We start from the raw sequence: 576,716 nt of genomic DNA on the forward strand, positions 1-576,716 counted from the left end.
CTTACATAAACAGCACCATTGTGATTGCAAGCAAGGATAAAAAACGTTCCATCCTGAATCAGATCCCTTTGCACCATTGCAGTGATGGGGTAATAATGAAGATACTTAAATATTGCATCTCCCTCCAGACCAGGGATTTAGGCTGTAGTTCCTCCTGTAATTCACTGTGATCTCCTTACCAGGTAAGACTTTAGTTCACCTGCCATCTGTTCTCTTAGGGGCAATGACACAGGTTAAGCAAGGGACCAACCATAAAGCAAAGTGCTATTAATTAGGAAGAAAAGCATTAAAGATTAAAATAGAATTTGAAAACCAATAAATAGTTTACATGCAGGCCTTGGATCCATCTTCTCCATGGAGACCCTGAGAGAAACAAAGTACTTCACACCTTTTAGTAGGGTCTGTCTCTTTTTTTGGTCATAGTTTCATGTCCATTCTTGGGTTGAGTTGGTGTCACCTCTCTCCCAATGCTACAGTGGTTGCTTTGCATAGTTTTTAGTTTTGTTTGACTGGCTTCTCCAACAAGGTCAAATTTGTCTATGCTACTCAACCAGTGGGTGAGGATTCTCTAGACCTGTTACTGGTTTAGGGATTGGCAATAATTACCTTCTCCCCAATCTGCAGTGATTTCACTTCCTGCAGGAAAATTCCGTGACTCCCTCACAGAGTCTGAATACAACTCCTAATCCATACAGACACACATACATAGCCTATGAATACTCCATGTGTCCATAATGTCTGTCACACCATGCACTGAAATGTTGCTAAACCACATCTTGATCCAGAAGACCTCTTTCAGGCCTTTTCAGACATTCTGTGTTTTGATCTGTTCCTGCTCTACTGGTGCATTTTCCTTTTCCATTTGGAAGGGGGAGGGGAGAAATGGAGATTTACTTGCAAATTTCAAACTGTAACACCTTGGATAGGTGGGGGACACCCATTAGCCTTGATAGTTAAATCCAAGTGTGTTTGACATGGGTAATGTCGAGCTGAACACTGCAAAACACAATGGGTTTGAAGTGCCAATGAAGAGTAAGGCCTTCTCTGCTCTAGAACATGTTTTATGATATAGCTATACCAACAATCCCTCCTAGGGGAAACTGAGTTTATACTGTCAGAAGAAGGGGTTGAGTTTTTTTGCCAGCATTCCTTATACCATTTTCTTCAATGAAATAAGCTATACTGGCAAAAATCATGTTTTTACTTGTATAACTGCATCTCTACAACTAGGGCTTTGGCCAAAGAGAAATGTTTGGGCTTTTTTTAAAATCTCATTTCTAATTGACATGACTATATTGGCAAATATTTCTAGTGTAGACTCAGCCTAACTCTACTGAAATCAATGGAGTAACATTGGTGTGAGTGAGAGGAAAATCAGGCCCCATGTCTCTTCAAATGCTCTTTGTAAAGGTGTGCAGTAGAAAAATGTTATAAAGGAAGGCATCTCAGGCTGTCCTATTTGAAACTGGGGGGTTGGGGGGGGGAATCAGATAGAGCTGTTCCATTTAAGGGAAAAGAAATCAATGGCATGTAGGCTGTAGCGTGACTGAACACTTACTATGAAAGAAATTAAATTTAAGGCTTGAATTAATCAGTAGCATGTTGGTTATTATGGAGGGAAAAAATTGCACCAGACATGAAATATCAGCATCCTTAAAAGCAGGACTAACATACTGGCAAAGCATGGTGACATACCCTGCTCTACTGCTTGGTCTACTAAAGGATAACAACCTACTCCTGTGTGAGATTTAGGTGAAGGCTCATAGGGGCAGGTTTGTCTTTAGGTTGCAGGCTCATAGGGGCAGGGGTATGTTGTCTGAGCTGCCTTGGCCATTGCTACTCTTTTCTATTCGCCACGCTTGTGTTTGCAAAGCATAAACCAGAATCCAAGTTGCTGCATCTGGTGCAAATTGAAATAAAACAAAGACATGCTCATTTTAGTCACATAATTTAAGAAAGGAGACAGGCTGATAACATTTAGAACAAGCCTCATGCATGCCAGTCAGCCATTATCCTTCAGAAGCAGGTGGCAGATGGCATGAAATCATCTTTGTCAGACCTCCGTAGCTTCGCTACCACATTTGGGAGGATGGTTCTTGTAATGACTACTTGCATATTCATACTGTGTGATGGGCACTTTTCGATTTCTGTGCACCTCATTTTGGGAGGAAGCTAATATGTCTACATGTGTACTTGATGGCATCATTCACATTTGGCTTCATTAAGGGAAAATAGAAGATTTCTCTTGCCTCTCTGATAGTATCGGAATGTCACAGGGAATCAATATGCAGACGACAGCTGTGCAAGCTGGAGGGCTTGGATCACAGAGGTTTGTATAGAAAATACATTTAAGATATATTACCATAATGAACTGGTTAGTCTGCATGCGTGCCACTGCCTTCTACTGGATGGAATCAGAACTGCTCATATGCATGTCATAGACTCCGTATCACTAATAGTGATTCTCTTATAGTCCTTGTGTTAGGGACCTGTGTTTTTGGAGATGGAAGATCTCCTTTCTAAGATTACTATCTCCATCAGACTCACCATGGTGAGTGTGGTATAGATAACTATAAAGTTCTAGATGGTCTGTAACAGTACGCCATGATGTTCCTCCATAGATCTCAAAGTGCATTACAAAACTTGGTATTCAGCAGATGGGTAAACTAAGGCACAGAGAGGTTTCAAATTTCCCAAGGCTTTACACAAAGTCAGAAGCAGCACTAGGCAATTTCCTTGGGGTCATGTAGGGCTGGATTGTTCAAACCTTACTTGCTTTAGTGAGAACTTATGCAAGTAGCCCCAGTGATGTCCATGACAAAACTCCCATTGACTCCAGCAGGGCCGGGATTTCACAGTGCTGCCAACTCTCACGATTTTAGTGCACCTATTGCAGTAGCTGAGGTTTGGCTTAAAGCCCTTTGGAGGAGAGTGATATGAGAATCTTAGCTTTCACAGTTTGCAAAGAAAGTTTCCAGCCCTCATCGTTGCAGAGAGAATATTGAAATCATAACCCCAGTGCCCCCTAACGACTTTAAAAAAAGACAAATACACCAAATCTAAAATGTATTATTATTATTTTATTTTAAAATCATGTTTCTTAAGCCAATTTCATGGTTTTGGGGAGGCTGGGCTCAAGATTTTTGATTGGCATAGGCAGTACGGCTTTCATGCAACGGGACTGATCGTGAGTGCTTGCACAGCAGTGTGGGTAAGAGGGGTTCACTGTCAGTCTTATAGCAAGACCTCAGAGCTGAGAAGAGAATCGAGGATCTGTGAATGCTAGTCTGACAAGAATCTACTCCCTCTGAGCATTGTCCAACACCGTCCTAGTCATGTTCTTTGCCTTTGGTATTGTAGAATTTCACGAAGGCCCTGATCCAGAAAAGCACTTAGACACATCCTTAACTTTAAGCAACTGAGCAATCCCACTGACATGGGACCAGGGCCTAACTGAAGGCTATCAAAATATTATTTCAAAATCCCCAGAATGCTGTCATTTTCTTTCCTCCCTAGAAAAACACTTTTTTAAAAAAGTTTTTTTTGCCTTAAAATGATGCATATTCATATGACAGTTTCTACTTTCCCCTGCAAATGACACACTGCATTCTAAGAGTGTTCTGCCTAGCCAGAAGATATTATTAACTACCATAAAAAATACAGATACATGCTGTGACATCTGGATGGAAATAGCCCCACAGTCACATCTTTACAGAGGCATCCCATCTCTGAGGCAGGGCTCAGACATGTAAAACGGTCATTAATGGCATCTTAATGGACCTCAGCAGCCTCTAGGGGCTTTAAATATGTTACTCCATGGTGAGTTCTCGTGGAGCTTTGTCGGCAGATGGAGAGTTGTAGGAACTCAAGATGTAACAGCAGAAATATTAGTGCCCTAAACACACATTTTGTTTTTTGTTTTTTTTCCTGGAATGGCTCATAATTCATTATATGTTTTTGGTCCAGTCAGGATTCATTTACATGCATGGAAGGCTGGTATTTTTTTTTTCCATTTATGTTTTTGGCTGAGGGTGGTTCATATGCAGAGAACACTACAATAATTTTGAAGGGGGAAAGAAAGTCATTATTTTTAAAAGGTTTTATGTTGATTGGATTCAGGGGAACGTTATAGTCAACCCAGAGCAACAATAAAAATAAATGGCAAACTAACAAATCAATTTGAACTAAAAAAATATAAAAGAACACTTCAGGGATAGCTCTCTTCCCATGACTTTGTGCCAGGATTGAGGAATAAGAGAATTTAGAGAGGGATTTGGGTTGAAAGAATGTGATCCTTAAAAATGACTTTTAACCATACTAAATGGGTGAAATTTTCATGATTCTCATTGTCTTCAGCACTTCTATAGCAAAGATCTCAAAGCACCTTTAAAATGTTATGGCATGCATCACTAGATGGCGCTGTTACCCAGAGGCTTCCAAGTTCGTTTTGCAACCAAGTTTTGACTCTTTGGAAGATGTTGTGTTTGCTGTTATTACCGAAAGCAGTGTGATGGTATTTTTAGTCACTACTAGAGTTTGAGGCCTTATTTTTACATATTATATTTGTAATAGAAGTCAGAGGAAAATTATTTATTTATATAAATATATCAATATGTATATTGACTGAACAATAGATAGATTAGGTCAAATGGTCCAGTAACTAGGGCATGGGGTGCAGACCGTGTTCATATATCAATGCCTCTGTTTTCCCAACCCACCCTTCGTTTGTTTTGTTAATTTAGTGTGTGAACTGTCTAGAGAAAAGTCTGTCACTAACTGTTTATACAAAACCTAGAACGAAGGAGCATTCCTCTCAGTTAGGGCCTTTGGGTTTTACTATTATACAATAATAATACAAACTAATAATAAGTAAAAACAATGCAAGGTAGCAGTGATCAAACCATCTCCAGCCCCAATAATTTGTAAAAGTTTTGTTTTAGGCAAACTGATTGAAACTATAGTAAAGAACAAAATTGTCAGACACATAGATGAACATAACTTGTTGGGGAATAGTCAACGTGGTTTTTGTAAAGGGAAATCATGCCTCACCAATCTACTAGAATTTTCTGAGGAAGTCAACAAGCATGGATTTGTGAGGCATGATTTCAGAATGGAGAGAGGTAAATGGTGGTGTCCCCCAAGGGTCTGTACTGGGACCAGTCCTATTCAACATATTGATAAATGATCTGGAAACAGTGAGGTGCCAAAACTGGCAGATGATACAAAACTACTAAAGATAGTGAAGTCCCAGACAGACTGCGAAGAGCTACAAGAGGAGCTCTCAAAACTGGGAGACTGTGCAACAAAATGGCAGATGAAATTCAATGCTGATAAATGCAAAGTAATGCACATTGCAAACATAATCCCAACTATACATATAAAATGATGGGGTCTAAATTAGCTGTTACCACTCAAGAAAGAGATCTTGGAGTCATTGTGGATAGTTCCCTGAAAACATCCATTCAATGTGCAGCGGCAGCCAAAAAAGCAAACACAATGTTGAGAATCATTAAGAAAGGGATAGATGATAAGACAGAAAATATCATGTTGCCTCTATATAAATCCATGGTATGCCCACACCTTGAATGCTGCATGCAGATGTGGTCACCCCATCTCAAAAAAAAAGATGTATTGGAATTGGAAAAGGTTCAGAAAAGGGCAACAAAAATGATAAGGGGGATGGAACAGCTTCCGTATGAGGAGAGATGAAAAAGACTGGGAGTTTTCACCTTGGAAAAGAGATGACGAAGGGGGGATATGATAGAGGTCTATGAAAGCATGACTGGTGTGGAGAAAGTGAATAAGGAAGTGTTATTTACTCCTCGTAACACAAGAACTAGGGGTCACCCAATGAAATTAATAGTCAGCAGGTTAAAACAAACAAAAGGAAGTATTTCTTCACACAATGCACAGTCAACCTGTGGAACTCTTTGCCAGAGGATGTTGTGAAGACCAAGGCTATAACAGGGTTCAAAAAAGAACTAGATAAATTCATGGAGAGTAGGTCCATCCATGGCTGTTAACCAGGATGGGCAGAGAGGGTATCCCTAGCCTTTTTTTTTTTTTTTGCCAGAAGCTGGGAATGGGTGACAAGGAATGGATCCCTTGATGATGACCTGTTCTATTCATTGCCACTGTCTGAAGACAGGCTACTGGGCTAGATGGACCTTTGGTCTGTCCCAGTATGGCAGTTCTTATGTATTTGAATTTTCCAGTGTCCATCCCAAATAATCCCTAGAACCGTCAAAGGTTTGCTCAATAACTAGCAGCCACCAGCTTCATTTGTACAAGGGACCCATTTGCCTGCCTGTGATTTTTGTATTCTGTGTTGCTGAAATGGCACACGGGTTAAAACACTGAATGTAAAGCATTGAAGGGTATGTTCTATGGATTAACAGAAGAAAAAGTGAGATGAACTTGAAGTTACGTGAATTAGCTTCACAGGAAGGTTGTTATTGCCCTTGTTAGTAGCTAAAATTCACATGCAGACACATCTTAAGTAATGTGTTGAGCTGTCCGAGAGGTAATTTGAATGCTGTCAAGACAAACAAGAATATACTCACAAATTCAAGAGCAATATATGTGCAATTTGCACAACATCAGTTTCTTTGGTTAGTTGTGGATAGAGCTATCACCATCAATTAAGTTACCGACTCTTTGATTCAAATTACTTTTTGACACATAGTGAACAGAATGTCTCACGTGAGCTTTATTTTCCTCAGTGTTCCCTAGACAGCCATATAGTAAATGTAAACAGGTGGAACTGTGGAACATCACTGCCGCTGAATCATCTGACTAACAGGGTAGGAAGAATCATCGTAATAAATATAAATATTATTCTGTGATGGGAGACAATGAGAATGGATATTTCCATCTGCACTGCTCAGCCTTTGACATTGTAATAAATTGTGTCAAAAAGGGGCCTAATAAAAATGCAGAGCCAGATCTTCAGCTGGTGTAAATCAGCAGATCTCCATTGATTTCAGTGGAGATGTGCCAATCCACAGCAGCTGAATACCTGGCCCATATTGTTGTCTTGAAGTTAGAAAAGAGGACTGGGTGTCCGGAGACAAATTTTCACCACTAAGAGATGATGAGGACAATAATAGTGATAATAAATAAGACACCTGAAGGGTGACATTCACCCCAGACACTGACCTATGTAAGGGCTGTCTTACTTGTGTCCTACCCAAAGCCAGCTTTGAAATGTTAATGTCTTATAGGTTTTATAGGATTTCCTCAACTGGAATGAATTTCACTCTAAGACAACACTGTGCTCTGTAACTCTGTTTGTCTGTTGCAGACTACTCCAGGCAGAAACTGTGTCTTTCTTTGTCTTAGTGCTTAATCAGTGCTTAATAAATCACTAATAATTATGTATCTCACTATAATATGTAGATCTGTGAACCAATCTAAGATCCCGAATACCGCAAAGCACTTAAGAATATGCAGTGTATGAGTAATCTCATTGGATGCAATGAGACAATTTGTATGCATTGATTGGGGTGGCCAACCTGGGGCTCCAGAGCCCCATGCGGCTCTTCAGAAGTTAATACGCGGCTCCTTGTCTAGGCACCGACTCTGGGGCTGGAGCTACAGGCGTCAACTTTCCAATGTGCCGGGGGCGGGGCTCGCTGCTCAACCCCTGGCTCTGCCACAGGCCCTGCCCCCACCCCACCCCTTCCTTTCCTTGAGCCTGCCATGTTCTCGCTCCTCCCTCTCCCCACCAGAGTCTCCTGCATGCCACAAACCAGCTGATCAGGAGGAATGGGGAGGCACTGATCGGCGGGGCTGCCAGTGGGCGGGAGGCACTGGGAGCCGGGGGGGGGGGTAGAGCTGACGGGTAAAGTGGGGGGTGGACTCTTGAATTTCTCAGATCCCATCACAGGACTGGAGCCAGTTGTGATGCTCTGTTGATGACCTCCAGATTACTATTTTTATATAGCAGGTCCACAATGGACAGGTCATGGTGCTGTTATCTGAAGATGAATCTGCTCAGGACATGATGGCATGGACCCCAATCAGCAAAGCTCCATTAAGCAGAGATGTTGAGGATGTGCATACAAAGATTGCCAGCCCTCAGGTAACTCTGGAAACTCTCAGAGGAGAATCACTATTGGTGGAGGTCCTTTGGAGTTAATGGCCGGTTGAGAAATGACAAGTGACTGACAGGCTGAGAGACAATAGGAGAAAAATGGACTGTACACAAGCAAGAAATGATTGATTAAAATAACATGGATGAGGGAAGGCAGTATGCCTGAAGAAATGTATGATCTAAGATATGCAGCTTGATGACCACTGTGAAGACAGCTGAGATGAGAATAAATGGTGGCAGTGGAATATGTAAGTCATCAGTGGCATAGGTACCTCCCAAACAAAATGAGGGAGAGATAAAGAACATGGTGTTCTTTTTTGCAGCTAAAATGGGCAAATAAAAGGAAAAGGATATTGATTAAAGAGGAACCTCACTCACCTTGATAATGACTAGGCAACCACCAGAGAATCGGGGAGGAATGGTGCGATGGTCAAATACTACATATCTCTTTTACAGAATGCACTTAAGAACCAGTGCAATCAGAAGCTATTCTGGACTTAGTCCCTGAAAATGAGCCAAGTACGACATGTATGACAGAAATAGTCAAGTATCTAGGGTCTACTGCAGTGATCATAATATATTCATATATGAAATATTCCTCAGGGTATAAGTGAAAATAGAATCTCAGAAGTTAATGCAACATTAAAAAAAACGGCTGGTTTGGAGAGTCTAATATATGGAATAATTTGAAGGAAGTAAAATGATATCAACAGCAGTGCAGAAAATCTACCATCATGAAAAAAAAGAGTACAAAGTTCTGTATCTAATTGACAGATATGGAGGATGGATACCAACTATATTCATCCCAATAAAAATCTGGGTATCATAAAAACGGATGGCAGAGACAAGGATGTGGTTAAGCAAAGATAATAAGGAGAAGCAGAAGGCATTTGAAAAGTTCAAAGCATATGTTAAGTGGGAGGACTGGGCTGATTATAAGTATAGATAAAGCAAGTAAAAAATAATTGGAGTGAAAAAGAACAATGAACATGAAACAGGCCAAGACATCTCAACTCCATGGGGTGTTCAGATATTTACACAATAGGCAAACGGGAAGAAGGATATCCTTGGTAATTGTGATAATGAATTGTGTAGTTATATAATACATCAGCGCTGCAAAATAGTCTTGTTCATCATTATAGGACCTGATCCAAAGCCTGCTGAAAGACTCCCATTGATGTCAGTAGGCTTTGGATCAGGTCCTACAATAATACTAATTTGGACTGGAGGTTTTAAGGGAGTTGAGCACCCGTTTCCTGGGAGTTTGGTTCCTAAATCTCTTAATCTCCTTTCTAAATCCCAACTTTTACTTCTTTAGCAGGTCCCACCTCACCACTGTTTTAAAATAACAATAACCAAACCAAAAACAAAAAATATACTTGAATGAAATTCACATTCAATTCAAGCCAAACAAGTGTGTCTCTGAAGGGAAAAGGATGGGAGGGAAAGACAATAAATGTGTCACCCAAAATTCTGACATTAAAAACCTCAAACGACAAAGAATATAAAGTAAGGCTTTTTTTTAAATGGCACAAAATGGATTCAGATTTATTTTGTAGGAGGAGACAAATCCCACACTCAACAGCCCATCTCAGCCCAATCTAAGGCCCTGATCCTACAGTTGGATCCAGGTGGAGAACCCTTGTGCTTGTGCAGATTCCATGTGAAATGAAGGGTCAACTCCCACAGATACATTTGCAGGATCAGGGCCTAAGATAGGGTAGCAGGTTGCTAAATGGTACATGGTATGTGAGCACAGATAGCCCTGAGAAGGATGCCTCAGATATATTTAGGGCTTGTACGTAATGAAGCAGAACCAGCTTGAAATCAGTTCCCTGTTTGATAAGCAGTCAATGTGAAGAATGTAGGATGAGCATAATAATAATACCTAGTTCTTATATGACACTTTTCATCAGTATTTCTAAAAGTGCTTCACAAAGGAGGTCACAATCACCCCATTTTACATGTGGTGAAACTGAGGCAAATAACTTGCCCACAGGTACCAGAAGGACAGTGACAAGAACCCTGACCTTCTGCATCACAGTCCAGTGTGCTGTCCACTAGGCTACACTGCCAGGGTTGTGGATAATTAAACAAGTATGCTGCTGCTTTGTGAACAAGCTACTAGGGATGGTGATTCCCAGTTGAGTGCTCACATGTGCTGTTGGGTGACCTCTGCACAGCTCAAGAGGTTAATATGGACTGAATTTCTGTCTGGCCATTGGCATCTCTGCTGAGACGATCGACAAAGTTGCCAGTTAGCAGTGATTTCACTGGAGAGTTTTGTGACAGGGACAGCTGACAATTAAGAACATCAGACTCAACAGTTGTCAGATTTGGACTGGTTTTTTTTTTTTTGGTGGTAAGTAGTAGTTTTGACTAAAATAATTTTTTTTGGTGAAAAATCTTGACTTTTATGTGTGTGTATGGGGGGGGGGGCGCGAGGGAGGAATTCTTTGAAAAGATGAATGGCCAAAAAGCATTTCTTCTGAAATGATACCGCAGTGCTTCACACTCCCATTGTCCTCTATGCATTGGGCTCCCCAGAGAGATTTCATCTCCGATGATGCGTCGTGACCATGCAACTACCATTATTTGCCATCTCCAGTCACCAAGAAGGGCAACTGTGGTGCATCATGGGAATTATAGTCTGAGCAAGAAGCTTGATTTATAGAGGCAAATGGGAGCCTGAGGAACGTGAACTACAACTCCCAAGATGCACCACAACAGCATTTCAGTATTATGGTTTTTTTTAATTTCCAATTTTCACCTAAACATTTTTCTGGGGATGGTGGAAGGAAAGAAAATTATTTTCCAGACAGCTCCCAGATACTAACAGCTTTTTTTCACTACAGACCTATGCTGGATTAATCAGGTTTTTATGTTTGTGTGTGTGTGTTTCCTAAATGATCATTTATACTACCGAAATTCAAACCATCTGAAAGAGCATACATGTTCTTACTGCAGAATTTTGTCCACCAGCAAACTGCATCTCACAACACCTTTTGGAGGAAGGTAAATATTATTATACCCATTTTAGGTGAGAGGAAACTGAGGCAAAGTAAATGGTAAGATTAAAAATCCTTCTTTAAATCTATACAGAGAGTCAGCGGCAGAGTTGAGAACAGAATCCATGGCTTTTTTTTTCTCTCCTGTCACTGCTGCCTCACTTTTCAACTCTAAGACACCACACTTGCTTATAGTTAATGGGAAAGAAATAGAAAAAAATCTCCAGACTTCCTTGTTGCGATCATTTTCTTTATTAGCACTATACCCTGCCCCAGCAAGTCAGTAATATATATAATCAGTAAATATAGCTTATTAAATGCTTGGGCCAGGTTATCTGCCTGTCAGCAAAAGGGAAAACATGTGTTTGGTACAGTGCTGCTGAGTCTGCTTTCTATTTCATCCCAGTGCACACCTCAGCTGTACCCAGCATTTAATAAGCATTGTATTTAATGCCCCTTTTAAAATGATTGAATTATGGCTGTTTTTATGGTTCTGTAAAAGCCTTTATTAATTTGGGAGAAGCGGCTGCATCTTCTCAGCCCGACCAATCGCCATCGAGCAATTAAATTATTCATGCAGCTTCCAGTTGGCTTTGTTTATTGTGTCCAGCTCATGGCACTTGTAATTTGGAAGGAGGGAGGGGAAGAGGAATGTAGGGTGGGGGGAGTCATTACTGTTCTCATACAGAAGTAAAGGTGGTCCCTGGGCTGTACAGTGTATGACCTGAGCAGATTAGCATGTCTGGTAAATTGCTCCATTGGTTAGGCACTGCTGCTTAAAGTCCACTCACTTTCAAGTTCTGTCTTCTTTTAGAGGTCATAGAATCATAGAATATCAGGGTTGGAAGGGACCCCAGAAGGTCATCTAGTCCAACCCCCTGCTCGAAGCAGGACCAATTCCCAGTTAAATCATCCCAGCCAGGGCTTTGTCAAGCCTGACCTTAAAAACCTCTAAGGAAGGAGATTCTACCACCTCCCTAGGTAACGCATTCCAGTGTTTCACCACCCTCTTAGTGAAAAAGTTTTTCCTAATATCCAATCTAAACCTCCCCCACTTCAGGTCACTTCAGCCCGGATCCTCAAATGTATTTAGTTGCTTAATTCCAGTGGAACTTAGATACCAAAATGCATTTGAGCATCTGGGCCTAACTGCCCTGCAGTATGAAATCCATTGAATGGCATGGAGTTCCTGAAAGTACACATACACAAGCATCCTTCCTGCAGAACCTGAGGGGATTCTAATGCCACGGGACTGTATAGTGCACGACCTGAGTTAACAGTGCATAAGAACACTTAAGATAACTATATCATTCCAAGTGAAATAGCTTTGTTTTTCTTGCCCCTTCTGTATCTCTTTGCTGGTGATTGAGCTTCAGAGAAAGAGTCAGTGTTTAAAAAATACCGCTTTAAGGAGATGAGGTACTAAATTTGCTGTGATGTCTTGCTGAATATGGATTTTTATACGACACAGAGACTGATCCTTAGCCCATTGAAGTCAAAGGCAAAAGTCCTGTTAACTTCAATGGAAAGGGATTTGGACTTTCAGAATTAGGCATGTTTGTATTGAGTGGTGGAGCTATGCCCCGAGGAACTTTCCTTTGACCAAGGCCTGATTCTCTCCTCCCCCAAACCCAGAGGGATGGGGAGAGGCATAAGAAACACTAAAAACAAACAAATACCTGTCCCTGGCCGAAGCACAACCTCATTGCTTACCCCTCCCATGGGATACAAAAGAGGTGATACCAACCCCCAGACTCAAGACCCTCCAAAATGGAAGATCACCATAAGTTGTAAGGGGTGGCACAAGGGATGTGTACTGCAGGTATATTTCGGTCTGCTAAAAAGGAGGTAGGAATAGGGAACAGGGACATGGGTAAAGGCTCTGCGGCCGTGTCAGCAGGCCCGCCGACGGGGGGGCAGAGGGGAAAGTGCCCAGGGGCCCGGGAAATTTACAAGGTCCCAGGGGCCCCTGGCCCCTTGAAATCACCCAGGTGGGCCGCAAGAGGTTTCTGAGGCACGCAGGGTGGTATCAGCAGCAGCGACGGCAGCGGGGCGTGCATGGGGAAGCCCTGGCCATGCTGGAGGAGCATGCCCAGTAGCGCAGCCAGCAGCAGCTCACTGGGCACCAGCCAGCACAGGAGCATCACTACGCAAATGTCAGGTGAACCGCGTCTGTGAGGGCTGGGGACCCATTGACTGTTCTGTCCTAGGGCCCGGAATTGCTGTCGGCGGGCCTGGGCATCAAAGCTATGGATATGCTTACTTGAAACTAACTCCAATAAACATTGCATTGCCTAGACTTCGGACTTCTGGTCTTCTGCTTTCTGTCTGCATGACAAAAGCCAGGGGAAGCAGGGAAGGGAAAGCCAGTAACAGGCCCATTGGATAAAACAAGGTCATTCTACTAGAGCTATACAGCTATACATATGATATCTGTCTATTCCGAAGACCCTTCTCTCTGCAGTTTAGACCTCATGCAAAGTCGATTATAGTCAAAGGAAAAATTCCATTGACTTCAGTGGTCCTGAAAATCTGGCTCTCTTTGATCCTCTTTTTAGGACATTTTGAGTGTCTTGTATAGTTGTATTCCACACACCCTGCACATTTAGAAAAAAATAAGGAATGCAGGGATATTCGTGCCTGCTGGATACAGGGTTGCCAACTTTCTACTCGCACAAAACCAAAAACCCTAGCCTCGCCCCTTCCCCGAGGCCCTGCCCCCCACTCACTACATTTCCCCTCCCAAAGTGGCTCGCTTTTTCCCCACCCTCACTCACTTTCACTGGGCTGGGCAGGAGGTTGGGGTGTGGGAGGGGCTGAGGCGCAGTGTGGAGCCGGCTTGGAGCCAGGAGAGGTAGGGATTATCCTGCCTTAGACCCACAGCACCGCCAACCGGACATTTAACAGCCCAGTTGGCGGTGCTGACAGGAGCAACCAGGGTTCCTTTTCAACCGGGATGTTCCAGTCGAAAAGCCTGGTCACCCTAGCTGGATAATCACCCTTGGAAGTAGCAGCATCAACTGGCAGAGTGAAGGTATACTGGGAAAGTATCACGTAATTTGACAGCCCAAACTCTCCTGACTTCCTGAATGAGATGGACGTTAAGGGGTTAATAAATACCCTTGTGTAGATTGTGCCACTTTCTGGATCGGAGAGATTATATTTTTCAGCTCCCTGAGAAGCAGGAAGGCAGGGGAGCTTTCTTCTGTACACTTCTTTTTGCAAGAAAAATAGCTTAGAAGAGATTTTAGTGCTGGAATACAGAGAACATCCGACTGCCAACATTGGAGGCTGAAGTCTCCTCGCCAGTGAAGAGACACAGCTCCATTTAGGGCTTTTTTCTTTGTTTTGCCCTCATAATATTTTACAATAATGTTTATCATTTCAAAAACTAGGCACAGGATGTGTCATCCCAGTAGGCCTTGCCCTAAAGCTCCTTTAAAACCTTCCATCTCCTATTGTTCTCTCATGCTTGGCCTTGTTGCTCACTCTGCTGCTGTTCCCCATCTGTCCATTGCTTTGTAATTAATGTAGCCTCAGCAGAAAATCTTTTTGCCTGGTTGTAGCATTTTCCTTCTGTCAATACTGATCTAGGCTCTGTGCTCAAAGTAGATAAAATTTGGGGGTAGCCTCCGTAGCTGGATTGCAGATTCCAGAGTATTGCAATTATTATTTATTATAGCACACAGAGGCCATGATCAGCAACAAGGTCCTCCTTGTGCTAGGCGCTCTACAAACATAGAGGTAGACAATCTCTGCCTCAAAGACCTTACCCTAAGGGACTGATTCACTACTGGATTACTCCAATTTTACACCACCATGACTACAATGGAGTTACATGGATCTAATCGTCGAATAAAGCAGTGATGAATCAGGCCCTTAGAAACTATCCTTAGAAACCAGATTGAAAACAGCCAGCTAGAAATGGAGAGCTGGATTTCAGCCATTGTGGGGAAATGTTTTGAGCACGTTCCTAGCTTAGACAAACAGTGAAGGAAGAAAGTGTCAGGGAAAGGCACATTGACAAAGAGCAAAGGACACAACCCGCTTCATATCTACGCAAGGCCAATCAATTTAATGTCTTTCATTACTGCTTGAAAATGGAAACTTACATGCGAACAATAAACTTTAATCTGGTTGACAACAGTTTAAAAAATGCACTGAAAGCAAGTTTCGGCTGCATGACATACTTTATGACACTTATTAAAAAGAGCCAATTAACCTGCCCAATGGTACATTTTAACTTGTTTTCTAAAAGGAAAGGCAGCAAAAGGGCAAAGTTTTTCATTTGGGATGTTCTCATCTGATTTCTTTTCCCCCTGTAAGTGAAGGACATTGCTACTGTCACTGCTCCTAACCAGTCCAGTCTGAAATATACACTGCTGGTGGCCCACCGACCCATACTGTCAGAGTGTATGGCTGCATGTTGTGTAAAACTTCATAGTCATTGCAGTTTGCTGTAGTAATTCATTAATTACAGTAATGATGACACCACAAGATGAGGCATTTAACAAGGCACATCTATCTGGGTATTACAGAGCACTCTGGCTGCACGCATTTAAGCTAAGGTTGCAAAAACGTTTCAGCTGTAACCCCAGTTTTTGCAGTCTCCAAATTTTCCCAAGCATTGGGGCTGAATTTATTTTTTTACCCCCAAGTTTGTGGGAAGACCCCTTTTTGTATTTTGATTTGTCTGTGCAAAATCCTTTCTGCCATTTTTGAGTTATGGGAGCGTGAGGTGACAAAAAAACTTGTCTTCTTGTTATTATTATCTATTTATTTGTATTACCATAGCACTTAGCAGTCCAAGTCATTGACCTGGATGCCATTGTCCTAGGTGCTGTACAAACACAGAACAAATAGATTGTCCTTGTCCCAGAGAGTTTTGGGGAAAAAACTCAAAACAAATTACACTTTATGTTTTAGACATACCAACCTGCAACCCTTATATACATGACTGGCATGGAGAAAGTAAATAAGGACATGTTATTTACTCATTCTCATAACACAAGAACTAGGTGTCACCAAATGAAATTAATAGGAGTCAGGTTTAAAATAAATAAAAGGAAGTATTACTTCACACAATGCACAGTCAACCTGTGGAACTCTTTGCCAGAGGATATTGTGAAAGCCAAGACTATAACAGGGTTCAAAAACAAACTAGATAAATTCATGGAGGGTAGGTCCATCAATGGTTATTAACCAGGATGGGCAGGGATGATGTCCATAGCCCCTGTTTGCCAGAAGCTGGGAATGGGCAACAGGATGGATCACTTGATGGTTCTTTGTTCTGTTCATCGCCTCTGAAGCACCTGGAATTGGACACTGTCAAAAGACAGGATACTGGGTTGGATGGACCTTTGGTTTGACCCAGTGTGGTCGTTCTTATGTTCTTAACCCCAGCTGATATAAACCTGAATAGCTCTATGGACTTCTGTGGATCTATGCTTCTCTAGACCATCTAAAGATCTGGTCTGCTATAGCTACAGCAACATTAAATGAAGCTGGGAATATGAAGAATGGCTTGTATTTAGCCCTCCAGGAGGACTAGTGTCTTTACTTGCCTTGTAATTGAAAGCCACTTTTGAACATACTCAGGGGACACCTTGCTAATATATTTTTAACAAGTTTAATGAAGCCTTGTTTCCTTGATAACATCATTGGAACTTTTCCCTGTCGGGTCCCAGGCTGCTGCTGAGATGATTTATTGAAGTAAAATTGTATGTATCACACTGAAACACATAGTAAAGATCCAACCATAAAAACTGACCTTAATGCCATGAACAAGAGAAAATCATGGCAGGCCAAGAACAGTCTAACCTCCCTGCAGGTTTCATTGCATTCTCCAATGTTCTAAGCTTTAAGTACATTCACAGTTCTTTACCTTACACTTATCCGTGTTTACCCCAGCTGTTCTCCAGCCTACTCAACTGCCTCCCACCCAGAGTGAGGCAGAGCTACCAATGCAATTTCCAGCTCCTTATCATGTGGGTAGGTGGTAGTGGAATCTTGACCTCATATGCCTGTTGCTGAGATTCCTACTCCAGACTGGAGTGGATCTTTCATCTGTTACACCTGGGAAAAAAATGTCCTTCCTTCCCACCCCCAAAGTTAAGGAGTTTCTTTTGTGTTTCTGGCTGATCCAAAATACAGGGCATGCTTATTGGCAGGTTCACTGATATCTAAACAGAAGTAATACTAAACAGTAATAAGTCACCAGGACCAGATGGCATTCACCCACGTGTTCTGAAGGAACTCAAATGTGAAATTGCAGAACTACTAACTGTAGTCTGTAACCTATAATTTAAATCAACTTCTGTAGCAAATGACTGGAGGATAGCTAATGTGATGCCAATTTTTAAAAAGGGCTCCAGAGGTGACATCGGTAATTACAGGCTGGTAGGCCTGACTTCAGTACCAGGCAAACTGGTTGAAACTATAGTAAAGCACAAAATTATCAGACACATATATGAACATAATTTGTTGGGGAATAGTCAACATGGTTTTTGTAAATTGAAATCATGCCTCACCAATCTACTAGAATTCTTGGAGGGGTTCAACAAGCATGTGGACAAGGGGGATCCAGTGGATATAGTGTATTGAGATTTTCAGAAAGCCTTTTACAAGGTACTCACCAAAGGCTCTTAAGTAAGCAATCATGAGATAAGAGGGAAGGTTCTCTCATGGATTGGTAACTGCTTCGGATGAAGTGAGCTGTAGCTCACGAAAGCTTATGCTCAAATAAATTGGTTAGTCTCTAAGGTGCCACAAGTCCTCCTTTTCTTTTTGCGAATATAAACTAACACAGCTGTTACTCTGAAACCTGGTTAAAAGATAGGAGTCAAAGGGTAGGAATAAATGGTCAGTTTTCAGAATGGAGAGAGGTAAATAGGTGTGTCCCCCCAGGGTTTGTACTGGGCACAGTCCTATTTAACATATTTATAAAAGATCTAGAAAAAGGGGTAGACAGTGAGGTGGCAAAATTTGCAGATGGTACAAAACTACTTCAAGATAGTGAAGTCCCAGGGAGACTATGAAGAGCTACAAGAGGAGCTCTCAAAACTGGGTGACTGTGCAACAAAATGGCAAATGAAATTCAGTGTAATGCACATTGGAAAACATAATCCCAACTATACATATAAAATGATGGGGTCTAAATTAGTTGTTACCACTCAAGAAAGATCTTGGAGCCATTGTGAATAGTTCTCTGAAATCATCCACTCAATGTGCAGTGGCAGTCAAAAAAACAAACACAATGTTGGGAATCATTAAGAAATGGATAGATAATAAGACAGAAAATATTATATTGCCTCTATATAAATCAATGGTCCACCCACATTTTGAATACTGCATGCAGATGTGGTCACTTCATCTCAAAAAAGATATATTGGAATTGGCAACGGTTCAGCAAAGAGCAACACAAATTATTAGGGGTATGGAATGGCTTCCATAAAAGGAGAGATTAATAAGACTGGGACTTTTCAGTGTGGAAAAAAGAGGACTAAGGGGGGATATGATTGAGGTCTATGAAATCATGACTGGTGTCGCAAAAGTAAACAAGGAAGTGTTATTTACTCCTTCTCATAACAGAAGATCTAGGGGTCATCAAATAAAATTAATAGACAGCAGGTTTAAAACAAACAAAAGGAAGTATTTCTTCACACAACGCACAGTCCACCCATGGAACTCCTTGCCAGAGGATGTTGTGAAGGCCAAGACTATAACAGGGTTCAAAAAAGTACTATATAAATTCATGGAGGATAGGTCCACCAGTGGCTATTAGCTAGGATGGGCAGGGATGCTGTCTCTAGCCTCTGTTTGCAGAAGCTGGAATGGGCAACAGGGGACGGATCACTTGGTGATTATCTGTTCTCTTCATTCCGTCTGGGGCACCTGGCATTGGTCACTGTTGGAAGACAGGCTACTGGGCTAGATGGACCTTTGGTCTGGCCCAGTATGGCCATTCTTATGTTCTTATCTGTGAACATATTGGTGAACCTCGGCTAAGTTTTAAGTGAAGCTGGACCACATAGCAATCCTATGTGGTCCTTGATTCCATGGATTTTAAGGACAGAAGGGACCATTATAATAATCTAGTGTGAGCTCCTGCATAACTCAAGTCATATAATTTCACCTGGTAATTCCTGCTCTGAGCCCAATAGCTTGTGGTTGAAGAAAATATAAAGGCCAGCTTCTCCAGTCCCCTAAGGCCACTTTGGGCTAGTTATGCAAGGCAGAGTGGTTTTAAATCAACTGGAAATGTCTCCTGTTTGGGGGGGAAAGCTCCACTTCCATAGAGCTGGTAGAGATGGTGTAGCTACCTCCAATACCAGCCATCCCCATACTCCAGGTGTAAGGGAAAGAAGGCAGCATTTAGGAAGTGGGCTGGGACATGTTGGGCAGGAGGAGGGTTGGAAGAATGGAGCTCCACTTTGCCTAATCATTTTCTAGCACAAGTGACTTTATGCCAAGAGCACCAATGGTGTATGTTACAGCAGGACCCCCTCTGCTCTAACTTATGCCAAAGTCAGGCAGTCTTAAATATAAGCCAACAGGTCCCTGCAGTGACTCCATTCCAAACTGGGGCTTTAGGGATTTAGGGTTAGAGATCTATTTAAAACAATGCTTTGTCAAATCAGAGCCTTCATCACAATGTATTTAAATGAACAGTTCTAATTTCTAACCTCTCCCTAAGTGTGTGATCTCGGGGAACTTTTTCTTTGTTATTAAAGAGAGAGAGAGAGAGAGAGAGAGAGAGATTGATAACCAGGTGGGATTTTAGAGTTCCTCCTTTTCAAGAAGCTTTCCCCTCCCCCACCTTAAAAAGTAAATTAATAACCTCATCTAAACAGAAGCGGGATTGTTTTATCACTTGACTTTGCTAGGCAAAGCAGCAAAAAGGAAGAACACAATGGAAGCAATTGCTAAGGTAAGGTATGAATACAGAAAATAACTGCAAAAGAACAGCTGCCAAAGAGACAATGAACTTGAATACAATAATGAAGTAAGAAAAATGCCAGTCTTCCTGATAGTTCAGATCACAGTCAGGGAGTATAGAGCATTTATTGGTTACAGATATAAAATAATTAGAGTATCCTAGACTTGTTTCTATGTAACCCTGAACTGAGATCTTGCAAACATCTGTGGTAAAGTAGTAGCATAGAACTTGCCAGACTGGATCAGTCTCACAGTCATCTAATCCAGTATTCTGTTTCAGACAAAGGCCAGAATCACATGCTTCAGAGGAAGATGCAAGAACCCTACAGTAGGCAGATAATACCTAGCTCTTATATAGCACTTTGAGACTATAGCTCTCAAAGCACTTTATAAAGGAGGTCAGTATCAATACTTTAGGAGCAAGAGAAAGCTGAAGGAAAGTATAGGTCCACTACTTAGTGAGGAAGTAAGTATGATGGATGGCGCCAAGAAAGCTGCGGTCCTTAATGTCTATTTTTCTTCAGTCTTGAAAAAAAAATTTGACTGAATATGTAACACAATTAATAATAACAAGAAGGGGGAAGGAACACAAGCCAGAATAAGGACAGAATGGGTAAAATTATATTTTGATAAGTTAGATGTATTCCAATTGGCAGGGCCTGATAAAATTCACCCTAGGGTACCTAAGGAACTAGCTGAAGCAGTCTCAGAACTGTTAGCAATTATTTTTGAGAACTCCTGGAGGAAGGATGGGGTCCCAGAAGACTGGAGAAGGAACAACGTTGAACCTATACTTAAAAAGGGGCAACAGAGAGAACTTGGGGAATTATAGACCAGTCAGCCTAACTTCAAAACCCAGAAACATCCTGCAACACATTATTAAACCATCAGTTTGTAAGCACCTGGAGGACAATGGGGTTATAAGGAATAGCCAGCATGGATTTGTCAAGATCAAATCATGTCAAGCCAACCTAATTTTCTCCATTGACAGAGTTTCTGGCCTAGTGGATGGGGGGAAGTGATAGAATCGTAGAATCATAGAATATCAGGGTTGGAAGGGACCTCAGGAGGTCATCTAGTCCAACCCCCTGCTCAAAGCAGGACCAATCCCCAACTAAATCATCCCAGCCAGGGTTTAAAAATATATAAGGAAGGAGATTCCACCACCTCCCTAGGTAACGCATTCCAGTGTTTCACCACCCTCCTCGTGAAAAAGTTTTTCCTAATATCCAACCTAAACCTCCCCCACTGCAACTTGAGACCATCGCTCCTTGTTCTGTCATCTGCTACCACTGAGAACAGTCTAGATCCATCTTCTTCGGAACCCCCTTTCAGGTAGCTGAAAGCAGCTATCAAATCCCCCCTCATTCTTCTCTTCCGCAGACTAAACAATCCCAGCTCCCTCAGCCTCTCCTCATAAGTCATGTGTTCCAGTCCCCTAATCATTTTTGTTGCCCTCCGCTGGACATTTTCCAATTTTTCCACATCCTTCTTGTAGTGTGGGGCCCAACACTGGACACAGTACTCCAGATGAGGCCTCACCAATGTCGAATAGAGGGGAACGATCACGTCCCTCAATCTGCTCGCTATGCCCCTACTTATACATCCCAAAATGCCATTGACCTTCTTGGCAACAAGGGCACACTGTTGACTCATATCCAGCTTCTCGTCCACTGTAACCCCTAGGTCCTTTTCTGCAGAACTGCTGCCTAGCCATTTGGTCCCTAGTCTGTAGCAATGCATGGGATTCTTCCGTCCTAAGTGCAGGACTCTGCACTTGTCCTTGTTGAACCACATCAGATTTCTTTTGGCCCAATCCTCTAATTTGTCTAGGTCCCTCTGTATCCTATCCCTACCCTCCAGCATATCTACCTCTCCTCCCAGTTTAGTGTCATCTGCAAACTTGCTGAGGGTGCAATCCACACCATCCTCCAGATCATTTATGAAGATATTGAACAAAACCAGCCCCAGGACCGACCCTTGGGGCACTCCACTATATACCGGCTGCCAACTATACATGGAGCCATTGATCACTATCAGTTGAGCCCGACAATCTAGCCAACTTTCTATCCACCTTATAGTCCATTCATCCAGTCCATACTTCTTTAACTTGCTGGCAAGAACACTGTGGGAGACCGTGTCAAAAGCTTAGCTAAAGTCAAGGAACAACACGTCCAGCGCTTTCCCCTCATCCACAGGGTCAGTTATCTCGTCATAGAAGGCAATTTGATTAGTCAGGCATGACTTTCCCTTGGTGAATCCATGCTGACTGTTCCTGATCACTTTCCTCTCCTCCAAGTGCTTCAGAATTGATTCCTTGAGGACCTGCTCCATAATTTTTCCAGGGACTGAGGTGAGACTGACTGGCCTGTAGTTCCCAGGATCCTCCTTCTTCCCTTTTTTAAAGATGGGCACTACATTAGCCTTTTTCCAGTCATCTGGGACTTCCCCAGATCACCATGAGTTTTCAAAGATAATGGCCAATAGCTCTGCAATCACATCCGCCAACTCCTTTAGCACTCTCGGATGCAGCGCTTCCAGCCCCATGGACTTGTGCTCGTCCAGCTTTTCTAAATAGTCCCGAACCACTTCTTTCTCCACAGAGGGCTGGTCACCTCCTCCCCATGCTGTGCTGGTCACCTCCTCCCCATGCTGTGCAGTAGCCTGGGAGCTGACCTTGTTCGTGAAGACAGAGGGAAAAAAAGCATTGAGTACATTAGCTTTTTCCACATCCTCTGTCACATGGATTTATCTTGTTTTCAAAGGTAAAGCTTTTGACCAATTCCCATATACTATTCTCATAAACAAACTAAGGAAACATGGTATAAGTGAAATGATTTAAAGTTGGTGCATAACTGATTGAAAAACTGTATTCAAAGAGTAGTTATCAGTGGTTTGCTGTCAAATCAGGATGACGGATCTCTCTTGGATCTGGTACTACTGAATATTTTCATTAATGACTTGGGTAATGAAATGAAGACTATGATTATACAATTTTTTGATGACACCAAGCTGGAGGGATTGCAAGCAGAATTCAAAATGACTTTGATATTAGAGAACTTGTCTGTATCAGTAAGATGACATTCAGTAAAGACAAGGACAAAGTACTACACTAGGGAAGGAAAAAATCAAATGCAAAACTACAAAAAGGGAAATAGGCTACACAGTAGAACTGCTGAAAAGGATCTGGGGGTAATAGTGGATCATACATTGAATATGTGCCAACAACATGATGCAGCTGCAAAAAGGAAAATATCATCCTGGTATATATTAACAGGAGTGCCATATATAAGACATGAGAGGTAACTGTTATGCTCTATTTGGCACTGGTGAGGCCTCAGCTGATAAATTGTCTAGTTTTGGGTGCCACACTTTAGGAAGAATGTGGAGAAATTGGAGAGAATAGAGAGGAGAACAATAACAATGATAAAAGGTTTAGAAAACCTGACACAAGTAAAAGTTGAAAAAACTGTCTTGAGAAAAGTCAGAGGTGAGGACCTGCTAATCTTCAAAAATGCTAAGGGATATTATAAAGGGGATGGTGAACAATTTTTCTACAGCTTCCCTGAAGGAAGGATAAGAAGTAATGAGCTGAACCTGAAGCAAGAGAGATTTAGATTAGGAAACACTGTCTAACTATAAGAATAGTTAAGTACAGCAATAGGATACCGCGGGAGATTGTGTGATCCCCATCATGGGAGGCTTTTAAGAATAGTGTAGAGTGGGGGTTCTCAAACTTCATTGCACTGCGACCCCTCTTCTGACAATAAACATTACTACAGGACCCCAGGATGGGGGACCGACGCCGGAGCCTGCCCAAGCCCCGCCACCACAAAGCCAAAGCCCCACTGCCCAAGACCAGGGGGCCAAAGCCAAAGCTCAAGGTCTTCAGCCCCAGGCAGGGGGCCTGTAATCTTAGCCCTGTCACCCAAGGCTGAAGCCATCAGACTTGGGCTTGGGCTTTGATCCTGGGTCCCAGCAAGTCTAAGCCAGCCCTGGTGACCCCATTAAAATTGGGTTGCGACCCACTTTGGGGTCCCGACCCACAGTTTGAGAACCACTGGTATAGACAAACACCTGTCAGGGATGGTCTAAGTATCCTTGGTCCCACCTCAGCAGAGCAGAGCAGGACAGATTAGATGACCTCTCAAGGTCCCTTCCAGCCCTACATTTCTACAATTATTCTTATTTGATAGATGGGGACAGTGAGGCACCCAAGGACACACAGCAGGCCAGAGATAGAGCCAGGAATAGAACCAGCTTTCCTGAGGACCAGCCCACTGCTCTATCCACTAGGGAACCCTGCACTTTGGGAAAAGCTGTTCCTTATTGAATTCTCCAGCTAGTCCCTAAAAATTAGAGCACGGCTATTGCTCTGAAGCGTGAGATTTTTACCCCTGCCAAACTCTTTTTTTTAGGGTTTAATATTATAACTCTGAATAACTCTGAATATTGTTGTTATCCATATAAATGTCCAATTTTTTTTAGAATCTTGTTAAATACTTGGGGACGGGGGAGGGCAGATCCACTGATGGTGTAAATTGTCATAGTTCCCTTAAAGTCAATTTAGTCCAGATGAAGATCTGCCCTTTGGCTCGGTGGCACCCTTTAACAGTGAGTTCCACAGCCTAATCTATGTGTAAAGAATGTTCTTGTACCAAGTTTGCATTTTCCATCACTAAAATAGTAGAAGCAGGAGTGAACCAGTGAAGCTATTGATTGGGCCAGTTTCTGGCAACTTTACTCACCTTGACAGGTTTCAGAGTAACAGCCGTGTTAGTCTGTATACGCAAAAAGAAAAGGAGTACTTGTGGCACCTTAGAGACTAACCAATTTATTTGAGCATGAGCTTTTGTGAGCTACAGCTCACTTCATCGGATGCATACCGTGGAAACTGCAGCAGACTTTATATACACACAGAGATCATGAAACAATACCTCCTCCCACCCCACTGTCCTGCTGGTAATAGCTTATCTAAAGTGATCATCAAGTTGGGCCTTTTCCAGCACAAATCCAGGTTTTCTCACCCTCTACCCCCCCACACACAAACTCACTCTCCTGCTGGTAATAGCCCATCCAAAGTGACAACTCTCTACACAATGTGCATGATAATCAAGGTGGGCCATTTCCTGCACAAATCCAGGTTCTCTCACCCTCTCACCCCCCTCCAAAAATGGCCCAGCTTGATTATCATGCACATTGTAGGGAGAGTGGTCACTTTGGATGAGCTATTACCAGCAGGAGAGTGAGTTTGTGTCTGTGTGTGTTTTTTGGAGGGGGGTGAGACGGTGAGAGAACCTGGATTTGTGCAGGAAATGGCCCACCTTGATTATCATGCACATTGTGTAGAGAGTTGTCTCTTTGGATGGGCTATTACCAGCAGGAGAGTGAGTTTGTGTGGGGGGGGGGGGGCGGAGGGTGAGAAAACCTGGATTTGTGCTGGAAAAGGCCCAACTTGATGATCACTTTAGATAAGCTATTACCAGCAGGACAGTGGGGTGGGAGGAGGTATTGTTTCATGATCTCTGTGTGTATATAAAGTCTGCTGCAGTTTCCACGGTATGCATCCGATGAAGTGAGCTGTAGCTCACAAAAGCTCATGCTCAAATAAATTGGTTAGTCTCTAAGGTGCCACAAGTACTCCTTTTCTTTTTACTCACCTTGAGTAGCACTAGACTCCACAACGGTCCTGTAAGGGCTGTGGAACCTTGGAATCTGGTCCATTAGCATCACAGGTTCAGAAGAATGTTTCTAGATTTTTACAAATGTAGTACTTCCAAAAATAAATAGTTTCTAAATAGTTTCTCAAAATTTATCAGAAGCACCTTGTTCTGGATATTGGACCAGAAATCTCATAAACTGAGGCTTTTGCAAGATTTCTAGTATGTCCTAATTTGGGCCATACCAGATATAACCTGGAGGACAGCTTTGCTCATGGAATATTTGGTGCTTCTGGTTCTGGTCTGTGCCCAAACCAGGAAATGAAGAGATGAACTACAACAGAAGCACCATTTTAACTTCAGTAATAGATAGACAGACAATGACTTAAGAGTGCGAGTCTTGTGGATATTCAATGGGACTTGTGACTCCATGTCACCTAGGCACTTTTGAAAATCCCATTCAGTGATCTTATATCAGCTAGAATTTGGGGCAAACGTTTCCCATATTCCTAGACAAAATATAATAACTAATAATGCCTATCTCTTATATAGCACTTCAAATTTTTTAGATCTCAAAGACTTTTTACAAAAGAACTGAATATAATTAGGAGCTGGATCTGGGACACACAGCAATGATGGAGTGCATAAAAGTTTAAAAATTATGATGGAGATTACAACTCTTTAGGATCTGGTCCTCTTTGAAACACTTTTTGCTGAATCTCTCTCTATCTAGAAATAGAGTGTAGAAGGTCTACAGCAAGAGAGGTGAGTCCCTGAGGGTATATCTACACTGCAGCTGGGAGCTAGCTTCTCAGTTTGTGTATATGGCATACAGACTTGTGCTAATAGGGTTCATATTAGCATGTTAAAATTAGCTGTATAGACACTGTGGCATTGGCAGAGGCTCTGACTAGTCACCTGAGCTCAGGCCGAAGGGGCGGCGGTAGGGCTTGAATGTGGGTAGTTAGTCTGCACCTTGCCTGGTATCACAACAGCCCCACACCTATTTTGAGTGTGCCAGCACAAGTCTGTGTATATCTGCGCTGCAGTGTAGATGTACTCTAAGTGTTACACTGCTGATTCCTTTCAAGCCTGGAGAAGTACTGGAAAAAGACAGAAAGCAGTCACTGAATTGGTAGGCTGTGGTGAAGAATAGAAATGCAGAGGGAGGGAAAGGGGCCTTTTAACATGCAATCAAAGCAACCCTTAAAAGAGCCTCCCAGATCTTTTGCTCTCAGGAGCATGTGGGAGAGAAAAGCAGTTTTCAGTGAGCATTTTTATCCTCAGGTTTTTGCTTTATCTCTCTTTCTCCAAGGGTAGGAGTTGACCCCAGGAGGGGCATGGAAACTGATTTATTGTGTATGGTTAATGCAACAAAGTCAGCGATTCAAAGCTGTGTTGTGTGAGTTTGTGGTTGCCTGATTCCTCCCCCCACCCCAGCAGAATGTGTGTTTTGCTGGAGGGAACTCTGGAAGCAGAAGGCCAGGCAGGAAAAGTGATCATAGTCATGAAAGGGTGAAGCTGTGCCCCATCCTAGTGTCTAACTCTTCTGATATAGCTGTCGCTTGAATCTGAATCAGTTCATGGCTCTTTTAATAACATGAGTTTGGGCTGATCATAAGCGGCAGAGCCCAGGATTTTGAATAGTTCAGATGAGCAAACAAACTTTTCAGTGCCCATTGGCGCTCATCAGGAAGGGTGATTGAGGGGTTAGGGCACTGGCTTCCGGGTGGGAGATCTGAGTTAAATTCCCCTGCTTTATCAAAGACTTCCTGTGTGACCTTGGGTGAACCACTTGGCCTCTGTGCCTCAGTCCTCCATCTGTAAAATGGGGAATGAAAAGGCATCACACAGTATAGTTACAAATTCTGTGTGATGTGAGCAAAAATGTTGCAAGTGTTTGAGTCTGTGAAGAGAAATGAAGAGAAAGATGAACTAAAAATATGTTTGGTACAGTCTTTGTATGTGGGCCAGGAGCTTTCCAGAAACCTGCCTTAAGTATTGATCCAAGTGCTGAACAACTGGACATTATACTTGCATAGAAATGAATCCAAAGCTTAGTTTTGGGTAGAGTTAATAATCAAATAATACATGTGACTAGCATTTGTTTATTGCAACCAAGGTTGTAATAAACGTATGATATGGTCTCATGTATTATGTGTTTGATTAGTAGTAGAAACCAATCCCAACCTCATCACCTCACAAAATGAGAGATATTAGTCTGATATTATGGTAAGTCTATTAAATTGTGGCAATAACTTACTAATTATGTCAGAACACATCATGGTAAGGCACTGTGGATAGAACATCTGCTTTTGATTTAATAAGTAACAGGCTTTCAGCCCATCACTAGTCATGATGAAAGACTGCTATTTCCATGTTGACAATTAAATCTATCCTGATTGAAAAAAGTGTTTTTTTTTTTAAATTAATATTTATTTGTGTACTCCTAAAATATGAAGTGGACTAATGCAAACTACCACCTTACCCTGAATGTTGCTTTGTGCATTCCTATTAAAATTGTCAAGATCCTTAAGCATGTACCTAACTTTAAGCATGTGAGCCATACTGGGCCTACTCACATGCCTAAGAACCTTGCTGATTTATAGATTTTAATGTATCATTATGGGAACATTATGATCGTCTAGACTAATCTCCTGTTTGACACAGGGCAAAAAACCTCATTATCTTTCTGCATCAAGGCCATAACCTCTTCTGGAGCTATTGCATATCTTTCAGAAAGACATCCAGTCCCAATATAAAGACTTTAAGAGATGGAGAATCCAACACATCCCTGGATAAATTGTTCCAATGGTTAGCTAACCTCATGGTTAAGAAAATGTGCCTTGTTTCCAATTCAGTTGTTTCTGGTTTTAATTTCCAGGCACTCGTTCTTACTCTGTCTTTCTCCATTAGATGAGAGTCCTTTCTCCTCCACGTATATACTGCAATCAAGTCTGTTTCACCACAGCACCACACTGGAAGTTCATGTTGAGTTGCTTGCCCATTATGACCTCAACATATTTTTCAGAGTTACTGCTTTCAAGTTACAGTCCCTCATTTTGTAAGCGTAACCTGTATTCTTTGTTCTTAGATTTATGACCTTGCATTTGGCTGTTTTAAAACACATAGTTTTTCAATGGGCAGCTTACCAAGCAATCCAGATCACTCTGTATGACTGCCCTGTCCTCAGAATCATTTGCCACACTGCCAATCTTAGTGCCATACATACATTTTATCATCAGTGATTTTATATTTACTTCCAGACCATAGATAAAAAATATTGAATAGCATTGGGCCTAGAACCAATCCCTGTGGAATACTATTAAAAATATCCCCATTCAGTGATGATTCCCCATTGACAACTACCTTTGGGGGGGTCTTTCAGTTAACCGGTTCTAAAACCATTTAACAAAGTCTCTATTGATTATTTTATTGTACAATGCTAACTTTTTCATCAGAATGCCACGTGGTACTAAATGAAACATCTTATGAAAATCTAAGTATATTACATCTACACAATTACCTTTATCAGTCAAACTTGTGGTCTCATCAAAAAATAAAATCAGGTATATTTGATAAGACCAGGTCTTTTCTGGACCCTTTCCAGTTTTTCAACATCATTTTGAATTACATGTGGATGATTTTACTCATATCTGCTATATTTACCTTCGTAAAGTAAAAAAGGGTAGATTGACGATACTGATTGCAAAAGTAAGGATAGAGAGACAGCTAATGAATGGGACTAATCCTGTTGCCATTTAAGTCAATGGGAGTTTGCGAGTAAGCCTGCAATCTTTCAGGGTGCCTAAATCCACTGGGCACTGGGGGCGGATCTGACAACAGACTAGGAAAGTAGGAAATTAAGGAGTGAGAGAAGTGTTGAGAAAAAACATAATCTCTTGATAGTGTCTTCAAGGTCCCTTTTGTTTGAAACAGGTCTTCTGCATGCATACTGCCACCTTGGTAATCCCTACCTTGTATCAAAGCCAAAACTACTGTATACCTTTGTAAACTAGCCTGAGCGACAATATTCTATTTGCTTAGGATATTCCTTAGGCATGAACTTGACCAGCTTACCATATGTTCAAATCTACATTGTCTTGTCTCTACTGGAGCTGTAGAAGGTGTTAGTTGGAGTGTGTTCATTGACACAGTTGAACAATACACCTTTTAAATCTTAGTCACGGCAGGTATTAAAGAATTTTGTTAGGTTGGGTGTATAGGATTACCTAAAAAATGAAGAGCAGTCCGATGAGGTGATGAATATCTCCAGTGCTCAGTGAAGTTACAAGGATGCTCAGAACCTTGCAATATCCAACCCTTAGGGCCAGATCCAAAGCCCATTGAATTCAATGGAAAGAGTTTGATTGACGTCAACTGGCTTAGGATCGATCCCTTAAGCACCAGTTTGACAAAGCAGTGAAGCACATGCTTAAGTCCCTCCTTTTTCAGCAAATCATTTAAGGACATACTTAAAGTTGAGTATGTACTTAAGTCCCATGAAAGTCAATCTAAGGATGTCCTTGAGTGCTTTGTTGACAGGGACGAACTATGCTATCTGGGCTTTAGGGAGATATATAGGAAATCATAAGAATGTAGGGACGAATAGATACTTGAGAAGTCACATAGTCCAGCCCCCTGCACTGAGGCAGCACCAAATAAACCTAGACCATCCCTGACAGGCATTTATCCAACTTGTTATTTAAAAAAAATGCAAAGAACAGGTCAGGCAACACCTATCAGGGATGGTCTAGAAAATACTTAGACCTGCCCAGTGGAGGGGACAGAACTAAATGGCATATCAAGGTCCCTTCCAGGCCTACATGTCTATGATTTCTCAGCCTCCCTTGGAAACCTAGGGAAACCTATTTCAGAGTTTAGATACCCTTATAGTTAGAAAGTTGTCCCTAATATCTAACCTAAATCTTCCTTGCTTCAGATTACAACCATTACTCTTTGCCTTACCTTCAGTGTAGGATAAACTTAATTTTAGCTGATGTATTTAGTAAATGTTCATGTTACTGGAATGAGACTAGTTCAATAACAAATGAAACACCCCACACTTTGCTTTCTTCTGTCTACATAGTCAGACCAGCACAGAAGATATATAGCTCCCATTGTCATGCCACCTTTCGCTTGTATGCAAAACTGGAGGTTCCAAGGTAACAGGGTTTGAGCTTCAGTATAACGAGTAATATCTTTTCAGCTTTGTATTCAGTCCTTGCCAAGGGCATGGAAACCAGCAACAGAAGCTTCAACTTAAAAAAAAAGAAGATAAATTTGTTAATTTTATTTGCATCATTTCTGACTAGATCAATTCATATGCCCTCAGATTATGATTGCCTTCATATAAGTTGCTCTTGGAAGTTGACAACTTCCATAAACTTGCTGTCAATGAGAAATACCAGTTATGTGTAAAATTTAGTGCTTAATACAGTTTTTATTTTATTGCAAAAGGGTTCTGCATAGCTAAGATGATTTAAGCAGTGAATGAGATTCAAGGGAAACTGCATAGTAAAATGAAGAACAATGCTTTACTCTTCTCTATAGCTTCCAAGTTTGCCGGGGACAAGTATTTCTTCTCTGTCTGTTTTTGTTTCAGGGTATTTGCTACTTGGCAGTAATGAGAGAACAAAACTCCTATATATATTTTTAAAATCCTTGAAAATGGGGAAGATTCAGATCCAGATTTTTTTCAAATCTGCACTGAAAATAAACAATAATCATGAAAATATGTCTATATGTATCAAATTTCATGGACCAGATTATGGAGTTACACAGAGTATAAGGTCAGAAGGGACCACTGGAACATCTACTCTGACTTCCTGTACATCAAAGGCCATTAATTTTTCCCAGATACCCCTATATTGAGCACAAAGATTTTCATTAGTCTAAAGCATTTCAGTCTTCAGGAGACAAAGGGCATGTTTACGCTACGCAGTTGTGTCAACAAAAGTCAGCTTTCGTCGACAAAACAGTGGAGTTGTACACACTGCAATGCTCCGCCTACCAATTTAACTCTCCTGTGACGCTGACATAATAAAACCACCTGGACGAGAGGCATAGAGCTTTTTGCGACGAAGTCAGAGTGACACACTGTGTAGACACTGAGTTGCTTATGTCACCCTAAGTTGCCTCCAGGAGGTGTCCCACAATGCCCATCATGACAGCTCTGGTCAGCAGTTTGAACTCCGCTGCCCTGCCCCCAGGTACACAGGCATGGACCCCTCTCTCTTTAAAGCCCTGGGAATTTTTGAAATTCCTTTTCCTGTTTCCTCGGAGTGCACAGCTCACATCACTTCTTCCCAGCTGACCATGCCGGATCCCTGCAGCAAACACACTCCAGCCTGAAGTACACCAGAGTTGTTGGATCTGCTAGGTCCGTGGAGAGAGGAGGCTGTGCAGTTGCAGATCCGTTCCAGCTGTAGGAATTTTGATACCTATGGGCATATTGCTCGTGTCATGAAGGAGAAGAGGCACAAAACAGACATGCAGCAGTGCAGTGCTAAGATCAAGGAGCTAAGGCAGGTGTACCAGAAGGCACGTGGCCTGGTGCATCACCAAAGACATGCTGCTTCTACAAGGAGCTGCACGCCATCCTTGGTGGTGACTCCACCTCCACCACCAAGAGTCCTTTTGATACTTTGGGGCAAGGGTGGTGGCTGGAGGCAGCGGCGAACAGAGAGAACCCCCAGGACGAAGTGATGGAAAGGAAATGGAGTTGGAGGAGGATGGGGAGAGGTGACATGGTCGTCTGTTGGTATGGCAAGCCAGGATCTCTTTTTAATTCTGGAGTGGTCTAGCCAATCCCAGGACTACAACTCTGGTGTGCCTGATGCAGGAGATGGAAGCCCTGGTAAATACACCTTGTGCTTTGATACTGCAGGGAGACAGGAGGTAGAGCTCTGCTTTTTCCCCCCAGGGCAGAAGAGCAATAGAAATAAACAACACTAGGACTGTTTGCATCTGCTTTTCATTCCCCTGTGCAGCTAGGCAGTGGAGGTCCTGGGGAAAACTTTGTTGATGAACATCAGGATGTCCCGGGAATCCCCCACAGAGATCTCTAGGAAATTTTCCTGGAGGTCCTCTGCAGTGCTCTGCCAAAGGTTCCTTGGGAGAGTGGCCTTGTTTCTTCCCCCATGGTAGGCAACTTCACTGTGCCAATCAGCAATTACTTCAGCAGGCACCAAAGCAGCACACCAGTGAGCAGCATATGGACCCGGTTTGCAGCCGCACCCATGCAGGAGTTTCACCCTTGCATCCTCAGTTACCCTCAGGCATGAGATACCAGCTTCTATCACCCCCGCTTGTGGAAAAAAAAGTATTCAGAATAGAGTCCCTAGGTGCTTGTAGTGATTCCCCTCTTAACTCCCCTTCCCCTTTTCCCATCTTGCCCCTTCTCCCCCAAACTAAACTCCCCATGGTTAGGGCTTTCACGGTTCTGTGTGCCTGCCAAGAGAAAGTGTGAAAGTGGTTTATGTAACTTGTATGAATCAGTGCCGTGAGCGCACTCACAATAGTTCCTCTGTCTATTGGTTATTTAGTTTCTGCAGATGTGCCCTTGAGAGTCTCCTCCTGCACACCGGCTGAGCAGCTGTGTCTGATAAGGAGACAAACCAGGAAGAGTAAGGAAGATGTGTTCATGGAGATGCTGTAATTGTCTGATGCTGTTGACAGAAAGCAGAGAGCATGGAGAAAAGCTATCAATGAAAAACTGAGGATGGATAGCCAGGAGAAGAAGTGGATGCTACAGGTGCTCCTGGACCAAACAGACATGCTGAAGTTCCTGACTGTGCTGCAGGTGGAACAGATCTGCTCTCCCTGCAGCCAATACAGAACTGCCTTCCATGCCTTCCCCAAACTCCCCGCACACGTTCCTTGCATATTTCTGGGCCAACATAATACCCCATGCACTCCGCCTGTAGGGACATGTTTCACAATGACAGCTGGACATACGCCCAGCGGTGAGAGCCTCATTTAAAAAAAAATGCTTTTCACTGTCATGTCCCTTGTAGGAAATAGAAATGTTTGTACGGCTGTCAAATAAAAAAAAATGTACTTGTAGAAAGAAAATGAATCCTTATTTGTCTCCTACACACGGTGCCTGCTGCTGAAATTCATACCCCATGGCAATAGGTGCATTTGTAGAGTAAAATTAATGCACACACAGCAATCATTACAAGGGTCATCTTACAGTACAAGAAAGCAATGCCTAGCTCAAAACATTACAGAAAGACATATTACTGGAGCTCATTGTCAAAATGCTCCTTCAAAGCCTTCCTGATTCTAATAGCCCCCTGTTCAACCCCTCTAACAGCCCTGATATCTGGCTGCTCAAAAGCAGCCATCAGATGACCCCCCTCAAGGCGTCTGCCCTGCAAAAAAATTCCCCCTTAATTTTACGAATGTTATGCAGAGCCCAGCAGGCTGCTATGACCATCAGGATATTTTTCTCACTGAGGTCTAACAAGCCAAAAAGGAAGCACCAGAGACCCTTTACATAAGAACATATGAATGGCATACTGGGTCAGACCAAACGTCCATCTAGTCCAGTATCCTGTCTTTTCACAGTGGCCAATGCCAGGTGCTTTAGAGGGAATGAGCAGAACAGGTAATCATCAAGTGATCCATCTCCTGTCACCCATCACCCTAGACTTTGTTTGCCAGCTTCTGGCAAACAAAGTCTAGGGACACAAAGGCACATTCAGTGGTTATTCTGCACCTGCTAAGCTGAATCTTGAAGCACTCCTTGCTGCAGTCAAGGTTTCTGGTATAAAGCTTCATGAGCCAGGGGTCTCCCTCGATCAAAATTGTCATTTACACATTCCCAACTGGAATCTTCTAGTCTGGAAAGAAAGACCTTGTGCAGTCATGGTCCTTCATAGCAGGAGGCGATTAATGGCCCTGCACGCTTGCATCACTGCAACCCCCATGGTGGACTTCCCAACTCCAAACTGATTTGCAACTGATCAATAGCAGTCTGGAGTTGGCAGCTTTCACACAGCAATTGCCACTTGCTTTTCCACCATGATGGCATGTCTCATTTTGGTGTCCTTGCCCCAGAGGGCAGGATGGGCTCCATACAGAGTTCCAGGAAGGTGGCTTTGTGCCTCTGAAAGTTCTGCAGCCATCCCATCCCTGTAGCATGGTGAAATGCCACCACTTGGTGCTTGTTTCGGGAGCCCAGTACCAATGGTCAACTGTGTGCAGCTGCTCCGTGAATGCCAAAAGTAATCTTGAATTATTTCTTTCTATGGCACACAGCAGGGCAGACACCACAGTGTCATTATCAGATTCACAGCTCGTGAAATATCACAGGATGAACAGTGTTGTGTTCATGATGCTCATCCCAAGACTGGAGAGCAGTGCAGGATCCATGGTTTCCAACAGAGGTGGCAAGCACACAGTTTACACGGGCTGTTGAAAAGCTGTTCAGAACATAGTTGGAAGCCTATAAAATGATGGGATGGAGAAAACTGCATCATGTAACAGTAATCCCGCCCCCAGGAGGCACTGTGAACCCTTCCCACAGCACCCAGCAGCAGATGGTGGTGAGTTGCACAGTGGGATAGCTACCCAGGGTGCACTGCTTTCTTTGTCGATGCAAGAGCACCAACTGAGGACACGACCTGCCATCACAAAGAGGTTGTGTGGAGGTGCAAAGCAGTTTAATTACAGCAGGAGATGGTCATTTACATAACTCAGGCCAACTTAACTTTGTAGTATAGACAAAGCCTAAACTTTGTCCCATACGAAAAGAACAGGAGAGACCAAGGCATCCCAATGCCTAAGGCCCCTATGATAGAAGAGAACTGATTAGCTGAAGTATAGTCAGATGATATCAGCAGGTGATCCATGCCCCCTGCTGTAGTGGACAACAAAAAGAACCCCAGGATCCCTGCCAATTTGACCTACAGAAAAATCTTTCTCAATCACAAAACTGGTGATCAGTTTAAGCATGTGAGCAAGTCATGCCAGCCAGCCATCCAGAAAGATGATTCTCTGTAGCACTTCAAAACGTTGGTTCACACCATATGGGGTACCATCTCCAACTGTGGCTGGTATCTGATGCTTCAGAGGAAGGTGAAAACAAAACCAAACCAAATATATCCATTGTGCATTAAGAGAAAAAAATCCCCCCTGTCTCCTGCAAGCGACTGACTGACTGAAACATGAGAGGTTTCAGAGTAACAGCCGTGCTAGTCTGTGTTCGCAAAAAGAAAAGGAGGACTTGTGGCACCTTAGAGACTAACCAATTTATTTGAGCATAAGCTTTTGTGAGCTACAGCTCACTTCATCGGATCCAACATTTATCCGATGAAATGAGCTGTAGCTCACGAAAGCTTATGCTCAAATAAATTAGTTAGTCTCTAAGGTGCCACAAGTCCTCCTTTTCTTTTTGTGAAACATGAGAGTTATAGTCATTAACTAGATGTATTATAAGCTTGTTGAGGTCAGTGCAGGAAATACTGTTCTCCCCATGGCCCATGAAGGAGATAAACATGGGGACTCAGATTCACATATTAAGCTAAAGGACAATGTTGGCACAAGAACAAATGAGTATAAATTGGCCAGGAATCCATTTAGACTGGAAATTAGAAGACAGTTTCTGACCGTCAGAGAAGTGAGGTCTGGAGCAATCTTACAGTAGGAGGAATGGGGGCAAACAGCCGAACTAGTTTTAAACTGGAGCTTCATACATTTATTATCAGGATTATATGATGAGGCTGACACATTCCTATGTAGATTCACAGGTTCCAATGACAGAAGTGTGTACTCTGACCAACCAGCCCAGCCCCCTGGCACCCTTACTCTGTGTTGACACCATATTCCATGAGTGGTCTGAATGGGTACATCTACATTGCAGCTGAGAGTGTGCTTCCCAGTGGGCGAAGGGGCAGTCGAGGTCAGTAGGCGAGTGTGCACAGGTGGTCGAGTAGTCAGCAGGTCAAACCATATCAGTCTGGGGTAATGATTAGCATTCTCACAGGGGTCGGTAATCAGAAGGTCCAATCCAAGGGGCCTGCTCAGTGGGTTGGCATGACAAGGCAGCAGGACAACAAGGTTGGGTCAGGTGAGGCTACCTAGACAGTAAGCAGCAAACACTGGCCTGTTGCTCAGACAGCTTCCTCTTCTTGATGGGGTCTTTATACAGTTCGGATATCCAATGAGAGTGCTGCTTGTACAACAAATCAGGGGCCTGGGTTATGGCTGATGTAGGCTGTCAAGGTTCCTCCCCCACTCTGAACTCTAGGGTACAGATGTGGGGACCTGCATGAAAAACCTCCTAAGCTTATCTTTACCAGCTTAGGTCAAAACTTCCCCAAGGTACAAAATATTACCCCCGTTATCCTTGGAATGGCCGCTACCACCACCAAACTAATACTGGTTACTGGGGAAGAGCTGTTTGGACGCGTCCTTCCCCCCAAAATACTTCCCAAAACCTTGCACCCCACTTCCTGGACAAGGTTTGGTAAAAAGCCTCACCAATTTGCCTAGGTGACTACAGACCCAGACCCTTGGATCTTAAGAACAATGAACAATCCTCCCAACACTTGCACCCCCCCTTTCCTGGGAAATGTTGGATAAAAAGCCTCACCAATTTGCATAGGTGACCACAAACCCAAACCCTTGGATCTGAGAACAATGAAAAAGCATTCAGTGTTTTACAAGAAGACTTTTAATAAAAAATAGAAGTAAATAGAAATAAAGAAATCCCCCCTGTAAAATCAGGATGGTAGATATCTTACAGGGTAATTAGATTCAAAAACATAGAGAACCCCTCTAGGCAAAACCTTAAGTTACAAAAAAGATACACAGACAGAAATAGTTATTCTATTCAGCACAATTCTTTTCTCAGCCATTTAAAGAAATCATAATCTAACACATACCTAGCTAGATTACTTACTAAAAGTTCTAAGACTCCATTCCTGTTCTGTCCCCGGCCAAAACAACTACAGACAGACCCACAAAAACCTTTGTTTCTCTCCCTCCTCCCAGCTTTTGAAAGTATCTTGTCTCCTTATTGGTCATTTTGGTCAGGTGCCAGCGAGGTTACCTTTAGCTTCTTAACCCTTTACAGGTGAGAGGAGCTTTCCCCTGGCCAGGAGGGATTTCAAAGGGGTTTACCCTTCCCTTTATATTTATGACACGCCCCCCAAATCTCAGCTAGGGTGAAACACTGGCTGGGATTTCTTCCTGGAGCTCTAGGAAAACAGAGTTAATAAGACACATGCATCTCTAAATATACTACCAAGTACATAAAGACTAACAATATTTTCCACATCTCAAGGACAATTTTAACCAGTTGATTCTGGGAAACTTTCACGGGAGAGTGCATCAGCCACTTTGTTAGAAGCTCCTGAGATGTGTTGGATGTCGAAATCAAAATCTTGGAGAGCTAAACTCCACCGAAGAAGTTTTTTGTTAGTTTCTTTGACAGTGTGAAGCCACTTTAGTGCAGCATGGTCGGTTTGCAGGTGGAAACGCCGTCCCCAAACATATGGGCGTAGCTTTTCCAGAGCGTAGACAATGGCATAACATTCTTTTTCAGTGACTGACCAGTTGCTTTCCCTCTCAGACAGTTTTTTGCTGAGAAACACTACAGGGTGGAATTCTTGATCAGGTCCTTTCTGCATTAAAACTGCTCCCACACCACGCTCGGATGCATCTGTGGTTACTAGGAACGGTTTGTCAAAGTCTGGGGCCCTTAGTACAGGGTCAGACATGAGTGTCGCTTTAAGCTTGTTAAAGGCCTTCTGACACTTTCCGGTCCACTGAACAGCATTTGGCTGTTTCTTTTTGGTTAGGTCTGTCAGTGGGGCAGCGATTTGGCTGTAGTGCGGTACAAATCGTCTGTAATAACCGGCCAAGCCTAAGAAGGATTGAACCTGTTTCTTTGACTTTGGGACAGGCCACTTTTGGATAGCATCCACTTTGGCCTGTAGGGGGCTGATAGTTCCTTGACCCACCTGGTGTCCAAGGTAAGTCACTCTGTTTAGGCCTATTTGACACTTCTTAGCCTTAACAGTTAGTCCTGCCTCCCTTATGCGCTCAAGGACTTTTTGTAGATGTTCCAGGTGGTCTGCCCAGGAATCCGAAAATATGGCCACATCGTCAAGGTAGGCGACTGCATATTCTCCTAATCCCGCTAGGAGACCATCTACAAGTCTTTGGAAAGTGGCGGGTGCATTTCGCAGCCCGAAAGGGAGTACATTAAATTCATACAGCCCGAGATGTGTGATGAAGGCTGACCTTTCCTTGGCAGATTCATCTAGCGGTACCTGCCAGTACCCCTTGGTTAAGTCCAAGGTAGAGATGAACTGGGCCCTTCCCAGTTTCTCTAATAGTTCATCTGTGCGTGGCATGGGATAGTTGTCTGGGCGAGTTACAGCATTTAGCTTACGGTAGTCCATGCAAAAACGTATTTCCCCATCTGGTTTGGGAACTAGAACCACTGGAGATGCCCATGCACTTTCAGAGGGGTGGATTACACCCATCTGTAACATATCCTGGATCTCCCGTTCTATAGCAGTTTTAGCTTGAGGAGACACCCGGTAAGGTTGGACCCTAATTGGGTGAGCATTACCTGTGTCAATGGAGTGGTATGCCCGTTCAGTCAGTCCTGGGGTGGCTGAGAACGTTGGCGCGTAGCTAGTGCACAGCTCCTGGATCTGCTGTCGCTGCATACGCCCAAGGGTCATGGAGAGGTTCACCTCTTCCACACCACCAGCACATTTCCCTTCGTAGTAGACACCTTCAGGCCACTCAGCGTCGTCTCCTCCCTGGGCTGTAAACTGACAAACCTTTAATTCTCTGGAATAAAAGGGCTTTAGAGAATTAATATGATACACCTTAGGCTTTCGGTTGGAGGTGGGGAATGCTATGAGATAATTAACAGCTCCCAGGCGCTCCTGGACCACGAATGGCCCTTCCCACGATGCTTCCATTTTATGGGCCTGGAGCGCCTTTAAGACCATGACCTGGTCTCCTACTTTGAAGGAATGCTCTCTGGCATGTTTATCATACCAGGCTTTTTGCTCTTTTTGAGCATCCTGTAAGTTTCCTCTAGCAAGGGCTAAAGAGGTTCGGAGGGTGTTTTGTAGGTTGGTTACAAAGTCCAGAATGTTAGTTCCTGGAGAAGGTGTAAATCCCTCCCATTGCTGCTTCACCAACTGCAATGGCCCCTTAACCTCACGGCCATATACAAGTTCAAATGGGGAAAACCCTAAACTGGGATGTGGTACAGCTCTGTAGGCAAAGAGCAACTGCTGCAATACTAGGTCCCAATCATTGGAGTGCTCATTTACGAATTTACGTATCATGGCCCCCAAAGTTCCATTAAACTTCTCCACCATGCCATTTGTTTGATGATGGTAAGGAGTGGCAACCAAGTGATTTACCCCATGAGCTTCCCAAAGGTTTTTCATAGTTCCTGCCAGGAAATTAGTCCCTGCATCTGTGAGGATGTCGGAGGGCCAACCTACCCTGGCAAAAATGTCTGCTAGTGCCTGGCACACACTTTTAGCCCTGGAGTTGCTTAGAGCTACTGCTTCCGGCCATCGGGTGGCAAAATCCATGAAAGTCAGTATGTACTGCTTTCCTCTGGGTGTCTTTTTCGGAAAAGGACCCAGAATATCCACAGCTACTCGCTGAAATGGAACTTCAATGATGGGGAGTGGCTGGAGAGGAGCTTTGACCTTGTCTTGGGGTTTTCCCACTCTTTGGCACACCTCACAAGACTGGACATAGGTAGAAACATCCTTGCCCATTCCCTCCCAGTGGAATGACCCCCCCAAACGGTCTTTGGCCCTGTTCACCCCAGCATGGCCACTAGGGTGATCATGGGCTAAGCTCAAGAGCTTGGCCCGGTATTTAGTTGGAACTACCAACTGTCTCTGAGGATGCCAGTCTTCCTGGTGTCCCCCAGAAAGAGTTTCCTTGTATAAAAGTCCTCTTTCTACAACAAACCTGGATCGATTAGAAGAGCTGAGAGGCGGTGGGTTGCTCCGTGCCGCCGTCCAAGCTCTCTGGAGGCTTTCATCTGCTTCCTGTTCGGTCTGGAACTGTTCCCTTGATGCTGGAGACATCAGTTCCTCATGGGATTGTGGACCTAGGCTTGGTCCCTCTGGAAGCGATATAGGGGATGGAGCTGTTTCTGTTGACTGTGAACCGCTCTCCGCTGGTGCACTATGTTGGGATTCAGGCTCCGGCTGAGCCTCTTGTGTAGGGTTATTGGCTGCTGCCAGTTCAGGTTCGGTGGGGCCCTCTGGTGTTGAGGTTGCAAGTACTGGATTCAGTGCTGACACGGGGTCTGGTGTTGGTTGTTTGGCTGGTTCCGGTTCTGGAACTGGTTCCGTCTGGGTCTCTGGGACTGGATCCACTACTGCTGTTGCAGACATTGGCCTGGGGTCCAGGTCCATCACCTCTGACTGGGTCCTGATAGAAGTTTCCGGAACAGAGCTAGGCCTCACGGCTTGTTTAGCCTGGTTGCGGGTGACCATTCCCACCCTCTTGGCCTGCTTCACATGATTGGCCAAGTCTTCCCCCAACAGCATGGGGATGGGATAATCATCATAGACTGCAAAAGTCCACATTCCTGACCAGCCCTTGTACTGGACAGGCAACTTGGCTGTAGGCAAATTGAAAGAGTTGGACTTGAAGGGTTGAATCGTCACTTGGATCTCTGGGTTGATTAAATTGGGGTCCACTAAGGAAGCATGGATAGCTGACACTTGTGCTCCGGTGTCCCTCCACGCGGTGACCTTCTTCCCACCCACACTCACAGTTTCCCTCCGCTCCAAGGGTATCTGGGAGGTATCTGGGCCTGTGGACCTCTGGTGTGATTCCGGTGCAATGAACTGTAATCTGTTGGGGTTCTTGGGGCAGTTGGCCTTTACATGCCCCAGCTCGTTACACTTAAAACATCGTCCAGCTGACGGGTCACTGGGGCGAGGAGGGTTGCTGGAGAACGGGGTGGTGGGACGATAAGGGGTCTGGAGGGTTCTTTGGGAGGTAGGTGGGGCTTTGGGCGGCCCCCGGTAATAGGGTGTGGTCTGGGGTGGTCCCTTCTGGTCTCCGCTCCAACTGCGACCAGTTTTCTTCTTCTCTGCCACCTCCACCCATCTGGCTCCAATCTCTCCTGCCTCAATTACAGTTTTGGGTTTCCCATCTAGGATGTATCTTTCTATTTCCTCAGGAACACCCTCTAAGAATTGTTCCATTTGCATTAGGAAGGGCAAATTTACTGGAGATTCAACACTTGCTCCTGATATCCAGGCATCCCAATGTTTTACAATGTGGTAGGCATGTCGGGTAAATGACATGTCTGGTTTCCACCTTAGGGCTCTGAACCTCCGACGAGACTGCTCGGGTGTTATCCCCATTCTGACTCTCGCCTTGGATTTAAACAGTTCATACTTGTTCATGTGTTCTTTAGGCATTTCAGCTGCCACCTCAGCTAAGGGTCCACTGAGCTGCGGCCTCAGCTCTACCATGTATTGGTCAGTAGAGATGTTGTACCCAAGGCAGGCCCTTTCGAAGTTTTCTAAGAAGGCCTCAGTATCATCACCTGCCTTGTAGGTGGGGAACTTTCTGGGATGGGAAGTGGTACCTGGAGAAGGATTGCTAGGGTTTGTTGGTATATTCTGCTGGGCCTTTATCCTCTCCATCTCCTCCACATGCTTCCTCTCTTTTTCCTTCTCCTCCTCCACATGCTTCCTCTCTTTTTCCCTCTCCTCCTCCACATGCTTCCTTGCCTCCATTTCCCTCTTGTGGGCAGCCTCTTGGTGTTGTTCTGCCTCCCTTTCTTGTTCCTTCTTCAGCTGCATGAGTTCTATCTGTCTTTCATGTTCCCTTTGTTTTTCCTCAGCCTGAAATTTGGCTAATTCCAGCTGTAGTCGAGCTGAGGATTTGGACATTCTAACCTCTCTGTTTTTAACTAACTTTACACCCGAGGTTTAGAAATAAACAAACAAAACTTGGCTGTAAAATTTTGCTGTGCTGGAATAGAATACCTATTCTCTGATAGTGATTGCCAGCCTACAGAAAAAGACAATTCCCTTGTCTCTGCTCTGGGCCCAAATTAAAGCAAAAACCCTCCAACTACTTGGAAACCTGCTTACCCAGCCCAAAGAAGAAAAAAAATTCTTTTCAAACCTGTGCTCCTTGTAAAACAAAAAAAAAAATCAAAATCCTAAAAAAACCCTGCCACTTTTGTCTCCAGGCAAATGGGTAGAGCACACACCCCCTATTTACTTTTAGGAAGAAAAGAAAGAAAAAAAAAACCTCTGGGTTGGAAGACTGTGAATTTCCCTGCAGGAGTTAAGTACCCTGCCTCCAGGCAAGAAAACCTGCAATTCACAAGATAATCCCCTTTTGTCTCTGCTTGGCCACAAAGCAGAGAGAAACCAAGCTGCTTTCAGTTTCAAAGCTGCCTTCTGGACTTCCTAAAAATTCCTTTTTAAAATCTGTATTTCTAGTTCAAAAAATCTCAACTGGATCTCAAAATGATTTCAGGTTAATCCCACCACTGTGCCACCATGTCAAGGTTCCTCCCCCACTCTGAACTCTAGGGTACAGATGTGGGGACCTGCATGAAAAACCTCCTAAGCTTATCTTTACCAGCTTAGGTCAAAACTTCCCCAAGGTACAAAATATTACCCCCGTTATCCTTGGAATGGCCGCTACCACCACCAAACTAATACTGGTTACTGGGGAAGAGCTGTTTGGACGCGTCCTTCCCCCCAAAATACTTCCCAAAACCTTGCACCCCACTTCCTGGACAAGGTTTGGTAAAAAGCCTCACCAATTTGCCTAGGTGACTACAGACCCAGACCCTTGGATCTTAAGAACAATGAACAATCCTCCCAACACTTGCACCCCCCCTTTCCTGGGAAATGTTGGATAAAAAGCCTCACCAATTTGCATAGGTGACCACAAACCCAAACCCTTGGATCTGAGAACAATGAAAAAGCATTCAGTGTTTTACAAGAAGACTTTTAATAAAAAATAGAAGTAAATAGAAATAAAGAAATCCCCCCTGTAAAATCAGGATGGTAGATATCTTACAGGGTAATTAGATTCAAAAACATAGAGAACCCCTCTAGGCAAAACCTTAAGTTACAAAAAAGATACACAGACAGAAATAGTTATTCTATTCAGCACAATTCTTTTCTCAGCCATTTAAAGAAATCATAATCTAACACATACCTAGCTAGATTACTTACTAAAAGTTCTAAGACTCCATTCCTGTTCTGTCCCCGGCCAAAACAACTACAGACAGACCCACAAAAACCTTTGTTTCTCTCCCTCCTCCCAGCTTTTGAAAGTATCTTGTCTCCTTATTGGTCATTTTGGTCAGGTGCCAGCGAGGTTACCTTTAGCTTCTTAACCCTTTACAGGTGAGAGGAGCTTTCCCCTGGCCAGGAGGGATTTCAAAGGGGTTTACCCTTCCCTTTATATTTATGACATAGGCCTTTATCAATAAGGCTGTTGGTCAGGGATAGTAGTAGTTCAGGGTACAGCGGCTAAGGATGCTGCCTGAGGACCTAGTGGGCCTGGGCACAGAATTGGGGTCCTGCCTTCCAGCACTCTAGAAACAGAAATATTGTTGGGAGTAACAAGGGCACCAGCTCAGGCTAGTTATCTGAATATGTACCCTGGAAGATTTGTACTTGAGCTTCTAGCTCAGCTATGCTGATGTTGTTAGCACACTAACTCAAGGAAAGCTAGCATATACCTTTCTCCCCACACTGGGAAGCATGCACCTATGCAGTGCAGACATAACTAATGACTCTTGATCTCCTTTCCCCCAGATCTATTTCTTATGATGCCAAAATCTGTGGCCTTGAGTACTTTGCAGTGTCTCTTCAGACAAGCTATATTAGGTGTTGTATAAACAGATAGGAAAACAGAGTCCCAACGCAAAGGATTTTACAATCTCAGAAACATATTTCTAGGCTTCATAAATGGTCTGCAAGCACTCACATGCACATGCATCCAGCTATACACTGGCTGAAGGCAGTACCTATAACATGCTAAACATTTTCAAAAAAATGCTGCCAAAATTCATTGTTTAAGTACATTTCTTTATATTGTATAATATGGTGGTTATTATTGAAATAGGAGTCAACACCTTTATGATCCAATAATTCAAGCGGGGAAATAAAACTTCCACTAAGTCAGAAGATGACCAGATCTGGATGACTGGTGAAACTCCCCTCAATCAGTAATTGTTGTTATATATTAATTCTTGTTAAAGAACATTTGAATAGGGAAAAATAGGAGTGGAAGGTGTGAGGCTGAGTACTGTTGATTTAAATCTATAGCAGAGAGCCATGTGGAAAAGGCCTAGATAAGGTTCTGTGCAGAAGCACTGCAGTGAAACAAAGAGAAAGTAGTTCTAGGGACAATTCTGTCTTCCTTTTTGTAACTAAATTCAGTGTTAGAAAAAAGTGACTCTCTTTGTGATGCTTTATCACTGCCATCTGACATGAGGATGCACAAATCTAGATGATGTGGAAGATTTCACCAGGGCTAAAGTGCAGGGCTGGCCATGATATGATATGATTTGCTGAAAACGTTAGTTCCTTGCTATAAGGTCAAGAACATAGGCCTACGTCAAGCCTCTCTCACACTGAAGAGCCCCCTACTGTCTTGGATCAGAAGTTGTATTTATCCAGTTCTGACAAATGGGTGTTCTGGGTGGTAAAACCTGTCTCATCCCTTTAGAAACACAGAAGACTGAGCTCCATGAAGATTTGTGGCACTCTGCATTTGTAGGACATTGCTTGTATGAGACACACCCACCTGAGTCTCTCATCAAAAGTCCAAAGAATGGTGAACCCCTCAGGAAGCCTGATAATACATCCTGGGGAATATCCATTCCCAAGCCCAAATCTGGCTGCTAAACATTTTTCATGAGAGCAAGAATCACCACAGTATCAGACCCCAGGTGGGTACCTGCAGTGATCCCAGAGAATCAGAGCATAAAAAAATGTCCATACTGGGTCAGGCCAATGGTCCATATAGCTCAGTATCCTGTCGCTGGGGCCAGATGCTTCAGGGGGAATGAAGAGAACAGGGCAACTTTTCAGTGGTACATCCCCTGTCATCAAGACCCAGCTTCTGGCAGTCAGAGGCTTAGGGACACCCAGAGCATAAGGTTGTCTTCTTGACCATCTTGGCTAACAGCCTTTGATGGACCAATCCTTCATGAACTCATTTAAGTCTTTTTTGTACCCAGTTTTGAACCAGACAGCTGCACAGTTCCAGCAGGACAGTATGTTGTGTCCAGTGGGAGTTTTGCTTGAGTAGAGACTGAATACAGATGACACGATTCAGCCTAGCCTAAAATAATAATAATAACTAATTCTTATATAGCACTTTTCATCAGAAAGCAGGTCAGTCTCATCCTCCCCATTTTACAGATGGAGAATCTGAGGCACAGGGAGGTGAAGTGACTTGCCCAATGCCACCAGGGAGGTCAGCGGCAGAGCAGGGAGTAGCTCCTATATTTCTTCAGTTCCAGGTCAGTGCACTATCCACTAGTCCCTACTGCCTCCCTGATTTCAAGCTGGGCTACTGAGTGGATGGGGCAGGAGGTTTTCCATAAGGTGAAGGGAATATTGCCCAGCAGCAGCAGCAATATAAAGCCAGTATTAATACTGGCCGGAGACCTGAGCACTGGCCTTCAGCCTTAGAGCCATTTGCACCAGGGCTCTGTTCCTCCTCCTCACTCCCTGATAACTGACCATCCTTTCTTCACTTCCCCATCTTCCTTGTATTGATCTTTCATCATATAATTGACGCAAACAGCAAAAGGAAGGCTTAATGACAACCATTACAATGAATAAATAATTACAGCCACAAATCGTCCTCAACCAACTGATTATATGTCCAGTGACAACACGACAAGTAATTGGCTTTACATAATTTAAAAGGATGCCGGCAAGTAGGATTTTTTTTTCTTTTCATTTTTTAATAGTTATATTAAATATAACACTTCATCATGCTTGAAATACCCTTTTAGAGGGCTGGACTTTATAATCAGTGTATGGCGCCCTTGTGTGCCACTCAGTAGGGGCCTGGAAACTGGTTGCAACTGGTCAGCAGAAAATTCTCTTGCTGGATGCTTTAGCCATGCCCAGGTCTCAGGACAAGTGTGTGCCCAAGGGAGCTTGTTCAAAGCTTGCCCTTTCGATGAGTTTCTTCCCAGGTGATGAGGCTAATAGGCCAAAGGGGAAGGGGTTATGTGAGAGGATTATAATGAATAAGGAGGAGCCAAGAGCACAATTAGTGGGGAGAGAGATCAGGGTAAAGGTCACACAGGCAAAGGGTCCAGGAAAAAGCCTGCAGAGAGCAGGCACTTGCTGGGCAGGCCTGCAAAGGCCTACGAGGCCCTAGATGGAGGACTGCCAGGATGGCAAAGCCTTGGTAATGTATCAGAAGAACTGTTGTGCCCACAGGAAAGGCTGGGAGCTACTGAGCATGTGGGAAGCCATTGCTGAATCTGGAAGATAAAGCTGGGAGATTTTGCCTTTGAGTTAAACTGATGTTCATCACGCATACCCCAGAAGGGAAGAGTCATTCAAAAGTGCCAGTTGTGGTGGTTTGACTGAAGGGGAAGAAGGTAAACGGAGGCAGTGGATGGACCTGACATCAGATTCAGTAAGTCCCTGCTACAGAAGAGAGCTCTTTGCTGTTTGGGATGGCCTGGTGTCTCCAACCCTTCGTCTTGATCTCAGGGATGTGCTGAAGGAAAAGGGGCAGGCTTTCACCGCAATCCTGCACTGACTTAGAGACCTTCCAACAGCTTTAAGATGCCTTGGAGCTGAGGCTGGCCTTGAGAATCAGGGAGCTGGATGTAGCTTCCTAACACCGCACCCCTGCGCCTCCCTTTGCTCAGTGTAAGAGGCTCCAGCATTAATATACACATTCAAACCTGGGTACCTATAGTCAGACCCCTAAATCCATATCTAGGCACCAAAATATAAGATTGGCCTGACTTACCTAGATGCCAAGCATCTACAGTCCCCACTGAAGTCAAAGGGAATCTTAAGTGCTCAGCACATTTGGAAATCAAACAGCTTTTATTAGGTGGCTTAATATGGGTCTCTGGAGCTTAACTACCCAGATTTGGAAACGTGGGCCATTGTACCATTTAAGCAGAGCCCTGTGTTAAGGGGCTGGGCGAAGAGTGTCTGCTCCTGATGTTACTTTGACGTTCTAAATGTCTATGGTGAATTCTGGTAGCCACTGTCTGCTGCACTATTTTTCTGTTTGCCTTTATTTAATCTACAAGCCCACGCTGGCACAAACTCTAGTCATCATTTGGGACACCAACGGCTGTAAGTTCCCCTTGTTACCTCAGTCCTGAGTCACCTCTCTTATGAAAACTCCCCAAGAGCGATTTCACAACCGTTTTGGGGTTGCATGACTTAGAAGAACTTAGTGAGGGTCATGGTGGGTTCTCCATCACTGACATTTTTTTTTAAATCAGGATTGGATTTTTTTTTTCTAAAAGACCTGCTGTAGGAATTATTTTGGGGCAGTTCTCTAGCCTGTGTTATACAAGAGGCCAGACAAGATGATCATAATAGTCCCTTCTGGCCTTGGAATCTATAATAGGAGCAACTCTGTGCCACTCACCTCAGTCCATTGAAATGAGGGGAATGAAGACTGCAGACCGGTTTTGAGCCAAGATTCCCAATGCCAGAGGCCAAGAATGCTTGATTCATTAAACACCCTTTCTTGCAGAAAGCACCATAACTAAATGACCACATGGTGAATGAGTAATGACCTGAAAATGGCATGATTTACAGTATGATGTGCTGGCAGAAAGTTTGCTAACACCTCCCAGTTGTGCACTTTCCAGAAACTCACCGTACAGAAACATAAAGGTCTGCAATCTGTCAGTTAATATTAATGCGGTCATTTGCTGGGGAGTTGAAATAACACGATGCACATGGGACTTGCTACCCTGACCTTTTTGGTGGTAGCGATTCATTAAATGGTCACTCATTTGGACTGCAGCACCTATTTGCACAGCTATTAATATTTTAAGAACCTAACTAGGTATTTACTGCTTTCAAATAGAAATTTGCACCAAGGTTAGCTAAAGACCGGATTTTTTCATTATTCAATACAAGAAAGAAGTAGAAATTCAAATGCAGCAATTAGAAAAGGGCGGGATACTTTGCCTGAAATGACTTAGTCCAGATTTTGCTGAGTGGTTGAGCCATTATCTGGGTGTACATAGCTATTACCACAAGGTAATCCACCCACCTGATTTAAGGAGACATCAATAGTGAGTGGTGGTTAGAGTTGTGTAAACAGTTGATGATAAACCCCCAAACTAGGCATTTATATTATTATTATTTATCATTTCTGTTACCATAGTGCCAAGGTCATGGACTGGGCCCCCAGTATGCTGGGCACTGTACAAACAATGAACAAAAAGGCAGTCCCTGTCCCCAAAGAGTTAACAATCTAAGCAGATTAAATTAGGAGCTTGCATCTGTGACCTGGTTCATCAACATTTGCAAATTTGGACTGAATTTTCCATGTGTTACTAGGGAGTTAGTTTAGCCATGTGAACTGGCAAATTCTCTTTGTGCTCATCAGTAATGTGCAAACTAAACCACTGCCACAGGCATGTGTGCTGAACCCCATGAAAACATAGAATTTCATACTGTTTTAGGTACTGTTATGTTTCCCAGTCAAATGTCCTGGTCAATACACTTAATCCCTTAATCAGTAAACAGTGTTGACTTTCTTTCTTTCTTTCTTTCTTTCTTTCTTTCTTTCTTTCTTTCTTTCTTTCTTTCTTTCTTTCTTTCTTTCTTTCTTTCTTTCTATTCTAGCAGTGCTTAGATTTCCAAGGCATGGATCAGGATCTCATTGTGCTAGGTACTCTACAGACATAATTAAATGATGGTTCCTGCTCCAGAGACCTTACAACTTAAGAGAGGAGATAACAGATGGATACAGCCAGCCAGCCAGGGAAGCACAAGGAAAGTGAGACAATATTGGTCAATGTAACAGGCAGTGGTCTCAGCATACCAGCTACCTAACTGTTGTCAAGTGGAAATTTTCTAAGAAATAGAATAAGAGATAACCCATTGAACTCATTGTCAGGGGATATTGTGAAGGCCAAAAGTATAACTGGGTTAAAAAAAGAATTAGATAAGTTCATGGAGGATAGGTCCATCATGCCTGTGGAGGATAGGTAGTCACAAGGGTCAAGGAATGCAAACCAATGCTCTGGGTGTCCTTGTGACTGACTGCCAGAAGCCGGGACTGGACCACAAGGGATGGATCACTTGATAATTGCCCTGTTGTGTTCACTCCCTGTGAAGGATCTGGCACTGGCCACTGTCAGAAGACAGGATAATGGGCTAGATGGACCACTCGTCCGACCCAGTATGGCCATTTTTATGTTCATATGACCAAAATATATTATTGTCTGACAGCTGGTTGGTGTCTCTATAATAATGTGGGCAAAACCCCCAATTTACCACATACTACTGATTCTCCAAAATGGTTTGAGCTATTTCTTTCTGTTGAGGAAATAACCACCTGATCCATCCCCTGCAGAACATAAAAGAGTGTGAAAAATTATAGCAACAAAGCTGTAGTGTCATCAGCCACTTGTTTCCGAGGTAGCTGCAATCTAAGGGAAAGTCAATAGAAGTTGGGTACCTTAGGTGCCTTTGAAAATCCCACCATAAAGCACTGGGTCTTTTTGGAGAACGAACCTAAGATGGTGGGCAGGGTGTAGTGGGACATCCTATCCATTGGTCCCATGTGTCTGCTGCACTTTTCAGTCAGCCTCACAATAGTATTTTATTTACCCCTGCCAGACAGGGTTCCACCAGAAACCTTCCTGTTTTCCTGCCAGCTTGCTTACCAGGCTTCTCAGCTGCCCACCTGGTTACTCAGTTACCCAGCTCCTCAGTGGTCTGTCTGGAGGGCTAATGGGGAGCTGAGAGCCTAGAAACCCTAGAAGACCCAGCTACCAAGCTATTAGCCTAGTGGCTCATCAGGAGCCCAGGCACCCAGGACTTCCCAGGTTTCTGGCTCCAGCACTCTAAGTCGTCTGTCTCAGATTCAGGGTTGCTAAGCCTTCAAGTCCTCCTTGCTTTCCAGCAGCCTGCCACGTAGAGTGCCTTGGAGCCAGGGCTCCCAGTAGAGCTGGGTGCAGAATAGCAATTCTGTTACATGGACAATTTTGAAATTTTTGTTTTATGCTCCAAATCAGAAACAAAATCAAATTTCTACATATCAAAATCCTCTGAAGAATGGAATTACTGTTCTCCACCCAGCTCTAACTGCTAAAGATAAGGAGGAAGTTCAGTCCCTGTTCAGTTATCCGCTCTGTTGAGAGTGTCAATAAGAGACCCACTTAGAATCAATGGATTTTTGGGCTGCAGACCCCAATGGCTGGATCTTGCAAGTCCTTGCTCAAACAGGCAGCACTAATACACATGAATAGTCCTGCGATAGAAGTCAGTGGGTCAAATTCTTTATCCACGTGTTGTTCATTCCTTACTCCAATAAAACTCCCATGGGTTTTAATGTAATTTTGAAATAACTGAGTTGGGAGTTCTTCATTTCTCTGATCTAATACCCACTGGACTCAATGGAAAAACTCCCATCAGTGTGAGTTGGATACACTTCCTTCTGGGATAGGCAGGAAAGGTGGTTGAGTGGGTAGAACACTGGGCCAAGATTTAGGAGACAAACAAATTCTTGTCTTAGCCACAGATAAATTCATATTCCTGTGCGGCCTCGAGCAAGTCTCTCCCCCCATTGTGCCTCAGTTTCCCATCTGTAAAATGTCACTAATTTAGTCAGCAATTCGGTATATCATTTATTATTCCAGCCTCAAAAGCCTGCAAGATAATAATCAGGATTTGAGAAATTATAAAGATAATTCTTACATAACACAAAGCTCATTATTTGGGATCCCATCCTTTCCCCCAGCACCACCATCCTCGCTCTGCCTTTCTTCTTTGAATATTAAGCAATATTATTTCATGTGTACTTTACACCACGTTCAGAATTAATGGCATAATTAGCAGTGGAAAATATTTAGTTGTTGCTGTGTATTTATTTATGTTCTCGGGATCATGTAAAGTTCTGCTACATTAAAATTTAATTTGAAAGAAAAAGAGTTTTATTCAATGTAATGACCATTTCTGCACAGCTTATATGAATAATAAAATATGGCTTGAACACACTTTTCCATTTGTTTTCTGGGCATTTATGTAAACTCCTAAAGAAAACACTGTAATGCTTTGTTGGCTGACTCTTTGACAGAGAATTGTAGACATATATTTTATTCTCCACATCCTGTCAGTGAATGTTCACAGCCCCATCCATTATTTAGCAGTTAATTTGTTAATCAATTGATCAGTTGGTTTGGGGATATTTGGCTCTGAGATTAACAAGCATGCTCGCACAAAAATCTTGTCTCTCTGGTAAATTCAGGGACACTGCAGCAGAATGTAAAGCACGCTGGTGTTTACAGATCTTGATTGAAGCTGACACAGGATGGCAAACAATGGAAAAGAAACCTTTGCTTGCAGCATAAACATCTTATGGCCCTTACAGAAGGGGTGATGGCCCCATCCATGTTCCAAACTGTGGAAGGAGGCCCTATAGAGGGAAAACTGTGACTTTGCATTGAATTGGTCCATTGAACAGCATGGTATACCCAGCCCCATAACAAACGGGAATTTCTATCTTCGGTACATCTGTGGCCCCCATTCACATAGAATCTGACTGCTGCAGTCTTTGATGAGTTTATCCTCACAACACCCCTCTGAGGTGGGGCAGTGATGCTATTAACTGAGGCTTAGAGTGGCTAATTGACTTACCCAAAGTCACATGAAAGATCTGTGGCAGAGCAGGGAACGTGGGTTTTCAAGTCTAGGCTTGTACTTTAACCACTGCACCCTCCTTCCACTTCTGGCACCAGAAGATGCCCAATATTCATATGAAATATGAAGTGTTTAGCTAACTCCGCTGACAGCCAATGCTTCTGCATTGGCTGTGGGGCTTAGCAGGTGTGAACGGACCCTGGGAAACTCAGTGGAGCAATGGTACACGTCACCTGTATTCCACTTCGTGTGCAGTATCAGAACTATGGGAATGATCCACCTGGGATGCTCAGCAGATGCACAGGTATGCACAGGTGCTGGCTTTTATTTCTCCGGGTGGGTACTCCATCCCCGTTCTGCCCTAAGACCTCGGCTCCAATCCGCCCCTTTCCCCGAGGCTCCGCCCCTTCCTACCCCCGCTCCCTGAGTGCCTCCTGCCAGCCACTGAACAGCTGATCGACAGGGCAGGCCAAACGGCTGTGGCTGGTGGATGCAGGGCACCCTCTTTTTTTTTTCTCTGAGTGCTTGAGCCATGGAGTACCCACGGAGTTGGCACCTACTGGTTCAATGCATTCGGGTATATTAGCAACAGCACACCATGGGCATTCTTCTTGTGAACTTTAGCAACACCACTAGGGTGTTTTAGGCAGAGCAAAGAGCAACAGCTCAGGGATGAAGTTTGCATGCATGTCTTAGCAGTGCTTCAGCTGCGGTCTACTTGGGACAGTAGCAGGACAAGTTCTCCCTACCTAGGACACTTGACAGCACAGCAAATAGTTTCATCTAGGACACACAGTGTGTGCATCTGACCTGAACCTCAGCTGCACAGTGGGTGTATAAGCCCTGACATGTGCAACATTCACTGTGAAGAGGGATACTAACAGATGGGAGATATGGGACGTTTGCATACTTCTGCGACCTGGCCATGGATAATAGTGTAAAAAAGCTGTATTCTTGCATCATCACTTTTTATAGGATTAAATTGCATGTTCCGCATCCCCTTCATGACCAAGTAGTGTGCTTTGTGGGCTAAGGCAGGGGATATCTTGACAACAAAAGGAAAAAAAGATGGGACCGGAATAATATCTGGACGGAAGTCCTGCCTTCGCGAGCCAAATTCTTCAATCAGATGAGTGTGCGGGGCTCCAACTGTCTTAGATGGGATTGGCATGTAGGCATCCAAGAGCAGGGTTTAGCCGCCTATGTTTGTATTTTTCAGAGGAGCAGGTTGCACATTGAGAATATTGGGACACGAACCAGCATTGGGAGGAAATCCAGAGCCTAAGAAGGCTGTCATGGTGCTAACTGCACTGACTGAATTACATTGTAATGCTCCTCCACATCAGATGCTCAAGTGATTTTTTGCTTTAGGTTGAACAGGTTCCAGGATTACCAGATTTACCTTTTGGTTTGGAAGGCCATTTCCCCCTGTTGATTTGCCTGTGGTAGAACAATGAGCATAACACACAGACAAAATCAAGTGAAATGAGAAGAGAGGGTGGGGGGAGAGAACCAACAACTTGTTTATCAGATTCAAGTCAAACCATCTGTTGTTAATGATTAGATCTTCAGCTTCCAATTTTCATTTGAATGTTATTGCTCATTTCTAGCTGGGTACGGAAACACCACTTACCACTGCATGCAGGATTCTAAATAAGAGACTATTTGGATTGGAAATCTGCTGGAGGAGGAAATTATGTTGTCTATTATACAGCACAATACCTTTGCTAACACTGAAGCTTTCTGGTGGCCATGTTGTGAGAGATTTAAAGAAGGAAACTCAGAGTGGAAGGCACATTTAGAGGTGGTGTAAATTACACATGGGCTGAAGTGGGCCTTGGTGAGTCCAAAGGGTCCGAATTTTGATCTTAGTTACAATGGTGTAAATCAGTGGTAACCCCATAGATGGGAATGAAGTTACTCTGGATTTACAGCAGTGTGGATCAGATCAGAAACTAGCCTAGGGAATTTAAATTGGTGTACTTTACAGCAAGGTATTAGAACTTGTACGTTAAATGAGAGGGAACCTACCTTAATTTGCACTTTATACTCTCTTATTAGCTGCTTTTTGAGCTACACCCATTCATCCCTCTGTATGTAAATTACACAAGCTTAGAATTGCTTTGATTCCTTTAGTTCAGTGTACAGTATGCCTACTTAGTGAAATGTCGCTAACACACCACCTTACACATCACCTCTGAACTTGGCATAGGGAGTACAGACTTCTGGGCTTGATTCCCATTTCTGTTTGGCCCTGGGGAAAAAATAAACTCTCCGTGTCTCATTTTCCTTATCTGTAAAACTATGACTGGCAAGCCTCACCTGACTCATAGCGGAAACAATATCATAATATCAGTAGAAACACCATCCCAGATATACATTTTATGCCCCCCAATACCATAACATCTGAGTGCCTCACAATATTTAAAGTCTTTATCCTCACAATACCTCGGTGAGGTAGGGAAATGCTACTTCATCCTTATTTTACAGAATGGAAACTAAGACACGGATCGAATAAGTGGCTTTCCTAAGGTTGCATAAGAAGCCTGTGGCAGCATAGGGATTGGGATGCATGTCTGCCAACTCCTAGACTAGCATCTCTGCCCCTAAACTTTCGTTCTTTTATCTGTAGTAGCTGCTTTGTCTCATCTTCTTATATGCCATGGCAATAAGAGTGCTCTAAACACCTAGAAGTATAATTTTCAAAAGCACCTAAAAGACTTAGGCTTCTATGTCCCATTTTCAGAAGTCGCATAGGCATTTAGGACCCTAAGATTTCAATTGTAGCTAGGTGCCTAAATGTCTTTGAGGACTTAAGTCTAAATGTAACATGACATGAAAATGAACCTTAAGAGCCAATGATTCATAAACTTAAAGCCAGAGGGGACCATCATGATCATCCAGTCTAGGGGTTCCTAAACTGTGGGATGTGACAGTCCCAGGTGGTTTGCCATGGGGCAGAGTTGGGGAGGGCATGTGGGTGTTCCCCCAAAATTGTACACGTTGGTGGAGTGGCAACCGGTAATGTCCCCCTCCCCCAGGGTTGGAGGAACTCAGCACCCCCAGCAAGTGGGAGAGGGCGAAGCAGAGCCACCGGATGGTAGGTGGAGGGCGAGGAGAAGGGGCCGGCCCTGAGTGGCAGCAGTGCCCAGGATAGCTGGAGGAGGCTAGAGGGTTCGCAACCGTTCCCACTCTGAGATGCCACACCCAGCGCCAGCCCTAGACCAAATGGCACCCCAAGAGAGGAGTGTCTTCGGCACCCCATCCTTTTGTTAGTCTCTTGAATACCTTATTTTTTATTGTATTTGTAGGCTATTTCATGACTTTGATGCACAATTTGCATGCATGATTTATCCCTGTCACATAAGACGATAAATGTGCATGCTTAAATCTGTATTTATTCATGCCATATATAAGCAAATAAAAATTGTTTCCTCTAAGTTTATAGGAACGTTATAATTTTAAGAATAAATCTACAAACTTCAAGAAATTGAACTGTGTACCAGCATTGTATGGACCAGTATTAAGTTGTTACAGTTGAATGTTAACCCTAATCCTTTGTTCTCAATTTCTTCTGCACTGGGACAGTCACTACTGCCTAAAGCCTGGTCTATGTTGTTTGCTTCAGATAGTTTCCCATCAAGTTTGCCCTCTGCTGCAAACTAGATTGCAACTGAGCTTTTTGTTTCCTGCCCTGAGCTCCTAAAGGCTTCTTTGGGAGCATCTTTTATTTTCTTTTGAAAACAGACAATTTTAGGAGACCCAAAGTCTGAGCCACAGTCTTAGAAAGTTATCAAACATGACGTGTTAAGCACGGCAAAAGAAGTAACAGTATTTCTGCTGTATTGTTGTGTAGATAGGGGTTCCATGGATATCTCTGGCATCTCATTAAATGTGTCTTTTATTAGTCACTACTTACATTCTGCCAGTCTTAAAACACAGGTACACTTTCACAATTACACAATAAAACAAGGTTCACAATATCGCCACTGGGGTCTCACTTCTTTCTTATATCTCACTGACTGACTGGCGGTGCCCTGCCCCTTATATACCCATGAGGGCGTGGCTGACAACATTCTAGGAGGTTCGAGGAAAATGTAGTTCTCAGAAAGTCTGGAAGGTTCCACAAGATTTTACAAGGTCCAGAACATTCTAGGAGGTTAGTGAAAAATGAATCTATATATGAAATACCTGGAACATGTTACTTAAGACATTCTATTTTCCCTTTTTGTCACTAGCAACAAAAACAGCGTCCCGAGGCTGGTGCCCCCCCCGGCCCCAAACCCAGCACCCCAGGCAGTCACTTGGGTTACCTGCCCCTAAATCCAGCCCTGGCCATATCCTCTGATTCATGGTTGTCAAGCCCCTCAGAGTAACAGCCTTGCAGTAACCCCCCCGCCCCCAGGGATTGGGGATTGGCGATGGGTGATTGGGTAATGACCAGGCCAGGACTGAGCACCTGCTTCTGCCTGGCACTGGCAACCCCAGAGCCCTTCTCTCATTCCCAGGCAGGAGGTGCATGTGAGGCGTGCCAGGGTGCTATGTGGGTGACTGGGGCAAGGTTGCCAGCTGACCAGCTCAGGGCACTCAGTAGGCTACTGAGGCAGAGGGTGTCAGCGGGGGCTGGCTGTGGCACTTGCTGGGCCCCTCCACCCTCTTCCTGGCTCTGGTCTCTGCTGAGGCAAGGGTCTGTGCATGGCCCGCAGGACCCCTCTCCCTGATGGGCCACGGTGCCTGTCGCAGATGCACAGGTGGGCCTCAGGGGAAAAAGTTTGGGAACCCCGATCTAATCTGACCTCCTACTCATTGCAGGCCATCAAACTTCACCCACCCACTTCTGTAGTCAGTGGCTGAGTTACTCAAGTCCTCAACTCTTCCTTTAAAGACTTCAAGTTACAGAGAATCCACTATTTACTTTAAGTCACTTACCCCTAGACACAGCCCTAGTGCGGTTACAGTCTGATTTGTTTCAGTTTGTTTTGTTTACTTTACAATCTTATTCTACTTACAGGATCTCAGTGCCCTTGTACTTATGGTTCATGACAGAATCTTAATTCACTATTTTTCACATCTTACATTCACTATGAGGAATTTGTTCTATTGATTGCAGGTAATTACATTTTATTTGTTGGTTTCCATCATTAATGTGGTTCATATGGAGGCCTGACCTACAATCCCTAAGGTAAAAACAGTATTGTTTTATCTACAGTTTGCCTTGTTTTTAGCATCTAATGAATAGAAAGAGAGAGGAACCAGGAGAAGTTCTTAAGAGGAGCTGTTTTTGCTGAACAAGAAGACAGCTGAGATACCAAACCATTTGTGCTGTTTGACATTATGTGAAGTGGTTTAGATGCTACCCTGCTTGACATCTGAAGGGCTGAGAACTGGAAGAGCAGGTGGAGGTTTCCTATTAACTCAACACTGTCTGTACCTCTGGTGAGTTCTCTCCATGACTTTTTCAAGGTGCTTAGCTGCTGTTTATTCACAATAAAATCAGTTTGAAGGACATCTGTCAAGGTTCCTTCCCCACTCTGAACTCTAGGGTACAGATGTGGGGACCTACATGAAAACCCCCTAAGCTTATTTTTACCAGCTTAGGTTAAAACTTCCCCAAGGTACAAACTATTTTACCTTTTGCCCTTGGACTTTATTGCTGCCACCACCAAGCATCTAACAAATATATAACAGGGAAAGAGCCCGCTTGGAAACGTCTTTCCCCCCAAAATCCTCCCCAAACCCTACACCCCCTTTCCTGGGGAAGGCTTGATAAAAATCCTCACCAATTTGCATAGGTGAACACAGACCCAAACCCTTGGATCTTAGAACAATGAAAAAGCATTCAGTTTTCTTACAAGAAGACTTTTAATAGAAGTAAAGGAATCACCTCTGTAAAATCAGGATGGTAGATACCTTACAAGGTAATCAGATCTAGAACATAGAGAATCCCTGTCATAAATATAAAGGAAAGGGTAAACCCCTTTAAAATCCCTCCTGGCCAGAGGAAAAATCCTCTCACCTGTAAAGGGTTAAGAAGCTAAAGGTAACCTCGCTGGCACCTGACCAAAATGACCAATGAGGAGACAAGATACTTTCAAAAGCTGGGAGGAGGGAGAGAAACAAAGGGTCTGTGTCTGTCTGTATGCTGCTTGCGCCGGGGACAGAACAGGAATAGAGTCTTAGAACTTTTAGTAAGTAATCTAGCTAGGTATGTGTTAGATTATGATTTCTTTAAATGGCTGAGAAAAGAACTGTACTGAATAGAATGACTATTCCTGTCTGTGTGTCTTTTTTGTAACTTAAGGTTTTGCCTAGAGGGATTCTCTATGTTTTGAATCTAATTACCCTGTAAGGTATTTACCATCCTGATTTTACAGAGGTGATTCCTTTACTTCTATTAAAAGTCTTCTTGTAAGAAAACTGAATGCTTTTTCATTGTTCTAAGATCCAAGGGTTTGGGTCTGTGTTCACCTATGCAAATTGGTGAGGATTTTTATTAAGCCTTCTCCAGGAAAGGGGGTGTAGGGTTTGGGGAGGATTTTTGGGGGAAAAGACGTGTCCAAACTACATTTCCCAGTAAACCCATTTAAAGTTTGGTGGTGGCAGTGGAAATTCCAAGGGCAAAGGGTAAAATTAATTTGTACCTTGGGGAAGTTTTAACCTAAGCTGGTAAAAGTAAGCTTAGGAGGTTTTCATGCAGGTCCCCACATCTGTACCCTAGAGTTCAGAGTAGGGGAGGAACCTTGACAATCCCTCTAGGCAAAACCTTAAGTTACAAAAATAGGAATATCCATTCCATTCAGCACAGCTTATTTTATCAGCCATTGAAAGGAATCAGAATCTAACACATATCTAGCCAGATTACTTACTAAGTTCTAAGACTCCATTCCTTTTCTGTTCCTGGCAAAACAGCAACACAGACAGAGAGACCCTTTGTTTCTCCCCCCCTCCATCTTTTAAAGTATCTTGTCTCCTCATTGGTCATTTTGGTCAGGTGCCAGCAAGGTTATCCTAGCTTCTTAAACCTTTACAGGTGAAAGGGTTTTTCCTCTGGCCAGGAGGGATTTTAAAGGTGTTTACCCTTCCCTTTATATTTATGACAACATCATTACAAAATGGTGGCCCATGTGGGCATTTGGCCAAGTGTCTCTTTGTCTCCTTCTACTGGATGGATCACATACAGAGGTTTATACGTTTACTACTGTTTCTTTGGTACTAAATCTGCTACTGTAGCTCAGGCAATAGATGTGCACATGTTTCATTTCTGTTGGCCCAGGTCCAATTCCTGCAGTTAGCACACTAAGGAGCACAGTACTGATGGATCCCAATACCAGTTTGCCTTAGTGTTGTGCTTTCTACACATCCCATATCTACAGTGTGATTTAGAAGGCATCTTAAATAGGCTATAAAATAAAGTGTTCACTAAAGCAGGAGCGCTTTTGGGTTAAAGTGAGAGGCTTGTGGGGCAGAGGATCCTTTATAACATATTTGTCATGCAATATTTGAATTTCTTGGGTTCAAAGAAATGGAGAGAAGGAGTAGGGAGGAGATATGCATTTTAGTTGGAATACTCTGCACGGCAGCTCAGCTAGAAGAGACCAGAAACATCCAAAAGAAAGGATGTGGCCACAGCAGTTACTACACATGCTCAGTAGCTGTTTCTGGAGTTGTATAGAGGAAGTTTTCATTGTGGGCAACCACCTGACAGGTCACACCCAATTGCTCTCTGAACCAATCTGAACATGAGATGGGAGTGGGGAAGGTAAGAAATATACGCATTAAAGGCGGCCCTGTGCATTCCATGGCTGATTAATGCAGGACCGAGAGATTTCTGCTGTGAGAGGCCCCAATAAATGTCTGTACCACTTTGGATACAGACTAGAGATTACTGTTTCAGCCTCAACTGAAGACCAGTCAGCTATTAATCGAAGGGATGGGACGCTGCTAACTATGGGGATCCCAGACTGTTTGTTTAATGGCAGAATTCTGAAGTGTTTGCAAGGACGGAGAGACTGCCGTTCTTAAGTTCTGAAGAGTCCGGTGGCATGTGTTTACATATTAGGGCCATGCTATAAAGACTGAGAAATCATCCCGGAGAGAAGATTGGAGTGGTATGTGTTTATACATTTGTGCTACAGTAAAGACATGTAAATGTTATGTGGGTACCTTATATCTGAATATATGGAGCAGCAATAAAGTGAGGAAGTCCATAAGAAAACCAGTAGATTTAGAATAATAGAATCATAGAATATCAGGGTTGGAAGGGACCCCAGAAGGTCATCTAGTCCAACCCCCTGCTCAAAGCAGGACCAATTCCCAGTTAAATCATCCCAGACAGGGCTTTGTCAAGCCTGACCTTAAAAAACCTCTAAGGAAGGAGATTCTACCACCTCCCTAGGTAACGCATTCCAGTGTTTCACCACCCTCTTAGTGAAAAAGTTTTTCCTAATATCCAATCTAAACCTCCCCCACTGCAACTTGAGACCATTACTCCTTGTTCTGTCATCTGCTACCATTGAGAATAGTCTAGAGCCATCCTCTTTGGAACCCCCTTTCAGGTAGTTGAAAGCAGCTATCAGATCCCCCCTCATTCTTCTCTTCTGCAGGCTAAACAATCCCAGCTCCCTCAGCCTCTCCTCATAACTCATGTGTTCCAGTCCCCTAATCATTTTTGTTGCCCTTCGCTGGACTCTCTCCAATTTATCCACATCCTTCTTGAAGTGTGGGGCCCAAAACTGGACACAGTACTCCAGATGAGGCCTCACCAATGTCGAATAGAGGGGAACGATCACGTCCCTCGATCTGCTCGCTATGCCCCTACTTATACATCCCAAAATGCCATTGGCCTTCTTGGCAACAAGGGCACACTGCTGACTCATATCCAGCTTCTCGTCCACTGTCACCCCTAGGTCCTTTTCCGCAGAACTGCTGCCTAGCCATTCGGTCCCTAGTCTGTAGCTGTGCATTGGGTTCTTCCGTCCTAAGTGCAGGACCCTGCACTTATCCTTATTGAACCTCATCAGATTTCTTTTGGCCCAATCCTCCAATTTGTCTAGGTCTTTCTGTATCCTATCCCTCCTCTCCAGCGTATCTACCACTCCTCCCAGTTTAGTATCATCTGCAAATTTGCTGAGAGTGCAATCCACACCATCCTCCAGATCATTTATGAAGATATTGAACAAAACCGGCCCCAGGACCGACCCTTGGGGTACTCCACTTGATACCGGCTGCCAACTAGATATGGAGCCATTGATCACTACCCGTTGAGCCCGACAATCTAGCCAGCTTTCTACCCACCTTATAGTGCATTCATCCAGCCCATACTTCCTTAACTTGCTGACAAGATTACTGTGGGAGACCGTGTCAAAAGCTTTGCTAAAGTCAAGAAACAATACATCCACTGCTTTCCCTTTATCCACAGAACCAGTAATCTCATCATAGAAGGCGATTAGATTAGTCAGGCATGACCTTCCCTTGGTGAATCCATGCTGACTGTTCCTGATCAATTCCCTCTCGTGTAAGTGCTTCAGGATTGATTCCTTGAGGACCTGCTCCATGATTTTTCCGGGGACTGAGGTGAGGCTGACTGGCCTGCCATATTTACTATTCTTTCGACTCATCGGGATGGTTTGTCCCTGTAACCTCAACAGGGATTCCTTGAAATACAGCCAGCTCTCCTGGACTCCTTTCCGCTTCAAGTTAGTCCCCCAGGGGATCCTGGCCATCCGTTCCCTGAGGGAGTCTAAGTCTGCTTTCCTGAAGTCCAGGGTCCGTATCGTGCTGCTTACCTTTCTTCCCTGTGTCAGGATCCTGAACTCAACCAACTCATGGTCACTGCCTCCCAGATTCCCATCCACTTTTGCTTCCCCCACTAATTCTACCCGGTTTGTGAGCAGCAGGTCAAGAAAAGCGCCCCCCCCAGTTGGCTCCTCTAGCACTTGCGCCAGGAAATTGTCCCCTACGCTTTCCAAAAACTTCCTGGATTGTCTATGCACCGCTGTATTGCTCTCCCAGCAGATATCAGGAAAATTAAAGTCACCCATGAGAATCAGGGCATGTGATCTAGTAGCTTCCGTGAGCTGCCGGAAGAAAGCCTCATCTACCTCATCCCCCTGGTCCGGTGGTCTATAGCAGACTCCCACTACCAACTAGCTTTAGTTAAAAGTTATTCATAGTATTTTACATACTATTTACAATGTTTGACCCTATTTACAAGGTTTTATCCTATTTGCAAGGTTATCTGTTGGTTTTACTAAGCAACAGTATGGTTATCTTTGACATTTACTAGGAACTATTTCCACCCACTTCTTATTAGGGTTTTATATATATGTTCCCTGAGGTTTAACTCTGTGCAATGCTTCCTGAAATGTCCTGAAAAGGCAGAACTCTGTCCTCTGCTACAGGAAGAAAGAGAGTTTAGTGGAATTATATACAATATTGCATCACCATCTTTCAGCCCTGACGGTAAGATGCCTGAAAATAACTGCAATGGCTATCATCTTGGCTAACGTAGCTGGGATTGAACTGAGGACCTCTGGAGCTAAAAGCATTAGCTGCCATAACTTGAATTAGAGAGCCAAGGCTCTCGGTTACGGTTGTAACAGAGTCACATCTGCTGTGACCTGAGCATGGAGGAGATCTGTATACCACCAGTGGGGAGGGATAACTCAGTGGTTTGAGCATTGGCTTGCTAAACCCAGGGTTGTAAATTCAATCCTTAAGGGGGGCCATTTAGGGATCTGGGCCAAAAAACTGGGCATTGGTCTTGCTTTGAGCAGGGGGTTGGGCTAGATGACCTCCTGAGGTTCCTTCCAACCCTGATGTTCTATGATCAGAGGGGGAGCCATGTTAGTCTGTAACAACAAGGCGTCCAGTGGCACCTGGTTGTTTTCATACTAACCAGGGTTTTCATAAGTTCCAGAACAATGGAGTTCCTGTGTAGCTTCTCTCCGTAAGAATTTTGAATCATAGCTTCAGGCTTTAGTAGCTCCCCAAAGATTGATACCAAGAAGACTACTCATGTGCTTAAAGTTAAGCATAGGCTGAATAGCTTTAGTACTTTGGGGTCAAAGTGCTCAGCGCTTCACAGGACTAAGCCCTTGTAAAGTGTCCTTTCACTGTACTATCAAGGGAAGCAATCCTGCTTCACTGAAGCTAATGTGAGCTTTACAGATGACTTGGGAGCAGGAGCAGTGTGTAGGCTGTAAATATTCATGAGCACGAGATGAGGGTTGGATCACTCCGCAAAGCCTGGACCGAAGGATCCATTTGAAGTTTGAAGTGTGCATTTTTTTATAGTCTTGAAGTTTAAAATTGCACCTGTGCTCCCAAAAGAAACTTCTTTTGCAGGAAGTCAGTACCATCCAATGGATTTCACCCTCTAGGGCAAGAAATTCCCTGCAGAAGTAGAATGTTAAGGTTCCAGTATTGTAGATGGGTTTAATTACCTGCTTATCTAAATGTTACTGCACCTGTGGACAGTAGATGTATTTTGACTTCATTCTATCTCCAGTATCAAATTAACTTTGGCAAAAGCCAATTAACTACTGTAAATTATTCTACTTCAATTAAACATTAGGGCCAAACTGAAGCAGTGAAGGACTTTAATACATTAATTTGCAATCCATAGACTTACCAGGAGCCAAAAAATAAGTTGAATCCTTTCAGTAAGAAATGAGAAATTATCTGAAAGCAATGCAATAAAAAATGAGGATCAGGCTAACTGACATTATCATTTTAACTTAATTTGTCAACACAATAATATATCTAGCTATATTAACTCAGTTGACAAATCAATTACAGTTATAATGAAACTTTATATGATTTTACTTTTATTTAATTAGTTTCATCAATGTTTTTTGATTTGCAACTGCACATTAATGTATCAAAGTATAAGTGATGGAATAAAGTTAACTATCAGTCCCCGAAACATACGTATTTTAGAGCCAAAACCAAATATTGTGCAAAATGTTGTAAGTAATGCAAATTGCAATATGGGTTGTTAAGCTGGCGAGAACCCATTTTCTTGAATAATAAAAACAAAATAAAATAAATGATGATAATAATAATAATAAATATTATTATTATATAATCCATGTCTTTGTCACAAGCTATTTTAAATTCACAGACACGTCTCATATAATAAATGAGAAGTTTTTCCCCAGACATTTTTTTCCCTCAAATACTTTTTTCTCCCATTTTATTCTCCACAAGGGAATGTAACTCCAAAACAAAAACAGAGAGTCTAAAAAAAAGTGTTATCCAGTTTGCTGGTGCTAAATACATTTGATACATTATACACTGAGGGGCAAATGGTAATTTAAGAGAAATTTACCCTATCCCATTTATGTATTTGTCTTTTTTAAAACGTTGTTCACCAGACACATTACTATCGTAGCAACTGCTGCATCAAATGGTAATTATACTAACTCTAAGCTATTGATCACCTTCTTAAACAGACACAGGGAATTGCATTTTTGTTGCTCTGTGCGTGCTTTCAAAGAATATTGTAGTACATATTCCGTTCAAACCCTAAGTGGCCTGATTCAGGAAAGGGCTTAAGAACATGCTTAAGTCCATCCCATTTAAGAAAGCACTTAAGCATGTTCTTAAAGTTAAGCCTGTGTTTAAGTGCTTCCCTAAATAGAGCCGAATTTGGGCTTTAGGTAGGAAACTATTATATCAAATCTACAGGGATTTTATGGCTGTTACTATGCTACGAAACATGACAATTTGGATGTTTACACTGAGGGAAAGGATAGAACTCAGATCTTACTGTTCTAATGACATAAGCCCCTGCCACTTGAACTAAAAGAGAATCATCAGTAGCTTTCTGCCAGTATAAAGCCAGTGAAACATAGTTAAATGGTTCTAACCTCCTACTTGCGGCGAGATGAGAAGGATGGCTAGTGGTGAGAACACTAACCTAGCACTTGAGAATCCTGCTTTAAGTCCCTGCTTTGCCCTAGACTCCCTGTTTAACCTCTGTCAAGTCACTTAGCTTCTCTGAACAAGAGTGTCCTGTTTGTAAGAATAAGGAGGTGGTGGTAATGTTTTCTTACCTCACAAGGGATAGCTAAGTTAACGTTCATGAAGCATTTTAAGATTTCTTATGAAAAGTGCTACGTATTATATACGTTAGCCAGTTCATTACAGTAGTCATTAGGGAAGGGAGAATCTGATTGGATGAAATGAAAACTAGTCTAAAAGTGAACTGAATTTGAAACTTTTTAAAGGTCATGCTTCTTTCTTTCTTGCTTGCTTGCTTCACTCACATCAGTTTGGTCCAGAAGCAAAAATAACGAGATTTGGAGCTCTTGGCCCAGATAAGAAGCAGTGTAGATGCCAAAGCAGTGGTATAAAAAGCAAGAGATGATAGAATTGGAAAGTGCATGGACAATACCCTACAATCATCCCTAAGCTGGATTTAGTGTTCCTAAAGTGTCAGTTTGTGAAGAATTCACCAACCTGTGTTCCTTTCAAAATAATGATGAAGATTTGGGATAATGGGTGTCTCTCCTAAGTTTGCAGTTAGGCACCTGTGGAGTTTCAAAAGAGCCTATGTGATTTAGGAGCATATGTCCCATTCACTTTCAGTGGAACTTACACTCCAGTGTGGCTTAGGTGATATTGAAAATTCCGCTCTGTGATGGGAGTTAATCCCCATAGCTCTAAGGAAAGGGAGAGAACCTAATTAGTTATGCTCTGCACCTGGGAGGTAATTAATTAGAGGAAGAGGAGCTAGGATGTATAAGGAGTGGAGGGAGCTTCATTGAGGGAAAACCCAGGAGAGAGGAGCTAGAGAAAATTCTTGCTCTCTGGGAATGGCCTGGAGGAGGGGCAAGTAGTTACAATTCGCTGTGGCCAGGAGATAGCTACAGCAGAAGGGTGACTCCTGTGATGAGGCCCTAGAATAGAAAGAAGCCCTGAGCTAGGGTCTATGAGGACCAGGGATTGAGCTAGAGTCCCATGAAGGGTGGAAAACTATTTTAAGTAATACTTGGCTTCCCAGCAGGGAAAAGCCTGGAGGGGCTGTACCCTGACAAGGGGAAAGAGTTGAAGTTGAGTTCAGGAGGAGCAAAGGACCTCTTTGGTTTGCTTTTGAGTTTAAAGCTGAACCCCAGAAAAAGATCAATGGTGACTTGGATGGAAGGCTGACCCACAGAAGACTCAATAAGGCAATTAGGAGAAGGGATGGGATGGAGGACTGACGGTCATGGCTGAGGAAGTGTGAGAGGCAAAGTGTCCTGCAACACCAGTCTGGAATAAGGAGGTGCCCGAAAGGTAAGGATAGGTCTTGACATACCCCTAAATATGTGGTCTGATTTTCAAAAGGGCTTAATACCCACCAGTTCCTGTAGAAGTCAAGGGGACTTAAAATTAAGCACATGCCTACACGTTTTGCTGGATGGAGTCTGAGTGTTCAGCCACTTGTAGAATCCAGCCCTTTGCTACCTACCTTTCCCCCGTATAATGAACAGTTTCATGTTTCCCAAAGTTTATCTGTAAGATACCATACCAGGTATCATGGTGTTGCTCTACATAGAGCTCTCACACGTGCTACTAAAACTTGAAGATTCACCTGAACTGTAGCAGACGATAAAAAATAGTCATTTTCTCCAAACTGTGCAGTTCTAATATCTTGTCTTTCAACCCTATCTGCTTTAAAAGATAAACACAGCTGGTGAATGGTCCAAAATTCATGCAGCAATTTCCACAAAACAATTTCCAATATGGCAAATACTCACATCATCAGCACCCTAGAAAAAAAGAAGAAGTGCTTTAAAAAAAAGCTAATGTACTCAATGCTTTTTTTGCCTCTGTCTTCACGAACAAGGTCAGCTCCCAGACTGCTGTGCTGGGCATCACAAAATGGGGAAGAGATGGCCAGCCCTCTGTGGAGAAAGAGGTGGTTAGGGACTATTTAGAAAAGCTGGACGTGCACAAGTCCATGGGGCCGGAGGAGTTGCATCCGAGAGTGCTAAAGGAACTGGCGGCTGTGATTGCAGAGCCATTGGCCATTATCTTTGAAAACTTGTGGCGAACGGGGGAAGTCCTGGATGACTGGAAAAAGGCTAATGTAGTGCCAATCTTTAAAAAAGGGAAGAAGGAGGATCCTGGGAACTACAGGCCAGTGAGCCTCACTTCAGTCCCCGGAAAAATCATGGAGCAGGTCCTCAAAGAATCAATCCTGAAGCACTTACATGAGAGGAAAGTGATCAGGAACAGTCAGCATGGATTCACCAAGGGAAGGTCATGCCTGACTAATCTAATCGCCTTTTATGATGAGATTACTGGTTCTGTGGATGAAGGGAAAGCAGTGGATGTATTGTATCTTGACTTTAGCAAAGCTTTTGACACAGTCTCCCACAGTATTCTTGTCAGCAAGTTAAAGAAGTATGGGCTGGATGAATGCACTATAAGGTGGGTAGAAAGTTGGCTAGATTGTCGGGCTCGACGGATGTGCTGGCTGCCCTTCCAGCAGCCCTCATTGGCCTGGAGCAGTGAACCGCGGCCAGTGGGAGCCGCGATCGGCTGAACCTGCGGACGTGGCAGGTAAACAAACCAGCCTGGTGCGCCAGGGGCTTTCCCTGAAGAAGCGGTGGACCACAGTTGAGAACCACTGATTTAGGGCCTGCTCTTGTTCCCATTTAAGTCAGTGGCAAAACTCCCACTGACCTATTCTATAAAGTTCTTATACTGTGCCCCGCACCATCATTTCTGGGAGTCCTCAGTGGTGCATGACCAGCAGTTTAGGAAATAAGATAAGGATTCTTGTGTTTGTTTGTTTGTTTCACTGGTGACTTTAGTGGCTCTATTCAATATTTACATTGGTGTAGCTGGGTGCACAATTCCTTTCCCGTTCCCCCTTGTCATTATTTTCCTGGGTGTTCTATAAATAGTTAATTAAAATGATGATAATGATCTTAATCCTGTCAGTAACATTTGTGGTTGCCCTTTAGAACATAACCTCCCACTTTTCCTCATTATCGGCAATGGTGACAAAGGTGGAGCATCTCCCTTGGGAGACACTGGCTAGTAATTCAGCCCTATTCCTTTTGTATCTCTGTATTCCCCACCTCCTGTCCCTCAAAAGCAGAAGCTTTTAAGGTCTCATAGAGTTTAAGGCCAGAAGGGACCATTAATGATCATCTAGTCTGACTTCCTGTATTTCACCGGCCATTAAATTTCACCGAGCAACCCTACACTGAACCCCAAAACTTGTCTTGGACTAAAACATTTCAGTCTTTAGGAGACTAAACTGTTGTGTGCCATTGGCAGAGGACAGGAGAGACTGAGGTTCCACCAATGCCTGAGGCCCTTGCAATGGTCGAGAAATGATTAGGTCAGATATACCCAGAAGATCCTAGCAGGTGATCAGTGCCCCATCCTCCCACCCAAAGGTCCCTGCCAATCGGACCAGGGGGAAATTTCTTCCCACCCACAACTCTGGAGATCAGTTGGACCCTGAGCATGTGAGCAGGACAGCTAAGGAAACAGATTCTCTGAACCATCTCAGAGCACTGGTCCACCCTACCAGGTGTCCCATCTCTTGCTTTGGGCAATACCCGATGGTTCAGATGAAGGTTGGAGGGACCCACCCCACCCCACTCACAGCATACACCTAGACAATTGTGCATGGGGTGGGGGGGGAGAATTCCTTTATGACCTCTACAGGCAACTGGATGAACTCCATTCCATGAGTCTTCTTTGCAAGTATTTAAACTACCCTAAAATAAAATAAGGTCTCGTCCTGTGCCAATGAATTCAATGAGACATCAAAGATTGCAGGATCAGGCTCTTAACACAGTAAGCAATCCATGTAGCCCGACAGTCAAGGAGACAGTGGGAGCCATACCCAATGTGAATATTCACTTACACATTTGCCGGAGCAAGCATTTTGCTAAGTTGCAAACATCATGAATATGGAAGAGTTTCCACGACTGTTGCTGCCTCCCTAGCTGCTGAATGACTTGAGTGTGACAGCTTTGCACACAGGTTCCGCTTTTTTATTTCACTGTGGCAGAAAGCAGGGGTCTTATCCCTGATGAGTCAGAGCAAAACATATATATATATATATATATATATATATATATATATAACTTTTTGGCATTATTTTTAAAAAGGAGGTGGTTGCCAAGTTGCAGAGGGTGATATGGGGATTTCAGATGGCAGATCTTTGAAAGGAAACAAAATTATATCCTTCCCTCCCCCACCCCCGCTCTATTCATTGAGCTCCAAAGATATCCTGCATTCACAGACAGGTCAAATGGGATGGCTAGGTTTTTTCCTCCCTCTTTTTTTACTTATTTTTGAAAACACTGTCCGGCAATTTCTTCTGGAAATAGTTGCAGTCCAGGAACCTGACTCTCTCCTCACATACACCAGTGTGAAGTAGAGCAGAGCTGGTCAAAAACTTCAATATAGTTTCTGTGAAAACTTCTGCAGAAAACATTTTTCAGACCATTTCATTTTTCTGACTTACATGAAAATCAAAACTGTTTTAGCTGCCATTCTCTTCCCCCTTTTTCTTCTCTCACCAGCTTTTTTTTTTTTTACTAGAAAATGGGGGGAAATTAAAAACAGAAAAGAAATGGGGGGGAAGCAAAAGATTGAACATTTTTCTGTTTGTGGAAATGAAATTATTTCATTTTTCATTTTTGCTGTTGAAAAACTGGAAAATTTCAACCAAAATGATTTTTTTTTCTGTGAAAATCTGGTCAAAAAAACATTTTTCATGGGGGAAAAATATTCTTAGGGTGAAATTCTTTTAATTAGCTCTAATTGGGGATAGCTCCAATTAGGTCAATGAAGTGATACTCATGGAAAGCTGACGTAAATCCGGAGAGAATTAGGAGCACTGAAGTGAAGTTCATAGATTCCAAGGCCAGAAGGGACCACTGTGGTCATCTAGTTGGACCTCCTGTCGAACACAGGCCAGAGAACTTCCCTGAAATAACTGCTGTTGGAACTACAGCATATTTATTTTAGAATCTTGCTGTAAAAATTGCTAGTAATGGAGAATCTACCACAACCCTTGGTAAATTGTTCCATTGGGTTAATTACCCCTCCCCGCAAAGATCTGTGATTAGCATCTACATCTCCCATTTCCCCACTTCTGCGCTCTATCTACTAGACAATGCTGCCTTGCAGAATTGTGCCTTTGCGGAGGTGTTAGTGTATGATTGTTGCATACATGGACTTGGATTCTGAAAAGACTTGTACACATCTTTATCTGTACACATGTGAGTGGTTTTATCAGTTTCAATGGTGTTACTCCCAAAATACACTGGTGTCAGGGACATTTGCAGAATTGGAACCTGGGAGAGATTTTTAAAAAAATAAAAAAGCTGTAATAGAACTGAGGACAGGCATTAGGTGTTTTTTTTGGAATGCATATTGGGAAATGTGTTAAGTAGGGGTCCACAATATTTACAAAGGGTAATACTTTCCCAAATGTCTCTTTCAGAATAGCAAACTTTAGCAAGTTGGATAGCTGTAACTAGTTTCATAATTGTAACCAGGTGTTTCCCATCACAACAAACCTCCTTCATCCAAATTCTATTCTGATTAAAAAGTCTTTTCAGCCTGGCACTTGGTGGACCTGTGTCCACCATGTTACCACCAGCAATCCGTTAGCATTAATTAGCATCTTTGTTGCCAGGTTTCATTGAAAGGCCTGGGAGTGGATGGACTAGTGAAAGTGGACATGACTCTGTCGTTTAAAGGTGAAGGTCAGCTGTAGGACAGCATGGGGGAAGTTCATTCTGCTTCCATGTGTGCTCTTGATCATCTAGGGACCTTGAGATGAATTCAGCCTTCTGGTCTATCTAACAGACCCAATCTCACTTCCATTACAGTACAGGCCCTTGAACTGTACTATCTTTATGCATTTCAGCTGTCTGTCCAGAATCTAAGTGCCACAGAAACCATGGGTGAAATCCTGCTTGCCTGACCCACCTATATCCCCAACTTCTATGTCAGCTTTGTGTTAGGAAAGCTCTACATTTGACCCAGCACATTAAAGCGCCCTTTTAAAATCACGCACCTTGATCTGTATTTCTCTTTCTTCCTTCTTGTGAATCATGATTCTCACCCCCACATCTCAAAAAAGCCTCTTCACCTCTCTAATATTTTGGGAACTCTCTGAAAAGTTTAGCATGGGAGAACTGCGGCTCTTTAATTCCCATTAGAATTTCTGAAACGACAATAGCTGAAAGGTTAGGGCAAAACCTATTAGAAAAGAAATGTTGAGGCAAATCAGGTGAGCTCATTGCAGAAAATAGGGAAAGATTGGTTCCCTTTTGGGATTAGCTCTAATTAAGGTGAGCAAGCAGCTGTACCTGTTTGGAATAACAATTGTGCTAGCATGTCACTTTTTTCTGCTTAGTTGAAATTTATATAGTTTGGGAATGGTGGATGTAAGAAAATTAGAGCTCATTTAGAATCTGTTGAAAGGACACTGCGCCTTCATTATTAGTTTTGCATCTGAATTTTCCTGGGGCTGTCCTCTCACGGTTATAGGTAATGGATTTTTCCCCAGATGTAATTGGATGAGTTTAATTTTTTCTTTCATTACCTGTCTAGAAGCCCTCTGCCCCTATTTCCCTTTGTGTTTTATTAGGACTGCAACCCCTATTTAAATAAAGCCTTTGATTGTGCTTATATATGTTCAATCAGCACTTCCTGATTGAATAGTTCTGGTCGCACAATGCTCTCACCTAGCATTTTTTACTAATTACATTTTACCTGTGGTTGTGTACTGTCAAATCTAGGCTGGTGTTTGTTTTAACTTCTCTTTCTAGAAGTTTGTATTTCCCATTGGCCAAACTGTATATACATTGCCTTCCATTCTACCATATTATAGTAATTTTCCAACAAAAGAGAGAGTTCTTGCTTTTAACCTAAGCTGAATCTTTGGGTATGCAGATGAAGTATACCGCTTTAAAATATCTTCTAACATTTGGATTTTGGATCTTCTTTTCAGCTAGAATTTTTTTAAGGTACTTGCATTCTGTAAAAGAATTTTTGGATTATTGCTACAAAGTGGGATGAATTCCATCAGAAATAGATATACATAGATTGATTCACCTCTCACTTACATCAGCTTCATGCCAGTGTAATTCCAACTTTATTTACACCAGTGGGAGTAAGCAGTCAGACCATGACTCCCATCACCCACACAGGTAACTGCTGGTAGAATTTCTCCCTGTGTGTTCTGAATTTCTTTGTCAAAATCTCGTTTGTTTAATATAACAAAACTGATGACAAGGCTTTGGTTAAAGACTTTAGACCAAACTCAGAGATGTATCTATGTCAATCAAAGGGCCCAATTACCACCTTAATTACTAAGTATTTCAGTAGGTGCTAGGGACCAACTAAGCTCAGGGTTGTAGAGCAGGTTTTAAGCTAAGGGCTGGGGGAAAGCCGACAGGTGCGAAGGAGCATGTTGTTCGGACAGAGACATCCCTTAGGGGAGAATCTATTAATGGAAATTCTCTATGTCCTAGTAAGGTGGAGAGGATGGAAAGTGATAAAATACAGATAGGATCTGATGAGAAACAGTCAAATGGGAAAAAAAAAAGTCCCATTCAATATCATCATGAAATGGCAGACAGCTAAAAAGTGACAAATTCTTAAAGTGGTTTTATACAAATGCTAGAAATTTAAATAATAAGATGGACAAATTAGAGTGTCTCATATTAAATGAGGATATGGATATAATAGGCAACACAGAAACTTGGTGGAATGAGGATAATCAATGGAACACAGTAATACCAGGATACAATATATATCAGAAGGACAGAACAGGTCATGCTGGTTGGGGAGTGGCACTATATGTCAAAGAAAGCATAGAATCAAATGCAGCAAAAATCTTAAATGAACCAAACTGTACCATAGAATCTCTATGAATAGAAATGTCATTCTTGAATAATAAGAATATAGCAGTAGGGATATACTACTGACCAGGATGACGGGAGGGATAGCTCAGTGGTTTGAGCGTTGGCCTGCTAAACCCACGGTTGTGAGCTCAATCCTTGAGGGGGCAATTAGGGATCTGGGGCAAAAACTGGGAATTAGTCCTGCTTTGAACAGGGGGTTGGACTAGATGACCCCCTGAGGTCCCTTCTGACCCTGATATTCTATGATTCTATGGTGATAGTGACTATGAAGTGCTCAGGGAGGTTAGAGAGGCTATAAAAATAAAAATCTCACTAATAATGGGGGATTTCAACTATCCCCATATTGACTGGGTACATGTCACCTCAGGAAGCGATGCAACGATAAAGTTTCTTGACATGTTAAATGACTGCTTCTTTGGGCAGCTAGTCTTGGAACTTACGAGAGGAGAGGTAAGTCTTGATTTAGTCCTAAGTGGAGTACAGGATCTGGTCCAAGAGGTGAATATAGCTGGACCACTTGGTAATAGTGACCATAATATAAATTAAATTTAACATTCCTGTGGTGGAGAAAACACCACAGCAGCCCAACACAGTAGCATTTAATTTCAGAAAGGGGAACTACACAAAAATGAGGAAGTTAGTTGAACAGAAATTAAAAGGTACAGTGCCAAAAGTGAAATCCCTGCAAACTGCATGGGAAATTTTTAAAGACACCCTAATAGAGGCTCAACTTAAATGTATGCCCCAAATTAAAAAAAAACATAGTAAGATAACCGAAAAAATACCACCATGGCTAAACAAAAAAAAAGAAAAGAAGAAGTGAAAGGCAAAAAGACATCCTTTAAAAAGTGGAAGTTAAATCCTAGTGAGGAAAATAGAAAGGAACATAACCTCTGGCAAATGCTGTATAAAAATGTAATTAGGAAGGCCAAAAAAAAATTGAAAAACAGTTAACCCAAGACGAAAAGTAATAGCAAAAAAAAAAAATGTAAGCACACCACAAGCAGGAAGCCTGCTAAACAACCACTGGACAATCGAGATGCTAAAGGAGCACTCAAGGTCAATAAGGCCATTGTGGACAAACTAAATTAATTCTTTGCATCGGTCTTCACGGCAGAGGATGTGAGGGAGATTCCAAAACTTGAGCCATTCTGTTTAGGTGACAAATCTGAGGAACTGTCCCAAATTGAGGTGTCAGTAGAGGAGGTTTTGGAACAAATTGATAAACTAAACAGTAATAAATAATCAGGATTGGATGGTATTCACCCAAGAGTTCTGAAGGAACTCAAATGTGAAATTGCGGAACTACTAACTGTCGTCTGTAACCTATCATTCCAATCAGCTTCTGTACCAGATGACTGGAGGATAACTAATGTGACACCATCTTTTAAAAGGGACTCCAGAGGTGATCCCAGCAATTACAGGCTGGTAAGCCTGATGTCAGTAACAGGCAAACTGGTTGAAGCGATAATGAAGAACCAAATTGTCAGACACATAGATGAACATAATTTGTTGGGGAAGAGTCACTGTGATTTTTGTAAATGGAAATCATGCCTCACCAATCTACTAGAATTCTTGGAGGGGTTCAACAAGCATATGGACAAGGGGGATCCAGTGGATATAGTATAGTTCTGTGCCTTTTTTCTTGACAGCTTGCCCCGGAGGTTGGCACCCAGGGTCGTGAGCCATTACAGGCAGAGTGAAAGTAGTGACTTCCTCTGAAATTATGCTTGCATTCTTTGTGCTAGGGATGGAGATGCTGGGCTTCTGCTGCTCACCTAAATGTTTCTAGTACAACAGCCAGAAACAGATTTCTTCTGTCACCCATATTTTGGGGATAGGGACTCAGCACAGGGTTTTTTACCCCACTCAGAGAGGGAGCTACACCTATCTTTTTCCCTGTGAGGATTACTGAGACCAAGGGTCTTGCACAGCATTGCAATGTCTTCTGAATCTCACCATATTTGGGTTGGATTTAGCAAATGGTGGCAGGAGTGGATCAAGTGGATTAAGATTTCCATGCAAGGGTATCTTGCCTAGAGTTCAATCCTGCAGGTTGTTAAATACTTCCATTTCCCATTGACCGCAATGGGTGATGAGCCCTTCCTTCACCATTTAGGTGTTGCTCTGGATCTTAAAGTACTGGGCCCTGTTCGCTACCCTTGAAAACTCATTTCTGGAGCAGTGTTTCCAAGCCTGACAGTTCGAGGGAGTGGATGAAAACAGGACATCAGTGCGTGTCTAGAGCCTGGGCATTTTATTACCCATGCATTTCTAGCCTGATGTTGCTATTCACAGATGCAGTTCAAGCAGATCTGCTTGGTATTGCAGCTCTGAAACATTTTCATCCATCTCGTTATTACAAAATGACTAAACAGTGGGTGGTTATAAGAGATCACTATTGGAACAATCTTACAGATAGCTTTTATCACCATCCTCTTGTGCATACAAATAGCTTATATCTCTCCATACATATTTATATATCATAGATACCTTCAGGATTCTTTTATCTTGAATAATTTTAACATGACAGACAACAAGTCTCAGGGTAAAATCATCACAGCCAAAGAAGGCTGTGATCTAAAATAAATAAGTAAATAAAAATAAGCGTTTTACCTGGAAGATGGACTGCTTATTGCATTTCCTGGGATGCCTTTTGGAATTGTCACCTGGTATAACCGTGCAGAACTGACTGCAACTGTCTGACCACTTTGCTTTTGGATTTCAAAAGATAACTCTGCCAATAAAACAAATGTTTTCTATTTAAAAAAAGAGGGTGAAAAGATGATGATGATAGATGACATGAAATCAGAGCATTGCAAGCTCCTTTAGAGACAAGTGTTAAAAGCCCATTGCTAGAATTATTGAAAACATGGACTGGATGAACCAATAGGGAATGTGCATTAGGGATCCCTTGCAAAGAAATAATCTAAGTGACCTAATGGGTGGATGGCTTTTATGGGCTCTGTTCAAATAAATGTTGTCTCCATGGCTTCTACCTTAAAGCTGACCTATAATTATTGTAGGCTATATAGTCACAAAGACATCCCTACTCTGATGGCTTCCTGTTTCCAGAGACATGGAGGGGTTTGTTTGTTTGTTTTTGTTTTGTTTTGTTTTAAATGTGCTCAGCATTCTCCCTTAGTTTGTGTCCTCACTGAAGTCAAATTCTACCAATGACTTCAATAGGGACAGAACTGGGAAAACATTGAGAGCTTTTGGAAATCCTATTCCATATGGCTGTAATGGATCTTGAACATCTTCCTGAGCTGGATTATTCTCATGGGAGGAGTTGCAGTCCCTTTGCAGCCTGACTTATGTAAAGCTGGATAGGTTCTCCTGATGCATGCATGATCTTCTGGGCTTCATACTTTTATTGCTTCTGGAAATATACAAAAAAATCCAATTTCCCGTTCGTCAATATTCACACTTGCTGATGGTTTTTCAAGTATTTAAGTGATAATCCAAGATGAGGTTTTACCAAAGAGGCAAGTACAGGTTTTGGCAGTGAAAATTATAACTTCTTGAGCATTGAAACATTTTTATTAATTTGATCCAGGCAAAAATACACAATGTTGACAATTTGATTTTTTTTCTGTCATTTTCACAATGAGAACAGCTTCTGCACTGACAACTTTGAAAACCGCTTTTCTCTTTTTCAAGAAAATTAAGGCTTAAATTAATCATGTGTTTTGTTTTTTTTAAATTTTTGCTATTGCTGTGTCTTTTTTTGGAAATCCTAATACAATCTCATTTCTCAGCAGTTTTTTCTGAAAGTTTATGTCTTCACATTTTGTGTAGCTGAGTTTCAAGTTAGCACATACAAAACAATGACAACTACACATTTCCCTGTGTCTTCAGGTATCTATGTTTATTCCAGTGCATTAAATCTGAGTAGACAAAAGTTGCACTAATATAATGTTTTTAATGGAGAAGGATGCTGAAGCACTTTAGAAAATGTATGAATTATACTCATTAGGAATCACATCACACTCCACAGAAATGTAGCCACCTCTGGGGTGTAACATGGCAGCTGTTACACTATAATAGTATACAGCAGGTTAAGGTCAAGAAGTGAAATACCACTTCCAAATGATATGTCTGGGGAAAATTTAATGTAGGGAGAATGTAAGAGCTAGAGCACATAGTGAGATTTTTCCCCATTAATATTTATTGAAATTTGAAAGCAAATTTGATTATGTTTGTGACCCTTTTGTTATCACTTTCCATAAACATTTGAGGATTATTGTTTTGCTGGATATAATACTTGCTAAAGGTATAATTTATCCTATGTTGCTTAGTTACTGAACTCACATGTTGTTTTTCTGTTTCCTGATTGGAAAATTCATGCAAGTAACCAACACTCAAGAAATTAAGAAATGAGAATATTTCAGTTGAAGACACACTTCAAAATTCCTTCTGTGTCAGTTAGCTAAATTCGGTTACATGATTTGATTATGGGAGTCAGAGCAGGGATTATAAATTGTGTGTCAGCAAATCAAATTATCTGCTGCATAAGAATTTTTTTTGCAGAAGTTATTCAGGAGAAATTCTGAATAACAAATCTGAGAATTTCACGGACAACTCACTAAAAGGCAATTTTTTTCAAATAAATTACTTGTTGTTCAGCTCTCATAATTACTCCAGCTGGGAATTTGGCCAAAACATAGCATCATTTTAGCAAATAATTGCCAGGGGATTTTTAATAGCCACAGATGGCCAGAACCTTTGGTTTTGAATCTCACCTGTAATGTAACACGAAGCAACATGCTGGGGTGTTGAATCAATATTCACTTGGAAGAAAGCGACTCTAATTTATTCAACATTTAGGGCCAAATTCAGCCCTAACTTAAACCTGTAGAATCTCCAGGGAGTTGTTCAGAGTCTGCATCAGAGCAGGATGTGGTGATCACTCGGGATTAGGATAGCATGCTCTGTCTCAGCTTCTATTCTTGGTCATGTTATGGTAACTAGCTTCCCAAAAGGGGACACTGTAGCATTATGTATGTCTATGAATTTAGAGACCTCTGCTTTTAGGAGGTGCTTGATGAGAGAGGACACTGTATGTGGAGGAAGGAATGAAGCCTGAATGTTATACTGTCTTGACCCTCTCTGTTTATGCTCTCACACAGAACAGGTTACACGTGCACAGTTCCCACTGATATACATGCATATCCAAAATGCCTAATTCCCCACTGCAGGGATATGAACAGTCGCATAGTACAGGAGCATCCTTCATACAAAATATAACAGTTGGCATTTATATGGCACTTTTCACATTGCAAATGTTTCCCCCCACATTTCCATGGCTGTCACTCATTCTGCCCAGGTCAGTTGAGAACTTCACACACGTCAAAAGCACAGGCCCTACACTTCAGCTAAGAGAGATTCCCCTTAACTGTGAGCAGTGTAAGGTTTGTGACCCAGTGGACAAGTTGTGCTTCCATACAGTAGAGGGCAGTGGGACACACAAACATGATCCAATGCATTAAAGAGAGACACAGGCAGGTTAATTTAATTATATTTAAATAAAGCCACATCCGGGATTAGAATTCAAAGTAGTTTCTGGTGCCTAAACCATGCTCAAACTACTAGATAATACTTCTTTCTGAGAGCATAGAAAATTTAGAGAAGCAGACAGGAGCAAAAACAAGGTGGTGACAAAGCATTTCACATATAATCAGAAAAGTAAAGTGATGAGAGCACCGAGGATGGAACAGAGGGAATGAGAAGGGAACTGAAATGCAAATATGAATGACTGGTAGTTATTCTTACAGTCTAGTTACAATGAGAGGAGAATGAAACATGGGAGGGGTTTGCAGACAGCTGCCAGGCTTAAATAAAGGCATGAGCAGATATGTGTTCATGAGCTCAAGTGGTGAATTAGTGACCATGTAAAGGACACCATATTATCTAGCACCTGTTGGGGCGATTAAATGACGCCTAGGGAAACATGCACCGAAGAATGATTGGCATGGCTGCTGGCTCATTATTCTGTCAAATATTTGCTATGGCAATAAATTGAACATGATTCATGATCAATTTCAAGCTTCCCATCAGCTGATGTGCCAGATCCTCACCTGAGTAATGACTTGGGGATAGTGCCAGCCACTGATTAATAGCAGGTTTGATGCCGATCCTTCCTCTGAGGCAGCTTAGTAACTGTATCTGAACTAGAGCAAATGCAGGGAATAAGGGGAATGTGAGAAGTAGCATGTCAGGGTAACTGCACTGCCAAATGGCCCCATTGAAATGTGGGCAGTATGTGGAGTATGGGCTCAAGCCTTCTCCACCTCACCGGAGAGGAATTAAATGCTCTCAACTCTCATTGACCCACTTAGGGATTTAGTGTTGTAGCTGTGTCAGTCCCAGGATATTAGAGAGACAAGGTGGAGGAGGTAATATCTTTTATCGGACCAACTTCTGCTGGTGAGAGAGACAAGCTTCTGAGCCACACACAGCTCTTCTTTGAGTCTGGGAAAGGTACTCAGAGGGTATATCCACATTGTAATTAGACATCCACAACTGGCCTGGGCCAGCTGGCTTTTCTCATGGGGTCAGGCTAAGGGGCTGTTTCATTGTGGTATAGATATTCATGCTCAAGCTGGAGCCCAGACTCTAGGATCCTGTGAGGTGAGAGCCTGGGCCAGAACACAGTTAAACAGCCCCTTAGCCCAAGTCACCCAACATGGGTCAGCCACGGGTTTTTAATTCGAGTGTACACATACCCAAAGTATCACAGCTAAATACAAGGTGGCACAGATTGTTTAGTATAAGTAGTTAACATATTTCAAGGGACCATTCAAGGTGAAGTTGTCTATTAACACCTTTCCAGTCATAGGTGAGACCTACCTAAGGTGGCTTTTATAAACTTGTCATTTCCCTTAAATGACAAACCAAGTGTTTGCAATAAGATAGTGAGATGAGGATACTGAAATCACTTTAATCCAGCTGGTTCTACTGCTCAGACCACCATGGTATCTATTACGGGATATACCCTCAAGATGAGATATGGAGGAACACAAAGGAATCTTGCAAATATTGTGGTAACTGGTGGGTATTGGAAACTATGTTTACAAATGACAAGCTATCACTTTAAGTGTGGGGCATTTCCTGGTCCTGCTTGTAGGTGAGACGGCTGTGAGGGAAGCCGTATGATCTGGATCATCTGAGGCAGTTTGCCATTAGTCTAGAGTAAAGTGAGAGTGAGTTGTGCCTCTGTTTTTATGAGCAGCCTGTTCTGTTTTTCTCTGTTTTGGGGTTCTTGGGTGTATATCGTTCTGAATTCTAAGAAATAAAGCAGTATTACTTTGCAGCCTTCCAGAAAAATCCCAGAGTATTTTGTTTTTATCTAGCGTCCCTGTGTGTAGGCTGGGAGTCACAAGAGAAATAGATACGATTTCTAGAGGCAACATTGATAGGATTGTAAAGGGCTCCCTAAATGGAGCTCAGGTTGTTCACCAACTTGCAGCACTATTCACATGAGAGAGAGTGGCAAGGGCGATCTCTATGGCATAAGCAGCAAGAAAGGAAGGATGGTCCAGAGGTTAGAGTGGTAACCTCAGACACAGGAAGACCCAGCTTTAATTCCCTGCTCCGCTACAGATTTAATGTGTGGCTCTAGACAAGTCACTTGGTCTCTCTCTACCTCCATTCCCCAACTGCAAAATGGGGATCATAACACTTCCCTACTTTACAGGAGTGTTGTGAGCATAAGTTCTCAGGCACTGTGGTAATGGGCCCATATAAGCTACCTGAGATGGAGGTGTAAACAGCAACAGCAATATGGTACAGTCTTTGGGTCATAAATGATGCTGCTGAGATGCACCATTCAGTGGATGGTGTATTTCTTTCCTGAGTCTTATGGTCCCTGATGATTCCTTTCCCTGGCCAGGACTTGGTCATTTGTAGGGCACTACCAAATTCACGGTCCATTTTGGTCAATTTCACAGTCATGGTATTTTAAATATAGTAAATTTCATGATTTCAGCTGTTTAAAGCTGAACTTTCAGAGTGTTGTAATTGTAGGGGTCCTGACCCAAAAGGTAGTTGTGTGGGGGGTCACAAAGTTATTGTAGGGGGGTCATGGTACTGTTACCCTTAGTTCTGCACTGCTTCTGGCGGTGGTGTTTTCTTCAGAGCTGGGCATCTGGAGAGCAGCGGCTGCTGGCCGGGAGCCCACCTCTGAAGGAAGAGCCGCTGCCAGCAGCAGTGCAGAAGTAAGGATGGCCTGGGACGGTATTGCCACCCTTACTTCTGCGCTGCTGCTGGCAGGGCACTGCCTTCAGAGCTGGGCGCCTGGCCAACAGCCACCGCTCTCCGGCCTCCCAGCCCTGAAGGCAGCACAGAGGTAAGGGTGACAATACCACAACCCCCCTAAAATAACCTTGTGACCCCCCTGCAACTCCCTTTTGGGTCAGGATCCCCAATTTGATAAACGCTGGTCTCCCCCCTTAAAACTGTATAGTGTAGGGTAAAAGCACAGTAAAGACCAATTTTCATGGGGGGAGACCAGATTTCATGGTCCATGATGTGTTTTTTATGGCTGTGAATTTGGTAGGGCCCTAGTCATTTGTGTCCGCAGCTCTCTACCTGTTGGAAGTTAAGAAGTAATCTGTGATGTAGCAATCTCACTCTCCATACTCAAGGGCTGTTCATGGTTTCATGCCTTCTTGAATAGGCAAATGCACATAACTGTTTGTGATGGCAACATAGCATTCAGGCCTGTACATTTGCCTGAGATAGTTTTGGGTTTTGTTTGCCCGTTTGACTTATGATATTCGTATATTTGTACTAACATGTGTGAACAAAGACACTGTGTGTTGCATCTGCCCACAACCAGATGGAGTTTATAGCACAATGAGAAAAGATGAGGAAGAGAGTTAGAGTTGCTGATTTTGATGGGAGTTTAAATATATGATTGCCTTGACTCCTATCTTAAGGCAAGATCAAGCAACCAGTGGGGAGGGGCAATGAGGGTGGGTGGGAAGGCATAAGGAACACTAAAAAGCCAAAGAAACAGTGACCCTGGCTGAAACACAACCTTAGTCCCTACCCCTCCCATGGGGTACATAGCAGGTGGTACCGAAGCCCCGAGACTCACAACCTTCCAAAACAGAACATGACCATAAATTGGAAGGGGTGGGTCCAGGGGTGTGCACTAGAGGTAAAATTATGCCTGCTGAGAAAGGGGAGGGGCAGGGACTGGTGTACAGAGCTGTGGATATGCCTGCTTGCTTAACACCCATAAACATTGCATTGCCCGCACTTTGGTCTCTGATCTTCTGCTTTCTGTCTCTGTGCCAAGAACCAAGGGAGGGCAGTGTAGCCCTATCAATACCCCTTCTTGAGAAGAGATGTGGTCACTCCACATAATGGCAGATATATTTCCTCTGTTTCTGATTATTATCCTCTGTGAGTCAGATGTGTAAATTGGCTTAGCTCCATAGGGATAGTCTAATTTACACCACTTGAGATTCTGCCCCAAAACCAAGAGGGCAACATTTTCAGCTAAGTTAGTTTCACAATTTGATGTCTGAGTTGCCGGAGTGATTATCACAGGTGCGCATGGAAATCTAGTAATTACTTACGCACTTCAGTTTTAGAACCCATGCTATGTGGCAGACCTGTGAATGGAAGCTAATTTCCTGAGTCCCAGTACACAACCTTCATAACATCTTCATTCTTTTCCTCATTCACTGAGCAATAAAAATGAAGAACAGTGAAAAATATATAATTGAAAAGGAACTTTATGGAGGGAGAGGAAAAGATCTGTTACTAATAAGATCGTCTTGTAGCTAAAGATTCAGAGCCAGGAGATCAGTGGCCTCCTGTAGTCAGTTGTGCCAAGGACTTCTTTGGGTACTTCACGTCATCTCTTTGTGCCTCATTTTCTCTCTCTACAAAATAGGGATAATAATACTTTCTGACCTCACCAGGATGTGGGAGGATGAATTCATTAATGTTTGCAAGGCACTTTGTGATTCTTGGGAAATGTTTGCTACAAATGTTCTTTTATTGCCATAAATAACACTGTCCTGCAGTGATTCAAGAGTGTGAGGACCAACCTCAGGGCAGACTGATACAAACCAAAGCACAAATGGGCCGTGGGTTCTATACGTAGATTTCACCAACCAAGTATCAGGTGTAAACTCCTCAGGCACTCTAACAGCCTAACCGTGGAGTCACAGACAGCTGCCTTGGGCGCTCTGATTTATCTTGTCACCTAAGCAAGCTTGCCTCTGTGACAGATGGTCCCTTACACCAAAAATCACAATATTCAGGTTATTCACAGTCCCAAAGGACCAGTCACTTACCCCAGGTCAATTGTACCTTAAATCTCACAGCAAAGACAATACTTGTAACCAATCCTACAATAATCTAAGGATTTATTAACTAGGAAAAAGAAATCAGAGTTATTGAAAAGGTTAAAGCAGGTAAACATGCACGCACAAATGAGTTAGTGTTAAGTTTCAAAAGGTAATAGAAGCTTCTACAATAAGCAAGCTCTATATGTCTCTTAGGGCTAACCCAGGTTAAACACTGGGGACCTCTTGCTTATGTCTAGAAAACCTTGCCCTTGGGAGTCCAACCAGTATAGAGATACAGTTTCTCCTTGTTAGGGATTTTTATTCCCTTTCCCCCCTTCTCTGAGCTGGCAGCTCAGCTGATGGGAGGAATTTACTTGCACATCTCCTCTTTATTTGGAGGGAGGAGAGCAATCAGTAAAGTCTTTTGTCCTCTTTGATAGTCCACAACAGTGCATCTGGTGTTGATGGGCCTTCTCTATGGGGCAGAAAATAACACCTTTTGTGGTAGGTCAGCATTTCATACTAATTAACATCTCTCTTTTGTCTGGTGATTTACACAGCTTCAGAGTTTTACAATGCAGATGCTCAAATGTTAGCTTATATAGGATACAGATGTTATAACTGAGATTAATGCAGGCAACAGTTTACAAGAATTCAATAAAGGCTAAACACTAAGCCAATTTTTATAATTCCAATACCTGTTTTAGGAATACTGACACACAGATGAGCCCGACTAATTCCAGCTATGTATTTGTCAGCATTCAGTTGAGACATGGAGGCCTTGGTGTGAGCTGGCACCAGGTTTCCAAATCACACATGTTTCCAAAGTGTCCAAATCACTGAGCACATGGTATATACTCTTTGTTATTGATGCCACATATTGCCAGCAGAAACATACGGTGTGCCTACAAAACTGAAAGGTCACTAAAGAGAACACTAAGTTGTTGGGGAAAGAGCAAAAGGCCATTTGGCAGTGTCCTTTGTGAGCAGGGTCAATGTTATATTGGAAAAAGTTCAGGGAAGTAATATTAATTTTTTCAATGGAGTCTCTCAAATTTCATTAGTGATATCTTGTCCTATTAGCATGTTAGCAGCAGTCCTTTATATTGTATTCATATCATATCCACATTTATTGCTGTAAACCCAATGTTACAGTTGTATTATATTAGTGACTTTCATATCAGATTAGTGAAAGCAGATACTAATAAGGTATTCTGATTCAATTACTAAGTTAACTGAATTTTCCTCTTTCCAAGACACTTCCAGCATTGGCCCTGAACGTAAGCTGATTCTCTGCCTCAGTGAAGGAATCCTTTTAGGCTCTCAAAAGTACATCACTACTGAGTATCATGTCTGCACATGCCCTGCTTGGAAATTAAACCATTGGTCCACATCCCATGAAATGCTAAGATCCTTCAATTCACAGTGAAAGTCATGGGAGTTCAAGGTACTCAGCACTTTTCAGGAGCAGATCCACTGATTTCAATGACAGTGGAGGATGCATAGCATGTTGCAGAGAAAATGCAGTCTTTAGCAAGATCAAACTTCTAGTCTGTTAGAGATGATTGAAAAATGCAGACACTGGGGGAGGGGGGGACGGAGGGGCAGAAATGTTCTGTCAAGGTAGCAAATGTTCTCAAAATTTTGGCATAAACTGGTTGAAATATTGCAAACATTATTATTGAAAAAATTCTGCAAAAGTATTCAATCTACATCTTGAAAATTTTAGACCAGCATGGCTGTTAGAGTCTCCACCAGTGGCTGGAGTCCAAAACTCATACCTTAACCTGTATAGTCCTTGGACATAAATGCAGCCACCTGATGAAGATGGTCTGGTGGCCAAAGCACTTTCCTGAGGCTCAGGTGATGTTTTGAGGTGCTCACATATTGTGATAATGGAGGCTGTCGACAAGCCAATTGAAATAAAAATGATACCGAAATGTTTGCCAAGCCAATGCTTCTCTTAGCTGGAAATCACTTATATTTGTATTACATTCTCCTCCCTTTTGGGACACTTCATGAGGACCCAATCCCACGTACATCATTTGTTGATTGATTTGTGGGTGACCAGACACTCTAAGCCAAAGTCATACCTTGCGTAGTCCTATGAGGCAAATGTAATTGGAGTAGGGATATCTTTAGGTCTCTAAGCCTGGATATATTTATACCATGCTCCTTCTCATTATATGACTTGGTGTGTATGTTTAACATTCATATCCCTTCACCTTAGGATATAATATCTAATATTCAGAAAATCATGGCAGTGTAGAACTGGAAGGGACTTCAATAAGTTATCTAGTCCAGTCCCCTGCACTCAAGGCCATCCCTGACAGGTGTTTGTCTAACCTGTTCTTAAAAACCTTCATTGATGGAGATTCCACAGTCTTCCTATGCAATTTGTTCCAGTGCTTAACCACCCTGACAGTTAGGAAGTATTTCTAATGTCCAAACTAAACCTCCTTTGCTGCAATATAAGCTCATGTTGATCATCAGCTCTGTTGGCCAACCTAGCAGGATATCTGTTCAGTTGAAGTGGTTTCCATAGATGTGTTTCCAGCACTGTTCGTGATGTAATATGGCAGCATCATTGTTTATTGATAATCTGCTGTCAATTGCACTACTGTGGTAATGGGGCCATATAAGCTACCTCAGATGGAGATGGAGGTGTAAACAGCATCAGCAACATGGTACAGTCTTTGGGTCATGAATGATGTTGCTGAGATGCACCATTCAGTGGATGATGTATTTCTTTCCTGAGTCTTATGGTCCCTGATGATTCCTTTACCTGGTCAGGACTTGGTCATTTGTAGGGCCCTACCAAATTCACGGTTCATTTTGGTCAATTTCACAGTCATAGGATTTTAAATATAGTAAATTTCATTATTTCAGCCACTTAAATCTGAACTTTCATGGTGTTGAAGAGGGCATTAGGGTCGGGGTGGGGGGTAAACAGATAGATTTTGGCTGTTTAGGCCTGGATTCTGTGCACACTGAAGTCAATGGTAAAGCTCCAATTGATTTTAATAATGCAGATATTAGATTCCAGTTGCTGCTTAATGGTGGAGGTGAGCTGAATTTTGATTCTGAAACATGGATTCCGACTAAATTTGGGAATTTCAGATTTGTATAAATGTTATTGTTATTAATATTCATAATTTTTATTATTAATAACAACCTCTTTATCTAGTCTCTTTACATCTTGTGTGGTCACTTATGGTCTAATCCAGCTCCCACTGACATCAACAGAAAGGCTCCCAGTGACTTCACTGCGATCTGGATTAGACTTATAATAATTGTGCAAAGTCACTGCAAAACTACTGTTGTGATTCGGCAAATGGATATATGAGGTACAAGGCAGAGGAGAGTCAGCGGCACAAAATATACCTCAAATCCGGGCAGGTAACATTTGTATAAGAGAAACTCTCTGTATTTTTAGCTGAAATGAATTTTTCCCATCTTGCTCACCTCAACTAAATACAGTATGCTGGTTAGGCCTGAAAACACAGCTACAGGGAAAGGGAGTGGAGGGGGTGTTAATACATGCATATATTCAAAGAAATTATCCTCTCTTTCTGATCACATATATAACAAATCATTCGTACAATGATTTTCCATTGTTCACCACAAGGCTTTGTAAATGTGTCAATCTGATGTCAAAACACTTTGCAGCGATTCCTACACCCATGGAGCCATCTGTGTGGTGGAGCATGCCATCCATTTAACAGTGATCAGCAACACTACAGCAGAGGAAGCTTAGAACACACCATATCCAATTGAAACCGAAGAGGATTCTTTCATGCAGTTACCCTAGCTGGACTCTGGGAGGGCTACCACTCCCTACTCTTGTGCAAAGTGACCCTGAAATCTTTTAATGACCACCAGTAGTCAATACCTTGGGCACAATTCTCAGCTGGTGTAAATCAGCATAATTCCACTGAGCTTCAGCTGAAGGTCTGGTTCCCTTCCTAGTTTTAAGGTTGTCTGAGGGTATGTCTGGCAGGTGGAATTCCCAGCTCGTATAGATGTGCATGCACTAGCTCTGATTGAGCTAGGATGCTAAAAATAGTCTGTTCGTGATGTCATCGGTAGCAGTTTGGGCTAGCTACCTAGGTAGAACCCCAGCCGCGATCCTAAGTAAGTACTTATGTGGCTGGCCTGAGCTGCCAACCATGCCTATGAGGCCACACTATTTTTAGAGCATGAGCTTGATCAGAGCTAATGCATGGACATCTACTCATGCTGGGAATTGTACCTCCCAGCTGCAGTGTAGAGATACTGTGAAAGACATCGCTAGCATAGTGCCTCCTAGCACCACAGCAGGGTATAGGTTCAATACTGAATCAGAAGGAATCATTGAGGGTATGTCTACACTGCAAATGAAGGTGTAATTGTAGCATGCATAAGCATACCCACGCTACCTTTAGTCGAGCTAAAAACCGGGTGCAAAATTCTAAGAAAGTCATGCTCAGTTAGTCCCAAACATGGAGATATGACTGCACAATATATGATTATGCCACAGCTATTTTAAAAAAGACCCATGACGTCTACCAAGCAGGGCTAGGTCAGTACTTCGGAGGGACACATAGGGAATAGCTCTATATTAAAGCCCATTCCACTGCATCTTCCCGGCTACTGTTACCTGTGCTGGCTCAATTAAAGCTAGTGCTACCCACACTATGATGACACCTTCTCTTATGGTTTAGACATATCCTGATCACTGGCATTATTTCCTGTAGCACAGAGCTATTCCCTATGGTCCCCTCCCAAGGACTGACCTAACTCTGCTTCGTCCAGTAAGAGCAGACAGGATCAAAACACAAAGTGGCAGGGCTCCACATAGGCATAGCCAGAATTCAGGCTTATGTTCTTAAGGTGAAAGACTTTAGCTCCCATTACCAGCCATTTGATATGGGTGTGATTTGGATTAAAGAATAAAAACAATAAAACCAAAGTCCGAGCTTTACAGGGTCAGCTGCTCAGGATGCTGAGCACTTCTTGTTCTCAGTGCCTTCCTTGGGGCTGATGGTCCTCCAAGCTGGATTCCTTACGAGGGAAAAACCTGCTGCCTTCATAATTTCCCTGAAGTATTCAACAAAACAGCAAACATGGGATGTGCTTTTCCCATGTTTTTATTTCTTTAGCAGAGCATAATTCACCTGCCTTTTGGTCTGAAAATCACCCCTGCTTACCTGCGTACCTTGGGGGCATTTAGTTTAACAGCTCACTTAATGCCCGTTTCAGAAGAAATAGTGCCTATTGAAAACAGGTTTCAGAGTAGCAGTCATATTAGTCTGTATCTGCAAAAAGAAAAGGAGGACTTGTGGCACCTTAGAGACAAACCAATTTATTTGGCATAAGCTTTTGTGAGCTACAGCTCACTTCATTGGATGCATTCAGTGGAAAATACAGTGGGGAGATTTATATACACACAGAACATAAAAAAAATGGATGCTATCATACACACTGTAAGGAGAGTGATCACTGAAGATGATGTAATACCAGCAGGAGATGTGGGGGGGGAGAAGAAAACCTTTTGTAGTGATAATCAAGGTGGGTCATTTCCAGCAGTTAACAGAAATGTCTGAGGAACGGTGGAGGTTGGAGGGGGAATAAACATGGGGAAATAGTTTTACTTTGTATAATGACACATCCACTCCCAGTCTCTATTCAAGCCTAAGTTAATTGTATCCAGTTTGCAAATTCCAATTCATCAGTGTCTTGTTGGAGTAGGTTTTTGAAGTCTTTTTGTTGTAATATTGTGACTTTTAGGTCTGTAATCGAGTGACCAGAGAGATTGAAGTGTTCTCCGACTGGTTTATGAATGTTATAATTCTTGACATCTGATTTGTGTCCATTTATTCTTTTACGTAGAGACTGTCCAGTTTGACCAATGTACATGGCAGAGGGGCATTGCTGGCACATGATGGCATATATCACATTGGTGGATGTGCAGGTGAATGAGCCTCTGATAGTGTGGCTGATGTTATTAGGCCCTGTGATGGTGTCCCCTGAATAGATATGTGGGCAGAGTTGGCAACGGGCTTTGTTGCAAGGATAGGTTCCTGGGTTAGTGGTTCTGTTGTGTGGTATGTGGTTGTTGGTGAGTATTTGCTTCAGGTTGGGGGGCTGCCTGTAAGCAAGGACTGGCCTGTCTCCCAAGATCTGTGAGAGTGATGGGTCGTTCTTCAGGATAGGTGGTAGATCTTTGATGATGCATTGGAGAGGTTTTAGTTGGGGGCTGAAGATGATGGCTATTGGCGTTCTGTTATTATCTTTGTTGGGCCTGTCCTGTAGTAGGTGACTTCTGGGTACTCTTCTGGCTCTGTCAATTTGTTTCTTCACTTCAGCAGGTGGGTATTGTAGTTGTAAGAATGCTTGATAGAGATCTTGTAGGTGTTTGTCTCTGTCTGAGGGTTTGGAGCAAATGTGGTTGTATCGTGGAGCTTGGCTGTAGACGATGATCGTGTGGTGTGGTCTGGGTGAAAGCTGGAGGAATGTAGGTAGGAATAGCGGTCAGTAGGTTTCCGGTATAGGGTGGTGTTTATGTGACCATCGCTTATTAGCACGGTAGTGTCCAGGAAGTGGATCTCTTGTGTGGACTGGTCCAGGCTGAGGTTGATGGTGGGATGGAAATTGTTGAAATCATGGTGGAATTCCTCAAGGGCTTCTTTTCCATGGGTCCAGATGATGAAGATGTCATCAAAAGTAAAACTATTTCCCCATATTTATTCCCCCCCGCCCCCCACCGTTCCTCAGACATTCCTGTTAACTGCTGGAAATGGCCCACCTCGATTATCACTACAAAAGGTTTTCTTCCTCCCCTCCCCCCCGCCCCCCGCTCTCCTGCTGGTAATAGCTCATCTTAAGTGATCACTCTCCTTACAGTGTGAATGATAACACCCATTTTTTTCATGTTATGTGTGTATATAAATCTCCTCACTGTATTTTCCACTGAACGCATCCGATGAAGTGAGCTGTAGCTCATGAAAGCTTATGCTCAAATAAATTGGTTAGTCTCTAAGGTGCCACTAGTACTCCTTTTCTTTTTATTGAAAACACGGATGCCTAAGGGCTTGTATTCACTACAGGGAGATTGAGTCAATGGTACTGCAGTCAATGCAGCAGGAGTTGATTTAGAGGGTCTAATGAAGACCCACTAAATCAACGGCAGAGCCCTCTCTGGTTGATCCCGGTACCCCACCTCTCCGAGAAGAGTAAGGTAAGTTGACCGGAGAGCATCTCCCGTCGACACAGCGCAGTGAAGATACTGGGGTAAGTCGAGCTAAGCTACTTCGACTTCAGCTACATTATTCACATGACTGAAGTAGCGTAACTTGGGTCGACTTACCCCAGTAGTGAAGACAAGCCCTAAGCATTGTTACACTTCATGAGACCCTTTTAAAATAGGTGCAGTACAATCATATATTGTGCAGTTATACCCCCATGTTTGGGACTAACGAGGTATGACTTTCCTAGGATTTTGCATCCAATTTCTTTCTGATAATATGGAAGAGAGCTATTTTTTTCAAAGCATAGAGTGGTAGTCTAGTCTAGTGGTTAGGGCAGGGGACTGGGAGTCAGGACCTTTGCTGTATCCTCTGTGCTGTATCCTTCAACTTAGTGTGCAGTCATGAGAAAATTCCATAACTTTTCTGTGTTTAGATTATCTGTAAAATGGGTATAATAATAGTTCCTTTAGTACAGTCTTTACTGGTTAAAAATTATAAGATGTTTTCAGATACTCAAATGAAGGCCATTATATGCAAAGCACTTTATTATTAATATAAAATGACTTTTCAAGCTATGTACAGGTTTTTTCTTAACTATCTTTTTAAATTGAAAGTATATCAGGCAAGGATATTCAGGAGAAAGTAGTATGGTGGATTTAGGGTGAAATTTGAATAGGTGGATAAAGAGAAATGTGGGTAATGCTTTATTGTGTTGTATAATAGAGTTTCAGAAAGTAAGCCAATGGAAACTCTGAGTATTAGTATGAATAATGACCTATAAATATTCCACTTATTAACCATATAACCAATTCTGTGGTCATAATGACTGTACATCCTCCCTTTGGTATATTTGTATATTATAATTTCAATGTATACATTATAATATATACATTATAATAATTTTTGGCTTACTGGTTTAATGTACAAAAGATTATTGATTTACCACCGAAATATGTACTCTTTTATATTGGATTGGAATTGCAAAGTCCATACTTAGTGTCTTTCATACACTAAGTAGTTATTCCATAGGGTAGTAAGGTTAAAAGTGTTATGATGAAGGGGTTTATAAAGCTGATGGAGGCATCTGGTGCCCAGCTTTGGGTACTGCCGGGAGATGCATCATTTAGGCACATTTTAATCATAGCCACTTCACTTCATTGGCTATTTAGAATGTGCACATTCCATGCCAGAGGAAAATATGAATATTTAAAAGCATCTTTGCCTAGTGATCTTTGCTGAATGTATACAGATTTGGCAATCCAGTTAATTCCTCTCTTCCATATAAAATGGTCAAGACCATTTCAAAACGTGGACAACTTGCTAATACACTGGCATTGACAGGACTTGAAAAAGAAGATTCACCAGTGGTTTCCTCTCTGACACTTACATCCACGTTCAAGACACTCATTTCAGAGTCATTGGCTTATCCTCTCTTTTGCTACCTATATCAGGAGTGCACTTGATTTCACATCTTCCATCTAGTGCCTAGTGTCAGGTTTAGGGAACAGCATACAGCAAGGTCTGGTTATGAAAAATACAGTATCTCTCTCCCCTTATTTTTCTTTCCTTAGGAGTTCTACATTTCTTAAAAGAGGCTGGTCAACTAGCTTAAAAGAGGCTGGTCAACTTAAAAGAGGCTGGTTGCTTTCCAGGGTGGTGAATATGTTCAAATGCCTTGTTCTTCTCGCAGCTTCTAATTTGCTTCCTCAACAAAACCAACGTGAGATTGTGGAAATCATGACAGCCATCACATTCTCTGAAATGCACTTGCTACATTTCCTTAGAGCTCATCATGAAATTTGAAACTGCACGCAGAGAGATTCTTCCCTTTAAATGCAGGAAGCCATTAAAAATAAAATGCAATTTTTGTACAATGTGCAAATAATGTGGTTGACCAGTGACACGTCTCTCCATAAAAATCTCATGTTAAACTTCTGTTCCTAAATTTTTATAAGGCAAAGGCAGTGGTGTGAAACCAGAACTACTGATTCTGGTGCTCATAGAAGAAAATGTAGAGCCGGATCTTTAATTGGTGCAATTTGGCATAGTTATAGTGAAGTTAATGGAACTTCATCAATTAATGTCTGCAGAGCGTCTGATCTAATATATATATATATATATATATATTTTAAAAAAACTGCCTAGTGCTTTTAAAAGGCAATTACAGTCCAAGGAATGACTGTAAAAATTCCATCAAAGGGTTTCACATTTATTAGATATCATTGATTTGCAGATCAAACTTGCTAAGCTTACAAATCTAAAGGTATCAGTCCTGACCAAATTGGGCTCTCTCTGCTTCTTACATCATCACCAGTAGTGAAGATTCTGCCTTTGGAATGTAGCTGATAACTTTGCTGATGATGCCTGAGGCACGATAGAACACAGCCATTTCTCCCTTTTTTTTTCCTCCCGTGTTTGCAACCATTACAAATGTACACGAAAGATGGTGAATAATAAAGTACCATGGTTAGTCACATCTCCGGCGTCAAGACTGGAATAACCTAATGAAGAGTTGGGGGCATCTCACACCAAATTCAATTGGTCAGGTGCCTATATCAGAAAAAAAAAAAACCACCTATGCATTTAGCACCACTGTTGGCATTCTAAGCAGAGGAGCCAAATATTTAATAGGTACTGAAATCTGAACTACCCTCTCACACTTTGAGGTACTCATCTACTCCCTGTAGGGGGCACACAGGTGGGATGAATAGGAATATCCACATCAATTCAGGAGACACTTGGATACTACAAAGGTGGTGGCCATATCAGTAACTACTTAGATGGTTGGGTATGACGGTGGGTGGATGGACAGAGGATAGATGAAGCTGGGACTGCTTATGTCAGGCATGTTTAGTCACCAAATGGAGGACTTCTGTCTCAAGAGCTGTCAATCAGCACCTTTGATTTGCACTGCATTTAACTGGAAGTCAAGAGAGAGTGGATTTTCTTTGAAGATCTATAGCAAAACCGCTTCTCAGTGTCAACATCACAGAATGGGAAGCTTACCTTCAAAGGGGTTCCCAGACTGCCCCTTTACCAAGTTGTGGCTGGTTCTTTTGATTTAAGCACTCTTTCATGCCCCCAAGCCTCCTTTGTCTTAGCATCATTTATGAACCTCTGAAATGCATGTCCCACTTGCTGGACATTTCAGTTTGAAAGAGAAAGATGTTAACAGTCTGGGAACAGGGCTTAATCATTTCACCTGTAACACTGTCCAGATTTCTCATAGATTTCCATTACCAGCTGCTTTAATAATCTCTCTCACTCGCGCAAACTTGGCTTTGGTTCCAGCTATTCCTTTCCTTCTGATAGACTATAGATCTGTTCATCCAAAGTCATAAATCCTCACTAGTGTGATACACAATAGATATTTAGGGACTTTGTCTTCTAGGCCCAACAAAGACTTCAGAATCTCTTTTGGTAACATTATCTCCTACCTATTTAATTTTGTAGCAGAAACATTTTCTGTAAAATTGAAATTCTTTATCTTAAAGCCATAGATCTTAGCTTTGACCTTGTACCCTTTTAAATATGAATAAGAGGCAGTGCTGAATGTTACCTGTCTTATTTTGCCTGGTCAGCTTACAGTGCCATCTATTATTTTGCACTGCTTGACAAGCAGACATCTTCTGTTTATCCACAGTAGTTAATTTTCTGCCTTCAGGAACTTAAAGGAAATGTTCTCCCTTTTTGAGTTGGGTTATCATGGTTATTGGAATTACAGTTTGGATTTGTTTCATGCCTTTTAGTTAAGATAGTATTATTGGAGTTATAAATTGTTTCTAAAAAAAAAAAAAATGTAGGACTTTGTGTTCTATTTCCACAGCCCTGTAGTATTTAATCAAGGGATCCTCATGTCAGTCAATCAGTCTATTTGCATTTATATTGCACTTTTCAAGCAGGTGGTTTATAAAACCTTTTTTTTTTTAAAGTACTAAAATAAACTATTAGCTAAACTGCTGGAGAGAGAACAGACAAGTCGAGTTGGACAAGTTTGAAACAACCAGTGTTTGCTTCATGTAATTCTTGTCCTGAAACCTGGCATATTTGCACCAAATACTGCCCCGCACCAAGATGTATGTTAATCCCTCAGTTATCACAAACCTGTGGTACATTTTTCAGGTGGGGCATGACGTTTTTCAAGCCATGCACAGTCACTTGCAATTTTTTCCCACAGATCGTCTCCCTAGAGTGAAATTCACCCCTGTGAAGAGGGCTGGGCACGTGGCCTGTGCACCAATTATATCCCAACTAAGCACTATTTTGTGTACTGAAGTGGGATTGAAGTGTTGTTTATGTAATAGTCAAAGTAAAATGTACCGCTAGAATAAGTAATGAAGAGGTCCGAGAATGGACACAGTTACCCACAACAATACAAATAATACAAAAGAAGAGATGGACATATTGGGCATTCTTAAAATATGCCCCAAATAATAGACTACATTGTTAGAGGGCTTATTCCTTCACCCACTTACTTCCCTGGTCCTTCTCACATGAACAGAGAGCAACAATACCCGAAGTCCAAAGGTGCAAACAATTCAATGTTTATTGGGGTGAACTTCCAGCAGGCCTGATTCCAGTTTCCTTCCTTAGTATCCTCCTTCCCAGCTCTGACACCACAGAGCCTTACACCTGTGTCCCTGTTCCCATTCCTACCCTGAGCCAAATGTGATTCCAACTTCCTTACTCCCATTCCCTGTTCCCATTTCCCCCTTTAGCAAAACATGATTCCAATTTTCTTACCCCCATTCCCTGTTCCCATCTCACACACCCACATGCCCACCCCCACCCACACCCAGTCACTTCCTCATTGACTACAGATTATATAGTAAAACTTGAGTTCTGCTTAGCTATACCTTAACCAATCATTTCCCTGAAATTTAACTAACCAATCCTAACATATTGTAACATGATTATGTAACCAATTATATCCCACCACCTTAATTAGTTTACACCCAGCAAAATTAATTATACAGCAGACAGGAACAATCACAAAACCAGACAGAGATTATACAGACAAACAACAGCAAAGTGGGAACTATAATGACAAGACAATACAGAAGTGAGGATTTCACATCCCAGCTATTGATAAGTGAGTTCTTGCCAGACAGGATGCTATCAAACTAAGTTTCCTTTTACATTTTCTAGGCACTTCCCTTTCTCTGGAGGTGATAGGAACTATCAGGACAGGATTGTATTCCTAACAGCCCAATAGCACCTTATTTCAGTGTGACTAGTTTGGAATGTGAGGATCTGACCAGTCGCTTCCCAGCTTATGGCTGCCTCTGCTGCTTAGCCAGAGGCCTTAGCCTAAGAACAGGGCCTCAGACTGTCACAGTAAGAGAAGGCCCTTACACCGGCAGACAGTGATTTTGATTCTTTCTTTTATACCTCTATCACTAGCCAAGTGATAAGAATACACCTAAATTCTTAGAGTATAGGCCTTTACAGACAGGCCTGAATATCTATATCCTAACATACCTAAAGAAGCATTTCTTTGCTGACCCCAGGGCAAGAAGCCAATCTAAAGGCACATTTTGTATCACAATAATGGCCGAAGCTGTTAGTAAATCTGAATATATACGACCTGGATAAACACCAGAGGACAGGGATGGTTGGCCCCATTTGACTTCTGTCTCTTGCATCTGATGGTGTGAGAGGAATGATGATGATATATAATGGCTGCGAGGCTGCCATCTTGGCCAACGTAGTGAGGTTGAACTGGGGTTTAAAGCATGAAGCACTAAAATGTGAGCTAATGAACAAAGGCAATCTAGGTGTTATTCTAACAGACTCATGCCCTCTACTAATCAGCCACTGACGTGGATCTGTAACATATGCTTACCGGTGGGTTACATGTAGTTGTTGTTTGGTCCTTTGCAAACAGAGGAATTTCATCTGCTATTGAAAATAGCTGGCAAAGCTAAAAGCACATGTTTGCACTGTAGCAAAGAGAGGCATGTTTTGTTTGGATGAAAAACTGTCTTTAGGGAAGAAGCGATTTTCAGCGAAGTCACTAGGGACTATAGTCTGTTTTCATTTACAGTGGTGTAATCATCTCACTCTGTTGTATGGGTTTGTAGCAGTGATTCCAGATTTACACACAACATAACTTAGGACAGAATTTGGATGTAACACTTTTTGCTGCTATAACTCCTGCATATGGATTTTTTGAACAATTTATCATCTTCCCCCCCTTCAGCTCTATAAAGAAAATCAAGGTAGTAAGCTACAGAATCCAGCTATAGAAATCTACGTTGTTACATTAGGAGGACTCTTTCTGTTGAAAGCAGATATTGCTATTTGCTTGGAAACATCTGGCTTTTAACCCTTTACCCTACTCCCCAAGGGAGTTTAGAGACTACCCTGTCTTCTCACTCCTAGATATGGTCTCGCTGGAAAATGTTTGTGTGGGAATGGTGTCTGGGAAGCTTGAAGTGTTTCAGGAACAGAAGCTTTTTACTTTTACAGAAAAGCTGTTTTTCTGGAATATCACACAAGCAAAAATTCATTAAACTAAGTCCCATCTTTACTTTCAGTAGAGGGTTAAGATTTCACAGATTATCATGTTGACAATTCAGATAGGGCCACAGAAATATATAGCAGGATGTTTGAAGGGGCTCACTGCCCACAACTGAGGCCAGATTTTTCCAGAGTTCTCAGCTCCCAGGCAGGCATCTAAATGAGGTGGTCAGTTTTTCATAATGTTGAGCTCCCAACATGTCCCACTGAGGGCTGTAGATCTGGCTAATTGTCAAGAGTGGACCTGATTCACCACTCCCTTCCACATTGTGTAGTAATTTGCCTCTGTGCAAAGTGGGGGCACAGTGTCACCAAATCGGAGCAGTAACATAAATAACTAAACAATATGCTAGGTAGTGGAGAAACCAGCTCAAGGTCTATGAAAGTTGCATAGAGTCAGATTATTAAAGGTATTTAGGCCTCTAAAGATGAGATTTAAAAAAAATACTTAAGGGAGTTAGGCTCCTAAATCCCATGGACTTCAATGAGTTTGGTACCTAAATACCTTTTGTAAATCTGGCCATAAACAAAAGCTGTAACCATTCTGCATTAATATCCTTGTTTCCAGTGCACCTAAAGACCTCCTTCTTGGGGCCAAATCTGCACTCTTGAAATCAATGAGAAGGTTGCCTAAGGACTGCAGGATCAGGGCTGTCTCTTGCACTAATGCACTTTGCTTCAACAACTCCTGACCCTAATGAATAATTAAATAATAAAAAAACCCTCCTCCACCACAAATAATGAACTAGTCTAAGGCAAAACATGATGGCGGAGGTCTCCTGGAAAATGTGGATTTTTTAATAAACATGAGGACAATATAACACTTGGTTTTGTGGAAAAATGTTCCATAAACATAACAAGACAAAGCAAACAAGGCTGTAATCCCAGCCTTTCTATTCATGCATATTCCCCTATGTGCAGCTTCTTAACTGTCCATTTGCTTACTATGGTAATTTGTCACACTGTATTGTATTATACACCTAACACACAGCTGGTCTTCTAATGCAGATTTCTTCACTCCTGCCTCCACATTACCCTCTTTTGCATCAAGTATTTATCTTTTCAATTATTTCCCCTGCTCTCTAATTCTGTAGGCAGCATAACATTTCTCTTTGCTAAGAGGATAGAGCAGACTGGGTACATTCAAGTCCAAATTTTAGGATGGAAGGGAATTTTTCAGGAGACAGGCATTCAGGACTCCTGGGTTTTAATCCTCGCTGTATCACCGATGGTGTGCAGGCAAATCAGCGTGAGCTTTGACAAATTATTTCATTGCACTGCACCTCCATGTACCCTTCTGTGAAATGGGAAGAATCTTTCTTCCCTACTCTACAGAGGTTTCTGTGAGGGTAATTCATTGCGATTTCATTGCCATTTGCTTTGAGATTTTGAGTGAAAGTTGCTCTAAATCTCAGGCTCACTGTGTTTAAGTTTCGAAATCAGAGGATAACAACATCAATGTTTTCTCGTGGTAGTTCTGTTTGAAGTGTGGGGGGGTGGGAGCATTCAACAGATTGTAACACTGCTGCTCACTCCAGGGCAGGAGAACTAGACTTTGAATGGAAGATGAGTGAGACCAATGTAGTTCCTGCAGCCCCTTTTCCCACTGCACCAGTTCCTGACTTTAGCAAGGCATTGTGTCTTCTCAGCTGGGTGCACCTGGACTTTTAAGGCTCCTTTTGGACACAGCTGGAAACAACTGCAAAGAGAAGACTTCATGCATGGAAGACGGGATTAGAGGCTATGATGTACCTCTTAGAAGGCTCAGCCCAGGAGAGAGGGAAGAGAAGGGTGATTGATATCTCCTCTGTGCCTTTCTAATTCTGTCCTGTGCTGGAAGCTGGCCTGGACCCCGATGTAAATTAGAACTACCTCAGGGGCTGTTCTAATTCATGTCAGCCTCACACAGCTTCCTATGGCCTGCTCTGCAGTTCATAGTAGACAGAGTGCAAACCAGCAAATCCCTTTCCAGAACCTGGCCCACCCCTTCTCACCCCTTAATTGGGCACCTCTGATATCAGGGGCTCCATGTGAGAATTAGAGCTGTAACCAGGGCAGGGCAAGCAGGGGAACTGCCCAGGGCACAAAGCCGTGGGGGTGGGAAAATGAGGCAGAAAGATGATGAAAAAGACCAGTAGGGGGCACAAGTCTGCTTACTCCAGGAGCTAAAATGCCTGCTTACAGCACGAGTGAGAGTGGTCTATGAAGGGGTATGATGACCCTACACCACCTCTGCTCTCAAAATGCTGCCCATGTCCACCCCTTTACAACACCGGAGCCGTGCAAACAGAGTCAGCAAGGGCCTGAATATCTGAATGCAGCTCAAGTGTCACCATAACGTAGGTAGCACAGTGGGTGGGGGAGGGAGGTATGAAAGACACTGACTGGTCTCTTCATGACTTTTGCCCATTTTCTTGAGCTAAACCCAACCAAGGTGATATGCTCTTGATTGATAAATTGATCACTGAATGAATAACTTCCTCCTCCTCTTCCCATCATTTATCCCAACAAAGAGGTCAAGTAACGACTAGACCAAGATACCTTCTCACCCAAAGAAAGGGCACTTTGAGGTCAGGGTTGAGGTGTATCAGTAGGATAGCATATGAGGGGAGCTTGATTCTGTTGTATTTGCAAGATTACTTCATTTATGGCTTTTATTTTGTTTAAAATTTCTTGGGTATTTATTAGTGCTTATTGAAACAATTGAAAAAAAAACAGGTGAAAACTGAAAAGGAGTACTTGTGGCACCCTAGAGACTAACCAATTTATTTGAGCATAAGCTTTCGTGAGCTACAGCTCACTTCATCGGATGCATACTGTGGAAAGTGTAGAAGATCTTTGTATACACACAAAGCATGAGAAAATACCTCCCCCCATCCCACTCTCCTGCTGGTAATAGCTTAAGTGATCACTCTCCTTACAATGTGTATGATAATCAAGTTGGGCCATTTCCAGCACAAATCCAGGTTCCTCCCCCGCCCTCCCACACACAAACCCACTCTCCTGTTGGTAATAGCTTATCTAAAGTGATCACTCTCCTTACAATGTGTATGTTAATCAAGGTGGGCCATTTCCAGCACAAATCCAGGGTTTAACAAGAACGTCGGGGGGGGGGTAGGAAAAAACAAGGGGAAATAGGTTACCTTGCATAATGACTTAGCCACCCCCAGTCTCTATTCAAACCTAAGTTAATTGTATCCAATTTGCAAATGAATTCCAATTCAACAGTCTCTCGCTGGAGTCTGGTTTTGAAGATTTTTTGTTGTAATATCGCAACTTTCCAGTCTGTAATTGCGTGACCAGAGATATTGAAGTGTTCTCCAATTGGTTTATGAATGTTATAATTCTTGACATCTGATTTGTGTCCATTTATTCTTTTACATAGAGACTGTCCAGTTTGACCAATGTACATGGCAGAGGGACATTGCTGGCACATGATGGCATATATCACATTGGTGGATGTGCAGGTGAAGGAGCCTCTGATAGTGTGGCTGATGTTATTAGGCCCTGTGATGGTGTCTCCTGAATAGATATGTGGGCAGAGTTGGCAACGGGCTTTGTTGCAAGGATAGGTTCCTGGGTTAGTGGTTCTGTTGTGTGGTATGTGGTTGCTGGTGAGTATTTGCTTCAGGTTGGGGGGCTGTCTGTAGGGAAGGACTGGCCTGGTCTCCCAAGATTTGTGAGAGTGTTGGGTCATCCTTCAGGATAGGTTGTAGATCCTTAATAATCCATTGGAAGGGTTTTAGTTGGGGGCTGAAAGTGACGGCTAGTGGCGTTCTGTTATTTTCTTTGTTAGGCCTGTCCTGTAGTAGGTGACTTCTGGGAACTCTTCTGGTTCTATCAATCTGTTTCTTCACTTCCGCAGGTGGGTATTGTACTTGTAAGAATGCTTGATAGAGATCTTGTAGGTGTTTGTCTGTCTGAGGGGTTGGAGCAAATGTGGTTATATCGCAGAGCTTGGCTGTAGACAATGGATTGTGTGGTGTGGTCAGGGTGAAAGCTGGAGGCATGCAGGTAGAAATAGCGGTCAGTAGGTTTCCGGTATAGGGTGGTGTTTATGTGACCATCGTTTATTAGCACTGTAGTGTCCAGGAAGTGGATCTCTTGTGTGGACTGGACCAGGCTGAGGTTGATGGTGGGATGGAAATTGTTGAAATCATGGTGGAATTCCTCAAGGGCTTCTTTTCCATGGGTCCAGATGATGAACATGTCATTAATATAGCGCAAGTAGAGTAGGGGCATTAGGGGACGAGAGCTGAGGAAGCGCTGTTCTAAGTCAGCCATAAAAATGTTGGTATACTATGGGGCCATGCGGGTACCCATAGCAGTGCCGCTGATTTGAAGGTATACATTGTCCCCAAATGTAAAATAGTTATGGGTAAGGACAAAGTCACAAAGTTCAGTCACCAGGGTAGCCGTGACATTATCGGGGATAGTGTTCTTGACGGCTTGTAGTCCATCTTTCATTTTAACTTTAATAGTTTTTGGGGAGGTTATTTTTAGAATGAGAGGACAGAAAAAAAGCAACAAATGCAGAAGAGTAAGAGTATTGAAATTAAAAGCATTTTAATGCTGTGGTTTATTTCATAAACTGTACATTACCAGTACGTACAAATGTGCATGATTACGTGTGTGTGTCTGTGTGTGTGTATTTTCTGCTAAACTGCCTTACTTTAATAGACAGCCTGGCACTTATATGTGGACTAATTTTTTAACATAAACACATCTACCTAATGTCATGGATTGGAGTTTCTTAATCAGGATTTTACCGTAATCGGTATTTTCAGGTTCTCGAGTGGTCCAAAATATAGCTGGAAAATTAGTAAAAAAACAGAACTTTTGCAACCTGCCGGAATCAGTAAAAACTGAAAACGAAGGGCCTTATGGATCTGTTCTATGGTTAAACACACTTCAGTCTCCAGAGCTGCCAATCCACCAGTGATAAATTAATATACACCATTCTTGAAAAGTGTGCTTTGCTGCTGTTATGCTAATATTTACTTAGCAGACGTTAGTTTCATGTAAAATGCCCTTAATCCAGGGAGAATGAGCCACTTTAAATTAATAAATAACAATAGCAGGAACAACATCAGGGTCAAGAGAGAGAATGGCTAATGAAAAACATCACCTGTGCTCACTCAGAGCAGGGGACTGGATCCAGCTTGACATTCGCTGGGGATTTCTGAGAGTTTAACAATTAAAGGCTGTTCCTCCGGAGAGAGGAGGGCTCCATCTTTCTCGGCATTACTAATGAAGTGCAAGTCATTCTACCTCTTCCCCACCTTTAGAAACCAAATTTCAAGAGGCCGTAGCGGTTCAAAGGAGAGGCATTGTCACCACTAGCAATGCTGCATCTCCTCTTTAGGGAACATTCTCATGTTCTATTAATTATTGCACTTCTCCGGTATTATTATTCATGGCCTGGCATCTCAAAATACTTGACTTAGCAGTGGTTCTGGAACTAATACTAATAAGTACAGGGCTGGGCCTTGCGGGAAACATGCTTTTTCTCTTACGGGTACAAGTGAAGGCTAATACTTTTATTCATGATTCAGTTCCTCGCATCTATGAGCAGAAGGCAGTCCGTTGGCTAATTATACTGTTTTAAATATTAAAGAAGCAATGATGGGAGGATATCACAGGGAACACTGGTGCATCGTCCATGCACGCACGCTACCTCAAGTGACACTGCAGCCACATACGAGCAATGTATCAGCAGACAGAAGAGAGAGCAGCTGCTTTAGCACCCCAGCTTTGGAGGGGTAGCCAGTGATTTTATTGTCCATTTGTTGTGCGATGTTATGAGTAACTAACATGTGATGTCAAATATAATCATCGTATGCTAAATAGAGTTAAATTGTAGGATTAAAGAAGTATAAGACTGATCAGTAGTTAGAAGGGATAATTATGTATTAGGTATCTAAGTAAGTAGGGTTGAAACGCAAGGCCTGTAGGCTGCGGCCTGCAAGATTTTCACTTAGCTACTTTAGGCCTTGGGGATAAGAAATGCTGACATAAGTGACCGAAGAATGACCCTCTGCCACAAGATTACAGGAAACGATGTACCAACGGGTCATATTGCAAGAAATTGACAGTAAAAGTAAATTTTGGCTTACAAGATCCCTGGTAGTCACATTTTTTAACACGTGTGCTAACCACGGGGTGCACTATGTGCATAAATGTTAATGAGGTATAGTCAAAATCACATTATAAAAAGAGGGTGTCCAGATTAGCAAAACTGAGCTCCCTATCAGAAAATCCAGCAGGAACCGTCCCTCTACTGATGATCAATCTATGAGAGACCCTAATTCTATTGTAAAGAATGTGAGTATAACTATATTTGTAATTTGTGCATAGATCTTTATAGAATTTCTATATGTTTGGATAATCATAACTTTAATTGTAACTTTAATAAAACTTGTAAAAACAGACTAAACCTTGTATGTGTAAATGTATGGGTGGTCACAACCCTTGATCTTTATGGGTTCCTAGAGACTCTAAATCTGAAGCAAGTAGAGTGGTGACGTTCACTTTGTTCAACTTTCAGAGTAGCAGCCATGTTAGTCTGTGTACGTAAAAAGAAAAGGAGGACTTGTGGCACCTTAGAGACTAACACATTTATTTGAGCATAAGCTTTCGTGAGCTACAGCTCACTTCATCGGATGTATTGAAACTGTAGCCACCAGAGCCGAACCCATGGTGGTGTAACACTGCATTACAAAATTCACTTTAAATAAAATACAAGTCTACAGCGGATTAACAACCAAGGATGCTTAACAAGGGCAACCTACTTCACAGGCTCTCATTCCTGAGGAGATAAACATAGCAATATACACATTGCTTTTCAGGAATAGAAACTTAGGCCTCGATCCTCCATTGACATCTACAAGTGCCCACTAAGGTTGCCAGGCATTGGTTTTCAGCTGGAGTGGTCGGTCGAAAAGGGGCCCTGGTGGCTCCGGTCAGCACCGCTGACTGGGCCTTTAAAAGTCCTCTTGGTGGCACAGCAGGGCTAAGGCGGGCTCGCTGCCTGCCCTGGATCTGCCTGGCTCCCAGAATCTGCCGTCATCTCCCTGTGGCCCCCTATGCCCAGAAACAGACATGGGGGCTCCATGTGCTTCCCCAGCCCCAAGCACCGGCTTTGCAGCTCCCATTGGCCGGGAACCATGGCCATTGGGAGCTGCAGGGATGGTGCCTGCAGGGGCGGGCAGTACACGGAGCCCCCTAGCCCTTCTGTCTAAGAGCCGCAGGGACATGCTGCCGCTTCTGGGAGCCACATGGAGCCAGGTCAGGCAGGTGAGCCCGCCCAGGCAGAGCCTGCACCCCCTCCTGCATTCCAACCCCCTGCCCAGCTGTGAGATCTCTCCCGCACCCAAACTCCTTCCCAGAGTCTGCACCCCAACCCCCTGCTCCAGTCCTGAGCCACCTCCTGCACCCCGAACCCTTCATCCCTGGCCCCACCCCAGATCCCGCACCCTCTTCCAGAGCTCACACCCCTACCCCAGACCTGAGTCCCCGCCCGCACCCTAAACCCCTCATCTCCAGCCCCACCCAGAGCTCTCACCACCAGCCAGAGCCCTCACCCCCTCCCACACACCAACCCCCTGCCCCAGCCCAGAGCCCCCTCCCGCACCCTGGGAGGATGGGGAAGAGAGAGCGATAGAGGGAGGGTGGATGGAGTGAGCAGAGGGCAGTGAATCAGAGAAGTGGTGGGGAAAGGGCAGGGCAGGGACTGGCAAGAGTGTGTTTGGTTTTGTGCGATTAAATAGTTGCAACCCTCGTGCCCACCCACATGTCAATGAAGGATCAGGGCCTCAGACAGTGGGTTGCAGCTTGGAACTGGTTTGATGTCCTGAGTTGGAATTCCACATCCTGTTTCTATTACAGTCCATGGGAATAGTATCATTGACTTTGATGGCCATGAGAAGTAGGCCTTGAAATCAAACTGGTCTATTCTGCAGCACTGAAAGGTTGAAGACACAATACTTTCGAATCTGGATGCATAAAGATAGGCTTTAGTTCAAACAGGAATTGTATGGGGGAAGTCCTATGGCCTGTGCTATATGTCAAACTAAATGATCACAGTGGTCTCTTCTGGCCTTGCACTCTATGAGTCTGTGGAAACCAGACTCTTAAATCTATATTTTGGCAGCTAAGTAAAGGTTTGGCCAGATTTTCAAAAGTGCTGAGCACCTGCCGCTCCTATTAGTTTCCATGTCATTTGTGAGTATTCAGCACCTCTGAAAATTAGGCCAATTTCATGTGCCTCAATATGGATTTAAGGGAGAGATTTTCAAAGACGTGAATGAGAGCTAGGCACCTAACTGCCCTATGTCATCCTGCAAAGATCCCCCTATGAGCCCAACCTTAAGAACTCAGGTAACTGTTTAAAAACTTGGACCTCACTTTTACTAAACACTTAACTAAACAGAGCTGGGAAGTTGGGTTTTTTTGGCCAGCTTTGGGCCTATATAAAATATATTTGTTCAAACTGGAAACTGGGATCTGAATCCAGATCAACCTCAGAGATTTTCCATGGTATAAAGAGATTTTTCCTGATGGTTAGCCGAATCTTTCGTTTACAATTAAATCTTTCTTTTAACGTGAAACTTGCAATCTTCGCTGGTGAATATGTCTTATGCATGTAATTTGAGCTCACATTACAAAAAAACCAAAGAAACCAAACAATAAAACAACAATGCAACAAGCTTGATAAGTCATTGCAAGAATAATACATGGTTAAACTCCCATTTACTTATGTATTTATTTGAAAAAAACCCTGCAGGTTATTTTTAATTTGTAACATAGACAAGCGTTCTGATAGCAAGCAGCCAGCTGGATATAATCTTATTGAAAACTGCACTGCTAGCAGAAAACAATTCATTTTTCAGTTTACAGAGATGTAAATTCTGCCTTCGACTACTTAATAAATACTCTTTTTTTTAAAAAAAAAAAGAGTGTGTGTGTGTGTGTGTATATATATATATATATATATATATATATATATATATTCCTTTGGCAAGCAAACAAAGAAAAACCCCACTTTGCTCATGACTGATCTTGGCATTTTCTTTACTTATTGGATATCAGTGGGAAGAGCAGATTGCAATGTTTAACTGTCTAATGTATGCTGTAAAAGATTTCATTGATACTGTCATGCTGAATAGTTAGCCATTAAAACCCTTTCATATTACATGCATTTCTACACATTGTTACCAGAGATTGCTTCGTGCAAGAATGCTTTGTTAGGATAGGGTAATTTGATGGATGTCAAACAAAGTGGAATATATATATATATATATATATATATATATATATATATATATATATATATATATATTCTCTCTGTATAAATCTAACATGAGAAATATACTTTGACATACAATACCACATTGCATATCTTTTAAAAGTATATGACAATAACAAATATAGATTTAAAACAATATTATATGGTCATAGCTTTCATCATAAAAATGTACATAATACTGTAGTTATCCCAGATGTATACCTGCTGTAATAGTTGTCATTACAGAAATGTACATACTCTGATAGTGGTCATCATGAATGACACACTCTGTAATAGATTTCAGAGTAGCAGCCGTGTTAGTCTGTATTCGCAAAAAGAAAAGGAGGACTTGTGGCACCTTAGAGACTAACCAATTTATTAGAGCATAAGCTTTCGTGAGCTACAGCTCACTTCCTCAGATGCATATCGTGGAAACTGCAGCAGGCTATATATATACACAGAGAATATGAAACAATACCTATTCCCACCCCACTGTCCTGCTGGTAATAGCTTATCTAAAGTGATTTCCAGCACAAATCCAGGTTTTCTCACCCTCCACCCCCCCACACAAATTCACTCTCCTGCTGGTGATAGCCCATCCAAAGTGAAAACTCTTTACACAATGTGCATGACAATCAAGCTGGGCTATTTCCTGCATAAATCCAGGTTCTCACATCCCCCCCACCCCCATACACACACAAACTCACTCTCCTGCTGGTAATAGCTCATCCAAACTGACCACTCTTCAAGTTAAAATCCAAGTTAAACCAGAACATCTGGGGGGGGGGGGTAGGAAAAAACAAGAGGAAACGGGCTACCTTGCATAATGACTTAGCCACTCCAAGTCTCTATTTAAGCCTAAATTAATAGTATCCAATTTGCAAATGAATTCCAATTCAGCAGTTTCTCGCTGGAGTCTGGATTTGAAGTTTTTTTGTTTTAAGATAGCGACCTTCATGTCTGTGATCGCGTGACCAGAGAGATTGAAGTGTTCTCCGACTGGTTTATGAATGTTACAATTCTTGACATCTGATTTGTGTCCATTTATTCTTTTACGTAGAGACTGTCCAGTTTGACCAATGTACATGGCAGAGGGGCATTGCTGGCACATGATGGCATATATCACATTGGTGGATGTGCAGGTGAATGAGCCTCTGATAGCGTGGCTGATGTTATTAGGCCCTGTGATGGTGTCCCCTGAATAGATATGTGGGCACAGTTGGCAACGGGCTTTGTTGCAAGGATAAGTTCCTGGGTTAGTGGTTCTGTTGTGTGGTATGTGGTTGTTGGTGAGTATTTGCTTCAGGTTGCGGGGCTGTCTGTAGGCAAGGACTGGCCTGTCTCCCAAGATTTGTGAGAGTGTTGGGTCATCCTTTAGGATAGGTTGTAGATCCTTAATAATGCGTTGGAGGGGTTTTAGTTGGGGGCTGAAGGTGACGGCTAGTGGCGTTCTGTTATTTTCTTTGTTAGGCCTGTCCTGTAGTAGGTAACTTCTGGGAACTCTTCTGGCTCTATCAATCTGTTTCTTTACTTCTGCAGGTGGGTATTGTAGTTGTAAGAAAGCTTGACAGAGATCTTGTAGGTGTTTGTCTCTGTCTGAGGGGTTGGAGCAAATGCGGTTGTATCGCAGAGCTTGGCTGTAGACGATGGATCGTGTGGTGTGGTCAGGGTGAAAGCTGGAGGCATGCAGGTAGGAATAGCGGTCAGTAGGTTTCCGGTATAGGGTGGTGTTTATGTGACCATTGTTTATTAGCACTGTAGTGTCCAGGAAGTGGATCTCTTGTGTGGACTGGACCAGGCTGAGGTTGGTGGTGGGATGGAAATTGTTGAAATCATGGTGGAATTCCTCAAGGGCTTCTTTTCCATGGGTCCAGATGATGAAGATGTCATCAATATAGCGCAAGTAGAGTAGGGGCTTTAGGGGACGAGAGCTGAGGAAGCGTTGTTCTAAATCAGCCATAAAAATGTTGGCATACTGTGGGGCCATGCGGGTACCCATAGCAACCCATAACAACGCTTCCTCAGCTCTCGTCCCCTAAAGCCCCTACTCTACTTGCGCTATATTGATGACATCTTCATCATCTGGACCCATGGAAAAGAAGCCCTTGAGGAATTCCACCATGATTTCAACAATTTCCATCCCACCACCAACCTCAGCCTGGTCCAGTCCACACAAGAGATCCACTTCCTGGACACTACAGTGCTAATAAACAATGGTCACATAAACACCACCCTATACCGGAAACCTACTGACCGCTATTCCTACCTGCATGCCTCCAGCTTTCACCCTGACCACACCACACGATCCATCGTCTACAGCCAAGCTCTGCGATACAACCGCATTTGCTCCAACCCCTCAGACAGAGACAAACACCTACAAGATCTCTGTCAAGCTTTCTTACAACTACAATACCCACCTGCAGAAGTAAAGAAACAGATTGATAGAGCCAGAAGAGTTCCCAGAAGTTACCTACTACAGGACAGGCCTAACAAAGAAAATAACAGAACGCCACTAGCCGTCACCTTCAGCCCCCAACTAAAACCCCTCCAACGCATTATTAAGGATCTACAACCTATCCTAAAGGATGACCCAACACTCTCACAAATCTTGGGAGACAGGCCAGTCCTTGCCTACAGACAGCCCCGCAACCTGAAGCAAATACTCACCAACAACCACATACCACACAACAGAACCACTAACCCAGGAACTTATCCTTGCAACAAAGCCCGTTGCCAACTGTGCCCACATATCTATTCAGGGGACACCATCACAGGGCCTAATAACATCAGCCACGCTATCAGAGGCTCATTCACCTGCACATCCACCAATGTGATATATGCCATCATGTGCCAGCAATGCCCCTCTGCCATGTACATTGGTCAAACTGGACAGTCTCTACGTAAAAGAATAAATGGACACAAATCAGATGTCAAGAATTGTAACATTCATAAACCAGTCGGAGAACACTTCAATCTCTCTGGTCACGCGATCACAGACATGAAGGTCGCTATCTTAAAACAAAAAAACTTCAAATCCAGACTCCAGCGAGAAACTGCTGAATTGGAATTCATTTGCAAATTGGATACTATTAATTTAGGCTTAAATAGAGACTTGGAGTGGCTAAGTCATTATGCAAGGTAGCCCGTTTCCTCTTGTTTTTTCCTACCCCCCCCCCCCCCAGATGTTCTGGTTTAACTTGGATTTTAACTTGAAGAGTGGTCAGTTTGGATGAGCTATTACCAGCAGGAGAGTGAGTTTGTGTGTGTATGGGGGTGGGGGGGATGTGAGAACCTGGATTTATGCAGGAAATAGCCCAGCTTGATTGTCATGCACATTGTGTAAAGAGTTGTCACTTTGGATGGGCTATCACCAGCAGGAGAGTGAATTTGTGTGGGGGGGTGGAGGGTGAGAAAACCTGGATTTGTGCTGGAAATCACTTTAGATAAGCTATTACCAGCAGGACAGTGGGGTGGGAATAGGTATTGTTTCATATTCTCTGTGTATATATAAAGCCTGCTGCAGTTTCCACGATATGCATCTGAGGAAGTGAGCTGTAGCTCACGAAAGCTTATGCTCTAATAAATTGGTTAGTCTCTAAGGTGCCACAAGTCCTCCTTTTCTTTCTGTAATAGATGTTAGCATTGAAAATAATAACATCCATCATTTTTTTCATCATAGTTCTCCAAGAGCTTAAAAGAGTGGGTTTATAATGTCATTACAGCAGTGTGGCCCAGGGGCTAGAGCACTGGACCGGTACTTAGGGGACCTAGGTTTTATTTCCAGCTCTGCTGCTGCGTGGCTTTTGACACATCACTTCACCTCTCTGTGCCTCGGTTTCCCCCTCTGTAACGGGGATAATGATGCTGACCTCCATTGTAAAGCCCTTTGAGATCCAGTGGTCAAGAAAGTGCTATACAGGAGCACTATCATAGCCAATTTACAAATGATGAAATTGCAGCCCTGAGAGGACAAGTGATTTAGCCAAGGTCACGTAGCAGACGGCTGGTGGAGTTAGGAACAGAATGCAGATTTCCATTCCTCTGCTCTAAATATTGGCTCACCGTTGTTTTACAGAAAGAGTACTGTATATAAAGTCAATGGATACTGTGCTGCAATGGGAGTTGAAGCTGTTAAGCAGACGCCAGGATCAGCTGTGCATCTTGCAGGATCGAAGCTCAATCCCCCACAAACTGAGCAGAGAAAAAAACAATTCACAGCAAGTCATTTATCTGACAAATTAGCCTCTTTCTGCTTGCCAGCAGGTTACGGTTTGCTCAGATTTATTTGCTATCTGAAATGATTTGACAGTGTTTTCTGCCATTTTTCATTAACCCCTGTGGCTTTATCATGATTTTTGCTAGTCCAGTGGTGGTGTTTATTTGTGACTGGTCAGAGAAGTCACATGATGTTCTGTTTCCTCGACTGGGTGAGACAGCAATCATGTCTACTGCAAATATTTGCACGCACAAAGCTAGAAATTTGCTTTGCACAAGCTTTCCTGGCAGCACAACTCAATCTCTCGCATGTGCGTGGAAAGGGAACTCAAAGGGAAAGAAAGATGAAGGAAGCTAATTCATGGAGAAGTTTGAATGAACATGAATATGTTTTCCGAACACATATTTTTGGGTTTGTACAACACCTCGCACAATGGTGTCCTGCTCCATAACTAAGACTCGTGGGCACTGTGAGAATACTACTCCTAATAATAATGTACATTGTTTGCCCAACTTCAGAGTTTAGTATTAACACCTATGATTAGCATCCCCATATTACAGGTAGGGAAAGCGAGTCACAGGAAGAACAAATGACTTGCCTAAAGTCACCCAGTGTTTATCTACACTTTGAGCTAGCAGGGGAGGGTGATTCCCAGCTCAGGGAGTCATAGTTGCATTAGCTGTCATTGATGTAACACACTAAACATGGACTATAGCTGCAGCAGCATGAGGGTCTGGGCATCTTGAGTGGACGCCAATCAGCGACCAGGGCCAGCCCCTCCTGTCTCCATGGCTGCGCTCTATTTTTAGCATGCTAGCTCGATCAGAGTTAGCATGGGTATGTCTCCTTGAGCTGGGAATGGCACGCCCAGCTTAAAATGGAAACATACCCACAAGAGACTCAGGTGCTGGAATGATCTGCAGCTATTTTATGCAGCATTGCCCATGCAATGAGGGCATGAAGACTGGGGCACAACGTCATCACCCTAATGTAGGGGAATCCTCCGGTGGAGAAGAATTGGGGCCAGGGCTCGTATGCCAGCCATCTTTCTGTGGGCCAATCATAAGGGATGTGGCAGAGAAAAGGGAGGATTGGAAGGCTGATCCAGTGGTCAAAGGAACTGAAGAGACCAGGGTTCAATTCACTGCTCTTCCATGGGCTTCCTGTGTGACTTGGGCAAGTCACTTAGGCCCAGGACCTCAAAGGTATTTAGGTGCTTAACTCCTATTGATTTCAATGGGAACTAGATACCTTTGAGGAGCTGGGCTTTAGTCTCTCTGTACTTCAGTTCTCCATCTATAAAATAGACATACTGACACCTTCCTATGTTACAAGGGGGCTTGAAAGATAAATACATGAGAAATTGGGAGGCACTCAATGTGATGCTATTTGGAGAGGGGGGATATAAGGAGTGCAGACTGATGGCTTTCTTTGCCATAATGTTCCCCAGCCATTGGCAACCAGCAGAATTGAGAGGTGCTTGTGAAACCCACACACCTCCTGGGTGTGGTGTTCTGTCCTATCCAGTGGCACTGAGAGCACTTAGAGAGAGAGAGATTAATGAGTCTTCTCTACAGCCTTAGCTAACAGCCAGTTGGCTTTAAGCTCATGTGGTAGAGGCTCATGCACTAAGCTCTAGAGGCCCCAGGTTCGATCCCGTCCGCTGACGACCATCACGACTGTCAGTGTTACAAGTGGGGGCTTGTCTGGGATTTCAACTGGGAAGTCTCTGAAGCTCGGGATGCGCTAGGGGAAGTATGGGGAACTATGTAACCCACACCCCTTCTGGGTGTGGTGTTGTGTCCCATCCACTGGCACTGAGACCACTTAGAGAGAGAGATTCATGAGTCTACTTACAGCCTTAGCTAACAGCCAGTTGGCTTGAGGCTCTTGCACTAAGCTCCAGACGTCCCAGGTTCGATCCTGCCTGCTGACGACCTCAGTTCATCGGTGTTACACTTCTTATACTCAGGGACCAATTCGGTTCACAGCTCTTCCAAGAATGAGACTCGGCTCGAAGGGTATACCTGCACAGTCCTTCCCAAGCAGTGCTGCCCACAGCATCTGTCAAAGTTGTGGGCCAGAGACTGAGTCCGGGCCAGAATTTGGCATTGTGGGTTGTTAGCTTCCAGCTCCGTGTCTTTCCTACATGAGTGGGTGAGTGAAAGGATACTAATGACAATTGTCTTGCTCTGAACGATTACAGGGTTGTCTCTGTGAATATTGTGACACTTGCAGCATGGGCTTTGGAAACTAGCATTCCATGTTGCTTTGTTTCTAATATTCATCAGATTTCCGGCCACTTTAACCACTTGCTTTCCCACAATGAAATCAGGGTGTGGAACCATAGGAATCTGAGCTATCCACCTACAAATGGGCATTTGATATACAGGTTCAGGAATCAGCTAAAATTTTAACATAATTATTAATTAGTGTTACTTGTATTACCCCAGTGTCTTGGAGCCCCAGTTGTGAACCAAGACCTGGCTGTTCTGGGTGCTGTACAAACACAGACCAAAAAGATAATTTCTGCCTCAAAGAACCTACACATTTGGATTTACATTTCTGATTGTTTTTGTTTTAGTGCAGAGTCATTTTGGGGATGCCTACACTGCAAAAAAAAAACAAAACAAAAAGAAAAAACAACACCCACACCACCGTGTCTCAGTGCCCAGGTCAACTGATGTGGTCTAACATTATGTGGCTGCAAATAGCAGTATAGATGTTCAGACTCTGGCTGGATCCTGGGCTCTGAAACATCGTGAAAGGGACAGGTCTCAGACCCTGGGCTCCGGCCCGAGTCTGAACATCTACACTGCTGATTTTAGCTCCAGACCGCAAGCCCCGTGAGCTCAAGTCAGTTGACCCTGGTTCTGAGTCTTGCTGTCTTTTTTTTTTTTTTTCAGTGTAGACATACCCTGTGACAGCTGAACTCTTTAAGGAAGGTGAAGCAGAAATCCTTATCTGTTGTACCACCAGCAGTGTACGTAAAGGAAATGGCCAGCGGAGATAGATTGCCAGAGTAAATACCCAGAGGATCTGCAGAGAGAGAGAGACAGAGAGAGAGGTGCAAGGTCTTCAGTAGTAATTGGTCTATAAAATGTTTTCATTTTGGCTTTTATTGAGACCTTTTAGGTCCAAATCTCATTACTTTGCCCTTTTCTGTCCATATGTTCCTAGGGAAGTTGGGGAATGAGTTGACTGACTGCAGAGAGCTGCTCAGAGGATGGCTCAGTCTGTCAAAAAGTTATTTCAACTTTCTCTGCTTTATCTTCACTCTTTTAATCGCATTCAAACTTTTGTTTTATTAATGATAATTAAAAGCAGGTAATTACATTACCAGTATAGGAGATGATAACGCAAGAGTGGTAGATTACAATGAGTGATCATTAAATATTGCATCAAGAATGAAGGTAAAAGAGTTACATGGATATGCAAATATTAATACTAGCTGTAAATTACTAGGAGCTGGCTTATAAGATGTCAGAAGAAGGGGCCTCACATGCTGCTCAGGGCTATACTGCTACTACTAATATAATAGATAATTAATTATAATAATTAATAAAGAAAAATATGAACTGTGTTAATGTATAAGGTTGTTTAACTGCAGATATCATGGGCCAGATCCTGGACCTCCAGCGAAGGAACACGTGACACGAGTCATTAAGGGCGGAGGATGTAATGATGATTTTAAACCCTGTTTAATCTCCACTCATCCTGGAGTTATTTTGCACTGCTTCAGTTGACAGGCACAAGTAAGAGCAGCCCGAAGGCTGCACCTGCATTAAAACATCCCGGTCATCTTCTGAGCACACACATTAAGCAAAGGCTCTGTAATAGCTGCTAAATGGATCATTATATAAACAATTAAACTGTCAAACTGTCCTGCAGTGATGCAAGGGAGTGAGTACCAACCTCAGAACAGACTACTAAGAAGCAGGGCACAATCCCCAAACTAGTTGTGAGTCCTGTACTTAGATTTCATCAAAAACTTTTTAAGTGTAAAGTCCTCAGGCACTATAAGAGCCTTAACATGGAGTCACAGACAGTCCCCTTGGGTACTTTGGTCTATCTTGCCACCTTGATAAGCTTGCCGTAGTGGTAGATGGCACAAAAATCACAACAATACTCATGTTACTCCCAGTCCCAAAGGACTAGTTACTTGCCCCAGGTCAATTGCACTTTAGATCTTACACGGAAATAATGCTTGTAGCCAATCCTATAATAAACTAAAGACTTATTGGCTAAGAAAAAAGAAATCAGAGAGTTATTTACAAGGTTAAAGAAAGTAAGCATGCAAAGGTGTTAGCATATGAGGTTTCAAAAGCTGATAAAAGCTGCTGTAATATGCAAGCTCTATCTGTCCTGTAGGGCTAACCCAGGCTAAGCAGCTGGGGATTCATTGCTTATGCTTAGACATCTTGCCTTCCTAAAGTCCAAGCAGAATAGAAATACAGTTTCTTCTTGTTAGGGATTTTTATCCGCTTTCCCCCCAGAGTTCAAGCTGATAGGATAAGTCCATGCCCACTCCATTCTGGGATTGGACACACAGGTTACTAAGCTGCCAAGTGAACAGACCCTGACAGCCTTTCTGTGAAGAGAAGGGGAGAAACTGTACTCAGCTCTGCCGTCGGGAATGTCCCAGATACAGCAATGCAAGATTTGCATCTAGATTTTCATTTTCTCTTTGACTAGATGCTTTTATTTTACAATTAATCTTATTTTGTCACTTTCTTGTGTCTTCTACTTTCAACTAAATAGGCTCACATTTTATTTAAGATACTGCAAACTGCTTGTACTGCTGGTGAGTGGGTACAACCACTAATGGGCAACCTGAGAGAGAAGATGGTGCTGACACCTGACTATAACAAAGGTGAGAGAACAGGTGTAGCCATAATTTCTTCCCTGTCCCCCACTTGCTCCTGGGAGAAAGTATTCTGCTACTGCCTGATGCCAGTAGCACCTCACTTCCTCACCCCTTCTGATGTAGACCAGTGGTCAGAATCAAGGATCCACCCACGCCCATCCTTCCTCACCCATCCTGCCCTATATCAGCCAATGGACAGAATCAAGGCCCGCCACACTCTTGCCCTTCTTTGGCCATATCCCACCCACCTAGGCCTGAGGGGAATTAACAGCCCTTTGGCATCTCAGCTATGACTTCTCTTTATCCCTCTCACACCTGGGGCAGTAGTCTGGGGTGGGGTCGTCTGTCAAGGGAAATAGAGCAGGGATGTTACTCTCCTTTATGCCTGAATAAGTCCAAGCCAGAAATGTTTCATTTTTAATCCCTGTCACTATTTAACTGTGCACTGGATGTTTTTGAATGTTGTGATATTTTGTGTGTTGTTGCTCTTTTGTTTGAAGTGGTTTTCTGTCTTTTTTTTCCATTGAATTTGAAAAAATAATAACACACACACACACACATAAATCCAACTCCTTCGCTGCTGTAGCTCAGCTGAAGTCAATGGTTTACACCTGTTTACACCAGTTGAGGATCTGGCCCACAGGATTTAAAGTGTTTCAAAACCACTTGGAAATGGCTTCTGCTAGTTCACTCCTATGACATATGACAGATTTCTGCAAGGAGTAGCTATGTTTTTAAAGTTTATTTTAGGAATTAGTCATGAATTTTATTTTTTGAATATAACGGTGACTAGATCTATAATGTAAATGAAGTGGTAAGTGAATTCATATTTAGTCATTTCCCACTGTAAATAGCATGCATTAAAAACAGTAGTTTGTGTGCTATTACCTTAGTTGTGCAGAGTAATAATATGGAGTTTACACTAAATGTACTTTTGACATGGATTTGCATTGTCTGCATTGTACGCGACACATGGGGCTGCGGAAGTGGCTGTGTTACAGTGTCAGTGATCAGTTGGGACCCTGACCACTTGCGATCATTCCCGTTGGTCTCTTTGTGACAGCAGGGGAGTCAGCATCAATGTGAATGGCCAAATTCCTATTTGGTGGGTTATATCCTCTGCCCCTGAATTCCCCTTGCACATTCAGCTGGATAAAGTATCCTTCTCTGCTGTGTGCTGTTAAGAGCCTGATCCAAGCCTATGGAAGTCGGTAGAAAGTCTCCTATTGATTTGGGTCAGGCTCCCAAACTGCAGCTCTGTTTCACTCCAGAGTGGCTTCCGTCTCTGTTTGGTGAGTCCATTGTGTGCTCTACAATCTACTGGGATTAAAGACATTACGACCCTGCCCTCTCCTCCTTTATGTCCAGGTTAAAAACCTCCTCCTGTCATGCTGCATGTAGAAAAACTAATGTATTGTCTAGCAGTCTCTTTGTTCTTATTCCCTAGCCCAAAGAATTCAGCCTGTCTCTTTCTGAGTTTCTGTAATGCATCTCAAAGTGGGGTGGGGCAGGGGTGGGGTTCCACAGAAAATTTTGACCTTTTGGTTAAAAAAAAAAAAGAAATATTTCAACCAGATCAGGAGTTCAGCTTGGAAATGCTGCTGTGATTCCTCATGGGAACTGTAGTTCAAGTACCTCATGCTCCCATTCTTTTCTTTAAGATGGGCTCCTCGGGTAAGACATCTCCCATGATGCACCATGGTTTCCCCTCTGGGTGAGGGGAGGCTGTGTATCATACAGGTCCCATGGCTGTAGTGAATCATAAGAGATTAATTCTGTCTGGGGAGCCCAGCCCGTGCTTGAGAATGGGGACATGAGGGAACGGAACAGAAACTCCCACGAGCTACTGCAGCAGCATTTCTGAATGAAAATATTCTGGTTTTCAGATGAAACATTTTCGGTTTCCAGGATTTTTGTTTTTCAACAAAAACAATCAGAATTTTTTGCAGAAAGCTGACAGGTTTTGAGAATAATGTTGTTTTGTTGAAAAACCTAATTTTCTGTCGAGAAAGCGTTTGAATGGGAAGTTTTCAACCAGCTCTTCCTACAAGACTGTAGACAGTACCATAAAAAGGGCATCCTCATCAGATTGTTATCCAAATCTTCTGAGATCAATATATTTGGCCCAGATCCTGCACACTGTTCCTGGTGCATGCCTGATGGACTCACCTGAGACCACACAGAAGAGCTTGTCAACTGCTGGAAATGGCCCACCTTGATTATCACTACAAAAGGTGTCTCCCCCCCACCCCCAACCCCGCTCTCCTGCTGGTAATATCTCACCGTAAGTGATCACATTTATTATAGTGTGAATGGTAACACCCATTGCTTCATGTTCTCTATGTATATAAATCTCCCCACTGTATTTTCCACCGAATGCATCCGATGAAGTGAGCTGTAGCTCACAAAAGCTTATGCTCCAATAAATTTGTTAGTCTCTAAGGTGCCACAAGTCCTCCTTTTCTTTTTGTGAATACAGACTAACACAGCTGCTACTCTGAAACAGAAGAGTTTGTCAGACTGGGGCCTTAGATTGTAATATCTCTATGGCAGGGAATATTGTAACAAAACTGTAGACACAAATACAGTTGGATTTATGTGGATTTATTGATGTGATGAAGGGAGTTATTCCTCCAGCAGGAATACAATTAACAGATACAGATAACATGAAACGAAGTAAGAATGGATTTTAAACAGCTGAGTCAATTAAATGCCTGATTAGTGAATTTAGGTATTTATTTTTCTTGGGTAAAGTTTCCTAGGCTCAAGTATATGGTTAGCCATAGTATATTTTAATTGTCATATTTTATCTATTAACATATTTTAGAGGAACCTTTACCATAGTTTATTAATTACTATTGTTGTTATAGTTGTAAGCACTGTCACAGAACCTATTTTAGTTTCTGATGGAAGGAAAGCAATTTTTGGTGATCTTATATGAAGATACATGAAGCAGGGAGAATACAGCTGGAGATTCATGAAGTTACAGTAGGCTGAGCGTGAACTATTTACGGTAGCAAAATAGGTTAGCATTAGCCAACAGAGAAATGTGATACAGGGGTCCTAAGGAGGAGAGCAATACACTCTGTAAGTCACCAACTCCGCAACTCACTCTGTTGAAATACAAAGTTGGAGAAATCCGGGCTCCAGAACAGCATTACAAATACAGTGCTAACTTCTCTCTGTTTTACCTGCAATGTATTAGCCAGATTTCCTTAATGAGAAGTACCTTTTTGGGGAAAAAAAAAGGGGGCTGGAGTTTACACACAGCCCTGAGCTATGGATGGTGTGTATGCCGCATCACTTCTAGAGTAGCCTTTTGACACACCCTTCTAAACAGATACGACCAATTTGGTCCATCTAATGTACCCTTTCTACTCACATGCACATCATACATGTTTACTTTAAGATGAGGTATGATACGGAGTGGGAAATGATGCAGTTTCAATAGAAACGAGGATAAACAATGACACCATCAAGCTGTTAGAACAGGTATTGGCGACCTTTGGCACGCAGCTCATCAGGGAAATCCACAGGCTGGCCAGGACGGTTTGTTTACCTGCACCATCTGCAGGTTCAGCCGATCGCAGCTCCCACTAGCCGCGGTTCGCCATTCCAGGCCAATGGGGTCTGCGGGAAGTGGCATGGGCCGAGGGATGTGTTAGAATGACCACTTTGAAATATTTGCACTTGTTTCTGTTAGTTTAATGACTGTATTATTTCAAGACATAAAATTGTATTTATTTGAGACCTCAAAGCGGAACAACAATAATCTAAAGGATAAACCAAAATCTAATAATTAATGTGTGCAGGTAACATTGAAATATAATAGCACGGGTGGCATTTCTAGTCATATCATTATCATTATGTTGTTCATCATTATGATCTTGGACAAGAGTGTGTCGGTTCATTGCCTTGGAATGTACACAGTTCTGTGCAGGGAAGTTTGTATTCTACTGGTACAGGCACAAATAAAGTCTTGTAGACACTCAGATGCCATTGAGCCCTTGAAGGATACAGAAAGTAGTTGATCATCCGAACGTTTCCATCCATATTGCAATAGTATGGGCGTAGTTTGGGGGGTCGAAGGGTAGGCATTGATCCCCCAAACAAAGGCGAGGCCTGAGGGATGCATGTGTAAGCGGGGGAATAGTCCCGCTCTCGTGGGGAACTTTCCTGGTTTCTGCACTACCCTGCTGAAGTGGGCTAGCGAAAGAATCTGAGTCCTCGCTCCCACTTCCTTTACCCAGTGGCCTCCCTGCCCTTGAGGACTCCCCTTCCACTCTCCTGTCTGGCAGAGTCCTCGTAACCCCAACAAGGCTGGGACCAGGATTCCTGGGGTGCTCGACTGAATGGAGTGGGTAATTCTCTGACCCACTGACCATTACATACAATTTATAGCAAATGCAAGTTATTTAATCAACAATTAATTTTAAAAAGAATAAGAAAAAATGGGAAAGGTGAAAGGAAACACATCACCCCGCTCTGTGGCAGGGAACATCACAAACAGTGTCTCTGGAACGTCAGGGCGGTTCACAGGCTGTTCCTTGTAAGTCCCAGGCCTTCTTCCCCTTGGCCATGCTGCAGGGATGCTGCGGGTTGGACATTCGGTCTGGTGGTGTCCAGACGCTCTCAGGCTCTAAGTGGTAGGACCCTTCTTCCAAGTGTCACCCCCACCCTGTCAGGGTTACGATCCAAGCCTGGCCTGCAGAGCCCCTTGGCTGAGGCATCTCCCTGTGCTGGGCCCGCTGCCCAGGGTCCCCCTCGCTTTCCCCAGCTGCTCACTGCACACAGCTCAGGACTGCTCCAGCCCCAGCTCCACTCTGCCTCAGCACTGCTGCTGCTGCTCTGCCTCCAGCTCCCTGGGCTGCTTCTCTGGCCCCTCTGGCTCTGCTCCCTGCAGCTCGGCTCCCAGGACAGGTCTGCTCTGCAGGCTGCTTCTGTGACTCTGCTCCCAGCACTGACCTGCTCCCTGGGCTGTTTTCTGGCCTCTCTGGCTCTGGTTGCAGCAGCTCTGCTCCCAGGGCAAATCTGCTCTCTCTGCGCTGTGCCTCTGGCTTTGGGGCTGCAGCTCTGCTCCCAGGACAGGGTCTGCTCTCTCTGGGCTGCTTTTCTGGTCCCTCTGGATCTGGCACAGCTCTGCTCCCAGCTTAGCTTGGGCCCCTGCTGTCTCCTTAGCTCGGCCCCACTCTGTCTGACCCAGGCAAATCCAGCTCACACGGAGGACGGGATCTCCCTGGCCTCCTGACTCCCCGATTAGCCTGCTCGCCTGGTCATTCAGGCTGACCTGGAGAATTGTCCTCTTCCCAATGTTCCTGGGGGCTGTCAGTCTCAGGGTCCTGATGCTCCATCAACCCTTCCCCCTTTTTAGTACTGGGAGCTAGCAACTAAAACACCCCACTGAATGTTAGTAAGGGGGCAACAGTCCCCTCACACATGTGCCACTGCCCCCTCCAGGATTTCTGCAAGCGCCAACCTGCTCTGCTTGGCCTGCTGGGGGAAGGAGGGCACTCTGTTCTCATGCTGCTCCTCCTCCCCGGCACATTCTGCCTCGCTCAGCCCCGCTCCCCTGCAGCCAGGCCCAGGAACGGAGGAGGTGGGATGGAGCTGCTTCTCCTGTCAATGATGGCTCTTCCAGGTCTCTGCCTTTGCGGCTGGAGGCTGCCTCCTGCCAGGTCCTAGAGCCCATCTCCATCACCTTCTATGGGCTCCCTGCATGGCCACCATCCTGTTTCCTGCAGAAAGGTGAGTGCCCGTGGGGGAGAAGGGCAGGTGAGGTAGGGGGATGGGGATAGAGCAGGGGGAAGAGAAGTGGATAGGGGAAGGTGGGGAGGGGGATAGAGTCAGGGAATAGTGGGGAGATGAAGAGGGATGGGGTGGGGAGAGAAAGGGGGATGGCATGGGGAAGAGAAGGGGATAGAGGAATGGTGGGGGAAGTGGGAGCCAATATGTGGCATCTCCTCAGCAACGGCGGTGTCACTGGGAGGCCTTAGGGCGGCTCCCGCACTCAGGTCACCACAGTAGCCCGCAGCAGCAGCTGAGACTCCCCTGCTACGCCAGCCTGTCACCCCCACACCCAGCTCAGGTACCACGCCCGGCAGGGGGAGAGAGAGAGCCAGTGAGCCAGGGGAACTGGATTCACTGCACGCGTGCTTCCTCCGACCCCCAAATATAGCAGTTAAACTACGGCCATGTGTGATCCAGTGTCTGGTTTACCTCTGAACGAAGACATTAGAATCTTTGTTTGCCAAGATGTTCTTTTGACACGCTCTTCCAAATTGTCCTCCCATGGCAGGAGTTTGGCTAGTGACTTGTCCTTTTTCAAAGCTAGATTGAGGTGCCAGCAACTCAGGTCTCTGTAGCTCTCTGTTTCTTTCTTGCTCTGGTCATACAGCAACTTTCTTGCTGCAGAAATTGCAGATTGTCCATCACTCTCTTCCAATTTGGAAAGATCTCTGTAACACTAAGCGCCCTTTGTAGTGACCACATTAAACACAGACATCTTCCCAATACCAAATTGGGATGCCAGAGAGGCACATCTTGTTAATGGGTGTATAACAGGAAGTGTGTTGCACAAGTCAGGAGTGAGTGTGTCACAAATTGCGCCCCCGGGTGTGAAGCGACACTTGTCAGTTGTGTTGATAATGGTGCCTGTTTCAGTCCACATGTTACCTATGTGTTCCATTTTTGGAAAGCAGTGAACAGCCAGGACTAAAATATCTGTATCAGGTGATCTAATGACAATGGTTACTTTGATACCAAAAGATCCACAAGCCATGAGGGCATATACAGCATTCAGCAGTAGCTTTGTGTCTGCTTCCTTTTGAGTACTGTAGAAATCTTGGGCTTCCTCAACATCTCTACTGGTGATGGACCTTACTTCTTCACCATTGCAAAAGCATCCATCAAGAGGTGTTTTTTGTTGGAGGTGCTCCTACACTGAGGTGTATTTTGAACCATACATTCACGGTGGGTTTTTGTTGTTATTTGTTTGTTTTGCAAATGACAGCTTGTTGTGTGCCACATTTTGAATTTTTTCCCCATGGAGTCACAGGACATCCACCAATCACTTTGTATTTCTTGCATCCAACTTTAGATCCTGTCTGGTGCTGTCTTTCTGCACTTTCCACAGAGTTACAGTTGTCATATCTGTCAAAGATTTTGATGACAAAATTAGCTTTGTCAAATCCTTCTAGGACCTGCCTCAAATAATCAGTAGCCAACTCATCGGAATGTGCAGAATTTGGGTCCAGCCATCATTTGCATGAGAGCCATGGCATCTGTGATGTACACTGTGGTTTCTCTGTTGCAAGCTGTTAGCTCATGGATTCCTTCAGCTTGAGCTTCAAGCTGATGCCCTAATTCAGCTTTGTTGGTTCTTCTCATTGCTTCATCAGCATGGACGAGGGACATAGGCACAGGTCCTATGGAATCACTAAGTACATGTGCCATTGAAACATCATCTCTGCCTCTTGCTAAGGACAGAGCTCTGCAGAAAATACTTTCTGCACTGATATCTACTGTGATTGTCCCTCCCTTGACCAACTTAAATGTGGTCTCCTTGTCTATATCAGGAAATGTTTTGATTCCAGGTTTCTTGACTGAGCTGAAGAAACTATGTGTCCCACCAGAATCAAGTGCATCTCTCACAAATCTTCCCATCTGTTCTTCACCAACATCTGCTATTTTCATTGGAAACGTTTGTACATCTGATGATACTGGACTGCATGTGCATATGTTGATAAGAACTTCTGGATGTGATTCGGATCAAATAGGTTTGTTATATTGTTGATGACATGGTTGGTAAGAGCTGTGATGTCCTCCTCATTGCAGAGGCAAGTATTTGTTTGTGGACTCTGTCTCCACTATTTCTCGTTAAGCTGCTTCTTTCTCTCATTGTTTTTGTGTATTCATAATATGAAGTGTGTATTGTCACCCTTACTACTAATACTGACCTGTGCATAAGTGTCACTGAATTAAAAACCTAATGCTGCATGCATCGGCAATTACACATTAAAAGCTTCTGCCAGGCAGACTAGATGCTACATTGTATGTATAAAAGCTTACAAATGGAGAATCATTGCATTAGGAATTCATGTACATTTATATCCACCCACTACGTAGTACAAACTATGGGTACACAATGCACTGCTACTGATGTACAATCTTTAGCGTGAGAGTGACCTGGTCAACAAATTTCAATTGAAAATATAGACAACTATTATAATCACTTGTGAGATACTTTGACAATTAAGAATATGCAATGGGAAAACGTTTCATATTGGTATATTTCAAATTGTTTTTATTTGCCATTTTTGCCACGTGCTAAACAGCTTAATCATTTCTAAAAAACAAAACAAAACAAAAAAACTTGCCCATCCGAAACCAATAAAAAGCTTTTAATACATAGTTATTTGGTGCCTTTGACCAGTAAGTACCACATTAAGGTTTTGGAATTAACTGAAAGAGTAAAATGCTTTAAAGAGACAAGGTGGGTGAGGTAGACCAACTTCTGTTGGTGAGAGAGACCAATAAAAGGTCAAATAAAAGATCTGACCTCACCCACCTTGTCTCTGTAGTATCCTGGGACTGACACTGCTACAACAACACTGCATATAGTACACTGTACTCATGTTGCAGTGTCATTCTGGCAGTTTCCGAAACAGATTTCTCACTTTCTTATTGTTTTATCTTGCCTCCAGGCTCATGACACTATTTGAGAGCTCCACCTCAGACCTCACTGAAACATACATAGAATAGTCTTCAAATGATATGTGTTGGGAGGGAGGTGTAAAGTGGGTATATTAAACTCCCAAAATATGGCCCTTTTTGGAGGATCGTCTTATGCCTATTCTGTGTCTGTGCGTGCTCCTGAGGGAGCATGACTGGGTTCTATACTGCACTGGCAGTTAAGCTACTCTAACTAGTGGGATGTTTCCCTTTCTACCCACTCACTGCCCGTCTACTCCAGGAAGGAAAGAAAGAAGCAGGTATGTCATGGGGTGTTTAGACCCCATGCTACTCCAGCAACTAAGTGGGAGACTAGTTGTCTCCTCAGTTGAGGAGTAGCCACGAGCATTTTATTTAGCAGTGACTCATGGGTTTGACGAACCAGTTGTGGTGGGCTGTACAGCAGAGGCATTGCACCACCATGAATGTGGCCCTGCTCCCAGCGGTTGAAGGACCAGCAGGATACGACCTGAACAAAGTAGTGTCAGAGCACATGGGTCAACCAGAACGGCAAACCCCACTTCGTAAGCAGGCTGATGCCCGTGCCAAGCACAAGCTTGGCTGTGGGCGTATGGCAGTAACTGTCTCTGAAGGAGGAGACATACCAACACAAAAATAATATCCCTTCCCAGGCCGGGCCAGAACATATATATGCAAGTACTATTAAATCCCTAACGGAACAGGGAGTCCTTAGTAGGTGTGTCTCAGTGACCAACTCCACTTGTGGCCCATTAAGAAACTAGGTGGATTCTGGCACCTTAATATTGACTAAATCAGGCCATACGTGCTTGTGTGGCCACTGTAACCAAGATGCCAGATCTGATTAAGCCCTTTGACCCCAAGGCAGCATATTTTTCTGTGCTGGATGTAAGCAATGGGCTTTGGACCCTGTCATTGGCCTGGATATCCCAACAGGCCAACGGCAGGGTCCTAAACTCATGGTCACTGTTGGGCCACTTAGTTATGCTAAGGCTCATAGGCCTCAAAGTCTTATGCAAACTCAAGCTAATGTCTTACAGGATACAGGCCTGTAGTTTCTTCTGTTACTACTAAATAAAATGCTTTTAAGCTATTCCTCTGGCTACAGCAGCTAATTGCTGGACTCTTAACAGCTGGGGGATAAAAGGTTACAGATCGGAGGATGGGGTAGCTGCCAGAGAGACTGGTGAACTATTTAGAGGGGATTTCTTCAGCAATAGCAGGACAAGAAGCTACCCAGGGAGTTGGACTTCCAGAAAGGGAGAATCAGAATGTGAGTCTGGGAGAAGAAGGTGAGGCAAGGTAAGAAGAAATGTGGGACTGGGAGGATGACGCTGACCAGCATCTCCACAGCACTGTGAGCTGGTACCCCACTTCACCACACATCCCTCTCACTCCTAGCCCTGCCTTTCTACACCAAGTCTTGTGAGGGCAGTCCTCAGAAGACAGTCTTATCGCTGTCTCCGCAGAGCCTGTGCTGGCAGAATTCTCCCCCTGGTGGATCTGGGCCCTTTTTACGATTTTGTCCATTTAGTAGACCGTCTACCAGAAAAAAAAAAAGGTATAATGGGATGTAAGATTTGAAATAAGGCTTAAATGTAACCAGGAAGGTATTTGCCTTTGGGACAATTTAGGTGGATTCTCCATCACTCGAAGATTTGATTTAAAGACTGGATGTCTTTCTGAGATGTGGAATTGCTCAACCAGAAGTTAAGGGTTTGATAAAGAAATTACTGGGTGAAGTTCTCTGGCCTCCATTATTCAGGTGAGACTAGATGACCATAATGGTCCCTACTACTGGCCTTAAAATCTATGAATCCACTTCCTAGAGTGTTTCTGACTCTCTCTCCTGCTTGTCTCTTACTATCTTGGCATGTTACAGCAATATTCTAGAGAACATCTTTACTAAATTAAAAGGAACTGTCTCCACTGAATTTGTAATAGAATAATAAAAGGGTTTTATCAGTGTTTCACGGCCATTTCAATGATTCTATATTTTTTTCAAAACACCAACAACCTCCACATCATCGTCTTTTATCAGCTCTTTATTTCCAGGAAAATACAATAATTCCATAGCATCCTTCTCCATTTCCTGACCTGAATGTTTCCATCTGCTGTTGGATTTGGACTCAGATATTTTCCCCTTATGTTAACTTACATTTTGTTAATTTCCTTTCCTGTCTCCCATGGGACATTTATCATTTCAGCTGCACTTTATCTGCCATTTAAACTACAGTTCATTATTTGATTTTTTTTTATCTTGCCTGTGTTAATTTCCTCTCCTTTCCTCTGTGTCACTAGCCCTCCTTTTCTCTGGCAAAATTGCCAGGACCAAATGTGGCACCCACGCTCACGAACATTAGGATATTTTACTCAACTCTTTATTCAGACCCCTCTGTCTTTATCATGCGCTGAGCAACAGCACTGCAGACTGCAAGACAACACAGCTGTCTGATTGATGCTCCCAAGTCTTGTGTTTCTTTTCCTCGTTTATTCATACAGTCTTCCTCTAGAGTTAAGGTGCCTCTTGGTACCTGCCATTGCTACTAGGAAAACAAGGATTACCTGCCAAATCCAGCAACTGTTTTCTTGTTCTCATATTGCATTTTCTTATCGGTTGTGACAATATGCCACAATTAATGATAGCAGAAATACCCATGTTTGATACCATATGCATCATACTTACCGGTGATGGATTAGCAATCAAGAAAATTAATTCTGCCTTTACAAAGTAAGATCTGAACTTTGAAGTTAGACAAAAGCATTATAGAATGGTAGAAATATAAATACTCCTAGAAATGGGACAGCCTGTTTCCATTGCACCTGCAGTGTCTGTTTCAGAATGATCCCTAAGAGAAGTGTCTCAGTTTCCCCACACATGGTAACATTAATTTAAAAAAAACCCTATTTCTGGGTGTCCACTGCTTTTTCAGCATTTCCACTTAGTATGAAGGATGTTCCAGCGGGCAGGGCTTTGAACTGGGATTCAGGGTAACTGCATTCAATTTTTTTGCTCAGCCCCTGACTTCCTGTGTGACCTTGAGCAAGCAGCTTCCCTTCCTCTGTGCCTCAGTTCCCCGTCTGTAAAATGGAACAAATACTTCCCTTCCTCATAGGGTATGTGTATGGATGCAATCCACTGATGATTTTGCAGTGCTCAGATACTACAGTGATGTGGGCAATAGAAGTACCAGCAATTAAGTAGCTACTCTATCATCAAGTGCACCCTCCTTGCCTGAATGTAGATAGTTTCTTATATTTATAATACATCCTATGCAGGATTATACCCTACAGGATTTAACACAGACTAATGTCCTGATTTACCTCATCATATGTAACTTAAGACAGCTAGCAGAAACCAAACTGGCACCCTGTGTCATGCAAGATACTTCCCTTTCTGGCATTCAAAGTAATCTTATCTGTTTGGAACATAATAACACATGCCACTCCCCTAGTGTCTCCATCTGAGGATCTCAAAGTACTTTACAAACAGGAATGAATCAATGCACAACTGCCCTAGGAGACTGGGGCACTTTTTGTAGTATATTATCCAATATACAAGGCTAGGAAAAAGGCTAGGAAGGCTGAGATTATGTCCCATTCTAATTATCTGCATGGGGGCATTTGGAATATAAGGCACCTTCTTTTCCCCTGTACTTAAGTCTTCATCCTATGGTGCTGTATCAGATGACGTGCAGATGATGTGTTGGGGAATGTATGCTCTGCCTTGTATATGGCTGATGCCCTCTATGTCCTCTATCCTGGAGCAGGATGGGAACCAAGAGGCGTGTTGTAATGCTTGGAGTCACAATTTGATTCCTGGCCTGCTCCTAGGGAAGCTCAACACCAGTCTGAGGAAGGATGGGTTGGGGGTTAAGACCCCTGGAGACCTGAGTTTAATTCCTGCTTCGGCACAGCATACGTCTTGTGGGAAAGTCCTTTTGTGTCTCAGCTCCCCATCTGTATAATGGGGATAAGAGTATTTCCCTACCTCACAAAAGGATAAATACATTAAGGTTTTCAAGGCACTCAGATACCGTGGCGTCATTTATATACGCTGGCTGGTGCTTAGTTAGTGAGTTCTGACAAGCATCCAGCATTGGTGACATGCCTGCAAGCAAAAGGTGAAAAGGAGAATGGAGTTTTCCATCGAGAAAAACAACTGACTGAAGGTAGCTTTACAAGGGCATTCAGATGCCTCTGAGACCTTAATGGAATTGTAGGAGGACACCTGTTTTATAAGATCATTTCAAGTCAGTGCTACATGAAGACATAATGCCCTTTAACAAGCCCAATGGAAATAATGGGGCTTGAATTTTTAGCATGTCACTGTTTTTTTATATATATATTTTAAAAAGTCATAAAAATCTATGGGCCTTTAATAATCTGACATGCAGCACTTTTTTGTGGTGATATAAAAGTTTGGTTTATTTTCCCTTCCTGACATATTTATTTAGTCAGAGATTATTTTTATATAGACAGAATATGGTGATTAGAAGTTTCTAAAGGTGTTTTCATTCACCATAAATTCTGATGGTTTGAGCCTACTCAGGAGTTGTTTATAGCAGTTTATTTTCCTAACCAGAGTCCATAAGTCTGGCTTTTAGAAACAGCAGGGCTGATAAACCATGAAAGAGCAATTTATGGAAGACCCTGTAACTTGGATTGCTGGAAAGAAGTGGAAGTAAAGAATTTTAAGAAATGACCACTATTGATCGCCTCATACGGTGGATGGCATTTTGCCTTCATCTTCAGGATAATTGGACTGGGGGATTACAAATCCATTGCAATAGAAGGCTTTCCTTACTAGACAGTTAATGCACCATAAATCAGCTGGTTGGAACAGCTCCTATGTTGCAGTCTAAGTATGTTTTCATTCAGCTCATTTGCACTTCAAAGCTGAAGTCGATAATTCAGCTCCAAGAAGGTGCAATTGGGGATATTTCCCTTTTGTAGAATATGAATACAAGCTGAGAAAATCTCTAAATTCATTTGCACAAGACATTACTGGCCAGAGCCTGAAAGTCAGTGAAGCAGGCCAACTTCCTATTGAAGTCAAGAGATGTGCCTTCTTGCTGCTCATAAATCCCTCCGGGTCTGTGTTCTATGGATAAACAATGTTTACTCACGATTGGTGATCAATTGTTTTATTGCTTAAGAGGTAAGCACAGCCTTTGTTTTCTAAATGCTAAATAAGCAGTCCACCTTGCATCTTATCTCTGTCAAGATAACTGGAAGCATTCGCCTTCAGAACTGGCTCCTGATCTGATCATAAACCCCTTTGTTTAGCCCTGTGCACAAGAAGTAGGTGGGAAGCTGGGAGGACCATAGATGAATCCTTCACATAATGTGTCCATGGCAGGGTAAAGTTTAGCTAGATTTATGACGAAGGAAACACAGCCATCAGAAGAAAACGGTCAAGGTTCTGCTCCTTTTAGTCCACCCAGCATTCACTAGCATCTCCTCTCTCTCTCTTTCTCTCTCTCTCACACACACACACATATTTTCACACCCCCCCACCCCAACAAGGAGTTGCCACTGCAGTCCTAGCACCCCTAGTATATTATGGAAGCACTGTTGCTGGAACATACTGATATTTTTTCTGAGGTATTATGCAGAGAATGCAGACAAATGCCTTTCAAGCTTTTCCTTGCAGTTCCGCACAGTGAGAATTTACAGGTAATTTTTATCATTCTGATCTAGATCCAGTTCCTATGTTGTGCAAACCACACACAGAAATAGTACCAAACCCAGACCTGGCATAAATAGACACATGACTGTCATTAGCTCCAGTGGGAGTCATGAGTCTGAATTTCTTCAAGTGTGCTTAGAACTGAGTTGAAACCTTTTTTCGTTTCCCACCGTGGAGAATGTTTCATGCCGAAGCTTGGCAGCTTGGAAGACAAGCACCCAATCTTTCCGGGCTGCACACATATTGGTTCACTTTGCAAATTGGTCTAAGGAGAAGTGCAAGGAGGACAAATGGTGTGAAATTAAAGAAAGGGAAATGCAGGCTGAATGCTGGGGAAATGGTCCTAACAGCAAGATATACTGGATTGTGAAATAGGCTCCTGAGGACACTGGACAAAGCACCATCACATGAGTCATTTAAAACTGGAATGGAGAAAACCATACCAAACAGAGCAATTAAAAGTCATGAAGTCCTCTCTCCAGAAATGGTACAGGAGTGCCGATCAAGGCCTATGCCTAGAAAGACTATCTGTTGAAAGACAAAGAGAGGAAAGATCACCTTGTGGCTAAAGTATAAGACTGACAGTCAGGAGAACTGCTTCCTATTAAAAGATTTTTAGGGAGATTCTCCTAGGGACAGAGGGAAAATAGACCCTGAAAGTCAACAGGATTTGAATGCCCAATTCCCATCTGTGCTTTTGGAAATCTTCCCCTCTTAAGTGAGCTGTAGCTCATGAAAGCTTATGCTCTAATAAATTTGTTAGTCTCTAAAGTGCCACAAGTACTCCTTTTCTTTCCCCCCTATTTCTGTAATCCTTCTGTAGCCTCTTTATGCCTCAGTTTGCCTAGCTAATGTGTGGGTATTATTATAATTCATTCCCACCACAAGGGGGTGCTGTCAGGTTTAATTCATTTTCGTTTTTAACATATTTACAGATCTTTGGATGGAAGTTGCAAATTATTATTTTCATTATTATTCAGCCCTTATGCCCAGTGTCTTCACAACCTTTCTTCTTAGACTGCCAACCAATGTCTTGTCTCCTATGGACACCTGCCCATTAGAAACTGGAGAGAACCCACCTATTTCCTTCAGACTAGCTGAGGGAAGTTACCGGCCATTAGAGTAGATCTCACTGAACATCATCTAGGATAAAAGGTGTTACGAAAACACAACGTTCATTTGGAAGGATGAATTCATTGATGGCTGTACAAACAACGGGCCCAATTTTGCCCACCATCATGCAAATTCTACTTAGTGGAAAGAAATGGGAATGCAAATAAGAGAAGAATTTAGCCCTGTATCTAGTGAATATAGGACTTAGTTTGTCCACTCCTAAATGGAGGCATATCTGGGATGGAATGTGCAGGGTATTTAACAGTACACAGAAACACCATACAAGGAAAAATCAAAACTGCAGCAAGAGGGGAAGTTTGCCGGCAGAAAACAGCTTATTGAGTGGAATAATTGTCTTGTGTTTAAGTCACTGGTCTGAGAGTTGGACGATTTGGGTTTAATCCCAAATTCTGCAATAGATCCCCTGTGTGACCTTGGGCGAATTACTTAATCCTGCTACAAATTGGATATAATGGTACTTTTTTTTTAATCTGCTGTGTGTAGTTAATTTGAAAGCTCTTTGGGGCAGTACCTGTCTCTCACGATATTTATGTATATACAGCAGACAGTGCAATGGGCCCCTGATCTCAGCTGGGGACTGTGGGAGCTGTTGCAATAGATATAATGAAGCTGAAATTCAAGCAGGGCACCAGTTTTCACATGCCTTCTCTTGCAATCCTTCCCAACCACGAATCCTTAATTATCATGACTGGTCAGGACCTTCGTTTAGCATCTTATCCGAAAAATTATAAATATACTTCATTATGCCTCAGTGTGGGGGCATGGGCAAGATTTCCTTTCGAGACCCCTTCCAGCCCTACAGTTCTCTGATTCTGTGACTATGCTACCATCCAACTGAACAGTGCCCTCTACAATATTGTTCTGGCATTTGCTCAATGCTAACTCAGTGCTCAGTGGAGAAAATGCCACCTACAAAATTATAAGCATCACACAGTTGTCGGCTAAAGGACCATCACCTGAGAGCCTGCTTTGCTTTAAAATTGACCATTTTGTAACTGCTGTTCCTGTAGCCTGCATCGTAGCAATATCTGAGCCCCACACAATCACGAACGGCTTTTCGTAGAGAAGTCTTATCCCCGTTTTTCAGTTGGGAAATTGAGGCGCCAGTTAGATTCAGTGCCTTGCTCAAATTCAGACACCATGTCTATGGCTGTGCCAAAAATTGAACTTGTGTCTTCTACAGCCCAGTCTCATACTCACAGCCCACTGACTAGAGTGTCCTTCCCCGGCCACACAGTGGTGCTATATCAGAGTGAAGATGTATCTGACAGTCTCCCTTCACAGGAGTGCTGTGAAAGCAGTAGGCCAAATTCTTTGCTGGAATAACTTCAATGGAGTTACCCCAGCAGAGGAATTGACCCAACGGCTATACTGCAAGGAGACAGCAATCGTTCCAATCTGGGCACAGGAAAGTCCTGCACTACTTTGGGAGGCAAAAGCAGAAAAGCAGGGGAAGTGTAAGCATTATTCTCACTGGTTATGATGCAACTAGCTCCATTGTTGGCAAGGTTGACAAGATGCATTGTGCACCGTCGATGCTGCAGGGGACCCTGGGCTCAAAACGGAATAGGTTTTTGAGGAGGATGGGTAAGTCATCAAGTATATTATTAATGAACTAATAAATATGACAGGCAAGCGAATCTGGTGACAAAAGGAATAAAACATTTGCTTAAAAATAAGCTGATCCCATCAGGGCTGCAGCATAACCACCGCCTTTTCGGGCCACCTTGGCACCAGCAGTTTTCAGCCTCATTGTCCATATATTTGCATCCTACTGGGCTCAACACAGATGCCGCATTTTTAAGACAGAGAGCTTACTTTAATTGCTATGTAATTTCTATTAAGTAGCTGTAGAATCTGGAAAACAAGGGCCTGATTCTCCATTACTGTAAAGTGTAAAACCACTGGGAGTGAGAGGAGATTCAACCTCCCAGAGTATTTTTTTTTCTACTTTGCTTTGAAGCTTGCATCCATGAGGTCTGGCCTGATCCAACACCCCTTGAAGTCAGTGGGGGTTTCCTTCAGCGAGAGCAAGCCCATGCACACAGTTCCTGTTGGACAGAAGAGTCCACATCAAGAAAGCTTCGCTTGCTGGTAACCTCATCAGACAGACTAAGGGTTTCGTAGACATGAAGGCTGAGCTCCATCTTGCTTCCAGTTGAGGCACAGTGGTGTAGGCAAAACTGGCACTGCTGCTGTCTAAAGATAAAAAAGGAAGTTCAGTGTTTGGGGCTGTTAATCCAGCACTTCTCACAGCCCTAACTTCATTTTACAAAAGGGATTTTTTTTTTTAAAAAAAGAAGAATTTCTGCTCAGCCCCAAAGGGAATGGCCTCTCTCTGAAAAGTTGTCAGCTCTCCAGTAATTACACAGACGTAGGACTTACGAGAAATGTATTCAGTGAACCTGTACTGTAGAGGAAAGAGACACAATCTCCACGGCTCCTGCGGGGTTTAGTTTCTTTTTCTGGTCCTGCTCATGTTTTGGGGAGAAATCTAGTGAATGGAAATGCAATCAAGATTTGAATGTGTGCGTGACTTTCCTAGCCTGGTGCTCTATTACACATTCTTGTTGTGGCACGGAGTTGATAAGACTTGTATGTCCTGTGCAATTCATGGATGGTTTCCAAGTGACTGATCAACAAGAATTGCAGTAAACAAATCTGTCTATTTCAGTGCTTCTCACACTGTGTGGCTGGTTGCCCCCGGGGAGATTTTAGTCTTTTCAAGGGGAGTTGCAAGCAAGCACAGGGAAAATGAAACACATATGTAATAATAGTAGTAATGAAGACTATTTTCTCTGGCTAGATCTTTTAAATTTAGACTCGGCAGAATCTGTAACTGCCTGAATATACTACATTATTCAACAGGCAGTTCTGCTTTTGCAGAATCCTAATTGGAATGACCCAATGAGGAAAAGATGAAAAATGTTCCATTTAGTTTCCAAAATGTATTTGGCAAGGAAGCCATGACTGACGCTAAGACTGTACAAACAATTCATCCTGACAACCTCCTGAGAATAAGTATTGTTATCCTTGTTTTATACATAGGAAAACTGAGATACTGAGGGGTTCAGGACAACATTCTCATAACTAATGAACAACTTTGGAATATTATGTCCACAGGGAAAATTTCCTTCTAACCTCAGTGTGGCCCAGGAACCACTTGGTGACAACTGACAGAGGACTACAAAGAGTTTTACCAATATCCCCATATCAGGTGTATATATATATATATATATATATTAGGTTTTCCAAAAGGTGACATGTGAGGTATCTGCTAAGAGCCCACTGATCTTCATAATCATTGTGAAATCATAGAATCATAGAATATCAGGGTTGGAAGGGACCCCAGAAGGTCATCTAGTCCAACCCCCTGCTCAAAGCAGGACCAATTCCCAGTTAAATCATCCCAGCCAGGGCTTTGTCAAGCCTGACCTTAAAAACCTCTAAGGAAGGAGATTCTACCACCTCCCTAGGTAACGCATTCCAGTGTTTCACCACCCTCTTAGTGAAAAAGTTTTTCCTAATATCCAATCTAAACCTCCCCCACTGCAACTTGAGACCATTACTCCTCGTTCTGTCATCTGCTACCATTGAGAACAGTCTAGAGCCATCCTCTTTGGAACCCCCTTTCAGGTAGTTGAAAGCAGCTATCAAATCCCCCCTCATTCTTCTCTTCTGCAGGCTAAACAATCCCAGCTCCCTCAGCCTCTCCTATAAGTCATGTGTTCCAGTCCCCTAATCATTTTTGTTGCCCTTCGCTGGACTCTCTCCAATTTATCCACATCCTTCTTGAAGTGTGGGGCCCAAAACTGGACACAGTACTCCAGATGAGGCCTCACCAATGTCGAATAGAGGGGGACGATCACGTCCCTCGATCTGCTCGCTATGCCCCTACTTATACATCCCAAAATGCCATTGGCCTTCTTGGCAACAAGGGCACACTGCTGACTCATATCCAGCTTCTCGTCCACTGTCACCCCAGGTCCTTTTCTGCAGAACTGCTGCCTAGCCATTCGGTCCCTAGTCTGTAGCTGTGCATTGGGTTCTTCCGTCCTAAGTGCAGGACCCTGCACTTATCCTTATTGAACCTCATCAGATTCCTTTTGGCCCAATCTTCCAATTGGTCTAGGTCCTTCTGTAGCCTATCCCTCCCCTCCAGCGTATCTACTACTCCTCCCAGTTTAGTATCATCCGCAAATTTGCTGAGAGTGCAATCCACACCATCGTATGTACAGATAATGTTTAGGAATTATGCATCTGTGCTTGCTGTCATTTGAATCTCTATTTTTTTCTTTTGCTTGTTTTCATTATAAACATACCTAAGTGCTGGGTGTTAAGTGGAGCAGTGATCTAAGGTGCCAGTGGTGAACCAGGGGTACCATTCCATTGGGAGTAGCAAATCTGTGAATTCTATGAATATCCAAAGAGCCAGTGGCTGGACACTTCATGGAGATGCTCAGATGACTGGGGGGGTTGGAGCATGCCCATTGTTAGCCTCGGGAGGGACAGTGAAGCCTGCATAATGCAAGAGGGGATTTCTCACGTTGCCCATAGCTGGGGGAGTCAGGGAGCTGTGTTACAGGGCTTTCCCTTCACCCTCTCCCCTGGTTCTTGTCATGCAGACAGAAAACAGAAGACCAGAAGTCTGAGGTGCAGGCAATGCAATATTTATTGGGGTTAGTTTCCAGCAAACATATCCATAACTCTGATGCCACAGAGCCTTGTTTCCCAGTGGCCCATTCCCCACCTCCTTAGCAGGCATAATTATACCTCAAATGCAAAGTCCCACCCCTCACAATTTATGGTCCAATTCTGTTTGACCGAAAATTCTATCTCAGACGAAAATACAAAGGCTGAACCCACATTGCCACGAACACTCCTAGCAATCTGACCCACAACAGGTACATATAAGGCTGCCTCACACTAAGGGCAGATGTTGGTGAGGTGCCTCGCTGCCCCAGGCACTATCAGAAAGCAGTATGTTCTGATAGTAAGTGGTTGATTTATGCCTTGAAGCATGAGGGTTTCTATTAGAGCTGGTCAGAGAATTTGAAAAAATCAAGTTTTCAGAAAAAAAATCTAAACCTAGGTGGAAACTTTCAGCTGAAAAGCAAAAGTTCTGATTCAGAAATGCTGCTGCTTAGAAGTTGTCATTCAGGTGTTTTATCCATCCATTCTCCTCACTGGGCCCAGCTCCTTGGCTGGACTTTAAAGAGAAACTGCTGAGCTACAATTCAGTTGCAAACTTAACACCATCAGTTTGGGCTTGAATAGGGACTGGGAGTGGCTGGCTCACGACAAAAGCAACTTTCCCTCTCTTGGTATTGACACCTCCTCATCAATTATTGGGAGTGGACCACATCCATCCTGACGGAATTGGCCTTTCACATTGGTTCTCCACTTGAAAGGGTAACTCCCTTCTCTTCATGTGGCAATATATATTTATGCCTGCATCTGTAATTTTCACTCCATGCATCTGAAGAAGTGAAAGCTTATGCCCAAATTAATCTGTTAGTCCTTAAGGTGCCATGGACTCCTTGTTGTTTTTGTGGATACAGACTAACACGGCTACCCCACTGCTACTCTCCCATGGTACACTATAGTTCCTCCTCTTGGTGAGCTGCTGTGCTGAAACAGGGCAATCCTAGGCCAGAGCGGATCATGAAAGGCAATTACAATTTATAGACTCTCTATTGCCCAGTCTTGCTTTAAGAGTCTCCATTTTGAGTGCTTCCTCATTATCCCTCTAGAGAATAATTTGACCCTAATACATGTCAGCATCAAGATGTGTTTCCCACTGTTCAACCTAAATCCTCCCTCCGTTACATTCTATTACTTATTGTCACGGGGTTCTCTCACCACACTGGTGCCTCCTGCTGGCCATTTCTGGAATTAGCTCTGGTCAGCAAGTATGCCATCTGTTGGTGATGGTGTTCCTGTCCTTGTCTCTGCCTCCAGACCCACTGCAGTTCCAGTCTCACTGCCTCTGCTTCATGGCACAGCCCTCCGGCCGTGTCACAATCTGTGTTCCCCACTTCTGGGGAATACCTTCCGCAACAGTCTAGCTGCTCCTCACAGTGGCTTGGCAGTCCATAGCCCGGCCAGTTCTTCTGTGGCAAGTGTGTGTGTGTGTGGACCCAGGCCCTCCCACTACTCTGGGTCCCAGCCCAGGGACCCTGCAAACAACAGCTTTCTGCTGCCCCTCCTTTCTTTCTCCACCAGTCTGTCTCAGTTCCCTGGGCCACTTCCCCACAGACCCAGCACCTTTGACTCCTGCCTCTTGCGCCATCCTCTTCCCAGGGCTTTGTGCCTGCAAGTCCTAGCAGCCATGTTGATGGTGCAAGTCTCTGCAGCCCTCTAGGAAGCCAGTCCCCTTCCTTGGGCTTCCTGCAGCAGACTGACTTGCTCCGACCTGCAGCTTCCTTTTATATGGGCCGGCTGGGCCCTGATTGGCTGGTCCATCCACCACCCTAATTGGCTGTTTCCTTGCAGCCCTCCAGGCTGGGTTTTAACCCTATCAGGGCCAGTGCGGGGCAGACACCCCATCACACTTATAATTAGACTCTGATTTATTATTCAAAATAATGCCTCTTTCTCCTTGTTCACCATGTGACTTCAATGACCAATCATACATATTGAATAATCGATAATGAATAGCTGGAATGAACACAATAGGGCCCTGTTCTTGTCTGAGGAGTCCAAGAACTGCTGGAGTAATTGAGTGTTATTTACTATAGAATAACTCATAGTCTGTAACACACATTCTATAGTAATCGGATATACCTTTGCAGTCGAACCTACGTGAGCTAACGGTCCCTTTTGACCTTTAATACCCCTGAATAATGAATGTCTCAAAACAATCTGGCCTGCTTTATGAAGGATTTCCAAAGAGAAGAAAACCATCCAGTTTATAACAAATTTATGTACACAGAATAATTTGACCAGCTCTCCCTTGATCATTTTTATTGCTCCTCTTTCCAACATACCGATGGAACCGTTATATTTCTAAACTGTTCCTGGCATTTCCCTTTGCTATCTGTGACAAGCTTTTTTGTGTCAGTGTTGTTGCATTCCAGGGATGCACAACCAGTGTCTCCTTTTGTAGTAAGCATGCTTCTAATTCAGTCTTTGATGTATCCAATGATCGTGTCACAAAGTCTGACACATAATACCATTTCAGTAATGGAGTCTAAGTCAGTCTTTGTCTGTCCAGAGCTTTCGGGTGCTTTCAGTCCCAGTGCCAATCTGGTTCTTTTTGTTAAAAGTTCCCATCGGGGCTGTATTTATATATTTTTTAGAAAGTCACATCAATTTTACTCTGTGCACGTGTGAAATGGATGAGATGAGGAGTGTGATCTTGTGGCATAATCGAAGGCCAGAAGTCTGAATCTTTCTGAGAATTCTGTTCCCAGTCCCTGCCACTGATTCACAGGGTGACTGTAGAAAGATGTTTGTGGCCTGAGTGTCAGAGGTGTTAAGAGATAGAACCGGGGAACTCTGGAGCTAAGTGCACGAGCCTCTATTGCATGAGCTAAAAGCCAACTGGCTGTTAGCTAACGGTGTAGAGCAGACTCATTTTATATCGCTCTCTAAGTGGCCTTGGTGCTACAAGATGGGACAGAATACCACATTTAGGAGGTGCATGCACCTGAAGCCCCTACGAATATATCTGTGAAGATAAGAACAGAAGAACGGCCCTACTGTGTCAGACCAAGGGTCCGTCTAGCCCAGTAGCCTGTCTTCCGACATTTGGCCTGCCTCAAGAATGGAATGACTAAAAATTAGGCCCTGCATTTAGAAACAGCCTTGCCAATGTAATTTCTGCAGTTCACCCCAATCATCTCTTTATTGCTCAGAGCATTTGCATGAAAACAGGATCTTCATTTCCGAGGAGTCCATCTGCTCCGGCAGCTCATTCCCCTCCTGAAGTTAAAAACCTCTATTTGCAACACCATAAGCCTCTCACCACAGCAACCTGCAGTGAGGTCACAAGTGGAAGGTGGGGAAATGAGCAGCAGGAGCAGATGAACTGTTAAGAAGCAAAGATCCCATTTTCATTGCAAATGTCCTTAGCATTAAAGAATGAAGCTAGGAAAATATAGCCAAGGGATGACACCGAAGCAGAGTGTTTTGCACAGAGAAGGCACATTCAGTAGCTTTAAACCATTTAACTCTCTCTTGGAACAGCAATATTTTAAGATGGAAAAGAATTAGCTTCTTCCAGTCATGCCAAGTTTCAATGCTGAAAATATTTTTTCCCTGATCCCCTTGCCTTTTCTTTTCCTTTATCAACACTTATCAAGTGAATATAATACCAGAGAAAAGTACCAGATGGAAAGCCCTAGAGAATGAAATCCTCCATATTACTCAAAGAGCAATTACAATGCAGCAATCAGCTGTCCAAACTTCCCCCATATTGCCTTGCCAATATGCTTCCACTGCAATCTGGAGAGATTACATCTAGGAGCGGGAGAATGCTGCATTGCTACATTGACTGATCCACCTTCAGGAATCCAAAACACACACTGCAGGTGCAACAAATGGGTCTGAATACATGCCTGCATATGAAAAGGTATGATCCTATAAACAGCGTATCCTGTGAGTTGCCCAGCATCTACCTTTATTGGGAGTGGAGGGTGGTTAGCACCCAATAGATTGGGCCCTAAATATGTCATCCTGTTATGTATTAGCTGTGGTTAAATGGAAATAGCCTTTTCATGTTGGGAGGAGAACTTTGACTGAGATTTCTGCCACCTGATGGATTTTTGCACCTGATTTCCCTTAGAAAAAAATGGGCACTGGACATCCAAAACCTGTAGCCAGCTTGGAAAACTCCAATCCTTTGTCTAAAGTGCAAGTATCTCTTTAGAAATTCCATGAGCCTCGTTCTGACGTGAGTGGGACAGATGTGAACCCAGAGTAACTCCGTTGACTTTGATGGAGTCAGTTTGTATTGATACTGGACATTGAAACTAGACACATTCGGACTGAAAATAAGGCACACACGTTTAACAGTGAAGGTCATCGATCCTGGGAACAATATACTGAGGGTCGTGGTGGAATCTCTATCACTGGCCATATTGAAATCAAGATTGGATTTTTTTTCTCCTAAAAGATGTTCTCTAATTCAAACAGGGATTATTCCAGGTAAATTCTATAGTCTGTGATATGCTGGGTGGGCAGACTGGATGATCGCAGTAGTCCCTTCTGGAGTTGGAATCTGTGACTCTATGGTGTAACTGAGAAACTTTGCCCTTCTGCTCTGGAATATAAATCTGCCTTTGGAAAGGGGATCCCTCATGTGAACCAGCTGCCAACAAAGAAGTTTAAAAAAAAAAAAAGTGGCAAGTCCATTAGATTTAAGGCAAGTTATCAAGAGTTGGATGGGAGCCCAAAACCACTCTGGCAATAAGGTCAGAGCTTAACTGCTTTTCTATTTTACTACTCAAGGACAAGAGAAGTTGATACATGAGATTCAAGCCCCATAAAATGTCCGCTGGGATGGTTAGTTCATCACATACTGTTACAAGTTGAAGAGTGAACCTCACTTGGCAGCTGGCTACATTTCAATTCAGTTGCTGGGGGCACTGGGGTGGGGGAAGGTTACCACTGGTGGGTCGCCTTGAGGATCTTCTCTGCTTGTTGTGCTCTGTGTCAGCAGGGGAAGGGAGGGAACCAGAGACTGGCTGACTTTCCCTCCCCTCCCCTCTCTCTTTTGAATACAAGATACATTACCTTTGATGAAAAGTCACCCTGCCTCTGAGAGTCCTGACGTGCTCCCTGACAGGAGAAAGTGACATGGCTGTTTGACATTCAGGGCTACAAGGTTGCAGGGCTGTAATCACTAGTTAAAATTGAATCTTGTACATTGCGCCCTGCCAGCCCAGTTAGATGCCTGGTAATTATTTGGATGCTACTGTATTTGGATTTTGTTTTCCCAGCAGAGAGAAGGAGTAGATGGATTTATAGTTCATTGCTGGGTTCAGATTGGAACAGGATAGATTTTTTTTTTTAAGAAAAAAACTCTTAAGAAAGGGGTGGCAAGGGGTGTAGGTGGGATTTTTATCTCAACCCCTGCCACACGGGCCAGGAGCCCAACAGAATTCAGTGAAAGAGCTTTTCTCCCTGACAGTTGTTAATCTGCCTGCTTGCCCGAGAAAAGAAACAGGGAAACCTTACATAGTGGCACATACTGTAATGACAAGAGCAAAGGGAAGACTTTGGACAGAAAGACAGGGAAGGTCAAATTTACTTAAGCAAACAGTCAAGGAAAAGAAATGGAGTTAAACTTTACATTAAGACCCAGTGTGTTATTGCACTGCAGGCTATTGCTATCTGCTGATGGGCATATATATATATAGTGTTTGTGTGTGTATATATATATATATATATACACACACTTTGGTAAGGAGGAAAGCTACCAAGACAGAACCCTGATCTGGTTTACCCTTCGTATGCCACAGCTGCTGCACAGTCCAGGGCTATGAATTTTCACAGAGAGCCACATAAGAAATTCTAAAGAGCTTGGATCTGAGCCATGAGCTTGCCGTGTTACTGGTTGCGTGTAAATAGGCTAGCAAATGTTGCTATCAAAAAAGGAAAGGGGCGGGCTTTTTTTTATTGCAAATCCAAGCCAATCTAGAAAATGGACTTCAAACCAAGGAGGGAATGATGGGTGACTTAGATATAAATCTCAGAGGCCTGGTGACAGACCTGGGGAAATGGGGTGGGATGGGAGGAAGCAGGTTATGAACTTGTTTAAGGTGTGTGTGTGCCATTGCCCCCTCCTGAGTGGAATCTGATTTACTCAGGCACTGGCAGCTGCGTTACCTTCTAGCATCTGCCCTGATAGCATATGAGAACCAACAGCAGCATTTGACGATGGAGATTCTGCGTTAGCTCAAGTGGCACATAAACGCACCTGGGTTTTGAGCAGAGCTTTCTACTGCTGTTGTATGCTCACAGATTTGCTGATAACCGTGCGGTCTCCATGCGTGGAAGTGCGGAGGCTCAGGGAAGAGAGGCTGATTCTCTCTTGTGCTGTTGCCCCTTTACACCATGAAGGTGGCAGAAAAGGAGCAGAAATGGCCCCTGGAGAATATGCCCTGTGAAAGGGGACTTCTCTGCTGGAAGAAAGCTGCTATAGCCGCTCAACAATAGCCTCGCTTCCAGCATAAGGGGGGGTGTCAGGAGCAAGGAAGAGGCATGATCAGAAAACACTGCGCTCCAGCTATTCACACTGTTTTAGGGGCCATAGGAAGCAGAGTGTAAGTTAGAGCAACCTTGAGACTGCTCTAACTGGCACTGGGGGCCCAAATAGCCCCCCAATATAGGGAGGGGAAAAGTTCCTCCCTCCCTCCATGATTATACACAGTGGAGCTCAGCTGTGTTCTCTCCATCTAAGCAGATAGCACAGCTGTGCAAAAATGCCCATTCGCAGGCACTGATGAATTCCATGCCATATCAAATCCCACATCGCTGGGCAAAATCATATGTGACCGCCTACTTGTACAAACCTGCCTTATCGTTGCTTTGAAATATGATCTTGAGAAGCACAACAATTGTTTTAAAAGCTGCTCTTTTGCAGGGCCAGGAATCTGTTATTTCTTTCCTCACTTCGGCCACTGGTGAGGGAAAATATCATCCCGTGCCACTGGCTGAGCTCTCTCCCAGCCAGCGTGGAAATGTCACCCAAAAGGAAGCCTTTCTGGGAAAGGCATCACTGCTGTGTTCGTAAAAGCTTATTCCTCTCTTGATATATGTACACTAGTTAAATAATATTGACAGTGACATTTGAAATGCTATATCTCTTTTCTTCAGCTGGCACTGTGCTTTGGATAGGCTTGATGCAAGCTGCTGAAATAGCTGTAAACTTTCTACTTCCCTTTTGATGCAGAACATATATATAGTGGAGCCATCTTTATAGTGAAGGCATTCCCCCCACTTCCCCCGCCCTGTGCACAGAAAAAACATTCCTATGAGCCAGGAGTCACTATAACCAGCCCAGCCACGATGCAATGAACTGAAATAATTGGTGGGTTTGTTCTGCTTCAGTGTGGGCTTGAGCTAAATTTGAGTTCCTTCAAAATGAGTTTCTCCCTCTGTTAGGCTGTGCATACAATGCATGTATGCACAGAGAGAGCAAAAAGATACATCTTGCAAAGAACAAGCCAACTATTCTGGCCTGCCTGAAATTGCAATCTGATATTTTCAGGACCTGCCAAGAATAGGGAGGCAGCTAAGTGATCTCGGGTATGTCTACATGGCCTGTGCGAGCAAGCTTCCCAGCCTGGGGTTGACGGACTCAGGCAAGTGGAGCTCGTGGTAGAGCTCTGAAAATAGCTGTGTAGACAGCTCTTTGGAGCTGCAGCTCAGGCTGGAGCTTGGGCTCTGTGGCCTATGGCTTTCAAATTAGCTACCAAAGTGTCTTAGAATCAGGACTCAGAGCCTGCAGCAGAGCCGGTCTCTGGGCAGCCTAAGGAGTGCAACTGGACTGTAGCAGGCTGCCTGATTGGCAGGAAGAGGCAACAGACCAGCTCTTAAACCCACCAGCAGCAGGGTTCTGGCTGCTCAGAACATTTGCCCATGGCTGCAATAGCTCCAGCACTGTGTTCTTTCCAGCCTTGGACGCTGACCTGCTTCTGCTTTGGATCCAGCCTTGCTACTGCCTTTCCTTGCCCCGCATAACCTGTTTCTGACCCTCAGCTCCGATTTCTGACTTTGGCTCTGAGCCTTGGCTCTGGCATCTGGCCTCTGATTCTGACCCTGGGCTCTTATTCCTGGCTATGAACTCTTGGTCCAGCCACTAAGCATGACTGTTCCCATCCTGCTCTCTGAAATTTAGGCACTTTTGCAAAACCCCATTAGATGCCTTTCTGCATCTGGTGGCACCTAAATACCGCTGCAAATCTGGCTCTTATTTCCAAAGTCTTATTTCCAAAGCTGGGGATATCTCCTTTTCATGGTTTAGTTGTTTCTCATTTCTTGCCCGGAAGGGTGAAACACTAGTCCTTAAATCTGACACAGATTAAGTACTGTCCCTCTTGCATCTCAGACTAATGTGACGCTTGAGGGGAGAATTGCAGAGGGGAAAAAAATAGGTAGCAATTTTTGTTATTAATGGAGTTTGTTTGTGATTGCTCGGAATGTTAGAAGTAGTTGTGGAGGGATGATGGATTAGTGGGCAAGTGCAGGTGAGGCAGTTAAAAGTGGAGGATAAATGCAGTTTATCGCTTGGCCCTGCAATTTACCTTAGGGGCACTTCTGTCACGGCGGCATTTATGTGGTAGAAGCCACTCAGTAAAACTGTGTCACTGGGGTTGAGCTACGTAACTCATGCAGTGGCTTCATTGCAGATGATTAATGCAGATTTGGGCAATTAACATGTTTATGTCTGTCACTCTTTCATGACAGGTTTCAGAGTAACAGCCGTGTTAGTCTGTATTCGCAAAAAGAAAAGGAGGACTTGTGGCACCTTAGAGACTAACCAATTTATTTGAGCATAAGCTTTCGTGAGCTACAGCTCACCTCATCGGATGCAATCCGATGAAGTGAGCTGTAGCTCACAAAAGCTTATGCTCACATAAATTGGTTAGTCTCTAAGGTGCCACAAATACTCCTTTTCTTTTTACTCTTTCATGCGCACTCTCTGCCCTCATCCAAAGCCCACTGAAGTCAATGGACAGGCTCCTATGGAGATTTGGATCAGCCTGTCTACCTGGAAGTGGGATTTTCAAAAGTGCCCCATTTGATATTTAAAGGGAGTTGGCCTGCGAACTCTCTGGGGCATGCTTGAAAAAATCTCACCCTGTGTGGTAGGGCAGATGACCTACACCCTCTCCCCCTCCCCAGTCAAGAAGGGGTTATAGAATACCTGTGAACCCAATCAGCCCCAACCTGCCACACTTGTGCAGCTTTTCAGGCCTTAAGAGGAAAGAATTCAATGCCGGGGGGGAGGAGAGGTACTCTGACACAAACAGAGCTAAGGCTTCTGCACTGGTGCTTTGCATTACTGATGTATGCCCTGAGAATGCTGTCTGCCCAAGCCCTCTGAGGAAGAAAATGAATGGGTCTGTTTTTTTTTTTTTTTTCCTGTTGAAACCCCCTGGACTAAGCCTCAGCCCTTAGCTGTGCAGGAAAGTGGGAGCTGAGACAGCTTGCGGGGCTGGAAAGAGTGCTTCCCTCTCCTTTTCTTTGTTCTGCTTTATATCCCCTGGAAGGGGGACAGACTGCACTCACAACAGACAACAGGATTGCTGCCACCCAGAGAATGCTGTATGAGGTAAGTGAGGCACCTGCTTTCACCCAAAGGGGGTGAACTTGCGACATAACCTTTGACACCCCCTGTATATTCTGTACACACAACCGTACGTGCACAAGACCTTTCAAAGTGCTCTTAGGTTCATTAGCATCTCAGCGATGCACGTTGCCTGCTCGGAATCTTTTGCTCTGAAATATTGTGATTCGCAAATCATTACAGCTGCAAGTTAGGGGTAAGTGTAGCACCTGACTTCACTCCCAAGTGCGTAAAATGCAAACAATGGCATATCTGGAAGGGAGTTTGTTCTTTTCTTATGCAGCTTGGTGTGCCTTTGAAGAGCATCAGTAGAGTTCTTTGATTCTAGATCAGCAGTGCTAAAATACTCAATAGACGACTGAACAGAGTGGGTTGCAGAGGGAGGTTTTTTCAGCAGCAGCTTTACGTGAAATACAAAGATTATACCAGTAGATTTCCTCTTCCTGCCTCTAAGTCTTTGGGTAGGAGTGTGAATTTGAACCATCTGTTTATCTCATAAATATAACAAGAAAAATCAACCACCACGACGGTGCTGCCTCCTCTTGCTATAGTTTTTCAATATCTGATCTTCCAAAGCCTCTCTCATTCTTGCTGGGAATTGTCAGATTCAGATCTTGAAACAGCACGTCATATTTTTTTTTTCTTTCCTTCTGGTCAATAACCCTTCTCCCTCTCTCCCCCTTCCCCACCATGAACAGTATTTATGTATGTTTGTTGCTCAAGTAGATCTTCAACAACGAAGAAGAGAAAAGAACCTCCCCTGGCCCATTTTAATTTTGGGGGAACAAAAGCTTTTCTGACCTGAGAAGACTCTCTTCACTTGTTTTGAAAAGGTCTTTTTGTATTTGTGTGTGGTTTTTTTTTTTCAGTCTCTTCTACTTAAGCTTCTTTTTAGTTATTTGCAACTTCACAATCCCATTCACAAACTGTTGCCATGGTAAATAATTATATCACAGATGAATTGTGTACGCTCCCACTTCATGGCTGGAAGAGAAATTGTAAAAGGAGAGGTGAGACTGAGATGTGGGGGGGAATCAAATCCTTTAAAATTACAGGGGAGATAGTTGAGGAATGATTGCCTCCTCGTTAACATAATTAACTCCATGAATTATAAATTGGTATTAGAACTTGTGACAAAAGGAGTAATTATATTTACTCATGTAAAATTAAACAATACCCTCCCACAAAAAATAATTAATGGGATTCATCAGAAGCTCTGTTAATATTAACATAATATTCAGAGATCCAAATAACTCAGATTCTGAAGTGATATAAGCAGCATAAACTTTAGAGCTTCTCAGACTTGGATACTGTGTGCATATATCTCCTCAGTGGTTTATAATCGAACTGAAAGAAGGAGCACATAAAATGGCTCACTCGTCAGTCAGATAGACATAGACTGCTGCAGTCTTTCTAGACAGGAGTTGTTCATAGGTAGGTAACATTTTGTTTATCACAAGGTACCAGTACTCTCCTTTCCCATATCCTAAAGGAGGAATGAGTTGTGTGGGTTGACTAACTATCCAGAGTGAGCAGAACTTAAACAAATCTCACATCCAGCAGAAGACAGGGTGACTCGTGTGAGCTGTTGGTATTGCTATTAAGCCTGAAAGCTTTTGGCTCAAATTTCCCCCAGAAAGACTGCAGTGCATACTGAATTCTGCAGTGCTTCAGCAGGCATGTACTAAGGTTGCTTTGTTGTTGGTTACCATCTTTTGGATGAGGTGGGAAAGTGAAGGACACAAAGAACATACCCGTAGGATGACTTAAAAAAAAAATCTCACGGACTGTAGGGGTTAATCTCCTATCCTGGTTCATAGTCTCATTTTTCACCATGAAAGATTCCCACTCACTTCACTGGGTTTTGGGTCAGGCCTTCTGTGAGGTAACACTGAGAACAGACAGCTGCTGTTTCTGCATTCACAGTTCCTGCCCGGTTAGAATGGGACTCATTACTGGAGAAAGATTAAACCTGTTCCTCAGCAGTCTTACTTCTATGTGAGTTTTGGTATTGGGTAGGGAGAGGATTCATGGGGACTAATAGCTGGGGAAGAAAGACATTTAAAATCGTCTCCATTTGTTCAATCTGCTATTGGTTAAAAAGGGCTTTTTCTTGAAAGGTCATAGGGTCATTTGGACTCCTTTCCTTCCTGTCTCCCATTGCATCCAAGCTTGTGATGGCTTAAACACTTGCCCCATGCCCTGATTATTTCTGTTAATCATTGCAAACTCCTCTTCTCAGACACCCATGCCACTCCCCAGGGTCAGGCCTCTTTCTGAATGCTGCATGTGTCACTATGATACAATGACAATATTTTTTGGTGAGGGCTCGAATCCAGGATCTCTTGGGCTAAAAATATAAGCCTTGGCTACTTGCTAAAGGACCAGGTCCATGAACTCAAGCAGTAGCTGTCCTGAAAACCTCTATATGTGGTCTACCCAGTAGAGGAAGACACAGAGGTATCAATGTGAGTTGCATGGGTCCACTCTTCAAGGGCAGGGAATAATGGCTAGATATTAGGAGTGTTGCTTTCCCATACATACATTCAAACCACTGTCCCGTATTCCCTTCTGATAATAAACCCAGCTAGAGTATACACATTTTAAGCCTAGAGAGTTGATCAGTAGCAGAAATCCTAACAGGCCATTGGGACTGCATTTAATCTTCAACAGATACTCATATCCCATCATATCACTCTGGCCTGCAACACAAAAAGACGAGAGTAGTCATTTCACCCAAGGCCTGTCTGCATTTATTAGATCACTGAGGGCATCAATTTCAATTTTCATGTTTCTGCACTTTTTTCCTCTCTCTCTCTCTCTCTCTCTCTCTCAACTTTGTATGTGCCAAAAGCCTTACCTGCCAACTGTTGGGGGAAAAAATTGATTTCTATTGAATGCTGCACTTTGGAATGAAAGAAAACATTGTATAAACGAGGCTGAGGCACTCATTCACCTATGCCTATATTACTGTGAAATCAATTATGCAGGGCTCTTTCGAAAGTTACTGATTGTAGCAAATTGAATGGCCTCCATTTCAGCATAATTTGGAGAGGTTGATGTAATCAGAGACCTTACACCATGGTGAGATACAAGATTCGTGATATTCAGATGGGAAAAAGGCTACAATGGTTAAGCTTATTCTGTACCTTCCGCTTACCGGCTGTAATGCTTTCATAAGTACAAATGAAATTGTTTTGATGAAGGCGGAGATGGTTCTGAGGGACAGGGAAGGGGGGGGGTAAACTATATAAGGTTGTTAGAAATCAAGGTACTATGCTGCTAAGCGAGACGGCAGTGGAATCTAATCCTGAGCATAATTGGTTGCAAATGAAACACTTTAATATAAAATCTCGAGCTGTGCCCCGGAGCTGCAGTTCAGGTTTGCATGAGCTATGTGTAAGCAGAGGTGAAATGTGCCAGTTTTTCCTTTGCAAATATATGTTCCTCTTCAGCCCGATGGAAATTTGAGGGGCAAAATAATTGCTCTTCTGATTATTATCAAGAATATTCTGCCCCAAGGAGTTTTGTCGTCCTCAGGAGAAACAGAATAACTCCCCCAATAAGATCTGTCTCATTACATCAGCCTACAGTGTAGTGGGCTGTGACATGTAGATGTTTGTTAAACCACCACCTCACACACCACAGGTTTATTTATTACATACAAACTTTTCTGCAAGTGCTGCACAGAGCTTCACAGCCAGGACAGCGGCCGAAGAAAAGAGAACTTGTTTGGGGACCACGTTTCCAAGAGGTGGAACACTGGTTTAGATACAAACCTCCCCAAACATTGGAGAAGTTCAGATACAAAGACCAGATCTGATCTGAGTTTCACAGCTTAGATTTGTCTCCTATAAAAAATGGAATTTGACCTCTGAATTCCTGCAATGTCCAGGTGAAAAAGGATATTCTTGGTGATAAGGTAGTGGACTGGGAGATATGGGGGGGGTGAGGTGTCAAATCATGTTTTACCTCAGGCTTCCTGTGTGATCTTTTTTAAGTCACTTGACCTCTCTGTGCCTCAGTTTCCAGTTAGTAAATCAAGGACAACACTTCTTTTGTCTGTCTTGCCCATTTAGATTGTAAGCTCTTTGGGTCAATGGCTATCTCTGACTATATGCATGTGCAGCATTTAAAAACAAGGCCCTCAGCTTTGACATAATATATCTTCAGGCCTCAACCATCACCAGTGTAAAACATGGGTCTGAACAGCGTTGACACTGCCAGATTTCGAATACAATCTCTTCAGGGCAGGCACTGCATCCTCCTTTACATTTTACAACCTGAGTCACCTGGGTTTTTCAATATAAAATGTGATAATTAGGGTTGGGCCTGAACCAAAAGCTCCAATCCAAACTTGGGATCCAAATTCTGAGGCTCAAACCTGTATCATCCTCAATAACGGTGAATGTGTTTTTAACAGGAACAGCCAAGTGCTGCAAAATATTAATAAACTGGAAGGAATTCAGGAGAGCAACAAAAAAACTGGTCCAAGGGCTGGTGAGAATGACTTACAAGTAAAGATTAATCAGATGCATGCCCTTAACTACTGTGCCTAATGACAAAATAGTGGCTGTCTTTTCAAAACACTGTGCGGACATTTAACCTGAGACTCTGCTGACTTTAATGGGAGTTGTGTGACTACGTTCCCAAGTGCCACTTTGAACATTTAACCCAAGGTGTGAATTACTGCAATACAGTTCATGCCCTGCCATGTCTTACTGTTTAATTAATGGGATAACTTTGACATCCCTGAATTGTAAATTCTGGCAAGATCTTTTTATTCTGTCACTTCTTGTTCTCTAAAGTTTAAACTGAGCTAATCTAGACCAAGTTAAATGACCTGATCACTGAAATACTAGGTTCAGTTGTGATTGCTCAGCCTTGAAACAAGAAATAGTATTAATAAAAAAAAATCAGAACGTCAACAAATATGATTAAAGATGGAAAAGGTTTCCATATGAGCAGAGATTAAAAAGAGTAGGACTCTTTATTTACGAGATGAATAAAAGGGCACATGACTGATGCATGCAGAATAACACATAGCATAGATAATTTTTCATTTTTGTTGGAAAATGCTGATTCATTGAAATGGAAACATTTTTCAGGAAAGGGTCAGTTTAGACAAATTTCCTATTTTGAAAAAAGTTTCACAATTGTCAAAACATCCCATTTTTGACATATTCAAAATGGGGGAGGAGGGAAAGTGTTTTTTCAGCTTGAACTGATTTTCCATTTAGAAATATACAATAGAAAACCTCAGAGGTATGAACACCAGAGTTACGAACTGACCAGTCAACCACAGACTTCATTTGGAAGCAGAAGTACACAATCCAGCAGCAGCGGAGACAAGGAAAGAAAAGCAAATACAGTGCAGTACTCTGTTAAATGTAAACTACTGATATATAAAATATAAAGGGAAAGCAGCATTTTTCTTCTGCATAGTAAAGTTTCAAAGCTGTATTAAAGGATTCTGGGAACTACAGGCCAGTCAGCCTCACCTCAGTCCCCGGAAAAATCATGGACCAGGTCCTCAAGGAATCAATCCTGAAGCACTTACACGAGAGGGAATTGATCAGGAACAGTCAGCATGGATTCACCAAGGGAAGGTCATGCCTGACTAATCTAATCGCCTTCTATGATGAGATTACTGGTTCTGTGGATAAAGGGAAAGCAGTGGATATATTGTTTCTTGACTTTAGCAAAGCTTTTGACATGGTCTCCCACAGTATTCTTGTCAGCAAGTTAAAGAAGTATGGGCTGGATGAATGCACTATAAGGTGGGTAGAAAGTTGGCTAGATTGTCGGGCTCAATGGGTAGTGATCAATGGCTCCATGTCTAGATGGCAGGCAGTATCAAGTGGAGTTCCCCAAGGGTCGGACCTGGGGCCGGTTTTGTTCAATATCTTCATAAATGATCTGGAGGATGCTGTGGATTGCACTCTCAGCAAATTTGCGGATGATACTAAACTAGGAGGAGTGGTAGATACAGTGGCAGGTAGGGATAGGATTGGGACCTAGACAAATTGGAGGATTGGGCCAAAAGAAATCTGATGAGGTTCAACAAGGATAAGTGCAGGGTCCTGCACTTAGGACGGAAGAATCCAATGCACCACTACAGACTAGGGACCGAATGGATCGGCAGCAGTTCTGTGGAAAAGGACCTGGGGTGACAGTGGACGAGAAGCTGGATATGAGTCAACAGTGTGCCCTTGTTGCCAAGAAGGCCAATGACATTTTGGGATGTATAAGTAGGGGCATAGCCAGCAGATCGAGGAATGTGATTGTTCCCCTCTATTCGACATTGGTGAAGCCTCATCTGGAGTACTGTGTCCAGTTTTGGGCCCCACACTACAAGAATGATGTGGAAAAATTGGAGAGAGTCCAGCGAAGGGCAACAAAGATGATTAGGGGTCTGGAACACATGATTTCTGAGGAGAGGCTGAGGGAACTGGGATTGTTTAGTCTGCAGAAGAGAAGAATGAGGGGGGATTTGATAGCTGCTTTCAACTACCTGAGAGGTGGTTCCAAAGAGGTTGGTTCTAGACTATTCTCAGTGGTAGAAGATGACAGGACAAGGAGTAATGGTCTCAAGTTGCAGTGGGGGAGGTTTAGGTTGGATATTACGAAAAACTTTTTCAGTAGGAGGGTGGTGAAACACTGGAATGCGTTACCTAGGGAGGTGGTAGAATCTCCTTCCTTAGAAGTTTTTAAGGTCAGGCTTGAGAAAGCCCTGGCTGGGATGATTTAATTGGGGATTGGTTCTGCTTTGAGCAGGGGGTTGGACTAGATGACCTCCTGAGGTCCCTTCCAACCCTGATATTCTATGAAATAACATATGGTTTTGTTCAGAGTTACGAACAATCTCCATTCCCGAAGTGCTTAGAATTCTGAGGTTGTACTTTAAGTTAGTGTGTGGTTGTCTTTTTTTAAGACAAAATCAAACATTTTGAAATTATCAAAACAAAACACTTCAATCAATCCAATCCCTGTTTTTGGTTCGTGGGAAAAATTTCCGAGATTTTGACCAGACTCAGGCTGTGAAAACTTCCCACATCGCAGAAAGCCTTGTGAGATGAGGTAAAGATGGTGGGGAGGGAAAGACAGCATAAAGCTTTTGGTCACAACTCGTTGTCCAACTAAGTCCCCAGTCCTTACTGGATGACCGAAAAAAATAAAAAGGTGTAGCTGAACTCACAATTGTATTTATTGCATCCCATTGCTATGGTAGCTGAATCCTTAACCACTTTCAATGCAGAATTCTATTAGTACTGCAGGTTTATGGGCTGAAAAGGCTATATGGAGCTGGTAAGTGGGGAAACAGCTGAATCCTCTGTCCCTGTTGGTGGTGAGATTTCTTGGAAACGGCTTCTGATTTGTGTGAATGGCCCTCTATTGCCAAATCAAAGGAAGATGGGGGAGAGAGAGGACAAAAAACCTCTGATAAGTTTAAAATTTTAGAGGGGGGAAACAGGAATAGAATGTAACCCAAAGAGAAGCATGTCTCTTGAAAATAAATATCTCCAAGCTCATAAACAGTGAGGCCACCGGTCATGAATGTAGCAGATGTTTATTACCTCATGTACCCTCTGCTACTTTGGGATAATCACTTAAATATCCCCAAATCCATTTTGAATTTAAACTAGCTTCATATTTTCTTTCACAAATATTCCATTAAAAAAATCATATGATTAGCCAATTAAAAAGAGAGGAGGCATGCCCCCCCCCACACACACAGTAGGAAAGCAATAGCCTTTAACATTTTCAATTAAGATGTAGCGCCTCCAATAAAAGAGGCTTACATTTTCATTTTATGGGCACCTATGGAGAGCATGATGACACAAATGACTCAGAGCAAGGTAAATCGTTTCAAAATATATTGTAGTGGAGGACTGTAAACAGTGCAGTGTGTTAACTTGGATGGTATGTGATGAAAATATAAAGTTTTGAGACGTGCATTCAGTCTTAGTTTAGATGTTTCCTAGGGCACGCATTTGAAATGCATCTATTCTGCTCTTCCTCCAGACAAGATGTCATTATGCACAACAAAGCTCCTATAGGTGAAGGCAAGGGGCTGAATTGCTAGAGCTGCATTTCTGTTACATCTGCTTCTGCGAATTTTACTCGACTGAGGAAGGCTGAGAGAAGGCCAGGCTGTGGAAGTCCGCTAGTGGTAAACCCATCCCTAGAAACATTTGAGGCAAGTTTAGAAAGTTTAGGCATATTGTAGGGTTGGAAAAATTCACACATGTCAGGAGGATCAGCTAGATGATCTAATAGGTCTTTTCCATTGTTGTCCATGACTCCAAAGGACCAGTGGCCTGCTGGTCAGGAGTGCTGAGTACCCACAAACCCAGCGTGTACATGCTTAGTACCTTTTGAAAATCACGCCACCAATTTTGAGTCACATAAGAGGTGTTTTTGTTTTGGTTGGTTTGTCTGTTTGTTTGCTGTGATTTCTGGAAGCCTATAAAACACATCAGGTACACATAAGGGTACATACCAGGATTTTACACTACTATGCTTTGCGGACATCTTTTTCAAAGCTGGGTGCCTAATGTTAACCTTCTAAATAGGTGCTTAGGAGACTGTTTAACACCCAGGTTTACAAATGTTGGCCCATGACAATAGCAAAAATGTCTCTATGGAAACATTCCATGAACCATGCCTGTGCTGGCCATGGTAGATTTGTGTTTTTTTTGTTTTTTTCATGGTATGCTGAAAAGGCAGCCCTCTTTTGAGAATAAAGGGGTGGTAATCACCTCACATCTACATTCCAGCCTATGGCATTGTGTAACACTGACAGATCCCTGTCATCAGCAGGTGGGATCGAACTTGGGACCTCAGTGCATGAGCCTCTAACACATGAACTAAAAGCCAGCTGGCTGTTAGCTAAGGCTGTAGAGCATGCTCTCTCTCTCTTCTCTCCCCCTTCCCCCCCCCCCGATGGGACAGAACACCACACCCAGGAGGTGTGTGAGTTACAATTGCTCTCACAATTACACAAGCAACATAATTATTTCCTATCTTAAAAGAAATAAACAGCTCAGTTTATGGATATCTTCTCCCCCCGCAATTAAAATTACAGGAAATCTTGGAATTCTCCTTAAATTCGGTTCCACATATCCATTGTTTGGGATTCCACAACTATGCAAGAGGCATGTTCTCTAATCCCAGCTTGCTGCCTTCGAAGAGAATAGCTACAAACCTGCGCTTCACAATGGGAAGAAATATTGGTACATAATGAATATTTCACCACAGCAAACACCGCCGACATGATCTCCATTTCCTAACAAATTCCCTTTACGTTGCTGGCAACAAAAGGTGCTGAACAACTTCATGCTCAAATAAATTGGTTAGTTGCTAAGGTGCCACAAGTACTCCTTTTCTTTTTGCGAATACAGACTAACACGGCTGCTACCCAGAAACCTGTCTTCATGCTACTTGTAATTCCCCTTTAAGGTAGCTTCAGGCACCGTTCACATCAGCAATGGATTTAACATGGCTCTATTTACGAGGACAATTGGCAGAGCTTGTAAGAGGCTGCTTTTTATTAAAACATTCAAATCATAGAATATCAGAGTTGGAAGGGACCTCTGGAGGTCATCTAGTCCAACCCCCTGCCCAGAGCAGGACCAATCCCCTACTAAATCATCACAATGATTGCATTGTGTTGCATAGGAAGAGACCTTTGGGAGACTGCAGCTTTCCTCCTTAATGGGTTGTGTATTCCTGTGACTGAAACCGTAAGAGTTAGGAGGATGCCAGAGCGGTGATGTAATTCCTAAATAAAGTGCCTCATATAGATAAATGTGGTCAGAGATTGGATTGCTACGAAGAATGTCCTATTCTTTCAGCTTCTTCTGTTATGCTGTATGTGCAAAGGACTAAAGTTTCCAGGGTTGTCGACCAAGCATCTCTCATGAGCACTAAAAATGGCTATCTGAACACTTATTTATATATTATTGACTGGTGTCCCTTTGGACTACTGATAATCATACTATTTCTCCTTCAAAACCAGATTCTGGAAAGGGAATTACATCCTTTTAAAATAGAATTCTAAATGTGTCCTACAGATCAGAGCTTGGCATTTGACTGACTGACTGCTCACAATAGTTCTTGGCACCTGTAACAGAGTGGCTTGCCCCAAGGATGAAGAGCCTGGGGCTAAGCCAGCCCTGATGACAAGATGACCCCTCTGCCTAAGGGGCGTTAGGTAATTCTAATATAAAAGGCAGCAGGAAGCTTCAAGGGGGTGGTGTTGAGAGAAACTTGGGAAGCAGGAGATTGTAACAGGAAAAGGATGCAGGGCCAGAGGGCTCAGCTCCAGCCAGAAATGGCTGGGGACTGCAGGCTTCAGGTTGAGCAGGCTGACAGAGAGAGAGAGAGAGAGCTCCAGGTGGCTGAAGAAATGCAGCTAAATCTGAACAGTTGATGATTTGGGGCTTAATGTTGAGGATTGTTTGAATTGTTTTAAAGGTTCTGAGGTCTGTGTTAACTTTGATATTAAGCCAGCCCCAGAACGGAGAATGACAGCTGTAACTGGGACCATCTGGAGTGCTTAAGGGGCCTGCAAGAGGGGACTAGTAGAGGCAGGGTACCTGTAAAATGACCCCTTGCCATGATGGGACACTCAGTAAGTGCCCACACTGCTGCAGTATCAATGAAACATAAAGATATCCCCCCTCTCTCTCTCCAGAATCTAGTGAGATCAAATTTACACCCACACATTTTTAAACAATTATGAGCCAGACACCACCAAAATTTACTTGGGTTGAGTAGAGCCTTTCTACACAATTACTGCCCACTGACTTCTGTGGGACTGCTAATGGACTAAGGTACAAGGGTAAACAGTAGCAAAATGTTGGCCACAGTGAAGAAGGCTGCTATAGTCTAGTGGAGTCACCATGCTAAATTTCCTTAATGGTTTTTTTTGTTGTGGTGGTGGTGGTGTGGGGGGAGGGGGGGGTTTAAGCTGGATACTTTATGACAGTGGCCTTTATTTACAAATTGCAAACGAAAACCTTATTTACTTTGCTTAACTGGAGTCAGATTCTCAGCTGGTGTAAACTGTAGTAACTTCACTGATGTCAGTGGAATTATGCTGATTTAGGCAAGTTAGACATTTGGCCCACTATCTTTCTCTACTCCTTTTTCTTCCATGGCTTTGTAGGGTTGCTATGTGTCGTCAAAATGGCTTCCTCATTCCATCCAGATGTGGCTGTTTTGGTGCTTTGAGAGGCTTTTCCAAAACATCTGAACTACTTTAGGGACTTTGCAGGAAGTCCTACTTCAGGTGGATTCTTGTAGCTAGAATGATTAAGGGGTGGGTGGAATAGATAAGGCAATGGGGATAAAGCCCCAGTGTCCCTCAGTTCGATTAAACCTTATCAGATGAGTGATGGTTTATTTGACTGTGAGGGAAAGGGCTCAAGAGTGTGAATGAACCTGGAATATCAATGACAAAGACACATGCTTGTCAAGGGCATAATTCAGAAGCAGGCACTGGGCATAATTACTCAGTGACATATGCATTGTATCAGTACAGGGAATGAAAATAAAGAAGGGACATTAATCAGTCAGTGATGCAATAACAGCAATCTAGCTGTACTTAGTTAGAACACCTTATGTCCAGGAAAACATCCAGGTAGTCACCATTTTCATACTGATATCATGAAAAATGAGGGTAATGATTCAGGTTTGGCAGCCACAGGGTTCCCCTGTACTGAGAAACTAATAAAGGGACACTAAATCTTGATATACTTATCACATTGAGGCTGTCAAAAATGCATATTCTTCTCCACAAAAGTTCCCTTGATGTTTCAGTGTGATGTAGCTTGCTTTCTTTGTTTCTCTGTGGTGCAGAGTTACTGCAAGCAAGTAGCCAGGAGCAAAGGCTAGACTGTGACTTGGATTACATTCCTTCTCAGAGGAAGAAGTAGGGGGTAAGACCCTCCATTATCCCTTGTGTGGGCTATCTGGCCCTTGGGTTTGAGCACAAAGGCACCTGCTTGGTTGCTGAAACAGGTGGGTGGGGAGGTTACTTCTCAGGGTGGAGTGGTGGGGATGTGACTGATAGTGCCTAGTGGAGGTCACACAGGTGGGGGTGGGCCCAGACTACTTCCAGAAGTATTGGAATGTCCAGTATTCTGGGGATGCATCAGTGGCCACCCTAGCTATGACCAGTATGTTGCCTGCAGTTTTAAGTTACTGTGCAGCTATTTTCTAAGCAAACACACTTATTCTTCGGGTGAAAGTGTTACGGGGAAAAAAGAATGAAAGAACCTACACACATGCTGAAAAGCTTATCAGAGGTCCCTCCCCAACTCCAGCCTAGAGCTCTGGTAGGTATTAGTTTTTCAAAACCCCCAACTGGGTTTTCCTCTCCGATACAAATTCATCCATCTTAGATCAGAACTAGAACCAAGGCTGGGCAGATCAGCCATTTCTTCATACAGCTTGGGCCTTTGACTTCTATAACAGGTAATCAGCAGACAAAAGCCCTCTTCTCAGAATGTAGCTTCAGAAGGCTGGGTTTTTGTATAACCAGAGTTGAGTAATTTTATATTAATCTCTCCCTAGGGATTCTCCAGGAAATCCACTTAGCATTTATTGTCCCAAAAGACTGTACTTATCTGGTACATTTTAAATATAGGTTTTTTAACTCCCAGGTCTTACATCTATCATATCTCCCCCCTTGAGAAGTTACATACAGTCCTGTCCCACAATAATGTATAAACTTAATGCAAGAAGGTCCTTCCAAGGCATTGCAGGAAATGGCCCTATCTGCTACACTATGATTTGTTGTAGATCAGCAGTAAATTACTACCCCAGCTCTCTGAGCAAGAAAAAAGCAGAGTATGAATGGTGTCTTGGAGGAATGTATCTGGGACACAGCTGTCCCATTTCCCCACTGTGTCCATTTCTCAGAGTTGGGTCTAAAGTTACAACCTAGGCCTAAGGGTTTAAATTACATTTCTAGAGATCTGATGAATCTGCACCATGTGAACCTAAAATCGTGGAGTTGAACATACATGGAATTAGGTAGGATTAACTCATAATAGCTTGGCAGGTGTGCAGTTGAGGTTGTTTGTTGAAAACAAAAGAAGTTGTGACAGCATCACTTTGAGCTAGATTGTGACTTTGGGCGCAGCCTTGCACGATGGATGGTTAGCAAAATGCAACAACTCAGGAGTAGCTTTGTGTGAATCACATTTCCTCCACTGCTTCCTTCCTGTTCTTGGAGTAATACTTTATTGTTGGTATAATCTGGCACTCATTTTCCCCACTTTGCACTGGCTCAAATATTCTGCTGGGATACAACCAAGACTCCTGCCATCCCCAGCCCCTCCCTCCTTCCCCTTCTGCTCCAAAGAGGCAGTGAGCAGGCAAGTTGCTCTGCTTATTCTTATGCAGCCAGACCCAAAATCCACCTAGTTTATGTAGAGATAGGAGGGTTCTTACTCATTAATCCCTTGCACAGACATTTAGTTCCATACAAAGAATTAGATTGTGAATGTCTGAGCCCTTTCTGCTCCTTGTCCGTATATGAATGTGCAGCCTCTTCAGGGCACAACCTATGTATTGTGTGTACAGGGCATAGAAGAATGGCCCTGATCCTGATTGGGGCCTTTGAACACTACTGCAAACAGTGTTTATTCTGAATGTCAAGAGGTGAATTGTAAGGACAATATACCTGTCTTGTCAATCTAATGAAGAAATGAGTGTGTGGAAGGAGCCAGAGTGGGAAACTCCTCTCTACTTTGGTTTCCCCTTTATCATAATCACCCATCTAAACCACCTCTGGTGTGTGGTTTGCAAAAAAAATCAAGCCCATCCAGCTATATTTTGCAAAACCCCAAGCTACCTCCACATTGGACCATCCACTTGGACGTGTTTTTAAGGGTGAATACAATTGGACTAATGCAAACATTGAGTGCGACCTAATATGACTATATGCCAGATTTAGTATTGGTATTTGTGACACTCACCACTGGTCTCTGAGTGCTACTGTTTCTCTTCTATAGCAACTTCCATTTGAGAACCTCAAAATACTTTCCAGATATTAATGAATTAAGCCTCAACATTTGTGAGGTATGTGAAGCATAATTATTCCCATTTTAGACATGGAAAAATCGAGGGGCAGGGAGATTAAATATGCCCAGTGTTGGACAGTAAGCTTGTATGAACCAAGAACAGAACTCTGATCTTTTGATGTGTTAACCATTAGTCTATTTTTCTTTGTGGCTGCTTTTGTCCTCAGAGTAGAACAAATTCTGTGTTTGTGTTTTCCTGTAAAACAGAAGCCATTCCTCCTTTTTTTTGGCGTATGTTTGGGTTTTTCAGGTTAACTTGAAAGTCCTTGCCATTTAAATTGTCTTTTTTTTTTTCCTCTTCAGTGCCTAGCTTTGAGCAATTTTTTTTATTTCCCGCTATTTATCAGCCACTTAACTACCTTGTAGGAAAATGAAGCCAACTAATTGTCCATTTGATTCCTTTGTTCGCTCATCTGTTTAAGGATGTCTCCCTGGTAAGAGACTCCTCATTATAATGAGGATAAGCTCTTCCTTGTGCACAAGTATGGTATCCTTTGCTCTGAAGCAATGGGCACTTAAACACCAGGAAGTTTTAATAGAGTAGTCCATATCCTGCTTCTTGCTCTCCTCTAAGTACCTGCTGATGATCATTTTGTTTCCTGCTGCTTTAAGATGAACAATTAAGGGAGTTCAACCTTGAGCAAGACTAGAAGTGTCTGAGGGTGTCTGAGCTTGACAGAAGATGATCCATCCTGTGATGTTGCAACTTTGTATGTCTTTCCTCTCTGCCACCTCCCTCCTTTTTGGATCATTTTTCTTTTGTGCAAGCAACTGGAGAGCAATAAATGTGTGATATTGGCTAAAAGTAAACTCTTCAAAATCATTCTTTTAATTTGGCAGCAAGCTATTTCTCCTGAAGAATCCAAACCTGAGACATTAGCTGTAAGGTTGCTCATCTTACCGTAGGGAAAGACTTGGGTGCAGCTCAAGAATCTGTGAGGGCTTTTCAATTTTTCATGCACCACTTCATTCTTAGTGTCCCTTTTCTTTCTTCCCTGATTAAACTCGGACAACCTCTTTTGGCCTGATACAAAGCTCATTGAAGTCAATGGAAAGGCTCCCATTAAATTCAGTGGGCTTTGGTCCAGGACCTGAGTCAAATAGAGCTTGAACCAACCTTGGCCCCAGCGAAAATTAAACCAGTCATTCCTAACATCCTATCAATATTGTTCTACAATCCATCAGCAAGATGTCTCATATATAGGATGGCCAAACCCACCTGCCAGGAGTGATGCACATGTGCTATTGGCCAGGAGCCAGTTTGGCCAATCAAGCTATTCTGCCTGTGTGATATGAGGAGTTATGCATATTATTCATTTTACCACCTTATTTAAAAATGTCAGCATGGAATCTTTGCATTAACTTCTCATACAGTTCAGCAAATTCCTCTCCATTTCATGATTAGCACATTAATGATCTTCAGATGGTACAGAATGTTGCTGAAAGAGGTTTGGATGACTATCAGACCTGTCTATTGTCACTACTGAGGATTGCTTTTAAAAATCTGTGCAATTAAAAATATTCAGAGAAACTATAAAAGGAGATGAACTGTAATGATGAGATGAATTGCAAAGTATTAATGGCTTTCTGGTGTCCTTGCATCTTCAACACAGGCAGGACATGACTGTTCATCCTTTTCTTGCAACCAGTTGAGATTCACCCAACTGCTCAGCTTACACCAACAACAGATGCACTGATACCAACAACAAATTTGCCAGGAATTTAGAATGATGTGCATTGCAAAGGTGAACTCAAATTATTATAAAAAAATAAGGATAAAATACTGTTGTTCAGTCCATCCACCTGGCAGTGGAAGAATCTTTTCTACAATATATTCTCAAGTGCTTTGTCCAGTATTGTTCTAAATAACTCAGTCAACAAGGCTTCCCAAGCATGCCTTGGGAGGCCATGCCACAATTTAATATATGTCTCTGTTCTCACAACTAAACATTAGAGCTGGGTGGGAAACAGTTTTCCCATCCTGCAGGAGTTTGATATTTCAAAGGCTTCCCAAATACAGTAGAACCTCAGTTACAAACATGTAGGAAATGGAGGTTGTTCATAACTCTGAAATGTTCATAAGTCTGAACAAAATATTATGGTTGCTCAGTTTTAAACTTTGGAAAGAACATTGACTTAATACAGCTTTGAAACTTTACTATGCAGAAGACAAATGATGCTTTTAACTCTCTTAATTTAATTTAAAAAGCACAAAGTTTCCATACCTTGTCAATCTTTTTTAAATTTTCCTTTATTTTTTTAGTAGTATGTGTGGATTGTCTTTTTTTTGTTTTTGTTTTGTTTTTTCCCTCTCTGCTGCTGTGGGCTCCAAATGAGGTGTGTGTGGTTGACTGGTCAGTTCATACCTCTGGTGCTCATAAGTCTGAGGCTCTACTGTAGGAGGAAAAGCCAAAATCTCCAAAAATTTCATTACTTTAATTGGCAGCAGTTTTAAAACAAACAAAAGGAAGTATATCTTCACACAACACACAGTCCACCTGTGGAACTCCTTGCCAGAGGATGTTGTGAAGGCCAAGACTGTAACAGGGTTTAAAAAAGAACTAGATATGGAGGATAAGTCCATCAATGGCTATTAGCCAGGATGGGCAGGGATGGGGTGTCCCTAGCCTTTGTTAGCCAGTAGCTGGGAATGGTCGATTGGATGGATCACTTGATTACCTGTTCTGTTCATTCCCTTTGGGGCACCTGGCATTGGCCACTGTCAGAAGACAGGATACTGGGTTAGATGGACCTTTGGTCTGGCCCAGTATGGCTACTCTTAGATAATTGAAAATCCAGAAAAGAATACATCCACTTAATTGTGTGTGTTATTATTTTTTTTTTTTACAATTTCAAAACAGTTCCTTTTAATTGACCTTTTTCTTTTTTTTTAACCTTAATTTAAAAACAAGTTCACTTCAAACTGAATTTTTTTTCTATTTCAAAAATATTGACTACAATTTTTCAAGTTATTTTTTTCAAACCAATTTTTGAAACCAGGAATTTGTTGAAACTGTCCTTGAGAAAGGTCAGTTTCAGTTTTGATGAAAGGGCATTTTCCAATGTGTGTGTGGGAGGGGGAACAAAAAAAAATTCCTGAACAGCTCTACTAAATAGTGCCAAATCAGATCAGCATGGGCGACCTCCAAGGACAACCTAGCTGTTCAAGAAAGTTACGTTGTGATTCAATGGGTGGTGTTCTTCCATCCAAGTCAGTACCCAACTGCCACAATATGGTGATAAAGGGCATTCTGCTACTGGATTAGCCATATTTCAGATGAGACTTGATTTTTCTGATGAAATGTGATCATTAACATTCCATGGAATGTATTACAGGAGCAGGCTCCAGTGTACATTCTGGCCAACTAAATTCTCCATGATTTTTCCAAGTAGAGGTGTATTTTCTCTCCTCTGCTAAATAGTATTGGGCATTATTGTTCACTGTAAAACATACCACACCCCAGGGGCAGCTGCATTTCAGTTGTCAAAACAATTTCTACTATATATACATGCACATCAGATGCCCCTACCTAGGGGTCAGTTCTACAAGATGCTGAGAAAACTCAAGATCACACAACATGCTAGTGACAGAACCAGGAGCACAATTTAAGAGTTCTGGATTCTTATGCTCATTCTGTAATGATTACTCCAGACATGACTGACCCCTTCCCCTCCCCCCCCCCAGTGATGAATACATACCTCTTAAAATACATAAAATCTTTGGGATAGAAATCACCATTTATGTCTAATTATTATTGCCTTGTAGGAGCTGAGTTCACACGGCATTTTAAAATAAACTAAGTGAAGGGAGGATGTCTTGCTGATGAATGACAAAGAGAAAACTGACACCCAAGGGAGAGAGAACTCAGATTATAATTATCCTGGAGGCAGAATTATTCGCTTTGGCAACAGAACTTGAAACCCATTCACCAGTATGTCCCTCCACTCTCAAAACCATTTCATATTGGCTTGACTCCCCCATCCCTATACCTGTAATTACATGTTTATCTGTGAGTTGCCATAATTGATGTCAGAATGAGTTTTATAGGTTTGACAGGAGAGTAACCGTGAGGAATGTTGAAGGAGTCTTTCCTCAGATCTCCCTTGCCATATACAGCACAGGTGATTATACTGAAAAAGGTTCATTTTTAAATCGTTTTCAATGTACGAATTACCTCTTTATTTAAATCATGTAGCCTATTGTACATGACACAGCAACTGATGATCACATCAGGTTAAGTTTTAGGACACATCTAGCAAAAAGGCTCACAAGACAATAATTTATGTGCCTACCTCCATCTTCTTTTGGTGAGTTATACAGCCCTCTTCATCTACTTGGCCTGTTAGGTTTGAGGATTATGTATGAAAGGTCCGGTGGGCTGCAAAGGCCTGCCGTGAATAGCCTTTTTTAGTTGCGGAAACTGAAATAACTTGTAATTGTTGAGGTGGGAGGAATCTCCACATCCCTATGACAACCTTTCATAGACTTTAAAGTCTCTCAGTAGTACTTATGGAGCCCCAATTACACAAAATACCACTATCCTTGTAGAGAGGGACCAACCTACCTATGGTATGTATTTGCCACAAGGTGTCATGCCTGGGTCATGGGCACCCAAACCTTGTGGTTGGAACCAGAGTTCCCAGTCACAAGACAGGAGCAAGAGTTGGTGGGGTCAGGATACCGGGGGTTAGAGGCAGGAGACAAACTGGAGGTCGGGAACTGTAAGTCAGTTGCCAGGCATCAAGCAGGGCTGGGATGACAGGAAATCAAAGTGCAGGTATCACACAGTCCAGAACAGGATGGAGCCCAGTTGTTCAGGCAGCCTTTTTGTGCTTGCTACTGGCTGAAGTAGGACCATTGGACCAATCAGCCACTCTGGGACTCTGTTAGTCAGGCTGGATGCTTCACACTAGGGATGGGCTTCATGGGTCCCACATAAGCTTTTGTGCACAGGTTGTGAGGTGGAGGGCTGGTGCATGGTTGCTCCTGTGAACCTTGTGGTCCTGGGTTTGAAACACAGTGAGAGAGGTAGTCTCTCAGGTAGGTCAGAGCCTTCAATTGTTGTTTCTAGCTTCTCAATGTTTTTTTTAAAGTAGGTTTCTAGGTCAGGGACCAGAGAAATATCATCTAGTGGCTAGGGTGCTAGATGGGAATATGAGAGAACTAGGTTCAATTCATTGCTCTGCCACAACCATCCTGTGAGACTTTAAACAACTCACTTGTTCTCTCAGTGGCTCAGCAACTCATCTGTAAAATAGGAATACAAGTACTTCCTCACCTCTCAGGCATCTGTGAGGATAAATGTAGCAAAAAGAAGTATTTATATCCCTGTTTTACACATTTACTCTGCTGTCCTTGCTAGAAAATCAGATTTTTTTTTCAACCAGCTCTAATCTAAACCTTCCTGCTTCTGGGCATATGCTAACCTCTTCAAAGGTTTCAGAGGAAACTTCCCTATAGAACCAGGTTATCCCCAAACTGCCTAATACTGCTTTTGTTTTTGTTTTTTTTTCCTCTGAAGCAACTGGTACTAGCCACTAGATATTGGACTAAATGGACCAGTGCTCTTGTCCAGTCTGGCAACTCCTATGTTCCTCATTTTTATGTCTTGTACAATTCTGGGAATGTCAGCAATTATTTTTTTTAATTAAGAACTTCCAACATGTCAAAATGTGGCCATTATTTCCAAAGCAATTGGTGCTAATTAAATTGGAGAGACACAGATTGGAACATTTATGGACATCATCTGGTCTTCCATTTTCAGATCACTAAAGAGAAAGCAAACAACCTGTGGACCAATATCCACGTCCATCAAAAGCTGCAAGGGCAGCATCTTTTTCGAATATATCTTCTGGGAAACATTACCAACTGTGCTCTTCCAGGCCATTGATTCTATCCTGAACCCATTAAAAAAATGACTATAAATCAAAAGAAGGTGGTGTTGATAGAACACTGTAAATGGTTTATAAGCTATTTGGTGAATGAAAATGAGACCATTAGAGCTGCCAACTTGACTTCTATTTCTAATAATTTTTTTCCTACTAAGTTTATTTCCTATTCTAGAGGTTGTGTTTGTGAGTTTATAGCTGTACTATATGGAACAAGTCACTTAGCTGGTATCATTAGAACCTGTTTAACTATTCTCAGCCTGGTCAATATAGATTGCTGAAAAACTGTACTTCTCTCCAGGCTTCTGATTTATCTTAGAAATCACTGTCACATGGTCTGGAGAGGCTCACAATGATGAGTGCCTACCTCAGGGCAGACTGTCAAAAACCCAGCTGACGCACCAAACTGTGGATATGCTCAATAATTAGACTTCACCATTCCAGTAACAAATGTGAACTCCTCGATCACTGTAACAGTCTTAGCATGGAGTCACAGACAGTTCCCTTAGACTCTCCAGTCTACCTTGCCGCCCAGGCAAGCTGGCCCGAGTAATAAATGGTCACACCTACAATCACAAAATACTCAGGTTGCTTCCAGTCCCAAGAGACCATTTACTTACCCAGATCAATTTGTATCTCAGATCTTACAGCAAAGACCATGCTTGTAGCCAATTAGGTAATTAAAGGTTTATTAAGTAGAAATAAGGGTTATTTACGGGTTCAAGTGAACAAGCCTACAACAAGTGAGTTGCAATCAAAGGCTAGAAGAGCTTACAGTGGCACAGCTATACAGATGCCGCTGCACCACTGTAAGATCTCTCATGTAGCCACTCTACGCTGACAGGAGAGAGCTGTCCTGTCGACATAATAAAACCACCTCCAGGCGTGGTGGTAACCATGATCGGGAAAAGCTCTCCCACTGACGTAGTGGTGTCCACACTGGCATGTTATCGGGATAACTTACTTTGCTCGGGGAGCGGGGAAGGGTTCACTCCCCAGAATGACACATGTTTTGTAGAAATAAGAGATAGGATTTAGGCTACATCTGCACTAAGAGTGACAGAGTTGTGGTGATCTGCCAATTCAAGATATTTTTCGGGGCAAACCCAGGAGTAATTCTGGGGGATCTCTTGCTTCAGTTTAGAGTCTCTGGTCCTGTGAGAGTTCAAACAGTAAAGAGATGGAAAAAGTTCGCTTGTGACCCTGTTTTCTTTTACTTTGAATCTTCCACTCTGAGATAAGCTCTTACATGTAGCATTTCCAAGGTGTGATAGGGCTATAGAATCCTAGAAGATCAGGGTTGGAGACAACCTCAAGAGGTCATCTAGTACAATCTCAAAGCAGGACCAACTCTGACTAAATCATCACACCCAGGGCTTTCTCAAGCAGGGCCTTAAACTCTAAGGATGGAGATTCCATCACCTCCCTAGGTAACCCATTCCTGGGCTTCACCACCCTCCTAGTGAAAAGGTTTTTCCTAATATCCAACCTAGACCTTCCCCACTGCAATTTGAAACCATTGCTCCTTGTTCTGTCATCTGCCACCACTGAGAACAGCCAAGCTCCATCCTCTTTGGAACCCCCTTCAGGTAGTTGAAGACTGCTATCAAATCCCTGCTCACTCTTCTTTTCTGCAGACTAAATAACCCAAGTTCCCTCATCTTCTCGTCATAAGTCATGTTCTCCACCCCCCCTTATCATTTTTGTTGCCCTCCGCTGGACTCTCTCCAATTTGTCCACATTCTTTCTGTAGTGGGGGGCCCAAAACAGGCCACATCTGGAGTATTGCATCCACACCATTGCCAAATAGAAGGGAATAGTCACTTCCCTCAATCCGATGGCCGTGCTCCTACTAATGCAGCCCAATATGCCGTTAGACTTCTTGGCAACAAGGGCACACTGACTCATATCCAGCTTCTCATCCACTGTAATCCCCAGGTCCTTTTCTGCAGAACTTTCACTTAGCCAGGTAGTCTCCAGCTTGTAGCGGTGTATGGGATTCTTCCATCCTAAATGCATGACTCTGCACTTGTCCTTGTTGAACCTCATCAGATTTCTTTTGGCCCAATTCTCCAATTTATATAGGTCACTGGACCTTATCCGTACCCTTCAGCCTATGTACCTCTCCCCCATCTTAGTGTCATCCATGAACTTGCTGAGGGTGCAATTAATCACATTATACAGATAATCAATGAAGATATTGAACAAATCTGGCCCCAGGACCGACCCCTGGGGCATTCCGCTTGATACCAGCTGCCAACTGCAGATTGATCCATTGATCACTACCCATTGAGCCTGACGATCTAGCCCACTTTCTATCCGCTTTCTATTCCATTCATCCAATCCATACTTTTAAACTTGCTGATAAGAGTACTGTGGGAGACCTCATCAAAAGCTTTGCTAAATTCAAGATATATCACATCCACTGCTTGCCTTCTATGATGAGATAACTGGCTCTGTGGAGATGGGGAAATCAGGTTGGTCAGGCATGACTTGCTCTTGGTGAATCCATATTGACTGTTCCTGATCACCTTCCTCTCCTCCAAGTGCTTCAAAATGGATTCCTTGAGTACTTGCTCCATGACTTTTTTTTTTCCCCTGGGGACTGAGGTGAGGCTGACCCATGTGTAGTTCCCCAGATTCTCCCTCTTCCCTTTTTTTAAAGATGGGCACTGTATTTCCCTTTTTCCAATCGTCCAGGATCTCTCCCGATCACCACAAGTTTTAAAAGATAATGGCTCTGCAATCACATCAGCCAACTCCCTCAGCACCCTCAGATGCATTAGGTCTGGACCCATGGACTAGTGCATGTCCAGTTTTTCTAAATTATCCTTAGCCTCAGTGGTGAAAGAACAAGTTTTCTCACCTCCTCCCCATACTGTACTGCCCAGTTCAGCAGTCTGAGAGCTGACCTTTTCTGTGAAGACTGAGGCAAAAAAAGCATTGAGTATTTCAGCTTTTTCCACATAATCTGTCACTAGGTTGCCTCCCCCATTCAGTAAGGGTCCCACACTTTCCCTGACCACCACCTTGTTGCTTACATACCTGTAGAAACTCTTCTTGTTACCCTTCACATCCCTTGCTAGCTGCAACTCCAATTGTGCTCTTTTGTGTATCTATGTTCCTTAATGGCCTGTTTAATCTTAATAGGCCTTTTGAGTGGGTGGAGGGGAGGGGATGATTTCCATGCCAAGTTCAGAGCAAACATTTTCAAAATGTAAAGCGAAACTTACATATTTCCTTTATAGCATGGAATATAGGCATTACAAATAAGATTAACATATGCAGCAATTTACAAGCATTTCCTAGTCTAAATACGTTCTTCTAAGACTTATACCTATTTTGAACAAAACTAACATAGACATGAGCTGGTCTGGTTTCCAGATATGAGGTTGTCCGTTCTTTGTCAATGCCTATGGCCTTGGCTGAAGTTGGCACTTTGTTCACCAGCATCATAATCATATTTATATCCTAGAAGTTATGGGTGGAAGGATGTCTTCCACACTGTTTGTCATCCCCTACAATATTCCCCTGAGTATGTGCTATCTAACCCTCATTCGAAGATGTTCCTGGGTAGTTTATCTGTGTCTTTTCTGTTTTTAATGCACTGGCTCTATTACAGCGAATGTAGCGCAAGTAACTTCCTTTAAGAGGCATCAATGGGCCGTCTTCCACTCAAATGCTAGTAATCTCAGTTTCTAGACTTCCACTAAGCTAATCAATTTTCTTGAAAAGGTGAATGTGAATGTCCAGTATTCTGGTACCATGCAGGCTGAACATCTCTGCTGGCCATAGAACCATGCTGCAGTACTTTGAATCCACCTGTCTCAAGGCTTTGGTAATATCTCAAGGTAGTTTTGGGGGTATGTTTATACAGCACAGAAAAACCCATGGCTAGCCTGTGCCAGCCGCCTTGGACTCATAGGGCTCAGGCTGCGGGGCTGTTTCATTGCTGTGTAGATTTCCAGGCTTGGGCCTCACTGGGTCCTAGAGCCCGGGCTCCAGCTCGAGCCCCAAAATCTACACCGCAATGAAACAGCCCTGTGAGCCCACGGTGGCTGGCACAGACTAGCCCCGTTTTTTTCTTTTCTGTGTAGAAATGACCATAGTCTTATTTCAGGCACCATACCTACTTTGTGTTTATAGGTGACTTCATCTCTTCTCGTGATCAGATATACTATACTATAGAACAGCATAAGACTGCTCTCTACTTCACACTAACAACATAGAACATTATTGGGCCAATGTCAAATGACTTGCACTCAGCTATCTTTGGACAGGTCTTACTACATTAATTCCCATCCTTGGAGCTTCAGCCTTCATGGTGTGGCCCTGCGCCAGTGCTGAGAGACTTGAACTACAGAGCAGTTGCATTAGAACAAATATCTTTTGGTGAAGTGCATCACCATCCTGAAGTGTGGAGTTGCATTAACAAAGAGACTGAAGTTCATCAGCGCTTTAGCTTCATCCATCCCATGCTGCAGGAATCTCATCCGTCCACTTGGCATGGACCGCCAGTTCACAAATGGTTCTGCACTGGTGTCACACACCCTGATGCTTTCCTGTGTCAAAGCCTCTCTCCGTCAAGCAGAGCTGGAAAGCAATGTGTTAGATCCTCACTTGGGCAGCCATTTCAAGACAGACACCTTCAAAACACTCCAGACTGAGAAGAGGTTGGGTTTACATGAGTCTCAGGAGAGACCATTTACCTTAACTCCATGGCCTCAATGTGTCACACACCAAAACAGTACTCTGCACTGACATGTGGACTTCAGTTTTGAACAGGTGGCTCTGCACTGATATTCCAAACTTTAATGCCTTTCTGTGTCAATGCCTCTCTGTACCAGGCAGAGTAGTAAGGCTAAACATCAGATACTGATTCAGACATCCACATCAAGGCAGATGCTTTCAAAGCACCCAGGTCAGGGACACTTGTTGGAAGCCTCAAGAGATCTGAGCAGCTCCATTTTCTTCAGAGAGGATGTTGTATTGTCAATGTGACTGGAAGAAACCCCAATAGAATCTCAAAGGATTGAATGTCACCACTGTCAAATGTAGCAGAGGAGACAAGAACAAAGAAAATCAATAGAGAGACAGCACCAAGGATCAGAACTGAGGGTTAAATTGTAACATTAAAATCTATCCCTAGGAGCAGAGCAGGGAGCGAATTGTGACTCAAAGGAGGGAAATAAATTGCTACTGGTCTAGACCAATAGTAGATTACTTCATGTGCAACTCTGGCTTAGCTGTACTAGCTGGCACTTTATGAGATGGGGCACAGTTAATGGTCCATCCATTGCCCACCCAACCGCTTGAGAGGGGGAGTTGAAGCTCAAGGGAGGGCTGTGACCCTTGTACCCCTTAATGCCTTCTCTACTGTCATCATGGCAGGTTACAGCCCTGCTCTTAGAGGGACCTCACCACTCCAAGGCCATAGAAATACAGCATGCCAGGAATGTGGAGTAGTTGATGCAGTCTTGAGGCAATCAAAGCAGTAAGCTCCAACAGAATCTGAACATTTAAGGGAAATGTTTAGGCCAGTGACTAATATCACACCCAAAATCAATGACCAAAAGAAGCCACAGCAGCCAGAAAACTCCCATCATCTCAACCAGGGTTGGCAGGAAAACTTTCCATTGAAACTTTTTTAACATGTAAAGTGATGATCTGTGTAGTTTCCTTTTTGTTTGTTTGGTTGTTTTTACTGGAGGGAAAAAGTGTCAAAAGATTGAGGTTTTAGCAAACTTTTTTGTTGTGGTTGACAGAACCCCAGCATTTTCTTTGGGGGCAGGAGGGAGCGTTATTTTTGGCAAAAACATAAACAAAATCAAATAGTACTTTTCAGGAAAATGGAACAATTTTTGTTTTTGTCAAACTTTTTGGCAGGGCAATAAAGATTATTCCATGGCACTGCAGTTAAAAGTGTTAAAGAAAACTTACTACAAAGAACCACTCCAGGGCACTGTCGGTCTGAAGGGCAGGAGGGCAAATCAATCCAGCTGTGCTCCCTCTTTAAACATAGTCTCAAAAGCTGGAACATCTGGGTTATTTAATACCCCAGTCAAACGCCCATTCAGCCAGCTTTGTTCCTCCTCAGCAATTTATTTTCTAAGTTACCCTACTTTTAATTCTCTACTTTCTTATGAAGATGAAGGGCTCAGGGATGTTTTTGTGATGGGTGGAGGAGGAGACAATAGAAAAGCATGTTTATTGCATAGTCTAATGTTTCTAGCTAGCAAACTGTTGCATCAGTTTCCAATCAATGAGCACTTGAGTTTGAGCAGGTTGCCCGCAGGTTGACTGCACAAAATGCCGTAGGTCCTTTCTGTGGCTCACTGGAGGAAACATAACTGACACTGATACTATCTGGAGCTAAAACAACATTAAAAGAGTGAGACAGAAACAGACAGGGTCAGTCCATTGGTGGGGGGGAGGAGTTGGGTCTGAGGACTGGTTATAGATTATTTAATTTTCTCTTTAGCAGCTGCCACTGTCCACTCCAGAGATGGCTGCATCCAAGTGATGGGTGAGTTTTTTCTCTACATGGGACCAAATTCTGTTCTCCGGTACATGTGTAGAATTCCCAAGGACTTCACTGGGATTTGCGTCAATGTTTGTTTTGGCTAAATTTGTCCCACACTCTCTGTAACTTCCTTTGGAATCTTATGGGTTGAAAAGAAATGCCAGTCTAAGGGATTTATAGTTATTACGGTTAATATTCGTTATTAATAGTCAAGGATCCAATGGTGTCATGGAACATCTGTGCTCAGCACTCTCAGGGCACAAAGAAACTCCTCTCCCCTGCTAAAAGAGAGATCAAACTTAATTGCAGAAGAATTCTCCCTTTTCCCCTGGTCCCTCATCGGGGTGGGGGGGCACTAACTCAGCGAAACTGGGCATAGGCGAGGTCATTCACATACTCCATAGACAGTTTCACAAAGTCTCCCCCCCCCATTTCCACATGAACCTGTGTGACAGAACGGTTTGGGGAGAAAATATTCCTCCCTTTTAGCCTCATCCTATGGGCTTCCCTTGCAGAAAAAAGTGATTGGGGCCATTACTCTGACCGAGATGCTATGCTTACTGGTAACTGTTTCCAAGGACATAAGCTTGTAGTGAGTGAGTGACAGAGAGCTGTGAATGGAAAGGATTCTGCTAATGTGGAAAACAAACAACTGATTGGGAGGGGAGGGAGGACAATCCTGCCAAAAATTGTGTTAAAAGGAAGGGAGGGAAGGCAACAAAAGGCCTTGGACAGCTAGGCAGACAAGGAAAGAGAGAGAAATAGAACGAGGCTATGTTAACCCTTAATACGCTGTTTGCCATGTAGCAAAAGGATGTACATATGAATATGATCCAAAAAACTCAAGGCTCTAAGCAAAGCCTAGCTGGAAGTTCACAAAACTAAACTACAGAAAGACAAACACAGCATAAAGAGACACACAAAGGGTTGGCCTACCTCTATATGGTGTCTCCATCATCCAGCTGAGAAAGCCAATGTTGTGGTAAAAGGAGACTAAGGAGGAACCGAGAGCTCGCTTTCACGCTCCTCTGCGTTAAATGGTCCAGAAGTGAAAATGGCTCATCTAATTTAATTATCCAAACAGAGAAATGCAAGTGGTAACAGAAATAGCACTAGTATAGAAAACCTGAGCAGTCAAATATCAGGATTCAGAACCAAAAATATCACACGATTGGTTAGAAATCAAGAGAGTTTAAAATTAAAATGTTTGGTTCATGTTCTTTGTCTTCTAGTTTCTGGGCCTCTAAAATTTATAGATTCTAAGGCTAGAAAGAACAACTGTGATCATCTAGTGTGACCTCCTGTATGTTACAGGCCATAGAATTTCCCCAAAATAATTCCTAGAGCAAATCTTCGGGGGGGGAATCTTAATTTTTTTTAAAAAAATTGTCAATGAAGGGGAATCCCTCATGACCCTTGGTAAATTGTTCCAATGGTTAATTACTCTCAGTTTAAATATTTACACCTTATTTTTCATTTTGAATTTGTCTTGCTTCAATTTCCAGCCACTAGACCATGTTATACCTTGCTCTGCTTGATTGAAGAGCCCATTATTGAATATTGAGTCTCCATAGAGATACTTTCAGACTGTAATCCAGTTCCCCTTTACCATTCTCTTTATTATGCTAAATAGATAGAACTCTTTGAGACTATCACTGTAAGGCATGGTTTTTTTTTTCTAATCATTCTCCTGGCTCTTCTCTGAACTGTCTCCAATTTATCAACATCCAGAAATGGACACTGTATTCCTGCAGTGGTGGAACCAGTGTCAAATACATAGGTAAAATGACTTCTCTATTCCTAATCCAGATTTCCTCTGGTCATGTTTTCAAGTTCTCCTCCCCATAATTAAGACTAGAAACTGACCCCTTTCCCCCCCAAAAAAACATGAAATTCTCATGTATTCATCTGACTTTAGAAGCTAAGGTTGTAAGTAAAACAACAAATACGGTTAGACTCAAGACAGAATTGCAAGTGTCACAACACTGAGTATACATGCTGAAAATTTAAGAGAAATTATTTAGGGGATGTTCTATGGGCTGTGTTATGTAGGAGGGAAGACTGGATGATCAGTGGTTTACTCTGATCTATAGAATCTATGAAGAGGACATTAGACACTTACAATTCTTCCCATCTTTCTAATCCAGAGTGTAACCAGGTAAGGATATTTGCCACTTAGATAGATGGGACAAATATATATTTTATGTACCTTGGTTTTTATTTTGGTTGCCTCTAACCATTTATACGTGGGCTCCTCCCAGTGCAACATTCATGACAGACTTTTTTTTTCTTTTCCTACCAGCAAGAGAATCATAGACAGGCCTACCTTTTAATTATTATTGAGTTCAAAAGTGTGAGCGGGACTCAGTCTGAGTAAAGTAGTTTTGTGGGGAAGGTTTTGTGTTTTGTACTGAATGATGTGAAGTTGTGATCAACCTTAACTCCCTCCAGTAGTGAGTTGTGCAGCAAGAGTTGCCAACCCTCCAGGATTGTCCTGGAGTTTCCAGGCATTAAAGATAATGTTATGTGATGAAACTTCAGGAATTCAGCCCACCAAAGTTGGCAACCATATCTGCCGTCTTGGTATGAATCCCGTGAAAGTTCTGTTACAGCTGTTTCCATTTTGGTCAAAACTAGAGCTGACCCAAAGCAATGTCCATTGTGTGGAAATTCTCATCGTTTGAAACTTGTTTTCATCCCAAAGTGGGACAAAAATTTGAAATATGTCAACTTTTCATGGTATGAAAATTTTGATTCAGACATTTCATGTGGGCATTTTTCAATCAAAATAAAACATTTCAATATTCCTGGTTTGAAATAATTCATTTTGGGTCAACATTAATTTCTGCTTTCACCTGATCTGCCATGATTCTTCACAGGAGTTGTTCTGGGTTCCTCATGTCCCCATTTTTCATGATGTGCCAGGGTCTCTCTAATCACTATGGTGCCTCACAGATAAAGCTGGTAGGAGTTTTTTGTGTCTTTTCATGTATTTATTTATTTGACAAAAATGCCTTGTTTAGAAAACCCATGTCATGTTAGATAAAAATGTCCATTTGGATTGAATGGCATGTAGAAAAACATACCTGAAACAAAGCATTTCAGTAATGGTAACATTCCTTTTTTTAAAATGAAAGTCCTTTCAATCTTTATTTTATAATGAATCCCGTGAAGTGGGAACTAAATAGTTTGATTTTTATAGAATTGTTGAGCTCAAGGTTTTGGTTTTTTGAATTAAAAAATCCCACAAAACAGTTTTTTTTTATTTAAATTTCAAAATGGAAAAATTAGAAATGGCAGGATTTCCTGAAAAATGGAAAATCTGGGTCCTGTCCAGCTCTGCTCATGGGGCTCTAATTCATTTTAATTTTTCTGATAGACTAATTTCAACAAAAAATGTCTCTTCCCATGAAAAAATTGATTTTTGACAAAAGCTCATATACTGTTGTGAAAATATTTTGTTGGGAATTTTTGGACCAGTCTAAGTTTAAAAAAGGTTCATTGCTACAATGGAGTGTAGCTGTCATGGGGGAGAGGATTATTTTTTGAAGAGAGGGATGACTAGAGACCCAAGTATCAACCGTGTGTTGCATCAGAGAAAATGAAGACTTTCATAGAGGTCAGTGTTTGGTACTGCACGCACAGCATGGTGAAAAATCAAGGAGGGCAGTGCAGAACAGGGAAGAAAATTGGCAGCATGTGACCTCCAGAAGAAAGAGGAGATCCCATGTACCCCCAGTGCAAATAGAGGTAAGAAACCATTTTCAAGCTCTCTGCACAGGTACTATAGCAGAGAATGGTTTGGAAGAGTCATCTGAGGGAAAGGATCAGAAGGAGACCCCATCGACCGGAAGGCATGGAATGTACTTTTCTAGGGATGGGAGTTCCACGACCACCACTCCCAAGAGGAGGAGGTGGGGACTTCCTCCTGATGGGGACAGAGTTATCCATCTGTCATTCAGACCAGGAAACTCAAAGTGTGCTGCTTGCCTGGAGCTAGAATTCAGGATGTGACGGAGTGTCTGCCAAGACCGATCAACCCTTTGGACTGATACCCCTTCCTACCTCTCCATGTGAGCACCCATGATACTGCCAAGAATGATCTTGAGCAGGTCACTGAAGACTGTGATTCTGGGAAGAAGGATAAAGGAGTTTGAGGCGCAAAACCCGTTCTCATTCATCCTCCCTGTTGAAGGAAAAGACCCAGGTAGGGACCATCAAATTGTGGAGGTAAATGCTTGGTTATGCAGGTGGTGTTGGAAAGAGGGCTTTGGATTCTTCGACCATGGGATGTTGCTCCAGGAAGGATTGCTAGGAAGAGATGGGATCTATCTAATGAAGAGAGGGAAGAGAATCTTCTCAGGCAGGCTTGCAACTTAGTGACAGGGGCTTTAAAGTTTGCAGGGGGATGGTGACCTAAGCCCGGTGGTAAGTGGGATATCAGGAAGAAATAGAAGGAGGAGGGTGCACCAGGGGAGGCCTCCTGATTCATACTGAGAAAGTAGGGCAATTGACTAGTTATCGTAGGTGCCTGTACTTGAAACCAAGAAGCCTTGGAAACAAGCAGGAAGAATTGGAAGTCCTGGCAGAATCCAGGAACTATGATGTGATTGGAATAACAGAGATTTGGTGGGGTAACTCACATGACTGGAGCACTGTCATGGATGGGTATAAACTGTTCAGGAAGGAGAGGAAGGGGAGAAAAGGTGGAGTAGTTGCACTGTATGTAAGGGAGCAGTATGATTGCTCACTGCTTCAGTATGAAACTGGATAAAAGCCTGTTCAGTCTTTGGGTTAAGTTTAGAGGTGAGACCAAAAAGGCTGATGTCATGGTGGTCATCTGCTATAGACCACCAGACCAGGAGGATGAGGCTTTCTTTGGACAACTAACAGAAGTTTCCAGATCACAGGCTCTGGTTCTCAGGGGGGACTTCCATCACTCTGACATCTTCTGGGAGAGCAATACAACAGTGCACAGACAATCCAGGAAGCTTTTGGAGAGTGTTGGGGACAACTTTCTAGTGCACGTGCTGCAGGAACCAGCTAGGAGCCATGCTCCTCTTGACCTGCTGCTCACAAACTGTGAGGAATTGGTAGGAGAAGTAGAAGTGGGTGGCAACCTGAGGTAGTAGAGTTCAGGATCCTCACAAAAGGAAGAAAGGAGGGTAGCAAAATACAGACTCTGGATTTTGACTCCCTCAGGGAACTGATGGGCAGGATACCCTTTGAGGCTAATATGAGTGGGGGATGGGGGAAAGGTGTCCAGGAGAGCTGGCTGTATTTTAAAGAAGCCTTATTGTGGGCACAGGAACAAACCATTCCGATGTGCAGAAAGAATAGCAAATATGGCAGGCGACCAGCTTGGCTTAACAGAAAAATCTTTGAGCTTAAACACAAAGAAGCTTACAAGAAGTGGAAACTTGGACGGATGACTACGGAGAAGTATAAAAATATTGCCTTAGCATGAAGGGGTGTAATCAGGAAGGCCAAAGCATAGTTGGAGTTGCAGCTAGCAAGGTATGTGAAGGGTAAGAAGAAGGGTTTCTACAGGTATATTAGCTACAAGAAGGTGGTCAGGGAAAGTGTGGGACCCTCACTGAATCAGGGAGACAACCTAGTGACAGATGTGCAAAAAGCTGAAGGACTCAATGCTTTTTTTTTTGCCTCAATCTTCACAGACAAGGTCAGCTCCCAGACTGCTGCACTGGGCAGCATAGTATGGGGAGGAGGTGAGCAGCCCTCAGTGGTGAAAGAACAGGTTAAGGACTATTTAGAGAAGCTGGACATGCACAAATCCATGGGGCCAGATGCAATGAATCTGCGGGTGCTGAGGGAGTTGGCTGATGTGATTGATTGCAGAGCCATTGGCCATTATCTTTGAAAAGTCGTAGCGATCGGGGGAGGTCCTGAACAATTGAAAGAAGGCAAATATAGTGCTCATTAGGGCTGTCAATTAATCACAGTTAACTCACACAATTAACTCAAAACAATTAACTGTGGTTAAAATATTTAATCCTGATTAATCACACTGTTAAACAATAGAATACCAATTGTAATTTATTAAATATTTTGGATGTTTTTCTATATTTTCAAATATATATATATTTTTTTACAACACAGAATATGAAGTGTACAGTGATTACTTTATATTTAGGTTACAAATATTTGCGCTGTAAAAATGATAAACAAAAGAAATAGTATTTTTCAATTCACCTCATACAAGTACTGTAGTGCAATCTCTATCGTGAAAGTGTAACTTACAAATGTAGATTTTTTTTTGTTACATAACTGCACTCAAAAACAATGTAAAACTTTAGAGCCCACAAGTCCACTCAGTCATATTTCTTATTCAGCCAATCGCTAAAACAAACAAGTCTGTTTCAATTTTTGGGAGATACTGCTGCCTGCTTCTTATTTACAATATCCCCTGAAAGTGAAAATAGGCATTTGCATGGCACTTTTGTAACCAGCGTTGCAAGGTATTTATGTGCCAGATATGCTAAACATTTGCATGCCCCTTCATGTGTCAGCCACCACTGTGGAGGACATGCCTCCATGCTGATGATGATAATTTTTAAAAAAAAGGTGCATTAATTAAATTTTGTGACTGAACTTCTTGGGGGAGAATTGTAGCTCCTCTGCTCTTTTACCCACATTCTGCCATATATTTCATGTTATAGCAGTCTCGGATGATGACCCAGCATATGTTGTTTGATTTACGGACACTGTCACTGCAGATTTGAAAAAATGCAAGAAGGTACCAATGTGAGACTTCTAAAAATAGCTACAGCACTTGACCCAAGGTATATGTATCTGAAGTGCCTTCCAAAATCTGAGAGGGAGGAGGTGTGGGGCATGCTTTCAGAAGACTTAAGAGTAACACTCCAATGCGGAAACTACAGAACCCGAACCATCAAAAAAGAAAATCAACCTTCTGCTGGAGGCATCTGACTCAGATAATGAAAATGAACATGTATCAGTCCACTCTGCTTTCGATCATTATCGAACAGAACCCGTTGTCAGCATGGATGCATATCCTCTGGAATGGTGGTTAAAGCATGAAGGGACATATGAATCTTTAGCATATCTGGCAGGTAAATATCTTGCAACACTGGTAACAAAGGTGCTATGCAAATGTCACTTTCAGGTGACCTTGTAAACAAGAAGTGGGCAGCATTATCTCCAGCAAATGTAACCAAACTTGTTTGTCTGAGCGATTGGCTAAAGTAGGACTGAATGGATTTGAAGGCTCTAAAATTTTACATTGTTTTATTTTTGTATGTAGTTACTTTTTTATACATAATTCAACACTTATACGTTCAACTTTCATGATAAAGAGATTGCACTACAGTACTTGTATTAGATGGATTGAAATACTATTTGATTTTTAATGAGAATATATTTGTAATCAAAAATATAAAGTGAGCACTGTATACTTTGTATTCTGTATTGTAGTTGTAATCAATATTTGAAAATGTAGAAAACATCCAAAATATTTAAATAAATGGTATTCTATTGTGTAACAGTGCAGTTTATCGTGAGATTAATTGCAATTATTTTTTTAAATCTTTTGACAGCCCTAGTGCCCATCTTTAAAAAAGGGAAAAAGGAGAATCCAGGGAACTACAGACCAGTCAGTCTCCCCTCAGTCCCCAGAAAAATCATGGAGCAGGTCTTCAAGAAATCCATTTTGAAGCACTTGGAGGAGAGGAATGTAATCATGAACAGTCAACATGGATTCACCAAGGGCAAGGCATGCCTGACCAACCTGATCGCCTTCTATGATGAGATAACTGGCTCTGTGGATATGGGGAAAGCAGTGGATGTGATATATCTTGAATGTAGCAAAGCTTTTGATAAGGTCTCCCACAGTACTCTTGCCAGCAAGTTAAACAAGTATGGATTGGATGAATGGACTATGAGGTGGATAGAAAGCTGGCTAGATTGTCAGGCTCAATGGGTAGTGATCAATGGATCAATGTCTAGTTGGCAGCTGGTATCAAGCTGAGTGCCCCAGGTGTCATTCCTAGGGCTAGTTTTGATCAACATTTTCATTAATGATCTGGATGATGGGATGCATTGCACCCTCAGCAAGTTCGCGGATGACACTAAGTTGTGGGGAGAGGTAGAGTTTAGGGATAGGGTCCTGAGTGACCTAGATAAATTGGAGAATTGGGCCAAAGGAAATCTGATGAGGTTCAAGTGCAGAGTCCTGCACTTAGGGTGGAAGAATCCCATGCACTGCTACAGTCTGGGGACCGACTGGCTAAGCGGCAGTTCTGCAGAAAAAGACCTGTGGATTACAGTGGATGAGAAGCTAGATATCAGTCAACAGTGTGCCCTTCTTGCTAAGAAGGCTAATGGCATATTGGGCTGCATTAGTTTGATCATTACCATCAGATCAAGGGAAGTGATTATTCCCCTCTATTCGGCACTGGTGAGGCCACATCTCGAGTATTGAGTCCAGTTTTGGGCCCCCCACTACAGAAAGGATTTAGACGAATTGGAGAGAGTCCAGCAGGGGTCACTGAAAATGATTAGGGGGCTGGGGCACATGACTTATGAGGAGAGGCTGAGAGAACTGGGCTTATTTAGTCTGTAGAAAATAAGAGTGAGTGGGGATTTGATAGCAGCCTTCAACTACCTGAAGGGGTTTACAAAGAGGATGTAGCTTGGCTGTTCTCAGTGGTGGCAGATGACAGAACAAGGAGCAATGGTTTCAAGTTGCAGTGTGGGAGGTCTAGGTTGGATATTAAGAACAACTATTTCACTAAGGTAATGAAGCACTGGAATGGGTTACCTAGGTAGGGGTGGAATCTAATCCTTAAAGGCTTGTAAGGTCCAGCTTGACAAAGCCCTGGCTAGGATGATTTAGTTGGTGTTGGTTCTGCTTTAAGCAGGGAGTTGGACTAGATGACCTCGTGGGGTGGCTTCCAACCCTAATTGTGAATGTTTCTCATGTAGCCAGGACTAATTCCTTTCTACATTTTTAAAATCTGGACAGAAACCTTAAACTGGAATCAACCTGACACACCAAGAAAGAGAAGGTGGGTGAGGTAATGTCTTTTTTTTTTATTGGACCAACTTCTGTTGGTGAGAGAAGATTTTGAGCTACAGAGAGCTCTTCTTCAGTTCTGCTGAAGAGCTCTTTGTCTCTTTCACCAACAGAAGTTGGTCCAATACAAGATCTTACCTCACCCACCTCATTTCTCTAATATCCTAGGACGGACAAAGCTACAACACTGCAAAAAACCTGATCCACCAGGGAATTTGGGCACATGCTTTAATCACACTGGAATCAATCAGTGGGATTCAGCATGCACTTAAGTACTCTGATGAATCAGGGCTTAAGTTCTGTATGGGTCATCTCCTTTCCTCATGTTGCTCTCCCTCACTTTATCTAGGTCATTCTGGACAGAGTGACGTTTTTTCCGCCCTCATAACTTATGGCAACAGGGAAAAAGCTCAGCAAGCAATCCAATAGATACAAGTGCTTGCCATTTAAAAAAATAAAGGTAGTGCTCTGCTAGACAGGGTGGAATTAGCTACAGCGAGCGAAGTGTTTGATTGCTACTCTGGGCTGCTAGGAGTGAAACACAGGTAATAAGAACTACTCCTATCTTTTGTTTTGTTTTCGCCCACCCAGGCCCACCGTAAGAGCTGGTTGCTGAAATTTGACCACTGGGATGACATCTGTGAAATATTTTATCCTACCCAAATCTGTTTGTGCTGCAATATTGCTGTTACCACATACATATGTATGTATTACATCCACAAAATTTACATTAAAATAACAGTATGCAGTCCAGTATAAAGTCAAGCACTCAAAAAGTAGGAAATATTAGACTTGAGGTTACCAGTGCAACCTTAATTCAGGACCTTTTTGTATGTATGCACTACGATACCATCTTTAATTACATGATCATATACTATTTCATTTTAGGTTGGGTTGACCTTAATATCTGCATTTGTCTGAGCTGCTGTGATGCCTCATGGGAGTCCTAGTTCTAGGTCCTTCATGCCCACACTTTTCCCTATGGACCCAGCTCACAGATGGACTACATTTCTTATGATGCACTGTGAGTTCTCCTTGTAGCTGCCTATGGCTTAAACCGAAAGCCGGAATTGCCAGTGGACAGAACTTTGGCCACACCCCCACCATGCTTTTACACCAGCAACTGGGAGGAGTATATGTTACAAGAGTGTTGTGTTCTGTATATATGTACACAGCTACGGTGCCAGCAGATAGCCCTCAATAATATGTAGACTAGCTCCTGGATTTTGTCAGATTGCTAAAACTTCTTGTCTTGCATGGCAAACTTCTTAGGGTATGTAGCTCTTTACAGGGAGCTTTTCACAGCTTACACCTATATATGTCAGTTTTACAGTGTCCCTGGACTAGGGGCATGCTCTTGGGGACAAGTGGATGCCCTTTAATGCTATCAGACTGGAGCCAAGGGGCAGCATCAGGGGTTGGAATCTGTTGCCAGAACTCTAAAGGCTTATTTCTTCACCCCCATTGAGATGCTGGGAATCCTCCTTTCCTTATGGAGAAATATCCTGCTGTAGCCCCACAGCATTTGAAAAAGAGAACTTTTAATGAGATTTTTAGATGCAGAGATGCTCTTTGCTGCTCCTCGGCCTCAAGCAGCAGTAATTTCGGTTTCATTGAAACTGAAAGTTTTGTGGGAAAATTTTGGTTTTGATCAATTTTTTGTTCTGAAAAATTTCAGAGGCTAAAAATGTCCCCTTTTACTTTTTAAAAAATAACACTTTCAGTACTTAGTGTTTCTCTTGCTTGCTTACTGTTTAGCAACTGTCTCTAGACAGGAAAAAAATAAAGATATGTGAGAAAATGGGGACAGGGGGAAGAGTCCCACTTTTTGAAATGTCCAATGGGAAAACATGGAATTTTCTACTAGGTAAATTTTGAAAAAGGATAATTTTGTAGGGAAGTAGCTTGGTTTTCCACCCAGCTGAAATTTTAATTAAAGAAGCCCCAATAAATGTGAAGAAAACTGTGCCAAATTTCAAAAGGGAGCATTTCTAAATGTTCTTTAAGCAAATGTTCCCAAATCTTTTGTTTCTAATCAAATTACATAGTAAATTCAGTTGTCCCAGGTGCAGTGATTGTGCCAAATTTGAAGACTAAATTCAATCTTTGAGCTGTAAAACAGATTTTACTCCTGCTTTTAAATACAACTCCCAAGACAACTTTATGTATAGCCTCTATTCAGTTCCTATAATGGATGGATTCTTCATCATGTGAAATCTTTAACCCGGGACTGGGTGTCTTTCTAAGCTATCCTCTGGTTCAAGCTCAGGTTGTAGAACTCAATGCAGAAACCATTGCATCTGGTCTTCATGCATCGGGTCAGATAACAAGAACACAAGAGTCCCCTTTCTGTCCTAGAAGAGCACCTTAAAACCTCTAACTCATACACACTCATTAATAAATACATCTACCACATGTTCCAGCAGTGATAGCCATGTGATAAGTTTCAGAAGCAGGAGGTGAATGAACTTTTGGCCATCTCACCAACTGACAATCTGTGTGACAATAGCCTTCTCTCAGACCACCCTCTGCTGAGCAAATATATTGGGGTGGTAGAGAAAAGCAAACTCCAATAACACGTGCTGGCATACTGGGCTGCATTAGTCAGAGCATTGCCAGCAGCTCGAGGAAACTGATTATTTCCCTCTATTCAGCACTGGTGAGGCCACACCTGGAGTATTGTGTCCAGTTTTGGGGCGCCCACTACAGAAAGAATGTGGACAAATTGGAGAGGGTCCAGCAGAGGGAGATGGAAATGATTAGGGGGCTGGGGCACATAACTTATGAGGAGATGATGAGGGAACTGGGTTTGTTTAGTGTGCAGAAGAGAAGAGTGAGAGGGGATTTGATAGCAGCCTTAAACTACCTGAAAGGGGTGTTAGGCTGTTTTCAGTGGTGGCAGATGACAGAACAAGGAGCAATGGTCTCAAATTGCAGTGAGGGAGGTCTAGGTTGGATATTAGGAAACACTATTTCACTAGGAGTGTCGTGAAGCATTGGAATGGATTACCTAGGAAGGTGGTGGAATCTCCATCCTTAGAGGTTTTTAGGCTCTGCTTGACAAAGCCCTGGCTGGGATGATTTAGTTGGTGTTGGTCCTGCTTTGAGCAGGGGTTGGACTAGATGACCTCCTGATGTCCCTTCCAACCCTAATCTTCTATGATTCTATGACATCTGCTGCAATCCTGGGCTCCCTACTGCCAGGGTGGGAATTAATTGCCTTTTGGTGCACTTCTTTGGGAATCAACACCGTAACAACCCTGAGCAGGGTCTGCTTATGCATATCATGTTGTGGCTTGTATTATGCATGGTGGTAGTGTTCTTCCCTGTGAAGTTAGTGTCCCCCTGGCCCATGCCATGTCGGTTAATAGGCCCAAAGTTCTCTGGGGCAAGGCTATTGATTGTGGAGCAGAGAAATGCAACATCAATTAGTAAGGGTGAAATGCACCCCGGCACAGAGGGTCTGCTCAAGGTCTAGGACTTAAATGGGCACCTTCATGCTTTCTTCCATATGGCCCCTCATACTTGGGATGTACTTCCCATAAACATCCGCAAAACTACTCCTCATTGTAAATCTCTCTCCTTTAAACTATCTTTGCCGTGAAGTCTACTAAAAAATTGACAACAATCAGGCGGTTGTGCTGACAGTACTGCCCCTCATGCTGACAATTTTTGTCCCACTGTTTCCCTACACATCCCATCAGTCTCTATCCACCTCTTGTCTTCTACTTAGATTGTGAGCTCTTCTTGTGAAAACTAGGAGTCTTTGTGGCACCTTAGAGACTAACACATTTATCTGGGCATAACCTTCCATGGGCTAGAACCCACTTTTTATTGTATTTATCTAGTGCCTAGGACCAGGGGCTCCTGAGCTTCTAGATGCTATGGTATGAATAATTAAGTGGGAGATAAAAGTGGCAAATTGGCCTTTGCCTGACTGCCCACAAAGGGCTGAAATTCAGGAAAGACCCACAGAGTCTGAGAAGCAGGAAACACTGGGTTTGGGTTTAATCATTTTGTTTTGCGTGTTAGTAAGTGTTTGGGGAAAGAGTAATATTACAATTCTTCTTTGCTCTCATTTACTGTTATATGCAGGTAAGTAGGGGATAGTAAACAATAAATTACACTACTTAGAGATGTAGGCTAAGGTGTTTTTTTGGGGGGTGGGTTTTTGGTCATCTGTGTCAATAAAGTACACACATAACATCAGTTTCCCATTACACACATCATTCAGACTTCTATATTGCTCAGTATAATGGGAAAGGGGGCCACTGAAATCTAAATGAAAAGAGAAATTAAAGTAAAGCCAGCGAAGAGCAGCTGAGGCTGAAGCAGCTGTGGCAGGGAAACACTTAGTCAGTGCCCTTGGAAACTGAAGAGCTACTGTCTCTAATGGCACCCAGTGTCATGTCTCAGAAAACCTCAGAGCATGTGGGATTCTCGGGGATTAGAAGATACTCATTCCTCACCCTCTTCCCTTTCCTAATGGGTTTGTTTTATTTAAAATAAACGAATACATGACTGAAACACAACTCCAGTCATGCTATTGGCCAAGTCTTTCCAGAGCTTTTACTGTATATTATGGGGCAGATTCTTCCACCTAAGCTCTCTGTGATTCTCCATCTCTGACCATCTTCAAATCAAGACTGGATACTTCTCTAAAAGATTTGCTATAGGAAATATTTGGGGGACGTTCTCTGGCCTGTGCTGTCAGACCAGGTGATCACAACCATCTCTTCTTACCTTAAAATCTATGCATGAGTAACATTTTACCGACAAATAGTCCTATAGGGCTAAGTTTTGGTGTTACCGTAGCAGCTATGTATGGAGCAGCATAGGGATGAGAATCATACCTCAGAGAGGCATGATTTTCCCCTCACTGATCTAGGAGACAATTTGCTGCTGGTCCATAACATGAGCAAATTACTTCCCTCTGTGTGCTAGCTCAGGTCTGCCACCCCTCTGTGTTGGAGGGGCAATCTATAGCTTTTCCCAATCCCTGCTCACCTATTCCAGGGTGGAAAGGGGTTGGCTATAGTAGGTGGACAATGGCAACTTACCCAATGGGGCTGGAACCAAGGTTTGTGGAGAAGAGAAATGGGGTGCAAAAGAGTAATTGGGTTCTTGTGCCCATCAAGGAATAAGATATTATGTTGTCTGAGTAAAGGTGACACAATCTAGCCAGCAGTGGCAGGGAAACATTGGATCCCTCTACCTAATGTTCTTTATCTAAAAGAGATGATGTCTTGTTCTACAGTACATCTAAGCATCCTCAGAGCATTTACTTTAAGCAAATGATGATCAGAAAAGCAGACAGAATTAAATTACCTATCAGCTCTCTATCTATCACAAGCATAATTGTAAGAGCTTTACATTTACAGTAATCTACCAACACAGACAGGAATATACAAATGTAAATTTTAAATTACTTAATCCACTCAGCCAGTGTTGCCCAGAGAAACAACTATCTGTGATTCTGCTTATGACTAACATTATAGAAGCACCCAGGGGCTCTAATCAAGATCAATTGTCTCTTGTGTCAGGTGCTGTACAATGATATAGTAAGGAAGAGTGCCTACTCTGGAGAGCTCACAATCTAGGAAGATGAGACAAAGGGTAGGGGAAAGAAAGGATTATCATCCCCATTTTGCAGAGGCACAGAGAGATTAACTGATTTGCTCAAGGTCACACAGCAAGTCTGTGGCAGAACTAGGAACTGGAACCAGAGTCTGAGTTGAATGCCTTAACCATACAGCCATCTTTCCTCATGGCTTAGGAAGATGGAGTGACAGCCTTGTCTCTGACTCAAAAACTGCTAAGCAAAATTCAGGTTCAGTGTTAATTGTGAAACACCGAGGGCTGGGGTTGGGGGTGGAATTTAAATCTGTTTCTGAACTAATACTAATAAAAACTGGAAGGCATCTTCTATGATTTCATAAATGTTTTGGAAGAAAGTGTAGTGATTGCATAATAGCCCATGAAATGGGTGGTTGATTAGTTTAGTCATTTCAGCATAAATTTCAGCTATTATTTTTGACTCAGAAGCAGGAGGCTAAACAACATGGTTGCCTTTATCATGCACACTTAGCAAATGAGCTACCCAAAGATCACGCTGTTTTCTTTCTTTCTCGACCATAATGCATCAGGATTAGCTAGTGAATAAAATCTAAAAACAAATCTAATTAACTATTCTAACTGATTTTTTTTCTGTTATTAAGTCAGTGGATTTTTTTTAAGAGGGCAATTTGCTTTTTTAACATGGAGAAAGTAGTTCATCAAGGTCTTTGACAAGTGTGTTGGAGTTTTACCTTGATTTAATTGGAGCTTTTCGCTCAGAAGTGGATGTCTCTCAGAAAGATAAATCCTGGTCCAACCACAGATGGCTGGGCTCATTGCAGGAATGCCTGGGTGAAATCTAGGGCCTGTGGTTTGTGCTGGACATCAGCTTAGATGGACATAAGGGTCCTGTCTGCACTTAAACTCTGTGAATTATTGCAGGAAGGCTCTTTTCTTCCTTCGGCAAATTATTGGGCTATCTCCAGCCACCATCATCATTATGTTGGCCTTTAAGAATTTTTATTTAAGAATAATGTTTTCAAAAGTATCTGACTTAAAATTCTAAATTCCATGGACTTTTAATAGGATGTAGGATTCTAAATCACTTTTGAAAATTCTACCTCCTGTCTCTTGAGCCCCCCGTCTTCTCCACTGCCTGCCATGGCTTGGGAGGACTCTCACCTTCGTAGAATGTCTGTAGTTCTTTGGGGACAGGCTGCCAGGAGCAGAGGAATCAGAACCCCCTGTCATGGGACCCAATCCCATGTGAGCTCTTGAGGTAGCTGTAAGGGAGAATGAAGGATGGGCAGGGGATGGAGTCAGGGCATATGCCATGTGCACGTGAGAATCCTTCATGTTCCTTGCATGGAATCCTTGGCCTTTGTATGCAAGGAATGCGGAGGTACTCGTCCAGCTGTGGTGCAGCTCTTCTATTACAATGGGACATATGGAGGACGATTTTATTTTTGTCCCCTAACCACATTACAATGTCCATTCTTATCTCTCTATCAACCCATGTTCCCGTATCCTTCTCTTTCTCCCTTAACACATGCTGTCCATCTCTTATTCTCTCTCCATGCTTCTTATTTTTTTTCTCCTTGCCCTCTACCCCCACTCCCTCCCCCTTCTCCCTGTCCATACAATATAGCTTTCAAAGTTTATGTAGTTAGTGTATGTTGCTTGCTCTGAGTGAACAAGGGACAGAGAGAGCAGTGACTAATATCAGAATCATGAGAGAAGATATGTTTTATTCATAAACCCTGCTCCTCCAGTGAAATTAAAAGCAAAGCAAAGGGTTGAAGCTCTGAACCCTCTTTCCTGAAGGCTGTAAACCAATAAAGGCTTTATATTAGCTATCGATATCTATCTCTGACTTGGCTTAATAACATCTTATTCCCTGTTTTCAGCAGCCATCAATAATATTTCTGCCTGCCCGCTCAGGCCCTCATCTCTGGGTGCAATTGCATTATAAGGGTCTATAAGCCCAATTTGCTTCACGTTCTTTTTTTTTTTTCTTCTTTTTGGAAAAGGCTGGCTGGCTTTTGTAATGAGACCAGCTGCCAAGAAGGTTTGACAGAATTTGTGGCCCATCTGGCTTACAATCTTCATTCAATATCGCAGGAGCCTAAACTCCCAGACCAGCTGATAAGCCAGAGCATATAGGCAAGCGACGGTAGTAATCTTCTTTCTGATTTCTCATTAAGGACAGGGACATCTCTGTGAATCTCTCATATCCTGGATATAATTTCTTTCTTATTTCCTAATAAGCCCCAAGCTGTTATACCTATAAAAATGTGATGGTAAAAGCAACATGGTACATTCAAACATGTGGGTTCCCTTGTGTCATCATTACAAATCTAGGAAATCACAGCCCAATGGCTGTTTTGCCCTTGTCCTGAGGAGGAGAAGGTGTATAGATACTGTGGTGATCAGAGCCATATATGTATGTGGATAGATAGATTAGATAAGGATTGTGCACTAATAACAATAAAACCCCCAAATCCTACTAAATGTAACTGTGAATACCATGGATCATGTTTCTCACACCATTGTTCTTAATCTTGTGGATCAGGGTTCAGCCATGAGCATTCTTGGTTGTGGTTTGTGTGGTCAAATGGGTTTAAATGCCATTTTAATCTAGAGGAGGTGTTTACTTCTCAAATCTAATCCAGATCTAGTCTGACACTTGAGGTTGGAGTCCATGTTCTGTTCTGACAGCAATGAAAGCAGCAGTTTGTTGGGCTGAAAATCTATTAATCCCATGCAGTTTCCACCATTTTGGATGATGGAACTCTCCTTTACCTAGCTGTTGTCATGAGATTTTTTTGGAGCCTGTGGAAATCATTTTGAGAGAGTTAGATTCTTCTACCTTTGTATCTGACTTTGAACCAAGATCCTATTATTGAGCATAGATCCTAATCCCTTCACCCACAACACATGGAGAAATGTGGTTTCATATTTCAAATGTGAGGATCTGCTTAAGGCCTATGTCTTATCTCCATTTGCAAATTACATTCCAAGGGTTGTTGCGTGTGTTTGGTTGTTTCTGGAAACACTAGGAAAGCAATAACAGTAATAATCCGCAATCACAAAACCATCACAGTTTACAGGAATTCACCCCTTCATTTTTAGTCTCCGTGTATGGTCCAAGATGACAAAAATCTCATAAGAACTGCTGGTTTAAGGAGATCTCTATCATCCAAAACATTCGTGGGATCAATAGATATTTGGCCCAAAACCTAACAAGAACAAATGACTGATTTCATTGTTCTCAGAGCTGAACAAATCCCAATGCTAGCACCTTAACCACTAGACCATCCTTCCTCTCTTACCAAATGTACATAACTTAATAGCAATAAAAGAGAGCTCACCCTAAACTTTTTCCTTCTCTTGGCTGTTCCTAAAGGTTTTATCTCCATATCTTCACCTATTTCTGTCTGCTTCAGTGAGAGATTCATATCCTACATATGCCTGGTTGGAATACACCAGGTTCTGTGCTCAGGGTGAGTCAGCAGAAGAGATCTGCATTTCTCTGCACAGTCCAAGAACCTGACATCCTGTTACATATATTTTAATACTAAACTATAAGACCTCTGAATGCCTAATAGGACATAACTAATATCTAAAACTGTAAAGAGGCAACATGGTGAAGTGCTGTAATAACATGCATATTCAAAACAATTTTAAAAAATCCTTCAGGAAACCACCCTCACCTATAGTATTAGCAATAGTAATTATTTTTATTATTACTGTACATATTAATGGAGAGCAAAATAAACTGCCTCATGCAAATAAAAGGGGGTTTGCCCTAAATGGCTAATAGTTTAAGGGCATGATCTGGTACAATACAATTCTGAACAGCACAAAACATGTAGTCGGGTTTGGTGTTGACAGAAGGAAAAGTTTCACAGATCAAGTGACTTTTCAAAGACACTTTCAAGTAAAGAGAAGGATTTTGATGGACGTGAATTGGGTGGGTATTCCAGGCATACAGGGAGGCATGAAATAGGGCATGGAATTAGCATCAGGCAAAGCTAGAGGTAAGGAAAAAAGTTTGAGGTTAGTCTGTATCTCTGCCTACATTACCTCCTACGAATGATCCCAGACAATAGGGATATAGGATGAAGTGGAGCCTTAACAAAGACAAGCAAAAACATAAACACCAAAGGCTTTTGCTTCACCTGAAAGAATGCCACAGTTGTACTTTGGCAGAAGTTAAGAGGGAGAGCATTCAAAAGTCCCACACCTGCAATAGAGAAGAGAAATGAGACTGAATAGTTTTGAAATTGCCATAACACCTTAGATAGTGGTCCATCTACTGCAGTATCCCACTCCTGACAGTGGACATTAGCAGAACCTTCAGAGGAAAATATGAGAAACAGCAGTAAGAACAACTGTGGAATAACCTGTACATAGGAGAAGTTTCTCCTCATCCTCATTAGCGAATGATTCTCTTAGGCCCGGGAGCATAAGATTAGATTGTGAAACTCTTACTCACGCTGAGTATTACCGAAAAAAAAGGAGGACTTTTGGCACCTTAGAGACTAACAAATTTATTTGATCATAAGCTTTCATGAGCTACAGCTCACTTCATCGGATGCATTCAGTGGAAAATACAGTGGGGAGATTTATATACACAGAGAACATGAAACAATGGGTGTTACCATACACACTGTAATGAGAGTGATTAGGTAAGGTGAGCTATTACCAGCAGGAGAGCAGGGCGGGAGGAGGAAGAAACCTTTTGTAGTGATAATCAAGGTGGACCATTTCCAGCAGTTCCAGCAGATTTCCACAATCTGGCTATGTAACTCCCTCCTCAGGCCCTACGCTACCAGCACTCCCAGCTATCTTTGAGACATCACTGACTTCCTGAGGAAACTACAATCCATCAGTGATCTTCCTGAAAACACCATCCTAGCCACTATGGATGTAGAAGCCCTCTACACCAACATTCCACATAAAAATGGACTACAAGCCGACAGGAACAGTATCCCCGATAATGTCACGGCAAACCTGGTGGTTGAACTTTATGACTTTGTCCTCACCCATAACTATTTCACATTTGCGGACAATGTATACCTTCAAATCAGCTGCACTGCCATGGGTATCCGCATGGTCCCACAGTATACCAACATTTTTATGGCTGACTTAGAACAACGCTTCCTCAGCTCTCGTCCCCTAATGCCCCTACTCTACTTGCGCTACAGTGATGACATCTTCATCATCTGGACCCATGGAAAAGAAGCCCTTGAGGAATTCCACCATGATTTCAACAATTTCCATCCCACCATCAACCTCAGCCTGGACCAGTCCACACAAGAGATCCGCTTCCTGGACACTACCGTGCTAATAAACGATGGTCACATAAACACCACCCTATACCGGAAACCTACTGACCGCTATGCCTACCTACATGCCTCCAGCTTTCATCCAGACCACACCACATGATCCATTGTCTACAGCCAAGCTCTACGATACGACCACATTCGCTCCAAACCCTCAGACAGAGACAAACACCTACAAGATCTCTATCAAGTATTCTTACAACTACAATACCCACCTGCTGAAGTGAAGAAACAGATCAACAGAGCCAGAAGAGTATCCACAAGTTACCTACTACAGGACAGGCCCAACAAAGAAAATAACAGAATGCCACTAGCCATCACCTTCAGCCCCCAAATAAAACCTCTCCAACGCATCATTAAGGATCTACAACCTATCCTGAAGGATGACCCATCACTCTCACAGATCTTGGGGGACAGGCCAGTCCTTGCTTACAGACAGCCCCCCAACCTGAAGCAAATACTCACCAGCAACCACACACCACACAACAGAACCACTAACCCAGGAACCTATCCTTGCAACAAAGCCCGTTGCCAACTCTGTCCACATATCTATTCTGGGGACACCATCATAGGTCTGTAATTGAGTGACCAAAGAGATTGAAGTGTTCTCCAACTGGTTTTTGAATGTTATAATCACATCAGCCACACTGTCAGAGGCTCGTTCACCTGTACGTCCACCAGTGTGAAATATGCCATCATGTGCAAGCAATTCCTCTCTGCCATGTACATGGGCCAAACTGGACAGTCTCTACATAAAATAATAAAGGGACACAAATCAGATGTCATGAATTATAACATTCAAAAACCAGTCAGAGAACACTTCAATCTCTTTGGTCACTCGATTACAGACCTAAAAGTGGCAATTCTTCAACAAAAAAAACGTCAAAAACAAACTCCAACGAGAGACTGCTGAATTGGAATTCATTTGCAAACTGAATACAATAGATTTAGGCTTGAATAAAGACTGGGAGTGGATGGATCATTACACAAAGTAAAACTATTTCCCCATGTTTATTTCCCCCTCCTCCCTCCCCACCCCGGCTGTTCCTCAGATGTTCTTGTCAACTGCTGGAAACGGCCCACCTTGATTATCACTACAAAAGATTTTAAATTTAAAAAATTTAAAAGATAAATTTGTTAGTCTCTAAGGTGCCACAAGTTCTCCTTTTCTTTTTGTGGATACAGACTAACACACCTGCTACTCTGAAACCTGAGTATTACCTTACTCCACAAGATGTTCTTATGGCTTCCTTTGGACTACTTGCAGTCTAGGGATGCAATGTCTTTCATGCAATTTAAAGCCAGAGGGGACCATTAAGTCATCTAGTCTGACCTCCTTTGTGTCACAGACAATTAAAATTCACCCAATTACCCATGTATTTTACCACATAACTTGTTTGACTTCTCTTCCAACAAGACATCTAGTCTTGATTTGAAGACTTCAAGTCATAGAGAATCCACCACTTCCCTTGATAGTTTGTTCCAATTTTTAATTGCCCCCATTATTAAAAATTTGCACCTTATTTCCAATTTGAATTTGTGTGGCACAGTTTCTAGCCATTGTGTTTTATCTCATGTCTTTCTCAACTAACTTAAAGAGTCCTTTACTACACAGTATTTTGTCTCTGTGAAAGTACTCGTACACTCTATCAGATCATTGTCAATCTTCTTTTGGATAAACAGTTTGAGCTTTTAAAGTCTCTTACTATAAAGTATTTTTTCCAGCCCTTGGATCATTTTATAGCTCTTTTCTGTACCCTTTCCAATATGTCAATATCCCTTTTACAATAAGCATATCCCAGCCTACCTCTTAAGGATTATTGTTATGAATAAAATGGCATGAAATAGTCGCATAAAGAAAATAACGCAATGGAACTCACTTACCCAAGTTATCTGGGTATAGATCTGCTCTCTGAAAAGATAGGTTCCTGTGTTCTACACCCACTGACAAGAAATGTAGAGAAGATTATAATTCCAGGTCTCATATAGGTGTTGAGATACTTGAACTAATTGTGAAGTAAGATGTTTTGGGAAATTTCAAGACACAAGCTAGGGCCATCTGCTAAGGTACCTAAGAGAGGAAGGGAAGTGGATAAGGAGAAGCAAAAATGACACCAGATTCAAAGTAAATAAAAATATTTCCAAAAGTTCCCCACAAGGTCGATGGCCTGCGTGCCTACCAGCATAAGGAGCAGAGAGAAGTTTGGAGGGACAAAAGGGACATGAGGAGTGGGAGGAAACTACTTTCAGCTTCATGAATAGGAAACACTGCAGGAGGGGAATTCAGGGATTCATTATCTCAAAAATAGCAGTCCATACTGACAAGGGTGGGTGAAGACTTCTTGACCCTGTGGACGAGAAGATTTCACAGCTTTCTGTATTTGTCTTTTTAAAAGTTGGGAGTGAAGGGTGGAGGGGTTCTGTGGGGAGAGGGAAGAGCCTGTTTTCTGATGCCTTCAGGCTTTTCTACTACTATGGAAATAAAAATGAAGTGTGTGTGGCGGGGAGAGGAATACATAAACAAAATATAATTCTTACCTGCAAATATTCAAAAGAGATTAAATATACAGTTACAATGGTACAATAGTTTAAGGTCTGTGTATTCCCTCTTCTAAGTCTATGAGAACCTTACCCATACTAAATATTAAAAACCATAACACATGAAAATTAGGAACTCGTGGAAGCAGTTTCTTCTTCTCTAGGTACATATTTTCACTTCCTACATCTAGTATTTAAAGGAGGCCATCCAAGTAATTAAAATACCTATAAATGAAATGTCAACGTTATTTACTTATTTTTAAAGTCCTAATGGTTAGGCAAATCAAACCCTTTATTCGAAAATAATATGCTTTAATTATCTGTATCCTTGTGAGAGAGCAGAATAATTAAGGTTTGCCAAATAAAACAGGTCTACCGTTTATTTCTCTGCTCAGTAAGTAACCTTTTAAATTTTGCTTTGTTTTTGGTCTTAAATACTGTCATTATTTTAAAACTTGAGGCCTGTCACAGTGGCTGTAGCTAGGAGTCCAATGCACAAAGAAGGAATTAATCATGTATACAGTAGGGAAAAAAATAAAAAGTAAATCCGTAGCTGGCAGCTCTCAGATTCCATTACATGATTTTTTGTCATTTTCCTCTGGTAGCTGGAACTGTTTGAAACAGGGAAATAAATAGTTTGCCATTAAAACGGGGAAATAGCTAAAAATATTGTTTCAGTGATTATGTTTTTAAAAAAAAGTGTACAGTTAGGAGGATTTCAACTTGGGTCAGGCTCCCTAGTTTGACAACCATTGACATTGTCGCCTGAATTTTAATTGAAGCCTTCATCGTGGCTGCCTTCTCTCAGGTCAAGCTAATATTTGCCCTCTGCAGTTAAAAGGAACAGATCCTTTCAAGTATGCGACTGAACAGGCCGGGGGCAGGGGCCTCTCAGGGGCTCAGATATCATGGTGATGAGCACGGTAGAAGAGCCTATATCGAATACAGTCAAATACAGTCATGCTTAGCAGTAACTCTGAGGGGACTGAAATAGAGTGAGTTTGCATGAGCAGAGATTTGTGGCATAGAATGGGTCTCAAGTAGAGTTGGATGGAAAATAAGGAGCTTTTTACCCTCTTGGTGGGGTGCGTTATGAGTCCTTTGCCATGGTGCATCAGGGGAGGTGTAGTCCAGCTTGAGAGTCCACCCTGTGACGGAGAATGGAAGCATAAGGCAACTGAAGTATACTCCCATGAGGCCCTGTGACACCATTTTGAATCAAAATATTTTGGTTATAATGCCAAGACGTTTTGGACAAACTATTTCAGATTCTGATTAATTAAATAGCAGTGTTCTGTCACATCAGATGCTGTTTGCGAAAATAACAACCAAAAAACTCTTTGGTGAAAACTCAATGTAATTTTCTATCAGAAAAAAACAGCACTATTTTCAACAGAGCCACAAGATTACCTGTGCACCTATGTGATGGCTGCCATGTTGGTTAATACCGAGGCCCTCCAAAGATCGAAGTATGAGTCTCTATGACTCATGCTAAAGAGTCAATATCTGAAGCCGAAGGCTATAACAGATTCACATGTTTCATGTGGATCGGGTGTAACACCCACTGACCAGAGAGCTACATCTAGACTGACTCTTGCACTTCGTACCAGCTTTATGGAGCTCCTGGGTCATCTCTGATTGCCTTGCCCCTTCCTTTTCCCTCTCGATAGTATTAAGACACTGGTTGGAAGTGGAGCCCATACAGGTTAATGCTAGTTTAGTCATCATTAATTTGTGCTGATTTACCTTATGTGTTTTGGGTTGGCAAGAATCATAGAATTGTAGGACTGGAGGGACCTTGAGAGGTCTTCTAGTTCAGTGCCCTGCACTCAAGGCAGGACTAAATATTAACTAGACCATTCCTGATAGATGATTGTCTAACCTGCTCTTAAAAATCTCCAATGACAGAGATTCCACAACCTCCCTGGGCTTAATCACACTGACACTTAGGAAGTTTTTTTTCCTAATGTCCAACCTAAACCTCCCTTGCTGCAAGTTAAGCCCATTGCTTCTTGTCCTATCCTTAGAGGTTAACAAGAACAAGTTTTCTCCCTGTTGTTTGTAACAATCTTTTATGTACTTGAAAACTATTATCATGTCCCCTGTCAGTCTTCTCTTCCCCAGAGTAAACAAACCCATTTTTTTCAATCTTTCCTTGTAGGTCATGTTTTCTAGACCTTTAATTTTTGTTGTTCTCTTCTGGACTTTCTCCAGTTTGTCCGCATCTTACCTGAAATGTGGCATCCAGAATTCGACTCCAGTTGTGACCATATCAGCATGGAGTAGAGCAGAAGAATTACTTCTTGTGTCTTGCTTACAACACTCCTGCTAATATATCCCAGAATGATGTTTCCTTTTTTTGCAACAGTGTTACACTGTTGACTCATATTTAACTTGTGATCCACTATTACCTGAAGATCCCTTTCTGCAGTACTCCTTCCTAGGCAGTCATTTCACATTTTGTATGTGTGCAATTGATTGTTCCTTCCTACATGGAGTACTTTGCATTTGTCCTTACTGAACCTCATCCTATTTACTACAGACCATTTTTCCAGTTTATCCTGATCATTTTGAATTTTAATCTTGTCCTCCAAAGCATTTGCAGCTCCTCCCAATTTGGTATCATCCACAAACTTTATAAGTGTACTCTGTATGCCATTATCTAAATCACTGATGAACATAGTGAACAGAATCGGACCTAGGATCTAGAATCTATTGGATTGTGTCTGATCTACAAGGCCTATGCATGGATACTGAAGGAAATGAGAAGAGAGCTTGTACCTCCCTTTAATCATAAAATCATAGAATATCAGGGTTGGAAGGGACCTCAGGAGGTCATCTAATCCAACCCCCTGCTCAAAGCAGGACCAATCCCCAACTAAATCATCCCAGCCAGGGCTTTGTCAATCCTGACCTTAAAAACTTCTAAGGAAGGAGATTCCACCACCTCCCTAGGTAACGCATTCCAGTGTTTCACCACCCCCCTAGTGAAAAAGTTTTCCTAATATCCAACCTAAATCTCCCCCACTGCAACTTGAGACCATTACTCCTTGTCCTGTCATCTGCTATCACTGAGAATAGTCTAGATCCATCCTCTTTGGATCCACCTTTCAGGTAGTTAAAAGCAGCTATCCAATCCCCCTCATTCTTCTCTTCCATAGACTAAACAATCCCAGTTCCCTCAGCCTCTCCTCGTAAGTCATGTGTTCCAGCCCCCTAATCATTTTTGTTGCCCTTCTTTGGACTCTCTCCAATTTTTCCACATCCTTCGTGTAGTGTGGGGCCCAAAACTGGACACAGTACTCCAGATGAGGCCTCACCAACGTTGAATAGAGGGGAACAATCACGTCCCTAGATCTGCTGGCAATGCCCCTACTTATACAGCCCAAAATGCCATTGGCCTTCTTGGCAACAACGGCACACTGGGGGAGGAGGGGAGGGAGGGATAGCTCAGTGGTTTGAGCATTGGCCTGCTAAACCCAGGGTTGTGAGTTAAATCCTTGAGGAGGCCATTTAGGGATCTGGGGCAAAAATTGGTCCTGCTTTGAGCAGGGGGTTGGACTAGATGACCTCTTGAGGTCCCTTCCAACCCAGATATTCTATGATTCTATGACTCATATCCAGCTTCTCGTCCACTGTAACCCCTAGGTCCTTTTCTGCAGAACTGCTGCCTAGCCATTCGGTCTCTAGTCTGTAAAAATGCATGGGATTCTTCCGTCCTAAGTGCAGGACTCTGCACTTGTCCTTGCTGAACATCATCAGATTTCTTTTGGCCCAATCCTCTAATTTGTCTAGGGTACTCTGTATACTATCCCTGCCCTCCAGCGTATCTACCTCTCCTCCCAGTTTAGTGTCATCCGCAAACTTGCTGAGGGTTCAATCCACACCATCCTCCACATCATTTATGAAGATGTTGAACAAAACCGGCCCCAGAACCGACCCTTGGGGCACTCCACTTCATACCGGCTGCCAACTAGACCATGTCAAAATTTTGCTAAAGTCAAGGAACAACACGTCCACTGCTTTCCTCTCATCCACAGAGCCAGTTATCTCGTCATAGAAGGCGATTAGATTAGTCAGGCATGAATTGCCCTTGGTGAATCCTGATTGTTCCTGATCACTTTCCTCTCCTCTAAGTGCTGCAGAACTGATTCCTTGAGGACCTGCTCCATGATTTTTCCCGGGACTGAGGTGAGGCTGACTGGCCTGTAGTTCCCAGGATCCTCCTTCTTCCCTTTTTTAAAGATGGGCACTACATTAGCCTTTTTCCAGTCGTCCAGGACTTCCCTGGATCGCCATGAGTTTTCAAAGATAATGGCCAATGGCTCTGCAATCACATCCGCCAACTCCTTTAGCACTCTCGGATGCAGCACATCCGGCCCCATGGACTTGTGCTCGTCCAGCTTTTCTAAATAGTCCCGAACCACTTCTTTCTCCACAGAGGGCTGGTCACCTCCTCCCCATGCTGTGCTGCCCAGTGCAGTAGTCTGGGAGCTGACCTTGTTTGTGAAGACAGAGGCAAAAAAAGCATTGAGTACATTAGCTTTTTCCACATCCTCTGTCACTAGGTTGCCTCCCTCATTCAGTAAGGGGCCCACACTTTCCTTGACTTTCTTCTTGTTGCTAACATACCTAAAGAAACCCTTCTTGTTACTCTTAACATCTCTTGCTAGCTGCAACTCCAGGTGTGATCTGGCCTTCCTGATTTCACTCCTGCATGCCCGAGCAATATTTTTATACTCTTCCCTGGTCATTTGGCCAATCTTCCACTTCTTGTAAACTTCTTTTTTGTGTTTAAGATCAGCAAGGATTTCACTGTTAAGCCAAGCTGGTCGCCTGCCATATTTACAATTCTTTCTGCACTTTGGGATGGTTTGTCCCTGTAACCTCAATAAGGATTCTTTAAAATACAGCCAGCTCTCCTGGACTCCTTTCCCCCTCATGTTATTCTCCTAGGGGATCCTGCCCATCAGTTCTCTGAGGGAGTCAAAGTCTGCTTTTCTGAAGTCCAGGGTCTGTATTCTGCTGCTTTCCTTTCTTCCTTGTGTCAGGGTCCTGAACTCGACCATCTCATGGTCACTGCCTCCCAGGTTCCCATCCACTTTTGCTTCCCCTACTAATTCTTCCCAGTTTGTGAGCAGCAGGTCAAGAAGAGCTCTGCCCCTAGTTGGTTCCTCCAGCACTTGAACCAGAAAATTGTCCCCTACACTTTCCAAAAACTTCCTGGATTGTCTGTGCACCGCTGTATTGCTCTCCCAGCAGATATCAGGGTGATTGAAGTCTCCCATGAGAACCAGGGCCTGCGATCTAGTAACTTCCGTGAGTTGCTGGAAGACAGTCTCGCCCACCTCATCCCCCTGGTCGGGTGGTCTATAGCAGACTCCCACCATGACATCACCCTTGTTGCTCACACTTCTAAACTTAATCCAGAGACTCTCAGGTTTTTCTGTAGTTTCATATTTGAGCTCTGAGCAGTCATACTGCTCCCTTACATACAATGCAACTCCTCCACCTTTTCTGCCCTCAGACCAGGATCTGCAGAGGCAGTGTTCTTAGAGGAGAGAAAGTGGCCTTTAAGAACTATCATAGACTCATAATACATATGAGTCACCAGACTAGTTCCAGAGCTAACTAGTTGCCTGATGGTGGCACTGCACTGTGGTTGGCATCGGAAGAGGACATAGTGAATTGCACCCAACCATATGCAGGGTGGGATTGGTGGCTCAATTCTGAATAGAAATTAATGAGAATTGGACTTCCAAGCCCAAACTTTCAGAATCCCAGCTGTATTATGGAAGGGGAAAGATAGCCTTGGAATTGGGAGACCCTAGTTCAACCCCTAGCTACACACCTGACTTCCTGCACGACCATAGGCATTCTGTGCCTCCATTCCCCATCTGTATAATGGGGAAAATAGCACAGCCTTATGTCACAGTAGAGTTGTGAGCATAAATCTATTAATGTTTGATGTGCTCAGATACTTTGATAATAGAAGGCGCCCAAATACAAGATCAATAGATAAAATGGATAAAGCAAAATAAAATATTCTGATCAAATCTATGGAGCCTCCCTTTGCCTCCAAGAAGATGTAAAGGAGGGGAGAATTTTGTTCATGATGCAATATTATTAGGCACTAAGCCATGATTGCCTCAACTGCACGAACATTTAAGCCCCATCATTTTTCTTATAGGGAAATTTGGCATAAAGGCACCTGGCTTGTACTGCGGTGATGAGCAATAATAAGAGTGCAGCATTTTCCTTGTGCAATAAAACCCGCTATGGAAACAGCACTAAAAGGTTATACTGGCAATAACATATAGTAATGTGAAAAGGGATCATTGTTCTGGGCAGAAAACATTTGGAATTCACCATTTCTGATGGAGGTGACGATCTCAAAAGGATCCTTCCACTCACGTAGGTGGACAATAAAGATGTAGACTAATTAAAACCATCTCCTTCTTCATGAATTGAGTTAGAGGCTCCACCATCATAGACATTATTAATTACCTAGATGTATCGTATCCCACCTAGGGCTATCCAGCTCTTCACCACTGTTACAGTGCTGGGCCACTCAGAATGCTGTGTGTTTGGAGGGATAGAAGTCATGTGTGCCCTCCTGCTCTGAAAGCTCAGGTCCCCATCTCTCAGTCTTGAGAATGTCCACTAGCTTTTAGTTGTACAGTGCTGTAGTGGGGCAGTTTCCCCACTCCTGCAGAACAGGGGTTCAAAGCAGCCCTGGAGAGGGCTGCGGCTGGGAAATGGAGTGAGAACAGCTGGGGGAAGCTGAGGGAGTAGCTGACCACAGGTGTGGCCAGCTTAATTAGGGCCCAGCTGGCCCTTTTAAGAGGGCTGGGGGCCAGGAGTTGGAGGAATCTCACTCTAGTTCTGGAGGGGGAATGGCTAGCAGTCTGAGAGTAAGGTACCTGAAGCAGGGCAGAGCTAGGGAAGGGCAAAGGGGAGCTGGAGAGCTCCAGCCTGGTAAACCCCCAGGCTGCAGGCCTTATTGAAGGCCCACAAAAGGTACTGGGGCTGCAGAGGGGTAGCCTGAGGATAGGCAAAGGCAGCAGGTCCAAACCCCCTTGCCTGTGATAAGTGGTTTATAGACTGCAGTCTGCCACAGTGAGCAGGGGCTAATGATGACTGGCAGTAGCCACTGAGGCAAGGTGGTGATAGAGGGTAGGGGGCTCCCCTGGGAGGGGAGACTGAGAGTGTGGGGGCACTGCAGGGGGTAGCACCCCAAGGTAAAGGGGCACTGGGGTCTGGGAGGGACACAGAGGGGCCAGCAGCAGGTGAGACACAGGCCAGGAGGAGGTACTCCATATGCTGGAGAGCTAATTCCAGAGGCGAGCAGCAGGAGGTGCTGTGCCGGTGAGTCCTCACATTGCTACAGTACAGTTGATTCTGTTGGTTAAGCAATGCTAGCTGGAACACTACAGTAGCATTATATCTGAACTTTGCACAGTTGATACAATCTATCACAAAATCTTAATTTCTTCAAATGGTGATGCCTATGAATAAATGCATGTAAACCAAAGAATAGCTACAGGACATTAAATTAAGGGTGATGATAAATGACAGTGAATTGAGTTGTGGGAAGTCATCTAATGACATGCCTCAAGGACTGGTGTTGGGGCCCAGTTTTATTTTCACTAATGATCTCTAAATGAGAGTCAATAGCACAGTTATTAAATTAATGGATGCTACTAAATTAGGAAGTGTCGCAAAAACTAGCAGAGTGAGTGGAATAACCTAAAAGGATTGTTGAGACATGGGGATGAAAGAACAATCTGAGATTCAAACTTATACCATACGCTAAAAACAACCAGAACATCAAGGTACAATGGGAAGGTGACTTCCAGGAAGCCGTAATGGATATGGAAAAGATGTAGAGGTAACACTTCACAGCAGATTAGACATAAGTTTACAACATAATGTGAGACAGCAGTAAAAAAGGTTGATACGATTTCTATCACATACACAAAGACCTCAAGTCATGGTCAGGTGGTGGTAACCTCTCCCTGTATATAGAACTGTTAAGGAGAGACTCGGTATGCGACATGCAAGACTGGTCATTTCACGACCAGGAAGATAATATCTAATTAGGGATGAATTCACCCCCAATTCAGAGAGCTCCAATGCTGTTATTAGTGAGACCAACTTAATTTCCATATTGCAGGTCTGATTCTGAGAGGGATCGAGATCCAGGTTTTCCCATGATAAAGAGGCAGATAGGTACCTAGCAGGATTTTTAAAAGAATCCAAGCCAAACTCCTAGGCACCTACCAGCTTAATGGCTTTTGAAAACCCCAATAGACCTCTATCTGTATCTTTAGCCACCTCAATACCTTTGAACATCTGGATCTTAGGCTTCAGAGTCTCATTGACAGTGATTGAGATTTAGGCTCAATCATTAAGTGCCTGAGTCATTTGTGAAAATGGGATTTAGGCATCTATGTGTGTAGGTATGTAGCTAGGTAATTGCTGTTTTGTTTTCTGTGCAGAGGATCTTTAAATGTCTAGGTCTTCAAGAGAAGCTGAAATTTTGTGAGGCAGATTCAATATAGCATGTTGTGGAGCAAACACACGCTGTGATGTCTCATTGAGACTTGACTTTTGTTCTTTTATGTTTGCCTTTTTCCATAATCTAAACTAAGAGTCATTCGGGCTAAAAGTTTGTGTTTCTCCTTTGTGTATTTAAAACCTTATGGGGACTTTGAGGTATCAGCGAGGGGGAGAAAGATGGTCTTATGGGAAAGACACCACTGGGGCACTCAAGATGCTTGTATTCAATTCCTGGCTCTCTCACAGTTTGACCTTGGATAAGTTCCATAGGGTTAACTTCCTGACCCTACTGAAGTCAATGGGACTTTTGCCATTGTCTTTAACGGGGCAAGGATTTCACCCATTATCTTTGAGGGGGAGAATTTCAGGTAGTAAAGTGACCAACTCCCATTTAAATTCCAATGTGCCTTTGAAAATCTCCATCTCTCCTCTGCTCCCAATCTTTAAGCAAGGGATGAGACTACACTGCCTTGGAGGAGTGTCGTGGATAAATTCATGACAATTTGTGAGGCATTCAGATGCTGTACTGATGGGGCCTGATTAATACCTAGTACAGAAGGGAGGAAGAATAGCAAGACCGTGAGGCAGAGGGAGACAGAGAACCTGTTCCAAGTGTGAGGAGATACAGAGGAGAAGACTCTTACACCAGTAATGGTGCAAGAAGAAGCAGGTGAAAAATGAGTGGAGAGCAGAAGGAGAGAAGGGTGTTTGTGTATCCTTTAATACAAGAAGTAACTATCCCCCAAATGTCAAGTATTTACCAGCTGTCTCTATTAAATAAGGTTTCAGAGTAGCAGCCGTGTTAGCCTGTATCCACAAAAAGAACAGGAGTGCTTGTGGCACCTTAGACTAATACATTTGTTAGAGCATAAGCTTTCGTGGGCTACAGCTCACTTCATCGGATGCATAGAATGGAACATATATATGTTACTATTTATACACACACACATAAGTTGGAAGTTGCCATACAAACTGTGAGAGGCTAATTAGTTAAGATGAGCTATTACCAGCAGAAGAAAAACTTTTGTAGTGATAATCAAGATGGCCCATTTAGACAGTTCACAAGAAGGTGTGAGGATACTTAACTTAAGGAAATAGTCAATATGTGTAATGACCCAGCCACTCAGAGTCTCTATTCAAACCCAAGTTAATGGTATCTAGTTTGCATATTAATTCAAGTTGAGCAGTTTCTCATTGGAGTCTGTTTTTGAAGCTTTTCTGTTGCAAAATTGCCACCCTTCAACCTCTCTGGCCACTCAGTAAAAGAGTTAAGTGTTCTCTTACCGGTTCTTTAATGTTATGATTCCTGATGTCAGATTTGTGTCATTTATTATTTTGCGTAGAGACTGTCTGGTTTGGCCAATGTACATGGCAGAGGGGCATTGCTGGCACTTGATGGCATATATCACATTGGTAGATGTGCAGGTGAACAAGCCCCGATGGTGTGGCTAATGTGATTAGGTCCTATGATGGTGTCACTTGAATAAATATGTGGACAGAGTTGGCATCAGGCTTTGTTGCAAGGATAGGTTCCTGGGTTAGTGGTTCTGTTGTGTGGTTGCTGGTGAGTATTTGCTTCAGGTTGGGCAGCTGTCTGTAAGCGAGGACTGGTCTGTCTCCCAAAATCTGTGAGTAAGGGATCATTTTTCAGCATAGGTTGTAGATCCTTGATGATGCGTTGGAGGGGTTTTAGCTGGGGGCTGACGGTGACAGCTAGTGGCATTCTGTTATTTTTTTTGTTGGGCTTGTCCTGTAATAGATGACTGTTCTGGCTCTGTCAATCTGTTTTTTTCACTTCAGCAAGTGTGTACTGTAGTTGTAAGAATGCTCGATAGAGATCTTGTCTCTGTCTGAGGGATTGGAGCAAATGTAGTTGTATCTTAGAGCTTGGCTATAGACAATGGATCGTGTGGTCTGGATGGAAGCTGGAGGCATGTAGGTAAGTATAGTGGTCAGTAGGTTTCCGGTATAGGGTGGGTTTTATGTGACCCATTGCTTATTAGCACAGTAGTGTCCAGGAAATGGACCGTGTGTGTGGATTGTTCTAGGCTGAGGTTTATGGTGGGATGTAAATTGTTGAAATCATGGTGGAATTCCTCAAGGGCTTCTTTTCCATTAAATAAAACACACAGCGGTTGATGCCATTTCTGAACTCATCTTTTTTGTTCAGTGCTGACTCTTATTTTTAAGTAAATTCTTAATGAAATTAGAAATGCTCCTATTCCTCTTCACTTCCGTTGTAATGAACTTTAATATAATCAGGAGAAATGCTTGTTAGGCATGTCCCCCTTTTTATTACAGAGAACGCAAAATCTATGCTGTCCGGGACACTTCTGGTTCAACTATCAACCAGGAATCCAGGCAAAACAGAACCTTGCTCCCACATGAGAATTAAACTGCTTAGAAAGGATTTGTAGAAGGGAGGTGATGCTTGTGTGATTGAAAGGTAACTGTGACAGAATGGTGCTATGTGCTAGCAGACTACCAAACCGAATATCAACAAGTATTTTTTTTTAAAAAAAGCTCCTTACAGAAGGCCTTTTATGTTTAGACAAAATAAATGGATACTAAATTCCTTTTAAACTTGCTGCTTTGTTGTTTATATCTGTGTCCAGAGGGAGAAGCAGCAACTATAGCTTATGGAACACAGCATCGATATGATTAAGTTGTTGCAATTTCAACAACAACATCAAGAAAAGTTGTCAAGTTGTAATAAGGCCTTCCACTGGGCTACTGAGGTTTTTTTTAAGGAATTGTTTAAAAGTAACAATTGATATTTTTAAAAATACTTAGCGCTTCTCTACTAAAGCCTCTTTTGATCAAAGATCTCAAAGTGCCTTACAAAGATGGATATTGTGTCATTATCCCCATTTTGCAGATGAGGAAACACGGAGGGGCACAGAGTTTGAGAATGTTGCCCACGGTCACACAGCAAGTCACAAGCTCTGCTAGCTCTGCTTCCATGGGAGCTGTTGGAGCAATGCCAAGCACTTTGGAAAATCCATACCCAGAGGATGGAATAGAATTCAGGTGTCCCCACTCCAAGTCAGACTCAAGCTACCAAGAGTAGGATCTCTGCTTCTTATTATCCTGCACCATCTCATTGTTGGACCACTAGTAGTTTCCATTCATACAGCTGTGCGTTTCCAACAAAGGGTCACAAATAAGCCTCACACAACCCCCTAACACATAACTATTATTATTCCTCATTGTACAGACTGGTAAACTGAGGCACATAGCATTTACAAACCAAATTAACAGCTGCAAGGCTGTGCAAAGATAAGGATGAATGGGTGTTGGTAGAGTCCTGGGTTGGGAGGGTTTTACATTTCAACAACGTAACAATTTGCATTATTTAATTACATTTTGAACACGAACCTGAAGTATGGATGAGCATGTTATAAATGAATATAAGCCACTGGACAGCTCTCAGATACTAACAGCTTTGACTATTACCTAACTGGGCCAATCTGTGACCTAGATGTGAAAGGTTTCATAGCCAGTTATTAGCCCTTGAGCTCGCCAGTCTTTTAATAATGTATCTCTATTTATATCTATACCAGGAACAAGAATCTGGATTCTACCTGTAGGATTCTACCTTTAGGTCCTCCACATTATTTGATGTGCAAACAGACAGTGCAATTAGATAAAATGCACAATTACCCATTTTGCATATGCAAAAACAGGTTTTAAATAACAATCCTGAATAATTGAACCCTTATAGGCCAGTCCTATAAAACATAATAATAGTTAAGAAACACTATAGAATATGTATTAGTATCTGCCACAAATCAGTTGCAGGGTTCAAAATGTCTATTGAAAGGTTCTCACTCTCTGTTGAATTCCATGAATGTTGTTGAGCAATTTATATGACATCCTATTTAATCTTGTTGGAAAAACGTTGATTTCATCCCTATTAAATTCTATAGGATTTTTTCATAAGGGCAGGCTTTTATAATACTTTGCATTTATGTAGCCCCTTTCATTTGAGAATTCTTGAATGTTTTAAAAGACTTAGACCCTGGTCCTACAAACACTTTCTGACATGAGTAAATTTTACATACATGCGTAGTTCAATTCAGGTGTATAAAATGACTTTCAGTATTTAAGGACTTGAAGGGACAAGTTAACTATCACTTTTCTGTCTTAACACATTTTTGCCTATGTTGCAAGTAACTGCTAACATTAGTATTACTGGGATCAGATTTTATTTCCTTTATCTTTTTTGTATTTAATAGCACTTTGTGTATCATAGTTTCTCCAGGTTTTTTTTCTTTCCTGTAGTAAAGAGGGTGGGGAAAGGCAAATTTAAATGTAAACACACAAACTACAGGTCACTCTGTGGCAGAAATAACTTCTGAACCTTTTTGGTTTTTTTGAGGGTTTTTTGTTTTGTTTCTGTACTGGACTTCAAGTTTGCAGTGTTTTACTTTAAAGCCACATGATGCCTCTATTTTCATAATTATATAGAAATGTTAAATGCAGAACAAAGTATAAGGGCCTGATTTTTCCAGAGCAGAACAGCAGCTCCCATTGATTTCAGCTGGCGTTTGGGATGCTCATTGTCTCTGAAAAGTACACCCTAAATGACTTGCCTAGGGTAAAACCACAAGCGAGATACACAGACAAGGATCTCCTGGCACCCAATATTGGGCTGTATGCAAAGATGTGAAAAATGTTCACATTTCCATTTTCAGTTAGAGTTGGATGGGAATTTGCCAACAAAGGGCTGGATTCACAGAATCAGGCCCCAATGGGATTCCAAAAACCCCTGCACAGCTGCTTCCCAATCCTGTAGGTGCCTAAGCTAGCTTGGTGCCTACATTTTTGCATTAAAAGTTCCCTAGGTGCCCATGTTTCTGCCTCTGAGCACATGCACTGTCTTCCTCTGTCAGGCAGCCGGACACCTAGGCCTCAGAACAATGTATGAGCCAGGGACAGAAAGGTGGTGGGCCACCTAACTCTCCGGAGGGACCCAACCAGATTGGGCCCCTATAGTTGAGCTTAAACAAAACCCCTGGGAGAAAGGATGAGTTCCCTCATAACTTTTGGCCTAGTGGTTAGGGTACTCAGCTGGGATGGGGAAGACCCTAAGCTCAACTCTCCCCTCCACCTGAGGCAGGAGAAGAGATTTGAACTAGGATTTTGCACTTTTCAAAATTCCAAATCCTGCATCTTGGCAGGGGGTTAGATGACCCTTGTGGTCACTTCTAATCCTTTGTTTTTATGATTTTCAAATGAGCACCCTAACCATTGGGCTATGTCTGCTGTTGGGGGGAGGAGGGTCCCCTTTGTTTAAGCAATTCCAAGGTGGTGAAATAATTAGTCATTGGAGCAGTGGGACTTTTGCCTGGGTCATCCATCTCTGAGGTGAGTTTGCTAACCACCAGGCTGTGGAGTCACTGGGCCACACAGAGCAAGTAGGAGAGTGAGTCTGTAGCTTGCTGGTGATGTGCACTGAACTGGCAGGTGGCGGATCCAATCCCCCCTGCTCCAAAAACTAATTTTAAAATTATTTCTTTATGAATCTAGCCCTATTTCAATGGAGAAAAGCAGATTCATTTTGCAATTAAACCAAAACACATTGTGGGAAATGGTCAGATTTGACAAACTTTTAAATCAATTAGTTTTTTAATCAAAATTGTTCCAATGTTTCATATTGGAATTTTTTAGAAATGTCAGTTTTCCTGTTTCAAAATTGAAGATGATTATAGTTTATTAAAAACATGTATCAAATATTTTGACTCAAAGCAATTTATTATTTTCAATTGGGGTTGGGGGGGCAGGAAAACACCCTGATTTTATTTATTGTCATTTGTTTTCACAGGACCTGGCATCATGAGATCCAAATCTTTCATTGCATTTCATAGGTGACTGAAAGTCAATGGAATTTGTTCTCCAAAATCACTTAGATGCTTTTGCAAATCCCACTCAGCAATATTATCTTTTATTATTAATGTCTAATTGAACACCTACTTGAGTCAAAGGAGAGACTCCCATTTAATGGAACAGTTATTGGATTAGGACCTTGATTTTGGTTGTGCATTAAGTATTTAGTTCATGATCCAATCCTACTGAAATCAGTAATAGTCTTTGCATTGACTTCAGTGGGTTTTCGATCAGGCCCTATAGCCCTGATCTAGCAAACATCTTAAGCATGTACTTATAATTAAGCACATTTGTAAATTTTATGCCAGATTGGGGCCTAATACAGCACAGATAATACACATGACAGCACTCCAGGTTCCCTGTATAGCTCCTCTTTTATTGAAAATTATGTTGTGATTCAGGTGGAAAGCAGGAGCCAAATTTGTAAAGAGGCTCTGATTTGTATATGCTTGAAATTTACTTTCCCATCCCTTTCCTTGAGGAAAGGTGCATGGGTTAGTCATTGAAGCTTTGGTTCTTCAAACTTGCAAAAGTATACCATGAAATATTTTGTTAGGCAAAATGGAATTGCATTTGATTTAGCTCCACACCCCTGTATTACTGTTTCTTTGCAAGAATTGCAGAAATATATTACATGGCCCTGGGGGGGAGGGGAAAAGCCCCCAACAACTTTGCAAAAGTTGTAAGAGACATTAGCCAAAAGGAAGCTTTAAATTTCAGTTACAATAGAGCTGCTAATGCTGACAGATGACAAACTGGGGATTGTGAACAATGCTAGACTCTTCTAATGTTATAGATTTTAACATCATTATCAATGCATTCATTTCAGCTATATGCCATTTTAATTGCATGCAGCTTATTTCTATGTTTTATAGAGCTAGATCTGCAACAGGAAAATGAAAACAACAAAATGAAAATGAAAGAATTATGCAAAGGAATCTTCTGAATTTGTTTTTCTACTTTATATGTGATTCATTTTTTCTGTGGTGCTTTTATACTGCTGGTTACTGCATGTCATCCACTTGTCTTGGTGGGTCTTCTGTTTACAGCAGGAGTAACAATTTCAGGATTGACAACCCTGAGCATTCAAAACTCATGAACCAGGCCCCCAAAACTCTTAAAAGTTACTTAAAAACATTAGTTTTTTTTAAAATAAGTGGGTGTCTTTTAATTGACTTCTAATCTTTCACGGTGCCCCTGGGTCATATTTTCATGCCCTTACAATTGCAGAGAAAATTACATTTTTATAAATGAAAGCAGAGATTGTCAGGTAATCTCATGCCTCCAGGGGCTGAGGCTTTAAGAAAAAAAACGCAACCTATTTTGAGACTCATAATCAAATCTGATGCTTCAGTTGGTCATTTTACATGAGTCAGGAAGGATTTGTTTTCCCCAATGCATAATTGGACAAAGTATCTGGGTTTCCCTCCCCAGCCATCTTCTGAAGCATCAGGGATTGGCCCTGGCTGGAGATGGACCAGGATGCTCAGATGGTGCATAGAATCTGTCTTAGACACCTAACTACATCCGTGTCTTGCTTACATGCTTAGTGTCCAATTGGTTACTACATTTTGGATTGGGAAGGTATTTAGATTGACAGGAAATTTGGATGTTTTTTCCAGCCTTTCTCTGCAACATAGGGCTTGGCTTGCCTGCTGGGATCATCTGAGCATGTCTTACCAATCCATCCCCTGCTATTGCAAGGGCCTTGGGCATTGGTGGCACTTTGGTCTTTTCTGTTCTCTGCCTGCAACACACAACAGTTTAGTCCCCGAGGACGGAAATGCTTTAGTCTAACCCAAGTTATTGGACTCAATACCGGGGTAACCAGGTGAAATGTAAAGGCCTGTGATATACAGGAGTTCAGACCAAACGATCTAATGGTCCCTTCTGGCCTTAAATTAGAGTTGGCAACACTGCATTCTGGATGCATTTGTCCACATGTTGGGGACATTTTGTTCCTGGTTTGGCTGACGCTTTAAGTCCTGATCCTGCATATGCAAGGCTCTTAACCTTATGCTCTGGGAGTGATCTCACTGCAGTTACTCCATTGACTTCAGTGCAGTACAGAGAAGAATCCAACCCTGTGTTTCCAAAGAAACAGACTTCTCACTCTCCTGAAGAGAATTCACATCTGCATTCTCCAAGAAACAAATCCTCTGGCTCAAATAATGATCACAGAAAGCCACTGATTTAACAGAACCAATGGAAATAACAGAAGTTGGAGGTTAAGGGCAAGCATTCAGAATTGACATCCACTAGTTATTGTAGAGCAGTGCTCCAAGAGATGTCCAACCACCCCCAAAAAAGGGTAATTTTCAGGCTGGAATAGATATGACCTGGGGTATTCTATACTATATAGTTTCTTATACCAGGCTCATCATGGTAGGATCTGAGCATTTAATCATGTGACTAATATCTGTCACATTTTGTTTGTTCTCTCATCCTCTTCCCACAGGGAAAATTGTGTATTTTGTTTTTTCTAGGGTTTTTGCTATGCACCGGCTGCACTGTGTTTATATTATAAAAAGATAGTCTAAAAAAGTGCACCTTGGCTAAAAAAGTTTGTTGCCTCCTTGGTTGGACCTTGTATGTGATGTACTGAGACCCCTCTTTGACTGGAATTGTGGATCACATCCCAGCCACCTTAACACCCACGCAGTTTTTTTGTGATCAGTGTTATTACAAAGATTGCTAAAGGAATTAATAATAATTAGCAAATAATAATTATTGCCAAATGTAGCCACAAACACAGACCACCTGCTTTCCCCTTCACAATTCATTTTTTTTCTTTATCATACTATGAAATATCAACCACTTGTGACATCCAAATAACTCCCATAGCAACAGTCTTTCCTCCTGTCTCTGGTGCTTCTGTATCAGCTTAACCAGTAGCTAAAGCAAGAGCCTGGACTAGATTTTGATCCCATTTATGCCAGGGTCAGTCTAGACTATCCAGGATGGAGTATGGACCAGTAGATAAGACAGTGCCATGGAGTTTAGAGTATATCTACACTGCAATTAAAAACCCACGGCTGGCCCATGGCAGTTGGCTCAGGCTCAGGCTGGAGGGCTGTTTAATTGTGGTGCTGATGTTCTGACTCAGGCTGCAGGACAAGCTCTGGGACCCTTCCACCTCACGGGGTTCTAGAAGCTGGGCTGCAGCCCAAACATCTATACCACAGTTAAACAGCCTCACAGCCAGAACCCTCCAAGCCCAAATTAGCTGGCATGAGTAGCCACGGGCTTTTAATTGCAGTGCAGACCTACCCGAAGATCTATGGCAGTGTCTTATCGACATACAGGACCTTGGTTCTGTTCCTGGCTCTGCTACTGCCTGTCCTTGGACAAGCCACTTCCGGTGTCTCTTTTCTCTCCTTGCTTTGTGTGGAATATAAGCTCACTGGAGCGCAAAATGTCCCATTTTCTGTGTGTGTGCAGTCCTCAACACGATGTGTCTTCCGAGCTCTCTAGTAATACAAATGTTAATAGTTAATTTCAGTGGCTTTATTCACTTTGTTCTGGATTTACACTGTTGGAACTGAGATTGGAATCTAGGCCCCTGTTTATATAATTATATTACACACACACACACACACACTGTCAGCAACTGCAAGGAAGAAAAATAAGTTAGGAAATGTCTTGCCGATAAGAATTTCTTTTTAAATGTTAATTTTTTTCTCTCTCATTTTGTGTATATCTGGCGGTAAACTTCATCTTTTAAATTCACCCCTCCCCATTATCATCCACATACCTAGAGCACATACAGGCAGAACATCGGTTCAGTGTGACCTTTCTGAAATCCTAACCAATTCTTTCTTTGTCATAGCGATAATAGAATGGATCAGATACTTCCTGAAGACATTATAATAGAGTTCAACTGTCTAAGCTGTACACTAATGAAAAATGGAAAATCTCTACACTAGTCCTCAGTAGAACAGAGGTGCTGCCTTGCAGAGTTTTCCATAAGGTAGGTGGGCTCTGGAATATTTCTTGCTCTTTCTGGACAGATTGCAATATGGACATGCTTCCCCACCTCTTCTGTGCACTCCATTTCTGTAAAGATCTGAATGTATTAACTAACACACTTCTGTCTACCCTCTTCCACTTTTTCCTCACTCCCCTTGAAATTGCAACCTTTGAAGTCAAATATGTTTCCTGTTTCAAATAGACCAGACAAGGGAGGGATATGATAAATGCTTAACTCTTTGTTTTACATATAGAGCCAGGTCCTCTACTGGTGTAAATCAGCTTCACTCCACTTACTTCAATAGCACTTCACTGAAATACGCACTAGCTCTGTATTTGGCCTGTATTGTCTAAACAGATCTCAGATTTTATTTGGTTATTTTTTCTTTCCTTAAATTGTTTAAACATTCCTGGATGTCAATGTAGTGGAATCAAAAAGGGAAGGACTGAGCTCTGGAAACTGGAGTCCTGTATTTATCCACAGCATGGGTACTGCATGGATTAATAGAGGTGGTTGTAATTTTTGGACTGAAAACTGGTTCCTGTGTAATGGCTTGTTGAAATTGAAATTTTTCCACAGAAAAGCGATGAATTTTTGTTTTGACCTGAACTGAAAATGAAACTTTGCTTTGAGTTGACATTTCAAAAGGCCCCAAATACTGACACTTTGAAACAAAATGTTTTATTTAGATCAAAATATCTCCATCTTGTATTTAGCTGGGGCATGGAGTACATTTCAAAGATCTGAAGAATTCTGTGCAAGCTCAAAGGCTGGTCTCTCTAACCAACCAAAGACATTACCTGGTCTCTCTAACAAACCAATAAAAGACATTACCTCACCCTCTTTGTATCTCTAATATCCTGGGACCTACATTGCTATAACAGCACTGCATACAATTTTTTCATTGACATTTCAGAATTGAAATTCAGAACTTTTTTATTTTGTGATTTTTTTTCACTCTTTTAACTGTTCATTCTGTTTTCAGCACAGAAAGAAATGTCAAAATACCAGAATTTCCCACAGGGCAGAAATACCATTTTCTGAATAGGTCTAGTGGGCAGTCGCAGAGTAAAGCTTTCCTCAGTACTCCATGCAGCAGTGCAAAAACCTCACCAGGAGGACCATCTGTAAGAGTGAGAATAGTTCATTTTCAAATACCTGGTCAGTCCTCGGCCTCTCTGTTAAGTCTGCCAGCAAGAACACTAATTAACAGAGCTGGTCAAAACGCAGATCCTATCCTGTGAAAAAGTTGAGATTTCAAGGGGGGGAAGTCATTCTGGATGGGGACAAAGCCAAAATTTCTGGGTTTTTTTGGTTAAATGAAATTCTGGGGAAAAAAAGTTTGTATCTATTAGTGCTTTATTTCAATTTCAAACAGTTTCATTTCAATTGGCCATTTTCCTCATTTCTTACATAGAATAAAGTTTGAAACAGTCGTTTCAAAATGAAAAATCAAAACATTCCATTTCAGAATGTTGAAACACACTTTTGACATATCCAAAATGATTTTTCCAATATTTTTTCAAAACAAAATTTAGTCAGTCAATATAACTTTGAAGAAAAATCCCTTTTGTCAAAGCACTCTTTCCTGACAGAAAACCGTTTCAGATTTTTTTGTTTTGGTGGTTTTGATTCATTTTTTTTAATGAGGACACTGTCTCCTAAAAGACATAGGTTGTTTTGTTTTTTGTTCCCCAGTTCTAGCCATCTTTATATACAGTAGTACTTATTCATTGCTTGCACATATGTAGGAAGAAATGTGGTAGTGTGAATTGGCCACTCGGGTAGGACTCAGGAGATCTGGGTTCTATTTCCAGCACTGACAATGACCTCCTGTTGGGCCTTGGGCAAGTCACTTCATTCCTGTCTCGCCTCCCACTCTTCCTTTATCTTGTTTGTTTAGATCACCAGCTCTCCTGTCTCTTACTCTCTGTACATGCAGCATCTAGCACAAGTGGGTTCTGATTTTGGCTGGTGCCTCTAGTTATTACTGTAATAAACACTAATAACCTATGTGCTATATAGACTGTCATTCTTGTTGGCTATTGCAAGCATTTCCCCATGTGCCTGTAACAATGTGGCACCCACCTCTCATAAGCACCCTTTCTGGTCAGATGCCTGCAGTCTTTAAACAGTCCTGGCCCTGGTATCGGGCTGTACTGCCAGGGATTCCTCCCTGGAGGCAATGGATTTGCCCTCTTGGTCTGTTCTGGTCCCAGCTCTCCAGATGGGCCTCTAAATAGTACAGTTTCCTTTCCAGAAGTTTATTGCTGTCTGACTGTAGGCCACTTCAGCCAGTGACCTATCGTGGGTCCCAGCCCAATGACCCTAAGAATATCAGCCATACAGCATTGGGTCCTTCTAACAAAACCAGCTTCAGTTCCCTGGTCCAGTTCCCTGCAGCCCAAACCTTCACTGATGCTTCACCCTTACTACAGGACTCTTATATTTAGGCCTAGCAGCCAGCAAGGAGCTCTTCCTTGCTCCCTGCCTCACAGAGCTGTCCATGGTGCTGCAGTCCTCTTTGGCCAGCCAAGAGCACCATCTGCACTGCTCTGGCTCCTGGAAGGAAATGACTGTCTTTGGCTTTGCAGCTTCGCTTTATATGGCCCTCTTGGGCCCTGATTGGCTAGCACTTTGCAGCCTCCCCCGATTGGCTGCTTCCTCTGCAATTGCTGTAGACCACTCAGAGGACTTCACTTCACTGTCCCTTTCCTTGGGTGGGTGCGGCAGGGCCTTGAGTCCTACAGCGGACGCCTCTCGGCCTAGTCCACCCCATCACAATGCCTACATCAAATCATTGGGCAGAAATCTAACCATTGTTTTTTGGGGGGGGCGGGGGGGCGGGAAGAGATGGAAAAAACCTAGAAAAATGGTGAAAGCAGCCCCACCAAAGCCAACCTAGTGTGATCAAAATGTGCCATTTGGAGAGGAATTAATAAAGATGCAGTTCTAAGAGAAGCATTGGGAGGAGCAGTTTGTGTCTCTCTTCTCCCTTAAGGCACAGCACAAACCCATTTACTTGTCTGATTTCTTTTTCCCTTTCCTTTTCAGTAAATAATTTACATAGGATTGCATTAGCTCAATTTGCAAAAATTGAGCAAACAGTGCAATTTTCTGCAATTAAGCTAGTGCAAGACGAAAGGAAAGTCTGGCTGGGAGTGAATTTTTTTTTTAAGTGAAAAGACATTTTATGGAAATGGAGCATGAGAAGCAAATGAAGAGCTGCATAGGTTTGGTCTGGCCAAAGCCAGGATACAGACCACATTTCTGCTATCAGTGCTTAGGAAGGGAAGATGGGGTTTTCTTGTTGCTGCTTGATTCATAATATCCACACATAGCCCAAAAGGGTGTTCCTACAACCTAAATAAAAAAGAAATCCCTCTGTTATATATTTCAAATCATCTACATGCTATTTAAAACTAATGGTATTCTTACAGGACCAAATACTGGAGTCACACCTAAGTCAATGGCAAAACTCCGATGGATTAGAATAGGTCTGGAATTTACCCATTATTGTGTAGCACAAATCCCTGTAGAATTGCAACCTTCCTTTAACCTCTGAAAACCTAGAGAGATGTACACATTCATGCATCTGACAGAGAGGAAAATGTTAATTGTCAAAGAGCAGTGAGGGCCTGTTTGGACTAGGGAACCCGTGATCAAATGGCCTGAAGGAATGGCCGAGCAATTTGTTGAGTCTGAAAGACTGAATAATAGTAGCTGATATTTTTTGTTATATGGATTCAGGCTGCAAAGCCCCTGTGTGGTGTGGGACACAGGAGCTAGACTTAAATTTGGGAGCAATCCAAGATGCTCTGAGTGGTGTCCAGCAAGTGAAGGAGTGACAAAGTACATACCTTAAGATAAGATGCTTCTTTGTATGCCTAGTATTCACCAAACTAAAGTTAGAGATGTAGACATAGCTATTACTATTATATATTTAGTGTGATGCTACAGCATTGGCTTTTGTGCACCCAGAGTAATGACCTTCAGTTACCTTTGCAACTCAGAGATCTTTCAGTTGGCTTTAGATATTGAGTAGCTAACTAAGCCTAACCCTACAGTGGAGTAGCTCTGGCATTGGGGCACTCTAGTTTCCATTTTCTTTTTAACCTTGAAACTCTGTGTATTTTCTTCTAGAGACAGAAAAAAGGTGACCTAGGATGAGACTATATTAGTTTTACTTATTCCTGCAAGTTTGTTTCTTTCCCCCTTAAAATGTAGAAAATCAAAACCATAGCAAGTGATCTTTCAGACCGTAAAAGTAAAAAAAAAATAATAATAATAATCCAATTCATAGTTGTGCACGTAGAAGAAAAAAATAAACTCTGAGAAACTGTAAAATGTTCTTGCCTTGAGAAAAGGATGTTTCTTCAGTCTTCTTGGCCAAACTCCATCTTTTTCTAGGTCTATAAATGCAGTGGTCATGATCTCATAAGGGATAAATGATGAATATGCTTGGCACTATTTATAGCATATTGGGGTGGCTCAATTGAATGCAAGAGAAAAATCTGTCACTGCTTGAACCCTCAGATCCACCAGCGGCCAATAAAGTGAGGGAAGGAAGGATGGTCCAGTGGTTAGGACACTACTGTGGGATTCATACAACCTATGTTCAGTTCCCTTCTCTGCTACAAGCTTCTTGGTTTAACCTCAGTGAGTTACCTTTTCTGTTTGTTTCGTCTGTTCCCCAGCTGTACAATGGGGATAACAGCAGATCTCTCCCTTACTGGGGTGTTGCAAGGGAACATACATTAAAGATTGTGAATTGCTCATCTATTAGGATACTGGGGGTCTACATAAATACCCCAAATCAAAAATTATCCTTTCAATTATTTTCCTCTTTAAATTACTCCAGCCTTTAATGCAAAAACAGAGTGTCAACCACACATGGTAGGCTGTCCTTCAAACCTTGCCAATTTTGTCTTAGCTCAATAGATTAAACTTTAATATTTGCAGCATTCCCTATACAAACTATGAGGAATATTGAGGTATAAAACCCAAAGTGGTGTTTATGGTAATTAGGTCATCACAATTAGAGTTGTGATCATGAACAGGAGGCAAAGTTGCTTGCCCAATTGCAGATGGGAGAGGAAGGGGCTCATGTGAGTTCAAAGGGGAGGGCAAGTATCCCTGAGACAATCTCTCTCTCAAGATGTGATTCAGATCATGACAAGATATGAGACACTACTATCTTCCACTGATCCCGATAGGAGAAAGTAAGGCCTGTGCAATATTTTATGGCTTCTGTTATACAGGCGGTCACACTAGATCCGTGAAATTAGAGTAGCAAATACTATGGCTGGAGTTTACAAGTACATTGAACCACCTTAATAATCAATCATTTTCAAAGAACAAAATTGTTTTTGTGCCTGTTCCCAGCCCTGGTGACTCTCCCCTGCCCCCGAGTTCGAGTTTGTGTGTATCGATGTCGTATGGGGCTTCAACTGAGATGGGGGGTGGGAGGGCCTGTTGTGCAAACACTTAGAGACATGTCTTAGCCCAAACAGCTTCAAATACATACAAAGAGGGGAAGGGGAAACAAAAATAACTTGCTCAAGGTCACAGAGCAGGTTAGCCACAGAGCTGGGAATAGATGAACTGTGAAAATGTCTCTGAATCTGGAAACACAATAGACTCTCTGGATAAAAATTTCCCCTCAAAGACTAATAAGAACCAAAGACAAAGGAATTGTGATTTGTATAAAGAAAAGGAGGACTTGTGACACCTTAGAGACTAACAAATGTATTTGAGCATAAGCTTTCGTGAGCTACAGCTCATTTCATCGGATGCATTCAGTGGAAAAAACAGTGGAGAGATTTTTATACACAGAGAACATGAAACAATGGGTGTTACCATACACACTGTAACCAGAGTGATCAGGTAAGGTGAGCTATTACCAGCAGGACAGAGGTGGTGGGGGGAACCTTTTGTAGTGATAATCAAGGTGGGCCATTTCCAGCAGTTGACAAGAATGTCTGAGGAATAGTGACGGGGGGTGGAGGGGGGAGGAATAAACATGGGGGATGGATTGTAGTTTCGTCAGGAAGTCAGTGGTGTCTCAAATATAGCTGTGAGTGCTGGTAGCGTAGGGCCTGAGGAGGGAGTCTACATAGCCAGGCAATCCTGCTGTCAGGGTGCCAATGCCTGAGATGATGGGGCCTCCAGGATATCTAGGTTTATGGCTCTTGGGTAGCAGATAGAATGGCCCAGGTCGGGGTTCCAGGGATGTGTCTGTGCAAATTCGTTCTTGTGCTTTTTCAGGGAGTTTCTTGAGTAAATGGTGTAGTTTCTTTTGGTAACCCTCAGTGGGATCAGAGGGTAATGGCTTGTAGAAAGAGGTGTTGGAGAGCTGCCGAGCAGCCTCTTGTTCATATTCCAACCTATTCATGATGACGACAGCACCTCCTTTGTCAGCCTTTTTGATTATGATGTCAGAGTTGTTTCTGAGGCTGTGGATGGCATCGTGTTCTGCGTTCTTACAACTACAATACCCACCTGCTGAAGTGAAGAAACAGATTGACAGAGCCAGAAGAGTACCCAGAAGTTACCTACTACAGGACAGGCCCAACAAAGAAAATAACAGAACGCCACTAGCCATCACCTTTCAGCCCCCAACTAAAACCTCTCCAATGCATCATTAAGGATTTACAACCTATCCTGAAGGATGACCCATCACTCTCACAGATCTTGGGAGACAAGCCAGTCCTTGCTTACAGACAGCCCCCCAACCTGAAGCAAATACTCACCAGCAACCACACACCACACAACAGAACCACTAACCCAGGAACCTATGCTTGCACCAAAGCCCGTTGCCAACTCTATCCACATATCTATTCAGGGGACGCCATCATAGGGCCTAATCACATCAGCCACACTATCAGAGGCTCCTTCACCTGCACATCTACCAATGTGATATATGCCATCATGTGCCAGCAATGCCCCTCTGCCATGTACATTGGCCAAACTGGACAGTCTACGTAAAAGAATAAATGGACACAAATCAGACGTCACGAATTTTAACATTCAAAAACCAGTTGGAGAACACTTCAATCTCTTTGGTCACTCGATTACAGACCTAAAAGTGGCAATTCTTCAACAAAAAAACTTCAAAAACAGACTCCAACGAGAGACTGATGAATTGGAATTAATGTGCAAACTGGATACAATTAATTTAGGCTTGAATAAAGACTGGGAGTGGATGGGTCATTACACACAGTAAAACTATTTCCCCATGTTTATTCCTCTCCCCTCCCCCGGCTATTCCTCAGACGTTCTTGTCAACTGCTGGAAATGGCCCACCTTGATTATCACTATGAAAGATTTCCCCCACTCTCTTCTGCTGGTAATAGCTCACCTTACCTGATCATTCTTGTTACAGTGTGTATGGTAACACCCATTGTTTCATGTTCTCTGTGTATATAAATCTCCCCAGTGTATTTTCCACTGAATGCATCTGATGAAGTGAGCTGTAGCTCACAAAAGCTTATGCTCAAATAAATTTGTCCGTCTCTAAGGTTCCACAAGTCGTCTTCTTTTTGTGGTACAGACTAACATGGCTGCTAATCTGAAACTTGTGATTGGTATGTTTCTCTTTCGGCTCTTTTGCAACAGACACCTCTACATATTTTTGGCCCAAACAGTGCACCATACAGTTCTTCATCTCTTTGTATCACAATACACAGAGTAAACATTGATATTGTCTTTAGGTTTTTACTGAGATTCAGCATAGAGGCCACAGGTCTGGAATGATACTGATCACATTATGAACGCGGTTTTCAAATTTGAATGTGAAAGATGTATTTTAAAAGAAACATGACCTATGGTGCTTGTCCAGCTTTAAGACTTCCATGGTCTTAATCGGGCTTTGGATAAGGCCCTTGCTCACTTTTACTGAATGTAAACTTCCTTTCCACGCTGCCGCTGTTGGAATTGAGACTCATTAGCTGATCTGACACATAAGTCGTCGTGTTTTTTTTTTTTTCTAAATAGGATCCATTGCATTGTGTTCCCTTAATTATACCATGTCTCGCCACATTGCAGTATAAAATGACACGGTGTAACACTTTGTGACATGCGATAACTATGATGAATTACATCCAGAACAAAGACCTGCTTTGAAAGGATGTATCTGATCTGGGGGAAAGCAGGTATTTCAAGCACTCCATGGATATTCTGGATTAACGGATAATTCCCCCCATCACATATCACAAATGTTTAATAATAAGATTATGAACATGCTGGCAGAGGATTTTCCTGACTTTTATCTGAACATATTTTTTTTATTTACTGTAGCAAATTAATAATGTCTGTGCTTACAGTAAAAAATATGAAAAGCTAGCTATTTTCAAAAAGATTAGCTTCCTATTTGATTTCTTAGAATAATCATATTAAATGATGAAATTAGCATCAGAGAGATATTCACCTTCGCAGCAGTTGTTCCCCACACACGCACAGTGTAAGTAAAATGCCCCCCTCCCCCAATCACACCAGTAAGAACACCAATAGGTTTATCAGCCATCGTGGAAAGTTTAAGCATGAAATCTCTTAAACAGTTTTAAACTCAAGAAAAGTGACTTTTCATTTTTAGATTTTTATGCTGACCTCCAGATCAAATTTGCTTGACTCATGTCAGAAGATAGTGTTTTTTTTTCCTTTGACTGCTAGCCCTACAAACTCACCCTGAGATATGATAAACTAAGCTGTGCTCTTTTGTCATTTGGACCATCACAAGGAATAAAGATTCCTACCAGCAGACAACGTTGTTGATGATGCATGAGACAGACCAGAATTCAGCTCTCTCTTCCAGAGTTGTACCAACTCTGCAAAGTGAAGTTTACTAGAAACTTGTGTCAATAACATTGGCAGATACAACTCAAAGGCTCACAGGGAGCTGAGCTGGAGAATAAGTTGTTGCCATTTTTACATACAGACTTATTTGACTACAACAGGCACTTTTAGATTTCATCTTGAAAGTCATCAAACAGAGGATTTAAAATAAGCTATTTTGTAATAAAAAGATGAAATATAAGAACTGATGTCTCAATGTTTTAAAATCTTATCTGTTCAAGGTAAAAATAATCTGGCAAAGTTTTCCATTGAACAAGTGGGAGTTTGTGAGTGATGTGAGGTACAGACATAGTAATCTATTGAAAGAGGTTTGACCATTTGGCCAAGGGTAAATATAGTATCTATGAAAAAGAGAATAAGGACAACTGAGGGAATTGTGGACAGTCATCTTAACTTCAGGAGCCAGAAAGATAATGGAGCAAATAACCAAACCATCAATTTGTAAGTAACAGTCAACATGGATTTGCCAAGAACAAATCATGTCAAACCAACCTACTATACTACTTTGACAGAGTAACAAGCCTTGGGGATGGGGAGAAAGCAGTAGATGTGATATGTCTTGACTTTAGTAAGGCTTAGGATGCTATCTCACGTGACCTTCACGTAAGCATATTAGGGAAATATAGACTAGGGAAATCTTCCACAAAGCGGGTGCACAACTTGTTGGAAAACTGTACTGAGACGAGTTATCAATGGTTCACAGTCAAGCTGGAAGGGCATATTGTATAGAGGGCCAACTTCCATTCCTAGATACACTGTTGTAAGTCTAGAGTGACTCCTGTGATTTCCATGGAGTCCCTCCAACTTTACAGTGGTCTAGCTGAGAGTGGAATATGATCCAGCATAAAGTATGAGTGAAATTCTGGCTCCATTGATTTCAGTAGGACCCCTCTGGATCTCCTTCTGAGGGATGCTAGACTCCCAATGCCTGATCCAACTCCCGAGAAAGGCAATGGGATGCTTTTCTTTGACTTCAGTTGAAGATGGCTCAGACCACTGTTGAATACTCATAGCTCCTTCATGCTACAGCAAATCAACCCCCCGAGGACTAAGTGCGCTCAACTCCACTGAAATCTGTGGCACTTGAGGGTATTCAGCTATTCCAAGAAATGATCAGTATATTTCATGACCAAACCGCTACAGTGTCAGCTGAACTTTGGGGTACAGAAAAGGTGCTCAAGACCTCTCAGCACTGGAACGGTACAACCTTCATTCCTGTGAGTCATCCCTTGGGAGTCAATGGGAGTGTAAAGTAGTGTACTTACCATCAATTGTGCACCCTTGTGTCAGGGTGTGATGTTGCATGGGATCCTTATCTCTGGCACCACCTGCTGGCCATCTGCCTCTCACCAGATCTACCCTGGCTCAGCCCTACAGCCAAATCATAGAAAGTCTAGTCACCTTCCAGGGTAACAAAAGGTCCAAGTTAAACATCCAAATAATGATTCCCCTCTCTCAGGTACCATTCTTACTGGCCATCCCTCAGGGGCTCCCTCCCAGGAGCCTAATCTACTCCTGCAGTTGGGCTTGCATGCCCTCTTCTCAAGGGCTAGTAGGCCACAACCCAGAGTAGAAGGTGGACCTGGGTTCCTCCACGGACTTTGTCTTAAGGAGCTAGGTCATCTTCAGATGTGCTGCAGTCTCTCGGAGCTACTTCCGACCTCTAAGCCCCCTCGTGTTGCTTCCCTGCAGCCTGTGCTTAACACAGCCTCCCTTTGGTTCTCAGACCTCTGGCTTCTCCCTTCTCTGCTGAGTTAATAAGTCATTCTTCTGCTCCTCTTGGGCTCCACTAAAATGCTTTTAATGTCCCTAACTCAGGAGCTCCTCCACAGGAGACTAACACTGCTCTGCCAGCTGGTGAAAGGGAATAATAGTGCTGATGGATCAAGCTTATTCCAAAAGGGTTAAGGCACTCTTGTAATCCTGTACTCACATGAGTAGTCCTTTATCCTATTACTACTTGCCTTGAAAAAAAAGGACATTTATGTGTAAGGATGTGCTGCATCAGGTCCTTGTATAGCAATGCAGTGGGCTGTATGGATGGTATAAATGGCATCCAATGATGGATTTATACCCTGTGCAATATCTTTTTACAAGTATTTGCTTGGAAAGATAGTCGGAGAAGAAACAGAGAAGCACCTTAAAGGGTTGCAAATATGTATTGTCCTGTCAAAAGGGATAAAATAATTTTGCCACTAATATTATTAGTCTTAATATTACTGAGATCTTTCAAACTTGATGATCTTCTGAGTAATTTATCCCCCCTCCCCTGAAAATTCCTAGCTGTGCCTTTTAATATTTCATAATTCGAAGACAGGGAGAAACTGTTAGAATTGGGAGTGGGGCAGGAAATAACATGCTGAGCCACTGTACTGTAGCTGTGAAAATCATTGCATGCTCTAGAAGAGATAGGGCACTTGACCAGAAAGGATATTGCAAGATGCAAAAGAGAGATATAAAATTCCATTCCCGAGAAGTTCATTTCTTGTTCTTATGACAGCAGAAAACACAGCATTCATGAAACTATGGCAGTGCTGGCAATTTATTGTTGTTTCTGTAAGACTCTTGAAAGATTTGCATGCGAGTTCAGCAGCAATATGCCTTAGGTTCTTGCTTTAGCTGTAGTTCAGATCCAAGGTCCATGGTGATGCATTTATTAAGGGACACCGATGTGTTTTTTCCCCCCTCTTTGCTACAAATGTAGTTCAATTGACAGAACTGGGGGTCAGGCAACCTGGGTTTTCTCTCTTCCTCTGATTTTCTGTGAAGTCACTTCACATCTCTGTTTCTCCCTTTCCTTTCTCTCAAATGCTAATAATCGCAGAGTGCTGTGGAGCTTAAAAGAAAGGAACTCTGCACATAAGTAACGCTTTCACTACTAATTATCGTTATAGTTTGTATTTAGGTTTACCCAGCACTAGCTTCACTATAAAAAACAAAAGTACCATATGGAGTTGTGGAGACTAGATTATTTCTTTACCTGACAGTGTGATGGTCCCCATCTTGGTCAATACATGAGGACTGAAGTGGGGACCTCAGAATCTAAAAGCGTGAACTATACCAAGCTCTTCAGCTGGTGCTGTAACGGACACACATCTGCTATGGAGCACCACAGAGGGAGACCTGTGACACGTCCTCACAAGGGGGTTACGCCAGCATGTGGACCAGCCTGTGCACCTGTCCATGAGAATGGGGGCCCCTGACAATTCCCCTAGGTTTGCCATCTACATTACAGCAAATGATCAATGTCCACAATGGCCCTTAAACTCTTCCTTCCATCTTTGTGATGGGATCATCTTAACTGTTAGTATATAGGGTACAGAAGGCTGCAATATAATATACATAGGGACCATGGCTGGCTTAGCACCTTCTTTAAGAATCTTTTTGTTTCCAATGCTGCTAGTGCACGGATTGTCTTTCCAAGTCTGTGTCTTTGTCAAGGCCCGTATATGGACAGCCTGTCCTAATGATCAGAGCCCAGAGTAGAGTCAGGTGGCATGCCAAGGGTCAAACCAGAGTCAATAACAGGAGTTAGAGTGAGGGAGCAGGAACGAGGCAAAGTAAAAGGAACAAGGAGCAGGAACCAGACAAGGAGTCCGGAATGTGGTCTCAAGGGGTCTGGTCAGCAGCAGGCCTAGCAACCAATTATTCAGACAGGGTGTGTGGCAGGAACAGGAAGTTCTGTGCTAAGGGGTGATCAATCAGATGTCTGCCGGTAGTCAGCTGATCCCACTGAGTCAGAGGTGTAGCCTCTGTTTGTGAGGTATCAACTGCAGTTTCCCCAGCTAGCGGTGCAGCAGGGAAGGTTCTTGCTTTCTAGCCCTGGGTTTGAGACCCATAGTGCCTGATGGTCATTCCATCAGTATTTATAGAAAAGTTCATGGTCTCTGTACTGCTGTTGCTGTGCTACCATTAATGTTGTTTTGAAATTTGTTGAAATATTAGGAAGTACCTGGTTCATTCAGCATGATATTTTACAATTTTATCCCTAGACCATTCAGTAGAAGAGCAGATGCTGGCGACCTATCCAAATTAGTGAACCCTTTAAAAACCCCTTGAAATCTTTGCATTGACTTCAGCCACTCAGAAAAGGAGAAGCTGAGAAAGACAGATTCTAATGAGCAACAAAAATACCCAGAATGTCCAGCTGGACATTTGGGAGAACTTGGAGAATATCAGAGGTGACTGGGAATGGTGCTAAAAATGAGAATCTAGCTCAGAATAGCAAAACACAGTGGGGGGGTAAGGGCAGCACATACATTCAAGGAAGCCCATGGTGCTACCAGCAGGATTCAGGGTTATAAAAAGCCAAGAGAAACCCTGGAAAAAAGTCAGCATAGTAGACAAGAAAGCTGGAAACAGATCCAGAGGCCTAAAGATTTAGAAGTATAAGCCCTGTGGTCTGAAGCCTTAGAGAATAGGGAGCTCACTATTGATACCTGCTGGTGAACAGAGGGAAGAGTGGTCCAGAGCTGCTTGAGAACTATGGAGGTGAGAAAGGTTTCACTGGAAAGAGAGTTCCCTGCTGACATCTGTTGGAGAACAAAGGGAGTTGACTGATTGAGCCAGGACTCATTTGCATTTCATGTATGTGACAATTTGGGGCATTTCAGTGAAAATACAGTTAAGGTTTGAGTGTGGGGGCAGTGGAATGCTATGGTCCCTGCTGGGAAATGAAGAGAAAGAATCTACACCAAAAAGCTTGGGGTCACCCTGACTGTAATTACAGTCAGGCACATCTGGGTAGGGGTATGGGTGACTGGAGAAGATTTAAAAAAAAGAAGTGAGACAGGAATGAGACTTATCTTTTGGTGCGTGTGTTCTGCTGGTAGTAAGGACTAGGTATGACTGCTTTGTCTCTAAAGGGTTGAGCTGAGGTAGCTTCAAAGCATTGGATGGTGTGGAGTTGAAGAGGTTTGGAGGTGATGGATGGGGTTGAGATCATAGAATCATAGAATATCAGGGTTGGAAGGGACCTCAGGAGGTCATCTAGTCCAACCCCCTGCTCAAAGCAGGACCAATCCCCAACTAAACCATCCCAGCCAGGGCTTTGTCAAGCCTGACCTTAAAATAATGAGGCAGTCTACCCAAGGAATTGTGCTGCAGGCTTTCCTAACCAGCAATTAAAGCTGAAATCACTTCAGCTGGATCCCCCAAATCTGCCCGAACACCACTGACCTAGCAGAAGCCTTGGACTTCACACCAGAAAACAAACTGTGAATGGGGAAGAGGGAAGTGACTACAACATGTCAGCCACTCACAACTTCCAGAAGAGGACTCTTGTTAAGACCCCAGAATGGAGTCTTACCTAATATTATTAATTTGTCAGTTTCAGGTTTCCCCAAGTTTATTCTGTTGTCCTCCTCCTTCTCCCCCTCCAAATTCCCTCCCCCCAAGAAAGTTCTATTTGTTTTAACCCCCTGCATTTGAGAGTGGGAAAGTATTGCCCATGAAGGCAGCCCAGGCTGGTGTATATAGTTCCCCAGGTTTCTGGATGGGAGCTCAAGCTGATGTTATTTGAGTATTTAGAGGGAAGCCCTATAAAATGGAACCAAGCCTTTGTTGCTGCTGCCAACGCCTTGCAGAAGGGCTACAAAAGGACTGATGGAGTACAAGAAAGAGCAGCTGAGGCATGTGTTAGAGTGAATCAGAGAGCACTGGCACAGAGTTATGAAGGGCGAAGAGGACTAGAGAAGAGGGGTGTCAGAACCTGGGTTGGGAAGCCCACAGCCTCTGCAGTGGAAATATTGTGGGAGCTCCCCCCGTGTATACTCACGCACACCCAGTGGGTGGATATGACAGGGGACTGACGGGCTGGAGCGATTACTGGGGGCCTTGGGATCAGGCTGGAGAGCAGTGAGTAGAACCCAGAGGGGTTGGAGCAGGCCCGCAAGTAGGTAGTGACAGCTGGCAGCCTCCTTCCCAGCCGGGAGTGAGCTGTGTCCCCACTAAGTGTCAGTCCCTTTCCTCAGTCCCTTTCCTACCCCTCTGCCCCCCCACCCATTTGCAAGGAGCTTCCACCCCCTGCTTAGAGAAGTAATGCCAGACTGTTCCAGTGCGCACCTGGATTCACGGGGCAAAGAGAGGACAATGGGCTTCAGCAAAGACCAAGCCCAGAGGTGTCCTTGCACTACAGTTAGTGTCCCCACTGATTCTAGCCCTCTCCAAGAGTAGCAAGGAAGGGCCCGGACTGTGGCCCCAGCCCTTTCCCCACTAGCTAGCGAGCTGCCGTCAGATACAGAGTGATATGAACACTATATCCTCCCTAGGCATTCCTCAGAGCTCCAGGAGGCTTTGCGCCTGAAGCCGGCACAGATGCCTCTCATAATTCCAGGTTGGGCAGGGTGGCTGAGCACAATCTCCTCCCAACACAGGCGCTCTGGCTACCTGCCACAACTAAGCCACAGTAGGGCTTGCAATGAAAAACAAACAGCAATGTCTGGTTTTGCTGACTGTGTCTCCATGGAGCAGCTCTGCTCCTTCCCAATACCCAGTGGATTTGGATTCCTGTCTCCTTCCTCTCCCCCCCCCCAAAAAAAAAAAGATCCCCAAGACCCAACCAGGTTTTTCAAGTTGGGAGCAGAGGTAAAGATTTGCCCCTTGGTGCACTGCAGCTGCTATGCACAAAATGTTTCATTCCTGCAAAATGCATCCTTGGATGGAATTCAGCTTTTGCTGAAAAGAGTTAAGTGACATGCCACATAGAAACAACACTAGACAACGTGGAGAATGCAGCTCTCAGTTTGCAAACACAGCACTCAGATGAATAGCTGGAGATTACAGATATGTATCCACTTGAGGGCATTGTTATGGCCTAGTTAAACTGAAATAAATTGTGCACTTTTATACTTGCAAGTTTTCTAGTGGGAATATTTCACTGTAGAAACATGTTCTAAATATTGGACTAAATGGTAGGGTAGGACCCTAGTGGAAAACATTCTTCAGCTTGGGAATGAAACATTGTTCTTTAAATATGAGTAGTTTTACAAATGAGAATTCAGCAATGTGGAGCGCCATTTTTGTATTATTATTATAATAAACAAAAGCCTTCTGGAGACCACTCCGTTCTGATCTGCAAATTCAGCTGCAAAAGTAAGGGTCCAAAACGAGGAATCAAAAACACATTTGTTATTTAAAGTGACACTGTTTAGGGTCTAAATTTAGATTTTATAACCTAAAATGTGCATGTGTGTATATATATAATGTTGTCAATGCAAATATTAATTTGGACTAATCATGTTACTTGGAGAAACACCCTCCACCTGTCCTTAATGAAGGAATTGTCTATTATATTGATATTCAGCGATTTCCAAAGGGATCTGTTCTGCAGGACCGGAAATCCCTCTAGCACAGAAGAAATTTTAAAGAGCCAGGGCTGTTGATATTGACCTGCACAGCTGAACATAAAGAAAAAGATTCTCACATGCCCCTGCGAGATAGGCCAGTTTATCCCTCTTTTTACAATGGGGTAGATGAATCAATAGAGAAGTGAAATGTTTCATAATGAATCAGGGACTTTGACTCCTTCTGGGAACTGATGGGCAGGATCCCCTGGGAGAATAACATGAGGGGGAAAGGAATCCAGGAGATCTGGCTGTATTTTAAAGAATCCTTATTGTGGTTACAGGGACAAACCATCCCGATGTGTAGAAAGAATAGTAAATATGGCAGGCAACCAGCTTGGCTTAACAGTGAAATCCTTGCCGACCTTAAACACAAAAAAGAGGCTTACAAGAAGTGGAAGATTGGACAAATGACCAGGGATGAGTATAAAAATATTGCTCGGGCATGTAGGAGTGAAATCAGGAAGGCTAAATCACACCTGGAGTTGCAGCTAGCGAGAGATGTTAAGAGTAACAAGAAGGGTTTCTTTAGGTATGTTGGCAACAAAAAGAAAGCCAAGGAAAGTGTGGGCCCCTTACTGAATGAGGAAGGCAACCTAGTGACAGAGGATGTGGAAATAGCTCATATACTCAATGCTTTTTTTGCCTCTGTTTTCACGAACAAGGTCAGCTCCCAGACTACTGCACTGGGCAGCACAGCATGCGGAAGATGTGGCCAGCCCTCTGTGAAGAAAGAAGTGATTCGGGACTATTTAGAAAAGCTGGACGTGCACAAGTCCATGGGGCCGGATGCGTTGCATCCGAGAGTGCTAAAGGAATTGGCGGATGTGATTGCAGAGCCATTGGCCATTATCTTTGAAAACTCATGGCAATCAGGGGAAGTCCCAGAAGACTGGAAAAGGGCTAATGTAGTGCCAATCTTTAAAAAAGGGAAGAAGGAGGATCCTGGGAACTACAGGTCAGTCAGGCTCACTTCAGTCCCCGGAAAAATCATGGAGCAGGTCCTCAAGGAATCAATTCTGAAGCACTTAGAGGAGAGGAAAGTGATAAGGAACAGGCAGCATGGATTCACCAAGGTCAAGTCATGCCTGACTAATCTAATAGCCTTCTATGACGAGATAACTGGTTCTGTGGATGAGGGGAAAGCAGTGGATGTGTTGTTCCTTGACTTTAGCAAAGCTTTTGACATGGTCTCCCACAGTATTCTTGTCAGCAAGTTAAAGAAGTATGGGCTGGATGGATGCACTACAAGATGTGTAGAATGTTGGCTAGATTGTCGGGCTCAACGGGTAGTGATCAATAACTCCATGTCTAGTTGGCAGCCAATATCTAGCGGAGTGCCCCAAGGGTCGGTCCTGGGGCTGGTTTTGTTCAATATCTTCATAAATGATCTGGAGGATGGTGTGGATTGCACCCTCAGCAAGTTTGCAGATGACACTAACCTGGGAGTAGTGGTAGATACGCTGGAGAGTAGGGATAGGATACAGAGGGACCTAAACAAATTGGAGGATTGGGCCAAAAGAAATCTGATGAGGTTCAACAAGTACAAGTGCAGACTCCTGCACTTAAGACGGAAGAATCCAATGCACCTGTCAAGGTTCCTCCCCCACTCTGAACTCTAGGGTACAGATGTGGGGACCTGCATGAAAAACCTCCTAAGCTTATCTTTACCAGCTTAGGTCAAAACTTCCCCAAGGTACAAAATATTACCCCCGTTATCCTTGGAATGGCCGCTACCACCACCAAACTAATACTGGTTACTGGGGAAGAGCTGTTTGGACGCGTCCTTCCCCCCAAAATACTTCCCAAAACCTTGCACCCCACTTCCTGGACAAGGTTTGGTAAAAAGCCTCACCAATTTGCCTAGGTGACTACAGACCCAGACCCTTGGATCTTAAGAACAATGAACAATCCTCCCAACACTTGCACTCCCCCTTTCCTGGGAAATGTTGGATAAAAAGCCTCACCAATTTGCATAGGTGACCACAGACCCAAACCCTTGGATCTGAGAACAATGAAAAAACATTCAGTGTTTTACAAGAAGACTTTTAATAAAAAATAGAAGTAAATAGAAATAAAGAAATCCCCCCTGTAAAATCAGGATGGTAGATATCTTACAGGGTAATTAGATTCAAAAACATAGAGAACCCCTCTAGGCAAAACCTTAAGTTACAAAAAAGATACACAGACAGAAATAGTTATTCTATTCAGCACAATTCTTTTCTCAGCCATTTAAAGAAATCATAATCTAACACATACCTAGCTAGATTACTTACTAAAAGTTCTAAGGCTCCATTCCTGTTCTGTCCCTGGCCAAGACGACTACAAACAGACAGACACAGACCCTTTGTTTCTCTCCCTCCTCCCAGCTTTTGAAAGTATCTTGTCTCCTCATTGGTCATTTTGGTCAGGTGCCAGCGAGGTTACCTTTAGCTTCTTAACCCTTTACAGGTGAGAGGAGCTTTCCCCTGGCCAGGAGGGATTTCAAAGGGGTTTACCCTTCCCTTTATATTTATGACAGCACCGCTACAGGCTAGGGACTGAATGGCTCAGCAGCCATTCTTCAGAGAAGGACCTAGGGGTGACAGTGGACGAGAAGCTGGATATGAGTCAACAGTGTGCCCTTGTTGCCAAGAAGGCCAATGGCATTTTGGGCTGTATAAGTAGGTGCATTGCCAGCAGATCGAGGGACGTGATCGTCCCCCTCTATTCGACATTGGTGAGGCCTCATCTGGAGTACTGTGTCCAGTTTTGGGCCCCACACTACAAGAAGGATGTGGAAAAATTGGAGAGAGTCCAGAGAAGGGCAACAAAAATGATTAGGGGGCAGGAACACATGACTTATGAGGAGAGGCTGAGGGAACTGGGATTGTTTAGTCTATGGAAGAGAAGAATGAGGTGGATTTGATAGCTGCTTTTAGCTACCTGAAAGGTGGATCCAAAGAGGATGGATCTAGACTTTTCTCAGTGATAGCAGATGACAGGACAAGGAGTAATGGTCTCAAGTTGCAATGGGGGAGATTTAGGTTGGATATTAGGAAAAACTTTTTCACTAGGAGGGTGGTGAAACACTGGAATGCGTTACCTAGGGAGGTGGTGGAATCCCCTTCCTTAGAAGTTTTTAATGTCAGGCTTGACAAAGCCCTGGCTGGGATGATTTAGTTGGGGATTGGTCCTGCTCTGGGCAGGGGGTTGGACTAGATGACCTCCAGAGGTCCCTTCCAACCCTGATATTCTATGATTCTATGAGTGGCAAAATTGGGACTAGATCTCTTAAATTTTGTACCCCAGTCTCCATTCACCAGCTACCAGACCATACAATTTATTTCTTTATTCTAGGGGAAAACCAGGTGCTACCAAGTTAATACCAGAGCATTGTACCACACCTGCAATTGCCTTTCTTTTTTGAACTCCCACCAGACAGCCTGCAGCTCAGTTGATGTAATGCTTTTTGGCTACACTTTAACTCTCTTATTTGTGCTGTGTGTGTGTGTGTATATATATATATATATATATATATATATATATACACACACATACATACTCACTTTATTACTAAGGAGAAAGATAACCCATTTCCAATCCATCTATCCCAATCCCATAAGAAGCCAGGGCAATAACAATTATCTCTATCCTTACATTTTCTCCCTTCTCTGGATAGTTCTTGTACAGTAATGAATTGTAACAGCTCCTTCGCACAGACTTCTCTCCCATATAATTAATGTCCTAAGATATTCTATTTACCGGTGAAGCAGTTTGAATCAAGAAGTGATTACTTTTGGAGTCAACAGAGCTGCTAACCACATTATACAAACAAAGAAGACAGCAGTTTTCCTTTAAAAAAAATGTAAAAACAGCCGCCTTGCATTTGGATTTTCTTACTTCTTGTACGTGTATATATATATAAAATGAATTTATTACTGCTGAAAGGAACCAGATTGATAGCCCTGGAAGCCAAAGTCCTATCTTAGAACAGCTGCAGTGTGAGCATTAGCAATGCAAACTTCTCAACACTTGATTATAGGGGCCATTTCTGTGAAAGGGTTGTTCATTCTCCAAAACTTGTTTTGCTCAATGGCTCCTGTGCTGAGATTCCCCAAGGAGGAGTTAACAAATGCAAACTATAGAGGATTTGTGCTTTCTGCTGAGAACTGGACACTCAACACTGATTTCACATAGACCACCACACAGAAAATAGTCTATTAATTCTGTATGTTTGCACAGCTAGTTTCAAACACAAACATCTTTGTGTTTTAGATTTACTGAGCTTTCTATCTACTTTACTTACTCAGAACCATAGTATTTGACCACCTCACAATCTTTAACACATTTTATCCAAACATCCTGTCAGGTAGGGAAGTGCTATTATCCCCATTGCATAGATGGGGAACTGAGGCACAGGGTGGCTAAGTGACTTGCCCAAGTTCACACAGGAGATTAGGGCAGAGAATGAAACCCGAGTCTCCCAAGCCCTAGACTGGACACAGCCTTCCTCTGTTTTGTACATTTCAGTTAACTTAAACTGTAGGTGTTTTGAGAAACAGTATCATAGGGTAGAGCTTCAGGCAACCATTCACTAGAGGAGATTGCTCTAGTGAACAAGCTTACATTGCAGTGATGATGTCAAGGCTTCTTCAACCAATGACAGCTTAGGGATCCCCTTAAAATTAGATTTCCTACTGCTAAGGAGGCTAACGCAGAAAGTTAATACAAACAGAGGCTGCATTTTCTTTTCATATTGCTCTCTAACGGGGTTGTAGGAAAGAGCAGAACCTCATGCCCAAAATTTCATTGATGGAGCCTCCTATCAATAACTGATATCGTCACCAGACTCCTACGACAACTGCATAGAGAAGAGCTCCTCACCACATCCTGGCTTCTGGCACCACATCTCTGTGCCCCCATGAACTCCATCCATTTTGCCAACTTCCTGTGTCACTGTTGGGGAATGCCATAGCACACACAGACACCAGAGGTGCCCCTCTGTGTGTTGGTCACTTTGCCCAGCTTTCCCACAACTAAGGGGAAGTCTCTCAGTGGAGGCCTCTTTTGAAGAGTCAGCTGGTAAGAATTCCCTGACATCTCTTGGCCTGTCCTGCATTATTTTTGACCAGCACTTTTTGTATAACTGAGGAAATAGCTATAGATATAAAGAAAGAAAGAAAACTTTATTTCTAGAACTTAGATGCTGCCCAAACCAAGGAAACACTCATGAGAGTACTACAATCATCATCATCCGGGTCATCACTAGAGAGTAACCCAGGGGCTTCTACAGCTAAAGGTCTGAGTTTCTGCAGCTTATGCTAAATGTCTGACTATCCCAGGTGGCTCTTGTAGTAGACTTATATCCTTTCTGGATCAAGCACAGACAGGGATACATAATACATACTGACAAGTGGATAGCAAAAGCAGTTGATGATATGACAGTTGTAATTTTTTCCCAAAATTTTGTGGGAATATTTGTAAAATTCCAAAGCCCTCAAATCTCACCCTTAGCCTGAATCTAGTCTTTATCAAAATGTGAACACTAATTGGGTCCCAACTTCAGTTAAAAAAAAAGAAAAAGAAAAAAAAATACCTCTCTCTCATTATACCATGCCAATTATTAACATCAATGTTTTCTTATGATTGTTTAGCCATTCAGTTGCCTAGCATCCCCAGTGCTATGGCTCCAACAAAATACAGACCTTCTTTGTTGAATTGTACTGAGTTTCACCTTTTAATATGCGAGAGAAGCTCAGGTGTATAACTGAGTTTCAATTATATCGCATTTAACGTTTTCACTGGTAAGATTGACTAACATGATAGAAAAAAACTCCTATAATTTTGCAACAATGTCACATATTTGTATTAAGTTTTTTTTTATTAGCATAACATGCAAATGTGTATTTATTTAATACTTTGTAATTGCCATCATTTCAAATATAACTACATTCCTCAAACAAAGGTATTCTCAACTGATTTTCAGGTGCATGTCTCTACAACAGCTGGAGCCTTTCAGAAACTATGAGTCGTACAAGTGGCTACAAAGCCGCATTTGACATGCAGTTATTGCCATGTATAGACCTTGCCTGAGCATTACACATACTATCTCTGATATTCATGAACCACGGGATAGAATGGTTCACTGCCTATTCCAATTGCTTCTAAATAATTTGGTACATCACATGTAATCTTGAGTAAAAAAATCCCTTTAAAAACATTTTTAACATTCAGATCCTGTGCCTTATTGGTAATTTCAAAGTCTGTTTTCTGTTTTGTTTTGTTCTTAATAACATGGGGATTTAGATGCTCCTGGAAAATGGAAAGCAGAGATCTTTAGTGAGAATAGGGTAGAGGTGTCTTCCTGAGAGTTAGAAGGTATGAAAAAATAAGGAATGTGACTTCTGGAGCCCTTTGAAATCAGACACAGGGCCAGGCATGATTTTATGCTGGCAGCTTACTTAATACAGATTTATTTTATCTTTTCAGCTGAGACAAAGTGGGAATTTTCTTTAATATTTTTATGAAGCCTATGTGTTTGCCTCAGTTTCCCTCTGTGCATTGCATTGCTGTTCAGTGGGTGTAAAAGGGCTAAGGACAGGAGACACAGGGGTGCGTATGTGCCCGCGCTGTGTGGATAGAATGAATAGCTAATTAAGAAACTGGTTGAAACTGACCTAGATCAAGAAGAGGTCCAGAAGGACAATGGAAAACCCCAGTGATTCAGCAATCCATGCTCAATTGTGGGAAGTTCCAGCACATGGGGTTCTGAACTCAGTGTGGTCTGCCTGGAGCCAAAAGGACTGGGAGGTGACCAGCAAGGGATAAAGTGTGGGCTTCTGATACAAGTGGGCTGCTCTTACCTGGGACTGACTTGGGAATCAGGGAGAGACACAGAAGTGGGTTCTAGCCCACGAAAGCTTATGCCCAAATAAATTTGTTAGTCTCGAAGGTGCCACAAGGACTCCTCGTTGTTTTTGCTGATACAGACTAACACAGCTACTACTCTGAAAAGAGTCTAAGATGAAATCCATTACAGCCTGGCTGCTGGATTGTGCTATATACTATGTTTTAACCTTCATTTTTCCATGCTAACTGAAGGATTTCCATTCTTGTGTTCCAGCAAAATCCTACTGTGTTTTGAAAACGCTGCTTGGGGTCACTGTGAATACTTGCTGGGGTGCATTAGTCCCTGAAGAGTCCCCAGTCAGGCAGTGACAAAGGCCATGAATAACTGAAGGCCAGGTCACCATCCATCAGGATGTGATGGCATTTCCTAGCCAACCAAAGGTGGTAGAAAACTTGAGTTGTGTACATGTCTATGTGAAAGCTTAGCATCAGCAAGGAATCCAGAAGCACTCCTACACTACACACTGAATTGACCCCAGAAATGTTGCACAGTTGCTCTGTACCAAGCTTTCATGCCAGGATGTAGGATTTCTTCTCCACTTCTCTGAGATGTCATGCACAAAGCCCACGTACTCAGGCTTTGCGCAGGCTGGCAGCATGTGTCAAGCAGGAGAAATTCTCACTGAATATCCAGTAGATGTTCTACAATGGATTCTCCTCCGGCACTGACTGGGAGCAACACCAGACCCTCAGCACTTGCACTGCATATGAGCTACAAGCACAGAACATTTTGGCTGCTGCAGTTTTATATCCTAGATTAGGTTTCTTTGAGCAACTGGTGGCCAGGCCCTGAAGCAGATTCATCCAATTAGCAACATCCCCTGTCCAGTGACTTGATTCACTGGATAGAAAGTATAAATAGGTGCTTAACCAATAGCATAAACAGAGGCACAGACGGACACATACATAGGAAACATTCTGCATGTTATTGCTGCCAAACTTTTGACCCAGATCCCTTTCATTTTGTAGGATCTACCAGCTGTGCCAAATGGGAGGCTCCCTCTGGCTGAGCCTGTAGGAGCCGTGCTGAGATTGTCTCAGCTGGAAGCCACCCGCGGCATCTATTACAAACTGCAGCTGTGTTAATAATGTTTGGTGACTCCTTTGTTTCCAATTTGAAGCTGAAATGTGCAATCTGTACAGGATGCAGGCTTATTTCTAAATCCCGGCAGATGAATGTTCTGTATCTTAATAAATTATTTGTGGAATGTAAAACCTTGTTGCCAATGAAGGTCCCTATTCTGATGTGAATGTAACTCAGATAATGTTGGAGGGCTCAGATAGTTTGTGTGCTGCTGCATGGTACTTATTGCTGCCATCCTCCAAATTGCACATTCAAAAACTGGCATATCTGGTAATGGGTGTCCTAAAAGCACCATTAACACCTCTTGACATGGGGAAGAGAACTAGAGTATGTGACCTCTAAAGAGAAGCTTCTTTAAACTGTATCTGCAGTAGATATAATATATAGATGCAAAATTTCCTCTAGTTTCTTAAATGCATGGCTAAAAATGAATAATCTCCAGGGGTATATCTATCAGTAATGAGATTAAGCAAAGGAAAACATGCAATGAGTGGGCTTAAATACTAACGGCCTGATCCAATGTTCACTGGAGTTAATATTCCTCCTTCCATTGACTTCAATGGCTCTGGATCAGACTATGAATTAGAGCCTCAGGATCTGTCCCAATATCAGGAAAAACACAGTGTTTCAAGGGAAGTGGTGGGGGTCCCATCACAGAAATCATTACAGAACAGGACAAAGCACCAGAAAATTGTGTTCACTCTTGATGCACTGACTGAAGAAGTCTGCGGACTCTCAGGCTTTGTTTACATTTCTGTTGGAGTTGAGAATGAGGAGCAAAATTTGGATTCAAAGTGGGACATCAAACAGCCCCAACTTTGGAGTTGCTCATACTGCGGAAGGGAAGTTGGTTCAGAACAGAATAATAAAGAGAGCGGCTGTGAAATTGGAATATGGATTGGGATATGGGTCAGGGTTTAGATTTTAAATCCCTTAAAGAAATCCATTATTCCATCTCCACAGGCTTTCAGATACTTGTTTAACCATCCAAGCCTCTTAGGTCTCTGCTAAACTCACGAGGCAATGTTCCTAGTAGGGTTTTTGTTTCTGATTTCAGATGGAAATAGGGTAAGCCGGGCTGATCAAAAAATTTCCATCTAAACTGTTTTTGACAGAAAATTGGGGGTTCAACTGAACAAAATTTTCTCTGAAAAGTGTTTGGTTTCTGCAGAAACTTGATTTTTTTTTTGGTCAGAAAAATCAAAAGCTTGAAAATCCAAGTACTGCAGCTAGAAATCAAAATATTTTGACCAAAAAAATGAACTATTTTGATTCAGATATCCTGCCTTTGTGCCTTATGGGAGTTAGTTTGTTTTTCTCATGTGCCCGTATTGGCTGGGCTCCCCAGTCAGACCACATTCTCCCACAAGGCATCATGGCCAGGGTCTCCTGTGATTAAGAACCTCATGTCACCATGAGTGGATACCAGGGTGCATCATGGGAGGTATAGTCTGACGGGGAGCTTGTTCTGTGTCGAGAGAGGACAATGAGAACATGAGGCATTCAAACTATAATTCCCATGAGACACCCTGGCAGCACTTTCAAATCAAAATATTTCAGTTCCATACTTTTTCTGTGGAAAATTTTGATGAAAATTATTTTTTTGCTTTTTGTTTCCATTGAAATTTTTTGTGGAAGAATGTCTATTTTCTGACTAGCTCTAATGTGAAACACAATCTTCCTCACAGTATTTGGGACGTTCCAATTTTTGTCCTGCCTAGAATCTCGAAGTGCAAATACACTCAGTAAAAATGGACAGGAAACAATAACATGCCTAATACAGCAAGCTTTTTAGACAACTGAACTGAGAGGTTGATAGTACAGTTTTATATGCAAATTTCCTTATTGGTGTCAGAAATATAACGTCTAACCAGCCTCAGCAAACTGTATTTAGGATTCAAATCTTCCCACCTTCTTGTGTTTACAAGTGCAACTAGAAACATAGTTATGTTGAGCAGTATCTAAGTTTTCAAAGAAGGAAATAAAAGGCTCAAGGGGATTGTGACATGATTAAGGTGGGCCCTGTCCGGTGTGGGGCGAGTGCGCCCCCCTTCCTTGGGGAATGGGGCAGGCGCACAAGCCTTATGTGCCTATTTCCCCCAACTCAAGTATGCAGGTCTGGGCTTAGCTGTGGGGGTAGAGTGGCCCAATGGCCAGAGTCAATGCAAATGCCCCGCTCATTCAGGGTAGTACGGCCTAGTGGCCGGAGTCCACAAACCATGCCCCTACTGTCAGGGCAGTGTGGCCCAAAAGCCAGAGTTCATGGGGGCTGCCGGCAGGAGGGCCGGCAGCCCAGGTAGGAGGGCCCAGGCCCACCCGACTCCACCGGGCCCCGATCCAGGGCCCTAATAGCAGTGGAATGACCAGCTACCAGCCCAGCAGGGAGTCGCACCAAAACACACCAAGCTTACCTTGGTGGGAGATACCACTCCAACACCACCCATGGGTCACTTCCTACCACAGTCTCGGGCGTTGTAGTCCAGGAGGCTTTGGGATCTCTTAGTTCCCCAGCACTGGCTGCTTCCTGGGGCTCCGTGGGCTGCTGGGGTCTGAGGCTGTGGTCCACGTCTCCGTTCCCCTCTGGCACAGGCTGGAGGCCGTCCTCAGCTGGAGCTCCTGGCACACATCCTTCCCCGCCGGCCTCTCCTCCTGACTGAGTTGGGTTGCTCTCTTTTATACTGGTACAGCTGAAGCATGCCCAGTAGGGAGACGGGGGCATGGCTTTCTGAGCCCATAATGTGGTGTTAAGCCCTTCCTGTTCATGCGGGGCGAGTGTGCCCCATCACAGGGATTTTTAACTTTTCCTGCTGTATAGGAAAGAAGATGGTTTGATCAATAAACTAGAGGTTACAGTGAAGAGCTAACAGTAAGATACCCTTAGGACATGTCCTGGTTCTACTCAGTAGGCCAACCCTAGGAAAACATTCACTAGTGGTGGGTGAATCTCAGTGAGTTGAGGTTTATTAATTGCTTAGGCCTAGTTTACACTAAGAAGTTAGGTTGGTATAACTACATTGCTCTGGGGTATGAAAAATCAATCCCCCTAAGAGATGCTGTTTAACTGACCTAACCTCTGATGTAGTCACTGCTCAGTTGATAGAAAAATTCTCTGGTCGACCTATCTACTGCCTCTCGGAGAGGTGGACTTTTCTAGGCCAATGGGAGAATCCCTGGGCAACTGCAGTGTTTTAAGTGTAGACAAGCCCTTAGATTCTTAGTTCTTTGATGCAGGAACTGTCTCTTCCTCTGTGTGTGGATATTGCCTAGTGCATTTTGGGTGCTACAAGAAAATAAGTGATAAACAATACTAATAACTAGACCTGGATGAACAAAAAACAGCTTTAGAAATTGTTTGGGAAAATGTGCGAAAATACTTGCAAAGAAATTCATCCCATTTTTCAAGCAGCCCTATTAATAACACAAAAGTCCAGATGCTTATCCGACTTATTCAAACCTCTTGGGCCTGTCTAAGTGAGAGGAGAATCCTCTGAGGAGAGGATTACTGGCTTGGGGGATGGATTATTGCAATCTGAATATTACAGAGCCTCCAAAGTTTTGTGTCAAGATTGTGTATAAAAATGAGTAATTACATGGGAGGCAGAGATTTCTCTTTTATCTGACAGGACTCATTCATGCAATATATATATATTTATAAAATAGAAATCTTGGTATAGATAGATATGTTCTACTGCATGTTCTATCCTAAGGATAGATGAACAGATGCACGCACACACACGTATATAATCAACTGTTGCAGTTCTACAGAGGTGGTTCGGTCAGATGACCAGAATGATGAAATACGTGGAGAAAATTCCATGTGAATAGAAATTATTTACTTTAGAAAACGGATGAATAAAGGGTAAAAAGAAGTACAGTCAGTCAAGTTGAAAGACAGTGGATTGAAAACGGATGAAAAGAAACATACACAGAGTACACAGTTAGCTAGTGGAATTCATCAACACAAGACATCACCAAGCTCAAGAGTTCAGAAACATTCAAAGAAGCACTGGATATTTATTTATATGGATAACAAGAACAACCAGAGTTACAATAGCAAGAATTTTTAAAGAATCAAAGAAGATATGTGCCAATCTCTAACTGAGAAGACTAGGATGAGACTTTGTACATGGGAAGGTTGTTTCATAACTGCTTTCTGCAGATCTTCAGGCACCTTTCTCTGAAGCACCTGGTATCTGACACATTAAGACACAGGATACTGTGCTAGATAGACCATTGTTCTATTGTTGCTATTCTGACATCCCTATCCCTATAACATAATCCCATAACAATTCATGAGTTCCATATTCCACACACTTTCTTCAACATAAATTGTACACCCTATGGGGAATAAACCACATTCTCAGTGGAGCACCAAGTATGGTGTTCAACAATATTCCCCCAGTTACTGAAGGATACAGCCTTTCATTTTACATCCAGTTTCTTTATCTTTATTAGTGTCTGTGCAGTTGCCTGTTTACCTCCTGCAGGCTGCCAAAAAAATGTGTAGTGTTTTCTCTTTCTCTACTCTCCAGAAGAAATAAAATTAGGTCTAAAAGTAAAGTGTTTTATAGGCAAAATAAATTACAAGTGAGTCTGGTGGATAGTTGCTAGGTAAATTGATTTCTCTGTACAAAATGGCCTTTTCTTGATTTGCTGATAAAATTTTAATGTTATACATGTTAGAACTGTTAAACACATCATCAAGAAATAGAGAAATTATTTCTGTAACCGTTTTTCCTTTTATCACTTCTTTTTAGAGCAGTGTCTTGCATAATGTTGGAAATTTTGCAGCTCAGGGTGCATAGAAAACAAAACGTTTAACCATTATAAAAGGTACATGATGGCACAATACAAACTTTCATGTCTGGCCCCTTGCATGCATGGATCCTAAATTATTTTACAATCAGGAGGAAAGAAAAACTAAAAACTAAAATTAGTACTATAGTTGGGGTGGGGGGGGGGGGCGGGGAACTGTCCTTAAAGTATCATTTTGAAATTGCTGGAAAAAAAAGGAAATAGCTCTTAAATTTGGATTTTAAAGAGTCCCAACAGATGGAGTGTACTTGAGCACTGGGGATGTTTGTGGACCTGCACACACACACACACACACACACACACAGAGGTGGAATAGAGATTGGTCAGCAAATGGAATGGAAAGCTTCCCAAAAAAGACCAGCTAAAATTTTGCTAAAAATAGGAAATAAAGAGAGTGATTCCACATGAAAGGGACAGAATAAGAATAAAGAATACCCATGCAAGTAAGGGTTTGTGGAATCGAGCAGTGACCTAGGGAATGAGCCTTCAAGAGATGGACTGACTCTTTCCTTATTTTTGATAGTATTTGTATTACAATAGTGCCTAGGAGTTCAAGCCAAGTTCAAGGCCCCATCGTGCTAAGCACTGTACATGCACATTGTAAAAAAAGTAATGTGAGTCATGAAGAGTTTAGAATCAACAGAAACAAAGTGTGGGAAAAAAAGAATATCATCTCCATTTTACACGGGGGAACCTGGCTTGCACACAGTCTTTTAGGAGGTCTGTGACAGAAACAGAGAGTGTATGAGAGCAGAAACAACTGATGGAGTAGCACCATTGACAGGTGACCTGGTGGGGTCAGATGAAGACCCTGCTCCAAAGTCCTTTGAGATCAATGGGATTCTTTCCAATCATTTCAGTGAAGCCTATCTGGAATCAAGGGGATTGAAATGAGGAACGCAAGAAGGAGAGAGATGCATTTGGGGATAAAAGAGAGAATTATCTGGTTAGATTGGGGGTGTAGGTGGGGTGGAAAAGAGGCAGAAGTGAAGAAGAAAATGAGAGACGGACCAGAAAAATTAGGACTTCAATAGCTCAGACATAGGTGAGAGGTTTATTGCAGGAGCGGGTGGGTGAGATTATGTTGCCTGCATTGTGCAGGAGGTCAGATTAGATGATCACAATGGTCCCTTCTGACTTTAATATCTATGAGTCTATGAGAAAGTCCTGGAAATTAAAAATGCAAAATGTCTGTTTTTATTAGGCCAATTTATCTGTCCTCCAGTGGCAATGCAGAGTTGGCCAGATGCCTATAGCTTAGTCTCTAAAGCTTTATAGAATCTTGTTTTAAATTTCTCAAGCTGTGGGGCTTTCACTACTTCCCTTGTTCAATTTCCTCCCATTATTCTTAAATCTACTCCCTTGGATCACTCTAAACAAATCATCTCCCTCTTTGCTATGAATAGCATTCAAATACATTTGGCCATGTGTCATATCCCCCTCCCTCCATCCACTGGTACTTGTTTAGTTAGGCTACTTATATTTAGTTCTTTACATCTGGTACCTTTTTTAAATCATGCCTGGATGTGATGGGAGGGGGTGGCAACACTCCAGAATGGTTTCATTCAAAGAACAAGGTTAAAACTATATTTCTGACTGAGTATCCTATTTTACTAACAGTGCTTAATTGATCATGATGGAAAGGTTGTTATAGTCAAGTGGAGGAGGGTGTTACCTACAAGGCCATTTTCCAGCAAATTTATTTAATTGTTTCTGTTTACTGCACACACATTAATGGTTTATCATGCATTAAAAGCAATGGGCAAGGTTAATAACAGCCTGCTCACCCCCAAAATATCAGAGGCACTTTCTGTATTTATGGCAAGTGACTCATTAAGTTTAAAAGGGTATATGCCGTATTTTTCATCGCATCTCTACGTTTCAAAAAAAAGTAGAAGATAAATTTCAACAAAACTCTAAAGTTTTACTCATTTATAGAAACAGAGAAGACACCAAGAAGATTTGAGACCCAGCCCTGCAATCCCAGGGAAATAAAGATAGAAAATTAAAGAGATAACACTTCAGATGTCCCTAAAATGTCTAGAAATGTGGCTTAGAACCATCTCTATTCCTACAGGGTTATCATCCCTGCAGACCAGAACACTCTCAAAGATCCTGGACATTATTTCCTGGAATTAAAATTATTCCTGATGCTAAATGTGGGGATCACTTTAGAACTGTACTGGTGAATAAGAATTACAGTCCATAGCTAAGCATGTCATAAGAACATAAGAATGGCCATACTGGGTCAGACCAAAGGTCCATCAAGCCCAGTATCCTGTCCTCTGACAGTGGCCAATGGCAGATGCCCCAAAGAGAATGAACAGACAGGTTATCATCAAGTGATCCATGCCCTGTTACCCAATCCCAGCTTCTGGCAAACAGAGGGTAGGAACACCATTCCTGCCCATCCTGGCTAATAGCCATTGATGGACCTCTCTTCCATGAATCTATCTAGCTCTCTTTTGAATCCTGTCATAGTACTGGCCTTCACAACACCCTCTGGCAAGGAGTTCCAGATGTTGACAGTGCATTGCGTGAAAAAATACTTTTGTTTGTTTTAAACCTGCAACCTATTAATTTCATTTGGTGGCCCCTTGTTCTTGTATTATGAGAAGGAGTAAATAACATTTCCTTATGTACTTTCTCTATACCACTCATGATTTTATAGACCGCTATCATATCCCCCCTTAGTTGCCTCGTTTCCAAGCTGAAAAGTCCCCAGTCTTATTAATCTCTCCTCATATGGAAATCGTTCTATACTCTTAATCCTGTTTGTTGCCCTTTTCTGAACCTTTTCCAACTCCAATATATCTTTTTTGAGGTGGGGCGACCACATCTGCACACAGTATTCAAGGTGTGGGCATACCATGGATTTATATAGAGGCAATATGATATTTTCTGTCTTATTATCTATCCCTTTCTTGATGAGTCCCAACATTCTGTTCACTTTTTTGACTGCCGCTGCACATTGAGTGGATGATTTCACAGAACTATCCACAATGACTCCAAGATCTCTTTCTTGAGTGGTAACAGCTAATTTAGAGCCTATCCCATTGTTGCACTGTGTCATCCCATTGTTGCACCATGTGGGACTGACCAAAGACAGAATTAGAGGAAGCTTCTGCTTGGGATCCTACATGGGCTGTGCAATGCTTGAGCCAAGCTTGTTTCTCCCTCTGTCACTGCTTTAAAATACACCAATATCAGTCCTGGGTAACTCTATTTATTTGAATGGGAGTTACTCTAGGTTTACCCTGACGTAACTTGAGATCAGACTCCAGTGCCATCTCCATTTATCTCTCTTAATCAATTCCCTGCCATCCATAGAGTCATAGAACTCTTGGCCTGGAAGGGACCTCCAGAAGTCATCAAGCCCAGGCCCCTGTTCTGAGGCAGGACCAAGTAAACATAGACTATCCCTGACAGGTGTTTGTCCAGGCTTTTCTTAAAAATCTCTAGTGATAGGGATCCCACACTCTTCCTTAGAAACCTATTCCACAACTTAACTACTCTTAACGTTAGAAAGTTTTTTTCCTAATAGCTAACTTAGTTCTAAATTTCAGGGCTCTCAGGAATTGGTGGCACCTTGGTCCCTCCTGTTCTCTGCCTTTGGTGGACAACAGTTTAGTCTTCTGTGGTCTGTAAACCTTTGTTCTCATTCTGGTTGTTGAGCTTGGTATGCAGGTTCTGGGCGATGTCAGTGGCCTCTGACATACAGGAGGTCAGACTACATGATCTGGTGGTCCCTTCTGGCCATACATTCTGTGACTCTGTGTGAAATATGCTATAATACAGCGGCAGATGCGGATAGACTCAACTACCTGCTTCATCTTGCAACGCTTTTGATATAAAAGCACAGCTCAAAACCTGCTACGTCAGCTGTTCTTTCCCCATGTCCGCACTATGTCTCTGTACCTAATGCAACACCACAAAGTGTATTTTTGCTCAGTGGAAGCCGCAGGTTTCTATTTATTATCTGTATAAGTCAGATAAGATCCTCCGTCTATACATATTTCTCCTTTATCTAGCGATTACTTGTGCCTCATATTTTTCTTTCATTTTAATGACTCTATTTTCTGCTTTGTTTTCTTTCTTAATAGCTCTCTTAGTTCCAGGATCTTTGGGAGATTTTTACTCCTTTGAAACCCAGTTGATTAGTTTTAAGATGTGTACTTAGAGAGACATTCTCTTGAGTTATTCCTCTTGGGGTCTCTTGCTTATATTTTGTGCTTTAAATAATGCTAATAATAGAAATAGCAAGAATAGTAACAGAATAATAATCTCTCTCGGAGCTCTGTTCAGCTCCATACAAATATTCCCAGTGATTTGAATGGGAGTTGTATCAGGGTCTTAGGAACCTAAAAGATTAAGTGTCTTTTGAATTCATGCCAAATGTTCAAATCCAGATCCCAGTCTTATACATGGTTACTACTGGTGATATGGTTTATAAAGAAATTAGACCACTCATAAGAGCAGTAAGTATCTGTAAAATGGGTCTTGGAGACTTTGAAATTGCCTGTGCAAATTTAGGTCCAGACTATCAAAAGAATTCTAGCTCTTTGGGCATGTGAACATTGTGCTTACAGACTATGCACCTGTGCTTCTAAATGTCCAATCCGTCTATGGAAATTATGCCCTTTGAACAAACCAGCTACATGCTCAAATAGGGCTGGTTGAAGCCAGTTTCCAAATTTGCTCAAATTTTGAGTTATACCCATAATTGCGAGCATCCTTGTCCCCAGCCTGCCTTTCAGGCTCAGCTGAAATGTACATAGCTGGTTTTGTGGAATAGTAACTTTAATATACTCTCATAAGTAAGTTCAGGGATGATGGAAATATTGATACAAGTTACACATTGCTAAATCTTTGTAAGTGGGTACAAGACATGCTTGAAGGGGTGAGATTGTGGCATAAAAAATAAAATGGACAGGAGGATTGAAGGTGTTAGGTAAGTAGATCAACCCTACTTTATCTTAAAACTTCTTACACCATGCTGTTGGTTCCTTTTTATGCAACTCCAATGTAACTCTACTCAGCATGTAACTAGCACCAATTTACATCCGCCTCTCTCTCTCTCTCTCTCTCTCTCTCTCATCAGATTAGGGTACAAACTAGGTCTTCAGAGTTTACACCAAAATTCCATCTATCTGAATATTTTTAAATAGCTGTGCAGGGTCATAGTTGCCTTTCCTGTGGATATCCTGATGTATTCACTTCACACTCCAAACCTCTCTTTTTCCCTTTTCCATATAGGCCTCCCCACTTTCCTTCCCCCTCCGCCCCCGCTTCGACCTTTCACCTCTCCCCCACACACCTACTGACACCTCCTTAGGGTTTGTCAATCCCTGAATATAATACATGCTGCTAGGGTTGCAATGACTGGAGTGGTTTTTAACACCAGATCCTTAGGAATAGCTGCCAGATTCACCCTTTACTTCAGAGGCACTTCAGAGAAAGTGAGGAGCAGTTGAAAACCAGGGCTTTATACTGTAAACTGATTTGCTATGTAAACTATAGCATTTGCTAATATAAATCCTAGACTATATTTTAACCAATGAACTGAGTTTATATTAATGGGATAGATTTGTGGGGATTATCATCTGACCAAGAGGTACCCAGACTAAGTTGCATGGACATCCTGTGATCAGGACAATTCTTACTGGTGATTTCTTTATAACTCTACTGGAGTAAATTTTCAAATGTGAGAAATGATTTTAAGTGTGTAGTATTGCCAATCTCAGACACTGAAAACTGATGGGTCAGACCCCCAATCCTCAAAAAAACCAGAAGACTGGCTAAAAAATCATGGGATTTAAAAAATTGTGTGTTTTGCCTTCTGGGTTTTGAACTTCTTGGGTACACCTGGGTCATACCTTCAGGCTATTCTTCACAAACATGTGAGCTAGAAATTTCCTTTTTTTTAATGAAAATTGTGATTGTCATGTAATCACTCATTTTCAGGAGATGGGGCTTTTAACAAAACACCAAATAGTGTAAGAATTGCAATAAAATCACAAGAGTTGGCAACACTGAGAATGCCAGTTGTGTGTGCGTGTGGGGGAGGAGCAAACTGAGACATGTTAAAAGGGCCAGATTTTTGGAGGGTGGCTGCTTAGCACTTCTGAAAATCAGTCTTCTTTATGATGTTTCAAGTGTGGCATCCAAACACTGATACACACAAAATCACTAGTCAGTTTTGAACAGTTAGGCCATTGTGTTTATTGCTCACTACTCATGGATATGATATTCCCTATCTGAAATGGATGTAATGCATTCAAAGTACTTATGAGAATGGAGCGATGCTGATTCTGGCTAGCATATACAAAGTTTTCTGGCCATGTTAGTTTACCATTCCCCCTATCAGATTTATTTTAACCTTTGATCCTCTTGCTCAAAATAATAATGAGGGTGTCCTTCCAACCCAACCCATATTTTAAAATAAAATACTAAGGTTTATGCTCATTTGTTTATTCATTTTCTAAATGCTAAGGCCACTTTGCCGGTGAGGCTCAGAGCAGAAGGATCCCAGGATATTGATTTTTCTTCATCATTACCATTTAATTGGTTCAAGTGTGCACCTCTAGCATGAACCAGAGAGTTGATGCTGGTTACATTTTAATAAATGTACTCCTCTGCCGATCGATACTTCCCTGGGAAAAAAAAGTACAGCTGTATCATATGTTAATGGGAACAAAATCTTTTTACTCCAGTCAGTCAGCATGACAAACAAGAATATGAAAAGTGTTAATGAAATGACTGGCTGTCTATAAAATGAAAGACTCACAAGACAGTCTCCTTTCTCCTTTTAATTTGATGAAACAAAATAGAAAGTTACACTGTAGTTTGTTGAGCAGGAGGTAATGTTAACAAGGAGAAATCTAATGCTCTAATGATGGCCAAACAGAAATATTTGAGCCAGAGTGTGGGATTCATTGTACAGGTGTGGACATAAGATTATACCACAGTACCCCCATTTAGACAGCAGGGGCCAGATTCTGACACCCTTTCTCACTTTGCATAGTACCTTACATCAGAAGTAGTCCTAATTAAGTTAGTGGGGACTACTTGATGTCTAAAGTACTACTGAATATGTAGCATAGGCTGGCCCTAACCTAACTGGAGCAATGACTACATCATTCATTTAATAGATTCAGAGATTTTTAGCCCAGAGGGATCTTTAGATCATCTAGTCTGACCTCTGGTATAACACAGGCCAAGAGAATTTCATCCAGTAACTTCTGTATTGAGCCCAATATCTTGTGTTTGACTGTTTTAAACTATGCACAATTTTGGAGCTTTATAAATACAGTGGAGTCACATCTTATGCAGGGGTTAGGTTCTAAAGTCAGTGTGTAAGGTGAAAATCGAGTATAGTCCAAGTTACCCGTGAAAATCCCTTAAATTACCCATAAAGTACAGTATACTGTACATAGTTTTGTGTATACAACCCTGTACAGTAATATGTATAAATGTATAATGTATGCAGTAATGTGCAGTATATAATAAAGAGTACATATGTAAAATATAATTTTACAGTATTGTATTTTTAATTACAGGGTGTAATTACAGGGGGTCATCAGGGCTTGATGTCGATCCAGGAGACGGAGGTGAAAGAGAGCCTGGGTGATGGAGAGCAAGTGGTAGACAAAGTGGTTGGCTCTGTTTCAGCTCAAGAAGTTGATTGCATAGTTTCATCTACTGCTGGTTGTTTTTCCTTGAAAAACATGGTGATCAGCAACTGTCGCTGTTGTCTCTTGAGCTCCTCAAACATTTCTTGCTACGGTCTCAAATTGTCCATAATACTACGTGTGATTTTGAGGCTTCGTTCCAGAGAGGGATCGTATTCAGAAATTAAATCATTCAAGTGTTTTGCTGTTTGGAACACTTCAGCAAATTTATGAAGATTCCAACTTGCTGGCTCTTCATGTTCATCGTCATCGTCTTCGTCTTCTGTAGACGATTTTATCAGTTCCTCTAACTCTTCATTAGTCAATGTTTCTCTATGGCTCTCAATTAATTCTTCAATTTCTTCCTCAAGGATGTTGATGAAACCATCGCCACCGACTTGCCTGGCCACCTGAACAATGTGTTTCACTTCTTTGTCAATGGTAGGAAATCCCTTAAAATCATTCACACATTCTTTCCATAGGTTTCGCCAACATGCATTGACTGTTTCAGGCTTGATTGCATCCATTGCCTGTTTAATATAAGTGATGCAATCAGCAATGTTGAAGGACTTCCAACACTCCATCGAATTAAGATTGGGATCAGCATCCATAGCGCTACGTAATCGTGAGAACGTAAGCCTCATGTACGTGGCCTTGAAACAGCGAATCACGCCTTGTTCGAGAGGTTGGAGGATGGAGGTGGTATTGGGGGGGGAGAAAGATGACTTCAACGTCGTTATGTGCAAACTGGAGTGCCGCAGGGTGGCCAGGAGCATTGTCTACTGTCAGCAACACTTTAAAGTCAAGTCCTTTCTCTTGGAGGTACCACTTGACCTCCGTAATGAAACACTTGTGGAACCAATCCAGAAATAACGCTGCCATCACCCAAGCCTTTTTATTTGATTGCCAGAACACAGGCAGGAGATTTTTGTTCTTGCCTTTTAGGGCACGGTGGTTTGCAGCCCTGTAGAGCAAGCCCAGCTTTATTAAGTGCCCAGCCGCATTGCCACAAAACACCACAGTCACACGGTCTTTAGCTGCTTTGAAGCCAGGGGCTTGTCTTTCTGATTTTGAAATGTAAGTACGGTTGGGCATTTTTTTCCAAAATCCTCGGTCTCATTAGCACTGAAAGCTTGTTCTGGAAGATAGCCCTTTTCTTCTATGATTTTCTTTAATTGTGCGGGGTAGGCTTTTGCTGCCTCTTCATTGGCAGATGCAGCTTCACCAGTAGTCTGCACATTTTTGGGGTTGAAGCGGTTCCTAAAACTGTTCAGCCAACCTTGGCTGGTTTTGAATTCCTCCTCATCAGAAGGCTGTCCCTCTTCGGGAGGAGGTTTGAACAGCGCGTAGAGGCTAAGAGCCTTTTCTCACAATCTGTTGCCATGAATAGGCACATGTTTACGGTTCATGTCTTCCAGCCATAAGTTGAATGCCTTTTCAGTCTTCACTAACGTCTTATCACGCACCTGGCTCATCACCTTAGCAGTTATTGGAGCACTTGATGCAACGGCTTGCCGAATTTCTCTCTCTCAAATCTTGATGGCATGCATGATAGATTCATTACAGCCACATTTATGTGCCACGTTGGAGATCAATATACCGCCTCAACATCATACCTGTTAAAATCATCAACCATGCCTTCATCTTCTCTTCTGATCTTGTATATTTCATAGAATCATAGAATCATAGAATATCAGGGTTGGAAGGGACCCCAGAAGGTCATCTAGTCCAACCCCCTGCTCGAAGCAGGACCAATTCCCAGTTAAAACATCCCAGCCAGGGCTTTGTCAAGCCTGACCTTAAAAACTTCTAAGGAAGGAGATTCTACCACCTCCCTAGGTAACGCATTCCAGTGTTTCACCACCCTCTTAGTGAAAAAGTTTTTCCTAATATCCAATCTAAACTTCCCCCACTGCAACTTGAGACCATTACTCCTCGTTCTGTCATCTGCTACCATTGAGAACAGTCTAGAGCCATCCTCTTTGGAACCCCCTTTCAGGTAGTTGAAAGCAGCTATCAAATTCCCCCTCATTCTTCTCTTCCGCAGACTAAACAATCCCAGTTCCCTCAGCCTCTCCTCATAACTCATGTGTTCCAGGCTCCTAATCACTTTTGTTGCCCTCTGCTGTTTTCCAATTTTTCCTCATCCTTCTTGTAGTGTGGGGCCCAAAACTGGACACAGTACTCCAGATGAGGCCTCACCAATGTCGAATAGAGGGGAACGATCACGTCCCTCGATCTGCTCGCTATGCCCCTACTTATACATCCCAAAATGCCATTGGCCTTCTTGGCAACAAGGGCACACTGCTGACTCATATCCAGCTTCTCGTCCACTGTCACCCCTAGGTCCTTTTCCGCAGAACTGCTGCCTAGCCATTCGGTCCCTAGTCTGTAGCTGTGCATTGGGTTCTTCCGTCCTAAGTGCAGGACCCTGCACTTATCCTTATTGAACCTCATCAGATTTCTTTTGGCCCAATCCTCCAATTTGTCTAGGTCCTTCTGTATCCTATCCCTCCCCTCCAGCGTATCTACCACTCCTCCCAGTTTAGTATCATCCGCAAATTTGCTGAGAGTGCAATCCACACCATCCTCCAGATCATTTATGAAGATATTGAACAAAACCGGCCCCAGGACCGACCCTTGGGGCACTCCACTTCATACCGGCTGCCAACTAGACATGGAGCCATTGATCACGACCCGTTGAGCCCGACAATCTAGCCAGCTTTCTACCCACCTTATAGTGCATTCATCCAGCCCATACTTCCTTAACTTGCTGACAAGAATACTGTGGGAGACCGTGTCAAAAGCTTTGCTAAAGTCAAGAAACAATACATCCACTGCTTTCCCTTCATCCACAGAACCAGTAATCTCATCATAAAAGGCAATTAGATTAGTCAGGCATGACCTTCCCTTGGTGAATCCATGCTGGCTGTTCCTGATCACTTTCCTCTCATGCAAGTGCTTCAGGATTGATTCTTTGAGGACCTGCTCCATGATTTTTCCAGGGACTGAGGTGAGGCTGACTGGCCTGTAGTTCCCAGGATCCTCCTTCTTCCCTTTTTTAAAGATTGGCACTACATTAGCCTTTTTCCAGTCATCCAGGACTTCCCCGGTTCGCCACAAGTTTTCAAAGATAATGGCCAATGGCTCTGCAATCACAGCCGCCAATTCCTTCAGCACTCTCGGATGCAACTCGTCCGGCCCCATGGACTTGTGCACATCCAGCTTTTCTAAATAGTCCCTAACCACCTCTATCTCCACAGAGGGCTGGCCATCTCTTCCCCATTTTGTGATGCCCAGCGCAGCAGTCTGGGAGCTGACCTTGTTAGTGAAAACAGAGGCAAAAAAAGCATTGAGTACATTAGCTTTTTCCACATCCTCTGTCACTAGGTTGCCTCCCTCATTCAGTAAGGGGCCCACACATTCCTTGGCTTTCTTCTTGTTGCCAACATACCTGAAGAAACCCTTCTTGTTACTCTTGACATCTCTGGCTAGCTGCAGCTCCAGGTGCGATTTGGCCCTTCTGATATCATTCCTACATGCCCGAGCAATATTTTTATACTCTTCCCTGGTCATATGTCCAACCTTCCACTTCTTGTAAGCTTCTTTTTTATGTTTAAGATCCGCTAGGATTTCACCATTAAGCCAAGCTGGTCGCCTGCCATATTTACTATTCTTTCGACTCATCGGGATGGTTTGTCCCTGTAACCTCAACAGGGATTCCTTGAAATACAGCCAGCTCTCCTGGACTCCTTTCCCCTTCAAGTTAGTCCCCCAGGGGATCCTGGCCATCCATTCCCTGAGGGCGTCGAAGTCTGCTTTCCTGAAGTCCAGGGTCCGTATCCTGCTGCTTACCTTTCTTCCCTGCGTCAGGATCCTGAACTCAACCAACTCATGGTCACTGCCTCCCAGATTCCCATCCACTTTTGCTTCCCCCACTAATTCTACCCGGTTTGTGAGCAGCAGGTCAAGAAAAGTGCCCCCCCCCCAGTTGGCTCCTCTAGCACTTGCACCAGGAAATTGTCCCCTACGCTTTCCAAAAACTTCCTGGATTGTCTATGCACCGCTGTATTGCTCTCCCAGCAGATATCAGGAAAATTAAAGTCACCCATGAGAATCAGGGCATGCGATCTAGTAGCTTCCGTGAGCTGCCGGAAGAAAGCCTCATCTACCTCATCCCCCTGGTCCGGTGGTCTATAGCAGACTCATCTTCTATTTCATCTTCCTTCTCTGTGCCCCAGTCCCTGAATTCCGACAAGTAGAGAATGCTGATACCTGCCTTCATTTCCCCAATATACAAAGAAGAGCAAACATGTGAACCCAATCTATGGACAAAACTTATCAAGTTTTTCAAGATCCTGTTCAAAATTTCCCTCTTGGTTATTCAATTCCTCAGTGGATTTGCTTAAAGCCTAAGACACAAGACTTTCCTTTCTCTGTCCCTCTTTCTATCCTGCTCATTTGACAATGAAATCCTTCTTGTACCTTCTCAAAAATTTGTTGCCACTGGTTGGAGCCTTCATCTGTGCAGTTACTGACAACTGAAATGGCTTTCCTAATACACTCTATCTGTTTTGAAATGTCAGCTAAAAATATACCTTGTCTCATTTGTCTGTGCCTCTCAGTTGCTGTCTCCCTCTTGTAGTATTTTATTGATTTTAACTATTTAAGTTTGTGACAATTTCTGAGGTAGACTTTGTATGAAAGGCAATAAGCAAAATAAATTTGGAGGGTAACATAGGAGCCAACTCCATGGGTCCTCCAAGGCTGGAGCACCCACAGGAAAAAATTAGTGGGTGCTTTGCACACACCGGCAGCCAAGCTCCCTGCCCACCCCACACCCCCTGTTCCTGAGCGCGCCACATCCCTGTTCCTCCCAACGCTTCCCACCCGGTAGCAAGATCCGCCAGGGAGCAGGGAGGAGTGGGAACGTGGCACACTCAGAGGAGGAGGCAGGGAAGAGGCAGGCCTGGGCCGGGGACAGAGAGGGGATCGAGCACCCACCGGCATGAGCAGAAGTTGGCACCTGTGGGAGAGTAGGATATTCAAAAGAGGGCAGCACTGTCCTCCCTAACTGTCCTCCTAACTGTCCTCCCATTGAAGTCAGCAGTCAAACTCCCATAGACATTAGTGGGAGCAGAGATAGATCAATGCTAAATGATTTAGAAATCTGAATATGTTTATTGCAGAAATGATTATTAGCCATTCCTGGTGTCAATTTACTGTATTAATATTAACCTTTTTATTCTTTTTGGAGGATACCAAAATATATGACATTAGAAAAGTAGCTGACATTAGAAAATGGGTACAATTAGAGCTAGCTGGGATTTGTTGACCTTTTTTCTTTGGAAGCTGCCAATTAGTTGAAACCGAAACTGTTCATGGAAATGTACTGAATTTGATGAAAAATTTATGGAGGTTTCTCAGGTCCAGGATGGAATTTCTGGTGGTGAGAGGGACAAACGAGAACCACCCCAGAGTAGCCAGAAGGGGTAGTTAGGGCACTCAATTGAGAATGCGGAAAACCCAGATGAACATCCCTGCTCTGAATCAGGTCCATCCCAGGTGAATGCACTAACTAGCAGGCTAGAGAGTTAGTTTCTCCCTTTATTTTTTGTTTTGTTTTGTTTTTTCTTGGAATATTTTGTTTTCATTCTGATATGGAACAAAAACAAATGTCAAAACACCTTTTTTTTTATGAGAAGGAATTCTTTTTTTTTTCTGGCCTGCTATAAGTACAGTGTCTGAATAGCTCTTTCTTCTTTAAGTAGTGTCCCTATGGATGCTCCACTCTAGGTGTGCTTGCACAGGAGAATTTTGATTGCAGTGTCCGTTTGGCCCACATGTGCTTCTCCCCCCCACCCCCCATGTTCCACCAGAAGGCTAACCAACGTGTGTGGGCAAACCCCCTTCAGTTCCTTCTTAACTGCCACTGGCTAGAGACGGACCCATTAGCAGTCCATTTGTGAATCATTATCTCTACTCTCTTTCCTTACAATTTTCAGTAGCAAGTTAATCTCCTTCTCTTTTAGTTGTAGATTTTTTTTTTCTTTAATTTCTGCCCCACACACTCCAAAAAAGAAGAGACTTTTAGTTTCCTCTTTGTCATGGGGCATGCCCGGCTCGCTGGGCTTCAAGAAGTGGTTCTCATGTAAAGAGGCCATCCCTGTGGTGGATAAACATCCCCACTGTATCCACTGTCTTGAGGAAGGCCACATTCCTCAGAAGTGTGATCTCTGTCAACAACTCAAACCCAGATCTCAGCAGGACATAGAGTTGAGACAAAAACTTATCCTGAGGGAGGCAACCCTTCAGCCTCCCCAGGACCCATGCCTGGAATCATCCACAAGGTGTGAATCTTCCCCACAGCCCTCGACATCCAGGGACTATAGGTTGAAGAAAACAGCCGTGGACCTTTCATGTAGGGCTTCTAAAAAGAGAGCAGGAGCGGCAGATACCACTGATGTGCCTAAAGACATAATGGGCATAGGCATCGGGCCAATGGTACCAGTGGATAAGGACAAAGGCAAGGAGAACACCGCTAAGAAGATGCTGCCAGTATGAGCAGTACCTTCAGCACCTCTGAGTGCTCGGTATGGGTAAGATCCCTGATTCCCTACATATCACCCTTGACACTCGGTCAGTCAGCACCCACAAGAGTTCAGACCCTGGTCAAAGCACAGGTGCCAATTTCCTCAGTTCCTGTGGGGTATTCGAGCCCTGCTCCAACCCAGGCCCTGCCTCCACTCTTCCCCTTCCCCGTGCCCCCACCCCCCTGCTTCTTCCCACCCTACCTCTTCCTGCCCTGTTATGCCCCCTCCCCCACCTCTTCCTGCCCCCCACTCCTCCCTCTCCCCCCCAGCGCCTCCTTTACGCTGCTGAACAGCTGATCGCAGTGGGTGGGAGGTGCTGGGAGGGAGGGGGAGGAGCTGATCAGCAGGGCTTGCCAGCGGTCTGGAGTTCTGGGGGAGAAGGGGAGGAGGTGATCAGGGGGCTGCCTGTGGCTGCTGAGCACCCACTATTTTTTTCCAGTGGGTGCTCCAGCCCCAGAGCACCCACAGAGTCGGCACTTATGCATCAGAGAGTATTCACTACATTTAAGTAACTCTGTGACACGGGGTCTGTCAGTAGCTTGTATTTCATCACAAGGGAAGATGGGTAAGAGGGATTTATACTGATGGGGGTCGGGGGAGCATTCTGCCTAATTGCAAACAGGATCCAGCCAGACTGAATGTGTGGCCATCGATAGCCAAGAACGAAGAGCATGCAAATCACCATTCCGTCATCTTGACTGATGGGATGGGGCTGAGGGCAAGAGTTACAAAATGTCCTAGGTAATTGTCATAAATATAAAGGGAAGGGTAAACCCCTTTAAAATCCTTCTTGGCCAGAGGAAAACTCCTCTCACCTGTAAAGGGTTAAGAAGCTAAAGGTAACCTCGCTGGCACCTGACCAAAATGACCAAGGAGGAGATAAGATACTTTCAAAAGCTGGGAGGAGGGAGAGAAACAAAGGGTCTGTGTGTCTGTCTTTATGCTGCCTTTGCCGGGGATAGACCGGGAATGGAGTCTTAGAACTTTTAGTAAGTAATCTAGCTAGCTACATGTTAGATTATGATTTCTTTAAATGGCCGAGAAAAGAATCGTGCTGAATAGAATAACTATTTCTGTGTGTGTATCTTTTTTGTAACTTAAGATTTTGCCTAGAGGGATTCTCTATGTTTTGAATCTAATTACCCTGTAAGGTATCTACTATCCTAATTTTACAGAGGGGATTTCTTTACTTCTATTTACTTCTATTTCTATTAAAAGTCTTCTTGTAAGAAAACTGAATGTTTTTTCATTGTTCTCAGATCCAAGGGTTTCGGTCTGTGGTCACCTATGCAAATTGGTGAGGCTTTTTATCCAACATTTCCCAGGAAAGGGGGGGTGCAAGTGTTGGGAGGATTGTTCATTGTTCTTAAGATCCAAGGGTCTGGGTCTGTAGTCACCTAGGCAAATTGGTGAGGCTTTTTACCAAACCTTGTCCAGGAAGTGGGGTGCAATGTTTTGGGAAGTATTTTGGGGGGAAGGACGCATCCAAACAGCTCTTCCCCAGTAACCAGTATTAGTTTGGTGGTGGTAGCGGCCAATCCAAGGACAAAGGGTGGAATATTTTGTACCTTGGGGAACTTTTTGACCTAAGCTGGTAAAGATAAGCTTAGGAGGTTTTGCATGCAGGTCCCCACATCTGTACCCTAGCGTTCAGAGTGGGGGAGGAACCTTGACAGTAATGCTGTACTTGGAAGTCAGGAAACCGTGGCGGGGGGAGGGGGGAAATAGTGCATGGGAAACATCCCTTTTTGAAGAAATGGTTTGGGTTTTCATTGGAAAATTGAAAAACTCCAGATTGTTTAGGGATTTCTGTTTGTTTACGTAAATAAAAAAAAAATAAGGAAAAAAATCAAGACAACTGAAAAAAAAATATTTTTTTGGGAAAATGTTCATAGGAAAAAAAACCTTTCCCAACTACCTCTTAAACAAAACAAACAAACAACAAATAAAAAACCCTACAATCAGAGTTTTAACCCCCAAAAGGGAGATCTCCAGAATCTCTATGAACTCCACTAGGACCTTTGCTATGGCTATTGATTTTCACATGGATGATGCTCAGATACTATAGTGATGGGCCACAGTATAAAACCCTCAAATAGATAAGATAGCTAGATCCAAGGCTCTTGCATTTCCTCCAGGTTCTGCACTGATCAAACACTATGTTGTGGAAATACTGATGTACCCTCACCTTGATATGACACTGAATTGTAATGCCTGAGAGCTGATCTGGGTGAAGGGACTTCATAAACAAGATCAGAGAAGAGAAGAAACTAGGGGCAGGGAGTGATGTTTTGAACACTGAAACAATTCAGTTCAAACCTAAAATACTTTGACCAAGAACCAAAACAGTTTTCAGCTAAAACTTTTTAATTTTCCCTTCGTGAATTCCAAAAAAAAGTCAGGTTTGGGGTTTTCAACAAAACCCCAAAACTTTTTAAGGTCATTTTCGATGAAGATGTTTTGTTTTCATCATTTTTTCTCCACAGGAGCACAAAAAAAAAGAAAGCCCGAACCCGCTCTAATTCTAAAGGTCCTAAGATAAAAGCTGCTATAGAAATGCAAAATACTGTTATTACTTTAATAAATAATCAGAGAACAATGGAACAAATTGTCTGTTCTGGTAGTTATTTTACCCATCTGCCCTCTCGTTTACTTGTGGTAGATAGTTTATCAAACCTGCCCTGCAGCCTGTATGCATTTTCTAATAAGTATTTTTATCTGGATGAATCTTTATCCTGTGGTATAAATAATTTCAGCTGTATAAATAAGTTAAATCCCATTTTTGAAAGATGCATTTATTTACATTTATTCTTTTACAGCATATCACTGGAAACCATTTCATTTGATTTGAGAAGGAGTGAGCAAGCTGGCTGCAAAAAAACAGAATTAACACACAGTAGCACTTCCATAAAAAGCTATATTTTTTACAGATACTTGTGCATTTGAGGAAGCACACTGTACAGCCAGGAAATGTCACTGCAGATGAATTTTAAATAAAGTGTTCATATTTCTTTGGGGACTTTCAGATCAGAAAAAGAAATGGAATATTTACAATTTGGTGCATAATTCATTTTCTGTGGGTAACTTCCAATTCTCCTCCAACCCCAGCCTGAGTAGGACTGAAATCCTAACAAAAATAGAGTTAATACATTATGGAGTCAGAAACAGAAAGACTAAAACAGATTTATCATAATTTATTTTTAATATTAAAGTCATCTGCATGAAATGGAAAGAATAACTAGAAGTTTCTGACAGAGATAAGTTAATCTTTTTACCTGCATTTTTGTTTGAGTATGAAATGAGCTTGAGTGGATCCAAATCCCCCAAACTTTGGGAAAATTCAAATATAGATCTGAATTTTGCAGCTAGTAGCTATGAGTCAATTTCAGACCTGTAGAAAGTGATTCTGATCTCACTTACAGCAGGGGTCCTGCAACAAATTTTATAGTGCGGGGGGGAAGTCTGATGATGGAGACCATAGGAACCATGTATTTGGTGTTTGTTATTACTACTTCAAAAGCATCCCTACTACCTACTACCCCCAGCATCTATAGTTCCAGCACCACGGACATACAGCAGTTTACACAGGTCTAATACCATTGACTAAGATTTACACTGATGTAACTGAGAGAAGAATTTGGCCCAGTAGCTGCAATTCCACTGATGCCGGTGAAGTTTGGCATCAACTAGGAATTGTCTTTATGCCATTTGTTTGTACAATGCTTAGTACAATAGGACCTTAATTCCTGTTCAGGGCTCTTACCATGACCATGATAATGAAAATAATAATTAATGACTTTGATGTTTATGCACTGCTCTAAGATTCTCAGATGAAGGGGATGAAATGTAAGTACTATTAATACATTACGTGTTCCTCTGAGGAAAAAAAAATCTTGCAAAGGTCGTCTCGTCTCACTGCTAACCTGATACACAGCAGATAAAAAGTTTCACTCTGATTTCATGCCTGTCACAGCCCCTATATCACTCTGTGTTTATGGAATATTTCAAAGTTGTGTTCATTTCCACCTCAGTCAGATCTCCGGGAGGACTTTGCACTTGATAACAGAATGAGGCTGCCAAGTTTCTTATGAAAGAGGAAATGCCTTCAACCTATTTTGAACAAATTGTACTGGCTGACAGTCAAATATTATATTGATTTTAGCATTGCTCTCCTTGTAATTTGTTACATGGTCCTAGTCCAGCATGTCTCACTGACCTTCTTATACCCTATATTCCAGACATTCTTTTAGATTTACTGAAGCATGATCTTTCCTTGTTATAACAGTGCAATATGCCCTGCCCTCCTGCAGATACACCACAGGAAGGGACACCTCTTTAGACCAGCTTAAATGGGTGTCCATCGTTACCTGAAATATGTGTCTAAATCATTGTGGGGCCTAAATTTTTATATCCCAATAACTGATTGTAGGGCCCCCATGAGTAGTTGAACACCAAGGGGCAGGAGACTGTTCTGATTTACACCAGTTGAGATTTGCCCCATAGAATCCAATTTTCAAAAGTGGCCTCTGAGTGTGTGTCTCTATTCTGGATGTCCAACATCAAACCACCTTGGGCCTGAGCACCCAGAACTCCCAAGAAGTCAATGGACCTTATTGACCTAACTGGTGGGTGGAAATTGTTGATGGCACAAAATAGGGTTGACAGTTGTGGTTGGATGGATTCCTGGAGGTTTTGTCACATGGCGTAATCTTTAATTAAAGATTAATTCCTGGCGACTTCAGGACAATCCTGGAGGGTTGGCAACCCTACTAGAGCACCCCAATTGTTTTGCACCCAGAACTTCCAGGTATAAAAATGGAGGCTAAACTTTCAGGATCTGGCCTCCTATAACAAGTGTGAGGAATCCAATCTCTTTTAAGGTTCAATCATTCAAGCCATTATTACTGTGCTGTTATAGCTGTTGTTGGGCCCTTAGGACCAAATCCACCAGAACACCTAAGAACATGCTTAACTTTAAGCATTATAATTCTTATTCTTAAATGCTCAAGAATAAGCACATGCTTAAGTGCTGTGCTTGATCTGGTTGTTAATTTCTAGATTGAATTCGAAGACTTTGTTTGAAAATAGTTTTTACAATTTATTGGATTATGATGCCAGCGTAAGGCAGTGCAGCCAACTGACCAATGAGTGGCACTGTTGGGTCAAACCCAAAGAAACTAAAATGAAAGTTTAACTCTGGGTAGACTCCAAGAACTTTGCTTGTGTGTAGTTATAGACTGTTCTATCCTGGAAAATATTCTGGCTGCTGTATTGCCATGTTGTATGGAACTATCCGGTATTAAAAGGGAGACTGACAGGTTAACCTCATAAGTCTTTTGCAGCTCTAATTTCTTCTCTTCCCTGTTGACATGTTGCTTCGAAGCTGTTGAGGACCAGAAGCACTAAGTCAGTTAATCAGTGGAATCATTATGGTTTGGGGAACATGAAAAGGGTAACTCCATTAACACTTACTCCCAACATTTGTTGCTAATCACTAATCAGATTGCTTTGCCAGTCCAAACTTTCTTATCTGACAGTACTAGTTGTATTACATATTAGTAGATTAAGTGATAGAAAACACAATATTGGTTTTCGTCACTATTTAGTATGCAGTTAAAAATGTTTAAACTTGAAAATTTCTATAGCAGGTGCTCTTCTATTTTACTACTGATGCTGCTTCTCCGTGGACATGTCTAAGGGCAACCCGATTCATTCAATTACGAGGCTGCTTTTAGGTGGCTATTGTGGTACACTCAGTTTTGAAACTGTGGTACCTTTTGTTTTGGGGGTGCTGCACCTTTGTGAATGAAATATAGCAGTCAGCTTTGTCTTCAGAATTCAGTGTAGGCTCCGAGAGAGAGAAGATGTATTCTGTCTCATGAAGACTTTGGTTTTGTTCTTTCTTGTTTTCTTGATTGGACAAAAAAGGGTCATGCTGATTGAAAGTGTCTGGCTCACTATGTGTGGAAAAACTTAACACGCATCATCTGCTGCTCCCCTGCACTTCTTGACCCTCATCCTTATGGTGTTCCTGCGGTTTCTGCTGTCCCTAGGAGATGGAGGAAGACTCTGATACTGACACAGTTAGCAGAGATGAGGAGCTTGGGAGAACATTTGGAAAGAAAACTTGTTAAAAAAATCAGTTGACTCTTATTGGATTGAGAATAAACACTATGAATTGCGGGTCCTTTCACTTTAAATCAAGGGTGGGGGGCGTTTAAACCATCAATATATGGTTTGCTATTTACTAATAACCCCCCCCTCAAAAAAAAAAACTAATCTGCTTAATGAGAGCACATTTGGCTAAAGCCAAGGATTTGAGTGGTGTTTAACTGGGTGTTAAAAAAGTGGGGAAAAGTAAACTCTAGTACGGAAGTATCCAAATACAGATTAAAATAAATAAAAGATGTTTTTATTTTGTTTTCTATTTTCTATTTCTATTTTCTATTGTTTTTATTCTACATTTGCATGTTTCATTTTTAAAGCTTTTCAGGCCATATTTTTAAAGGCCTCTTCTCTTAGTGCCTGGTTTTGTTTTTTGTTTGGAATGTGCTGAGCACTTTGCTGGGTCAGGCCCTTAATCTGAATACTAGGCTGCTCATGGAGGTTTAGCAATTGAAGACCTGATCCTGCAGTCATTGACTTTAATGGGAATAGAGGGCCATCAGCAACTCTTGGAAGTGTAGGATCAGATGTAAGAGGAATCCATGGATACATTCAGTCAGCAAAGCACTTAATGCAGGTTTACTTATAAATATGCCCTTGCAATCATCTCTGCTTGACAGAGCACCTAAGCATGTGCTGTGACTTTAATAGGACTTAAACTAGTGCTTAGGTGCTTTGCTGAATCGAGGCCTGAATGTTTATATCTATACCTATCTCATCTGGATTAATATAATCTATCCCTATAACCAGCTCCATTGATATTTATGATATTTAATGCACTACCGCGTCACATGAAATATGTCTGCAGGTTATTGTTATTATTTTTCCACAAATCGTTTGCATCTGAAAGGCTACATCAAATAGCTGTCCAAAATAATGCAGATTTTTGTTTATCTTATCCAAAGAAGAAATAAACCGCACATTATACACACTCAGAGACAGACACACACATATGTTAAAGGAATGAAATGCTCCCATCATTGCAAATGACAAAGAAAGCAAACGGATTGCTAAAAGCAATATAGCCTCTGTTCCTTCCACAAGGGAAAATGGCCTTTGGTAACGTAGCTCTCTGGAAAGAACTTTATTACTTTTTTCCACCCCCACTTTCCCTTGCTCTCTCTCTCTCTCTACCCCTCTCTCTCTCTCGTTTTAGTTCATCAATTCATCAAATAGCAAATGTGATGTTTCCTCCATATATCTCCCTTTCAGATTTCATTGACCTATGACCTGTAATGTCCCAATTTGCTTCAAGTACTTTTATTTATGCCATTCCTTGGACCTATACATTTTGATCAAAGGAACAGTATTCTCTGCTCAGTGCCTATGGAGAACACTTTGCAGGTACCATCCGTTCAGAAAAAGCAGTCACCCAATATATGAGATTGTGACAAGGTATAATGTAATGGTAGTTATGTGAACCTCCAATAAACTAGTGGTACTTCACAGATTACTTGGAGAGAAAGTCTTTTAGCGTGCTTGAAGAAGTATGAAATGAATTTCATTTCCTTCTCATTTACCTTGCTTTTGAAAGGTTTCATGCAAGATATGTGACCAACTATTATAGTACTAATCCATCCATGACAGAGCTCAATTTTCCCTGAGAATTTACTTCTGAATGGGCTGCAGAAAAAATGTGAAAGCTCAGAATTAAAGTATACCGAACAGAGCAGTCACTGAGCTGCGGGCAACTGTCTGTCAGGAAAAGCAGTTGGAACAAAACTATAAATTAACTTTTATTTTTACTTTTGAAAGTGGCCATCGGTGGTAAAGTTTTAAGGCCCCGTGTACAAACAAGAATTAAAAGGAACTCGCCATCGTCATGAGCGGTTCTCATTAGTGTAAATGAAAATGAGACCACAGACTAGGGACACTTTAAAAACAGAGCACAGCTATTGCTCTGTGTTTAGCTTCCTGTTATAAGGGGAGCTAAAGGCTTGTCCACACAAACCGCTCGTGGCAAGCTGGGATGCAAATCTTCCCAACACGCGCCGGCCACGCACAAAGTGTCCATGTGGACCCAGCTGCTGTGCATTAAAAGTTCCCTCGTGCACTTTAATATGCTCCTGTTTCAAAGCGGGGTAGATCAAAGGGCACTGCAGAACTTTTAGAGAGCAGTGGTGGGGTCCACACGGATACTTAGAGCACAGCAAGCTAGTGCGGGGCATATTTACCCCCCCTCCCATCTTGCTGCAAGCTAAAATCTTGTGTAGACAAGCCTTAAATAGTAGCAGGATGCTGAAGTTTTTTATCTTCAACTCACTAGTTCAAAACTGACTGGGGTCCACAGTGATCCCAGTTCTTTGCCATCTGATGGCTCCATGGGCAGTCAAGGTGAACTGAGTTGGTTCTCTGTTAGCCCATTAGTACAAAACATGATGTTTTTCTTGGGTAAAAATGCCGAGGTCAGCTTGCTATTGTTTGCAGGGTCATATTATTTGTTGGTCTTGAACAACTGCCGGAGGGAGGGACTCTGATAGGACGGGACCTGAACATAGTGCATTGCAGAAATCTTGGGCTGCTGGAACCATCCCATAGCAGCTCAGTGACTGTTTTAATGTATGCCACAGGCTTGTTTGGTTTCAAATATTGCAAGGATTGAGGGAAAATAATAGATGGCTTTCGGCCACCTTTTCCACCTTCCCCATATCAGCACAGCCCTTTGTTTGCATAGTCACCCCCACATTAGAAACTTGATATACCTGACCTTACAATAAGAATCTCACTTACAACCATCTCAACACAAGCAGTGCTATCTTCACAAGTACTGACAAATTTCACCTCTGTTTTGGCTATGAAAAGAGCTGTTTTGGTGGCATCTATGATTACATTCCACCTCTGCCCCAGAGCAAAATTACAAACATTTGTGAGTTTGCCTCAAGCAAACAGTTACCCTTATCCAAATTACATGTTGTCTTCAAGATATGATTATCATTGCCCTGGACAACACAAGGTGAGATTGAAGAATGCTTGGTGAAGCCACAAAAACTTGATTTTCTCCTGCCCCTTTCCCCCATCAGTTTCAGCAACTAAGGGAGAGGTCAATAGAGTGATAATTTACATCAGCTGAGGATCTCTTCTGGAGACTTTTTCTTCATCTATTTTGTACCGAATCATAGAAGTTAAAGATATAAAAATTCATTAAAACACTAGGTCTAGGCCAATGCAGGACCCTTCCATACAATATTGCTCAGTGTTCTGTCAAATATTCAGTTCTCCAACACTTACAGTGAGTTTCAAAGGTATTGGGTAAAGCAGGGATTTCCAGCCTGAGCCTGAGAAGGAGCCAGAATTTACGAATGTACATTGCCAAAGAGCCACAGTAACATGTCAGCAGCCCCCATCAGCTTCTCCATCCCCTCCCAGCGCCTTCCGCCCACAGGCAGCCCCGCCAATCTGCGCCTCTCCTTCCCTCCCCACATCTGCCGATCAGCTGTTTCATGGCATGCAGGAGGCTCGGGGAGAGGGGGACGAGTGAGGGCACTGCAGGCTCGGGGACGGAGCAGGAAGGGGTGGGGTGGGGGCAGGGCTTGTGGCAGAGCCCGGGGTTGAGCCGCGAGCGCCCCCCGGCACACTGGAAAGTTGGCTCCTGTAGCTCCAGCCCCAGAGCCGGGGCCTCTACAAGGAGCCGCGTATTAACTTCCAAAGAGCTGCATGTGGCTCCGGAGCCCCAGGCTGGCCACCCCTGGGGCAGAGGAAAAGCCCATTGCAGTGGGGGAATGCTGCCTTACGACAGAGACAGTACTACAGGGAGACTGTCATAAATATAAAGGGAAGGGTAAACCCCTTTGAAATCCCTCCTGGCCAGGGGAAAGCTCCTCTCACCTGTAAAGGGTTAAGAAGCTAAAGGTAACCTCGCTGGCACCTGACCAAAATGACCAATGAGGAGACAAGATACTTTCAAAAGCTGGGAGGAGGGAGAGAAACAAAGGGTTTGTGTGTCTGTCTGTAGTCGTCTTGGCCGGGGACAGAACAGGAATGGAGTCTTAGAACTTTTAGTAAGTAATCTAGCTAGGTACGTGTTAGGTTATGATTTCTTTAAATGGCTGAGAAAAGAATTGTGCTGAATAGAATAACTATTTCTGTCTGTGTATCTTTTTTGTAACTTAAGGTTTTGCCTAGAGGGGTTCTCTATGTTTTTGAATCTAATTACCCTGTAAGATATATACCATCCTGATTTTACAGGGGGGATTTCTTTATTTCTATTTACTTCTATTTTTTATTAAAAGTCTTCTTGTAAAACACTGAATGCTTTTTCATTGTTCTCAGATCCAAGGGTTTGGGTCTGTGGTCACCTATGCAAATTGGTGAGGCTTTTTATCCAACATTTCCCAGGAAAGGGGGGGTGCAAGTGTTGGGAGGATTGTTCATTGTTCTTAAGATCCAAGGGTCTGGGTCTGTAGTCACCTAGGCAAATTGGTGAGGCTTTTTACCAAACCTTGTCCAGGAAGTGGGGTGCAAGGTTTTGGGAAGTATTTTGGGGGGAAGGACGCGTCCAAACAGCTCTTCCCCAGTAACCAGTATTAGTTTGGTGGTGGTAGCGGCCTGTCCAAGGTGTAATATTTTGTACCTTGGGGAAGTTTTGACCTAAGCTGGTAAAGATAAGCTTAGGAGGTTTTTCATGCAGGTCCCCACATCTGTACCCTAGAGTTCAGAGTGGGGGAGGAACCTTGACATGGTGGCAGCGGTGGGATTCGAACCCACGCCCCCGGAGAGACTGGAGCCAGATGGGTGGAGGTGGCAGAGAAGAAGAAAACTGGTCGCAGTTGGAGCGGAGACCAGAAGGGACCACCCCAGACCACACCCTATTACCGGGGGCCACCCAAAGCCCCACCTACCTCCCAAAGAACCCTCCAGACCCCTTATCGTCCCACCACCCCGTTCTCCAGCAACCCTCCTCGCCCCAGTGACCCGTCAGCTGGACGATGTTTTAAGTGTAACGAGCTGGGGCATGTAAAGGCCAACTGCCCCAAGAACCCCAACAGATTACAGTTCATTGCACCGGAATCACACCAGAGGTCCACAGGCCCAGATACCTCCCAGATACCCTTGGAGCGGAGGGAAACTGTGAGTGTGGGTGGGAAGAAGGTCACCGCGTGGAGGGACACCGGAGCACAAGTGTCAGCTATCCATGCTTCCTTAGTGGACCCCAATTTAATCAACCCAGAGATCCAAGTGACGATTCAACCCTTCAAGTCCAACTCTTTCAATTTGCCTACAGCCAAGTTGCCTGTCCAGTACAAGGGCTGGTCAGGAATGTGGACTTTTCAGTCTATGATGATTATCCCATCCCCATGCTGTTGGGGGAAGACTTGGCCAATCATGTGAAGCAGGCCAAGAGGGTGGGAATGGTCACCCGCAACCAGGCTAAACAAGCCGTGAGGCCTAGCTCTGTTCCGGAAACTTCTATCAGGACCCAGTCAGAGGTGATGGACCTGGACCCCAGGCCAATGTCTGCAACAGCAGTAGTGGATCCAGTCCCAGAGACCCAGACGGAACCAGTCCCAGAACCGGAACCAGCCAAACAACCAACACCAGACCCCGTGTCAGCACTGAATCCAGTACTTGCAACCTCAACACCAGAGGGCCCCACTGAACCTGAACTGGCAGCAGCCGATAACCCTACACAAGAGGCTCAGCCGGAGCCTGAATCCCAACATAGTGCACCAGCGGAGAGCGGTTCACAGTCAACAGAAACAGCTCCATCCCCTATATCGCTTCCAGAGGGACCAAGCCTAGGTCCACAATCCCATGAGGAACTGATGTCTCCAGCATCAAGGGAACAGTTCCAGACCGAACAGGAAGCAGATGAAAGCCTCCAGAGAGCTTGGACGGCGGCACGGAGCAACCCACCGCCTCTCAGCTCTTCTAATCGATCCAGGTTTGTTGTAGAAAGAGGACTTTTATACAAGGAAACTCTTTCTGGGGGACACCAGGAAGACTGGCATCCTCAGAGACAGTTGGTAGTTCCAACTAAATACCGGGCCAAGCTCTTGAGCTTAGCCCATGATCACCCTAGTGGCCATGCTGGGGTGAACAGGATCAAAGACCGTTTGGGGGGGTCATTCCACTGGGAGGGAATGGGCAAGGATGTTTCTACCTATGTCCAGTCTTGTGAGGTGTGCCAAAGAGTGGGAAAACCCCAAGACCAGGTCAAAGCTCCTCTCCAGCCACTCCCCATCATTGAAGTTCCATTTCAGCGAGTAGCTGTGGATATTCTGGGTCCTTTTCCGAAAAAGACACCCAGAGGAAAGCAGTACATACTGACTTTCATGGATTTTGCCACCCGATGGCCGGAAGCAGTAGCTCTAAGCAACACCAGGGCTAAAAGTGTGTGCCAGGCACTAGCAGACCTTTTTGCCAGGGTAGGTTGGCCCTCCGACATCCTCACAGATGCAGGGACTAATTTCCTGGCAGGAACTATGAAAAACCTTTGGGAAGCTCATGGGGTAAATCACTTGGTTGCCACTCCTTACCATCATCAAACAAATGGCATGGTGGAGAAGTTTAATGGAACTTTGGGGGCCATGATACGTAAATTCGTAAATGAGCACTCCAATGATTGGGACCTAGTATTGCAGCAGTTGCTCTTTGCCTACAGAGCTGTACCACATCCCAGTTTAGGGTTTTCCCCATTTGAACTTGTATATGGCCGTGAGGTTAAGGGGCCATTGCAGTTGGTGAAGCAGCAATGGGAGGGATTTACACCTTCTCCAGGAACTAACATTCTGGACTTTGTAACCAACCTACAAACCACCCTCCGAACCTCTTTAGCCCTTGCTAGAGAAAACTTACAGGATGCTCAAAAAGAGCAAAAAGCCTGGTATGATAAACATGCCAGAGCGCGTTCCTTCAAAGTAGGAGACCAGGTCATGGTCTTAAAGGCGCTCCAGGCCCATAAAATGGAAGCATCGTGGGAAGGGCCATTCGTGGTCCAGGAGCGCCTGGGAGCTGTTAATTATCTCATAGCATTCCCCACCTCCAACCGAAAGCCTAAGGTGTATCATATTAATTCTCTAAAGCCCTTTTATTCCAGAGAATTAAAGGTTTGTCAGTTTACAGCCCAGGGAGGAGACGACGCTGAGTGGCCTGAAGGTGTCTACTACGAAGGGAAATGTGCTGGTGGTGTGGAAGAGGTGAACCTCTCCATGACCCTTGGGCGTATGCAGCGACAGCAGATCCAGGAGCTGTGCACTAGCTACGCGCCAACGTTCTCAGCCACCCCAGGACTGACTGAACGGGCATACCACTCCATTGACACAGGTAATGCTCACCCAATTAGGGTCCAACCTTACCGGGTGTCTCCTCAAGCTAAAACTGCTATAGAACGGGAGATCCAGGATATGTTACAGATGGGTGTAATCCGCCCCTCTGAAAGTGCATGGGCATCTCCAGTGGTTCTAGTTCCCAAACCAGATGGGGAAATACGTTTTTGCGTGGACTACCGTAAGCTAAATGCTGTAACTCGCCCAGACAACTATCCCATGCCACGCACAGATGAACTACTAGAGAAACTGGGAAGGGCCCAGTTCATCTCTACCTTGGACTTAACCAAGGGGTACTGGCAGGTACCGCTAGATGAATCTGCCAAGGAAAGGTCAGCCTTCATCACACATCTCGGGCTGTATGAATTTAATGTACTCCCTTTCGGGCTGCGAAATGCACCCGCCACTTTCCAAAGACTTGTAGATGGTCTCCTAGCGGGATTAGGAGAATATGCAGTCGCCTACCTTGACGATGTGGCCATATTTTCGGATTCCTGGGCAGACCACCTGGAACATCTACAAAAAGTCCTTGAGCGCATAAGGGAGGCAGGACTAACTGTTAAGGCTAAGAAGTGTCAAATAGGCCTAAACAGAGTGACTTACCTTGGACACCAGGTGGGTCAAGGAACTATCAGCCCCCTACAGGCCAAAGTGGATGCTATCCAAAAGTGGCCTGTCCCAAAGTCAAAGAAACAGGTTCAATCCTTCTTAGGCTTGGCCGGTTATTACAGACGATTTGTACCGCACTACAGCCAAATCGCTGCCCCACTGACAGACCTAACCAAAAAGAAACAGCCAAATGCTGTTCAGTGGACCGGAAAGTGTCAAGGCCTTTAACAATCTTAAAGCGACACTCATGTCTGACCCTGTACTAAGGGCCCCAGACTTTGACAAACCGTTCCTAGTAACCACAGATGCATCCGAGCGTGGTGTGGGAGCAGTTTTAATGCAGAAAGGACCTGATCAAAAATTCCACCCTGTAGTGTTTCTCAGCAAAAAACTGTCTGAGAGGGAAAGCAACTGGTCAGTCACTGAAAAAGAATGTTATGCCATTGTCTACGCTCTGGAAAAGCTACGCCCATATGTTTGGGGACGGCGTTTCCACCTGCAAACCGACCATGCTGCACTAAAGTGGCTTCACACCCTCAAAGAAACTAACAAAAAACTTCTTCGGTGGAGTTTAGCTCTCCAAGATTTTGATTTCGACATCCAACACATCTCAGGAGCTTCTAACAAAGTGGCTGATGCACTCTCCCGTGAAAGTTTCCCAGAATCAACTGGTTAAAATCGTCCTTGAGATGTGGAAAATATTGTTAGTCTTTATGTACTTGGTAGTATATTTAGAGATGCATGTGTCTTATTAACTCTGTTTTCCTAGAGCTCCAGGAAGAAATCCCAGCCAGTGTTTCACCCTAGCTGAGATTTGGGGGGCGTGTCATAAATATAAAGGGAAGGGTAAACCCCTTTGAAATCCCTCCTGGCCAGGGGAAAGCTCCTCTCACCTGTAAAGGGTTAAGGAGCTAAAGGTAACCTCGCTGGCACCTGACCAAAATGACCAATGAGGAGACAAGATACTTTCAAAAGCTGGGAGGAGGGAGAGAAACAAAGGGTCTGTGTCTGTCTGTAGTCGTCTTGGCCGGGGACAGAACAGGAATGGAGTCTTAGAACTTTTAGTAAGTAATCTAGCTAGGTATGTGTTAGATTATGATTTCTTTAAATGGCTGAGAAAAGAATTGTGCTGAATAGAATAACTATTTCTGTCTGTGTATCTTTTTTGTAACTTAAGGTTTTGCCTAGAGGGGTTCTCTATGTTTTTGAATCTAATTACCCTGTAAGATATCTACCATCCTGATTTTACAGGGGGGATTTCTTTATTTCTATTTACTTCTATTTTTTATTAAAAGTCTTCTTGTAAAACACTGAATGCTTTTTCATTGTTCTCAGATCCAAGGGTTTGGGTCTGTGGTCACCTATGCAAATTGGTGAGGCTTTTTATCCAACATTTCCCAGGAAAGGGGGAGTGCAAGTGTTGGGAGGATTGTTCATTGTTCTTAAGATCCAAGGGTCTGGGTCTGTAGTCACCTAGGCAAATTGGTGAGGCTTTTTACCAAACCTTGTCCAGGAAGTGGGGTGCAAGGTTTTGGGAAGTATTTTGGGGGGAAGGACGCATCCAAACAGCTCTTCCCCAGTAACCAGTATTAGTTTGGTGGTGGTAGCGGCCTGTCCAAGGTGTAATATTTTGTACCTTGGGGAAGTTTTGACCTAAGCTGGTAAAGATAAGCTTAGGAGGTTTTTCATGCAGGTCCCCACATCTGTACCCTAGAGTTCAGAGTGGGGGAGGAACCTTGACAGAGACCATAAGAAAGAACAGGTCCATTGTGGGGATGCTCCATAGATCATTACGAATTTCATGGGTTTGCATGTCTCAGACTTTTCCTTATTCCTGAGCGGAAGCAAACCCCACCATCTCAACGGGAGACTATTTAGAGACTCTCACAGAGTTTCCTGAGCTTTCTGTGAGTTATTCCTACATAGCGGACTTGCTGATCCACTGTCACATTTTTTTTCTTTCCCTTATTTCTTCCTTTCTTTCATCCAAGTGGGCAAATTTAGCCATGGAATAAATGGGCACAACTCAAGTTGACGTCTGTTGTAATTTTACCCACCTACACCGTTTGGTCGACTGCATCATTTTTAACTATAGCACAGAGAATTCCAGCTGCTCACTCTGGTTGGCTCTAATCTAACTAGAGCTGTGTAAAGGGCTATTTTTTCAATTAGCTGGCTATACCAATAATAATTATTATTGATAATTAATAATTAACTGCTAAAAATTAGAGTTGACCCAAAACTAATTTTTCCAACTCTTTTTGTAAACTGAAATGTCAAAAAGAAACCCACAACAACTTGTGGTCAAATGAATCATTTAGTTTGACCCTAAATTAAATGCTTCATTTCAGCTTTGAGGTTTTTTACACTTAAAAAACCCCCAAAAACCCATTGAAGTAAATTTTAAAATGAAAAAGTTGTTTCAAATAGAAAAATCCAATTTAAACATTTTGATTTTTTTTTCTTTTTTCCTGACCAAAACAATGTTTTGATCAAGGCAAATCTGTATTTTTCTGTTTCTGTTTGCCAGAAGCTGGGAATGGGTGACAGGGGTTGGATCACTTGATGATTACCTGTTCTGTTCATTCCCTCTGAAGCACCTGGCATTGGCCACTGATGGAAGACAGGATGCTGGATTAGATGGACCTTTGGTCTGATCCCAGTATAGCCGTTCTTATGTTCAGGAAAAAAAAGAGGGGGTTAACTGAAAATTTTCACCCAGCTCTAGCTCTAATCCTAATTTATTTCACTCAAGAAATCTAATTCAACAAAATAAATGATTAAACTCAGTAAAAAAGTTAATCACAAACATTTTCATCCACTGAATAAAGTATTTTCACTCCATGGAATAGTATTTTCTTGTATTTAAACGACAGATCCTGTCACAGAACTCTTAATATTGTATTGAAAGTTATCTGTATTACAACGGAGGTTAAACACATTTATTTATAAGACTCTGGGGTCTTGGAAAGGTTTTCTTTCTCTTTTTGCTTGCAGACTGTTAATATCATTGGGAAAAAAAGAGTCGACATTATATGACAAGGCACAGTGGTATTAAAAACAAACAGAGATGTTTGATCAAAGAACCTCTCTAGTCTCAAGTAAAGTGTTTGTTGTAATTGAAGAGAAATTGTATCCCAGTACTGATGCTTCTTCCAATATGCTTTAGATTTTCAGAGCTTCAACAATTAGAAATTGAAGGTGAGAATTGCTTGTATTGCATGTTAATAGTGCACATGTCACTAAGGCATCTGGGTGCACATCCTTGGGTTTTGCAGTGAAAGCTGGAACACAGGAACAGAAGAATTTAGGAACTGCTAGGCTGGCTCAAAGCTGTGTCTCATCCAGTATAGGCACAGTGGTCTGGGACAGACGGTGCAGAGAATGATGCAAGAAACCTTTCGGTAGGCATTTATAGGAACAATCTGCTTACAGGGAACATCTCTTTCTAGCCCCCTAAATTAGAGATTGGTTCTTGTGTATGGAGAAACAATGTCTCTCTCTCTTTTGTTTATTTGTAGAATGATAGATTTTAAGGCCAGAAAAGAAGTATTAGGACCATCTAGTCTGACCTCCGGCAGAGTACAGGCCATCGAATTTCACCCAGAAATACCTCCATCTAGTCCAGTAATCTGTGGCAGAGCTAGAGAGACTTTTAAGACAGAAGCATCCAATCTTAATTTTGAAATTGTGGCATGGAAGCCTCAAACATAAGCAGCTGAAGGAAAGAAACAAGAAAGAAAAAAGGTGTGATCTAGGAGAAGTCACATAGGGCCAGGTTGTCAAAGATATTTAGGCACCTGAAGGTGCAGATAGGCTTTTCATAAGTGCCTAATTAGGAATGGCAAAATTTAAGGATGGCTGTAATGGGATATTCTGGCCTTTTAAGAGTAAAGAGGACCAGAAGAACCCATTACAGGGAGTTGGAATGAACAAAGGCCCAAGAAATGACCTGGTAGTGGATGAGAGGAAGCAATCCCAGGGAATTAGGAGTTGGATGAGGGAAACAACCCAGGACACTGTTCTTTTAAAGGCCTGGGTTCTGGAGCCCTGTAGTATAGGTGGGGCAGGGCTCCCCTCTCTTTCAGCCAATCAGGAGGCAGTCTCTGGAGGAGGTTAGTATATAGACTGCCTTCTCCCTCAGAACAGAGGAGACACTGGACAGGAGGAGGCCAGGTCCAGGTCCAGGTCCAGGTCCAGGTCCAGGTCCAGGGCCAGGTCCAGGGCCAGGGCCAGGGCCAGGGCCAGGGCCAGGGCGGTCTGGGATTGGTGGCTTTGGTTGGATCAGTTTAGGAGAAAGGAAGAGCTCTGGGTGTGGCAGAAGAACCAGGGCTGGATATGAATTTTTGTGTCATCATTATGAGCTTTATTTTGGAAACTCACTGAATATTGTTTGAACCATTTTGTTATTAAGGACTCTGAGGATTGTTTCAAACTATTATTTTATTAAACCAGCCCAGCTGAGGGTGCTGTTAGCCACAAGAGAGACCATGTGGAGCACTTAAGCCTAGCAAGAGGGGGCTAACAGGGGCAGGACCCCTGACCACAAGAGAGTGCTGAGTAAGTGGCCACCCCGGCATAATGGGTATGAAAGAGCAGTACAAGATTTCAGGCTCCTCAGGATAAAGGACTGTATACCATACTGGCTTAGCTCCAAGCATAGGTGTCTCTTTATTTTTAGTGCACATTCCTATAGGGCAGTACTCTATACAACCAATCATTCAGAAGTTCTAGGGTTCAGAGAATAAACAACATTTATACTCTACCTAGTAATTTAGTTCCAGAGAGCTGGGGGGGGGGGGATAGTTCTTGGTTTTACCACCTGTTTCATTACAGATCTTATTTCTTATTGTTTTTTTTTTCAATTAACACCCCTGTATGTGTGAGTTATATTTGTGGTAAAATATATTTATACCCATGAGACAATGTGTCAGTGGGTTTTTTTAAACTTATATTTTAAAATATGGTTTAAATTGAAAAATTACTAGTGTGATGTGACTTTTTCTAGTTTACTACCAGGTAGTTATTCAGTTGGTCTTTAGACTAGCCCTACTAAAACGTGGATCATGCTACAAAGTTATGACACCAAGGGGAGTTACGTGCCGAACCTGCTTGGGGGCTTCGGAAAATCTTACAAAGCACCTATCTGTAGCTTCAGGCACCTCAGTACCTTTGGAAATCTGGCCCTTAATATTGCTGTGCCTCGGTCTCTCATCTGTAAAATGGGGATAATACTCCCTTTCACTCAACTTTTAGGATTTAAAATGCAAATTCTGTGAGGCAGGGTCTGTTTCTTTTTATGGGTTTGTGCAGCACCCAGAACAATGGGGCCCTAGTTTTATTCAGGGCCTCCAGATACTACCACAGTACTACTCATATAAAATAAAAGCCCTGGAAGGATCTACTGCTACTGTTCATTCTGTCACCCCTGACCTATCCATTCGCTCATGCTTGCTTCCCTTTACAAGAGAATCTTTGGATGCATAACTGACATAAAAATACTTTGGTTGTTTCTTCTCACCTGTCATCTTCATGCCTGTGATATCTGAACTGGTCACAGCCCTCACCATGTGTGGAGTTCAGGAGTTCAAATTCCAGTTGTCCTGCTTCAAGGATATTTAATTGTTTACAGGAGCTCAGTGCTATTCAATGGAACAGCATCTCAAGGGGCAAGAGCTCTAGATCAGCTGGAACTTAAGCCTACATGCTCCAACTGTACCTCCTTCCCACCTTAGATCATACTTCCTACTGCAATTAACACTTCTACAGAGCCTGATACAGCTGCCATTGAAGGCAGAGAGAGCCTTTCCATTGACTTCCAACAGAGGTAGATCAAGGTAATAGTGCTTTACAAATTAGCTGCTGCTCTTAGTTATGCTGATGAAATCCTACGGCAGGGGTCGGCAACCTTCGGCACACTGCCCACCAGGGTAATCCCCTGGAGGGCTGCAACACATTTCTTTTTACATTGACCGGCCCCCCGCAGCTCCCAGTGGCCGCGGTTCACCATTCACGGCCAATGGGAGTTAGATAGATCTTATTGTTGTAATAAAACACACACCATTCCTAATGGAAAAATGTAGGTGAAATCCCAAGCCCCATTGCATTTTGAGTTTTGCCATTGTCTTCAACTGAACCAGGATTTCACCCTTCGCATTGCATCAGAATATGTATGTTAAGATGGGATAAGAAAAAATAATAATTAAACAGAATGGATGGCATTATATGTATCTAAAAAAAATCATATTATGGATAACATGGATAAAGGGCCTTGAATGAAAGCAGCTCCTGGGAACTCATGGAGGGCCCCGGCTTTGGCAGGGAGAGCCTGGAAAACAAACATAAACTGTGCATTCAGTGTGTGCCTTTAAGCCATTCGCATTAATTAAGATTCTATGGCTTACAAACAATTATGACATAATTAAAGTAAGGTTCTTTCTACAGTAAAACAATAAGAAATGACTTTTAGAAACCGTGGGAACTATTAAAACGGCACATCAGTACCAAAATGAGCAATATTTACTAGTATTAGCACTATTAAAATGCCTTTTGAAGACAAACTTAGGCAATTATTACTCAGAAAAACTCACATTTGGAGATGGAGAACAACGATAATTAAATCCCTCTCTCTATATATCTCCGTTTTTGGTGTTTGACAGAATGGAGTCTTTAAGAGAATCTATTTTAATGGTCTTGAATTAGCAAGACTTTCAAACAGAGAGAGTGCACTTAGCGGGAGGTTGATCTCTACTGAAAGAGCTTTATTAGCAGTATTTTAAAGGTCAGGGAGCTGCATTTAAGGCCTCTTACACAAAGATACATATTTTGGTGTGTTGTAATATCCTGTAATCTTTCTGAGACATGGACTCTGTGCACTGAGGACTCAGTCCCTGATTATTGTGAGTCCTAATGATGTGCCGCCTGGATTATCCATTATTGTTATTTATATTACAGCAGTACCTTGAGGCCTCAAAACAAGACAAGGTCCCCTTGTCCTAGGCACTGTACATGCATGTAATAAGAGATAGTCCCTGCATCAGAAAGCTCACCGTCTAAACAGACACATAGATTTTAAGGCCAAAAGGGACCATCATGACAATCTACTCTAACTTCCAGCACATCACAGGCTACACCCACTGACTCCAGCAATAGGCCCACAACCTCTGGCTGAGTTACTGAGGTCCTCAAACCTTGATTTAAAGACTTCAAGTTACAGAGAATCCACCTTTTACTCTAGATCAAACCAATAAGTGACCTGTGCCCCATGCTGCAGAGGAAGGCAAAACCCTTCAGGGTGTAAGGCTCAAGAGGCTAGAACCCAGACCTGTCATGCTACTAGGCAGTTAATGTCTATAGCCTGCCACCCTGCAACAGCTGTAATTAATTTCCACTCCATTTCCCATGATCTGCTGTGGACCATGGGCAGTTCCGCCTCAAGGGTTTGATTGGTCCCAGCCCCATGGCTCCTGATTGGCTCCCTGTCCTATATAAACCCAAGAGGCATGCCAGGAAGCATCCAGACAACAGTGTGGCTCTTTTGTAGCTTGTAGGATTGTTCTATGCTCTTGACCTTGGCTTGTTTTGGACTTTGCCACCTGACTTGGACTCTGACCCTGAGCATTGACCCTGGTCTGGAACTGACTATGATCTCCTTGGCTACTCCTAGCCTCAGTTTTGTCTCTGCTTTGACCCTTGCCCTTTGACCCTTGCCCTTATTGGGATCCTGACACAGGGCCTCTGTCAGTCTGAGCTGGGGGGGGGGGATTCCTTTCAGACCCCAAATATGGTGGTCAGTTATGCCCTGAGAATGTGGGTGAGACCCACCAGCCAGACACCTGGGAAATAATTTTCTGTAGTAACTCAGGTGGCTCTGGCTGTTGGAGATAGTTGCTAATAGCAGTCACAGATTGGCCATATGATAGACAAATTCTGGGAGATGAAAACAAAGGCACAGAGAGGTAGAATGACTCACCCAGCATTACAAAGCAGGTCATTAGCTGAGACAGAAATAGAACCTTAGTCTTCTTGTTCGCAGCCCAGAGCTGTATTTTCCATCAGACCCTGCTGTGCATCAGCCTCTATGCTGAAATTGTAGCTGTGAAGCATCTCCACAGCTCCCCCGCCTGGGTAGTGGTGTAATACACCCAAATATGTTAGGGCTGGGCACTGGTGAAAAGGTTTCGCAGTAAACAGAAAAGGAGGGGCTGGCTCAGTGGGTTAGTAGGGAGATTTGGAACAGCTGTTCAGAGCCAGCACAGCTCAGTAGTGCCTGACCGTGTCTGTCCTTTATGAGTTGAGAGGTCTCGAGCCAATTTGTGGTTGGAATCCCACACCACAATCTTGTTGATCACCTAACTGGCAAGGTGAAGGATTGGCTGGCCTGGGCAAAATGCAATCCTCTCCCTGCTAGGAATGATCCTTCCTTGGCAGAGTAGAGGCACATTGAGGGAGTGGTATGGGGGAAGTTTACCAGTGGTGTACAGGTGTTCTGGATAAATAGACCATCTCATTTGTTGTAATCAGCACTCAGTTAACTTATTTCTTCTAAAGCACAAAGTAACATACCTCTGCACATGCATTGTGTGGTCAGGGTTTAGACAAGCAGGACATTTTGTTCACTGTTCATATCACAATGGGGGAACACTCCCGCTCTCCTATAGGACAGCAGCTTAGATTGCACAGGGAGAAACAACACACCACATTTTGCTCGAGCAACACCATTACTCAGTTCCCTAGAGTAGCACGAAAAGAATAGACTGAAGCAAGGGAGTGATCCCGAGCTGGGATCAACAGTGGTCATTAAGCAACATTTCCATAAAGATTTGCTTTAAGTCTGAGGCAGCTATGGACACTGCAGGAGTGGTTGCGATGAGACTGAACAGTGGTGACCTCTGAAGCTAAAAACATGAGTCTACAGAATGAGCTAAAGAGGTAAGCTCCCCAGGAAAATGTAGTAACAGACTAATACCTTCTGGACTATCCCAGAGGGGCTACATAACACACATTGACCAGCAGGGTACAGATGCTTGTGCAAATCTTTAAACAGACATACAAGGGTCATGCTCACTCAGTTTAGTTCCTTTTCACTCCACCCAGGGCAGTTAGATCATACCCTTCCTGACCCTGTTCCTATCCCTCACCTCCAACACCCTAACGAGCACTTTCCAAAGGATACGAAGTAAACCATTAAAGCTGGTCAGGCATTTTTCACTGAGAAGTTTTCTTGTAGTGGCAAATGCTTACTTATTAAAAATGAAACATTTCATGGGAATGTGTTGGTTTTAATAAAAAATTTAATCTGGAAGGTTTCAGAGTAACAGCCGTGTTAGTCTGTATTCACAAAAAGAAAAGGAGTACTTGTGGCACCTTAGAGACTAACCAATTTATGCTCAAATAAATTGGTTAGTCTCTAAGGTGCCACAAGTACTCCTTTTCTTTTTAATCTGGAAGGTTTCTCAGGTCTAGTTTTGAATTTCTGGTCAAAATGCAAGAGAGAGTGAGTCACAAGCTCCAGAATCGCCAATAGCTTAGTGGTTAGGACAGTCACCTGGGAAACCCAGGTTTGTGAATCAGACAGAGCAGGGATGTGAATTGAGGTATCTCAGGTCCTGTGTGGGTACCTTAACCACTAGGCTATTGAGGAAAGGGGAAGTGCACTTTCTCTTTTTTCCCACCACAAAATAAAGAATGAAAACTAGACCTTTTGGGGTTTTCATTTAGTTCTTGTTGGCCTGCCAGCCCTGAAAACCATGCACTCAACTACATTGAATTTGGATGTCTAACTCCCATAGGCTCTTTTGAAAATCTCCACCTTCTGCTTTAGTGGCGCAATCCTGTTCCAATTCTGAAGTAAGTGGCAATTTATTGGGAGCAACAGCAGACCCCAAGACAGAGTGCTCCCTGGGTATAAAACATGGATCCTTTTGGGCTGTTGTCTTTATTTTTGTTTGTTATCTTTTATCCATGTTTTGTTATATTTAAAACCATTTTTTTAAATTAACAAAATCAATAGAAATTTAATTACCAAAAGGAATCAGATGATCTGTAAAGAGAAGTTGCTTTAAACTTTCCCCTCCCCCCCAAAAAACCATGTTCCACAATGAAACATTCATCATATATCAGAAAGGTGGATGCTGGTAGTCTCAGCGCATTCGGATGACTTACACATCCATAAATGGTAGCTTTTTGTGCACTAGCAACTTTAGCTGATGGCAAACTAAGAAAGCATAGGCACCAGGGCTTTGACATTTACAGTGCATTGCAGAATAACTCACATCTGGGCAAACCTTTTCTCTAGTGTTTTGCTGCTCTTACTATCTATCTGAGATCTGCTGACCAAGTTGACGAGACCTCGTTAGGATTGTCCCATTTGGTATTTCAGCCAAATAACAATGAAAACAAACGATGTTGTAACTCTGCTTTCTTCTCCCATCTTATTTTGCATCAAAAAGCTAATGTGCCAAAGTATTTCTGCTCTGGGCTTCTCAGCTTCTGTTCAGCGCTTGGCTTGTCAGTCGTGCAAAATGTTACATTAGCACTTACAGATCAGAAGGATGTTAACAATTTTTTTTTTTTTGGTATTCAAGGCTGCTCATTTTGTTGGGGAGAGGATTTAGTAGGTGGTATAAAAGCTGAAAAATGACCCCCATGAATAGTTAAAAAGCAACAGCTACATGGAGGATTAGTGATAATTCCCATAACTAGAGAGTCTGAACTGTGGGTTACCTGATTTGTTGGGTTTTTTTGTTTTGTTTGTGGTATACCATAAAACCATAGTTTCAGCCACTTTCATAGCTAATATTTTGTGTCCTGTAATAAAATGAATTCCCCCGTGTATCCTGATTAAAAAAATACAATGGCTCATGAAACTGGTAAGAGAATATAAGGTCTCTGGACCAGATCTATTCTCACAGGGGCCAGGTCTGAAATGGCCCCACTGGAGTTAGAGGGCTGAGACCTCCAATTGACTGGGGCAGTCTTTGGTGCACTTGTGGTGTGGCTGGTTGGGACAAATTGGCTTTCTGACACTTTGCTCCCACATCTCCTAATCCTGGGGCTAGCAGATCCTGGCTCATCCTTCAGCATCAGTTACAGCCTGCTCAGGGCTGCTCTAAGTTGAATTGAGTCTAACAGCCTTCTATGAGTCACTGGATTTGCAATAGTTGCTGAAACACAGCACACTTGAGTCATGCCTCCTGATACCCTCCTACAGAGGGGGCAAGGCTTGGAGTGGTAGCTATTGATGACTTTATGACAACTGAATATTTCTCCATGCTGGGGGAATCCTGTACCTTTATGGTAGCTGTAAGTTCTATTTGCTTTGCCAGTGTAACACAAAGCAAACTGGATCTGGCTTATGCAAAGCAGAATTTGGCATTTTAGTTTGAATTGGAATATGGATGAAGATCTATAAAGACCCCAAAGTATCCAGCATTTCCATTGAGTGAAGGTTTTTTTGTAGTGATTGGAGAAATTGGGATTGGAGACAGGATGCCTGGATTCTGCTCCAAAAACTGTGTGATCTTGGGCTATTTCTGTACTTCAGTTTTCCCAAAGAGGATTAATAATATTCAATCGGTTGTATCAAGACCTCTGAACTCTCAGGCTGAAGGCAATATATAGGTGCAAAGTATTAATCATCATTATTTAGTGTTAGCACTATCTAATATCTAGTATCTCTTTAGCACATATATAAACTAACTAAATGGCTGGTGAATGGGCTTCATGAAATATATTTTTGCTCAACCTGGTGGCTAGTAGGCATATCTCCATGTTATGAAAAAATACCACCATAATACATACTAATTGCTAGCATCATGCGCAATGGACCTGGGCCAATGCCTCTTGAAATCAGTGGGAGGTTTTTGATTGACTTCAGTAGGCACTGGATTAGGTTGCGTCTCATAGAGAAGTCAAGAGTGTGCATTCCATGGGGATTGAACTACCTTCTCTCCTCACAGTGGTTCCAGCATAAACTGAAGCCTTTTTCTCTCCAGGGCTGGGAAACTTTCCACCACCACTACATTTCCACTTAGAATACAAAAAAGTATTAGTATTTAATTTAGAGAGAGAGTTGTGGACAGAGTATAAACAATTAATGTCCTGGTTCCTACCCTTCAGAAAATACAGTCTGAAAACCTATTTAAGTCACCCTGTGCCAAACAAATATCATGGCCTCTACACTGCTGCTCTGAGCAGAGTAGTTCACCATGGTGCAGATATATATAATGTATTTCAGCAGAATGCACAGTAGTCAGCATCCTTTGGAGGAAGAGGGGCGGGAAGGGGAAAAAAGATGGAAAACATATCAGTATCTAATTGCACCTGTCATACTGAAAGAAATGAGTTTCTCCAGATCAGGAGAGAAATTTGTTGCTAGAGTTAATGTCAGAGGCCACTTCTCCTCAGCTGCACCAGGCAACATGAAACTTAACATATCAGGACTATTCAGTCATCAGCTCTATATATCTAGGTATATAGAACAATACAAACCCAAAAGAAAAAAAAGGAAAAGAAAACCTAGAAAGTGGATGCTGGTGCTACTAAGTTTGGCTCTGCAACCACTGGTAGTAGTCATGTCTCACTGTGAGATGTCCAAAAAAAGTAAGCACACAGAAATCAAATAAAGAAACAGAAGATCTATAACTAGAAAAAGTGCAAGGAACCTGATCTGTGTTGGTTGGATGCCCAGGTTACATGGAATATATCTGTTCCCTGATTGGATGAGATTTCCATTTTTCCAGTCTAAATTCACCACTCTTTCATGAAGATTCTGCAACATCTGCCTCCAGTTAATTCTGTATCTAGGGCAAAGAACTACAACATTGTAAAAAAAAATATTAGTCCATAATACAGCAGGACCCATCCACAATAACGTCAACCATTGAGACGCATATTGTTCTGGTTCTCCATTCAGTGCACTGCTTCCCCATGGAATACCAGGTATAATTCAAGGACTCTAGTTCTTACCTTTGTCACACTGGTATAAAACTAGCGTAACTCCATTGACGCCAGTGTAAATGAGGCTGGAATTTTGATTCATTTTTAAGCCCCTCCATGGATCTGGCCCAAGATACCTCGGACAGCACCTCTCTTTCTGCCTATGACAATTCCTCCAAAGCTATGGTCTTCAAGAACCATGAACCGGTCAGACTCATGGGTGAAGCTCATGATAACAGAAGGGCAGGCTCTGGTATTGACAAGGCCAACCCATTACCGAAGAAGTTAACTTAAATTGCCTGGAGAATAGGGCTGCATGTTAATACTATGCCTTTGTGCAGACATGAAGGGTGACTGGTATGTGGGGAGTCAGAGTTACAGCTTGTAGTCAGTCGCTGGCTGTGTGTGTGTGTGTTCTCTGTGTGTGCTGCACTGGCTCTGGCCAGATAGCCTGCACGGCAGGCCCCAACTGAACTCTCCAAAAGACCACAGACTCGGTTTCTATAGCGAAGGCACTCGGCCAGGTTTATTGTCAACGAAGCATGGTCCTACTTCAATGATTACAGATACACAAACACATAGAAGCTCATTGCAATGGACTCAGCTCAATGAATGACTTTCCATTCCCTCTTTATATGCTGAAACGAACAAGTTACGTATTGCCCCTCTGACATGCTTAGTTACCACCCTTTACCTTGTATGTGTTGATTCAATCAAATATCTCTATTCATCACCCTGTCATCCTGACCTTATCTTTAAGAGGGGGTCAGTGTACCCTTGTATCATCTTTGGGAAGTGTGTTTACACCATAACCTTGTATCAGGGTGTTCTGATACTACCTTTCTGAAATGTGTTTCCATGAATACTTAATGCCAAGGCATGCTTGTGTTTTTGCAGTTCAAGCCCAGTTCTTTCTAAATTCATGTATTGGATAGTGAACCCACAAGCAGCCATCTACTTTGTAACAGGGAGGGACCTGAATTTAATTTGGGCCTTAGGCCTTACACCAGGCCCTCAGGCCTCATGCCTCAGGCTCTCTCTTTCCACTACATAGCCATGCAACGAGTGGTGTGTGTCCTCCCTGCCCCGCCTGGTTCTTTGGCAATTCTGAAAGAGAGGAGGGGAGAGGAATCATTGTGGGTTGAACCAATTTTTTTTTCCAAAAGTTTAATCAAATAGAAACGTTATTTTAAAAAAAAAATAATTTATGAGTGAAAAAAAATCTCAATTTTTTTGTTTTAATTAAAAATAATAAAGGAAAATTTGAAACAGTCATTTCAAATCAAAATGTTTAGTTTAAAAAATGTCAATACATTTAGATTTTTTTAAAATTCTGTGAAAACTGTTGGACTGAAATAATGTGGTGAAATTGTTACAAATATGCTAAATGTTTTGGTGTCACCAAAAGCGCATATATTTAAAAAAAATTGTCAAAATTTCCCATCCAGATCTAGCATAATCCCCCTTCAATTCTCACTGCTCTTCTATTGAGGCAGTAAATGGTGCCAGTATATGTCCAGGCCGTGTACATTACCTAATATGCTGGTGCAACTAGGTGGTGTTAGATGTTTGGCTGCGTGTGTGTGTGTTCACCTTGTGTACTACCCCAGCTCTGTGCAGAGCCGCTCAGCAGACCTTGAATGAACCGCTCAATGACCACAAGATCCATTAAGGTACGAAGGTGGCAGGCCAGATTTCTTCTTGACAAAGCACGGTAATATCACCTGGCAGACTTTTCAAGGATGCTAAGACATGTATGCCCATGAGAATGGATGCAGCTCAGTGAATGGTGCGACTTTTCATTCCCCCCTCAGCTGGACAAAGATACTCCCTCTGAGATACATTTTTATACCCTGGTACAAACAAGTTACGTACTGCCTCTGACATAGTTAGTTACTGATGTGGCTAGTTATCACTCATCACCTTGTACATGCTGGTTCGATCAAAAACATCTTTAGTGCATGCTGTCATCCTGACCTTATCTTTTAGGAGGGGTCAGTGTGTTCCTGTTATCTTTGGGGAAAGTTTTTGTACCATCCTTGATATCGGGATGTTCTGGTACCATTTATATTGGGATGTGTTTGCGTGAGTACTCTGTGCACTTCTTAGGAGTGTGTATTTCTACAATATCAGCCCTTGTCAGATTCTGTGAGCAGGTTCTGCCTCATGCCGGGCTTGTGATATGTCTCAGACTCTCTTCCTACTACACGAGGCAGCTGGGCACATTGCTTCTTTGCCCTAGTCCATCCTCTCCTGCCTACTTGTGCAATGGTAGGGGAGTGGGAATAGGGTGGCACCACAAAGCTAACTACTTTCCCTATGCTACTTCCTGTGCAGCATGTGTCCCTTTACACCGCGGTGCCATTGGGCTATCTAAGCCATAATTTGGCTCTGAGCTAATTTTTTTGTTTAGTTTTTTGACTTTCCTGCAGCTAATGGGCCCGTTCAACCAAAATATGTTTTAATACACCCACATGCAAAAGCTCATTCATCTAGGAATAAAGAAAGCAGGCCACACTTACAGAATGTGGGGGGGGGGGCTGTATCTTTGCAAGGAGCTCCACTGGAGAAGATTTAAAAATCATAGTGAACAAAGAATTCAACACAAGCTCCCAGTTGTGACACTGTTGCAAAAAGGGCTAATGCAATCCTTGGATGTATAAACAGGGGAGTAGTGAATAGGTGAGGAGGAGTGATTTTACCTCTATGTATGACACTGGTGAGACGAATACTGGAAAATGGAATCCGTTCCAGTGTCCACATTTTTAAAGGATGTTAAACTGGAGAGGGGGGCAAAAAGGAGCCATGAAAATGAGTTGAGTGCTGGAGAAAATGTCCTAGAGTGAGAGACTTAAAGAGCTCTTTAGCTTATCAAAAAGACAATTGAAAGGTGGCTTGATTACGGTGTATGAGTATCTTCAGAAAAAGAAAATACCAGCTATGAAAGGGCTCTTTAATCTAGCAGAGAAATGCAGAACAAGAACCAATGGCTGGAAGTTAAAGCTAGGCAGATTCAAATTAGAAATAAGGAACACATTTTTAACAGTGAACATGATTAACTATTGGAACAAATTACCAATGGAAGTGGTGGATTCTCCTCCTCCATGTCTTCAGATCAAGGTTGGATGCCTTTCTGGAAGATGTGGTTTAGTCAAGCACAAGTTATTGGGGTCAATAAAACTGTGAAATTCTCTTTCCTGTGATATACAGGATGTCAGACTAGATGATCTAATGGTCCCTTCTGGCTTTAAAAATCTATAAATCTCTTCACTAAAAACAATATGAAGGAGGAAGAGGACACAAAAGAGGTGAATGGCAAGAGGAAAAATAGAGAAAATAAATGGCTGCATTTGCTTGAGGGGAGTGGTTAGGGAGGGCAAAAAGTTCAGATCAGTGAATGTAACTATTATGTTTTGGAAGACACTCCTATAGTACAGTGATGGGGAATATGAAAATCCAATTACAGGCAGGACTGGTAATGCCGCCCAATATTAAGGTTGCTCGATATTTACTATCGTAAAACTCCTTTGCATAGGCAACCTTAATTCTGGTATTTGCCAGTTTGTTTTGAGTGCTTGAATTTTCAGCCTTAATGATCTTTTAACATAGTTTGTGTGCATAATTTAGACAGTTCTATTTTAAAGAGGGATTTTTTTCTGAAATAGTATTTTTACTGAATCTTATTTAGAAAGTTTTATTATATTACCATGATTTCATGGCATTTCAATTTATACTACATTATTGGACTGTTAACTCACTTCCACTACTCAATTAGGCTGGCTATATTGTTTCACTACTAACTTGCTTTTCAACAGATTATAATTATTAGAAGGCTCTTTATATTTACCTAGTGTCTAGGTTTATTCCTGTAAGCAAGATTCCTTTCAGTGTCACCATGGTATCTGCAGACTTCAGTAGGAAGGAAAATGATTGTAATATTTTATATCCATGTGTTTAGAATATGATTTAACTAGTGTGTGACTTATTAGAAGTAGCTGTATTCTTTCCTCTGCAAAACAAAACAAGGTCAGGTAGAAGAGATTTTGTGCAAGACATCATTTAACAAATTGTTTGACATTCATTTGTATTCTTTCATTATTTGAATTATATATCTGCTTACCTTTAGGTACTGTATGACCTAATAACTGTCTATGATTCATAGGGTCTGTATATTTAATATGAGAGCTGTGCTAATGACAAATGTTTTTGGGTTGCTGGCAATTCTGAGAAATCTGCGGGAAAATGTTATTTTGAGTTGACCTGAACTCAATTTTTTGCAAAATTTTCAGCAAATTTAAAATCATGTTAACCCAAAGCCCAATGTTTGATTTTGAGCATTTTTAACATTTAGGAAAATAAATTGAAGAGACTTTGAAATGCAAATCACTTTGATTCCCCCAAAATCAAAACAAGTTGACCTTTTCTGAACATTTTTACTTTGCCTGAAACAATTTGGTGAAACAGAAAAGAATCCATGAAATGGTTCAGCCTACGTCTACACTCGGAACTGGGGGGGGGGGGTGATGTCCCAGCACACGTAGACACACTCGTGCTCACTCTCATTGAGTGAGCATGTCAAAAATAGTCGTGGAGCTGCAGTAGCACGGGCAGCAGCAACATGAGCTAGTCATCCCAAGTACAAACTCACCATTACCCCGTGGGTACGCACCCTTGGTGGCAAGTCCATGCCACCGCTGCTGTTGCCCATCCTACCATGGCTACACGATTGTTTTTAACATGTTAGCTCAATGAGCACAAGCGTAAGCATGTTTATGTGAGCTGGGAATCTCACCTCCAGCTCCAAGCGTAGACTTCGCGTCAGTATCACTGAATGTGCATTTTGTGCTTAAAAAAAAAATTAGCTCAGCTCTACATAATACACCATCAAAATCATCCCTTTATAGAGTTTCTTTCTTGGTCCCCAGTACTGCAACAGGAGCCATCACTATAGGCCCTAACCCCTGCATGGAACTCCACTGATTATACTGAGATTCAGACTAAGAGGGAAGGTTTGTGCTAACAAACCTCATTTGCAGGCTCCAACCTAAAAGACTTAATGAGGCATAAATGCCATAGATTTGAATTCCATAAGGAGTTATTCATTATGGCCATGATCCAATGCCCACTGAAGTCAAAGGGAGTCTTGTCATTGGTTTCGCTGGGATTTGGATCAGGCCCTGTAATCATTGTGTGGTGGGTGCTTATAGGATTGAAAGATGCTGAACAGGTCTTATCAATAATGAAACCTTGTACTCCTATAGAGCCTTTCACTGTAGGATCCAAAAGACTTTACAAATAATGCGTCCACAGTGATAAACTCAAGAGACAAGATGATTTGAAATTTTCCGATGAAACTTAGTTTTATTGAAAAATGCCAGTTGGATTAAAACAAACTCTTTTGTCAAATCTGTTATAGTTTTGATAAAACTTTCATTGAAAACACAGCCATGTTGACATTGGAAACCTGCTTGCAAGCCAATCTTCCAGGGTTCAGAGCCCCAGTTCTTGAGCTGCTGGGTTCCCTGCTCCATCAATTTCTCATATTTTGTTTTCGGCACACCATATTTCAGTGTATCCAACATGATTTTTTCAGGGAGGAGGCTTAAATTCACAAGAAATTTCAGTACATTTGGTTTTGTTTGGAAACAGAACAAATGCAAATTCCAAAACACCAACGTATTGCTAACCAAAACCCTTGAGTTTTAAACCAGTTCTGTTTGAGTCACAAAATTGTATTATGCCATCACTCAGTAAAACAGGCCATTAGAGTGTAGCAAATGAGAGCCACTTTTGGAAGCTAGCTTTTCCTAGTATTCAACTTAAATTCTCCTGTTTTCATATTTCTCTTAATTATGCCTTCGAGAAGTACAGTAAATGATACCTCACGCTCGCTGAAACGTATACACTTCACAGTCTATAATTGTTATCAAATCCCCTTTCTTAGAAATCAATTAGCAAAGCTACACATATGTGTGTGTTGAGCTAAATTCTCTCTCATTTAATTCTTCATCAGAAGCCAATATAGCCCATGCCCTAGTTAATTTTGCTGATTTTTCACTGAATTCCCTGAAATTTGTACATAGGAACATAATTACCACAAAGGATGAGACCCATGGTCCAACTAGTTTAGAATCTTGTCTCTGAGACAGAGACGAGCACCAGATGTATAAGAGGAAGATGCAAATGTAACCTACATCAAGGAGAGTAAGTCAGTTTACTTAGCAATTCTGTGCTGCAGAATTCCTCTACATGACGAAGTATTTGCACAGACCTGAATTCATATACTTGCGCGAGACTGCAGCTGGATTTTTATAGGAAAACTTTAAATACTAAAAGTGGAAATTATAAGAAGATTTATTTCTCTCCTTCTAAGAATCCAATGCCAGTCTTTACCATAAGATGGCTATACACACACCACACAGACACCCGTATGTACACACACAATTAGCAGTTTCAAATTTCTTTTTACTGAATAACACTCCAAAGATAGGTTTCAGAGTAGCAGCCGTGTTAGTCTGTATCCGCAAAAAGAAAAGGAGGACTTGTGGCACCTTAGAGACTAACCAGTTTTTTTGAGCATAAGCTTTTGTGAGCTACAGCTCACTTCATTGGATGCACAAAAGATAAAATACTACAGCACGCCAATTACAATGCACCCAAGCTGGACTAACATCACCAACTCAAGGTTTGTTATTTTTCTTTAAAATGAAAAATATAACATGGGGCCTATATCCCACTATCTGTCTGTCAAACTCATTGGGTCTTCTAATAATCAGAGATCTTCTGCTTTCACATATGTTCCCCCAGGATATTTTATTGAGAACTAGATAAAACATTTAATTGTCCCCCATAACTAAGTGTTTCAGCATCCCAATATTGAGTGCATACAGAACTTTAAATAAAACTGACAATTACTGTAATTGCTAGGCTCACATGGTGTCTTTGGTTCAATGATGTGATGCAACTTACAGAACCACTTGGCCTCCAGTCTACAATTCCTCCTTTGTGGTGTTTTCCCAGTCTCAATCCCACTGACTTCTGTAAAATTCCAGGGAACTGTATTGAGATCCAATCTACAGATTCAGTCTGGGTTATGCCTGCAGCTCGATCTTCCTCCTCCAAGGCTGGGCTGGATCTGAGTGGTGCTAAAAATGGCTGCCAGTTTCATACCCCTGATAGAACTCTCTATTGACTCTTCAGGAACTTCCAGATTCTCACTGTGTATGTGTGTACATCCAGAAATGTCTGCCCTTAACAAAGCCTTCCACACCACTTTCAAAACAGCTAGAGAGCATGGCTAACAAATTCCTGCACCCCCTCTTGTGTGCTGAAATTGGTACTATTTGCTTAGTCACTTAAGCATCTATACTGCCACCTTGCATGGGAATGTTACCATATCAACTCAGAGCAAATAGAAACATCACCTGTAATTACACCAATACTTTTTTGGGTGCACACAGAAAAGAAAAGAAAAGAAAAGAAAAGAAAAGAAAAGAAAAGAAAAGAAAAGGGGGTCACACAAGAGACCCCATAGTGGGCAGTTATGGCATAACCTGCTTAGTCTCTTCCTAACTCCCTTAGTTAGAAGTTGACTTATTCTTTGAAGCATGAGGTTTTCTCAGTATCTTTCTGGTGCAAGAATGGAGTGAAACGAACCACCCTCCCAAAATATTTGGATAAAGTCCATGGCAATGGTCTTCCCGTTACTGTCTGAAGAAACAAGTCAAAGACAGTGTGTTCAGATACCACAGTCATGTGTGGGCTTAAGAACCCAAATAGAATTGAAAGATGATTCACAGTAATGCTTGTCCAGTGCCGGACATTCGTTCCTCTTGCACCGCCAATGTTTTTGTTTGGAGAACACTTCTCCTGCAGACCAGTTCCTGCCATTTGTGAAGCGAAGGTGGCTATGCTGGGAGGAGTGGTAAATACGCTGGAGGGTAGGATTAGGATACAGTGGGACCTAGACAAATTAGAGGATTGGGCCAAAAGGAACCTGATGAGGTTCAACAAGGACAAGTGCAGAGTCCTCCACTTAGGCGGAAGAATCCCATGCAGTGCTACAGGCTGGGGATCGACTGGCTAAGCAGCAGTTCTGCAGAAAAGGACCTAGGGGTTACAGTGGACGAGAAGCTGGATATGAGTCAACAGTTTGCCCTTGTTGCCAAGAAGGCTAACAGCATTTTGGGCTGTACAAGTAGGACGATTGCCAGCAGATCAAGGGACATGATCGTTCCCCTCTATTTGGCATTGGGCAGGCCTCATCTGGAGTACTGTGTCCAGTTTTGGGCCCCACAGTACAAGAAGGATGTGGAAAAACTGGAAAGAGTCCAGCGGAGGGCAACAAATGATTAGGGTGCTGGAGAACATGATTTATGAGGAGAGGCTGAGGGAACTGGGATTATTTAGTCTGCAGAAGAGAAGAGTGGGGGGGAGGGGCGGGATTTGATAGCTGCTTTCAACTACCTGAAAGGGGGTTCCAAAGAGGATGGATCTAGGTTCTCAGTGATAGCAGATGGTAGAACAAGGAGTAATGGTCTCAAGTTGCAGTGGGGGAGGTTTAGCTTGGATGTTAGGAAAACCTTTTTCACTAGGAGGGTGGTGAAGCACTGGAATGGGTTACTTAGGAAGGTGGTAGAATCTCCTTCCTTAGAGGTTTTTAAGGTCAGTCTTAACACAACCCTGGTTGGGATGATTTAGTTGGGGATTGGTCCTGCTTTGAGCAGGGGGTTGGACTAGATGACCTCCTGAGGTCTCTTCCAACCCTGATATTCTATGATTCTATTCTATGCCTTCTGCCACCTCTCTCAGGCTGTAATCTGCAAGCCTGTGCCAGGGCGTGCTTTTTGAAAAGTAGAGAAAAAATGAAAAATAGATGAGTAACACTGTACAAAGACGAGGTAAGTAAGAGGAGAGCTGTCCCTCCTGACTCAAAGTTGAACATTTTTTCAGCTTTGCTGCACACCTCATTCTCACCCCTGTTTCATGGCTGTCAATAATGGAAGTTTTCTCTTCTTTCTCTCTAATTGTCTCTGACAAGCATTTGGAAATCTTTCCTGTGAGAATCTGCCTGTAGTATTCTACGTTGGTTTCAGACTCTAGGAGAAAACTGGACAATCTGGCATCCAGAGATTTTAAAAAGAGCCAATATGCAGGCCATAAGTCAGTGGATAAGAAAGACACTTCAGGAGGAGTAGGGCAGGATAGACTTCTATTAATAAAATCAAGGAGTCCTCTCACATCTTCTAACAGTAGGTGGGAGTTTCAGCTCGAAGTTCATGCTTTTATGACAGAGTTCTCACTGGCACTCTGTAAACTGCTGACCAAATTCTCCACCTTGATTTCAGTGGGGTTGAGTGAGAGGAGAATTTGTCTGCATGTTAATATATGGATGGTTGCGTATGTGGGAGGGTGACGAGGGAAAGGTTGTTAATTAAATCTGAAGACGAGATCCTGCTCTTTGCAGCTGAATTAAAAATGAAATAGCAATTGAAGTTTAATTAGTGTCTTTGCTTACTTGTGCATTCAAACTTGAAAGATGGCTTAAGACTTGGTCATAAGCTCCTGTGGCTCGGAGATGATTATGGAGTCTGAGTGCTATGTGTCACATGGTGTTATCAAAGACCCCACGCTACAACTGAGACATTTATGCTGTAGATAACATAAGCATCAAGCAAAATGCTGTGCCAGATTCAGAAGTGATGTAACTTATTGTGTGAGTATGCAGGTGGAAAGAGGACCTGTTCCAGGAATCCAGGGCTGGCTGGAAAACAACAATTTTCTTTCATGAAAAATGTCAAGGTTTTGAAATTGTTTTTGTTCAAATGCAGAACAGGAGAGAGATCCCAGACTAGCCTGGTGGTTAGGCCACCTAGCGGTCCAAGACCATTGTCTGAATCTCCCTCATCTTCCACACCACTAGGTTACTGTGGAGTTTTCATCTGCCCACAAATACCATCCTAGACCTGACAAACCTTCCTGGCAAAATGTTCATTGAAACGAATACATTTCCACAAATTGGTATTTTTTCAACCAAAATAAAGTTCATCATTTTTTTTACCAGCTGTAATCAGTAACTCCCATTGGTTTCAGCAGACGTAATGATTGCTCATTAACTGTGAGCAGTTACTCATTACTGGTTAATTATGAAATAACTATGCATGTCCTGAATTGGGATAAAAAAAGAGCCCAGGGAGTCTAAGTAGGGCTAAATGAGACTTAAAGGAACCTAAACTGATGGTCAGAGTGGTCCCTCCTGGCCTTTATATCAATTATGTTGTGGTATCTTACACAAACAGAGGCTGGGGAATAGGTAAAGTGGGGTTATTTTGGAGGGGAGTTACTGTGATTTTTCTTATTTACACCATTGTGATATTTATGCTTCTTGGTGTCCTTCACTTTTCCAGTCCAAAAGGCCAAGATTTCTCATACTTCTACTCACATTGCTCTGGAAGCAGTCTCACTGATTTCAGCTATGCTTGGAGTAAGGTTGGGATTAAAGGCTTTGGGGGTTTAAGCATCCAAAGCCTGTTGGATGTCAATGGTATTTGGGCATCAAACTCCTTTTATGACCTCTTTGAACATCCCATTCTAAGAGTCTGCTCTGTGTGAGCAAGGGTGTCAGAATTTGGCCCATCAATTCCTTTATACACACCTACCGTCTCTTGTTTTCTCTCTCTCTCTCTCCTCCCCTCCCCCACCTCAATTTTGGTGAGTCAGTGGAAACTCAGGTAAATCTGTGGACTGCGGCTGTAGTAAATCAAACTAATTACTTTTGCACTAAGAAAGAAAATATCTACAATGGATGATTTTTTTGTTTTGTTTTGTTTTTTGATTAAAGACTGCTAATACATCTTTACTTAATCGCTGTCCTAAAATGTGATTCCTTTGATGGAAGCTGAAGCAATTGTGGAATCTTTTCCCCTCTCTAGAAACCTAGACTAGAAACCTATTTACAATGCTAAATCATTAGGGTTACTCCTTGTCCAAAAGCCAGAGACTGTAAATCTGTGCCAAGCCTCTTAATCTGTGCCAAGCCTTCTTTGTGGAATAGTATTATACAGCCAAAGAATAGCTGCACTGAATGATTTTCTCCTATAAATACCATTTAAAGGCATCTATATTTATGCTCTTTTCCTACTGCTGCTTCTGTCAGCTGTTGATCCTAAAAATTTTGCCTGCAAGCTGATTTGCGTGGGTGGCCCTTGCACCTCTATGGATCCCCATTTGCTTCAATCAAACTGGCAAAGAGACAAAGACAGTGTGGTCTAATGGGGTTCTCTTCCTAGCCTGGCCACTGACCTAGTCTATGATCAGAGACAAATCACTTCAGTCCAGATTCTCAAAGGTATTTAGCCTTGTAACTCCCATTTATTTCAATAGGAGTAAGATAACTAAATATCTTGAGGAACTTCGTCTTCATCTCTTTGTTCCTCTGTTCCCTTCCCACCCTTTGTCTATTTAAATTGGAAGCTCTTTAGGGCATGGACTGTCTCTAGCCATGTGTGTACAATGGATCCCCAATCGCTATCAGAGACTCTTGCTGCTTTAGAAATACTGGCAATTACAAAGGTGTAGCGGACAGGGTGCAACACAAGTACAGCATTCCAGGTGACTGTTGGCCTGAGATACAATATTTTACTAAGTCATTGCTTTTGTTTATTAGGTAAAATAAATAGATCATCCTGAGATGTCAACAGTAATATGAGAATATCAAACTAATTGACATAATTTGTTTCTGTCTTTCCACCAAGGGGTTAAAGTTAGGACAATGCAAAGGGAAACTATTATGCAGAGTAAACTTAACATATGCAATTTAAAACTGTAGCAATTGTTTTTGGTCAGTTTCTTGCAATCTGCAAGGTAATTTTTTTCAATTTATTTGGAATTAGTCAAGTGCGCCGTTGAAAAGGCAGAGTGAATTGATGTTAAATAGTTTTTGGAAGATGTAATTGTCTGATGATTTGTAAATAGCCAAGCTTATCAAAAAAGTAATTTAAATGTTATGCTGACAATTTTGTTCACTTTGGTGTACTCTGTAAACTTGTGATTCCAATTTTTAGCCCTTATTAGCATCAGAATTCTCTTTGCACTGCTAAATCATTTAAGGCATTGAGTGTACCCAACACATCTAACTCTGAACTTTTACTGATCCTTCACCCAGCATACTTAAGTTATATTCAAGAATCAAAATTGCTTTTGTTTTCCAAAGCCCGCAGTGAGTCAGGCACTCTAATAACATTTTGGTCAGAGTGGTATAAGAATAGGACTAGAAAAGAAGTAGAATTTTCTAGGCTGGAATGTATGTTTACATTATTGCCAACTCCAATAATTTAAAAAAAATATGAGTCAGGCTCCAAAATTATGAGATGTCCTTAAAACTAATGAGATTGAAATAAAAAGTAGTAAATGTTGGGTTCCTTTATTTGCCTTTTGATTCTTGAGCCTGTGGGGAGGTCTCTTCAGTGGTGTAACTAGGAATGGAAATTTGGGTGGGCCCCAACTTTCAGTGGACAGGCAATGACTAAAGATCTGATATCACAGCACTTCAGAGCTTCTCAGGTGGGTAACCAGTCCCGAGGCCCCCCTGCCCTTTCCTGGCGAGGGCGACCCTGAGGCACTCTAACCCTGGTGGTGGAGATGCTGTGTGTGTCACTCCTCATGGCTCCCCACACCATCCCACCTACTTCAGATAGGGCTGGGCCTGGACTGGCCTTTCCTCCTGCCCTGGGCACCAGCCAGAGCTGTCCAGCACCACCCACTGAAGAGGCACTGTTGCTTGGTACAGGGGGAGATGCATCAGACCTGTCTACGTCAGAGCTTCCCTGCCACTGTGCAATGGAGACTGAGCAGCACCCCTCTCCCTGGCTCTGTGTGAGACGGAGACTGGGCTCTGGGGGGGGGCGGGGAGAATGAGCACCCTCCTGGCAACCGTGCAGCAAACTGGTGGGGATGGCAGGGGGTGAGGACATGGGCTGACAGATTTGTGTGGGCCTGGATGCTAATTGGGTGGGCCTACCCACAGTTAAACATAGGTCATAATTTCATGCTTTTCTCTGCAACCACAATGACTAGAAATGTACTTTTCTTAAAAATGAATATTGGATTCACATGTAATCAGAAGATCTCAGGAGCTGGAAGTTTAAGAAAAATACCAAATAGCATGAGATGAAATGACAAAATTGTGTTTTCCTCAAAATGGATTTTTTTTATTTTGAAAGTTTTCAGTTTTTTGTTAAAAAAAATCATGGAAATTGATATATTTTTTAAAAAAAATCAACTTAAACTGAAGCAATTATTATATCCCTGTGACAACACATCTGCACTGGCCAGAGAGTGAAGGTGATGGACCAATGCTATGGCACTCAGAATCTGTTTAGCTCCTTACAAAGAAGATTAGGAGGTGACTTGATTATATTATATAAATACTGTCACTCAGAGAAAATACTGGTTACAAATGGATGCTTAATTCATTCAGTGGATAAATACAAAGCAAGAATCAACAGCTGGAAGCTGAAGCTAGACAAATTCAAATTAGAAATAAGCCCCTTTTTTTTAACAGTGAGAGGGATTAACCATTGGAACGAACTACCAATGGATGTGGTAGCTTCTCCATCTCTGGATGTCTTCAGATCAAGACTGGGTGCCTTTCTGGAAAGTATGCTTGAATTAAACACAGGTTACTGGGCTCATTTCAGGGATAACTGGGTGAAATCCTCGGGCCTGTGTTACATAGGAGATCAGAGTGGATGATCTAATGGTCCCTTCTGTCCTTAAAATCTATGCATTTGTTCCCTGCCTTTTTCTCTCCATTCCCTTCCTATTTGATCTGGTAAGGGAGAAAGCTGGCATTATAGTACCCACTTACTCCTGCATGCCTGGAACAAAGGTCTGAGTAGCCCACACTGATGTATAAGGGAATTTCTTACTTCCTCTTACTCCATGGCATGGACTTGTGGTCCAAGTGTCATTCTAGCCATCTGAATTTAAATAGTATTCAAATGCATTATTATTATTATGAGTTATGGGCATGAGGCTCACTCCAGACCACATTTAGCTTTTCTACCAATATCGCAATAGAGCTATATACGCCAACCACCCTTGCTTTTTTTTAACTTTGACCGTGTATTTCAATTAGTTGGCTGCATCTTCCCTTTTTCCCCTTTCTGCTTTTCATTTATTTATTTATTTGCCAGGTTAGAAATGCAATGGAAGGAAACCTCATGAACCACAGGTATACTGCAGGCATCGCTGCTCGGCTGCTGTGTTCGACTGCACTGAAGAAAATGAATCTTTTCAAACAGGTGAATTTTCCAGCAGAAATGGACCGAACAGATTCAGTTCATTGAATAGAAAATGTAATGGTGATCTAAACCTATTACCTTCAAAGAAGTCTGTGACATTTTCTTCAAGCATATTGATCTGCTAGAGAGACAGAGAGGTGGGGGACCGAGGGGAAAAAGAGAACTTTATTTTTTTACTCATTGTGTTGCGTCAGTCATTGTAATGCTAGTCACAATGTATAAAAGACTCCTTGAATCGCAGGGTTTTTGAAGAAGCCACAATAAATGATTTTACAAGGCAGCAGTAAGAGTCTGTTTATAATCAATTGAGTATATTTTGAAATAGCTAAAAAATAAATCTAGATTTCCCAGTTTCTCCCCTGACATTCTAACTTGCTCAATAACCAAACCCATTTCAACCCAGCATACCTATCACTTGTCCAGTGGTCCGTTCTTTCTTTTCAATCTGTAGTACCTTTCAGGTTCTTAATCACATTTCCCACCCCCACCCCCCCTCTTTCTACTAGGCTGTTGATAGAAACTGAGCTAATTTCAAGTCTTATTTTACCTAATTTGGATTGGCAACATGTCCTATGGGGGCGGGGAGAGAACAACATCAGCCTGTTTCTGGCGTATTTTCTAGTTTTTGTTTTAGAATCATGTCTCTAGAGATTAGCAAAGCTGCAGAGAATTCTACTTCATTGTAGAAATGTCACTTTAGCTGTTGTAGTTAAGGTTATTTCAGTGCTTCCATTATAATAGAACCTCTCTATTTTACTGAATAAAATTTCCTTGTATATGAAAATTTGTAGTTTGAATGTAACTGAATTTAAGTTTACCATACTTTAAGGTAATGGAGATGCAATCTTTCCATAGCATAGATCCATTTTGGAATATGCTGCATATATTTTGCATTTAGAGACTGTTAGTAAGACATTCAAAGTAACACTTTGCAGGCAACATTACCAATATATGTAGAAGATGCATTAAAATCCCTTGGTGGGATAACAGAGCTAGTAAAGTTCTTTATTATTAACATAATATTGAGTCCATTTATTTTGGCATTATCTTAATTTGATCCATTTTCTTTCTTGTTCATGGAATATAGAGGTGTTGTTTTTTTCCCTTTGTGCCAGTGCATAATACTAGTGCATTTTGTTGTGATCTGAATTTTATAATCTTGCCTATTACTTACAAGCAATCTGCTGCTCCAGTTGTTCCTAGGTGTTTTTATAAACTAATTTAACATCTGTTTGTACTATATAATTGTATCAACTTACAAATGGCCAATAGAACTTAGCATTGCTAAGAATTACCATGCAGATAAATGGAGTTACATTAGTAATTATAAAAAAACCCAAAAACAAACAAACAAAAAACCCCTCAGTATTTCATGGTAAACTTGGTAAATAAACTCTGTTATCAGGATGATGTTATTTTCTATAGGGCTTCTGCATTCAATTAACAAGAAAATATAAGCCATGTGCTTTTTAATATAAATTAAATCATAGCTGAATTGAGTTAAAAATAACAAATAATTCTTTATCCGTAATATGATGCCAGGATCTGGAGATGTATATAGTACATGTTGGAAAGTGAGCAAATTAAAGGGAAGCAGAGAAACTACTCGGAATCATTAGAAATAGTGAATTAAGAAACAAAGCCAATAGGCATGCCTGGGTATTACTGAGAGCAGAATTTAGCCCCAGATGTGCAAGCCCAAAGCATTCAGTGTATGTGCGACACCTCCATAAGACTTGCTTACTTATGTTGGCATATTTAATAGGAAAAACATTTAATGATACTGGTCTTCTCTTGAACATTTTGTTCAGTGCCGGACTGGACTATGGTCTCTAAATATTTGACAGCTATTCCAACTGTATAATTTTTAAGGATTATATTATTAATAGTAATAAGTAGTAGTTCCTAGAGATCCCAACCAAGATTGGGATCCCATTGTGCTAGGTTCTGTACATACAGAAGCAGTCAGTTCCTGCCCCAAAGAAATTACACTCTAGCTAGACAAGACAGACAAAGAGTAGCAGAGAAAAGGAAGCATTATTATCCCAGTTTGACAGATGGAAACTGAGATAAAGAGAGAATGGTCAGACAGGAACTCTGTGGTAGAGTTAGGGATTGAGCCCTAAACCCTGACTCTTAGACTAGGGTCTTAACACAAGAACACCTGTCCTCTCACTAAGTGCAGTCCTCATTAAGCAGGTATATTGTGATCAGTGCAAAGATAATTCCACAGTATCAACAAAGAATAGGAAGTTGTTCCATGGCCATTTTCCTTGCTGAATTTCCTCCTCAACTTTTTGGTTGCTGTTTATGGCCAAAAAGGAAGGAAGGTGGCCAGGAAGTACAAGACTTTTTCACCAACTAGGTATTTGAATTGTCATATTCAGAGATTCAGGAGTGCTCTATGGGATTAGAAAAATGAGGGAAGGTTTGGGATTTTTTTGCAGCTGGGTGGAGGGAAAATGTTGAGCTGACAGGGAGAAGGGAACAGCATAGGGAAAAGAGAGAAAATAACTAATATTTCTTGGTTCCTGTTCTTTGGCTTCTAATGCTAAGGGTGAAGCGGACCTACTTATTAACCCAATATGAGTTAAAGTCTTCAGTGCCAAAATGCAATGAAAGGCTGTGAAAGAATGAGCCACAATTCCAGTATTGGTGTTGTTTTTTGTAGAGTTCAGTGATATTCACTTCCTGGAAGCCTGTTTAAATAATGCTAACCTCCGTGTTTTGTCCAAAGGGACAGACCGTTTTTAGGAGTCAAGCTCATTGTGGCAGACTACCTGCACCACTGTGGGAGCATGGAGGGGAGGGCAGGAAAACTGCCCTGGAGGAAGCTGGAAGAAGTGAGATACAATGGATGGCACAGGAATGTGGGAACTGTTGGGCCTTTCAGCATGACAGGTGATCTTTACCTCTTGATGGGATATAGAGTTGGACAATCAGGGGAATACGGTCTAAAGGAGTTCAGGGAAATCCATTTTAAGAAGGAACACCAAGAGAAGTGATTGTCAGTATCTGTCAGTCTTATTGCACTGGAGTTCTGTTCAGCTTCTGAAGTGTCTCTGCGTATTTCTCCCGTTCCTTCCTTCCTTCCTTCCTTCCTTCCTTCCTTCCTTCCTTCCTTCCTTCCTTCCTTCCTTCCTTCCTTTGAGCATGTAACAGCAACAAGTGTCCAATGCTCTACCAATTCAATCATTTATTAATGAAGCACATTTTTTGGTCTTTTACTGAAAAGGAATGTGACTATAACACAGGATAAAATAGCTCAAAAGTCAATTCTTGTCAATGGATTAATGGAAAACTTGACCACAGAGGAGTGGCAAAATTTGGCCCAATTGAAGGTCACCACTGGCAACTACAGCTGGCTGAAAGTTTTCCATCAAAAATTCAATTTTGTTGATATTGAAATGTTTCACGGGAACATGTTGATTTTGTCAAAATTTCCCATGGGAAAAAAGTCTATGCAAAATCATTCTAACTTTCCTGCTTTATTTTGATGTTGAAACATTTCACTTCAATAAGACAAAAACATTTTGTTTTAATTTTATTTTTGGTTAATTTCATTTAAACTTCTATATTAAAATATTTTAATGTTATGTACAAATATAATTGACATCATATGCAATATAATATAAAGGTCAAAGCAAAATATATTGAAGAAATACAGCTGAAATACATGTTTTAAAATGAAGTGATTTGACATAATCAAAAGAAAATATTTTAATGGTCCCTGTCATAAATATAAAGGGAAGGGTAAACACCTTTAAAATCCCTCCTTTCACCTGTAAAGGGTTAAGAAGCTAGGATAACTTCGCTGGCACCTGACCAAAATGACCAATGAGGAGACAAGATATTTTCAAAACCTGGAGGGGGGGGGAAACAAAGGCTCTCTCTGTCTGTGTGATGCTTTTGCTGGGGACAGAACAGGAATGGAGTCTTAGAACTTAGTAAGTAATCTAGCTAGATATGTGTTAGATTCTGTTTTCTTTAAATGGCTGAGAAAATAAGCTGTGCTGAATAGAATGTATATTCCTGCTTTTGTGTCTTTTTGTAACGTAAGGTTTTGCCTAGAGGGATTCTCTATGTTTTGAATCTGATTACCCTGTAAGGTATTTACCATCCTGATTTTACAGAGGTGATTCTTCTTACTTTTTCTTTAATTAAAATTCTTCTTTTAAGAACCTGATTGCTTTTTCATTGTTCTTAAGATCCAAGGTTTGGGTCTGTGTTCACCTATGCAAATTGGTGAGGATTTTTATCAAGCCTTCCCCGGGAAAGGGGGTGTAGGGTTTGGGGAGCATTTTGGGGGTAAAGACGTTTCCAAGAGGGCTCTTTCCCGGTTATATATCTATTAGATGCTTGGTGGTGGCAGCAATAAAATCCGAGGGAAAAAGAGAAATAGTTTGTACCTTGGGGAATTTTTAACCTAAGCTAGTAAAAATAAGCTTAGGAGGTTTTCATGCAGGTCCCCACATCTGTACCCTAGAGTTCAGAGTGGGGAAGGAACCTTGACAGTCCTGAATCAAAATTTTTCAGAATTTTCATTTCACAGGTAATTTTAGATTTTCTTTCTGACACAGAACAAAAAGAAACTTCAAAATGTTGGAATTTCCTCTGGAACAGAAATGTCAGTTTCCAACCAGGTCTATTGACATCTTCTCAGGAGTTAAAAGGTCAATAACAAAAAGGCAGGGGATTATTCTGGGAAACTGGATGGGTTGGTTTCTATGGGCCATTCTTCTCTATTATAAGCTATTAGTAACTGCCGATTTCATTACAAAACTCCATATATTTAGTATGTTTTATACTTGGTCAAACTGCATATTCAGGGATATTTTTAATGAATGAGTGGTAGAATCTGACTAACTAGATGCTAGGGGTTGGACTGAGTGGTCCCAGACCTCTCCTTATGAATTTACTATCTGTGATTTTTTTTTATACCATGATGAATACAATTGAAACAATGTACCCAGCCCAATATTTACAAAAAGCCTGACATGATACCTGTGTGGTGGGTTGATGAATAAAATATTTATGAACTGTACTAGCAGAAGTTAATTAATGGCCATTCTTTACTGGTATGTGGCAGTGCAGGGTAATGGCACCTCTAATATGATACGTTCATATACAAGAGAATCTAGGGGTAGGTCTACACTACGAAATTAGGTCAATTTTATAAAAGTCATTTTTTTAGAAATTGATTTAATACAATCCATTGCATATGTCCCCAATAAGCGCATTAAGTCGGCGGGGTGCATCCTCACTACCGTGGCTTGCATCGACTTACGGAGAGGTGCACTGTGGGTAGCTATCCCACAGTTCCCGCAGTCTCTGCCACTCATTGGAATTCTGGGTTAAGCTCCCAATGCCTGATGGGTCAAAAACATTGTCACGGGTGGTTTTGGGTATATGTTGTCAGTTGCCCCTCCCTCTGTGAAAGCAATGTCAGACAATTGTTTTGCACCATTTTTCCATGCAGACGCCATACCACGGCAAGCATGGAGCCCGTTCAGCTCAGCTCACCGTCACTGCTGCTGTTGTGTCCTGGGTGCTGCTGTCAGAAGATGGTGCAATAGGACTGCTAACCATCGTCATCCACTGCTTCCGCTGCAACTCTGTTCTCTTGGTGCCATGAATCCACCTCACAGGTCCTCCTGTCGTTCCATATGAATATCAATTCTCATGGCATCCATTGTCATCCACCGCTTCCGCTGCAACTCTGCTCTCCCGCAGATGCCATACCACAGTAAGCATGGAGCCCGCTCAGCTCACCGCTGCTGTTGCGAGCATTGCAAACACCTTGCGCTTTATCCTGCAGTGTGTGCAGAACCTGAAAAAGCAGGCAAGGAGGTGACAACAGCAGGATCACGATAGTGATGAGGACATGGACACAGACTTCTCTCATAGCACGGGCTCTGGCAATTTGGACATCATGGTGGTAATGGGGCAGGTTCCTGCCGTGCAACGCCGATTCTGGGCCCAGGAAACAAGCACAGACTGGTGGGACCGCATAATGTTGCAGGTCTGGGATGATTCCCAGTGGCTGCCAAACTTTAGCATGCATAAGGGCACTTTCATGGAACTTTGTGACTTGCTTTCCCCTGCCCTGAAGCGCAAGAATACCAAGATGAGAGCTGCCCTCACAGATGAGAAGCAAGTGGCAATAACCCTCTGAATGCTTGCAATGCCAGACAGGTACTGGTCAGTCGGGAAACAATTTGGAGTGGGTAAATCTAGTGTGGGGGCTGCTGCGATCCAAGTAGCCAGTGCAGTCACGGAGCTGCTGCTAACAAGGGTAGTGACTCTGGGAAAAGTGGAGGTCATAGTGGATGGCTTTGCTGCAAAGGGGTTCCCTAACTGTGGTGAGGTGATAGACGGAAAACATAGCTCTATCTTGGCACCGGACCACCTTGGCAGCCAGTACGTAAACCGCACGGGGTACTTTTCATTGGTGCTGCAAGCGCTGGTGGATCACAAGAGATGTTTCACTGATATCAACATGGGATGGCCGGGAGAGGTGCATGATGCTTGCATCTTCGGGAACTCTGGTCTGTTTGAACAACTGCAGGAAGGAATTTACTTCCCAGACCAGAAAATTACCATTGGGGATGTTGAAATGCCTATAGTTATCCTTGGGGACCCAGCCTACCCCCTAATGCCATGGATCATGAAGCCGTACACGGGCAGCCTGTACAGTACTAAGGAGCAGTGCAACTATAGGCTGAGCAAGTGCAGAATGGTGGTAGAACGTGCATTTGGATGTTTAAAAACTCGCTGGCGCAGTTTACTGACTAGGTTAGACCTCAGCGAAAGCAATATTCCCATTGTTATTGCTGCTTGCTGTGTGCTCCACAATCTCTATGAGAGTAAGAGGGAGACGTTTATGGTGGGGTGGGAGGTTGAGGCAAATTGCCTGGTGGCCGATTATGCGCATCCAGACACCAGGGCGATTAGAAAAGCACAGCTGAGTGCCCTGCACATCAGAGAAACTTTTAAAACCAGTTTCATGACTGGCCAGGCTACGGTGCAACAGTTCTGTTTGTTTCTTCTTGATGAAAAAGTGCCCCCTTAGTTGACTCTACTTCCCTGTGAGCCAACCGACCTCCCCCATTTGATCACTGCTTACAGAGGCAATAAAGTCATTATTGTTTCAAAATCATGCAATTTTTATTAATTCATCACACAAATAGGGGGAAAACTCACAAAGTAGCCCAGGAGGGGTGGGTTAGGAGGGAAGCACGGGGAGGGGACGGTTGATGAGAGGAGGAGGGAAGGACAAGGCCACACTACAGTTCAAAACTTATAGAATGCCAGCCTTCTGTTGCTTGGGCAATCCTCTGGGGTGGAGCGGCTAGGTTCCCATAGGCTTCCCGCCCCACCCCCCACACCACATTCTTGGGCATCTGGGTGAGGAGGATATGGAACTTGGGGAGGAGGGCAGGCAGTTATACAAGGGCTGCAGCGGCGGTCTGTGCTCCTGCTGCCTTTCCTGCAGCTCCACCAGACACCTGAGCATGTCAGTTTGCTCCCCCATGAGCCTCAGCATTGCATTGTGCCTCCTCTCATCATGCTCCTCCCTCCTCTCATCGCATTCATTTAATGCTTTCCTGGACTCTGCCATTGTTTGCGTCCATGCATTCTGCTGAGCTCTTTCAGTGCTGGAGGACTGCATGAGCTCTGAGAACATGTCATCACGAGTGAGGTTTTTTTTGCCTTCTAATCTGCACTAGCCTCTGGGATGGAGATGATAGTGGGAGTGTAGAAACATTTGCAGCTGTGGGAGGAAAAAAAGGGAGAGTAGTATTTAAAACGATACATTTTAGAGAATGAAGGGAAGACTATTTCACACTGAACCAATCAATTGTGGAAAAGCAGCATCACTTGCCCCGTAACCTCAGCCGTGCTGAACACAATGCCATCAACAGCCTCAGGAACAACTCTGACATCAAAATCAAAAAGGCTGGTAAAGGAGATGCTGTTGTCATCATGAATAAGTTGGAGTATGAAGAAGAGGCTGCTAAGCAGTTCTCTAACTCCACATTCTACAGGCCATTTTCCTCTGATCCCACTGAGGATTACCAAAAGAAACTACACCATCTGCTCAAGAAACTCCCTGAAAAAGCACAGGAACAGATCTGTGCAGACACATGCCTAGAACCCCAACCAGGGATATTCTATTTGCTACCCAAGATCTATAAACCTGGATATCCTGGACGCCTCATCATCTCAGGCATTGGCACCCTAACAGCAGGATTGTCTGGTTATGTGGACTCTCTCCTCAGGCCCTACACTACCAGGATGCCCAACTATCTTCAAGACACCACTGACTTCCTGAGGAAACTACAATACATCTCTGATCTTCCAGAAAACACCATCCTGGCTGCTATGGATGTAGAAACCCTCTACACCAACATTGTACACAAAGATGGACTACAAGCCATCAGGAACAGTATCCCCGATAATGTCACGGCAAACCTGGTGACTGACATTTGTGACTTTGTCCTCACCCACAATTATTTCATATTTGGGGACAATATATACCTTCAAGTCAGCGGCACTACCATGGGTACCAGCATGGTCCCACATTATGCCAACATTTTTATGGCTGACTTAGAACAACGCTTCCTCAGCTCTCGTCCCCTAACGCCCCTACTCTACTTATGCTACATTGATGACATCTTCATTCTCTGGACCCATGGAAAAGAAGCCCTTGAGGAATTCCACCATGACTTCAACAATTTCTATCCCACCATCAACCTCAGCCTGGACCAGTCCACACAAGAGGTCCATTTCCTGGACACTGCAGTGCTAATAAGCGATGGTCACATAAGCACCACCCTATACCGGAAACCTACTGACCACTATACTTTCCTACATGCCTCCAGCTTCCATCCAGACCACACCACACGATCCATTGTCTACAGCCAAGCTCTAAGATACAACCGCATTTGCTCCAACCCCTGAGACAGAGACAAACACCTTCAAGATCTCTATTAAGCATTCTTAAAACTACAATACCCACCTGCTGAAGTGAAAAAAAAACAGATTGACAGAGCCAGAAGATTACCCAGAAGTCACCTACTACAGGACAGGTCCAACAAAGAAAATAACAGAACGCCACAAGCCAACACCTTCAGCCCCCAACTAAAACCTCTCCAGTGCATCATCAAAGATCTACAACCTATCCTGAAAAATGATCCATCACTCTCACAGATCTTGGGAGACAGACCAGTCCTCGCTTACAAAAGCCCCCCAACCTGAAGCAAATACTCTCCAGCAACCACACAACAAAAACACTAACCCAGGAACCTATCCTTGCAACAAAGCCCGATGCCAACCCTGTCCACATATTTATTCAAGTGACACCATCATAGGACCTAATCACATTAGCCATGCCGTCAGGGGCTCGTTCACCTGCACATCCACCAATGTGATATATGCTATCATGTGCCAGCAATGCACCTCTGCCATGTACATTGGCCAAACCAGACAGTTTCTACGCAAAAGAATAAATGGACACAAATCTGACATCAGGAATCATAACGTTCAAAAACCAGTAGGAGAACACTTCAACCTCTCTGGCCACTCAGTAACAGATTTAAAAGTGGCAATTTTGCAATAGAAAAGCTTCAAAAACAGACTCCAATGAGAAACTGCTCAGCTTGAATTAATATGCAAACTAGATACCATTAACTTGGCTTTGAATAGAGACTGGGAGTGGTTGGGTCATTACACATATTGAATCTATTTCTCCATGTTAAGTATCCTCACACCATCTTGTCAACTGTCTAAAGGGGCCATCTTGATTATCACTACGAAAGGTTTTTCTCATGCTCATAATAGCTCATCTTAATTAATTAGCCTCTTACTCCACCTTATATATCTTCTTACTATATGTCCCATTCTATGCATCTGATGAAGTGGGCTGTAGCCCACGAAAGCTTATGTGCAAATAAATGCGTTAGTCCCTAAGGTGCCATAAGTATTCCTGTTCTTTTTACTGAATCAAGTGATTCACATTACATAGCACATGTGCTTTTGGGTACAAGGTCGCATCTTGCCTCTTATATTGAGTGCTTGCCGGTTTAGTGTTTGACATCACACACACTCGGCTGGGCAACAGAATTTGGCTTGAGGGCAGCCATAGTAAGGCAAAGGGTTTCTTCTTCAACCTTCATAACATGTGGGAATGGTTTCAAAGAGCAGCACCCTCCTTTCCCATACAAAGCAAAGCCCATTGGGTTGGGCTTTAGGGGGCTGCAGTTTTAGGGTGAATGTGCAGCACAACCCAATCCCCCCCCACCCAATTCTCTGGGATGATCGCTTCACCCCACCCCACCACATGGCTAGTATCAGGAAAGATCCATGTCAGCCAAACATGAACAGCTCAGCATGAACGGGCCTCCCCCCACCGCATGGTTCACAGAAGGGATGATTTCTTTTCAGCCAAAGGCAAACAGCCCAGCAGGAACGGGCACCTCTGAATGTCCCTTTAAACAAATTTCCTGTATTTCAACCAGGTGACCATGAATGATATCACTCTTCTGAGGTTAACACAGAGAGATAAAGAATGGGTGTTGCTTGAATGGCACCAAAGCCTGGGCCCATTCGCTGCAATACTTTGTTCTGCAATGATTCCAGATTACTTGCTACTGGCTTGGCATGGTAAAGTGTCCTACCATGGAGGGCGGAATAAGGCTGCCCTCCCAAGAAACCTTCTGCAAAGTCTTTTAGAGTACCTCCAGGAGAGCTTCATGGAGATGTCCCTGGAGGATTTCCGCTCCATCCCCAGACATGTTAACAGACTTTTCCAGTGGCTATACTGGCCATGCATGCAGCCCAAGTCTTCAGGGAAAATTAATCATTAAACACACTTGCTTTTAAATCTTGTATTATATTTACAAAGGTACACTCACCAGAGGTGCCTTCTCCGGCTCCATGGTCCAGGAGCCTGCCTTGGGGGGTTGGGAGGATATTGGCTCCAGGGTGATGAACAGTTCCTGGCTGCCAAGGAGAAGGGATTCTCTGCTTGCCTGCTGTGCACTATCCTCAACCTCCTCCTCTTCCTCATCTTCCTCATCCACAAAATCCTCATCCCTGTTGTGTGAGACTCCCCCCTTGCAGATGTCCATGGACAGTGGTGAAGTAGTGGTAGAGTCCCCCCTAGAATTGCATGCAGCTCATCATAGAAATGGCATGTATGGGGCTCTGACCCAGAGTGACCATTTCCCGCCTTTGTTTTTTGATAGGCTTGCCTGAGCTTCTTAATTTTCACACGGCACTGCTGTGTGTCCTTGTTGTAGCCTCTGTCCATCATGCCCTTTGAGATTTTGGCATATATATAGGCATTTCATCTTTTGGAATGGAGTTCTGCCTGCATGGATTCTTCTCCCCATACAGCGATCAATTCCAGTACCTCCCATTTATTCCATGCTCTTTTGTGATTCTGGGACTGCATGGTCACCTGTGCTGATGAGCTCTGCATGGTCACCAGCTCGCCAGGCTGGCCAAACAGGAAATGAAATTCAAAAGTTCCCGGGGCTTTTCCTGTCTACATGGCCAGTGCATCTGAGTTGAGAGTGCTGTCCAGAGCGGCCACAATGGAGCACTCTGGGATAGCGTATGGAGGCCAGTACCATCAAATTGAGTCCACACTACCCCAAATTTGACCCAGCGAGGTTGATTTTAGCATTAAACCCCTCGCTGGGGAGGAGTACAAAAATCGAGTTTAAGAGCCCTTTAAGTCGACAAAACAGGCTTGGTTGTGTGGACAGGTGCAGGGTTAAATTGACCTAATGCTGCTAATTCAACCTAAACTTGTACTGTAGACCAGGGCTAAGATTTCATTTTAACATGTGACCCCAGTTTAACTGACACAGCAATGTCTACTTACATTTGCAGAACTGGCCAAATGGAGCTGATTGGGAATTTTCCGAGAAAACGTTTTCAATTACAAATGGCCATATTACCAAAACTGAAACTGGTTGCAGGAAAAGGGTTCATTTTGACTCATTTTTCAACTCAGAAAAGAAAGGGGGGGAAAGTTTCAAAATAGTCAAAACATTTCATTTTAACATTTTCACGGCAAAAAAACCAAACCATGTTTTCCTGTTCAAAATCACTTTTCACTTAACAATTTAAGCTAATTATAGTAAAAATATTAAAAGAAAAAATACTAGGGGAAATTGAAACAAAACATGTCAGAATTATTCAAATGAAATGTTTTTAACTGAACCCATTTTTTCGGGGTGGAGGAGGGATTTTTAGTAATGAATTTTTTTTTTTTTACTTTAGTGGTGATTCCGGATGGGAAAATGTGTTGATCTCAGAAATGTTCATGGGATAGGAAATGTGTTAGCTGCCCAGCTCTCTGTCCAAGTGGTTGAGTGAGGTGTCATCATCTCCATTCCCTGCAACAGGGGCCACTTCAATGCCCAAAGACAGTATTTTACATGTCAGCGTTGTTAACTCACTGCTCATCAGAGCACTTAAGAAAAGAGAGGGAGGATCACATTATAAAGATCTGAATTATGTGCTGTGAGTGACACCTCATTGCAGTGCACCAGCAGGTGGATTTGGGAGAGCACTGCCGCCTTTTTCTACTCCTAATCAAGAAGGACCCAAGCCCTCAGAGCCTTTTGGGACCCAGCAAGGCATCTGAGCCCCTTCAAGGAGCAGCTAAGCTCAAGAAGCCCAGTGGGAAATAAAGAGCCTCATGGAGGGGAAGCCAAGACCCAGCAGAATCAATGGGTGTATTCAGACCTTGCTGCGGGAAGCTGAGTCCAAGGATCACAGAATGTATATGTGGTCATATATTGAGTTGCTGCATAATCTACTGTAAGTGGTGTCTCTCATGCTTGGAGCTTATTTGGGGGGCATTACCTTTATTTGTCCAGTTAGATCCCTGCTGATAGGAGTAGCCCCAAATTGGCTGAAGGATTAGGTTTTCACTAACTCAAGGCCCAATTGCATAAATCTTTACTGATACAAATATTTCTTTCACCTGGACTTGGGTGGGATTGCTTACAAGTAAGGGCTGCAGGGTCAGACCTAGGTTGGGTCAAAACCTACTTATACTCTCACAGCTCACTGGGACAGAATCGGCCCTCATTTCCCCCCCCCCGCCCTGTGCATCAGGACTAACTCCACTGAGATTGGTGGAGTTATACTCGTGTAAAACGTAGGCAAGGATATAGAATCAAGCCCAGTGGAACTACCTGCAGAAGAACAGGAATGGTGGTTGGCCCTTTCTGTAGGGATGAGTCTAAGCTACTACATTCACATCTGGGCCCCAAGTAGCACTGTTGGTCAAATCCAGGATTTTGGGTTTTGCCTGTTACAGAAATAGAAGGCAGCTTTGAAGTTCACATCCAGAGCCTGATGCAAATGACTGTAAAGTTCTGGGGATGCTTGAATCCAAGGGCTTGGTTCATGACCACTTATAAGTCGAGATTATTAGTGTAGCATCAGCACATTCAATCCAAACTAGAGTAGATGATTTTAAAAGCTGTGGGGGAAGTTCATTACCTCTGATGTGTGCAGTTCGATTCTGAAAGAAGTGGGACTCAAAGCTTGTGGGGATTAGCAGAAAGGAATAACTGAAGTGGCATTGACTGAATACAAGATGTTTGAAGCAATAAACAATAGTGTTATTAGCAAATATAAAGCCTGTGCTAAACAATGCCATGATGTTCCATTCATCCTAATAGGCAAGAGTGGATAATTGGGGACAAATAAAGTACTGAAAACCACCTTTCTGAGCTATTTCTACAAGCGAATTCAGTCCTGGCATGCCACAGAATTCAGCGGTAGCTTTGGAAACCAGCTTTTGTGTTTCCCTAAAAGAATATGTTCCCGTTGCTAATGGAAAACAACAGAAGCTAAAGACGAGCACTTGAATTGTCAGATCTTTCTTTGTTTCTTTATTTTAAGTGGTAATGAGTAGACAAGGAGACAATTTCTCAAGTCATCAAAGGGTTTGCATAGCTCTTTGTAATTCATTACATATTGATGTCCCAAACACTTCTCACTATGGGGGCTGTTAAACAAACGCTAAAGTTACTTATTTCATCTTACAATTTTTCCCCCTTCACAACTGTTTTGTCCACAGGATGGGCTGGGCTTTCCCTCTGACCCCCAGGCTTTTCTTTCTTCTTCCTTTTTCTATTCTTCATGCAATCATTATTTGTGAAGTGGATTGAAAGATGCTCTGCACAAAGCATGCTATGGGAACTGCTCGAGGTATTCTACCGCCTTTGTAGCTAGGCTATCCTCAAACAGCGGTTGTCATATCAGCCATCTTTTTAACTTATGACAACATTAATCTCCACACTGAATCATAATTACTCCTTACCTGGGGTTTGATGTATCCAGAATTGCTACTTGCTGCTTTGAGCAGCAATACAAGCCCAGGTAGAGCTTAAAAGGCAAAGAAAAAAAATGGTCTTTGGCAATTTGCTAAAGGCTTTTTTATATAGTCTCAACATAAAATGCCAGCCTAGATATCTGTAAACTGTACAGACTGAAATGCTGCCAGTGTAAATCAGGTGCTCTTGCATTATTGGCTTGCTTTCAAAGCAAAGAGGTATTCTCTAACTTTTAAATGAAAGGAACTCTCCCCCTTCGCCCCAGCCCTCCCACACGCGCTTTGAGGACTTTGATCAAATGAAAGGAAGGCACTCTGCACAACAAGCCTGCATTTGCATGGGATGGATTGCTACATAATAGTAATATGTGTGCTTTCAAATTCCATAGCAATTTCATTCAAGGGCTTTGCAAGCATTACATGAATGAAGCCTCACAATATCCCTGTTGGGTAGGCAATATTATAATTATACAGGTGGGTAAACTGAGTCTCAAAGAGGTTAAGTAGCAGTGGAAGGAAGAGGGGAAGGATGGTCCAGTGCGTAGGGCATTATCTGAAGACTTAGGAGAGCTGGGTTCAAGTCCCTGCTCCCTCCACAGACTTCCTGTATGACCTTGGACAAGTCACTTATCCTCTTTGTACCTCAGTGCCCTGCCTGTAAAACAGCGATAATACCAGCACTGCCCTACCTTACAGGAGTGTTGAGAGGAGAAATCCACTCAAGTTTGTGAGGTGCTCAGATACTATGGAAAAGAGGGCTAAAGAAGTACCTAAGATAGATAAATGTAACTTTACTGATGGACATACAGTCAGAAATAGGAGACAGAAGTTTAAGCTCCCAGAGGACTGGTCTAATCAATGTACCAACATCCTCCCCATAATAGGTGTCTTCTGTCTCTCTCTGTTATACTTCTATCTATTTAAACAGGAAACCTTGCTAAAAATCTATTACCCTAGAAGGGTTGGCTGGCTGGTTCAGCCCATTGGCAATGAGTAGCAGGGCCTTTCACTATAGACTTAATCCTGGCCCAGGTCGGTTAGGAGTGTAAGTTATTACCATCTCAAACTGTTCAGTGGCCAGCTATTCAGGACTTAGTAGTCTGAGTCCTCTTCCTGCTGGGGATGTGTCCGCATTTTGTAACTGATAGTCTGAGCTAGGGACTGAGTGAGAAATGGTGTGCTAGTTACTCTTTACTAGTGTAATCTCTCCGAGTCAACATTGAAGAACAATGATGAGACAGCGTGGAGGAAGCATCCCCTGATATTGTTGATGGACACGTAGAAGACATAGGATACAGGGGTGTCAATCTTTCACCAACAATGAAAACAGAAATATATAGAAAAGCAATCTACAGATATGGGGCTCAATTCTCCGATGCCTTCCATCTTGATATTCATTTATACTAGTGCAAAGTGGATGTAATGTAAACCTGGCTCTGACACTGATCAGTGACCTTGGTCAAATCACTTAACCTCTCTGAAGTTCTGATTCCCCTTTCACCATTTATCTGTCTTGCACTTAGATTGCAAGCTCTTTAGGGTAGGGACTGTCTTTGGAGTAGGGTGTGTTTGTGCATAATGGGGCCCTGATATGAGTTGGCACCTCTCAGTAGTACTGTAATACAAATAATGAACAATAATACAAGGCAATGGGGAATTAGATCTCCGGTTTGACAGATTTCTCCCAGAACCACTTTTAATCTTATTGTATTGACTCCCCACTTTATTCTGGTAGAACTGACTGTTTATGCTTCCTATCTCCCCCACTGCTGTTTTACTTTACCACATTTTTAAATGAAAAAAAGGAAAACAGGAGAGTGAGAAGGGAGAGAAAAATGGAGAATATTAGTCAGGCTTGACGAAGTTCCCCTAAGAATAGATTACCTTGTCTAATGCTGTGGGGAAATAACTCCTATGCATCAGGGAAAGAGGTCAAGGAATTACATTTTATGTGTCCTACCTGGAAAAAAAAAGTGTGTGAAATGTTAATGTTTGTTGACATGTAGAAAATGTGGATATTTTAATTCTGATTGAGAAAGAAACTTCATTAAGTAGATACATTTTGGCAATAGGGTTTAGGCTTGTTTGCTTTACATGAGAAATAAATGTCTGGAAGCAAATCCACAGTTGGTTTCCCTTGGTTCCAATGGAGTTATGACAACTTATGCCAGCTGAGGAGCTGCCTCCTGCAGCGTAAGAACAGGAAGAAAACACAAAATATGGACACTTAAGTGCTCTTCTTTTGGGTAAACCTGGACTGTGTGAGTCTCTGGTTTGTAATGGAAACCAAACCAAGGTGGAACAACTAGGCAAGTCTGGTTTGGTTTGGAGGGTGACAAAAGTTTCCACCTAGCCATGCTAATGGCTCAAGGACTCCTGCTGTGCTGTTATTTCTAACCTAACCAGGAAACATAAATACTAGAGATAAAATTCTGCTCTCAATTACATCAGTATAAACTAGGGATGGTTAGTCAATTATTTTTTGTCAAATTCCACATTTCTTCGGCAATGTATAGTAAAGGTCCAGACTCCACAGAAAATAATAATAATAATAATAATAATAATAATAAATAATAAACCAACAAGAAAAATGATAATAAGTAAATAAAAACATTTCAGGGTCTGTTCAAAAGCATCTAGACATCTGGATTTGGCCTGAGGTCCACCTATTCCCTACCCCTGGTATAAACCTAGTGCAACCATTGAATCATAGAATCATAGAATATCAGGGTTGGAAGGGACCTCAGGAGGTCATCTAGTGCAACCCCTTGCTCAAAGCAGTATCGATCCCCGACTAAATCATCCCAGCCAGGGCTTTGTCAAGCCTGACCTTAAAAACTTCTAGGGAAGGAGATTCCACCACCTCCCTAGGTAATGCATTCCAGTGTTTCACCACCCTCACAGTGAAAAAGTTTTTCCTAAGATCCAATTTGAGGCCATTACTCCTTGTTCTGTCATCTGCTACCACTGAGAACAGTCTAGAGCTAGAGCCATCCTCTTTGGAACCCCCTTTCAGGTAGTTGAAAGCCCCTATCAAATCCCCCCCTCATTCTTCTCTTCTGAAGACTAAACATCCCCAGTTCCCTCAGCCTCTCCTCATAACTCATGTGTTCCAGTCCCCTAATCATTTTTGTTGCCCTCCGCTGGACTCTTTCTAATTTTTCCACATCCCTCTTGTAGTGTGGGGCCCCAAACTGGAGACAGTACTCCAGATGAGGCCTCACCAATGTCGAATAGAGTGGAACGATCACATCCCTCAATCTGCTGGCAATGCCCCTACTTATACATCCCAAAATGCCATTGGCCTTCTTGGCAACAAGGGCACACTGTTGACTCATATCCAGCTTCTCGTCCACTGTCACCCCTAGGTCCATTGGCACCAATGGAATTACTCTTTTGCTTAGACTACAGACATGTTCCTAATTCAGAGAAGTTTCAAATTACAGCTGGTTGAAAAATTTCTAATGGACACATTTTGCATCAGAAAATGTTTTGTCAAAGATCAAAACTTTCCAAAGGAACATGTCGATTTCAACAGCATTTCATTTAGAAAAAGGTATTCAAATGAAGTGTTTGATCAGGTTGACCTTATTGGATTGTTCCATTTTGATTTTTCATTTCTTAATGACTTCTTGTTTAGAACAGTTTATTTTATATTATAATATACAAATTTTAAAGTCAAAATTGGAATGAAGTTGTTCAGTTTTATCTAAATGAAACTTTTGGATTGACCCAACATAGTTTTCTTTTCAAATGGATTTTTATTTTTTTTTAAAATGCTTTCATATCAATTCAGAACAAAAATAAATTTTCAAATGGTACAATTTCTGCAAAAGGGAAATTCTGGTCCCCGCACAGCTCTACTTCAAATAACCATTCAGGACATGATTATCACACCTTTTGTAGTGACTGGTGTGCAATTTTGCTGAGTGTAACATACTAGCAGCTCACAATGGTAGTTATCCACTTTTATTGGTATGAATGACTACACAAGGTGGAAGGCTGTAGAGAATCAGGCCTACAGATTTTTGGTTCCTGATTCATACACAATAACTTGGGAAGAAGAGGATGAGTCCCAAGGATTGCTGGGAAGAGGCAAATCTAACCTGTCTGGGTTCACGTGGTCTCAAATTGCATTGTTGCTGTGAATTTTCTCCAAGATCAAACTGAACACCAATGTCTCTTACACACAACTCTCAGTTCACAGGGATTTGTTTAAAAAAGTGGGTAAAGTTTCATGCTCCTGAATTTCAACAAGACAGTAAAACTCTGCCAGAATCACTGTTCCTCATGTAAAGCCACTGGCTTTCTTATTGCTGTCCCAGATCTCCCAGCTTGGTCCAGATCTGCCTTAGCTGTGTCCCTCATCCTCTCCAAGTTTGCCAGGCATGCCCTCAAACACTGTAGCTGACGGACAACTGCAAATCTTTGGTATTGAAATGTATGCCCTGTTGTATTACCACAACCGTCTCTCTTTCAGATGGCCCCTTCCATTCTTTTTCTATTACATGAAAACTTCAAAAGCACAGAGTTACATTTCATTCATAAATTGGATGAGATGTGGAATTACTGTGATGGCAGCTGAGGCACTGGAGGTTGCTAGGCTTGTCTCAGTCAATATAAAATGCCACTTTCTCTAACACACATAGACTCTACTTACAATCCACAGGAGAACAGAGGAACTAAAACCAATAGCCACATACATATCTTATGAGTGTTTACTGATGAAAAAGCTTGAAGGCTATTCAGCAGAACGCAGATGTTGTAGCCCTGTTATTTATAGTTAACAATAAGATATAGCACTAGGATAAACCAAGCAAAATAAATTTCCCAGTACATAGTTAAAATAAAGTTTATGGCTTTTTTTTTTTTTGGTGGACAAGATTCAAAATGTGCATAATAGCAATAAAAACACATCCCACTTTGCAAAACATAAAACAACCAAAACATTGAATTTAGGACTGATACATTTGCCACTTGTTCTAAAGTGTTGTTGCTTTACTTTCTTACCTGCAAATAATAATAATTAATAATAAATTATTCGTAATTTTATTCAAGATCTCATCCTGTCCTGATTAGAGCCTTGAGTTTGATTTCACTTACACTTGTGTTACATCAATTTAACTTCAGTGGTCTGATGGAGTTAATCCTGATTTGCACCCGTGCAAAAGAGAGCAAAATCAGGCCTTGTTATCCTTAAAGAGACATGTCAAGAAATTAAAATCCCAAACTCCTTTTATTTAAGGGCCTTGATTCATTAAAGCACTTAAATATTTGCTTAATTTTAAGCACATGTCTAAAGATTTGTCCTCAGTAGAGATGGTGGTTAAAATTTTCAAGATCACCTAAATCACCTAGGAGGCAAAGTCTCATTGATTTTCAGTGGGGACTGGATTCTTAAATCCAATGGAATATGGGATTTAGATGTCTAAACTACATAAATGGCATTGGAAATTGTACTCATTTTGCTGAATTGGGGCTTATATGGGGATTTTACAAAATGTATATAGAAATGCTTTCATGAAAAATAATGAGAACAGACTGGTGTATGAAGCTATAAATTTTATAGCTTCATTCAGCAGTCTGTTGTCATTATTTTAGTATAAAACCATAATGCTTTCATGTGCTACACTTTTACATTTCTAAATACTCTCCCTGTGTGTGAAGTTCAGCAGCCACTTTGTGGAGAGTTGCTGTATCACATTCCAGAGGAGATGCCAAACACTATGGCTTCTCCTGGAGACTTTACATTAGTTCTTTCTTGTTGCTGTGTTCCTTAATCTAAACTAGAAATAATTTTAGACTGAAAGTACATCTTTTGCTAGTTGTATAGGGAAATGTAAGAAGCTTTTAGGGGAGGGATAGCTCAGTGGTTTGAGCATTGGCCTGCTAAACCCAGGGTTGTGAGTTCAATCCTTGAGGGGGCCATTCAGGGATCTGGGGCAAAAATTGGGGTTGGTCCTGCTTTGAGCAGGGGGTGGGACTAGATGACCTCCTGAGGTCCCTTCCAACCCTGATAGTCTATGATATACCCCCACTGTAGCATTGTGCTTGTATTAGTACATGTGAAATACTACTCATGAATTTCAAGGTTGTTCATACAATGAACTGTAAAATGCTGCCTTTCTCGTGAAATTTTCACTATTCTGTGTACATTTTTCACTCTAAAATGGATCAAAAGGAGCGATCCTTTGAGCATAGCTTTTTATCCCAGAGATATATAAAATCTCATTTTTCACCTCTTTTTGAATGGCCATGGTGATTGATCTGCCATCTTATCCGTGCATGTTCAGCTGAAGTCCTGTGGGAGAAGCTTATACTGTTTTTGTCCTCATTGAACTTATGTAGATGAACTCAAAACATCCGTTTTCAAAGCTTTCAGGCCAGCACTTTTCATCAGCATTAAATTCGCCGAATAAAACACCATAGGGTAACAAAACAGACGCTGCCTTAATGCTAAAAGGGTGAAAAAACAAAAGGCTTTGGGTGGCTACAGCCGTGCTGGTTGCTGTTAAGACTTTATGGGCATGAAGACTGTCTCTGAAATTGTCAGGAATGCCTATTCATTTCTGGTGCCTCCATTTTTGAGGGCTCAGCGTGGGGCAAGAAGTGTCTGATTTTTCAGGGTGGTGACACCTGCCACTTGTGATGAAGCTAATGGGACCTGGAGAGGCTACACATCTCTGGATATCAGGTCTTAAGTGGGCACCAAAAACTAATAGATTTTTTTTTATTATTATTATTATTATTTGAAGTATTTGTCTATATTAAATGAATGCTTTTAGACTTTTGTATTCAGAAAGGACTGGGAAGTCAAGGACATCATACATACAAAAGCAAAAATATCATTATGGGGGGGAAGGGTGAAAATGGATGACGGGCATGATTCATATTTGCCCAGAGCAGGTCACAGGCTCAGACCTTCACACATTTTGGGTAAGCTTCCTTTTCCATGTATAAACATGTACTGAATGTAACCAGGAGGATTAAAGAGAGGCATACAAAACCTTTATGCTTTGAAAGGGATAGAGAGCATCCCAAAGTCAGGATAAATCAAGTGTCTGCCAGACAATTTTGCTCATAAATGGAGAAAGCAGAGATGTCTTTCCTTGTAGATGACCTGTTCAAGGTCAAATAGCAACAAGGCACGTAGGAACTCTCTGGCCAGCTATCGAAAGTCTATTAGAGTAACTACAAAATGAGTGGATGTTCCAGTTCTTTCCTCATTCATCCCTGTGCAGCTGCATGTTAACTAGAATGTCATGGCATAGCTGACGTCAGTATTTGGCTCAGGGGTTTGATTACAATGGGACACTCAACGTCTTGTTTCAGTGAATGCCAAAAACCGCTCCGGAAGGGCAATGGTGGTATAGCAATTGGAAGAAGAGACTAGGCAATAGAATTTTGGGTTCTAATCTTCCCACTGTCAGTGATTTCATGTAGCTTACTCTCAAGTGTTCTGTGCCTCAGTTCACCCATCTCCAAAGTAACTACAATACTATTTTTCAGGGAGTTGGGACACGAACTTCATTATTTTTTGTAAAGGGCCTTCATATTTTTGGATGAGAAGCAAAGTATTTTTTATAATTGTAATAATTTGAACTGCATCGTGAAAGAATTTCACTAGTCACTGATGAAATGTGAATAATTAATAATAAACTCGTAGATTCTAAGGTCAGAAGGGACCACTGTGATCATCTCATCTGACCTGCATAACTCAGGCCATAGAATTTCCCCAAATAATTCCTGTTTCAGTTAGAGCAGATCTTTTAGAAAAAACATCTAATCGTCATTTAAAAATTGCCAGTGCTGGAGAATCAACCATAACACTTGGTAAATTGTCCCATTGGTTAATTACCCTAATAATAATTAGAGATGGTCCAGCTATTCATTACAAGTGATGTGTCTAATTAATTTTGGCCCTTTTTCTGCTTGCAAATAGCTTATCAACTGGTCCTGATTCCTGTTAATATATTCATTATTTCTAAATCTCTGTGAGTACCTTATGCAACTACATTTCAGCCTGTGTGTTGTTGATTAACTATTTGTTGACACTTTTGCTTTGAGCATTCATGTATAGGTTATTTATAGTGTATCGATTCTGGAGGGTTCTTCTACACACTAGGGAACAGGAATTGCATTTTATACCCCTTTCCTCCTGTTCAGTAGTCCAGTCATCCCTGGACTACAAGTCCCAGAATTCTCTTCAGCAGGGAGGAAAATAGGCATGGGTCACTTCTAGGGCTTGAAGATCTCTTATGTCTACACTGCAGTTACACATCTGTGGCTGGCCTGTGCCAGCTCGCGGGGGCTTGGGCTAAAGGTCTGTTTATTTGCAATGCTTGAGATGCTCTCATCTCCTAGGGTCCAAGAGCCCAGTCTCCAGCACTAGCCCGAACCTCTATATGGCGATTAAACAGCCCCTTAGCCTGAGCCCTGCCAGCCTGAGTAAGGTGGCACAGGTTTTTAATTGCACTGTAGATAAACCCATAAAGGCCCAGCTCAGCAAGTGACATGGCATTTCTCCAACACTGTTCCAGAACATCAGTGCTGACTCAAAGGAAAGAATGTCTTCTTCTAAATCAATCCCACCACTTCTCTGAGCACAGAGATATTCTTCTGGAGGCCTCCTGTCCCAGTACTGACCAGGCTACACCTTGCTTACCGTGCAACATCTGATAGGACCACACCACAAAATGATGTTGTATTTAAGGAAGAGCCTTATGATTCCTAGTTAGCTTCAACTGAGCAAACTTCACAACTGTCGAATCTTAGTTCTGCAATCTAGGCATCTAGGCCAGAGTGGCAGCCACAGTGCAGAAATTTGGGCCAGCAATTCAGATGCTCAGAAGCACAATTAGAAGACAGAAAGGTGCACTGCAGTACCCTGTTGCCCTCAGTGATGCAGCAGTTAGATGGCTGAACAATCGAGATATCAACTTGTGACACATACGCACAAAGAATCTAGGAAGACTTTGTCTCAAATTACCTTCTGAAAAGTAAAATTGGAAAAAAAAATGGAGTGATTACAAATGAGGTCTCCAAAGAAAAAAGGTAGAAATATTTAATGTAGATAATTATGCAAACAAGATTTTCATATCCTCAGTTTTAATAAAATTAGGTTTAACAAAGCCCTCCTGGGAGGTAGCCCTGAGGAGTTTATCAAGATGAGCTTTGGACTGAGGAAAATTGAGCTTACAGCTAAATTGATTTAAGAGTGAAAAACTTGAAGATTATCAGATCTATTGGACAAGAATGATAGACATTTCCCCTTATTTTTAGAACAATATTCTTTAAAAATATTAAACATGGGTGAAGAACTATAACAACAGAAAGAGGAGGAGGGGGGGGAAAGTGTTCACCAATCAGTTTGCAAACTTGATTCTTAGAACAAGGATGTTAACTGGACTCCAAATAAGTTGTAGGTGAAATCAGATGAAATCAGATGAAGTGACCAGGGTCACACAGAATGTCTCATTTTCAGTAAGACTTCATAACAGAAAAATGGCCATGCTGGGTCTCACACATAAATCTGCAATCAATATGTTTAAGCTTGGAATTAGACAAAGGAGTCTACCCGTCAGAGTAGTGAAGTTCTGGCACAACCTTCTCAGGGGAGTAGTGGGGGAAAAAAACCTAACTGTCTCAGCTTGATAAGTTTATGGAGAGTAGGGTTTGACGAGATGGCCTACAAGGGCATGTAGTAGATCTACGACTGCAAGTAGCAAATATCTCCAACAGCCAGTGATGAGACACTAGATGGGAAGGGCTCTAAGTTACTAGAGAGAATTCTTTCCCAGGTGTCCGGCTACTGGGTCTTGCCCACATTCTCAGGGTCTAACTGATTGCCATTGTTGGGGTCAGAAAGGAATTTTACCCTGGGTCAGATTGACAAAGGCCCAAAGGGGTTGTCACCCTCCTCTGTAGCATGGGACACGGGTCACTTCCAGGTTTAAACTTACGTAAATGGTGGATTTTTTGTAACTTGAAGTGTGTCTTTCATTATTTGCGGATTTCAGTATCTCAGCCAGAGGTTATTGGCTTACTACAGGAATTGGTGAGTGAGGTTCTGTGTCCAATGTGCATGAGGTCAGAATAGATTATCATGATGGTTCTGTCTGGCTGTAAAGTCTTTATCAGTGTATGTAGCCCGTTATCCTCTCCTCCAGCTGTGAATGGTGCCAGATGTTTCAGAGGAAATGAACAGAACAGGGCAATTTTGAGCGATCCATCCCCTGTTATCCAGTCCCAATTTCCGGCAGTCCAAGGTTTAGGGACACCCAGAGAAAAGGGTTGAATCCCTGACCATTGTGGCTAATAGGCACTGTTGGATCTATCCTTCATAAATTTATCTAATTCTTTTTAGAACCCTGTTATAGTTTTGGCCTTTAGAACATCCCCTGGCAATTAATTCAACAGGTTGGCTGTACATTGTGTGAAGAAGTACTTCCTTTTGTTTGTTTTCAGCCCGCTGCCTATTAATTTAATTGGGTGATCCCTGGTTCTTGCGTTATGTAAAAGTGTAAACAACAATTTCACTTTCTCCACACTATTCATATTCCCACTCGGTTGCCTCCTTTCCAAGCTGAAAAGTCCCAGTCTCTTTTATCTCTCCTCACATGGAAGTTGTCCCATCCCCTTAATCACTTTGTTGCCAAAAATGTATCTCGGGATCATTTCAAATTCTAATGTATTTCTTTTTTTTTTTCTCAACACGGTATTCAAACTGTGGGCATACCACAGATTTACATAGTGGTATTATGATATTTTCTGTCTTATTATCTATCCCTTTCCGAATGGGTCCTAACATTCTGTTAGCATTTTTGACTGCAGCTGCACATTGGGTTTCACCGAACTATCCATGATGACTCCAAGATCTCTTTCTTTAGTGGTGACAGCTAATTTAGACCCATCATTTTGTATGTATAGTTGGAATTAAGTTTTCCAGTCTGCATGACTTTGCAATTATTGTGACATACCCAGGGTACAATCCAGACTAATGAATAGCTGTGTCACCCTGCCCTCTACCTTGGGGTACCCTTTACTCTGCTTTGCTGCTGTAGCCTCCAGGCTGGACTGCTCCCACACAGTCTCCAGCACGAAGTCTCTCCTAGCTATGTCTCTGTGTGTGTGTGCTGTTGTCAGCCAACCACACCTTGGCTCTTACTAGCCTTGGTTATACTGCACACACCCCCAGTCCTAGATTTCTCCCCAGAAATGTGTGGCCTGTACTGCCCAGCCTTCTCCTGGACAATATAAGCTTATATAAAATCCATCATTTTATTAATAGAAATGATTTGCACACATACTGTTGTTACCTCAAATGGATTTTCCCAAACACTTCAATTCAAACACAATGGATCAGATAGAACAAAAAATCAAATGTATTAACTACAAAGAGGAGATTTTGAGTGACTACAAGTAATGAGCCCTAAAAGTCAGACATGGCTACAAGAAAAATAAAGATAAAATGCAACTGGTGCCTAACTTAGCACATTATGTTAAATTCAAAACAAGATTTTCTCACTATGTGTATTCAGTAGTCTTACTGACCAAAATTCTTCGGTCAGGACCCTTTTCCAGTTCAATAGCTGCTTCCTTCGTCCCTCCCAGTGCAGTAAATTGATGGGCAGACAGAGAGGAGGAGATGTCGTGGCAGTGTTTGTCTCTTATTTTTATAGTGTCAGTCCCCCTCCTGGAAAACAGTTTTTAGTTGAGATTCAGGAGACAGAGAGTTGTTCCCTGCTGCTTTTCATCACCTGTTAGGGCTTCTTTTTGTTCTGCTTCCTGCTTGATGACCCTGTTGACTGCTTAAATGCAAATTAAGCAAAGCACACATTCCCTTGTTTGCCAGCCTCATCTTGGAACATGTGTTAATGTTACCATAGAGTTGAATGTTATAACTTCACAGACAATGTTGCCACACATATTTTATCAGGGCCATATTGACCAGCAAATTATGACAAACTTTGTACAAAGATTATTACAGTAGTATGTAGGGTGGGGACATAGGGGTACATTCTGTCACATTTATCAACATGAATTTTACCTACCAGTTTAGTGAGATCCCTTTGTAACTCTTCACAGTCAGCTTTTGACCTAACCCTCTTGCGTAATTAGATATCATCTGCAAATTTGGCCACCTCATTGTTCACCCCTTTTCCAGATCATTTATGAATATGTTGAACAACACTGGTCCCAGTACAGATCCTTGGGGAATCCTGCTATTTACTTATCTCTATTGTGAAAATAGACCATTTATTCTTACCTTACTACCAGATAGTGATTCATGAGAGGACTTTCCCTCATATCCCATGACTTCTTACTTTGCTTCAGATCCTTAGATAAGGGACCTAGTCAAAGGCTTTCTGAAACCCCACATACACTCTATTTATTGGATAGTCCTTGTTTGCATTCTTGTTGACTCTCTAATAGATTGGTGAGGCACAATTTCCCTTTACAAAATCTGTGTTCACTTTTCCCCAATATATTGTGTTCATCTATGTGTCTGATAATTCTGTTCTGTACTATAGTTTCAACCAATTTACCTGCTACTGAAGTTAGGCTTGCAGTTCTGTAATTATTCGTTCTGCAATTTCATATTTGGGTTCTTTCAGATCTCTTGGGTGAATACCATCTGGTACCAGTGACCTATTACTGTTAGGTTTATCAAATTGTTCCCAAACCTCCTTTATTGACAACTCAGTCCAGGACAGCTGCGCAGATGTGTTACCTAAAAAGAATGTCTCAGGAGTGGGGGTCTCCCTCACATCCTGTGTAGTTGCATTTGGTTGCATTAAACTCTGCACAATGGCCTTGTTTTCTCTGGGTGCTTCTTTAGCACCTTGATCATTCATTGTCCTCATTGATTGTTTGGCAGGCTTCCTGTTTTGATTACATTAAAAAAATGCTATCAGTTTTTCTGTCTTTTGCTAATTGCTCTTCAAATTCATGTTTGGCCTGCCTTATTATATGTTTACAATTGTCCTGCCGAATTATATGTTCTCTTCTATCTTTCTCACTCAATTTGACTTCCAATGTTTAAAGATGCCTTTTTGACTCTGACCACCTCTTTTACTTGCTGTGTAGTCATGGTTGGCAATATATTCCTACTGCCATACTCTTATTATTCAAGCATGGAATTTCTATCCATAGAGATTCTATGATACAGTTTGATTCATTAAAGATTTTCACTTTATATGACTCTATGGTTTTTTTTTCACATACAGTGCCACTCTCCGACAAGTATGGCCTACTTTGTCATTCCTATATATTTTGTACCCTGGTATTATCATATCTCATTGATTATCATTATTCTCCTAAATTTCTGTGGTGCCTATTATGCAAATATACTCATTTAATACCAGGCACTCTAGATCATCCAACTTAGTATTTAGACTTCTAGCATTTGTATGTAATCACTTGTACATGTTGTCAATATTCAATTGTTTGCCTTCATGAGTTATATTTAAATGGAACGTTTTTATTTTGACTGTCCCTCACTAGCTTCTACCTGTACTTTACCAACTTCTTTCCTATCCTCTTTACTAGGATACAACACCCCCCCCCTTTAATAAATTCTTTCATATGGGATGTTTCTGCCTGAATCATGTGCTCCTCCACTGCTGTCAGCTTTCTCTCAGCCTTTAAAATCTTCTACAACCTGTTTAATTGTACATGCCAGCAGTCTGGTTCTCTTTTAGTCTAGGTGGAGCCCATCCTTCTTGTATAGGATCGTCCTTTCCCTAAAGATTCCTCAGTTTCTAATAAACCTAAAACTCTCCTCCCTAGTCCATCATCTCATTCATGTACTGAGACCCTGCAGCTCTGTCTTTCTAGCCCTGTCTTTCTAGCCCTGTACTTGGAACTGGAAGCATTTCAGAAAATACTACCATGGAGGTGCAGGACTTTAATATCTTCCCTGTCAGTCTAAATTTGGCCCCCAGGACCGCTTTCCTACCTTTCCCTATATCATTGGTACCTACATATACCACGACTAACAGCTCCTCCCCAGCACTGCACATAAGTCTGTCTAGATGTCTCATGGAATCTGTAACCTTTACACCTCGCAGGCACTTCACCATCGGGTTCTCCCAGTCATCACAAACTCAACTATCTGTATTGCTAACAATGAAATCTGTCCTTACTATTCCCTGGCCTCTTCCTCAGTGTGAGAACATTCCATGATGTCATCTGGAAGGAGGCTCCCACTATGGGATGGTTTCCCTGTACTCCAGCTTGATGCACTTCTTCTACGACCCTTTCATCCTCCTTAGCACAGAAGCTGTCCCGCTATGTCTCCCTTATCTCCTCCAGTTCAGCCACTCTGGCCTCAAGAGCCTGTACTGTGTCTCTGAGGGCCATGAGTTGCTTGCACCAAATGCACACACATGCCACCTACCCACAAGGCAGGGAGTTATATAAACACAAGGGGAATCAACAGCTGGGTCCCCTCACAGCTGTCTAGAGAGTGGTCACGAGGCGGTGCTTGACTTGATCTGTGACACAGGGCCACGCAGGAAGTCTGTGGCATAGCATGGTATTAAATCCAGGTCTCCCAAGTCAAATGCTAGCACTTGGACCACTGGGCCTTCCTTCCTCAAAGAAAGCAAGTCCAAACTGGGGCAAGGATTTGGGTGTGGTTTCAATGATGGCAAAACCTTGTGATCTGTTCTCCTGTGAGTTTTGAGTCCCAAATGATCAGCTGTTCTCTCAGGTTGCCTGCCTTATTGAGTCACACTGGAGCCAGGCCCAGGTGCCACTTCCTTTCCAGTTGTAGATATGCCCTAAATACAAAGCTCTAGGAGTGGCTTTCATTCAAGGGATTTGAATCCACGCTTCCCCGAAGTTCATGGGTTTAGGTTGGGGATAACACTGGGTCTTATCTCTAATTTATACATCTGAGTATTCAATTCTATGCTGTTTAGTAGTTCCCTTCTCTGTGGTATCTGGACAACTTCCCTTCCAGAGATACAGCATGCTTTTTCATAGGCTGATAATTGTACTAGCAGAATAGAATTCAACACTCATGTATCCTGTTACATCTTCAAAGTACTTTACAAACACTAACTAGTTCTCCCAACCTCCTGAAGAATTGGCTCAGTATTATAATAATAATTTCACACAGTGGCAAACTGAAGCAGAGACTGGTTAAGTAACTTGATCATAATCACAGAGGGAATCACTGTCATAGCTAGGAATAAAACCCAGGAGTTCCTTATAGCTAATCTGTATTTAGATCACTAGGCCACTTCTGTAGACACAATTACAGTATCATCATTTAGGGCCCATGGCAACCTTGAATTCAGACCCTGTGTGGACAACAGCTCCCTGTGCCATCCCTCCACACTGGGATCAATTTAACCCAGACCCTCCTCTTCCCCAGTGCCATCAGTTAGTATAAGCCACTGTATTCCCTTCAAACAGTCATCAGATGGTAATGACACTGCATCATTAAGGAACGAGGGTAGCTTATACATCAGATATGTCAAGGGGGAAAGGGTTCCTGTCTATGTGAAATCTTGTCTCCTGCTTTATAATCACCGGATGTTGTGTGCTTGATGCAGAAATTACTGGGTGGAATTCTAATGGCCTGTATTATGCAGGACATCTAACGCTTGACCATAATGGTCCCTTCTGGTCTAGCAACAAAAAGATTTTATTTTCTCTTTCATGATTGATTCAGTATAAATAAAAAAAAATGACACTTTGACTGCTATGGCATATTGATATTTACATTAAAGACTCACAGAAGCCATGCAGTTCATGCCTTAGGTTTACAAAATGCTGTACTATGTAATACAAAAAAAATTACTCAGTGAAGAATGAATAAATAAATAGATATATATATATAAATAGGAATGCATAAAAATATACCTTGTATTATAGGCAGCTCCAGAAAGGCAAGTCTCTAGCATTGCTTAAAAATTTCCCCATGTCTTAAATTAATAGATTTTTAAGGCCCTCAGGTACCATTATGATCCCTTCATAATAGAGAGGAGTAGAACCTCTCCATAACACAGACCATAGTTCTCACCCACTGATTCCTGCCTCTGTTCAGGTACAGCTGAGCTCCATCTCCAGATGCACAAGGAGAACCTGATTCCGTGTTGCCTTGCCCCTTCCATTGTCATTTACACCAGTGCAAAGTGGGGGCCAACTGCTATTAAATCAGGATGGTGGTGTTCTACCTGGGAACAATGGTGACACAAGGTGTAGGGCAATCAGGTGGAGAATCAGGCCTAGGAGGTGAAATAATGAGTGACTTTTAGAAACAGAAGAGATGACACAAACTGAGTGCTGGGGATGTGATGGGGTAAGTCATATACTGCAGTGACAGTCTCAGTGGACAGATTGTGATGAGCCCTGCTCAGGGGTCTAAGTCAGAGGAGGGAACATGTGGAGACCCCTCCCGTTTGCATCCCTGTGCAGGAGCCAGCCAAGGGCGTGTGCAAGAATAAAAAATCACTGCTTTTGGAGGGGCACTTTCTGTGACCTCGCCACAGCCCCAGGTCTGGAGCAACTCGCTATCCCCACCATGGCTCCAGGCCTAGAGGAGCTTGTTCTCCCCATCTCTGCTCACTCCCCCTGTTGATTATGACCTTGCTTGCTCCCCCTTGTCCATGACCCTGGAGCTAACCCAATCAGTGTGGCAAGTACTGTACTGCACTAGGCTAGTACTGAATTCCCCTAAGAGGGCAAGGAGAGGCACGTTATGGGTCAAGCCATGGCCTGGCCCTTGATTCCACTCAACACCAGTGAGGGGTTCTGAGTTGCTGCAGCGCAGAGTATGCACTGCACCATATCTGCTTCTATTCCCCTACCTCCCTGGGGTACTCCCCCACCACCTCTGGAAGAACGTAAGTTAAGCTAGACCAAATCTGAATCCTCTTCACTCTCTTCATTGCAGCAAGTGGTTTAAAGCCACAATCTGGCTGTGATGGGTGGACCTGGCCTTTGTGGCTCCCTAAGGGAGGCTCTGTGGTCCTGCTGCACCCCAAACCAGGAAGCTGAGAGGTAGGAGGAAAAAAGCAGCAAAGGGGAGTCCTGCCCTGTTCTGTTCGCCTGCCTAGAGAGGCCTCAATGGAGCAGTCAACTTGGAAGATAAAGAGACCCAATCTTTCAACAGCTAGAAGGGTGAGCAACCTCCAATCAGAGCTGAGCAGACTCAGATAAAAAGTACCGCAGGGCCTTAGCAGGTCAGTTTCTGGCTGGGACCAGAGGGGAAAGGTAGAGTGTGCCTCTCTGGCCACAAGAACTTGAGGGACAGCCAGAGAGCCCAAGTCCCTTTGTCTATCAAGGAGACTTAAACTTTTTAGAATAGGACAAAAACTTAGAACAGGAGGCAGACATAAAATTTGTAGGTACCATAAATGAGTTCTTCTTGGTGCAGCTTCCCCTGGAACCCATAAGGGGAGAATCAATTCCTGATGTAGTCCTAGGTGGAGCATAGGAGCGGGTACAAGGGGAAAATATAGCTGAACTGCAAAGTAATATCTACCAAAATATATTTAAATTTAGTTTCCTTTAGGGGCAAAAATGCCAAAGAACCCCATTAAACTAGCATTTAACATCATATAATCATAGAATATCAGGGTTGGAAGGGGCCTCAGGAGGTCATCTAGTCCAACCCCCTGCTCAAAGCTGGACCGATCCCCAATTAAATCATCCCAGCCAGGGCTTTGTCAAGCCTGACCTTAAAAACTTCTAAGGAAGGAGATTCCACCACCTCCCTAGGTAATGCATTCCAGTGTTTCACCACCCTCCTAGTGAAAAAGTTTTTCCTAATATCCAACCTAAATCTCCCCCACTGCAACTTGAGACCATTACTCCTTCTTCTGTCATCTGCTACCACTGAGAACAGTCTATAGCCATCCTCTTTGGAACCCCCTTTCAGGTAGTTGAAAGCAGCTATCAAATCCCCCCTCATTCTTCTCTTCCATAGACTAAACATCCCCAGTTCCCTCAGCCTCTCTTCATAACTCATGTGTTCCAGTCCCCTAATAATTTTTGTTGCCCTCCGTTGGACTCTTTCCAATTTTTCCACATCCTTCTTGTAGTGTGGGGCCCAAAACTGGACACAGTACTCCAGATGAGGCCTTACCAGTGTTGAATAGAGGGGAACGATCACGTCCCTCGATCTGCTGGCAATGCACCTTCTTATACACCCCAAAATGCCATTGGCCTTCTTGGCAACAAGGGCACCCTGTTGACTCATATCCAGCTTCTCATCCACTGTAATCCCAGGTCCTTTTCTGCCGAACTGCTGCTGAGCCATTCGGTCCCTAGTCTGTAGCGGTGGATGGGATTCTTCCGTCCTAAGTGCAGGACTTTGCACTTGTCCTTGTTGAACCTCATCAGATTTCTTTTGGCCCAATCCTCTAATTTGTCTAGGGCCCTCTGTATCCTATCCCTACACTCCAGCATATCTACCTCTCCTCCCAGTTTACTGTCATCTGCAAACTTGCTGAGGGTGCAATCCACACCATCCTCCAGATCATTTATGAAGATATTGAACAAAACCAGCCCCAGGACCGACCCTTGGGGCACTCCACTTGATACCGGCTGCCAACTAGACATGGAGCCATTGATCACTACCCGTTGAGCCCGACAATCTAGCCAACTTTCTATCCACCTTATGGTCCATTCATCCAGCCCAAACTTCTGTAACTTGCTGGCAAGAATACTGTGGGAGACCGTGTCAAAAGCTTTGCTAAAGTCAAGGAACAACACGTCCACCACTTTCCCCTCATCCACAGAACCAGTTATCTCATCATAGAAGGCAATTAGATTAGTCAGGCATGACTTGACCTTGGTGAATCCATGCTGCTAGTTCCTTATCACTTTCCTCTCCTCTAAGTGCTTCAGAATTGATTCCTTGTGGACCTGCTCCATGATTTTTTCCAGGGACTGAGGTGAGGCTGACTGGCCTGTAGTTCCCCGGATCCTCCTTCTTCCCTTTTTTAAAGATGGGCACTACATTAGCCTTTTTCCAGTCATCCAGGACTTCCCCGGATCCCCATGAGTTTTGAAAGATAATGGCCAATGGCTCTGCAATCACATCCGCCAACTCCTTTAGCACTCTCGGATGCAGCTCATCCGGCCCCACGGACTTGTGCTCATCCAGCTTTTCTAAATAGTCCCGATTATTATTTGATAATAATCAAAAGGGGAACTACACAAAAATGAACAAGCTAGTTAAACAGAAATTAAAAGGAATAGTCACAAGAGTGAAATGCCTGCAAGATGAATGGGGAGTATTCAAAAACACCATAATAGAGGCTCAAACTAAATGTATACCCCGAATAATCTTGGAGTCATTTTGGATAGTTCTCTGAAAATATATGCTCAGTGTGTGGCAGCAATCAAAAAAGGTGACAGAATGTTAGAAATCATTAGGAAACTGATAGATAATAAAACCAAAAATATCAGAAACAGAAAAATGCACCTATATAAATCCATGCTATGTCCATATTTTGAACAGTTTCTGCAGTTCCAGTCATTCCATCTCAGAAAAAGGGTATATTAGAACTGGAAAAAGGTGCAGAGATGGGCAATAAAATTGATTAAGGATATGCAACAGCTTCCATGTGAGGAAAGATTAAAACAACTGTGATTGTTCAGCTTAGAAAACAAACTACTAAGGGGGGACATTGCAGAGGTCTGTAAAACCTTGACTGGTGAGGAGAAAGTGAATAAGGAAGTGTTATTTACCCCTTCACCTAACACAAGAACTAAGGGAAATTAATAGTCCCCCGGTTTAAAACTAACATAAGGAAGTATTTAGTCACACAACATACAGTCAACCTCTGTAACTCATTTCCGGGGGATGTTGTGAAGGCCACAAGTATAACTGGGTTTAAAAAAGAAGTAGGTAAGTTGATGGAGGATAGGTCCATCAATAGCTATTAACCAAGATTGTCAGGGACCCAACTGTGCTCTGGGTGTCCTTAACCCTTCAACAGCCAGAAGCTGTAACTGTACAACAGGGGATGGTTCACTCAAAATTGCCCTGTTCTGTTCATTCCCTCTGAAACATCTGGCACTTGCTTGCCAAGTAGATATTTTGATCAAGTTCTCACACATCTGTGGCACCCACAGAATGCTTGGGAGGCTGTTCATAGAACATAGAATATCAGGGTTGGAAGGGACCTCAGGAGATCATTTTGTGCAAACCCCTGCTCAAGGCAGGATCAATCCCCTAATTTTTCCCCAGATCCCTAAATGGCCCCCTCAAGGATTGAACTCACAACCCCGGGTTTAGCAGGCTAATGCTCAAACCACTGAGCTATCTCTCCCCCGTTGTTGGACAATCATGCTGAGCACTTGGATGGGACAGGCTACTAGCAAACTCAACATGTACCTATATTGAGAGGTGAGGGAAGAAGAGGGGAGAGGGTACGTAGTGAATCTAGTGAGAAGCATGAATAGTATCAGCAATTTAAAGGTCCCACGGAAGTTCACGCTTTTACCTTTGTGTCTTATGTCCATTCATCTCTTTTTTCCCTGCTCCTCAAGGAACTTTTTGCATTCTCTTTAAGAAATGTTATGATCGTTTGGCCGCTGGTGTGCTAGGGCCAGTGTCTATCATGTTGACCAATATTATCCCGTTATTTCCTTTCAGCCCTGTCTGTATCCATCTGTTGTCTTTTGTCTTTTAGTGACATTGTAAGCCCCTTGGAAGGGGCTAGCTTTTTGTTCTGTGTTTGTAAAGTACCCAGCACAATGGGGCCTGGGTTCATGACTGCATATCCTAGGTGCTATAATTAATAATAATCTAAGTGTGGTCAGAAAGCTACAGCTACGAAATGTGTATGAAGATGAGAAGAGATGGGTGACTCTTTAGAAAAGGGAAGGGTTGAATAATAAACCCTGTACAATGCCTGCCATGCTTTTCCATTCACATCATTCTTTGGGCATAAAGGAGTTATTATATCTTGGTAGGTTTAGGCTACAAAAGGGCAGCGGGGAAGTATGTTGGTTCTAGAATTGGAGACACCAGGTGGATGAGATAATATATTTTATTGGATCAACTTCTGTTGGTGAGAGAGACAAGCTTTCTAGCCACCGAGAGTTGCCAGACCTGAAGAAGAGCTCTGTGTGGCTTGAAAGCTGGTCTCTCTCACCAACAGAAGTTGATCTAATAAAAGATATTACCTCACCCACCTGGCCTCTCTAATATCCTGGGACCGACATGGCTACAACTGCACTGCATGCAAAAATGGTTCTAGAATTTATGTTTGTGTCTGTATTCACTTGTTGGTATTTGCATTTGTATTTGTTAATCAAAAGCTATTTTGAAAAACCAGGAGCCATATTTTGTGACAGAGATAACAAATCGTTTGGCCTTCTTACTTTAATTCAGTTCCCAGAGGGTGTAAATCCCACAGAAAGACCAGCTTTCCTGTTATCTCAGCTACAGAAATTGCTACCAGAGGCAAAAAGAAAAGCCTGTGAAAAACAGAAACACAGATACAAAGGCTGAGTTGTTGAAGTTTATGTGGGTTCCCGTGGAACATGAATACTTAGCCGTGATGTAAGGGCAGAAAAAAAATTGGGTATCTTACAGGTTTCAGAGTAACAGCCGAGTTAGTCTGTATTTGCAAAAAGAAAAGGAGGACTTGTGGCACTTTAGAGACTAACCAATCCGATGAAGTGAGCTGTAGCTCACAAAAGCTTATGCTCAGATAAATTAATTAGTCTCTAAGGTGCCACAAGTCCTCCTTTTCTTTTTGGGTGATCTGAATTATTGTCCTCTGCTTCCCAGTTCACAATGAAGGGTATTTAACAGCATGTATTGAAGTCACTTTTTGTTGCATTTTAATCTGGTGATTAGTTTCCCCATGAATCAAATACTTTTTAAGGAGATCAAACCAAAATAGCATTTAACTTAATTCTGATGAGGATGAAGCTATGCTTCATTTGACCAAGGGTGTTTAAGAGTTGAACAATAATGTATAATATAGAAAGTCTTTAGCAGCAACCTTTTCCATTCTAACGAGTGCATAATATTGGTTTTGCAATCATTTAGTAATTATATAAGGAGGACATATTTATTACGAATTATTGATTTTATAATTACTGCTGCTGGTGTTCACATTATTACACAATGAAAATCTTTTAATATACAATGTTCTTCACCCTCAGCTGGCAAGCAGATAGTGCAGTGCAATTTAGTGAGTAACCAAGAGTAGATTTTTATCTGCATTTTTTTGCCAATGACCTAAGTGGTTTGCTTTCTGAAAAAAAAAATATCGCTAATGGCACTTAAACCAAGAAGAATGCCCAGTCCCTCAAGGTCATTTCTGGGAGACGATTATAGTCAGCTACCAAAGAGAGAGCTGCTATTTAATTGTTCAGTTATTTTACTGCTAATATCACTATAAACTAAAAGTTACAGCTTTAAATTTTCTGTAAGCTAAAGAGACATGAAAGGGCACTATCATACACGGGGTCGTGACACATGAAGATATATCTCTTATTAAATTGATTTTTCCACATGTTGAGGCTTACTGATCAGTCCATCTACCCTGCTGTAGAACTGCAGTGAAAAGTTATATTCAGGGCTAGTGAATAATTGTTAATATGTTTTATATTCCAGAGTGAGTGTTTTTTTTTAATATATGTATACAAGAGGTTTCAGTATACAAGAGATTATCCTAGTTTATCATTTGATTGGCTCTACAGTTTTTGCTAAGAAGCTGTCACTCAAACTAAGAGGAATTTGTAAGTATCAGAAATATTTGGAAATAGGACTCCCCATTATTTTCATAAGAATGTAACATTCCTGCTGCAGGATATGATCCTGCCAGGTGCTGAGTGATGTCTAACCCCACTGACTTCACGAGGAGGTGAGGATACCCAGCGTGACCTCCAGGATTTGATCAGTACCTTGCAAGCTGAATCTTTATTTCCCCCAGAAGAATATCCAGATTTACAGATGTAAAGCTAGGTTTCAGAGTAGCAGCCGTGTTAGTCTGTATTCGCAAAAAGAAAAAGAGTACTTGTGACACCTTAGAGACTAACCAATTTATTTGAGCTGTAAAGTTTGGATACAGACCAAGAGTTTTTTTGTCAGGCTCATGTCAAGTTAAATCTTGAGGACCTTACTTAGTATCTCACTCTGTGATGCAGGAAGACTAGGTGCCAGCTCATGCCAAGACCCCAGGCCTCACTGAATACTTACAATGCATAGCTGGAAACCAGTCTTGCTTACATGTGTGGTTGAATTATCAGAATAAATATTAGGTGTTTAGGTTATTAAGAATGTGTTCAGTGTTTCATAAAATACTTTTGGGATGCTGTATGTTTTGTTCTCACTGCACAATGCCCAATGTTACAATGAAAAAGCAAAGACTTGCATTGTCTATACTCTTGTAACTAATAATCTATCAAACAGAAAGAAGCCTCGTGTAATTCAAATGAAGAACTACAGTAGGAGGGTGCTAATTCCTGTGTATTTAAAAGCAAGTGGTACTCCTGAGGGAATTCGTGCCAAAAATTAAAAATTCTGCAATAAGCAATTAAATATTCTGCACACAATATTTTACAATTCTGCAAAATTCTGCAAGTTTTATTTGTCAATAAATAAATGTGGAGGCTCCAGCATGGCAGTGGGGAGCACCGGCCACTGTCTGCACGGAGGTGGGAGATCACCCTCCAGACTCTGTTCTCCCTCCCAGGACATTGGCATGGTGGTGAGGCTGCACCCAACCCTGACACAGTACAAGGTCTGGGCCTGCCCCAGAAACACCCCGGGGCCCTGCCCCTCTGTGCCAGACACACCAGTTGGGGGCAGGCAGGCTCAACCAGACAGGATCCAGGTGTGGGGTGAGAGTGTTCTGTGTGTGACAATCTGGATGCAGACAGTTCAGTGGGGGGATCCAGATGTGGGGGGGATATGGATGCACAGAGGCTTGTTGGGTGCCTGGGTTCCAGGTGCAGGGGCAACGGGTCTCTGCAGGGGGTTCCAGGTGAAGGTGATTGGGGCTCAGTGGGGCGTCTGGGTGTGGGGAGCTCAGTGGGGCAGAGGGTCTGGCTGCTGGGGGAGTGGGGTTTGGGGGTCCAGGTACAGCTAGCTGGGGTTCAGTGGGGTGGGGGTCTGTGTGTGTGGGCTTGTCAGGGTGATCCAGTTGCAGGGGGTGGTCTGTGTGCAGATGCAGGGGTTGAGGTTCAGCAGGGTGGGTTTAAGGTATGGAGGGCTGGGTGGGGGGTTCTTGGTGTTACAGAGTGAGGCTTGGTGTGGGGGCAGAGTATGGTGGGGTCCAATGCAGGGGGTTGGACGGATACGGGAGAAGCTACCTGTACAGTGACCCCTTCCCTGTGGCTGAGGAGTGATGGGGGCAGTAATCAGAGGAGAATGCTGACCTCCCTGCAGCCAATGGAGGTTTCTGTGGGTTAGTCTACCAGATGATCCCGGTGCAGGGTAAGAACCACCATGGTGATTTTCCTCTCCGCCAACTGCTCCGGGTGACTGAAATGATGTGCCTGCACTGCTAGGGAGCAGTATGTGGCCACTATTGCAGCTGCCCTTAGTTTCCCTATCTAAAAGTCATTTCGCTGCAGAGAAGGAAAAAAACCTGTGGGGGACATGAATTCTGCACATACGCAGTGGCGCAGAATTCCCCCAGGAGTAAAATAGTCATTGTGTGTGATGATCAGAGAGCAAAGACTGAAAATGCATTCACCCCTCTCTCTCTCTCTCTCTCACCAAAGAAAGAGCCCATGCGGGTAGCCAGACTGTCAACTTGTTTTCTGTGAGAAGGAGCTGTAAGCATGGACACAAGGAAAAGTTCATCATCTCTGGATTGTTTGGATTCTAACAGGGCAGAATAACTGCACAATAAGACAGAAATCCCCCGAGTAATAGCACTAGAAGACTTTTGGATAAACTGGCAGATTATAACATCTCTGCTACCATTTGGCATTATAGACTGTGACTCACCTGTAAAATATATTTTACCTGATTTAACCTCTTAATAGCTCATTTATTTTTTGTAACTAGTAAACCTTTGGTTAGTTTACTATAGAATTGGTTACCAATGTTGTCTTTGGTGTGAGATCTAAGATGCAAGCTGACCTGGGTAAGTGACTGGTCTCCTAAGACTAGGTGCAACCTGAATATTTCTGATTCTTGGTGTAAGTGAGCATTTATCACATAGTTCAGCTTGCCAAGGTGGCAAGATAGGCTGGAGAAGTTCACATTTGGCACTGGGTTGGTGAAATCTAATCATAGAACATACCACCCATTTGCGGTATCTGCCCTGAGTCAGGCAGTCACTGTCGTGAGCCACTCCAGACAGCGTGACAATTGGCATTGTCATGAGAGCATTCACATGCCACAGGTTGATTGGGTTTATAGATCATAAATCCCAGCGTTGCTAAAAGTCTGATTGATATTGAGAGTTTTGAAGGCTAAAAGTTAATCACAATGAGTGAATCACAGTTATACGAAGGTCTTCGGACAAAAGACCTTGAGTATTTGTGCTCGCAAAGGGGATTATCCTTTAAGAGGAAAACCTCAGAGTGGGAACGGAGATCTTTGGTGGAAACTGAACAGCCTTCTGTCTTGAATGGTTTAGACACAAGAAATCCTGCATTTTTGCAGGCAGTTAGACGAGATGACCCTTGTGGTCACTTCTAAGCCTATGTTTCTATGATTCTATAAACTACGACCAGGTGTCCAAGGTGCTTGCCACCTGGGACTCTGCAGGTGAACTGGCCCAACTGCGACACCTGGAATCCCAGAAGGGATGTGAGCCTCTCATAGAATCATAGCATCATAGAATATCAGGGTTGGAAGGGACCTCAGGAGGTCATCTAGTCCAGCCCCCTGCTCAAAGCAGGACCAATCCCCAATTAAATCATCCCAGCCAGGGCTTTGTCAAGCCTGACCTTAAAAACTTCTAAGGAAGGAGATTCCAACACCTCCCTAGGTAACGCATTCCAGTGTTTCACCACCCTCCTAGTGAAAAAGTTTTTCCTAATATCCAACCTAAACCTCCCCCACTGCAACTTGAGACCATTACTCCTTGTTCTGTCATCCACTACCACTGAGAACAGCCTAGAGCCATCCTCTTTGGAACCCCCTTTCAGGTAGTTGAAAGCAGCTATCAAATCCCCCCTCATTCTTCTCTTCCGCAGACTAAACAATCCCAGTTCCCTCAGCCTCTCCTCATAACTCATGTGTTCCAGGCCCCTAATCACTTTTGTTGCCCTCTGCTGTTTTCCAATTTTTCCTCATCCTTCTTGTAGTGTGGGGCCCAAAACTGGACACAGTACTCCAGATGAAGCCTCACCAATGTCGAATACAGGGGAACGATCACGTCCCTCGATCTGCTGGCAATGCCCCTACTTATACATCCCAAAATGGCATTGGTCTTCTTGGCAACAAGGGCACCCTGTTGACTCATATCCAGCTTCTCGTCCACTGTAACCCCTAGGTCCTTTTCTGCAGAACTGCTGCCTAGCCATTCGGTCCCTAGTCTGTAGCGGTGGATGGGATTCTTCCGTCCTAAGTGCAGGACTCTGCACTTGTCCTTGTTGAACCTCATCAGATTTCTTTTGGCCCAATCCTCTAATTTATCTAGGGCCCTCTGTATCCTATCCCTACCCTCCAGCGTATCTACCTCTCCTCCCAGTTTAATATCATTTGCAAACTTGCTGAGGGTGCAATCCACACCATCCTCCAGATCATTTATGAAGATATTGAACAAAACCGGCCCCAGGACCGACCCTTGGGGCACTCCACTTGATACCGGCTGCCAACTAGACATGGAGCCATTGATCCCTACCCATTGAGCCCGACAATCTAGCCAGCTTTCTATCCACCTTATGGTCCATTCATCCAGCCCATACTTCTTTAACTTGCTGGCAAGAATACTGTGGGAGACCGTGTCAAAAGCTTTGCTAAAGTCAAGGAACAACACATCCACTGCTTTCCCCTCATCCACAGAACCAGTTATCTCGTCATAGAAGGCTATTAGATTAGTCAGGCATGACTTGACCTTGGTGAATCCATGCTGCCTGTTCCTTATCACTTTCCTCTCCTCTAAGTGCTTCAGAATTGATTCCTTGAGGACCTGCTCCATGATTTTTCCAGGGACTGAGGTGAGGCTGACTGGCCTGTAGTTCCCAGGATCCTCCTTCTTCCCTTTTTTAAAAATCGGCACTACATTAGCTTTTTTCCAGTCGTTCGGGACTTCCCCCGATCGCCATGAGTTTTGAAAGATAATGGCCAATGGCTCTGCAATCACATCCGCCAACTCCTTTAGCACTCTCGGATGCAGCTCATCCGGCCCCATGGACTTGTGCTCGTCCAGCTTTTCTAAATAGTCCCGAACCACTTCTTTCTCCACAGGGGGCTGGTCACCTCCTCCCCATGCTGTGCTGCCCAGTGCAGTAGTCTGGGAGCTGACCTTGTTCGTGAAGACAGAGGCAAAAAAAGCATTGAGTACATTAGCTTTTTCCACATCCTCTGTCACTAGGTTGCCTCCCTCATTCAGTAAGTGGCCCACACTTTCTTAGACTTTCTTCTTCTTGCTAACATACCTGAAGAAACCCTTCTTGTTACTCTTAACATCTCTTGCTAGCTGCAACTCCAGGTGTGATTTGGCCTTCCTAATTTCGCTCCTGCATGCTCGAGCAATATTTTTATACCCTTCCCTGGTCATTTGTCCAATCTACCACTTCTTGTGAGCTTCTTTTTTGTGTTGAAGATCAGCAAGGATTTCACTGTTAAGCCAACCTGGTCACCTGCCATATTTACTATTCTTTCTACACATCGGGATGGTTTGTCCCTGTAACCTCAATAAGGGTTCTCGAGACAGTGTGATACACTTTGTCCTTATTCAAACAAAATCCCCATATCATCCTTGACTCATTCTCCTGGGAGACACACAATTCCTTTCCCTGCATATTTGCCACCAGTCCCAGTTTATCCAGTACACACTGAGGTTCTTACAAATGACTGCAGTGACTTGATATCCTCACAATGACCTAGGACACACCCACAGAGGTACCAAAGAGATCCTCATTCTGGTTAGTATGCACATAAGAGTTGCCACTGCAGGATCCAGAGAGGCACAGGGGGGGTGGGCAGTGAGTATGCAGGGGATTTCTAAAGCATGGGGACATGTACGTCTAAAGTATGTGATGGGGGAAAACTCAAATCTTCTCAAGTCCTAGATAGGCCGAGATGAGAAGTCTGGAGCTCTCTATGGAGAAATCGTGGGAGATACTCCACGGTCCCAATTGAAAGAAAAGAGCATGACCTGCAAAACATTCTAGGGCGGGGTGTGGGGGGGGGGACGACAAATCCTTGGAACTTTTACTCTAGGGAATTTTGTGTTTTGGAAAAAGATGAGGGCACCTAATGTGTCCTTACTGTCTCTTATTTGCGTGATTCATGCAGCAAGCTAGAAACAAAAAAGAAGCTCACCTTTGTTTTTGTGCGATCCCTAGGAATACATTTTCTCAAAGATGGGGCTAAATTGCTCTTGCTAACATCTTTCATTACGACATACAGAATAGATGACCCAGAAGTAAACCTCGTCTATGTCAATAGGAGCCAATAGGAGGAGGAACTGTGAATATGTTCCCCCTGAATTTTGCAATCTTGGACATCCTAGGCCACAGCCTGAACTGGTATAAATCGACATAGCTCCAACAACTTCTGGGCAGCTATGACTACTTGCACCAGCTGAGGAGGTGGCTCTGTTATTTTAATGCATTACAAGCAACTGCCCCTGGGAAGCTATATGTTGCCTATGGTAAGTTTCACAGCTGGACATGCTGCCTCATGAAAAAAAGACTGGACGATACACTATAGAGACCATTTCCGCCCTGGCATGAGGATGAGCTAGATGGCCTAATAAGTCTGGGATGAGGAATGAAGAAAAAATCAATGCAGAAAATCAAATCAGTGACTTAAAAAAAATACTTTGCAGTACTTATAGCTTGAGGTTTTAAACTTTAGAAGGTCTGTGAGCCATAAAACAAACAAAAAAAAATTAGCCTTGAATGTTAACTCCTTAGATCTTTTCTTTTCATCTGAAAACAGCAGAGCTGGCAGGCAAATATTTTGACCTATGCATAGGGTCTCTGTACCACTCCGACTTTTTTAAGTACCTATGGTTTGAACCACTGCAAACATGACTAATTGGAAACCTAGCATAACTTTAAATCAAAGATGTATTTGATCTTTCCTAAAAAGACAAGGCTTATTGAACATGCTAGCACAATGCAGAGAGCTTTTCTATTAGTGTAACCATTTAGGGCTGTGGAAACAGAGTTTAATCTAGAGTCCTGTAAATCTTTGGCTCTGCATTAAACAGTCCTTATCGTGTGTGGGTTTTTTTGGTTTTTGTTTAGTTTTTGTGTGGTACTATTGCATGATTTGGGGAAGCCAGTAACTGGTAAAGAAGTGCTATAGTTTAACAAATAAAAATCCACAGTTTAGTTACTGTGATGTCCTCAATCTGGAGAGAAATATCTGCTTAGTCTTTCAATGACCCTCCAAAGCTCAATGCTCAATTTGGTGTGAATATTGCAGTCACCCTGGCTGAAAATTCCAGAAGTTACTAGTGGTTTGGGATGTCCTCCATTTTTGCAGTGTTCAGCATGAGATACTATAAAGGGGCCTGGGTTTCAGAAAGCTTTGGGTCACCATCTGGTAAATATCAGACCTTGTTAAAAGGGGCTCAATCTTTGCCACCAAATAAGGCAATCAAAATCACTTTTGGTCTGTGTGTTGTTAATTAATATTTGTATAGTAGTAGAGTCCACTGTTCTAGGCACTGTAGAAACACACAATGGTGCAGGGTAAACATGGCGAAACAGAGTTTACCCACTTCTCATATAAGGAATAAAGCATTTACTCTCTATCTTCTGTGATAAGCAAATCTTGGGTGCTCTACCACCACAAATGTTGTGTGTGCAATCTACCAGCAGTAACGGATCAGTCGCAGAAATCGTGGCCTGTCAAAATATGCATTGAACCATTCACTGCATGTATAGATTGACGCAATACATTTTGCTGACCATTAAAGCATACAACATTTATTTTTATGACTTTACCTACTTTACTAGCTTATGCCCAATTCAAAATAAGGGTCTCTCTGCACCTTTTGTGCCTACCATGCCTCTGTCTGGCCTGGAATACCAAGAAGATTAGTTTATACACTTCTTTTTTTATCATGACACCACTGCAAACCCAGAACAAAAACATGTTCCCTAGCCCGAAGAGCTTACAATTGAAATACAAAACAGGAGACAGTAGGTGGATACAGCTAGATGGATGAGTGAGGGACCATATGTCTAATTTGCTTATAGATTTATGTTTAGGTCTGATGTTGTTGGGGTGAGGGTGTTAATTTCAAAAACAAAACCTTGTTGTACATTGACCAGCCATGATCTAGGTTCTCACTTTAGGTACCTATGTCCAGCATCTAGGCAATGCTGCCATTCACAAAACCACTGCTCAGCTGCAGCCTAACCCTGGAGGCACTTAAAGTCATTACATGCCTATGTTTCCATTAGTAAAATCCCCAAGGTGCCAACCTTACAATGGCCACCCTGCACATAGTTGCTAAAAACCTGACCCTAACCAGTAGCTCAGCACCTCTCATGCCTAAGCCCCAGCAGGATTCGCAAACTAGATGTTCACCTCCTTGCCTTCGGCATTCAATCTGGTAGTCATGCACTGAGCACGCTTCAACTCACACAAGAGATGGTGGCAGTTGTGGTGCCCATCTCATAACTTTTAGCCTAGCAGTCCTAGCACTCACACGGGATGTGAGAGACTGGCGTCCAAATCCTCCCTCTGCCTGAGGGGGACGAAGAAAATTGAGCTTGCGTCTCCCAGGAGAGTGCCTAATATTTAATTATTTGTATGCAGTGGAATAGCTGCAGCAGAAGAGATTGAGAAACGCCTTCTCCAAAGAACCTTATAGCCCAGTGGTTAGGGTACTTCCGTGGGAGGTAAAAAGTCCAAATTCTGCTTGCTCCCTAACAGGCAGAAAGGGGATTCCAACCTGGTTCTCCCACAGTGTGGGTGAGAGCTCTAACCCCATTGGGCTAAAAGTTAGAAGGAAGCCACTGCCTCATCCTCTCTGTTTTCTCTTGAGAAGGGACTTACCTGGGTTAGGTGCTTAGCACCCGGAGATGGTTTATGGCTGTGAACCACAGATGGAGGAAGGCATCTAACTCCCCTTGAGGGCCAGGATGTAGGCCACACTCTTCTTCTTGGCATTTCCTATTGGCTAGTTTGGGTGGCTTCCCGCACAGCTTATTGGCTTTTGTGATTCCAATGATTAAATGCCTAACTCTCCCCAGGCACTGTGTAGGGAATCTGGCCATCTAACGCAAGGCTGTGGATTCCACCGGGCAGCAAGATGCGTAGGCTACTTTGTGAATCTAGTTCCATGTCCCCAGCATTGTAGTTTGTCTTTGGTGATCACACTGGAGGTTATTTTAAAATAGCTTTATTCCATCCTTTACTGTTCATCACCACTTCATTAGGATGGCAGCTAATAGTTCCCAGTGCTCTGAGTCATCATTACATCACGGTGTATTCTTTGTGAGAATGAGAATGATGCCTTTTTCTATATTCTGTCTGTTTCTCATGAGTTTGTTCACCATAGGGCAATGGCTTTGGTGCTGAATATAATGTATATATTTGTGACATTCCCCAGGGTGCAACCAGAACTGCTGAGCTGCTGTGTCCCTTCGTTCTCCAGCCTGGGATGCTTTTTTTTTCTGTTTTGCTAGTGAACAACAAACCTCTCCAGGTGCTGATCACTCATAGCCACCTGCATGCAAAGACCCCCAGCTGAGTACATGAATGCTATGCCTAGCCATCCATGAATAGATACAGGGTGACACCCACATATGCCTCAGTCCCAGCCTTTTCCTCCAGAAATGTACCTCTTGTATTGTTCAGTAGCCCACTTGACTGTACAAGTTCATAAATTAGTTCATCATTACAACAAAGGGTTATGAATGCGCACCAGCCCCATTGGCCTGTTTAGGGATTTCCCAAACACTTCAATCAAGCACATTGCTTTAGACAGAACAGTAAAATGTTTATTGACTAGAGAAAGATAGTTTTTAAGTGATTACAAGTGATAAGGCAGATAAGTCAGAGTTGGTAAAAGAAATTAAAAGATAAACACGCAAGATACTTCCTAAACTTACCCAGGCCAATAAGCAAAAAAGGTTTCTCTTACCCAAAAGCTTATCACAGTCCATGCTAGCTAGAAAGCCTTCTAGCTAGGACCCGTCCACCTCATTCCAAAAGCTTCCTTTGCTCTTTCAAGCATTGTAGGTGTCGTGAGCAGAGACGGGGTGGGAAGGGTGATGAGTAGGTCACCGTCTCTCCTTTTTATGCTCTGACCCTTTGTACTGGAAAAGTCTTTTCTGTGTCATGGAGTCAGGCAGTTCCATGGTGTAAGTAGCCTGCTAACGATGGACCAGTATATGGTATGTAAACTGATGTGGAAGCATGAATTTCATAGTTTCCATGGCCAGAAGGGCTATTGTGATCATCTACTCTGGCCTCCTGTGTAACACAGGCCATTGAACTTCCCCAAAATAATTCTTAGAGCAGATATTTTAGAAAAAAATAATCCCATCTTGATTTGGAAATTGTCAATGATAGAGAAGCCACAACTATTGGTAAATTGTTCAATGGTTAATTAATCTCATAATTCAAAATCTAACACTTTGCTTTTAGTCTGAATTTGTCATGCTTCATCTTTCAGCCATTGGATCATGTTATACCTTTCTCTGCTATAATGAAAAAAACATCTATTATTTAATTTCTTTTCCCCATATGGTACTTATAGCATTTGATCAAATCATCTCTTAACCCTCTCTTTGGTAAATTAATAGTTTGCAATTCCTTGAATCTCTCACTATACCTTATGACATGTTTTCCAATCCTTTAGTCATCTCATGGCTCTTCTTTAAACCCTCTCCAATTTTTCAGCATCATTTTTTGAATTGTGGAGACCAGAATTGGATACATTATTCCTGTAGTGGTTGCATCACACCAATTCAGAGGCAATACAACCTCCCTTCTCTTACTCAATATTCCCCGGTTTAGATATCCAAGGATCACACTAGCACTTTTAGCCACCGCATAACACTGGGAGCTCATGGTCAGCTGATAAAGCAACCATGACCCCCAAATCTTTTTCAGTCATTGTTTCCCAGAATAGAGTCCTCCATCCTGTAAGAAGGGCCTATATCCTTTTTTCTTAGATGCACACGCTTACATTTGGCTGTATTGAAACACATATCGTTTGTTTGCACCCAGTTTACCAAGTGACCCAGATTGCTCTGTATCAGTGATTTGTCCTCCTCATTATTTCCCACTTCCACAATCTTTGTATCATCTGCAAACTTTATCAGTGATTTTATGTTTTTGTTTCGAGGTCGTTGATAAAAATGTTAAATAGCACTGGGTCAAGAACTGATCCTTCCACTAGAAACATACCCACTCAATGAGGATTTCTCATTAACAGTTCTTTCTGAGACCTATCAGTTAGCCAGTTTTTAATCCATTCTATGTATTCCATGTTGATTTTGTATTGTTCTAGTTATTTAATCAAAATATTGTACTATAGCAAGTCAAATGCTTTACAGAAGTTAAATTTCATAACACTGTAACCATTATTAACCAAAACTGCAATCTCATTAAAAAAAAGAGATCAAGTTAATTTGACAGGATTTATTTTACATAAACCTATGTTGTTTGGTACAAATTATATTACCCTCTTTTAATTCTCTATTAATTGTGTCCCATATGAGCCATTCCACTATTTTCCCCATGACTGAGGTCAGGCTGACTGGGACCCTATCATTACTTGGGTGATCCCTTTTGTCTTGGTTAAATATCTGCACTGCATTAGCTTTTTTTTTCCCCCTGGAGTTTCCTCAGTTTTTCAGGACTTACTACAAATCAACATTAATGGTTCAGAGTGTACCTCAGCCAGCTCTTTTAAAATTTTGGGATGCAAGTTTACAAGACCTGCTGATTTTAAACAGTCTAACTTCAGTAGCTGCTACTTATCATCCTCCTTAGTTACTGTTGGAATGGAAAGTATTTCAGCATTACTGTATGGTCTGTGATGATACATAATCTGTTTTCTTTTCCAAATACCGAACATGAATATTTATTGAACACTTTTGCCTTTTCTATATTATTATTGATGGCTCTATCTAGCAGTCGATCAATACTATTGTTCAGTTTCCTTTTATTTCTGATACTTGTAAAAATTTCCTTCTTATTGTCCTTTTCTGGTCATAGAAATCTCCTTGTGTCCTTTTGCTTCCATCATCAATTTTATACAATTTCTAGCTTCTAATTTATGTTCATTGATATGAACTTCTTTTTTCCCTTTTCTTATAAATAATAGTAACAATAATCATTAATATTTTACTGCTGTTCTCATTTCCTGCTTAAGCCAGACTGTTTGTTTTTTTTAACCAGTGTAGCCTTCTTTCTCAACTGTGGGATTGTGACTTTTTGGGGCATATAGTAAAACATTCTTAAACAGTTCTCAATTATCATTCACATTTTTTTGTTTTCATTAGTAGAACAGTATGTGTTTGTCTAAAGCAGAAGCTTCATGCAATGGTTAAGAACTGACAGAGACATCTATTTTGGGCGATGCACAGTTTAATATCTACATCTATTGCCACAGGATGTTGTTAGGTCAAGAACTTAGCAACAGTCAAACAAGGACAGGACATTTATATGGATAAGAAGAAAATCCAGGTTATGTTTGTAAACTTGTAAAAGAAAAAGATATGGAACTAGTATAAAACCTCATACTTCAGGGGTCAGGGGAAAGGGACAGACTTCTGTCACACTTTCAGGGTAACTGCACCTATGTTCCCTTGAGGCACCCACTTAAAGGTTTCTGGCTCCTAGCTGTCATGTTGCTTTGGCAGAGACCCGCATCTCATTCCTACCTGACTAGGTGTTTTAAGGGTGTACAGCTTCCCATCATCTCATGGGTTATCCCCAGCAAATCGGGTTGACTAAGATGGCCAGTGCCTATGCTTTGCTTTCTCTCTGTGGGCTATGTACAGTATTTCCAGCAATTACAAGTTTCCACATGGGTCTTTCTAAGCAAGCATATTTATTTTTCAGGTAAAAGCTTTACAGAGAAAATATATAAAAAACAGTCAATATTTCTATCCACATGCTAACAACTTACTAGAGGTCACCCATCAGTCTTATGTGGACAAAGTATGCCAAAGTCTTTTCAACCCTTCCGCAAGGATTGCCCCCTGTCATGGACAGAAAGTCCTGTCCATTTGGTAGATCAGAAGGAAGGCTCCAAGTAAATTTAAGCTCAGGCTATTTATCCAAAATCCTTTCTTTGTCTGTTGGTGTCCGGAGAATTTGGTTTGAACGAGTGTATGCATGCCTTCACAGGAGGTGGTATCTCTCTGGGTGGGGTTTACAACCTGGTTGATTTGCCTGAAGCAGACACCTGTTGTTTTGTTTCCTGTAGGAGCTGTGGTAGTCTCCCCCTACAGAGTACAGCACAGACATACATAAACCATTCATTTAAAAGAATGGCTCTTAACGATACTGTATGAGGTTACAATGTCTGTGACAACTTCCTCTGAGGGCAGCTTATCCCATGTCTGCCTATTGTGACCGGGTGAGGCCAGAGGGTTATAGGAGAATGATAGAAGGCAGGTATATTAGCCCCAGGATAAGTAGGTCCCTTTTCCCCTGGTAATTGAACAGGAGTTGCTCCAGGTTAATTAGGACACCAATCAAGGGCCTGCCAGACCCTGTAAAAATCCTCCCCTCCAGTCAGATAGGTGTGTACAAGAGAAGCTGTGGGGAGTAGGCATCCTACTGGAGAGCCAGACAGTGCAGACACTGACAAACGCCGGAGACAGACCTCACAGGTACAGATGTGAAGAGCAGGAGGAAACCCTGTCCACCACAGGGGTAAACTCTGTCCAACCCTGCCCAAGGGCATACAGCTCTTCTAGGACCCAGAGGTTTAGAGATAAGAGACCCTGCCAGAGGAGAGAGACTGAACTGGGTGCCTGGCCTGCCACCACTACACCTGGAGGAGTTACCAGAGACAGAGGCTCTCCGCCCCTCTCAGGGAGACTGGGAGGAACCCCTGCCCAGACAATGTGGGGGCAATGGGGAAATTCCCAGAGAGACAGGAATCCCCTATCCCACCACTAAGAGGGAGCGTGGAACCCACTGAGGCAGAGAAGGTGCTCTACCACACTTTGTATACCTTCCTTTCATAAATCTGCTGCTGGCCACAGGGTACTTGAGTAGACAGACCATGAGTTTGATCCGGTATGGCAATTATTATGTTTCACTTAAACCATTCTTACTGAGGACTTCTCCGGTAGGTGAATTTTGCCATTGTTTAGCCCTGTGCTACTTCCCTGGTATTCCATTCAATACATGTTAGGGTTTATTTGGCTTTCACTGTCACAGTGCCTTGGTCTTTGACATTCTAATTATCTAGCCCAACTTTGCATTGGCAGTTGCAAAATGAGATGCCATCATCTGCAGAGTTACTTTTTCTTTTCTCTGAGCGAGCTACATATGTATACCACAGTTATCCTCAGAGAGCAGTTCTCTAATAAGAGCATCCAGAACCTTTGGTACTACGCACAACATGAGATACAGAGTTTGCCTGAATGGAATCTAATCTTCATTCCCAGAGCTGGGTTATGAGTTGTTTCATCTAACATCCCTGCAAAGAAAGGTCCAGATAGAGATGGGGTGATAGTGCCCCCTGGTTTAACACCATCTGTAGTGCCAATAGGATCAGATCATTGCATCTTTACAGTCTCATCTGATCATGCCACAGTGGACTTGTCCCACACTGTCAATTCCATTCTTTGTCTAATACTTTTTACAAATGTGGCAGTTACCCGAACTCTGGTGCTGTCTGCCATCTAGAATTACTATTGGGGCTGCTTCTTTCTCAGTTGTGCCTTTAATAGTAAATTTAGCCATCTGAGGAGATCCTCATACTGGCACTTAATGGCTTCTGAACTAGTTCCCGTTGCAATATAATTGTTTTGTTGCTGTCTAAGGACATTGGAGAGCAAAGACACATGCACACAACTTCCATGGAGAATGGCCAAGGACTGTTTGCAATAGCACCCTTTGTTAACCAGCTAAGAAGCAGTAACTCTGCAATCAGCATCCATGCATTGAAGAAAGTTACTTATGCTGATCCTTAGGCACCAGCTGACATTTATAAGCCTAGCTGGAAAAAAACAGTTGGTTTGTAAATGTAGAACTGCCAGGCCAGTAGCGGGAAGTTCGGTGGCCTCTTTAATTAGGATTTGTGAGGTGGTAGGAGGTGTGTTTCTGTGGGGGTGAATGAATGAGGCTGGGGACCAGGTGGCCCAAGTTTCTTCTCTTCTCCTGAGCAGTATTGTCACTGGCTGGCAGGAAGGCTGTTTTTGTAGTCAAGACACTGGACTATGATTCAGGAAGTCCGGCTTGAATGCCAAACATTAGCCACAAACTTGCTGTGTCTTTGGGCAAGTCACTTCACTTATCTGTGCCTCAGTTCCTCATCAGTAAACTAGGGATAACATTGCTTCCTTTACCTGTCTTGTCTACTTAGAAGTGTACGCTTTTCAAGGGAGAGCCTGGCTCTTATTATGTACAAGTGTAACTCACATGTATGCCGTGCAACATTTAGTGGTGTAAATAAGGGAAGAAACAGTACAGACTACCTAGTTTCCTGTTTTTATTTGGGAGTACTGTGTGTGCCTACAGACTTGCCATCCGCTGGATGTGCCAGAATCATCCAGAATTTGGGTATGGCAAGCTCTAGGTGTGTTAATTAGCTGTTTGAAGCTACTTGGGTGATTTCCATTGCGGGCAAGCAGCCTGGGAGGACACACTCAGAGCCCTTCTCTGAGAGTGGAACCAATGAGAACTAAAGGGGTGGAGGAGGAGTTTATAAACAGGATAGTGGGAAGAAATCAATGGTGAAACAGTGCAAGGATCCACATGGTCTGCTATAAGGATTGTGTTCCAGGGACTTTGCCAGTTTTGTTGGATTTAGACTGCAGGTTTCCCTACCCCACTAGGAAAGAAGAGGAGTAAATTTGCTGCAGGCTGTGCAAATTGCTGCCTGTCATTGAAAAGGTGAGTGTGAGGTATCTAGGTTCTAGTGTAATACAAATAAGAATATTAGCATAACTCCACTGTCACATTATAAAAAAATTAAAATGTAGCTAAAAATATGCCCATACTGTAGTTCCAAACAATGCACACATGCCGTCTTTAACCCTTCCCCCAAAAGGAAACTTTGGGAAAGTTTGAATTCAGATTGATTCCACCTGAACTTCATGACTTGGGACCATATTTAAAGTGGCATTGTCACTGGACATCTTTCAGGGCAGCTGGGCTCAGCCCTTTCCTGTGAGATAAGTTAACCCCCATCTGATCCTGAATGGATTTAATTACAGTTAGTGACAGCAGTGTGAGATGGTCAAGGATGACTACACAGAGAAGGAAGAGAACTCAGAGAGGAAGAAACCCAGGAGAGATGAGAAAAAGAAGTTCCTTCTCTCTGGGAAAGGGCTGCTGAAGGCACACTGGAAATAACCACAGGGAGCAGGGAAGGCTTCCTGTGGGAGGTCCTAAAATAGGGCTGTAAGAAACTGGGAGGTCCCTAGGAGAAGCTGCCAGAGTCCACAGGGAGGGGAAGTAGTGGAAAAACTGGCTAGGAAGAAGCGCTCCAGGGGAAAAGCTCTGAGAGGCAGTGATCAGCCAAGAGGAGCAAAGAAGAGCTCTGCAGTCTCTGGGCATAGGGGTGAAGACCAGGGAACTTCAACATAGCCTGAGAGGGGCAGAAGGAGCTTCTGTTTGGTTACTGATGCCGATTCTTTAGTTGGACTTTTGTTACTCTGGAAGGGGACAATACTGGAAAGAGGTAATCTGGATGGAGAAGGCCAAGACATGGAAGACGTAGCCAAAGACAGGTCATTCCAGGGCCAAAGAAGTGGTCAACCAGGAGAGCTGAAAATGAAGATCCCCGCAAAACCATTCTGATGCCAGGAGGCATTACAGTGGAGAGAGCACCCACTGATAGTTTTGTATTGCATATTTATTTGCCTTTACAGGATAGACCATATAAAGAAGAGATCCCATTAGCCAAGAGGATACCAAATCATGTTTATATCCACAATGGGTGCCAACCTCTTTTTGAGTCACAATTGGACCAAGACGCAGTATGGCACAGGGCTAAGATACTAATTTCAGATAAGAGATATGGCACAGGGCTAAGATGCTAATTTCAGATAAGAGATAAAATGGAGATTCTGAATACTTGGGCCATTTAACAACGCAGTCTACTGAAGAGAGACCAGCTTCTGCTCCCTGTTCTACCACAGTATATTCAGAGTAAATCAATAACATATTTCCAGATTTATGCTAGTGTGACAGAGTAGAATTTGGCATTATGTTGTTTCACAGCTGAATCCAAAGCAAACTCCTACTTGAGTATCTATGTTCTGCAACAGGAATGTAGGCAGGCAGTTCAATTGATCCTGGGATGAGAACTCTTGTTCTACAGTGCGTGTGTATCTATAATTTTTAAGGTACACATATATTCTATTAGTGATTCCAAAAGGTTGTGGGTTTTTTTTTAAAATGAACGTGAACATTTCAGTTCAATGCAAAGCGGCAGCAAAGGTTGGAATCTTTTAAGCATCCATAATTGTGTCAATTTCTTTCTCGGTCTTCATCTCCACAACAGCACCGTTTACCTTGAACGGCACCACATAAAGCTTTCCTGCTTTTCACATTACATAAACTGTGCCTCTCTCGAGTGTTTCTTTATGTGGAAACTATTAGTATAAATCTAGCATTCCATAGAAATGTGCTTTAATGAATGCAGTAGCTTAATGCATACAACTCTGCCTGATTCTGTGTTTGTGAACAAAGCTGTGTGCTAGGAAAAAAATAAATAAATAAAAGGTAGTATGGTCCAACTACATAAAAGAGTCCAGGATGGAGCTTTGCAAAATTCACAATGTTTGGTCCATGGTCTTTCACATTATTAGAGTTACTATTTAATATTTGCATTCCCATAGCAGCTAGCAATCTTAACCATGGGCCAGCGCCCCATTGACCTAGGTGCTGAATAAAGAAAGGACAAAGATGTTCCTTGTCCCAAAGAACTTACAATTAAGAATAAAAGAAGATAAAACAGATGGACACAGACAGACTGGGGAGTACAAGGAAACAATCAGATAGTATTGGTCAGCATGATAGGCAGTGGTGTCAGCAGAACAGAGGCCTAACTGTTGTCAAGGTTTCTGTAGGCATCATGGCAAATGAGAATTTTATGGAGGATTTTGAAGTAGGATAATTACTTAGTTTTGCACATGTTTACATGGAGCACTTCCCAAACATGAGAGGCTGCAGAGAAGAGAGCATGAAGGTGCTTGTTTGAAAATGTAAGAAGTTGGTGAAGGAGGCTGGGATCTTGCACCAATGAGAGGTGGGAATCAACCTCTCATTACTGAATGAGAGATGACAGATAGGAGGGGGGATAGATAACGGTAAGATTAACTCACAGAATTCACAGAATTCCAGAGACTTCTGTGACATTTTCTGCTTCAGCCCTGGCATGGCGGGGCTGGAGCTGTCAGCCAGTGGGGGCCTGGGAACTCTCAGTTGCCAGAAGCGGCAGGGTCCCCTGCAACTCCCAGCCACCAGCTTTGGAGCTCCACACCATGGCGGGAAATCCCTGCAACTTCTAGTCTTCATGGGCAGTAGAGGGACCCTGGAGCTCCCAGCTGCTGCGAGGGCCCCCCTCAGCTCCCAGCTGCTGGCTTCAGACCTTTAAGCTACATTGGCAGGACTCCACAGCTCTGAACCACCGTGGATGGCTGGGGGACCCTGGATCTCCGAGCTGCCATGGGCACCTGGGGAGGCCCAGAGCCCCAGCAGTGGTGCGTACTGGACCCCTCTCTTTCCATTTTGTCAGTTATTTTTTGTAAAAGTCAGGTACGGGTCAGGGACTTCTGATAATTTTTGTTTATTGTCTGTGACCTATCCGTGATTTTTACTAGAAATAACTGTGACAAAATCTTAGCCTTAGGGAAAGGCCATGAAGGGCATTGAAAGTGAACAAAAGCAGTTTGTTTGCTCCACTAGAGAAAAGGAATCCAGTGGAGGGTTTCAAAGAGGGGGTGAGATGGTCAAAGTGAAAGGCTAGGAAAATTAACTTTTTGGTAATATTCTGAATGGAGATGAGCAGGGCAAGATGGGCCCAAATTCGAGTTTGGAACAGCCTTAAATTATGAATGATTTTGTATTTTGAGCAGCCCTAAGAGATGAAAGAACAGGTTAATGACTATTTAGGAAAGCTGGATGTGCACAAGTCCATGGGGCTGGATCTAATGCATCCAAGGGTGCTGAGGAAGTTGGCTGATGTGATTGTAGAGCCACTGGCCATTATCTTTGAAAACTCATGGCTATTGGGGGAGATCCTGGATGACTGGAAAAAGGCAAATATAGTGTTCATCTTTTAAAAAAAGGGAAGAAGGAGAATCCAGGGAACTACAGACCAGTCAGCCTCACCTCAGTCCCCGGAAAAATCATAAAGCAGGTCCTCAAAAAATCCATTTTGAAGCACTTGGAGAAGAAGAAGGTGATCAGGAACAGTCAACATGGATTTACCAAGGGCAAGTTATGCCTTACCACCCTGATTGCCTTTTATGATAAGATAACTGACTCTGTGGATATGGGGAAAGCGGTGGATGTGATATACCTTGACTTTAGCAAAGCTTTTGATACTCCCACAGTATTCTTGCCCGCACATTGAAGAAGTATGGATTGGATGAATGGACTATAAGGTGGATAGACATTGACAAGGTCGCTGGGCTCAATGGGTAGTGATCAATGGCTTGATGTCTAGTTGGCAGCCAGTATCAAGTGGAGTGCTCCAGGGGTCGGTCCTTCCCCTCTCCGTCACTTCCCCTTTCTGTGCCTCAGATTACCCATCTATAGAATGGAGAAAATGATACTGGCCTCTCTTTTTAAAGTGCTTGAGATCTACATCTTCATTAATGATCTGGATGATGGGATGGATTGCACCCTCAGCAAGTTTGCAGATGACACTAAACTGGAGGGAGAGGTAGATACAGAGGGACTTAGACAAATTGGAGGATTCCAACAGATTGAGGGAAGTGATTGTCCCCCTCTATTTGAAGCTGGTGAGGCCACGTCTGGAGTATTGCATCCAGTTTTGGGCCCCCCACTACAGAAAGGATGTGGAAAAATTGGAAAGAGTCCAGTGGAGGGCAACAAAAATGATTAAGGGGCTCAGGGAACTGGGGTTATTTAGTCTGCAGAAGAGAAGAGTGAGTGGGGATTTGATAGCAGCCTTCAACTACCTGAAGGGGGGTTCCAGCGAGGATGGAGCTAGACTGTTCTTAGTGGTGGCAGATGACAGAATAAGGAGCAATGGTCACAAGTTGCAGTTCGGGAGGTCTAGATTGGATATTAGGGGGGAAAAATCACTAGGAGATTGGTGAAGAAGTGGAATGGGTTACTAGGGAGGTGGTGGAAACTCCATCCTTAGAGGGGGTTTTAACGCCCGGCTTGAGAAAGCCCTGGCTGGGATGATTTAGTTGGTGTTGGTCCTGCTTTGAGCAGGGGTTGGACTAGATGACCTCCTGAGGTCTCTTCCAACCCTAATCTTCTGTGATTCTATGACTTGATTTGTGATGAAATTCACCCCCCCCACACACACACAAAGGTCCAGTATAAGGTATGACTTCAATCATACATAAGGCTTTAAAATTAGGCATAAGAGGGACTTAAACGGAGTGCAAGCCTTGAACTAGTCCTGTGATCTGGGGTGAATTTCACTCTTACCAAGTTCAAGATAAATTCAAGTTCAAGAATGGCCTTGATTCAGGTTCAAACTCCCCAAAGTTTAGAGCTGGTGGAACCTTGGGTTTTGGCTCAGGCAAACCTACCATTTCATTATGAATATTGTGTATGTCTCTGGGTGACTTTGGACAAGTCAATTCCCCTCTCTGTGCCTCAGATTACCCATCTGTAGAATGGCAAAAATAATACTGGCCTTTCTTTTTGAAATGCTTTTAGATCTACACCTGAAAAGTGCTGTATACAAGCTAGGTATTACTAATTATTAATACTATTATTGAGGAGTAAATCCTTGAAGAACTGGAATTCAAATTCAGGTTGAATTTCTCCCTTGTTCTACTAGCTGATTGCTTCTTACCACCTTCACTAATGAAAGCTGTGTAAAAATCTTGAACCAGGCTGGTATTTTGAGAGAAAGCCCATGGGGATTGGGCAATTAGTTCCCTTAGATGCCTTTGAAAATCACAATCTGACTTCACTGTAAATCAACTGAACCAGAGCAGGGCTTCTTCTGGTTCAGCAATGTGAAACTCATAAAGCACTTTTTGCCTAAGAAATTAGTTAATATAAGTTACAGGATGTTCCTGCGTAATTCTAGTTGATTTCCAAAAAGTATTTTTCCCCCATACAATACAGCCAGCACAGTGGTAAATGATTATTTGGTTGTACGTCTGCCACAGCATACAAACCAGATAAACTAAGCCAGTATTTCTTAGGATGATTGGCAGGTAACTTTTGTTCTACATCAAGCTTTTAATTCACACCTGGCTGTACCTAAATTGGATTTTCAATGACCCAGTTTCTCTCTCTGGTGCATTTATCTAGTAGGCAGATTATTATCGAGATTCTATCTACACAACTTTCATAGTTTTATATTTGAGCTTAAATTTAGAACAGACAATTAGATAATCTAGTCTGCCTTCTGTATATCACAGGCTAATAAATTTCAGCCAGTTACCCCTGTATTGAGCCCAAAACTTGGGTTAGGCTAAAGAATTTCAGTCCTCAGGATATCATTGTTTATCACAGGCGAAGAACAGGGTGGACTGAGATACCACCTGTGGGACCAGTTATATGGTCTCTGTGATAGGTTGGATCACAGAAAACCCCTTGGGAACTGCCAACTGATGTGCTGGGACTACCTCTAAGCCCATTTTCCCTGGCAGCTTGGGACTTCAAAACCCCACCTGGTTGTGCCAGACCTGCTAGCCTGCTACAAACACAGACCCAGGTCTGAACCACATCCCACAAGCTGCAGGCTTCACTGAAAACAGCTTAAGAAGTTTTCCTGTCTCCAACACTCAGCTCCCAATGGGATCCAAATCCCAAATAAGCTTATACAGGATAAAATCATAAATTGTTCATCCTCTATAACACCGATAGAGAGATATACACAGCTGTTTGTCCCCTGACACCCCCCCGCCCAGGTATTAATACATACTCTGGGTTAATTAATAAGTAAAAAGTGATTTTATAAAACATGAAAAGTAGGATTTAAGTGGTTCCAAGTAATAACAGACAGAACAAAGTGAATTACCAAGCAAAATAAAATAAAACACGCAATCTAAACTTAATACCATAGGAAAATGATTACAGATGAAATCTCGCCCTCAGAGATGTTCCAGTAAGCTTCTTTTACAGACTATACTCCTTATAGTCTGGGTCCAGCAATCACTCACACCTCCGTGGTTACTGTCCATTGTTCCAGTTTATTTCAGGTATCCTTTGGGGGTGCAGAGGCTATCTCTCGAGCCAGCTGAAGAGAAAATGGAGGGGTCTCCCAGGGGCTTAGACTTTCTCTTCTAGGTGGACACCCCCTCCGCTCTCCTATGCAGAATCCAGCTCCAAGATGGAGTTTTGGAGTCACATGGGCAAGTCACATGTCCATGCACGACCGACTTCCTTACCAGCCAGGCCACATTCCCAGGAAAGCTCAGATATGGATTGGCATCTCCAAGTTCATTGTTAGTTTAAGTGTTTCTTGATTGGGCACTTACTGAGAATAGTCTTTTCTCAGGAAGCTGACCAACTGCTTCACTGAGGCTACTTAAAATTAAACTAGTACATAGCCAATATTCATAACTCTGAATACAAAAATGATACATGCATACAAATAGGATGAATATATCCAGTAGATCATAACCTTTGCAGAGATACATTACATGGCATATCTAGCATAAAACATATTCCAGTTATGTCATATTTACTTTCATAAGCATATTTCCATAAAGCATTATGGGATGCAACGTCACAATCCCCTCCATTAGTGTAGCATACAAGTGCCTTACAGTTTTTAACATATTTACCCTCACTACAACCACAAGTAAGCATGTGCTTTTATTCCCATTTTATGGATGTACAACAGAGATATGGAGAGATTAAGGACCAGATCCTCAAAAGTATTTAGGTTCCCATCTTCTAATGAAATCAAATGAAATTAGGAGCCTAAGTATCTTTGTTGATCTGGCCCTAAGTGATTTGCCCAAGATCTGACTTCCAATCATCCTGATAATAAAAAAATGTAGTGTGATATTATATATTATATATTCATGCATCAGTACATTATTATTTCAATATCTACCTGCATAAATGCAGCTTTAACCCTTATATATTCACAGTTGCCAAAATTATGCTTTACCAAAAAAAAAAAAAATCAAGTGGAAAGAGGCTGTATCTGTATCCTTTAGTGATGAATATGGCCCTAAGTCATTAATTCATTTTATTACTTGTCTTTAAGTATGATGAGTGCAAACCAGATGTGCATCACTGAATTCTCAATAAAGGGCCACTGCTTGTCCTGCTGAATAATAAGATCTGCTAATGACACCAATTAAGAGCTGTAAATATCATTTACACTTGTTTGTTATTTTTCAAGTCAATAAGACTATAGAAGGCAGAGAAGCCTGAGATCATTTAGGTTGGGCCACTCTGAGGGGACATTTTAATTGAAATATTACTTAGGGTAATAGAGAAAATGGAGCAATTACATTTGTGATTCCATCAGCTACAGAAGATACATCAACTGTATTTTTAAATATTACGCAATATAAAAAATATATCTACTCCTGAAAGGAAACAAAGGCTAGTGACGAATTATAACAGACTACAGGTGGTCTATAACTTCTGGTTGAGCTAGATTAGATCTTTTAAAAAGAGGCATCCAGTCCTGACTTAGGATCTGAGGAAATTGATAGACGGAAGGGAGCTGATTTATCAATTTAGATGGAATAAATATGGGCCAAAGGTGTTAACATAACCCAGTCACTGTCCCATGTTAAACAGTGCTAAACAAGATTTGGAGTTTGATATTCAAACATCTGAGCTTACTTAGCACCTAAGCAGCATGGCAAACACACCATTAAAAATTGTTATAACCTCTTATTACAGATACTGAAAAGTTAATATGTGAAGTATTAAGGGAGGCTTTCATTTTAACATTTCTTGATCCCTTTCCCTTTAGCTGGCTGTCAGTCTCTTAGATAGTAACAAAGATGGTAATAACTGTCTTTTTGGGGAAAGAGAAGCTGGTTGAGATGGGATGGAGCTGGTTTTGCTGTTGTTGTTAGCGTAAGTCTTAGAAGGAAAAGCCCCCTTGTCTGACAGTCTCTTAGAGGGTATTAAAGGAGGTAAGAACTGCTACATCCTAGTTGTGTTTGGAATTCATCTGGAGGTGGTTGGGGTGGTGATGTCCTCTAGATCCCTCTCTCTGGCCTGGTCTGGTCAGGACATCTCTCAGAATAAGGGTGAAGATGGCCTGGGGACCCACGAAACGTTGCAGTTGGCAGCCATGGTGGTGAAGCTTGCTTCAGTAGCCTTCATTTCTTTTTGTCCTCCCTCCAAAAAATCTTTTTCTTTATGGACCCCAAAAGGGAGTGATAGGTGGAATAGCCTAGTCCTTCATTATTTTGGTCTAGTTTCTGACACACCAATTTTGTTTCATTAATTTCCTGACCCACATTTTCTTGTTTAACAAGCATGATCTCAACACAGTCCTTCAGCTACATCAGTAGGCTTTTTGTTTGGAATAATTCAGTTTTTCTCTTTGGTTTTCTTGCACGTCACTCCATCAACATTTGTTACCACAAGTTATTGTGACATCTTATGAACTTACACTCACTTTTTACACATAAACTGACATTTAGTGTAAATGTGTAGGCCCAAAACCTAGACAGAATACAATAAAAGAGAATGTGCCATTAAAGAGCTCTTCTCTTCAGAGTAGATATCTAGGTGAACTATATTGTGAATCACTTCAGCTAGAATACTATGACCAACTTTTTCATAAGTGATTAGAGATTTTGTGTGCCTCAGTTTTCAAGTACTCAAAATGAGGTGCCTTAAAGGGACCTAATTTTCAAAGGGTAAGTGCTCTGAACTTCTGAAAGTCAGGTTTCTCGAGTTGGACATCCAGAAATTGAGGCATTCAATCATAGAAATGTAGGGCTGTAAGGAACTTTGAGTGGTTTTCTAGTCCAGCCCATGTGTTGAGGCAGGACCAAGTGTATACTTAGATCATCACTCACAGGTGTTAATCTAACCTGTTCTTAAAACCTCCAATGGCAGGGATCCCAAATCTTGCTTGGAAGCCTATTCCAGAACTTAATTCCTCTTATGGACACAAAGTTTTTCCTAATATCTAATCTAAATCTCCCTTGCTAAAGATTAAGATGATTGTGTCTTGTCCTACCTTCTGTAGCCATGAAGAACAACTGATCACCATCTTCTTTATAAAAGCCCATAAGATATCTGAAGACTGTTTTCAGGTGTCCCTCCCTCCTCTCCCCCTCCCCCCCAAGTCATCTTGTCTCAAGACTAAACACAGCTAATATTTCCTCAGAGATCAGGTTTTCTAAACATTTTATCAATTTTGTTCCTTTTCTTTGGACTCTCTCCAATTTGACCATGTTTTTTCCTAAAATGTAGTGCCCAGAAGTGGACACAATACTCCAAATGAGGTCTTACTGCTGCTGAGTACATTGGGACAATTATCTCCTTATCTTACATACAACACTCCTATTAATACACCCCAGAATGATATTAGCCTTTTTCACAGCTAGATGACACTTTTGGCTTATATCCAATTTGTGGTCCTCTATAATCTCCAGATTATCTTTAGCAGTACCACTGCCTAGTCAGTTATTCTCCATTTTATAGCTATACATTTGATTTTTCCTTCCTAAGTGTAGTACTTTGCACTTGTCTTTATTGATTTTGTCTTGTTGATTTCAGTCCAATTCTCCAATTTATCAAGGTCATTTTGAATTGTAATTCTGTCATCCAAAGTGCTTGCAACCTTGATGTCATCTGCACATTTTACAAGCACAGTCTCCACCCCATTCCAAGTCATTACTGAAAATGTTAAATAGTACCGGACCCAGGACAGACTCCTGTGTGACCTCAATAGATATGCCCTCCCAATATGATAGAGAATCATTGATAACTACTCTTTGAGAATGGTGTTTCAACCAGGTGTGCACCCTTATTGCAGTAATTTAATTTTGCCCACCTTTCCCCAGTTTGTTAATGAAAATGTCATTTGGGAGTGTGTCAAGAGCCTTACTGAAATCAAGATGTGTCAAGATGCTTTCCCCCATCCACTAGGCTAGTAACCCTGCCAGAGGAGGAAATTAGGTTGGCCCGGTGTGATTTGTTCTTGACAAATCCATGTATTACTCATTATCCTACTGTCTGCTAAATACTTACAAACTGACTGATAATTAGTTCCAGTATCTTTCCAGGTGTCAAAGTTAGACTGTCTGGTCTATAATTCCCCAAGTTCTATTTGTTCCACTATGTCTGACCTTCTCCAATCTTCTGGGACCTCACCTATCCTCCATAAATTCTTGAAGATAATTGCTAGCTGTTCTGAGATTGCTTCAGCTCAAGTTCATTAAGTACTTTAATCCTGGTCACTTTTGAAAATCTTGGTCATTTTTTCTCCTATGCCACTTTCCTTTCCCCTGTAGCACTTCCCTGAAAATGAGATACTTACTGACTGAGGGAGATAAAAGGAGCCCATAAGAAAAGATCTAAGAGCTGCTACCTCTGCTGTATTTTCTCAACTCTACTGCTTGGCATTTTTCACAGGAGGAGTGTGGGTTTATGAAGCCCTCTAAGCCACACCTCTCCAAGTCAATCATTTCATCATTTTTGTTTTCCTTATATCTTTATTTTTAGTTGGATTCTTTCCCAGCATTTCCCTTCCACCTACACCTGTTCTCTCCCACAATGATGAAGGAAGGAAGAACATTGTTTAAAACAAAAACACAAAACAGGGTCTGTATTCATCTATTTCAGACTCAGTAGTGTTCATCTCTTTGGTTTGTATGTAAGACTGTGTAAGAAGTACCAGCTAGGCAACCCTGGAGACCGAAATTCCATTTTTATCTGCAGAAGAACTAGATATGGACATTCAAAACTATCTCTCCCACCCTCCTCCTTCAGCCACAATGCTTCTACAAATATATATCCACCCTAATCTGGAGGGACTGCCTCTACGGACTGCTATTATTTATTGTGTGCATTACAGTAGCATTTACAGGCCCTCAAGGGAGTTCAGGGCCCCATTTTGCTAGGTCTATACAAACACATTGGGAGAAACAGTGCCTTTCCTACAATCTAAAGACAGACAAAAGCTGACAGGAGAAACAGAGGCACAGAGAGTCAATGACTTGCTCCTGGTCACGCAACAGGTCAGCAGCAAAGCTGGAAATGAAACTAAGGTCTCCTGATTACCACTCCAGTCCCTAACTACTAAACTATACTCCTTTGCCCAGGCCGTCCTTGTCCTCTGAATTTGATGCCCATTTTTGCAGTTCCATCAGTGCCAGCCATGGTGCAGAGATATGGACATTCATACATGCTCACACGGCTGGAATGACACCACATACTCCTTTCCCATGGGCCATCAAATAGCTTTATTCCCCATTTCACCCAGCTTCTTTCCTCTCCACCTCCCTCTCTCTTGCTAAGAGCTTCCAGTGAAGTCTGATGATCATACAGGCAGCACTCAATGTGACATATGGGACACTGCATTTCCCTCTTGGCCAGCAGCACCAGTTCCATGGCAACTTATCTATTACAGATTTGTGGATACATGAAGTATAGGAAACCTGTCTCTACCCGTGTGTGTGTGTGTGTGTGTGGCTTTTTGAGGACAAAAATGATCCTGATGGAAAAAGAAACTTAACTAGAAAGGTTGATTTTTTCACCAGTTCCCTTTAGCATCTGAAATGTATCATAAGGCTGCAGAAATCAATGGCCTTAAAACGGCATGAGGAAAACATGTTCTCTTTGATTTAAAAAGAAATAAATTGTGGGGCATTTCCTTATTTCAATTAAAAGCAATGGGGCAGCTCAGTAAAAAATTAGAGGTTCTCAGCATCTCACAGTATTGGGACCTTAAAGAACAAGTTTCCCGTTATTGGTGTTATTTGTATTACCTTAGTGCCTCAGAGCTCCATTGCATTTGGTGCAGTACAAACACATAGTGCGAGACAGCCCATAAGCACTTGCAATCGGAAAAAGACAAGAGAGACAAAGACTATGTCTCCACTGCAATGTAAGTGGGAGTCAGAGCAGCTGAGCCATGTTAAGGAACCCTGGGCTTGGATCTCTACATTGTGTTTTAGCCCTGTTAAGACTTTTCTAACCAATGCTCCAGCCTAGTGCTCTGGCATTCATTCTGCAGTGTGCAGACCTGAGTGAAAGTAAACATGCCTCAGAGACTCTAGTGCCCCTCTCCAAAATGTGGCTGCTGTAGTCCTAAGACCATGGTGCATTGTGGGAAAACGTTACCGCCTGCTCAGCACAAAAGTCAAGGTCGGTTCGCTCTCCATGGCAAACCCAGTAGACTCTCTGACAGTGTGCTTGCAGATCAGTGATCAGAAGAGAATGGATTAATGTTGACCTAAGCTGCTGCCATTTGCAAAGGAGGTGGTGTTGCTTACGTATTCAATAGAGTGGATTGCAGATTGTTGGGATAGAAAAGACTAAGGAAGTTGTCCCATGGGATTGTGGGATAATTCTGGCTAATTTCTGGGGACCGGAGTCAAGCAGGTCTGATTCTACACTGCAAACCAATAAGGCTCAGACTGTGGGTCCCAGCTTAACTTGAGCTCAGACCCTCCCAACTCTGCAGGGCCCTGGGGCCCTGCGTTTCAGCCCTGGGTTAGCACAGTTGCAATGTGAATGCAAGGGATGGTAGGCTTGATCACAGGCTGAAGCATGGGCTTATGTTGCAGTGCAGACCTATCCAAAGGGTATGAGACAGGGATAGCTCAGACAAAGAGAAAATTAGGAACGCTGACACAGAAGGTAACATCTCAGTCTCCTTGATTTTTAATAAGACTTAGGTGCCTAAGTCACTTAGGGTCAAATTTTCAGACATTTAGACACCTAAAGATGCAGTGGGATTTTCAAAACACTAAGCAAGGTAGGCATCTAACTCCCATTTATGTGCTTTTGATAATCCCACTAGGCACCTAGCTGCATCTTTGAGGTGGCAAAATTTGCGGATGATACAAAACTACTCAAAAGTTAAGTCCCAAGCAGACTGTGAAGAGCTACAAAGAGATTTCACAAAACTGGGTAACTTGGCAACAAAATGGAAGATGAAATTCAATGTTGATAAATGCAAAGTAATGCACACTGAAAAACATAATCCCAACCATACATATAAAATGATGGGGTCTAAATTAGCTGTTACCTCTCCAAAAAGAGATCTTGGAGACATTGTGGATAGTTCTCTGAAAACATCCACTCGACAGTCAAAAAAGCTAACAGAGTGTTGGGAATCATGAGGAAAGGGATAGATAATAAGACCGAAAATAGTGTATTGTCTTTATATAAACCCATGGTACACCCACATCTTGAATACTGCATGCAGATCTGGTTGCCCCATCTCAAAAAAGATATATTGGGACTGGAAAAGACAGAAAAGCACAACAAAAATGTTTAGGGATATGGAACAGCTTCCATATGAGAAGAGATTAAAAAGCCTTGTACTTTTCAGCTGGAAAAGAGACAACTAAGTGGGGATATGATAGAGGTCTATAAACTCATGATGGGTGCAGAGAAAGTAAATAAGGAAGTGTTATTTACTCTTTCTCATAACATAGGAACTAGGGGTCACCAAATGAAAAGGCAGCAATCAACCTGTGGAACTCCTTGCCAGATGATGTTTTGAAGGCCAAGACTATAACAGGTTTTTTTAAAAAAAAAAACCCTAGATAAGTTCATGGAGGATTGGGCAAGGATGGTGCACCTAGCCATTGTTTGTTAGAAGCTGGGAAGGGGTGACACAGGATGGTTCACTTGATGATTATCTGTTCATTGCCTCTGAAGTACCTGGCATTGGCCACTGTCAGAAGACAGGATACTGGATTAGATGGATCATTGGTCTGACCCAGTATGGCTATTCTTATGTTCTTAAAATCTGGCCCTAAGGCCCAGATCCTCAAAGGTATTTCCATTGAAATCTATGGGAGTTGTGTGCTTCAATACCTTGGAGGATCTGGGGCTAAGTGGGCTTGTGGTCCTGCAGGATGTGTGTGACAGAGTCAAGAATTGAACACAGATCTTCTGTATCCCAGTAATGCTTTAAACTGAAAGACTATACTGTGGATTTCAATCCACTGGCTTTCACAGCATTTTGAGACTTTTAAAAACAAAGAGAACAAAACAAAAACAACAACAAAACTCATAATCCTTCTACCTTTGCAGGCTACCATCCCATTTACATCTGTCTTGTTGTACTCTTACCAACTAGCAATTATTGAATGCTTTCGATTGGCATTTATGACTGCCTCTGATGGCTTGCTTGTACAAAAGGCTTGCATAGCCTAACTAAATATTCAGTGATTTTTCCTTATTCCAATGTCCTTAATTAGATTTATGAACTCTTTACTATGTTTTATGTTGATGAGGTATGGAGAATAAAAATCCCGAAATGCTCACTTTAATAAAATATCACAGCTAACCAACTTGTGCTTTTGCATGTGTTATTTCAGTGAATAATGAGCTTTAAATAATATGTTACTGAGGATGGACTAAAGAAATATAGACTGATCTATTAAGCTACATTAATAAATGCACTGTTACATAAACACACGGCCCATGAAAAGCAATGGATCACTGTATAAGAACAATTTACAGGATGGTTTGGGGTTTTTTGAAGGCTTATATATTGACTACACATTTTATAGAGAAATAATTAACGACTCGCCGTTTTTATTCCTTTCTGACTTTTTAGTTTACTTAAGTCTTTTGATTTTGGAGTGAATCACTGAATGAAATCCTCTCAGATGTGTACAATTGGTTGTAATATAACATAGATAAAACTATCATTTTCATTGTTATAACTAATTAACTCCCTTTCCTACATTAGATAATGACGATGTTTAAGAAGCATAAACTATGGTGACTGTCAGCCAATAGCACCCTAATCAAATCGGCATAAAACTTGCTATAAAGTTGGTAGAATCACAGTTATAAGATACCTTATTATACATGTGTATTGGCCCTGGATATAGGCATCAATATGATCTGCCCGTACCAGTAGCATCCCACTTCAGAGTGTCAGTTCTTTGAGTACTGGGCCTATAATTCAGAATGTAGGTGGACGTGAGAATTCTCCCTGTCTAGGGACTATGAGCTATGGCCAAAGGTGATGCAAATCAATACAGTTACTTTGACTTCAACGGAGCTACTCTATAACTCCCTGAGGATTTGGCCCTTCATGTCTAGACCCAGGAAATCCAACTCAGCTGTCTGTTACACCGCTGTAAATCCAGAGGACTGGGCTAGAAGTCACTGGAGTTACTGGAGTTTTGCATCGGCATGCAGGCAGGCAGTTGGTGAGCTCACACTGCTGCTTGTGCTGTTTCAACCACAGCGGCCAGTCAAAGTTTGGGGCCCTTGGGATGTTCCAGTTGGAAGTAGAAATTTATGGAGTCTGGTATTTTTTTAAATCTGTCTTGTTTATTGACAAGAAATGTGCAAAATCCTGTGTCTCTGGACACAGAAGGAACTAAGCACAAAAGGAGCAGCTTCTTCGCGTACGTTCCTCTTTAGCCAGCACCAGACCCAGAAGTTCTCTCTTCATCTTTTTCTAGGGTCACACTGTGGTTGCCGGCTCCTGTTTGGCTTCCTTGCCTCTCCCCGTCTGACCGTGCTTGGATGTTCTCAGTTCCTATGGGATCTCTCTTCCTTCTTCCCACCACACCTACCCAAAATTAAAGTCAGCCAAATGCTCCTGGGTGGGTTCACATGCAACTTTTGTCTTAGGTGGAGGCTTATGCTTACATTTATGTTAACTGAAGGGTGATTTCACACCTATCAATCTCAATGGGATTTCAACTCAACCCATTATAAGGTTTCAGCTCAAAACAGTACCATACATAGTCCAATTCATGTGTGTGTTCTCCCATCGCTTCTTCATGTTTCTTTGGTTTACTCAGCCATTCTCTCATCGTTGAGTCTTTCCATTAACTCCAGTGGGCCTCAGACCATCCCAAAGATTGTATGATCTTTGGGCAGGGACTGGTTTTCTGTTGCATGCATGTATAATGTCTAGCACAATGGGGACCTAGGTGCTACTGTGAAAAAAAGTAAATAGAAAATATTTACAGAATATAACAGACAGAATTGGCTCATGTCATATAAATGACCCACAGTAATGACTATCTGTATACATTCCTCTAATATTACTTTCAAGAGTGATGGTAGGTTTCATATACACAGTTTTATATTGCATTGAGTTTTAGTTATATATAGTTTTAATGTTTATAAAAAATGTCCTATAATGTCCAACACCATTACTAACTAAAATAAACACTCTTGAAGGAATCCCCCCACCCCCATCTAGACATAAAAATCCTTAAAAGGTAGGGATGTGCATTGGTGTGTGTATGTGTGCATTCATATGTTTGTCCTAAACTACATAGACAGGCAGATGTAGCTATCAATGTAAATGAAATGTGAGGGACTTCACTGGGATATGATGCCTAATTGGTACAACTGGCCATTGGTATTTTCCAATTTGGGGGTACCCAGTTCAAGACCCTTTAAAGGGCCTGATTCTCAGACAGCGCTAGGAGTTGGGGATGGAGCCATGGGGCAGTGTACTGAAGGGAGCATTTTGTATCATCCTAATGTGTAATGTAGAGCGCACAATCTGTGTGTGCACTAAAAAGCACAAGGAGAGGCTGTGCCTACATGAGTTACAGGGTCAGATTCTCTGCTGTGTTTAGCTTGCACTGGGCACAAAAGGGTGGTGAGATGGTAATAGATTCCTGAATCTTTGCTTGGCCTGTGTACAGACTGCTTTAACCTGCACCAGTTCCTGATTCTTCCTCAGCAGATCACCATCTGGGGATTGCCGGAGCAAAAACCTGATGCCTCCCTGCCCCCAAAGTCACGATCTAATGGGAACTGAAGGGAGAGCGGTATAGGAACTAGCTGTGCCAGATGTGGGTGCACTGGGGACTCCCCTACTCAGGGATAACCCCAGATAGTGAATTGTGGAACTATAGCCTCTGTCCCCCAATCTCTCCCAGAGTCCTTGTTGGTGAGAGGTGTGGCATCACACCACCTCTACATAGGTCGGTGGTATAAAGGCTACAATATAACCATTGGTACAAAAAATTTAAGGATGGAAATTCTTGCCATGGGAAAATGTAGTTTTAATATGATTTTTATATTTAAAAAATAAATTTGAACAAGACAGTTTGAACCAAAACAAAATCAAAAGTTGATTTGAACCAAAAGGTTTCAATACAAAATGTCAATTCAACTTAAAATGTCATGCTGGCATCATTTTGAAGCAAAATGTCAACTCAATATGAAACCCAATGTGAAATGTTGAATTAACCAGTTTGAAAGATCAAAACATTTTGTTTATGTAAAAAATGTAAGAACTTTTTGTTTTGATGTTTCCCAATCAAAATTTTTGAAACATCTTTTGTGAAAATTTTAAATATTCTTGAGTTTAAGGACTGAAATGTCAAAATATTTGAATTTCCCATGGGACAGTAATTCTGGTTTTGACCGGCTCTAATATGTACATATAGAGGGAAAACCACAGAGCTTCAAAACAGTAATAAAAAAATAATAGCCTCTTCCCAACCCTCACTAGCCTTTGCTCACAGTCAGAAGAGTCCAACTTGAATCATTCAGGTCTGAAGCATTGGTTTTCCTTCTGACTCTGTAGACTGTAGCAGTGGCTGGAGTTCCATTCTGGCTGTTAGAGGAGGGGTCACAAATTATTCTTCAATGATGATTTCATGATTAGGCCCCATAGGTCTAAACGGGACCATGGTAATTTTTGCTGCACATCTGCGGTCTGCCATGATATCTGAACATCAACTCCATATTTAATCTGTATATAATCTGTATGTCAGACCATAACAGGGTTCAAAAAAGAACTAGATAAATTCATGGAGGATAGGTCCATCAATGGCTATTAGCCAGGATGGGCAGGAATGGTGTCCCTTACCTCTGTTTGCCAGAAGCTGGGAATGGGCAACAGGGGATGGATCACTTGATGATTACCTGTTCTGCTCATTCCCTCTGGGGCACCTGGCACTGGCCACTGTTGGAAGACAGGATACTTGGCTAGATGGACCCTTGGTCTGACCCAGTATGGCCGTTCTTATGTTTTTATGTTATGTTCTTATGTTCTTATAGTAATAGTCTGTGAATCAATATTTATAAATTAATTTTAATCTTTTATAGCAGATCCATTAACAAAACCAGAATTTATTGTGCAATAAACAGTTAGTCCAAAACTACTGGATGGCCTTCTGATGACCTTCTGGGGTCCCTTCCAACCCTGATATTCTATGATTCTACTGTATGTGCTAATCTCGTATAGTTCCCAGCTGATTCGCTCTACACCACAGATCTGTTGCTGCAACTTGCACAAATACCCAGAAAAAAATATTTTTTTCCCCTGTTTACTTTTCCTTAGTATAAACAGTGAAACAGTAAAAAAGAGGCTAAGACACTACAGGGGATGCAAAATAGACAAGCTGCAACAGTCTCCATGGGAGGATATTACAGAATTACAGTTGTTGCAATGGCTACCAGCTGTGCATCTGGAATGAGCCGGTTTGGAAGCCATGAGTTTAATACAGAAAAAAAACTTTTCCTGCAACATTTTGTCTTATTTTAAATTTCTAGGAGTCTTTTCCTTTCAATGTCTTCAGAAAGAAGGGGCCTGATGGGTTAGAAGTTCTATTTTTATTTAAACTACTCTGCATTAAACCAAGTGGAAGCACATCAGAAACCGTGTAGCTAAGTATTGTGGGTCACCTCATTTGGCTATTCGAGTCTGCCTGCTTTGTACTGCTCTTGCAATAAATACATAAGGACTGCTATGCTAGGTCAGACCAATAGTCCAGCTAGCCCAGTATTGTGTCTTCCAGCACAGCCAATGCCAAATGCCTCAGAGGGAATGAACAGAACAGGGCAATTTCAAGTAATCCATCCCCTGTCATTCTGTCCCAGCTTCTGGCTGTTGGAGGTTTAGGGGCACCCAGAGCATAACGCTGTTTCCTGACCATCTTAGCTAATAGCCATTGAGGGACCTATCCTATTAATGGACCAATGAATTGTTACCCGGGGTTCTTTCAACCCAGAGCTCTTGGTAACTTTTACTCTGTGTGAGGTGGTGTCAGGAAATAAATCAGGGGAGACACGGCCATCCGACCAATCAATGACTGGCACAAACAGGGCAACACAAGAGTGTTTTCACTTAAAGCTAAACTTTCCTTAGTCTCAAGCACTTATGCACATCCTCAACAGGTTAGTAAAACACCCCCAACCCTCGATAATTACCGAAGCTGAGTGTGGCTCTTGGGTGGCACAGCGGCAGCCCATCTGTCGGTGGGGAACTCAAGATGCATCCAGAGGGAGGGTCCAGTCCCAAAGATAACCACTACCTCAAACTTTTCCCCCTTATTTATAGTACAATGACATGTCCCTTAAAGAAAACTTGTTAAGCAAGCAGTTTCAATGGTCAAGCAAGAGGTTTCCTTCTGATTATTGATTAACCAGGTGTGGGTTTTTCCCAGAGTTTGCAGCCTTGAGGTCCTAATAGACATTCCTGAGGGCACATCCTGCTCTTCTAAAATGCATATGTCAGCAACTTCAACACAATTCTTATTGGACATGGCATCAAGCTGCCCTTTCTGTGGCACCCAGAACCCCCTCCCCTCCTGCCTTGGTCAAGCTAAGGCTGCTGCAAGGCCACTTTATGACCTGTTGACTTGGCTGCTTTTAGCAATAAGCCATAGTGGTTTCAGGCACTTTACTTGTTTGCCAAAATCTCCCCGTATAGAATGGGAGAGGAAAACTTGTTTAATTCTTAGAGAGCCAAGTGCTGGGATCCACTCTTGGTACTGTCACAGGCCCTTGGTGTGATCATTTAACCTCTACGGCCCATCTATAAAATAATGCTGTCCTTACAGGATTGTTGTGAGGCTATAGCTTTAATCACATGAGCCTATTTGTGGTGCACAGCAGAGAATGCAAGCTTGTTCTGTGGAGACGGCGAAGGAAGCATGCAGGTTATCTGTGGCGGAGCTGAGGGTTTGCTTGGGGACACAAGAGGAGCCCAAGTCTTTGGCGCAGGTGAGGATGGAATTAGGAAGGGCTTTGAAGGCAAAGATCAGACATATACATTAATTGTGTGATGTAAGGGTGAGTCGGGATTCAAAAAAGAATTGGATATGATCAGATCAGAAGCAAACAGGTGGAACTGAGCAGTCTTTGCACTTTCTTCCATGTTGCCCCTCACGCACGGGAAAAATCCCTGATACAATGAATACAAATGCTATCAAGCCCCTCTTAAGAGTCACCCCTGCAGTCAGACCTGCAGAACCTTCCCTCCTGATCCTGACCAGGTTGGTGATCAGCTCTGACTTGTGCACAGACAACCTTAAACCTTCGTGGGTTTTAGCCCACAAAAGCTTATGCCCAAATAAATCTGTTAGTCTTTAAGGTGCCACCAGGACTCCTTGTTGTTTTAACCTTAATTCTGGCATTTCTGACTTTTGGGTGCTGGACTTTGAAGCATCAGTGCTCTTTTAATGTATTTTTAATGTGTAATTTGCTAGGCTTTTTTAAAAAGAAAACTGAAAAAAAACAACTAACAAACTCTATTATATGGTATTATATTAACACTGGTATGACTTATCAACAGGACTGGAACCTTTAGCTCCTCCAAACAGACCTCGGCCTCTTGAGCTAACAGAGCAACTGATAGCAATTGCTTGCTGTCACCTATTGGGCCGGCAGCACAGGGGAATGACACACTGCTGCTGGGTTTCACAGGTATTTGCTTACAACAGAGGAATGGTGAGAATTGAAAATTTTGGATTCCATTCCAGGGTCTGTTCTCTAGTGGATGTAGATCATACTGCCCATTTCCCCCAAGCCTGACCTCTTTTGCCCTGTCCCCTCCAACCCATCCCACTCCTGTCTCTTCCCATTCCTGGCTCATTTTATAGTGCCATTCTCCTCATCTAAGCATTCCCAGCCTCCAGTCCTTGGTCTCCTTGCCCCTCCAGTGCTAGTCTTACCCCCTCTGGGAACTGCATCTTAGGCCTAGTCTCCACCCTACTCCCAGTCTCCTTCCTCAGCCAATTCAAGTCTTCCCCTCCACTGGTTCCCACTCCCAGTTTTTCTCCCCTCACCCCCAGCCTTGTCCCAATCTACTCCTCTGCTGTTACTTTCAGTCAGACTCTTGTCCCCTCTGCATTTTAGTCAGGTACCTTCCCTTTCCGTGTTGCCTGGACTCCATCAGAGGACATTACGGATAGCACAGGAGAGAAAGTCTCCCTGCTCTCATTTCTGGTGCCTGGCCTCATCCTGGCCCACAGCAGGTAGGATCAGCAATTTCAGGGGGGAAAGTCCTTTTTGAGCCCCGATAGCTCTGGGCTGGATCATATTTGGTCCCATATTTGGGGATGCTGCATGAGCAGTCTGGGCACATGCAGGAGCTGTCAGAGGCTCAAAGGGGCTATGATGCAAAATGTTGGGGAACTACATCGTTTGAGAAATGGAGACAAGCGAAATGCTGTAGAAGATTTTCCCCATCTCTTGTTCCTCTTAAAGCTAATCTTCCAAGCAGAACTGGAAAAACAATGTTCAGCTGCTAACTGGGCTTGGAGAGCTAGGATCCTTTAGCTGAGCAATGGTTTCCTCCTCTTATTTTTATTTCACAGGCTACTGATTCTACCTTTCCCTATCTGCCCTGGCAAAATAGGAATCCCTCTTAATAGGAATTAGTTTTCACTCTCTCGCTCTTTCTCTCTTGCTTTTTAATAACTCGGACAGCTCCTCACTCAGATAATCTTCTAGCGCTCACCAGCACCCCTTTCTGTAATGGGAAGATCAGCTGGCTGTATAGTTTACTTCAGTATATCCTGCCAGCTAATGGCAACTTTATTAGGTGTCTGCGGTGAGATGATGGGTCATGCGGGGGTGTTAACACCTGGATTTACAATCACAATGGTAGAGCATATTGAAGTTCATCACTACACTGAATTACTCAATAATAGCCTCTGGAAACATAAATAATCAAGAAGCATCATTTTTGAAGATAAGAGCCAGGAACATGTCTGGCTAATTGACCATGATGGAGTTATAATAGTGATATACAGTACAATCTCAGAGTAAAGTTCTCTATCGGGCTGCTACAGCTTAAGCACTGGGGACTCCCAACTCCACAGAAGTTTATTGATAGTGACTCCTTTTCAAACTGATCCTGCCAACAAGAAACACGATAGATTTTACACTGATCTGATCTCCTGCAGTGGACCATGGGCACAGGGTTTCCAGATGTCTTGATTTTATGGGGTCAGTTCTGATACTCGGGGCTTTGTCTTATTTAGGCACCCATTACTCCCCCACCTCCATCCTGATTTTCACACTTGCTATCTGGTCACCCAACGTGGGCATCCAAGCAGCTTACAGCTGGTGTGAGGCTTGGAGGATATGTATTAGCAGAAGCAGCCCAGAAAGCAGTGCCTTGAACAATAGTGTCTGCTCCAGATCTGTTTGTGTTCAAATAAAAGATCTTGCAGTCACTAGGGCTCTGATTTAGCAGTTCATCCCTGCTCACAAAAACATTTAAGCATGTGCTTAATTCTAGGCATGGATTTCAGTCCCATTGATTTCAGTGGACCTAAGCACATACTTAAGTGTTTTGCTGAGCAGGGATGGACTTAATCACATTCTTAAATGCTTTGCTGACCTGGGAGCTAGATAACTAAATACATTTTGTGAGCTGTGCAGCTGGAGCAAACAATAGAAAGCAGTGAAGACTCCCATGGGAATAGGCATGTGCTTAAAATTATGTGTTTGCAGGATTAGTGTCTTGGGTTGCAAGCTCTCCAGGCCTGGGGCTGTGCCCTCCAGTGTGTGTGTTGCCCATTTTGGGAAATTCCACAAAATAAATAAAAAGAAAAAACAATTTCATGAAAATATTGTGGGATAAATTATAGGTATCGGTCATAACCCAAAATTGCTATAAACTATGATTCATAGAATCATAGAATATCAGGGTTGGAAGGGACCCCAGAAGGTCATCTAGTCCAACACCCTGCACGAAGCAGGACCAATTCCCAGTTAAATCATCCCAGCCAGGGCTTTGTCAAGCCTGACCTTAAAAACCTCTAAGGAAGGAGATTCTACCACCTCCCTAGGTAACGCATTCCAGTGTTTCACCACCCTCTTAGTGAAAAAGTTTTTCCTAATATCCAATCTAAACCTCCCCCACTGCAACTTGAGACCATTACTCCTCGTTCTGTCATCTGCTACCATTGAGAACAGTCTAGAGCCATCCTCTTTGGAACCCCCTTTCAGGTAGTTGAAAGCAGCTATCAAAGCCCCCCTCATTCTTCTCTTCTGCAGGCTAAACAATCCCAGCTCCCTCAGCCTCTCCTCATAAGTCATGTGTTCCAGTCCCCTAATCATTTTTGTTGCCCTTCGCTGGACTCTCTCCAATTTATCCACATAATTGAGAACTTTCAACCATGTCTATATCTGGTAATTATTATTTAATTTCCAGAAAGCATCATTTCCTCCACCTTTTTTCCAATTCATATTTTCACTATGTTTGGTCAAAAAATCAAAATTTGAAAAATATAGAACGATAATTCCCACACTCAAAGGGATATTCAGGGGTACCAAACCCACATAAACCAACACTAGGAAATATATTTCCCCAACAACTTGCCAACAGAAACCTGCATATTTCACACAATAGTTCTAGCAATTAACACCAGTACTGGAACTGGTTGGAAAAATGGTGACAGAACATTTGTCTTCCTCCCTGCTGGTTTCCTAGCAGCTCACCTGGAATGCTGGTGGGTAGCTGAGGGCCTGTGAACCCCCACCACCAGGCTCATGGCTTTTCAGAAGCCTGGGCTTCCAGGGGCCATGGCTCCAGGGCAGCCAAACAGGAGGACTGGCTCAGGGTCAAGGACCCTGGAGTGTCTAGGGTGTGCTTAGGAGCAACCTGATATGCAAACTGACCCAGAACCAGGGGTCAACTCCCTTTTGTGGAAAATGTCAAGATTTTTAGTTTTCATTTTGAATCTGAATGAAACCAGATTTCAAAACATTGAAATCTTCTGTGGAATGAAATTACCTTTCTCCACCCACCTATGTCCAGTAACAGTCCCCATAGTAACGGTACCAAGAGCCATAGTAGAAGCAATTAGCATTTCGATGCTGTAAGATGCTCATAGCTGTTATCATGGGTGTTTTGGTGCTAATCCAGTTAGCTGCAGACAATCCATGGAGCTCTCCAAGGCATTAAGCCCCATGGCCACGGTAGAACTAAACCAGGAGATTATACAGTTGTTTTCTCTGGTTGTAAATGCAGGGGTAAAATATTGATTGTGAGCTGTGTCTTGGAGGGAGCAAGCCAGCAGGAGAAGTTATGAGTGTGTCTCTAACAGAAAGTGGAGACAGAGCAGCATGGGCATAGAACTTGCTGGAGTGGTAGACTTAGGGATTGCTGAGCCAGGAAGCTGCCTGCTGGATGTTCCTACTGTGTTTAGGGAAACACGGCTTTGTATGCTGTTTTGGTGAACAAATGAGATTACAACAAGTATTGACCTGACTTGTAGTGTCAATTTCTTATCCTGACAGAAGCCCTGCAAGACTCCTGAATTTTGGCTAACTGCTTTGGGCAATTGTATGAACAGATTTAGCTGAGCAGTTGGATTAGGCTATTGAGTGGAAAAATTACTGCGAGTAACAATAAACTACAAGACAGTGGGGATCAGGCCTATAAGAGCAGGTGCCATGTCTTCCCTCCACTGTTCAGCTGTCAGCCAGTCAGATAAGAATTTGCCTAGACAAAGGCATCCTAATACAGGCTCGGGGGATCTCAGTGTCTATAGGAATCAAGACAATCTAAAAACAGCTCTGTTCTGCTTCAGAAAGGTAAATGAACCTTCTATGGAAAGCAGAGGTGTGAAAGGTTCAAAAGAAACCCATTACAAGCTTCAGCACACACTTAGTGACAAGAATTGCGACTCTATATTTGCAGTGCACAGCCTTCCCCAGGGACTCCAAACTAACATGTGAAGTAGAAGCATCACATTCATTTCAGCATTATAACTTCTTCCCTTAGATGCCAGTGCAATTGTTTCCAGCAATCTCATTCCACATACAGATGAGGATTCTCTGTTCTTATTTGGGGGCAGGGAATGAAAGTTTATTTATAGGGTTGCTCAGAATATTTTCAAGAAAAAGACATTTTGTCCAGATCTGCTAATACATTACAGCTGAAATGTTTTGTGGAGAAGATTTTTGGGAAGGTTTTATTTTGTACCAGGGTTCTCTGGCCCCTTCTCACCAGAGAGAGAGAGAGAGACCTAAATTGAAAACCTGAGGTTTTTTGATCCAAAATTGGATATTTACACCCAATTCCATTTCTCATCCAATTCCAATGAGGTTTGGTTTTGGTTTTGTTTGAATGCAGAATGAAAAGAAATTTTTAAACTTTGAAAGTTGCCGTGCAACGGAATTGTCATCTTCCACACAGGTGTGGTCATTTAGTTGTTTTTGCTTGACATTTAGTAGCAGGTTTGAGTACCTCGACTTGGTTCCTTTTTTTTTATTTTTGAGACATTTTGTGTCAGTGTTCTCAATCCTCTTGTTCTCTCTTTCACTCTCACTTTATTAAACCTACTAAGTTAAAGCCAATGCTACAAAGTCTTATCTGCCAGTAGAGGACACTCTTTCTATTAACTGACATAGCTACAGAGATACCCCAGCAGTTCACACCCATTTAACTCCAACCAAAAACCAGCACCCCAAAGTCATTGTGAAAGGAAACCATTACACACAATGTTTATTATTATCATGGCATATATCCGTCCTTTGGGCTCTGCTATGCTAAAAGTTGGAATGTGTGCTTAATGCTAACAACAAGGCATTTCTGTTGTGTTGTATCACTTCATGCTCATTCCACGACTGCCAGCCCTAGTGGTCTTTCCTTACAACTTGTCTGCCCCAGACGCCAACTCACTTTGATCAGAGGAACACTTTCACCTTCCTTAACCCCTGGATGCAATTATTCACCTGTTCCTGCCACCGAGAGTCAGACGCTTCTCCTAGTAGGGTTCCAATATCTATTACCAATGGAGTTAGACCAGCAGAGAATTTGGCCCCTTGACTTTTTAGGATCTAATTTCTGAAAGCCAGATAAGCCAATGTGATGATAAAAATGTGTGTAGTTTTTACATTTGGATGCCTAGCTCTTGTGTGCAATTACAGCAATTGCATGTGCAAATCAGGTATTTGTTTGTCCAAAGGTCCAACTAGATGCAACCATTCACATGTACCCAGTTGGTATCCATGAATTAGGTGCTCAGTTTCATGCATGCATTGGCATACATGGTCTTTTGGAAAGCAGGCCCTTAGACCCTTCTCTCATCAGTTGGAGTAGATTTGGGTTCAATTTGCATAGCTCAGAATGCTGTTCCAAGCAGCCATGAAAACCAGTTTCTTAAATATGTTTGCATCTGTTCTTTTTTTCCAATGCAAACTTACATTTTATACAAACGCAAACCAAGCAACTGTGTAAACAGAGGTTCTGGCCTAGGAATTTTGCCTGTTTCGCTTTCTAAAATACAAAAGAACAGAACTCTTCGGCTTTTTAACTATTGTGATATATTACTCTTTGTAAATCAGTTATAGGCTGATGTCTGTCACTCAGGTAGGATATCTTTTCTCAGTGTATACTTTCTTTAAGCTGGGCTTTGTTTTACCAGTTCTCCTCCAGATGACAGTAGGGTGTCCAGAATGCCTCAACACTTCTTGAGACTGGAAACAGTCTAGCAAAAAACCTTTTTTCACTTAAAAAGAGGCAAGTAAAATTTCTTACTGACCTCCACATAGATGCCAGAACAGTCATCTTATATCTATGCAGATGCAAAATTTTAAGAGCAACTTAAGCAATAAAGGAGACTAGATGAAGCAGCAACAATAATCTATTGTGCCTTTTGGAGCCACAGTGCTTTGCGCCGCGAATCAAAGCCCCGCAAATCGTGTAAACTTTTGATACAGTGAACTTTGTGTTGCTGAGTTGAATTCAGTGTCCATTTTTTGTCTATAAACTTTGTCTGCAACTACAAAAAAAAAGGATTAATCTGTGCAGCATGTATTGTGTGTGTACTTTTCCACTTTGGATCAAGCTAAGGCTAAGAAATTCATTTAACCTTTTAGTGTCAAGTTTGATGGACCCGAGGTGACACTGTACTTTTTCATAGTGCAGTACAGTTTATGATTGCAATAAACCTGGAAGAAAAATTGATGTTGACAAAGACTGTGTGTTTGTGTGTATATATATATATATATATTTCTTCCCCTCTTGGTAAGTCAGAACACTTTTAAAAAGCAGTAGCCTCTCACATATGCTATATGGACAGGGGTAGTCATCAATCATGTCCTTTCATAAGTCTTAACTGATGAGTTTGACTTTGGACCTGAAATCTTTGAGTCAGAGGTCCTTTCATTCATACATTCATAGATTTGGAGGCCAGAAGGGGCAATTATGATCATCTTGTCTGATCTTCTGCATAACTAACGCAAGTCAGTGCATTGCATCTCAAAAACAAAGAGGCCAAACATGAACTCAACATCAGTTGTTTTGGGATGAAATTTACTCATCCTATAAGTGCCATAAACCTTAGAGTTATACACTCTCTCTTAGAGCCCATACCGAGAAAACTAAAGCCAACGTTAGCATCTCAAACAACATTCTCAGCAAGCTGGTTACATCACTGTGGGGTGCAGACCCACTCACTCTATGATCTACAGCACTAGTACTTAGTGAATCCTCTGTCCAATACACTTGTGCAAAGTGGGCATAATCACCTTATGCAAAGAAGCTAGACCCTGTACTTAATGTCGCTTGCTGCTACATTACAGGATGCCTTAAGCCCACCCATGTCAAGATCCTCCTGATACATGCTGGAAAGTTGCTAATAGAATTGAGTGGACAAGGCAATGCACAATTCCAAGACATCCGCTATATGATACAACACCGTTGCTGAGTCAACTGAAGTCATGATAAAATTATCTTGCCACCGTTAAAAACCTCAGACTGTCTCCCAAACAGAAAAGAGTTCAGTTATGACAAATGAGAGTGAAGAACAACCCTGTGGCCTGTGCACTACCGGTAAGGGCACCTGCCACCCAGTGCAGACCACTCTGGACTATGTGGCATTGCCTTAATCAACTGTACACTGGAGTTGGCCGATCTAGAGATGTGATGATCAAGTGGGGCTACATCATTGGCCCCAGCACTTGTGACTGTGGCAGAGAGCATCAAAATACAAAGCCTCTCCTGTGATGCCAGCTGCTTGAGCATGAATGTTTTTATGGTGACGTGGTGGAGAGCAGTGACTGGGCAATTGCATGTGGCAGGAAGCAGTTTGAGGACACAACAAGAAGACCTTCTTGCATAACACAGACCATAGTGTCAGAAAATTAATTCCCTGATCCTCTCCCTTAGTGACAAACACTGTCATGCTGGGCATCTCATAAGAGATGGGCAGGGGGAGGGATAGCTCAGTGGTTTGAGCATTGGCCTGCTAAACCCAGGGTTGTGAGTTCAATCCTTAAAGGGGCCATTTAGGGATCTGGGGCAAACATTGGGGATTAGTCCTGCTTTGAGCAGGGAGTTGGACTAGATGACCTCCTGAGGTCCCTTCCAACCCTGATATTCTATGATCTCTTGCATTCTCAGATGCTCAACAAATGGTCTCTGATGTCTAGCAATACCCCAATCTCTGTTTCTGATTGCTAATGAGTAGGCTTTGCAGACATTGACATAGATTTTTCTAATTTTGACAGATAATATCGATATTTGTTTTTCAGCCTTTTAAAGCTTTTTATCCACTTAAATTGTCCCAGTTTCATGAAATTATGGAGGGGTCAGACAATAATTATTTACTGAGAATACACATTGAGATTCTAAAAGTTAAAGGTTTCTGACCATTAAAACAAAGTGTTAATGTCACATGTCAAACTGTACAAAGTAAATGTCTTTAAATGAAACGCGAATAAATTCTCAAGCTGCATTTTTCTTACTTTGCCTATCTGTAAATTGCAATTATCATTCATAGAAAAATCTTTTCATCAGTTAGTGTGTATATGGTGAAATCACCCTTTACCACCATTTACCAATAAAAATCTAATCCTTCCAAGCCTCCTTAGAAGGCTACCTTTCTTTCCTAGAACAACCTAAGCATACATCTTTGTCCATTTTGATCTCAACACCACATCAGTAAAAGGACTGTCACCCCAAGTCTGCCATATAATGAGCTTCATATAATAGAAAACATGAAGGGAAAATGCCCTTCCTTACCCCAAGTGGTGATCAGCTAATGTCTTGAAACATGAATATTTATTGAGTAGTGTGTACTCAATAACTCATGGCACACGTCCTCAAGGAATCCATTTTGAAGCACTTGGAAGAGAGGTAGGTGATCAGGAACACTCAATATGGATTCACCAAGGGCAAGTCATGCCTGACCAACCTGAATGCCTTCTATGATGAGATAACTGGCTCTGTGGATATGGGGAAAGTGGTGGATGTGATATATCTTGACTTTACAAAGCTTTTGATACAGTCTCCCACAATATTCTTGTCAGCAAGTTAAAGAAGTATGGGTTGGATGAAAGGACTATAAGGTGGATAGAAAGCTGACTAGATCATTGGGTTCAATGGGTAAGTGATAAATGGCTTGATGTCTAGTTAGCAGAGCAGAGTGCCCCAGGGTCAGTCCTGGGGCTGGTTTTGTTCAACATCTTCATTAATGATCTGGATGATGGGATGGATCGCACCCTCAGCAAGTTCGTGGATGACACTAAGATGGGGGGAGCGGTGGATACGCTGGAGGGTAGGGATAGGGTCCAGAGTGGCCTAGACAAATTGGAGGATTGGGCCAAAAGAAATCTCATGAGGTTCAACAAGGACAAGTGCAGAGTCCTGCACTTAGGATGGAAGAATCCCATCCACCACTACAGGCTGGTGACCGACTGGCTAAGCGGCAGTTCTGCAGAAAAGGACCTGGGGATTAGTGTGGACGAGAATCTGGATATGAGTCAACAGTGTGCCCTTGTTGCGAAGAAGGCTAACGGCATATTGGGCTGCATTAGTAGGCGCATTGCCAGCAGATGGAGGGAAGTGATTATTCCCCTCTATTCGGCACTGGTGAGGCCACATCTGAAGTACTGTGTCCAGTTTTGGTCCCCCACTACAGAAAGGATGTGGACAAATTGCAGAGAGTCCAGCAGAGGGCAACAAAAAATGATTAGAGGGCTGGGAGACATGACTTATGAGGAGAGGCTGAGGGAACTGGGCTTATTTAGTCTCCAGAAGAAAAGAGTAAGGGTGGATTTGATAGTAGCCTTCAACTACCTGAAGGGAGGCTCCAAAGAGGATGGAGCTAGGCTGTTCTCAGTGGTGGCAGATTGCAGAACAAGAAGCAATGGTCTCAAGTTGCAATGGGGGAGCTCTAGGCTGGATATTAGGAAACACTATTTCACTAGCACTGGAATGGGTTACCTAGGGAGGTGGTGGAATCTCCATGCTTAGAGGTTTTTAAGGCTCGGCTTGACAAAGCCCTGGCTGGGATGATTTAGTTGGGGATTGGTCCTGCTTTGAGCAGGGGGTTAGACTAGATGACCTCCTGAGGTCCCTTCCAACCCTGATATTCTATTATTCTACTGGAACTGCAGGTTCCATTGCTATTCAGATCCATGTCTAACTCTTTTTCAAGCCCTTCTCATCCCTTGTTCTGTTTTTTCTCATCATTCTCTTCTCTCTCTCTCTCTCTGCCTCATAAAAGTTTAAACACAAAAGGACTTCTAAGTTCCCAGGTAAAATAAATGGTCAATGTGTGCCTAGTAACAGTTCATAGCCTTTTATTCCCCCACCACCCTGCATACAAAAATTAATGGGATGCAGCAGTATGCCATTGTGTACTTGCCATGTAATTTGTTATAAATAATAATACAAATGATTACAGGGCAAGCTACAGCTGCTGGGAATGCATTAGTTTGCCAGCACGGGGATAAATAAGACAGTTCTCTCTGTGGGTGACTCTGTCATCACATTTTGTAGTGATGCTGCCCAGCAGGGCTAGCAACATGAGTCCTGCCGCGGCCAGTCTCAAAGTTCCTTCAGAGAGAAGCTGGAGGGCGTATGCCCTTTTAAAGAGAAATGAGAAGGAAGAGTTAAAAAATAAGTGGCTCTGTGATGGGCCTTTGTGTTGGATGCATTTAATTGCCCACAAGTCCCATATCCTCCCTCCCTTGTATTGTTGCACAAACCTGCTGCATTTCTTCAGGAGAGCTGTTACTCAGGTTTTATCTTCTACAGAGACAAGCTGTAATTTCTTTTATAGGGCGGAAAAAGACTCATAACAGAGAAAGCAATTACAAAAGCAACAGTAAGAGCCACGGACAGAGGAACGATGGGCTTGTGGGTTAAGGCACAAAAGCCGGGAGTCAGAAGGCCTGGAATCTATATACAGTTCTGCCACCGGCTGTGCCTACATTTGGAGCTGGGGGTGTGACTCCCAGCTCATGTAGACAGTCTGGTGGTTTTGTCATGGTAGCACAGGAGACAGTGAGCAGCGGCAGGGGCTAACCTCCCTAAGTATGTACTCCGGAGGTCCAGACAGATTTGTGTTCAGGGAGGCTAGTCCCTTTTGTTGTTTCCCAGGCTACCATGTCTACGCTACTATTTTTAGTACACTAGCTCAGATGAGAGCTAGCAAGTGTATGTCTACATGAGCTGGGAATCACACCTGCAGCTCCAAGTGTAGATGTAGCCACAGTGCGGACTTGGGTAATTCACTTAGAGCCAGGGATGTGCTGGAGTGGTGCTTTTGGGAACCTTTTGTTAAAGTTCTCCTACCGAACTAGGAGAGGAGTTTGGAGATTCCCTTGCTTCTGATGGTGCCTACATGGTTATTATTAAGCATTTACATTGTAGTAGCACCAAAAAGCCTCAGCCAGGCTGAGGCCTCATTGTGCTAGGAGATGGATGCTGCTATATTAATTAATTAATTATTATTATTAACTACACATAGTGACGAATTTTCTGTCTGAATGATGATTTTCACAGAAAATGCAGTTTCCCCAAAAATCTAATTTTCTGTGGAACAGGACACACAAGGGAGTAAAGTGTGAAGCAATGAGATTAAGTTAATAAAGTGCACACACAGAATGGCAATAGAAGTACAGAATATTATTGTAAATTAAAAGTCACCCTGGAAGTGGTTGAGATTTTTCAATCTGGTGAGCCTCTTTAACCAACATTTTTTGAAAACTGGATGTCTAAAGTTAGGCTGGGCAAAATTTTTAACTCAAAACTTTTTTTCCCCACTGCAAAATGCACATTCAGGTGACTGAAACAATTTAGCATTTCGGGTCAATTTTGTCAAATTGTTTTGGGCCGGAAAAGAAAAATAAATGGAAATGACAAAACAGTTTGTTTTAGCATTTCATTTCAGAATGATTATTTTTTTCAAAATTTCCCACTATTTTATTTTATTTTTTTTTAAAAAAAAGGGTTTTGAAGATGACCTCATCTTTGAAACTTTCCCCAAACATTTCATTTGCCAAAATCTTTCAAACATTTTCATTTCAGGTCAACCCAAAACAATTTTTTTACATATTAATATCTCAATTCAGCCACCAAACCACAAAATCAGTTCTACGCTCAGCTCCACTTCTAAACTCGTAACTGGGCTGCCAAACTATAAAGGGACTGATTTTCAGAGGTTGTGCTGAGTATTCCAAGCTCACATTACCATCAATAAAAAGAAAAGGAGGACTTGTGGCACCTTAGAGACTAACAAATGTATTAGAGCATAAGCTTTCGTGAGCTACAGCATATGCTCTAATAAATTGGTTAGTCTCTAAGGTGCCACAAGTCCTCCTTTTCTTTTTGTAAATACAGACTAACACGGCTGCTACTCTGAAATCTGTCTTTACCATCAATGTGAGCTGTAGGTGCTCATCACTTCTAAAAATTGGAAGGGTTAATGCTTAATTTTAGGTGTCTAAAATGTTTTAGATGCTTCACTTTAGGTGCTCAGATAGAAAAATCTTGGCCTAAATTCATGTGTAATATTTTGTTTGTCTATTTAGTTTTAGTTTGATCTAGACTATAGATAAGCCTGTGCAAATGTGTCTGAAAATAATGCTGAAGTGTAGTGACAAGCTGTACTATGCTGGTTTGAATGTTGCTCAGTAAAGCAAGCTTTTAAAACAAAAGCAAACAAAGCCTGTCTATATTAGAGAATTTCAAGGCATTCAGCAGAGGATTAAATTTCAATGTTGTATCCCACATAGGGAAACATAAGACTATTTTTCCACAGTCTAATAACACTCACTGTCAATTTAACTCTCTTTACTTTCCTGACCTGCTCCCTGCTCATTGATGAGAACTGGTTATGTGTGTATGAAAAATGATATCAAGTTTATAAAACCTGGCCGTCTTTCTAAATGGAATGGTGAATTTTAAAGTGAATGAGCGAGGTGCACTTTGATAAGCATTAAATGGTAGATACTGGACTGGCTTCAAAATGCTGTATCCTCTTGAAAACTCACTGTGGAATATTTAACCAGAGTGCAAAGTATGATTGATTTACTGTACATGTAATCCATTGGTGAATGGGTGCTACAAGTTCCTCCTTTGTATCCAGTCCACAGAGGACATGAATCCATTAGAGGCCAACCTAGAAGGCCTTGACGCTTTAGTTCGAGTTGTAACAGCATCTGTTTTTAGAGCTGAAAGTCCCCAGTTGGATAGGGATGGCAGTCATCACATACATGTTAGGCATACAGTGAGGAAGACATAACAATGCTGCGTTCTACTACCATTGAACCGCATGCTCCTGAATACGCTATAGGTATATTGTATCTGGCTAAAAACATGACCTCCACAATTTCATTATCCATTCCTAGGGGAATCATGACAATAGTCACTGGGACAGGAAAAGAGAGTGAAAATTACTGTAGCCTGGTATCGAAGGCACTCACCTAGGCTATGAGGGTATGTCTACACTGCAATTAGACACCTGCAGCTGGCCCATGCCACAGGGCTTGGACTAAGGAGCTGTTCAATTGCAGCGTAGATATTTGGACTCTGATTGCTGCCAGGGATCTTCCCATCTCACAGAGTCCTCGAGCCCAGGCTCCAGCCTGATCCCGAATGTCCACACTACAATTAAACAGCTCCTTAGCCTGAGCCCTGCGAGCTGGGGTCAACTTGAAAGGGGCCTGACACAGGTTTTTAATTGCAGTGAAGACATACCCTGGGAGACCCAGATTCAATTCCTTGCTGCAATGACTATTTAATTATTCATACAAAGTGGATAAGCTTCAAGAGAAGAGATGGAGACAGTCCCATATCAGAATATCCCACAGTCCAGCAATGAAAGACAGCAAAGTTCAAATCCTTTATCCAGAGCCGGCTGGAATGAGACTTGAACCTTTATCTCCCATGTGCAGAGTTGTTGGGGGGGGGCAATTGTACTTGGGCCTCGTGTTCAAACAGGGATGGTGGTCCAGAACTTCTGTAACTGGGGTTAAATTGGAGGGGGAGTATGATGTACTGGGGTCCCAAATTTCTCTCCATGGGGCTGCCCACAAGTACACTAACCACTGGGCTAAAGCTTACAAGGAGACACCACTAACCTAAGCTCCTCCTCTTTGGCTTGGTAACAAAAGGACTAAAGCATTTTTCTGACTTTTCAACTCGCCCAAAATATATTAAAACTGTCATTTTTGCATCAGTCTGATGCAACTTTTAATTGTATTTTTCAAAACTGCCAGAGAACCGAAAAATCCATTATTTGCCCAGTGCTAGTAGGGGACTGTGTCTTCTTATTTGTATCTGTACTGTAAGCATGGTACTGCTATGGGCTGTAAAAAGTAGAAATCCATAAGTGTGTGGCCAGATGCTGCAATTTATTTCCATTGGCCCCAGTCCAGTCAAACTCTTAAACCTATGCTGGAGCCAGAGCACGTAAACCATTCCATTGAAGTCAATGGCATTACTCGCATGCTTTGAATTAAGCATGTGCTTCAGTGCTTGGCTGGATCAGGGCCATTGATTTCAAAGAAGTTCGCTACAAGGGGAGAAGTTCTGGCCTTGACTAAATCAATGGCAAATCTCTCACTGACTTTAGTGAGACCAGGATTTCAGCTATGCATAACAGCTGGGTCCCTGTGCAAAGATGACACTCGCACTAATAGTATCTCCACTGTTTCTTATTTGCAAGCTGCAGAAGGTACAATCTGAAAACCTACTCCAGTGGATTCAAATAAAATGCGTGCAATACATGGATAGACCCAAAGAGTGATAATATGGTGCGGTCCTGCTCCCACTGAAGCCAACGGCAAGACTCCTATCCATTTCAAGGCTCTTTATTTTTCACTTCCCTGGTTCATCTGAGAAACATTAGCTAAATAAGCAAAACAAAGAAGCCCTTCTCCCTAAATAGGCAGAGCATTCAGTCTCTTTGTGTGCTCCAATCCTTTTGATAATCATTTTTCCCTCCATTTAATCAAATGGACCATAATGTCCCAGGGCTGGAATCAGGCTTCCTACTTTGCTCATTAAAAAAACCCACCACACACACACACACAAAAACCCTACACAATTGAACCTAATTCTTGTCGTCGTTTAAGGGAATGAAAAATTCCTCACTGAAAACATGCTGATTTTCCAATCAAACACTTCTTTTGGTCAGAAAGATAGAAGGCATCTGAAAACAAAAAGGCATCTGAGCAATAACAGCTTTTACAAAGCTCTCTACACAGTGGCTGCTGTTGCTGTGAAATATTGGGCTTTGAAGGGTAATACTCATTCAAGTGGCATAGCACGGAATACAGGTAAGGGGTCCAAAGTCCTTGAAAGTTGAAAAGAACGACAGATCTTCAAAGTCACACTTACAAACCAAAAAAAAAAGGGTGGCATGTAACGGAGACCTGAATAATGTAAAAGCTTTTGTCTGCAGGGGTGAGATAAAAAAACAAAAAAAGAGAGACTGAATGTGAGTTTTAACCATTGTAGTTGGGAGATGCAAGCTGGCACAGCTCTGATTTTGTAAACCATAATATCCAAACATACTTAATGAGGGGCTGAATGTCAGTGCCGGTTTGCACAAGGCAGTGAGACAATTACGTTGAATCAAACCCAAGAGGGTTTCTGTGATAGGGAAAAGGATGGCTGGGTTCGATGTCTGGATTCAAATAGAGGGGCACTGAAAGGGAACGATGTCTGTGCTGGAACAAAGTTGGGTGACTTTGTTGGAAAGTGAGGGGGCAAACTTTGAAAAAGAATAGAAAAGCTGTTTGAAATGTAGGGAATTAATTGTACAGCTGTTTTACATCATAGAAAAAGGCCAGAGGTACAAAGCGGGTTCTGAAATGCAATGCACTGGCCTCCTGTGGTAAAGTTATTTCTGACCATTGCTCTGCTCATTAGTCTTCCTGAAAGAAAACAAAAGGCCAGCGGATGGGACAAGAAATCAAGACTGCAGATTAATCAAATGCACGCACTACACCCACAGACGCACACAATGAAGCCAAAGCCATGACGCCTATCAATTTCAAGGCCCTTTATTTTTCATTTCCCTTTGATTCATTTGAGAAATCCTAGATAAATAACAATAATACTTAGCTCTTATATAGCATATTTCATCTGTAGATCTCAAAGCTCTTTACAAAAGAAATCAATATCATTCCCCTCATTTTACAGATGGGGAAACTGAGGCAAGGATAGAGGAAGTGACTTGCTCATGTTCACCTTGGCAGAGTAAGGAATAGAACCCAGGGCTCCAGGCCAGTGCTCTAGCCACTGGGTAGCATTGCCTCCATTTAATTAAATCTCCCATCTTCCCCCCTTTTGAAAAAGGTAAGAGCTATATACTAGGATCATGCAAAAGGTTTGTACAGAACCCAGAAACCAAGCTAAATCAAGATGCCATTGTACAGACTTTTAGTGGGGATTTGTTTAGCTAAGCTATAACTCATCACTGCTATTTATCTTAAAGACAATTTATTTTATGGCAAGGATAGCCACAGATACGTAAGAACTTGAAAACCTGAAAAATCACGTCATTATCAATATCCACAGTGATTGAAATGATCCCAGTGACCTCTACAGATTACCTGCCTGCAGTTACCCCATCTATAGCTTTGTGTGTGTGTGTGTGTGTGTGTGTAAAGCTTGATAAATGTAGCCAAAAGTCATGGTGCAATTCAAGATTAAAATGGATGGTATTATCATCTCTGAGGCCTTACTGACAAGGCTCTGCTACTTATCTCTGCAAATACATTCTTTACATTAAGGAAGCTGCATTTCGGCACCTGATAGTTCAGAGAGGCTAAAAAGTCTGGGTTTGACTACTGAGGTCAGACAGAATTGCAGGGTCATTTCGTTCTGAGCCAGGTGAATCCCACTCCTTTCCTCTACTGACAGCATGGCCAAAGCATAGCCCAAGGGCCAAATGCAGCCCATAGACTTTATATCATCGGCCAACTTCTTGGCAGAGCTGGGCTCGTGTATTTTGTAGGATCAGAGACTTTGATTATACACTCTCTGGGGAAGGGAAAGGTAATGATGTGCTTGATCCATGCTTAATAAAATGGGGGGCCATCTCAGTTGAGGCATGAGGTACTACTGCAATACAAGTGATGTTAATAATTATAAACTTCAGTATAGACATGTGGTGTGAAGGGGAACCCCATTCCTAATCCAGGATCTTCCTGTTTGAGTCAAGGTGTGACATCTATTTAAGGTATTTATACAGCTCCCATAGTTTCTGAGGACCTCCCAATTTTTACTGTATTTATTCTTACAACTTTCCTGTCAGGTAGGGAAGCACTGTTAGCCCAGTTTTACTGATTGGGCACAGAGAGAGTAAGTGACTTCCTTCAAGCCAAACAGGAAGTCTGGGGCGGGGCGGGGGGTAGGAAGGAAGTGAACAGCATTCTCTCAAGTCCTGGAGAAGCGCTTTAGCCAATAGAACCACCTTCCTCACATTGGTGCTTGGACTTCCACTTTCCCATGGCCACACTTTCAAGCTCAAGATGGGGGCAGCTCTAGGCTGCTCCCTTTTTTATGCCTATTAAATAAGGCCCTGAGAAGTCAAGCTTTCTGGCTTTTTGACAAGCAATAGAGCTGGTCAAAATTTTTGACAATCAAAACATCTCAAAGAAATGTTGAGAAAAAAAAAAAGAAAAGAAAAAAGGTTTAAACATTCCCCCCAAATGTTTTTACTGGTTTGTAGACCAACACTACAATCCTTGTTTGAGAAAAAATTAGGCACTCTTGCTGCATGGCATTGACCAGGATTTGGGAGTTTTACAACAAGAGAGAGAGAGAAAAGCACAATGTCTTGTAAACGTTGGCGATTTTCCAGTATCATTGTACAACAGTGTGTGTCTCAGCCAGTCTTTGGATCTGATTCCTACCCCATTTACACTTGGTTTTACACTGGGGTAATTCCAGTGGCTTCATCAGAGCTACTCTTGATTAACGCCGGTAGAAATGAGGTTAGATTCAGGCCCTACATTTCCCCAGTTCACACAGAAGCAAACTCTTGATAAACTTAAAGTATCGCCTATCTAGATACACATTTTGTTCCTGCGTGAGGAAACTGAAAATCTTTCCACCAGGTTTTACACTGTGGTTTTACTCTGAAAAGTGCCTGTATAAAATATGTTGTCTCATGATTCAATCTACCTGATTTTGTCATAAAATAATAAAGTGTAGGAGTGAAGGGAAGGGACCTCAATAGTCCAGTGCCCTGCACTCTCTCATGTATTGATTACTTAATTATTATTTATCATTATTTCATTATTAATCATGTTTATTACCATAGTGGCTAAGGGCCAACCAAAAGAATTGCCATGTTGTGCTAGGCACTGTACAAACAGAGTAATAGACCATCCATTACAATCTAAATACCGAAGACAGACACAGGGTGGGGGAAACAGTAGAAAACACAACCGGAACGAACAATGCAATGGCAGCAAATGTCATGTTAGTTCCATATGTTTTTCTTTTTCTTGGGGAGGAAGGTTACCTAGGAAGGGATAAGCCAAATGGAAAGGGCAGGAAGGTAAGACGGACAGGTGTAGAGTGAAGCTGAGGTGAAGAGACTGTGATGGAAGGGGTGCAGATGGGTTGGAGGAAAAAGCCAACCAGCCCAATGTTGTGAAAGTCTGGTCAAAACTGTAATAAGTTCTCTGAATGTCCAAAGGTCTCAATGTCCCTGTTTTGGCAGCTTCTACCCCTACAGGATGAGTATCTGACTGGCTCCTTCCTGTAGTTTTCTCCCAAGCTACATGGGGAAGTTCCCATGTGACTCTTAGTGTCTCCAGAGTGTGTGTGTGTGGGGGGGTTGTCTGCACAGTTCTGAGTCCAGAAGGTGCTGGAGGGAGAGGTAGCTTCAGTTGAATTCCATTTTTCCCCACTCCCCCTGACCATCCCACTGCATTTGTCCCTGCTTGTTTCAGAATCAGTTCTGCTAGCTTGACTGACTAAAATATGTCTTTGCTACTTATTACTCTGGTTAACTCTTCAGAGGTGATGCAGCTTTGGGGCAGCAAGCTGGATTCTGTTTTGGCCCATACATCATCACCAGAATTATTAACTAAATTCAACAAAATCCATCCTCACTTTCATATCCCAGGCTGAGCTTTCCAGGCTGATAGATGTAGGGCGGGAGGGAGAGGAGATAAATTATATTTATTGATCTGAAAGTCACTGAGAGAAGATAAAGGCCTCTGATGAGGCACTGCATGGGAGCATTGCTCAAGGGGCTTGGATCCAAAATCAGGAGCAGGATCCAAAGGCCTGATCCAAGACCATTGATGTCAATAGGAGTTTTGCCATCAATTTACATGAGTGCAGGATCCAGTGTTAGTAAGGAAGCCCGTGATCCCTTTTTTCCAATGGCTCTTTTTCAGAGTGGAACTGGACCACAAGCCTTCCAGAGAGAGCAGGAAATGCACCTGTCACCCTATTCATTTAAACAGAATTTCAACCATGTTACCAATGGAAAGACATTGTGCACGCCCAGCCAATACACCATATAACTAAATGAAACCTTTGAGAGTCAGGTTCTGGAAGTACTATAATCTAGTTTTAGTACATCAGTGAAACTCTAAATGAAAGCACTGTATTAAATGTGCTATGATATATTGAGCTGTGTCTTCAATATACTTTGAAAATGGCTAACAAAACATACAACTACTGCATTGTTACTGCAGATGTGATTTTCATAATAAATAATAATAATAAAATAGTAATAAAATAATAATAATTAATATTAATTTTATCTTTTCTTGCACCGTGCATCCATGTATCTCTGAATGAATAAGGCTTCTGCATTACCCATGCAAAGTAAGAATTGTTTTCCCCATTTTACAAGTGAGGAAAGTGAGGCAAAAGAAAGTTACAACCAAAATATACAAAAGTGGCATCTGATTTTTGGATGACTCCATTTTTAGGCGTCCTGTTTAGTCTTTGGGGCAGGGATGTGTTTGTACAGCACCTGGCACAATGGAGCCTTTAGCCGTGTCTGAGACTCCTTGGTACTACTGCAATACAAAAGAACCTTTTTGCCTTATGTAACTTGACTCACTCAAAATCACATGAGTGGCCAAGTTCACTTGTACTTAAGTAGGCTGACTTCCATGACTCTTTGGGAAGCACTTGGCCTTTCTATCCATTGCAACTAGTAGTTGTGATGTTGATATAAGGGATCTGATCCTGCTATCTTTACTCTGACAAAGGACCCACTGAAGCTAGTGGGATTCCTTCCTTTATAATGGCCTTAAGAACCTAGATACTTTCCTTATGTAGGATCTGACTTTAGGAATGTAAATGAGTTCAAATGATCACTTGACAGAGAATAAAAGACTATGGGTCATTATGACTTGGATTAGATTTAAACTACTGACCCAAATTCTATTACCATTCCCTGAGCCAGCCAGCTTTCCATATCAGTACTTCCAAACAGTAACATGTTAAGAACAAGTGTGAGGTTAAGGCTTAGAACTAACTCCATCGGGCAAAATTCATCCCAGGTGTAGTTCCACTGCAGACATTTGGCCCAGACTCTATATTGGGGTCAGCAACCTTCGTCATGCAGCCCATCAGGGTAATCCACCGGCGGGCTGCGAGACGTTTTGTGTATGTTGACCGTCCGCAGGCACGCCCCCCCCTTATCTCCCAGTGGCCATGGTTTGCCATTGCTGGCCAATGGGAACTGCAGGAAGTGGTGGCCAGCATGTCCCTGTGGCCCACTCCCTTTCCCGCAGCTCCCATTGGCTGGGAATGGTGAACCGCGGCCACTGGGAGCGGCCATGCAAATGTAAATAAAATGCCTGGAGGCCCAACAGCGGATCACCCTGATGGACCGTGGCCACAGGTTGCCTACCACTGGACTAGATAATCACAAGGGTCCCTTCTGGCCTAGAAATTTATCAGTGTAGAATCTACAAAATACACAACATTCTCTTTTCTGCTGCTTTCTCCTCCGAAGCCTTCACTTAGATGACAACTGTCAAGGTTTCTTCCCCACTCTGAACTCTAGGGTACAGATGTGGGGACCTGCATGAAAACCTCCTAAGCTTACTTTCACCAGCTTAGGTTAAAACTTCCCCAAGGTACAAATTAATTTTACCCTTTACCCTTGGATTTCCGCTGTCACCACCAAACTTTATCTGGGTTTACTGGGAAATGTAGTTTGGACACGTCTTTCCCCCCAAAATCCTCCCAACCCTTGCACCCCACTTCCTGGGGAAGGTTTGGTAAACATCCTCACCAATTTGCATAGGTGACCACAGACCCAAACCCTTGGATCTGAGAACAATGTAAAAGCATTCAGTTTTCTTACAAGAAGACTTTTAATAGAAGTAAAGGAATCACCTCTGTAAAATCAGGATGATAGATACCTTACAGGGTAATTAGATTCAAAACATAGAGAATCCCTCTAGGCAAAACCTTAAGTTACAAAAAAGACATACAGACAGGAATAGTCATTCTATTCAGCACAGCTCTTTTCTCAGCCATTTAAAGAAATCATAATGTAACACATACCTAGCTAGATTACTTACTAAAAGTTCTAAGGCTCCATTCTTGTTCTGTCCCCGGCAAAAGCAGCATACAGACAGACCCAGACCCTTTGTTTTTCTCCCTCCTCCCAGCTTTTGAAAGTATCTTGTCTCCTCATTGGTCATTTTGGTCAGGTGCCAGCGAGGTTACCTTTAGCTTCTTAACCCTTTACAGGTGAGAGGATTTTTCCTCTGGCCAGGAGGGATTTTAAAGGGGTTTACCCTTCCCTTTATATTTAGGACAACAACATTGCAGCCCTAGCATACTGGGTTGAAAGATCAGAGCTGGTTTCCCATGTATCCATGTTAGAGGATGTCTGAGCAATGGTGTGATTGTGGGTCGCTAAAATAGATGCAATATAAAGGGAGGCAAAAGTGAATTAAGATTATGAACATGAGTTTGGAGGACCATTAATGTTTCTTTGTTCTTCTGGGTAGTTTCTCATCATCTGGATCTGTAAGACCATTCTAGCCTGTGTGCCCAATCCACCGACTTCAATGGGTTTTGGATTGGGACTTATGTGCCCTGCTGTGTAACAAATCAGAGAGGTTTGGTTTTGACAGATCTGTGCCAAGAAATCCTATCTGGGTCCATGCAATTTGTAAGCATGGGATTCTGGAGATAAGGGTGTTACTGTTGGTCCTGCTTTGAGCTCAGGGTCAGACTAGAAGACCTCCTGAGGTCTCCTCCAACCCTAATCTTCTATGATTCTAAGGGAGGAGGTGGGAGAATAGGAGAATAATATACTGAAAGGGAAGCCTGGGCATTACTGACAAGACGGAAGACTGATCTTTGGCCTGTACAGTTCTAAACAATATTCATAAAATCAAGTATAAACTCTTAGCCATGTAGCAATACCAGCTAAAGTTGTGGTAGCTGCGGAGAGCTCCAGGCACGTTACAGACCCATTAGACATATACATCAGATATAGGAAAGGCGTAGAGCTGTCATTGGATGGAGAAGTGCTCCAGGCACACCAGCCTACAGGTGCTAGAGTACTACAGTTACAACAACGAGGATGAATTACAGCCATCCAGCTGCGATGTAATAAAGGCATGAATTATTGACTTGGCACCATCCTGAGACAGCTTTGGTCACTGCATGGCTGTACTTGGGAGATGATAGAATGAGATTTGTGTGATCTAAAGTTCTAATCAAAGAGAGTTCAGGATGAAAGATGACCGCCAAGGTTATGAACCTTAGCAGGAGGCTGCACACTCCCATTATGGTAAGGGAGAAAGTATCGATCATTTGGTTGCAGGAAGCCAACCCAACAACCGGGCTCTGTTCAGAATTTAACTTCTGGAGGGTTTTAGATAGCCAAAGAGGAGCTGTCACTTAGGGAGTGAATTGCATCAGAGTCAGTGGGGATGGGAAAAGTGATAGATGTGCAGCAGTAGCAGCTTAACAAGAGTCATTTATGTTCTACCTCTGCAGTAATGATTAATACCTAATGGAGACACTGAGAAACGGAACAGCATATAGGAAACCGGGGGGAGAGGAGAAGAGAAAAGTCTGTACCCAACTCTGAAGCTTATCAGGCATTGAACAGGAAGATAATCATCTAACTATCTGTCTGCTCAGAATGACAAACTTTATGTGCTTCCCAAAATATGATCTGAAGCCACCTTAAGGAGAGTTTTCCATGCACTACTGTACCTATTGAAGCAAGGTCCTGTGGGTCAGTCCTGCTGCACACAGCAGGGATGTGAAATCTGATGGAGGTAAAGAGCATTCCCATGGCTGGGGAATCTTGTACATGTCTCTAAATAGACTGAGAAGGGGCTGTGCCTGGCAGGGATTTCTGTGCCTGGCAGGGATGATTATGTGCTCATAGCTAGCCAAAGTAACCACTCAAGGTCAGATACTGCGATGATGGAGGCATCTTAAGAATCTGAATAGGTTAGAATGGAATAATTTTGGCATGACCCTGTCCTTTCTTCATATTATTTATAATTTATTTGTATTTTCATAGTGTCCAGGAGCCTGAGCCATGGATCAGGACTTCATTGTGCTAGGCATTGTATAAACAGAGAACAAAAAGCCAGTCTATGCCCCCAAACAGCTTACAAACTAAATGTCAGGCAAGAGACAACAGCTGGATACTCACAGACAGGGGAGTACAAGGAAACAATGAATCAATATTGTTCAGCATGATAGACAGTGGACTCGGCACACAAGTAACCCATTTCCTCCTGTAACCCTGTTCCATCCCTGTTATTTGTTGTCATCGCCCAGTGTGTTAAGTTCTGAAACAGATTAGGAAGGTTAAGAGTCATACTGTAGTAAACAGCCCTCTGTTTTACAGCCTCCTTATGGATCTGTGCCTCATCACACAAATCCTTTCCTGTTCCCTCCACCCACACTGAGCCTTCATCTCCTCTGTCCCCTCCACAGCATCTCACCATTTATCAACACCTCCTCAACTCTCCATCTGTTCCCAAACACACAGCTCAGAATATTTCTTTTCGTAGACATCTTGCCTATGCTGATTAATTTATATCCCCTTTTGATTATTGAATGCTTTGATTGTTTCAGCATACAATGTTTTACGGGACTACTTTCTGAATATCTGAAATATTGACAAATCAAGATCTTATACTGTACAGTGCTGAAAAGTGGGTGAAATCCTGGCCCCATTGAAGCTAATGTCAAAACTCCCATTGTCCTCAATGGCGGCATAATTTCATCCAGTGTGTTGTAAGAGTATTTGTATGAAAGACTGTGAAGGATTTCCTTGGGTGTAGTCAAGGAGGTCCTAAGGCTGGTCTATATAAACAGGAAAGGGATCAGGGCATGTGGAAATAGCCCAGGCCTTTACAGATCATAAGGTCCAGATCCTGATTCAGCGTTTCCAGATTTAATTTTCACAAATCTCTGAATCTGGAAGGGCTGATCTCCTAGAGCCTCAGAGCAAAACTACCACCTGCTGCAGTCTGAATGGTTTCTACTCTTCTTTTTCTTCATCACCTTCTTCTTCCTATTTATATAGCCCAGTCCTAAAACAGGACAGGGTATCCCTGTCCCAACTGTAAGCTGGTGTCTGTCTCTTAAAGGGGTAGTGCACACCTTCCCAAAGATGCTATAGGAAATCAGGGCCAATCCTAAATGTTTTTATTACCAGGAGTTATTACAGTAAGCACTATACAGAGTAATAAATAGAGCTGGATGAAATATAGTGAAGATTTTGCATGGAAAGTTTTGAAATCATTTGGGTTTTTTTACAAGTTTCAAAAAGGAACAATTTTCAGTTGATTGAAAATTTTTCACCAAAAAGTTTGGAAAAAAAAAGTGTTGTTTGCAAAAAATTGCAGTTTAGAAAATTTGGGGAGGATAATTTATTTTTTTTGTTTGTTTTTCATCTTTTTCCCCCCTTTTCCCACATTTTTACTGAAAAGGACTGCGGGCCGCGGGGGGTGATGGTGGTGGTGGGAAGTGTGAACCCAAACTGACAAACTGAAAGCATCAATCATTTTGGAGTTCCATCAAGAAAATGGGAGAAATAAACATGTTTCACAAGTATATTTATTTTCAATAAAAAAGTATTTGCATTTTCAATTTCAATTTTGTTTGAAACCTTCCATATTATGTAATTGCAAGATCATGCCTTAATGCTGTCTTGTCTTGTATCCCTCCTGCTCATGAGTTTCTTAACAAGTCTCTGAAAGGGTACCCTCCCTACATTTTTTTCGTCCTCACTGGTTCTATTTATCTGTGTGGAGGGGGGTAGAAACACAGGTCAGTCTCTCACTTGAAAACAAAACTTCCTTTAAATGGTTCACTAAACTGCTGTCTCTTATTTGATTATTCTATCCTCAACAGATAAGGGATAGAACCCAGGAGTCCTGGCGCCCAGCTATAACCACTAGCCCGCACCCCCCTCCCAGAGCTGGGGATAGAACCCAGGAATCCCGGCTCCTCCACCCAACAATCACTAATCCCCACTCCCCTCCCAGAGCTGGAATCCCGGCCAGGGATAGAATCCAGGAGTCCTGGCTTCTCCCCCCACAATCACTGGGCCCCCACTCCCTTCCCAGAGCTGGGGATAGGACCCAGGAGTCCCGGCTTCTCCCCCCAATAATCACTAACTCCCACTCCCCTCCCAGAGCCAGGGATAGAACCCAGGAGTCCTGGCGCCCAGCTCTAACCACTAGCCCCCAGGAGAGCCATCACATTTCCCACCTTCACAATACAAGAGCCCTTCTTGTATTTTTTTACTATTAAATGGGAGTTTTTATGGACTTTCATTTTTAAATACACAAGTGCTTAGAGGAATAAAGGTCAACAGCCAAAATGCAGCATCTCACTACATGGAAGATGAAGACAATGATATCGTATAGTGTCACCTAATGAGTCAAGTGTAGCAGCTACTTGAGACCTTTGGGTAAAAAATTTCCATTCACACTCTTTGATCATATACTTGCTTTCATTTAACGTAATGAAACAGTAATTCATAGATTTACACCGGGCATTACGACATTTTTATGTCTTTACATAATTTCAAATTACATATGAAAAATACAGTAACTCAAATTAATGGATTTCCAACTCATGATCAATGACATTGTATTTCCTGGCCACTAAAATATAGCTCAATGGCATCAATAACAAATGTAATCAAAATATATTTCCTTATTAGGGTCTTTTGGGGAGGGGGGCAATACGTGAACATTGTAAACTTCAAAAGCGCTTTCTTTTAAAAAATGGCTTAATTGTTCTTATCTGCATAAGAAAAGAGCAGACGGTATTGACAAAATTAATTCTGGAAAAAAACAGTTGTTGTTCCTCTTTTATTTTCCACCAAAGCTCACTGCTTGGCTGCAATCCGAAGAAACAAATGCTTTCATACAAAGAAATCACAATTTGTTCCAAAAAAAAAATAGGAATTGATTTTAAAAATGTTTCCTGTTCTATTTTTACAGATACATGTTGTTTTGAAGATATTTAAATGATTGTGAGCATTTGTTGTCTGATTTGATTTTGAATAACTGTTTGCAATTATTTTTTATTGCAGAATAGAAATATTCCGGGTCTCTTTTGTGTGGTAGTTGATACATATTGCTTTTCACAAAACATTTCTCATCTTTCCTCTCCACTTACAGAACAAAGTCTTTTATCTTCAGAACTTTTTTTCCTCCCTGCTGGTATGCAGGCTGGGAGAGACAGAAAACTTACTTAGTCTGGAAGGGGGTATATTAGCCTGTAGAACTTCTTTTATGGGGTCTGAGAGATTTTTTGCTGACCTTTGACTGAACGAGGAAGTTGATGTTTGTGTGGCTCAGAGACATCAATAATTCTACAGTTCTTTTGTTGTAGGTCTTTGAAATCAGACTCTGTCTGGTCCTAGAACTTGTCTGGGTCATTACGTCATCTAATAAGGAAACCTTGAAAGCAGCTTGACATAGCAGGCTGCCTAGTTCCAAATTCTCTTGTGAAGTTTGTGAAAATAGTGTGGGTAGGTGGGTGAGAAGGAATAAAATAATGTGTCTCTTAAATTTGATCACTTTGATTTGCTAATCTTAAACAGGCAGATGGCCTGTAGAGAGTCATTAATATTTCCTATTTATTGGTTCAATTACTTATTTAAGGTTAGCTTGAAAACCCTGTGAAATGCAAGCTTTGATCAACGCTAATCTATGTAACCTTGTATTCTCCTGGCGTTTACCCTTGTCTCTCTTCTGATCTATGCTCCCATCTGTCTATTATACCTTGTCTTAACCTAGACCTCAATCCTACAAGCGCTTATGCATCAGTATATTTTAGAATACTGAAGAATGATAGCCCTACAGGGAAGGCACTGGACTGGGACTCAGAAAATATGGGTTTCTTTCTTGGCTCTGCCACAGATTTCCTATGTAACTATCTAAGGTACTTTCCTGGTGCCCATCGCCATTGACTTTGCACACCTCACAATGTTTAACATATTTAACCTCAATCACTACACCCTGAGAGTTGCCTCCATTTATTATTCCCATTTTGCCGATGTGGAAGTGAGAGGTAGAGAGACTAAAGTCCCAAACCTCCTATGTATTTTGTCTCCAACTCCCATTGAGCCTAAATACCTTTAAGAATCTGGGCCTCAATGACTTGCCAAGGGTCACACAGAATGCTTCTATTGGAGAAGGAACTGCTGATGTCACACAGTCCAGGCTAGTGCTCTATCTACTGGAGCTTCCTTCCTCTCTTTGGGCCTAACCCTGGGCAAGTCTGAGCCTCAGTTCCCCAATGAAGAATGATACAAATTTCTTGTCTATTTAAATTGTAAACTATTCAGAGCAGATACTGTTTCTTCCTATGTATTTGAGTAGCACCAATCACAGTGGGGACCTGATTTCAACTGAAGCCTCTAGGTGCTAGAGCAGTACAGACATAGAGTATTGGTAACTTGAAGTCACTGGAGATACTTGCAAGAAAAAGGTTATGCATATACTCAAGTGTGTACAACATCAGGGGCCTACTTGGTAATTTCTTCAGGGTAGGGACTCTCTTTCCCTTAGTGTTTGTACAATGTCCATCATGCAAACAATAAATGTAATTCTAACCTTAAAACTCTGTTTGTTTTTTTACAGGAAATGAAAGGATTCACCCATAGTCAATGTATTGTGCAGGCCCAGCACAGCAGCAGGAATGTTTAGTGTGGAATCCTAGTTCTGTTGAAATCAATGGCAAAACAGCATTGGTTCTGTGGGGCCAGGATTCTCCTTTTAGTCCCCGATCCTAGAAGCTCTTACATGTGTGCTATGGTGCTTCCAGAATTGGTGCCTGTCATAAACATAAGGGGAAGGGTAAACCCCTGTGAAATCCCTCCTGGCCAGGGGAAAGCTCCTCTCACCTATAAAGGGTTAAGAAGCTAAAGGTAACCTCGCTGGCACCTGACCAAAATGACCAATGAGGAGACAAGATACTTTCAAAAGCTGGGAGGAGGGAGAGATACAAAGGGTCTGTGTGTCTGTCTATATTCTGTCTTTGCCGGGGATAGACCAGGAATGGAGTCTTAGAACTTTTAATAAGTAATCTAGCTAGCTACGTGTTAGATTATGATTTCTTTAAATGGCTGAGAAAAGAACTGTGCTGAATAGAATAACTATTTCTGTCTGTGTATCTTTTTTGTAACTTAAGGTTTTGCCTAAAGGGGTTCTCTATGTTTTGAATCTAATTACCCTGTAAGGTATCTACCATCCTGATTTTACAGGGGGGATTTCTTTATTTCTATTTACTTCTATTTTTATTAAAAGTCTTCTTGTAAGAAAACTGAATGCTTTTTCATTCTTCTCAGATCCAAGGGTTTGGGTCTGTGGTCACCTATGCAAATTGGTGAGGCTTTTTATCCAACATTTCCCAGGAAAGGGGGGGTGCAAGTGTTGGGAGGATTGTTCATTGTTCTTAAGATCCAAGGGTCTGAGTCTGTAGTCACCTAGGCAAATTGGTGAGGCTTTTTACCAAACCTTGTCCAGGAAGTGGGGTGCAAGGTTTTGGGAAGTATTTTGGGGGGAAAGACGCGTCCAAACAGCTCTTCCCCAGTAACCAGTATTAGTTTGGTGGTGGTAGCGGCCAATCCAAGGACAAAGGGTGGAATATTTTGTACCTTGGGGAAGTTTTGACCTAAGCTGGTAAAGATAAGCTTAGGAGGTTTTTCATGCAGGTCCCCACATCTGTACCCTAGAGTTCAGAGTGGGAGAGGAACCTTGACAGTGCCTTTGTAAGTACGTTCATGGACTGCTTGTGGTAGTAGGAGACTGGACTCGATGACTCAGCAGGTCTCTTCCAGTCCCATGGCCCTGACTCTCAAAGGTATTTAAGTACCTAGCTCCCATTTAATTCAATGGGAGTTAGGCACCTAAATACCTTGGGGGATCTTGGCTTACGTTTCTATGAGTATTGCATGAATGAGTAAGTGTCAAGCCTAGAGGGGCAGTCAATCTCCAGTTTAAGCCAGCAAGACTCCAGTATCAACACGGAAAGATTCAGTGACCTGTAGTGTCTCTGGATAACTGACCCTTAACCCTGAAACACAAAGTTGCTTGCTAGCTTGATGCTCATAATCAGTTTTTCCCCTCTGGTGTCATTATCCTGGAAACACGTTGAATGATGGAGGGACAAGGCACCAGCATTTTGGAATGCTAATTTTTCATTCAATCCACTTGACAAAAAGCAGAGCTAGAGTTATCATTACAGATTGCCTTTTATTGTACTTTGGAGCCAGCACGACATTAGCCTAATTAAAGCCTCAGTGTGACTATTCTACTGATCTCTCTGCAAATATTTGAGAAATCTCTCCAGCCACTGAAAACATGTTTTGACTCCACAACAAACTCCTTGGTCCAGGTCAAGTATCAGACACCCAGGCCAACTTCTGCTTTGCAACAAAGGGCGAACATCCATAGTGTACTTATGTTAAAATATGCTGAAAACCCCAGTCACATGACACTTTATGTATCTGGGAGCCCCTAAACACTTTAGTAGTGAGCACTGACTGGCCTATAAGAGAAATCACAGAAATACTTATTATTTCTATCCCATCTCCTCTTCAAAGGTCTCCCCAGGCACTTTACATTAACAACTTAAACCTAAGAACAGCCTGATAAGGTAGGCTTCCATTCTTCTACCCAAACAAAACTTGCCCATCAATTCCTTCTTCCATCTTGGTTCTCCATAGAAGAGTTTGTGTGGGAAGAAGGGTGGCTGGCTGGGAGTCCCCTACACAGGTCCACAATCTATGTCCAAAAATGCACACATTTGTTTGTCATGCTGTGAGACAGCTTGGCAACAGGCTCACTTCAATTAAAGTCTTTCACTTGTCCTCATTCTTTTTCCCATACTATGTCCCATCCACGCATGGTGATGCAAGGTCACTTCACCACATGATGTCAAGACCTATGATAACAACCAACCACCAAAACTGGTGAGCGCTCCCTCCTATTTTGGTCTGATTCAACCAGTACTTATGTGACTTGGGTAGGTGCCATGAAAGTTAGAAGAACCCATATTTTCTGCTAATGTAATCCACTGCTGAATGTATGTTGCCAGTTCCCTTTTGTGCCTGATCTGCAGAGGCTATGAATCTGTAACCCCAACCCCGACCTAGTGAGAATTATTTTTTTAGCTCAAGCTGTACCAGCTCATACTTTTAGTTCTGGAGGTCCCCAGTTCAAGCCCTGGTGCCCCAAACCAAGATGGCAGCCATCACATTAGTTGTAAATATTAATGTTTCCCCTTTTAGACAGTGTTTCCTTTGCCTGCTCATTCTTACCAGTCCTGGCTTGATGGTTACATTTTCAGTTTCACCTTTCTAAATAAGTCTTGTGTGTTAAAAACTCTTGTGCTTATGCAAATATTCTACAGCAGCTTTTCTTTTCAGTCGCTGTACTGAACTGTTTTTTGAAATATGAATGATAATAAGTGCCTAACGATGGAAGAAGTTCAAATAATGAAAATGGCTAAATACAACATTTTTATGCATAGGTTTATGAGGTTCAGTTCTTGGATATTTTAACTTGCAATAATTGTCCTTTTTATTTTAGCACTTTTTCAGCATCTGTTTTATTCAACTGTTAATTTATGATCCATTTATCATCCTAAATGGCATTTAAATACTTAAATTGAGCTGTTCATGCACCACCTATGGGGTCTTCCCAACTTATATCTTTGTGCTGTGACTTGCAGCACTACATCACTACTGTTATATTTCAATTCTGAGAAGATTTTTCTTCCTGCAGATGCAACCAAAACCATGACAAAGATGTCACAATGCCTACAAGAGGTCAGATCTTAGATGAAGAACTACTGGCTTAAATGCAACCTGGGCAAGACTGAAGTGATGTTGATCAGAAGGAAAAGCTGTTTAGGTGAACGAAGCACAAAGTCATCCTCCCTTTCCATTAAAAAACTCATCATCCCCAACCCCACCCTATTCATCAAAGTGGTGCATAGTTTCAGGGTCCTGTCTGACTTATCACTGAGCCTAGATTGTCAGGTAGCAGCAGTAACCAAGGGCATTTCCTTTCACTTGGGATTATAGGTGACCTGGCTCAGGAGGGAGCCAGAGACCGTGGGTGAACAGAAACCACAGTCTAAAGGCCACAGCCTGGGAGCGGGTTGTGGAGATAAGGCCAAGCAGCTTGAGTGCTGGGACTACAAGACTGAGAGCCAGAGTGGGAAGCAACCTGCTGCTGGCAAGGGAGCCACAATCAATGGATACTCAGGAGCAGCCTGGAAAAAAGGGTGCTGTTTGGATAGGTTTGAACAAGGTGACAGACAAATTGATGGAGCTGCAGGTATGAGACTGGGTGAATTCATCTTTCGGAGTCATGGCATACAGTGAGGCTTGATGGACTGGGACCCTACTGTGTTCAGTGTTTCTCATCTTTCATATGTAACTTTGAGGCAGTTGTGCCAGGGAGGCCAAGTATAGAAACCCACCCTGTTACCAAAGAGCCTCGGTGTTCTTGGGAACCTACCAGTGGCTGGAGCCAGAAGAGCCTAGTGCTTCGCGCACCTACCACACTTGCCTCTGAGGGTGGTACAGTCAGAATATTACCAGCCACCTAGGAGCTGGGGTACCACAACCCTCACAGTGTTACCCTGCCACAGTGTGGTTACAGATAGGGAAACTCTGTCTCTTCCTCCCATATGAAAATGACCATAGGGATTCATGCATTTGCCAGCCTCAAATACTATACTTACTGTATCGTTTCAGGGAAACTGCACCTCCATTCTCCCTCTGTGGTCCACCCACTCATGCTCCCCAGCCATCACCTCTCTTGGCTGGAGACGTGCATCTCTCTCTCTCTCTCTCTCTCTCTCTCTGCTGATTGTGGTATATCCAACTGCACTGCTCCCTGCATATGTGGTGAATTCTTCAGCAAAGTCAGACTGCCTAAGACAGCCTGTTTTGCTTTTCTCCTCAGAGACAATATACAGTGTAATTGCCACAGCTATGTTACCACACAGATATTTCCAAGCAGGCACATTTATAATTAAGGTAGAGGTATTACAGAGAAAACATAATAAAAACAACAGAAGAACCTACATGAATGTTAATAAACTTGCTAGAGATCACCCCCTGACTCCAACCAGGGCTCTGACTAGTGAATGGTCCTTCAAACAACACCAAGGGTTTTTCCAATTTCCTTTTCCTGTGGTCATAGGTAGACAAAGGTCCGCTCTCCAAGGCAAAACTTTATAAGATCAGGTCTTGAGATGGCCAAGAAGAAAGTCAAGGAAAGTGTGGGCCCCTTACTGAATGAGGGAGGCAACCTAGTGACAGAGGATGTGGAAAAAGCTAACGTACTCAATGCTTTTTTTGCCTCTGTCTTCATGAACAGGGGCAGCTTCCAGACTACTGCACTGGGCAGCACAGCATGGGGAGGAGGTGACCAGCCCTCTGTGGAGAAAGAAGTGGTTCGGGACTATTTAGAAAAGCTGGACATGCACAAGTCCATGGGGCCGGATGTGCTGCAATGGTAGCTGATGACAGAACAAGGAGTAATGGTCTCAAGTTGCAGTGGGGGAGGTTTAGGTTGGATATTAGGAAAAACTTTTTCACTAGGAGGGTGGTAAAACACTGGAATGCATTACCTAGGGAGGTGGTGGAATCCTCTTCCTTAGAAGTTCTTAAGGTCAGGCTTGACAAAGCCCTGGCTGGGATGATTTAGTTGGAGATTGGTCCTACTTTGAGCAGGGGGTTGGACTAGATGACCTCCTGAGGTCCCTTCCAACCCTTATATTAAATGATTTGCATTCCCCTTCTCCCAAATATTTCCTAGGAAACTTATTCAACTTTGGAGCTAGTGAACAGGAGCAGCAAACAGGGGAGATTTGCGAGGGAGTTCTCCAAGTGAAGGAGGAGTGACAGGCATTTAGGCCAAGATTCTCAAAATGTTTAGGTACCTAACTTCCATTTGTTTAGGTACCTAGTCATAGGAGTCTAAATAGGATTACCATATGGCTGGTGTTTGACCAGTAGGCCATTTTTTAATGGATTTGCCAGTTGCCAGAAAGATCATTTAATCTGCCAGGTTTGTTTTGCATGGTTATCACAATATACTGGGATATCAAATGTTAAAAGTTTCTGTGTCCTGCTAAAGATGCTGCAGTGTTCCCACTTCTATAGTTTAAGCAATAACAGATCAAAGCTGTTGAAAATACAGGCAAGCTCATCACGCATGTGTGTGAGAGAGGGTTTGAGTCTTGCGAGAATGGGAACATGTAATGTTATCTACCTTAGTTATATGTGTTATCGCTCTAGATACTATAAGTGGCTGCTGGGGGGAAGGTTGCAGAGTTGCCTTGTGTTTGCGGGTTGGAGTGGCAGTGGGCTTACCTTGTATGGGGCAGGGCCGGTTGTTTTCCATTTCAAGTTGGTAACCCTAAGTCTAAGTCACACTGAATGGCCCATCTTGGATTATCAAGTAAGTACATGCAGTGCCCCAAAGAGACAATAATGGTGCAAGGTGGCTGTGAATTGTACCCCTGAAAATCTTGGTTTGGGGCAGAGTTCTGTGGCCCTACTGCCATAACAAAGTACTGGTCAGTAATATATGTAAGAAGGATACTTTGTACTATATGGGGCAAGGAAGGAATGGGAACTTGTGACCGTATCATGAGGACAGCCATTCTGGTTTAAGATGCAAGAATGACATTGGGAAGATAAAAAAATCTCTCTCTCATGTTGTAACTTTCATAGATTCTTAGGCCAGAAGGAACCATTGTGATCATCTCATCTGACCTACTATGACTTAACACAGGCCATAGGACTTCCCTGAATGAATTCTTCTTTGAGCTACAGTATATCTTTTAGGACAAAAATACAACAACAACAAGATCCAATCGTGACTTAAAAATAGCCAGTGATTGAGTATCCATCACATCCCTTGGTGAGTTGTTCCAGTGGTGAATTACCCTTACTTTGGTGGCACAGAGATCAGAATGTAGGCATCTCTGTGTCAGCTCATCTCTAGGGCAAAGGTTAGAGATGAAACTATCATGAGAATTTGGTCAGTCATGTCTAAATTCAGTAAGACCATCTTTGTGTACATTGAGATGTCATAGTCAAATGCCATACTCAACCCAACACCATGTTTGGGATCCAACATATAGTTGATAAGATAGCCCCTATGTCACTACTGGAGTGCTGCACTTGGAGGGAAAACTATGGGAAACCCATTCATATATAGTTCACTTCCTGGGTATTTCATTAGTGCCCAGCATGCATGATGGCTCATAAAAACCTGCAAGCTCTTCATCAAATCATGCCATATCATCCTTATGGAGGGTAGGGTAACTCTCCTGCCAGAGTTACGCATGCACTATTATTCTCTGGCTGAAACCTTTGCTAGTTTGACCCCATTAAGCCAATGGTTAAACTCCCATTGACTTCAACAGTGGTAGGATTTCACTCTGTCTAATGATTTTCTTTTCTACGTCCTCCAGGATTAGAACTTCCATATTAAGAAGTTCCAAATTGGAAAAAGTAGCCACATGATATGATTTCATTTTGTTATTAAATCAGACACCATTCAGAGAGAAACAGGGAAACTCTGGAAGTCTGGATTAAAACTACCAGATTTAAATGTGCCTTTCCTTGAAGGCATCTTCACAGTGATTTAAGCTTTGGAGATTTTGCAAGTTCGCTGAGATTTTTTTTTTTTAAAAAAGCACACTGACCTCTGGATTAAGTTCTTGCAGCTTCAACTACTCACCTTCCCTCCTCCCCGCCCCGCCCCTGATTCTTTCTTGCAGGATCACTGGAGTCTACTGTGTTAAAAAAGGAAAAAAATAGGAACTATAAACCTAAATTATAGCCAATCAGATTGTACTCACAGCTGAACTACAAGACAAATTGCAGCTCATGAAATTTGCCATGGGTCAGGAGACTGAGTAATTTCATTTTAATCAGTCTTATTTGAAGCATAGATGCTACTGCCACAAAAGCTTCGCAGCAACAGAAACCTGGCAGAGAGAACACATCAAGGGATATAAAGTCACTGTCTTTTTTAAAATTATTATTATTATTAATATTATTAATTATTATTATTATTATTATTATTATATAGTGAACAGTTTCAGTACCCAGGCTAAGAATTTGAAATATTAGCAACGATCTTTGAATTTTCATTTAGCTTGAAATGAAACATCGTTTGGAGCTTGAAATTTGCTGAAGCCTTTATTACATAGAGAGTGAAGCTGCCTCTGATAATGTCCGAAGAATACATTTTACCTGGTGATGCCCCAGACTGAGTCCGTGTCTCGTCGCTTAAAACACAAAGGCTTCAATCATCCAAAGGGATTTCTTTTCCCTCCGTCCCTTTGGGCTTTAAGACCCTTATTTTTGATACAAAGTCGTTTGTAATTTGTGGTTTTACTGTATGCTCCTTAGGCAGGATTTAGGTATATCAAAAATTTACAGCAGCGCAAACAGTGAGAGAAAACCAATAAGGACCTTCTCCGAGCTTTTAACAAGTAACCGGAGTTACCAACATAAATTACATTAGGATTTTCCCCAAATTGCTTGTCTTCATAATCAGAACTCTGCATGTTGATTAGGTTATAGCTGTAGGGGAGAAGTAATCTTCACATAAGAGAAATTACAGTGCCTAAAAAGAGGAAATTTATTTTTTAAAAGTTCAATGTTCATTTCTTAGAGGAACTTTCGAAGAAGGATAAAAAATAATGAGGCTTTGCACATACTCAGTTTTAACACAGAGATTTGTAAAGTCTCTCAATCAAACAAATAAGAAGCCGGAAATATGTGCCCCCCACCCTTCTGAAACATAGAAAAGAAATCACACATATGTATATGTTAAAATGCTGTTTAAGGATGAAAAATAATGAACAGAAATATCACTGTGTCCTTGTCCTGTGGGCCAAGTCAAAGCACAGAGACAACTGAATTGAGTGGGCTTCTGGTTGAGACTTACCTAATTATTGATTTTTTAATGAAAATGAAACATACACATTTTTAATTTTAGGACTGAATCCTAAAATTGTCCTGTGGGCCAAGTCAAAGCACAGAGACAACTGAATTGAGTGGGCTTCCGGTTGAGACTTACCTAATTATTGATTTCTTAATGAAAATGAAACTTACACATTTTTAATTTTAGGACTGAATCCTCTATAGCAAAATTTATGTCACCAAGACCTGGTCTACATGCAGCTTTTGGACTTGTGCAACCATTTTGGTTAGTGAGGGCGATTTTTTTTATTGCTATAGTTTTATCGGTACAACCTTTACTGTTCCCATACATCAGTATAGTTTATTCCTCTTCCCAGCTCTTTCTAGAAAGAGGACAGGCAACACACAACAAGACTGGGCATGTGTCTACACTTCAGTAAAACATCCATGGCAGGCCTGTGTCAGATAACTTAGGCTTGCAGGGCTCAGGCTGTGGGGCTATACAATTGCTGTGTAGATTCTGTGCTTGTGCTTTAGATCAGGCTTTGGGAAACTTTCCTTCTTTAAAAATCCAAGAGCCTGAGGTCCAGCCCAAACCCAGATGTCTACACTGCAGTTTTATAGCCCCGAAGCCCGAGCACTGCAAGCCCAAATCAGCTGACCCAGGCCGGGCACGGGTGTTTTATTGCAGTGTAGACATACCTTAAAAGGCTGAACAAGTACCGAGGGAAAAACAGATCCAGAAGGGGGCAGGAGGAAATGAAAGATGGGGGAAAAAGATGCTGAGATTGAGGAGTGGGGGCCACTAATGGGGGCTTACCTCGCTAAGAGATTTTGGACTTCCCTGAGAGGTAGGAGAACTTGTGGGGAAATGGGATAAAGGTGATGATTATAAACTAAATACTGACACACCCTTTTATAAGTACGACTGCATTCTCTCTGGCTTCGTTCCCTGCCCACCCACGCTCTTTTTTTTCTGTGGTTGTCCGCTTATCCAGGCCCACCAGCCCACCGGCTTATCCAAGCCTCACTAGCAGAACACACCTTTATACCAATATAACTGCATTCACACTAGGGCCTGGTTTACATTAGAAAGTGTTTGCCAGTATATCTATACCGGCAAACACTTCTAGTGTAGATGGAGCTTATACAGGGATAAAAGGGTTTTTGCTTGTTGTACTGCTTATACTGGTTCCCCCAAGCGAAATAGGCCATGCAGCCAAAAGGACTTAGAATCATAGAATAATAGGACTGGAAGGGACTTTGAGAAGTCTTCTAGTCCAGTCCCCTGCACTCTAGGCAGGACTAAGTATTATCTAGACCATCCCCGACAGGTGATTGTCTAACCTGCTCTTAAAAATTTATAATGACAGAGATTCCACAACCTCTCTAGGCAATTTATTCCAGTGCTTAACTACCCTGACAGTAAGGAAGTTTTTCCTAATGTTCAACCTAAACAGCCCTTGCTGCAATTTAAGCCCATTGCTTCTTGTCCTATCCTCAGGAGTTAAAGAGAACATTTTTTCTCCCTCTTCCTTGTAACAACCTTTTCTCTGTTTGAACACTATCATGTCTCCCCCCTCAGTCTTCTCTTCTCCAGACTAAACAAACCCATTTTTTTCCAATCTTCTCTCATAAGTCATGTTTTCTAGAACGTTAATCATTTTTGTTGCTCTTCTCTGGACTTTCTCCAATTTGTCCACATCTTTCCTGAAATGAGGTGCCAAGAACTGGAGACAATACTCAAGTTGAGGCCTAATCAGCATGGAGGAGAGCAGAAGAATTACTTCTCGTATCTTACTTACAACATTCCTGCTAATACATCCCAGAAAGATGTCTGCTTTTTTTCCAACAGTGTTATACTGTTGACTCATATTTAGTTTATGTTCCACTATGATCCCCAGATCCCTTTCTGCAGTACTCCTTCCTAGGCAGTCATTTCCCATTTTGTATGTATGCAACCGATTATTCCTTCCTAAGTGGAGTACTTTGCTTTTGACCTTATTGAATTTCATCCTATTTACTTTAGACCATTTCTCCAGTTTGTCCAGATCATTTTCAATTTTATTCCTACCCTTCAAAGCCCTTGCAACCGCTCCTAGTTTGGTATCATCCACAAACTTTTATAAGTGTACTCTCTATGGCATTATCTAAAACTTTGATGAAGATATTGACCAAAACTGGACTCAGAACGGATACTTGCAAGACTCCACTCAAAATGCCCTTCCAGCTTGACAGTGAACCACTGATAACTGTTCTCTGAGAATGGTTTTCCAACCTGTTATGCATCCACGTTACAGTATCTCCACCTAGGTTTTATTTCCCTAGTTTGTTTATGACAAAGTCATGAGAGACAGTAACAAAAGCAAATATAACGAGGAGTACTTGTGGCACCTTAGAGACTAAGAAATTTATTTGAGCATAAACTTTTGTGGATGATGCATGCAGTGGAATTAAGTGATAACTAAACCAATGCATTCCACTGCATGCATCTGATGCAGTGGGTTTTAGCCCATGAAAGCTTATGCTCAAATAAATTTGTTAGTCTCTAATGTGCCACAAGTACTCCTCGTTATTTTTGCTGATACAGACTAACATGGCTACCACTCTGAAACCAGTATCAAAAGCATTACTAAAGTGAATATACATCATAACTACCACTTCCCTCCTAGCCACAAGGCTTGTTACGCTGTCAAAGAATGCTATTAGGTTGGTTTGACATGGTTTGTTCTTGACAAATAGATGCCTGCTGTTACTTAGCACCTTATTATCTCCTAGATGTTTGTAAATTGATTGCTTAATTATTTGCTCCATTATCTTTCTGGGTACTGAAGTTAAGCTGCCTGGTCTGTAATTCCCCAGGTTTTCAATATTCCCCATTTTAATGATTCACACTATATTTGCCCTTTTCTAGTTCTCTGGAATCTCTCCTGTCTTCCATGACTTCTCAATGATAATCGCTAATGTCTCAGAGTTCTCCTTTGACAGCTCCTTGAGTATTCTAGGATGTATTTCACCAGGCCATGGTGACTTGAAGACATCTAACTTGTCTAAATAATTTTTAACTTGTTCTTTCCCTATTTTAGCCTCTGATTTTACCTCATTTTCATGGGCATTCACTATGCTATATGTCCAATCACTACTAAGCTTTTGGTGAAAACTGGAACAAAAAGGTCATTAAGCACCTCTGCCATTTCCACATTTTCTGTTACTATCCCCGCCCCTCCCCTCATTAACAAGACAGAACAAGAAGCAATGATCTCAAGTTGCAGTGCGACAGGTCTAGGTTGGATATTAGGAAACACTATTTCGCGAGGAGAGTGGTGAAGCACTGGAAAGGGTTACCTAGGGTGGTGGTAGAATCTCCATCCTTAGAGGCTTTTAAGGCCTGGATTGACAAAGCCTTGGATGGGATGATTTAGTTGGGGATTTGTCCTGCTATGAGCAGAGGATTGGACTTGATGACCTCCTGAGGTCTCTTCCAACCTTAATATTCTATGATTCTATGATTAAGTAACAGGCCTATCCTGTCCTTGGTCTTCCTATTGCTTCTAATATATTTTCAGAATGTTTTCTTGTTTCCCTTCATGTCTCTAGCTAATTTAATCTCATTTTTGTAACTTGGTCTTTCTAATTTTGTCCCTAGATACCTGTGTTATTTGTTTATATTCATCCTTTGTAATTTGACCCAGTTTCTAGTTTTTGTAGGACACTTTTTTGAGTTTCAGATTATTGAAGATCTCCTGGTTAAGCTACAGTGGTCTCTTGCTATGCTTCCTATCTTTCCTATGCAGACTTCCTATCTTTTCTATAGAGATTTTTATGCTGGTATAATATATGTACCAGAGAGCTATGTCAGTAAAACAATCACATACATACCTACCACCAACTAATATAGCTATGCTAGAGTGAGTTTTTAGTTTCAGAGTAACAGCCGTGTTAGTCTGTATTCGCAAAAAGAAAAGGAGGACTTGTGGCACCTTAGAGACTAACCAATTTATTAGAGCATGAGCTTTCGTGAGCTACAGCTCACTTCCTCAGATGCATATCGTGGAAACTGCAGCAGGCTTTATATATACACAGAGAATATGAAACAATACCTATTCCCACCCCACTGTCCTGCTGGTAATAGCTTATCTAAAGTGATTTCCAGCACAAATCCAGGTTTTCTCACCCTCCACCCCCCCACACAAATTCACTCTCCTGCTGGTGATAGCCCATCCAAAGTGACAACTCTTTACACAATGTGCATGACAATCAAGCTGGGCTATTTCCTGCATAACTCCAGGTTCTCACATCCCCCCCACCCCCATACACACACAAACTCACTCTCCTGCTGGTAATAGCTCATCCAAACTGACCACTCTTCAAGTTAAAATCCAAGTTAAACCAGAACATCTGGGGGGGGGGGGTAGGAAAAAACAAGAGGAAACAGGCTACCTTGCATAATGACTTAGCCACTCCAAGTCTCTATTTAAGCCTAAATTAATAGTATCCAATTTGCAAATGAATTCCAATTCAGCAGTTTCTCGCTGGAGTCTGGATGCCCCTCTGCCATGTACATTGGTCAAACTGGACAGTCTCTACGTAAAAGAATAAATGGACACAAATCAGATGTCAAGAATTATAACATTCATAAACCAGTCGGAGAACACTTCAATCTCTCTGGTCACGCGATCACAGACATGAAGGTCGCTATCTTAAAACAAAAAAACTTCAAATCCAGACTCCAGCGAGAAACTGCTGAATTGGAATTCATTTGCAAATTGGATACTATTAATTTAGGCTTAAATAGAGACTTGGAGTGGCTAAGTCATTATGCAAGGTAGCCTGTTTCCTCTTGTTTTTTCCTACCCCCCCCCCCCAGATGTTCTGGTTTAACTTGGATTTTAACTTGAAGAGTGGTCAGTTTGGATGAGCTATTACCAGCAGGAGAGTGAGTTTGTGTGTGTATGGGGGTGGGGGGGATGTGAGAACCTGGATTTATGCAGGAAATAGCCCAGCTTGATTGTCATGCACATTGTGTAAAGAGTTGTCACTTTGGATGGGCTATCACCAGCAGGAGAGTGAATTTGTGTGGGGGGGTGGAGGGTGAGAAAACCTGGATTTGTGCTGGAAATCACTTTAGATAAGCTATTACCAGCAGGACAGTGGGGTGGGAATAGGTATTGTTTCATATTCTCTGTGTATATATAAAGCCTGCTGCAGTTTCCACGATATGCATCTGAGGAAGTGAGCTGTAGCTCACGAAAGCTCATGCTCTAATAAATTGGTTAGTCTCTAAGGTGCCACAAGTCCTCCTTTTCTTTTTGAGTTTTTAGTGTAGACCATGCCCAAGGCAGTAGTTCTGCTTCCACTATACAGTAGCTATTCACTTGGGTAGTTCTACCACTCAGATGTATTAACATGGTAAAAACAGGAGCTGCTAGTCTGGTGACCTAAAGGTAAAGGCAAAGACCAGGTGAGAGGAATAGGCTTGCCCTTGCTAGCTACGTCTAGGTAAATACAACCTGTTCCTTGTCTATTCTAGGATTTTACACTGAGAGAGCTCTCTCAGTGTCAAAAAAAGTTTTGCAGTGAAGACAAAGCCAAGAAGAAATATCAAAAACTGATCTTACAACCAGGTTTCAGAGTAGCAGCTATGTTAGTCTGTGTCCGCAAAAAGGAGTACTTGTGGTACCTTAGAGACTAAAAATTTATTTGAGCATAAGCTTTCGTGGGCTACAGCCCACTTCATTGGATGCATGCAGTGGAAAATACAGTCGGACAATTTTATATACACAGAGAACATGAAACAATGGGTGTTACCATACACACTATAACGAGAATGATCAGTTAAGGTGAGCTATTACCAGCAGGAGAGAAAAAAAAAGCCTTTTGTAGTGATGATCAAGATGGGCCACTTCCAGCAGTTGACAAGAACATGTGAGGAACAGTGGGGGGGGGGGGGAGAGAGGGGGTGGGAAATAAACATGGGGAAATAGTTTTACTTTGTGTAATGACACATCCACTCCCAGTCTTTAGTCAAGCCTAATATAATGGTGTCCAGTTTGCAAATTAATTCCAATTCAGCAGTCTCTCGTTGTAGTCTGTTTTTGAAGGGATTTTTTTTTTAATATTGCGACTTTTAGACCTAAAAGCTGAATTGGAATTAATTGGAATTAATTACTCCTGTTCTTTTTGAGAACCAGGTTAGTTTACAAGAGCACCAGTGCTGTTATTAGTGTGTGTGTATCTGTGTGTTTGTTGTTAATGAATAAATAAGTTATCCCAAAAGATGTTTTTGTTATCATTGAAATACTACAGAAACCAACTAGAACATTGTAGGGAGTATAGAATACAAATAAATAACAATGCCAAAGCTTAACAGTGAATCCATGCTTCATTAGAACAAAAGTGTGGTTACATTTCATGATTTACATCTGATAGACAATCCTGAAAATGTGCTACGCATTCTTCCCATGAGAAAAAAAAAAGAAATGGAAATTAAATGTGAGCAAACATTATCAAGAACACACTCACTTCATCGTATGCACTTGGTATTTAAAACCAAACTGGAAGATGTACAAGGAAGCAATGTTATTCCATCCAGCTTTGATGACAGAAATGCAAAAGAAATTCCCCTTTTCTCCCCCATTTTGCTGAGGTCTATGAGTGCTTCACTAGACCTTGCTGGGAAACTGCATTTGGCAGGAAGATCTGGGATTGATGTGAACTCATCAGCTGGATGAATGGGGATGACAGCACAGAAAGCTTGTCAGTTGACAGATGGGTTTTCAACATTATCTGTGCTACAATGCCCAGATACCAGATAGTATACCAACAGTCAAGCTAATGTATTGATTTTTTTTTCTTTTTCTAGAGCAGGAGAGGGGCTGTTCAACACATTTAGGTGTCCTGAAGGTTGTAATGAAGCTCAGGGTTTTCTCTCATGTGTAGTGCTCTCAGTCTTATATTTACCACATTCTAGTACAGGACTGGACCCAGAATGATCAGAACAATTAACTGTGGACTCTGAGACCAGGTGGAGGGAAATATTTATTAAAAATAAGAAAAAAGTGACTGCAAAAGCACATGAACTGTCAAGGGGAATATAGGGAAGCTTTAGGACCTGAAATTATTTTCCCACATTTTCTTTTTGTAGTTGATGGCATCCCTTTAATCTTTCTATGCTTCAGTTTTTCCACCTGTAAAATGGGAATAATCATTCTTATTAACCTTGCAAAAGTTAGGTGAAGTTGAATTAGTGCTTGCAAATCACTTTGAGGAGGTAAAACATCATATAAGTAAATAGTGAAATTAAATAATCTTTGTTTCTAACCTGGGGGTTTGTTATTAGTTTCTAAGGTACAAAGAGTCGTGTTAAGATGAAATATTGGCCTTTGAGGAATGTTAAATTCAGGGAAGATGTCAGAGATGTATGTCTTGCTAAAGCTTATTGAATTAAGTCCTGACAGCAGTAAAATGTGTGGCTACCTATTTAATCATGGACAGCCAGTTCTAGCTGAAAATGTCCATCAAAACAACACAGTGAGCCTTTTATGTTATATTCTGAAACTAAGATGCCTGTAATGGGACACAGCTCATGATTTGAGGCTTCCCCCAAAGATTAACCCAAAGCAGCATTTGAAAGCTGAAGTGGTTTATGGAGACATTAAAAATAAACCTAAAAGGAGATCTGCTTCAATATTTGAGCACCTGGTGTCTCTTCCTTCTAAACAACTTCTTATCACCTCTTCTTAACTTAGAGCAGGGTAGCTCCCCTTTTATCAGAAACTTGGTTCAGCCCAAACTGCCTTCCATTTCCCTGGGCTTCCATAGCCCAGGTCATGCTGCAGAATCTCCTCTTGGAAGGAAGGTTGTTGTAACTCTCATTATTCTAGTTGGACGCTGTTTTATACTAGTGAAAGGTGATCTTATGTTTGCCCTAGAATGCAGACTGGAGGAGCTCAGTAAACAAATTTGGAGTAGACTCGCTATTCTATATCATGTATAGTGAAAGGAACCATGCTGTGGAAAAATATGGCTGGTAAAACTCAGGTAAAACCAGATTATGCATGTGGGTGGTGAATAATTATATTCCATAAGCCCAGTGGAAACTCTTTATTAACAACAGGCAGAATTGTCCAGAGATTAGAACATCGTGGTGTGATTCAGGAGACATAGGGTTCTGTTCCTGATCCTCTCACTGAGGGTTTGTTTACATTACCCGCTGGATCAACGGGAAGCGATTGATCCATCGGGGGTTGATTTATCGTGTCTAGTCTAGATGCGATAAATCAACCACCAAGCACTCTCACATCGACTCCAGTACTCCACCGGAGTGAGAGGCGCAGCCGGAGTCGACGGGGGAGCGTCAGCAGTCGACTCGCCGCAGTGAAGACACCGCAGTGAGTAGATCTAAGTACGTCGACTTCAGCTACGTCAGTCACGTAGCTGAAGTTACGTAACTTAGATTGATTCCCTCCCCACAGTGTAGACCAGACCTGAGCTGCTGTGCTTGCTCATTGTCCTTGAGCAATTCTTGGTTTGACGTCTCTGAAATGATACTCATGTGTACACAATGTCGCTGTCCTTCTCTAGTGGATGGACCACACAGGGGACCACAGTCTGCTACTGGCTTTTAGCTCACGGTCAGGTAACTTTTAACTCAGATAGTAGAGAACCATGCTCTTAGTCTCAGAGATTAAGCTTTCAGTCCCTCCTGCTGGCAACTCATCCAGGGGCATCACATGTAGTGGTAATGTTTCTTATTCTCCTTTGTGACATGCTTTGAGATCTACATGTGAAAAGCACTATGTGGAAGCAAAGACATTTGTATTAACCCCTGCACTCCTGGCCTTCTTCTTGCTACCTTGTGAGAATATGTGGCATTTTCATAGCTCTTGTGGATCAATTTGCAGTGGCAGAAAACTTCAGAGAAGTACCAGTGTTTTCCCCTTGAAAATGGTCTGAGTTGCCTCAGGTTTCTATTAGTCATGTCATTTTCCGTGATGTTCCATGACACATGGTGCAAAAGCAGAGAGAAAAAGACACTCTAAATGTTCCTTTTACTTTTAAGCCCCAATCACCTGCCAGAATGTGTTATCCTCTAGAGAACTGACAGAGCAGGTTTCTTTAAAAACACGATCAAAAGAATCACAGAATGTCAAGGAGTAAAAGAAATGGGGTGAAGTGTAGCTACTAATCACAGTTTTAAACAAAATTATTAAAACCTTGGTTATCAAAGATACAATGGAACTAAATGGCATGTTGCTCTATACATTTAAAGGCATTGATTTTGAAAAAAAACTATCTTTAAAGGACATTTATGTCGCTTTAAACATGGGGGCTTTCGCTATTATTTTATTTTATTGTTATTTCATTTGTACTTTTATTGCACCTTTAATCTTTGCTTTAAAGAACTGGGTAATATAGTTATTCCCTTCTCCCCCACGACTATTTGCAGAAAGAGTCTTTTCTATCTCAAAGCATTCCACTGGGGACAAAGAACAAGTAGGTTTTACATCAGTGTAGCCACTTGAGATCAACCCTATACATCCTACCTGGGGTTGACCTTTCTACATACATCAAGGTAGAAACTACAGAACCTTGTCTCCATTAGGGTTTTACATGGAGATAGCTAATTCAATGTAAAAAGCACACTTTTTGCAGTGAAGACCTATCCAGAGAAACAGAGTCACAAAGAGTCTTAGTAATGATCTCAAAGCAAGTACTGGGGAATTTGAGACCTGATTCCTGGTTTGCTTCCTACCAGCCTTTTGCTTTAGCCACAAGATGACCACCTCTACCAACTTGCATATGTGTTGAGCATTCATACATTTAAAAACTCCTATAGCTCTGGGTGAAACTTAAAAGGGATTCAGTTTGATTCAGCACCAAACTTTTGGATGCTTCTAAAACCTCTTGGGGCTTCAAATTTAATCTGAAATTCCCCTTTGATAACAGATTTTCATACAACAACTTTAGTACACCATAGTACAAGAGTAGCTCTTTTGCACAGTATTTTGGCACTTGCCCTTCTGTTTTCAGAAATATGCCAAGTATGTGAAAATTAGCAATATTTTTAAAAAGTGAAAAATCTGGTCTCTCTAAGGTGTCCTAAACTGGGCACCCAAAAACTGAGGAACCCCAAATCACTTGTCTCTTTTGAAATTTCAAGCCACTTTAAAAAAAAAAAGATACAAAGTATGAAAGTGAGTCACAAAGGCAGGATGAGAAGAAAGTGGTTAAATCTAGTGGTTAAACTGCTAGCATGGGACTTAACTGATCTGCATTCAGTTCTTTCCTGTATCACAGAACTCTTGAGCCACCTTCAGCAAGTTGCTTAAGATATGTCTCCATTGGAACTGGTAGACGTAAATTCCTGCTTGAGGATACAAATGTATGCAAGCGTGGATTGAGCTAGCACACTAAATCTAGAAATATAGCTGCAGTGGCATGGAGGGCTAGATGTCCCGAGTATGGGCTCAAAGCGGATTGTATTTGGGGCAGCTAGCTACGCTTCTGTTTTCAGCATGGGTTTTGTTTCCTTGAGCTGGAATTTATACCTTTCCATTCCAATGGAGACTTTCCATCCGTCTCTCTCTGCCTCTGTTCACCATCTGGGGTTATGCTCTGGATGTGCTCAGGATAAATTAAAAATTGTGAGGTGCTCAGAAACATGGCACCCATTATTGTATATTATACGTTTTCCAGATCACATAGCTGATTTCCATCATTGGATTATTGTTATTGCAATCTACATGCAAAGCAATGGGATCTTCAGAAGGGACTGGTCTCAAGAGATGGGAATGGCGACAAAAAGAGTGAAGCCATACGGGGTTCATTTCTAGGGCAACATGTCGAGCTTGAATTAGCCAGATCAGTTTGGGGACACCACAACAAAGGAACTGAAGTTTTCCTGGGGGTTGCTCAAGTGGTGCATACAAAAGACACGCGAGCATTCATAAAACAATCGTTGAATGAGCAGACAATAAAAACCAAACTGCAGTAGGCAGTTAAATGATAAAGAGAGGCTGCAGTGTAGAACTTGCTTACGTAAGAACTTTATGCCCATTGCTGCTCCATCATGATTAATGCGCACACATGTGAACTTTATGAAAAAGATAATGAATTGATTGTGTTCCTAAACGATGTCATTTTAGACCTGTTTGGATTCCTGCCCTCCCTGGGGGACCAGATGACCACACTCTGTTAGTTTAAACAAATGAACGGTTAATAGTTGCCTTTCTGCCAGCCAAGTGGAGAAAGAGAAACATTTATCAATGGAAGGGAGAAAAAAAATGATCACGTTGCCTGTTCTACTGGGAGGTAGGTGCTGCAAAAGAGGTTACAGAGAAGAGAAAATTGCTACAGTTGTAACATTTCCCATTCTCCATGTGCTCATTAAAATATGGAGATGACAGAACCTGTGACTAGGGCATTTTTTCTACTTTGTTTCCTATAATATACAAGACAAGAGAGTTTAGTTTAATTACTTACCCATATGAAGACTATGAATGGTGAATTTCTGCATCATTTTCCCAATTGGAAAAGCAATAAATACATGACGCTAAAGGAGTAAAGAGCCCAACTCTGACTGAATTTTAATGGCATTTGGGTTGAAAGTCCCAGCCTCAGACTTTCAGTGCATCAATTTTCTCATTTGTAAAACAGTAGCTTAGAGACAAGTCATGACTTGGCCCTCTGGTGAAAGGAGCTATACTGTATAGTAATAAGTGAAAGGTATTATTATGGTTATAGGCTACAATGGAAAAGTAGTTTTCATATGAGTTAGTGTCCTCTGCCCAATTCCTGCTGGACAATGTTCCTTATGATACACTGTGCTGTATTGAAAACTATGTTAAAAAATATAAGCTCTCACTTTAAATTTCGAATGGGTTTTCTGATGCTGTTTGTAGGCTCTGGCACTCTGCAGGGAAGTGTGCAATCAGAATCAATCTGCAGACAGACAGTCTAGGGTAAAGTGGATTGAGTTGTGCATCTCTTTTAGGGAGCAGCTTGCTTTGTCTCTGTTTTGTGGGTTCTTGTACGTTATCATTCTGGAGTCTAAGAAATAAATTAGTGTTGTTTTGCAAACTTCTCCAGCAAGGGAATTTTTGTTAATAGCATCATAGGGTTAGAAGGAATGCAACAGTCCTCTATCTGACCTTGTGTGTATGCAGTGAACATAACACAAACGTCACAGTTGTTTTTTTAATTTATTCCCAGTATATTTATTTGCTGCTAACAAAACCCAGCCTGTCTTTTCATCCTAGTTAAGGAGGTTTAACAAAACAAAAATGGACTTCATACCTCTATCAACTCCCATGTTACAGTATGTATGGATCTTCTACATTGCCTGACAACAACATGATGATTATTATTTATTGATATTTTAGTAACATTCAGAGACCCCCAAATGAGACTGAAGCCCTGTTGTGCTAGGCACTGTACAAACACAAGTGTTGTCTACATCATGCTTTAATTTGCACTAGTGGAGTCTAAATGTTAGTCCACAGTAGCATGTTGTGCACTAACCGGCTGGTGTGGACCCTGATGGCACACACTAGAACTTCTCATAGATATTAAGGTCAGAAGGGACCATTATGATCATCTAGTCTGACCTCCTGCACAATGTAGACCACAGAATCTCACCCACCCACTCCTGCAATAAACCTCTCACCTATTCTGAGCTATTGAAGTCCTCAAATCATGGTTTAAGGACTTCAAGGTGCAGAGAATCCTCCAGCAAGTGACCTATGCCCCATGCTACAGAGGAAGGCAAAAAACCCCCAGGGCCTCTTCCAATCTGCCCTGGAGGAAAATTCCTTCCCGACTCCAATATGGTGATCAGCTGAACCCTGAGAATGTGGGCAAGGTTCACCAGCCAGGAAAGAATTGTCTGTAGTAACTCAGATCCCACCCCATCTAACATCCCATCACAGGCCATTGGGCCTATTTACCGTGAATAGTTAAAGATCAATTAATTGCCAAAATCATGTTATCCCATCATACCATCTCCTCCATAAACTTATCAAGTTTAATCTTGAAGCCAGATAGGTCTTTTGCCCCTACTGCTTCCCTTGGAAGGCTATTCCAGAACTCCACTCCTCTGATGGTTAGAAACCTTCATCTAATTTCAAGTCTAAACTTCCTGATGGCCATTTGTTCTTGTGTCCACATTGGTACTGAGCTTAAATAATTCCTCTCCCTCTCTGGTATTTATCCCTCTGATATATTTTTAGAGAGCAATCATATCTCCCCTCAACCTTCTTTTGGTTAGGCTAAACAAGCCACGCTCCTTGAGTCTCCTTTCATAAGACAGGTTTTACATTCCTCGGATCATCCTAGTAGCCCTTCTCTGTGACTGTTCCAGTTTGAATTCATCCTTCTTAAACATGGGAGACCAGAACTGCACACAGTATTCCAGGTGAGGTCTCACCAGTGCCTTGTATAACGGTACTAACACCTCCTTATCTCTACTGGAAATACCTTGCCTGATGCATCCCAAGACCACATTAGCTTTTTTCACATCCATATCACATTGGCAGCTCATAGTCATCCTGTGGTCAACCAATACTCCAAGGTCCTTCTCCTCCTCCATTACTTCTAATTGATGCATCCTCAGTTTATAACTAAAATTCTTGATATTAATCTCTAAATGCATGACTTTACACTTCTCACTATTAAATTTCATCCTATTACTATTACTCCAGTTTACAACATCATCCAAATCCTCCTGTAGGGTATCCCTGTCCTTCTCTAAATTGGCAATACCTCCCAGCTTTGTAACATCCACAGACTTTATTAGCACACTCCCACTTTTTGTGCCGAGGTCAGTAATAAAAAGATTAAATAAGATTGGTCCCAAAACTGATCCTTGAGGAACTCCACTGGTAACCTTCCTCCAGCCTGACAGTTCACCTTTCAGTATGACCCTCTGTAGTCTCCCTTTTAAGCAATTCCTTATTCACCTTTCAATTTTCATATTGATCCCCATCTTTTCCAATTTAACTAATAATTCCCCATGTAGCACGGTATCAAATGCCTTACTGAAATCTAGATTAATTAGATCCACTGCATTTCCTTTGTCTAAAAAATCTGTTACTTTCTCAAAGAAGGAGATTAGGTTGGTTTGGCATGATCTACCTTTTGTAAAACCATGTTGTATTTTGTCCCATTTACCACTGACCTCAATGTCCTTAACTACTTTCTCCTTCAAATTTTTTTCCAAGACCTTGCATACTACAGATGTCAAATTAACAGGCCTGTGGTTACTCGGATCACTTTTTTTTTCCTTTCTTAAAAATAGGAACTATGTTAGCAATTCTCCAGTCATACGGTACAACCCCTGAGTTTACAGATTCATTAAAAATTCTAGCTAATGGGCTTGCAATTTCATGTGCCAATTCCTTTAACATTCTTGCATGAAGATGATCTGGGCCCCTCAGATACCTCAGGTACCCTCTGTACCTCTCGTACACAGTAACATAGTGCTGTCTGAAACATCAACATGCATTAGGGAACTTCTAGTGAGTGCTAGCAGGGTCCACATGGGCCAGTTAATTCACGATACGTAGTGTGGACTAAAATGTGTACCCATCGAGCCCCATGTAGACAAGCCTATGTGCAGAATTTACAATCTAAATAGAAAAGAAAGACAAAGGGTAGAATGGAAAAGTGATGCCTGGTGACTTGTTGGGGTCACACAGTGGGTCAGTGGCAGAGCTAGGAAGAGAGCACTTATTTCCACTGCTCCATCTACCAAACTACGCTGCCTCCATATCAAAAACTATTTTTCATGCCGATCGAAACCAAACTTCTTTTTTCCCAAAGATAAAGGGTCACAACAATTTTGGAACCTCTGAATCCACAGTCTTGCTGTTCTCCTATAGTCTATTTTATGCAAGATCTTTGTCTTGCTCCCTCTCTGAAAAACTCCTCAACACATTGACCATTTGGAGTTAAACGACTCTGCAGCCTTAGTGGCTTGTAAGGATGGGTTCATACCCAGTTTATGCATGCTTCCATTTCCAGAACCTGCTTGCTATGACTTCACCAAAGGCTTCTGTTATATCTAGGTACAATGATCACAAAAAAATGTTTTTCAGAATATAGCAGCTTTCCTTCCAAATAATCCTACATCTTACATAGCCATCCCTGGAACCGTAGGCAACTCTGGGGAGGAATGGGGCAACTGTTAACAGTAAAAGCTACACAGGAGTCACATTTTAAGCAATTTCATGGCATCTTTATTCAGCACAAGTAATCAGGAACTCAGTTATATGCCTCAGCCAAAAGCCACCACTTCTAATAGTGTAGTGTCCTCCTAATATATTGTTGAGGTATTGTCTGAGAACTGCTTTGAGGGAAGAGTACCACCAGTTGAAAATGTCACCAGCACCACTTACTGAACAGCATTGGGATCTCCCAGCAGGTGCTCCACTGGTCATTTTGAAGTGACTATGGTCAACATTTTCAAAAGTCTCCATTAATTTTGAGTATTCAACTTGTGATATCTACAGCTTCATTTTAAGAGGTGCTAAGCACCTGCAACTTCAATTTGAAGTCAGTGGGAGCTGCAGGTGCTCATAATCTCTGAAACAAGGTCCTAGTTGCCCCCAAAATAAGACATCCAACTTTTGGTGGAGACTTTTGAAAATGTGAGCCTATGGCTGACCACCAAATGAGTTGATCACTAAAGTTTGCATCTGAATATGAACTCTTCTAAAGTTAAGATCCAAACTTTTTGGCTCAGACATCTCCGGCTGCCAGAGATATTAGCATGTTCCGATGAAGAAAGTCTCCATGCAATGCTGAATTTTCTGTCCTGCTCCAATATTCCATTTTTTCTAATCAAGTTATCTGAAGCTATGCCACTCCAGTTAGCAACAGGTACCAAATGCTTTGTCCATTCCATTTGGCTAACTACATTTTTCCCTTTGTAAATTATAGACATGCTAACCTATTTAAATCATAACTCAGGTGGCTGGCGAACCAAGGCATCTGCCAGCTCCTCAGACAAAGGGGATCCACTTACTCATCTGCTCTGTCTCTATCTGTGCACTAAATTTGGATTGACTGCTCACTGTACAGCCCGATAGCAGGGGATCTGATTGAAGAAAATAATTCTTTTATAATGTCTTTTTTCCCCCTTTGGATATGGCACAACAGGTTTGTTGCACTGTGTGTGTTAAGCTGATGTGACATGATGTAAGATCACCTGCCATGGCACGTCAGAAATTAAAAAGAAAATCTTTTCAGATTGGAATTCTGTGCATGATTTTTATTTCCTTGGGCTTGTAGCAGATTGAGTATTGAATTGCTTGACTGCAGCCCGTGGATAATTTAATACCTGGAACATTCCTTTGAGTGTGAATTTCAGCCACATTTGACTTGTTCAACAAGGTCCTGCGCATATTGTCTCAGGACTTATCTATTTCATGGGACTCGTGTAAATATCAACTGATCCCAAAGAAATCCCAAAGAAATCTTTTTTTACAAACATGTTTTTTTTTAAATACATTGCAAAGGAAGAGACTAGGCATCTTTCTTTCTGTCCACTCCACTGCATAGACATTATAAGGAACTTTGAGACTACAAGCCAGGACCTCAGATGGTGGAAATAAGTATAGTGACATTGACTTCAATGGAACCGTGTCCATTTACAATTCCCTTTGCCCCCAGGGAAGTTAGAGACAGTTTTCAAACTTATACAAATAAAGTTGGACCTAGTTTTCCTCCCACATTCATCAGCACAAAACAGGAGTATCCCATTGAAATCAGTAGAGTTACCCCAGTGTGAAAATGGTTTGAGAGGCCAATCAGGCTTCTTAGAGGTTAGCCTGCACTAGAGGGGTGCAAATCCTAGTGAGCACTAGTGTGCAGTTCACTCATTGACATATGTGGACCCTGCTGGCACGTACTAAAAGTTTCTTAATATGAGTCAATATAGCCTCATTTCAAACAAGACTATATTAATACCCCTAGGGAACTTTTAGTGCCCATCAGGGTCCACATGGGCCAATTAGTGTGTAACACACTAGAATGACTAAGTGCAGAATAAGGCACCATGTAGACAAGCCCTTGTATTTGGATAGCCATTTTCCTCCTGAAGCATCCTCAAAGCATATCAGTGTATTAAATGCTGTCACTTCTAGTGCAGAGAGTGGCTATTCAACTCTGGGCTATTGGGACAGGAAGTGAAGAATACTCTATCCAGTTGGAAGTACAGAGAAGATTTTAGGTAGGCAAAAACTGGCATTTATACCTGGCTCAACTCTCATGCTCCTGGCAGAAATACATTATGGCTGCTAGGACTGAAGGTACGCAGAACTTCAGAGACAATTTGTGAACAAAAATAATTATGATTATGTATATTTCCATAGTGCTTCCCCTTTTCATGGACCATTGTGCTAGGTGCTGTACAAACACAGAACAAAAAGATGTCCCCTGCTCCAAAATATTTACAATGTAAGACAAGAGACAGCAGATGGAGAGAGACAGACAATGGAGCACAAGGAACCAATGAGACCATATTGGTCAGCATGATAGGCTGTGGTCATTGGACGTTCCCCTCTTGGGTGAAGTTAAACATTTCCACAGTTATACTAAAGCACTGTCATGGTGCTAAAATGTTCACCCCTGTGAAATATATTAACAGAGTTTTGAATACAAAACTCTGTATAATTGAGTTTGTTGTCAAATACCACCCAGTCCAATGCCTATTAAAGGCAATGGATGGCTTTATATTGACTTCACTGAGTGTAAAAGTCCTTTACAAAATGCTTTAGAGAGAAAGTCCACTGAAACTGAACAAAGGAAAAGCTTTCAAATGAGATTAAAAGAAAGCAAATGATTTGTACTGGGCTTTCCAAAAGGGAGCTGGGCACCTGATAACCTTTGGTTCCGTCGGAAATCCCAGATTTGGTGTCTTAGCTAGGACAATATAGAGGGAGAGTCAAAGATTTGCAGGAAATTACTGGGAGGGGATTAAAAAGAGATTAAAAATAGGGAAGGTAAGAAAGGAAGTGGAGTTTGAAGCAAAATCCTTGGGTGGGGAGAGGGAGTGAAAACCAAAGGATCCATTTTATATTGTATTCTGAGATAAATAGGAAAATGATGAGAGTGACAGAGGTGGAGTGGGTTGGTGGGGGAGATATGATAGCCTCTCACTTCTCAGAAAGAAAGAATACCTTATCCATAGGATTCTCATTCGGCTCAATATATTTCCCATTAACATTTATTTAATTAAAAATAGCTTTGTGTGTGAATTGTTTCTCTCTCTCTCTCTCTCTCTCTCACACACACACACACACACACACACACACACACACACACACTTTTTATGTTTATTTCTTTATTTATTAACATTTCCCCAATGCAAGAAAGGTGGTGAAATTTATAAACTAGAGACTGGTATTTTTTTCCCACCAAAATGAAATGAATTTAAAAAAAATGAGAGAGAGAGATTGCTTGAAAGATTTCCAGTGAAACAAAACTTTCCATTTATGTATTTATTTCCACAAACCATAGTTATATTTTTTCACTTGCTCTACTGGTGTCATTAGTTTGTTGGTTTGTTAAAGTTAATCTACTTAAGTACACAACCCCCGGGGGAAAAGAGGAGATATGAAGAAAGGAACACCTGTTGTGATTGTAATTAACTCAAAGTTACAGACAAACAAACAAGAAAGGATGAAAACCTTGGGAAGGACATAGAAATTGTGGATTTATAGCTGTGATTCATGCATCTGGAAATTTGGCAATGGTGGACTCTATAAAATAGCATTACATCACTTGTGCTAGTGCAAAAATCAATGAGTGATTGATTTCTTTTTCCTTGGAATGAAGTCATGCCAGAGTAGCACGGCAGAGTTTCAGTTGTGAATTTAAAGAGCCAGAAGCAGTGTAATATTTTATTTTGTACTTTTCATGTGTGAAAATGCCCCAGTATGGGTAGTGCTTAATTTGTTTGGGGGCTTGCAATCTCCTGAAATCTCCCAATCCACCAGCGGTTCCTTGCTCCTAGAAAATGTTAGGACTGGCTTCATGGTAAGAAAAACAGCTGGTTTTGAATGGGGACAATGTTTTTTCTAGTGATATTTTAACTCCTCTTTTAACTTCCCACATGCTTGCACTCACCAGCCTCGGCAGGCTTCCACCAATGGAATCCACTTATTCAAGATAGTCTGGTCCCACCAGCAGAATGATGCTCTAGGCAGTGGCATTTATCTAGACTGCTGTGGACCAGTCAGTAGAATGCAATCAGCGAAAGAATTTGAATGAATGAATGAATGAATGAAACTGGTTTTAGGTGTCCACAGATATCTTAATTTAATGTGAATCTCATGTTAATTCTTCCCTATTTGGACTGAGAACAGTTCTCTCTCTTATACACTAGTCTGGAAACCATCTGACTGCTTATGTATCAAGATCTTTAGCACCATCCGAGTAAAATTATGCACAGATTGAGATAGAGGCTTTACCTACCATTTTCAGTTTGCAGAAATTTTGAGACTGGTTGTGTGGCTAAAAACATGCATAATCACTACTCACACGCATCCTATTTTCATTTCAAAACCAAAAAAGGAATTTCAGTTCAGTTGAATTGAGATTCAAGGGCGGGAGGCAATCCAGATGATGGTGTATAAAAGGGATATTAAATATTGCTTTTCAGCACAAACATTTCTAATGCTGATGGACTGTCTAGGATGCCTTTACAATTTTTGAAGAGATGCAGGATGGCACGAGCCTGCATATTGTCCAAATCAGTTGATTATCTGAGACACTCAAGCAGATCTTCCAGGCCAAACAATGAGATAAGCTTTCCTCTGAAGTGTTAAACTTTGTACTAAAAAGATGGAAAAACAAATAGAAAAATCACTCATGATATGAGACCTTATTTTTACAGGAAGGATGAGGCATCCTGTGGTTTATTAGAACCATTGACCTGGAAAAGCATTGTCATCAAGTTGGACAAGAACCTCATGAAAACTATCCAGGTATAGTTTGTATGTTACCCTAACTAGTGAGGATTTTTGTTGGCCAATATAGATGGGAAATTGAAGCATCAGTTTGTAACTGTTAACCTTTGCACAACTGAAGCCTGTCCTATATTATCAAATTTCTGGGTTTGTCTGTCACACAGGGAAGCAAGCTCACTGGGTTTGCAGACCATGTTTTAAGTTGGATGACAGGCAATCACAGTGGCCAGTGTAGTGTATTGAACACTATTAATATTACAAGTTATTATTTTAAGTTTTAAAGGGTTTTCTGGTCCTGCTTTCAGGCTAGGGGGATCTGTAGGGAAATATGCTATCTAGATTAGACCTTTCACAGTCAGTCTACAAAGAGCCAGACGAGAGCAAGGTGGGTGCATTGTACTTCTCTGCCTTAGGGAGCAGCTTGCTTTGTATATCACTGGTTTTGGTTCTGGTGTGTTAGGGTTCTGGATTCTCAGAAATAGTGTTACACTGCAATCTTCTGGTAAGAGTATGTTATGTTTTTATATAATTTCTCTGTACGTATACTATGAACATACCAGCTAGAAGTTATTTCTAGATCCTCAGCTGATGTGGACAGAACTGTTAAGGATTATGCTTTTTTTGGTGACACACTCTTTAACTGATGAATTCATGGATCAAGAACTTACATATTTTTTAAGGTTATTCAATATGTTTTATCAGCTTCTCAATCTGTTCTTACTTGGGGAAGATGAGTGTTTTGTTAGAATTTTGTAAACTGGTATGAAAACTATCAAAATAGATAGGCTTGTCTACACTGCCACACCATTCAGACTAAGATGGTTTGAAAACTTGTGTACGCTGCCTGAGTTTGGACTATAGGGGTATGAATAGCAGTGCACACCAAAGTGCCACATTGTAACTCACCCATGTGGACTCTGTGGGCACAAACTAAAAGGTTTCTAGTTTGCATTAATGTAATGCTCTTGAAAGAGGACTAGATTTGTGCAAACTTGGGACCTTTCATTTTGTGCCCACATAGGTGAGTTGCAACATGACACTTTGGCATGCACTGCTATTCACACCCCTATAATCCAAACTGTGGTCAGTATACAAAAGCGCAAAGAAAAAATGCTCATTTACCAGAATGGAAGGTACAGATCTTCACATGGGTAAGCTCTGGGGAAGACAGCTAAATAGGTAGAATATTAATATTTGGAGAGCAAATATTAATGTGTGACTGTAGGACTGAAATATCCATTTGGATTCAAGGTGCAACTGAAAAATATATGTATCTATATCTATCGATAGATAGCTATATTGGGACCAGTGTCATACCAGGTCCACATAGATCTTCCCTATAAAATGCATATTGAGCAGCTAAGAGGTGTTTAAGGTTCTTGGTATTGCAATCAGAACATGGCCTAGACCGTGACACCTGCTCTTCAAGGTGCCAATATTCCATCCGTTATACTGGCAAAATAAAAATCCTGTAGGTGCCTACTCGGGTCTCTGAATAATGATTGAAGAGTGGTTGGATTCTGCCCACAATTCCAGGTTCCACCCATGGTTCCAGACTAGACTGATCGTTTTGCTGAAATGGGATTGGGAGGTTAGGGAGAGTAAGTAGCGGGGTGTTTTAGACTTTCCCTCCCTAAACGGCTTCAGCACTCCTAGTTGATGCATTGGTGGTGGTGTGAAACCAATGACCGTCTCTGCCCATTACCCACTGGCCTATGAAATGGGTAACAAACATGCAGCCTCTGACTTCCCCCAAACTACCACACCGAAGGCTGAGAGGCAGGGGGATACACAAAGGACCTTATGTGAGAGGTCTTACTCCCTCTTACTGCCCTGCATGGCCATGTAAGATTTAGTCAGAATCTAGCCCATTATCAATAGTGAAATAATTTATGAGGTTAATGCCAAATGTAGCAATTGCTAGTCTTCAGAGTTAGCCCCCTACCTAATGTGAAGAATGGTCTAGGGCATCTGGAGTAGGCCTTGGAAGATCTGAGCTGAATTCTTGGCTGAGTCACAAACCTGCCAAGTGACCTTTGGCAACTCATTTAATCTACGCTCTGCCTCAGTTCCGCATAAATAACATGGGGATTTTACCTCACACAAAACCCCATTAAATAATTATGAGGTATTTCAATATTACAGTGACAAGGGCCATATAAGTACTTAGATAACACTGACTGTATCTGTCCTCTGGATAGATTATTGCTATTCCACCCTCCATGTTTATTTCTTTAAATGCCTACACGAAGAGAAAGGTTGAGTTTCCATTGAGAAAATATCATAATGCTCTAGTGTCAACTCATATGAATCTCTGTGCATTGTAAAGTGAACATTTGAAAATGGTAAAAGGCTGAGGGAGAGCCAGCTACTTCAGTCCTGAAGTGCAGGTGGTGTTTAGAATCAAATAATTAATTAATTAATTAATTAAATAAATAGGGTGCCCTGTGTTTATAGGAAATGCCTGGTTTAACATGTGTGTTCCCGTTAACATTTTGCAAGAGTTGTCCTTGATGCCAAACATCTTTTCTCTATCAATTATTAAGAAAGAACATTGCATAGATTTTGCACTGGATGAATTATGCACCCATTTTAATGTAGAGAAGAAATACGGAATTTCTATTCTACTGTACATCTGAACTGTGTATGGAATTTTGTACATACTCAAATGTTGGTCCCAGTATTTAATGCATCAGCATATCTCATGTTTTCTTTATAAACTGCAGAGAATCTGCACCCTGAGTTACATGTTCTTTTTTTTTAAAGAAACCAAATTTTAACAATATGATTTAACCCAACGTTTATTCTTCCCCCCCCCTCCTATTCTGTTGTGGGTCAACTGGCACCTCTACAGCCAAATTTAATATACAGACTCCACTTTCTCAGCCAGGGAGGAGGGGAAACAGTTAAAGTAAATTAAGGACTCTATTTCCTCAGAAGCAAACTGAAACCAAGGTTAATTTCAGAGATGCAGAAAAATGTGATGTGCTTATTAATTTTTAGAACGTGTTCGGTACTGCCAGCTTCCCTTTAGCAAGGGATACATATAGGGAAGGAGGAGAAACATCAAGGATTAAGAAAGAAACATTGACAAATAGGGCTTGATCCAAAGCGCAACCAAGTCAGTGGGAGGCTTCCTGTTGACTTCAGTAGGTTTTGGATAAGGCCCATCTTGCATTCACGATGTTGATACTACAAGGTGCCGAGCAGCTCCTGTAAGATGCTGAGTGCCCTCAATCCCCAGTGATGCCACAAGCAGTTAAGGGGGCTTAGTACTTTGTGAGTGTGGCCCCATGTTTCACTGAAACTTTGTGAATAGTCCCATTGAAGTCAGTCAGATAAAGAACATACCAAGTGCTTTTCTGATAGAGTAAAGAAAGGGATCCTGAGAAACATGAGCTCAAATTGAAAAAGTAGTTTGGAGTAACTGTTAGGGGGCTTATTCCTTCACCCACTTACTTCCCTGGTCCTTCTCACGTGAACAGAGAGCAACAATACCCGAAGTCCAAAGGTGCAAACAATTCAGTGTTTATTGGGGTGAACTTCCAGCAAGCAGGATTCCAGTTTCCTTCCTTAGTGTCCCCATTCCCAGCTCTGACACCACAGAGCTGTGTCCCTGTTCCCATTTCTGCCCTTAGCTAAACATGATTCCAATTTCCCCACCCCATTCCCTGTTCCCAGTTCCCCCCCCCCCAACCACTCACTCACTTCCTGATTGACTGCAGGCTATACCTTAACCAATCATTTCCCTGAAATTTAACTAACCAATCCTAACATATTGTAACATGATTATTTAACCAATTATATCCCACCACCTTAATTAGTTTACACCCAGCAAAATTAATTATACAGCAGACAGGAACAATCACAGAACCAGACAGAGATTATACAGACAAACAATAGAGAAATGGGGACTACGGTGATAGAACAACAAAGAAATGAGGATTTCACATCCCAGCTATTGATAAGTGAGTTCTTGCCAGACAGGATGCTATCAAACTAAGTTTCCTTTTACATCTTCTAGGCACTTCCCTTTCTCTGAAGGCGATAGGCACTATCAGGACAGGACTGTATTCCTAACAGCCCAATAGCACCTTATTTCAGTGTGACTAGTTTGGCATGTGAGGATCTGACCATTTGCTTCCCAGTTTATGGCTGCCTCTGCTGCTTAGCCAAAGGCCTTAGCCTAAGCACAGGGCCTCAGACTGTCACAGTAAGAGAAGGACCTTACACCGGCAGACAGTGATTTTGATTCTTTCTTTTATACCTCTGTAACTAGCTAAGTGATAAGAATACACCTAAATTCTTAGAGTATAGGCCTTTACAGACAGGCCTGAATATCTATATCCTAACACTCCACCCCTTTTTTTTTCTTTTTTTTTGGGATCCTCCTGCCCAGGTATCCCTGGAAAAGCATAGGACATATGGCAACACATTTCCTGACAGGGCCAGGCATCAAGGTGGAAGGTGTTGATATTCCATTTGTCCCACTGCCCCTTGGGTAGTATAGTGCCCTGCACCTTCTCTCGTACAGGCATACCACACCTATTCCAATTAGTGTTCCAGACTTCCCATTATAGTGGGCCCGAGAAGGTTGGGCCCGGGTTGTTTAGTACACTGTAGGGTTTGGAAGGCTTACTACATTACTTATAGGTTATCTCCATATGCAATGTAATACAAGTACAGTTAACAATACAAAATCCACAGCAACACTGAGTCCTGACCACTGCAGTATGGTCCAACATCCGAGACACCCCCAAAACGCTGCCCCTCCTCCTTCGACAGGGTCAAGATTGTATGTGTCCAGTTGCAACAAGCTGCTCTTGCAAGTTTTGCATGCTTTTGTCCATATCATAAGTCCATTGAATGTTCACAGAGAAATGGGTTATCGTCCAAACCAGCTTAACTACTTGGTATGGAGTCAGGCAGTATGCCCTGATTTGATTATTCACAGCAATAAGATTCACAGATCCATTTGTGCACCAAAGTCCAGATAGCAGCATATAGATGGGCGTAGTTTGGTTATGGGCTGGTGTAATTGTTACCCCAGTAATATGTACATTCCCAGCAAAACACCTTATACACAGTACACCCAATTGTCCACTCCTTGCATAGGCCATAGGAGATTCTACTCCTCCATAGTCATAGGAGAGGGGCACATACAAACATCTTCTGTTGATTTACACTATTTTACACACCCTCCATTGATTCCCAGTGAGCTCCTCCCCTTCTTATTATTTCCACTGGGCTTGTGGGGACCACCTTTGTTGCCGTTCCATTTCCAGGTACCATGATAGCTATTACACAGGTGCTGGCCTCCTAGTTAAGCATTTTGTATTCCCATACACATCTTCCCCCGCAAGGTCAGCCTTTTGAAGCCATCCCCCACCCACATCATGAGATTTTCTGTTCATTAAAATACAATAATGCTAGCAACAAGACAAACACCACAGACAAACACAAAACACAGATCCATGGTATTCTGGGTTATTTTTCCGCTGGCGCCAGCTTGCTTGTAGAGTGTCTTAACAACAAAAAAAAAACAATTTCCACCCCACTGGTAGGGACAGATTATTGCTTAATAATAATACCACTTTCTTTTACAAATTTCCTTGCTAATTGCAGGAAAAACAGAAGAATTACCTCCAGGCTGTCCTTATTTTGTTCTATAGTCAGGCTAGTGAATTACCTCACTCACTGGTCATTTATGAAATTCATGAGGTGGTTTTCCCTCTTGTACAACAGACCAAGTTTGCAATAGTTTCTCTGCTGTACCAAGCTTTAAGTTGATTCTCAGGTAATAGCTGAGACACAGCTTCAGATTTTAGCACTGTACACACACACACACACCCCTTAAGGTTAACCTGTCCCCCTTATTTTCAGGCTTGACTTGTTTTTTCACCTCCCTTTCCTGGAGGGCCATAATCTGAGTCTTCTAGTAGCTTGTTTGCTGACCAGATGTAATTCATTATTTGCAGGTCCTTTGTGCCCATCAGCTAGGTAATTTGCATTTACACAGAGGCTTACTAGCTTGGTTTCGGATCCAAAGCTATTAGCAGCTCAGAGACTGTCTTAAAAGGGAAACATTCCACTTCCACTAGAGTTCTGATTACTTTCCACTTTCATCTCCTGCTCCAAAACACAGAGATCTGAAAAAAGAAAGTACAACCTATTGTGGCTCCCTAAAGGGAAGGATAAACACCTTTAAAATCCCTCCTGGCCAGAGGAAAAAAAAACCTTTCACCAGTAAAGTGTTAAGAAGCTAGGATAACCTAGCTGGCACCTGACCAAAATGACCAAAGAGGAATCAAGATACTTTAAAAGCTGGAGGGGGGGAGAAACAAAGGCTCTCTGTCTGGGTGATGCTTTTGCTGGGAACAGAAAAGGAATGGAGTCTTAGAACTTAGTAAGTAATCTAGCTAGATATGCGTTAGATTCTGTTTTGTTTAAATGGCTGAAAAAATAAGCTGTGCTGAATGGAATGGATATTCCTGTTTTTGTGTCTTTTTGTAACTTAAGGTTTTGCCTAGAGGGATTCTCTATGTTTTGAATCTGATTACCCTGTAAGGTATTTACCATCCTGATTTTACAGAGGTGATCCTTTTACTTTTTTTCTTCAATTAAAATTCTTCTTTTAAAAACCTGATTGCTTTTTCATTGTTCTTAAGATCCAAGGGTTTGGGTCTGTGTTCACCTATGCAAATTGGTGAGGATTTTTATCAAGCCTTCCCCAGGAAAGGGGGTGTAGGGTTTGGGGAGGATTTTGGGGGGAAAGACTTTTCCAAGCGGGCTCTTTCCCTGTTATATATTTGTTAGACGCTTGGTGATGGCAGCAATAAAGTCCAAGGGCAAAAGGTAAAATAGTTTGTACCTTGGGGAAGTTTTAATCTAAGCTGGTAAAAATAAGCTTAGGGGGTGTTCATGCAGGTCCCCACATCTGTACCCTAGAGTTCAGAGTGGGGAAGGAACCTTGACAGAGCCCTAATAGGATTTTAATGAAGTACCATGTTTTATTTGCATTTCTTTTACCCCTTCTCCAATATACACTGCACACGTCCTGGGAAAATGCACATTCCTCCCATATAGTTTAACCTCCATAACATTATATTAGCCATATTAATTTTACACAAGGTGTAACTGCCTCCCCCATGCCCACAGAGTTTTCACGCACACCCACCAAAGCAACAATCTGATCCACCGGAGCCACCCCACGGATCAGTGTTCCCATCATTCCTCCCCTTTTCCTTTTCTTTTTCCTGTGCACACACACAAAATTCTCTTTTGCCTAACATGCCTTGCACTGCGATTACTCTTTTTTACACAACTGTACACCAATTACACTTCCATCTTGTACAACTAGATGAAGGGTTAATGTCTAGCTATTCCACCTGGAAGCAGGCGGGGCACACCCTGACTGTTTCCTAGGAGCAATGCACACATTGCTCTATCCAAGGACAAGGGCTAGATATGAACCCTGAGAACTTGATTGTTTGGACAGCAACTGTGGGAGGTTTTTTTAGCCTGGGCTCAAGGCCTGAGAACCAGGATTGTAGTAGATAGAGGATGGTAACTAAGCATATGAATCAACGTCATACATTCCTTTGTGTAGCAGTGTGTAATGCTTAGGGGGAGAAATATAATAAAAGGAGAAGGTGGAAGGCGGGGGGGCAGAACAGCCCATCTCCGCTGACCAGCCTGCTTGCTTGCAAAAAGCTGTGTTCTGTCTCATCACTGAACCGCAACAACTGGCGCCCAACGTGGGGCCCTCAGCACTCACCTCGCCCGGCAAGGGTTTCAGACGCGTCACTCATCCACTTCGTGGATCCCGGTGAGTATTTTTCATTGTGGTAAGTATGGGAAGCTCCCTCTCTGCTTTGCAAGTGCAACACCGTAATGAGCTGCAGTATTTGCTGCGTAAGGCTCAGCATGACTGCCCGGCTCGAGAACTCACTCTCCTGCTACAGGAGGTGCGTGCCAAGTGCCCGTGGTATCCTGAAGCTGGAAGCCTTAAGTTAGCGGACTGGGAGCGATTGGGCCAGACATTGCACAAAGAGCCTCGGGCACCCGTGCAGGCTTTACATGCCTGGCACCTCTGCCGCGACGTGGTACAGCGTGTCGCCTCAGACAGACCCTCCCTCGCAAGGCTGGTGCTCTCGCCGCCCCCGTCCGCCCCTGCAGTCATCCCCCCTCCTGGCGATGCGACACAGCGTGTCGCCTTGGAAAGGCCCTCTTCAGCACCAACAGAGGAGCTGCCGATCCTGCCACCCCCGTCCGTTCCTGCAGCCATCCCTCCCCCTGCTTCGCCCCCAGTGCCTCTATTACCACCGCCTCCCTGGCCTTCCCCACCGGAGCCGGTGTGTGATCACCCTCCCCCCATGGGGCCCCCCGGAGAGTCATCTGCATCTGCTCAGAAGCTTTCGCTGGTGCAACAAATGGTTCCCGCAGCGAAAGCTCGATCAGATCTTACAGCAGAGGAGCTGGCTGATCTGGTCTCCGTTTGCCCGGTGACCTGGCAGAATGATGACCAGGGCAACCCCGTGGGCACCTGGACCACTCTGCCATACTCGGTGGTTAGAGAGGTAAAGAAAGCAATTCGTGAATTTGGCCTGACTAGCACCTTTGTGCGTGGTCTCATTGAAGGGATGGGTGCTGGGTACTCCCTAATCCCTGAGGATTGGAAAACGCTGCTGCGCATGATGTTGTCACCCAGTCAGTATGTTATTTGGCTTAGTGAGTATCGGCAGATGGCAGAACGCCAAGCCCAGGTATATAGAGAGCAAGGTATCATTTATGAGCATTTGGCAGGGGAGGGCCAGTTTGCTACTATTGGGATGCAGTCTCAACTCCCTCCGGCCGTCTTCCCCATTATCTCCACCTGTGCCCAGCATGCTTTCAAGAAGGTCCCGGATTCAGGCAAGCCTACCAAAAGCTTTGTCAGTATCCGTCAGGGTGCCTTAGAGTCCTTTTTGGATTTTACCAACAGATTGCAGGAGGCTATCCTCCGACAGGTGGATAACACTGAGGCAGCTCACGAGCTCCTGTTAAAATTGGCAGTTGAAAATGCAAATGAGGATTGCCGCCGTGCTCTCCAGGCAGCACAAGTCTCTGGTATTTTAGAGCTCTCAGACATGCTGCGGGCGTGCCAGAACATTGGCACACAAGCCCACAAGGCTGGAGTTCTGGCTGCCGCCCTCAGAAAAACTGGGAAGGAGGGGAAGCGCTGTTACTGCTGTGGTAAGGAGGGTCATTTTCAGCGGGAGTGCCGCTCATCTAAGGCACCAGCCCGACCCTCAAAGAAGTGCCCCAAGTGTGGGAAAGGTTATCACTGGGCTAATCAGTGTCGTAGCGGGTCGGGAAACCGCGCGACGGGTCCCCCCCGAACCCAGGGCCAAACGGGGGTGTTTCCTACTCAGGCAATCGCTCCTCTGCCTTGGAATCCGTAGACTCTATGAGGGCAGCGACTGCTGGAAGTGCAGGGCTTGATTTGATCATGCAGGAGGACACTGACTTTCGGCTGCCAGGGGAGGTCTGTGCCATACCTACACAGGTGACGGGACCTCTCCCTGCCGGCTTTGTAGGTCTTGTTCTCCCTCGCTCACATGCTGGGAAACAGGGCTTTTTTTGTCATTCCAGGGGTCATTGATGCTGATTACACTGGCATTATTAAGGTTCAGGTGTGGACTCATCTTCCACAGTCGCTCCCGCGTGGACGGTCAATTGCACAATTGATTTTAGTCCCCTATCAGGTGCCAGCTGCCGAGGATCGAACTCGGGGCGGAGGAGGCTTTGGATCTACGTTGTCTCACTCGCCGTCTCACAGCGTTCAGAATTGGCTGCTGTTATTTTGGCCTTTCAACTTTTTGCTGATTGTCCCTTTAATTTAATTGTGGATACCCATTATGTTTATTAGGTAATTGCTTATTTACCCCTTGCCCTCATTACCCCTCAGGTTGATGCAGATCTCCTTCGCCTGTTTTTGTCTTTACAGCGTCTTCTTGCCACTCGTCATTTCCCTTACTTTGTTGCTCATATTCGCAGTCATACCCCTCTGCCTGGGCCACTCACTGAGGGCAATGCACGCGCCGATCGCGCGTTGCGTGGTCAGGTAAATTCCCTTTTTTCTGACCCCATTGAAAGCCATGCCTTTTTTCATCAGTCTGCCTCTGTTTTGGCCCGGCAGTTCCACATTCCTGCTGATCATGCACGTTCTATTGTTCGTTCCTGCCCCCACTGTGCTGCTGCTGCTCCTACTTTTTCTTATGCTGTTAACCCCCGAGGTACCGCAGCAAATCAGCTGTGGCAAATGGATGTTACTCATGTACCACAATTCCGCCCCTATTCATTTTTACATGTTTCCGTTGATACTTATTCAGGTTTCCTTTGGGCAACCCCACAACGTGGGGAAGCCACTAACAAAGTTATTCACCATTTGCTGGCCTGCTTTTCTGTTATGGGTCGCCCTTGCCAAATTAAAACAGATAATGCCCCAGCCTACTGCTCTGCAGCCCTCTCCACCTTTTGTGCCCGCTGGGACGTCCGTCTTAAACACGGAATCCCTTATAATTCCACGGGCCAAGCCATTGTTGAACGTGCCAATCGCACACTCAAAACCTTGCTAGATAAACAATTAAAACAAGGGGAGCTGCATCTCCGAACCTTAGGAGACATTCAACAACAGATGTATATTCTCTTGTTTACTTTAAATAATTTAACACTGAATGCAGATCAGCAGACCCCTGCGGATCGGCATTTTCACAAATCTGAGGTACTGGAAAGACCGCGTGTCTTTTACCGTCAGCTGCCCGATCCACAGTGGCTGGGCCCAGCACCTCTAATCACTTGGGGTCGGGGATATGCTGCTGTGTCTCTCCCTGCAGGACCGTTGTGGGTTCCAGCCCGGTGCGTGCGACCAGCACTTAAACAACATGGCATGGCACCAGGGGCTGTCGAATCCCATACCAGAGTTTCAGCTGACCTTGGAGGAGACCGCGTTGCCCCCCGAGTCGACAACGGCGGGACGGAAACGGAGGAGGCGTAACGTCCCAAGCCAGCCCGTGACAGGGGGAGCAGTAAAAGCATTGGTCGCCACGGCTCAACGAAAACTGGCAGCAGATCAGCAGCCAGAAACTCCTAAGACTTTGTTTGTGGCGATTCTCGCCCAAATCACTGCTAATTCTGTGATGATTGTGTGCCTTTTGTGCCTGCTATTTTCTGTAGGGGTTGGCTCGGAAGCGCCTCCCCCGTTACAAGCCCGAAGGAGAATAAGATACTGCTCTTTGCTTATGCTAATCTTTTCTCCCAGTATTTTAGCATGGCTAATTGGGGCCCGGCCAACTATACTCTGCCTCGCACGGCTATATTCCTTCACACACCGTACCCGGCCGGGGCTCACAATGTCACCTGTGCGCGTGTAGTTAACTGCACTAGTACAAAGGTGCCATTGGGCTGTCAAAAAATTTCTTAATCCCTTTTAAATTGTTCCCATGCTGTTAATGTTTCATATAATTATGGCCATATCATCCTACCATTAGGATGGGTTTTTACTTGTGGTTCATGCACCTTTAATTATATTCCTGCAAATTTAAGTGATGGCACCCTTTGCTGTCTTAGTAGAATGATACTTATATTGCCTTTTGCTGGTTACAATTGTAGTAAAAGAAGTGTATCCCTTTTAGATGATTATATTGCAGATGTTAAGCTTTTGGTTATTTTGTGTTTGTAATTATTGGGCTTAATTTTTGTTGTTGCTGTGTACAATGTATTCCTTCCTTGTTAAGATTTTGTAAAATTTTTGCCCTGGAAAGCTCCCCAGGTTATGTCCTTGTCTGTCTGGGAGTTAAATAGCATGATAAAACAAATTGGCGGCTACCATGAGATGGCCAATTATCAATAAACAAAAAAGGGGAGATGAAGGGTTAATGTCTAGCTATTCCACCTGGAAGCAGGCGGGGCACACCCTGACTGTTTCCTAGGAGCAATGCACACATTGCTCTATCCAAGGACAAGGGCTAGATATGAACCCTGAGAACTTGATTGTTTGGACAGCAACTGTGGGAGGTTTTTTTAGCCTGGGCTCAAGGCCTGAGAACCAGGATTGTAGTAGATAGAGGATGGTAACTAAGCATATGAATCAACGTCATACATTCCTTTGTGTAGCAGTGTGTAATGCTTAGGGGGAGAAATATAATAAAAGGAGAAGGTGGAAGGCGGGGGGGCAGAACAGCCCATCTCCGCTGACCAGCCTGCTTGCTTGCAAAAAGCTGTGTTCTGTCTCATCACTGAACCGCAACAACTAGACACAACCAGGGGCAGCCAAGTTAAGTTCCAATAGAAACCCCTTACATTCTTTAGTGATTTTGATTACATTACCCAATAGTGAAATAATTTTGATCAGATTCTCTCTCCGCCTGCTGCCTGCAGCAGTCCCTTATTGACCATTTCTGTGGGAAAAGCGCCCATTTTCCCTCAGAATAGCTGTAAAGGCTTCTGGGGACAGAAGTATAGTGGTGATAGTAGCCACTCTACCTGACCCCCGTGGATAATTTAATTACCAAGCTTCCATCCAATGTGACTGCACAGAGTTGCACATACAGTTACATTTATATAACTGGGTTTTATCATTAAACAAAAACTTCCTTCTTGTAACATCACAATTGTTACCTTTTACCATTTCCACAACTCCAAATGTTTACTTTCCTGCAAACACTGTATTATCAATTTTTGCAAAAGCTATTTGTAACTTTTCACTCACTTCTTTAAATCACTTACTCCTACATTTAGTTCTTTAAGGTAGTGCAATTTGTCTGTAACAACTTAGCCACCAAGTACAACTATTGCCACACAGCTGCCTTAACCTGTGCTGTCTTTACCGTGACACTGTTCAAAGAGGCAGTAAAACATTTGTCTCCATGGATGCCCATGGATCTTTTACTCCAAAAATTCCAGTGGAATACAGCAGACCTCCCTCATACTTTGTCCAAAATAACCAAAAACATCTAACATAAGTATCCAAAGTACCCTCCATTAAAACTTCAGAAAAACAAAAGTGTGGAAAGGCGGGAGAGGAGGTGGAAAGAAACCAATTAAGCCTGTCAGGTCAGTTTAAAATATAGGCTACCAGCAGCAAATTAAGTAAACTGAGAAAAAGAAGAAAAAAAAAGAAAAGGACATAGTTAGCTCTGAGCCAAGAGTAGGCTCCCTGGGTTAAAACAGTTGGCAACCCTTAACCTCAGGTTCTCATCCTGGCTCTGGGATAAGAGTGGGGGTTGTTACCTGCTCCTGCAAACCCTGCCATTTTGCACTTTGAAACTTTTTTCTTCCCCTTCTTTCTCTCCACTCCCACAGGACCAAGTCCCAGCTCCAGTCTCTAAAGGTAGTCTGTTAACTCTGCTTTTGACTTTAAACCCTGTTGTGCCAAATCATCTTTAACTACCCCTAACTAATTTACAGCCCTTGCTGAAGCAGCACCAAACTTGAAAGATTCCTGGCAGCTTCCCATAATGCTGCCCTTACTTCAAAACTCTCACAAGTGGACTGAAGTGCCTCCTTTCCCTGGAAGGCATTCAGTCCCCATGGGCAGAGACCTTCTTCCACTACCCGTACACCAAGGATGGTGGGCTCCTCAGCCACCCCCATCCCTCTGGGTCCCCTAACACTTCCTTCATTTCCTTTTTAATCTCATCCCAGGTTGACCCCTTCACCTGGTATGGGCCCTGGTTCTTCCTTATCCATTTATCCAAAAAATCCTTTACCCTGGCTTGCCAGAGCCCACAACTACCATCAGGAGAGTTCACGATACCCCCTCCAAGAAGCTGCGTGGACTGTTGGGGAGGGGGACTTACAGGCTGCCACTCACCTATCCAATGCAATGCATCTGAGTCACCGGCACCAAGATGTTACGGGGCTTATTCCTTCACCTACTTACTTCCCTGATCCTTCTCGCATGAACAGAGAACAACAATACCCAAAGTCCAAAGGTGCAAACAATTCAATGTTTATTGGGGTGAACTTCCAGCAAGCAGGATTCTAGTTTCCTTCCCTAGTGTCCGCTTTCCCAGCTCTGACACCACAAAGATTTACCTGTGTCCCTGTTCCCGTTTCCCCTCCTTAGCAAAACATGATTCCAATTTCCCCACCCCCATTCCCTGATCCCTTTCCCTCCACCACACCCACCCACTTCCTGATTGACTGCAGGCTATATAGTAAAACTTGAGTTCCGCTTAGCTATACCTTAACCAATCATTTTCCTGAAATTTAACTAACCAATCCTAACATATTGTAACATGATTATTTAACCAATTATATCCCACCACCATAATTAGTTTACACCCAGCAAAATTAATTATACAGCAGACAGAAACAATCACAGAACCAGACAGAGATTATACAGACAAACAATAGGGAAATGGGGACTACGGTGATAGAACAACAAAGAAATGAGGATTTCACATCCCAGCTATTGATAAGTGAGTTCTTGCCAGACAGGATGCTATCAAACTAAGTTTCCTTTTACATCTTCTAGGCACTTCCCTTTCTCTGGAGGCGATAGGCACTATCAGGACAGGACTGTATTCCTAACAGCCCAATAGCACCTTATTTCAGTGTGACTAGTTTGGCATGTGAGGATCTGACCATTTGCTTCCCAGTTTATGGCTGCCTCTGCTGCTTAGCCAAAGGCCTTAGCCTAAGCACAGGGCCTCAGACTGTCACAGTAAGAGAAGGACCTTACACCGGCAGACAGTGATTTTGATTCTTTCTTTTATACCTCTATAACTAGCTAAGTGATAAGAATACACCTAAATTCTTAGAGTATAGGCCTTTACAGACAGGCCTGAATATCTATATCCTAACAGCCGTGTAGCAGCCGTGTTAGTAACAGCCGTGCTAGTCTGTATTCGCAAAAAGAAAAGGAGGACTTGTGGCACCTTAGAGACTAACCAATTTATTTGAGCATAAGCTTTTGTGAGCTACAGCTCACTTCATCAGATGCCTAACAGTAACATGAGGTGAAGAAGATAAGGAATGGTGTCCCTAGCCTTTGTTTGTCAGAGGGTGAAGATGGATGGCAGGAGAGAGATCACTTGATCATTACCTGTTAGGTTCACTCCCTCTGGGGCACCTGGCATTGGCCACTGTCGGTAGACAGGATCCTGGGCTGGATGGCCCTTTGGTCTGACCCAGTCTGGCCGTGCTTATGGTCTTATGTAAGAAGAGCGCTGAGAAGCGAGTGGAACACGAGTGGGGAAATGGGATGGATCACAGAAAGAGAAGGGGGCTCAAAGGGGAAGTGGAGTTAAGGGTGAAAAGACAGGTTTCAGAGTAGCAGCCGTGTTCGTCTGTCTTCGCAAAAAGAAAAGGAGTACTTGTGGCACCTTAGAGACTAACCAATTTATTTGAGCATGAGCTTTCGAGAGCTACAGCTCACTTCATCGGATGCATACCGTGGAAACTGCAGCAGACTTTATATATACACAGAGAATATGAAAAAATACCTCCTCCCACCCCATTGTCCAGCTGGTAATAGCTTATCTAAAGTGATCATCAGGTGGGCCATTTCCAGCACAAATCCAGGTTTTCTCACCCTCCACCCCCCCACACAAATTCACTCTCCTGCTGGTGATAGCCCATCCAAAGTGACAACTCTTTACACAATGTGCATGATAATAAAGTTGGGCCATTTCCTGCACAAATCCAGGTTCTCTCACCCCCTCACCCCCCTCCCAAAAACCACACACACAAACTCACTATCCTGCTGGTAATAGCTCATCCAAAGTGACCATTCTCCCTACAATGTGCATAATTAAGGTGGGCCATTTCCAGCACAAATCCAGGTTTTCTCACATCCCCCCCACCCCCATACACACACAAACTCACTCTCCTGCTGGTAATAGCTCATCCAAACTGACCACTCTCCAAGTTTAAATCCAAGTTAAACCAGAACATCTGGGGGGGGGGGGTAGGAAAAAACAAGAGGAAATAGGCTACCTTGCATAATGACTTAGCCACTCCCAGTCTCTATTTAAGCCTAAATTAATAGTATCCAATTTGCAAATGAATTCCAATTCAGCAGTTTCTCGCTGGAGTCTGGATTTGAAGTTTTTTTGTTTTAAGATAGCGACCTTCATGTCTGTGATTGCGTGACCAGAGAGATTGAAGTGTTCTCCGACTGGTTTATGAATGTTATAATTCTTGACATCTGATTTGTGTCCATTTATTCTTTTACATAGAGACTGTCCAGTTTGACCAATGTACATGGCAGAGGGGCATTGCTGGCACATGATGGCATATATCACATTGGTGGATGTGCAGGTATACGAGCCTCTGATAGTGTGGCTGATGTTATTAGGCCCTGTGATGGTGTCCCCTGAATAGATATGTGGGCACAATTGGCAACGGGCTTTGTTGCAAGGATAAGTTCCTGGGTTAGTGGTTCTGTTGTGTGGTATGTGGTTGTTGGTGAGTATTTGCTTCAGGTTGCGGGGCTGTCTGTAGGCAAGGACTGGCCTGTCTCCCAAGATTTGTGAGAGTGTTGGGTCATCCTTTAGGATAGGTTGTAGATCCTTAATAATGCGTTGGAGGGGTTTTAGTTGGGGGCTGAAGGTGACGGCTAGTGATGTTCTGTTATTTTCTTTGTTAGGCCTGTCCTGTAGTAGGTAACTTCTGGGAACTCTTCTGGCTCTATCAATCTGTTTCTTTACTTCTGCAGGTGGGTATTGTAGTTGTAAGAAAGCTTGACAGAGATCTTGTAGGTGTTTGTCTCTGTCTGAGGGGTTGGAGCAAATGCGGTTGAAAAAAGGGTGAAAAGAGAGGATGGAGATAAGGAGAAAGCTAACCCACTTTTTTCTGCTGAAGATGGAACTGAAATCTCTGATCCACTGTAGTTTGAAACAACTTACTTTTCCCTTTCCCTAGCATTTTTGGTGATTGTGTTTTTTTCTTTTAATGATATTGAACAAGCCCTGAAATTATATCATGTTTTTAGAACATTTACTGCTATCTATTTCAAACACCTCTCTTGGGAGTTTTTCAGGAGGTTATATACGAGAGACAAATTAATTCTATTCACAGGTGGAGGCATGACATGAAGACTTTTTTCCCTTGCAAATTTAACACACTCTCTCTCTTTCCTTCCCTACTTCCCATTATGCTGGAGAACCCTTACTTTTCTTGGAGCATTTCTTTAGCAGCATCTATACAAAGCTCTCAAACCCCTTCACAAAACTGGGTAAGTTGTATCACACCATATTTCAGATCAGAAGCCTTGGGACACTGAGAAGTTTTGATTTGCCAAAGATCACATCTCCCAAGTCAGCTGCAAAGTTAGAAATAGTACCCAGGTCCTCTGTTTGTTCCCCATCCCATGCTGTAAAATCTGCCCATGTGGGCAAAAATGCAAGGCTCACTCATGGATCATATCAGACCAGCAAAGATCGATTATGCAAGGATTGTATCTAGGGAAGGACTAGAGCTGGGCAAATAAAGAGAGAAAGAAAGTCAGTCTTTTTAAAAAAAAAAAGGTGAAATTTGTCTATATTCATGAACAATGAAAATATATTAAATAATGAATTCCAAAAAACTGAAAATTCGATTGAATAAATTATTCAAGGTCTATTATTTGGGCAGCTCTGCTAAGGACACTCTGACATTTTATGCATGACCTATTCACCTTCTCATGCATGAGCCTTGCATTTTTGCTCGTATGTGGAAAATGGTGTTGCTTTTGTATTTCCTCAGGGTGAGATTCTCCTGTGCAGAGGACCAGTACTGGACTTATGCCCCTTTTCCATTATACTTCAGACATCAAAATATTACTGACCCTTTGAATTTCATGTAAAAGACTTTGTCAGCTTCAAAACATAAGTTTCCAACTAGAAAGCCAAAAGAGAGAATGAAAGAGATATTTCTTGTCAGGACTGGATGTGGAAAATAATACTAGAGATGCTATGGAAAGGCATTTCTCAGAGTCAGAAATTAAGACATATGGAAATCTTATAACAGAATTGCTCGCAACATTTCCAATCAATTTTCAACCCATCTCAATAGCAGATGTGGTGGAATAGTACAAAACCAAAAATAACCTAATCTTCATTTGCAAAAACTTGCATGAATAATGGCATGGAATTCAGCTCACTAGGATTCGCAGGGTGACTTTTATTAATGGCAAATATTTGGAGGGATAATGAGGTTCCATGAACATATTTGTGAATCCCCAAAGCATAAGGTTATTGTCAATGCCTATTGTTTCAAAAATTCTTACTGGTTTGTAAGAACTTTGGGGAAGGGAACATGGGTAAAATTTTCAAAGTACCTGTGACTCAGGAGGCTAAGTCATTTTGACTGCTGAAGGGATGTAGTCCTAAGTCACTTAGAGGCTTTTATAAGTTTCATTCTAATGTCACCATCTGTGTTTGAACAGCACAGAACATTATGGACCACCCACCCTGATAGGAGCCTTTGGGGCACTACCGTAATAAGCATAATTAATAAGAGCATCTCTTGTTGACCATAATGTGTTCTCCAGTTATCCAGTGAGGGATCAGAAATAATAACGCGTGTCTAAGGTGATACATCACTGGATAACTGGAGAACTCACAGATAGCAGGTACTAGCAGTTCATGAGCATGTCAGACTAAAAATTACTCCTCCAAATTATTCGGCAAATTATTAAAAATAACAAACTTCATTGTAGAAAGTCAAAGATTGGTGCAGGAATCATTTATTAAGCAAAAATAAGCTAAGGTCCCAGTTCAGAAATGCACTTAAGCAATTGAATCAATCAGACTCAAGCACATGCTTTAATGCTTTCTTGAGTTGAGATGAGTTCCTGAATCCAGGGCTTTGGAGCGGAGCCCGTAGGGCAGCTCTGGAGCAGTGGAGCTGCAGGTTTTTGCCTGGAGCTGGAGCGGAGCCGGAGCACAGCTCCAAAGCCCTGCCTGAATCTGGGCCTATTAAGAAATTGGTAGTATTGTGTAGGTCATCCACTTTTACTCCAGAGGTTCAGATAGTTCTGGTGAGGTTTGGGAAAGGACCCGAACTCTTGGATTCTCCTCTGAAACCAATTTCTGAAAATGTTCAATTTGGCTCCTCAGTATCCAAAACAAAGGAAGAACCATCCTTTCCATCAGCCAGTGACGACTGTCAAAATGGTGATGCTGAAGCCAAATGGCTGCAATTTTCTTGTGAACAAAAGGAAAAAGCCTTCAGAAGATTATTCTTCAAAAATAGGGCCCATGGTATCAGTATGGTTGTGAGTCATTCTTCATGGAACCAGTCCTCGATTCAACACCTGATCTGCCCCTACTGTATTTGCTACTTCTTGAATATCCATTTTGTGTTTGAGTGGTGAAGTCTAAGACGGATTTGATAGGGAGGTCATAATGACATCTTTATTGGAATCCATTCTGAATCCATTCTTTGTTATCTTAGTTTTGCAATATAATTAATTAAGTTTGTGATTTTCCCCCCTTTCCTGCAAACTATGGAAGTACAAAACTTTGATGTTGCAAGGAAAGATCATTACAGAACACATCTGTGGTATCCATGTGATTAATACTGCAGCCTAAGAGTCACTCTGAGACTTATGGCGTACAACTAAAATGCTTGAATACACCAACAATCTCTTCGCCTTGCTCACCTTCTTACTAAATAATTCATCAGCTTAATGATAATGACATTCAAATATCATAATTACTGCCGATCTTTAAAAAACATCAATTTTGAGGCTGAAAATGTAACGCTTTCACCCCCCCTTCTTCCCACCATTACCTATTAATGACAAAATATGATCTTTATTCATTCCACTGACATAATATAAAACCAACGTAGATTTCCCATTTTTCATAAAATTTTCATCCGCGCTATTAGTTTCACTGATAGCAGGCTGGGAAATGTTGTTAGGATACAAGATGGACGACACTGCAAAACCACAGCATGTTAAGAAGTCATAAAATTTTATTCAGTTCATTTACTGCTACAGTCCAGTAACCGTATAGTAACAGTATGCTATTTTTATTGTGTATTTATTTAAAGGTTGAATATTCCCTCTGCTGGGCCCTCTAACTGAATTAAACTGGTTTTCTAATGAACTCCATTGTAGTAGGTGAGGAGTACACATTCAATCTATTGTTTCTCTTTGTCTCTGACTGTCTTACTTTGTATATATTACTAGTTGGTTTGCAAGAGCTGGGGAATAAACAGTTGGTGTATTAAACAAAATCTGCCTAGAGAAGATATGTAAGAGGTGAACAATGTTATGGATCACGGGCCAAATCATTTTTCAGAAAAATGTATTAAATTTTTTATCAGAGGGTTCTTAGGAGATGTATCGAAAGTCCATGCAACATTCAGAAATGTTGGTGCTAGAACCTTCATTCTTTGAAATAAACACCCCATTGGAGTTAGTGGATCACACCCTCTGTTCACAGGGATTCATGCAAACTTTTTTCTCTGTTTTCATTTTGCATGCCTTTTGCATGCCTTGAGCTTCTCTTTGTATTTTTTGGTTGGGAGGGGATGAGGGAACCTCAAAGCAGAACTTGAAATAAACCATTTGTGGGTCAAAAACAATGGTTTTATGTTTCCACCTAAAGCCATAAATTATAGAATCATAGAAGATTAAGGTTGGAGGAGACCTCAGGAGATCTAGTCCAATCCCCTGCTCGAAGCAGGACCAACACCAACTAAATCATCCCAGCCAGTTTTAGCAAAACTGTACAGTTATCCCACTCCAGCAGGGAAATGGACTGGATAGTGTGAAAAAGTCTTTATCACTTCTAATTTCTATGAAATTCTCATGCTAGGCTGATTGAAGATCAACCCTGATTTGCCCAAAAGCCCTCAGCAAATTTCTGAGCTAGAGCTCAGAATAGTGCCTCAGGATCCCAATAAGTACCAAGTCACACATAACTATCTCGGTCTCAGAGAACTTGCAACATAAGTATAAGACAAAGAGGAAAAGCTCAATGCAGCTAACAAATGGAGGGGATGCAAGGTAACAGTGAAATGATTCGGAACAACATGGTAAGCAATGGACACAGCACACAAACTGCTAAGCCATTGTTATGTTTTTTGTAGGCATCTCAGCAGAGGTGAGTTTTCAAGCCTTCCTGACTATCTTTCTGAATTCCAAAAGTTTCATGAATTTTAGCAAGTACAATTTTTCACCCAGTAAAATTGCACCGGAAAGTGTTATTCACTATCTGTTGTTCTGTTTTAAAAATTTCAGTCATCCAGTCAGGGAAGCAAAACAATGCCATGTGTTGGGCCCTACCAAATCCATGGTCCATTTTGGCCAATTTTACAGTCACAGGATTTTAAAATTTGTAAATTTCATGATTTCAGCTATATAAATTGAAATTTCATTGTGTTGTAATTGTAGGGGTCCTGACCCAAAAAGGACTTGTAGGGGGATCACAAGGTTATTGTAGGAGGAGTTGAGGTATTGCTACTCTTAATTCTTTGCTGCTGCAGGCGGTGACGATGCCTTCAAAGCTGAGCAGCTGGAGAGCAGTGGCTGCTGGCCGGGAGCCCAGTTCCAGAAGCAGCAGCACAGAAGTAAGGGTAGCATAGTATGGTCTTGCCACCCTTACTTCTGTGCTGCTGTCTGCAGAGCTGGGCCCTCAGTCAGCAGCTGCCACTGTCTCTGAAGTCAGCACAGAAGTAAGGGTGGCAATACCATGACCCCCTAAAATAACCTTGTGACCCCCCTGAAGCTCCCCTTTGGGTCAGAACCCCCAGTTTGAGAAACACTGGTCTCCCCCGTGAAATCTGTACGGTATAGTGTAAAAGCACACAAGACCAGATTTCATGGATAGAGAGCAGATTTCATGGTCCGTGATATGTTTCTCATGGCCGTGAATTTGCTAGAGTCCTAGCCATGTGACGCTGATCACCAAGAACACACCACTGAGGAGAGGAGAGGATGAGAGAGAGAATGGGCCATGCCTGACAGATATTAGTCATGTTATTTAATGCACAGCTGGAAGGTACCTAGACTCTATATACTATAGAACATATAGAACATCACACATTAATTATTATAGTACCAAATCCTGCTCTTATTTATGCCTGTGTAAGCCCAGAGGAACTCAACTGATTTAAGTAGAGTGACTCTGGAATTACATTAATCTAACTGAGAAGGGAATTTGACCCATAGTGAATTATCAGATCAAACAGTTTGGGAAGAATGCAGACTGACATTTACTCTTTCCAAACAGTCAGTCAAATGTCAAAGATAACTATCACATTTGAAGATGATCAGGAAAACTTTGTGAGTCCAAAGGTCTGTTTCTACTGTTATATACCATCTAAATAAGGAATAACTCAAAGTTATCACATTGGTGTTAAACTGGCATCAGAGGAGAATCAGGGTAAAATCCTGTCAACACTTGTTAGTTAATGAGAGTTTTGCCATTGACTTTAGAAGAACTAGGATTTCATGCCAACTGAGTAGCAAATTTTATTCAAAATAAACAGTTCAACCAGCCCTACCATCAGGTCTGGGTCATTCGGGATTCATAATGAAACTCAAAGCCGAGTGACTTTTGGAGCTGATTAGTCAATAACATTTTCATTCTCAGGAAATTGTGACTTTTCATAATTTGTTTTCATTCCAAATTGGAACAAAAGGTCAAAATGTATCACAGAAAAGAAATTGTGGGGATAAAATGGAAATATCAAAATGTTTCATTTTGATAGTGTGGAATCATTTTATTTTGATGATGTAAAACATATAAAATATTGACTACAATTTATAATGCTAAATATAATATGCAATTACAATCAATGTTTTATTTTAATTAATATTTCAATATAATATTAAAGTAAAAATTAAATGAATTGCCACAATGAACTCAAAATGAAATGATTTTACCTTAGTGAAACAAAACATTGCCATTTTTTAAATGAAAGTATAGTTAAAATGATTTGCGTCACCATTTTTCTGATGAAAACGTTGTCAAAATCAACACATTCCCTCAAAATATTTGGACTCTGCATGTTCTGATGAAAAAGTGTTCCGTCTGACTAGCTCTTTCCTCTGTTTTTTGAATACCGTTTCGGAAGTTTTGAATGGACCTAATCCCATAGACTCAATAAAAACTTCCACAGAACCCTTCACGTGAATAGAGCAGGATGTAGTGAGCATAAGCATTTTTTAATATAACACAGAAGCATAACACACAGAAGCAAATAGAAAAAGAAAGAGCAACAATACCACTTGATTCTGCCTGAAACTGGGCATATTAGAAGCATAATGCAGGGACTGACCCTATATACAAGAAAACATGTAGGCATTACAAAGACCTTGCTTTCTCCTGGCGTTGGATTGAATTGGATTGACAAAAGAGTACAGGATGCGTTTTTCAGGGCAAGAATACAAAAGGAGTGAGATTGGCCATTTACATCAGCGTAAATGGTTCTGTATGTATCCATTCCAAAGAGCCGTGTTAAAGACTAAATGGGTCATGAGGAATATGTTGAAGACCATCCCAAGAGAGAGGAAGCATACATTAAAATGAGAAAAAGAATGTGTGTGAATTAATCAACCTCTTTAGCACTGGTTGCTTTCAGCCTCTTCTGCATTGGTTGGGGAACGTTTACGAATCAATATGTATAGTAAACAATCGCTTCTTATAGTGAAATGTCAGAGACACTTCCTCGAATGGCTAATATCAAGAAATGAACTAAACGAATGATCAAAACAAGAAAAGAAAGTTAAAATAAGTTTGTCAGGAAGGTCAAATGACTCTGGCTGAAGTTGGTAAATCTAAGAGAGAATTTGTCCATTTGAGCAACCTTTCTTAGCACTTAGATACCCCAATCAAGGAGCAGGGCCCATTTGTACACAAGAAAGAATGCTAGGCGCACAGAAAAGAATAAAATATTTGTGCTAATTTCCTAATAGTGCAGAATTCAGACATGAATTCCATTTGGGTCTAGTGAAGACCGGCCAAATCGACAGCAGATCACTCTCCAGTCGACCCCTGTACTCTACCCCCCAAAGAGAAGAGTAAGGTAAGTCAACAGGAGAGTTTCTCCTATTGACCCCCTGTGGTGTAGACGCCGCAGTAACTCGACCTAAGGTACATCGACTCCAGCTATGTTATTCACGTAGCTGGAGTTGCGTACCATAGGTCGACTTACCGTGGTACTATAGACATAGCCTAAGAGCCAGAGTTTTAAAGGTATTTATTTTCAAAGGTATTTAGGCAGCTAACTTCCAATAATTTTAATGGGAGTTAGGCATACACATAACTTTACAAATCTGTCCCTACGGGTACGTCTACACTGCAATTAGACATTCACAGCTGGCCCATGCCAGCTGATTCAGGCTTGGGGGCTTGGGCTAAGGGGCTGTTTAATTGTAGAGTAGATGTTCAGGTTCAGGAGGCAACCTGAGCTCTGGGACCCTCCCAACTCATAGGTACTAGAACCCACGCTCCAGCTGAACCCCGTCTACACTGCAATCAAACAGCCCCTCAGCCCGAGGCCTACAAGCCTGAGTCAGCTGGCATAGACCAGTCATGGATGTCTAATTGCAGTGTAGACATACCCTTAGCCTCTTTAGTCTCTCAAGCACTTTTGAAAATATTACCCTTTAGCCTCATTCAAAATTCCCACACCAAAACGGGCATTTAGTTGCCCAACAGCTGATGTAAACAATTAAAAGATCTTCTGTGTATGGAAACTGGACTCACCCTGGTATTTAGTACTTGCTGTTGATATATATCTCAGAAACCAGGGGGTAAACGCTTGCTGTGTTCTTCACATCAGTTTACAAAGAAGAATGTACAAAAACATCAGGTTCTCCAAAAGGAGAAAACCATAAAAGTGCTGCTGAAAAAAAAAAAACAGTATATCAAACCCTACAGACTTCCAACACAGCAAGGGGGAAAATAAAAAGGTCATAAGCATGCAATAAAAAAATGGAAAGAACAACCACTGAAATAAGCCTCACACAAATCAACATATCCCAGATCTGTTCCCGGGGGCGGGGGAAAGAAGACCACTATTCGAAAATGAAGATTCTTTGCCCCAAAGCTGTAGCCCAGGCTGGGGCTCACCAGCCGCTGCTCCCTGCTGACTTAAAGGGAAGAATTTAAAATAAGGGAGGCCAAAGAACAAAAGATGTGAATCTCAAAGCAACTAATGAAAGACAAGAAAGTCCAGACTCCCACCCTGAGCTAACTCTGCAAATAGCACAAATATATAAGCACAACAGAGGGTTGGGTTGTTGTTGGATTTTTGTTTTTTGGGTTGTTTTTTTTTTGCATACTCTTGAGGTAAAGAGAATCAGAACATTCCTGGAAGAAAACTTCAAACACATAAAGACAAAAATAAAACTTCAATAGGCAAAGAAAGTCTCCTTGAATATATCCTTCTATGCATGCAATCTTCTATGCAGCTCTCCTTTCTCCTTGAATATATTCTTCTATGCAGCTCTCCTTTCCCTTTGGCTCTGTTAAGCCAATGTTTTTTGAAGAAAGAAAGATCACTTAACAGACGGTGCTTGGAAGCTTAATTCATGCCCTTGTCTTTTGTCTTGCCCTTCCTTGTCATCTGATGTACCCTGTATAAAGTGACCATGTGTCCTGATTTTTCATATGATGTCCCAGTGACCTGGAAGGGCTTGTCTACACTGAACACTAAACCTGGGTTCTGACTCTAGTTTGAGCCCAAGCCAGGGGTGCCAGAACGGGGGGGGGAGAGTGGGGGTGGCAGGGCGCAAGGGGCCATGACCCTCCCACTTTTTATCAGCCTTAAGGGTGAGCGACAAGGGGGAGGGGGCTGCACAGGAGCGGGGCCTCCAGGAAGGGAAGGCGCGAGGGCAGGGCCACAGTTCGGACACCTGTGCCCCCTCTCCCCACTTTTACAACACTTCTGCTGCTCCTATCCCAAGCCCTGCTTCCTTCCACACACAGATCAATCTGATTCAGGCCAGCAGCCATGCAGGACCTAGGTCCTAAGACCCTTCTAGGGGTGTGGTTCAGATCCCGAGTCCCGCTGAGACTCAGGACTGGTCTACACTGAAAAGTTACATCGTCATAGCTGTGTCCCTCAGTCGTGTGAAAAATCCATCCCCCTGAGAGATGAAGTTAAGTTGACCTAACCTTTGGTGTAGCCAGCACTAAGTTGGTGGAAGAATTCTTCTATCAAGCTAGCTATCACCTCTCGGGAAGGTGCCTTACCTACAGCAATGGGAGAACCTTGCCCATTACTGTAGTGCCGACAGTGAAGCACTGCAGCCTCTGTAGCGTTTTCAGTGTATAGACTTAGCCTCGAATCCCAGCCCTGGCATTAAGCAGTGTGGACGCCGCTCAAGCTGCAGACCTGAGCCATACGGTCTACACAGTGCATTAGCATGACTGTGATGTTTGGGTCCAGAAATTCTAAGCCCAAGTTTACAATGCAGTGTGGATACTCAAGTGCACCTTGAGTGCACAAGCTTGAGTCCCACAGACCTGGGTTTACACTGTAGTGTAGACATACCTGGCCTGTCTATTAGGGTCCTTGAAACATCCCAGTTTTCCATTTCATCAAGCAAAATGTCTGGCTGCTTTTATTACTATAATATTTTGGTTCAAGGCATGTTAATCTCATCAGTTGAAATTGCTTTGTGTTAACCTGGGTCAAACAGCCCAGTGCAATGAATGGCCTGTAGATGATGAACAGCCTTTGGAGTGAAGAGGGAAGTCGTATGAGTTTGAGACACTGTCGGTGCTGCTCTTCTACTCCCAGTGAACATTTAACAACACTTGTTCAGTGTTTCATGATAAATTCAGTCAGACATTGAGTCACCGGAAATTTCTCCCCTCTGAGATACACACATATGTCACTGTTGAGTCACTGCTGCCAGCCTCTGTTTTTTTTTCAAATGTGCACTTTTGTCTTGGGTATTTCATGACCCTAAAAAATGTTGCCACAAAACTGGCCTTTTTATTTTATTTTTGAAAAATGTGGTAATATTACCTATGGAAAATACGTGGGTCAGAATGAGATTATGATGCATAATCTAGGGCCATGATTTTCAGAAATGGGGTCCATATACTGTGCCTTTTAAAGTAACTGAGGAGCAGATCCTCAGCTGCTGTCCAGTGAAATCAATGGAGCTAGGACAGTTCATAGATTCTCACATTTCAAAGGCCAGAAGGGACTATTAGATCATCTTGTCTGGCCTCTCCACCAGCTGAGGATCTCCTCCTAGGAGTTTTGACATTCATCAGTGGGATTGGGATTGGGCCCTGCATGTATAAAGTCAGACACTAAATGCCAATTTAGATACCTATATAAGTAGCCTGACTCTTATAAGTCCTGAGCACCCAGCAGATCCTATTAATTTTAATTAACACAATGGGGCCCAGAGCCCCAGTCACGCCTCTAGCTGCTACCCTAATTCAAACCCATAATAACAACAACAACAACAACAATAATAATAATAATTAATTAATTATTATTATTATTAATAAACAGTAACAAGGGCTAGTTTTGTCAAATGCATTGTTCGTTGTGGATTACTCTCTAAACTGTATTAGAATCATAGAATCATAGAATATCGGGGTTGGAAGGGACCTCAGGAGGTCATCTAGTCCAACCCCCTGCTCAAAGCAGGACCAATCCCCAACTAAATCATCCCAGCCAGGGCTTTGTCAAGCTTGACCTTAAAAATATCTAAGGAAGGAGATTCCACCACCTCCCTAGGTAACGCATTCCAGTGTTTCACCACCCTCCTAGTGAAAAAGTTTTTCCTAATATCCAACCTAAACCTCCCCCACTGCAACTTGAGACCATTACTCCTTGTTCTGTCATCTGCTATCACTGAGAACAGTCTAGCTCCATCCTCTTTGGAACCCCCTTTCAGGTAGTTGAAAGCAGTTATCAAATCCTCCCTCATTCTTCTCTTCCGCAGACTAAAAGACTTAGTGTTGCTGTGCACTGTTACTCACTTATCATGCTTCACCCCAGAACTGGCTACATTTCAGTGGCAGGCAAAATTATTCTTACGTGTAAATATATATATATATAGTCAATAAAGCATGGAGAGCCCTTTGAGGTTTCACATTCTATGGAAGCGCAAGGTGATTATCATTATCATCTTGAAGTTTCCAAACATGGCAAGTTCAAACGTTAATTTGAAACACTTCCCTCAGTCAAACTGCAGAGAGAACAATATGCAAAACTTTAAAGGGAACGAGGGTCAACCCAACCCTTGTCAATATGGTGCTTATATTTGTCAAACAATTGCACTTGGCAACATGATAACCCCATTACTTTGATTTGAGAAGGAGAACATGGAGTGTGAAAAAAGCTTTTCTAAATTCCCTGTAGCTAGTATTTGATCAAAGAACTCAAGATAAAAGACTGAAAATTGTTTTAAATATATAATAATAATAAAAAAAACCTCTGTATTTTTCCAATCATATTCTTGCCGAGGTTACTACCAAGTGAAAGGTAGCTTTCTGCTTTCCTCACTGTGATTTGAGCTTTCTGCAAACTCCAGAGTGTTTCTTATTTGATTATCTGTTTAAAAGAAGGCCAGGTATATTTTTGTTGTGTTTTGTTTTCCTCTCTCTCTCTCTCTCTCTCTTTCTCTTTAACTTTACTGACAGTAAAACAATCACAGAAAATCCTTGAGTATATGAGACAACCTGAGATTTATTCAATGCATTCAATGAGCAAATTATTTATGTCTAGGAAAGAAACCATATTTGTTTCCATTGCTGTTCTTGCAAAAGGATAGTTTTAAGCTGAATAATATTACCTGCACCTTTACTATAGAATGTTCACACACACTCTTGGGTAGTTAACTTATTTCCACATTATCTTTGTCAACACTCTGAAAAGATTGTTTTTTCTTGGCTCTTGGCATGACTGCTGGCAAAAAAAATGAAATGCTTGTATAAATAGACAATAGAAGGTTTATTCAACAAGTGAATTATTTAAATCTGCATAAAGAATAAATCCTGTAAGGCAAAACTTTTGTGTCTAATACTCCAGGCTCTTTTGGAACATAATTGACATATAATTTCTAAACTGCATACTGTCGTTTTTTAACTTAATTGTTTATTTTTCTTGACATGATATTACAGTAGGGAAGCTGTTGGAGGAAATCTCAATCAGAATGGGTTTAGATGATCGGTTAGGACCAGATTCTACTCTCAGTTCCATTAAGTGTAAAACTGGAATAACTCTACTGACTTTGTTTCAGAGTAACAGCCGTGTTAGTCTGTATTCGCAAAAAGAAAAGGAGTACTTGTGGCACCTTAGCCCTGGTCTACACTAGGACTTTAGGTCGAATTTAGCAACGTTAAATCGATTTAAACCTGCACCCGTCCACACAGTGAAGCCCTTTATTTCGACTTAAAGGGCTCTTAAAATCGATTTCCTTACTCCACCCCTGACAAGTGGATTAGCGCTTAAATCGACATTCCCAGCTCGAATTTGGGGTACTGTGGACACAATTCGATGGTATTGGCCTCCGGGAGCTATCCCAGAGTGCTCCATTCTGACCGCTCTGGACAGCACTCTCAACTCAGATGCACTGGCCAGGTAGACAGGAAAAGAACCGCGAACTTTTGAATCTCATTTCCTGTTTGGCCAGCGTGGCAAGCTGCAGGTGACCATGCAGAGCTCATCAGCACAGGTGACCATGATGGAGTCCCAGAATCACAAAAGAGCTCCAGCATGGACCGAACGGGAGGTACGGGATCTGATCGCTGTTTGGGGAGAGGAATCCGTGCTATCAGAACTCCATTCCAGTTTTTGAAATGCCAAAACCTTTGTGAAAATCTCCCAGGGCATGAAGGACAGAGGCCATAACAGGGACCCGAAGCAGTGCCGCGTGAAACTGAAGGAGCTGAGGCAAGCCTACCAGAAAACCAGAGAGGCGAACAGCCGCTCTGGGTCAGAGCCCCAAACATGCCGCTTCTATGATGAGCTGCATGCCATTTTAGGGGGTTCAGCCACCACTACCCCAGCCGTGTTGTTTGACTCCTTCAATGGAGATGGAGGCAATACGGAAGCAGGTTTTGGGGACGAAGAAGATGATGATGAGGAGGAGGTTGTAGATAGCTCACAGCAAGCAAGCGGAGAAACCGGTTTTCCCGACAGCCAGGAACTGTTTCTCACCCTAGACCTGGAGCCAGTACCCCCCGAACCCACCCAAGGCTGCCTCCTGGACCCAGCAGGCGGAGAAGGGACCTCTGGTGAGTGTACCTTTTAAAATGCTATACATGGTTTAAAAGCAAGCATGTGAAAGGATTACTTTGCCCTGGCATTTGCGGTTCTCCTAGATGTAGTCCTAAAGCCTTTGCAAAAGGTTTCTGGGGAGGGCAGCCTTATTTCGTCCTTCATGGTAGGACACTTTATCACTCCAGGCCAGTAACACATACTCGGGAATCACTGTAGAACAAAGCATTGCAGTGTATGTTTGCTGGCATTCAACCAAAATCCGTTCTTTCTCTCTCTGTGTTATCCTCAGGAGAGTGAGATATAATTCATGGTCACCTGGTTGAAATAGGGTGCTTTTCTTCAGGGACACTCAGTATAGCCCATTCCTGCTGGGCTGTTTGCCTGTGGCTGAACAGAAATGTTCCCCACTGTTAGCCACAGGGAGGGGGGAAGGTTGAGGGGGTAGTCACGCGGTGGGAGGAGGCAAAATGCGACCTTGTAACGAAAGCACATGTGCTATGTATGTAATGTTAACAGCAAGGTTTACCCTGAAAGAGTGTAGCGACTGTTTTATAAAATGTGTCTTTTTAAATACCGCTGTCCTTTTTTTTTTCTCCACCAGCTGCATGTGTTTCAGTGATCACAGGATCTTCTCCTTCCCAGAGGCTAGTGAAGCTTAGAAAGAAAAAAAAAACGCACTCGCGATGAAATGTTCTCTGAGCTCATGCTGTCCTCCCACACTGACAGAGCACAGACGAATGCGTGGAGGCAAATAATGTCAGAGTGCAGGAAAGCACAAAATGACCGGGAGGAGAGGTGGAGGGCTGAAGAGAGTAAGTGGCGGGCTGAAGAGAGTAAGTGGCGGGCTGAAGACAGGGCTGAAGCTCAAATGTGGCGGCAGCGTGATGAGAGGAGGCAGGATTCAATGCTGAGGCTGCTGCAGGACCAAACCAGAATGCTCCAGTGTATGGTTGAGCTGCAGCAAAGGCAGCTGGAGCACAGACTGCCACTGCTGCCCCTCTGTAACCAACCGCCCTCCTCCCCAAGTTCCATAGCCTCCACACCCAGACGCCCAAGAACGCGGTGGGGGGGCCTCCGGCCAACCAGCCACTCCACAACAGAGGATTGCCCAAAAAAAAGAAGGCTGTCATTCAATAAATTTTAAAGTTGTAAACTTTTAAAGTGCTGTGCTTAAAGTGCTGTGTGGCATTTTCCTTCCCTCCTCCACCACCCCTCCTGGGATACCTTGGTAGTCATCTCCCTATTTGTGTGATGAATGAATAACGAATGCATGACTGTGAAGCAGCAATGACTTTATTGCCTCTGCAAGCGGTGATTAAAGGGAGGAGGGGAGGGTGGTTAGCTTACAGGGAAGTAGAGTGAACCAAGGGGCGGGGGGTTTCATCAAGGAGAAACAAACAGAACTTTCACACTGTAGCCTGGCCAGTCATGAAACTGGTTTTCAAAGCTTCTCTGATGCGTACCGCGCCCTCCTGAGCTCTTCTAACCGCCCTGGTGTCTGGCTGCGCGTAACCAGCAGCTAGGCGATTTGCCTCAGCCTCCCACCCCGCCATAAACGTCTCCCCCTTACTCTCACAGATATTGTGGAGCACACAGCAAGCAGTAATAACAGTGGGAATATTGGTTTCGCTGAGGTCTAAGCGAGTCAGTAAACTGCGCCAGCGCGCCTTTAAACGTCCAAATGCACATTCTACCACCATTCTGCACTTGCTCAGCCTGTAGTTGAACAGCTCCTGACCACTGTCCAGGCTGCCTGTGTACAGCTTCATGAGCCATGGCATTAAGGGGTAGGCTGGGTCCCCAAGGATACATATAGGCATTTCAACATCCCCAACAGTTATTTTCTGGTCTGGGAAGAAAGTCCCTTCCTGCAGCTTTTGAAACAGACCAGAGTTCCTGAAGATGCGAGCATCATGCACCTTTCCCGGCCATCCCACGTTGATGTTGGTGAAACGTCCCTTGTGATCCACCAGAGCTTGCAGCACTATCGAAAAGTACCCCTTGCGGTTTATGTACTCGGCGGCTTGGTGCTCTGGTGCCAAGATAGGGATATGGGTTCCGTCTATAGCCCCACCACAGTTAGGGAATCCCATTGCAGCAAAGCCATCCACTATGACCTGCACATTTCCCAGGGTCGCTACCCTTGATATCAGCAGATCTTTGATTGCGTGAGCTACTTGCATCACAGCAGCCCCCACAGTAGATTTGCCCACTCCAAATTGATTCCCAACTGACCGGTAGCTGTCTGGCGTTGCAAGCTTCCACAGGGCTATCGCCACTCGCTTCTCAACTGTGAGGGCTGCTCTCATCCTGGTATTCATGCGCTTCAGGGCAGGGGAAAGCAAGTCACAAAGTTCCATGAAAGTGCCCTTACGCATGCGAAAGTTTCGCAGCCACTGGGAATCGTCCCAGACCTGCAACACTATGCGGTCCCACCAGTCTGTGCTTGTTTCCCGAGCCCAGAATCGGCGTTCCACAGCATGAACCTGCCCCATTAGCACCATGATGCATGCATTGGCAGGGCCCATGCTTTCAGAGAAATCTGTGTCCATGTCCTGATCACTCACGGGACCGCGCTGACGTCGCCTCCTCGCCCAGTATCGCGTTGCCATGTTCTGGTGCTGCATATACTGCTGGATAATGCGTGTGGTGGTTGATGTGCTCCTAATTGCCAAAATGAGCTCAGCGGCCTCCATGCTTGCCTTGGTATGGCGTCCGCACAGAAAAAAGGCGCGGAACGATTGTCTGCCGTTGCTCTGACGGAGGGAGGGGCGACTGACGACACGGCTTACAGGGTTGGCTTCAGGGAGCTAAAATCAACAAAGGGTGTGCCTGCACATCAAGGAGTATTTCAGGCAGGACTGCACGGAGGGTTCCAATAAGAAATGGTGCACCAAAGTTATCGTTGTTATTGGAACAAGGAGGTTAGCCTGGCCTCTGATTGATACATGGCTAGATTAACCTCGCTGCGCCTTCTCTGTGACTGACTGCAGTGTGATCTAGACAGGGGAGGAGGAAAATGAGTACAAAACAAATCTGGTCTATTTCTTGTTCTGACCCACTCCATCTATCCTTTACATCTTTGGCTGGCAGCAGACAAAAAAGGCGCGAAATGATTGTCTGCCCTTGCTTTCACGGGGGGAGGGAGGGTGGGAACGGGGTCCTGACGATATGTACCCAGAACCACCCGCGACAATGTTTTAGCCCCATCAGGCATTGGGATATCAACCCAGAATTCCAATGGGCAGCGGAGACTGCGGGAACTGTGGGATAGCTACCCACAGTGCAACGCTCCGGAAGTCGACGCTTGCCTCGGTACTGTGGAAGCGCTCCGCCGAGTTAATGCACTTAATGCACTTAGAGCATTTTCTGTGGGGACACACACACTCGAATATATAAAACCAATTTCAAAAAAAACGACTTCTATAAATTTGACCTAATTTCGTAGTGTAGACATACCCTTAGAGACTAACCAATTTATTTGAGCATAAGCTTTCGTGAGCTACATCTTTCGTGAAAGATGCATCCGATGAAGTGAGCTGTAGCTCACGAAAGCTTATGCTCAAATAAATTGGTTAGTTTCTAAGGTGCCACTAGTACTCCTTTTCTTTCTACTGACTTTGGTAAACTTAGTGGAGTCACTCCACATTTACATCAGCATAACTAAGAGCAGAATTTGATCTTTTGCACATGGAATCATATTAGATCTCACAAAGTGAAAAGTGGAGATTTTCCAGCATTTGAATCTTCTTGTTTCATGGTTTTCGTCATAGTAGTTCTGAAATTTGTGAATGTTGCTGCTTTTTCTTAAGGGAAAAATAGCTAACAGTAATTTTGAAACTGATTGATTGATAAATAGAAAAAAGAAATTAAGGAGGAAGGTGGATCTGGGAAGGGGCTTAGATATTGGAATGTTGAGCATCACCCTGACTAATTTTTAGGGCATAGGAAAACCACAGGAACAACATTGACATCCACAAAGCCTGAGCTAGGCCTCTACACTTCCCGTGAAAAGAATGGGAACAGATAGGCATCTTAGACTGAGATCCACAAAGCCAGCACAATACACAGGGAGCTGCATAAGCTAGCCAATGGGAGATGCCAACCAGAGAGGGTGTGTGTTAAGCTCGGTCCCCCTCTCAGCCCAAGCCTGGACTGCATGGAGGTGCCTAGTTGGGTGAAGACAGGTGTTTGGTGGCTATTTGCTCAAGTTTATCCAAACATCTTTCATATGTGGATAATAAGAACATTCAGAGCAACAATAGCAAGGATTTTTAAAATTGGAAAGGTTAGAAATCCTTGTGCTTCAAATCCAAAGCCAATCTCTAATAATGGGGATTAGGAAGAACATTTCCCTGTTGGAGGATTATTTCATGACTGCAAACTTCAGGGAATGTTGTACTTTCTTCTGAGGCACCTAGTGCTGACCACTACTGGAGACAGCTCATTAGACCAGATGGACCATTCATCTGACCTGGCATGATAGATCAGCTAAACAGGGGACTACAACTCCCATCCACTCCATCCCCACTGCACGTCCCCTTCTTTGTGGCCAGATGAGGCCCTAAATCAGGAAGTGGCCAGGCTGTTTTCGGAATCAATGACCCATGGCTAGCCAGGAGCTGCAGGGAAGCTGGAGGCAGAGAAGATACCTCAGCAACCATCTACAGAGCCTCATGTGGAGCAGCCAGCGACTGCAGGACGTCACAGCTGGGTGCATGTCTGTGTGGGACTTGTGAAGGAGCAGCAGCGGCTGGGCAGGCAGCCAGCGCAGAGGGGCCCCAATGAGAGACACTAACTGAGCCTGGCTTGGAAACCGGCAAACTCCTGTTTGCTTGAATAGAAACTATGCTGGAGCAGGCACCCCATTCACTAGCCCTGACTCTGGACTGGCCTGCCCCAAAGACCCAAACAAGAGCCTCTGTTGCTCACCTGAAACTGTAAGTGTTTAAGCCTTTGTAGGTAGGCTATTTGCAACCTTTCCCTTTCCTGTCTTCTAATGCAAAAAGCCTCTTGGGGCCTACCAGAGCAGGTGTATTAATGTAGGACTTTTTGAAGAGGTGTACTAATCCACAGTGAAGGGCTTAATGAGAGCCTGCGGGTTCAGTCAACCCCACCCCACTACACCTTCAGTAAGTGTCAAACCTGGGAGGAGGAGTTAAAAGGGCTGAACCTGGCTCAGGTTGGTGCTGACTGAGAGGGAGGGCGGATGGGTGGTTCTCACTCAGTGAGAGAAGCCCAGCTGGAGCCAGGGAGCTGATTGGGGCTGATGGGAGACAGTGCCTCCTGGAAAGAAGGCAGGCAGGCTGGCAACATGGACCCCAAGGCAGTTGAGAAAGAAAGTTGGGGGAAGGGAAACCCCAGGATTCTCCATGCTAGCAGAAAGGTCTGGAAGGAGCAGGAAGATCCCTGCTGGGTCATGGACTGTCAAAGAATCATAGATGAAGTTCTGGAAGAGACCTTAGGAGGTCACCTAGTCCAACCCCCTGCTCCTGCCAGGGGCGTGGAGAAAAATCCCCTGCAGCAGATCCGGCTGCGTGGCAGACAGTGCTAAGAAGCTCTGCACTGAGTTTGGAGAAGAGCTCTAGCAAGAGTGATGCTAGTTCACAGTGAGCCTGGGAAAAGATGGGGCGGGGGAGGGAGAGATAGGTTGAAGTAGGAAGTGGCCCAAAGAGGCAGCAAGGGGTATGCCCAGTTAGACCTTGACTGGTTATTAAAAAGTCCCTCCCTGGACTGGAATGCAGAGGATAAGGGAGAGCCTGGGTTTTTCCGCTGGCCCAGTGAGGAAAGTGGGGCATAAACCTCTGGACACAAGGGGTATGGACTACAGAAATACCCTGATAGAATAAGTAAGGATGAGTGAGTCTGTAGGCAGTCCAAAGGCACAGTGTGAGATTGATCGACTGTTGTTTGCCCAATGGCTGAGTCACAAGAAAAAGCAGAGCACTGAAGGGCTGGAACAGCTGTCAGCCATGAATGCAAGAAGCCAGCTATGCTATGCTCAGCCATGAAGGGGGCATGTCAGCTGGTAAGTTACACTCATAGCCATGGATGTTTGTATATGGTCTGTAAACAGGGTTATTTGGGACCAAAACTACGGCCCTGTGGTTTCCTCCTATTAATATTGTGTAGAGAGCAAAGACACAACACTGTGAGACTGTGAAAAAGGATTTATGATGATTGTTCTGGTGCTTCCCATTTCTGGCAGAGTTCTCCTGTTAGAAGAATTTGTGGTTTGGGTGTGTGTGTGTGTTTGTTTTCTACCCACGTTATTTATTCCAATCACTTTTCCTTCTGGCCTACAGCAAGAAGTGGAATATATTATTATATATTTTAAATCAACTTCCCTGAATTTCAACAGCAAAGAATTAAGTTTATAGAAGAGGTTTGGATCCATTCTTATTTTATCCAAGCCTGTTTCACCTATTCCTCATTGTATCATGAATTACCCTGCTTATAAGATAAAAGAAGCAAGAGGAAAATATATTGCCTATGTTACTTTGTTTATGAAAATATGTGGCCAGTTCCTTAAGCTAATGGAAACATCAAATATGACTCTCAGTTTCCCATTAAAATGTAGATAAAGCAATGTATCGTGGCCCCAATACATACTACTATGTTGAGGACTAAGATCCCCTCTTGCTGTCTAGGCAGAAGATAAATATGACATTTTTAGAGAGTAGAAGGCACTCTCCTTCCTCAATAAAACAGGTTCTGGTCTGCTTGAGCTGCTGTTGAGTGTATTATATATGTTCCTTTGTATACAGAATGGAATAGCTAGCTAATAATAGTTGTACTTCTATCACATCTTCTATCAGAGGATCTCTAAGCTCCTTATGTGTTTGTTTTTTAATTGTGAAAAATTATTGTTGGAGAGCTACCACTAAGAAGTGAGTTTTGAGTTTAGTTCAAGAAGTGAGGTTTGTGGTCACTTTTTTTTCTTGTCCAGATCCAGCTCCTGGGAAAGTTTTGTGTCTCATACTCATGAGCATCCTGCCTCTCTCGATTGGTTCTTCTGCTCCAGTTGACAATAGCTGCCATGAGATTGTTAAAGGAAAACGAATTTTTCAGGCAACGAGGACCAGTCCCATAGTGGGCTTTGAATATCCACCTCTATCTAAATATTCAGAAATTACTGCATGTCACACCCAAACTCTGGGGATCTGCAGTGTTATCTGTTAACTTCTGGCTAAAGTTTAACCTGTTGGTTTTGAATTGCAAAGCCCTAAGCAATGTTTGTTATGCTTCCAGGAAAAACCTCTTTCTTTGAATGCAGAAGAACCTCACAGTTACAAACACCAGAGTTACGAACCGACAGTCAACCCACACACCTCATTTGGAACCAGAAGTACACAATCAGGCAGCAGCAGAGACAAGGTTGGGTTGCTTCAGGTTGGGGGGCTGTCTCTAAGCAAGGACTGGCCTGTCTCCCAAGGTCTGGGAGAGTGAGGGATCATTTTCCAGGATAGGTTGTAGATCGTTGATGTGCTGGAGAGGTTTTAGCTGAGGGCTGTACGTGATGGCGAGTGGTATTCTGTTATTTTCCTTGTTGGACCTGTCCTGTAGAAGGTGATTTCTGGGTACCCGTCTTGCTCTGTCAATCTGTTTCCTCACTTCCCTGGGTGGGTATTGTAGTTTTAAGAATGCTTGATAAAGATCTTGTAGGTGTTTGTCTCTGTCTGAGGGATTGGAGCAAATTTGGTTGTACATTATCAACGATCTACAACCTATCCTGGAAAATGATCCCTCACTCTCACAGGCTGTGAGTTATCTTGTTTCCCTGCCCACCTTAAGTGAGAGGGAAACTTGCTTGTGCTTGCAGCATTAAAAGGTTCTTGGGTCACAGTGTGTATGTAGCCATTAGAATACACCTAGCTGGCATTGTAACATGCTTGCAATGTACTATTTCATTTTACTGTATGTATATTTTTAAATGATAAAACTAAATACAAAGTCAAGCAAACCAGCCAATAGTTAGGATGAAGAACAAGCAAAGATTTAAAGCAAGATTGTTGACTGCAGACTAGCTCAAATAATATGTGCTTGCAGAGAGCAGGATTTTCAGTTTCTTATATAATGCCTATAGGAATGCTAATGAAGACAACAGGGCTCATTACATGAAGGTAGTTATTTTAATTTTGTTTCCTTTTTAGAGGAACTGATGCATCTTCCTGAAGCTTGACTATAGCAATGGGTTTGGAAAACAGTACCTCTTTCCCCAATAGCATTGGTGGGCAACCTGTGGCCCACAGGCTGCATGTGGCCCATCAGGGTAATCTGCTTGCAGGCCATGAGAAATTTTGCTGACATTGACTGTCCGCAGGCATGGCCCTCCGCAGCCCTCAGTGGCTGTGGTTCACCATTCCTGGCCAATGGGAGCTGAAGGAAGTTGTGGCCAGCACGTCCCTGCGGCCCACCACTTCCTGCAGTTCCCATTGGCCAGGAACGGTGAACCGTGGCCACTGGGAGCTGAGGGGGGCCATGCCTGCAGACGATCAACATCAGCAAAACCTCTCGTGGCCTGCAATCAGACTACCCTGACGGGCTGCATGTTGCCCACCACTGTCCTGTATATTTAAGCAAACCTAAACCAAACTTTTTAGACATTTCAGAAATATTTGGGTAATATTAATATTATCATTCCATTTTTGCTGCCATTGCTACATCTTCCAGATATAGTTATATACGGCCATAAGCAAAAGTTCTGAAATACTGCAAGGGTCACTCTCCCATTGCCATTTCATATCTTGTTTAGTCCGGAAAAGAGAAGACTGAGGCATGACATAACGACCTTTTTATATATTTGAAAACTATTACAAGGAGGAGGGAGAAAAAAACTGTTCTCCTTAACCTCTGAGGATAGGAGAAGAAGCACTGGGCTTAAATTGCAGCAAGGGCAGTGTAGGTTGGACATTAGAGTGTGTAATCTCTTCTAAGTGTGCAACAACCACAATGAGGCTGTCATAAATATAAAGGGAAGGGAAAACCCCTTTAAAATCCCTCCTGGCCAGAGGAAAAATCCTCTCACCTGTAAAGGGTTAAGAAGCTAAAGGTAACCTCACTGGCACCTGACCAAAATGACCAATGAGGAGACAAGATACTTTCAAAAGCTGGGTGGAGGGAGAGAAACAAAGGGTCTGTGTGTCTGTCTTTAGTCTGCCTTTGTCGGGGATAGACCAGGAATGCAGTCTTAGAACTTTTAGTAAGTAATCTAGCTAGGTATGTGTTAGATTATGATTTCTTTAAATGGCTGAGAAAAGAGTTGTGCTGAATAGAATGACTATTCCTGTCTGTGTGTCTTTTTTGTAACTTAAGGTTTTGCCTGGAGGGATTCTCTGTTTTGAATCTAATTACCCTGTAAGGTATCTACCATCCTGATTTTACAGAGGTGATTCCTTTACTTCTATTAAAAGTCTTCTTGTAAGAAAACTGAATGCTTTTACATTGTTCTCAGATCCAAGGGTTTGGGTCTGTGGTCACCTATGCAAATTGGTGAGGCTTTTTACCAAACCTTGTCCAGGAAGTGGGGTGCAAGGGTTGGGAGGATTTTGGGGGGAAAGACGTGTCCAAACTACGTTTCCCAGTAAACCCAGTTAAAGTTTGGTGGTGGCAGTGGAAATCCAGGGGCAAAGGATAAAATTAATTTGTACCTTGGGGAAGTTTTAACCTAAGCTGGTGAAAGTAAGTTTAGGAGGTTTTCCTGCAGGTCCCCACATCTGTACCCTAGAGTTCAGAGTGGGGAAGGAACCTTGACAGAGGTCTTGACCTCAGTGGGCCTCTGGGTACTACTGAAAAACAAATAATTAAAAATAGCAAAATAAACTTTAAAGAAATGCCATCATTACTCAAATGCAGAAGTTTTGTTTATGTTGGGGAAAAGGTACTGGACAGCAGCCCTGAATGGGGTTTTTTGTCTTCCGATATGGCTGTCCTCTTTCGTGCTAGACCACCTTAGTAGTCATACAGTGGTCTTATTTCCTGTTTCCTTTCTGGAGGCCACAAAGTAGCTCTTCCTGTCTGTCAAAACTGGAAAACAATTGGTCTGTGAACCCTGATTCCAATTTGCTTAGGATCACCACAGGCACCTCTGTAGATCCCAGCTATCTCAAATGCAGGAAGAGAGATTTTGTTTGGTTTCTGCTGACTGCAGTAAAATATAACTTGGCAGAAATAAAGAGATTCAATTGCTCATAAATAAATGACAGCTTAAACAAAGACAGTTGCGTAGTAATTGTTGTCAGTGACAAAGCTTGCCATCAAAACTTCATTGGTACATGTTCTCCATTGGCTAAGATATTGGTTAGCTCAGCCAGGAAAAATATCTTGACATTGCTTAAAATTTTGCAAATTAAAAGTTTCATATAACCCTGTTACCTCTCTATAGTTTTTCAAGCATATTCTGAAACCCAGACTCACGGAGGAGCAAATTCTGGGACCATTACTCACACTGAGTGGTCCCAGGGAAGCAAGTATTTGAAAAGCGGTTAGGACAGGAAGTTAAAAAAAAAAAAAAACAAAAAATACCCCAACAACCACAACATATCCAACTGAAGCAGCAGGGTGCTTTAGGAAGGTAGACTAATTACTGAAACTGGAATTTGGAAAGGATACTGCACTCATGCACTTAAAATGTCAAGAGCTCTTTAATGATCACATAAGTGGAAAGGCTCCCATTGACTTCACTGGGCTTTGTGGAGCATCTTCCCCCTCACTAAGGATATCAGCTTTAAGAGCCTGAACCAAAGAGCCCAGACTCTGAAGCATCTGTGGATGTGGGAAAAAACAATGGGGTGACATGGTGGCATTCCACCCTTCCATGTGATAGCCTGCCAGAGCAATGGTGACAGGAATGATGGCCTGCAGCTGTGCATGCCCAGTTGCCAGGTAGCCAATGAGGGCAGCTAGGCCAGAGCAGAACCACCTAATTGGCTAAGGCGGTCGGGTGGCTTGTTCTTAAGCCCAGCAGTTGCAGAGGTTCAGCAGTTGCTCAATCCAAATGCCCACAGCTTTGACAGTTCCTGTGCTGACCTTGTTCTAGCTGCTCTTGCCCTGACCATGTCCTGCCTCAGCCTAGGCTAGCCTCTGCCCTAGATCTTGTCTTGTGCCACCCTGGTATCCAATTACACCCCACGTAGTCCAGACTCTGACTCTGGGCTCTCATGTTGGCTTCTAACACCAACCCTTGGCTCTGGTTCTTGGCTCTTGACTCCAGCTCTGTCCCTCAGTTTTGGCACTCAAATCCTCACTACAGCGTGACTTTTCAGCGCTGGCTTCTGGGTTTTGGCTCCAGCTCTGACCCTGGCTTTGGCTTCGGCTTCGACCACTAGGCTTGGCCACCCATGCCCTGATCTCATGACAAATAGAACCTTATTTACCATTTGTATTATTACTTTCAGGTAAGAAATAAACTAGTAATTCAGCACTGAAGAACAGGCCCAAAGACTACTGCCCACCTTGGTGAGAAATGGATGCACAGACTCATAGATCTTAAAAGCTGGACCACCATGATCCTCTAGATAAGACTTTTGAGTAATACATACCTGTAGCTCACGAAAGCTTACGCTCAAATAAATTTGTTAGTCTCTAGGGTGCCACAAGTACTCCTTTTCTTTTTACACAGCATAGACTTTCATTCACACTATAGCATAATAATGACCCCAAACCTGTGGTTGGAGTCCAAAAGTCCTTCCTATGAAGTAACTGAAGCTCTGGATCATTATTACCAGCTGGAGTTTTGTATGAGTGAGGTCTACAGGGCTGATATAATAACACCAGTGTATAATGTTGGCTTAGATTCTCAACTGGCTTCCACCAGCATGACTCTACACTTGCTGAATATCAAGTGTTTTGGGCTGTAGAATGCTGATATATGGAATCAGTATATTTATAATTGTTGGTTACCTTTTTAGTTATTTTTCTTACTCTTCTCTTCCCCTGTCCCCCATTTTGCTTTCAGTGTGAGAATGATTTGAGGAAATTAAAATGTATCATGGATATCTAGCTAAGAACAACTGCAGGAGGGCTTCTGGACCAGGTTTCAAAACACCTTGAGAATGCCCTTTCCTTCCCCTCTATTGTTGCATTACTTATCCTGTGGCAGCTCCATGCTGTTCTGCACAAATCAAAGAAACATCTTTAGCAATCAGCTGGGAAGCCTGCTTTCCTATCAATCTGTCTGGTTTCTCGCCTTGGCAAAGAGGAGAATGCAAATCATTTTGAAAGTGGAGACAGAAAACTGAAATGGTTCAGAAATCTCCAGGTGGGCAGTACCTGCCTCCGACACATCAGGCAGTTCAAACTACTTTTCCAAACTCAATACCCAAACCTTCCGATAAATTGAATGTGGCCAGTCAGATGAATCACAGAGAGGGAGAGAGAACTAGCTAGTTATTTTAAAATAGCCGCAATGAGCTGTTCTTTCCCTATTCTTTTCTGCATTTCCTCACAATGAGCTTATCGTCCTTGGCAGAATCCAGTATGAAAGGTGTAAAATGGACATTAATTCAGACACCAAAAAGAAGCTGCACATGGGACTAGATGCTTAGCTATGGAGATTCATGCTCAGGGTTAAATTTATTAAATTGATCTGGTTGAGGGAGAATCCTGCTATCCAACACAGGAATATTGATAGAAATGGGAGAAATACTTTGCCATCTTCTGGAACACTGACTGAGGATCATCCATTGGTTGCGTATGAAAAGGCCCGTCTCTTTCCTAGCATTCCAGAGAACAGCAAGCACCAGTGCATCTGAATTCTTTGTAACTCTTCTATTGTCATTGTCCCACCTGGTTACACGTCCCCTCCTCCCCATTTTAATCAAGCTGTAGATGATCCCTGCATTTAATAAGTCTAAAGTCACATGCAATAAATGCACTGTTGATTACAGGACTCCCTAGTCATACTATATCTCCCATGCTGTACCACAGTCAGAGAGCTCCCATGTTGCAATACAGAACCTCAGCAAGAGAGAAGACCATTGTGCATCATGGGGGATGTAGTCCAGCAAGGGAGCGTGGCCAATAGGGAATAATGGGGGTCCAAGGCACCCAAACTACAATTCCCGTGAGGCACTGTAGCAGCATTTCTAATCACTTTTAAAATCTTTAGTTTTTAGCTATAATCTCAGTTCTCTTTGGACAGTTTCCCCTCAAACTAGCTCCATTCCATAGTGCTCTGTCAGGGCTAGATTTGCATTGTTGAAGCAATGGGGCTTCCACCACTTCCCCGGGAGAATATTTCAGTCTGATAGATCTCCCCATTACCAGGAAATGTCTCCTGATGCCCTGGCCAATGAATTTCTTTGCTTAATTTCTCCCCATTACTTGCAGATGGGTCCCTTTAGACAGACTTAAATGAATCCTCTCCATTCTTCCTGTTTACTCCCTTCAAAGGCTCACAAACAATTCTCATATCCTTTGTTGTCGTTTGGTCAATACATATTTAGTTTTCAGGCTGTAGAGATGAAACCATTGTGGATACAAGGTTGATTATATGCAGGTTGCCCTCTATTTGTTCTTTTTAGTCTGAGCAGAGCTGTAAGAATAAATGCCAGATTTGACCAAAGGTATCTAGTTGGTCATTCCATTCAAAGGCTATTCATTCATATTTTACTATTTCCAGCAGAGTGCTGACTCAGTGATCAACAGTGGGTGTTAGTATATATATTTTTCCAGACATAGTTGCTTGGAGGGAATGTTTGTGTTTATAATATGTCAGTATGAGGGCTGTTAAATATTAGACTGATAATAATTTTTAAAACATCATTAGATTACAATTACTATTGGTACCAATATTATAACAATATGAATGCCAAGGAATGTTACTTCTTGTTTTTTTTAAGAAAACCACAAACCTTCAAAGTATGGAAAGGAACAGTTAAGAAAAGGCAAATATACACTCAAAACTGCTCACAGTTCATAGTCCTTGGAAATGAAAGTGCACAGGTAAAATACTGCATTGTATGAACCAAATTTATCTTTAATTTTTGCCCATCTCACTGTGTTGCATCAGCCACCAGACTGGTAACTCTCTTACACATGACCACTGTACACGTATGTTTGATTATCATCTCAAACTAGAGTAAAAACAACTCTTCACCCTTCTTCAACACTGCTCACCTATATATCTCACAAATCTTTGCAAACAATCACTAATTAAGCCTTACAAAACTCCTGGTAGGTAGGTAAAATTAATATTAATTTTTCAGAGGTGTAAACCAAGATGAAACCTTTTTGTTAACATCTTGTGTCCTCCTCTGTACCCGATCCAAGCCTGGCTCTTTAATTTCAAACTGTAGAGCCTTATACTTTTAGCTCTGGATGTCCATGGTTCAATCAGTGGTGTTGGTTAAGATAGTGGCAGTCCCAAAGGTACAGAAAGATTATGTGGGTGGCCAAAGCTCAGATTATAAGTCAGTGTCAATTTTAGGAACATAGAACCCAGGAGTTCTAGATCAAGGATGGTCCAGTGCTTCAGAAACTAGCCTAGAAACTAGAAGACCCAAAATGAATTCCCAGCTCCATCACAAGCATCCTGTGTGACCTTGGGCAAGTCACTTAGCCTCTCTGTGCCTCAGTTTCCATATGCAGAACTGGGATAACAACACTTCCCTACCTCTCAGAGGATAATACATTGTGAGGATAATACATTCAAGATTGAGGCACCTTGAGATCTGCTGATGAAAAATCTTATAAGAGGCAGGCATTATTATGGTACTATAGTCACTAAATCACACCCAATACAATGTAGAAAACTCTTTCTTTGTATCTCACCTCCACCAGAAGTATGCGTTCCATTGATACAGTGTGTAAACTCTATGCATTCTGCATGGGGTTCAGTATATCTGAGTGCTGGAAGCTTCAGTAAATCAAAACTCTAAAGCATACGACGTTCACTTTTATGGGTATTAAAGATCCAATCCTGAAATGTGTTGAGAACTTGCTGAGAATGCTGGGCACCAGACATGCCAAACCTGCGAAAAAAACACAGAAATTGGGCTTGGTTTTGGCTTAATTGGCTTGTGAGTTGCTTAATTGGCTTGTGAGTTTTTGGCTTATAGCTTGTTGCTTCTTTTTTTTTTCTTTTTTTTTTCTTTTGATCGGCTCCTGGCAAGCAGGGGCAAAGAGGGACAAGCAGTCAGCCGGGGCAAGGGAGGGACAGAGTCAGGGATGCACAGCGGGCCCACCACAGTCCCAGACAATACACCAGGGGATCTAGTCACATAGAGTGTTGGGGTTCTTAGGGATTGGCTTGTTTTGGCCTTGTTTTGAAATGGGATTAGCTTGAGTTGTGGCTTATTATGAAAGTTAGGGCGCTTATTTACTGCGTGAAAGTTGGCAACTGTGCTGGGCACACTCGTTTGTCTCTGAAATCAGTATAAACTGAAGGCACGCAGCATCTTTCAGAATAGGGCCTTAAGCTTGTGAAGAAAGGCTTGTGTGTATCTACAGTGTCATAAATTCCAAGTCCAGAAGGGACCATTTTGTTAATCTACTCTGACCTCCCTGTGCGACACAGGCCACAGGACTTCCCCACATTAATTCCTGTCTGAATTAGAACATATATTTTAGGGGAAACGGGTGGAAATCAAATCTTGATGGAGAATCCACCACAAGAAATACACTAAAAGAGAGAGGTCTATATGTGTCTAGCCTAGATAGTTAATAAATATACAGAATGCCATATACTAGTACAGTGATTCTCAACCTTTCCAGACTACTGTACCCTTTCAGTGGTCAGATTTGTCTTGTGTACCCCCAAGCTTCACCTCACTTAAAAACTGTTTGCTTAGAAAATCAGACTATAAAAAAAAAGTGTCACAGCACATTATTACTGAAAAACTGCTTACTTTCTCATGTTTACCATATAATTATAAAATAAATCAACTGGAATATAAATATTGTACTTACATTTCAGTGTACAGTACATAGAGCAGTATAAACAAGTCATTGTCTTTATGAAATTTTAGTTTGTACTGACTTCGCTAGTGCTTTTCATGTAGCCTTTGTTATAAAACTAAGCAAATATCTAGATGAGCTGATGTACCCCCTGGAAGACCTCTGTGTATCCCCAGGGGTACGCGTACCCAGGTTGAGAACCAGTGTACTAGCACATAAGAATAAAGTAGCATTGTTCATAATAGTAGGTTCAATAAAGTTGTACCTGATTATAGTCATGTTGTTACAGATATTAATCATATGGCTTAATGCACAAGTTGGAGGTGCTCAGCTACTATGAGGATGAAGATAGTATAAGAACATATATAAAATAGAATAGTTATGCATTGCAAAAGGTTTCCTGAGTTCATCTCTTAACACGTAATCTCTTTTGCTGCCCTCTATTGATCAGAACAGGTCAGCCCTGTTCACGAGTATCTGTACCCACTGTGGGGTGGGCTACTGAAGTCTGCCCCTTTAGCACTCTAGGTTTTGAGTTTTATTCCAGATGAAGCATGTTAATTGAGTGCATGTCAGTAGCTGTTCACCTCTAGCACAAAGGAAGCCTGGTGGATACTTTCAGGGAGATGCCTTTCTAGCATCACCAAGTGAAGCTCAACAGGTGATAGCCTCGGCATCTGCCAGTGGGAGAATCTGAAATTGCGGAAGTTCATTGCACTCCATTTATCATGTTCTGCATGTTTGCATGCTGTTTGTCCTAAATATAAAGGGAAGGGTAAACCCCTTTGAAATCCCTCCTGGCTAGGGGAAAGCTCCTCTCACCTGTAAAGGGTTAAGAAGCTAAAGGTAACCTCGCTGGCACCTGACCAAAATGACCAATGAGGAGACAAGATACTTTCAAAAGCTGGGAGGAGGGAGAGAAACAAAGGGTCTGTGTGTCTGTCTATATTCTGTCTTTGCTGGGGATAGACCAGGAATGGAGTCTTAGAACTTTTAGTAAGTAATCTAGCTAGGTACGTGTTAGATTATGATTTCTTTAAATGGCTGAGAAAAGAACTGTGCTGAATAGAATAACTATTTCTGTCTGTGTATCTTTTTTGTAACTTAAGGTTTTGCCTAGAGGGGTTCTCTATGTTTTGAATCTAATTACTCTGTAAGGTATCTACCATCCTGATTTTACAGGGGGGATTTCTTTATTTCTATTTACTTCTATTTTTATTAAAAGTCTTCTTGTAAGAAAACTGAATGTTTTTTCATTGTTCTCAGATCCAAGGGTCTGGGTCTGTAGTCACCTAGGCAAATTGGTGAGGCTTTTTACCAAACCTTGTCCAGGAAGTGGGGTGCAAGGTTTTGGGAAGTATTTTGGGGGGAAAGACATGTCCAAACAGCTCTTCCCCAGTAACCAGTATTAGTTTGCTGGTGGTAGCGGCCAATCCAAGGACAAAGGGTGGAATATTTTGTACCTTGGGGAAGTTTTGACCTAAGCTGGTAAAGATAAGCTTAGGAGGTTTTTCATGCAGGTCCCCACATCTGTACCCTAGAGTTCAGAGTGGGGGCGGAATCTTGACGTGGTGGCATAGTGGTGGGATTAACCTGAAATCATTTTGAGATCCAGCTGAGACTTTTTGAACTAGAAATACAAATTTTAAAAAGGAAATTTTTTTTTGCTTTGGAAAGGAAGTCCAGAAAGCAGCTGAAACTGAAAGCAGCTTGTTTTTTCTCTGCTTTGTGGCCAAGCAGAGACAAAAGGGGATTATCTTTGTGAATTGCAGGTTTTCTTTGCCTGGAGGCAGGGTACTTAACTCCTGCAGGGAAATTCACAGTCTTCCAACCCAGAGTTTTTTTTTTCCCTAAAAGTAAATGGGGGGGGGGTTCTACCCATTTGCCTGGAGACAACAGTGGCAGGGGTGTTTTTTTAGGATTTTGATTTTTTACAAGGAGCACAAGTTTAAAAAGGATTTTTTTTTCCTTTGGGCTGCTGGTAAGCAGATTTCCAAGTAGTTGAAGGTTTTTTGCTTTGATGTGGGCCCAGAGCAGAGACAAGGGAATTGTCTTTTTCTGTAGGCTGACAATCACTATCAGAGAATAGGTATTCTATTCCAGCACAGCAAAATTTTACAGCCAAGTTTTGTTTGTTTATTTCTAAACCTCGGGTGTAAAGTTAGTTAAAAACAGAGAGGTTAGAATGACAAAATCCACGGCTCGACAAAAGCTGGAATTAGCCAGTTTTCAGGCTGAGGAAAGACAAAGGGAACATGAAAGACAGATAGAACTCATGCGGCTGAAGAAGGAGGAGAAGGAACAAGAAAGGGAGGCAGCGATTGAGGCAGCGAAAGAGGCAGAACAACACCAAGTGGCTGCTCACAGGAGAGCTATGGAAGCAAGGGACAAAGAACTGGAGGAGAAGGAAAAAGAGAGGAAGTATGTGGAGGAGATAGAGAAGATAAAGGCTCAGCAGAATATCCCAACAAACCCTAGCAATCCTTCTCCAAGTACCACTTCCCATCCCAAAAAGTTCCCCACCTACAAGGCAGGCGATGATACTGAGGCCTTCCTAGAAAACTTCGAAAGGGCCTGCCTTGGGTACAACATCTCTACTGACCAATACATCGTAGAGCTGAGGCCGCAGCTCAGTGGACCCTTAGCTGAGGTGGCAGCTGAAATGCCTAAAGAACACATGAACAAGTATGAACTGTTTAAATCCAAGGTGAGAGTCAGAATGGGGATAACACCCGAGCAGTCTCATCGGAGGTTCAGAGCCCTAAGGTGGAAACCAGACGTGTCATTTACCCGACATGCCTACCACATTGTGAAACATTGGGATTCCTGGATATCAGGAGCAAGTGTTGAATCTCCAGTAAATTTGCTCTTCCTAATGCAAATGGAACAATTCTTAGAGGATGTTCCTGAGGAAATAGAAAGATACATCCTAGACGGGAAGCCCAAAACTGTAATCGAGGCAGGAGAGATTGGAGCCAGACGGGTGGAGGTGGCAGAGAAGAAGAAAACTGATCGCAGTTGGAGCGGAGACCAGAAGGGACAACCCCAGACCACACCCTATTACCGGGGGCCGCCCAAGGCCCCACCTACCTCCCAAAGAACCCTCCAGACCCCTTATCATCCCACCACCCCATTCTCCAGCAACCCACCTCGCCCCAGTGACCCATCAGCTGGACGATGTTTTAAATGTAACGAGCTGGGGCATGTAAAGGCCAACTGCCCCAAGAACCCCAACAGATTACAGTTCATTGCACCGGAATCACACCAGAGGTCCGCAGGCCCAGATACCTCCCAGATACCCTTGGAGCGGAGGGAAACTGTGAGTGTGGGCGGGAAGAAGGTCACCGCGTGGAGGGACACCGGAGCACAAGTGTCAGCTATCCATGCTTCCTTAGTGGACCCCAATTTAATCAACCCAGAGATCCAAGTGACGATTCAACCCTTTAAGTCCAACTCTTTCAATTTGCCTACAGCCAAGTTGCCTGTCCAGTACAAGGGCTGGTCAGGAATGTGGACTTTTGCAGTCTATGATGATTATCCCATCCCCATGCTGTTGGGGGAAGACTTGGCCAAGCATGTGAAGCAGGCCAAGGGGGTGGGAACGGTCACCTGCAGCCAGGCTAAACAAGCCGTGAGGCCTAGCTCTGTTCCGGAAACTTCTATCAGGACCCGGTCAGAGGTGATGAACCCGGACCCCAGGCCAATGTCTGCAACAGCAGTAGTAGATCCAGTCCCAGAGACCCAGATGGAACCAGTCCCAGAACCGGAACCAGCCGAACAACCAACACCAGACCCAGTGTCAGCACTGAATCCAGTACTTGCAACCTCAACACCAGAGGGCCCCACCGAACCTGAACTGGCAGCAGCCGATAACCCTACACAAGAGGCTCAGCCGGAGCCTGAATCCCAACATAGTGCACCAGCGGAGAGCGGTTCACAGTCAACAGAATCAGCTCCATCCCCTATATCGCTTCCAGAGGGACCAAGCCTAGGTCCACAATCCCATGAGGAACTGATGTCCCCAACATCAAGGGAACAGTTCCAGACCGAACAGGAGCAGATGAAAGCCTCCAGAGAGCTTGGACGGTGGCACGGAGCAACCCACCGCCTCTCAGCTCTTCTAATCGATCCAGGTTTGTTGTAGAAAGAGGACTTTTATACAAGGAAACTCTTTCTGGGGGACACCAGGAAGACTGGCATCCTCAGAGACAGTTGGTAGTTCCAACTAAATACCAGGCCAAACTCTTGAGCTTAGCCCATGATCACCCTAGTGGCCATGCTGGGGTGAACAGGACCAAAGACCGTTTGGGGGGGTCATTCCACTGGGAGGGAATGGGCAAGGATGTTTCTACCTATGTCCAGTCTTGTGAGGTGTGCCAAAGAATGGGAAAACCCCAAGACCAGGACAAAGCCCCTCTCCAGCCACTCCCCATCATTGAAGTTCCATTTCAGCGAGTAGCTGTGGATATTCTGGGTCCTTTTCCAAAAAAGACACCCAGAGGAAAGCAGTACATACTGACTTTCATGGATTTTGCCACCCGATGGCCGGAAGCAGTAGCTCTAAGCAACACCAGGGCTAAAAGTGTGTGCCAGGCACTAGCAGACATTTTTGCCAGGGTAGGTTGGCCCTCCGACATCCTCACAGATGCAGGGACTAATTTCCTGGCAGGAACTATGAAAAACCTTTGGGAAGCTCATGGGGTAAATCACTTGGTTGCCACTCCTTACCATCATCAAACAAATGGCATGGTGGAGAAGTTTAATGGAACTTTGGGGGCCATGATACGTAAATTCGTAAATGAGCACTCCAATGATTGGGACCTAGTGTTGCAGCAGTTGCTCTTTGCCTACAGAGCTGTACCACACCCCAGTTTAGGGTTTTCCCCATTTGAACTTGTATATGGCCATGAGGTTAAGGGGCCATTGCAGTTGGTGAAGCAGCAATGGGAGGGATTTACACCTTCTCCAGGAACTAACATTCTGGACTTTGTAACCAACCTACAAAACACCCTCCGAACCTCTTTAGCCCTTGCTAAAGAAAACTTACAGGATGCTGAAAAAGAGCAAAAAGCCTGGTATGATAAACATGCCAGAGAGCGTTCCTTCAAAGTAGGGGACCAGGTCATGGTCTTAAAGGCGCTCCAGGCCCATAAAATGGAAGCATCGTGGGAAGGGCCATTCATGGTCCAAGAGCGCCTGGGAGCTGTTAATTATCTCATAGCATTCCCCACCTCCAACTGAAAGCCTAAGGTGTACCATATTAATTCTCTAAAGCCCTTTTATTCCAGAGAATTAAAGGTTTGTCAGTTTACAGCCCATGGAGGAGACGACGCTGAGTGGCCTGAAGGTGTCTACTATGAAGGGAAATGTGCTGGTGGTGTGGAAGAAGTGAACCTCTCCATGACCCTTGGGCATATGCAGCTACAGCAGATCCAGGAGCTGTGCACTAGCTATGCGCCAACATTCTCAGCCACCCCAGGACTGACTGAACGGGCATACCACTCCATTGACACAGGTAATGCTCACCCAATTAGGGTCCAACCTTACTGGGTGTCTCCTCAAGCTAAAACTGCTATAGAACGGGAGATCCAAGATATGTTACAGATGGGTGTAATCCGCCCCTCTGAAAGTGCATGGGCATCTCCAGTGGTTCTAGTTCCCAAACCAGATGGGGAAATACGTTTTTGCGTGGACTACCGTAAGCTAAATGCTGTAACTCGCCCAGACAACTATCCAATGCCACACACAGATGAACTATTAGAGAAACTGGGACGGGCCCAGTTCATCTCTACTTTGGACTTAACCAAGGGGTACTGGCAGGTACCACTAGATGAATCTGCCAAGGAAAGGTCAGCCTTCACCACACATCTCGGGCTGTATGAATTTAATGTATTCCCTTTCGGGCTGCGAAATGCACCCGCCACCTTCCAAAGACTTGTAGATCGTCTCCTAGCGGGATTAGGAGAATATGCAGTCGCCTACCTTGACGATGTGGCCATATTTTCGGATTCCTGGGCAGACCACCTGGAACATCTACAAAAAGTCTTTGAGCGCATAAGGGAGGCAGGACTCACTGTTAAGGCTAAGAAGTGTCAAATAGGCCTAAACAGAGTGATTTACCTTGGACACCAGGTGGGTCAAGGAACTATCAGCCCCCTACAGGCCAAAGTGGATGCCATCCAAAAGTGGCCTGTCCCAAAATCAAAGAAACAGGTTCAATCCTTCTTAGGCTTGGCCGGTTATTACAGACGATTTGTACCACAATACAGCCAAATTGCCGCCCCACTGATAGACCTAACCAAAAAAGAAACAGCCAAATGCTGTTCAGTGGACCGAAAAGTGTCAGAAGGCCTTTAACAAGCTTAAAGCGACACTCATGTCTGACCCTGTACTAAGGGCCCCAGACTTTGACAAACCGTTCCTAGTAACCACAGATGTGTCCGAGCGTGGTGTGGGAGCAGTTTTAATGCAGAAAGGACCTGATCAAGAATTCCACCCTGTAGTGTTTCTCAGCAAAAAACTGTCTGAGAGGGAAAGCAACTGGTCAGTCACTGAAAAAGAATGTTACGCCATTGTCTACGCTCTGGAAAAGCTACGCCCATATGTTTGGGGACGGCGTTTCCACCTGCAAACCGACCATGCTGCACTAAAGTGGCTTCACACTGTCAAAGAAACTAACAAAAAACTTCTTCGGTGGAGTTTAGCTCTCCAAGATTTTGATTTCGACATCCAACACATCTCAGGAGCTTCTAACAAAGTGGCTGATGCACTCTCCCGTGAAAGTTTCCCAGAATTAACTGGTTAAAATCGTCCTTGAGATGTAGAAAATATTGTTAGTCTTTATGTACTCGGTAGAATATTTAGAGATGCATGTGTCTTATTAACTCTGTTTTTTCTAGAGCTCCAGGAAGAAATCCCAGCCAGTGTTTCACCCTAGCTGAGATTTGGGGGGGGTGTCATAAATATAAAGGGAAGGGTAAACCCCTTTGAAATCCCTCCTGGCCAGGGGAAAGCTCCTCTCACCTTTAAAGGGTTAATAAGCTAAAGGTAACCTCGCTGGCACCTGACCAAAATGACCAATGAGGAGACAAGATACTTTCAAAAGCTGGGAGGAGGGAGAGAAACAAAGGGTCTGTATGTCTGTCTATATTCTGTCTTTGCCGGGGATAGACCAGGAATGGAGTCTTAGAACTTTTAGTAAGTAATCTAGCTAGGTAGGTGTTAGATTATGATTTCTTTAAATGGCTGAGAAAAGAACTGTGCTGAATAGAATAACTATTTCTGTCTGTGTATCTTTTTTGTAACTTAAGGTTTTGCCTAAAGGGGTTCTCTATGTTTTGAATCTAATTACCCTGTAAGGTATCTACCATCCTGATTTTACAGGGGGGATTTCTTTATTTCTATTTACTTCTATTTTTATTAAAAGTCTTCTTGTAAGAAAACTGAATGCTTTTTCATTCTTCTCAGATCCAAGGGTTTGGGTCTGTGGTCACCTATGCAAATTGGTGAGGCTTTTTAGCCAACATTTCCCAGGAAAGGGGGGGTGCAAGTGTTGGGAGGATTGTTCATTGTTCTTAAGATCCAAGGGTCTGGGTCTGTAGTCACCTAGGCAAATTGGTGAGGCTTTTTACCAAACCTTGTCCAGGAAGTGGGGTGCAAGGTTTTGGGAAGTATTTGGGGGGAAGGACGCGTCCAAACAGCTCTTCCCCAGTAACCAGTATTAGTTTGGTGGTGGTAGCGGCCAGTCCAAGGACAAAGGGTGGAATATTTTGTACCTTGTGGAAGTTTTGACCTAAGCTGGTAAAGATAAGCTTAGGAGATTTTTCATGCAGGTCCCCACATCTGTACCCTAGAGTTCAGAGTGGGGGAGGAACCTTGACACTGTTTTATAGGCATATTGCTCCGCAGTGTAACCATTTTAGTGTGCAAACCCTACATTTTTCGTTTAATTTGCAACAGAAAATGTCAAGATAAATGAGGTGATGTTTCTCACTCGCCAACAGGAATTTTCCCCGGAAGTTTACCAGACATCAGTCTCAATGGGGATGGAAGTCTTCCTTCACTTACAGCCATATTTGCAAAGAGGGAAATGAGTAAACACTACATGCAGTTTCACTTGGGTCTATTTTATTATAGATTAAAAACTTGTTCAGGGTTTGCATTGCAGGCGAAGGTTATAAAGGCAACAAATAGATCCTTTGGACAACATGAGTGCCACAGAGATCATCCCTTGTGAACAGGATAGAGACAGATGTATCCTTCACTCTCATAGTTCTGTTTATGTAGTTAAGCTCCAAGGGAACCAGAAGGCATTAGTGCAGGACAGGAAGGATGATCTTCTGGCTAAGCTGCTTGACTGAGACTTGGCAACTCTGAGTTCAGTTTCTGGACACACCATGTGTTTCCCTTTGTGTTATAGCTCAGTTCTCCACTTCCACATATGTAAAATAAGTATTAAAATATTTTCTCCTTTCCTTTGTTGGTTTTTGCCTAAATAGATTATAAATTTTTCAGGATGGGAATTGTCTCTTAGAATCATAGAAGGAGATAAATGTTGAAAGAGGTCTCAGGAAGTCATCTAGTCCAACCCCCTGCTCAAAGCAGGACCAACCCCAACTAAATCATCCCAGCCAGGGATTTGTCAAGCTGGGCCTTAAAAACCTTTAAGGATGGAGATTCCAGCACCTCCCTAGGTAACCCATTCCAGTGCTTCTCCACCCTCCTAGTGAAATAGTTTTTCCTAATATCCAACCTCAACCTCCCCCACTGCAACTTGAGACCTTTGCTCCTTGTTCTGTCATTTTACTACATTCATGTACCATGTCTATCACAATTTGCGCCCCAGTTGCTGTTGGGGCCTCTATACTATAGTTATAATCAAAGACTTTATCCTACAAATTGAAATTAGTTGAACTTTATAAAGGGAGTAGGAGCATTTAAAGTCATTATTTTTCAGTTAGACATATAAAGAATATTCTTTTTATTGTCCGAGTCCATATAACGATGATGAGGGCTGCTGCTTTGAAAAGAAAAATCTTGGGTAGTTTTTAGGATTTGAGTTTTGTCAAGGACAGGTTTTTCATAAATTGATATGAAAGTAAGTGTGTTCAGTATTGTGAGCACTCTGTGGCAGGGAATGTATCTTACCTATCTGTCGCATTGTCTAATTTGCCATATCTATCTATTTACTGTATCTATCTGCAAATCAACCACACAAAAATAACCCTACTCCAAATGGATCATTCTGTAACTGAAAAAGGGAAAAGTGATAGAGATTCCATGAGCTCTGTTAGGGATCTTGCTAGAGTTAAACGATTTTACTTGCAAGGTGCCCAGATACTAAGGTGATGGGTGTCAGTACAAAACCCTAAGGTGATCTCTCTGTTGTATTTGTCTATCTATGTTTTAGACTATAAGTTCATTGGGAGGGGAGTGTGTTTTCCTATGTGGGTACCACCATGGGGACCCAATCTAATTGGGTCCCATGTGTATTACATTGATTTTAGTATTTGTATGACAGTATCATTCAATGTACTGTTTTTCATCGTGATGTTGTTTCTTTAAAATGCTGCCAGGAAAAAAGGCCTTGACATGCATCTGTAATGATCTATATAAAACAAATCTAGTTCTTCCCAGGCATCACCAAGATTACCCCCCACACACCCCCTAAAATGAGGCCATTCAAACCCAAATTAGAAATGGCGTGTCTGGGGGGAGACTAGAAAAGATTCTCTACTTGCTTAATTTGACCACTTTAACTGAGCATGTTGTGTTTATGTTCTGACTTTTTATGTGAGGAATTAATGCAGCTGTTTCCTCTTTTAAGGGACCAGAGGGATTCAAAGAGTCATTGAGAGGTTAGCACTCAGACTAGCGGACTGTGTAGCCGGAGAAGCTGTCAGGGCGATGCCCAGGTCTCGTGCTGTGCAAAAAGACTCTGCCCAAGTGCATTTCCAAAGAGACTCATGTATTTTATGCATGCAACAGCTGTTCCATTACCTCCCTTAAAATGACTTCATAAAGCAGAGAGCCTTTTCCCAATTTGTTTTAGCTGCTGTTGCTGAATATCTTCATTTGGGGGTTGATTCAAAGCCCATGGAGACTTTCCATTGACTTCCATGGCCTCTGGATCAGACCTCCGATGCATTAGACAGAATACTTTGCACCTTATCTTATTCCGTATGGTAAAACTCCCATTGTGTGCAATGGCAGGCACTTAATTTCTGATATTTTAGACAGCAAATTGCTCCTTTGCTAATTATTCGAAGGCTCAGAGCGCAGGTTCACTTATGATAAACTTATTATTTGAAGTTGAATCAAATCTCTTCAGTGTGTGAATTAGGGCTAGAAATCTCACGCAGATACTCTATTTTGCTTCCCTTATTTTAGACTATGATAGCACCTAGAGGCTCAACTGAGATTGGACCTCCGTTGTGCTGAATGCTGAACAAATACATAACCAGAGACAGACGCTGCCCTGAAGAGTTTACAGTCTAAATCAGTGGTTCCTAAACTTGTTCCACCGCTTGTGCAGGGAAAGCCCCTGGCAGGCTGGTCTGATTTGTTTACCTGCCACGTCCACGGGTTCGGCCGATCGCGACTCCCAGTGGCCGCAGTTCGCTGCTCCAGGCCCATGGGAGCTGCTGGAAGCAGCGCAGGCCGAGGGATGTACTGGATGCCACTTCCAGCAGCTCCCATTGGCCTGGAGCAGCGAACCGCGGCCAGTGGGAGCCACAATCGGCCGAACCTGCGGACGCAGCAGGTAAACAAACCGGCCCAGCCCGCCAGGGACTTTCCCTACACAAGCGATGGAACAAGTTTGGGAACCACTGGTCTAAATAAATGGGAGAAATGAAGCATGATTGTCCCCATTTTACAGATGAGGCACAGAGGCGCAAAGACCTGGATCCTCAAAAGTATTTAATCTCCTAAATTCCATTGATTGGACCCCAGGTTCACACAGGCAGCCTATGGTAGAGCTAGGAATTGTACTCATGTCTCTGGAGTTCCAGTCCAGCACTGTATGCACACAAACCTTGCTTCAACTTATTTCTCCTTCTTCCACTGTGCAGAACTGACCACAGCTGGCTCTGCCTGGAAACTTGCACATTGAAGCTCTATCCTGGCAATTGATCTTAATCAGTGTGAGACTCACATGAGATTATTGACCTTTTTGCTTCCAGTCCCAGCCATTAAGTACCACGAGAACATCCTTTCCTGGTAATTGGAATCCTGAGGTGTAAAGGTGTGTGAAAACGAGGTGGGGAGAAACAGCTCAGAGTATCACAGAGCCTTAGAAATAGCAGTCTGAGTTTGGTTCTAGTATGGACAAAATTTCAGGGATTTTTTTTAAAAAAAGTCATCTCTTAATTATCTGAGAGAAATTCCACATTGAATCCCCCCATAACATTTGTAAGCAACAATAAAACACTCTTGTGGGCATTTACTCTACCCTCTGTGTAGTGTGTTGTGAGCTTGTTAGTTGTTAGTTACACTGATGAGCCTCTTGTCAGTTCCTTTGATGGTTATCTGTGCAGTTTTATTTCAAAGGAGACAAGAGCAGTGGCAGGGTTCTATATGAGTAGGAATTGGTGAGGCATGTTTACCCTATGCCAGACTGACTGAAGGCCATCCTTGCCTTCAGAGGGTGTTTGAAACATTCTCCACTTTGACATCTATTGCTGAGCAGTGCTATATTAGACCTAGATATTTATTTGTTGAGAGTGCATCCAATGCATGGGGACCCTGTGTCAGAAATGAGGGCCTGCAGCTGGCCTGGGATCAGCTTGCTAACTGATCCGAGACCCCTAATCAGACAGATTGGCTGAGTGGCATTGCTCGTACTGCTCTTAAACACAGCATGAGCAACCATCCAGTGGATACTCAATGTTTACATTCGCAGCTGCAATGGCTCCTGTGCCTGCCTTGTTCCCTGCCTTGCTCTCGCCCTGTTCTTGCCTTGATCCTGCTCTGCTCCCATGCTTGGATCCTGACTCCTGGCTGTGATCCCTCAGCTTTGACTCCTGGATCTTGACTCTGGCTTTGACCATTAGGCAAGACTGCCAGACTTCCCGCTCCCCAGTCCGTGACATGCTGAGATGGTGACATCACTGAATTGTCGGACTGCCCCTTTTCCAGTGTAAAAGACACTGTGGACCTACATTCTCCTTCTTAGATTACCTGCTGCCCTGGGGAGGCAGTAAACTGAGACAGGTCCCTGTCTGATGCAGCATATGCTCCTTGACACACTAGCGTCAAGCCATGGCAGTGGGACCACTGGCAGAGCAGAGTCAAGAATATGCCCACTCCATGCCTCCTCCTACCCCCTTCCTGCTCGGGTGTTTGCTACCCCTGCACGCTGGAACCGGAGGTATGGCAAAGGAGCACAAGAGAGTAAGGTGACTCCTTATTTCTCCTTCTTCCACTGTGCAGAACTGGCCACAGCTGGCTCTGCCTGGAAACTTGCACATTCTCTTCAAAGTAAACTCTTGATGGTTTAGAAGATTTTGGAGTAGAACAGAGATAGTAAGAGAAATAAAAAGCTGCTTTAGTAAACTCGCTCACTCTGCAATCAGTATTACTAGCACTTTGCTACTCCTCTGCTGAATACGTTTTTGCAGTGGGGGCACGATCCCTTCATATAAAGAAGCTAGATCCTGTACTTAATACTGCCTGCCACTATGTTACAGGATGCCTTAAACTTTCTCACATCAACAGACTCTACATCCTTGCAGGTGTTGCTTCTCCTGATGTACCCTGGGAAGTTACTAGTAGATTCCAGTGCAGAAGGCAATGCACGGATCCAAGACATCCGCCATACACCACCGACGGTGAGTTGACTGAAGTCACAACCAAGTTTTCTTGCCTCACATTGTCACCCAAACACACAAGGGTTTAGTTATTGCAAATGAGCAGGGAACAAACCTGTAGCCTGTGTACTCCAGCTCCCATCACCCAGTGCAGACCAGCCCTGGACTACATCGCCTTAACTGACTCCACACTGGAGCTGGCCACTCGAGAGATGCAATAATCAAGTGGGGCTATATTACTGGCCCCAATGCCTGTGACTGTGGCAGATCGCCTCAAAATAAGCAGCTTCTCCGGTGAAGGCAGCTGCTTGAGGGCAAATGCTCTTCCAGTAACCTTATGGAGTGCAACAATCAAGCAACTGCATGTGCCCAGATGTGGTGGGAAACATTCTCAGGACGTGTCAAGAAGAAGACAAGAGCAAGCAACTGCTACACAAGGCATAGGGATAGATAGTAAGACAGTAAATATTATAATGCTATTATATAAATACATGGTAGGACCACACCTAGAATACTGCCTGCAGTTCTGATCAGCCCATCTCAATTCCCATTGGAATTGGAAAAAGTACAGAGTGAGGCAACACAAATGATGAAGGGGATGGAACAGCCTCCGTATGAGAAGAGATTAAAAAGACTGGGACTGTTCAGCTTGGAAAAGAGACGACTAAGGGGGGACATGAGGGAGGTACTCAGCTGCACTGGTCAGAATTTGGAGTAACTCCATTTACTTCATTAGGATGACTTTGGATGTACACAGCTGTAAGTGAGGACAGAATCAGGTTTACTCCATTTAAAGGCAGAAAGAACAGAGGATTTTGCTGAAACTTTGGTCTCTGCTGTTGCTGCTGCAGCTGCATCTCAGTGGTCTGAACTGTTTGCTGCAGAGCTGCGAAGCAGGTGATGACCCAAGATGACACTGCAGTGTCCACTCAGGATTGAAGCAGGAAGAGGTTAGGGGTTAGGCTTTCGGGTTTGAAAATCTGCCAGAGGCTTTTGCATCAGGAGGAGCTTGAGAATCTTCTGAAGAGATGACAAGAGAAAAGGAAGGGAAAGTGAGAGAACAGATGATATCTTGGTGTATATTAGAGCATGATACCACTCCAAGGGACACTTTCATTTACACTGGTTTATGTGCCCTCTGTGCCGTCTTACCCTGTTCTCTTCTTGCCCTGTAATCTTTCTCCAATCCCTGCTGTCAGACTATTAGCCACTCTCAGGATACAGTTCTGGGAGCACATCTAGCCTCATTGTATGACTCAAAGCTGCAATGGTAATTTTGTCCAACAGGATTGCAGGAAAGTGTGACTTGTGCCTGTACAGAGACAGCAAGATGACACTCTATTTGTGTAATGAGTCCATGGAGTTATGGCATTATCGAGAGGTTACCACAGGTAGACATCAGCACCGCACTGTTCTAGGTGCTGTATGTACTCACAGTAAGAGCCACCCCTTTGCCCCAAAGAGCTTCCAGCCTAAATAGACAAGTAAGGCATTGTCCTCCCCTTTTTACAGTTAGGGAATCAAGGTACAGAGTAAGTGACTTGCCCAACATCACACACAGAGTCAGTTGGCAAGACTGATGCCAAAGTTGTTGGGCCTGGTTCTGACTGGCTCAGTTCAAAACCCATTGAAATCAATGGTGAGGTTCCCATGGACTTGAATGAGCTTCATCTTGGGGCCTAAATCACGAGTGGCGTCACTGAAGTCAGTGGTGTTACTCTGCTGTAAACCGGTCTCAAGAAGGTGAGAGTCAGATGCCCCATGATGCCTTTTGCTTCCGTAAATTGAATATGCAGCTTGTTCTGAGAACAAGCTTCCTCCTGCCTGGGAAGTGTATTAGTGATCCACAGTGACTGCTTGCTCTCTGGCAGCAAACCTAGTTTCAAAAGTGTAAAATGAATTTCGGCTCAGGGAGTTGGCCACAAGTGAGCAGGCGGTTTGTGAATTATTTATAAGATTGAGCATGCTTCTAAATGTTGTTCTGGAGGAAATTTTGCAATATACTGTACATTTTTGTTAATATTTGGAAAAATGCTCCTGGATTCATAGGTTTGGGATTCCCTCTCTATAATCTGTTGTGTGTTTGACCAAAGAACCAGATGCACTAATCGCCGTTAAAGAGGCACCCAATTGTATCGGAAATAAGAACAATTATTTTAAGAACAAGGTTATGCTTGTACTTAACGCTTATGCAGCATATTTTATCAGTACATCTCAAAGGGTTTTACATAGGAGATAAATATAATTATCCCCATTTTACAGATGGGGAAACTCAGACACAGATAGGTCGAATGACTTACCCAATGCCACACAACAGGCCAAGGAAAGTCAGGAACCAAACCCAGGTATTTGGAGTCCTAGCCCAGGGCTCAATCCACTAGACCAGTGGTTCCCAAACTTGTTCTGCCGCTTGTGCAGGGAAAGGCCCTGGCAGGCCGCGCCAGTTTGTTTAGCTGCTGCGTCCACAGGTTCGGCCGATCGCAGCTCCCAGTGGCCGCGGTTCGCTGCTCCAGGCCAACGGGAGCTGCTGGAAGCGGCGTGGGCCGAGGGATATACTGGCTGCCGCTTCCAGCAGCTCCCATTGGCCTGGAGCAGCGAACCGCGGCCACTGGGTGCCGCAATCAGCCGAACCTGCGGACGCAGCAGGTAAACAAACCGGCCTGGCCCGCCAGGGGCTTTTCCTGCACAAGCGGTGGAACAAATTTGGGAACCACTACACTAGACTATACGGCATCCTAATTAACTTTACACTGGCATATTTCAGATTCCCCAGTATGGGAAACATTTGTATTTCGATGCTGGTGTAACACACGTCAAACTCAATCCAAACGCCGGGGACTGGACTAGATGACCTCCTGAGGTGGCTTCCAGTCCTGTGATTCTATGCTTCTATTGTTTGACAGCTCAGGATTCTTTATTACTTCACATAGCACAAACACAGCTGCTATGCAGAGCAGAGAGAGAAAGGGAGAGTGCTACTAAGGGATCAGTATGTGACCATTCAAACTAAAATGTTTCCAACACAGTTTAGCATGGCTAGACAACTTGATTCAATAGCCTAATAACACAGAGCCACATGGCTTCAGCTTTTCTGTTCCTGTACAGTACATAGCATCCAATGCCTGGACTAACAGAATTAAACAACAAACTGCAACTGCTGTTTCTATAGTCACATATTCCTAGTACTTTGAACTTTTTTTTTTCCATTTAGGCAGTAAGTGTTGTAGAAATCTGTATAAGACACACCTATAATAAAGAGCTTCTGTTTGCCAGAAGCTGGGAATGAGCAACTGGGGATGGATCGCTTGATGATGACCTGTTCTGTTCATTCCCTCTGGGGCACTGGCATTGTCCACTGTCGGAAGACAGGGTACTGGGCTAGATGCACCCCTGGTCTGACCCAGTAGGGCCATTCTTATGAGACTCAATGATCTGTATGGAACAGGGCTCAAACTACAATATCTACCCCTATACCACACAATCCCAGCCATCAGTCATATGGAGTAGCTAGAAATGACCACTTCTGGGGAACACAGCGGTGGGTTGTCCAACAAATTCATGTAGTCTCCATCACATGGATCTGAACCCCCTAAAACCTTAGAAGATCGGGTCTGAACTTCGTGGCTCAGACCCATTTCAATTTTCTGTCTATTTTTTATCACCATTTGCGAGAGAAGGAATTGTTCTGTCTGTGTGTGTGTGACAGAGATTATGCTGACCTAAATTGAAGTGTCTGTGTGGAAAATGGATTGGCAAAGTTCCTTGGTTGTCTGACATGTACTTTGTTCTGCTCAGAATGAGATGAGTGCACTGATGGGAGACAGTGGTAAGTGGAGTTTTTTTGCACTCACACCTGATCAGATCTGTGTACATACCCATCACCTTAAGCCTCGACCTACAAGGGTCTGAATGCCTTCTGTATATGCTGAATGCTCCTCTTCCAGGTTCCAGCGGGATCAGAAACTGTGCAAGAAAAAGCCTTTGGCCTCCGATGCTGGCCAGTTCAGAAGTAGAGCATTGCATGAAAATGAAAAGCAAAATCAGAACATAGAAACTAAACTTTGTCAAAGCAGAAAAATAACAGGTAGTTTGGGGAGAGGAGAGTGTCTGAAATTAATGGTTTTTGATGAGCAAAGTTTATGCTCTCTAATCACTTTTTGTTCTCTCATCTCCTAGTCCACAAAAGAGCAAAAATCTTAAGAACACCGGCTACCTTTAGCTTGTTAAATTATTCTCCATGTAACAAAAGCCAGTCCAAAAAGAATGTTATAGCTGCAAAATTTAAATAAGGCAAAGGTTGGAAATTCTAAGTGACAGGTCTGAGTACATCAGGACAAAGACATGGAGTGCTGGATAGATACATGCAAGACAAAGAAGTGATGAACACCACAGTGAGCTTATGGGAATCTCCTCCTGCATTAATAAGTAGCTGCATGGCCTCTAGTATTGCAAAGTTTGTGCTCCACTGCCTCTTCAGACTGGCTCGATTGTGACTACATTGTCCACTAATGGCTGGAGGCTAAAATAGAAGCTGTAATCTTAATTTTTTATTGGCAACCCCATCAGTAGTAGGGGACTGGCCTTTTGATGATCCAGGACAGAGCAGCTCCTTTTCAGTACTATGTTTCAATGTGATGTTGCTGACCACTAATAAACAGTCTCCTAGCTCAAGTGTGTGTTTGTGGGGAAGGGGCAGGAGCTGTGTTTTGGGGCAGAAACTCATGAATTCTATTTATCGTGCTGCATGATGGCCTGCTAGCTTCTGACTAAGAATATGCACACAAACATAGATCATTACTGAACTGTTCTGGAGCCTAAAATGTCACCCGTTCTGCCAAAAGGGAGTGTCTTTACTTTTCCTTTTGCTGGAACTCAAGCTATTCAATGGATTTGACCTTACAAGACAAGAAATTCCCTGCAGCCATTTGAGGACTGTATACATCTACTGGAATGTTAGAACTCCAGTTTCTGTTAGGAGTAACATTCATGGGACGATTCAAGCCCATGAAAGCTAGGAAATAGGAAGGAAAGTCTCCCGCACTGCCAAACTCCTTCCTCTCTGTCTAGGGGGGGGACAGTATATGTGCCAGGTGTTTTGCTATATTGCTGTCTGGTGAGGTGAGTTTAGGTTTGACCTGGGGATCACCTTGCTTTGGTGAATTTAAATCAGACCTTTCATGTTAGTGTAACAGTCAGTGGTTTCCTCAATGTACAACTTGGTTTGATGTGAGATTCTTTATCTGTGTGTTATTGCTATGGGAGACAGTACTGCACTACTGAGCAGGTACAATGGATTCAGTTTGCATAATTTAAAATATGTATTTTATATTTGCTGTAAGTTATAAGGACAAAATGTGTCCTGGCCGCCCCTGAACCCTCCTGGTCCAGCCTTGGGGGTTTGCGTTTATTATATGCAAAAAAAAATGTTCTTAACTCGTGTTAGCCAACCTTAGTTAAAATAGCAGTGAAGACATGGCAACTCGGCTTTTAACTTGGGGTCAGCGTCTCAAGTTAAAACCCACAGGGGAGCCTGGGATTGAATTTGAGCTGCTAACCTGAGTTAAACATGCGTTCACTGCTATTTTAACCTGTTAGCTAACCAAAGTTAATGCTCTTCATGCAATGCAGACACTCCTTGGGAGTGCGGGTATTGTATTAGATCCTGATTCCCTATCGACCCTACAGGATAGTGTACTGTAGTGTCCACTTTACAGGCTAGCTAGCCAGAGAATGGGGCCTAAGCTGAGGCTGCAGAAATGCAGTGCTATTTATTATTTGTCCAGTACCCATGCCTGCTGAATGCTGTTCTCTTTTGCAACTCCGGACATATCTGCTCAGTGATGTGCAGGACACAAAATGCAGATAGTGTCTGCCCTGGCAAACTTGCATCCTCATCAGATGTGTTCAGGGGGAGTAGCTGAGACCCCATTTTCACTCGCAGTGACCAGATCTGTGCAGAAAAAATGTGACACTTGCAAAAACATTCAGTTCCTATTGGAGTAAACTTCAGCTGAGCTTTCTCCCTTGACTGGAACGAGAGCTGAATCTGGCTCACACTTAGTGTTGAGAAGTAGTTACTCCACATGAAGTAAAATTCTCAAAAATGTTGGAGGCATTTAGGAGCCTGAGTCCTGTTTTTCAAAAGTGCTGTAGAAACTTAAAGGTCACATATTTTTTAAAAAAATCCCACTAGGCACCTATCTGCATCTTCCGGTGCCTCAGTACTTTGAAAATCATCAGCCCCTTTTGAAAATGGGACTTGTAATGGGGAGTTTGATACATAAATACCTTTGAGGATCTGAGCCCTAAGTATTTATACGCTTCTAGGAAAAAAAAATGTATCCATTGTGGCACAGTCCTGCATGATGCTGCGTGGCTCCTGAGAAGGGTCCAGTGTCCTCACCTCCCAGTGACTTCAGCTGGATGTGAGAGCGCTGACCAACCTGCAGGGCTGCACGCATGCTCAGCGACGGCTTTTCCAAATGAAACACTAGGCATTTATTTCACTGAGGCAGTGGTAGCATGAGGAGATGGGATACTATGTATGTGTTATCTACAGCACACTGGGGTGTGGTGAGATTATTATGTCCCACTAGCAAAGCACAACTCATTTTCTCACCTACTCATTTCCTTATCCACAGATCAAGCAGAAAAGAGCCTTAGGATCTCTTTTTTCCCCCTTCACAGTCCCATTTGCTAAAGAGTGGGTATATGCCTGCCTCTAAAAATATAGAAATGCAGACTCAGTTGCACCTGCTTAAAACCTCCACTAAACCCCATTTTGGCTTAGAGATTATTGTTTTTAAATATGTAAAAGCAATAATGTTATCCCTGTAGGACCCATAGCCCTCAGTTTAATCTGAAAAAGAAATGGCTAAATCACAGGAGTGCAGAAAAGGCATCTCAGATGGCTAGGTTTTATTTTTCCACCGTCTGGCGGTTTAGCAATGGCCATGATATTTCCATTAAAAAGCATTTAAAAATAATAATACAAAGCCATTTTCTTTGCCTGGGATCCAGTCTCCTGAAGTTTGACAGAGAGGAACTTTTCAGTGCTGGGTATAAACTCCTGACATGATACATTATCTATACAGTAGAAACCCCAAGAGACCAGGAACTACAGATGGTCTGTCAATCTAGTTTAATCTAATCTAATCTACTAATGCATTTATCACCTGGGCGTTTAGCTGATATTGGGTGAATAGCACTCCAGTGCATTGGGCCCGCATGAAGCTTATGTGCTACCTATATCCCACTTAAGCCCCAGTTTCAGGATTTTTATGGTATTTAGGCCATGTTCTTGGTGGTTTCAGTAGTATAGTTTTCCTTTTTAATTTCTTTGTCACCAAAAAAAGAAAAAGAATAGTTTTTGTGAGACAGGGTGGGTAATTGTTAAGTATTAACTATGTTGCTCAGGGATGTGAACAACACAGATGAGCAACATAGCTAGGTCGACCTACATTTTAGGTGTAGACCAGGACTTAGAAAGTAATTGAATATTTTCCACCCTCTTCTCCCCAAAGAATGATCAGTACACCCACCTTTAACCTGTATATTGACAGGGCTGATCAAAAGTGAAAGGACATATTTCGTGTACGTTTTTACAAAAATATTTGCTTTGGTATGTTTTTTTCCCATTAAAATTGAAATTTTCAAAGATTTAGTCTTTTGTTGCTGTTTTAATTGTAAAGGTTTCTACCAGCTCTATGAGTGGTTTTTAAAAAGTCACTATTTTCATGGACGTTTTTATCAAAAATAGCTTCCAGTTTTTTATTAAAAATTCAAATGTTGGTGGAAATTAATCATAATTGTGAATTTTGAATATTTTTGACCAGCTACGTCTAACATCAGACATTATATCTGAGTGGTATAGATTTGATTTAATAGTTCAATGAGAATGTCTAGTCACTTAGAGCACTGATTCTCAACCCTTACTGCAGGCTGCACCCCTTTGGTTCTCAAAATATGTTCTCGTACCCCTTATCAAAAACCTTTGAAGTAGGTCAGTTCTTTAAACCTAGATATATTTTTTGTTTGTATATTATAGTAACCATTAAAAATGTATAATGTTAATAAATACATAGGTCTGATGAAACAAAGTAGTTGTACTTACGTGCCTGTGCTTAATTTGTGTTTTCGATGATTTACCTCCTACAAAAATCTGGCATGTCTCGCACCCCCAGAAAGGGTGTCTCGTACCCCCAGAAAGGGCATCTTGCACCCCCAGGGGGTGCGTGCACCCTGGGTTAAGAACCACTGACTTAGAGGGCCTGATCCCAGAGGTGAAAGTAAGCCAGTATGCTGTGCCAGACCGGATCTGCTTCCCCAGGCTGGCGATTTAAAGGGCCTGGGGCTCCTTGCAGCGGCCGGAGCCCCGGGCCCTTTAAATTACCTTCTGAACCCCGCTGCTGGAGCCCCGGGGTAGCGGTGGCAGAGCTCCAGCGGTGATTTAAAGGCCCCGGGGCTCCCAGCTGGAGCCGGAGCCTTGGGGCCTTTAAGTCTTTAAAGGCCCCTCCTCTTCCGGTTGAGGCCACACCCACGCTCAGGATTCCTGCATATTGGTAAATCCTTTAAGTTACTTTCACCCCTGCCTGATCCTGAAGTGGTGTCAATTGGAGGAACTGGTTTGTGACTGTTTTTCTAAACTTGGAGCATTTGTCAGCAATGTCATACAGTGGAATCTTATAACTTTTTACATACAATGTTGCCACACACATTTTACCAGGACAATAATTTTCAGGAGATTGAGTTTTCAAATGATCCTCACAAGGCATATTTTGCACAAAATTTATCATAGTCTTGTAAAAAGGAGGAACATAAGGGTACAGACTGCCACAGACTGCAATGTCACCCCCTTGGTCTGCTGGTTTGATTACTATCTGTTGGTTGCAGTTTAGGAACTGTATAGCTGTCTTGGTGGATATGATGTTTTGTTAAGGATTTCAGTCTTTGATTGCTTCAGGAAAAAAATGTAATGACCAAGTGTGTGGTTTCGTCTGCTGGGGGGATGTCCAGTCAGATGATTCTTTTGCCTTATGATGGTCAGTGGGGACATGGTGGTTGTGGGTGATGGTGCTTTTATGAAATAATTCTTTGAGGTAAAGTCAGCAAAATAATTATTTTAGTTTTCCACATGTTAGTATGGTAACAGATTTTGTGATAGGGCAGAAGTTCAGACCCTTGGAGAGTACAAGTAATTCAGCTCCAGATACGGATAGTCTTGATACATTGATGATGTTAGGGTGTCCTGTAATGTCATGGGATGGGCCCTGGTTTCTCTTGGAAGTTATAGTTGGTTTTGCTTCTAGTTTTTACAAAGGAGGTCAGTATTATTACTCTGACGTTACAGATAGGAAAACTGAGGCACAGAGAGGTGAAGTAACTTGCCCCAGGTCACCCTGCTGGCCAGTGGCAAACTGGGAAATAGAACCGAAGCCTTCTGAATCCTTGCCTAGTGTGCTATCCAGTAGGCCACCCTGACTCCCATTAAAGTACCCTTTGGGTCAATGAGACTAATCACACCATGTGAATTAAACATGCTTAAATGTTTTCAGGAACTGGTCTTCAGCTTATTCGTTTCAAATTTTACAGTGCTTGTCTTAAAATCTAGTGGTCAGATTCACTGGAACACTTGACAAACACTTATACTTTGTTTTGATGGTTAGATTCTTTGACCCTCATTTTTTTTTAACAGTTTTATTTGAGTTACTTCATCAGCAACTCTAACTTCAGTCTCTTCAATTTTTGGTCTGTGTGCTTTGAAATAGTAGGGTTTTTTAAATTAATTTTTATACCCGAGTTTTGGAGGGCTTTAGTTTTAATGATTGGACTATAGGATGTCGTACAAATCATTTGACAAGGAGGCATTATGGATTTTTTATAAAAATGACATGTGATTTTTAATGTTTGGTCGAAATGCTGCATTCTTTACTCAAGCAAAACTCCCACTGAAGCAAACCAGAGTTTTGTCTGAGTAAGGAGTATGGAATGGGAACTTTTGTACATAAACTCACCGTGGTCTTTTTGAAGTTTATGGAGAAAAATAAGTGTCCTATCTCAGAAGCTGTCTCACAAAGATTTTAAAGCATTGGGTAACTGGGTGATCAATTACCTAGAAGCAGAAAAAGGATGTTCCCCTTGTTATATGCATGCCATCCACAAGTGTGGGTATTAAAATATCTTAACATTTCAATGATGGCAAGGAATAAATAGTGAGCCACTGTAATTAATAACGATTAAAGCTGCTTGACTGATCATATCTTCTGGCCTGCAGAATTTCTTATGTGCAGGTGTGTGCATTAATGGAATCCATTAAATTCATATATTTCAACAGATAGTAATTTACAGTCTTTTATAAGATCTGTCATGAAACACAGTAGGAGATATAGGATTGTCTCAGTGCATTACATAGCAAATTGTACTCCCCTTCCCTCTGAAATGACTTGACTTTACAGACTAAATATGAATGTCAATGCATTGGACAGTTGCATTAGATATATCTTTTGCTCCCCCATCGCCTGGGAATATGCGGAATAAACCTTTTATCACTGGCAAAGCAGAGAACAAGTGAGTAATATTCAAAGTGGCTGGAGGAAAAAAATGTGTGGGAGTTCTATCCATTTCACTTTACACATAAAAAGAGAAAGTGATTGAGTGTGTAACCCTCATTTATGAATTGTAATGGCTTTCCTATTAGTTACTCACTATTCTTTTCAACTCGTATTTGTTTATTTTTTTCTACTCCCCCCCCACACACACACCCCCGGACTCTTTTGTGTTTATTCCTGTGAGCATCTCGATGTGAGTAGTGTAGCCTCACCTTATACTGGCCAGTAAGAGAAGCAGATGTGAGGTTAGGAAATATGGACTAGTTACAAACAGGGAACTGGTACTCCTGTGTCCTATTTCCGGATGGCAATGAATTGCTGAGTAACCTTGGGAAAGCCACATAAAGCTTTTAATAATGTGTACCACGGGTGGATTTTTACTCAGTTGACTATTATAAAGAACTTTGAAATAATTTTCATAACACTTTATATATAAAAGCAGCATATTAATTATGGTTATGAATTATCTGATTATGTATTTATTAAAGAGGAGCTAGCTAGTTCAGAGAAAACAAAAATACACCCAACACCCAGAACCTTCGTCTATTTTTACAAGTGAATTCACCATCAAACCCCTGAGGTACTAAAAGGTTCAGCTATTCCACTGCCAAACTCTATTTCTTAACTGAAAGGGAGGTGTCAAAATACCATCAGCTGTGTCTGACTGTGACTAGAATCTAGTCAACCCTAAGAGGTGGGACACAGATCTACCAGGTGGACATATAGAGAGACCAGAATAGGAAACAGCCAACTGGTAACACTTTATATTGGAAGGACATAGCAGGCCACGTTGGCTCCTGTTGAATTCAGTGAGCATTGACTTGGGCCCTTCGTTAGGGGTGGGGGAGTTGGTCCATTGTTGGAGGCCAAAGCAGTAGAGAAGGTGAGCGCCACTGAGGTTGAAATAATGCTACTTAGCTTTTACGCCAGCATTCTACATTTTCAAAGTGGGATGAAGGCACAGGGTGAATATAAAGGAAAATGGAGAGCCAGGCATTGGAATAGGTGATGGTGAGGGGGAAATTATAGGGAGAGGGCGGGAAAGACAAGACCCCAAAGAAGGGGCAGCAAGAACATGAGTGGGAAAGGGAGGAGCACTTCCCCTACCTGTGTTGGTAATGCAGAGAAGGAAAGGAGGAAGGTGGCATGAGAGAGAGAGAGAGAGATGTCACAAACAGAACAGAATTCAAAGGAAAGTAACCAGGCTGATGAAGGGGCTGGAGGGAATGAATCATGAGGAAAGATGAAAAGAAATAAATATGTATTGCCTGATTAACTGATGACTAACAGGGGATATGAGAACTCCCTACTAGCGTTTGAAGTATGTTCATTATGGGTGTCTTTCTGAGGATCTAGATGCCTTTGGGATGTGTAACAAAAATAAACAGACAACTGAAACCAGCAACTGACCAGCCAGCTAAATACTGAGGAAAGATGGTTCTCTGGAGGTGAAGTGTTGTACAACCAGACCAGATATGGGAAACAAAGGAAAGTTACCCAACAGAGCATGGTTGGACTGTGAAATAAACTAGTGGAGTGATGAGAGCCCCATTGATGGGGATGTTTAAAAATTAAACTACCAAAGAGCATGGGATATATTAGAGGACAGTACAGAGCTGGCAGAGTATGGACTAAAAAATTCAGGACTAGACACTCAGCTGGTGCAAATCCACATAGGTCCAATGACTTCCATAGAGTTATGCTGATTGATACCAGCTGATGGTCTTTCCTTCAGTCTTTTCCATCTCTGATTCCAATTCTCTACTCTACTAAGATCACAGGCCAAAGTGGAATGACCAGATGAACAGAGAACTGCCACCGTCACTTCACCCCCATGGCACTATTATAGAAAATACTACATTCCAAGATTTGACATAAAAGCCTTTGGATTCGGGGGAAAGTTCTTTGGAAATAGCTCCCTCCTATATGCTGCAAGAAGGGCTGCTATTACAGGTGGAACAAACATGGGTTGAAAATTGCTGTTAAACAAAAGAGACAATAGGAGGCGTGTGGAAGCCAAAAATCACTCTTCCTCTGAGAGAGAGACAAGCCCATATTTTGGAGGAAACAGCTGCAGTCAGGTCACTGTCAGAAGAAGGGAACCAAGAGATGCTTTGAGCAATGTGTGAAAGAGAAATAATTAATATTCTGCCATGCCCTCTCCTCCTCTACTCCAAATGCCTAGGATTTAGAGAGATGCCTTAGGTAAGAGATGGAGGCTACGCGGTTGATGCTGAGGAATTCGGAAGAGCTGTAATAGTGAAAGTAAGACAGAAGGGCAGTTGTAACTTTGGACTGACATTGAGAGCTCCCTTAAAAGAATCTTGATAAGGTCAAACTAATAAACTTGGGAGCTGCTCAAGGGGAAACCAAATTCTGAAGCTGTGAGACATTTTGACAGATAATTAGCATGAAACTGGGCAACTGCCCCACTACATAGAAAGCAAAATTGCAATTGCAAATAATCCTGAGCCTGAATTAGTCAAAACTATGGCCCACGTTTTGCCCTTGGATTCATGTGGATACACACATGAATCCAAGGACACAATTTGACTCATAGTTTAATGAATTGAGATCAGCTCATACTTATTTCAAGTCAATGAGAATGGCATGCACACATCTGGTGGTGACACCCTTTTTTTAATGGCTGCAGCAGACTTACAGCATTATCATGTTAGAGCGGTGCAGAATTTGATGGTCTTGGCTAGTTCATAAGGGGCTTGCTTTTTGTTTGGGTTTACATGGTTTTGTGGTGCAAATTCCTTGTTTTGTGGACTTGTCCACTACAACCTTCACTGAGTACCAACTCCCTTCTCATCAGCTACTGGATACTCTTCAGATGGTGGCAACTTTTGTTTCACATTAAACAGTCATCTGCAGCGTCTGCTCTGAGTGCACTCTTTCAACTGTCTGGGGTGGAATTCTGCAAATGTTCCACTCTTAGACCGAGCCCTGGGCTACAATATCTATTTGTTTTCCTTACAGCCCTTCGTATTAAACCAGGCCAATATTTTCCAACACATGAGCCATTCCTAGCTTATTACAAAGCAGCTCCATGTCCCTTGCACCGTGTAGATCTGTTACCTTCTTAGTTATTGGATTCAGATGCTCCTCTCGTAAGAATGTGTCCAGCTCTACACTCAATATTAAGCAAGGGTAAGTGTGTTGACCTGGGTATTGTGATGTCATAAATGCCTTCCTATCAAACTGATCTCCAGACGCACAGTGCTCTTTGGATTTAGGCACTGGACAAAGGTGCGGGTTTGTCTTTCACGTTTAATACTACCTTGTAATTTTATAGCACCTGTCACCTCTGGGTCATGGAGTGCTTTAAAAACATCATTGATTTTTGCCACACAACTACCCCTGTGATATAGGGGAGTGGTAGCATCCCCATTTTACAGATGAAGAAACTGAGACACCAAGGCTGAAGTTCACCCCTGTATCAAGGGTCAGAACAAGATCTATGCACCATTATGTCATCAAAACAAGATTTAAGTGGTGTTAAGGTCTAGCACTAGCTCTCTGCACAGGTGTGAGTTTCACACAGCGAGGCGGACACGATACTGATGAGTCCATCTGTGTGCAATCCTGACACAGGCCAACCCTCAATTCTTGTTGAATTCAGTGGGAGCTGAGGTTGTGTAACAGTCCACAGGAGGTGTGCAAATATCAGGTGTTAGGAATGAATTCGACGTTGGTGAGGCCTCATCTGGAGTACTGTGTCCAGTTTTGGGCCCCACGCTACAAGAAGGATGTGGATAAATTGGAGAGAGTCCAGCGAAGGGCAACAAAAATGATTAGGGGTCTGGAACACATGACTTATGAGGAGAGGCTGAGGGAACTGGGATTGTTTAGTCTGCAGAAGAGAAGAATGAGGGGGGATTTGGTAGCTGCTTTCAACTACCTGAGAGGTGGTTCCAGAGAGGATGGTTCTAGACTATTCTCAGTGGTGGAAGAGGACAGGACAAGGAGTAATGGTCTCAAGTTGCAGTGGGGGAGGTTTAGGTTGGATATTAGGAAAAACTTTTTCACTAAGAGGGTGGTGAAACACTGGAATGCGTTGCCTAGGGAGGTGGTGGAATCTCCTTCCTTAGAATTTTTTAAGGTCAGGCTTGACAAAGCCCTGGCTGGGATGATTTAATTTGGGATGGGTCCTGCATTTGAGCAGGGGGTTGGACTAGTTGACCTCCTGAGGTCCCTTCCAACCCTGATATTCTATGATTCTATGATTCTATGATTCTAATTTTGCACTTACCATTTTGCATACAGTGAAAGATGTATATGTGTGTGAGCTTTCAATTATGTCAGAAAAAACAGTAAACCTAAAGCCTCTGAAATTTCTTCTTATACCTTGCAATGGGAGAGGATAGATAATATCCATGGGATGTTTTCCTGTTGCTGCTTCCTGGGGATAGAGGAGGATTTTTTAATTGGCTTGAGCCACAGGACCAGACTCCCTCCTGGGTGGCCAGTGAGCAAGATATGTCCCAAGATACTAGGTTAAAGCACCATTCTTATTCCCTAAGAGCCGAGCCAGTGTCCTCTTGGCAAATGTTTGCACCAGGACTTTGACAGCTATTTGCCAGAAGACAGACCTACCTAATGGTGAGAAGAATGAAGCACTCCCAGTAGAACAGACTCATTCATCCCCCACCCAAGAGGAAAATCATTGTAAACATTGGGAATTACCAGGCTATTGATTGATTGACTGCAGCACTCAGCATTGTGCCTGGCATCTAGAGGACAAAAAAAAAAAGTATTCCCTGAACCAAAACCCTTGAAATCTAGGATATAGACAAGACTTAACAACTGAGATTAACAAAACAAAGGAGGGAGAAAAGGTTTTAAAAATGGTGTTAATGTAGCTGTGTCGCCCTCATATCGTGCAGACTGTGGTATATGATTGAGAGTACATGCAAGGGTGTGTGCATATTTATGCACATGCTCACTTGGTTTTCGGTTATTTTTAAATTGTTACCCAGGATAAGTGTGAAACACTGTTACTTTCAGGACCAAAGTAAGAGCTCTAGACATAGAACCAGTATCAAGGGTTGTGAAGTAAATGCTTGTATATCATTGTATATCATTTTACAAGGACATGGGAAGGAGGAAACCATAAGATAAGACCATCCGCTAATGCTTCAGGTCTCGACGGAACTCAGAAGTACACGGGCCACTGTGAAAATCAAACGGGGAAGTGAGGAGGTTATATAAACAAAACACTTTCACTCCTCTACTAAAAATGCTCTTTGGCTTGATTAGTACTTGCATTCTGGCAGTGCCTAAAGCCCCTGTTGTGATTTGGTACTTTACGTACACAGAGTAACAAATAGTCCTGGCCCCAAAGAGTTGACATTTTCAATGTACAACAGCGACAGAGGTGAGTCGACCTGCTCAAGCCTCACAAAGCAGGTCATTATCTGAGTCATGAAGAGAACCCAGATATCCTGTGTTCTAGTCCTCTTACCTATCTCCTGGAACATGCTGTTCAGTTTGGGTGAGTTTTTTATTTTAGCCAAACTTGTTCTCCCACCCCTAAGCCCAGTGCACCTTCATTAAACAGCAGTTCTGCCACACTTCACGCTTGCATAAAAATGTAAAAACAATTACATTTCTTGCCAGTTCAAAGGCTCAGATTTCAATGTTCCCCCTCCGGCTCATTTTTCATTTGCATCCTGAGCTGTGAAAGGTTGGAACTCAGCTGCAGCAGGAAGAGTAAAAGACCAGAGGAGAAGGGAAAGAAGAATGAAATGAATGAATCCAGGGGGTTGGGGGTGGGGGGAGGGAGAGAACGGCATAATAGCAAATGTCTATGTAGACCACTGCCTTCAATTAATTAGTATAATAAGAATTCATAGATTCTAATTCCAGAAGGGGAGCCATTGTGATCATCTAATCTGACCTCCTGCATATCACAGGCCATACAAGTTCTGTGAAATAATTCCTGTTGTCATATTGAATCAGACCCGTGCTCCATCTAGCCCAGTATCCTGTCTCCAACAGTGGACAGTATCAGATGCCTTGGAGAAAAGTAAAAGAAACCCTTCATAAAGCAGTTGTGGAATAGCCTGCCCAGAGGGACAGTTCCCTCCTGATCCCCATGAGTACGAGGTTAGTTTATGCCCTGAAGCATGAAGGTGTCAATTTTGTAAGGTGATCAGATACACAGTGATGCTTGTGGTACAAAAAAACTGGGTAAACATTCATAGCATATAAGTCTTATACATTGATACATACCATGTCTGCCTCCTCCCTTCTTTATTTTGGCAATTAAAAAGATTGCCAAATCACGTGCTTCTGAGTGATCAGCCGCATGAGACAGAAGGGAATGCCCCTCCACATTTCCCCCAGTCAACAATCCAGTGAGCATAGCATGAGGTTCTTTCCCACCTCACCTTGGGTATGGGCCATTGCTGTGGGAAGAACACAAGATAGTGGTGGATTAATGTGCCAGTCTGGCAATTCCCAAAGTATGCATTGCTTTACAAAGGAGTGTTAAATTTCACTGAAACCGTGACCGTTGATGATATTGACTGACATCCTTACCTTCCCACCCACCTCTCCTCGAAGATACATTCATTTTATTACTGCAAGAGTTAAGTGAACAATGCAGGATTTGACTGATGAGGAGGTTTAATTGAACTCTTCAATTTTGCTTGCAGGGGCTGGAAGCTAGTTTACTTCTTGAACATTCACTCGGAGTTTTGAAGCTGACAATCCCTAGCCCTCTTTCCTACCCTCTCCCAGCTGTCTCCATTCACCACTCCAAACCCTGTGCTGTGAGTTGCCTGTGGAAGGAGCAGGAAGGACGAATGGCGGGTACGTATGCTGTTTGAAAATACTCTAGATATGAACATCCACATTCCATGTTCACAGGGACATATGAAGCCTAGAAGTCAGGCTAATATGAATAGGTTTGAGATTCTGTACTTGATTCTCCATTGACTTGCCCTTGTGTAATTATTTACACCAGTGCAAAGTGGAAATACAATGCTGCCATTCGAATTTGGTCACATTTTACATCCCCTTTCTAGTGCTGTAAATCACAACACAAGGGCTGGGCAATGATGAATGAGGCTCCTGCGTTGAATATTAAATATTTTGTACAGCTCTAGTTCCTGCTTCCCAGATTTTACTTCTGATAAACATTTCCAATAGGCAGGCTTTCCGGTAGAGAAACTTTAAAAAAACAAAGAAACAAGAGGGCGAAGTACCTTTTCAATGAAAACTGCAGTGTAAGGTCTTTGCAAAACTAGCAAGCATGCCCTGCATATGTGTGTGCAAAAGACAACATTTGTAATGCTTCTGTTTATCTGTATATCTCCCAGCAGACCTCTTTGTAAGTCTGCTTCTGTGCCCATTGCTTTGTGTCTATCACTCTGTTTTTCTTCCTGCCGCCTCTTTTGTTATGTATATGCTGTCTCCTTCCAAAATCCCTTATGCTTATTTTCCAGACGCATTTATTTATGTTCCCTCGCTAATTGAAAATCTCATATTTGAAGTTATTATTCTGATTGATGGCTGTCATTTTGATCAAGCAGTCGCTCACAGATGCTTTGTTGGAACAATTTTGCTTCTTAGTTTATCACCATCCATCTCCCTCCTGACCTTCTGTGATGTTTGGTAGCAAAGCCATTAGGTATCTCCTGAAAACAGAGACAATTGGCCATCCTCCTGCATAGCAGTAGCTATAGCTGCAAAGACCTGGATCCCCTGTGCTTGCTGCAGAGACCTTTTCCTATCCATGACAATGTATTCTAACATAAATTCCTTGCTATATTAGCCAGATGTTCAGATCTGGGACAAATAGTATAACCTAGTATAGACCTGAGCTCAAACTATTACCTACACATTCACAAGCTACCACGACAGCTTTGGCCCTCAGGGATACCAAAGGCTGAGTGCCCCCAGAGGGAAAAGCATTCTCAATATGAGAGGAAGGAAGGTTACAGTGGTTACAGCACTAGCCCAAGACTTAGGAGTTACAGGTTCAGTTCCCTACTCATCCACAGGCTTTCTGTGTGTTCTTGGGCAAGTCATTTAGTCTCTGTGCTTCAATTTCCCCATCTGTAAAATGGGGATACTGGCCCTGCACTGACAGGAGCGCTGCGAGGAGAAATATATTAAAGATTGTTAGCAGCTAAAATACTACAATGATGGGGGGCACAAAGGTCTCACAGACCAGCAGGAGTGGGCCACCACCTACAGGATACTCAGCCAGAGATGGTTAGACTGACTCCAATTATGTTCAAGATACAGCTGTGACATCTCCCAGAGGGACACCTGCAATGGGACGTGCTGGGGAGAAGGAAGAAGTCAAAAAAGAGCATTCTGAAAAACAGAGGAGGAAGGAGAAAAGTAATGAGAATCCAAAACTCCCAAGGGAAAGTGGGAGACAATGGCAGTGATGCCCTTTGTGGGCACCTTCAAAATGCTGCTTCATTCTTCTATGGCGATGGTAGTAAGGGGTTTTGAAACACCATTTAGCTAGATAGAGGCTGAATCACACTTGTGTTGGGAAGTATTAGGGACCTGTTATAATTGTTCCCAGCTGCAATGGAGCCACTTAAAAAAACATTGATGACTATACAACTGTAAATGTGGCATGCATGGCTTGAAATAGTCAAGGAGGATGTCAAACTGCACATCAATGTTGCTGAATACCTTCCTGCAGGATTCATTAACCTGGATCTTCCAATGGCCTTCGAAGAAGAGTTCATAGAATCATAGAATATCAGGGTTGGAAGGGACCTCAGGAGGTCATCTAGTCCAACCCCCTGCTCAAAGCAGGACCGATCCCCGACTAAATCATCCCAGCCAGGGCTTTGTCAAGCCTGACCTTAAAAACTTCTAAGGAAGGAGATTCCACGACCTCCCTAGGTAACCCCTTCCAGTGTTTCACCACCCTCACAGTGAAAAAGTTTTTCCTAAGATCCAACCTAAATCTCCCCCACTGCAACTTGAGACCATTACTCCTTGTTCTGTCATCTGCTACCACTGAGAACAGTCTAGAGCCATCCTCTTTGGAACCCCCTTTCAGGTAGTTGAAAGCAGCTATCAAATTCCCCTTCATTCTTCTCTTCTGAAGACTAAACATCCCCAGTTCCCTCAGCCTCTCCTCATAAGTCATGTGTTCCAGTCCCCTAATCATTGTTCTTGCCCTCCGCTGGACTTTTTCCAATTTTTCCACATCCTTCTTGTAGTGTGGGACCCAAAACTGGACACAGTACTCCAGATGAGGCCTCACTAATGTCGAATAGAGGGGAATGATCAAGTCCCTCGATCTGCTGGCAATGCCGTTACTTATACAGCCCAAAATGCCATTGGCCTTCTTGGCAACAAGGGCACACTGCTGACTCATATCCAGCTTCTCGTCCACTGTCACCCCTAGGTCCTTTTCTGCACAACTGCTGCCTAGCCATTCGGTCCCTAGTCTGTAGCGGTGCATTGGATTCTTCTGTCCTAAGTGCAGGACTCTGCACTTGTCCTTGTTGAACCTCATCAGATTTCTTTTGGCCCAATCCTCCAATTTGTCTAGGTCCCTCTGTATCCTATCCCTGCCCTCCAGCGTATCTACCACTCCTCCCAGTTTAGTGTAATCTGCAAACTTGCTGAGTGTGCAATCCACACCATCCTCCAGATCATTTATGAAGATATTGAACAAAACCAGCCCCAGGACCAACCGTTGGGGCACTCCACTTGATACCGGCTGCCAACTAGACATGGAGCCATTGATCATTACCAGTTGAGCCCGACAATCTAGCCAGCTTTCTATCCACCTTATAGTCCATTCATCCAGCCCATACTTCTTTAACTTGCTGGCAAGAATACTGTGGGAGACCGTGTCAAAAGCTTTGCTAAAGTCTAGAAACAATACATCCACTGCTTTCCCTTCATCCACAGAACCAGTAATCTCATCATAAAAGGCGATTAGATTAGTCAGGCATGACTTGCCCTTGGTGAATCCATGCTGATTGTTCCTGATCACTGTCCTCTCCTCTAAGTGCTTCAGAACTGATTCCTTGAGGACCTGCTCCATGATTATTCCAGGGACTGAGGTGAGGCTGACTGGCCTGTAGTTCCCAGGATCCTCCTTCTTCCCTTTTCTACACAGTTGGCAGGTCAAAAGTCAATATACAGAAGTGAGGCTATTCCAGGGACCCAGACACACATGACTGCACTGAAACAAAAACCATGGACCATCTGTTGATTTACTGGAGGAACTATGCTCCATAGAAATTCTCACAGGGCTACAGCTGGAACAAACGCATGTGCCCAACAGTGAAAAATACCCTTTGATTGTGGTGAAAAGACATAAGAAGAATTTAATTTTGTCCTACCAGGCTAGAAAATTGTTATTTTTTATGTATTGTTGTGGTGCCAAGGAGTGCCAGTCATGGACCAGAACCCCCGCCTGCCAGGTGCTATAAGTAGGATGACCAGATGTCCTGTTTTTTATAGGGACAATCCCGTTTTCTGGGACTTTTTCTTATATAGGTGCCTATTACCCCCTTCCTCCTGTCCCGTTTTTTCACAGTTGCTATCTGGTCACTCTATCCATACTGACACAGCAATCCCCTTGGAATGCATGGGGATGTTCATGTCCAATAGTGCACTCATTACAATGAAAGAGGATGAATTATGGTTCAGTCATGTTTTCCACTTACCAGGTTAAACTGGCTCCTAACCCTAATGCTGGTTGATCAATAAGATTAGACTTTTCCATTCACAACAAAATTTTAATTTGTCCCTTGTGCAAAAAGAAAAAGAAGTAATGGTTTCAGAGTTTATTTAAGTCAGAGATGGGGGTGAGGAATAACCAGACTGAAGAATAAACCTAGCAGCAGTAGGTCTGCCCTAGGGCTTCAATCTAGAAAAAAAAATGTGAAATTGAAATTAAAGTGAATTTATCTTCAGCCCCATTCCATGCACAGGAATTAGCTGCAATTTATCATCATAGTTCGTCCATCTTCAAAGTCAAGGATCCATTGTGAGACAGTCATTCAGGTGTCCCCAGCCATGTAGTCAGTGTCTTGCAAAAGTTGCCATTGGAAATCCGAGATTCTCCACAACCTTCAGTTAAGCCTTTGAAGACTACAAATAGCATTAGCTCAAAATCTCATGTACATTGAAGGAGCAACTAAGAAATATGGAGTTAATGTCTCCCATCTTGTCATAAATATAAAGGGAAGGGTAAACACCTTTAATATCCCTCCTGGCCAGAGGAAAAATCCTGTCACCTGTAAAGGGTTAAGAAGCTAGGATAACCTCGCTGGCACTTGACCAAAATGACCAATGAGGAGACAAGATACTTTCAAAAGCTGGGGGGAGGGAAAAAACAAAGCTCTCTCTGTCTGTCTGTCTGTCTGTGATGCTTTTGCCAGGGACAGAACAGGAATGGAGTTTTAGAATTTAGTAAGTAATCTAGCTAGATATGCGTTAGATTATGATTTCTTTAAATGGCTGAGAAAATAAGCTGTGCTGAATAGAATGACTATTCCTGTCTGTATGTCTTTTTGTAACTTAAGGTTTTGCCTAGAGGGATTCTCTATGTTTTGAATCTAATTACCCTGTAAGGTATTTACCACCCTGATTTTACAGAGGTGATTCTTTTTATTGTTACTTCTATTAAAATTCTTCTTTTCAAGAACTGAATGCTTTTTTCATTGTTCTTAAGATCCAAGGGTTTGGGTCTGTGGTCACCTATGCAAATTGGTGAGGATTTTTACCAAACCTTCCCCAGGAAGTGGGGTGCAAGGGTTGGGAGGATTTTTGGGGGAAAGACATTTGCAAACGGGCTCTTTCCTAATAAAATAAACCCGGATAAAATGTTTGGTGGTGGCAGTGGAAGTCCAAGGGCAAAGGGTAAAATAGTTTGTACCTTGGGGAGGTTTTAACCTAAACTGGTAAAAGTAAGCTTAGGAGGTTTTCATGCAGGTCCCCACATCTGCACCTTAGAGTTCAGAGTGGGGAAGGAACCTTGACACATCTAAAATAGTGACATAGACAAGCCACTGGGTTCCATGTCTTCCAGGCATAGAGTTAGACTAAGCCATTAGACCACATGGTCTCTGTTCCTCTTCCACAAAGGATGAGAGTCTCTCGCAGCCAGAGGGAATTTTAGCTCATGCTGTAGTGACTTGTGCTTTTAACTCTGAAAAGTCATCATTCCATCCTCAGTGTGCTAGCCAAGATGGCACCCTCACATTTAGTAAAAAAAATCTATTCCACTCAGAATGCTCATTTTGGGTTAGGATTGGATTGGGTTGTGATGTGACAAGCCATATTCCTCCTGTTAGGGTCTGATGATTACTGATCTTGGGCCAGGTTTTGACACCTATACCACATTGACAAGCATCTAACTCCCGAGTTAGCCTCATTGACTTCAATAGGAATACTTTTGCAGTAACATGATACATGTGAATATTAAGATATCTGGCAATCTTTGGGACACCATCAGTGATGACAGCCTTGTCATCGGATATCCGACCCAGCCTCATGGCCAGGCGAATAGGGATTGTATGGTCCTTGGTGATTAGAATGTGAGACCAAAGATCAGCCTGGAGATATCTAACTGTCTGCTCCCTATTATGATAGTGTCTGAGGTAAAAATATTCACTTTCAGGTTATCTGAGGCTACCTGCCAGCAGACAAAACAGTATGTAGAATAGCCAGGAAGATAATTCTACTTGGAAAAGACACCCATAATGTTCTCCTCCTGCATTTCTTGATTTCATGTCTTTGACATGATTTATCCTCCACAAACAGATCACTAAGCTGGGAACTGATAGTGTATTATAAGTAAATTACAATAGAATTCAACATGTATCAATAATATTTGAAGATGTCTTTAACTAGAAACCAAATCCTTTGAGTGATTAACTCCAAACCTCTTTTTATTATTATTATTTCTTGCAGTACTTGCAGATGAAGCTTTTAACCAGTCAAGGGAAAGTCTATTATTTGCATCTCCTTTCTAAATACTCTAAAGAATTCTGTCGTTCATAATAGCTTTGTTTACTGCGTAGTACAGCATGTTCTAATTATCACCTCTGCCTCACTAACCATACGGTTTATATTCTCACACTCATCAGTTATTTTTATGCCCCTGCAGAAATGAAGAGAACATTAATAAGAATAATTCTTTCTGGATAACATTTTGGGTGAAATTATGAGTAATATAGGGGATAACATTGTAAAACACTGAAATTCAGCTTTAGCTAGAATCTCCTAGCATAAACTCTGTCTTTCTTTATTTTTCTTTAGAATGGTTATAATGCATGGGTTACAAACATTATTTTATTCTTGACTGGGGTGAGAAGGGGAGAACAGGAAATTACCAGATCAGTTGAATGAGTCTTAGAGATTTTTTTTTAAAAGAAAGGGTCAAAAATAAAGTATGAGCAAGCAAGTATTGAGCTTGACTCTGATATACATACAGTGCCCTTCCCAACAGTAAATGATTCACTTTAATGGGTTCACTCATGGTTTAAGGTTCAACATAACTAAAGGTATCTCAGTCTGGCAAAGTAAATATAGAGAAGCTTATCAGATAAATTATGCCACTGTTACACACAACGAATGGTATTTTACTCCATGAGTTGTTGCACTGAAATCAGTGGGATGACCTATAGAGTACTACTCAATGTGCATGCTGATGGCTGAATTGGGCTCCATGTAGCCTATTCCTCAATCAAAATGAGGTTGACTATGAAGCTGCAGGTTTTGGGACAATGGCTGTGGCTTCCTAAAGGTTTGTACAGCGCCTAGCAGAAAAAGGGTCTCAGTCATTAATAGAGCCCCTCGGTACTATCAGAAAACAGATCAGTGTGTGTGTATTTAATTAGGATATTGCTAACATGCCTCCCTTGGGTGCAGTATTGAGCATGGTGACTTGCCTATTTGCTGAGAAAAAAGACTAGCATCAACAAGATGTAATGCTTAGCGAGGGGCATGTGTGCACTGTTAATGGGTTGCTATTGCTGGTATGTTATCCAGATTTAGAAAATGGATACCATATTTTCATATATCCATTAGGGTGGGCCAACTGGATTGAATAAAATCTGGCACAAACTTTTTTTCCAGAACTTTAAATGAATCAAAACTGTAAGCTTTTTGAAATCTGAAAACAATTCAGCAAACTTTTTTTTCTTCCTTCTTCCCTAAGCCTAAGCACTTGCAGCTTTCACTGGGGACAAGTAGTAGAAATCGGAGAATGCTAAAGCGGGCCACACACAGGATAATGAGAATCCATGTTTTGCACACAACAGACACAATTAGTATTGAAATCATCATACACATCAGGAGGAAGGATTCATAGATTGATAAATGGTAAGGCCATTCTGATCTACTCTAAACTTTTCCAGACCACATGCCATAGAATCTCAACAAGTTGTTCGTGAATTAGGCCCGTAACGACTGGTTGAGCTATAACATAACTTTTCAAAAGACATCCAGTCTCCTTTGAAAAAGTTCAGGTCACTTGATCTAAAGGAGACTTTCTCTGTTGCTGGTAGCAATAGCACCTCCCTTATCCTTCCTGAAGACCAGTCATGAGACAGCATCATTACTCATTTGCTCACTCACACCTGAAGCCACCATATGACACCAGAGCAAACTGGAAACATCACAAGAGATGTGATCTTGTAAGATTCCCAGCCTGATATCCAAATCTGAAGTTGGGAGAATTTTCAAGGAGTTTAACATCAGCATCCAGAGCCTGCTTTCCATAAGTTCAGAAGGACTCCAGTTTTCATTGACTTCCATTGTTCAGCACGAAGGAAACATCAATCCTCCAAACTCTGTGCAGCAGATAAAGTTGAACTGAACCTCCAGAACCTGTTTGTGTCATCTGTTCCTAATATACACTAGCTACTGAGCTTTTCATTCCCTGCTATTGGTTCCCTGTCATCTGTGGGATAAGCCTGATTCTCTCATGAGCTTTTGAAGTAACATAATCTGAAGGGTTCTCCTCAGTGACGGTAATTAACCATTGGAACTATTTACCAAGAGTCAGAAAGGCAATTTTTAAATCCAGATTGGAAGCTTTTCGTGAAAGATCTGCTCTAGGAATTTTTTGAGGGAAGTTCTAAGGCCTGTGTTGCACAGAAGGTCAGATTAGATGATCACCAATAGTCCTTTCTAGCCTTGGAATCTATGAAGTAAATCCTCAGGGTCTGGAGAATTTGAGGGGGGGGGTGGGGTGGCAAAAAACCTAACTGGCTTCAAGATGGAGCATGATAAATTTATGGAGGGGATGGTATGATGGGACTGCCTACAATGGCGTTTAGCTGATTTGTAACTGCTCTCAGCAAGTATCTCTGATAGCTACAGTAGATATCTCTGATATCTGACAGTAGATGGGGAGGGCTCTGAGTTACTACAGAGCATTCTTTCCTAAGTGTGTGTCTTGCCCACATGTTCAGGGTCTAACTGATCACCATATTTGGTGTCAGGAAGGAATTTTCCCCCGGGTCAGATTGGTGGAGACCATGGGGATTTTTCACCTTCCTTGCAGCATGGGTCACGGGTCACTTACAGGTTTAAACTAGTTTAAATGGTGAATTCTCTGTAACTTGAAGTCTTTAAACTATGATTTGAGGACTTCAGTAACTCAGCCAGAGGTTATGGACCTACTACAAGAGTGGGTGGGTGAGTTTTTTGCGGCCTGCAATGTGCAGGGGGTCAGACTGGATGATCATGATGGTCTCTTCTGGCCTTAAAGTCTATGAGTCTATGACATGTCATTATGCAAACAAACATACAGAAACCCACCCATAAGCACCTGCACATGGAATCTGAATTCTGAACTTCACTTTGGAGACACAATCATGTAACAGGGCCAGGTAGAACCTTAATCTCCACTTGTTGTCCTATTAATTTTAATGAGCCAATTCCAGAAGTAAGGTACTACTCAAGGCAAGTAATTATGGCAAAAGCGAGCTCATAATAACTTTTGATACTGGCCATATTGCCTTATCAACTCTGATGATTGACTTCCCTCTGGAAGCTTAATGCATTGTGTTCAAAAATAAACAAACAAATAAAATTGCAACCACAAACGTTCTTTCCCCCCCCCCTCCTTTAACCATAAATTCTTCTCATTGGCTCAAGTGAAGATAATGAAAGTTGTAACCAAGAAATTTGAGGCCAGTACTGAAATCTTCATGACAAGTGCAAACCTGTAAGGAAACACACTTATCACTTATATTTAATAGGAATAAACAGGCATTGTGTGGATATATATTTACTTCATAAAAAATATGCAGAACAACCTTCAGATCACTCTGTCCCTATGCAAAATGAGTCATTTGTAAAGCTTCCCCCCCACCTCCAGTAGAAGAAAATTTAATTGCTGAGGATTTTTCCAAACTAGCTTTCAGCTGTTACTATCAGCAGTGATTAAACATAAGCAAGAGCTGTGATTCATCAAAGTAGATAGAATCATCATGGATGTAAAGCATTCTTTGTTCCAAGGTCGGTCAGATCTAGTATGAAGCTAGGACAACTTTATGCACCAATCTGTGTCTAGGTTTATTTATGGTAATTCATTTGCAGTCATATTATAACAGAACAAGGATAAAATACACATGCAATTGAACAAATATGTCCTACATATATACATATATGCATAATATACATCTGTGTACATATGTACATTTTGATATGTATATTAATATTTTGCATTTTGAGAGAACTTTATATAGCAAGGTATCTCAGAGCAGCTTAAAAGCCATACTCATGTCTCTGTACTGGGCATTGTTTCAATATTTACGTTTTGTTTAAATAGTAAGCTCCTCAAGAACTATTTATCTAGTACTGTGGAGCTCTCGTGACTGGAGACTCTGGGCATTATTAATATCTAGTTAATAATAATAATAATAATTAATAATTACAGATGGATAACCTGATGTATAGAGCGATTAACTTGCTGAATCTCATACAACAGGAAAATGGCTGAGCTGGAAATTTGCCCTAAAAGTCTTAAACTCTAATCTGTGTCTCAATCAGTAGATCCCCCCGCATTGAAGCTCCATTGCAGTTGAGAAAATATTTTGATCAGTACACCTTAAGATTTCCTCTATCCACTCATGATGTCCATCATACTAACTGGAGGGTTTTCTGCTATTTACCCTCTTTGCCTCATAATCCTAAATATTCCCCTCTAGATTAGGGTAGTCTTCAAAAATTATTTAATCCTGCAGGGAGTTCAATTAGCTACTGTCTGACCCAAGAGATTTTTTTCTGAAAGATTAAATAATATCCATAATCAGATCAATTGTTATCAAAAGTACAGCAGGTCACATCCTGCAAAACCATATTCATGACATCCACCAACATTCCAACACTCAGCTGTGTGTGCCCCTTTAGGTGCTATTCACAAATATTTGTGGGAACAGGATTTTGCCCAAACATTGTCAGGGGGATGGCTGCTTTTTATATGAATTCCCATATTTCCATAATTCATTAGTTGTTTTGTTTCAGAGGCCAGAATGATCATCTAGTCTGACGACCTTTGTATCCAGGCTGTAGAATTTCACCCAAGCGATTCATGCAGTGGAGGGAATGTATTTTTGCCTACCAAGATAACTGAACATCAAGCCCTCTGCCTTGTGTTTTGAGCAAGAGCACCCATTGTTTAGTGTTTATTACTTGTGAAAAGAAAAGGAGTACTTGTGGCACCTTAGAGACTAACCAATTTATTTGAGCATAAGCTTTCACGAGCTACAGCTCACTTCATCAGATGCATTCAGTGGAAGTGAGCTGTAGCTCATGAAAGCTTATGCTCAAATAAATTGGTCAGTCTCTAAGGTGCCACAAGTACTCCTTTTTTTTTTTTTTGCGAATACAGACTAACATGGCTGCTACTATGAAACCTGTCATTATGCAACATATTATTTGTGAGTTGCTCTCCTTTTAAAAAGATGTCAGTCATCCAATTGGGGAGCAGAAACAACATGAAATGATTTAACTATTTGTACACCATGAATAACAGCAGAGAGCGAATAGCTAAACTGGACAGTTTATGAACAGCTCATAGGCCAAAGATTGTTCATCCAAAGTGTGCATTCAGATAGTTAGGGACAAAGAACATGTTTGCCGAAATGAGGATTGTTTCATGCATAATTCATGAAAAGTAGTAAGGGCTAAATTTGTAGATATTATGTTCATCAAATAATTTGACAACCTCTAATCAAGAGATAGAAGGGGAGACAAAAATGGCTCTTGCAAGTGCTGATTTTTACAAAACCCGGAAGGCAGAGAAAGGGCATAGAGAGCATGGAGTGGCAGAAATTGAATGGTAATGTGTTAGATTGATATAGCATGTTATGCTCCAGAATCTCAAAGCACTTTCTAGACTTAGAATTATTATGTAAGAATGAATTTATTCTCCTGCAAAGAAGCTAAGTATCATAACCATTTTTCAGAAAATCAGAACAATAAGAGAGACAATGACTTGTCTGAGGTTACATAGCAAGGCTGAGAGAAAGCCAGGAACAGAACCCCAAAGTCCTGATTTCAGGTCTCTTAGTTGAGAAATCAGGACAGGAAGGAAACTCGTTCCTTTACCAACAAGAATAGCTTAATGTTTCAGGGCTTTGTCTATTTTTTTAAGTACCTGTTGTTTTTCACTTTCATTAACTCGCACTGAGCTTGCCCTAGGCTCACATTCCTGAAGCACGTGGAATGCATTTCATTTCTCAAAGCTATCACTGCTCTTCTTCTGCATGTCATTTGACTTCGACAGAGACCGAAAAACATATATCAGATCTTCCGCAGTATCCCACAGAGAGTTCACATGGCACTTCAGTCACTTAGGCATGATCTATGCTCTCAACAGTTAAACATAATGACTTCAGGAATAATCTTTCATAGGTTTTATATTAAATGAGACTAAAGTGCAAGTGAGGTATTGAAGTACTTTGTTATTTGCAGAGTGCTTACAGTAACCTTAAATGTGGAGATGATCAAATTTCATGACCTTTATTTTCAATTCTTTTTTTCTTTGTAAAAATTGTCTCTCTCTGTATCTATCTATATACACATGACATACAAACATACTCACAACGAGTGATCCTGCTCTTCATACACTATTCACCTAATCCTGCAGCCAGTAAAGTCACAATACGACCTATATTTTTATATAAATAAAAGGAGTACTTGTGGCACCTTAGAGACTAACCAATTTATTTGAGCATAAGCTTTTGTGAGCTACAGCTCACTTCATCGGATGCATACTGTGGAAAATACAGAAGATGTTCCTATACATACAAACCATGAAAAAATGAGTGTTTACCACCACAAAAGGTTTTCTCTCCTGCTGGTAATAGCTTATCTAAAGTGATCATACTGTAAGGAAAGTGATCACTTTAGATAAGCTATTACCAGCAGGAGAGTGGGGTGGGGGGAGAGAAAACCTTTTGTAGTGGTAAACACCCATTTTTTCATGGTTTGTATGTATAAGAACATCTTCTGTATTTTCCACAGTATGCATCCGATGAAGTGAGCTGTAGCTCACGAAAGCTTATGCTCAGATAAATTGGTTAGTCTCTAAGGTGCCACAAGTCCTCCTTTTCTTTTTGCAAATACAGACTAACACGGCTGTTACTCTGAAACCTGTATTTTTATAAAGTGCTTGTTCCTTACTGATATGAAAAGCCCCCTATGGTAGCGGGGTTAGAGTGCTCGCTTGAATTGTGGATCACCCTGTTTCAAATCCCCTCTGTGTTGGTTGAGCAGGGATAGGCGTCTTGATCTCTATTGCATGTGGGGGAGGGATACTTCAGTGGTTTGAGCATTGCCTGCTAAACCCAGGGTTGTGAGTTCAATCCTTGAGGATGCTATTTAGGGATCTGGGGCAAAATAAGGGATGGTACTTGGTCCAGCTGTGAAGGCAGAGGGGACTGGACTTGATGACCTTCAAGGTCCCTTCCAGTTCTATGAGATAGGTATATCTCCATATTAAAAAAATTAGGTGACTTAAATTTTCAAATTACACATGTATAAATATATGTGAAAACTTATGAAAATGTAGGCCTAAATATTTTTTCTATTGACTTCAATGATAGCAGGATCGGAACCTTTGCATCTCAGACACGGGTTTATTCTTTCCTTCCCCTAACGTTGCCAATATGCATTGTTAAGTTGTTGCTATATTGCATGCCAGCAATACCTACATTTCAATCATGCTTTTGCAAATTATTCACAATAACAATTGTATTGTGTGCAGTGAATGTGTGTGTGTGTGTGAGAGAGAGAGAAAGATCTCAGTGTTAAATTGCATAGCTGTGTGGAATTTGTTGTTGGTTTTGACATACACTTATAAAGCCCTAGACTTGAGATCTGCCTCTGCAATTCTCCTATAGTATAAACCCCTCATTTCATACTAACCCTGATGGCTCACAAAATATACATCCAGGGTTGGATATTAACTGGCCTGAATTTCAGACTGGGGAAAGGAGGGAAGATTTCTGTAGTAAGTTGTGAGGTGCTATTTGCTTTCATTTCTTTTTTCAATGGAGGCTGCTATAAAGCTACTTTGATGTGGGATTGTTAGAAGTAGTCCTGGAATTGCTGGATCAGAGGGCATGGAAGCAGATGAGTCAGTCAAAGGCACAAGACAAATGCAATTTATCACACACGTCAAATATATGAACGTGCCAAACATAATACCCACAAATGATGCCAACACAGTCAGTCTTTGTTGCCCTGTGGTCAAAAATGTTCCCATAAACTGCCTTCACAACTTCTCCCTTTCTGCCCCCCTGTGCAAGAGAAGAGAGCGCTCTGAATATCTGCAAAGCCGCTGCACTATCCTCCTTCAAATCCTTCCTTATTGTAATGCCTACAAGACACTCAGCCATGGCAAGGGAGTAATGCAGTTTAAAACACTTATGCAGCCCTGGTAATTGTAAGTTAATTGCTTAATTACTTACAGAATTGAAGCAATCCTCTCATTGTTACCTTGCATTCCTCCCACCATGCACCCTCAATCTGTGTGTCAAATTTCCCTGTTGCCTCTCTTGTCTTATATATGGGGTATGTCTACCCTGCAGCTGGAGAGGGTACCGCAGCTTGTTTAGAGACAGCCTGGGCTAGCATTGTTCAACCTAGCACAGCTAAAAGTAGCAGTGAAAACACAGCCCAGGGGGCTTCAGTGCTGGTTGTGAAAGTCTGTCCTTTGTACTCATGTTCCAAGCTGGCTTCTGTACTGCTGCATCTTCACTGCTATCTTTAGTGTTGCTGGCCAAATGAAGTCTAGCTTGGATATGCCTATCCGAGCTGCAATCTCTGCTCTAAGAAAAGGAGTACTTGTGGCACCTTAGAGACTAACCAATTTATTAGAGCATAAGCTTTCGTGAGCTACAGCTCACTTCATCAGATGCTTATGCTCTAATAAATTGGTTAGTCTCTAAGGTGCCACAAGTACTCCTTTTCTTTTTGCGAATACAGACTAACAGGGCTGTTACTCTGAAACCAATCTCTGCTCTGGTTGCAGCACAGACATTCTTTGAAATTGTAAGGTCTTTGGGGCAGGTCAATCTCTTTAAGTGTATAATGAGATCGCTCTCTTACTGGGGCCTCTAGGACCCATGGCAATGTGAATAAACAATAGCAATACGTGCAAATGATGTGTACCCCAGCTCCTTAAGGCTGATGTGCTGGCCAGTTTAGACTTCTGAAACCTACTAATATGGGCTGACATCACAAATTAACAAGGGAAGTTCACCGAAGGGCAATCCCGCAAAAGTGTGCCAAAGAAATTAGAATTCATTCTGCAACCTTGTCTCCAGTTTGTGCGAAGTTGATGGTTGGAGGTTACACTTTCATTAAAAATTGACAACGTGTTAAATGCTAATCAAAACTGTTTGTCCTTTCTACCACTGTTTATCTTGTGGAAGGGGAGCGGGGGGGGGGGGGCGGGGGCGGAGAGTGGAAAAATAGAAAAGAAAAGAGAGAGCAAAACATAAAAGAATCCCGACTTTGAACTGCAACAAATAATCTCTCTCCTCCCTCCCGCCCTCTTTCTGTGTACTACAGATAAGAGCTATGCAGATTGAATGTCAGGACCCCAGCAGCAAGAGGGAATGTTCCATTTCAGGACCTCAGGATGCTCTTTGTGAGAAGAGAAGGTAAAAAAAACCAGCAGACTTAGAAGGCAAAGAGAAGAGAAATCTGCAGAGTTTGTTTTTCAGTGGCAATACAATTGTAAAATGTTTATATATTTTTTCCCATGAAGGAGGTAAAAAATAGGAGTCCAAGCAAACAAGCTTTAAAAAAATGCCTTAAAATCATACTCATTGATAGACCACAATATTTATTCTCACTAATCCTGAGACACAACCTGTTATTTAAGGAGCTGCTGGAGGAATAAAACCTCTCCTCAAAATGTGGTTCAGCTTCAGTAGGAAAGAAAACCACTCTCTCTCTTCTCTCTTCTCTGCCCCTCCACAACCTCCCCCTTCCTCCCCCCCAGCACTGGAAAATGGCGTTACAATTTTAAAAAGGGAGAGAAATTGTTTTTTCTACTTTCTTGCCTTATTTTTTTTTTACTTTTTACAACCTTCTCCCACAGTAAAAAAGTAAAAAAAAAAAAAAGAAAAAAAGAAAAGAAAGTATTCCCACCAAAACAAAAAAATGATTCCATCAATTAAAAACAAAAATTGAGCAAAATAAAAATGTTTATTTAGATGACAAAGGTATTTTCCATTTTTGAAAAAAGAACAGGTTGGATGTTTTCTCTTCACTGTACTAGTATGGTAGCCATGTTGGCTCCAGGATATTGGAGAGACCAGCTGGGTGAGGTAACTGTTTTTTTCTCAGACCTGAAGAAGAGCGCTGTGTAAGCTCGAAAGTTGTCTCTCTCTCCAACAGAAGTCAGTCCAGTAACATAAGAACATAAGAATGGCCAAACTGGGTCAGACCAAAGGTCCATCCGGCCCAGGATCCTGTCTACTGACAGTGGCCAGTGCCAGGTGCTCCAGAGGGAGTAAACCTAACAGGTAATGATCAAGTGATCTCTCTCCTGCCTCCATCTCCACCCTCTGACAAACAGAGGCTAGGGACACCCTTCCTTACCCATCCTGGCTAATAGCCATTAATGGACTTAACGTCCATTAATTTATCAAGTTCTCTTTCAAACCCTGTTATAGTCCTAGCCTTCACAACCTCCTCAGGCAAGGAGTTCCTACACTTTGACTGTGTGCTGTATGAAGAAGAACTTCCTTTTACTTGTTTTAAGCCTGCGGCCCATTAATTTCATTTGGTGGCCTTAGTTCTTATATTCTGGGAACAAGTAAATATTTTTTCCTTATTCATTTTCTCCGCACCACTCATGATTTTATATACCTCTATCATATCCCCCCCCCGTTATTACTTCACCCACCTTGTCTCTCTAACAACCTGTTCTACTCCAGTTAACCCAACGCCAGACACATCAGCCATAGGAGCAGAAGAAGCCAAAGCAGGGGCTGCTGCACTGGGTGGAGGGGGGCTAAAGTGGAGCTCAATTGGGGCCACCCCTTCCCCAGCACCCCCTGGGTCCAGAATTGTGCAGGAGAATCCCCCTCATAAGGTGGGTTCACTAGGATTCCCCTCCCCCACATTTTAACTCATTTGTAATATCAGTGAGTTGATATTGGTTTGGGTATTCAGATTAGTGTAGCTGATTGCACAATGGCTGCTCTATGTAGCTTGGGAGATACATGTGAATGGTACCTGGTCAACTAGTATAAGTAAACATTGGCCTCTTTTTTCCATTAGCCAGATATAGGTTAGTATTTTGAAACCTGGCTGCCTATGTTTAGGTACCTAACTACATGGCTTTAGGATCATACATTTAGGCAATCAGATCTGAACTCGTGGCCAAATTCTTAGCTGTTCTAAACCAGCATAGCTCCATGGACTTCCCAGAACCTGCACCCATCTACATCAGCTGAGAATCTGGCCCCGCTGGTTTAATTTGTTCCTTGGCCAAGTATTATTTTTAAAGTCTATAGGTCAATATAAAGAAAAGGAGGACTTGTGGCACCTTAGAGACTAAGAATTTTATTTGAGCATAAGCTTTCGTGAGCTACAGCTCACTTCATCGGATGCATTCAGTGGAAAATACAGTGGGGAGATTTATATACATAGAGAACATGAAACAATGGGTGTTACCGTACACACTGTAAGGAGAGTGATCACTTAAGGTGAGCTATTTCCCCATGTTTATTCCCCCGCTCCACCCCCCACTGTTCCTCAGACGTTCTTGTCAACTGCTGGAAATGGCCCACCTTGATTATCACTACAAAAGGTCCTCCCCACCCCCACCCCCACCCCCCCGCTCTCCTGCTGGTAATACAACATCCACTAGGTCAAGATAGAGATAACCCAAACTCCACCCAAGGCAGATTTTGAGCAATCTGGGGGGATTGTGCTCCAGGAAGGTTCCCCCACCCAGCTAAGCTGTGAAGCTACCCAAGCTACCCCAAGCTACCTTCTGCAGTTGCTACAGGACCCGGGGCACATTTTCACTGGAATACCTGTGTTAATTCGAGAGTTCTGGCCAATTTCCTTTACAATGGGCCTCTTTTAAATCACCCCCCCCCGCACCTTCCATTAGATCAGGTATTGTCCCCTTCGTGTTCTGCAATATTGTAAAGTGTTTGTGGGTGCTGTTAAATGTCATGTTCCATACCCCCAGGAGTGGCAGCATGTCAGGACAGGCTGAAGGTATGTAAAAAGTTTCTAAAGAGCATTCCTTTGGGTTGCCATATGAAATATAAGAGGCTAATATTATGAAATCCTAGTCCGCTGTGGAATTAGTATCCCAAAGCAGGGACTGAAATAAATATACCCTTTAGTGGGGAAAAAAGATCAAATTTAATAATATTTCAAACATTTTTTTATTTTAAATTAAAATGCATGGTTTAGACCATGTTTCAATTATCAGCTCAACATTACTCTTTAAGCAAATGACTAGATGTTAACAAGAGAGCTACTACATTTTGAATACATTGATTTTCTGCTTGGTGTAAACCCTAAATAGCTGATTAGAAAGCTGTGAATCAGAAGGACTCAGTGTACCTTATATACCCAGCAATAAATTACAAGCTGAAAGCTGTACCAATCTTTGAAGGAGAAATGTATTCTAAGCACATGACTGTAGAACTTAAATGTATAAATGTTAATGGTGTACCAGCCCTATCTGCCAATTTAAGAAATAGTCCACATTTTGATATGCATATCAAGCTAATGCAGAAAACTAGTGAGCTTAAAGGTATAAAGAGACCTCAGATTTATTTAAAGAAAAAATATTACTTTGAAATGACTACTTAATTGACAACCTATAATTGGAATTTATGCTATGTTACTTTTACTCCCCCGGCTTGACCCTCCCTCCTGGCCAATTACTCTCAGGATTAGTTGCATCCTCACCTCTGGTCCAGAATGTTGAGACTTCAAGTGCTACATTGATTGGGCCAAGTTCATCTCTGGTGTAATTCCACTGACGTCAATGGAGTTATACCAGAGGTGAATTTAGGTGCATGATACAGGCATATTAACTAGTGCTGATCCCGAAGTACCGTGTAGGATGGGGCGGGGGGAGTAGCTGTCTTGCATTTGGAGAAGGGACACCGGTATGCTGTTACAGGTAGAATGGCTAAAATAAGATGTTGAAGTCCCTTCCAGCTACCTATCTGTCTGTCATAGTCTTATACTGGTTGTGTCTATCTAGCTGTCCATCTACTTTAATTAGCTGTCTGTTTATACATCTTGGTCCTTCATAATGGTTATATATACACACAACTGCCTATCTATCTCCTGCATCTAGTTGCCTGTCTATACATCTGGATACTTATAAAAGTTCTATCCATCTCTCATGTATATCTATGGTATTTCTATAGTGCCAATCACTATAGCAACTCTGTCTCCGATTAATGACTAGATAAATATATGTCTGCAGTGTGGTTGTAGCCATGTTGGTCTCAGGATTTAAAGAGACAAGGTGGGTGAGGCAATGTCTTTTAGTTGGTCCACTAAAATATACTACCTCACCCACCCTGTCTCTCTAGATAAATATTTGATAGTCTGTAAGCTTTTTGGGACAGGAACCATCTGTTCATTATAGGTGTGTACAGCACCTAGCACAGTGGGCTCTGATTCCTGATTGGAGCCACTGGGCATGACTGCAATAGCAATACTACTATGACTAATACTCTTTGTTGTGGGGGGCAAAGATTTCATTTGGGAAGTCCTACAGGTTCTGGTGTTCATATCCCTATGATATTCCCTGCACAGTAGGAGGACCGTAAGGTGTGAACTAGGAGGGCATTTGCTAGTCAGATCCCACTAGTCTCCAAGAACCCAGGTTTCAAGTTGGGGTGCCAAAACTTTTGTATATAGATCTATACTTTGAAACTTTTATACCCACATTAGGTTTTCAAATACTGTAGATATTTAGATGTGTAAATCAACACGGAAGTACCCTGAAAACTTAGTACCTGAATATGTGATGTAAGTGCGGAGCTTTAGATATCAAAGTTGGAAAATTTGATTCTGACTGTGGGTGCCAAAGTTACAGAAATAGAAATTTGTACTTGTCATGTGCCTTTCTGTTCACTGTTATACTAGTTCTGAGTAACCTGCCTTGGAGAGCAGTGAAAGTCATTTGTACTGTATATAACTATATTAAAAAGCTCAAACTTTCTGGTTTTTTTCCCCAGACAGATTTCAAAGGTAGGCTTCCTTCTGAAATACAGCAGATGCTCAAACATACATTTTGTTAATTTACAAGACAAAAAATAATCTATTTTAAGTCTATCTATAGAAATCTCAGCTGGCTGACTAGGCACGACTGAGCTACTATTCCACCACTTAGAGAAAAATTCCTGGCTGGTGAGTTGCAGGGCAGGGGAGCAACTGAATAATTGAGAGAAAGAAGGCAACTGGAATCAATTAGACTCTGAGTTGCTCTTTTAATGAGCAGGAAGGCAATGACCAGGTGAAAAACTGTATTTGCATAACAAGAACAAACATATTCCAGACATTATAGCAATAATCATAATAGTGTATTTGTCAAGGTTCCTCCCCCACTCTGAACTCTAGGGTACAGATGTGGGGACCTGCATGAAAAACCTCCTAAGCTTATCTTTACCAGCTTAGGTCAAAACTTCCCCAAGGTACAAAATATTACCCCCGTTATCCTTGGAATGGCCGCTACCACCACCAAACTAATACTGGTTACTGGGGAAGAGCTGTTTGGACGCGTCCTTCCCCCCAAAATACTTCCCAAAACCTTGCACCCCACTTCCTGGACAAGGTTTGGTAAAAAGCCTCACCAATTTGCCTAGGTGACTACAGACCCAGACCCTTGGATCTTAAGAACAATGAACAATCCTCCCAACACTTGCACCCCCCCTTTCCTGGGAAATGTTGGATAAAAAGCCTCACCAATTTGCATAGGTGACCACAGACCCAAACCCTTGGATCTGAGAACAATGAAAAAGCATTCAGTGTTTTACAAGAAGACTTTTAATAAAAAATAGAAGTAAATAGAAATAAAGAAATCCCCCCTGTAAAATCAGGATGGTATATATCTTACAGGGTAATTAGATTCAAAACATAGAGAACCCCTCTAGGCAAAACCTTAAGTTACAAAAAAGATACACAGACAGAAATAGTTATTCTATTCAGCACAATTCTTTTCTCAGCCATTTAAAGAAATCATAATCTAACACATACCTAGCTAGATTACTTACTAAAAGTTCTAAGACTCCATTCCTGTTCTGTCCCTGGCCAAGACGACTACAGACAGACACACAAACCCTTTTTTTTTTTCTCCCTCCTCCCAGCTTTTGAAAGTATCTTGTCTCCTCATTGGTCATTTTGGTCAGGTGCCAGCGAGGTTACCTTTAGCTTCTTAACCCTTTACAGGTGAGAGGAGCTTTCCCCTGGCCAGGAGGGATTTCAAAGGGGTTTACCCTTCCCTTTATATTTATGACACGCCCCCCAAATCTCAGCTAGGGTGAAACACTGGCTGGGATTTCTTCCTGGAGCTCTAGGAAAACAGAGTTAATAAGACACATGCATCTCTAAATATACTACCAAGTACATAAAGACTAACAATATTTTCCACATCTCAAGGACGATTTTAACCAGTTGATTCTGGGAAATTTTCACGGGAGAGTGCATCAGCTACTTTATTAGAAGCTCCTGAGATGTGTTGGATGTCGAAATCAAAATCTTGGAGAGCTAAACTCCACCGAAGAAGTTTTCTGTTAGTTTCTTTGACGGTGTGAAGCCACTTTAGTGCAGCATGGTCGGTTTGCAGGTGGAAACGCCGTCCCCAAACATATGGGCGTAGCTTTTCCAGAGCGTAGACAATGGCATAACATTCTTTTTCAGTGACTGACCAGTTGCTTTCCCTCTCAGACAGTTTTTTGCTGAGAAACACTACAGGGTGGAATTCTTGATCAGGTCCTTTCTGCATTAAAACTGCTCCCACACCACGCTCGGATGCATCTGTGGTTACTAGGAACGGTTTGTCAAAGTCTGGGGCCCTTAGTACAGGGTCAGACATGAGTGTCGCTTTAAGCTTGTTAAAGGCCTTCTGACACTTTCCGGTCCACTGAACAGCATTTGGCTGTTTCTTTTTGGTTAGGTCTGTCAGTGGGGCAGCGATTTGGCTGTAGTGCGGTACAAATCGTCTGTAATAACCGGCCAAGCCTAAGAAGGATTGAACCTGTTTCTTTGACTTTGGGACAGGCCACTTTTGGATAGCATCCACTTTGGCCTGTAGGGGGCTGATAGTTCCTTGACCCACCTGGTGTCCAAGGTAAGTCACTCTGTTTAGGCCTATTTGACACTTCTTAGCCTTAACAGTTAGTCCTGCCTCCCTTATGCGCTCAAGGACTTTTTGTAGATGTTCCAGGTGGTCTGCCCAGGAATCCGAAAATATGGCCACATCGTCAAGGTAGGCGACTGCATATTCTCCTAATCCCGCTAGGAGACCATCTACAAGTCTTTGGAAAGTGGCGGGTGCATTTCGCAGCCCGAAAGGGAGTACATTAAATTCATACAGCCCGAGATGTGTGATGAAGGCTGACCTTTCCTTGGCAGATTCATCTAGCGGTACCTGCCAGTACCCCTTGGTTAAGTCCAAGGTAGAGATGAACTGGGCCCTTCCCAGTTTCTCTAATAGTTCATCTGTGCGTGGCATGGGATAGTTGTCTGGGCGAGTTACAGCATTTAGCTTACGGTAGTCCACGCAAAAACGTATTTCCCCATCTGGTTTGGGAACTAGAACCACTGGAGATGCCCATGCACTTTCAGAGGGGCGGATTACACCCATCTGTAACATATCCTGGATCTCCCGTTCTATAGCAGTTTTAGCTTGAGGAGACACCCGGTAAGGTTGGACCCTAATTGGGTGAGCATTACCTGTGTCAATGGAGTGGTATGCCCGTTCAGTCAGTCCTGGGGTGGCTGAGAACGTTGGCGCGTAGCTAGTGCACAGCTCCTGGATCTGCTGTCGCTGCATACGCCCAAGGGTCATGGAGAGGTTCACCTCTTCCACACCACCAGCACATTTCCCTTCGTAATAGACACCTTCAGGCCACTCAGCGTCGTCTCCTCCCTGGGCTGTAAACTGACAAACCTTTAATTCTCTGGAATAAAAGGGCTTTAGAGAATTAATATGATACACCTTAGGCTTTCGGTTGGAGGTGGGGAATGCTATGAGATAATTAACAGCTCCCAGGCGCTCCTGGACCACGAATGGCCCTTCCCACGATGCTTCCATTTTATGGGCCTGGAGCGCCTTTAAGACCATGACCTGGTCTCCTACTTTGAAGGAACGCTCTCTGGCATGTTTATCATACCAGGCTTTTTGCTCTTTTTGAGCATCCTGTAAGTTTTCTCTAGCAAGGGCTAAAGAGGTTCGGAGGGTGTTTTGTAGGTTGGTTACAAAGTCCAGAATGTTAGTTCCTGGAGAAGGTGTAAATCCCTCCCATTGCTGCTTCACCAACTGCAATGGCCCCTTAACCTCACGGCCATATACAAGTTCAAATGGGGAAAACCCTAAACTGGGATGTGGTACAGCTCTGTAGGCAAAGAGCAACTGCTGCAATACTAGGTCCCAATCATTGGAGTGCTCATTTACGAATTTACGTATCATGGCCCCCAAAGTTCCATTAAACTTCTCCACCATGCCATTTGTTTGATGATGGTAAGGAGTGGCAACCAAGTGATTTACCCCATGAGCTTCCCAAAGGTTTTTCATAGTTCCTGCCAGGAAATTAGTCCCTGCATCTGTGAGGATGTCGGAGGGCCAACCTACCCTGGCAAAAATGTCTGCTAGTGCCTGGCACACACTTTTAGCCCTGGTGTTGCTTAGAGCTACTGCTTCCGGCCATCGGGTGGCAAAATCCATGAAAGTCAGTATGTACTGCTTTCCTCTGGGTGTCTTTTTCGGAAAAGGACCCAGAATATCCACAGCTACTCGCTGAAATGGAACTTCAATGATGGGGAGTGGCTGGAGAGGAGCTTTGACCTGGTCTTGGGGTTTTCCCACTCTTTGGCACACCTCACAAGACTGGACATAGGTAGAAACATCCTTGCCCATTCCCTCCCAGTGGAATGACCCCCCCAAACGGTCTTTGGTCCTGTTCACCCCAGCATGGCCACTAGGGTGATCATGGGCTAAGCTCAAGAGCTTGGCCCGGTATTTAGTTGGAACTACCAACTGTCTCTGAGGATGCCAGTCTTCCTGGTGTCCCCCAGAAAGAGTTTCCTTGTATAAAAGTCCTCTTTCTACAACAAACCTGGATCGATTAGAAGAGCTGAGAGGCGGTGGGTTGCTCCGTGCCGCCGTCCAAGCTCTCTGGAGGCTTTCATCTGCTTCCTGTTCGGTCTGGAACTGTTCCCTTGATGCTGGAGACATCAGTTCCTCATTGGATTGGGGACATAGGCTTGGTCCCTCTGGAAGCGATATAGGGGATGGAGCTGTTTCTGTTGACTGTGAACCGCTCTCCGCTGGTGCACTATGTTGGGATTCAGGCTCCGGCTGAGCCTCTTGTGTAGGGTTATCGGCTGCTGCCAGTTCAGGTTCGGTGGGGCCCTCTGGTGTTGAGGTTGCAAGTACTGGATTCAGTGCTGGCACGGGGTCTGGTGTTGGTTGTTTGGCTGGTTCCGGTTCTGGGACTGGTTCCGTCTGGGTCTCTGGGACTGGATCCACTACTGCTGTTGCAGACATTGGCCTGGGGTCCAGGTCCATCACCTCTGACTGGGTCCTGATAGAAGTTTCCGGAACAGAGCTAGGCCTCACGGCTTGTTTAGCCTGGTTGCGGGTGACCATTCCCACCCTCTTGGCCTGCTTCACATGATTGGCCAAGTCTTCCCCCAACAGCATGGGGATGGGATAATCATCATAGACTGCAAAAGTCCACATTCCTGACCAGCCCTTGTACTGGACAGGCAACTTGGCTGTAGGCAAATTGAAAGAGTTGGACTTGAAGGGTTGAATCGTCACTTGGATCTCTGGGTTGATTAAATTGGGGTCCACTAAGGAAGCATGGATAGCTGACACTTGTGCTCCGGTGTCCCTCCACGCGGTGACCTTCTTCCCACCCACACTCACAGTTTCTCTCCGCTCCAAGGGTATCTGGGAGGTATCTGGGCCTGTGGACCTCTGGTGTGATTCCGGTGCAATGAACTGTAACCTGTTGGGGTTCTTGGGGCAGTTGGCCTTTACATGCCCCAGCTCGTTACATTTAAAACATCGTCCAGCTGACGGGTCACCGGGGCGAGGTGGGTTGCTGGAGAACGGGGTGGTGGGACGATAAGGGGTCTGGAGGGTTCTTTGGGAGGTAGGTGGGGCTTTGGGCGGCCCCCGGTAATAGGGTGTGGTCTGGGGTGGTCCCTTCTGGTCTCCGCTCCAACTGGGACCAGTTTTCTTCTTCTCTGCCACCTCCACCCATCTGGCTCCAATCTCTCCTGCCTCAATTACAGTTTTGGGTTTCCCATCTCGGATGTATCTTTCTATTTCCTCAGGAACACCCTCTAAGAATTGTTCCATTTGCATTAGGAAGGGCAAATTTACTGGAGATTCAACACTTGCTCCTGATATCCAGGCATCCCAATGTTTTACAATGTGGTAGGCATGTCGGGTAAATGACATGTCTGGTTTCCACCTTAGGGCTCTGAACCTCCGACGAGACTGCTCGGGTGTTATCCCCATTCTGACTCTCGCCTTGGATTTAAACAGTTCATACTTGTTCATGTGTTCTTTAGGCATTTCAGCTGCCACCTCAGCTAAGGGTCCACTGAGCTGCGGCCTCAGCTCTACCATGTATTGGTCAGTAGAGATGTTGTACCCAAGGCAGGCCCTTTCGAAGTTTTCTAAGAAGGCCTCAGTATCATCACCTGCCTTGTAGGTGGGGAACTTTCTGGGATGGGAAGTGGTACCTGGAGAAGGATTGCTAGGGTTTGTTGGTATATTCTGCTGGGCCTTTATCCTCTCCATCTCCTCCACATGCTTCCTTGCCTCCATTTCCCTCTTGTGGGCAGCCTCCTGTACCTCCTTCTCCAGCCGCATGAGTTCTATCTGTCTTTCATGTTCCCTTTGTTTTTCCTCAGCCTGAAATTTGGCTAATTCCAGCTGTAGTCGAGCTGAGGATTTGGCCATTCTAACCTCTCTGTTTTTAACTAACTTTACACCCGAGGTTTAGAAATAAACAAACAAAACTTGGCTGTAAACTTTTGCTGTGCTGGAATAGAGTACCTATTCTCTGATAGTGATTGTCAGCCTACAGAAAAAGACAATTCCCTTGTCTCTGCTCTGGGCCCAAATTAAAGCAAAAAACCTCCAACTACTTGGAAAACTGCTTACCCAGCCCAAAGAAAAAAAAAAAAATTCTTTTCAAACCTGTGCTCCTTGTAAAACAAAAAAAAAAAAAAAATCAAAATCCTAAAAAAAAACCCTGCCACTTTTGTCTCCAGGCAAATAGGTAGAGCACACACCCCTTATTTACTTTTAGGAAGAAAAGAAAAAAAAAAACCTCTGGGTTGGAAGACTGTGAATTTCCCTGCAGGAGTTAAGTACCCTGCCTCCAGGCAAGAAAACCTGCAATTCACAAGATAATCCCCTTTTGTCTCTGCTTGGCCACAAAGCAGAGAGAAACCAAGCTGCTTTCAGTTTCAAAGCTGCCTTCTGGACTTCCTAAAAATTCCTTTTTAAAATCTGTATTTCTAGTTCAAAAAATCTCAACTGGATCTCAAAATGATTTCAGGTTAATCCCACCACTGTGCCACCATGTCAAGGTTCCTCCCCCACTCTGAACTCTAGGGTACAGATGTGGGGACCTGCATGAAAAACCTCCTAAGCTTATCTTTACCAGCTTAGGTCAAAACTTCCCCAAGGTACAAAATATTACCCCCGTTATCCTTGGAATGGCCGCTACCACCACCAAACTAATACTGGTTACTGGGGAAGAGCTGTTTGGACGCGTCCTTCCCCCCAAAATACTTCCCAAAACCTTGCACCCCACTTCCTGGACAAGGTTTGGTAAAAAGCCTCACCAATTTGCCTAGGTGACTACAGACCCAGACCCTTGGATCTGAGAACAATGAAAAAGCATTCAGTGTTTTACAAGAAGACTTTTAATAAAAAATAGAAGTAAATAGAAATAAAGAAATCCCCCCTGTAAAATCAGGATGGTATATATCTTACAGGGTAATTAGATTCAAAACATAGAGAACCCCTCTAGGCAAAACCTTAAGTTACAAAAAAGATACACAGACAGAAATAGTTATTCTATTCAGCACAATTCTTTTCTCAGCCATTTAAAGAAATCATAATCTAACACATACCTAGCTAGATTACTTACTAAAAGTTCTAAGACTCCATTCCTGTTCTGTCCCTGGCCAAGACGACTACAGACAGACACACAAACCCTTTTTTTTTTTCTCCCTCCTCCCAGCTTTTGAAAGTATCTTGTCTCCTCATTGGTCATTTTGGTCAGGTGCCAGCGAGGTTACCTTTAGCTTCTTAACCCTTTACAGGTGAGAGGAGCTTTCCCCTGGCCAGGAGGGATTTCAAAGGGGTTTACCCTTCCCTTTATATTTATGACAGTATTATAATATAAACTAGGGAGTGGAACAATGCAAGAGAAGACAGAAGCTAAATCACTACAACCCTTGAAGTCTTGATGATCACTAGAACTGGTAGAAAACTGGAATTTCCATCCAGTGGAAAATCCTGATATTTCAATTCTGAAGGCAAAACAACAAACATTTTCATGGAACAGAAAATACCAAAATTTTCTAAATTTGGAAAAGGTTACATGTTTTTTGTTTGGAAATTTTTAATGAAATTGACACTTTTTGGCATTCCTGACTCCAAACATTTCATTGTTCTGCATCTTGTTGAGCTGGCGCGATGCCTTATGAGGATTGTAGAATGGCTCATGCCCCCATTCTCCTCTGTGGGCTGGGCTCTTTGGATGGACTGTCTCCTCATGGTGTGCTGTAGTTAGGTCATGACACATTACGACAATTCAACCAGAAGTGAAGACAAGGTGCATGATGGGGCATGTAGCCTAGCCAGGGAGCCGGACAGATAGGGGTGAATTGGAGGCATGAGGTGCCGGAACTACAGCTTCCATGATGCACCACAGCAGGTCATCAGGACACAGTTCAGTGTCAAACTCACCCAAAATAAATGTTCAAATTTAGGTCAACCGATTAAAACTGCAACATTTCAAATGACTTGACCCAAAATATTTAATTTAGATTTTCCTGACAATCTAAAAAATAAAAGAAATTGAAAATTGTGCATAGGATGAAATATCCCCTGTGGTACTTAAACCTGTCCCAGGGTTTGAGCTATGTGGTGCAAAGATTCAGAAAGCCTTAATTGGTTCAGTGATGGACCCCTCCCTATTCTGTATTAATATCCTGTTGGTGCCAGGGAGAATCTTGCCCGCTATATTTATCTAATAGATCTACAATCCTTCAGCAGTAATTCAAGCTTAAAGGGTGAAGCTCTTGAAGCAAAGAAATGAATGAGCATAAGAACTGAAGCTCTATTCACATTCACGGCAGGCAATGATTTACCATGATTTAATAACGTGTGACCAAGATATAACCACTGATGATATATTGGCACAAGATTCGCAAAATGGATGATCTGTATCATTTGTTCAATACCACTGGCCAGTAGTTCATCTTGGCTTTAGCAAGACTAATGCTAAACAAAATAATAATAAAAAAAGGGTGGCAATTGTAAGTTTTGAGATTGGTTATCACCTAATATAGCAATTCACCACTTGTGTTTAAAAATAATGAAGCAGAACAAGGTTTTGAAAGCTATCCAACATCTAATAAAAATGCTTTTGAAAAAAATATATTGTACTAATTCCGAATTTCTGTAATTAAAATATGCTTTTTCTAAAAGGAGTGCAATGCAGTAGAGCAGTTCACTGATGTGATCATAATGTGGGATCAGGCTCAAATTCCAAATAATTCCATAGAGAATGAGCTCTTCCTATGGAAATGTATAGAAAATTATATCCTTGATATAGAATTTTATAGATTGGTTTAAATATGTAAGTTATTATGTTCTGTTAAATTTTATAGGCCTCTTCCATAAAATCATGTATATAAGTAAGATATTAACATATCCAGTATACTGTTTGTTAAACCTGGTAGCCAAAGAGCTATGCTTGTCATAATATACACAGCATTTCCAACCCCAATCTCCCAAAATATCTTGATTATCTTAAAAATCATGAGGGTTTTTAAATAATTGTTTGTTCTGTTTTTTATTCACCTTCTGGTCTGTGAGCCATTAGGGTGCATGTTTTTCAAGATTTTATTTGCAGCCATCAGTACTAGAAACTTACTTTAATTTTTAAATGGAACCTCAGAGTCTCATGATTCCACCAGCTTGGGCTTCAAGAAAAGCATAAAAATCATAATGCTCATGATAATATCACAAGAGATGATTAAATCATATACCTGCCGATTATAAATAATTTAAGAAAATGTTCACAGATGGTAAGACAATAAAGGACCATTATGATCATCTGCTTTGAATTCCTATATAACACTGGCCACCAAGTTTTCACTCAACATTTTATACAACATGCTGCACAACTTCTGATTGAACTAGACTTTTCTTTTAGAAAGATATCCGGTTTCAATTTAAAGATGCCAAGTGATGGAAAATATACCACATCCCTTGGTTAATTACACACATTTAACAAATGCATCTTTTGTTTCATTTTTCCTAACGTGAACTTCCAACTATTGGATTTTATGTCTTTGCTAAAATTAAGAGCTTTCTACATTACAGCCCATATCACAGCCAGTTGACCAAATTCACCACTCACACAAGTAAGCCCAATTCCATTGAAGTCAATGGAGAGTTCCCTGAATACTCCACTGAGCTAGCAGAAAACCAGAAGTAGCAGAAATCAGAAGACCTGTTGCTCTGAAACTTCCAGCTTAATATATAGTTATAGGGACAAGTGTTTCAACTTTTAGGTAGTGGTTACATAGGGCTCACCCTAAGTAGACTCAAGGGAGGCTTCTTCGAAAAACATGGCCATTTACCACATTTCTTCTTTGAGTGCGTGTTCACGTCCATTCCACATTAGGTGTGCGTGCACCGCGTGCATGAGCGTCAGAAACTTTTTCCCTTAGCAGCTGCTATGGGCCAGCGGGGGGCCCCCTGAGTGGTGCCATTGCACCGTGCATATATACCCGTGCCGCCCGACCCTCTCCAGTTCCTTCTTACTGTCCATGGCGGCGTTGGAACAACCTCTCTCTCTTTCGTATGAGAGCAGTCCCTTAGCCTTTCTCATAGATAGCTGTTATCAGTTAATTAGCATACCATTGTTGTGGACACTTAAGTGATGAGGTGCTTGGAGGCATCCAGCACCCACCCCGGGCTGCGGGGCATGCCGCAAGCCTATGCCAGTTAGTGACCCCCACGGCTCGTGTCTACGTTGCCTGGGGGAAGAGCATGAAACTGAGCGTGGAAGATTTGCAAGGCGTTCAAGCCAAGAACAAAGAAAGAAAGAGACTTTCATTTGAAGCAGTTGTTGATGGAAGCCACATCGCAGCCACCGGGCCTGGAGCGCCCGACGTCGGCTCCAGCTTCTTCGGTGCGTCGTGCCCCAGAGCCGCCAAGAGACCTGGCACCGGCTAAACACCGAAAGCTGACAGCCCCAGAGCACCAGTCTAGGCCCTGGCACCACTCATCCTCCACAGTGCGGCCCACGGTGCAGCAAAAAGGAAGGCGCGGACGTTCCCCGCATAGGAGGCCGGCGCCTTCCAAGGCCCCGAGCACCAATAAAGTGGGAAGGCTGCTGTCTTCAGCACCACAAGTCCCACCAAGCCCAGGCCTACGTGAGCTCAGTGTGGACGATGGGCTCGAGGACTTAATGGATCAGCCCTCTACACCTGGCATCTTTGAGGTGGCGAAGGACCTCATTGAGCTGTCGGCGACGAGCTCCCTCCCATACAGGGAGAATCCTCCAGCACCCATGCCATGGGTGTCATCGAGGCGTAAGCTGGCAATGGTGTTCCATTCGAGGACACCGTCCCGGCATCGCTCCCAGAGTTGGTCTGCGGACTCCCAGTTACCCGCTGCTCAGAAGGAAGTTGCAGTACCGGTAGTGGGTCGGCGTGAGGAAGTAACGGAAGAGGCACGACGTTCTCCGGCACCAATTAGAGTCCGGCACCGGGAGGAGTCAAGATGGCCCTCGCCGGAGGACTCCCGCAGACGCCAATCCTGGTCCCGGGAATGCCGGCCCTGATCCTGGTCTAGATCCCGTTCCTTATCCTGGGGGTATTGGTACTGGTCCCGCTCTGGTTCGGTTAGGAGCCGCTCGTCGACCTTCCACCAGCACAGATTGTCAGCACCGCCGTTGCCTTCGCGGCCAGCATCGCCGCAGTCGGGTGCCAACTCTGGTCATTACAGTTACTTACACCATGCTCTGGACAGCAGGGACCCTCAGACGGGTTGGCACCCCAAATGGGGGCCGCCAGGTTATTGGCCCTTCTGAACTCCTTGGGCCTATCAACACCACCAAGGGGCCCCGTCCAGGGCAAGCTACTCAGTGCAGCAGTCCCAGTCCCTGCACTGACGCCCGACAGTGCTGGAAGCTACAGTGTCCAGGCCTCCAGCATCCCCCCAGGATAAACCGGAGAGACCAGCACCGAGACTGGTGCTGCACCAAAGTCTCCTGCCCTGGCCCAAGCCGGAGGCCCCTCCCATGGGAGAAGGGGAACAGGAGGACCAGCCAGAGGGGGTTGAGCAGCGGCTAACCTCCTCATCATCCCCAGATGAGGCAGTGGCGGGTACAGCGGTGTCTGGCCTTCCACCCATAGACCACAGAGCCCACCAGGAGCTACTGCGTAGGGTCGCCCAGAACTTGGGGTTGCAGGCTGAGGAGACTGTTGAGCAGGAGGATCCCATGGTAGACATTTTGAGCCCCAAAGGTCCACCTAGAATAGCACTCCCTCTCATTAAGACCACCCAATTGAATTATAAGACTATATTGCAGACCCCGGCCTCCAGCGCTCCAACAGCCAAAGATGTGGAGAGCAAATACTTTGCCCTGTCAAAGGGCTACGAATTCTTGTTCTGCCACCTAAGTCCATGCTCCCTGGAGGTCTTGCAGTGAACGAAAAGGGGTGCCATGGACAACAGGCCCCAGCCCCTAAGGCGAAGGAGGCAAAAAGCCTGGACCTTTTTGGCAGAAAGGTGTACTCGTCAGGGGGCCTTCAGTTGAGGATTGCGAACCAGCAGGCCATCTTCAACTGGCATAATTTTAACTCCTGGGCGGTGGTGGGGAAGTTTAAGGACAACCTCCCACAAGGTTCCCCACAAGAGTTTATGACCCTGGTGGATGAAGGCAAGGCAGTAGCTAAGACCTCTCTCGAGGCCTCCCTGGATTCAGCAGACGCGGCGGCCAGAACAATCGCATCGGGGGTGGTCATGAGGTGCTCGGCGTGGCTTCAGGAGTCAGGTCTGCCACCTGAGGTCCAGAGTATGCTTCAGGACCTCCCTTTTGAAGGGTCTGGGCTCTTTTTGGACCAGACAGACACGAGGCTGCATAGCCTCAAGGACTCGAGGGCTACACTTAAGTCGCTGGGTATGCACACCCCAGTGATGCAGAGGAAGCCCTTTAAGCCACAGCCTCCCCCCCAGTGCCTATACCAGTCTCGTCAAAGGCATGAGCCTTACCGTAGGCGAGGCAGGGATACCAGGTGATGGCACAATAATAACAATAATGTGCCGGGTCAGAACCAAAGTCAGCATAAATCCCAGCCGGGCACTAAGCCGGCTTTTAAGGTGCGCTCAAGGACAGCGTACCAGACCAGTCACCGGATCCGTCCCTTTGTTTCCTGAACCACCTATCCCATTTCTCCCATGCCTGGTCCAGCATTACATCGGACCGTTGGGTCTTACGCATGGTACAGAATGGGTACTCGCTGCAATTCTCTTCCCTCCCTCCCTCCCACCCCCCTTCCCAGTCCCTCTTCAGGGACTCCTCTCACGAGCATCTCCTAGAGAAGGAGGTTTGCTCGCTGCTAGAGGCTGGGGCGGTAGGGGCGGTGCCGCATGGCTTAAAGGGGAAAGGTTTCTACTCCTGGTACTTCCTCATCCACAAGGCCAAAGGGGGCCTTCGACTCATTTTAGACCTGCATGGGCTCAACAAGTTCCTGGTCAAGGCCCGGTCCCGCATGGTCTCTCTGGGCACCATCGTCCCTTCCCTGGATCCGGGGGGCTGGTACGCTGCCCTCGACATGAAGAATGCATACTCTCATATCACCATCCACCCAGCACATCAGCGCTTCCTGCGCTTCACCGCAGGCCAAGAACATTACCAGTTTGCAGTTCTCCTGTTCGGTCTAGCTGCGGCCCCACGGGCGTTCACGAAATCCATGGCGGTGGTGGCGGCCTTCTTACGATGGCAGAGGATCTGGGTTTACCTGTTGCTCGGTGACTGGCTCCTGGCGGGTCGATCCGAGGCAGAAGTGCAGGGCCGTGTGGAGGTGGCCCTGAGATTGTTCTGCGAGCTGGGGCTCCTGGTCAACGTCCCCATCTCCATTCTCGTGCCCACACAGAGAGTGGAATTCATAGGGATGGTCCTGGACGCAGTGTAGGCCAGGGCAAGCCTTCCGGTATCCCGATTCCGGGCTATCCAGCAAGCGGTGACCTCCCTGCACCAGTTTCCAATGACAACGGACAGGTGCTGCCTATGGCTGCTGGGCCACATGGCAGCATGCTCGCACATGGTCAGGCATACCAGACTGAGACTCAGGACTCTGCAGGTGTGGCTCGCTCGGGTGTCCCGCCCAGGCAGAGACCCCCTGGACTTGGTAGTGACAGCCCCAAGGGAGGTGCTGGGCTCCCTGCTGTGGTGGCAGTCCCAGCCTGTGGTTTGTGAAGGCATCCCCTTTGCTGCCCCACAACCGGACCTGATGCTGGTGACGGACGCATCAGACCGCAGATAGGGGGCTCACCTGGGGGACCTCAGGACTCAGGGCTTGTGGTCCGGAGCAGAGCGGTCGCTCCATATCCATGTGAAGGAGCTCAGGACGGTTCGTCTATCCTGCCAGACCTTTCACACCACTCTGAGTGGTCACAGCCTGACAGTTCTGACAGACAACACTACTGCCATGTTTTATATAAACAAGCAGGGCAGGGTCCATTCCTCACTGCTCTGTTGCTAGGCTCTCCTCCTCTTGGACTTTTGTATAGCCCACGCCATTCACCTCAAGGCGTCGTATCTCCCGGGGGCGCGAAACAAGCTGGCGGACTAAATCAGCAGATCGTATCACATGCACGAGTGAATGCTCAGAGCGGACATCGTGCTTTTGCTCTTCCGCAGGTGAGAGTTTCCCCGTGTAGACTGTTTGCCATTAGGGTCAACTCCCCGTGCCCACGGTTCTGCTCATTCCAGGGCCACAGCCCGGGCTCAGTCGCAAACGCATTTGCGATCCCATGGGGAGGGGGCTTGATGTATGCATTTCCCCTGCTCCCCTTGGTACACAAGGTCCTGCTCAAGGTACGCAGGGGCAGGGCAGCTGTGGTCCCCTGTGTTGCCTCGCCAGCACTGGTACACAACACTCCTAGAGCTGTCGGTGGAGGCCCCGGTAGTCCTGCCCCTACACCGGGACCTCATCACACAGGATGGCGGGTGGCTTCTCCACCCCGACCTGCAATCACTACACCTGACCGTGTGGAAGCTCTGTAGCTAAATGCCTTGGAAAGCCAGTGCTCCCTTCCTGTGCAGCAGATTCTCCTTGGCAGTAGGAAGCCCTCTACCAGGGCTACCTAAATGGCCAAGTGGAAAAGGTTCTTGTGTTGGTGTGAGCCCCGACAGGTGCAGCCATGCCAGGCCCCAGTGCAAGCCATCCTAGAGTACCTCCTGCACCTCAAGCAGCAGGGGCTGGCCCCGTCCTCACTCAGAGTACACCTGGCAGCCATCTGCACCTTCCATGCGGGGTTTTCGGGCAGCTCAATGTTTTCCCACCCAGTTGTGGGATGGTTCCTTAAAGGATTGGAGAGGACGTTTCTGTACTCACGCCCCCCAGTCCGTCCTTGAACCTTAACTTGGTCCTCTCTCAGCTCATGGGACCCCCGTTCGAGCCCCTCGCTATCTGCTCCCTCCTCCACCTTTCCTGGAAGGTGGCATTTCTGGTGGCCATTACGTTGGCCAGAAGGAAAAGGAGTACTTGTGGTACCTTAGAGACTAACACATTTATTTGAGCATAAGCTTTCGTGAGCTACAGCTCACTTCATCGGATGCTGTAGCTCACGAAAGCTTATGCTCAAATAAATTGGTTAGTCTCTAAGGTGCCACAAGTACTCCTTTTCTTTTTGCAAAAACAGACTAACACGGCTGCTACTCTGAAACTTGGCCGGAAGGGTGTCTGAGCTGAGGGCTCTCACCTCTGAGTCACCGTATACAGTGTTTCACAAGGATAAGGTGCCGCTCCGACCGCACCCCAAGTTCCTCCCTAAGGTGGTCTCGCAATTCCATTTGGGCCAGGACATTTGTCTGCTGGTGTTTTTTCCAAAACCCCATACGAACCTGAGTCACCACAGCCTACAAACCCTGGATGTCCGTCGAGCGCTGGCATTATATTTGGGGCGCACCAAGTCCTTTCATAAATCCGCACAGCTGTTCGTGGCTGTAGCCGAGAGGATGAAAGGTCTCCCAGTGTCAGCGCAGCAGATCTCATCTTGGATTACAAGCTGCATCCAGGTGTGCTATGAGCTCGCAGGTGTTCCAGCCCCAGCAGTCATGACCCAGTCGACCAGGGCGCAAGCAACTTCCATGGCTTTCCTGGCACAGGTCCTGATCCAGGAGATCTGCAGGGCAGCCACCTGGTCCTTGGTGCCTCCTCCCTCTCTCCCTCCCTCCCCTCGGCCTGGGGAGCCACATGTAGCAGCTCCCCGCCCCAGCTCACCTCTGCTTCACCTCCTCCCCAAGCACGCCGCTGCTTCTCTTGCCTCCTAGGCTTGCGGCGCAAATCAGCTGTTTGGCATGCAAGCCTGGGAGGGAGAGAAGCAGAGTGGGGCGGTGCTCAGGGGAGGAGGCGGAGAAGAGGCGAGCTGGGGCAGGGAGCGGTTCCCCTGAGCTTATGACTCAGATTCAATGAAACTGGTGCTAGGAGGTGTAATTTACACCTCCCTGCTCTAACTAATCCTTTTGCATCCCCAATGACAGTTTTCCCCCACGGGAAGTTGAACGACTATCTAGTAGAAGGTAAATCCATGCATGCAGAAGTCAGGGTTTAAAACAATTAGAACATAAGAATGGCCATACTGGGTCAGACCAAAGGTCCACCTAGCCCAGCATCCTGTCTTCCAACAGTGGCCAATGCCAGGTGCCCCAGAGGGAATGAACAGAACAGGTGATCATCAAGTGATCCATCCCTTGTTACCCATTCCTGACTTCTGGCAAACAGAGGCTAAGGACACCACCCCTGTCTATCCTAGCTAATAGCCATTGATGGATCTATCCTCCATGAATTTATCTAGTTCTTTTTTGAACCCTTTATTTTATGACTATAGCTGCAGACTTTCAGCTCTTACACTAAACTCCACTCCCAGAGATGCTGGAGGTCTCAGGTTACCATAATAGTGTTCTTTTAAGGGGTATACACAATTGCAGAGATAAGCTGTCATTATTGCCCCCTCCCCCTTTCTGCCTGGGTGTTCAATAGGAGACTTTGCTCTCAGTCTTGCTGGTGCTCCCTAGGAGACCTACTAGGCAAGGCTGAAGAGAAGATGTGCTGAGTCCCTGGGCACACCCCATCCCTCCAGAGAACCGCCAGTATTGTGGCCGCAGTTGTTCCCATATCCCTTCTGTGGGGGAGGGGAGGGAGGGGACGCAGTCATGGAAGATTTCTGCTTCCCCCCCAGATGGAAACTGAACTCTTTCTGGGGAAAAAAGGGTTTTATGACCTTATTTTCTTGAAAATGCCAGAAGCTTTTCAAAGTAATAGCAACCTGGGTAAAAGTATGAACTAAAATGAGCTTTGATTGTTTCAAATGCAGCCCTCTTCCCTTTCTGTAGTAGCACATGAGACTTCCATCTGCTTTGGCACTAAAAAGTGTCCACACCTAATGCTTTGGGAGCAGGAATTTATCTGTCCTAATAAATATTTATGTTTAGGAATCTTGCATACTGTGAAAAAGGAGCAAGAAAATGGGGTTAAGCTTTTTTAAATAAACAAATTTGCACTGTGCGCTCTATTACTCTGCTCATCAAGAGGAAACGTTGTTATTCCTGATAATACCTTGAGTTGATGTAGCATTCTCAAGGGAATCTCAAAGAACTTTTCCTATAAATAGGGGGTGATATCCCTATTTTAAGGACAGGGTAACTGAGGTGCATATAGATTCTAATCAACATTTTCAAAAGTGGCCAGTCATTCATTATAAGTGCTGCAGTTCTTCAATGTTCAACTAAGGCTTCATTGTCTGAGGTCCTGGGCACCTGCAAATTCAACTTGAGCCAGAGAATGTGTGTGTTCAGCAGCTATTCAAATCAGGTCCTGTGTGTCTTAAAGTGGGCACTTAGAACTGAGGGATCCATAACCAATGTCCACTCCTCAAAATGTGCTGTGTCTGACTCTGCCATACATGGTAAGATAAGGCCCTGAAACATAAACACTTGTATCAGAGGCCCAGTAGGAGACCTAAGGCCTGAACTAAAGTAATGGTCAAGACTTTGCTAACATAAAGCAAAGTTTAGCTGTGAGCCAATGGCAGTCCCTGCTCACAGAAGCTGGCAAGAAGAAGGCTGATGTTATAATTATACATATACCTAAAAGGTACTAAGCGCTAGTGATATAAACATGTGCCAGGATGGTACCAGAGCATTCTGGGACTAGCACATTCCACATAGATAACAAGGAACACGTTGACCCATCCTAAAGGCAGGGGCAAGAGGGTAATATGATGGATAGAGTTGTTTTGTTCGAACCAACATGTACAAGGTGAGAGACGGCTCCCTAACACATAGAGGGGTTGTACCTCTATATGTTGGGAGTGATGTGTAACTTGTTTGTATATAAAAGCATACCCCAAAGAGTTGTCTTCGTCTGTCCTGGAGGGCAGTGGAGAATTCCACCACAGACTGAGCTGGTCCATTGTCAGGGGGCACATATTGGTAGTATGTCCTGTAGAGTCTGCGGGAAACTATTACTGTGCTTCGTTTGACAATAAATCTGGCCGGGTGCCTTCATACCTTATCGGAGTCTGTGGTCATTGGGGGTTCTCTCAGGGTTTGCTGTGCCAGCTATCTGTGCAGAGCCAGGGCAGCACAAAGAGGGAACACATGCATGCAGCCGACTGTTATCAACATTGAACAGAGCAGAGCACCACAAGGGTGACGTCTGATGACACCACATTCACACAGTAAGGGTCAAACCCAGCAGGTCCCTTTTGCTCAGAACTCCTCTGGATGTCAATGAAAGTTCATAACAGGTAGGTCTTGTAGGGTCAGGCTCCCAGTCAAGAGCAGACCTCTATGAGTCCCTAGGCACAGGTCTTCCTTTAAATGTTTTCTTTAATTTAGGTTCACAATGTGTTGACGCTCCTGCATCTTGCTTGGAGTTTTGGCATTAAAGAAGCACAACATCCCACAGTGAAATTCAATAGAAACTTCTGAGTTTCACGAGGTTTAATCTCAAATCTGTCAGTTTTGTTTGATTTCAGTTTGAAACTATAAACTAACCCTCGGAGTGCTGGAACGCATTGTGAACACTTTATGAGGAACATTTGTGGTGAAATTAAACTTGGCTACTTCTGTCTGGCTGTAGAATTGTTATATAAGCTTTTTCAGGAATTCTTGAGTGCTGCTCGTATTCCCTTGCTTTAATCACTAGATTATGAAATGTAGTGAATGCTTCTGAAATAGCTTGCCTCGATATTGAATTTTACTACTGTATGTTATAGCAATATTCATGTTTTATAGATTGGTGGAGTTTTTTTGGTTTTGCTTTTTTTCATCTTATTGACCTTGTCTGAATTTTTTGCTCCATTATGTTGTAAGCATGATTACAAAATGCAACCACGAGCATACATTACTGCACAAAATTTTGGTTTTGAAAAGTGCTGTTGTAACATTGACAGACCCTGGTCATCATCAAACCTGGGACTCTGGAACTAAATGCATGAGCCTCTACTGCATGAGCTAACAGCCACATGACTATTAGCTAAGTCTGTAGATCAGACTCTTTAATCTCTCTCTCTCTAAGTGGTCTCAGTGCCACGAGATGGGACAGAACACCACACCCAGGAAGTGTGTGGATTACACAATGCAAGCTGAATAAGTTTAGGATAAACCACTTTGTCTGTATTCATCATCTAGCAACGTTGGGCCCCTAAATATCATTGCCAATGAACTGTGCATCTGGAGATAAGGCATGTCCTGCTCTTGAGATAGGAGGCATCACTGCCAAAACCAGCAGATCCTGGAGAAGGAAGTTCTAAATCCCACAGAGATGAAGACTTCTAACTGGAAGGCCTGTCCCTCCTCATTACTCTCAACTGCCATCCCACACTGAGAGACTTGACTCCCTCATGCTGCCGTTTGCGTTCTAGGCTGGAAGGTGTACAACGCACATCACAAGTCCGTTTGACTCTAGTCCCCCAGCAGAAGTGCCAGATTAAGTTATGGGCATGATGATAGACAGGCAATGGCTAGATTAAACAGTTTTGGAGGGAGGAAGCTGTGTGGAGTCATAGCCCAACCATCCTGTCCTGCCCTAGCCCCCAGAATATGTAGACACAGCCATGCCTACACTCATTGGAGGATTCACCCTGATGCCTGAGAAGTTTGGTGCACATCACAAAGCTGTCATTGCCCATCCCATTCTGCGGTTATAGGAGACCTTTCTACTCCTTTCCATTTATAGCAGAGGATAGTTCCATAGTTCCCCAAAAGCAAAATCAGTGTGGTGACACTTCTTAGTATTTCTATGTTTGCAATATATAGTATGCACATATATATTAGTAAGAGACTATTGAAATAAAAGACATTAGCAAATACGAACACAAGTGCTCAGATCAGCAAATTGGCCATTTATAAGGTCAACGTAATGATCTTTCTAAAACACACTTTATATTTAATCTTAACCATGGGTATATTGTCTTACAAAACACTAAGGGATAGAGTCTGAGCAAAGAGTAAGAGGCAAATTCCCTCTCCAATTCCCTGCTCAGATGTATGAGACCTACTTGGATGTTGCATCTCTGCTTATTTTCTTCAGCCAGTTTCTAGGTTGAAAAGTTCCCTACCGCACCTGTCAGAGCCTGTAAAGTGAGGATCCAGCTCACACAAGGAGGGGAACATATTTGGTGTTACGTGGCAGGACCAGTCTGATGAAAATATTTACATTCATGGTTCAGATGCCTTGATCTGGAACTTCTCTCCTTGGATTAAGCTGTCAGACCTTGAACAGTAGGGATCATTATAGAAATGTTAGCTTGGCCAGAGCTTATCTCATAGGTTAGCTCCTTCAGTGGCTCAAGTCCTTAAATTATAGTCTCTAGGAGACTCCACTAGGCAGAACAATGGGGTGATATTAAGTTCCTCATAGCAAAAGGGTTTATTTTCCAGCAGGTGACTAAGCATATTACCTTCTCATCACATCTTAAAGCAGCTGGGTATTAGCCAGGCTCAATTGACATTGGATCTTTTGCCCCTTAAGAGACTGAAAGGACATAAAACATTTTGAAATGACCCATCAGCTTCTGGCTGACAGCTCTGCCATGGAGGATTTTTTGGGTTTTGTTGTTGTTGTCGTTTTGTTTTGTTTTAATATCATTACTGTGAAGGTTTGGTAAAGCTTAAATCTTAATGGACATCTCCCATCACCACCACCCAGAGCTATGGTGAAGCTAAGCACTGGGAATGTAGTCTTTGGAAACAGTAGAAGATTCTTGTACTAGTACCTAACTTTCATGTAATTATGTTAACTTAAAAAAAGGCTTTGGTAGTCATTTGTTCTTTAGTATAATTCAGCAGGGCTATAGCTATGTTGAAAAGTTTTGTATAGATCAAATAGCAATACACTAAAGGGCCATTTTCTGGCAGGTTTAGGGTGGGAGAAAACCAAAGGAAAAAGATCCAATAAGAAAAGGTATGGGTTTTTTTAAGGCATTGGACTTTTTTCTAAAATAAATGCTTTAGTTCAACCACAGCTATTGGGTTTGAAGCAAGAATTAAGTCAGGAAATCCCTATAGCCTGTGTTATGAAGCAGGTCAGAATAGATTATCACAATGACCCCTTCTGACCTTGAGATCTATGATAAAGTCAGATGAGACACTAAGTTTGCATTCAAAGAATACTCTGTGTGAGAGATTTTGGAGAGGTTATGTTTGGGGGTATTTTGGGGGGGGGAGGGTTAAGAAAGAAAACATACCTGGCCCAAAACCACAAAAGCAAGAAAAATGAGAAGTTAAGCTCCATGGGGGAGGGATAGCTCAGTGGTTTGAGCATTGGCCTGCTAAACCCAGGGTTGTGAGCCCAATCCTTAAGGGAGCCATTTAGGGATCTGGGGCAAATATTGGGGATTGGTCCTGCTTTGAGCAGGGGGTTGGACTAGATGACCTCCTGAGGTCCCTTCCAACCCTGATATTCTATGATAGCATATTGCCTCTGGTCCTCAGGCAGAGAGACACAAACACCTTCATGCTATATCTCCCCTCCCCCTGCTACCAGGTGCTGAGGGCCAGATAGAGGACAAAAATTAGACTTCATAATGTCTTCTGAGGTTTTGAATTTGTTTTCATTCTGCATTGGAATGGCGGGGGGGGGGGGAAACACTGGTGTCTTTGTGAAACAGAATTGTGTCAAAATGTGTTTTCAGATTGAAAAGGTCAAGTTTCTGAGCTGGTGCTCTCTCTCTCTCTGTGAAGAAGTGACCAGATAGCCTGCCCCTCAGGAATCTTTCCTAGTGAAACTTCATCGTAATTGACATGTCTCTGTGAACCATTTTAGTTTCAACAGAACATCATGTTTCAAAGAAAATATGTTTCAAAGGAAATGTTCCTACCAGCTCTACTTAAACCACAGCTCACACAATCTTAACCCATCTGCCCTACCCTAGGGCAACCTCCCATCACCACTTCATCCAAACACAACAAGCTAACTTTCCGCACACCCTTTCCCCTATCAGAGCTTCAACACATTCCCCCATAAGAACGCACCTTATGTATGACCACACTTTCTGAATGCTAGTTAACTTCCACTTGGCATTTCAAGTACTTAAGACCAAAGTATTTTGCTAAACAAATGTTACACAATAAAAAGTGGAAATGGGAGAGGTATACAGATAAATGCATGCAAGTTACAGTTTATCAAAGGTAAACTAAACCAATGAAAAGCTTCTGGAAAATAAAGTCCCCCAGCCCTTCTTTTTTCTTTTCATCTTGCTTCTCATCAACACTTTAAAAGATCACAGCAATGTACAGATGGGGTGTGTCATAAATATAAAGGGAAGGGTAAACCCCTTTAAAATCCCTCCTGGCCAGGGGAAAGCTCCTCTCACCTGTAAAGGGTTAAGAAGCTAATGGTAACCTCGCTGGCACCTGACCAAAATGACCAATGAGGAGACAAGATACTTTCAAAAGCTGGGAGGAGGGAGAGAAACAAAGGGTCTGTGTGTCTGTCTATATTCTGTCTTTGCTGGGGATAGACCAGGAATGGAGTCTTAGAACTTTTAGTAAGTAATCTAGCTAGGTATGTGTTAGATTATGATTTCTTTAAATGGCTGAGAAAAGAATTGTGCTGAATAGAATAACTATTTCTGTCTGTGTATCTTTTTTGTAACTTAAGGTTTTGCCTAGAGGGGTTCTCTATGTTTTGAATCTAATTACCCTGTAAGGTATCTACCATCCTGATTTTACAGGGGGGATTTCTTTATTTCTATTTACTTCTATTTTTATTAAAAGTCTTCTTGTAAGAAAACTGAATGCTTTTTCATTGTTCTCAGATCCAAGGGTCTGGGTCTGTAGTCACCTAGGCAAATTGGTGAGGCTTTTTACCAAACCTTGTCCAGGAAGTGGGGTGCAAGGTTTTGGGAAGTATTTTGGGGGGAAAGACGCGTCCAAACAGCTCTTCCCCAGTAACCAGTATTAGTTTGGTGGTGGTAGCGGCCAGTCCAAGGACAACGGGTGGAATATTTTGTACCTTGGGGAAGTTTTGACCTAAGCTGGTAAAGATAAGCTTAGGAGGTTTTTCATGCAGGTCCCCACATCTGTACCCTAGAGTTCAGAGTGGGGGAGGAACCTTGACAGGGTGCAATTTTCAAAAGAGTAAGTAGTTTAAGAGCTGAGATGTGTGCCCTAAATGACTTAGGCCCAGATCCTCAGTAGTATTTAGGTGCCTCACTATTATTGATATCCATGGAGTTAAGTGCCTTAATACCTATTAGGATCTGGGTTGTAGGTTCTTCTGAAAATTCCACCTGAGGTAGTTTCCTCATGTGTCCTTGCTCTTGCAGCTATCATTCCTCCCCCTCAACCCCTTGTTTTCATTATCCTCTTTCAAAACATCTGTTTCCCTCCCTCCTTCCCAATGCATTCATAGTATTGTTTTCCTTTCACATTAACTAAGAGTCAAGAAAGCTTTAAGAAATTCTAATATGTGAATTGGGCATTTAATAATAGCATGCACACTAATTAAGGTAATTACAATAAAGGGAACACATTAACGTAGTTAACATAAATGACCCAAGGCACATCTCCTTAACATATTTTGAACTTAACTCATTAAAACAATTATATAACATGGAACATACTGAAGAAACTTGAGAAGATTAGTCCAGGTACATTGCAAATATATCATCCTCATGACCCCTGAACCCCAGGAGGAGTTGAGGTTGATTTTCACCAAATCCTTTCCCCCTGTTTTTTCTTGTGATGCTTTTAGCTCACACGCCTTTTGTGTCTGCTGTCTTCCCTCTTAATATTGTATTTGGGGCATATAGTACCTTTAAACTGCAAGGCATGGCCAGACAAACTGTTTGATACATTAAGAACAGACCTGGACCTACAACTAAAATTTGAATTAAACTGGAAGTTCATTTCTTTGTTTTAAATTATTATACTCCATTTTTACTTGTCCCCCCATGAAAAATTTTGGCTGGGACTGCGAACATTAGAGTGGAAGCTCTTTGGAGCAGGGCCAGTCATTTTGTTCTGTGTTTGGATAGCACATAGTGTGAATAAGTTCCAGTCATGCTATCACAATAATAACCAAAGAAATGGTCTTTAATTACAAGCTCTTCGGTGCAGGGATCCTTTCATCCTGTCTCTTCTGTGCAGTGCCAAGCACACGGTCAGCACTCAACATAGAACAGACCATATGCATTAACTATTTCTGACCTGTGGTCAAGCACATCAGAAGTGTCACAAGCAAACCTGTCCATGCATAATCCAAAAGAGTAAGCTAATTCCATCCCTGATCTTGTGGTTGAGACACTGGACAGGAGATCTGGGTTCAGCTTCCGGCTCTGTCACAGATGCCTTGTGTGATCTTAGATAAGTCACTTGGGGCTAGATACACAAAGGTATTTGGGCACCTAACTCCCTCTGCAGGCACCATTTTTGTGCCACTGACCTTCTCAGAACCACTGCTCGGCTCCCATCTCACCCCATAGGCATCTACGTTTCCGGTGGTAGGCATGCAAAAAACCCACTGAAGTGGTGTGGTGCTGCCCCACAACTAATGAGTTGCTTGGAACCCTTGCTGAAACCCCAGCAGCATTCACAAACTAGGTATTCCTCCGCTTATCTCACCTGTGGGGCCTGATCCTGCAGGTGTTCTCAGAGTGTACCTACAGGATCAGTCCTCACACAAACAGCCAGTGCGTCCTGGGAATACCCAATACCCCAGTGGGATGTAGAAGACCCAGATTCAAATTCCTGCTCTACCTGATTTGGAGTAGAGGCTTGACTCCAGCTCTCCCATGCCCTCCTGATTGGACATGCTGGACTGGATCCCTCTCAGTCTGCCCTGTTGAAGGTGTTTCACTTTATATCTATGATGAAATCATCACTGGCTCAGAAAAAGAGGTTGAGTCTATACCCCAGTGATTAGGGAAATCACCTTGGCTGTGAGAGGCACAGGTTCAAGTCCTTCTCCAATTAATATTTGTTCCTGCAATGCAAATAAATTAAATATTCAAAATACTGTAAACTCCTATTTCTCCAAACTCCTATTATCTGAACTTTCATGTTGTCCCAATCCCTTTCTAGTCCCCCTACATGAGCCCCGGGTCTCAGATGCCATGTATCTCATGCTGCGGGACAAGGCCGGGATTTGGATAACATGGAAGTTTGGATGATAGAGCAGAGACTGCATGGGGAGACTTTGGCAAACCAGGAAAGTGTCTGAAACCACTATGGCTTATTGCTAAAAGCAGCCAAGTCAGCAGGCTGTACATTAGCCAAGTCAGCACGCTTTGTTTAACCAAGGCGGGGGAGGGGGTGGGTGGTATTACCAAGTCAGCAGGCTTAGCTTAACCAAGGGGGGGGGGGGGTTGGGTGCCACAGAGAGGGCAGCTTCACTCTGCATCCTTCCTGATAAGAATTGTGTTGAAGTTGCTGATACATGCATCTTAGAAGAGCAGGATGTGCCCCAGGAATGTCTATTGGGGCCTCAAGGCTGCAAACTCTGGAAAAACCCACACCGGGTTAATCGATAATCAGAAGGAACCTCTCGCTTGATCATTGAAACTGCTTACTTAACAAGTTTGCTTTAAGAGACATGTCATTCTATAACTAATGTATAAATAAGGGGGCAAAGTTTGAGGTAGTGGGACTCTTCAGGACTGGACTCTCCCTCTGGATGAATTTTGTGTTCCCCACTAGCAGACAGGCTGCAGTTGTGCCATTCAAGAGCCACATGCAGCTTTGGTAATTATCAAGGGTTGGGGATGTTTTACTAACCTGTTGCAGACATGTGTATAAGTGCTTGAGTCTAAGTAAAGTTTAGCTTTAAGTGAAAGCTCTTTTGTGTTTCAACATGTAACCTTAATATTTGTAGGTTACAATTGCTTCTTTCCACAACCTACACAAAGCTTGTTGGAGGATTTCTGTGAAAGAGGAAAAAGGGGAAACAATACCTCCAGGCAACTGTTGAAATATTATAATGGTAATAATAATACAAAACAAAACAAAACCCCTCCACACTGCAGTGTGAAAACAGTCGTTTTTTTTTGTTTGTTTGTTTGTTTTTGTTTTTAGTGCTGTTCAGTAACAGACTAGTGGTGTTGACGGTGACATTTTAAGATCATAAATTACTTACCACTAGGAAACACTCCTGCTTTTCATATTTACACTTAAAAAATAAACCCTTCTTTTTCTTAATGGCTAATTAGGTCACTAATCAAAAGAAATTCTTAAGAGGAAAATGAAATGTTGACATTTTGCAATTATTTGCTACTGTGAATAATACATAAACACCCTACTTATGGTTAAAGTGGTTTTCAAACCCTTTTTCTGCCATTAGGGCATGCACTGACTGCAGAATCAGTGTATTTTACTTGATATACTGCCACATTATCTACTTCAGTGCTTCCATTTAGTTTGGGTCACTTACATTTCATTACACTGTACCTTGCCTAAGTGCAGTTAAAAAAAACTATTGCAACTGCAAGATACTAATTAAACATCAGATGTAAACTGAGCTACACATTGCAGATTATAAAAGGGATGATATTCTTGGGACTCACTGTATCGTAGCACATGATTAATATACATGTCCCTAAAATATGACTTGATGTATGATATACATACTGGATATTATTAGCTTTTTATTGAGGCCCAGGACATCAAAGATCAGGTGATGCATAGTTTTCTTATTCAGCAAACTCATTATATACGACATAGGTAAGTCTGTCTAGCTGTAGATGGTGCATATATGTAAATGTTCAGTATATTATTATAGTTCTGCCAGTTTCCAATGCAATAGCTAAGGTTGCACATAGACCTTGATCCTTCAAGTGCTTTCCCAGGATGAAATCTATCCCTGTGCAGAGAGCTACCTGATAAGTTGCCTATGTCAATTAAAGGCCTGTACTACCTACAAAGGCCAGGGGAATGAGTTCCACCCTTTTGTCTTTAAGGAGCTGCTACCAGTCATCTACACTGAACCACTGAACAAGATGGGGGGGAGTTCTGAGACACACAGGAATTTGGGATGGGGTTATGCTTAAAGGAGGACTGAGACGCCTATTGGGCCCTACCCTGTGCACTCAAGATACTAGTCCAGCTACTTTCTGTACTGAAGTTAAAATCAGTTAGGACAGAGAAGAAGAAACCAAGCTGACAGAGTTGCATACCCCAAGGATACTTTTTATAGGAAAACCAATGGGCACGCCATCTTTATAGACCTAATGTGACTGAACGAGGGCTCAATCTTGAAAGGTGTGGAACGTACAGGCCACAGTTCACTAAAAATCATTTCATAGATGCATGATTTCTAAAGCCAGAAGTGATCATAGTGGTCATCTAGTCTGACCTCCTGTGTGAGACAGGCCATTGGACTTCCCCAAAATAATTCCTGTTTGAACGAGAGCATTCCTTTTAATTTCATCCAATTTTGACTCAAAAATTGCCAGTGATGGAGAATCCACCACAACCCTGGTAAATGGTTCCAGTGATTCATGATGCTGAACAGACACAAGACTAAACTATGTGGCTGGGGGTGGAAACAAGACTGAAGCTCTAATTCTGTTGTCTGTGCTCTACATTCAAGGTTTTTTAATTTTATGCATGATTTGAAGTTCCACAGCTTTTGGGTGCTTAATTTGTGACACCAGATTTTCAGAAAGAGCTGAGCAGCCACCTTCTGAGAATCCAGTCCCTTTCGGGTGTCTTCAGTTAGGTTCCAAAAACTCGAGGCGTGGAGGAAAAAAAAAAGCCACTACTCACGTTTGAAAAATCTTGACCAACACATTTAAATAAAAAGGATGTCTTCCTGTCAGAAATCGTATGGAAAGAGAGAGTCTCTCTGATTCTCACCTACTGAGATTTTATACTGGTTCCTTCTTTCTTTTATTGATCGCCATAATCTTTTATACAAGTAATAAAGACACAAAATGAATTTGTTTGCACTGAGAGTTTGGGGGGAGAAAAACAATGGAGTTTGCTGGCATGATACTAGGGAGCCTAAATAAAAGGAGTCGATCAGGTTTGAGTTGTTGACGTGCTGAATACATTTCTTATATGAGCCTAATTAATGGGAGCATAGAACTTAAACAACACTGTGGCAGTTAATAATAGAATTTTCACATCACGGATCAGATTCTTAGCAGGTGTAAAGCAGATAGTGTTACATCGATTTCGCCAGCTGAGGGTTAAAAAGTGGGGTTGTTTCTAATAAGAGCTGTCTCAGAATAAAGGCAAGCTGTCATATTTTCTCTAAAAACACTGCTTTACAGTCCCTCTCTCACACCAAAAAAAAACCACTGTAACAAAGACAACAGCTTGACAATGGCAGATGCTGCACAGAGGAAAAATTAGAGGACAATGTCATTTTTAATGATTTTTTTTAAATGAAAAATTAAACCAAAATAAACAAGATGTCCTAGATTTTTTTTTTTTGTTAAGAATCTGTCTCTCTTTGTCTTATTATTTATAAGCGGCAATGCAAGTAGAGGACAGAAGCATATGTTGTGGAAAGGCTGAAATTAGACAAAGCAGTAAAGGGAAAAAAATTTTTTTTTGAAGTTTGATAAACAGAGGCACGAAGACGGGAAATGGAGAGCAGTGTTTGAAAATCAAGCCCTACCATTTTTTTCATGTGTGCGTGTTTGTGTGTGTGCTTTCCACTTTTTGCTCTCATAACTTTATTTTTCACTTATTTAGTTGAAACTTTATTGATACTGTTATTGAAATGGTTATCAGTGTTTTTGTACCAAATATCTGTTACATTGACCCAGGCTTTCTTGGAAACTGTTTCAGATTCACCAGAAGATTTTCAAGCTTTTCAGTGAATTTACCCTCAGTACTGGGTTTGCTTCAGAACTACGCTGTCTTTCTGTTTTATTCTAAAATGTGTGTGTAACTCCAGCCATAAACTGATATAGTATTTGAAACTGCAACCTTTACTGCTCTGTACAGTTTTTAAACAGGTATGACTTCTGTGGGACTATGCTGGTGAGTAAGAATTACAGGATTATAACCTTTAAAAGCAATTTCTATTTGTTACTGCAACAATGTTATAATGCAACTAGGAATGCATGTCATGGGCAGATACGGCTAAATTGTGAAAGGGAAGTTCGAACTGTGCAGTAAATCATATACATTCATATACCCACTTACTTTTTAAACCACTGGGAATTATTACATTTGAGAAATAAAGACAGTTTTTCCCCTCCCTTGATCATGCAGAATAAGTTAGTGTTGAGATTTTCAGTGCAGAGACTATATCTTGTCTCAGATCTATATTAACACATAGTACATTTTGAATGTTACTGTAATAGAAATCACAATTCTTATTAATACCCAGAGGAGAGTTGCAGTACAATGCATAGGAACAGGGGAACAAAGCTCACATGTTGTTATTACAGGAAAAGCATGATGCCAAATTGCCAATAGGAGGAGGGTACAGAGAATGGGTTGACTCAAGAGATGGTACTAAAATAGAAAATTACCCATGCCCTGCACAGCATTTTGAATTGGGCCCATACGCTGGTATTGGCTGAAAGTTGCAATGTCAGTTGATCAGTAATGGTTGTGAAATGACTTGCTGGTTTGAGCTGAATTCCTAATGGAACGGGCTTCGCATAATATACCATCCCAAAAAATACCAATTGCCAGACATACCCATTGGCTGTCACAGAGAGGGACCATGCTGGAGACTGAGCTGCAGGGGGTCTTCCCATATCTTTAGTGGGGAGACTCATTGTGTGACAACCTGGGCTTTGGCAGTCAGACCTAGTGGTCAGAGCAGAGAGACAGGAACCCGAGGATCAGAGCTGGAGTCAGGAGTTGAACCAAAGGTGAGAGTCAGGGATCAGGAACAGGTCTGGAAAGCAGGAACCAGAAGCAAGGGAGGGAAATGGGCAGGTCAGGAAAGCAGACATCAGGAATCAGGCAAGAAGGTAACAAAGTAACAGCCAGCCAGGAATTCACCCTGTTGCACAGACAATCCTCACACATTGATGGCTTTGAGGCCAGGGGTGGGCAGTGCAAGGGAATCCGGTGCTCCCACTGCCCATGTTATAACCATTCTGTGGCTATACAGCTGCCAATTTAGCACCATTCTCTGGCACTAAAATGTATTTGTTTTGTTTTATATAACATAAGAATGACCACACTGGGTCAGATCAATGGTCCATGTAGCCCAGTATCCTGTCTTCCAACAGTGGCCAGTGCCAGATGCTTCAGAGGGCACAAATAGAACAGGGTAATTATTGAATGATCCATCCCCTCTCATCCAGTCCCAGCTTATGTCAGCCAGAGGTTTAGGGACACCCAGAGCATGGGGTTATGTCCCTGAGCATCTTGGCTAATAGCCACTGATGGACCTATCCTCCATGGAATTATTTAATTTGCTTTTTGAACCCAGTTATACTTTTGGCCTTCACAACAGCCCCTGGCAACGAGTTCCACGGCTTTACCATGTGCTGTGTGAAGAAGTAGTTCCTTATGTTTCTTTTAAACCAGCTGCCTATTAATTTCATCAGGTGACCCCTGTTCCTTGCGCTGTCTGATGTGGTAAATAACATTTCCTTATTCACTTTCTCCACATCATTTATGTTCTCCATACCATTCATTGTTTTAGAGAAGGTGAAAAGCAATATGAAAAAGACACCATTGCACCCAGAGACAATCCATCCAGATAAAGGCTGAAAGAAAAGCAACGAGATAGAAGCAGAGAAGAATTTTCACAAAGTGACCTGGGACTCAGGGGAATTGTTCAGATACTCCAATCTCAGCCTTGTTAGGTGGGTTTTAACTCTTCATTCTCTCTGCCCCCTGCCCTCTTTACTCGCAGTCACACCAGGGAGTCATTCCTTGTCTGGGGTTTTCTTCATTGCCCTTTTCCCTGACTTTGTCTTGTCACTCTGACCACAGTCTTGTTCTGCCAGATATGTTTCATTTTCTGCATGACTTCCCCTAGATGGGCATTTCAAGCTGTGATTTCTAAGCTTGATCTCACACTGTAGATCCTGTTATCTCAGTAAAAAGCTTTAAAGTTCAAAGTGAGTTGAATGAATGATCCTTTAAAAAGCAGAGTGCAGTCTAAACATCCTCTGGGTGTGAGTGCTTCACAAAATGTCAAATTATAGTGTGTTTTTGTTTGGAGAAACAACAATTAAAAGTCCAGAGGCAAGTTAGAAAAACACAATCAACTGAGTTTATTAAAAAACTCCAGTGAACTGCAGGTTGTTATAATTGTGTGGACACCTGGCACTGTACGGTTACCACTGGGTTACAGCAACCCATGCATAGAACTGGGGTCCTTTTGTTGTTAGACCCTGCGCCTAATTCCACTAGTTGCAATGGGAGTTTTCCATTGACTTCGAACGGCTTTGAATCAGACTCCTTAACCAAAAGAAATGGAGATTAGTCGGAGTAGGTTATGATGGTGATTACAAGTTTGATAGAAGAAGATTGTGTTGATGTAATATACCCAGATTTCTGTCAGACATTTGACTTGGAACCTCATGTCATTTTGATTCAGAAACTAAAACGATACAAAATTAACACGGCACACACTAAATAGATTAAAAATTGGTTAACTGATATTTCTTGAAATGAAACTGTAAACAGGGTAATCATCACCAAGTGAGTGTGTTTCTAGTGGGGTCCTGAAGGCATCGGCCCGTGGCCCAATGCTATTTATCATTTTTATCAGTGATCTGGTAGATAACATAAACCCATCACTGACAAAGTTTGCCAGTGTCACAAAGATTGGGGAGTGGTAAATAATGAAGCGGAGAGGTCACTGATACAGAGCATTCTGGATCTCTTGGTAAACTGGGCACAAGCAAACAATATGTTTTAATACGGCTGAAAGTAACTGTATATATCTGGGAACAAAGAATCTAGGCAATACTTACAAGATGGCAGATTCTATCCTGGGAAGCAGTGACTGAAAATGATTTGGGATTTATGGTGGATAGTCAGCTGAATATGAGTTCCCAATGCCGTGGCCAAAAGGGCTAATGTGATCCTTGGATGCATAGAGAGGGAAATCTTGCGTAGGAGTATGGGGTAACAAGTATAATCTAACAGTACCTATATGGGGAACAAATATTGGATAATGGCCTCTTCAACTTAACATACAAATGTATACAAGGTCCAATGTCTGGCAGTTGAAACTATATAAATTCAGACTGGAGACTAGGTGCAAATTTTTAACAGTGAGCGTAATTACCCATTGAGACAATTTACCAAGTAGATTTTAGATCACAGGCAATTTTTAAATCAAGATTGGATTTTTTCCATCACAATATGCTCTAGTTCAAAAGATACTATTTTGGGGGTAGTTCTATGTTCTGTGTTATACAGGAGATCAGGTTAGATGATCACAATGGTCTTTTCTGGCCCTCAAATCCATGAATCTGAGACACAGGGTGATTCGACATTCCACCCAGCAGAGATCCATGATGGCACACGCACCTGTAGGTACCTGATCCTGAGATATGCTGAACACTAGTTCATGCTGTACTGATCATCATCCATGCCCACCTTAATGGAACTGGCAGTTAATTAGCACGTGGTGATGGAATGTTCACCCCACACCAGCCTTGAAGGGGATTATGAGGCTGAGGAGAGGCCAGTTAACGGGATAGGCCACAGCTGAGGGGAATTAGCTGGTTAGCCCTGAATGATAGAAGCCAAGTGGGAAGGAAAAGGTGTGACTAGTGTGATACAGCATGGCCAGAAGGCAGCAGGAGAGTGTTTTTTTTTGAAGCAAAAAAAGGTGTTTTTATTTGCATAACACACTTACAAAGCAAAAGCAACAGCATATGCAATGTGTAACACAGCAACCAATCACAATTGTTTTCTCATTAGCTTCAGGGGAGGGAAGTGTTCAAGCTTGCCTGGGTCCAGGGTGGGGGGCTTCCTCGACTCTCGTGGTCTTCCACCCTTCTGAGTTACCTGGTGGCCCAGAGCGAGGGGGCTTCATCGACTCTCGTGGTCTTCCACCCCCTTGAGTTACCTGGCGACACGCCCGAGTGCCACCAACAATTACCTCCTCTGAGAGCACCCAACAAGAGGGGCAGGCTGTGGGGTGCACAATCCGGCGGGGGGGGGCACGTGCCCCCACGTGTGAAAGGACCCCTCTAAGGTGGTGGTGTCTGCAGCAGCAATGGCTGGGGCTGGGGTCCCTTACTCTCTCCCCCAATCAAAGGGTCAGACGGAGGGAACCGGGACGGGGACACCAAGCAGAGAACCTCGGACAGCGCCCACCGCTCCTCAAAACCATCAAGGGAGTCGGTGGACGCCGCCCAGAGGAACTCCGCCCGGATACATGAACGGACCGAGGATTGTCCCACAGTCACAGGAAACTCCATCAGCCAACCTCCTCTCTCTGGTTTTATAGATAGCTGTTTTAGCCAGGGCCAGGAGGAGGTTAACTAGGAGATCCCGCGAGCAGGAGAGTGTTTTGTTTTTTTTTTGAAGCAGAAAAGAATTTTATTTGTGTAACACTTACAAAGAATCACTAAAAAGGATAAAACAAAACTATGCAACAAAATAAAAGCAAACACAAGGTATAACACAGCAGCCTTCAGGAGGGAGAAGTGTTCAGGCTAGCCTGGGCCCAGAGCGGGGGGGCTTCCTCGACACTCGTGGTCTTCCACCCTCCTGAGTTACCTGGTGGCCTAGAGCGGGGGGGGGGGGGGCTTCCTCGACACACTTGTGGTCTTCCACCCCCTCGAGTTACCTAGTGCCACGCCCAGTGTCACCGATTATTCCTCTCTTGAGAGTGCCTGACAAGATGGGCACGGCTGCAGGGTGGGCGGTTTGGGGGTGGGGGGGATTACACCCACGTGTTATAGGACCCCTCCTAGGTGACAGTAATGATGGTATCAACAGCGGCAACGGCTGGGGCTGGGTTCTCTCGCTCTTCCCCTCAATCAAAGGGTCAGACGGAGGGAACCGGGACGGGGACACCAAGCAGAGAACCTCGGACAGCGCCCACCACTCCTCAAAACTATCAAGGGAGTCGGTGGACGCCGCCCAGAGGAACTCCGCCCGGATACGTGAACGGACCGAGGATCATCCCACAGTCACAGGAAACTCCATCGGCCAACCTCTTCTCTCTGGTTTTATAGATGGCTAGTTTAGCCAGGGCCAGGAGGAGGTTAACTAGGAGATCCCGCGAGCAGGAGAGTGTTAGAAGGGAGCCTTCTTCCCTGTAGAGGGAAGAAAGTTTGTTATAAATTAATTAAAGCACCTGAAGCCAGTCACATGATAACCCCCCCTGCTTCAATCAGACAAGAGGAGGAGTTGAAGCAGAGTGGATTGGTGTTGGAGCAAAGAGCAGTTTGGAGGAGTTGAAGCAGAGTGGCTTGGCATTGGAGCAAAGAGCAGTTTGGAGGGAAGCAGAGGAGAGTTTGGAGAAGTGCTGCGGTGGGCTAAGAAGACCAAGACCCTAAGTAAAGGGACACCTGGTTTGTGCAGAGGGAGGGCAGGAAGCCCTACAAGCTGAAGGGCAGGAGAGAGAAGTAGCCAAGGGGAAGGAACCACTAGTTCTAGTGGTTTACTGCTATCCCTAGGGCACCTGGGCTGGGACCTGGAGTAGAGGGCGGGCCCGGGTCCTTTCCTCTCCACTCCCCTCCTCTAGGACACTAGTGGGGCAGTTAATACCCCAGTTCAGGGGCAAGAAACAGTGCCCTGAACCCCCACCCCTCCCCCAAGAAGAGAAAGCGCGAGACCCATCACAGTAGTGCTGGCAATTTGCCACACGAGGCTAAAGCCAGAATGCTGGCAATAGGATGGGGCTGCAGTGATGGAATATGTAGTCCCTCTCTGGACACTAGGGAGGGAAAAAATGGAATCTAGGTGGAGTGGCTGTAGAAAAGGCTCCTGGAAAAGGCAGCAATGTTTAAGGGGGTGCAGACCTTGGCGGCCGATAGAGGGTCCTTGAGCTGGAACCTTGAATGGCGGGTGGGATTGGGTTCCAATACCAGTCACTGGGGAAGTGGCCCCGACGGGGCAGTGACTGGGAAGACTGCTTAGGACAGATGGTATGGAAAGACTCTGATACCATCCCCAAAAGGGGAAAACACAGTGACCTCACTGGAGAGCCACGCTACGTAGACAGTGCACCATGAGTTAGAGAGAGAGAGAGAGGTTGTAGAGCTTACAGCAAGCAGCAGAAGGGGGCCTTGGACCTGGAGGAACTAATTCTCAGAGTGGCCAGAAGGAGGTGTCCCTAGTGGTGGGTGGACTCAGTGATACACACTTAGGGACAGATTCCTTGCCGGTATGATGCTGGATTTCTACTTCCATATCCCCCCTCATTTAAGCAGAGGTTGGCCCCTAAGCATCAGGGATTTACAAGAGTTCAAATCTGATATTTGGGCACTAATTCTTATGAATGTGTAGCCAACTAAGACCTTATGATTATAACCAGGAAGTGAACCCTTGTCTTTTAGCTCCAGAAGCACAAAGCCCTGCCAATTAAGTTAAAGGGGAGTCTTTAGCAACCTTACTAGGTTTATGGTTTATGATGCACATGTGAACAGAACTGAAACTTCATCCGTTAGAGTATGGCACATAAACATACACAACTGCCAGTGTGATTCAATAGGCTAAAGAAAAATGTTTCTGTTTCACACTCAGAGCTCTCCAGTAGAATGTGTGTGTCAACACATTGAACCAATGAGACACCAGCCTAGAAGATTTGGGCCAGAGTCTCAGCTGACTTCACTGGAGTTATGCAACATTAAGCCAGCTGAGAATTTGGCCTCTTACTTTTGAACAAACTCATATTAGCTGAGGGCATGATGCTATTTCTACCAGCTTCTGGTCAAATAATACACAACTGTTTTAAGAATGTTTTGGGAAATAACTGTGATGTGTTTACCTTTATTTGAGAGGATGCATTAATCATTGTTCATGAATATAAACATGGCTACCGGGCATTCTTAAACATTTATGAAAGCAGAGGGCTTGCATCATCTCTCTTTTACATCACTGTAAATCAGGAGTAACTCCACAGAGGCACACCAGTGTACAAACAGTTTAAGGGTGAAGAGAATCAGACCAAATGCATTTCATGAGTGTTACTACTAATGCTTATCCATGCAGAACTCCATACTATAAAGTGCATTATTTGCTATTTCTTCTTCTTTTTAAAGAGTGTCATTCATCCAAGTATGAAGCAGAAATACCACTAGGTCTCAGATCCACAAAGAGATGTAGGTGTTGCAAGGTCTAATTTTTAGGTGCCTGCCCACCCAGTGGAATCTACAAATCCTGCATTAGGCTCGCTATGTAATGCCTGGAGAGAGAAAGGCACCCGAAAAGGGAATCCACAAGCACCAATATGATAGGCAGGGAGCCAGCTAAGCTGGCCAGTCGCAGATGCTGATGAGAGGGATGTGTCCTAAACTCTGCCCATCATCTAGCTCTGTTTGGAATTCACAGTCAGGAGACTTCCCCTGGATTCAAGCACCTAAGATGTTTCTTGCAACAGCTTCAAGAGAATGGTTAGAAAGAGCTCCTCATCAGACCAATGGCCCAGTGCTTAGGAAACCCCTATTCAAATCCATTATCATCAGGAAAGGGAAAAAATTATCTGGGGTCTCCCCCATCCCAGGTGTGTTTCCTAATCACTGGGCTACCAGTTATAAAGGAGACCATTCCCACCAGCTGTGTTGTGTGGAGTTAGGTGTGCTCTGAGCACCTCAGGAGATGTAGCTGTTACCCTACCTATTTTCACGTGATAGGGCCCTCATTGGCTGGGCAGCCTAGTGGCTAGATCATTGGCTAGGCAGGGGCTGTGCGGGGCCCTGACTCCTCCTTCTTCCTCAGGTCCTGGCTCAGGGTCCTCTGTTGCTCAACTCCTAAAGTGGGGAGATGTATCTTTCTCCCAGCCATGAGGGGGGATTTAGGGCCTGTTTTCCTGGCCTGCTCCCTATGCAAGTCCTTTTAGTCTGGGGTATGGCCCCGCTAGTCCAGGTGCCCTGCAGTTGGAGCTTCTCTGCAGGTTCTCGTTGGATGGGGAAGACTTACTTGCCTCCAGTGGCTGTTGCTGGCCTATGCCTTCAGGCAGGCATACAGAGAGCTCCTGACTGAGCCAGGCTCCCTTCTTTTCTCCCCACTCCAACCCTGGCATTGGCTGCAGGTATAATGGGGTGGGGCTAGCTGAACCCACTGTTCTCTAACCCCTGCTGTGCCTGACTGCAGTCTCTCTGCTCCTTCACATTTCACCTGGTTTTAAGATCATGCTGTTTTTTAGCCAGGAGAGAGGCACGTGCCCAGAGGCAGAGATTTAGGTGCATAGGAAACTTTTAGAGTGAAAAGTTAGGCACCGAGTGAGTTTGGGTGCCCACAGGATTAGGCAGCAGCTGAGTGGGGGTTTTGTGAATCACAATACTTCCGAGGCACCTAAAGCTTGGATGTAAGTCTCTTTGTGGATCTGGGCCCATGTGACTGAGACCCACACCACAAATAATAGAGAAGAGACCAAGGGAACAGCTGATCAACAAGCTTTGGACAGAAATTTGTCCACAGTAACTATTTGGTGAATACTTACAAGAGGAATTACAATTGTCCAAATCAGGATCGGTTCACAAAGGGTTCACAGACAGTATACAACCCTCAGATATAAAGAGGATGAACATGGGACAGAGAGAATGGAATTGTGCAAATTGGCAGCAAATATTGTTGACAACAAATAATTCAACCAGGTCTAGTTGTTACTCAAGTCACTGCTGCCCAAGTCTTTCTTCTATAGAAGTCTGTTCATTTATCTCATCCTTGGAGAGTGACAAAGATGAAAAGCTCTTTGTAGATTCTTCAAGATAATAATGCACTAAGCAGTCTCCATGCCTGGGAAGAAATTGCAGTGGCCCTGAAAGAAATTTTTTTTAATTTGTTTAAAATGCCTTTCTGTCTGGTCTTAGTCACATTTTACAGCAATGAAAGCAATTAAACCTTCATTGTCCAAACTTCCAACTCTGTAGAGTTTCACTAGCCTTCAGTATGCAATATTATACCTCTCATGCATGCATTTCTTCTGGGGCTAGACTAATTCTCAGTCACTCTAAACAGATAAATGCAGCTTCTTAGGTTAATCTTGTTTTATTATTGAGTGACATTAGGTTATTTGCATTAGTTCAAAACTCCAGCCTCTTCCTTTTTTAAACCTCTTTTGTGTTGCGAAAATAGCCGTGATTTGCAAAAGAGAAACACAGTTGACAAACTGCAAGAAATAAAAGAAAAAGAAAAGAAAAAAAACACAGACACTATTTTTTCTTCAACTCTTGTGACTCAGTGAAGTTAAACCAGAATGCACTATGTGCCGTTTAACTTGTAGTCAATGACATTTCTTATGACATATTGGATATGTGGAGCTCTGTCTACCATAAATGCAGTTTGGAGCGTTGATATTAGTTGATTGTGAAATAAAGTAGGCTTTGGGGTGAGCTGCTTGTGGAAAAATAAATTATGGGTTGATTCCATTGTACTCATTGGCAAAAGTCAGTGAAAACAGTACCTGGTTCTATTTGGTCACTATGGTCTGTTGATTAGAAATATACCGGGTGCCTGTGTAACGTCGACAACCCCAGTTGTCGGCAGGATGGAACCAGGGACCTCTGGAGCTTAGTGCATGAGCTAAAAGCCAACTGGCTGTTAGCTAAGGCTGTAGAGCAGACTCATTTCACTCTCTCTAAGTGACTTGGTGTCACTAGATGGGACAGAACACCACATTCAGAAGTGTGTAGGTTACATAAGTATTTAGTGGCAAGTGTCAGGGGGTATCCGTGTTAGTCTGCATCCACAAAAACAACAAGGAGTCCGGTGGCCTCCTTGTTGTTTTTTGTATTTAGTGGGAGTATCCTGAGCCCCAAATTGACGTCAAGTATTTGTTTGCATGGGGACTGTATAAAGAGATCATTATTCTTGTTTTATGGTAAGTGATCACAAATAAATTTTACTTAGTGAAAGACAAAGAAGAAAACTGGAGTCCAGACTTTGGCCTAATCTCTATCTGCTTTGAGATACTCTGGTGGTGCAAGGGGAGTGGACAGTTGTTATAAAGGACAAACTTGGGGGTCTCTTATGCTTAGGGAAAGCCCTACGCTGTGGAAAGTGAGTGCCATTGGCTATATGCTACCTGGTCCTGGCCCTTCCCCCCACTAGTGAATGGTATGTTCCTGGGTTATGTCAGTTTTGGGAGGGGGCATTTTTGGTGCATGTTACTGAGGCAATCCTAGGCAAGTGGAACAGTTTCTAGGAATCCCTTATTGCCAAGACAAGACAGTGCAGCCTTCAGGCTACTCTAACTTGTGCCAGTGACCACACCAGCCTTCAGATGACTCCAGCTTTGGGAGAATAAAGGCTCTATCACACCTGAGGACCTGGCCCACTGTCTCTGCCCTGAAGGGTTTATAAGCTAAATAGATGAGCAGCAAAAAATGCATTGGGAGGCCGAGAGACAAACTTATTAAACAATATATTTCATTAAGACAAATTCCAACAGCAGTTCAATAGCAACATTTTTACTGGGAGGGGTTAGAGTTAGTGGGCTTTGCAGACGAAGCGAGTTGCAAATAGGAAAGGGAAAGAAAAAGTTTACAAAGATGCCCTGGTAGCAGATGTGGTCCTCAGGGATTCCTTCATTGCAGATCACCTCTTCTCTCTTCTCCCTAGATCTGCATCACCACATCCACAGAAATACCAACAAGTGGAAGGCAGGGATTATTTCATCCAATCTGAAGAAAGTTAAACTGAGGCACTGACAGGTCAAATGTCCAAATGATATAAAACACACAGTTTGGATCTGGAATCAAACTTTCCTCAAGTTCAAGGGCCATTCAGATCTGGGGTTTAGCTTTGGCCGCATCTTTAGTTCATTGACTTGCACAAGGTCACACAGAGGATTAGTGACACAGTTGACAATAGAATCCAGGAGTGAAATTATGGCTCCAGTGAAGGCAATGGGAGTTTTTCCTATTAACTTCTACAGTGCCAGAATTTTACCCCAGAAATCCTAACTTCCAGTCCCTTTCCCTGAGAACTTCCATAGCCAGGGGTACAACTGTAAATGTTAATAGGCTAGCAGTCCATGTGATGAGCAAAATCAATAAATAGCCTTTTCCCCCATCCCAATCAGTGTTCACCTCTTATAGGTACAGCTGTCCTATAGGAACTCTGCCAGAGTGTTCCTAAAATGTGTATCTCTGCAACACCAGCTCCTGCTTCAGCAGTTAGTGCCAATATGGCTCATGAGAGATAACAGACATCTTCTGTGTTTTTTTTACAAAATCAATGGGGAAACTGCTTTGAATAGCAGCAACTCCCGCCTGGCACTCTGAAATCTAAATTAACATGGCAAACTGCCATGGTTTTCAATATTGATTTACAATCAGGTCCCAGTTCATAAACCTGTGGTGCTGACTTCTGCAGTCACATTATAGGTGTGTAGTCAAGAACGAGGGTTTTAAGTCATAAAACAATAACTCCGGGAACGGGAGTGTCAGAAATTGTCGGTGTGTTGAGCTGAACCGTACAAGTTTTTAACATGTCAGTGTTGTCTCTTTGTGTATTATTCCATAATATTGGCAGCAACAGCCAAGTACTGAAAACAAAATCCAATGCAATTTTATGCAATTTTATGCAATTTTTACTAAGAAATATAGAGCCTGATCCAGAGCCCCATGTCTTTCAATTCACTTCAGTAGGCTTTGGATCAAGTCCCTAGTGAGGATGATTTTCTTCTTTTTAGTAGGGGTGAGGGGGAACCCCAGCGCTGTTTAGGTTCAGTTCTAAACACAGTGGGTTGGATTCTTCCTTGTCATGGTCCTTGTACTGATGTTTTCACCTGTGCAAACTGAGGTTTAGAAGCTATGTGTTTGCAGCATATGCACAGAAGAGTTATATAGAAGCAGAAAATAACAAGAGTACTGTAGCATAAAGCTGCTTTTATGTTTATAATGTAAATTGATAATACACAGTAACCAAAACTGGAGAGTCAGATAGTTTAAGACCAGAAGTGCCCACCAGATCATCTGGTCTGATCTTCTGCATATCACAGGCCACCAACAACACCCAGCAGTGGCACACTAAAGCCAACAACCACAATTAGACCAAAGGATTACAGTCCACAGGAGACTAGGCTATGTATCACCCGCAGAGAATAGGAGGGACCAAGGTGCACCAGTGCCTGAGGCCCCTCAATGGCAGGGGAATGATTAAGTGAGATATACACAGATAAACCTGACAATTGATCCACACCCTGTAGAGGAAGGCAAGAAAACAAAACAAGGTCACTGCCACTCTGAAATTCCTTTGTGATCCCCATATGGATATTAGTTAGATCCAGACCATGTGAGCAAGAACTAGCCAGCCATGCACCTGAGATAGAGAATGCTCAGTGCCACCTCAGAGCCCTGGTCCTCCTCATCCAATGTCTTATTTCCAGCCATGGCCATCCCTGATACCTCAGAAGAAGGAGGGTGGGGGGGAAGCCATGGAATACTTTGGGTGGGAGGGAATCCCTTCCCGGTCCCCAGAGGTCACCATCTGAAACCCTGGTTTATGAGTTATTAGGATCATAAGACAAACCAGAAGTGACTCCCAGGGCTGCTGAGCCCTGTCCTCCACCATCACTAGAAACCCCATCATACAATCACACTCATAAATGTGTCCAGCTCTCTCCAAACAAATTAAGTTCTTTACCCCACAACCAGAGAGAGACAAAACAGGCTGCACATAAGACAGTGAGACATAACTCACTCCAGCTAATTCCAGGCTGGATGTTATCAGACTCACTTTTTGATCACACACTTCCCCACGGAGCCACCTAGCCTGCAAAGCAGGACCGGGAGCCTCCTCCCATCCCCACATACTTTCTTACTTAAACTGATGGTGTCAAGGTTCCTCCCCCACTCTGAACACTAGGGTACAGATGTGGGGACCTGCATGAAAACCTCCTAAGCTTATCTTTACCAGCTTAGGTCAAAAAGTTCCCCAAGGTACAAAATATTCCACCCTTTGTCCTTGGATTGGCTTCTACCACCACCAAACAAATACTGGTTACTGGGGAAGAGCTGTTTGGAAACGTCTTTCCCCCCAAAATACTTCCCAAAACCTTGCACCCCACTTCCTGGACAAGGTTTGGTAAAAAGCCTCACCAATTTGCCTAGGTGACTACAGACTCAGACCTTTGGATCTTAAGAACAATGAACAATCCTCCCAACACTTGCACCCCCCCTTTCCTGGGAAATGTTGGATAAAAAGCCTCACCAATTTGCATAGGTGACCACAGATCCAAACCCTTGGATCTGAGAACAATGAAAAAGCATTCAGTTTTCTTACAAGAAGACTTTTAATAGAAATAGGAGTAAATAGAAGTAAAGAAATCCCCTCTGTAAAATCAGGATAGTAGATACCTTACAGGGTAATTAGATTCAAAACATAGAGAATCCCTCTAGGCAAAACCTTAAGTTACAAAAAAGATACACAGATAGAAATAGTTATTCTATTCAGCACAATCCTTTTCTCAGCCATTTAAAGAAATCATAATCTAACACATACCTAGCTAGATTACTTACTAAAAGTTCTAAGACTCCATTCCTGGTCTATCCCCAACAAAGGCAGACTAAAGACAGACACACAGACCCTTTGTTTCTCTCCCTCCTCCCAGCTTTTGAAAGTATCTTGTCTCCTCATTGGTCATTTTGGTCAGGTGCCAGCGAGATTACCTTTAGCTTCTTAACCCTTTACAGGTGAGAGGAGCTTTCCCCTGGCCAGGAGGGATTTCAAAGGGGTTTACCCTTCCCTTTATATTTATGACAGTCTGTCTGGTGGGTCTTGCCCATGTACTCAGGGTCTAACTGATTGCCATATTTGGGGTTGGGAAGAAATTTTCCTCAGGTCAGACTGGCAGAACCCATGCGGGGGTTTCGCTTTCCTCTGCAGCATGGCGCATGGATGATTTACAGGCTTAAACTAGTGTAAATGGTGGACTGTCTGTAACTTGAAGTCTCTACATCATGATTTGATGACTTTGGTAACTCAGCCAGAGTTTATGGGTCTATTACAGGACTGGGTGGGTGAGGTTTCTGTGGTCTGAAACATACAGAAAGTCAGACTAGATGACTACGATGGTCCCATCTGGCCTTAGACACACAGACACCTGAATTCTCATAACTTTTAGCCCTGCAGCTGCATCATTCTTGCAAGTTCTAAAGTTCTGGGAAATAGAGCCCCTCAATATGCACACATCCAAGTCCTCGTGACTAAAGAGAAATGATTCTCATATCTCAAAGTGACAGCCATCTCTAGAAATCACAGGGACCTATTCATTAAAGACCTGAGTTCCATGTGCATAGTAAAATTCATTAAGCAATGTATTCTCTGAGCAAATCATATAGAACTCTACCATCTGACATTTCTAAATATTTGTGTCGTGAAATTACCTAGTAAAACTCCCGTGGATTGGAAAAGAAATATTAAAATAAAGTCAATTTTATTTTTCAAAAAGACTTGACTTCTGTCAGTTAGATTTAGAGCATTCTTCTGTTGCATGCAGAATGGGCCTACCTCTCTCCACATCAAAAATATCATCTTGGCCAAGGTCATTTAATTCCATCAGAATCTGAGCTGAGGCTCTGGTACTTGGAGACATTTATGGCCCGTTGTCACTCTGGCAAGTAACAGAAATAGAGGGTGGAGCAGATGCTGAGCAGAATTGTCATATTTCCATAACAAGGCCGGAGAGCTTTGTGATTTACGGATGCTCAATATATAACTGTGACATCCCATGAGTGAATATACCAGTTGCAAATCTGTAAAGAGCTACAGTCGGAATTTGCTAATCTCTGCCTGCTATAACTTATTCCGTGCAGGTTCTCAAGCTTTGTCTGAGAAAGTTTTGACATTGTGCTCCATAAAAACATACACAGCAGATTGCCAGGGCCTGTCAGCAAGGACAATAACACATTTTACTAAGTCTGTAAAACCTATCATTGTTCATAATATCGCACTGTTGAGAACTGGAAAAGCAGAACTAATAAGGCTTTTCTAGAACAATTTCTAATGTCCCTTGAAAAGCAAATGCATGGTTTTTACGTACTACTTTATACTAAAGTAATCCAACGTTCCGACTAAAAATCAAGACGACAGGAGATTTCACCATGGTTGGCAGGCAATGGATTTCAAAATGTGCATGACTGTTTAGTATCTGATCTTTCTTTTGTCAGCTTCCCTTATCCACTCCAATCTTTTACATTTATGAAGGAAGCAAAAGTCAGAGCCCTTCACTGAAATCTGAAAGGCAAAGAAAACAGACCCAAAGGAGCTTAGTAGAATTCAGAAATCCCTGATTAGAGGCAAGATTATGACCACTGTATTCACACAGGTAAACTCCAATCTCTTAAATGGATAGACCCATTGACTTTAATAGGACCACTGAAGTGAGAAATTGCTCACTGACATGACTGAGAGGTTCAGTGTCTGGATCAGGTTGAGAACAGCTCATTATGTGAAACTTTGAAACATCTTTCTAGTCTCAGCCTGCCATGAGGAGCATCAACTCTCTTGGAGGTTTCGTTCATAAGACCATAACTACCCAAAACAGGAAGGAACTTGGTCACTGAGTCCAATCATCAGCTATCACAGACAACCCTGTCAAATAATCATTCCATGGGACTCAGAGCAGAATTTTCAGATGTTTCTCAAACTACCTGAAACCCTTTGGTCTTCAGACTGGACTGGAGATCTCACAAGCTCAGGCTTTTTCAGAAGATTTTCAGAACTGCATTGACTCTCTTGCACTGAGATCTCAGTAACAGAGACCTGTGAAGTCCACCAGGAAGCCAGTTATCTCTCCCAGAATCTCTGGGCAGATCTGCTGTAGGCCCAGTGCCATGTAACGTGCTTGAAATATTCTGAGTTGGCTAGATCCAGCTACTTTTCATCCCATTTGGAGTGCCAGCCCAGTGCAAATGGGACAGAAAACAGTATTTAAACTAGCCCTAGACAAATAGGTTTCTTATAGCTGGCCAGTGTTTCTCCTTCTCATCCTAGCTAGTGCTAGGAATAACTGAGAATGATGAAAATGAAATTGAATGGTAACACATATAAAACTAATAAAAGGAAATATACTCACACACACCCCCATAATGCATAATTGACCCATGAAAGTCATCACCACAACATTAGGGTTGCCAGGCATCTGGTTTTCAAGGGACCCTGACGGCTCTGGATGGCACCACCGACTAGGCTGTTAAAAATCTGGTCAGTTGCGCAGCAGGGTCCGGGGGCTAAGGCAGGCTCCCTGCCTGCCCTAGCTCCATGAGACTCCCAGAAGCAGCCACCAGGTCCCCTCAGCCCCTAGACGCAGGGGTGGCCAGGAAGGCTCTGCGCGCTGCTCCCGCCCCAAGGGCTGGCATTACAGTTCCCATTGGCCAGGAACCTGCAGGCATGAGGGCAGTGTGTGGAGCCTCCCTGGCCGCCCAGGTGTCTAGGGGCTGCAGGGACCTGGCGACTGCTTCCCAGGAGCAGCAGTAAGCGCCGCCAGGACCCCGCACATCCTCCCGTACCTCAACCACCTGCCCTAGCTTGGAGTCCCCTCCAGCACCCAGACTCCCTCATGGAACCCACCCCTCCACACACACAACCCAACCCTCTGCCCCACCTCAACCCCTTGCTCCAGCCCAGTGAAAGTGAGTGAGTGAGGGTGGGGGAGAGCGAGCGATGAAGGGAGGGGGATGAAGTGAGATGGGGCGGGACCTCAGAGAAGCGGCGTGGCAGAGGCAGGTTTTGTGCTATTAGAAAGTTGGCAACCCTATGCAATGTATGGTTGGGTCTAAGAGTTCAGTGGAATCTAGAAAAGGATCAGACATTTGTATTTATCTTCATGTTCGACTGGATAAAATCAGCAGGAAGTATGATGAAAGGTATAAGGTGGCCACTTATTGCTAAGATTGAGGAAGCAATTTCTACCAATGAGCAGATTTTTCTTCTTTCCTCTGGATCTGGAACCTTCCTTTGAAACCTCAGCTACTGGCCAGTATAAGGGTAGAGGAAATTGGATGAGACAGACCTCTGGTCTGATCCATTATTTCAGTCCCTATGTTTGTTTAAAGTTTGGGTGAATTTGTTGTTGTTGTCTGTACCAGTCTGGACACCCCTAATATGGCGGCAGCAGAAAATAATAAAAACCTGAACTGGAACAGAGCTCATTTCATACATATCAGAATGGTAAGAGTTCTTCTCTCAGCAAAGAGCAGCTGGAAACATGGAATTTAGTTTGGCCCACGTTCACTCAGGCACGAAGATAAACAGCACAAGCTCCTAAAAGCAGCTTCATAGTGCACACCTGTAACTTTCTGTTCCCAGTGGTCCACATGTACACAAGCAAGTGGCAGCTGCACAAGCAAATTGTGTGGTTGTGTGGTCATAGGAGACATGTGCTGTTACTGATATGTCCAAATACAAGGGGTTTGTACTCAGAACACTTTGAGTGCAAATTCTCTTCATATTTGGCCCTAAATGCATAACATGGGTGAAATTTCCACTACATCCCTTGGGAGATGTGATAGATTTCACTTCTGAGTATTTTCTACATTTACCTTCTCTGAATTTCATCCCATAACTTACGCCTCTGCAACTTGCATGGCAAACCTCAGAGCTAACCAAATTGGTGGCAGTATTTGCTTATTTCTATCTAAATCATATATGTTTACAAGCAAAATAATATGCTCTGTTACATGATGAACAAGTTATACATTTACCCCTCAAGCAGAAAACTTCCTTGATAGGACACCTTTGAAATATGCAGCAATTTGGTCAAAAATACTTGGATGATACTTTCATGGCTACCATTTATCTTCTTCTCCCCTGCACTCCCCTTCCCCCATCTCAATTTTAAAACGTATTGTCAGATTTATTTGCTGTAGTATTACGTTTCAAAGCCTAACCGTTTGTAACCGAGCACTTCTAATGTGATTCAGTCCTTTGACTCAAAAGTCTCATTCTCAGATATTAAATCAACATGTGCCTTTATGACTCAACATTTATATGTGGGATGATGATTGAATTCATAATTTAGAAAGGCATCTGTACAAATAGATCCCTACTAATAACTGCACAAGATAATCCTGCCATGTTCCCTATTATAAAAAAAGAAAATTAAATCAGGAAGAAAGATTTTTGAAAAGATGTTCTTCATACAGCCATCTCTAATCTTACCTATCCATGTATGTGAGTGTGTGTGGTTGTATATTCATTTATATAAAGGACCCTTTTAAAAATACTCTGGGTTCATTATATGTAAATGTAATGTACACTGAATTTAGACCCTTAATACTTCCAGAGTGTTGTAGGTGCCTTAGTATAAATGAAAACAGTCAGACTATGGGAGTGATTATAAATTGAATTATATCTCAACCTTGACTCTGGTATCTGGCCTCTAATTCTGGTTCTGACCCTTGAGTCTGATTCCTGGCTACTGACTCCTGCTCTAACTCTTAGGGATGACTTCCAACATCCCACTCTCTGCACCTAAATACCTTTGAGGATATGGGCCTCAGGGTTTGTTTGTGTCAAAGAGGCGATGGACTCTGGTGTTGGTCTACACCAGTAGCTGATTACTTGTTCTATTTCAGCACAGCTGGGTGGGCCAGCAAAACTGTGGGGCAGAGCCGTGGCTGTGACCCGTGATGTGGGTAGCCCCGTGCATGGGAGTAATGGAGTTGGTTTGCATCACCCTACTGCCATATCTGTTTTTGCCATAGCACTTGATGATCCTGCTCTGAACTGTAGTTTGTTGCTCCAAAAAATATGTTGACTGTTCTTAGTCTGTGTGTGAGAGGGGTCTTTGTGAGTGATTGGTTTTGCACCGATGTATACGCATCTGCACACATTTATATCTTCTGCACAAGTGGCTGCCCTGAGAATTCCCCACATTTCCTACACATCTAGAAAAAACAGTGTGTGTGTGTGTCGGGGGGGGGGGGATTTTCCTCTTGAGGAAAACATGGCTAGAATGCCTTGTTCTCGCTCTCCCTGATGGAGCCCTGAGGATCCTTATCTCGCTCCAAATATCATTGGAACTCTTGACCCGCAGCAATCTCTCCTGCTCCTATTTAAGTCTGGACACATTTTCCAGTGTCAGAGCAGAAGGTATGCGTCCTCAATCCAAAAAAACCCAGAATGGTGATAGCGATTGTCAAAGAAAGGAACAATTCAGACAAGAACAAAACTCTGACTGGGGGACAGGAGAAGGAGGAAAAAGGTAAGAGGGAAAGGGGGGAAAAATGATTTATTTTAAACCTTAATTTAATAACTTATGCTATAAAGATGTTGAAAAATGCATTTAGCTCTGAACCTCCAGGACTGTGTATTGTGAAGTAGCATCTTGCTGTAATGGGGTTTCTGCTCCATCAGCTGCAATAATTATTTTCCTTGATTTGCCTTGGTCATTTGGCATAATGATTCTTGTGTGTATGTGATTTGATTTCCACTTATTTATTTATGTTTCAAAACAAAAAGGAAGTAATTGTTGGTTGCTTTATTTACTTATATATTTTTTGACAAACAAGTGTCATTCGCTGGTCATCGTATAGGTGTTACAGGTATCCTGATCCACAGGGAATAGGAGTTTGGTTTTTTATCTCATGCTATACGTGTGCTTTTAGCTCCGGAGGTCCCCATTGGCATTTTACAAGATAGTGGCTGTCACATAAGGATCCCTTGACCCAACTGTATATATGGGTAAATTCACGACTCCCTCCATTACCATCCAACCTTTCCCACTTACTGGTCCAATCCGGCATGATGCTTATTTAAGTGGGGTAGCTCAGCAGCTAACAGGATTATTAGATATCCCCATCTATATCTATATGCACCATATATAATATAGAGATGGAGTAGAAACAACCATGTGGTGTGTCTGCAGTCTACATCGCTAAGAGAGCACTGTTCTTGTTGTTGTCGTTGTCATTTGTTACAGCTGGGGAACGATTCTCGGATCAGGGCCTCATTGTTCCAAGTACTGTAAAGACAAAGCACAAAGAATGCTGCCCCAGACAGTTTATAATCTGTGTGACTGACAGGTGAATGAAACCGATAGATGGATTTAGCAGTTGGGGGGGGGGCGGGGCGGATGGGAGAATGACGGTACAATAAAACTCATAGGAAGCAGAAGAGCAGAGACTGTAGTCTGACACTTGCCCAACAGTAAAGGGATTTTTTTTGTTTGTTTCCGATCTAAGTGGCACTCTTGATGTACCATCTGTCTCCTTCTCTAACTGCTGCCTCTGTGGCTTTTTCCACAGTGCTATCTAGGTATGAAATGCCCATCCCCTCTGCCTGCATTCCTTGACACACACACACACACCCTCCCTCCCTCCCTCCCCTTCATTTGGACCTCTCCTAGAGTGCCTACACAGCAGCTAGGAGCATGCTTCCCAGCACAGGGAGACAGACAAGCACTAGCTCCGCTAGTGTACGAAAAATAATAGCATGATCATGGTGGCATGGGCGGAAGCTGTGGTTAGCTGCCCTACTACAATCATGCTCGACACCCCTTCCCCGCCCCCCTCCCTGGGTATGTACTCTGGTGGCTAGTCTGAACTCTCAGGGCCACACTGCTATGTTTAGCATGCTAGCTCCAGGAGAGCATGCTCCCAGCTGCAATGTAGATGCACTCTTAAAGGCTCACCCATGACTCCCATAATGCTCCCAAGAAGCGCACCACAAGATGCTTCCCATCTTCTCTGGTCCTATCCAGGGGTCGTGTGCGTATGACGAATGCTAGCTTGTCAATGCATTAGGGACTGACCTGGGGACCCCAAGATCTAAAAAGTATCAGCTGCTACAGCTTGAGCTAAAGCCAGCTCTCTATACTTGGGGCCTGTAGCCCTTCATATCTTCTGTAGATTGACACAGGGACCTGTCATACATGCTCACCAGCGGGTTATCTAAGAAATAAACACCTGGGCCTAGCATAGTGCCCCGGCTCCTGGAGTCACATGCTTATTTTTAGCATCTATCTTAGGAGTTTATACTGATGGCCATTGCTGTGGTATCTACTATTGCTGTCAGTTGTGCATGGAAGGTGCTCGAAGTTAGTGGACTCATGGAATCTCTAGCCCATCCTTTTGGTTTCAAAAATCTCTGCTTAGGGTAGGATTTTTGTGATTTTTTTTTTTTAGTATTAATTTATATTTGTTATCTTTGGTTTTTTAGGTTTGATGTTTTAGGGCATTGATTTTTTGGGGAGAGGGGAGGTGGTTGTTTTGGTTGCTTGGGGTCATTCTTAGGGTGGAAAGGCCCTTTTGAAGAGGTAGATTTTTGCAGTGTTTCCAAAATACGGTCAGATCCTGCATGTGCTTGAATTCTGGGAGGGTGCTGCATTAGTGGAACAAGCTGACTGATATGAGAAAACGCAGAGTGAGTGCCCACCCTCTGAAAATCTGGCTCCTTTACTAACATGGGGGGAACCCAGAGTCACAGTTTGTGTGTGGGGGGTGGGGGGTGAGAAAACCTGGATTTGTGCTGGAAATGGCCCACCTTGATTATCATACACATTGTAAGGAGAGTGGTCACTTTAGGTAAGCTATTACCAGCAGGAGAGTGAGTTTGTGTGTGCAGGGGCGGAGAGTGAGAAAACCTGGATTTGTGCTGGAAATGGCCCAAATTAATGATCACTTTAGATAAGCTATTACCAGCAGGAGAGTGAGTTTGTGTGTGTATGGGGGTGGGGGGATGAGAAAACCTGGATTTGTGCTGGAAATGGCCCACCTTGATTATCATGCACATTGTAGGGAGAAAGAAAAGGAGTACTTGTGGCACCTTAGAGACTAACCAATTTATTAGAGCATAAGCTTTCGTGAGCTACAGCTCACTTCATCAGATGCATATTGTGGAAACTGCAGCAGACTTTATATATACACAGAGAATATGAACCAATACCTCCTCCCACCCCACTGTCCTGCTGGTAATAGCTTATCTAAAGTGATCATCAGGTGGGCCATTTCCAGCACAAATCCAGGTTTTCTCACCCTCCACCCCCCCACACAAATTCACTCTCCTGCTGGTGATAGCCCATCCAAAGTGACAACTCTTTACACAATGTGCATGACAATCAAGTTGGGCTATTTCCTGCACAAATCCAGGTTTTCTCACATCCCCCCACCCCCATACACACACAAACTCACTCTCCTGCTGGTAATAGCTCATCCAAACTGACCACTCTTCAAGTTTAGGGAGAGTGGTCACTTTTGATAAGCGATTACCAGCAGGAGAGTGAGTTTGTGTGTGTGGTTTTTGGAGGGGCTGAGGGAGTGAGAGAACCTGGATTTGTGCTGGAAATGACCCACCTTGATTATCATACACATTGTGAAGAGAGTGGTCACTTTGGATGGGCTATTACCAGCAGGAGAGTGAGTTTGGGGGCGGGGAGGGTGAGAAAACCTGGATTTGTGCTGGAAATGGCCCAACTTGATGATCACTTTAGATAAGCTATTACCAGAAGGACAGTGGGGTAGGAGGGGGTATTGTTTCATGGTCTCTGTGTGTATATAATGTCTTCTGCAGTTTCCATGGTATGCATCCGATGAAGTGAGCTGTAGCTCACGAAAGCTCATGCTCAAATAAATTGGTTAGTCTCTAAGGTGCCACAAGTACTCCTTTTCTTTTTGCAAAGACAGACTAACATGGCTGTTACTCTGAAACCTTTTTGAATATTGTAGGCGAAGCCCAAGGAATCTGTGGCAGAGCAAGGAACTGCATCCCTGCTCCCCAAATTCCTGTTTGGACTCTTAACCACAAGACCATTCTCCCCTGGGTCCATAGCCTGTGTTCTGCAGGAGAGAAGACTAGATGATCACAGTTGTCTCTTCTGGCCTTGGAATCTATGAATCAAGCAAATACCCTGGGTTTTCAATAGCTCACAGATTACTTACCTCCTCCAAAAACACCTCTGCAAGAAACATGGTTTTGTGCATTTTCAGGTATGTATACACAACCTGATTGGGATAATGCTATGATGTGTGTTTAAATCTTTTTGATAACTTAAAAAAACAGCCATACTGGGTCAGACAAAAGGTCCATATAGCCCAGTATCCTGTCTTCTGACAGTGGCCAATGCCAGGTGCCCCAGAGGGAATGAACAGAACAGGTAACCATCAAGTGATCCATCCAGTCACCCATTTCTTGATCTATATCTTCTTTGCAAAACAGGGCAAAGGGATAGCCAATAGGAGAATTAGCTATTGATTCTCACTGATAAGGCCTGTCCTGCAGGGTTATAACAGCAGTGCCCCTCTAGTACGAGCTCAGCAGATGAAAGGCAGATGGAAAATTCCAGGGGTTCAGGTCTGACAGTTTCAGTGCTAAGCTAGCATAACACAAAGTGGAGAGAGATGTGGTTTGCGTGTCTGCTATGCAAAGCAATACAGTTGCAACATAAAGGGCCTACTGGAGAATCTCATGTTGACTGCTGTTTTTCTGCAAGGGGACTAGAATATGGAGAAGGAATATTCTTGCTAGAACCCACTGAGAGCAAATCAAGGAATCGGAGTACTCATTTTCAACGGGAAAGGGAACAAGGGATGCTGTTAAAATGAAAGCTCTATTTAATACTTCACATTTCTAATGCTTTAAATGTTTTTCCTTATCTTTTATTAAAGATTACAAGCATGCTTAATGGTGTGTTTTCCATGGTACTAAACATGCTGAAATTTGTCTACCAAGTCTCGAACCTTGTTTAACACTGTAATGTTGGACAGTGACTGGGTTACGTTAACCAGGCTAGCCCATATAGTCCATCTAAATTACTACAACAACCCACTAGGTAAACTGTGATTGCCCCTTATCTCACTGATCCAAATCATCTGTCACCTCGTGCTTCACCTCTTCTCTCTGGTGTTCAACTTAGATTGCAAGCTCTTTGGGGTCAGGAAGATGTTTCTTGTTAGGTACGGTGTTCAGCA

This window comes from Lepidochelys olivacea (assembly GCF_965140295.1).
Source record: "Lepidochelys olivacea isolate rLepOli2 genome assembly, chromosome: 5".
Taxonomy (NCBI): Eukaryota; Metazoa; Chordata; order Testudines; family Cheloniidae; genus Lepidochelys; species Lepidochelys olivacea.